We start from the raw sequence: 518,990 nt of genomic DNA, 5'->3' as shown, positions 1-518,990 counted from the left end.
TATGTAGCTGAAACTGTTCATGAACTGTGATCCTCCGGGAATACAAGCGTGCACTAGCAAGCCCAGCCTCTCCAGATCTATTTTTATTTTGAAATAAGGTCTTGCTGGGTTAATGAGAGTCTTACTGCTTACTGAGGCTATCCTTGAACTTGCAGTCCTCCTCTCTTGTCTCCCAAGTACTGAGATTATAGGCATGTGCCGCCACACCCAACTTTGTTCGAATTCTTGAATTTGATATAATCATTTGTACAATTTCCTCTCCGGTCTACAAGTAAAATAGTCTATTTCATACCCTGATTTGATCATTACATAATGTATACACGTGTTAAAACATCACCTGATACTTTGTAAGTATTTACAATTGTCTTTTCAGTACTGGTGATCAAACCCAGGATCTCGTGCGTGCTGGTTAGGTTCTCTTTTAATGAACTACAGTCCCCAAAATATGTACAAGTATTATGGGTCAACTTTGAGAAAAAATTTATCTACTCCATAATACGTTTAACATAATGTAGTGTATGCCTTAACGATTTACTAAATTTTACATAGATTTAATATATTTTCTTTGAGAAAAATTCATATAGGCTATAGAGATAATTATGTAGATTGAGAAATAACATATTAAAAATTTTGAATGTGAACATACTGTTGCTATTTCTACCAGCTTATGTTATTTTACTGACTCAGAGCTGTTGATGAATATTTATAAGAATATTTTAGAGCCAGGTGTGGTGGCACATGCTTGTAATCCCAGCATTCGGGAGTCTGAGACTGGAGGATCGTGGTTCGTGGACAGCCTCAGCTACTTAGTGAGGCCCTACGCAACTTAGTGAGATCCTGTCTCAAAATAAAGAATAAAAAATAGAGCAGGGGGTGTAGCTTGGAGGTCGAATGCTCCTGGTAACCATCCCTAGACCCCCTCCCCTAAAAAAGAATATTTTGGTGTTTTGTAATATCTATAAAGATGACATTAGCCAAGATACCATGAGATATTTCATCAGAGACCAAGTATATAAGTAGTTTTCTAGCTCATTTTCCAGTCTGTTTAGTCAGATAGAAAATGGAATAAAGGTAGGCAGAGTTAGGTTATCAACCAGGTACTTGCCTGTAACTTTTCAGTTTTACTATTTTAATACTTGAGTAGAAAAACTAATCATGTACATGAAATCTGCAGAACAGGGAAATCTTATATTAGTGACTTCTTAGGGCTTTGGGGGAATAGTCAAGGGCAGGAATATAGAGAGAGCCAAGTGGTATTGGGTTTTTTCTTTCTGAGATTTTAAAACTGAGCTGGGCTTGGTGTCACACCTGTAATCTTAGCACTTGAGAGGCTGAGACAGGAGGATCACAGGGTGGAGGACAGCCTCAGCAACATAGTGAGACTCTCAGCAACATAGTAAGACCGTTTCCAAACAAAAACTAAAAAGGGGTGGGGCTATAGCTTGGAAGTAGAATGCTCCTGGATTCAATCCCAGTATACATATATTTTTTAATTATGGAAGTCAAGTGCAGTGCCTAATGCCAGACATTCCCAATACTTTGGAAGCCAAGAAAGGAGGATCAAAGATTCAGAGCCAGCCTCAGCATCTTAGACTGTTTCAGAATTTTAAAAGGGGTGGTTCTGAGGGTATAGCTCGGAGCTTATGTAGTTTATTCTCTTGAGTTCAATTCCTGGTACCCTTCCAATTTTTTTTTCTTTCTGATTTTTTCTTTTTGTGAGCCTAGGTATGTAGCTTAGTGATACAGTGCTTCTCTAGTATGCCTGAGGCCCCGGGTTTAAACTCAACACTGGGAGGAGTGACTTGTGATGATGGCAGTCATACAGTGGACTGCCAGTTCTAGATTGGTTCTCCTTCCAGATATACCAAAATTCAAGGATGCTAAAGTCCCTTGTGCAAATGATGTATTTACATATAAGCACATTCCCATATACTTCAAATAAGCTCTAGGTTAGTTATATCACCTAATACAATGTAAATGCTATGTGTATAGTTGTTATACCGTATTACTTAGGGAATGATAAGAAATAAAGTGTATATTTATTCAATACATACACATTTCAAGTATTTTCAATCTGTGGTTAGTTAGAACCATAAGAACCATAAACACTGAACCCACAGATGTAGAGGACTGATTTTACTACATGAGTCAGTGTTATATGAATTATATTTAAGCAAATCTGGGAATGTAAGTCAGTGGTATAAGGGCATTCAACCTCTGAACTATACCCCCACACCTTTTTTTTCTTTCTTTTTTTTTTTTTTTTTCTTTTTTTTGAGGGTCTGGGAATGGAACCAGGGGCATTTGACCTCTGAGCTACACCCCCTGCCCTAATTTTTTATTCTTTATCTTGAAACAGGGTCTCACTAAGTTTCTGAGGGTAGACTCAAACCTGAATTCCTCCTATCTCAGCCTTCTAAGTATTGGGATTACATGCATGATTTACCATGCTTGATTTAGATGGTTTAACTTTGAACAACATAAAAGTACAAATTATTGAAGAAGTTATTATTTGTATGACAGGTATTTACCACTTTGTTTGATTTAGGTTTATTATTATTTTTTTTTTTTTTTTTTTTTGCGGGTCTGGGGGTGGAACCCAGGGGCGTTCGACCTCCAAGCTACACCCCCTGCCCTATTTTTCATTCTTTATTTTGAAACCAGGTCTCACTGAGTTGCAGAGGGCCTCACTAAGTAGCTGAGGCTGTCCGCGAACCGCGATCCTCCGGTCTCAGCCTCCCAAATGCTGGGATTACAAGCGTGCACCACCATGCCCAACTCTGATTTAGGTTTTTATATATCCTTTCAGGAGAACATTTTGTTTTGTTCCCTTTCCATCCCATTTTGTTGATATGACTGGTTTTTTAATTTATTACTACTTATTAACATATTCCAAAATAAATTTAAAATAAAATACCTAACAGTTATACTTTTAAATTTTTGAAATGATATATACTCTGTATTAAAAAATACTGATATAGTTGTATTAAAAGTTCCTGTACTTTTATATAAATCATATATCTTTGAAGCATTTTCAGCAAAAAGGATTGATTTTTCTTTTCTTCTGGGGGGGTACTGGGGAATAAAACCAGGAGAATTCTACCTCTGAGATACATCCCCAGCTACCCTCACCCCCCCCCCTTTTTTTTTTTTCAGTACCAGGGATGGAACCAAATGCATTCTACCTCTGAGCTACACCAGCAGCCCTTTTATTCTTTATTTTGAAACAGGGTCTCACTAAGTTGCAAAGGACCTCACTATGTAGCTGAGTTGTCTCCAAACTGTGATCCTCCTGTCTCAGCCTCCAGAATGTTGTGTGCCACCAGCTAGGCTCTCCCAATAGTATTTTTTATTCTTTTATTTTTGAAACAAAGTTACACTAAATTGTGAAGCACCTCATCTAGTAGTTGAGACTGGACATAAACCTGCTGATCCTCCCATCTAAGCCTCCCAAGTACTGGGATTACAAACCTGTACCCCAATAACCAGCTCACAGGCCCATTTTTTTAAATTAATTAATTAATTAATTTATTTATTTATTTATATATTTAGTGGTACTGGGGGTGGAACCCAGGGACTTTCTACTTCCAGGCTATATTCCCAGACCTATTTTATATTTTATTTGAAAACAGGATCTCACTAAGGTGCTGAGAGCCTCACTCAGTAACTGAGGCTGGCTTCAAACCTTTGCGATCCTCCTGTCTCAGCCTCCCAAGCGTGGGGATTACAAGCGTGCACCACCACTTCTGGCTCCATTTTATTCTTGAAACAGGGTCTCACTAAGCTGTGGAAGGCCTCACTAAGTTGCCGATCCTCACCACAAACCTCTTCTTTTTCCTTAAGCCAGGTGTGGTGGTGCACGCCTGTAATCCCAGCATTCAGGAGGCTGAGACCGGAGGATCTCAGTTCATGGTCAGCCTCAGCTACTTAGTGAGGCCCTCCGCAACTTAGTGAGACCCTGTCTCAAAATAAAGAATAAAAAATAGGGCAGGGGTTATAGCTCGGAGGTTGAATGCCCCTGGGTTCCATCACCAGACCTGCAAAAGAAAAAGAGAGAGAGAGAGAGAGAAAGAAACAGACCTTTAAAAGTATCCATTTCGAGGGCTCATTTTAAGTCTTTTTGAGAGTTGCTCACCTTTTTTTTCTCCCTTAGTGTTAAGGACTGAACCCAGGGCCTTGTGCCTGTTAGGCAAGCCTTCTACCACTGAACTACATGCCCAGCACTTATTTTTATACTACTAGCATCTACAATTGGATTGTATGGTTTTATTTTATTGAAAAGCCTGTGAATATAATCAAACATGGAGAAAAACTGTGCAGTTAAGGAACTTCTCCGTAACTATCATACTAATATAATTATTTTTTTTTACTTTTATTTGTTGAAAAGCAAGCCTATTTACTCAGTTTTAAATACTTTTTACCTTACTGTATAATTTTTCATATATTCATAGTTGGGGGGTTTTTTATATTGGGGATTTAACCAAGGGACATTCTACCTCCACATACACCCCCAACTGGATTTTACTTCTTATTTGGAAACAGTATCTCACTAGGTTGCTGAGAGCTTCACTAAGTTACCAAGGCTGGGTTTTTATGTGCGATCCTTTTGTCACAGCCTCCCAAGTACTGGAATTATATACCAAGCCTGGCTATATTTTCACAATTTTAAAACTGTACATTCTTTTGTTTTGTCTTCTGACATTTGCTCTTTTATTAATTAGCATCTGTATTATTTTCAAATTGTTATAACTTCTTAGTAGAGATACCTGTCGTGTCTAGTACAAGAATAGTTATTATCTATGTATACACATGTATATATTTATATGTAAATGTGTATGTATTTAAATATACATACACTTATTTATTTATTGGTATTGAGGATTGAACCCAAGAGCATTCTACTTTTAAGCTACACCCTAGCCATTTTTATTTTTTGTTTTGAAACAAGGTCTTACTAGATTGTTGAGAGTCTCACTACATTTCTGACCTTGACCTCAAACTTGAGATCTTCTTGTCTCAGCCTCCCAAGCACTGGGATTATAGGCATGCACCACCACACTTGGCTTATATACATTTATTCTTGTAACTGATACCCAGTTTTTAAACTTATATGAATTTCAGGGCTAGATCAGTAGAAACAATACTTTAAGTAACTTATCAATCCAGGCTTTTATTTAAAATAACTTTATACCTGTGGTGTTGCATGCTAACACAGATTTTATGTCCTTAATGTTAATTACTAGCATTAAATTTCAGCATTATATCCTTTGAGTTAGAGTGTTGGCTTGCTTTAGTATATGTTTCTTATTGATACAGATGGCTTAAGTAAAATCAGATTACACTATGGTGATGAATCAGCTGAAGGTGGTAAAATGCTTGAAGATGAATTCATTGACTTCTCAGAAGATCAGGATAACCAGGTAAAATCTAATACCTGACAAATGTTTTTATGTTTATCTAATAGTTTTTTGTTATAGTCTTATAAGCAGTTTCTTCAGCCAGTAACTGATCTTGGCTTTTAGATTTAGGCCATACCTCAAAACATGAATTTAATTTTCAAGTCAGAAATTCCCAGGATAAACTTATTAGTTCTATTGTTCTTTTTGCCAATTAGTGTGGGGTGAGCTCTAATACTACCTCAGAAAGTTTTAATGTAAAATTAATTCTCAGCCTGTCTTGGTGGTACACAGTAATACCAGCTACTCAGTTGGCTGAGGAAAGAGAATCACAACTTCAAGGCCAGTCTATGCAGCTTAATGAGGCCCTGCCTCAAACAAAATAAATGGAGATGGATGAATGGACAGATGGACAGACAGACAGGGAGCCAGGGCTCGTGATAAGCTGGGGGCAAGAGGTAGAACACTCTTAGATTCAATTTCTAATGCTACCAAAAAAAAAAAGCTTAATTCAGTCACTCCAACCCAGTCACACACTCACTCCTCCCCTTCCTCTTTCAAAACAATATACTTGGACCTTTGGTCCAAGTTGACATTCAAGAAGAAAATGTTTAAATTTTCAATTATGTAGTATTTTTTCTTCTAATTTAATGTGTGTGTGTCATGACAGGAGCAGATACTATCTAATTGACACATTGATGAATTCTGGCCTGGTATGGGAGCACGTGCCTATAATCCCGATACTTGGTAGACTGAGACAGGAGGATCTTAAGGCTTGAGGTCAACCTCAGCAATTTAGTGAGACCTTGTTTCAAATTTTTTAAAACGGGGGATAGAGTGGAAATGTACTTTGGAGGTTGGATGCCCCTGTATCCAATCCCCAGTACCAAAATAAAATAAAAATTAAGACAGATGTGGTGACACATGCTTATAATCCCAGTACTTGGGAGTCTGAGATAGGAAGATTGTAGGTTCACAGCCACCTTAGCAACTTAGACTCTGTTTCCAAATAAAATAATAAAATATTTTATGAGGTATGTAGCTCAGGGGTACAATGTCTCTAGGTTCCATCCCCAATACAAATTAAGTAAATAAGGTGAATTCTAATATTTCTTGAGTCTCATTTTCCCTAATACACATTATGAGCATCAAGAATAAAATATTTATTTTACAAGGTGTGTAGCTCAGAGGTAAAATATCCCTGGGTTTAATCCCCAATATAATTAAATAAATATGGTGAATTCTAATGTTTCTTTAGTCTCATTTTCCCTAATACACACTATGAACACCAAGAATAAAGTCTATGTGTGTGTGTGTTTTGTTTTTGTTTTTTGCAGTACTGGGGATGGAGCCCAGGGGTATTCTACCTCCAAGCGACACTCCCAGCCTTTTTTTTTTTTTTTTTTTTTTGAAACCCGGTCTCACTGAGTTGCAGAGGCCTCACTAAGTAGCTGAGGCTGTCCGCGAACCGCGATCCTCCTGTTTCAGCCTCTCAGATGCTGGGATTGTAAGCGTGCTCCACCACACCCTGCTAAGAATAAAGTATATTTTTGGAAATATTTTATTTTACAGTTTTAGCTATATTGTACTATTTATTTAAGTTTTGGTCCATTCTTTGTTAGGATACACTTGTTTACCTAGTGAAGATGGCTTTATACTGTTCTATTTTTTTTTAAGTCTTCTTATGAACAAAATTATTTTTTGTATCCTTTAGTTTACAATGTGTGGCCAGTTTTGTTCTTCACCATATACAAATTTTGCATTCCTAATCTGAAACCCATGTATTAAATACTAACAGTAATCTATTGTTTATAGGATGATAGCAGTGATGACGGATTCCTTGCTGATGACAATTGCAATTCAGAAATAGGACAGTGGCATTTAAAGCCTACTATCTGTAAACAGTAAGCATTGACTCTGATGTTATAAGCTAAATGATAATTTTTATTTAAATAATACTGGTGGAATGAAACATAACTGAATAGCTTTTTATTTAAACAAATATTAAGTAGAATTCAGAAGTGTGGTCAGGATGAGGGAGGAAGGTAGGGCATGCTGCCCCAGGCTCAAGGAGTGGGTGAGTGATCACTTCTGCCCTCCCTTTGTCAGCTTCCCCGACCTCTCCATCCATGGATGCATGTATTTGTCTTGATAATGAACTATGTTTCTTTTATATACAGTGTTTTGGAAGCAGAAAACATTATATATAAAAACAGTAGTGTGTGGTTGTTAAGTGGGCTCCATAGCTACTACATAAGGGATGTGAGTGAATGACTTAAGGCAATTCCTAAAAGACAAGTTCCAGATGGGAACCCCAAATGAGAGTGCAATGTTAAGTACGTGTGGATGCTGAAGTCTCTCTAGTGGCCCCAAAGTTCATAGATTAAGAAGGTAGTAACTATTTATAAACTTAGTCTCCTTTGACTTTGTTGTAGCAAATGTTGGCCAAAAACTCTATTAAGGGATTTTGAGAAGCAAACTTCATTTATCAAAGAAAATTTTAAGAGTTCTGCTCCAGGGCTGAGGGATATATCACAATAATAGTATAAGCATGTGCTTAGCGTGCATGAGACCCTGGGTTAAATCTTCAGCACCAAAAAAGAGAAAAACCAGGCATGGTGGTGAACACTTATAATCCCAGCATTTGGGAAGCTGAGACAGGAGGATTGTGGTTCACAGACAGCCTCAGCTACTTAGTAAGGCCCTTTTCAATTCAGTTTGACCCTGTTTCAAAAATAAAGATTCGTACTAGGCATGGTGGTGCATGCTTGTAATCCCAGCATTCAGGAGGTGGAGTTTGGAGGATCATAGTTCAAGGACATCCTCAGCTACTTAGTGAGGCCCTTCACAACTCAGTGAGAAATCTTGTTTCAAAATAGAGAAGAGAGAGGGAGGGAGAGGGAGAGAGAGAGGAGAAGAGGGGGGGGAGAGATACATCTCCATATCTCACAAAGCTAAGAACATAGATCTTTAAACAAAATTTAGGACTTTGGGAACTACATTAGACTTCTTCTCTTACTTGGATTTACAACACACCTATATAGAATTAAAGTTTTGAAGGGTAGATACAAGTTGTACAGTGTGTTCTTTTTTTTCTTTTCTCTTGTTTTCTCTTTTTTGTGTGTGTGTGGTACTGGGGATGTAACCCTGGGGCTTTCTACCTCCGGGCTATACTCCCAGACCTCTTTTATACTTTATTTGGAAACAGAGTCTCACTAAGTTGCTGAGAACCTCACTAAGTAGCTGAGGCTGGCTTCGAACCTGTACAATCCTCCTGTCAGCCTCCCAAACACTGGAATTACAAGCGTGCACCACCACACCTGGCATACAGTGTGTTCTAAGGTGAAATCTTGAAAAAAAGCACTGCATTCTAAGCATTCTTTGTTATAATGGTTACCTATTTTGTTATCTATAATAGGTTTTAGTTAAAAATGAAAATTTTTTTTTTTTGCTTGACCTTACTTTTTATATTTTTTGAGTATGGGGATATTCTGATTTCCAGACTTGTTTTGATTACTATATTTTAAAGTATTCAGGTATTAGTAGGCTGCATGTATCTACAACGTATATCTTTTTCCTCAGTATTTGCTCAAACAAATTATATATTGAAGGTTTTTAATTTTATTTTTAATTTGCTAGTTTCAGTGTTTTTATACCTTGTAGTTTTTTGTGAAGTTATTCAACTTTTGATTTTTCTACCCTGTAGACCTTGTATCCTACTTATGGACTCACTCAGAGGCCCTTCTCGGTCAAATGTAGTCAAAATTCTAAGAGAGTAAGTTCAAAATTTTACCTCACACTTTGTTTTGAATTCCAGTGGAGATGAGGCAGTTTGCATATTTATTTACATGTGTATATTCTTATTATATATGCATTATTGCAGGTACTTAGAAGTGGAATGGGAAGTTAAAAAAGGAAGCAAAAGAAGTTTTTCCAAAGATGTTATGAAAGGCTCTAATCCAAAAGTACCACAGCAGAACAACTTCAGTGATTGTGGTGTATATGTGTTGCAATATGTAGAGAGCTTTTTTGAGGTGAGTTTCAGTTTGAAGGTTCTCATATAATAAATAATGAAAATATATTTTACTATTTTCATATAATAAAATGAGCAGATATTTTAAAGTGTTTGAATGCTATTGTTTCAAAAATTAGTTCGTTTAATTTCTGATCAGGCAACCAAAAATTAAAAAAAAAAAAAAAAAAAAGCCAGGCATGATGGTACACGCTTGTAATCTCAGTACTTGGGAGGCTGAGACAGGTGGATTGCAGGTTCACAACCAGCCTCAGCAACTTACTGTGGCCTTCTGCAACTTTGTGAGACCCTGGTTCAAGTAAATAAAAGGCTGGGGTGTGTCTTGAGGGTAGACACAAGAATAAATTATATTCACCAGATCTAAAACTTGTTGACCTAATTCCATCACTCTTCATCTTTTCCTATTCATTGACCCTTTCACCTTAACAAGAATAAGATGAGTTATTGTGGCTATATTTCAGCAAAATTTTATGGCAGGGGCTGGGGATTTTGCTCAGTAATATATAGAGCACTTGACCAGCATGCACAAGGCCTTGGGTTTGATCCCCATGTGCTACAAAAAAAGAAAGAAAAACTTACTATAAAACAGGCAGAATTTGGCCCCATGGCCTATATCCTCTAATCTAGACTATGAGACCTATAGGCAGAAGCTGTCTTCTATCACCAGTGCCTTGCAGGGTGCCTGGCATATGATAGATAATGAGTCAGTACATATATTTTTATTTATAACTTTGGACTTTTATTGAAATTAATGTTGTTATGTAATCTCTTATTTTCAGAATCCAATACTAAATTTTGAACTACCTATGAATTTGGCGAACTGGTTTCCTCCCCCAAGAATGAGAACAAAAAGAGAAGAAATCCGAAACATAATTCTGAAGCTTCAGGAAGATCAGAGCAAAGAAAAGAAGCATCATAAGGATACCTCCTCAACAGAAGCATCTTTAGGTGAAGGAACAGAACAGCAGCATGTCAGCAGTGTCTCAGGTTGACCAGAGGGCTGTTGCTTGTAGTTCTACCTACAGAAACTAAATGACTTTTCAACTTTGGGTGTAGACAGTAAAGACTGAAGTGCTCACTACTCAGAGTGATTGGAAATGTTAATGCTTGTATAAATGTCATATAATTAATTTCCAAAGGAGTATGTATTAAGTAAAAGTCTGTAAATATGTTAATGAGGCCAATTTTTCCAGCATTTATAATTATTTTTTTCACTTGTTAGGAAGCTTTTGTTATGTATTTTCTGTTAATAATAGTACTTAAAACTACAACTTCTAAACACAAAATAAATAAAATATTTATAGGAGGAAATGAATAATTTGATATTCTTTAGTGAACTTATCTAGTTCTTCAGTGGATGTGATTTATTTCATGGGAATAGTCAAGTATCTGTGATAATCTTTTGACCTACATTTATTCTAAAATAACTCAAAATGTGAAAATAAGATTTAATCCTAAGGCACTTTGAACTAAAAAAGAAAAATCTTCCTAATGCGTGTAAAGCAGAAAACAAAACAAAAAAACAGCCTTTCAATTTATACACTCTTGTGTGCTCAGAGAACCCAAAAATGTAATAAATGTTTATAATTTTATACGAATACTTAAGAAACAGTATTAAAAACAATTTAGTGAAAAGTACCCTTGAATTATACTACTAAAATATAACTAGCATACATTATTGTCATGCATTTCTGAAGACATCAAAGACTCAGGTTAAAACTATTTTAGTAAGTGCAGCTTGAATTTTAAATATCCCATGTTACCTTTCTATATTATAGCTTTTAAAGTGTGCTGCAATCTGTGTGATGTAGTTAATTGATAAACATTTTAATCTGTGTAAACACAGGAATTTAAATAGGAATTTACTATTTTTTGTAATAGCCCTTACTATTTTTTCATTGCTCATTTTGTTCTTATTTTTTTTATAAACAAAGTATCAGACTTTTTGCTTGAATTTTTCAGTGTAAATTATTTTTACATGTAAAAGTACTGTCTAATTGCATAATGCAGCAAAAGTCTACTTTGAATTTTCCTTAAAAAATACTAAATTGTGGGGAAAGAGGTATAGCTTAGTGGTAGAGTGCATGCTTAACATGTATGAGGACCCTGGGTTCAATCCCCAGCACCAAAAAAAATAAAAATAAAAGTGCTAAAATGTCAAAGCTTTGATAACACATTTTCAACTCATGTAGAATACTGGTAGATATCTATAGAAACATAATTATATGTTATGCATTTCTTTCCAGTTAACAGACATATTTTAAGTCATTTTTATTAATAAATTTTTAAATGCACATATAGCAAAATAGTTGAGACTAAAAAGGCCATTTTTGTTGTCAGCAAGTATTTTCTTTCTAACTTGGCCATCTCTGGCATCGTGACCAATGATTCAGGATGTTTTTTTTTTTTTTTTATTTAATAAAATGAGGTATGTTTAGGGTGAATGGGGATGTTATTCACAAAAATCTATTAAGACATGCTCATTAAGTGCAATATTAAAATGTAAGTTTAAGGAAGGTCACCATTAGTGGTATCAATTATGTGTTTCTTGTTATTTTCATCTCGACATTTTATTATTTCTTTTTAGTAATACGTTGGAGCCACTAGGACATATAATTAGTTTAAAATAGAAACAGGAATTTAATACTAACTGAATATGGCAAAATGCTTTTGGATCTCTAATCAAGCTAATACAAAAATATAAATTATTTTTTTTAAACTAATACTATAAGCAAAATTGGCTTTCTTGAGGCTCCTCCCCCCTTTTTTGGTGCATTGTAACTTTGTAGTGAGATTCAGAGTGTTCATAAATCCACACAAAATCTCTTGGTGTTATTTTTTTTTTTAATGAACTGTATTTTGCCAGAATTTGATGATAATGTAAAAAAAACTATTCTAAGGGCCAGATATGATGGCACTTTCTTATAATCCCAAGTACTCTAGAGGTCAAGGCACGAGGATCGTTCGAGCTGGGAACTTAAGGTTCATTTGGGCAATATAGAGTCAGTTTCTAAAAAGAGAAGGAAAAAAAATTCTAAAAGGCTTACTTATGCCAGGCACAGTGATGCACACTTGTAATCTCAGAACCTCAGAATCTGAGACAGGAGGATCATAGATTCAAGACCACCTCAGCAATTTAACAGGACCCTATTTCAAAATAAAATAGAGTTGGGAGTATATTTTGGAGGTAGAATATCTCTGGGTTCAATCCCTAGTACAAAACAAAAATAAATAAAATGCTTACTTGTTTTCTTTAATTTCAAATGGTTACATTTCATACTCTTAGTTAATTTCTGATGAGCTAGTTATAACTTGTTCCTTGAGCCAACTCTCTTCAGTATTTTCATTTCAGCATGAAAAATGTAGATTGATTTATATCAGTTTTCTAGAGGTACTCGTTTATTATATAGTATTTGTCCCACCCTCAGTGAAATTTTATTTTTTAAAGTCATGCTAATGTCTTTGCAGTATATAGATTACATATATATATATATATATATATTGGGATTATGGGAGGTTGTCAGGCTGTGCTACAAAACTAGACTTGAGAATCTTTAGTGTATATGCATTCACTTGATAATTGTGTACTAAGCTGGTACTTCTATATGTAGTTTAAAATGGATATTGGCCTTTTAAAATGTGTGATTCGTAAGTATTTAGAAGTTGTAAAACAGAACTTAAAGGTCTAGAGGTTTGCTACTAGACACTGAAACTGCATGATGAGTATCTGGTGTCTTAACTAATTAGATAGATCTGTTGTATTGGTTTTCTTGTTGGATAGAATAACAGTTAATCGTTTTAGAAGAGTTTTAGATTACTTGCCATAAAATTTGTATGTGTCTCAGCTCTTGGTAGTTTAAGAACAAAAGTAGTGTTTAACTAGTTCCTTTCGTTTGATGTTGCTATACTTCAGACAGCCGAAAACTCAATGGTATTTATTTCAGGTTCACTTAAGCATAAAACAGCTTTTCTTTTCCAAGTAACCTGTGCATAAACTTAGTCAATTAAACATAGGAGGTTTTATTTGAAAGCATTTTCTAAATTACATCTTATTTTTAGTAACCAAAATAAATTCTGTATTTTAAAAAATATCCATAATCTCTGAAGACTGTAAAATATAAAAAGAACAGTTTTAATTTCCCAAAATCAAACATAGTACTTAAAGTCTCTGACAATTCACTGAATGGGAATAATAACATTTTTAATATGTAACACATGACCGAGAGTTGGTGGGGTAAAGCTATGGGAAAATAACACTGGAAGGGAATCACTTCGTCAGAAGAAACAGTACCCGAGGAGATGAGGCAATGTAGTGCTCTATGTCTAGAAGAGGATAGATAACAAACTCTTAAGTAGATCACTTTAAGGACAGAAGGAGGAGGAGGAGATTAATGTGAGGGCATATCCAGACTGTCTAGCCAAGTGGATATATATAAATGAATTGCTTACCAAAAAGACAGAGGCAAGACCAGACTGCACTGGGAAATGTTATCTGCTAAAAATATGTGCTGAAATATTCTAAAAGTAGTTTATTCCAAAAACTGTTATTCCAAAATTTAAATTTACCCAAATAAAAAGGATGGTTACAGTTGAGGCAACTTGACACTTGGAGAAAAGTCATTCTGTCATCTTAAGTCTAATAGATGAGATCAAGGAATAATGGCAGGCTACCCACAGCTACTAGTAAGAGAACCAAGGTGCATTGGAATCAGAGGAGTTGCCAGGGACCTGTATAGTCTGAAATATTCAGAATAGTTAACAGCTTAGAGGTCTTTATTGTATTTATTGCAAATGGTAACAGTGAAATTGCTCTTATTATGATGGTTACAATAAGAAGGGTAGTATCCAGAACCATGATTTTTCTATAGAAATGTGCTTTAGTTCACCAAGGGAGCTTTTCCAGTGGTACCATGTATTTTTAAAGAATCGCCCAGGTGTTTCTAGTGCACACCCCCTGTAGCAACCCACCTGTTTGGAAGGGTCTTTCTACATCCCTGAGGGCTTTCAAGTTTATGGTCCCAAAGAAAATGAAGCTTTGTATTTTCTTCCCTCAGTTTCTTTAAAATACTACTTTACTTTTCCCTCCCCCTTCCCATTAAAATTTTTATGAAGTCATTAAATTGTTACCAAATCTTGAGAAAGTATTCTAAAGATTATAGACTGTTAAATGTCCTGATTTTCAAAGGAAGAAAATAAATTTTGCAAATTATAAAGTAGTCTGGGTCACTCTTGTTAAGAATATTGGATAAATTATCAAATGGATAGTTTATGAATTCTTAAAGCATGGGTTACTAGGAGCCATGGTACCACTAAGAAAAATAAAGTTTTATTTTTTATTTTTAATAGGATTCAGACCTAGTCCATCTATAGGATGTGGACAGACGAGCAGTGTTCAAGTGTATTTGATATCTTGTTTTGCTAAATAATAGATTCTAGGGTCAAGTAAGTTCAGAAAACAGTTTAAACTAAGCTAAGTGGGTTTCCTTACAGAATTTCTCAGAGCCTTTAATACACTAATGTGCAGAGTTATTAAATAAGAGGAAAATAAGCCAGGTGTGGTGGCACACGCTTATAATCCCAGTATTTAGGAGGCTAAAACAGGAGGATTGCAGATTGTGGCAGGCCTCAGGTACTTAGTGAAATACTCTGCAACATAGTGGGACCTTGTTTCAAAATAAAGAATAAAAGTTAGGGCTGGGAATGTAGCTCAGAGGTAGAATGCCCCTGGTTCAATCCTCAGTACCGCAAGAAGAAAGTAAAGTACAACCCGGGTGAGGCGGCACACACTTGTAATCCCAGTACTTGGGAGGCTGAGACAGGAGGATCACTGGTTAGTAGCCAGCCTCAGCTACTTAGGCTGTTGGCAACTTAGTGAGATCTTATTTCAAAAATTAAAAGGGCTGGGGTGTATCTCAGAGATGCAATGCCCCTGGGTTCATTCCCCTGTGCCACAAAAAGGAAAAAAAGACATAGAGACCATGTGTACTACAGAATCTGGCCATATCTACCTCTTTCTCTTCTGTACAAAACGTTCTTAAAAATACTGTCTATCAGAAGACAGTGTTACCTGTTTGTGCTGTGCATTAACTAAGCCTCCAGAGAAGGTGCTTTGAAACTGATCAGAGGTTTTCTTTCTCTCCCCATTTTTATAAATATTTGACTGTATTATGATCAGGGAATCTGAAAGTAAGTGACACGTGTCTTAGGGAAATGAAGTTTCTTATGAGAAGCATTTTTCTTTAACCATTCTAATGAAAGTAACCATCCTGATGAAAAATTTATTAATCTAATTCTTTCATTTAAGTAATTCTTGGAGAGGAAGAATAGATTTGGTGATAACTAGTCTTTTGTAAGACCAAGTTCCCTAAAGTCATATACAGGTAGAAATTGTGTAAAAGCATGAAAATGAGTTGAAAGATTATCCGGAGGCTTTGCCTTCTGTTTCTGTCAGAACCTCTTAACTGCTGGGTCAAACCTTTCCTGACTTATTCCATAATCCTTTGCTGTAGAGCTAAACTGGTAAAGAAAACTAAAAGCATTTTTTTTCTGAAAATATCTACAAAAACATGCTCTTAGTGAGCTAGAGGGTATTGTTAATATATTTTCAACAAATGTTTAATGTCTCAAACAACAAAGGTTATTCGCACCCGTTAGAAAATTCTTGCATTACCTTAATAAGCTTTATCCACGGAGGCAGCAGAGGATTTGGTCATACTAGGTGTTAGAATCAAAACAGAACCAAACACCATTGTCTCCCTTCTTTGAGCTTCCGTATAGTGTGTTAGGAAAGACAACTGTTAATCAGCCCTGCAAATTAATAATTTCAGTTAAGTGCCATCCAGGAAAAGCATAGTGTATTAGGAGAATATAGCCTATTCTGGGAAGGTTAGACACTTCCTGAAGTTGAGATATCTGTACTACTGATAGACGTAACTATCTAGGAGGGAAAGAATAGCACTTGCAGATTATGCAAAGGCCCTGAGATAGTAAAATATGTAATTTCCCTTAATGATAATAGCCTTATTTATTAAGCATATGCTAAATGCTAGACATTGTCTAGGCATTTTAGATGAATGAATTCGTGTATTTCTCTCAAAGACTTTTATGAGATAGGCTGTTACTACTCCCAATCTACTGGACAAACAGACCCAAAGAAAATTTCCCCTAAAAGGCTGGGCTTCAAATTCACAATCTTATCCAAAGAAACTAGATTAATCTGTACCTTATAAAAGAATATGAAAATAAATAAAATGGCCATATTTTTTTACAGTTCGATGTGGCAGAATGTTTATTTTTGAAACTGGGTGTATGGGGATTCATTCAGTGAATGTTATTTTTTAAATGCTTAATCATTTTCACAATTTTGTGGTAGTACTGAGGGTTGAACCCAGGGGCATTCTACCTCTGAGCAACACTTCCAGCTCTTATTTTTATTTTGAAACAAGATCTTGCTGGGTTGTTGAGAGTTCACTACTTGCTGAGGCTGTCCTCAAACCTACAATCCTCCTGTCTCAGCCTTCTAAGTTTTGGGATTACTAGCGCGCACCGCTACGCCTGGCTCATTTTCACTTTTAGAGGGCACGTGCAACTGGAGCTCAGTGAGGGCAGAAAGGGAGGCTGTGACCTAATCACACAGGGCCTTAAAAGTCATGTTCAAGGTCTGGGTCATTATCCTAAGGAGTCACTGAAGCATTTCATGCAGAGGAGTAAATCCAGTGTAAATGCTGGAAAGATCGTAGGGCTGGTAAGGCAGGCGTTAGAGGGACAGGAGTGGAGGCAAGCCTCTACTACACTAATTTAATTAGGAATTACTCTGGTTGGGGTCTAGGATACGATTATACCTGTGATCATAGGAATGCTGAAATGAGTCATTTGGGAATTTCCTCTGAAACTCTTGAAACATGCAGCAAGAACAAGAGAGGGTATTCTTTTGTCTCTGAACTTTTCGTTTTCTCCTTTATGTACAAAGGATTATCAAAGATTCTTTAAATGTGTACAGCTGAAAAGTGGAGAGAAAATTAATTGAAGATATTATTGACAGTTGATTTTAGAAGGAAAATTATAAAGCATGTGACTACCAAAGAAAAATACTGGTTTTGTGGATTTGCTTTTCTTTTTTTTTGTGGTACTGAGGATTGAACCCAGGGCATTCTACCTCTGAGCTACACCCCTAGCCCTGTTTTATTCTTTATTTTGAAACAGGCTCTCACTAAATTACAAAGGGCCTCACTAAGTAATTAACCTTCAGTCCTCCTGTTTTAGCCTCCTGAGTACTGGGATTACAAGTGTGCACCACCATATTGGGCTTAAGGTTTTTTTTAAGTCTTATATTTTTAAAATACAAATATCATTTTTTTAAAAAAAAAAAAAAAAGCTGGACATGGTGTTGTATAATTCCAGTTATTGGGAGGCTGAGACAGACGCATCATAAGTTTGAGGCAAGCCTCAGCAACTCAGCACGACCCTGTTTCAAAAAGCCATAAAGAGCTGAGGTATGGCTTAGAGGTAGAATGCCCTTGGATTCAATCCTCAGTACTGGAAAGGGGAGGGGGGAGAAGAGGAAAAAACAAAATTAGAATTAAACACCAACATTCTATTGTTTTCACAAGAAAAATGCTATATGAATCATCCTTGACCTAGTTGGGCAACATTTCTAAACATGCTTCTTAAGGAAACTCCCCAAAGTATTGTAATCATTTGACCTAACAAAAATAGGCCAATCAAATCTAGTCATTGGGAATTTGGATTGAAAACAGGAAAGAATTTGCAAATTGGAAGAGCAAATGGTGTCAAAATGAAATGGTAGTCTAATAAGTTGCCTTACTTGTAAGATGAACATTTGTTACTTTACATTTTTACTTCTGAAATAAGGCTTCATAAGACTTGTCAAATAGAGAAGCTCGAGTTTGCATCAGAATCACATGGAAAGCTTGATAAACAAATTGGTCTCCAAGCTTGGTCTCCAGAGTGTCTAGTTCAGGTGGTCTGTAGTGGGATCTGTAAATTTACATCTCTAACCGATTCCCAGACAAGAACCACTCATTCATGGCTTCTTAGTAGTTTTCAGTAATTCTTGTAAAAACCAGGAAAGCACCAAGTATTAAAGCATCAGGATTTTCAATAAAATACTGTATGAACTTATTTTATCATATTTAATAATACTTAATTTGCAATACAGGAAAATGTGAATAACTGAGGCATGTGATCACATCATAAAGTTTTACTTTTTGTTGCTATAGGCTGTATTTGTCTTTTAAACCTATCATAGCAACTTTGTATGTATTTCATATTTTCCCATATTCATATTTAATTTTTCTATAAATCTCTATAGTAATATATGTATAAAGATATACATTTGTTAAGTTTTTCTTATAAAAACTAGTATATAAACATTTTTCAGAATCTTTCTTTTGTCTCAGCAGTATCTTGTGAAAAGTATTTAGCCGCCAGGCGTGGTGGCGCACGCTTGTAATCCCAGCATTCGGGAGGCTGAGACCAGAGGATTGCGGTTTGCGGACAGCCTCAGCTACTTAGTAAGGCCCTCTGCAACTCAGTGAGACCCGGGTTCAAAATAAAGAATTAAAAAAAAAAAAAAATAGGGCAGGGCGTGTAGCTCAGAGGTCAAATGCCCCTGGGTTCCATCTCCAGACCCGAAAAAAAAAAAAAGTATTTAGCCATTCCCTGGCTCTTACCCACCAGGCTTGGTATTCTATAGTAACAATTCCAAAATCTCAGGGCCAACTTCTCAAAACAGTTTCTTACCATTGGTGGTATTTTATGTCCAAGAGAGGAAAAGAGAGGAGCTGTGCTTACTAGTTACTCAGCTGCCCAGACTGATGAAGCTCTAGGTTGATAGAACCTTCAAAAGACTGGAGCAAACTGGCAAGAAGCACATTGACTATTAAAACTTCTACTCAGCCGGGCGTGGTGGCGCACGCTTGTAATCCCAGCATTCAGGAGACTGAGACCAGAGGATCTCGGTTCACGGACAGCCTCAGCTACTTAGCGAGGCCCTCTGCAACTCAGTGAGACCCTGTTTCAAAATAAAGAATAAAAAACAGGGCAGGGGGTATAGGTAGGAGATCAAATGCCTCTGGGTTCCATCCTCAGACCCACACACAAATTAAATAAATAAATAAATAAATAAATAAATAAATAAATAAATAAATAAATCTTTACTCACTAGAAGCTACATCACAGCCAGGCATGATGGCACATTGCAGTAATCTCAACACTTGGAAGGCTGATGGGGAAAATCACGAGTTTGAGGCCAGTGCACCTGTTTCAAGATAAATGGGCTGAGTAGGTAGATCAATGGTAGAGTGTCCTTAGGTACAATCCCCAATACTACCAAAAGAAGAAAGAAGCCGTAGCTACATCACCACTGTTCATACACTACTGGCCCAACCAATATTTAAATCCAGCATGAAAGTGCAATCCTATAATCCAGGTAACTTGGGAGGCAGAGACAGGAGGATCGCAGATTCATGGGCAGCCTCGGCTACTCAGGCCCTCCACAACTTATACCCTGTTTCAAAATAAAGAATAAAAAGTAAGGCTGGGATACATCTCGGAGGTAGATGCTCATTACCACAATATAAATAAATAATATAAAAAATAAAAAGGGCTGGGAGTGTATGTATCTCAGAAGTAGAATGCCCCCGGATTCAGTCCTTAGTACCACAAACAAAAAAAGAAAAAAAAGAAAAAAGCCGCAGCAGCTGTGTCACTGCCACTCATGTTAGTTGGCCTAAGGAAGTCATTTTACATTCTAACTCCAAGATGAACAAGAAGTTTACTTTCTCCATGTCGCTCCAAGGAAAGGAGCACTTTTTGCTCCCACAAATGGAAAACCACTTTGTTTCTGGTTTGTTGCAACCATGAACATATATATGTCTCCTTGTCTCTATACAGGTGGCTTTATTTCTTTAGATTTGTAGAGATTGTTTTTTGTGGGTCTGGGGATGGAACCCAGAGGCATTCAACCTCCGAGCTACACCCCAGCTCTATTTTTTATTCTTTATTTTGAAACAGGTTCTCACTAAGTTGCAAAGGGCCTCCCTCACTAAGCTGAGGCTGTCCGTGAACCGTGATCCTCTGGTCTAGCCTCCGGAGAATGATGGGATTACAAGAATGTGCCATCACGCCTGGCTGGTCACATATATATAATTTTTTTAAATTTTTTAGATACTATTTCCCAAAAGGATGCAAGAAATTTACACTCCTCACAGTGATTTTCAAGATAAATAAATAAATAAATAGACTAAGTATATAGTGCAGTGATAAGAGTGTTCTATTTTAAGAAAATCCTTTTTTTTTTTTTTTTTTTTGCGGGTCTGTGGATGGAAGCCAGGGGCATTCGACCTCTGAGCTACACCCCCGCCCTATTTTTTATTCTTTATTTTGAAACAGTCTCACTAAGTTGCAAAAGGCCTCACTAAGTAGCTGAGGCAGTCCTCGAATCAGGATCTCCTGTTTCAGCCTCCCAAATGCTGGGATTACAAGCGTGTGCCATCATGCCTGGCTCCTATTTTTTATTCTTTATTTTGAAACAGGGTCTCACTAAGTTGTGGAGGGCCTCACTAAGTAATTTAGGCTGTTTATGAACCGTGATCCTCTTGTCTCAGCCTCTCGAATGTTGGGATTACAAGCATGAGCCACCACCCTTGGCTTAGAAAATCCTATTCTTAGCCGGGCGTGGTGGTGCACGCTTGTAATCCCTGTGCTTGGGAGGCTGAGACAGGAAGATCGCACAGGTTCAAAGCCAGCCTCCGCTACTTAGTGAGGCTCTCAGCAACTTAACGAGACTCTGTTTCTAAATAAAATATAAAATAGGTCTGGGAGTGTAGCCCTGAGGTAGAAAAGCCCCTGGGTTCCATCCCCAGTAGTACCAAAAAAAAAAAAAAAAAAAAAAAAAAAAAAAAAAAAAAAAAAAAACCCTGTGGAATTTATTTCTGCCTATAGCAAAAAGTATAGGTGTTTCTTGGTTTTTTTTAGTACTGGGGACTGGACCCAGGGGCATTCTGCCTCCAAGCTCTACCCATAGCCCTTTGTTTTATTTTTTATTTTGAAAGAGTCTCACCAAGTTGCTGACGCTGGCTAGAACCTGTGATCCTCCTATCTCAGCCTCAAGTACTGGGATTAATAGGTGTGTGTACCACTGTATCAAACTGGGCAAATTTTTGTGTGTGTGGTATTGAGGGTGGAACCCAGGGGCTTTTCTACCTCCGGGCCAAACTCCCAGACCTATTTTATATTCTATTTGGAAACAGAGTCTTGTTAAGTTGCTGAGAGCCTCACTAAGTAGCTGAGGCTGGCTTTGAATCTGCACAATTCTCCTGTCTCAGCCTCCCAAACTCTGGGATTACAAGCGTGCACCACCACGCCCAGCTGGGCATGATATTTTTAAGAAATTCTTCAAGATTATTATTAGTGCCAGCACTTTTTTCTTTTCTTTTCTTTTCTTTTCTTTTCCTTATTTATTTATTTATTTATTTATTTATTTATTTATTTATTTTGGTACTGGATACTGGAGATTGAACCCAGCGGTCTCCCTTGAGCTACACTCACAACCCTTTTTGTATTTTGAAAAGGCTCTCACTAGGCTGCTGACAATCTTGCTAAGTTACTGAGGCTTCCCTGAACCTGCAGTCCTTCCTTTCTCAGCCTCCCAAGTCCTAGGATACACCATGTGCCACCATGCCCGCAAAGACCACTTATTATAAGTCCTGCTTCACATTAAAGTGAATTTCCATCTTTCTCATAGATTAAATTATGTTATTGAAATTTATTTTGTAGATTTAAACACATTCTTTATTGATCTGGTATTGGAAAACTGCTTTTGTATTCATTTCCAAAATGTAAAATGTAGTCAGAGCCTGGGCGCTGCACGGGCACTCAGGCAGGGAGGGGGCAGCAGCTGTTACAAAACAGAGTTCCCCTCTCTCTTGGCCCTTCTTTCTAATGTTTAACCTATAGTAAAAGCCTTAGAGTCAATTGAAGCCTTTAGCCCTTAAAATCTATAGAGGCAATCAGTACCTCTGTTACCTCCTTTCTCTGTGACCCGGCCTGGATATAGGAAAGGTAAACCCTGTGCTGCTCTGAAGCACCCATAGTTGATGAGCAACTAACACTGGCCAATACAATAGAGGCAAAAGCCAGTAGATTATTATCCCTGCACTTTGTAAATACACTGTCCGGAGACAAAGAGGCACCGCCTGACTAAGAAGCTACTAGCCCATTGCTTTGGTAACACTGATAATAAAATTCAAATACAAAATCTATTTAAAGGCTGGGGGGGCAACAGCACCGAATTCACCGAATTCAGTACAGCTACATCTGCGTACTCAAGAACAGTGAGTCAAATTGTGGGCCACAGCGGAGAAATCCCAGTACTGTACTCACTGGGACTTGACCCAGTGGGAGAGGGGCAGTGGCAGTGATATCACACCATAGGAGAACGTGCAACCTGGCACCACCCACAGTCTAAAGCAGCCTCTATCGACTCTCTGGGTCAGAGACTCTGTGATACAACCCAGTAAAGGAGTAGTGGGGTCTGAGATACTACTGACTCGAGATCCAGAGCACCTTAAGTGAAGTCATAGTGACCCAAGGGAAGAACCCAGAGAAGGCACAAACTTCCAAAATCATGGGAAAGAGGAATAATACTGGAGCAATGAATGCTCACAACCCCACAACATCAGAACCCGATAAAACAGAAAATCAGAGATTTCTAGAAGATCAAATCAGGAAAATAACTGTAGAAATAATAGAGGTGCTTCGAAAAGAAACTCAGAGACAGCCAAAAAGAGATAAAGGATGCAATTAATGAAGTAAAGGCCTCAATTCAAAGCACAAACAACCGATTAGACCACATGGAGAACAGAATCTCGCTCTTAGAAGATGATAATTCCAAAAATGAACGCATAGTTTCTAATCTAGGAAAAAAATATCCGACAGCAGGAATCTGATATTGAAGAAATATGGGTCCATTTTAAGAGAGCTAACCTAAGAATAATTGGAATAGAGGAGGGAAAAGAAAGTGAAACCAAAGGGATCAACAATCTCTTCAAGGAAGTAATAGCAGAAAATTTTCCAGACATAGAGCAAGAGGTCGATACGCAGGTCCAGGAAACTTATAGAACTCCCTTTAGACAGGATCGGAGAAGAGGATCCCCACGCCACATAATTGTCAAAATGACCAATGTGGAAGCCAAGCAGAGAATCTTAAAGGCAACAAAAGCAAAGGGCCAAGTGACATTCAGAGGCAAACCAATTAGAATCACTCCAGACTTCCCAAACCAAGTTATGAGAGCCAGAAGGGCTTGGAGTAACATATTCCAAACTCTGAAAGAAAACAACTTCCAGCCAAAAATTTCCTACCCAGCAAAACTTTCTATCAAATTACATGGGGAGATAAGAAGCTTCCATGACAAACAGAAACTGAAGGAATTTATGTCTTCAAAACCAGCGCTAGAGAAAATACTCAAAGAGATTAACTACAAAGAAATAGGTAACACACACCAGAACTAGAGAAACAAGATTTTCCATCCAACAGACAACTAAGATTGGTTATCTGTGGAGATTCATTACTTATGTTAGTCTTTTACCTATCTCTAAAGGGTATTGTTTGCCTTTATTGTTGTTAATTTTTAGGATTTCTAGTTGGAATATTAATATACCTTCAGATATAGCATTTGGAAATATTTATCCCATTCTATTAGTAACTGTTAACTCTGTTTACATTGTCTTTGGATATACAATATGTTTTTTATTTTTTAGGGAGTTTGTATACTCTTCTGTTGCCTGTGCCATTGAAATCATAACCAAGAAATCACTGCCAATTTCAATGTTGTGAGGTTTTATGACCCAGATTTTCTCCTAAAAGTTTATAGTCTTAAGATTTATATTTAGGTCTTTTATCTATTTTGAGTTAATACTTGTATATGGGATTAGGTAAGGGTCCAATTTTATTATTTTCCATGTAATTATTATTTTTCAACAATATTTAGTTAAAAGATTATTATTCCCACCACCAAATGTTTGTGGAAACCTTGTCAAAAATAACTTGACGATATAGGGAAGAATTTAGCTCTAGGCTTTTATTTAACTCCAATGGTTTATATATCTGCCTTTAGAATAGTACTACATTGTTTCAATTATTGTAGCTTTATATGGTTTGAAATCAGAAAATATACATCTTCCAGCTTTGTTCTTTTTCAAGATCGTTGTGGGTACCTAGAGTCCATATTCCATATTAGGATAGATTTTTTTTCTGAAAAATAAATATATAAATATATGATAGTTTCACCTAAAAAATAGAAAAAATAGATTCTCTGGTAAGAAAGAAAGCAAAAAGAAATATTGAAATGTTATCTTTAAGTCATCAAAAGCTTGGTATCAGACAAATGAAACTGTTATGTGAGATTATCATTTTTAATTTTTGATAAATTGCTATAATACTAGATGTCAACTACTAAGCCAAGCATGGGAGGGAGGGATAGGGAGAGAATGGGGTGGGGATCGGGTAGGGGCTGACTGGGCGATGTGTGCATGTATGTCTACAAAAGTATGTATCCCACTATGATGTATGAATACAGTGCACCAATTAAAATAAAAATAAAAAATTTAAAAAAAAAGAAAAAAATAAATAAATAAAGGCTGGGGATGGAGAGGGGGGGTCAGAGTTCCATTTTTGGGCTCTCCAGCATGCATGACTGCATGCTGATTTTTATTTTCTATTTTTTATTGATTTTGTAATAAAGATTTGTTAAAGCTGCACCAAGCTGCCTATTGGTTTTAATTTTTCTGTTCAACAAACTGTAGTTGAATAAGAAAAAGAACCCACAGCACCATTTAAAACATAACAATTATTAGACACAAAATGAAAAATAAAGGAACTAAACATGTTAAAACTCAGGAACAGGACAATCAAATTTTTTTCAAGAAATTAGAAATACAAAATTAAGACAAAAATTGAAGTTAACAAACTGAAACTTATTCCACCATGCTACCATACTCTGTAAAAAAGAAAAAAAGAAAAAAAATCAAAAGCCAGGCATGGTGGCATGTACCTGTAATCCCAGTACTTGGGAGGTTGAGACAAGAGAATCACAGGTTCAAAGCCAGCCTCAGCAATTTGACTAGGCTCTCAGCAACTTTGTGAGACCTTGTTTCAAATAAAAAATAAAAGCTCCAAGATATAATGCCCCTGGGTTCCATCCCTAGCACCACACAGGAAAAATTGCATTTTTTGGCCCTATTTTTTTTGTTGTTGTTCTTTATTTTGAAACAAGTTCTCACTAAGTTGCTAAAGGTCTCACTAAGTAGCTGGGGCTGTCTGCGAACAACTATCCTCCTGTCTCAGCCTCCCAAATGCTGGGATTATAAGCGTGTGCCACCATGCCCGGCTAAAAATTGCAATTTTTTGTGGTTGTGGTTGTTGTTGTTGTTGTTGTTGAGCCAGTTAAGGAAAAATAAAAGTTTGAAAGGTAAAGAGAAAGATATATCACAGGTACCAAAAACCAAAAGAAACATTAACATGCAATTCTATGACCACTATTTGGAATTTTTGAAGGGAATAGGTGGATTCTTAGAAAGTTAGAAAATAATCAGAAACCAGGTGTGGTGGCTCACGCCGGTAATCCCAATAATTGGGAGGCTGAAACAGGAGGATCACAGGTTTGAGGACAACCTCAGCAAGTAGTGAAACTCTCAGAAACCTAGCAAGACCCTGTTTCAGAATAAAAATTAAAAAGGCTAGGCCGGACATGGTGGTGTACCCTTGTTAATTCCAGCATTTGGGAGGCTGAGATCAGAGGATCGCGGTTGGCGGACAGCTTCAGTTACTTAGCAAGCTCCTTTACAACTCAGTGAGACCCTGTTTCAAAAAGACAAAAAAATAGGGCTGGAGGTGTAGCTCGGAGGTAGAATGCTCCTGGGTTCCATCCCTAGTACTGTAAAAAAATAAAATAAAAGGGCTGGGTGCATGCTTATAATCCCCGTACTTGGGAGACAGAAAGGAGGATCACAGAATCGAGGACAGCCTTAGCAAGTAGTAAAACCCTCAGCAACCTAGCAAAATCTTTTTTCAAAATAAAAATAAAATAAGGCTTGGGGTGTGACTCAGAGGTAGAATGTCCCTGAGTCCAATCCCAGTAAAACACACACGCTCGCGCGCGCGCACACACACACACAATTAAACAATCAGAATGGATTAAAAAAGTAGACAACTTGCCGGGCGTGGTGGCGCACACTTGTAATCCCCAGGCTTGGGAGGCGGAGACAGAAGGGTCACGCAGGTTCTAAGCCAGCCGCTCTAGCTTAAGAGACCCTGTTCCAAATTAAAAAAAAAAAAAAAAAAAAAAATATATATATATATATATATATATATATATATATATATATATATATATATATATATAAAATTAGGTCTGGGAGTGTAGCCCAGAGGTAGAAGGGTTTGCAGGAACCCCAGTACCACCAAAAATGTACACTTAAGAAGATATTGGAGACTGTTAGAGCTGCTATTGATGCTCCACAAGGACTATATCAGTCCTCCTGTTTGGACTTTTAACTTAAATCTGAGGTAACAAACTATTCTAGCCATGAAAATATCCCAGGTCACATACGAAGCCAGGCGTGCTCTAACCTCTGATCTATACCACCAGCCCTATTTTATTTTTTATTTCAAAACAGGGTCTAAGTTGCAGAGGGCCTCCATAAATAAGCCAGTATAACTTCAATAAAAAATTATAGTGCTGGGTGGGGTGGCACATGCCTGTAATGCCAGTACTTGAGAGACTGAGGCAGAAAAATTTCAGGTTTAAGACCAGCCTCAGCAATGTAGTGAGACTCAGCAACCTAGCAAGACCTTGTTCTAAAATAAAAACATTTAAAAAGTACTGATGTTGTAGCTCAGGGGTAGAATGCCCCAGGTTCCATCTCCAGTACCAAGAACAGAAAAAAATAATAATAATTGGAAAACAAAATTATCCATGATAATGACCAAGAACTATAAATATAATTAGGAATAAAATTAACAAAAAAGGCATATGATCTGAGTGAGAAAATCACACAATTTTGTTGATGGAATAGACCAAGACCTACAAGAATGCAAAGACATAATCATTCTTAGATGGGAAAATAACACTGTAAAAATGTCAACTTTGCTGGGCATGGTTGCTCACGCTTGTAATCCGAGCGCTTAGGAGCCTGAGACAGGAGGATCGCACAGGTTCGAAGCCAGCCTCAGCAACTTAGTGAGACCCTGTTTCCAAATAAATTATAAAATAGGTCTGGGAGTATAGCCCGGAGGTAGAAAAGCCTTTCAATTCTATCCCCAAGTACTACAAAAGAAAAAAAAAGTCAACTTCTTCTTTTTTTTTTTTTTTGGTGTGTGTGTGGTGCTAGGGAACCCAGGGGCATTCTACCTCTGAGCTACACTCCCAACCCTGTTTGTTTGTTTGTTGCTGTATTGGAGATTGAACCCAGGGGAATTCTACCTCTGAGCTATAGCCCCAGCCCTACTTTTTATTCTTTATTTTGAGACAAGTTCTCACTGAGTTGCAGAGGGCCTCACTAAGTAGCTAAGGCCGTCTGGGAACCTCCATCCTTCCTGTCTCAGCCTCTCAAGTACTGGTATTACAAGCGTTTTACACACACACACACACACACACACACACACACACACACACTCACTCACACACACACAAACACACGGTACACACAACATACAGAGGGTAAAAGAGAATACACAAGTCCCCAAGTGAGCCAGAAAATCAGTCACCCGTGTCACCACCCCTCTACCTGTTGTTCGTTTAGGTTGTGGTTTTATTATTTATTTATTTATTGGTGGTACCGGACATGGAACCCAGGGGTTTTCTACCTCCAGGCTACACTCCCAGACCAATTTTATATTTTATTTGGAAAATATCTCACTAAGTTGCTGTGAGCCTAACTAAGTAGCTGAGGTTGGCTTTGAACCTACACAATACTCTTGTCAGCCTCCCAAGTGCTGGGTTTACAAGGGTGTGCTACCACACCCAGCAAGGTTGTGGTTTTATTATTTATTTAGTGGTACTGGGGATGGAACTCAGGGGCTTTTCTACCTCTGGGCTATACTTCCAGACCTATTTTATATATATTTTTGGAAACAGGGTCTCACTAAGTTGCTGAGAGCTTCACTAAGTAGCAGAGGCTGGCTTCAAACCTGTGCGATCCTCCTGTCTCAGGCTCCCAAGCGCTGGGATTACAAGCATGTGCCACCACGCTCAGTTTAAGGTTGTGGTTTTAAAATAAATTGCTAAGGCTGGGCATGGTAGTGCACGATTGTAATCCCAGCATTTGAAAGGCACAGCCTCAGCTACTTAGTGAGGCCCTTTGGAACTCAGTGAGACCCTGTTTCCAAAGAACAAAGGATTAAAATATAGGGCTGGGGGTGTAGTTCGGAGGTAGAGTGCCCCTGGTTTCCATCCCCAGTACATACATACATACATACATACATACATACATACATACATAAATAAATAGCTGAGCTGGGTGCTTGTAATCCCAGTATTTGGGAGGCTGAGACAGGAGGAACACAGGTTCGCAGCCAGCCTAAGCTACTTAGTGAGATCCCATTTCCAAATAAGAAATAAAATCAACTTTTTTTGTGGTGGGGGGAGAATCTGGGGATGAAACCCCGGGGCATTTGACCTCCGAGCTACACCCCCTGCCCTATTTTTTATTCTTTATTTTGAAACCAGGTCTCACTGAGTTGCAGAGGGCCTAAGTAGCTGAGACTGTCCACGAACCACGATCCTATGGTCTCAGCCTCCCAAATGCTGGGATTACAAGCGTGCACCACCACGCCCGGCTCTAAAATCAGCTTAATGGTAAACTGCCCCTGGATTTAATTCCCCATGCCACACACAAAAAGTAAATAAATTAATTGCTGCTTGTTATTAGTAGTATTTGAAATACTGATAAGCAAATGTTACAACAGTTTTTGAGTGGTTTTTGATCCTTAAATCTCTAGGATATAGCTATAAATAGGATTATTATAAGACTCTCAGAGAGAAATTAGTCTCTAGATAGAGCACTAGTCATAATTTCAATTTGCCAAGTAACCTAAAACGCCTAGGGCAAAGATTAGATTCATAAACTGGACATTCTGTCTATACTAGGATGTATAGTGAGGCCCTCATATACTGTCGGATTTTTTTGGGGGGTGCTGATACTGGGGATGGAACCCAGGGGCCTTCTACTTCTGGACTATACTCCCAAACCTTTTTTATATTTTATTTGGAAACAGGGTCTCACTGAGTTGCTGAGAGCCTCACTAAGTAGCTGAGCTGGCTTCAAACTTGTGTGATCCTCCTGTCTCAGCCTCCCAAGCAGAGGGATTACAAGTGTGCATGCACCACCATGCCCGGCTCACTGTCTGATTTTTTTGACACGGAGATTACTGAGAGACTTTTTTTTTGGGGGGGGGAATGTGGATTGAACCCAGAGGTGCTTTACCAATGGGCTGCATCCTGGACCTTTTTAAAATTAATTAACTAATTAATTAATTAATTTTGCGGTACTGATGGTATGGAAGCCAGGGGCATTCTACCTCCAAGCTACACCCCCAGCCCTATTATTTATTTATTTATTTATTTATTTATTTAGGTGGTACTGGGGTTCCTGGAAGCCCTTCTACCTCCGCGCTACACTCCTAGACCTATTTTTACATTTTTATTTGGAAACAGGGTCTCCTAAGCCAGCGCGCGCGGCTGGCTTCGAACCTGCGCGATCCTCCTGTCTCTGCCTCCCAAGCGCGGGGATTACAAGTGTGCGCCACCACGCCCGGCGTGCTGAGGTTCTTAATAAGTTACCGGATGGGGCCTTGAACCTGCCATCCTCTTGTCTTGGCCTCCCAAGTACTGGGATTACAGGTATACGCCAATAAACCCGGTCTCAGCCCTTTTTATTTTATTTTGAGAGATGGTCTCTAAGTTGCTTGCCCAGGCTGGCCTCAAAATTTGTGATCCTTAGCCCGGCGTGGTGGCGCACGCTTATATTCCCAGCATTCAGGAGGCTGAGACTGGAGGATCGCAGTTTGCTGACAACCTCAGCTACGTAGTGAGGCCCTTTGCAACTCAGTGAGACCCTGTTTTAAAGAATAAAACATAGGGCAGGGGGTGTAGCTCGGAGGTAGAATGCTCTGGTTCCAATCCCAGTATTGCAAAGTAGAATATGCAGAGGCTAGGGAGAAAATGGGTCATAATTAGGAACTCTAGACGAAGGAGATATTATGGATGAGCAAATAAGGCGACCTAACTGAGGGGATGAGGGGGAGAGAGGGAGATTCTCTAATGCACATGATGTACTTTAACAAACATCTCGGTATCAATCACTAAGCCAAACATGAGAAGGAGGGAGGTGGGGAATGGGGTGGGAACTGGGTAAGGGCTAATTGGGTGATGTGTGCATGCATGCTTCTACCATACTCCATTAAGATGTATGACTACAATGCTCCAATAAAGTCAAGGGAAAAAAAATATGGTTTTTGTCCCCAGTTCTTGAAAGAGCTCAGGAGTAATAAAGATGAAAGGAAGTATCTTTTGTTGTTCATAACAAGCCCCTTTCAACCTCATCTCTGAATTTATAATACTGAGCCAGTGTTTGTCCCACCTCTTAGGATGAGAGAGCTGGCAGACAGAGGAACATGGGATTAGCAGGCTGAAACATTCAGCCTCTGTCTGCAAATCATACTCAGAAACGGTAAAAGACCTTTATTTGAGGGTGATTTTTGTTTTTTGTCATTTATTTATTTATTTATTTATTTATTTATTTATTTATTGTGATGACAGTAGTTGAACCTAGGGGCTTCTATCTCTAAGTCACACTCCCAGCTCCCCTTTTTTCCCTTTCCTTTTGACAGTACTGGGAATTGAACCCAGGGGCATTCTACCTCCGCGGTATACCCCCAGCCCTATTTTTTTATCTCTGTGTGTGTGTGTGTGTGTGTGTGTGTGTGTGTGTGTGTGTGTGTATGGTACTGGGGATAGAACCCAGAGACATTCTATCTCGGAGCTATATCCTCAGCCCTATTTTTAGTCTTTTTTATTTTTTGAAACAAGATCTCACCGAGTTGTGAAGGGCCTCCCTAGGTAGCTGAGGCTGTCTGTGAACTGTGATCCTCTGGTCACATCCTCCTAAATGCTGGAATTACAAGCATGCACCACCACGCCCGGCCTCTATTTTTTATTCTTTATTTTGAAACGGGGTTTCACTAAGTTGCGGAGGGCCTTACAAGTTGCTGAGACTGGCTGCAAACCTGCAATCCTCCTTTTTCAGCCTCCCAAGTACTGGGATTACAAGTATGCATCACCAGGCCTGGCTCTTTTTTCTTTTTTGAAACAGGATCTTGTTAGGTTGTTGAGAATCTCACTTAGTTGCTATTGCTAGCTTTAAACTTACAATCCTCTAGTCTCTGCCCCCCAAGTACTGTGATTACAGGTGTGTACCACCACACCTGACTATATGAGGTTTTAATAGTTGCAACTGGAGCTGGGCATGGTGGTGTACACCTATAGTTCCAGTACTGGGTAGTCTGAGAATGGACTATCACAGGTTCAAGACGAGCTTCTGCAGTTTAGCATGTTATCAGTAACCCAGCAAGACCCTGGTATTTTCCTTCTTTCTTTCTTTCTTTCTTTCTTTCTTTCTTTCTTTCTTTCTTTCTTTCTTTCTTTGTTTTTTTGTAGTACTGGGGATTGAACCCAGGGACATTCTACCTTCGAGCTACACCCCTAGTCCTATTTTTAATTCTTTTATTTTAAAACAGGGTCTCATTAAGTTGTAGAGAGCCTCACAAAGTACCTGAGACTGACCTCAAACCTGTGATCCTCCTGTCTCAGACTCCCAAGTATGGGGATCATAAGCATGTACCACCACGCCCAGCTAAAAAAAAATTTTTTTTTAATGAAGATTGCAATTGGGTAGACAAATTCAATATAGCTCTAGAACAGTGTTCCAAAGGAACCATGGAAAGTGGCATTGCATGTAGGTGAGCGGTGCTAACTTATATTAAAGTAAAAAAAAAATCCCTTTGTAGGAAACCAATATTAAGTTTGAGAAGGAAGAAGGGCTACATGATAGAAGCCATGTGACTGGTAGAAGAGAAAAGAATGTCTGAGGGTCACAACACAGGAGTCTAGTAACCTCTCAGCAGGTAAATCTGGACAGGGCGTAATTACCTGGTCATCTGGATGCCTGGCAAAGGTGAAGGTAATAGAAGTTCGCATTCCCAGGCAGCAGTTTGAGAGTGGACTCCTCTTCCCGTATGGGCCTCCTGACTCCATTTGGAGATGCCCTCCATGTTGCTTTCATCCTGATTTTCCTTTTATTTCCATGCCCCAAACCCAGACCTCCAGGAAGGCAGAGTGGCTAGAGAATGGCTAATGATTTCATCAGTCTACCTACAAAATGAAGCATCCATAAACAACCCAACTGCAGGGTTCAGAAGGCTCCTGGGTTGGTAAATGCCTTCATGTGCTGGCGGGTGGTGTGTCTGAAGAGGGCCTGTGCTGTGGTTTAAACATGTCTTCTAAAAGTTCATGTGTTGAAAACTTAATCCCCAAATTCTAATGTGAATAGATAGAGTGACTTTTTTTATTTTTTTTATTTTTTTCAGTCCTGGGGATAAAACCCAGTGCATTCTACCTCCGAGCTACACCCCCAGCCTTATTTTTTATTCTTATTTTGAAACAGGGTCTGAGTTGTAAAGGGCCTCACTAAATAGCTGAGGCTGTCCTCAAACCTTGATCCTCCTATCTCAGCCTCCCAAATGCTGGGATTATAAGCAAGCGTGCACCACCACGCCTGGTAGGAAGACCTTTTAAAGGTGTTTTTTTTTTGGGGGGGGGCGGTGCTGGGGATGGGACACAGGGGCATTCTACCTCTGAGCTGCACCCTCAGCCCTATTTTTTATTCTTTGATTTGATACAGGGTCTCACTTATTGCAGAGGGCCTCACTAAGTAGCTGTGGCTGTTAAGTCTCTGGAGTCATACTGAGGAGATAGAAAGGAAATAGGCACATAGGGAAAAGGCCTTGGTAGAAAAAAGTTAATTTCCTGAGTTTCCTGAGGGTCCACAAATGCCTGAAATTCCAAAGGCTCAGAGATAAGAAGGCCAGAGCTTCACAAAGCCATCCTGAATTTCCTAATCAACAAACCCACCGAGCAAGTCTGGCATTCCTGAAAGGAGACCCTTCAAAGGACTTGCAAATGCCCTATGCAAATTCTCCTTGGAATCCCAAAAGTCACCCTAACCAAAGCAGACTTGCAAGCGGTCAGGCAAGGCCAGTCAGATGGCAAAAGGGGGACTTTCCCGCTCGGGACCCCCTCCCCTTTTGGGGAGCTGTTCTCTCTCTCGCAGGTCATGTTGGCCCTGAGAGAAGGCAGAGTGCATCTGAGGGCACGTGGCTCGGGCCACTCTCGAGTAGTGACCTGAAGGCCTCTGTTGGACATCATGGCTGACCAGGCCCCTAGAGGTGACCTGTACCTCTTTTCTGGCAGATCGCGTTGACTCTGGGAGAAAGTAGTTTGCAACTGATGGGCACTTGGCTCGGGCGACACTCGGGTAGTGACCCTGAAGGCAGCTACTGGACCCCGGAGTTCCGACCACCCCTATGGGTTGTTCGGCCACTTTTCTCTATTCCCTTCTGGCAGATTGCGTGGACTCCGGAAGAAAGCAGCCTGCACCTGAAGGCAATTCGGCTTGGGCTACTCTCGAGTATTGTCCTGAAGGCAGCTGCTGGACCCAGAGTTCCAGCCCCTTTGGGGGTGTTCAGCCACCCTTGCCCCATTTCCTGCTGCTTCCAATAAACCTTTTACTCCCCTTCCTGGGGTCTGCGGGTGTCATTCTTCGTTCTCCGTAGACAAGAACTCGCTGGGGTTTTCTCTCAAGAAACCCCCGTTTCACCAGTACCACCAAAATAAAAAATAAATAATAAATAAATAAAAAGGAGCTGAGTGTAGTGGTGCATACTTGTAAGCCCTACACTTGGAAGGCTGAGACAGGAGGATCACACAGGTTCGAAGCCAGCCTCAGCTACTTAGTGAGGCTCTAAGCAACTTAGTGAGACCCTGTTTCTAAATAAAATATATAATAGGTCTGAGAGTACAGCCTGGAGGTAGAAAAGCCCCTGGGTTCCAACGCCAGTACCACCAAAAGTAAATAAGCAAGACAAGATAAAATAAAATAAAAAGGAGCCGGGCGTGGTGGCACACGCTTGTAATCCCAGCATTTGGGAGGCTGAGACAGACAGCCCCAGCTACTTAGTGAAGACCTCCACAACTTAGTGAGACCCTGTTGAAACGGGGGTTTCTTCTGAGCTGCCCCCAAGATGAAATGGGGGGTTTCTTGAGAAGAAACTCAGCCTTTCCTTACCGGATTCTTGTCTGCGGCGAGCAAAGAATGACACCCGCAGACCACAGGAAGGGGAGTAAAAAGGTTTATTGGAAGCAGCAGGTAATAGGGAAAGGTGGCCAAACACCCCAAAGGGGTTGTCGGAGCTCTGAAGTCCAGCAGCTGCCTTCAGGACAATACTTGAGAGTAGCCCTGTAGGGGTGCTAGAAAGCAGGCTGGAAGTAGCTCTTCCCCGCCCCCTCCGCCCCAGCATGAGAAGTTAACTAGAGAAGTCTTCTCCCATATTAGGATTAGAAATAAGATATTAGAATATAGAGTTAAGATATAGAAGTTAGGTAGGATTAGAAACAGAATGAAGATCTGTAAGCCCAGCTGCCCAGGTTGCAGGATTCAAGGACCAGGGCAGGGGACCCACCAGGTCAAAGCCTCTAATCTCCAGCTTGCCGGCCGAGGTCTTTGAACATGGGCCCCATCCCCATATTTCTGAGCCAGATCAGCAAACAAGGCCATGCTAATCTGCTTTCCAGGCAGAGTCCTCAGCGCAGAGATAAGCCTGGCCCAGCCAAGGTGGGTGGGAAAGGCAGCCCTAGGGAACGAACACATACCATAAGGAAGATAAGCAGTCTTTAGCAGGCTCTGACGTGTGTGTGGATGCATGCTTTAAAATTATTGGTTGTACTTGTTTGTCCTTGTATCTGATTGGTTGTATTCTAAGGTTGGCGGGCTCAGACTTTTGGTGGGCTCTGACGTTGTAACCACTCCCTCCTGGGGCTATAAATCCAGACTGTGGAGTGAGCCCTGGGTCGAAACTCGACCATAGTGTCTGGGTCTTGACCCCTGACTAGCCGGGACAGAGCTGCAGCACAATAAACCTCGCTTGCATTTTACATCTCTTGAGAGTCTTTCGTTATTTGGGTTGGTGGGCGATTCTTGGACCCTTCAGCCCAAGCCGAATGCCTTCAGTTGCAAGCTGCTTTCTCTCAGAGTTCATGCAATCTTCCAGAAAGGAATAGGAAAGTGGCAGAACACCTCTAGGGCTGTCGGGGCTCTGATGTCCAGTAGCTGCCTTCAGGTCACTACCCGAGTGTTGCCTGAACCAAGTGCCATCAGTTGCAAACTACTTTCTCCCAGAGTCCACGTGATCTGCCAGAAAAGTGCAGATCACCCCTAGGGGCCCTGGTCGGCCTTGATGTCCAGCAGAGGCCTTCAGATCACTACCCAAGTGTAGCCCGAGCCATGTGCCCTCAATTACACTCTGCTTTCTTTCAAAGCTAACACGACTTGCGAGAGAGAGAAAAGCTCCTCAAAGAGGGGTTCCCAGAGAGGGAAATCCCATCTTGGTGGCTGCGCTAGGGGTTTATATATGTCTGTATGTCCTTTGTTGGTTGTGGTGAGTTTGGGATTCTGGGAATTTTGGGAAGCAGCTCTCAGAATTTGCATAGGGTATTTGCATGTCCTTTGAAGAGTCTCCTTTCGGTAGGAGTGTCAGACTTGGTCCAGTGATGTCACCTGGGTTTGTTGATTAGTAAACAGATGTTTTTTTGAAGCTTTGGTCATTCTTATCTCTGAGCCTTGTTTTTATCTCTGAGCTTTGAAAGTTAGTATTTCTCAGCCCTCAGGAAATTGACTTCTTTCTACAGAGGCCTCTTCCCTATCTGCCTATTTCCTTTCTATCTCCTCACTGTCTCAAAATAAAGAATAAAAATCAGGGCAGGGGGTGTAGCTCAGAGGTCAAATGCCCCTGAGTTCCATCCCCAGACCCGCAAAAAAAAAAAAAAAAAAAAAAAAGAGCATTACCAATACCTCAGAAAACTTCCTCCAAGCTTTACCCCCAGCCCTATTTTTGTTCTTTGTTTTGTTTTGTTTTGTTTTGTTTTGTTTTTGCAGGTCTGGGGATGGAACCCAGAGGCATTTGACCTCTGAGCTACAACCCCTGCCCAATTTTTTTTATTCTTTATTTTGAAACAGGGTGTCACTGAGTTGCGGAGGGCCTCACTAAGTAGGTGAGGCTGTCTGCAAACTCTGATCCTCTGGTCTCAGCCTCCCAAATGCTGGGATTACAAGCGTGCACCACCACACCCGGCTTGTTCTTTATTTTGAAACAGGGTCTCACTGAGTTGCAGAGGGTCTCACTAAGTAGCTGAGGCTATCCCCAAACCGCAATCCTACTATCTCAGCCTACCAAATGCTGGAATTACAAGTGTGCGCCACCACGCCCAGCTTCAAATGCCTGTTCTTAATCTACCAATCTTTTTTTTTTTTTATTGGTGCATTGTAGTCATACATCTTAATAGAGTACAAGATGGTAGAGGCATACATGCACACATCACTCAGTTGGCTACCAACCCTTTAAAATATGTCAGTTTGAATAAGTAATGGGGTGATATATTAAATTTAGATTATTAGGTTATTGTTCAGCAAAACATTTGGTCTTCAAACATGCATGTTGAGACTGTTTATCCTGCCCCATTGATCCTGTGCTTGGATATCTTCTTTAATGGAATATGGGCAGAAGTAGCAAAGTACTAAATTTTAACATTTAAGAAGCACTACAGCCAAGCATGGTGGCTCACGCTAGTAATCTCAGCATTCTGGAGGCAGAGACAGGAGGATCGCAGTTCACAGACAGCCTCAGCTACTTAGCGAGGCCCTCCGCAACTCAGTGAGACCCTGTTTAAAAAAAAAAAAAAAAAGACTAAAAAATAAGGCTGGGAGTGTAGCTCGGAGGTAGAATTCCCCTGGGTTCCAGCTCCAGTACCACAATACAAAAAAAAAAAAAAAAAAAAACAGCAGCAATACATGTTTCTGACACAAGGAAAATGTGCCCCAGGTAGCCACTGTGCCTTTATCTTGAACTCCAAATAAGAAACATAAAAGAAACGGAATTAACACATATCCTGGCCAGGTACAGTATAATCCCAGTATTTGGGAGGCTGAAACAGGAGGATCACAGATTCAAGGCCAACCTTAACAACTTAGTGAGACCCTGTTTCAAAATAAAAAATAAAAAGGGCTGGGGGTGTCACTTAAAGGTAGAATGCCCCTGGGTTCACTCTCCAGTACCACTAAAATAAAATAAAATAAAATAAAATAAAATAAAAAACAAGCATCCTGAAATAGATTTGCTCCAGGTGCCCCATGTACTTTCCAGGGAGAAAATGAATGCTTTTTGTATACACATGGAGATTTTGTTGGCTACACAGCAAAGGCTGACTAATATAATAATCACCTATCTCACTAAAGCCCAAGCGTATGAACTCGGGATATTAGTCTGCAAATTCATGTAATGCTTTGTTTGCTTCAAAATAAGGATTATTATCATTATTACCATTTGGTATTAATTAATTTGGAAATACCAAATTGAACCCAGGTGCATTCTATCTCCAAACTACACTCCCAGCCCCCACCTCCCCCCCCCTTATTTTTTTGTGATGGTACTGGGGTTCCTGTTTCTGGAACACCTTCTATTTCCGGCCTACACTCCCAGACCTATTTTATACTTTTTTTAAAATTTGGAAACAGGGTCTCTTAAGCCAGCGCGGCTGGCTTTGAACCTGCGCGATCCTCCTGTCTCTGCCTCCCAAGCGCTGGGATTACAAGCATGCGACACCACGCCTGGCCCCCAACCCCCTTTTTTTTTTTTTTTTTTTGCAGTACTGGGGATTGAACCCAGGAGCATTCTACCTACCAGCTACACCCACAGCCCTATTTTTTATTCTCTATTTTGTTTTTTTTCCCCAGTACTTAATTATGTAAAGTTTATTATTTTTTAACTTTTTTTGTGTGTGTGTGGGTCTGGGGATGGAATCCAGGGGCATCTGACCTCCAAGGTACATCCCGTGCCCTATTTTTTTATTCTTTATTTTGAAACAGAGTCTCACTAAGTTGCAAAGGGCCTAAGTAGCTGAGGCTGTCTGCCAACCGTGATTCTCCAGTCTCAGCCTCTCCAACGCTGGGATTACAAGCGTGCGTCACCACGCCTGCTAACTTGTTGATAAATTAAACTTTTATAACTACAAATTTGACAGTGAATCTTCTTTCTCTTTTTTTCATTGAAAATGATATACATTTAGGCCGGGCGTGGTGGCGCATGCTTGTAATCCCCACGCTTGGGAGGCGGAGACAGGAGGATCGCGCAGGTTCAAAGCCAGCCGCGCTGGCTTAAAAGACACTATTTCCAAATAAAAATATTTAAAAAATAGGTGTCTGGGAGTGTAGCCCGGAGGTAGAAGGGTTTCCAGGAACCCCAGTACCATAAAAAAAAGAAAAGAAAAGAAAAAAGAAAATGGTATACATTCAACTATGCTTGGTGCCCTCTCTCTCCCCCATACCCCCACCCCCTTCTCCCCTTTCCCCTCCCAACAATGAGTGTCCAGTTAACCATGCTATATTCATATTTTTACACGTATTTGGATGTAACTTCTCTATTAATTATTCTTTATTTTGAAACAGGGTCTCACTAAATTGCAGAGGGCCTTAAAATTTGCTGAGGTTGGCTGCAAATCTGCAATCCTCCTTTCTCAGTCTCCCAAGTACTAGGATTATAAGTATGAGCCTGGCTTTACTTTTCATTTTGAAACAGGATCTTGCTAAGTTTCTGAGCTTCTCACAAAATTTGCTGAAGCTGGCCTTAAACCTGTGATCCTCCTGGCTCAGCTTCCCAAGTATGACTGGGATTACAGAAGTGTATCACCACGCCCTGCCAGCAAGGATTGTCATTAACTGTAGGGTAATATTTAACTTGGACACATATTCAACCAGAAACTTCCTGGTCACGTCCTTGATCTATTTCAAGACATTGCTATTTTTAAGTCAAGGAAACCAGACAGCTATTCATTCATTTAGTATATTTTTTCAGAAGACAACTGTGTGTCATTAATTTTTTAAATACACCCTACTCTGTGTTTTCTCACCTTCTATTATAAATAGTAATTTTTATGTTATATAGCATCAACTTTTCATATTTTATTTATTATCTTGAGAGAAGATAAAATCTATTTTTATTTTTTATTTTTGTAAGAAACATCATGGAGTATCTTAGACATGTGATATCTTATGAAGGATAATTGGTGAAAATAAAAATTATAAGCACTGTGAGATTAAATCTTATACAGAAAAATGGGATAAAAATATCTGTTTATATATCATATAAAGATTCAGTCGACCTGTGGAAGTGACTTAAGCTTATTTAGGTTACTATTCTTTTATGTGGTGCTGGGATTGAACCGAGAGTCTCATACTTGTGAGGCAAGTATATTACCACTGAGATGCATCCCCAATGCTAAATTTAGATATCATGTTTCCATGGAGAATTGAACAAAGCCCTCTCTCTTCTTTAATGAGACTCTAAAATATTCTAAATATGTTCATTCTAAAGGACCTCGGCTGTCAGGGGCGTGAACCTGACAAAACTAAAGTTCATTCAGCTCAGTCCATTCCACAAACATTTACTGAGTGTGCCTTTCATGCTCCAGCTGGCTCTGTGACCCCTAAGAGAAGCAAGACCCAGTGAGTTCGCAGACATGTAAATAAACTCGCTGGTTCCTCATCTTGGTGGCCCCATAAGCGGCTGTCAAGTGCTATCGTTCTTCTTCCTACTACTCAATGGGTGTTAAAAGACCAGTGTCACTGGGTGTAGAGGCACACACCTGTCATCCCAATACTTTGGAGGCTGAGACAGGAGGACCACAGGTTCAAAGTCAGCCTCAGCAACTTAATGATGCCCTCATCACCTGGGATTACAAGCGTGTGCCACCACGCCCAGTTATATTTTGGCTTTAATTTTAGTTCTGTATATTAAAAAGCCTCCTAACTGTATCAGCCTACTTTCCTCTCTCTCCCTTTCTCCGTCCTTTCCTTTCCCTCCCTCTTTTCCTCCCTCCCTCCCTACTAAGGATTGAGCCTGTGGGCACTCTACTGCCAAGCTATATCCTCAGCCCTATTTTATTTTTAGTTTGAAACAGGGCCTCACTAGGTTGTTGAGAGTCTTTCTATGCTGCTGAGGCTATTCTTGAACTTGAACTTGCAATCCTCCTATCTTGCCTCCCAAGTATTGGGATTACAGGCGTATACTACTGTGCCCAGATCAGCCTACTTTCTTTCTAGAATAAATTCAGGAGGATAAAATATTCAGTCTTTTTAAAGAAATAATTTATGATTTCACAATGATTACATTAAATGTTATTAAAGATATATATTACATATTATATATAACATACATATATATAACATATATACATAGGAACAAGGGATTGAACCCAGCTACTTAGTGAGATCCTTTGCAACTCAGTGAGGCCCTGTTTTCAAAATAAAGAATAAAAAAATAGAGTTAGGGGTGTACAAGCTTGGAGGTAGAATGCCCCTGGGTTCCATCCCCATTACCCCCCCCACACACACACACAAACACACACACAACAAAAACGAAACAAAGAAACAAACTGAGGAAGTAACCAAATTTTCTTTTGGAAGTTAGAATATTATAAATATTTCGTTTATTCCTTAAGGAAACATGTGAACAACTACTTTTTCACTTCCCTTTTTTCAATGGGAGTAACGACTACATTCTCTGTCTGAATCTATTGGCGTTCTGGTGGGAGGCAACATAAATATTCTCTGGCTGACTTAAATATCATGTAGCTCGCCGGGCGTGGTGGCTCACGCTTGTAATCCCAGCATTTGGGAGGCTGAGACCTGAGGATCACGGTTCGCGGACAGCCTCAGCTACTTAGTGAGGCCCTCTGCAACTCAGTGAGAGCCAGTTTCAAAATAAAAAAGAATAAAAAAATAGGGCAGTGGGTGTAGCTTGTAGGTTGAATGCCCCTGGGTTCCATCCCTAGACCCGCAAATGGAGAACTAAGTGTGCAAAATGTGCAGGGCCCTCCTTTAGGACAGTAGTGTTAGCACAGTTGGCAGACCCTGGCTGCTACAAGCATCCTTGCCACTGTAAATGATCTCTCTCCATCTCTGCATCTTTCTTTCACTTTGCCTCCATTCCAAGTTTCGGTGAGAACACCCAGTCGACTTAGGTTTGGTCCATTGCCAGGCCTATGTCCCAGCTGTCAGGTAGTGGAAACAGGGACTTTAGCCCAAATCAATCTCCACAGTGCTGAGGTGGCCTCTCCTCCACAGAGACCACTACAAATAAGAGTCTCCACAAATAAGATGGCAGTTCAGAAAAAAGGTGGATAAAAAACAAATGCTCACTATAACACTTCATATGGCTGTGATGATTTCATGAGATCATTTCTGTAAAGAGCTTAGCACAGCGTCGGCACATAGTAAACACGCAATAAGGTTTAGCATTGTTATTTTTGGCAATTCGATGAGGCAGGCGACGTGTTAGGAATAAGAAAATAATAGTGTAGAGTTTTGTTTTGTCTTGCTTTTTTGAAACAGTCTTGTCCAAACTGGTCTTGAACTCCTAGGCTCAATGGATTCTCCCATTTCAGTGTCCCACAGTAGTTGGTACTTCATGCTCATGCCACTGGGTCTACCTAGGCAGAATATTTCATTTAAAACAGCTCAGCTGGGGAGGCTGCCTAGGCCCGTATGGGAGCCTGCTTTGAGGCTAGGACGGTGCTGGGGCCAGCGATCCCGGGATCGGCGCCAGCTGAGGGGTTAGGCCGGTGTCGGGGCCAGGGAGACCAGAATCGGGGCCTCCCATGAGGCAAGGCCGCTGCTTGAGCCAGCGAGGTCTGGATCAGTCCACTGGGTAGCCAGGCCACTACTGGGGTCGTGAAGAGTGGGATCAGTACTTGCAACATGGCATGCACAGAGAAATATCACAGAAAATAAAAATCAGATGCTTCCCCTAATCAGCAAAAACTAGGAGGAAAGGGGCAACAGGAAGAGGTATAGCTATAGAAAGGGCCCTATAGTGAAGCAACTAAGGTGACCAATCAGAGGGTATGGAATAGGGGAGGATGGAGCCTCTTTAAAACGCAGGAGATACATAAACAACTGTGTCAAAGTTAATCACCAAACAAGCATGGGATCAAGGGATGGGGAGGGAATGGGATCAAGGGATGGGGAGGGAATGGGATGGGGGCTGGATGAGGGCTAATTGGGTGATGTGTGCTTGTATATCCTCTCAAGTCTTGTATTCCAATGTGATATATGATTACAATGCACCAATAAAAATAAATAAATAAATAAATAAATAAATAAATAAAACAGCTCAGCTGGGCACGGTGGTGTATGTCTGTAAACCCAGTATATGGGAGGCTGAGACAGGAAGACTGCAGGTTCAAAGCCAGCTTAAGCAACTTCTCAAGATTTTTAGCAATTTAGCAAGACCTTGTTTCAAATAAAAAATAAAAGAACTGGGGGTATAGCCCAGAGGTTGAACTACCCTTGGTTCCATACCCAGTAAAAAAAATAAATAAATAAATAAGTAAAATAAAATTAAAAAATCTCAGAGCCAAGTGTGGTGGCCCATGCCTGTAATTCCAGAATTTGGGAGGCTAAGACAGGAGGATCATGGGTTTGAGGCCCGCCTTAACAACCTAGTGAGAGACCCTGCTTCAAAATAAAAAAATAAAATAGGGCTGGGGGTGTAACTCAGAGGTAGAATGCCCCTAGATTCTAATCCCAGTAAAAAAAACAAAACAAAACAAAAACAAAAACAAAACAGAACACCGGGCGTGGTGGCACACGCTTGTAATCCCCGCACTTGGGAGGCAGACAGGAGGATCGTGCTGGTTTGAAGCCAGCCTTGCTGGCTTAAGAGATCCTATTTCCAAATAAAATATAAAATAGGTCTGGGAGTGTAGCCTGGAGGTAGAAGGGTTCCATCCCCAGTACCACCAAACAACAACAACAACAACAACAACAACAACAACAACAACACAGAACAAAACAACAACAACAATAACAAAAAACCTCAGTAGTTTGGACTGGAGCTGTAGCTTTGTATGCACAAGGCCCTGCAAAAAAGAAGAAACAAAAGTCATCAACTCAGTATTTTGGAGTATTATTAGAAATATATATAAAAGCGGGGATTACAAGCGTGTGCCACCATGTCCGGCTGCATGGACTTTTGAGTCAGAAGAAATCTAAATTTAAGTCCTAGATCTCTAGCACTCTAGCTGTAAGGCTGTGTTCTTCAGTGACCTCGTCTGTAAATGGAGGTGGGAAACAGTCCCTTCTAAAGGATTCAGTGACATTGGTGTACACACCTCCTGCTTGCCTTGGGCCAGCACTCTGCTTTCTGCCTGAATAATCTTCTACTCTGTTCTATCCATGGCTGAATTTGTTTCATCTTCCAACATGACAAAGTATCAGTTCTTTATAGAAGCCTTATCATAATGTTTTTGCCAATCCAGTTCCCACTTCCCTACCCACCCCCAGCATTCTGCATGGGTTTATTGTTTCTTTCTGGTATTTTCTCTTTTGTTAAATTTACAGTTCCATTTTATTTACAACTTTGTGTTCAACATCCATACAATGCCTACCACATAGTAGGACATCAGTAACAATTATTGAATAATAGCTATATTGACAGATGAATGAATAAAATAGTCATATGGATTAAATGAAAAAAAGAAATATATATATATATATATAAAAGCATAATTATAAAACCACTTAACATGCTATAATATAGGTATAAAGTGAGTACTTTGGAAAATAGGGAAAAGAAAAAACAATTCTTCCAGAGTCAGGACAGAAAACCATAGTAAAACTGAGCTTTCAAGACTGAGAGAAACATCATGGGAATGGTGTGCCATATATGAATTCCCAAGAGTAGAAGGTAGGTTCAGGACTGTGGAATGTACATGAATGAGTTTAAATTTATCTGAATGGTATTAAAGAAAAACTATTCATTGATATTTGCTAAAATATAGTGTAAAATAGATGCAATTAAAGCTTTTAAGTGGATATTAGCTAGGATGTGTGTACAAACCCTTTACATACCTATGATATCAATTTTTATAAATGTGATGAATCAAAGTCTTTATTCTGGACCATCATGATGGTTATAGGGATGATGACAGTGGCATTTTGCAATGAGGAAGAGGTGAACAAGTGGAAATTTACAGCTAAAGAGCAGGGTGACGGTCAGTGGATCATTAAAAGAAAACATTAGGGGTAAAGGAGATTCTGGTTAAACCAACCCAACAGGATTCTAACTGAGGACAGGGCAGGACGATTGGATATCACCTGCGGGATGGTGGAGGATGAGAAATGTGATAATACATAGAGGGTCGGGGAAGTTCTTGCTAAAGGACTGAGCAGGGTTCTCTCTAGAACTGGATTTTGGCTGGGTATGGTAAGGAACACCTGTAATCCTACTACTAGTGAGGCTGAGACAGGAGGATCACAAGTTTGAGACTCATCTCAGCTAAATTTAGGGAGGCCTTCCATAACTTAATAAAACTTTGTTTCAAAGTAAAAAATAAAATATGGGTGGGGGGTGTATCTTGGCGGTAGAACATTCCTGGATTCAATTCCCAGGGTGACCAATAAATAAATATATAAAATTAAAAACAATAAAGCCAGGCATAGTGGTGAAAATTTGTAATCATAGTACTTGGGAGGCTGAGGCAGGAGGATTACACGTTCATAGCCAGCCTCAGCTACTTAGTGAGGCCCTCACAACTTAGTGAAATCCTGTTTCAAAATAAAGAATGAAAAATGGGGCTGAGGGTATAGCTCAGAGGTAGAATGCCTTTGGATTTGATCCCTAGTACCACACACAAAACAAAACAACAACAACAACAACTGTACTGTGTGTGTGTGTGTGTGTGTGTGTGTGTATGTGTGTGGGTGTATGTGTGTGTAACCCAGGGTCATTCTACCTCTGAGCTACATCCCAGCTCTATCTTTGTTTTCTTTTTAATTTTGAAGCAGGGTCCCTTTAAATTGCTGAGGGCTCTATTAAGTTGTGGAGGGCCTTGATAAGTTGCTGAGGCTGGATGCAGACCTGTGATCTTCCTGTCTCAGCCTCTCAAAAACTAGCATTACAATATCACACCCAGCTTAAAACTGGATTTTTTTTTGTGTGTGTATGGTACTGGGGGTGGAACCCAGGGGCTTTTCTACCCCCGGGCTATACTCTCAGACCTATTTTATACTTTATTTGGAAACAGGGTCTCACTAAGTTACCGAGAGCCTCGCTAAGTAGCTGAGGCTGGCTTTGAACCTGTGCGATGCTCCTGTCTCAGCCTCCCAAGCGCTGGGGTTACAAGCGTGCAACACCACTCCTGGCTTAAAACTGGATTTTATAAGGAAGTTTACAAGTAGTTCTCAGAGAAGGTTCAGAAGCCTGACTAAAGTTTAGCCAAGACAAGAACTTGGCACAGGACTTGGTAAGTGGGGTGACAATCGGATTTAGGGGTGAGAGGTAACTTTCTAGGAGTGGGAGAAAGAATGTAGAATAAGCAGAGGCAATATCAAGTGATCAGATAAAAGATGATGGCCAGCATGAAGGGAAGAGAGAGATGCATGAACTTGGACATAATTTGTGACATAAAATGAAGTGAATTTGGTGATTCCAAAAGTAGGAGAAGGAAAGGAGTCTTGGATGACTTAAAGGACACACACAAAAAGAGACCAGCGACTGGTAATACCATAGTCACAATAGGGCCTGCTGGCAAGGAAATTATTTGAGGTTGTTGTGAGGGGAAAGATAATTAGTTTCTGCAGCTTACCTGTGGGTGCTCAGCTTGTCCTTAGGAGTTGGCAACACAGAATCAGTTGAAGCTGTTACAGTGGATATCAGCTAGGGAGTGTGTACAGATGCTTTATATCATATGACACCAATTTCTATAAGCATAATGAATCAGAGCAACAAAATGCATATAGTTCTAGGGGAGCTCCTGAAGCTCCCATCTATAAGAGGTCTAATAGAAGCTGGGCATGGTGGCTCACACTTGAATCCCAGCATTGGGGAGGCTGAGACAGGAAGGATTGCAGGTTCGTGGCCAGCCTCAGCTACTTAGCGAGGCCTCTGCAACTTAGTGAGATGCTGATTCAAAATAAAGAATAAGCCAGGAAGATGGCGATGGAGAAAAGCGGGGCTTACAAGCCCCGCTAACAACCAATCGCTATTACCACAAAATCAGCGCCTTTCATAGCCAGAAAACACCATCAACAGAGAAACAAAAAATGTAATTACAAGGGACAGAGAAAAAGAGGGCTGGAAAAACGAGACACCAAAAAGAAACCAGACCACAGTGCTGCGGCTGTAGCCGTGGCGCGAAGCAGCGGGTGCCATCTTCCCTTGCAGCACCAGGCCCCAGAGAGGAGGAGAACTCATAAAAGAGCTCAGAGCCACAGAGGAGATACGCCGGCCCCACGCCAGAGGATGTGGCAGCAGCACCTTACTGCCGGCGGCAGTGGTGAGTTCACCAGACCACTCCAGACCAATGCACTCAACAGCCCACCAGGCTCCAGAGAGGAACAGTGGACAGCAAGCTGAGGTAAGCCGCTGCGGATCAGCCGGGAGGAATTCGGCAGATTTCTCGGCGCAGAGAGCGTCTAAAGCTCCCAGGGGCTGGGCTCAGCACACCCTGCAGGGACTCAGAGTGGAGCTCAAAACAAGAGAAGAAATATGCCAGCCTCATTGCCGAGGGCGTGGCAGCGGCACCATATTGCCACTGGCAGCAGCAGCAGCGAATTCATCGAGTCCAATACAGCTCCATCTGCTCACTCAACAACAGTGAGTCAAATTGCGGCCTCTAGAGGAGAAATCCCAGTACTGTACTCCCAGTAGAGGAGAAATCCCAGTACTGTACTCCCAGGGACTTGACCCAGTGTAGGAGTGGCGGTGGCAGAGATATCACACCATAGGAGAACGCCCAACCTGGCACCCCCCCATAGTCTAAAGCAGCCTCGATTGACTCCCAGGGTCTGAGACTCTGCAATACAACCCAGTAAAGGAGTGGTGGGGACTGAGATACCACAGACTCGAGATCCAGATAACCTTAAGTGAAGTCGTATGACCCAAGGAAAGAACCCAGAGAAGGCACAAACTTCCAAATCATGGGAGAGAGGAATAACAATGGAGCAATGAATGCCCACAACCCCACAACATCAGAACCTGATAAAACAGAAATTCAGAGATTTCTAGAAGATCAAATCAGGAAAATAACTGTAGAAATAATAGAGGTGTTTCAAAAAGAATTCAGAGAGAGCCAAAAAGAGATAAAGGATGCAATTAATGAAGTAAAGGCCTCAATTTAAAGTACAAACAACGGATTAGACCACATGGAGAATAGAATCTCGCTCTTAGAAGATGATCATTCAAAAAATGAACGCATAGTTTCTAATTTAGAAAAAAATATCCGACAGCAGGAATCTGACATTGAAGAAATATGGGTCCATTTTAAGAGAGCTAACCTAAGAATAATTGGAATAGAGGAGGGGAAAAAAGGTGAAACCAAAGGGATTAACAATCTCTTCAAGGAAGTAATAGCAGAAAATTTTCCAAACACAGAGCAAGAGGTCAAAACACAGGTCCAGGAAACTTATAGAACTCCCTTTAGACAGGATTGGAGAAGAGGATCCCCACGCCACATAATTGTCAAAATGACCAATGTGGAAGCCAAGCAGAGAATCTTAAACGCAACAAAAACAAAGGGCCAAGTGACATTCAGAGGCAAACCAATTAGAATCACTCCAGACTTCCCAAACCAAGTCATGAGAGCCAGAAGGGCTTGGAGTAACATATTCCAAACTCTGAAAGAAAACAACTTCCAGCCAAAAATTTCCTACCCAGAAAAACTTTCTATCAAATTACATGGGGAGATAAGAAGCTTCCATGACAAACAGAAACTGAAGGAATTTATGTCTTCAAAACCAGCGCTAGAGAAAATACTCAAAGAGATTAACTACAAAGAAATAGGTAACACACACCAGAACCAGAGAAACTAGATTTTCCATCCAACAGACAACTAAGATTGGTTATCTGTGGAGATTCATTATTTATGTTAGTCTTTTACCTATTTCTAAATTGTATTGTTTGCTTTCATTGTTGCTAATTTTTAGGATTTCTAGTTGGAATATTAATATACCTTCAGATATAGCATTTGGAAATATTTTATCCCATTCTATCAGTAACTTTTAACTCTGTTTACATTGTCTTTGGATATACAATATTTTTTTATTTTTTAGGGAGTTTGTTTACCCTTTTGTTGCCTGTGCCATTGAAATCATATCCAAGAAATCACTGCCAATTTCAATGTTGTGAGGTTTTATGACCCAGATTTTCTTCTAAAAGTTTATAGTCTTAAGATTTATATTTAGGTCTTTTATCTATTTTGAGTTAATATTTCTATATGGTTTTAGGTAAGGGTCCAATTTTATTCTTTTTCATGTAATTATTATTTTTCAACAATATTTAGTTAAAAGATTATTATTTCCTCTACCAAATGTTCGTGGAAACCTTGTCAAAAATAACTTGACAGTATATGGAAGAAATTATCTCTAGGCTTTTATTTAACTCCAAGGGCTTATATATCTGCCTTTATAACAGTACTACACTGTTTCAGTTATTGTAGCTTTATATGGTTTGAAATCAGAAAATATACATCTTCTAGCTTTGTTCTTTTTCAAGATCATTTTGGGTATCTAGAGTCCATATGCCATATTAGGAAATATTTTTTTCTGAAAAATAAATAAATAAATGTATGATAGTTTCACCTAATAAAAAAGAAAGAAAAAATATTCTCTGGTAAGAAAGAAAGCAAAAAGAAATATTGAAATGTTATCTTTAAGTCATCAAAAGCTTGGTATCAGACAAATGAAACTGTTATGTGAGATTGTCATTGTTAATTTTGGATAAATTACTATAATACTAGATGTCAGCCACTAAGCCAAGCATGGGAAGGAGGGATGGGGAGGGATCGGGTAGGGGCTAACTGGGCGATGTGTGCATGTATGTCTACAAAAGTATATTTTTTATCCCATTATGATTTATGAATACAGTGCACCAATAAAAAAAAAGGAAAAAAAAAGAATAAAAAATAGGGCTTCTGGGTGGGTTGTAGTTCGGAGGTAGAATGTCCCCGGGTTCCATCTTCAGTACTGGAAAAAAAAAAAAAAAAAAAAAAAAAAAAACGAAGTCCAATAGATTGCAACTTAGAAATCTCTGAGGCAATGCAAGAAGTTCCAGGGAATAATCTTTTCTTTCTTTTTTATTTTTAATCTAGTAGTAGGGATTGCAGTGCTGGTTGAGTGCATACTAGGCAAACACTCTACCACCAAGTAGAATCTCCAGCGCTTTTTATTTTATTTTGAGACAGAATCTCAGTAGCTTGTCTAGGTTAGCCTCTAACATGTGATACTCCTGCTTCAGCCTCCAAAGTATCTGGGACAGGTATGCACCACTCCACCCAGCGTCAGGGAACAATCTTATAAATATTTAATGGGTTAGAGCAAAAAAACTTATAAATCTAAATATATAGGAGTAAATTGTTAGGATGTGTTTTGGCAACAAATAAGACAGTGATATTCACCATGCTTAACAACAGTGCACATAATTTCCTGGAATTGTCAACTGTTTATCCATTTGTTCATCCCATTTATGTGATAGTAAAACTAATGGCAGAACCCTGTTTCATAAGTATCTATTTAATGAGAGACTACCATATGAAAGCAACTGTGCCTGGCATGAAAAACATAGAGAAAAGTCTCCTATTCTACCCTCAAGGAGCTTAAGAGTCCAATTGGCAGAAACCTATAAGTAAAATTCAATTGCAATAGTGAAACGTGTTGGAAACAGTATTTGTCCAATGGATGCTGAGAGATGAGAAAAAGCACCAAATTGCACCTAGGATTTGTCACACAGGGGTTTGGGGGAAGCTTCTTGGAGTGAGCGAATAGGATTTGTTCTAGAGGATTAATTAGATTTACTCTGGCAATGCTTTAATGTGATAAATAGCATGTGTGTTCTGAGACGCATGGCACTTCAGAATGGTTTGAATGTAAAGCACAGAAACGGAGAAAGAGTGGGTAGTGATGAGATTGGACAGGTAAGCAGGGGTAGGACAGTGGTCCAAAATGCAAGTGGCTCCAAAGAGGCAGGTGACACTGTGTGAGGAAACCTGGTTTGCAAGTAGGGATGTATCACTATGAATTTCAAGTACAATTAAAATGTACCAGTAAAAAATTGAAAGAAAAAAAAAAAAGAAACCTTCTTTAGGATAGCTTTGTGGAGTTTAGGACATTGATGAGCTGGGGACCATATGACCAAAGAAAAGGCATTCAAGTTTAATTATAAGAAAAACACAAGAAAATGCTACTACACTAGTCAAACAAGAACAGCCAGTTTCATGGCTAGTGGTTAAGTCAAAAAGGATCTTATTAAGCCAGGCGTGGTGGCACATACTTGTAATCCCAGTACTTGGGAGGCTAAGACAGAGGTCATGGCCAGCCTCTGCAACTTAGTGAGACCCTGTTCCAAAATGAAGAATAAAAAGTAAGGCTGGGAGTGAGCCGGGCTTGGTGGCGCACGCTTGTAATCCCGGCATTCAGGAGGTTGAGACCAGAGGATCCTAGTTCGCAGACAGCCTTAGCTACTTAGTGAGGCCTTCTGCAACTTAGTGAGACCTTGTCTCAAAATAAAGAATAAAAAGCCGGGTGTGGTGGCGCATGCTTGTAAATTTGTAATCCCCGCACTTGGGAGGCTGAGACAGGAGGATTACACAGGTTCAAAGCCAGCCTCAGCTACTTAGTGAGGCTCTCAGCAACTTAGTGAGACCCTGTTTCCAAATAAAATATAAAATAGGTCTGGGAGTATAGCCCGGAGGTAGAAAGCCTCTGGGTTCTACCCCCAGTACCACCAAAACCCAAAAACAACAGCAAAGAAATAAAGAATAAAAAACAGGGCAGGGGGTGTAGCTCAGAGGTTGAGTGCCCCTGGGTGGCTGGGGGTATAGCTTGGAGGTAGGAAGCCTCTGGGTTCAATCCCCAGTACTTTAAAAAAAAAAAGATCTTACAGTACGTCTTTGGGCTGAGGCTGGGAGAGCAGAGCAGTTAAATGGTAGAGTGCTTGCCTAGAAGCCCTGGGTTCAAACCCCAGTACTGCAAAAAAAAAAAAAATCTGTGTGTGTGTGTGTGTGTGTGTGTGTGTGTGTGTGTGTGTGTGTTTTGCTGTGGATTGAAACCAGAGGCAATCTACCTCTGAGCTATACCCCCAACTCTATTTTTTATTTGGAAACACGGTCCCACTAATTTACTAAGGGCCTTGCTAAGTTGTGGAGACTGTTTTCAAACCTGCAATCCTCCTGTCTCAACCTCCCGAGTACTGGGTTACAGATGTGTGTCAATACTCCTGGCTAACCAAAAACATCTTAAGGGGTTCGGACTTTATACTAAGGGTAGTGGAGTGTCATTATAAGATTTTTTTTTTTTTTTTTTTTGGTGGTACTAGGGGTGGAACCAAGGGGCTTTCTACCTCTGGGCTATACTCCCAGACCTATTTTATATATTTTTTTGAAACAGGGTCTCACTAAGTTGCTGAGAGCCTCACTAAGTAGCTGAGGCTGGCTTCGAACCTGTGCAATCCTCCTGTCTCAGCCTCCCAAATGCGGGGATTACAAGTGTGTGCCACCACGCCCTGCTGTCATTATAAGATTTTAAGATTTAAATAGAGGAGTAAACAGTTTGTTTGTTTGTTTGTTTGTTTAGTCTTTGTGGTACTGGGGATGGAACTCAGGGGCATTGTACCTCCGAGATACACCCTAGCCCTATTATTTAGTCTTTTTTTTTTTTTTTATGGTACTGACGGTAGAACCCAGGGGCTTTTCTATCTCCAGGCTGTACTCCCAGACCTATTTTATATTTTATTTGGAAACAGGGTCTCACTAAGTTGCTGAGAGCCTCACTAAGTAGCTGAGGCTGGCTTCGAACCTGTGTGATCCTACTGTCTCCGCCTCCTAAGCGCTGGGATTACAAGCGTGCACCACCACGCCGGGGTTTTTAGTTGTTATTTTTTTGAGTGGTGCTGGGGTTCCTGGAAGCTCTTCTACCACCGGGCTATACTCCCAGACCTATTTTATACTATTTTTTTATATTTGGAAACAGGGTCTCTTAAACCAGCGCGGCTGGCTTCAAACCTGTGCGATCATTCTGTCTCCGCCTCCCAAGCGCAGGGATTACAGGTGTGCACCACTATGCCCCGCTGCTTTTTAGTTTTAGACACAGGGTCTCACTGACTTGCCAAGGGCCTCCCTAAGCAGCTGAGGATGGTTTCGAACCTGTATCATCCTCCTGTCTCTACCTCCTAAGCGCTGAGGTTACAAGCGTGTGCCACCACGCTGGGCCTTTTATTTTTTGACACAGGGTCTCACTGACTTGCCAAGGGCCTTCCTAAATAGCTGAGGCTGTCAGAGAACTGAGATCCTTCAGTCTCCATCTCCTGAATGCTGGGATTACAAGCATGTGCCACCACGCCCGGCCTAAACAGACTTTTATTTTATACAAAACAGACTGCTGGCATTGTAGAGACTGGATTAGGAAGGGACAAGATTGCAGTTAGAGAAACTAGTTCTTTAGCTACTACTGTATTCAGGAATGATAGCTATGGAGAGGATTAGATGTAATAGAGAACCATGGAGCTAGAAGCAAAGTGGGGGACAGAGAAGAGAGAAACAAACCCACAAAACTTATTAGTCACAAAAAGGTGTCAAAATAAGGGCTTCTATTGGTTTGCTGAAGATATTAAATACTAAATTAAAATTAAGTCAAATTGGTGGAGTAAATACTGAGTGATCTTCATCTTTTGAATTCATTTTAAAGTCTAATGTTAGTATATTAAAATTTCTTTCATGCCCGGCACACTTGTAATCCCAGAATTTGGGAGGCTGAGACCTGGAGGATCGTGGTTCACGGACAGCCTCAGCTACTTAGTGAGGCCCTCTGCAACTCAGTGAGACCCGGTTTCAAAATAAAGAATAATAATAATAAAAAAATAGGGTAGGGGGGGTTTAGCTCAGAGGTCAAATGCTCCTGGGTTCCATCCCCAGACCCGCCCCCCCCAAATTATATATATATTTTGGAATAGAATATATATATATATATATATATATATATATATATATATATATATTCTCCTAGCAATCTGAAATTAAACTTCTGAGATTGCTGTGAATTATTTCCTTTCTTGGTTTCTCTTCCTCTTTCTTACTTCCTTTTTTTCTTCTACTACTGGGGAGCATGCTAGGCTTCAGTGATAGGTAGCCACTTAATTTTCCAGGATGCAATCTTGTTCCCTTTTAATCCAATATGTACAACACCACCAGTTTATCTTTCATAAACGCCTGATTATTCTGTATGTAAAACTCCATAATGGCAATCCTGTACTCTTAGAACAAGCCCCTTACATTTTATCTGAACACAGAATCTAGCTTAATTGCCCAGGCTGGACTCAAATTTGCCATCCTCTTGTTTCAGTCTCCAGACTATCTGGGATTACAGGTGGGTGCCACCATGCTTGTCTCTTATTTTAAGATCTATTGTGTTACTTGTATGCTAAATTTTCTTATCAGAAGGTAGCTTTTCCACCAAGAGACCTACTGGACCGCTGAAAGGTGTGTTTCCCATATTTTCTAGAATTTCCAAGTTGCTACTTAATTGTTTTACGGAAAAGAACCATCCCTATTTATTTACTTATTTATTTTTGTGGTACTGAGGGTGGAACCCAGGCATTCTACTTCAAGCTACACTCCCAGCCCTATTTTTAGTCTTTATTTTAAAACAGGGTCTCACTGAATTGCAAAGGGCCTCTCTAAGTAGCTGAGGCTGGCCACGAACAGCGATCCTTCTGTCTCAGCCTCCTGAATTTATTTTGAAACAGGGTCTCTACATTGCCTAGGCTGACCTTGAATCTCAGCCTCCCCAGCACTGGGGTTACAGGCTTGCTCTACGACGCCGGGCCTGCATTTTTATTCAGCAGACATTCACCACCAGTCAATTATTTCACGTTCTTAATGCCGCTTTTTATCGTAAAGATGATGTATGTTTTCATCTCATCTCAAATCTGCCTAGGTACTGAGTTTTTAATTTAAAACATGACTTTCAGAATATGTCATTTATAAAGAGTTCCATTTAAACAGAAAGTTAGGGGTCCTAAATGCCAGCGGCGGGCGGGTGGGAAAGGGGGGCAAAGAAATGCAGGGCGCCCCGTGGTCTCTGCCGCCGGCGTCCAGCCCCAGAGCTGCCGCTGTCGGGGCGGCGAAGGAGGCCGCTCGGCGAGGCCGGCCTGCGCGCCCCCGTCCGTGCCCGGCTCGCCCCGCGCGCTCCCGCCCTCCCCGCTCCCCACGCCCGCCCCGCCCGCCCCCGTCCTGCGAGCTCCCGCTGCCGTTCCCGGGGTCACTCTGAGCGCCCCTCCCACCCCTTGCCCTCCCGTCCTGGGGCCCGCCCGCCCCGCCCCACCCTCCCCGCGCGCCCCCGCCCCAGGCCCGCCCCGCGCGCTCCCGCCGCACGCTCCCGGGGTCACTCTGAGCGCCCCTCCCCGCCCTCCCCGCGCGCTCCCGTCCCCGGGCCGCCCCGCCCTCCCCGCGCGCTCCCGCCCCGGGCCGCCCCGCCCTCCCGCGCGCTCCCGCCCTCCCGCGCGCTCCCGCCCTGGGCCGCCCCGCCCTCCCGCACGCCCCGCCCCCGGGCGCTCCGCAGCGTGACGTGCGCGGCGGCGGGGCCAGGAGTCTGCGGGCGCCGGCCGCGGGCGGAGACCGGCCCGGAGTCCGTCGGAGCTGGAAGCGCGCGGTCGCCGCCGCCTGGTCCCGGGTCCTCCTCGCCGCCGCCCCGCCGCGCCGTCCGGCCTCGCCGACAGGTAGCCGCCGCGCACCTGCGCCGCCCCACGGGGTGCCCCGCGGCGCCCGCTGCGGCCCCGCCGCCTCCCCGGCCACCTGCCCCGCGCGGCCGCCCCCGCCCGCCCGCCCGCCTCGGCCCCGCGGCCCCAGCCCCTGGACCCTGCCCGGCCTCGCCCCCCTCCCCGCCTCGGCCCCCGCGCCCCCCGCCCGCCCGGCCCCAGGTGGACGCCGGCTCCCACTGGACACTGCGGGGCAGTTTGCTTTGCTTTTCTTGTAACTGCGCCCAAAATGCAGTGCGGGAAGAGTGTCCTTCGTTATCAGATGCGAAGATCAGATGAGATTATTAATAATTTAACCGTGCAGGAGACCATGTCGGGAGTCTACAAAAACTGTATTTTTAGTGTCTGGGGCGTCCAGCACCTGGAAGGGGTTATGGGGCAGTATGGTCCTGAACAAGAACTGTATATGTGTTAACTTCCCAAAACTCCTTAAGCCGATTAAAGTGCTCTAACTCTGGTGTTTTAAGTAGTAAATAACTCGATAGGGCTATTGCTAGAACATGGGTAGCAAAAATACTTCCACGCCGTTTCAGAAAGCGCAGTTTATTTTACTTGGCATAAAATCCACAGGGAAGGGATACTTAAATTCGATGTATAGGTATTAGTGGGGAACTTAAAGACTACGTGTTGAATAAAAGTTTCATGTTGTTAGGCTCTTGTGTAGATGCATATCCAAATAGTTAGCTTGAGAGTTTTAAAAACTGCTGAGGTGTAGGTGAAACTCTTCACACCACAAAACGCGAATCTTGAACTTAGGCTGATAGTGGGCATGGTACAAAGGTTGGTAACAAGACAGCATTTCTGTACAAATTAACTCAACTTCATACATGTCTTGGGTTGTGGTTTCCCGATTGAAAACTGTTTAGTGAAAAAATTACCTTACTGTTTTCTAATATTAATTTTAGTAACTAGCCACAAATATTGCAAAGTGGACTATAGCCAGAGCCTGAAACAATGCAGCCCTTCAGAATATCTCATTGACTTTTAAATATTCAGCTCATTTAGAATGTTTTCAGTTGCACAGGAATTATACACACAGTGCACAGAAGCCAGCTTAGTGTAAGGCAGATTTGCTCATTGCATTTGTCTTTTCTGTGTGGCATTTTACTTGTTTCTTAGCTTTTTAAAGTTTTGTATTTTTCAAAAATTACTTGTAAAAAACAGGAACAGAAGTAGCATCTTTCTTTCTTCCTTCTTTCTTTCTTCCTTCCTTTCTATTTTTTTGAGGGGGGTAACTGGGGATTGAACCCAGGGGCAGTCTACCTCCGGACTATGCCCCCAGACCTCTTTTCTTATTTATTTTGAAACAGAGTCTTGCTAAGTTGTTGAGGGCCTAAGTTGCTGAGGCTGACTTCAGACCTGTGATCATCCTGTCTCATTCTCCCAAGTACTGGGATTACAGAGTGTGCCACCATGCCCCATCAGAAGTAGCATTTTTAAGAAAAAGATTATTATGATTAAAATATCTATAATATGTGAAACTAGTGTGTATTAGTGCCTATATACATGAACAAGAAAAATGAACGATTCTAATATATAATGTGAACTGATAAGAACATACTAAAAACAGAAATCCTGAATCAAAACCCATGAGGCTTATATGACATGGATTTACTTCCCTGTTTGTGTTTATATGATCAAGTTTTAAAATAACAGTGGCCAGGAAATCTGAGAGAGGCTGAAGGCTCTTTTCTCATCCTGTTGTGACTTTGCCTGCAGTCTGTGGTGTATCATGTAGCCCATTGTTTAAACAACTGGGCCATATCTGGGTTCTAAAACGCAGTGTTCTTTTTATAAAGCTTTAAAGATTTTGAGCCTCTGAGGTTTGAATAGACATGAGCACTTAAACATTTCAAAATCAGCCAATTTAACTTTTGTTAGTAGTTGAGTATCTTTGATATAGGATGAGTATCTTTGAGAGGTTGCCAGTTTTAAAATGTTTTCAGGCTAGGATTGTAGCTTGGTGGTAGAACACTCACACACCCTGTGTGCATGAGGCCATTGGTTCAATCCCCAGCATTGCAAAACAAACAAACAAACCTGGGTTTTTAACTTCAGTTTTATTTCATTTTTCTATATTGAGATATTTTATTTAAAAATAAAAGATTAAAAATAAAGTGTTAAAATGTGTAATAGGTCACTTAAACTTTAATTTAAACTTTAAGTTAAGAGATATAATTATATTTATAATTATATTTGTGAGATATATTATAATAATTTGTGACCTGGCCATATGGTGGCATAAGATTGTCATCCATATACTAGGCATCTGCCATAATGGGACCTACAAAACAATTTTCTATGTTGGTGGGCTCATCCTTATACAAAAGAGGAGAGAATTTGAGACTCAGAAAATTAAGTACTTGTGTAGTGAGAGGCAAAGTCTGAATTCATATTGAGTCTTCTGACGGATGTTCCCATCCTTGCTACCAGAACAGGTTGCTTTGATTTCAGTTTACGTGGAGAACTGTTTGAATAAACCTGCAGAATGGAGATTTGAGGAAGTCACCCAGAAGAAGATGTCATAGGCCATGTATGTGGTTGGAGCAAATTTAGAATTGTCTATTAGTTTGAGATGAATGGTGATAGGATCCTACTTTATCATATCTTGTCTGGTTCCAGAATGTTACACATATTATGTGCTTTTTTTTTTTTTTTTTTTTTTTTTACTTGAATTTGAACCCAGTGGCATTCTACTTCTGGGCAACACCCCTAGCCCTATTTTAGTTTTATTGAAACAAGGTCTCACTAGGTTAAGAGAGTCTCACCCCTTCCTAAGGCTGTCCTTGAGCTTGGGACCCTTTTTTCTCAGCCTCCCAAATACTGAGATTACAGGACTACACCACCAAGCCTGGCTGTGCTTTTTACTTTGATAGGTTTATAGGAGCTAGAATTAGACTATAATCTGGATTTTATTATAGGTGAAATGAGTAGTATAGTATAATTTTTTGGTTAGGATAGAACTTAAAAATTTTCCTCAAATGAGACAGATTATTGGTCATAAATGCAGCAGCTGTCTAAATACTACACAAACTTTAATCTTAGGGAGAAAAAAGAGTAAGATTGTGATTAAATTATCACCTACACATACGCTATTAGGACAGATCTTTTTTATGGCCTGGTTTTACTTGGTTTTACTTCGGTAGTACTCTGTGAGCTGTAATAGACATAAAGGACAGAAGCCAGCACATAAAGTTCCTCTTTTGTAACAAACTAGTCATATATTGCAGCAGTAGAATGTAGTTGGGTAAATGAACAGAAAAAAGGTCAGGAGTTGAGTGGTTACCTTTCCAGGTTGTTTCATTATTTGAACTATTAGAAATTTTGTATATCAAGGATACTCATATATAAGTGTAAATACAAAATTACCATCCAAGGACCTACTATAAGTTATTAATGGATAGTCAATGACATACACATCTGCAATTTTTTGGAGGGGGTATAGGTAATCAAGAACTAACTAGAGTTAAGTAAGCTTTAATTTTATTTTTGAGGTATCATATTAACATTCAGATATCTTAGGATCTTTTTTGGGGGGCTCTGGGATTGAATCTAGGGGCATTCTACTTGCAAGTTATACTCCCATCCCTTCTTTTTTTTTTTTTTTGAAACGGTCTCTCAAGGTTGATGAGTCTCACTAGTTTGTGTTTAAGACAGTGAGACAGTGATTCTTTTATTTGGCAAATTTTAGTGGACTGGTTTTAGTCTTAAAACATTAGGATATCTTTATGGTTTTCAAAAACAAAAATTTTTTTTAATGGTTTGAGAAATGATATTAAGTCCTCCAAAGGTTTTCCCTGTGAGTACTGAATCATAGGAAGTAAAAACCAAAAAACCAAATTGGGCATCTTTAGAAATCTTCCTAGTGTTAAAGACAGAGGAAATAATTTTGTATGCAGAAAGCACGTCAGGTGAAACCAAAACACTGAAGCACATTCCTTCTGTGTACATTCATACAGGGTGACTATTAACATTCATGCTGAGTAATGTGCACAAAGGAAGCTCCTGACAAAAACACGGGTGTCTTTTGTGTGTGTTATATCACTTGTTGTTCTTTTTTAAAGTAACCAGCTGACTGATTAACCTTTACAAGGTGAGATATTTTGTGTGGCGGAATTTTGATTTCTAATATATGTGGTTAAGCATCTTTTCTAACAAGTATTGGGTGACAGCCGATTGTGCTTCACATAGAACTATAGGTTTCTCTCTGTAGATTTTTGGGTCTAGGGCATGGGAAGAGTGGCAGAGAGATATAAAGGTAAAGTGAAACAATCCATTTGAAATCTGAAGATGAAGCTAGGTGTGGTGGTGCACACTTGTAATCCCAGTACTTGGAAGGCTGAGACAGGAGGATAACAGGCTCAAAGCCAGCCTTGGCAACTTAGTGAGACTCCACAACTTAGTGAGACCCTGTTGCCAAATAAGAAATAAAATCGGGCTGGGATGTAGACTGGAGATAGAATGCCCCTGGGTTCAATTCTTAGTGACACACACACACACAAACACACACACACACACACACACACACACACACACACACACACTCTGTTGATGAGCAAGGCACAGTGGTGCAGGCCTGTAGCTACTCAGGAGAGGCTGAGGCAGGAATTTGAGGACAACCTGGGCAATATAGCAAGACCCTGTCCTAGAAAAAAAATGGAAAGGTTAAAATCTGAAGACATTATGTCAAAAATCAATATCTTACATTTATATGACATTTTATTGTTTTGGAAATCATTTTTTGTGCATTTGGTCTTTAAAACAACTTGATGAAGTATTAGATATAATAAATTTATTCCTATCCTACAGATAAGAAAATGAAGGCTCAAAACATTAAAGTTACTTAGAATTAAGTAACTTGTTCAAGATCTTGTAGCCACTTAGAAGCATCACTGAAATTAGAATCTCTATGTACCCAAAGTAGTAGGGTCATATTTTAGCAGTGATTTATTTCATCTTATGGCTTTAATTTATATAGTCCAGAACATTCTGAAAAGTCAGGATCACTAATTTTTTTTTTTTTTTCCCATACTGGGGATGGAACTTAGGGGCATTCTATTTCCAAGCTTTACCCCTAGTCCTATTTTTTTAGTCTCTCTATATATTTTTTTCCAAGACTTTACTACACTAGTTTTATTTAAAACATAAATAAATATTTCTCTTTCTGTAATGGTTCAAATAATGCTGAACAGGAATCATTGACTAATACACGGGCTTTAAATATGAAATATTTTTTTAAAAAGAAAAATAATAAATGTTATTAGTCTTTACATTTTTTTTTGAAACAGTGTCTTACTGAGTTGCGAATGGCCTCGCTAAGTAGCCGAGGCTGTCCATGAACCGTGATCCTCTGATCTTTACCTCCCGAATGCTGGAATTACAAGCGTGCGTGCCACCACACCCGGCTGGATCACTAAATTTTTTTTTTTTTTTTTTTTTTTTTTTTGTGGTACTGGGGTTTCTGGAAGCCCTTCTACCTCTGGGGTACACTCCCAGACCTTTTTTTTTTTTTTAATACTTTTTTTATATTTGGAAACAGGGTCTCTTAAGCCAGCAGGGCTGGCTTTGAACCTGCGTGATCCTCTTGTCTCTGCCTCCCAAGCACGGGGATTACAAGTGTGCGCCACCACGCTCGGCTTTTAAAGTTTAAAGCATATTAAGCCGGGCGTGGTGGCGCATGCTTGTAATCCACGCGTTCGAAGCCAGCCTCAGCTACTTAGTGAGGCTTTCAGCAACTTAGTGAGACCCTGTTTTCCAAATAAAATATAAAAAAGGTCTGGGAATATATCCCGGAGGTAGAAAGCCTCTGGGTTCCACCCCCAGTACCACCAAAAAAAAAAAAAAAAAAAAAAAAAAAAAAAAGTTTAAAGCATATTACAAAGTTCTACTTTTTTTTCTTTTTTTTTTTTTTTTTTTGGTGGTACTGGGGGTGGAACCCAGAGGCTTTCTACCTCCGGGCTCTACTCCCAGACCTTTTTTATATTTTATTTGGAAACAAGGTCTCACTAAGTTGCTGAGAGCCTCACTCAGTAGCTGAGGCTGGCTTCGAACCCGTGTGATCCTCCTGTCTCCGCCTCCCAAGCTCAGGGATTACAAGCGTGCGCCACCATGTCCCCTAAATTTTTTTTTTACAGGTCTTTTTTTGTTTATTTTTTGGAGGGAAGGTAGAAAATGGCAGGATGCATCATTATGGAAATAATTTAACATTTTTAATAGATTAATGGACTAAGGTTGGTATTTAGCTTTTCTCGTTGGAGAATTTTCCAAGAAAATTAGCTAAAAAGAAAGGAAAAAATGGGAAATATATATTTATTTTGTGGTTCTGAGGCATGAACCCAGGAACATTCTACCTCCAAGCTATACTCCTTGCCCTATTTTATTTTTTTAGTTTGAAACAGGGACTCTGGGTTGATGAAAGTCTCACTAATTACACGAACCTGTGATGTTCTTGTCTCTGTCTCTCAAATTGGATTATAAGTGTGCACTCCAGCTTCTCAGGGAAATATTGAGAATAACTTTTATTACTTGGCACATTGATGTTGATCTGCAAATTATGCCTATTTTTTAAAAGGACCACTTAAAGAATTGAGTGTGTCTGTGTTCCTTTATGTCTTCATGCATCTAAAAAAAATTGACTATCTGTAGAGACCAAGCATTGTTCTGAGTGCTGGATACACAGTGATTAAGACCAAGTCCTTGTGCTGAGTGACATTTTATTGTTTTGAGTTAAGTTAATTATAGACTCTTCATGCTAGTATGCAATCAACAGGGCTGGCCCTAAAGTTTAGAAATAGATAGTTGTCAAAGTGGTGCAATTTGAGGGCCACTGAAATACTTATTTGCTCTAAAATATTCTTCTGATTTTCTGTCTGCTGGAGACAGTTGTCTGCCCATTCCATTGGATTACAGCACTGTGACCACCCTGCTCTTGATAAATAGGATATGTTTATTGTATATCCTGGTCCTGGGAAACAAGACTGAGAGAAAATAAATGGGACCTAAGATGTGTGTTGGTGTTATAAGAGTAGAGGTTGGCTAAGCTTAATTTTAATAGTATTTCTTATTTATTGAGCTTTTGCTATGTCTCGGATATTATGCCAAGCAGGTGCTTTATATACATTAATTAGCTCAGTTAATCACTATGTCACCACAGTAAGGATAGCATTATGACTTATTTTACAGACTATGAAACTGAGGCAAAGATGTTAAATTTGCCCAGGCCTATAGCCAATAATTGGTAGCATTGAAATTTGAATTTCTCCCGGTACTTAGTATGTGGTAGATACTGACGTGAAAGACTCTATGACTTTTGACATTCTTGTAGATGGAAGGCCTTGGTGAGGTAGTGATGGTGAGGAAAATCCAGAGAGCATGTTGTGTAAGTGGTGGGAGTTCGAGGGGGGTTGATGGTATTGCCTAACTCCCCCTGGACAACCCTGTGTCAGAAGTAAATTTCTGTGGCATCATTAAAAAAACCAACACCACATATTTGAAAGCAGCTCAGTAAGGCAAATTTTACTTTTTGCCAAAAGGGATCCTGAAAACTGCTACATGTTTTATATTTAGTGTGGGCCTCTATGCTTTGCTCTTACTGGTGGGAATATAGCCTCACAATCTTTATGCTCCTGGCTGAAAGGAAAACCAAGGGAGGGGTTGGCACTCATAATTTCCAGGAAATGTTATCTTTACAAAAAAAAAAAAAAACCACACAGATAAGGTTACACAGTGGCCACTATGCAAAATGGAGCCCAATGGCCAGGCTTGGTGGCACGTGCTTGTAATCCCAGCATTTGGGGGGCTGAGACAGGAGGATTGCAGTTCGTGGTCAGCCTCAGCTACTTAGGCTGTCTGCAATTTAGTGAGACCCTGTTTCAAAATTAAAAAAAAATAAAAAGGCTGGGGATGTAGCTTAGAGGTAGAATGCCCTTGGGTTCAATTCCCAGTACCACAAAAAAACAAAAACAAAATATTACAAAATGGAGCCAAGTCAAGCTATTCCTTTGATAGAAAAGATCTAATTATATTGGCACAGCTGGGCTCCAGGGTTGCATTTAAGAGCAGGTGTTAAGCCGGGCGTGGGCACACTCTTGTAATCCCAGCACTTGGGAGGCTGAGACTGGAGGATGGCGGTTTGCGGACAGCCTCAGCTACTTAGTGGGGCTCTCTGCAACTCAGACCCTGTTTCAAAATAAAGAATAAAAAATTGGGCAGGGGGTGTAGCTTGGAGGTCTAATGCTTCTGGGTTCCATCCCAAGACCCGGCCCCCCCCCCAAAAAAAAAAGAGCAGGTGTCTGGTTCTTGGGTGAGGGGATGGATAGGCACACCTGAGGGATCTTGGTTTTTGTCAGTCATTAACTAAGTCACATAAATTTTTCTGGGCTTCAATTTCTTATCTGTAAAACGGAGGCAGCAATATTACCTACCTGGTGTGGTTCTTGTGAGAATTGAATTAGGTAATACTCATGCAAGGCACACATCACACTGCCTGGTACATAGTTGGTATACATAATTATTACTGTTTTTTAAAAATCTTAATTGGATTTGTTGTCCTAGAATCAGCAGTAGTCCAGACCAAAAATGGATGAGAATGCTACTGTGATGTTGCTTCTTTTTGCCATGTTTAATGTATTAGAGATTTGGATGCAGTCGTGAGGTTAGCCACTCTTAAGCAGTTCAGAAATTCATGTGTATATCTGAATTTCCTGTTGAGCCGGTAAATGCATTGGAAGGTGTTTAGCATCTGACAAGCTTCGCTGTTAATTTACATACCATCCCCCAAACTTGAGAACCACCACTTTAAGCCTTTTATTCTTCCTGAATTTATGGAGGGTTTTAACAATAATAGTGTATGGCTCAGATTAACCAGGAAGGATATGGGTAGAAGGAAGTGGAGCAGTTAGTTACCAGACTCTTGTCATTGATTTTTTAAAAAATATTACTTGGCCGGAAGTGGTGGCTCATGCTTGTAATCCCCACGGAGACTGGAGATGGTGCAGGTTTGAAGCCATCCGCGCTGGCTTAAGAGACCCTGTTTTCAAATAAAAAAGTATAAAAATAGGTCTGGGAGTGTAGCTCAGAGGTAGAAGGGTTTTCAGGAATCCCAGTACCACACACACAAAAAATAATAATAAATAAAATAAATAAAACTTATTTGTGGGTCAGGCTTGGTGGCCCATGCTTGTAATCCCAGCATTTGGTAGGCAGAGACTGGAGGATCACGGTTTGCCGATAGCCTCAGCTACTTAGTGAGGTCCTTCACAACTCAGTGAGACCCTGTTTCAAAAATAAAAAAGTGAAAAAAAAAAATAAGGCTGGGGGTGTAGCTTGGAGGTACAATTCCCCTGAGTTCCATCTTCGGTACCGCAAAAAAAAAAAAAAAAAAAAAAAAAATCTTATTTGTGGTTTATAGCAATTTATATTGAGAGGACAATGCAGTGTTAAATTTCACAACTAAATTATATTGTAATGATTGTTTTAGCTTATTAACCAGCATTATTTGGAAATTAGTTACTTATATTTAAAAACTATACAGATAAGAATAATATGTAAATGCTTGCTTGTATAGATCTTAGGAACTTTTAAAAAACTTAAAAACAGAGCCGGGCGTGGTGGCACATGCTTGTAATCACAGCTCTTGGGAGGCTGAGACAGGAGGATTGCACAGGTTTGAAGCTAGCCTCAGCTACTTAGTGAGGCTCTCAGCAACTTAGTGAGACTGTTTCCAAATAAAGTGTAAAATAGGTCTGGGAGTACAGCCTGGAGGTAGAAAAAGACCCCGGTTCCACCCTCAGTACCACAAAACAAACAAAACAAAACAAAAAACAAACAAACAAAAAACCCAAAACTTAAAAACACTTTTTAAGAGCCAGGCAATGTGGCACACACTTGTAATCTCAGCATTTGGGAGGCTGAGACAGGAAGATCGCGGTTCGAGGACAGCCTCAGCTACTTAGTGAGGCCCTTTGCAACTCAGTGAGACCCTCTTTCAAAATAAAGAATAAGCCGGGTGTGGTGGCGCACGCTTGTAATCCCAGCATTCGGGAGGCTGAGACCTGGAGGATCGCGGTTCGCGGACAGCCTCAGCTACTTAGTGAGGCCCTCTGCAACTCAGTGAGACCCGGTTTCAAAATAATAAAGAATAAAAAATAGGGCAGGGGGTGTAGCCCGGAGGTCAAATGCCCCTGGGTTCCATCCCCAGACCCGCAAAAAAAAAAAAAAAAAAAAAAAAAAAAAAAAAGAATAAAAAATAGGGCTGGGGATGTAGCTTGGAGGAAGAATGCCCCTGGGTTTCATCCCCAGTACTGAAAAACAACAACGCCACAACAAACAAAAAGCCTTTTAAAAAACCTTTTAAAAATTTCTTGGATTTTTTAAGATAGTGCACTGTTGAATAATAAGTAGACTTAATTTTAGCAGGCAAAGTACTGACAGGAGAGTGATTTCTTTCTTGGCAGTTCAAATGAAGAGGCTATTTGCAGAGGTCAGGGAACAAACAAGGATGGCAAAGCACCTAGGGACTAGCAGTGGTAAGAAGCCCTTAATTCTGGAGAGACAACAGCCGAGAGCTGGCATGTTGGAGGAGGGCCTATGGGAGCTGGCTTTGAGGCCCTCTTGAGGGCCGGCAGGTTCCCTGGCTTTCCTCCCCCTCTGCCTTCGGTCTTGGCCAGTGACTGCCCTTGCTAGGACCTAGCTGGAGCCTGTTAATCTCTGCAGCTCATTCTCCCAGGGCAGAGGATGTGGTGAAGCGAATGGAAAATAACTGAGACATTAATTAGAACCTTTGGGAATTTATACCATTTCCTTAGTGTCTTGTAAATAACTTTTAGCATTGTGATACATCCATAAAATGCTTGGGCTACTTGCCGTATGCATGCTTTTACAAGATAACTTTATTCTTTTTTTTTTCTTTTCATTTAACCAAACAATTATAACAATTATTTACAAACTTTTGGTGATCTATATAACCCAGTGAGGTATATAATTTAGGTCTGTTAACATAAAGCATTTTTGTAAATGTATCTTTATAAGTTTTCTGAAATTTTCTTTATTTAGGTAACCTTGGTTTAATAGTGTAAATGGTTTTCATTAAAAAATCTTTTAATGACTAATTAAAAAAATTTGGTAAAAAAAATTCTTTGCATTCTGGAATTTATACTTCTTATTCCCAGGGACTTTTTTTTTGGTGGTATTAGGGATGGAACCCAGGGGCATTCTACCTCCCAGCTATACTCCCATACCTATTTTATTATTTTATTTGGAAACAAAGTTTTACAAAGTTGTAGATGGCCCCACTAAGTTGCTGAGGTGGGCTTTGAACCTACATGCTCCTGTTTCAGCCTCCCAAATACTGGGATTACAAGTGTTTGCCACCATGCCTGGCTTCTGGGACTTTTTTGATAGCAGCAACACCAGAACACAGTGTTGATGTAATAAGGTAGAAGAAGACGGTAGTAAAGTATTAATTCCTTTCCCCAAATCCTTTTGAAGACACATGGAATTTCTGTATAAATATGTGGTAATTGCTTTTCAGCTGTCTTCTACTGGCAATCTTACCTTTTTTTTGATGCGGGGGATTGAACCTAGTGTCTCATGCATTCTAATCACAGTAGTTACCACTGAGCTATACTCCTAGCCCCGTAGTTAATCTTAATTATGATGAAAGGTCTGTGCGTTACTAAAAGCAGGGGTCTCTGTAACTTGGGAGGCTATGATAGGATCACAGGCTCGAGGACAGCCTCATCAAGTCATGAGACTCTCATCCATGTAGACAGACAGACAGACAGACAGACACACACACACACACACACACACACACACACATACAAAACAAGAATGGGGTTCTTTCCTCACAGAGATGGTAAAAAGGCTCCTACTATATAAACAGTACTTTCCTCAATAATTAGATTAGAGTTCATATGATTTTTCTTTTCTTGAGCATTTGAGGGAAAAAGAAGCCCAAGAATTGGTTCACAGTTTTCAGAAAAGGAAGAGCCATACTGTCTGGGGTTGTTTGAGCAATTAGTCAAATAAACACCTGCCATGAGAGCTTAGTAAGAAATATAAAGGATATACCTCTGGTTAAAAATGTTAAAATTTAGAATTATTTATTAATTACCTTGTGGTAGTTGGGCTTGAACCCAGGGGGCATTCTACCTCTGAGCTACACCCTCAGCCCTATTTTATTTCTTATTTTGAAACAGGGTCTTGTTAGTTGTGAAGGGCCTCACAAAGTTTCTGAGGCTGGATATGAACCTATGATCCCCCTGTCTAAGCCTCCTAAGTACTGGGATTACAAGTGTGTGCCCCTATGCCTGGCATATGATTGAGATTTAAACAAAAATAAATGTTTTTCAGCTTGTCTTTTTAGAAAGGTATTTATTTATTTATTTACTTATTTATTTTGGTGGTACTTGGGTTCCTGGAAACCCTTCTACCTCTGGGCCACACTCCCAAACCCATTTTATATTTTATTTGTGAACAGGGTCTCTTAAGCCAGCTGAGGCTAGCTTCGAACCTGCGCGATCCTTCTGTCTCTGCCTCCCAAGTGTGGGGATTACAAACATGCGCCACCACACCCGGTTTAGAAAGGTTTTTAAATAGGCTTTTAATACCTCCTCTTCCTCATTGTTATTTATTATTATTATTATTAGTAGTAGTAGTAGTAGTAATAGTAGTAGTAGTAGTAGTAGTAGTAGTAGTGGTGGTGGTGGTGGTACTGGGGATTGAACCCAGGGGCAAACTACTTTTGAGCCACACCCCAGCACTATTTCCTTCCTTCCTTCCTTCCTTCCTTCCTTCCTTCCTTCCTTCCTTCCTTCTTTCTCCTCTTCCTCCTTCCTTTCCCCTCCCTCCCTCCCTTCCTTCCTTTCTTCCTTCCTTTCTGCGTTACTGGGGATGGGTTACCAGGTGCATTCTACCTCCCAGCTATATCCCCAGCCCTATTTTTTATTCTTTATTTTGAAACAGGGTCTCACTGAGTTGCAAAGGGCCTTATTAAGTAGCTGAGGCTGTCCTTGAACCACGATCCTCCTGTCTCAGCCTCCTGAATGCTGGGATTACAAGCGTGCACCACCACGTCCAGCTCTTATTTCTTATTTTTTTTTTTTTTTGGTGGTACTGGGGTTCCTGGAAGCCCTACTACCTCCGGGCTACACTCCCAGACCTATTTTATATTTTTGAAACAGGGTCTCTTACGCCAGCGTGGCTGGCTTCGAACCTGCGCGATCCTCCTGTTTCCGCCTCCCAAGCGCGGGGATTACAAGCGTGCGCCACCACGCCCGGCTTCTTATTTCTTATTTTTAAACAGGATCTTGTTATGTTACTGAGGGTATTGCTAAGTGCTGAGACTAGCCTCAAACCTGCAATCCTCCTGTCTCCACCTCCTAACTACTTGGAATACAGGCATGCACCACTATGCCCAGCTGTTTTTTTTTTTTTTCCCATAAAGGAAGACTAGAAATTTTTGTGGGATCTTCTAAAATACTTTTGTTTTGATTTGATACTGATAGAATTAGTATCCCACAAGAGAGAATTGAGGCTGCTGTTTTTTCCGAATTATGTTCCTTGAGTTTCTCTGATTTGAGGATTGAGTTATTCCAGAGCAAATTTTTCTCTTCTTCCTTGTTATTTTTTTCCCCTAAAATTAGATGGGCCAGCTGTGTTTTGGTTTGTGGGCATGATTTGCTGTCTTAGTATTTGGGGCAAGAACAAAGAATATGTGTGTGTGTTGAAGAGGAATATAATTAGTGTCTCTGCTTTTCCCATCATCATTCTTGATCTTGAAGATTGAAAGGCTAAATTGATTTATTTATCTGTCCTGATGGTGCTTGGGATTTCAGACAAATCTATGGCTTGCTTTGGCCCCTGAAATGATGGAGGAAATAGATGAGTGAAGAGCATAAAATTGGCCTCCATGTGTTCCAGTGGCTAGTCGGGGAGGTGTGTGTAAATTGAAGAAGGATTCTCTTATAGTTGCTGGTGGGAAGAAAAAGGAGGATGGAAGTGACTTTGACCATATGACTGTTACTACAGATGTCTTAGGAACCAGAAAAAAAGATTATTTCAATAAGAATTTGTATTTCATAGGATACATTTCACTGATAAATTTGTTTTTTTTTGGGGGGAGGGGAAGGGAAGCCAGCATAAATTAGGAATTTATAAACTAGTTGTTTAATTTGACAATTTTAATGAATCATTAGCAGAAATAGAACTAGCCTATGCATATGGTGCTGTTAGTGCAGCAGAAAGTGGGCTATTATTTATTAGTGTGTGTTTCTGGAACTGGTCCAGGATATCATGTACTTTGGTCTTGTTCTCGAGCTTTTTGGCATATAGTATTAACATAGATTAGTATGTATATATGTATATCTATATATGTATATCTATCTATATCTATATATTTTTTTGTGGTACTGGGGATGGAACCCAGGGGCATTCTATCTCTGAGCTACACCCCTGGTTCTATTTTTTAGTGTTTTTATATTTTTGAAACAGGGTCTCACTGAATTGCAAAGAGCCTCACTAAGTAGCTGAGGCTGTCCTTGAACCGCGATCCTCCTGTCTCACCCTCCCGAATGCTGGGATTACAAGTGTGTATACCACGCCCGGCCTATATTTATTTATTTAATGGGAAAGAACACAAAATTTATTACAGATCTAAGAAGGGGGAGTATTAGATTCCTAGATGAGTTTCAGGACAACTGAGTTATTGTGATTGAATATTGAAAAGTTAATGTCAGATGAGTTGATTAGTATAGTTTAATAATGAGATTAGTATAGTTTAATAATGTAATCTTATGTGTGGTCACACATATGTGCTCTCAGGCCATCTAAGTACAATTTTTTTTTTCATACTGGGGAGTGAACCCAGGGGCATACTACCGCTGAGCTATTACCCCCCCCCCCCGCCCCAGTCCTTTTTATTTTTTATTTTGAAGCACGGTTTCACTGAATTGCTGAGGCTGGCCTCAAACCTGCAATCCTCTCAGCTTCTCAAGTATTGGGATTGCAACCATGTACTACCATGCCCCGCTTAGTGTAAGTACAATTATAACATTGTGTGTGGGGGGGTACTGAAGATTAAACCCCGTGGTATTCTACATTTGAGCGGTACCTCCAAGCCTTTATATTTTTTGTTTTGAAGTAGGGTCCCACTAGATTGCTGAGAGTCTCTATAAATTTGCTAAGTCTGGTAGTAAACCTGGAATTCTCCTGTCTCAGCCTCCCAAGTATTAGGATTATAGGCATGTGCCATCACAGGTTTGAAGTGAGCCTCGGCAAGTGAGTCCCTCTGCAGCTTAGTGAGACCCTGTTTCCAAATAAGTAAAATCAGGCTGAGGTATAATTTGGAGGTAGAATGCCTCTGGGTTCAAACCCCAGTACCCCCCCCAAAAAATGTTGAAAAGTATATAAACTGCTATGTGAACAACAAATTTTCAGTAACCCTGGTAAACATTCTTTCTCTGTACCTAGTATCAGGCTAATGAGGCCTGGATCCCAGATTCATTGTGATGTGTTCTGTCCCTAAACATTAAACAATGACTACTGTGTGAACTCCTAATTAATAGATCCACTGGCCTCATTTAGATCATTATTCTTTTCCAGCTTCTTCAGCTGTTGACCAGCTAATCCTCCTTAACTCTTTCCTCCTGGCTTTGGTGGTGCTCTTTCACTTTCTGACGTCGCCTCTTGTTTTTGCTGTTTCTTTCCTTTGCCCTGCCTTTGCATTCATGCTCTATACAGTTCCATACTTGCCACTTGGCTCTACTCACTTGATTCTTATTTTGTTAGACATTTTAAATTCACACATTTCCATCAAACTCATCTTCTTTCAGGAATTTGGATCTTCTGTTTCCTGCATAGCATCACTATTGCCCTAGAGAGTTTCTGCCCAGAACTGCATCTGCTTTCCCCCTCTTTACTTGGCAGATTCTGTCAGCTTCTCAGCCCTGCTCAGTCTCTGGCAGGTTCTGCAGTCTCTGGGCCTTATGAATGTAGGCCTCATTACTATTCCTCCCAGATCTGTCTCTCTATACTTGGCTTCTTCAGTGTACAGTCTATCCTGTGCTTTGCCAGTGGGATTAAATCCATCCATCCTTTCTTCTTCCCTCCCTCCTTTTTTCTCCCTCCCTAAGAGTATTCTGCGACTGAGTTACACCCTCAGCCCTTTTTATATTTTATTTTGAAACAGGTTATTGCTTAAGTTTCCCAGGATGGCCTCGATCTGGGGGTTCTCCTATCTGAGTTTCCCAAGGATTTGGGATTATAGGATTATATTTCAAAGTAGAACTGATTATAATATTCCCCTTCTCAATAAGAATCCCCAGTAGCCCTTTATGAATACATTATAGAATCCGGACTCTTATTGTGGAATTCAAAACCCTTTGTGTGTCTGCCTACTTCTTGGACTACAGCACTCATCATACCTCTGCCATTCTTTTTTTTTTTTTTTTTTCGTGGTGGTATTGGCTCGAACCCAGGAACATTCAACCTCCCAGCCCTTTGTATTTTTTGGTTTGAAACAGTGTCCCACCAGGTTGCTGAGAGTCTCATTAAGTTGCTGAGGTTGGTCTTTAACCTCCTGTGATCCTCCTGTCTCAGCTTCTCAAGTTCTGAGATCATAGGTGTGTGCCACCATGCCCCTGCCAGTCTGTGCTCTAGCCCCGTCAGCCTGTCCTCCAAACAGATCCCCATTCTCTTGTCTCTTTAGTCTTGCTCAGACAGACCCTTTGTTTAGGATGAGTTAGTCTTGTTAATCTTTCAGGTCCTGCTTGAATTAACTTTTTCAAAGTGGCTTCTCCAAAAATTAGTATCTGGAATTATACCTGTATTATAATGTCTGTCACAAATTATGTAATGTATGTGTCGTCCTTTCTGCCGTCTTCACTGGTTTATGAGTGACTAGAAGGTATACACTGCCTAGTTACTGACTTTGTAGGTTTTTTTTTTTTTTTTTTTTTTTTGGTACTAAGAACCCAGGGGCATTGTATCTCCGAGCTACCGCGCCCTATTTTTTAGTCTCTATTTTTGAAACAGGGTTTTGCTGAGTTGTAAAGGGTCTTGCTAAGTAGCTGAGGCTGTCTCTGAACCACAATCCTCTGGTCTCAGCCTCCTGAATGCTGGGATTACAAGCGTGTGGCACCATGCCCAGCTGCTTTGTAAGGTTTTATGTTGATTGGTTGGATCTGTTTTCAGGACTTTTTTATACTCCTAAAAATTATTGAGCTGCCTGCAATGGCACATAGATAATGTAAACAAGTTATCTAATAGCTAGGTGTGCTGGCCTGTAATCCAGTACTTGAAAGACTGAGAAAGGTTGCAGGTTCGAGGCCAGCTTTAGCAATATATTGAAACCCTCAGCAACTTAGCAAGACTCTTTTTCAAAATTCAAAATAAAAAGGTGGTGATGCATTCCAGTCCTAATTCTTGGGAGTCTAAGACAGGAGGATGTGGGTTCAATGATAGCCTAAGCAACTTAGTGAGACCCTGTTTCAAAATAAAAAATAAAATAGGGCTAATGATGTAGCTCAGAGGTAGAATGCTCTTGAGTTCAATCCCCAATACCAAAGGGGGAAAAATTATTGAGGAATCCATAAATATTTTGTTGATATAGGCTATATCTGTGGGTATTCATTGTATTAGAAATTAAAATTTAGCAATTTAAAAATTAACTCTTTAAAATACCAATAATAAACGCATGACATATTATTAGAAATAACATTTTGTGAAGTGACTTTTCGAAAGAATGAGACGAGTAGCATAGTTTACATTTTTGAAAATCTGTTTAATGCATAATTTAATAGAAAACAGCTAAATTGCCATATTTCTTTATGCTTCTAGTTTGTTGATATATGTTGTTTTGGTTGAAGTACTATCTGTGAAGAAAATTTATTTGGCCTTAAATAAATTCTTTGTTGGGAAAGGGAGAAATATTTATCTGACTTCTTCAGATAGTCATATGCATTCTTCTTTGATCTTTCACCTAAGCTCAGCAAGTGGAAATGTCTTAAAGTTCCAAAGGGGAATCTTAAAGAGCATCAGTGAACTTTTTGTACTCTGTTAACTTACAGTCCATTGTTCCATTTTGCACTTTGATTGGATCTTTTACCCATGCATGTTTTTATAACTCAGTGTAGTGGTCATTTGGAACACAGTGCTTCACTGAATTATGAAGATCTTTCAGATTTATGTAATTAAAAAAATTTATTCTTATCTCTTTAGAAAAATCTAAAAGTTCTTCTTTTGTACTTTTCACTTAAAAGCTTGAGTTTTACTCTTACCAATAAGTATATTCATCTGTTTTTCTTTTCTTTTGTTTTTTTATGGCACTGGGGATTGAATCCAGTGGTATTCTATCTCTGAACTACATTCCCAGCCCTATTTTTATTTTTTAATTTGGATCAGGGTCTCATTATGTTGCAGAGGGCCTAAGTTGATGAGGCTGGCTGCAAAACTGAGATCCTCCTGTCACAGCCCCCCATGGATGGGGATTACAAGTGTGTGCCACCATCTCAACTGTTTTCCTTGAAGGGACAAGTTTCACTCAAAGAGCAAGAAAAAAAATTCCCAATAGTTTACCAAATACTCAATGTGGATAGTTGTGTTTTATCAGTTGTTATTAACTGTAAAAATGGCCCTTCATGGGGGAAGAAGGACAGTTGCTTAAGATTATAGCAGAAAACATTATAAGTTTTTCTTGAGGCAAAAATCATGCTTTAAATGGAAACACTTTATGCACACTTCCCATTTCATTATATAGAATATTAAAAACATATATTTGAGAATCAAGAGGTAGTAACATTAATAATTTTTAGTGCTTCATCAAGGATATTCTTCAAAAAAGCAGCCTTTTGTTTCATTTGTCAATGTGTTAATACTAGCTAAAGATCTAGAAGTTTTACCCATCACTGTTTCTACAGATCTTTAGAAGTAATCACAGTGAAAAGGGCAGGTACTCTTGTATTGTTAGGAAAATTAGTTTTGATTCCAGAAGATCACACTTGGGAGAGAATTGCTGATCTAAGTAGTTGTTTACTTGAGCTGTGAATCAGCTCAGGTTTCACGTAGGCTAGACATGTAGAAGAAGCCTAAAGTTGGACATTACCACAGGCTTAAAATGATTCTTAATAAGAAGGCGAGGAAACTAAAGTTTAGAAAGGTTGGATTTGATGAGGGTCATATAGCTAAAATAGTAGCAGAACTAAAGTATAATTTACATGGATTTTAGTTCAGAATTCATTCTTCTGCCAGCAATGTGTAGTTAATTTTTTTTTTTTTTTTTTTTTTGTGGTACTGGGGTTCCTGGAAACCCTTCTACTTCCGGGCTACACTCCCAGACCTATTTTTATACATTTTTATTTGGAAACAGGGTCTCTTAAGCCAGCCCTGGCTTCGAACCTGCACGATCCTCCTGCCTCCGCCTCCCAAGCGCGGGGATTACAAGCCTGCACCACCAAGCCTGGCTGTAGTTAGAATTTTTAGAGGTAAACTGTGTGTGCGGGCACATGCTTGTAATCCCAGTACTTGGGAGCCTGAGACAGGAGGATTGTGGGTTTGTGGCCAGCCTCAGCTACTTAGTGAGGCCTCCACAACTTAGTGAGACCCTATTTTAAAATAAAAATAGCTGGAGGCAAGCTCGGAGGTAGAATGCCCCTGGGTTCAATCCTCAGTACCGCAAAAAAAAAAAAAAAAAAAAAAAAAGAGTTAATTTCAGATCCATTTTATTCTTTATTTTGAAACAGAGTCTCACTAAGTTGCAGAGGGCCTAAGTAGCTGAGGCTGTCCGCAGACTGCAATTTTCTGGTCTCAGCCTCACAAATGCTGGGATTACAAGCATGTGCCACCACCCCTGGCATTATTAACAGTTTTGATGTCTACTCATTAGTAATGTATTTGAAGTATGTGTGTGTATGTGTGTGTGTGTGTATTTGTACTAGTGATTGAACTCGGGCATTCTGCTTCTGAGCTATACCTCAAGCCCTATATTATTTTTTTTTTTTTTTTGAAACAGGGACATGATAACTTGTAATCCTGTCTCACTCTTTCAGGTATTGGGTTTATTGGCATGTGCCACCATGCCCAGCTAGAAATAAGCATTTTTTAAATTGTATATGGATACTGTCAAAATCCTTAGTGGAGTTTAAAACTCTTCTCTAGTTCTATAGGATTAGCTTTCATCTATTTTTTTAAGCCTCCTTTTCCCACCCAGTTGCCAGGAAATTGCTTGCTGTGATTAGATGTTTAAGTGAGAAATGAGATAATTGAGCTTTTAAATGAATAAACATTGCTTAAAAAATGATGTTTAAGTGAGAAATGAGATAATTGAGCTTTTATATTTTTATTTTTATTTTCTATTTTTATATTTTTTTGTGGGTCTGGGGGTGGAACCCAGGGGCATTTGACCTCCAAGCTACACCTCCAGCCCTATTTTTTATTCCTTATTTTGAAACCAGGTGTCACTGAGTTGCAGAGGGCCTCTCTAAGTAGTTAAGGCTGTCCCCGAACCACGATCCTCCGGTCTCAGCCTCCCGAATGCTGGGATTACAAGTGTGTGCCACCACGCCCGGCTGGTAATTGAGCTTTTAAATGCATAAACATTGCTTAAAAAATCACCTCAAAATATACCCTAGTAACTGCACTTGGGAGGCAGAGGCAAGAGGATCGCGCAGGTTCGAAGCCAGCCACGCTGGCTTAAGAGACCCTGTTTCCAAATAAAAAAATGTATAAAATAGATCTGGGAGTGTAGCCCAGAGGTAGAAGGGTTTCCAGGAACCCCAGTATCACCAAAACAAACAAACAAACAAACAAGTATACACACACACACACACCCCTAGTAAGAGTAAGTTATTATCAATTTGATACTTAAGAGTAGCATATGGGCCGGGCGTGGTGGCACATGCTTGTAATCCCTGCGCTTGGGAGGCTGAGACATGAGGATCACACAGGTTCAAAGCCAGCTTCAGCTACTTAGTGAGGCTCTCAGCAACTTAGTGAGACCCTGTTTCCAAATAAAATATAAAATAGGGCTGGGAGTATAGCCCGGAGGTAGAAAGCCGCTGGGTTCCACCCTCAGTACCCCCCCCCCACACACACACAAGAGTAACATATGGTTATACGTGAAAGTGAAAAGTAATTTAAATTTTCTAGGGGAGGGAGGTATTGGAGAGTGAACCCAGGGCTTCCCTAGTGCATAGCACCCACTCTAACTGCTGTACTACACCAGTCTTGAAGTGTTTTTTTAGAGGTTTTTTTTTTTTTTTTTCTTTGTGGTACTGGGGATTTAACCTAGAGGCATTCTATGTCTGAGCTACACTCTCAGCCCTATTTTATTTTTTATTTTGAAACAGGGTCTCACTAAGTTGTGGAGGGTCCCCCTCAGTTGTTGAGGCTGGCCAAGAACCTGCGATCCTCCTCTTTCAGCCTCCTAAGTACTGGGATTACAAGCATGCATCACCACATCTGGTTTAGAGAGTGTTTCTTTTTAAATCTTTATTATTGTGGAAAGTCTTTAGCATATTCAGAAGAGAAGAGAAGCACATATGAACCCCATGCTCCTGTCATACAGATTGAAGTTGTCAATTCAAGCTAAACTTGTTTAAGCCTTTTCTGTATAACTTTTATGTACCTGCAAATGATTTTGAATCAAATTCCAGATATAGCAAATTTCACCATCTATAAACGTTTGTAGCAGAGTATTTTATTTTATTTTTTTGTGGTACTGGGGGTGAAACCCAGTGGCTTTTCCTACCTCTGGGCTATACTCCCAGACCTATTTTATACTTTATTTGGAAACAGGGTCTCACTAAGTTGCTGAGAGCCACACTAAATAGCTGAGGCTGGCTTTAAACCTGTGCGATCCTCCTGTCTCAGCTTCCCAAGCACTGGGATTACAAGCATGTGCCACCATGCTCGACCTGTAGCAGAGTATTTTAAAAATTGTAATTAGGTATGTATAAGGAAGTCAAGACTTAATAAATTTGAAATAATCTCTCAGAAGTTTTTCTAGCTTAAACAACAAAAATTAGAAACAATCAGGAATACCTTTTAATTCTTCCATCTCCTTTTTTCATTGCTTTATTTCTCTACCTCTTAATCTAAATTTCTGGAGAGAAGGCTGTGTTAGCTGTTTCTCTTTACTCCCTCACTGACTAAACTGAAATTTCAGAAGTTAGCGGTGCCTTTCCCATTTTCAAATTAATTGACTTAGTTCCAGTTGTTATCATGCTCTTCTGAACTGTTTCATGATGTTAACAGCTTGTGGAGAGCCTCACTAAGACTGAAGCTGGCTGTGAACGAACCTGCAATCCTGTCTTAGCCTCCCAAGTACTGGGATTATAGGTGTGTGCCACCACACCAGGCTGCCAAGGTATTTTCTACCTTGATACTTATTCTTCATTGATCATCATTCTTTCTTTGAAGTATTAGGTTTCTGAGCCAGGCATGGTACATATGTTTGTAATCCCAGTACTTGGGAGGCTGAGACAGGAGGATCTTGGGTTTGTGGCCAACCTCAACTACTTAGGCCCTCTGCAACTTAGTGAGACCCTGTTTCAAAATAAAGAATAAAAATACTACCGGGGTTGTAGCTCAGGGGTTCAAACCTGGTAGGGCAAAAGAAAAATAAAGTATCAGGTTTCTGGCCTGATACTGCTCTCCTTTACTGCTACTTCTCTATTCTATTCTGTTAGACCTGTTGCTTCCTTTTCATAACAACTATTTTGTAACATCCCCTTTACTGTACTAAAGTTAATAGGTGATATAACCTACATGTATATTTTATATGACTATATATATACACACACGAATAAAATTAGCACATAAAAAGAAGTTATTATATATATTAACTATAATAATTAAATATGTGTTTTAGTATGTGAAGGCTCAGGTACTTTTGTAGGAAAAGGCAGAATAAAGTAATCAGTTGCTGAATCCTTAGAATATTCATGAATGCAACAGCTACAAACTAGACTAATGCATAGGTGTGTTGGCAATTCAAATACCATGATTAACATTGCTTTGTAACATGGGGATTATCCCAGAATGACAGATACCTTTTGGTAAGATTCCAAATAAAGAATAGTCTTGGCTGGGTATGGTGACACACGCCTGTAATTCCAGTACGTGGGAGGCTGAGGCAGAAGGATTGCAGGTTTGAGATCAGCCTCAGCAATTTAGCAAGGTCCTCGTCAACTCAGTGAGACCCTGTTTGAAAATAAAAACCCAAAAGGGCTGGAGGATTAGCTTGCTCAGAGATAGAATGCCTCTTGGTTCATTCCCCAGTTATTCCTTCCCCCCAGAAAAGAATAGTCTGTAAATGTATGTGCTATTATATTTCTGGAAAACTCAGTGTATATTAAAACAGTGTAAATATGTTTTGAATATGTGTCTATGAATTAGGTCTCACCCTCACCCTCAAAGTTTGCTGATAATTTTGCTTTCTATGCATCCTTAATGAAATAAGAATAAAATATGAAATAATTGAAAAGTATTTGTCCCTTACCCATAGGAGTTGAATCAGTTTGGAACACTTCACAGACACTTTTTTTTTTAAGCTACAGTTTTTATGTTGAGTCCTCTTTCTCTTTTTTTTGGGGGGGGGTCCTCTTTCTCAATTCCTTTTTTTTTTTTTAGTACTACATTGAACTCAGGGATATTCTTTCTCTGAGCTGTACCCCATCCATTTGTGTGTTTGTTTACTTATTTATTTGAAACAGGGTCTCATTTGAAACAGGCCCTGACTGAGTGTTGCTGAGGCTAGCCACGACTGGTGATCCTCCTCTATCAGCCTCCCAAGTACTGGGATTATAATGTGTACCACTCTGCCCAGCTCTATATTTATATTTTATTTTCTGGAGATCTGGGTTCTTTAACCATTGGTGCACAGGAAAACCCAGACACATTCCTACATATGCAAAACACTCCCCCCCCTTTCCTTCTCTTTTTTTGTGGTATTAGAGATTGAAATTCCAGGGGCACTCTACCCGAGCTAAATCTCTAGCCTCTTTTATATTTTATTTTTGAGACAGGGTCTCCCTAAATTGCCCAGGCTGGCCTTGAACCTATTATCCTCTTTTCTCAGATTCACAAGTACTACTGTTACAGGCACCACCACATCCATCTTGCAAACACATTTTTAATTCTTACCGTTCATATACTTAAAAACTAAAATTATTTTTCTTAAGATAAATATCCCAGTTTCTCTAAACTTTCATAGTTCAACTAGAGAAAAATCTACATTTTGACTGTACTTGTTTTAGTTTTTTAATTTTTTAAAAATTTTTGGTGGTACTGGGGATGGAACCCAGGGGCCTTCTACCTCCAGGCTACACTCCCAGACCTATTTTATATTTTATTTGGAAACAGGGTCTCTTAAAACCAGCGAAGGCTGGCTTCGAACCTGCGAGATCCTCCAGTCTCAGCCTCCTAAGTGCGGGGATTACAAACTTGTGCCACCACACCCAGCTTGATTGTACTGGTTTTAATGTAAAGAAAACATTTCATTTCTGTAGGTTACTGATCTTATTGGTAAAGAAAAGTACTGATAAGGAAATGACTAAAACCGATTCAAACAGTGTTGACTATGTTGCTTCTGCAAGTGTTGTAAACAAATGAGAACAAGAGAACACGTGGGGAAATCATCTTTTTTTTTGGGGGGGGTGGAATCCAGGGGCCTTCTACTTCCGGGCTATACTCCCAGACCTATTTTATATTTTTATTTGGAAACAGGGTCTCACTAAGTTGCTGAGCCAGCCTCACTCAGTAGCTGAGGCTGGCTTCGAACCTGTTTGATTGTCCTGTCTCAGCCTCCCAAGCGCTGGGATTACAAGCGTGTGCCACCACGCCCAGCGAGAGATCATCTTTGAAGAGGGTTTTGGGTCCTGGTCAAGATTGATGGGTCAAGTTACAGGTGTGTTTTCATTTGGAGAGACAGAGTACTGAGGAATTTTATACCTTATTGCCTTTGTTCCCTCCTCCCCCTGAGGTAGACATATGTTAGGTCGTCATGAATTTTTACAGGACAGAAGTAATATGGGGGCTTTCAGTGAAGTAGTTAAATGCTTGAAATACTTAAGGTTTTTTTTTTTTTTTTTTGGGTAGTGCCAGAGTTGAACCCATGGCCTTGCCTGTGCTAGGCAAGTGATCTATCACTGAGCTCTTTTAGTATGTATTACTGATTATTGAGGTATATTGTTCATTTACTCTGTTCAGAGAATTGTGTTTTTAATTATATTTACTTGACTTTATAGAAAATACTTAAAATGATTACATGAGGTAGAAAAGGGATCTGGTGGTCCCACCTTTTCTAAGAGTGAGATTCCAAGGACTCCCAGGTTTGCTTGAAACAGTGGAGAGTAATGAACACTATACATATGGTGTGTTTTCTCTTATACATACATATCTATCTATATCTATCTATCTATATATAAGAACTTTAATTTGTAAGTTGGGCACAGTAAGATTAATAACAGTAATAATAAAATAGGGAGTTACAACAATGTACTATGATATAATTGTCAGCATCACTACTCTTGTGTTTAAAGGATATCATTAAGCAAAATAAGGGCTATTTGAACATAGGCATTGTGATGTCCCAGAGATGATCTGGTAACCCAGATGGCCACTAAGTGACTAATGAGCAGGTAGGTATACAGGACAGACATGATGCACAGAGGATGACTCATGATCTGGGTGGGATGGAGCATTATGGTAAGAGAGTTTATTATGCTACTCAGAACAACACAGAATTTAAAACTTATTAGTTGTTTGTTTTTAGAAATTTCCATTAATATTTTCAGATCATAATTGACTATAAGTAACTGAAACCTTGGAAAGTGAAATGATGGATAAGGAGGGGCTGCTATATAACTTTTTTCTTTTTAGGTACTAGAGATTGAACTCAGGGATGCTCTACTTTTGACCAACACTTCTAGCCTAGTGTTATTATTATTGTTTTTTTTGTGTATGTGTGTGGTACTGGGGGTGGAACCCAGGGGCTTTCTACCCCTGGGCTATCTCCCGGGGGGCTATTTTATATTTTATTTGTAAACAGGGTCTCACTAAATTTCTGAGAGCCTAAGTAGTTGAGGCTGTTTTTGAACCTGTACAATCCTCCTGTCTCAGCCTCCCAAGTACTGGGAATACAAGCGAGCACTATCACGCCTAGCTCCCTGTGTTATTTTTAAATTTGAAACCATCGTGCTAAAAAAGTCAACTCATTTTTCGTTCATTTTGGAAAATCTATATAACCCAAATGAAGTGAATAAGAATCTTTTGATATTTCTACACAGAGATAATCACTAGGTTATTTTGGAGAAGGCATAACAATGAAATGCATTTTTTGTATTTTGGGAAATTTTCTTTCCAGACCTGTAAGTTTTAAAAATTAAAGAATTTTAGCCGGGTGTGGTGGCGCATGCTTGTAATCCCCGCGCTTGGGAGGCAGAGACAGGAGGATCACTAGGTTTGAAGCCAGCCGTGCTGGCTTAAGAGACCCTGTTTCCAAATAAAGTATAAAATAGGTCTGGGAGTGTAGCCCGGAGGTAGACGGGCTTTCAGGAACCCCAGTACCACACACACAAAAAAAGAATTTTATTGGTGCATTGTAGTCATACATCTTAATGGGGTACAAGATGGTAGAGGTATACATACATCACTCATTTAGCCCTTCCCCTTTCCTACCCCATTCCCTCCTCTTCCTCCTTCTCATGTTTGGCTTAGTGATTGACTTAGATATGTTTGTGAATGTCCATCATGTACTTTAGGGGAGTTCTCTCTTCCCCCTCCCATCTCCCTCAGTTAGATCGCCTTATTTGCTTCTCTAGAGTTCCTTCCATGACCCTTTTTCTCCTAGCTTCCGTGTATTAGGGAGAGCATTAGATTTTTTACTTTTTGTGACTGACTAATCTCACTAATGTTCTCCAATTCCATCCATGTCCCTGTGACATAATTTTGTTTTTCTTTATGGGTGAGTAAAATTCCATTGTGTACATATCCCATAGTTTTTTAATCCATTCATCTATTGATGGACATCTTGGCTGGTTCCATAGTTTGGCAATTGTGAATTGTGCAGCTATGAACACTGATACGGATGCATTAGTTTGGTAGTTTGGTGGTATTGCTGGATCATATGGTAAGTTGGTTCCCATTCTGAGGATCCTCCATACTATTTTCCAAAGTGGTTGCACTAATTTGCAACCCCACCAACAGTGTATTAGAGTTCCCACTTCTCCACATCTTCACCACCATTTGTTGTTGTTTGTGGTTTTGTTTTGTTTTTGGCGGTACTGGGATTGAACCCAGGGCGACTCTACCTCCAAGCTATACCTTCAGTCCTATGTTTTTATTCTTTATTTTGAAACAGGGTCTCACTGAGTTGTGGAGGACCTCACTAAGTAGCTGAGGCTGGCCGCAAAATGTTATCCTCCTGTCTCAGCCTCCTAAATGCTGGGATTACAAGTGTGTGCCACCACGCTCAGCTTGTTGTTTGTGTTTTTAATTATTGCCATTCTAGTTGGAGTTAGGTGAAATCTCAGGGTAGTTTCTTTTTTTGTGTGTGTGGTACTGGGAATGGAACCTAGGGGCTTTCTACCTCCAGGCCACACTCCTAGATCTATTTTATATTTTATTTGGAAACAGGTTCTCACTAAGTTGCTGAGAGCCTCACTAAACTGCTGAGGCTGGCTTCAAACCTCTGTGACCCTCCTGTCTCAACATCTCAAATACTGGGATTACAAGCGTGCACCACCACACCTGGCTCTCAGGGTAGTTTTGATTTGCATCTCTCTGATTGCTAATGATGTTGAATATGTTTTCATATATTTATTGGCCATTCGAAAATTTTTTTGTGTGGTGTCTATTTAGTTCACTTGCCTATTTTTTGATTGGGTTATTTGTATTCTTAGCGGCGAGTTTCTTGAGTTCTCTTTATATTCTAGATATTAGTTCTCTATTGGAGGAATAGATGGCAAAAATTTTTCCCATTCTGTTGGCTCTCTGTTGAAGTTCTTGATGGTTTCCTTTGCTGTATAGAAGCTCTTCAGTTTAATGCAATCTCACTTACTGATTCTCCTTTTAATTTCTTGTGCCTTTGAGGTCTTGTAGAGAAAGTTTTTACACATGCCTATGTGTTGAGTGTTGGACCTATATATGCCCTCTTCAAGGAGCTTCATGGTTTTTGGTCTGATTTCCAAGTCTTTGATCCATCTTGAATTGACCTTTTTGCAGGGTTAGAAAGTGGGGTTGATTTCCATTTTTATGCCTATGGTTAATCAGTTCTGCCAACACCTTTTGTTGAAAAGGCTATCTGTTTTTTAGTTGATGTTTTTGACCCCTTTGTCAAAAAACAGTTGGCTGTAGGTGTGTGGATTTGTTTCTGAGTCTTCTATTTTACCCCATTGGTTTATGTGTCTGTTTTTGTGCCAATACCATACTGTGTTGATTACTATGACTTTTTAGTATAGTTCAAAGTCAGGTATTATGATGTCTCCTGCATAGTTATTTATTTTCTTATTTTTTTTGCGGTACCGGGGGTGGAACCCAGGGCATTCTATCTCTCAGCTACACTTCCAGCCCTATTTTTTTATTCTTTATTTTGAAACAGGGCTTTACTCAGTTGCAAAGGGCCTCACTAAGTAGCTGAGGCTGTCCGCTCCATTCTTCTGTCTCAGCCTCTCAAATGCTGAGATTACAAGTGTGTGCCACCACACCCGGCTCCTGCATAGTTCTTGTTGCAGAAAAAGTGTGAGATTCATTCAGCAGCCATTCATACAACCTCAGTTAAAAAACAGTTAAAGCTTCTGTGGAACATCATGTTGAAGGCTGCTGGGTGCCAAGCTGAGTTCTTCTGGGCAGTCTGGGAAGGCTTCGTCCATGGAACACGCTGCGGCTTGAGCTGGCGGCAGCACAAAGCAGACAGCTAGGCAGGTGCCTGGCCGCTCCAGACCTGGAATTTATGATTCCTGGGTTCTCTGACCTTTGCTCTTGTGTAACGATGAGTAATTATCCTTACAATATGTCTGTGATACCTTTTCATAGCCCCACCTAATGACTGCTTAATGAATTTTGTAGGTGAACATTCACTTATATACAAAAGCAAATATGTTTTTATGGGGGTATACACACACACACACATACATGTATAATAGGTATAAATGTTTTAAAAATTTTTTGACATGAAATGGTTATGAATAGAATATATTTATGCGAGGTTAATATAAAAGATTGATAGTGTAATATTTTATATTTTGGTTTTTTTTTGTAGTACTGGGGGTGGAACCTCCAAGCTACACTCCCAGACCTATTTTATATTTTATTTGGAAACAGGGTCTCACTAAGTAGCCGAGAGCCTCACTAAGTAGCTGAGGCTGGCTTCGAACCTGTGCAATCCTCCTGTCTCAGCCTTCCAAGTGTGGGGATTACAAGCGTGCGCCACCATGCCTGGCACTATATTTTAGTTTAATAAATTGATATTAAATATAGCTTCAAGTATACAAATTCAAATGATTGAGACATCCCACATAACCAGTATTTTGAATAATTTTGTTTTTTACTTTTTCCCATGCATTCTTTTGCCTTTCTACCACTAAACTGATATCCTTTGAGTTGTCTTTTCTTTTCTTTTTTTTTTTTTTTTTTTTTTGCGGGTCTGGGGATGGAACCCAAAGGCATTCGACCTCCAAGCTACACCGCCTGCCCTGTTTTTATTCTTTATTTTGAAACAGGTTCTCACTAAGTTGTGGAGGGCCTCACTAAGTAGCTGAGGCTGTCCACGAACTGCGATCCTGTGGTCTCAGCCTCCCAAAGGCTGGGATTACAAGTGTGCCTCACCATGCCCTGCTTCCTTTGAGTTTTCATTAATCGTTTTTGCCACTGTTGGAGAATGAATGTAATTTATTGTTTTATGTGTCTGTTAGCTCTTTAACTATTAAAATATACGAAGCAACATGGCTGCTTTTACTTTTCATGTAACAGCTATTTTCTGTATTTTAAGAAATGACTTAAGTAATACTTCCAATTTTGTTTTTCTTTTTTGTGGGGAGGTCAAAGCTAGGGGCATTCTACCTCTGAACTATAACTTGAAACCCCTCTCCCCCTTCAACTCTGAAATGGTCTTGCGAGGTTGCTTCGGTTGCTGAGGGTCTCTGCAGGACCGGCTTGGAACCTGCAGTCCTGTCTTCTTCCAAGTATTGGAATTACAGGCACATGCAACCAGGTATGCAACCATACCTGGCTCAAATTCTATGGTTTATTTCTTAGAAATTTTTCTTAGTAAGGAAAATCAAGGAAACAAATTCTCCCTTGAATCTTCTAGCACCTCCTCCCTTTTGTAAAATGTGAATAAAAGCTTGGGCAGTTTACATGGGGAATTACTTTATATATAGACGTAAAGACGATATTTTGATATTATTGTTTATGCATTGTAAAGAAGGTGCTGTTTTTGTAGTACTTAGTTATATCCCAATAGACTAATGAATTGTCTCCAATAAATACTATCCTCTTAGGACTAGAGTTTGCAGTTCCTATGTTGCAACCAGTAAGGTTAGAGTTCACATAGTAACTGGGCTGAGGGAATTCTTGTGTGTCTAGTAAGAGGTAAAAGGTATGGAAGAAAGTGTATAGGTCACCTCCAGGTCCAGAACACATGCAGAAGGAGCTGTTGCTTTGGTTCCCCATGCTGGGGTCTGGGCTGCCTTTGTCTCCAGATACTTCCAGTGAGATGTGTTGGCAACTGACCAGATTGGAAATATACCGTCTCGGGTTCCAGGCCTACTTCGTCTCCTCTGAGGTGGTGTATGGGGACAGCAGCACCTGGGTGGATGCCCACTTTACCAGAGATCAGTCTCCTGCCTGGAGAGCTGTGCTGCTTATCTGCTTGCAGGCCGGGAGCAGCCTGCCAAATACAGGTCAGGAGGTATACATGACTTGTAAAATAATCCACTCCTTTTCCAATTAGGCTGTTCCACTCTTGAGCCTTATTTAGTTATTGTTTAATGTTATTAACTTTTTTTTTTTTTTTGAGAGTTTGGGGATGGAATCCAGGGGCATTCCACTTCCGAGCTACACTCCCTGCCCTATTTTTTTTAAGCGGATCTGGGGATGGAACCCAGGGGCATTCGACCTCCGAGCTACACCCCCTGTCCTATTTTGAAACCGGGTCTCACTGAGTTACAGAGGGCCTCACTAAGTAGCTGAGGCTGTCCGTGAACTGCAATCCTCTGGTCTCAGCCTACTGAATGCTGGAATTACATGAATGTGCCACCACGCCCGGCTCCTATTTTTTATTCTTCATTTTGAAACCGGGTCTCACTGAGTTACAGAGGGCCTCACTAAGTAGCTGAGGCTGTCCGTGAACTGCAATCCTCTGGTCTCAGCCTCCCAAATGCTGGGATTACAATCGTGCGCCACTACCCCTGGCATTATTAACAGTTTTGATGTCTACTCATTAGTAATGTATTTGTGAGAGTATGGCGTATGCAAAAAAATCATATAAGTTAACGGGAAGTGGCTTTTTAAATGGAGTTGACTAATGTATTCCTAATAAAGTTTTTTTGTGTTTATGGAATGTATAGAATATCATTGCTTTAAGATTTCATTCTGCCCATCTTTTGATACTCAGTTCAAAATGGATTCCTTTTTCCTGTGTCCTGCACTGTGTCCTTTACCCCTATTCCTCCAAGAATGCTTTGTGTCAGCACTTTAAATATGGCTGTACTTGTTTGTTTTTCTCTTTCAGTAGGTTTTGTTCTTGTGTCTTCAAGGAACTAGTACTTTGCCCTGTTGTAAAATATGGTCAGTGAGCTGGGCGTGGTGGCGCACGCTTGTAATCCCCGTGCTTGGGAGGCAGAGACAGGAGGATCGCGCAGGTTCGAAGCCAGCTGTGCTCGCTGGCTTAGGAGATCCTGTTTCCAAATAAAAATGAAAAATAGGTCTGGGAGTGTAGCCCGGATATAGAAGGCTTCCAGGAACCCCATTACCACCAAAAAGAAAAAAAAAATATGGTCAGTGAATGTTAGAGGGCAAGGCGGTACGTGCCTGTGATCCTAGTACTTGGGAGGCTGAGACAGGAGAATTGTAGGTTTAAGGCCAGCCCTAGCAACTTAGACCCTGTTTCAAAATAAAAAGGGCTGGGGGTATAGTGCAGAGGTAGAATGCCCCAGGACCATCCTCCCTAAATATGCTCAATAAATGTCTATTCAGTAAATAATTTTTCATAAGCTTAAAATGTGAATACATTGTCCATTTCTTTTTTTTGTGGTACTGGAGATTGAGCCCAGGAGCATTTTTACTTCCAAGTTACACCCCAGCCGTATTTTATTTTTTATTTTGAAATGGGGTCTCACCAAGTTGCAAAGGGCCTCACTAAGTAGCTGAGGCTTACTGCGAACTTGAGATCTCCCTGTTTCAACCTCCCAAGTACTGTGATTACAAACATGTGCCACCATGCCCGACTGTCCATTTCTTTCTTTCTTTTTTCTTGCAGTACTGGGGATGGAACCCAGGGTCAATTCTACCTCTGAGCTACTCCCCCAGCCCTATTTTTTATTCTTTATTTTGAAACAGGGTCTCACTGAGTTGCAAAGGGCCTCACTAAATAGCTGAGGCTGGCTGTGAACCGCAATCCTCCTATCTCAGCCTCTCCAATGCTGGAATTAAAAGTGTGCTCCACCACGCCTGGCTGTCTATTTCTTTTAAAAATTATTTCTTACAAGTAGTGGAAGGAGATCTGGGGAAAGAAGGGAGATCTGGGGAGGGAAACAGACCAAATAACTTTATGTGCATGTATGAACATATCACTGTGAATCTTACTATCATGTACAATTACAATTGACCAATAAAATTTTTTTTGTAGTATTGGGGATGGAACCCAGGGGCCTTCTACTTCTGGGCTACATCCCCAACCTATTTTATATATTATTTGGAAATAAGCTCTCACTAAGTTGCTGAGAGCCTCACTAAGCTGCTGAGGCTGGCTTCGAACCTGCGCAATCCTACTGTCTCAGCCTCCCCAGTACTAGGATTACAAACGTGCACCATCACGTCCAGCTCCAATACAATTTTTAAAAAACAGTTTTCTAGCCGGGCGTGGTGGCGCATGCTTGTAATCCCCGCGCTTGGGAAGCAGAGACAGGAGGAGCGCTCAGGTTCGAAGCCAGCCGTCCTGGCTTAGGAGACCCTGTTTCCAAAAAATAAAATAGGTCTGGGAGTGTAGCCTGGAGGTAGAAGGGTTTCCAGGAACCCCAGTACCACAAAAATAAATAAATAAATAAATAAATAAATTAAAAACAGTTTTCTCCAATATGAATTCTAGGCCAAATTGGGATAGTTAAGTTAAAAATCCACTTACTGTTCTGGTTGTGTATGTGTGTGCTTGTGTGTGTGTTTCTGAAGATTGAGCACAGGAGTGTTTTACCTCTGAGATATACCCCCAGCCTTCCGTATGTATGTATGTATGTATGTATGTATGCATGCATGCATGCATGCATGCATGTATGTATGTATTGTGTACTGGGATGGAACCCAGGGGCATTCTACCTCCAAGCTATATCCCCAGCCCTATTTTTTATTCTTTATTTTGAAACAGGGTCTCACTAAGTTGCAGAGGGCTTCACTAGGTAGCTAAGGCTGTTAGTGAACCTGAGACCTTCCTGTCTCAGCCTCTCAAGTACTGAGATTACAAACATGCACCACCACACCCGGCCTTTATTCTTTATTTTGAAACAAGGTAAAAGTTGCAGAGAGCCTAACTAAATTGTTGAGGTTGGCTGAAAACTTGTGATCCTCCTGTCTCAGCCTCCCAAGTATTGGGATTACAAGTGTGTGCCACCATGCCTGGCTTTATTTATTTTATTTTTGGTGGTACTGGGGTTCCTGGAAACCCTTCTACCTCTGGGCTATACTCCCAGACCTATTTTTATACTTTTTATTTGGAAACAGGGTCTCTTCGAACCTGTGTGATCCTTCTGTCTCTGTCTCCCAAGTGCGGGGATTACAAGTGTGCACCACCATGCCCGGCTATTTTTTTAAATTTTGAAACAGGATCTTACTAAGTTACTGAGGCTTACTAAGTTTTGAACCTGTGATCTTCCTGTCTCAACCTCCTAAGTACTGGGATTACAGGTGCACACCACTGTGCCTGGCTCACTTTACTGTTTTTAGTTGCTGCATTGTGTCTTGTAGTCCATATACAGAATAATTTATTAAACTATTCTCTTATTCTCTTTAAGCATTTAAAGTGTTTCCAGTTTTTTCTCCTATCATACCTATCCCTGGTTTATACTAAGGAGTGCTGATTCAGAGGAATTACAGGTTATGTCTCACTAACAGTAGGAACAACTCAATGTGATAGCTTTTTAGTTTTTAATGACTGTAATGGGTAAAAAAAAGTATTTCACTGTTATTTTGATTATATGTATATATTAATGGCTTTTCTCAAGGAAATATCAGATTTCAGTTATGAAGAATGGATAAAACATGATCTTCTGGTATGCTTCTTTACACAAATATTGGATATTGTTGGCTATTTGAAACTTAAATTTTGTTTAAAAGGCTTAAAAAATGAATTTGTGAGTTTTATGAAGAAACACTTAATTCCCTTCTTCCAGTTCATTTTAGTTTAGTATTTATTTGATTCAAGTTGTAATGCCAGAGAAAAAAACGTATTATTTGCTCTTCAGTTTCTGGAATCAGATGCTTTGAAGGCTAAGACCTTGGGGAACATCCTGAAACTCAGCAGAAAGCAGCTTGTTTAATAAAATATGGAACAAAGATACATTATAGTTCTGATTTAGTGGAATTTAGAAATAAGTATGAATTTTAATTTGGAAAGTAAGCAAGAATGAATTAGATATCAGATACACTTGGGAAGCCAGGTATGGTGGCACAAATCTGTAATCCCAGTACTAGGGAGGCTGGATCACAGGTTTGAGGACAGCCTTAGTGAAGTAGCAAGACTCAGTAAACTAGCAAGACCTTGTTTTCAAAACCTCTGGGGTCAGCCAGGCGTGGTGGTGTATGCTTGGGAGGCATATGCTTTTAATACCAGCATTTGGGAGGCAGAGGCAGGAGGATCTCGGTTCACAGACAGCCTCAGCTACTTAGTGAGGCCCTTTGTAACCAAGTGAGACCCTGTTTCAAAATAAAGAATAAAAAATAGGGCTGAGGGTGTAACTTGGAGGTAGAATGCCCCTGGGTTCCATCCCTAATTATTGCAACAAACAAACAAGCAAACAAACAAACAAAAACCCACAAAATCTCTGGGGTTAATCCCCAGTACTCCCCCCACCTTCACAAATACACTCAGGAGTATAGCCTCTGCGTTATGATTAAGTATTTTGTATTTGGTTAGTAGTGCCATGATATATACCATAAACAATCTGAAACAAGTTGGAATATGATACAAAAGGTAATGATTATAAACCACCCAAGCTGGGTGTGTTGGCACACACGGAGTCTCAGCTGCTCCAGAGGCTGAGGCAGGAGGATTTCTTGCATCCAGGAGCTTGAGGCCAGCTTGGGGAGCATAGTGAGACCCCCATCTCAAAAGCTACAGCAACAGATCTAAACACAACTATAAATATCAAAGATTGTACGTAATTCCCTCTGACATAAATTCCATTTTTGCTAGTGTTATTTCTTACTCCATTCATTTATTTATTTTATTTTATTTTATTTTTTTGGTGGTACTGGGGGGTGGAACCCAGAGGCTTTCAACCTCTGGGCTATACTTCCAGACCTATTTTATATTTTATTTGGAGATGGGGTTTCACTAAGTTGCTGAGAGTCTCACTAAGTAGCTGAGGCTGGCTTTTTTTTTTTTTTTTTGTCTTTTATTTATTTTTTTTTTAATTAGTTTATTTTTTAAATTGGTGCATTGTAGTCATATATCAATCACATTGGAGTACAAGACTTGAGAGGATATACAAGCACACATCATCCAATTAGCCCTCCTCCAGCCCCCGTCCCATTCCCTCCCCCTCCCTCCATCCCACACTTCTTTGGTGATTTACTTTGATACATTTGTTTATGTACCTCCTGCATTTTAAAGAGGCTCCGTCCTCCAGTATTACATACCCTCTGATTGGTCACATTAGTTGCTTCACTATAGGGCCCTTTCTATAGCTCAACCTCTTCCTGTTGCCCTTTTCCTCCTAGTTATTGCTGATTAAGAGAAGCGTCTGATTTATATTTTCTGCGATATTTCTCTGTGCATGCTGCGTTGCAAGTACCAATCCCACTCTTGATGGTCCCAGTAGTGGCCTGGCTACTCAGTGGATTGAACCAGACCTCGCTGGCTCACGCAGCGGCCTTGCCTCATGGGAGGACCCAGTTCTGGTCTCGCTGGCCCCTGAACCGGTCAAACCCCTAAGCTGGCTTTGGTCCCGACCTTGGAGGCCGCAGGAGTGAACTTGCCTCACGCCAGGCTCCGATGCTGGCCATTGGCCCCTGCACCGGTCTAACCCCTTGGCAGGATTCCAATCCCGGCCTCGGAGGCCCCAACACTGGTAATGCCTCACGGCAGGCTCCGATGCCGGCCTCACTGGCCCCAGCACCGGCCTAACCCCTTGACAGGCTTTTATCCTGGCCTCAGAGGCCCCAGTACCGGCCTTGCCTCGCGGCAGGCTCCGATGCCGGCCTCGCTGGCCCCAGCACCGGCCTAACCCCTCGGCAGGCTCTTATCCTGGCCTCGAAGGCCCCAGTACCGGCCTTGCCTCACGGCAGGCTCCGATGCTGGCCTCGCTGGCCCCAGCACCGGCCTAACCCCTCGGCATGCTCCGATCCCGGCCTCGGAGGCCCCAGCACTGGTCATGCCTCACGGCAGGCTCCGCTGCCGGCCTCGTTGGCCCCAGCACCGGCCTAACCTCTCGGCAAGCTCTTATCCTGGCCTCGGAGGCCCCAGTACCGGCCTTGCCTCACGGTAGGCTCCGATGCCGGCCTCGCTGGCCCCAGCACCGGCCTAACCCCTCAGCAGGCTCTTATCCTGGCCTCGAGGCCCCAGTACCGGCCTTGCCTCAAGGCAGGCTCCGATGCCGGCCTCGCTGGCCCCAGCACCGGCCTAACCCCTCAGCAGGCTCTTATCCTGGCCTCAGAGGCCCCAGTACCGGCCTTGCCTCACGGCAGGCTCCGATGCCGGCCTCACTGGCCCCAGCAGCGGCCTAACCCCTCGGCAAGCTCTTATCCTGGCCTCGGAGGCCCCAGTACCGGCCTTGCCTCACGGTAGGCTCCGATGCCGGCCTCGCTGGCCCCAGCACCGGCCTAACCCCTCGGCAGGCTCTTATCCTGGCCTCGAGGCCCCAGTACCGGCCTTGCCTCAAGGCAGGCTCCGATGCTGGCCTCGCTGGCCCCAGCACCGGCCTAACCCCTCAGCAGGCTCTTATCCTGGCCTCAGAGGCCCCAGTACCGACCTTGCCTCAAGGCAGGCTCCGATGCCGGCCTCACTGGCCCCAGCACTGGCCTAACCCCTCGGCAGGCTCTTATCCTGGCCTCGGAGGCCCCAGTACCGGCCTTGCCTCACGGCAGGCTCCGATGCCGGCCTCGCTGGCCCCAGCAGCGGCCTAACCCCTCGGCAGGCTCCGATCCCGGCCTCGGAGGCCCCAGCACTGGTCATGCCTCAAGGCAGGCTCCGATGCCGGCCTCGCTGGCCCCAGCACCGGCCTAACCCCTTGGCAGGCTCTTATCCTGGCCTCGGAGGCCCCAGTACCGGCCTTGCTGAGGCTGGCTTTGAACCTGTGCGAGCCTCCTGTCTCAGCCTCCCTCTTACTCCGTTTTGATTGTTATTTATAATGGTCAAAGTCTAAAGCACTTTATACATATTATACAATATCATATAATTTCTTCAGGATTTTGTAGTGTCTTGAGTGTTCTGCAGTAAGTGAGTAGTTTTATTTAATTGCTTTATGGTACTCAGTTTGTGCCGGTATTGGAAAATTGCTTTTGTATTAATTTCAAAAATGTAAAAAGTAGTCAGGGCCTGGTTGGTTGCTCTGTGGGCACACAGGCGGGAGGGGGTGGCAGCTACTACAAAGCAGGGTTCCTCTCTCTCTTTGCCCTTCATTCTAATAATTAACCTATAGTAAAAGCCTTAGAGGCAATTGAAGCCTGTAGCCCTAAAAATCTATAGAGGCAATCAGTGCCTTTGTTTACCTTCTCTCCTCTGTGACCTGGCCTGAGTGTAGGAAAGGTAAACTCTGTGCTGCTTTAAAGCACCAATAGTTGATGAGCAACCAATACTGCCCAATACAATAGAGGCAAAGGCCAGTAGATTAATGACCCTGTGCTTAGTAAGTGCACTGTCCAGAGACTAGTCCATTACCTTGATAACACTGAAAATACCAATACTAAATCTACTTAAGGGCTGGGGTCCTAGGAGGGGGAGAGTTCCATTTTTGGACTCTCCAGCATGCACGCCAAGCATGCTGCTTTTTCCTTCTCTATTTCCTACTGATTTTGTAATAAAGACTTGTTAAAGCTGCACCGAGCTGCCTATCAGTTTTTTTTTTTTTTTTGGTGGTTCTGGGGTACCTGGAAACCCTACTCCCTCCGGGGTACACTCCCAGACCTATTTTTATACTTTATTTGGAAACAGGGTCTCACTAAGTTGCTGAGAGCCTCACTAAGTAGCTGAGGCTGGCTTCGAACCTGTGTGATCCTCCTGTCTCAGCCTCCCAAGCGCTGGGATTACAAGCGTGCGCCACCACGCCTGGCTGGAAACAGGGTCTCTTAAGCCAGTGCGGCTGGCTTTGAACCTGCACGATCCTCCTGTCTCTGCCTCCCAAGCGCGGGGACGTCACTATGCCCGGCTGCCTGTCAGTTTTAGTTTTTCTATTCAACAAACTTTAGTTGAATATCAAACCATTTAAACCATAGCAAGTTAGCCGGGCGTGGTGGCGCTCGCTTGTAATCTCCCCCCCCCCCCACGCGCTTGGGAGGCTGAGACAGGAATTGCGCAGGTTCGAAGCCAGCCTCAGCTAGTTAGTGAGGCTCTCAGCAACTTAGTGAGACCCTGTTTCAAAAATAAAAAATATAAAATAGGGCTGGGAGTATAGCCCAGAGGTAGAAAGCTTCTGGGTTCCACCCCCTGTACCACACACACACACACAAAAAAAAAAAAAAAAAAAAAATAACAAGTTAATATGTTTTAGTTTAATGAGTAAGGAATAGGTTTCAAATAATTCTTCCTTCACTTTTTTTTATTTCTCTGAGAGAAGGGAAAATACTTTAAGACTGAACATAAGCCAATCATTTATACCATCATTTGACTCTATTTGGTAGTTAAATTCTTACTAAAAATATGCTTTTTAAGAAAATTTGCATTTTAAGATTGGCATGGTGGCACATATTTGCAATCCCATTACTTGGGAGGTTGAGACAGGAGGATTGCAGGTTTGTAGACAGCCTTAACAAATAGTGAGAGTCATTATTAACAAATAGTGAGACCCTGTTTCAGAATAAAAATAAAACAGTAAGGCTGGGGGTGCAGCTCAGAGGTAGGATGTCCCTAGGTTTAATCCCCTCCCTCATTTTATTTGCATTTTAAGACCAGTATATTTAAAGTTTTTTTTTTTTTAAATTTTGGCAGTACTGAAAATTGAACCCAGGGACATTATACCTACGAGCTATACCCCAGCCCTATTTTTTATTCTTTCTTTCTTTATTATTTTTGGTGGTACTGGGGGTGGAACCCAGAGGCTTTCTACCTCTGGGCTATACTCCCAGACCTATTTTTTATATTTTATTTGGAAACAGGGTCTCACTTAAGTTGCTGAGAGCCTCACTAAGTAGCTGAGGCTGGCTTTGAACCTGTGCGATCCTCCTGTCTCAGCCTCCCAAGCGCCGGGATTACAAGCGTGCGTCACCATGCCCAGCTCCTTATTCTTTATTTTGAAACATGGTCTCACTAAGTTGTAGAGGGCCTCACTAAGTAACTGAGGCTGGCTACGAACCTGTGATCCTCCTGTCTCAGCCTCACAAGTACTGGGATTACAAGTTTGCGCCACCACACCTGACTAAATGTTCTAATTGATGAAGTTGCCTTTCTTTTTTGAAACTTTATCGTAATGTGTTAGTTTCACTTTAGGTATCATATGTTGTATTCATTAGCATTTTTGGGTAATGACAATCATTGGTAAAATAAGATATCTTTAATTTTTTTGTGGTACTGGGGATTGAACCAGAGACATTTTACCTCCCAGGTACACCCCCAGCCCTTTTTATTATTTTTTGTGTTTTGAAACAGGGTCTTGCTAAGTTGCTGAGGTTGAGCTTGAACCTGTGTTCCTTCTGTCTCAGCCTCCCAAGTACTGGAATTACAGGTGTGAGCTACCACCCTTGGCTAAAACAGGACATGGTTAATACACAATGTGAAAAGGCTACTTAGTGTGTGTCTTGAAATTTTTTCTTTACAGAGACAGATTAAGGTACATGCTAGTTTTGAAATTTTATAGAAATGAACTAATAATAATACATGTTTGCTTTCTCAGAAACTGTAATCTTAGCACTTGAGACTAGATTATTCATAGCTATATTTAGCCATTTGGGTTGAAGAGGACATTCACTATTCATCTGTTCAATGGACGTGTGTGTGTGTGTGTGTGTGTGTGTGTGTGTGTGTGTGTGTAGATTGAACTCAGGGGCCTTCTACCTCTGAGCTATACCCTCAGACTTATTTATTTATTTATTTATTTATTTATTTATTTATTTATTTATTTATTTATTTATGGAACTGGGGATGAAAGGGGCATTCTACCTCTGAGCTATACCCCAGCCGTATTTTTTATTCTTTATTTTGAAACAGGGTCTCACTGAGTTGTCAAGGGCCTCACTAAGTAGTTGAGGCTGTCCACGAATCACAACCCTCCTGTCTCAGCCTCCCAAATGCAGGGATTACAAGCATGTGCCACCACGCCCGGCTCTGTTTTTATTTTTTATTTGGAAACAGGGCCTTGTTAGTTTGCTGAAAGCCTCACTAAGTTTCGAGGCTGGCTTCAAATCTGTGATCCTCCTGTCTCAGCCTCTCAAGTACTTGTGTTACAGCATATGCCACCACTCCTGGGTTCAGTCAACAAGTATTTAATAATTTCCTCTCATGTATTAGGTGCTAGCTATTTATGAACATGCAGGACATGGTTATGGACAAGCAGGAACATGGTTCTTGTCTTTAAGTGCTAAGGAGGGATTAAAATTTAACAAAATACAAAACAAGAGAGTGAAACTAGTACTGTATGAAGTTATAAAACAGTTGCTGAAGGATTATCACATCAGAAGGGGTATGGTGGAAAACATCAGGGAGGAGGAGAGGTTTTCTTAAAATTTGAAACAGTGGATAGTTAATGCCATACCTGAAGTACAGGGGCAAGGCCCGTTTGTCAGGAGGAGTGCACATCATGTTCATGGAATGGTGAATCTTCAGTGTGCTTGGCGCACTGAATACATACAAGTACCCAAGACATGCTTGGAGAATTCGACCCACTTAGTTTAGTGAGAGGAATACCATCTGAATCCCTCCACCTCCAACATGGAGTTGACATTGATCTTTGCTAATGATGACTCAGATTTCATGTATTTCTTCTACTATCACCTAGAGAAACTTTCTATTCAAGGTTAGATTCAGGGATGGGGTTGTGGGGTGTCGCCTTAACAAATGAGTACTTGTGCTGGATTTCTGAGTGAAACTAATTCTGAGTAACCTTACTCCAAATATTAAAGTCAGGCGAGTCTTGTAAAGTGCAGGGAGGATACTGGAGAGGACTTCCAAATGGCTTTCACAGTTCTTTGCTCTGTATAACTTCCATAAACATATTTTCCTTTGCAATTTGAATCTGAATTACAGCAAGGCATTTTGTTGGAAAATAAAGGATGGGTTGAAATGTAGTTACTGTTTTTTTTTTTTTTTAATTTTTGGTGGTACTGGGAATGGAACCCAGGGGCCTTCTACCTCCGGGATTCCCAGACCTACTGTTTTTTAATGTTCCTAAGTTTAAAGTAGCTTTATGTTGTTCTAGATTTAATTTGGTTTCTGTCCCTTTTCTTAACTTAAGGTGAACGTATCTTATTCCTTCCAGAGAATCATTTTTTTTAAAGTCTTTTTTCTATAGCTGGTTTAAAAAGTAAAGAAGAAAGAAAATATTTATTGTTTAGTCATTTAACATAGTGATTATTACAAATCTCCTCTAATTTCTTCTTTGTCTGCTGCTTATTCAGTTAAATTGTGCTACACAAGTTAACATTTTCTTAACTGGTTTGTTGCTGTGGTTATTAGACTTTTCATGCCCTGATATCCCATCCCGAGATTCAGGTTTCCTTTCTCTTCTTTCCTTTTCCCCTGTAAGCCTGTTTTCCATCTGCCCTTGTTTCCTTGCCCCATATCCATTATTTTTGTACTTACTATGTCTTAAACTGAAAATAGATTTTCTGTTTGACTAAGAATTCTGACTTTTCATGGACTTCTCTGAAATATACTTGTTGCAGATTTTTCTTTTCACAAAAGAACAAATTTTAGTCTTTTCCTCAAAGTGTTTTTAGTATTCTCTTAAGGTTTTAGTTTTCTCTGTCCTTGGGGAAATAGCCTACAGGCATAAGGTCTGGTTCTGATTTTGAATGGGAAATAGTATATGGATCACATGGTTGGGTTCACTGAACTGGTAACCCCCTCTTGTGAAATTAGGGCCTTGAAATTGGCTTGTTAAAAGGGATTTTCAATATTCCTCTCTTTTCTTTGTCTTGTACTTCAGTGGTGTTCACAGGATGGAATTCTTTGCTTTTTTTTTTTTTTTTTTGTGGTACTGGGGATGGAACCCAGGGGCATTCTACCTCGGAGCTATATCCCCAGCCCTATTTTTTTATTCTTTATTTTGAAACAGGGTTTCACTGAGTTGCAAAGAGGCTCACTAAATAGCTGAGGCTGTCCTTGAACTGTGATCCTCTGGTCTCAGCCTCAGCCTCTCGAATGCTGGTATTACCAGCGTGTGCCGCCACACCCGGCTGGAATTCCTTATTTTCATCATGAAATATTTTATAGAAGTAGTAGTTTCTACCTCTGAGATGGTATCTGATATCTCACTGAGTTGCAAAGTAGCCGAAGCTGTCTGCAAACCCCATTCCTCTGATCCCTGCCTCCCGAATGCTGGGATTACAAGCATGCGCCACCACACCCGACCCTACCTCTATTTTGAAACAGAGTCTCACTAAATTAGGGAGAAATGGGTCATAGGAGGAACTCTTGGAAGAGGATCAGTAACTTTTAACTCTGTTTACATTGTCTTTGGATATACAATATTTTTTTTTTATTTTTTAGGGAGTTTATTTACTCTTTTGTTGCCTGTGCCATTGAAATCATATCCAAGAAATCACTTCCAATTTCAATGTTGTGAGGTTTTATGACCCAGATTTTCTTCTAAAAGCTTATAGTATTAAGATTTATATTTAGGTCTTTTATCTATTTTGAGTTAATATTTGTATATGTGTTAGATAAGGGTCCAATTTTATTCTTTTTCATTTATTATTATTTTTCAACAATATTTAGTTAAAAGACTAGTATTTCCTCCACCAAAAGTTCATGGAAACCTTGTCAAAAATAACTTGACAATGTATGGAAGAATTTATCTCTAGGCTTTTATTTAGCTCCAATGGTTTATATATCTGCCTTTAGAACAGTACTACATTGTTTCAATTATTGTAGCTTTATATGGTTTGAAATCAGAAAACATACATCTTCTAGCTTTGTTCTCCTTTGAGACTGTTTTGGGTATCTAGAGTCCATATTCCATATCAGGATAGATTTTTTCTGAAAAATAAATAAATAAATGTATGATAGTTTCACCTAAAAAAAAAAAAAAGAAAAAATATTCTCTGGTAAGAAAGAAAGCAAAAAGAAATATTGAAATGTTATCTTTAAGTCATCAAAAGTTTGGTACCAGACAAATGAAACTGTTATGTGAGATTATCAATGTTAATATTGTATAAATTGTTATAATACTAGATGTCAACCAGTAAGCCAAGCGTGGGAAGGAGGGATGGGGAGGGAATGGGGTGGGGATCGTGGTAGGGGCTAACTGGGCGAGATGTGCATGTATGTCTACAAAAGTATTTTCTTTATACCACTATGATGTGTAAATACATTGCACCAATAAAAAATAAATTAAAAAAAAATTTTTAGCAGAGGGCCTCACTAAATTGTTGAGACTGGCTGTGAACCTGTGATTCTTTTCTCTCAGCCTTCCAAGTACTGGGATTACAGGCATGCACCACTATGCCCTGTTCAATTTAATTTTTTGAAGCAGAGTAGCAGACTTTCTCATATTGAAGACAAAAGTTACAGTGGCAGATAAGCTGTAAGAAAAGCTGAAAATTCTGCTGGAGTACATTCTTTTGGAGAAAGTAGTGTGGTGTATTAATTAAGAACACAATAAGGCCAGGAGTGGCGACACACATCTGTAATCACAGTATTTGGGAGGCTGAGATAGGAAGACTATAGGTTCAAGGCCAGTCCTAGCAATTTAGAGAGATCATTGGCAACTTAGTGAGATACTCTTTCAAAATAAAAATAAAAAGGGCTGGGGGTATTGCTCAGAGGTAGAATGCCCCTGGGTCAAATCCTAGTACCAATGAAGATAAAACAAACAAATGAAAACAAAACAAAAACACAGTATCTTAATTTCTTGGATCTATACATTTTTTTTTAGTTGGCATTCATTTACTTATTTATGGGGTACAGTTTGATAATTCACTGTGTACAAAGTATAATGACGAAAGTAGAGTAATTAGTATTTTTCATCTTTTCAGATATTACCATTTCTATGTGTTGGGAACTTTCAGGTTCTTTTCTAGTTATCTTTTTTTTTGGTTTCCAAGGAATTTATTTAAACAGACCTTTAGAGGGCTCTAGAAACCTGCATTTTAATAAGTCTTTGATTAAAAGTGTGGAATCAATTTAAACACTGTGTTTGTGTACATAATACAACAAAGTTAAAAGCCCTATGAACATAACAATTCTTTATACAGAGTATTAATAGATACCTAAATAAAATCTGATTTGGAAAATGAAACATATGTATATAGTTATATTCATAAGTTTGCTAAGTCACAAGCTATACAATGAGAAACATCAATGTGGCAAATCCAAGTAGAAATGAAGACATTCCTCTGGATTCCCACGTTTCATGGAGCTTATACACATATACAATTGGCTGCTGCTTTGGGGTTGAACGTCCTTCTGAGTACCCATCATTGGTCCCTACCAGCACAGAGACTTCTCCACGCTCCCCTCTAGTATCTTGAAATGTAAAATAAATTGTAACAGACGTAGTTATCCCTCCTGTGCCATAGAACAGTAGAACCATTTCTCCTGTTTACCTCTGGATACTTTTTATCTAATCTCTCATTAGTTCCCCTCCCTCAAATGTTTTCTATCTGCCCTTGTCTAGCATTTTACTCTGTGCTTCTTCTCTGATCAACTTTTTTAGTTTCCACAAATGAGAACGTAAAGTATTTGTTTTTGTGTGTTTGGCTTATTTTACTTGTTTCTTTTGTCCTCTAGTTTTATCCATGTGGCCACAGAGACTATTTCCTTTCTTATGGTTGAATAATATTCCATTAAATAGTATTTAATTGTGTAAATATACCACTTTTTAAAAAATCCATTCATCAGTTGAGGACCGTATTAGTCAGCTTTTCATTGTTGCAACCAAAATACCTGGCAAGAACAACTTAGAGTAGGGAAGGTTTATTTTGGCTTATGGCTTCAGAGGTTCAGTCCATGGTAAGCTTGACCCCAAGGCAGAGAAACATGATGGCAGCAGAGCGCGGTGGAAAGCCAGACGCATGCCGAAGGGCATCAGGGGCAGATGCAGCCCAAGGCCACCCCGAACCTCACTGCCTGCACTTACCACCCACATTATTAATCCATCAAATGGATTGATTCACTAATGAGGGTACAGCCTTTACAGTCCATTGAGTTCACCCCTGAACATGGCTGTTTTACTTAACATAAGGGCTTTTAGGGGGAGACATTTCAAATTCAAACTGTAACGGGATATCTGGGTTGAGAATCACAGATTTGAGGATAGTCTCAGCAATGTAGCAAGGCTCTCAGCAACCTAGCGAAACCCTGTTTCAAGGCAAAGAAATAATAATAATAATAAACAACTGTTGGGGACACCCCTCCCCAATAAACAAATAAATAAAATAAAAGGAAACAAAAGGAAAGTCAGTCAGATGAAGAGAGAAGCCAGAGTAGTGGAAGGGAATTGGGAAAGGGAGGTAGGAGGGGAAAAATGAGTCTTAAAAAAGAGAAGAGTTTGCCGGGCGTGGTGGCGCACACTTGTAATCCCTGCGCTTGGGAGGCGGAGACAGGAGGACCACGCTGGTTCAGAGCCAGCCACGCTGGCTTAAGAGACCCTGTTTCCAAATAAAAAATATAAAATAGGTCTGGGAGTGTAGCCCGGAAGTAGAAGGGCTTCCAGGAGCCCCGGTACCATAAAAAAAAAAAAAAAAAAAAGAGAGAGAGAGAGAGAGAAGAGTTCAAATAGTGATATGGCCATATATGAAGGCATTACCACCAGTCTCACAAACATGTGTGAGGACGGGAGAGGAAGGGGGAATAGGGCGGGATACAGAGAGAAATGCGCCAAGTGATGTGTGCATGTATATATCATTTTGAGTATCACTATGATGTATAAATTGTAACGCACCAATAGAAGTATACAGAAATTGTTGGTTGCAAAATATAAAATGTGTGTGTGTGTGTGTGTGTGTGTGTGTGTGTGTGAGAGAGAGAGAGAGAGAGAGAGAGAGAGAGAGAGAGAGAGAGTGAGTGAGTGAGTTAGTTTATTTTATGGCACTGAGATTAAATTCAGGGGCGTTCTGCCTTTCAACTAGAACCTCAGCTCTATTTTATTTTTAATTTTGAAACAGGGTCTCATTAAATTGCTGAGGCTGGCCTCAAACCTGCAATTCTCTTGTCTCATCCCCTCAAATATTGTACAGGTATCTGCCACTACACCCAGCTTCTATGTAAGTTTTTTTCCATACCACATTTGGCATTTTAAAAGAGATGTTCTTTTATCTTAATAAAAATTAATATAAAAGTGCATCTTTATTCTATGATTTTAATTAAAAGCTAAAAAACAGAATTTATGCCCTATTGCAAAACTTTCTTGAAAACCTTTCTGGTTATTAAGAAAGTCAGAGCAGGAACTTAATATGCAAGAGTTCCTGGGCTCATCCCCTAGCACCCAAAAGAAAAAAGATACTATTAGTAACTAATGAGCTTCTGCATAGTTCTGTGAAATGGGAATGCATAGCTAACCTGAACATTTGTCTTTTTCTTTCATTCTTTTTTTGTTTTGTATTGAGTCACATGAGACAGGTTTCTAAGGTAGCTTCTAAGCTCATTTGGCTTCATTAGCTCATTTTTTTTTGTGTGTGTGTGTGTGTCTGGGGATGGAACCCAGGGGCATTTGACCTCTGAGTTATACCCCCTGCCCTATTTTTTATTCTTTATTTTGAAACTGTCTCACTGAGTTGTGGAGGGCTTCACTAAGTAGTTGAGGCTGATCTCGAACGACCATCCTCCAGTCTCAGCTTCCCGAATGCTGGGATTCAAGCGTGCGCCACCACACCCGGTTAATTTAATGAATATTTATTGTGTGCCAAAAATTATTTGGGGGTTGTAGCCCGGCGTGGTGGCGCACGCTTGTAATCCCCACGCTTCAGAGGCTGAGACAGAAGGATTGCTCAGGTTCGAAGCCAGCTTCAGCTACTTAGTGAGGCTCTCAGCAACTTAGTGAGACCCTGTTTTCAAATAAAATATAAAATGGATCTGGGAAATATAAAAATGGATCTGGGAGTATAGCCCGGAGGTAGAAAGCCTCTGAGTTCCACCCCCAGTACCACACACACACACACACACACACACACACACACATTATTTGGGGGTACTAGATTCATAACAGTGAAGAAAACAGCTCATGGATTGAAGAAGCTTGTATTGTAAATAAGTAAAATATGTAAGTATGTCAAATGTTAAATACTATAGGAAAAACAAAGCAGAAAGTGTTCGGGTGTGCTGGGTTTGAATGGATTGCTGTTTTAAATAGTTTAGTCAGAGAAGCTTCCCTTAGCAGATGATAATTGAGCAGACTTGAAGAAGGTAAGGGAGCAAACCATACTGGTATCTTCAGGCAGAGGAGTTGAATCAGCAAATTCCAGAGCCCTGAAGTGTATGTGCACCCTAGTGTGTTCAAGGAACAGCAAGGCGAGACAGAGCAAGAGAGAGATTAGAGCAGTCAACACCAGGGGGGTTAGAGATAAGAGGGACAATTATGAAGGGTCTTGTGGGCCACTTTAAGAATTAGGCTTTGGGGCTGCAGGGTTGGGGGGATATAGCTTAGTGGAGAGCACATGCCTAGCATGGGTGAGACCTTGGATTTCATCCCCAGCACCACAAATAGAAAACAAAAAGAGCTTTTATGTGAGTGAGACAAGAGGTATTTGGAGAGTGTTGAGCAGAGATAGGATATGACTCCAGTTTTTAAAATTAATTAATTAATTTTTTGCGTTACTGGGGATGGAACCCAGAGACATTCTACCTTCGAGCTACATCCCCAGCCCTATTTTTTATTTATTTTGAAACAGGGTCTCACTGAGTTGCAAAGGGCCTCAGTAAATAGTAGCTGAGGCTGTCTGCACACCACAATCCTCCTGTCTCAGCCTCCCAAATGCTGGGATTGCAAGTGTGTACCACCACGCTTGGCTGACTCCGGTTTTAAAAGAGTCAAATTGAAACAGGCAGGGTGGTGCACGCTTGTAATTCCAGTACTTGGGAGGCTGAGACAGGAGGAGGATCACAGGGTTGCAGCCAGCCTCAGCAACTTAGTGAAGCCCCTGCAACTTAGTGAGATTCTGTTTCAAAATAAAGAATAAAATAGGACTGGGGGTGTAGCTTGGAGGTATAAGGCCTGTGGGTTCCATTCCCAGTCCCCCCTCACTCAGAAAAGGATCAGATTGACTGCTGTGCTGAGCAGTGACTCTGTGTAGCTAAGGGAGGAAGCAGGAAAACCAGTCTGAAGCTACTCTAGCCATCTTGTGGAGAGATGTTGAGTAGGGCCAGGGCAGAACTGGTTGTGCTGTGAGATCCATCAGCTTCTGGATAAAATTTGGTAACAGAGACAAGACTTTTTTTTTTGGTGGTACTGGGGTTCCTGGAAGCCCTTCTACCTCTGGGATACACTCCCACGGGCTACACTCCCAGACCTATTTTTAAACTTTTTTATGTGGAAACAGGGTCTCTTAAGCCAGCGAGGCTGGCTCTGAACCAGCGAGATCCTCCTGTCTCCGCCTCCCAAGCCCGGGGATTACAAGTGTGCGCCACCACGCCCGGCAACAACAAGACTTTTTGAAAGACTGGATGAAAATGTGAACTGGATGCCAAACATTTTGGAATCAAGGATGACTTCAGAATGCTTGGCATGTGTAACTGTTGTACTTGTGCTCAAATGTCATTTGATGAGAGGAGGACTATGAGATGAACAGATTTAGAAGTTAGGTAAGAGGTTAGTCTAAGAGATGAGTTAAGATGGCTATCTCCTAAGTAGTGATACTGAGTAGTCCATGAGCCCTGGATGTTTGGAGTTCAGGGGAGAGATATATCAGTGCTAGCTAGAAATTTGGGCATGATTAGCATATTAATACAATTGATGCTATTATTAGCCATTATTAGAATTTTTTTGGTGTTGGGGCTGGAAGTCGGGGGCATTTGACCTCCAAGCTACACTCTCAGCCCTATTTTTTATTCTTTATTTTGGAACAGGGTCTCACTGAGTTGCAAAGGGCCTCACTAAGTAGCTGAGGCTGTCTGTGAACTGAGAGCTTCCTATCTCAGCCTTCCAAGTGTGTGTGCCACCATGTCCGGCCTGCCATTATTATAGTTTTAAAGCCTTAAGACTAGGTGAAGCAGGGTGTGGTAGTACACACCTGTAATCCTGTACTTGGGAGGCTGAGATAGGAGGATCATAGGTTTGAGGACATCCTCAGTAACTTTGTGAGGTTCTCAGCAATTTAGTGAGATCTTACTTCCAAATAAAATAGGATGAGTGTAGCTTGGAAGTAGAACGAACCTGGATTCAATCCCCAGTCTCCCACTCTGTGTAGCCCCAACAACAACAACAAAAATTAGGTGAGGTAGCCGGGCGTGGTGGCACATGCTTGTAATTCCTGCGCTTGGGAGGCAGAGACAGGAGGATCGCGCAGGCTCGAAGCCAGCCGCGAGCGCAGGTTTGAAGCCAGCCGCGGGCGCTGGCTTAGGAGACCCTGTTTCCAAAATGAAAATGTAAAAATAGGTCTGGGAGTGTAGCCCGGAGGTAGAAGGGCTTCCAGAAACCCCAGTACCACCAAAAAAAAAAAAAAAAAAAAAAAAAAAAAAAAATTTAGGTGAGGTAATGTTGAAAGCCAGGAGATGAGAAGATAGAGAAAAAGTCTAAGATTTCATTCCCAAGGATTTCTGATGTTGAATAAATAAGGAAGATCCAGTCAAAGAGACCAAAAAAGGAGTTGAGGCATTGCTGGAAGAAAACCAGAAGAGTTGTTTCAAGTAGTGATAACATGCTTCAAGGAGAAGAGTACTCAAATGATGTTTCACATTTAAGTAAAATGATGATTGAAAATTGGTCAAGTGATTTAGCAATGTATGATCATTGGTGATCTTGTACATCTTGTAGGAACACATTCAAGAGAAGATAAGTGATATCAGGGAAAGTGAGCATTGACAACTAATGGAATGCTGTGGTAGCAAAGAAGCCTGATAAGATATGTGGGAAGGGGAGAGAGAAATTGAGATTGTCCTTGCATGATGGGCAGGGGATAGGGTCAGGTGAGTGAATAGAGATGGGTCTTAGATATGGCCTAGTGACAATAAAAGGCACAATGTATGGACATACATCCACATTGATGAGAAGCTATGGCAAGAGCTTGAGGAATATTTAATTATTTTTTAAAATGAGAAAATTTGAGCCAGGTGTGGTGGCACACACTTGTAATCCCAGAATTTGGGAGGCTGAGATAGGAGGATCACAGCCAACCTCAGCTACTTAGTGAGGTCCTTTGCAACTCAGTGAGACCCTGTTTCAAAATAGAGAATAAAAAATAGGGCTGGGGATGTAGCTCGGAGATAAAATGCTTTTGGGTTCCATCCCCAGTACTGCAAAGAGAGAGAGAGAGAGAGAAAGAGAGAGAGAGAGTGTGTGGGGGGGGAGGGAGGGGAGAGAGGGAGGGAGAGGGAGGAAGAGAGAGGAGAGAAGAGGAGAGAGAGAGAGGAAAATTTGTATTTGCATTTTTGCGGTGGGTGGTTGAGATTGACCACGGGGGCATTTTAACTTGAAGCTATACACCTAGCCCTATTTTTTATCCTTTATTTTGAAATAGTGTCTAAGTTGCAGAGGGCCTAAGTAGCTGAGGCTGGCCATGAACCTGTGATCTTCCTGTCTCAGTCTCCCAAGTATTGGAATTAACAAATCTGCACCACCACACCTGGCTGTATTTGCATTTTTAGAGACAGTTTAATAGATGTAGTGGGGCTGAAAGGAATTAAAGTGGCCCTTGAAAGTAAATTGAAAATTATGTTTCCCATTTTGTAGAATATTTAATTATATTTATGATATACCCTTTTGGTCTAGCACATTTCAAAAAGGTTGTCCAAGCCAGGCGTGTTGTTGCATGCTTGCAATCCCAGTACTTAGTCTTAATCTTAGTGAGGTTTTCTGTAATTTAGTGAGACACTGTTTCAAAATAAAAAATAAAAATAGGCCTGGGAGAGCCGGGTGGCACACACTTGTAATCCCAGCATTTGGGAAGCTGAGACAGGGTTGCGGTTCGAGGACAGCCTCAGCTACTTTGTGAGGCCCTTTGCACCTCAGTGAGTTCCTGTTTCAAAATAAAGAATAAAAAATAGGGTTGGGGGTATAGCTTGGAGGTAGAATGCTCCTGAGCTCAATCTCTAGCACCAAAAAAAAAAAAAAAAAAAAAAAAAAAAGTTGTCGATGTTTCAGTTATACCTATGTATAACTGATTGCTTTATATGTAATATATAAAAATCTAAAGGGACAGTCTCTATGAAAACTCCAAAGGGGGCCAGGTATGGTGGTGCCTTCTGCAACTTATGGAACTTTGTTTTAAAATAAAAATATAGGGCTGGGGGTATAGCTCAGAGGTAGAATGCCTCTGGGTTCAATCCCCAGTACCGGGGGAGAGGGGGAACAGCCAAAAAGAAAGCTCTTGTACCTCTCTCTGTGCATCTCCTTATCTGCATCTTTTATTATAAACCAATAAATATAGGTAATTATTTCCCTGAGTCTTGTGAGCTACTTGAGGAAATTAATTGAACCCAAGGAGTGAGTTTTGAGATGCCCAGTTTATAGCTGGCGAGTCAGAAGCACAGGTGAAACAGCCTGAGGCTTGCAACTGGCATCTGAAGTGGGTGGGGATAGCCTTGGGAGGGACTGAACCCTCAACCTGTAGGTTCTGGTACTATGTCTCCAGGTGGACAGGGTTGGAATTGCGTTCTTTATTTTGAAACAGGAACTCACTGAGTTGCAAAGGGCCTCACAAAGTAGCTGAGGCTGTCCTCAGGGTTGGATTGCGTTGGAGGACACACAACTAAACTGATTGCTTGCTTTCTAATGGGGAGAAATTCCTACACCTTTTGCGGTCACAGCATATTTTTATTGGTAACATTGGTTAAATGGTAACATAAAGGTACTTTGTAACAGTTCAACAAAATGAAAAATTTTAGTGAAAAGCTCCAGTTCTTTTGGTTATCTCTGATTCTCAGCTAGTTATTGAAGTATAGTATTAACTGGAAAACAAAATTAACTCCCTGTAAAATTATGTTTACATTTTAGCACAGGCCACTCTAGTTTTTATTTCCTTGCAGGCTACTCATTAAGGAATTTATTTTTTATTTTTATTTTTTTCGTGGGTCTGGGGATGGAACCCAGGGGCATTTGACCTTCGAGCTACACCCCCTGCCCTATTTTTTATTCTTTATTTTAAAACAGGGTCTCACTAAGTTGTGAAGGGCCTCACTAAGTAGCTGAGGCTGTCGCGAACTGCGATCCTCCTGTCTGGGATTACAAGCGTGCGCCACCACGCCCGGCTACTTCATTAAGGAATTTAAATCCAAATACAAATGAAGGTTTACAAGTTAAAAAATAATAAACTTTTTTTTTTTTTTGTACTGAGGATTGAACCCAGAGTACCTCCAAGCTATACCCCTAACCCTATTTTTTATTTTTTATTTTGAAACAGGGTCTTGCTAAGTTGCCGAGAGCCTCACTAAGTAGCTGAGTATGGTCATGAACCTGTGATCTTCCCATCTCAGCCTCCCAAGTACTGTGATTACAAGTGTGTGGCACTGGGGATTAAACCTAGGGACATTCTCCCTCCGGCTTACATCCCCAGCCCTATTTTATTTTTATTTGGAAACATGGTCTTGCTAGGTTGATGAGAGTCAAGTAGCTGAGGCTGGCCTTGAAGCTTCAATCTTTCTGTTTCCGCCGCCCAAGTACAGGGATCACAGGTGTGCGCCACCATGCCCCGCTGTAAAAGGCTTTTACACTGTCCTGACTGTTGCGTGTGCTTCCCATACGCAACACATAAGAGCATGAATTGAGACAGACTGAATTTTCCTCTTACAGCTGGTATGGAGTTCAGTTTAGCTAGCCAGAGGAAACAAAACCACAGTGTCTCAACAACTGCTTATTATATACTAGGCCAAATATTGTATTAAGATACTTTTCATGTTTTTTATCTCACCTAATTTTTAAATCTGGGGATGCTCTTATCGCTGCTTATAGCAGGAAACTAAGATTCAAAAATTCAGGCCACTTGTCAAAAAAGAGACAACTAGAAAGAAGTCGAGGCAGGATTTGAATCCAGTCTAGTGACAGATACTAACCACTGGTGGAGACAGGGAGCTCATTTGGGCAAAGCTGAGTAGTTCCAGGGACGCAGGTTTGGATTTTAGGCTGCCCAGATTTTATTGGCTCGCTTATGAAAGGGTGGTAGAAGTTGCCACTGAGCAGCACTCTCTGCACTTCCTTTTTAACCCTCGGAGTTTATTCCTTTATGTTGTTAGTAATTGAGTTTTGGTTTTGTTTCCCCATTTTCTTATTAGTTCCTACCTCAGGAGAGCTAGCTTGTCTGAATTGGATTGGACTTGACATCACTTTCTGAAATGACTCTGTTACTTGTGGCTAAAAATCTTCAGCTTCTGTGTGGGGATGTTAGAAGAGAGCTAAAATGTCAGCGATATCACAGATGTATTTTTAAAGTATAAGGATTATCAGACTTCTTATCACCTTGATTAATGTTAAGAGTACCGGCTAGATTGTGGTTTTGTTCATATAAAAGTGGCTTTGTTCAGGCCCTTTAGTCCATGAAATATCTGAGTGACATTGACCCAAGCCTTGTGATTTAATTTGCAGAATGTTTCAATTTGAGCAGAATGTGAACATTTCATACAAGATCCTCTTGAAGAAGTGGTCTTTCTTTGGTCTAACCTGGTTTCTGGAAACTTGAATGTTTTTTTCATCAACCACGTTTTGGGAAACCAGCATTATCCATTATTTGAACTAAATGAATTAGCATCCTCAGTTTTTTACTAATTTATTTAAAAGACCAAAAAACCTTAAAGAAGTGATTTTTAAATCTAACACAGATTGCAAAACTAAGTAATTTCTGGATATAATTAATGGTAAATAAGATTAGTCATGGTATGTGGAAAATTTAAATCACTTTAGATACTAATATTTTCTGTTATCTATTATACTATGGTATTTTAATATCTGTGAAAGAAATTTGAATTTTTGAAGTAAACTGGGGTGTTTAGTATCTTGAAAAATTTAGGGCTTTCCCTAGAATAATGTACTTTTGGCCACATTACCTTAATAACAATTGTCTATATATATATTATTTGAATTATGTTTAAATCCAGATCTACTCTGTGGTAGTAATTTATGCAAGAGTTTATATCTGAATATAGTTTATGATTTCTTTCTCTGAAAATCTGTAAGAAAATCATACAACCGATTCTAATAGTTCAGATTGTGTATAGTATTTGTAATAATTTTCTGTATAAGTTTGAAATCATGTTTTAAGACATTCAAAAATACCTAATAACTATGTAATAAACTTATTAATGAAATATTTGCTTATATTGTTCATCTTTTTTGGATTAGGACATTAATTCAGGAGAGGACTAGATTTAAAAGGTAGTTGAAATTAGACTTGATGTTTATTGTTTCTAAGAATTAAGTGGATCGTGGGCTCAGCTTTAAACACTGACTGATATATTGGAGTTTTTAGGTTATATTTGGAATTCACTTTGTAAAAATGGTCAGTCAAGGCCAGATGTGGTGACGCACATTTGTAATCCTAGTACTTGGGATTACAAGGAGGATCACAGTTTTGTAGCCAGCCTTAGCTACTTAGTGAGGCCTTCCACAATTTAGTGAGACCCTGTTTCACACTAAAGAATAAAAAACAGGGCTGGTGGTATAGCTTGGAGGTAGAATGTCCCTAGGTTCAACCCCTAGTACCGCAAAGGAAAAAAAAAAAGTCATCAGGACCAGAGCAGTGATTAAATGGACCTGCAGGAGTGTCATAACTGCCATAATCATTTATGTTTTTATGTCTTATATTAAAAACAATTGATCTCTATTTCCTCATCAGAATGTAGTACCTAGCACATAATTGGTGCTGAATAAATATGCATTGAAAAGATGGGTATCAGTCAAAAAATCACTTCATTAAATTGGGGTAGTTAGTCTTTGGATCTTGCTAATTTTAAGATATTTTCTTATTTCTTTGTTGTGAGTTTAGGCTTAGTGTTGGTCTTTCTTTTCTTTGTTTTTTTTTTTTTTTTGGTGATACTGGGGATTGAACGTAGGGGTGTTCTGCCTCCGAACTACATCCCCAGCCCTGTTTTGTTTTTTTGTTTTTTTTTGCGGTACCCGGGATGGAACCTAGGAGTGTTCTCTCTCTGAGTTACATCCCCAGCCCTAATTTTTAGTCTTTTTAATTTTTGAAGCAGGTTCTCACTAAATTGTGAAAGGTCTTGCTAGTTAGCTGAGGCTGTCCATGAACCGTGATCCTACTTTTTCAACCTCCTGAATGCTGGGATTACAAGGGTGCGTCACCACGCCCAGCTCCCAGTCCTAATTTTTATTCTTTATTTTGAAACAGCATCTCACTGAGTTGCAAAGGACCTTACTAAGTAGCTGAGGTTGTCTGCAAACTGCGATCCTCCGAGTACTGGGACTACAAGTGTATACCACATGCCCAGCTTTAGTGATGGTATTTTCTTCCCATTGATAATGAAAGCTTTTTTTTTTTGTTGTTAAGACTGAAATATTCACAATGAGTTTTAGTACTTATGTTTAGTTAATGCATGATATAATATGGTAGTAATAAAATAATACTCATGCTTTTCATACTTTGTATAACTAGCTGAAGAATTTTTCTAGAAAGGCCTTTTCAGAGGTAATTTAAGGATAAAGGGAATCCTGCTGAAAAGAACTCAGGGCATTCTGCATTCTACCTCTGAGCTATACTCCAGCCCTATTTTTTATTCTTTTTTTTTTTTTTTTTTTTTTTTTTTTTTTTTTTTGCGGGTCTAGGAATGGAACCCACGGACTTTTTACCTCCGAGCTACATCCCCTGCCCTATTTTTTATTCTTTTTGAGACAGGGGCTCACTAAGTTGCGGAGAGCCTCACTAAGTAGCTGAGGTTGTCCATGAACCATGATCCTTCAGTCTCAGCCTCCCGAATGCTGGGATTACAAGCGTGCGCCACCATGCCCGGCTATTCCTTATTTTTGAAATAGGGTCTCACTAAGTTGCAGAGGGCCTCAGTAAGTAGCTGAGCCTGACCATGAGCCTGCAATCCTGTCTTAGCCTCCCAAGTACTGGGATTATAAGTGTGGAACACCATGTTTGGCTTGCTGAAAGTTTTTGAAAATTTTTGGTGCATAAATAACCTCTTATGGAATGAAATGTCCTGTGAAAAATTGTATTAGGTATAAATACAAAATATTGGCAACTGTTACCTGTTGCCCAGTTTTTTCACAGTACCAGGGAAGCCAAGAGCCCCCAGGATATACTGATACAGGTGAGAGAAGTTGCCAATTCACAACTGAGTGCCAGAGGTGCACATAACATTGTTGGATCAGCAAGGTCAGACTGGCCAGGTGAAATAGTATTCTTTTTAGAAGGCAAATTTGATACATCTACCTTACCTTTTCCTACCCTGTCCTTCCACTAGGATTTAAGATCTCCTAGGGCAGGGATTTGCCAGGGTTGTTTACCATTCTATTCTGGTGATTTTCCTATTAGATAGAAAGCTTCTGAAGGTGCCCTGCTGCTTTTGCTCACCATTATATGTAGTACACATTCGGTAGCTAAATAAATAGTAATTAACAAAAACAATGTCTGTTTAGAGCAGGCTTGGAAATGTCTGCTTGCCGTGCTAAGCACTTCTTTTTTCTCTTTTGGTATCTTATTCTAGTTCTTTCAGCCAAACCCAAATTGCTTTAAGTTGGTGTTCAATTTTTAATATTCTAGCTAATAAAATACAAGGTATCCTATATCACAGTGATTTTTTTAAGGATAATCTTTAAAGGTAAATGGTGACATTGCAGGCTTTGGCTCGTATATTGTAGTATGCATCTGCCCTTTATGCCCATGGTATATAGATGTTATTGGAATCATCCACAAAAGAATATGGGTGTGTTTGTATTTGTCACTCTTACCTTCAGGATATTGCTTCTTAGCTTTCTGGTGATAGCTTTTTCATTTTTCAGAAAAGAATAAATAAAATGTTAGCATGATACCCTTGAAAGGCTACAGATTGCCTTCTGTAGATTACTTTGTACTTCTGTAGATTACTTGTATAGCTTACTAAAGTGTTTATTTAAAAAATATAGTATCAAAAGACAATGTGGCACACGAGTGTGATCTTAGTACTTGGGAGGTTAAGACAGGAGGATTGTAGGTTTGAGGGCAGCTTCAGCAAGTAATGAGACTCTCATCAACCTATCAAGATCCTGTTTCAAAAATAAAAATAGAGCTGGGAGTGTAAGCTTGGATGTAAAATGCTCCTGGGAAGTTGGGAGGACCTTAGATTTACTGCCAGAATCAGCTACTTAGTGAGGCCTTCTGCAACTTAGTGAGAGCCTGTTTCTTTCATTCATTCACTGTTTTTTTTTTTTTTTTTTTTTGGCAGCACTGAAGATGGAACCCAGGGACATTCTACCTCCTAGTTACACCCTCAGCCCTATTTTTTATTCTTTATTTTGAGACCCTGTTTTAAAATGAATTTTGCTATATTTTTAGGACACTATCAAAAGACAGTCTATTAGCTGGGGGTGGTGGAGCATGCTTTTAATCCCAGCATTTGGGAGGCTGAGCCAGGAGGATTGTGGTTCATGGCCAGCCTCAGCTATTTAGTGAGGCCCTTTGCAATTCAGTGAGACCCTGTTTTTTTTTTTTTTTTTTTTTTTGTGGTACTAGGGATGGAACCCAGGGGCATTCTACCTCTGAGCTACACCTCCAACCCTATTTTTTTAGTCTTTATTTTGAAAAAGGGTCTCACTGAGTTGCAAAAGATCTCACTAAGTAGTAGCTGAGGCTGTCTGTGAACAGCGATTCTCCTGTCTCAGCCTCCCAAATGCTGCGAATACAAGTGTGCGCCACCACGCCTGGCTTGAGACTTTGTTAAAATAAAAAATAAAAAAATAGGGCTGGGGGTGTAGCTCAAAGGTAGAATGCCCCTGGGTTCCATCTCCAATACTGCAAAAAAAAAAAAAAAAAAAGCTTCTGAATTTGGTCCTCAGTACCAAAAAGAGGGGCAGAGCTGGGAGTGCATCTCAGAGGTACAATGCCCCTGGGTTTAATACCCAGTACCAAAACAAATGAACAAACCAGTATCAACTTTTAAGCAGGTAGTAGAATGAGGTAATATTCAGTTGATGAAAGATCAATTTTAGTCGATAAAAGATATTTCATCTCTCTTCCTAGAATAGCAGTAATTTTAAGAATTTTAAATTTCCTTAACTAGGCTGGGCGTGGTGGCACATGCTTGTAATCCCTGCGCTTGGGAGACTGAGACAGGAGGATCGTGCAGGTTCGAAGCCAGCCTCAGCTACTTAGTGAGGCTCTCAGCAACTTAGTGAGACCCTGTTTCCAAATAAAATATAAAATAGATCTAGGAGTATAGCCCGGAGGTAGAAAGCCTCTGGGTTCCACCCCCAGTACCACCAAAAAAAAAAAAAAAAAAGAAAAAAAAAAGAAAAAAATAAATTTCCTTAACTAACCTCAGTGATTCTTAGTTTTTTTTTTTAATTTCCCTTAGTATTCCAGAAGTGCATATATTATAACCTCTAATGGCTTTAAGGCTTCTAGTACAATTACATCAGGAAGTGTACTATTTTACACTATTTTGCAGTGTCTTTTATGTACACAATGGAATTTTACTCAGCCATAAAGAAGAACAAAATTACGTCATTTGTGGGGAAATGGATGGAACTGGAGAACATATGCTAAGTGAGATTAGTCAGTCATGAAAATTCAAGGATCAGATGCTCTTTTCTAATATGCAGAAGCTAGGGAGAAAAAGAGTCATAGGAGGACCTCTAGTTGAAGAAGGAGAAGCCATAGATGGGCAGATAAGGTGACCTAACTTAGGGGGATGAGAGGGAGGAAGAGGGAAATTCCCTAATGTACATGGTCACATTCACAAACATATCGAAGTCAGTCACTGAGCCAAATAGGAGAAGGAGGTGGAGGGCTAGATGAGAGATGTGTGCATGTACTCCTCTACCATCTTGTACCCTGATACATGACTATACAAACGTGCTTAGTAAAAGGGAGTGTTGATTGTGTGGGTTTTCTGGAATCAGATAGTAAAGAAAAATATTTGGTTTTTTTTTTTTTGGTAGAATGAGTAAATCAACTTTATAAATGGATAATTTATAGTAAAAATATTTAGGATTCCCAAAACAATAAATGAAGACTTGCTTAAGAAGTTATTTCTAAGCCAGGTGTGGTGGTGCACGCTTGTAATCGCAGCATTTGGGAGGCTGAGACCGCAGGATCGCGGTTCGCGGACAGCCTCAGCTACTACTTAGTGAGGCCTTCTGCAACTTAGTGAGACCCTCTGCAACTTAGTGAGATCCTGTTTCAAAATAAAGAATAAAAAATAGGGCAGGGGGTGTAGCTCGAAGGTCAAATGCCCCTGGGTTCCTTCCCCAGACCCGCAAAAAAAAAAAAAAGATCATTCTAAAGAAAAGATTGCACTGTTGTTGCAGGCACTGGTACATCATCCTGAGATAGTGAGGTCAGGTAGGAAGCTAGGCCAGATTCACCTGGTCCAGGGGCAGTGGATGTCTCTGGGTCATACTGTTATAATCTGGGCTGGTGTTTGCCTGAGTGTGGAGCTTTAGGTTGGTATTACAGCGGTTGGTATTACAGTGGGTGCCACAATTCCGGGCTTTTTCCCTCTCATCTCTCTGGAAGTATGTAGCATCCTTTCTGTATTTCTAGTGTTGGAAAATTCAACAGTGATATCTTTTTGCATGTGTCTGTTTTTCAGTAACATTGTTGAGGACTCTGGATATTTTGGTTAGACTCTAGAAAAATCCTCAGTTCTGGTGGATTTCTTTGGCTCTTTCAAAGGTTCCTTTTTATTTTTGTGAGCTGGAAGAATTTTTCTTATTTTTTCGAGGCTGAACTTTTTACTTAACTCATTTTTTTCTATTTTGCTAAGGATTGAATTCAGGGTTATTCTACCTCTGAGCCACAACCCCAGCTCTTATTTTATTTTTAATTTTTGAAACAGGTTTCACTAAGCTACCCAGTGTTGGCCTCAAACCTGCAATCCTGTGTCTCACCCTCCAAAGTACTGGGGTGCCTGCGTGAATGTACGCCATTGCCAATAGGAGAAACTGTAGTGTACCAATAAAAAACAAACAAAAAAGTACTGGGGTTACAAGCATGTACCTCTTTGTCTAGTTGCTTATCTCATTTTCAAATCTTTTCCCTTCCTACTCCATATTCTTTCTCTTTGGCCTTGTCTCACTGAAAAGATTGCCTCAGCTTTATCTTCTGTACCTTCTGAGGAATATTTTATTTCTACTATTCTTTTGTAGAGTAAAATTATTTCTAACATTTGTTATAATGACAAGGGATGATTTGTGCAGGACTCTTGCAATGGGGAGAGCTTTGCATGGGGTGGCAGAATAAACTACCACAGACTGGATGGCTTAAAGGACAGAAGTTTGTTTTTTTCAAAGTCTGGAGCCTGGAAAATCTGAGTCTCTTCGTGTTGTTGGGTTCTTGTGAAAGTACTCTTCCTGGCTTGCTGACACCACCTTTTCTCTATGTGCTTATATGGCTTTTTTTGATTCTTATACATGGAAAGAGTCAGTCTATGTCTGTTTCTATCTCTCTTTTTATAAAGCCATCAGTCCTCTCATTAGCATGCCACACTTATGACCTGATTTAATTGCAGTTACCTCTGAAAAGCCCCATCTCCCAAGTCTCTAAGTCACGATGAGCGTTAAGGCTTCAGCATACTAGTTTGGGGAGAGCATACTGCATTCATTTACATTCAGCTTATGACAGGGGGTATTGCAATAGGGAAGACAGATGTAGCTCAACCCTGTAGCGAAGAGAGCTGGGGATTTATCAGTGGATGGAATGTTCTAAGAGGAGCCAGAAGAGTAGAGGGATTCTTGCCTGACTGACTTGACAAGATTCTTACATAAGAAAATCAAGATCTTATTCATTAAATGTGGAAAATAAGGAATTTAATTAAATACCTAAGGTGCAAATTCTCTCTGAATTGACTTAGGAGTTTTGCTACAACTGGACTGTGTAGGCCTAGCAAGGACTAGAGTGGTGGAGGACAAAGTTTTTGTTAGTATGCAGCAATTTTTTATGCATACTATTATTATTCCTATCATTCTAGAGATGTTCATCTTCTCCAAAGCATAAGGTCTAAATTTTTCTTCTTCATTTTTTAATTTTAGCTTCTAGACTTTTCTTGGAGAGGGGGCCACTTTGAGTGCACTTGGCCAGCGATGTATGGTTGATTTTAGGAATTCTTTTTTCAGCTTTCACCTAGTCTTCCTTTATTTTTAAATATTTTAGATACAACTTTTTTCACGCTGGTTCTAGAAGCACCATGCCATTCCTAAGTCTGTTGAAGATTCTGTAGTAAATTGAGCTGGTTTTCATTTTTCCCAGTTCCCATTTTGAGATTCAGCTCTCTTGGGTTTGTCCTCACTTGCCTCCTACCGTTTGTTTTTGTCAAAACATTGCAGCTATCTCTTCTTTAGTTCTCCCCCATCCTTGTGGGCTGATGTCTATTTCAAGAATTCCTTTACTGTGTATTTAGGGCTTTGATGAAGGAAAACTGTTAGACATATGCCTTTAACTTTGTTATCTTAACTTGGGAACTGTAGCACATGATTTAAATGGGGAAGCAATTTGAATAGTTCAAGGGAATTTGCCGTTTTTATTTTTTAATTAATTAATTAATTTATTTATTGCGGTACTGAGGATGGAACCCAGGGGCATTCTACCTCTGAGCTACATTCCCAGCTCTATTTTTTTTAGTCTTTTTATTTTTAATTTATATTTATTTAATTTTTTGCAGTACTGGAGATGGAACCCTGGGGCATTCTACTTCTGAGTGACACCCCCAGCCCTAAATTTTTATTCTTTATTTTTGAAACAGTGTCTCACTGAGTTGTGAAGGGCCTTGCTGAGTAGCTGAGGCTGTCCGTGAACCGTGATCCTCTGGTCACAGCCTCGTGAATGGTGGGATTACAAGCGTGCACCACCATGTCTGGCTGTCTTTTTATTTTTGAAACAGGGTCTCACTGAGTTGTGAAAGGCCTGGCAAACCAGGATCCTCCAGTCTCCCATCTCCGCTTCCTGAATGCTGGGATTACAAGTGTGTGCCAGCATGCTCGGCTGGAATTTGCCATTTTTTAACTTTGGTTTTGTTTTGCTCTGATTTCTAATTTTTAAATTTTTTTCAGATAGTTATTCCTGAATGATCACTCATAACTATTCTGTAGTTTTCCTAAGTGTTTAGAACTACCATAAGACAAGACCATCTTGAAATTGATTAAGGCTTCAAACCAAGGAACTGGGGGAGGGGGAGTGGTGTGACTAGCATCTATTGGGTGGCGTTAGAATGGTGATCTCAGTTTTATGTCACTTAATCCTCACAGCAATTCTGTAAGGTAAGTGATATTATCCCACCATATGGATAAGGATAAAGATAAAGATCAGAGAGGTTAAATAACTTGCTTAAGAGCCAGTTAGAGAGTGATGGAGCTGAGTTTCATGCCTGGGTTTTAAGAACATTCACCTCCTTGGAGTCAGCCATCTCCTTTTACTTTTCTCAACCTGTGTGAACAATTCCTTCATTCACCAGTGATTATTGGGTTGCTTATTATATGTTGGGCCTTAGGGGCAGAGAAGAAAATAATTTTTGCCATGATGAAATAAGGATGACCAGGTGTGATTTACCTTTTAGTAGGATTACTGGTGAAATGTGGCATGGCAAATGTAGAAGCAGTCAACTGAATTAATTACAGAAGTCTTGGTTAGAGGTGATACAGACTAGGGTGGCTGAGAAGAAGTGAGTGGATTTGAGAAGCCTATTTGAGGGAAAGCTGATAGGATTAGGGTGATAAGAGGGCTGGGGATGTGGCTCAGTGGTGGTATGCTTGACCAGGGTGTGATAAGAATTTGGAAGGAGCTGGAAGAATTCAGGATGACTCCAGACTTGATTTGAGCTGCTGTTGTCTTTAGATATGTCTTTAGCTGGGGTTGTGGACCACAGTAAAACAACAACATAATCATGTATCTATCATATATCCATGCAGAGGTATCCAAGAGGCAAACATCTGGGGATCCTGCAGGGTTCTGACCTAGAGAAATAAAGTTGTGTATCACTCACATCTAAATAGTATTGAAAACTGTGGGACTAGATATGTTTATCTAGGAAAAGCATACAGAGGTATATATGGTAATATAAATTTGAATTTATTAGCTGGGCATGGTGGTGCACACTTGTGATCCTAGTGTTTAGGAGGCTGAGACAGGAGGATTGAGGTTCGTGTCCAGCCTCAGCTATTTAGTGAGGCCTGTTGCAACTCAGTGAGACCCTGTTCAAAATAAAGAATAAAAAATTGGGCTAGGAGTGTAGCTCAGAGGTAGAATGCCCCTGGCTTCCATCCCCAGTACCACACACACAAAAAAAATTTTTTTGAAGTTATTGATTCACTTCCATGGAATATCTTCATGTAATTTGTTAACTTTACATTACATGTAAATCTAATAGCAATTGTATGGGGAAAATAGCCCACCCTGTAGCCACTGCATAGAAAACATTACCCAACATTGCAAATATGATAATAAGTTAGTGGCTTTTTTTGTGGTACTGGGGATGGAACCCAGGGGCTTTCAACCTCCGAGCTACACCCAAGCCCTATTTTTTTTTTTTTTTTTTGTTCTTTCTTTTGAAACAAGGTCTCACTGAGTTGCAAAGGGCCTCACTAAGTAAAAGCTGAAGCTGGCCTTGAACTGGTATCCTCCTGTCACAGCCTCCCAAATGCTGGGATTACAAGCATGCACCACCACGCCTGTCTTAATGGCTTTTTTTTTTTTTTTAAATTGGTGCATTGTAATTATATATCAAGTTAGTGGCTTTTGACTGAGCTGTATGCCAGACATCCTTGACACTCATGAGAGACTATATCTGAGAGCATCCACTTGGGAATCTCAGATTTAAGACTACCACACAAGAGGAGCATTATGACCCATAAATAAACTCTTCTTTAAGTCTAGATAAATAATAAAAAATGTTTCTATTAAGATATTGGAAGTAGAACACTGGGATCCCTCACTAGTTGACTTATTGTTGCATATTGGTCTCATAGTATACAAGCTCATTAAAATATTTTAGATATCATGCATCCTTTGGGCTACTCTCTCAGCAGACAATAGTAAATACTGCATCTTGGAATGACAAGTATGAAAGAGCTGAATAGAAATAATTGAAAAATTGGGTTGAAATTCACAATTGTTAAAAAAAAACGGAAACAGTTCAAATATCCATCAACAGGACAACAGGTAAACAATTGGGATATAGTCAGTCAGCAGACTGTACACACCACTACATGGTTAAATATGTCAAATGTCAAAACATTTTGTTGACTGAAGGAAGCCAGATTCAGAAGAATACTTACTGTATGATTTCACTTACTTGAAGTTCAAGAACAGGCGAAAACTAATCGAACACTGCAGATGTCTATGGGGACAGGGATTGACCAAATGGAAGCATGAGACAGCTTCCTCAGGTTACGGAAGTGTTTTATATATTGAATAGGGTGTTTGCTAAATGGCTGTCTAAACTCATCAGTTAGTGTACTAAGATTTGCACATTTTGCTCTATTTATAAAGTTTTATTTCAAGTAAGAAAACAACAACAAATAATATGCTGAAGCTGGGTGTGGTAGTGCATGCCTATAATCCTAGTACTTGGGAAGATGAGATGGGAGGATCACAGGTTCAAGACCAGCCTTAGCAGTGAGTCAGACTTTAAGAAACCTAGGGAGACCATGTTTCAAAACAAAAAAATAAAAAGGATTGGGGGTATACCTTGGAAGTAGAATGCCCCTGGGCTCAATCCCTAGTACCAAAAACCAAAACAGAACAACAAAGCAGGCAGACAGGCAGGCTATGCTGAGTAATTCTGTGAGGGTGAATATAAAGGAGCACATCCCTGCAGTCTCTTGAGTGTTAGAGAAGCTCAAGGAGCAATAGTCTCCCTTAATCCCTTCAGATATGAAATTGGTGAATTTTCAATTCTAAGTTGACTTTATACAGTAATATCCATTCCTATAGTGACCTTTTAATTTATTGTGCAAATGAGAATACTTTAGGAAGGGAATGCTAATGTTAAATTAAATTGGAACAACAGATACAAGTCATGCCTGTTTGTTTCTCTCTTGGTCGTAGTGTGGTATTGCACTGCAGTCACAGCTGAAGGCAGGCAGTAGCAGAGCAGGTGTTACAGGACAGTAGAGCAGCCTCTGGCTGGCCTTACCTGTAGTGGTTAAGGGAAGCAAAGAGGCAGCAAGGTGGCATAGAGAAAGCGAGAAATATCTGTGGCAGGGTTGGATGTGTTTCAGTGAGTCATGATTTACATATGAACTTTAAATAAGGTTATTTGTTTTATGCTTCCAAAGTTATTTATTTTGCTTTATTTGTTCCTTTGAAACAGGAGATTGTCGATAACCCCCTTCAAAAATGGAGGATGGAAAACCCGTGTGGGCGCCACACCCTACAGATGGATTTCAGATGGGCAATATTGTCGATATCGGCCCTGACAGTTTAACAATTGAACCCTTGAACCAAAAAGGCAAAGTGAGTTTCTCAGAAGGATTTCAAAATATCAAAATATGACTTCTTTTAAAAGTAGTTGTTTTTTCAGAGTTATGTTTCTTAATAAAGTAGATATTCCTGGAATAGTAAAGGAGAAAATAAATTTCTGCTAAGTTAATCTTAATTTTTTACTGGCTTAAATCAGAAAGAAGCTAATGCTGTAGGGGAAAATGATGTCCTATGATAAAATTTAACAGAAATGTAGTGAGTCTTCTATAATCACATTCTTAAGAGTTGTGTGATAAAATATAAAAAATAACGTTTTTATTTCTGACACATTACAAAAAGTGAATGGATTATGTTATTAAATTTTGTTTTTTGCTTTAGATTTTTTTTTGCACTGAGGATGGAATACAGGGGCATTCTACTTCTGAGCTACACTCCCAGCTCCCTCCCTCCCTCCCTTCCTTCCTCCCTTCCTTCCTTCCTTCCTTCTTCCTTTTTATTGCAGTACTGGGGATGGAACCCAGGGGCATTCTACATCTGAGCTACATTCTCAGCCATATTATTTTTTTTAAGTCTTTTATTTTTTGAAACAGGGTCTCAATGAGTTGTGAAGAGCCTCACTAAGTAGCTGAGGCTGTCTGTGAACCGCAATCCTCAGGTCTTAGCCTCCTGAATGCTGGGATTACAAGCATGCGCCACCATGCTCGGTTTTTATTCTTTATTTTGAAATGGTCTCACTGAGTTGCAAAGGGCCTCACTAAATTAGCTGAGGCTGTCTGCGAACTGCGATTCTACTGTCTCAGCCTCTCAATGCTGGGATTAGAAGTGTGCGCCACCAGGCCTGGCTTGCTTTATATTTTTTATAGTTTTTTTTTTGGTGGTACTGGGGTTCCTGGAAGCCCTTCTACCTCTGGGCTACACTCCCAGACCTATTTTTATACTTTTTTATTTGGAAACAGGGTCTCTTAAGCCAGCGGGGCTGGCTTCGAACCCTGCACGATCTTTCTGTCTCTGCCTCCCAAGCGTGGGAATTACAAGCATGTGCCACCATGCCCTGCTATACATTTTTTTTTTTTTTTTTTTTTTTTGTGGGTCTGGGGATGGAACCCAGGAGCATCCAACCTCCGAGCTACACCTCTTGCCCTATTTTTTATTCTTTATTTTGAAACCGGGTCTCACTGAGTTGCAAAGAGCCTCACTAAGTAGCTGAGGCTGTCTGCGAACCGCGATCTTCCAGTCTCAGCCTCCCAAATGCTAGGATTACAAGCGTGCGCCACCACGCCCGGCGTACATCTTTTTTTTAAAGGCTTTTTTTTTCTTAAAGGTATTGGTATGGAGATTGAATAAATATATTTCTGTTAAGGAAATATACTTAAGTCTTAAGCCTGCCCACCTATATTTTTGTGTGTAGTAATGATAGCATAAAAGTATGTGTTAATTCTATATACATGCTGTTTATTTCCTTTTATGCTTAGGTGTAGGCTAGACAATATTAAAAAATGGAAGTTTAGGTAATAAGCGGCCATGAGTTGTGAATTCATTATAGATAGGCATCTATTGTGAATATCTCTCTTTCAGTCTTCTTAAAGACTGATAGGGTTTGTTTTCGTGGCAGAGCTTCACAGTTTTCAATGTAACAAATATTCTTGTTAAACATTTCTTCAGAATAAATTAAATTTGTGGATGTCATCTCTGTTTACTTTAGACTCTGCAAATGTTCATGAATAATTTATATTCTACTGATACATGGTTAACTAATGCCATATGACTGCCATTCTTCTGGGAACCTTAGAAAAACAAGGTGGATCTCTCATGAGGTCTTTTCAGAGAGAAAACTATTCTGTTACTGTAAACAACCCAGGAACCAAAATGCATAATATATAATGTGCCATGTTAGAGGAGGCCAATTAAAGATACCTTCAGGGAAGGAAAGTGTTTCTAATTTTTCCTCTAATTAACAGGTACCTATTTGTACTTACAGTGCAGCACATTTTTTTTTTTAAAAAAAGAAAGATTTTTTTAAAAATTAAAATTATTTTATATATTAAAAGTTTTGCTTTTTTAAATCATATTTTATAAAAAACAGCAAATCAGAAGGCTAAAATGAAAAGTATATTTTGTAGGTGTGTTTTGTTAGGTATATTCTGTTATATCTGGAGGTGACAAAATAATTCAGTTCAATCATTGAAGAAACTTGATTTATGATTTTTTTTTTGGTTCTGAGGATTGAATCCAAAGGATTTCTACCTCTGAGCTATACCCACAGCCTTATTTTATTTATTTATTTTTGTGTGGGGTACTAGAGATTGAATCCAAGGACATTCTACCTCCAAGCTCCTATTCTTTTTTTTTTTTTTTTTTGGTGGTACTGGGGTTCCTGGAAGTCCTTCTACCTCTGGGCTACACTCCCAGACATATTTTATATTTTTATTTGGAAACAGGGTCTCTTATCCAGAGCAGGTGGCTGGCTTCGAACCTGCGCGATCCTCCTGTCTCGGCCTCCCAAGCGTGGGGATTACAAGCGTGCGCCACCACGCCTGGCGCTCCTATTCTTTTTTGAAACAGGATCTCACTAGGTTACTGAGAGTATTACTATAAAAGTGCTGAGGTTAGCTGGGCGTGGTGGCGCACGCTTGTAATCCCCGTATTTGGGAGGTGGAGACAGGAGGATTGTGCAGGTTCGAAGCCAGCCTCTCTGGTTTAAGAGACCCTGTTTCCAAATAAAAAAGTATAAAAATAGGTCTGGGAGTGTAGCCAGGAAGTAGAAGGGTTTCCAGGAACCCCAGTACCACACACACACACACACACACACACACACACACACACACACACACATACACACACACACACAAAAATGTTGCTGAGGTTAGTCTTGAACCTGCGATCCTCCTTTCTCAGCCTCCCAATTACTGGGATTACCGGCATGCGCCACCACGCTTTGCTGTGAGGATATGCTTTTTGCATTTTAAATATTTTTTTTCTATTTCTTTTTTTTTAAATTTTGTATTGGTGCATTATATTCATACATCATATTGGGGTAAAAAACTTGTGTGTACATACATGTACACATCACCGATTTAACCCCTACCCAATTCCCACCCCATTCCCTCCCCATCTCTCCTTCCCTTGCTTGGCTTAGTGGTTGACTTCAATATGTTGAAGTACATTGTGTGTTTTAGAGAATTTCCTTTCTTCCCCCCTCCCATCCCCTCATTTAGTTTGTCTTATTTGCTCCCCTACAGGATTTCCTTTTTCATCTAGAGTTCCTCCTATGACCCATTTCTCCTTAGCTTTCACATATTAGGGAAAGCATCTGATTTCTTATTTTTTGTGACTGACTAATCTCACTTAGCATAATGTCTTCCAGTTCCATTCATTTCTCTGAAATGATGTAATTGAGTTTTTTTAAATGGCTGAGTAAAATTCCATTGTGTACATATCCCACAGTTTTGTAATCCATTCATCTGTTAATAGACATCTTGGCTGGTTCCATAGTTTGGTTATGGTGAATTGTGCATCTATGAACATAGATACACATGCATTGGTTTGGTAGTTTGGTTTCCTATCTTTTGGGTAGCTACCCAGAAGTGGTATTGCTGGATCAAATGGTAGATTTGTTCCCATTATTCTGAGGATTCTCCATACTGTTTTCCAAAGTGGTTGCACTAATTTGCAACCCCACCAACAATGTTTTAGAGTTCCCATTTCTCCACATCCTCGCCAGCATTTGTTGTTTGTGTTTTGAAAGATTGCCATGATTTGTTTTTTTAGTGTTGAGTTTCTTGAGTTCTCTGTATATTCTAGATATTAGTCCTCTATCGGAGGTGTAAGTGGCAAAAATCTTCTCCCATTCTGTTGGCTCTTCAGTTTCATGCAATCCCACATACTGATTCGCCTTTTAATTTGTTGTGCCTTTGGGGTCTTGTTGAGAAATAGATTTTTTTTTAAAGTTTTTTTTTTTTTGGTGGTACTGGGGTTCCTGGAAACCCTTCTACCTCTGGGCTACACTCCCAGACCTATTTTTATATTTTTATTTGGAAACAGGGTCTCCTAAGCCAGTGAGAATGGCTACGAACCTGAACCTGTACGATCCTCCTGTCTCGCCTCCCAGTCGCGGGGTTTACAAGTGTGCGCCACAATGCCCGGCTGCATTTCAAATATTTTAGTGTGCTTCAACCCTGCCTTATTAATAGTATTAACCAGGCACATTTGTAGAACCAATATGCTGTTTAAATTACAGAATTCTGTAAATTTAGTGATTTTTAGCCGGGCGTGGTAGCGCACGCTTGTAATCCCCGCGCTTGGGAGGCAGAGACAGGAGGATCGTACAGGTTCAAAGCCAGCCCGTGCTGGTTTAAGAGACCCTGTTTCCAAACAAAAAAATATAAAATAGGTCTGGGAGTGTAGCCTGGAGGTAGAAGGGCTTCCAGGAACCCCAGTACCACCAAAAAAAAAAAAAAAAAAAAAAAAAAAAAAAAATAGTGATTTTTGTAGATAATTCTGTAAACAAAAGTTTTTATTTTTATTTTTTGGGAGTAATGGGACTTGAGCCCAGGGACATTCTACCTCTGAGCTACACCCCAATTCTACTTCTTAAATTTTTATTTATTTATTTTTTATTTTAATTTTTTATTGGTACACTGTATTCTTACATCATAATGGGATAAAAAACTTGTGTAGACATACACAGTGTGTGCATACACATTGCCCAGTTAGCCCCTACCCAATCCCCACCCCATTCCCTTCCCATCCTTCCTTCCCATGCTTGGCTTAGTGGTTGGCATCTAATATTATAGCAGTTTATCCAAAATTAACAATGATAATCTCACATAACAGATTTATTGTCTGATATCAAGCTTTTGATCACTTAGAGATAACATTTCAATATTTCTTTTTGCTTTCTTTTTTATCAGAGGATTTTTTTTCTTTTTTTTTAAGGTGACGCAATCATACATTTATTTATTTATTTTTCAGAAAAAATCTATCATAACATGAAATAAGAACTCTAAATACACAAAACAATCTCGAAAAAGAACAAAGCTAGAAGATGTACATTTTCTGATTTCAAACCTTTTAAAACTACAATAATTGAAACGGTGTAGTACTGCTATAAAGGCAGATATATAAAGCCTAGAAATAAATTCTTCCATATAAGGTCAAGTTATTTTTGACAAGGTTTCCAAGAACATTTGGTGAAGGAAATAATCTTTTCACTAAATATTATTGGAAAATAATAATTACATGAAAAAGAATAAAATAGGACCCATATACCTAATTGTTGTATACCTAATACCGTATACAAATATTAACTCAAAATAGATAAAAGACCTAAATGTAAATCTTAAGACTATAAACTTTTAGAAGAAAACCTGGATCATAAAACTTCACAACAGTGAAATTGGTAGTGATTTCTTGGATATGATTTTAAAGGCACAGGCAACAAAAGAATAAACAAACAAACTTCCTAAAAAATAAAAAAAATTGTACATCCAAAGACAATGTAAACAGAGTTAAAAGTTACTGATAGAATGTGATAAAATATTTCCAAATGCTGTATCTGAAGGTATATTAATATTCCAAATAGAAGTCCTAAAAATTAGCAACAATAAAAGCAAAGAATATTATTTAGAAATAGGTAAAAGACTAAAATAAATAATAAATCTCTAAAGATAACCAATCTTAGTTGTCTGCTGGATGGGAAATCTTGTTTCTCTGGTTTGGTGTATATTACCTATTTCTTCTTTGTAGTTAATCTCTTTGAGTATTTTCTCTAGCGCTGTTTTTTTTTTTTTTTTTTTTGTGGTACTGGGGTTCCTGGAAGCCCTTCTACCTCCGGGCTACACTCCCACGGGCTACACTCCCAGACCTGTTTTTTAACTTTATGTGGAAACAGGGTCTCTTAAGCCAGCGAGGCTGGCTCCGAACCAGCGCAATCCTCCTGTCTCTGCCTCCCAAGCGCGGGGATTACAAGCGTGCGCCACCATGCCTGGCTTCTAGCGCTGGTTTTGAAGACATAAATTATTTCAGTTTCTGTTTATCATGGAAGCTTCTTATTTCCCCATCTAATTTGATAAATAGTTTTGCTGGGTAGGATATTTTTAGCTGGAAGTTATTTTCATTCAGAGTTTAGAATATATTACTCCAAGCCTTCTGGCTCTTATGACTTGGTTTGGGAAGTCTGGAGTGATTCTAATTCGTTTGTCTCTGAATGTCACTTGGCCTTTTGTTTTTGTTGCCTTTAAGATTCTCTGCTTGGCTTCCACATTGGTCATTTTGACAATTATGTGGCGTGGGGATCCTCTTCTCCGATCCTGTCTAAAGGGAGTTCTATAAATTTCCTGGACCTGTGTATTTACCTCTTGCTCTATGTTTGGAAAATTTTCTGCTATTATTTCTTTGAAGAGATTATTGATCCCTTTGGTTTCACCTTCTTTTCCCTTCTCTATTCTGATTATTCTTAGGTTAGCTCTCTTAAAATGGGCCCATATTTCTTCAATGTCAGATTCCTGCTGTCTGATTTTTTTTTTTCTAAGTTATAAATTATGTGTTTGTTTTTGGAGTGATCCTCTTCTAGGAGCAAGATTCTATTCTCCATGTGGTCTAATCGATTGTTTATACTTTGAATTGAGGCCTTTACCTCAATGATTGCTTATTTCTTTTAGACTCTCTCTAAATTCTTTTTGAAAGTCCTGTATTATTTCTACAGTTATATTCCTGATTTGATCTTCAGGAGATCTCTGAATTTCTGTGTTATCAGGTTCTGATAATATGAGGTTGTGGGCATTCATTGCTCTATTGTTGTTCCTCTTTCCCATCATTTCAGAAATATGTGCGTTCTCTGGGTCACTAAGACTTCTCTTAGGGTGCTCTGTATCTCAAGTCTGTTGTAATCTCAGCCGCCACTACTCCTTTACTGGGTTGTATCTCAAAGTCTCAGACCCAGGGAGTTGATCGAGGCTGCGCGAGACCGTGGGGGTGCCGGGCTGGGTGATTTCCCATGTGGAGCTGCAACTAGGGTGTGGTATCTTTGCCACTGCTACTCCTTCACTGGGTTGGATTGCAAAATCTCAGACTCAAGGAGATTATCAAAGCTGTGCAAGTCCCTGGGAGTGCAGTACAGGGATTTCTCCTTTAGGGGCCTCAGTTTCACTCATGGTTATTGTGTGTGCTGATCAGGAGCTGTTGCAGGGCGCAGTGAACTCGTTGTTGCTGCTGACAATATGGCACCTCTGCCACACCCTCGGCTGTGAGGCTGGTGTATTTCTTTTCTGGTTTTGATCTCTGTTCTGAGTCCCTGGAAGGTGTGATGAGCTTGGCCACTGGGAGTTTTAAACGTTCTTTGTGCTGAAAGAACTGCTGAGTTACACCCAAATGATCCACAGCTGCTCACTTCAGCTCATTGTTTACCTTTCCTCTCTGGAGCCTGGTGCTGTGAGGGAAGATGGTTCTGGCGCAGCTCCGCTGCTGCATCGTGGGCTTGATTTCTTTTCTGGTCTCTGGTTGTTCTTCTAGTCTTTTTTCTCTGTCCCTTGTGTTTACATTTTTTATTTCTCTGTTGCTAGTGTTTTCTGGCTATGAAAAGCGCTGATTTTTGTGGCAATAGAGATCAAGTTTTAGCAGGACTCGTAAATGCTGCTTTTCTTGGTCGCCATCTTCATGAAGTCTTAAATTTTATTTTGAAACAGGCTCTCTCTAGGTTGATGAGCGTCTCATTACTTGAAGATTGTCCTTCAACCTGTGATCCTCCTGTCTCAGCCTCTCAAGAACTAGGATTACAAGCACATGCCACCATGCCTGGCTTAAAGTTTATTTTTATTTTTATAAGGATCCTTTTTTTGAAGATTAAGAAATTCTCAGGGATTACTTTTAGTATTAAATTTCCCTATTCTTTTGATGTGTCATATTAACCAAATAAGTGTCATATTAACCAAATACTTAAAAAGATCCATAAGGGAAGCAGAATCTTTTGCCTAGGTACTTATAGTCTAGGGATCTTTAGTCTTTAAATATTACTGAAACAATGGACCAGTCAAGTGCACCTGTGTACTGATGCAGTGGAGGCACAGAGGAGGAAGTAGTGTCAGCCCTGGTGGGGAACACATTGTGGGTAATAGCAATGGCTTTCAGTGAGTTTGTTTGTGATTTGTGTGTGTGTATATATATATATATATATAATTTTTTTTTGCAGTCCTGGGGATGGAATTCAGAGGCATTCTACCTCCAAGCTATACCCCCAGCCCTCTTTTTTATTCTTTATTTTAAAACCGGGTCTCACTGAGTTGCAAAGGGCCTCACTAAGTAGCTGAGGCTGGCCGTGAACCGGGATTCTCGGTCTCAGCCTCCCAAATGCTGGGATCACAAGCATGAGCCACCACGCCTGGCAAGTTTGTTTGTGATTTGTAATAAATAGATTTTACATTGCATTAGGAGTGTGCATTGTGTATGTGTTTGTGGGAGTGCGTAATCATAAACAGAGTTGATCAAATTACACCTACTTGTCACATGTTATGCTTTATTCTGTTAAAAGTACTATCTTAACTCTCTAAAATGATTTCTTGTTATAGATTTGTGATATACTGGCATTCAGGCTGAAGCTCTAAATATTTGGCAAATGACAGTCTGTGTTATCTTTTTCCTGTCTATTTACTGGTCTTATATTGTGTTAACCTGCAGTTTCCCCCTTCATATTCTTGCCGTATTCTGTGTGTCTCTTTCTCCTCTTTCACCCTTCCTTTCTGGAATTGTTTATCAAGTCCTTACCATGACCCAGGTAGTGTTGGGTGTGTGTCATTGCTTACAGTTGTCCTTTTGCCTGGAGTTTCACTCTGTAGTACTTTGCTTAGCAAATACTTATTTATCTTCTGATTGAGGTCACCTTCTTTATGGAATTTCTCCACTGATACCTACTCTCTCCCTTCCACGAAATAGAATTAACTGCTGATTACTTTTTCCTTTGAGGTACAACATAACATTTTAGCTGTCCTAAAATTTTTGTTATAGAACACTTCCCTTCTCCCTAACATGTATTCTCAAGTGCAGGAGCAATTTTACTTGTCTGTTCTGACACTGGAACTTGATGCACCCTATTTGCTATGTGGTTGGTTTTTAATGATGGGTGATCAATGTATGCCTTCTTATCTTTTTTTGATAGGAGAAAACAAATCTTCCTCCATTTAAGATGAAACTTTTTTTTAGAGGGGAGAAATAGTGGGGGCTGGTTGATAATTTTGGGGATGAAAAAGAGAAGCCATCCTTCAGGACTCATTTCAGCTGATCTTGCAGCTCTTTGTCATCTCCTTCCCCTGGAGCTTCCATCCCCCCTTCTAACTTCCTGGTGTCCTTTTTATTTGGCATTACTTCTACAATGCTAGAATCAAACCCTGGAGCCTGAGGAGTGCTTACCATCACAGGACTGTGAAAAGTGGGCACTTAGTTTTATGACATAAACAGTTATTTCTGAATGTATATTTCTATAAAATTACGGTTTTATACTATTTATATATTTAATGCACATTAATGCTAATGTGCATTAAATTATGGGTTAATTCACTTTGTTTCTATTCTTCAAACTTTTCCATAGTTATTTAACATAGAGAACATGTGTACTGGGTTTCAAGTAATTAACTTCCAGGGTTTTTAGAGCTTGAAAGAATTTTTATAAGTTGAATATGACTTTGACTTGAAGTAATCCTTGCAGTGTAGATTTTACTCTGTAAACTACAGTGGTAGCCTTGTCTTACACGGTATTCTTGCATGTGCATGCATGCATGTGCATATACTCACCTGTATAATAATAATAGTGATAATAATAATAATTTTGGTGCTGGGAATGAAACTCAGGGCTTTGCATATGCTGAGCACACACACTGCCACTAAGGTGAACTCCAGGCCCTAGAAATACTATTTTAAGATAATTGAACTATTTTTCCTTAGAGTTTATTTGCTATAGTTGTAAATTTTAACTACAAGTGTCATTGTAATTGTTTACAAGTATAAATTTATAAATAACTGTTAGAATAGTTTGTATTAAAATTTAATTCTTTTTAGAAGTAATTTGAGATTATTTGTTCTCTCTTACAAGATGCTATCTTAGTTCTGTAGTGTGTACCATAGCATTTAGTTGATAAATGCATGTTTATTTATGGATACTTGCAATTTTATGAAACAAATATTTTTGTACAATTTATATTTCTGACACTTTCTTTTGTTGGTACTGGGGATGGAACCCAGAGGATTTCTACCTCCGGGCTATACTCCCAGACCTATTTTTATATTTTATTTTCAAAGAGGGTCTCACAAAGTTGCTGAGAGCCTCACTAAGTAGCTGAGGCTGTCTTGGAACCTGCGTGATCCTCCTGTCTCAGCCTACCAAAGATGATAAACGTGTACCACCATGCCTGGCTTTCAAACACATTTTTGTATAGGAATTTGCTTTTCTCAAGTAATAGCATTAATTAAATAATAGTCTATTTTGTTAGATCTTATTGAATATTACTTTTTCCTTTTTCAAAACAATAAAATTGATACATATACAAATATTAACATTTTTTAAGAATATTGTTAAATGTCTACATAAATTTAATATTAATGTACTTCTTACTTTGTCCCTAGGGTAAAAGCCCAACATGCTTTTTACTAATTTTCATGATTGATTTGTAAATATTATCCAGTAATCATGGCTAATATTTATGAGTAAAATTGACCTGTTTTTGGCTTAACTCCTTGTTAAATAAGTAGGATCAGAATTATATTTTAATAAAGAGCATACTGTTGCCATTATGATGTATGCAATTAATTTAGCTCCTTTTTCTTATTATGTGTAAGCCTGAAGTTTAACAAGCTTTTGTTTCATTTGTTAGACATTTTTGGCTCTCATAAACCAAGTGTTTCCTGCAGAAGAGGACAGTAAGAAAGATGTGGAAGATAACTGTAAGTAGCAATTAAAAATTTGTTTTCAGGAAAGGAAAAGAAACTGTCTTTCCATAAAACATAAATTAGTGGTTCTTTTACTAGTACACTCTACTATTCTGAAAAAAAAAATGTTGACCGAAGGTTCATTTGAATAAAGCAGCTCATAAGTCATAAATTCATTATTGTTTCAGATATTTCTTTTGGTGAAAGAGTTCTTTCAATGTCCTTTTAATGTTATTTCAGCTCTCTAAATGTAGGTAATGGTAATAATTTGCTGTGAAACTTGAACTAAAGTTCTCTTTTTAACAATCTTGAAAGTTATCTTGAACTGTATCTAAAGTTGGGTGATATTTATAGTAATATGTGATTCAGTAACTTGGAATTTGAGGTAGAAAAAAATAATTAACACTGCCACTTGAAGCAAACAAAGATTTAAAAAATCATTGTATAATAGTTAATTATTGAAAAATATAGCTGAGCATGGTGGCCCATGCTTGTAATATCAGTACTTTGGAGGCATAGACAGGAGATTTTGAGGTTTGAGGCCAGCCTCCGCAACTTAGCAAGGCCTCCAGCAACTTAATGAGACTCTGTTTCAAAATAAAAAATAAAATAGGGCTGAGGGTGTAGTTCAGAAGTAGAATGCACCTGGGTTCAGTCCCCAGTACCATAAAAGATAAAATTGTATTTTAGAATATTACATAAAATGCAGCATTAATTTGACTTATAAATAAATAGCTTTGCATGTTTGTTGAAAAAGATATTTATCTGGTTTATTCTGTGGTTATATTTATTTTTACATTTTTCAACGTTAAGAAATAATCACAGAAACCAGCCATGGTGGTACACACTTGTAATCCCAGTACTTGGGAGGCTGAGACAGGAGGATTGCAGGTTTGTAGTCCTCCGCAATTTAGTGAGATCCTGTTTCAAAATAAGAGAAAGAATAAACTAGGACTTGGAGTGTAGCTCAGAGGTAGAATGCCTCTGGGCTTAATCTCAATCCTCAGTAAAACACACACACACACACACACACACACACACACACACACACACACACCATGTAATCATATAGCTGAGCATTGTGATGCACACCTGTAATCCCAGTACTTAAGAGCTGAGACAGTTTATATGTAGGGATTAGTATGTTAGTTTTTTACTTGATTTTTTGGCACTAATATCAAAATAGAAAAATAATAATAAAAAAAGAAAAAGAAAATAGAAAAATAATTCAGGATTTGAAGTCAGTAGTTACAAAGAATATTAACATATTTTCATGCTAATTTTAGGCTACTATTACTCATATAGCATACAATATTCTTCATGAATTATGCCCTATTAGATGTTGAGGATAAGTATTGAGTATGAGCCGGGTGTGGTGGCGCACGTTTGTAATCCCAGCGTTTAGGAGGCTGAGACAGGAGGATCGCACAGGTTTGAAGGCAGCCTCAGCTACTTAGTGAGGCTCTCAGCAACTTAGTGAAACCCTGTTTCCAAATGAAGTATAAAATAGGTCTGGGAGTGTAGCCCAGAGGCAGAAAAGCCCTTGGGTTTCACCCAGTACCACAAAAAAGTATTTTGTATAAATTGGTGAGAACCCTGAAAGTTTCATTATTCAGTAATAGATGCTTAGATACATAGAGGATATTCTAGGCAGAAGCCATTGCATGAGTGTTATCTGGGCTTCAGTCTGCCTATAAGTTAGGTCATAGTAAAAGGAGTTGTGGAAAATTACATTAAAATGATCATTTAAATGCAGATTTATTAAAAGCCTTCATCAGACTCAAATATGAGTGTTGATAGTTGTTAGAGAAGTGACCGAATGATTTTTTTTTTTTTGTAATAGAGATTTAACTAGAGCTCTAGTGCTGAGCAATCTGGATTAGAGAAAAGTAATAGATATGAAGTTACTATAATCACAAAAGATATAATGAGACCTAAACTGGGATGGGACAGTAGAAAGGGAGAGAAAGGAGATATATCTCAGAGATATGAATTATGTTAATGTTGGTATGCTTATAGTGAGCCTGGCAATGTGTTGTACTTTTTATATGACAAAAATAAAGACTTGGAAACTTGCAACAAAGAGAATGAGAGAAAATAATTCTGTTGTTGACTGATATTTGCAGTCTAGATGACTGAGAGTGGTGGTGCTAATAACAGAAACCAGGTAGCTGAGAAAAGTGGTTGTGTCTACTCTCACATGCAGTGGAATGGAGCTTAGAGGATTAGAAAGCTTGAAGAACATATTGGGAAGAAATTCTGACCTATCACTAGAACATATATCAAAAAACAAGAATTCTGATGTATGTACAATAACCTAGATTCTGCCCTCAGTTAGCTTCATTGTTAGGTTTAGAAAGACATAATTTCTCTAGGACTCTTACTTTGTCATGCCAATTTTGAGGCACTGACTGAATGCTATCTGATGGTGCCTTGCCATTCTAAAATTTTCTTGTATGTTTTATCTGTAAGATTCTAAGCACCAGACTGAATTAATGTCTCACTCTGTCATGCCAAATATGTATTAAGCTGGGTGTTATGGAGCATGCTTATAATCCCAGTACTTAGGAGGCTGAGATAGGAGGATCGCAGGTTTGCAGCCAGCCTCAGCAACTTGGCTAGGTGCTCTGCAACTTAGCAAGACCCTGTTTCAAAAAGTCAGTGCTCTCTAAAGTAGTACTTTCTTTCTCTTAGAATTATATTCAATTTTTAATCACTCATCGTCAATGTGTACTCCAACTGATACTCATTAGATATCTTCCTCTAGTTGGAAGTTTATCATTTAAAAATACTGTGTAGCTGGGCGTGGTGGCGCACGCTTGTAATCCCAACATTCGGGAGGCTGAGACCAGAGGATCGCAGTTTGCGGACAGCCTCAGCTACTTAGTGAGGCCCTGTGCAACTCAGTGAGACCTGGTTTCAAAATAAAGAAAAATAGGGCAGGGGGTATAGCTCAAAGGTTGAATGCCCCTGGGTTCCATCCCCAGATGGAACTGTATAAACAGGTGTGGTTGGTGCAGGCCCCAAATCTCAGTACTTGGGAGGCTGAGACAGGAACACAGGCCTGAGGACAGCCTAGCAATGTAATAAGGCTCAGCAAGCTAACAAGACCTTGTTTTAAAACAAAAAATAAAAAAGGGCTGGGAGTATAGCTGAGAGGTAGAATGTCCCCTAGATTCAGTCTTGAATACCCCCCCTTTTTTGGTGGTACTGGTGTTCCTGGAAGCCCTTCTACCTCCGGGCTACACTCCCAAACCTATTTTTATACTTTTTTATTTGGAAACAGGGTCTCTTAAGCCAGCGTGGCTGGCTTTGAATTTGCGCGATCCTCTTGTCTTTGCCTCCCAAGGGCGGAGATTACAAGCATGCGCCACCACGCCTGGCTGAATGCCCACTTCGAGTACACGCATGCACGCACGCACGTGCAAGCGCCCCTGCACGTGTGCAAAACAAAACTGTGTAACATATAAAAAAATCAGGCTTATTTGAAGTTAGCCCCTGGTTTTTGTTTTGTTTTGTGGTACTGAGGATGGAACCCAGAGGCTTTCTACTTCCGGGCTATATTCCCAGACCTATTTTACATTTTATTTGGAAACAGGGTCTCACTAAGTTGCTAAGAGCCTCACTAAGTAGCTGAAGCTGGCTTTGAACTTCCGTGTTCTTCCTGTCTCAGCCTCCCAAGTTACAGGGATTACAAGCATGCTACACCATGCCCGGTTCAGCCCCTGGGATTTACATGTACCTGGATTTTGAAAATATGGAGTTAAATCTAACCTAACAAGTTAATTTTAGCTTGGGTCAGAGTGATTCTGATTAAGATAATGTTTTATTTTACTTTTTTCAGTTGTATAATAATTTATAAATTTTATGTTTTAGGTTCACTAATGTACTTAAATGAAGCCACACTCCTCCATAATATCAAAGTTCGATATAGTAAAGACAGAATTTATGTAAGTATTTTACTTGTGGCTTTTGTGTTTGTGCTACTGTTTGATGTTTTCAGACTTGAAACCTTCTAATATGAAACCATGTTTGAGTTGAGCCTGTTGAAGAGTGGGAGTTCCATGAAGACAAGGATATTTACCTAATTTACTGCTTTACCGCAGGGCTTAGCACATGCCTGAAACGGAGTTGGCACTCGATAAGTGTTTACAGAGTGAAGTAATGAATGCAGAGCATCATTTAATATCTTTCAGACTCATGCTAATTACTTTGGGTTTTGATTTATTGTGTGTGTGTGTGTGTGTGTGTGTGTGTGTGTGTGTGTGTGTGTAGATCTGTTAATTTCGCTTTTCACAGTGTTCTGTAGAGAATTTAAGGCAGCCTATAGGGATACGTATTTAAATTAAAATTTTAGTTGGCTGTGGTGGCGCAGGCTTGTAATCCCAACATTTGGGAGGCAGAGACAGGAATCGTGGTTCGCAGACAGCCTCAGCTACTTAGTGAAGCCCTCTGCAACTTAGTGGGACCCTGTTTCAAAATAAAGAATAAAAAATTGGGCAAGGGGTGTAGCTCAGAGGTCAAATGCCCCTGGGTTCCATCCCCAGACCTGCAAAAAAAAAAAAAAGATATTAAAATTTTGAATTAGGAAGAAATATAAGTAAAAGGTAATAACTGAGGAAAATCAAGAGCACAAAATGTTGATCATAATAAAGCTAAAGTAGTCGCAATATTTCATTAGTCCCTAGATGCTATATTTAAGAGTCCAAAATATTTTTTAAAAAAAAGAAAGAAAGGTGTACTGGGCATGTTGGTACAATTTCAGCTACTTGGGAGACTGAGCAGGATTGCAAACTCGAGGCCATCCTGAGCAACTGAGCAAAACTCTGTTTCATAATAAAGTAAAAAGGGCTTGGGTTATAGCTCAGTGTTTTTCTAGCATGTACGAAGATGTGGGTTTAATACCCAGTATTGCTAAAAACAAACAACCCCCAAAAAAACAAAGGAGGAGGAGGCGGAAGAGGAGGAGGATGTTCTTAATGAAGATAGTTAAAGTTTATATCATTCAGATGGATACTTAACTACTATGCTTAATTATAATTATTCATTGGGCACATATGAGATTTTATTCTGCTGTGACCTAGTTATAGATTCTTTTGTTGGCTGGAGATAAGTTACCCCATTGTAGTTCTTTTGTTATAAAGATGGGGCTCTTCATTATTTTTGAACGAAGAAAACACATGGCTTCTTTGACACTTACCAGATCAAATGACAGTCTTAATTTTTTATATCACTATCAATTTGCCTAATTGTACTTACTTAATTCTGACTAAATTACATCTAGTCTTTACCATCTGTCCAAGTAGTGACAGCTGGGGAATAGAATCAGTCTAGTCTATCCAAAAGAATTTACATGCTATTTTCTGGTTGTTACAGTATTAAAAGTTCACTTTTCTTCTTGATTTTTTAAAATCAAAGAGTATATTTAGATTTAAATGTGGGTATTCTTGAGTAAAGATATATTTAGAAGCAAAATTTAATGGTTAGTATCTTTTTGAGCAGAATCTAATGTGTACTCAAATGCTATTTTTTTTAATTAATTTTTTTTTTTTTTTGTGGCACTGGGGATGGAACCCAGAGGCTTTCTACCTCCAGCCTATACTCTCAGACCTAGTTTATATTTTGTTTGGAAACAGGATCTCACTAAGTTGCTGAGAGGCTCACTAAGTAGCTGAGGCTGGCTTTGAACCTGTGCAATCCTCCGGCTAAATGCTGTTTTAAAGATTCTGAAATAATACAGTATCTTAAAGTTTGTTAAAGCCATTTATTTATTTATTTATTTATTTATTTATTTATTTATTTATTTATTTATTTATTTATTTATTTTGCGGGTCTGGGGATGGAACCCAGGGGCATTCGACCTCCAAGCTACAGTCCCTGCCCTATTTTTTATTCTTTATTCTGAAACTGGGTCTCACTGAGTTGCAGAAGGCCTCACTAATTAGCTGCGGCTGTCCGCGAACCGCGATCCTCCTGTCTCAGCCTCCCGAATGTTGGGGTTACAAGCGTGTGCCACCACGCCCGGCTTGTTAAAGCCATTTAACTTGTCATAAATCAGTGAAAATTAACCTGGATATAACCAGGAAACATAATTTTTCAAGTAGAGCGGAGAACCAGTACTTTTAAGCTTAACTGAAACCAAGATTGGTAATCCCCCCCCCCCCCCCCGACAATTATGCCTTTTAGTTAGAAAAACCATTAAATAGCTGGGCATGGTGGCACGCACACTTGTAATCCCCGTGCTTGGGAGGCTGAGACAGGAGGATCACACAGGTTCGAAGGCAGCCTCAGCTACTGAGTGAGGCTCTCAGCAACTTAGTGAGACCCTATTTCCAAATAAAATATAAAATAGGTCTGGGAGTATAGCCTGGAGGTAGAAAAGCCCCAGGATTCCACCCCCAGTACCACACACACACAAAAAGAACCATTAAATACCAGTAATATATAAGTATAGCTGTTATTACTATGATATATGGAAATGAAAAAGGCAATTACTATAATATATGTAAGTGAAGGAAACAAGTTAGAGTAGTAGTTTAAATTTGATATTTTATGTTTTCTTTCTAATTAGAGCTAAGCACTTCCCTCCCTTAGATTTAAATAAAACAATACCTGACCCACATTTAGCATTTTCCTAGTTGCAAAAATATCTTATCATTTCCTTTTGTCTCTACTAGAAAGATTATGATCTTAGAATTTCTAGGTTTTTATTTTCTTCTAGGAAACATCTTTGGGAATGTTCCCAGCATTTTGGATTAGTACTCTGAGAATTCATCATTTTCATAGCATTTATCTTCAACAATTACAAGTAGAAAAAAGGAAAATATGGTTGGATTTGGTGGTACATGTCTACAGTCCCAGAAACTTGGAAGGCTGGGGAAGGATCACAAGCTTGAGGCAAGCCTGGGCAACTTAGTGAACCCTGTCTCAAAATAAAAACTAAAAGTGGAGCTGGGCATGGTGGCTGTAATCCCAGCATTCAGGAGGCTGAGACAGGAGGATCACAGTTCACTTAGTGAGACCCTGTTTCAAAATAAAGAATAAAAAAAATATGGCAGGAGATGTAGCTTGGAGGTCAAATGCAAAACAACAACAACAAAAAACAAATTAAAAGTGGTTGGGAATGTAGTTCAGTTGTAGAGTACTCGACTTTAATCCCCAGTAAACACACACACACACACACACACACACACACACACACACACACACGAGAGAGAGAGAGAGAGAGAGAGAGAGAGAGAGAGAGAGAGAGAGAGAGAGAGAGAGAGAAAGAGAAAGAAATATGTCCTTGTGTACTCCAGTTTTGCCAGTATTGCTAGGCCACAACTATCTACCCATCCAACCAGGAATTTTATAATCCTATTGATACATTTTTTCCTGATCTTTTAAAGCAACAGTTACATTCAGAATTTAAAGCAAGCTTAAGTTGTTCATTAAACATTTAGCGTATCAATTTTCCAGGCGCTTAGCATATATTACTTTGCAGAACTCTGGGAATAAGAGGTCACTTTAAAGCTAATTGACTTCTTTGCCTTCATTGATGGGGATGGTCCCAGAGCATATGAGCTATACTCTTCAGTAGCAGGGTAAATAAAGTAGTCTATGTGAGGGTATAAATGACCAAAATTCAGCTACAGGACTAGAATAAGGGGATAGAGTCAACAGAAGAAGCCTGCTTGAGGAGAGATAGAGGCTGAGATTCAGATTTCTTTCGATGGTCATTTTGTGGTGATGCCATGTACTAGGAGAGGGCTTGGGAGGGAAATATTTTCTCTGAGGCAAAGGGAGATGGAAACAGATAATGTGTGTGTGTGTGTGTGTGTGTGTGTGTGTGTGTGTGTATGGAATCCGAGGCATTTGACCTCTGAGCTACACCCCTGCCCAATTTTTTATTCTTTATTTTGAAACAGGGTCTCACTGAGTTGCAGAGGGCCTCACTAAGTAGCTGAGGCTGTCTGTGAGCTGAGATCCTCCGGTCTCAGCCTCCCAAATGCTCGAAGTACAAGTGTGAGCCACCACGTCCGGCTCATAAGTACTATTTTTAACATAAAAACTTAAAACTATATAAACTTTCCCCCTAGCCTTACATTTTCATGTTTTTTTTTGTGGGGGGGGTGGCTGGGGGGTGGAACCCAGGGGCAACACTCTGAGCCCTCTGAGCAACGACCTCTGAGCAACACTCCCAGCCCTCTTTTTTATTCTTTATTTTGAAACAGGGTCTCACTGAGTTGTCCGTGAACCGCAATCTTCTGGTCTCAGCCTCCCAAATGCTGGGATTACAAGCATGTACCACCACGCCCGGCTGGAAACAGATAATGTTGATTTTGGATTTGCTGAGTTTGAGAAGCCTGTGGGATGACAAGATAAAAATAATTACTAAGAGTTGAAATTAAATGTGGTGGTATATGCCTCTAATCTCAGTACTTGGGAGGCTGAGACAGGAGGATCACAGATTTGAAGCCATCCACAGCAACTTAACAAGGCTCTCAGCAACTTAGCAAGATCCTATTTCAAAATAAAATATGAAAAGGGTTGGGATATAGCCCAGAGGTAGAATGCCCCCAGTACCAAAGGAGGAAAAATAAAAAGAAGAGTTGGAGCAGTGATAGCCCTGTAGAGATCAGGAATTATTTAGGGTTAGAACTTCAGCTTTCAGAGTTCTGGTTATATAGAGAATTGAAGGCATCTGGTTTGTATGTATTTCTGTCTACTATTAACCTTGTTCAGCTTTAAGTGAAAATATAATTGGATATTTTTTGTTTATGCTTTTCCTGTTCAGACATACGTCGCCAACATTCTGATTGCAGTGAACCCATACTTTGATATCCCTAAAATATATACTTCAGATGCAATAAAGTCATATCAAGGAAAGTCTCTTGGGACAATGCCACCTCATGTCTTTGCAATTGGTAAGTGATTAATTGTATCTTAATTTTTCCTTATTGTATTCAGATTTATTTAGTTTTCTTTTGGATTAATAAAAGATACCATGAATTGGCTGGGCATGGTGGCGCACGCTTGTAATCCCAGCATAAAGAATAAAAAACTGGGCAGGGAGTATAGCTCGGAGGTCAAAGACCTCTGGATTCCATCCCCAGACCCGCAAAAAAAAAACAAAAAAAAAAAAAACAAAAAAAACTTCTCTCCAGTGATGAGCTTGCTCGTATTCAGGTTCTAAGTTTGCGGGCATATTTTCTAAGAAAAATATGCCAAAATTTATCAAAACGTATTAGAACCAAAAGTAAATCTGCTGCTGTACTGGACCTGGCTGACATAGTTACTCTAGCTAGTAGTACAAAGCACACATAGCAACCAAATCTGGAAGGGAAGCCTGGTTAGGCTAAAATACAAGCAGTGCTTAATTTGTCTGTGTAATTTAAATTTGAATATATCTTATAGTTTAAATTGTTGGAGCATAAGGAAGATAGTTAAAATTATATGTGAACAGACGGGCGTGGTGGCGCACACTTGTAATCCCCGCACTTGGGAGGTGGAGACAGGAGGATCGCACAGGTTCGAAGCCAGCCCCACTGGCTTAAGAGACCCTGTTTCCAAATAAAAATATAAAATAGGTCTGGGAGTGTAGCCTGGAGGTAGAAGGGCTTCCAGGCACCCCAGTACCACACACACACACACACACACACACACACACACACACACACAATTATATGTGAACAATTAAAACTTAGAAAATTTAAAGCAGTTAATTTTGCTTATCTTTGAAATGCTGCAAGATTTTTAATAGTATTTCAGGAAAAAATTCTACAAGATTTTTAATAGTATTTCAGAAAAAGAGTCCACAGATTTCCTTGGCAATTACATGGTTTTTCTTCAGCAGAATTTTTGGTTGCCAGATTTCTTAATTGGAAACTTGTTACTTCTTTCTTGCTTTTCACTGGGGCCTTCATTAGTTATGCATAGTGAGCATTTTTCATTTCTCTGCAGATCTGTGGTATTAGGGAGAGCTGAACCACAGTTTGTAATATGGAGATACTTTATATTTCTTAGCTATTAGGATAATACTTTTAGAAATGCTTTGAACACTCAAGTGACTTGACCTTGAAGGTTCACTGTTAACACACATATTTGATTTCTCCAGGACATAGTCCTCCTGAAATGAATGTTCTGTCATATAATAACTTTATATTTAATCAGTTGTTCACTTTTGATGTGTTATTTTGACTCTAGCTGATAAAGCTTTTCGAGACATGAAGGTACTCAAGATGAGTCAGTCTATCATTGTATCTGGAGAATCAGGAGCTGGAAAAACAGAAAATACAAAATTTGTTTTAAGGTGAGTATTTAGCTAACCTCAGATGTTTTGAACAGGTTGACTTTATTTTTGACATTATTTTGGTGGTAAAATATATATAACAGAGTTTCCAACTTAACCATCTCAGTGTACAGTTTAATAATGTTAAATGTTCTTCACTTTGTGCAACAAGTCTTCAGAAATTTTCATAAAACTGAAACTCTCTATCCATTAAATAACTCTCCACTCCCTTACTCCTTTCAGCCTTTGGCAGCTACCATTTCTACTTTGAGGTTCTTTGACTATAAGTAACTCTCGGTACTCGATGTAAATCCAGTCATGTATTTATCTTTCACTGACTTATCTCATTTAGCTAAACTTATGACCTACTCGTGTTTGGGCTAGTCACAGGGGCATGCACTTGTAGTTTGAGCTGCTTGGGAGGCTGAGGTAGGAAGACTGCTTTAACCTAGGAGTTTGGGACCAACCTGGATGGAGAATAACAAAGACATATATACATTTATTTATTTCTTTACTTGTGGTGCTGAGAATTGAACCCAGGGGCATTCTACCTCTGAGCTACACCCCCAGCCCAATTTTTTATTTTTATAAAATAGAGTACTCCTTAAAACAGCTTAAAAAGAATGCTGATTTAGATGTTAAAGGCAATTTGAATTATAATCTTAAATAAATTTGAAGTTACAATGAAGTATTTTCAATTAGACATTAATTTGTAGTTTTTATTTATTTATTTATTTATTTTTCTTTCTTTTTTTTTAATTGGTGCACTGTATTCATACATCATAGTGGGATACAAACTTTTGTAGACATACATGCACACATCGCCCAGTCAGCCCCCACCCGATCCCCACCCCATTCCCTCCCCATCCCTCCTTCCCATGCTTGGCTTAGTGGTTGACATCTAGTATTATAGCAATTTATCCAAAATTAAAAATGATAATCTCACATAACAGTTTCATTTGTCTGATACCAAGCTTTTGATGACTTAAAGATAACATTTCAATATTTCTTTTTGCTTTCTTTCTTACCAGAGAATATTTTTTTTTCTATTTTTTTAGGTGAAACTATCATATATTTTTTTTTTAATTTTATTTTATTGGTGCACTGTATTCATACATCATAGTGGGATACAAACTTTTGGAGACATACATGCACACATCGCCCAGTCAGCCCCCACCCGATCCCCACCCCATTCTCTCCCCATCCCTCCTTCCCATGCTTGGCTTAGTGGTTGACATCTAGTATTATAGCAATTTATCCAAAATTAAAAATGATAATCTCACATAACAGTTTCATTTGTCTGATACCAAGCGTTTGATGATTTAAAGATAACATTTCAATATTTCTTTTTGCTTTCTTTCTTACCAGAGCATATTTTTTTCTGTTTTTTTAGGTGAAACTATCATATATTTATATATTTATTTTTCAGAAAAAAATCTATCCTAATATGGAATATGAATTCTAGATACCCAAAACAATCTTGAAAAACAACAAAGCTAGCAGATATATATTTTCTGATTTCAAACCATATAAAGCTACAATAATTGAAACAGTGTAGTACTGTTCTAAAGGCAGATATATAGACCATTGGAGTTAAATACAAGCCTAGAGCTAACTTCTTCCCTATATTGTCAAGTTATTTTTGACAAGGTTTCCACGAACATTTGGTGGTGGAAATAATAATCTTTTAACTAAATATTGTTGAAAAATAATAATTACATGGAAAAGAATAAAATTGGACCCTTACCTAATCCCACATACAAGTATTAACTCAAACTAGATAAAAGACCTAAATATAAATCTTAAGACTATAAACTTTTAGGAGAAAATCTGGGTCATAAAACCTCACAACATTGAAATTGGCAGTGATTTCTTGGATATGATTTCAATGGCACAGGCAACAGAAGAATATACAAACTCCCTAAAAAATAAAAGAAAATATTGTATATCCAAAGACAATGTAAACAGAGTTAAAAGTTACTAATAGAATTGGATAAAATATTTCCAAATGCTATATCTGAAGGTATATTAATATTCCAACTAGAAATCCTAGAAATTAACAACAATAAAGGCAAACAATACCATTTAGAGATAGGTAAAAGACTAACATAAATAATGAATCTCCACAGATAACCAATCTTAGTTGTCTGTTAGATGGAAACTCTTGTTTCTCTGGTTCTGGTGAGTGTTACCTATTTCTTCTTTGTAGTTAATCTCTTTGAGTATTTTCTCTAGCGCTGGTTTTGAAGACATAAATTCCTTCAGTTTCTGTTTGTCATGGAAGCTTCTTATTTCTCCATCTAATTTGATAGAAAGTTTTGCTGGGTAGGAAATTTTTGGCTGGAAGTTGTTTTCTTTCAGAGTTTGGAATATGTTACTCCAAGCCCTTCTGGCTCTCATGACTTGGTTTGGGAAGTCTGGAGTGATTCTAATTGTTTTGCCTCTGAATGTCACTTGGCCCTTTGTTTTTGTTGCCTTTAAGATTCTCTGCTTGGCTTCCACATTGGTCATTTTGACAATTATATGGCGTGGGGATCCTCTTCTCGGATCCTGTCTAAAGGGAGTTCTGTAAGTTTCCTGGATCTGTGTATCAACCTCTTGCTCTATATTTGGAAAATTTTCTGCTATTACTTCCTTGAAGAGATTGTTGATCCCTTTGGTATCACTTTCTTTTCCCTCCTCTATTCCAATTATTCTTAGGTTAGCTCTCTTAAGATGGGCCCATATTTCTTCAATGTCAGATTCCTGCTGTTGGATATCTTTTTCTTCTAAGAGCGAGATTCTGTTCTCCATGTGGTCTAATCGGTTGTTTGTGCTTTGAATTGAGGCCTTTACTTCATTAATTGCATCCTTTATCTCTTTTTGGCTCTCTCTGAGTTCTTTTCGAAGCACCTCTATTATTTCTACAGTTATTTTCCTGATTTGATCTTCTAGAAATCTCTGATTTTCTGTTTTATCAGGTTCTGATGTTGTGGGGTTGTGCACATTCATTACTCCAGTGTTATTCCTCTTTCCCATGATTTCGGAGGTTTGTGCCTTCTCTGGGTTCTTCCCTTGGGTCACTATGGCTTCACTTAAGGTGCTCTGGATCTCGAGTCTGTATTATCTCAGACCCCACTACTCCTTTACTGGGTTGTATCACAGAGTCTCCGACCCAGGGAGTCGATAGAGGCTGCTTTAAACTATGGGGGGTGCCAGGTTGCACGCTCTCCTATGGTGTGATATCTCTGCCACCACCACTCCCTCACTGGGTCAAGTCCCAGGAGGCACAATACTGGGATTTCTCCTCTGTGGCCCGCAATTTGACTCACTGTTCTTGAGTACGTAGATGTAGCTGTACTGGACTCGGTGAATTCACTGCTGCTGCCGCCGCCGGTGGCAATATGGCGCCTCTGCCACGCCCTCGGCCATGAGGCTGGCGTATTTTTTCTTCTCTGGTTTTGATTTCCACTCTGAATCCCTGCAGCGTGTGCTGAGCTCAGCCACTGGGAGCTTTAAATGCTGTCTGCGCCGAAAGATCCCGCCTGGCTGTTCCGTATCGGCTCACCTCGGCTTGCTGTAGCCGTCCATTGAGTTCGCCGCTGCCGCCGGCAGTATGGTTCTGCTGCCGCGTCCTCGGGCGCGTGTGTCTCCTCTGTGGCCCTGAGCTCTGTTCTCAGTCCGCTTTCTCTCTGGAGCCTGGTGGTTTTTTTGTTTTTCTGGTGATGGTGTTTTCTGGCTATGAAAGGCGCTCTTTTTGTGGTAATGGAGATTGGTTGTTAGCGGGACTCTTAAGCCCCGCTTTTCTCGGTCGCCATCTTCCCTATTTTATAACTATCATATATTTATATATTTATTTTTCAGAAAAAAAATCTATCCTAATATGGAATATGGATTCTAGATACCCAAAACGATCTTGAAAAAGAACAAAGCTAGAAGATATATATTTTCTGATTTCAAACCATATAAAGCTACAATAATTGAAACAGTGTAGTACTATTCTAAAGGCAGATATATAAACCATTGGAGTTAAATACAAGCCTAGAGCTAAATTCTTCCCTATATTATCAAGTTATTTTTGACAAGGTTTCCACGAACATTTGGTGGTGGAAATAATAATCTTTTAACTAAATATTGTTGAAACATAATAATTACATGGAAAAGAATAAAATTGGACCCTTACCTAATCCCATATACAAGTATTAATTCAAAATAGATAAAAGACCTAAATATAAATCTTAAGACTATAAACTTTTAGGAGAAAATCTGGGTCATAAAACCTCACAACATTGAAATTGGCAGTGATTTCTTGGATATGATTTCAATGGCACAGGCAACAGAAGAGTATACAAACTCCCTAAAAAATAAAAAAATATTGTATATCCAAAGACAGTGTAAACAGAGTTAAAAGTTACTGATAGAATGGGATAAAATATTTCCAAATGCTATATCTGAAGGTATATTAATATTCCAACTAGACATCCTAAAAATTAACAACAATAAAGGCAAACAATACCATTTAGAAATAGGTAAAAGACTAACATAAATAATGACTCTCCACACATAAGCAATCTTAGTTGTCTGTTGGATGGAAAAATCTTGTTTCTCTGGTTCTGGTGAGTGTTACCTATTTCTTCTTTGTAGTTAATCTCTTTGAGTATTTTCTCTAGCGCTGGTTTTGAAGACATAAATTCCTTCAGTTTCTGTTTGTCATGGAAGCTTCTTATTTCTCCATCTAATTTGATAGAAAGTTTTGCTGGGTAGAAAATTTTTGGCTGGAAGTTGTTTTCTTTCAGAGTTTGGAATATGCCAAACCCTTCTGGCTCTCATGACTTGGTTTGGGAAGTCTGGAGTGATTCTAATTGGTTTGCCTCTGAATGTCACTTGGCCCTTTGTTTTTGTTGCCTTTAAGATTCTCTGCTTGGCTTCCACATTGGTCATTTTGACAATTATGTGGCGTGGGTATCCTCTTCTCCGATCCTGTCTAAAGGGAGTTCTATAAGTTTCCTGGACCTGTGTATCAACCTCTTGCTCTATGTTTGGAAAATTTTCTGCTATTACTTCCTTGAAGAGACTGTTGATCCCTTTGGTTTCACCTTCTTTCCCCTCCTCTATTCCAATTATTCTTAGGTTAGCTCTCTTAAAATGGGCCCATATTTCTTCAATGTCAGATTCCTGCTGTTGGATATTTTTTCCTAGATTAGAAACTATGCGTTCATTTTTTGAATGATCATCTTCTAAGAGCGAGATTCTGTTCTCTATGTGGTCTAATCGGTTGTTTGTGCTTTGAATTGAGGCCTTTACTTCATTAATTGCATCCTTTATCTCTTTTTGGCTCTCTCTGAGTTCTTTTCGAAGCACCTCTATTATTTCTACAGTTATTTTCCTGATTTGATCTTCTAGAAATCTCTGATTTTCAGTTTTATCGGGTTCTGATGTTGTGGGGTTGTGGGCATTAATTGCTCCAGTGTTATTCCTCTTTCCCATGATTTCGGAAGTTTGTGCCTTCTCTGGGTTCTTCCCTTGGGTCACTATGACTTCACTTAAGGTGCTCTGGATCTCGAGTCTGTAGTATCTCAGTCCCCACTACTCCTTTACTGGGTTGTATCACAGAGTCTCTGACCCAGGGAGTCAATAGAGGCTGCTTTAGACTATGGGGGGGTGCCAGGTTGCACGTTCTCATATGGTGTGATATCTCTGCCACCGCCACTCCCCCGCTGGGTCAAGTCCCAGGGAGTACAGTACTGGGATTTCTCCTCTGTGGCCCGCAGTTTGACTCACTGTTCTTGAGTACGCAGATGTAGCTGTACTGGACTCGTTGAATTCGCTGCTGCTGCCGCTGGTGTCAATATGGCGCCACTGCTACGCCCTTGGCCGTGAGGCTGGCTTTTTTCTTCTTGGTTTTGAATTCCACTCTGAGTCCTCGCAGCGTGTGCTGAGCTCAGCCACTGGGAGCTTTAGATGTTCCCTGCGCTGAAAAATCCCGCCTGGCTGTTCCGCAGTAGCTCACCTCGGCTTGCTGTAGCTATCAGGTGAATTCGCTGCTGCCGTAGGCAGTATGGCGCTGCTGCCGTGTCCTCGGGCGTGAGGCCGGTGTATCTCCTCTGTGGCTCTGAGCTCTGTTCTCAGTCCGCTTTCTCTCTGGAGCCTGGTGATTTTTTTGTTTCTCTGGTGATGGTGTTTTCTGGCTATGAAAGGCGCTGATTTTGTGGTAATAGAGATTGGTTGTTAGCGGGGCTCTTAAGCCCCGCTTTTCTCGGTCGCCATCTTCCCGGAAGTCAATTTGTAGTGTTTAACAGTTATAGCGATGACCCAAGTTTTAGTTTTATATGTTTTAAAAGGATCTCACTAGGTGAGTCTCACCACTTACTGAGGCTGTCCTGGAACCTGTGATCCCTTGTCTCAGCCTCCCAACTACTGGGATTAAAGGCATGTGCTAGCATGCCCGGCTAAGACCCGTATTTATTTTTTCTTACTTATAAGAAATAAAACCTTATATAGAATCTAATTTGTGAATTACTGAAAGCCAGCACTGACATATTATTTGCATGAGGGTCTAGAGGAGACTAGTGCTGGTTAGAAAAGGGGAAATCTAACAGTGTTCCTTCAAATCCCCAAATCCAAATGGACATTCTATTGTCAGTGTTTCTGCTGTTCATGTGTTTGAAACCATTTTATACCTTAAGCTTTTAAGGGCTGGCCTATTTTGCTTCTACCTCCCCAGATTCATCTCACAATGTATTCCCTTTACTACCATCAAAATTAAATGTTCAATACTTTGTTTATGATTATAGCATTTAAAAAAATGGAACGAACCCTAGTGTCAATTTTTGTTTAGTTCTTTTAATTTACGCATTCAGTAAGTTAAGCCTAGTGTTGAAGCTATTTGTATGATTAGTACATTCTGAATTTTCACTAGTGTTGTTCCTGTGTTGTTCAGAAACTAACTTATGTAAAACCAATGGAAGAGTTTGTTAATGCTTGTTATATATTTCAATTTTGGTTATATGAATGTTTTCTAATATTTTTGGAAGTGGCTTGGTATTTTTTTTTTCTTTTCGGTATGTAAAAATCATATGGTAAGTCTAGTTAATGTATGAAAAAAGAGCAAAAAGTTAAGGCTCTGTAAATTTGTATACTTAAATTTTCAATCAGATATTGCTTTTTGTTTTGAAATGTGCCAGGTAAATAGTTGTTCCATTGTGTGCTATCTTTTAGTGTAACAACTCAAAGAGTGATAGCTTTCTAGTTGTTCAGTGGCAGATTGCTTTATTTTCCATACCCATAAAGGTTGAATAAATAGGTAATTACAAAAGGGTTTGAGATCTCATGTAGTAGATGAGTATTCCCATGTGAAATGTGTGGTATATTTAAAAACCAAATGGTTAGTTAAAAATAGAATACTCTTGCTGGGAGTGGTGTCACACGCTTGTAAGCCCAGCATTTGGGAGGCTGAGACAGGAGGATCACAGTTTGCAGACAGCCTCAGCTGTTGGGTGAAGCTGTTTGCAACTCACCGAGACCCTGTTTCAAAATAAAGAATAAAAACTAAGGTTTGGGGGGTAACTCTGAAGTACAATGCTCCTGGGTTCCATCCACAGTACTAAAAAAAAAAAAAAAAAAAAAAAAAAAGAATACTCTCTTAAAAGCTTAAAAATAATTTTTTTTAAGCTTTGTTCTCTTTCTCCTTTTCCCTGATCAGGTACAAATTATGGGTTAATTCAATAAAAGACTAATTACTCTTCTGATTTACTTAAAATTGAATTTAACATCTAAATTGCTGATTTAGATGTTAAAGGCAATTTGAATTAGAATTTTAAGTAAATTTGAAGTTATAACAGTTGTTTCAGACATTAATTTGTAACTTATAGTGTTGACCCAGGTTTTAGTTTTATGTGTGTTAACATATTTGTAAATATGTCATAAGCAAGATTATTTTCATCCCCCAAATTTTTATTCTATATTTTAGATACCTAACTGAATCCTATGGAACAGGTCAAGATATCGATGAGAGAATTGTTGAAGGTATTGTTAACTTTTGTTTTCTGTTGTTAGGCATATACTAAAATGAACTTACAAGAAGCCTTTAGGTGGTCTGGAACATTCTCCCGGAGGTACAAAAGAGTTTCCCATCACTTTTGGGAATCTGAGCAATAAATCTTTGCTCAGATAACATCTTCTCATCTATCTGTCATCTCTTCCTATACTTCTACCTCATGTAAGCCCCAAAGAAGATAGGGATTTCTCTTTTTTATATTTCAAACTCTTATATTTCTTGATACATAGTATAAATGAATGAATGAAATAGAGGAAGCTCTTTGGCTTTAGTTTGTTTTTTGAGTCTTGTTTTTATGTAAAGAAAGAAGTCATTTGGTATTAGGGTGATTTTTTTAAATTGGAAAATTACTGTAACAAAAGCCTTCTCTTGGAAGGCAGGAGTGTATGGATTGATTTCCTTAAGCAGTTATGCTTGTGTACTCCCTTAGAAAGACTCAGTTTTGAAACTGAGTACCTCAGTTTTGAAACTGCTGGTCTAGGGCATCATTATGTTGAACCTGTACCGCACTCCTACACCATAGATTTCTGTCTGCTCTGCTCACTTACATTCTTGCTTTTTTAAAATTCAGTCCATATGGAAGCTGGAATGATGTATTTTGCATTACATTTTTAACTGCTTCATATTGCTCTCATATTGTTTCCAAACTTCTGAGTGTAGTGGTGCCCACCTGTAATGCCAGTGTTCTTGAGGCTGAGGCAGGAGGATGGCAAGCTTGGTCTCAGACTCTTAGTGAGACCCTGTCTCAGAATAAAAAAGTAAGCCGGGCCTGATGGTGCACGCCTGTGATCTAGGAGGCTGAGACGGGGATTGTGGTTTGAGGACAGCCTTAGCTACTACTTAGTGAGGCCCTTTGCAACTCAGTGAGACCCTGTTTCAAAACAAAGAATATAAAAGGGCTGGGGGTATAGCTCGGAGGTAGAATGCCCCTAGGTTCCATCCCCAGTACAGGAAAAAAAAAAAAAAAAAAAGAAGGGCTGGGGATATAGCTTAGCAGTACAGTGTCCCTGGGTTCAGACCCCGGGACCACCGCTCCCCCAACACACAGGAAAAAGCTATAAAACTGTAAGATCACCCAGTGACCCAGTGTTCTCTGTGTGGTCTGGCTCTTGTCCTGTCTGGTCTTATTTTGAACCTTGTTTCCTCTGACTCTCTATACTTCAGCATGTTGATCTTCTTTTAGGTCTTTGAGGTGTTTTAGGCCTCTTTGTTCTCTTTCTCCTTTTCCCTGATCAGGTACAAATTATGGGTTAATTCAATAAAAGACTAATTACTCTTCTGATTTACTTAAAATTGAATAGAAGCCTGGTTTTTTATTATGATATGTTATGTATATTGTGTCATAGTTGAAAAAATTTGGAAAATATTATTCCATAAGTTTCTACAGCCCCTTAATGGAGAAGAGTAGATGTGACTGGTAACTGTTTGATGTCATCCTTAATTAAAATTTGATTGTTCTGCCAGGCATGGTGGCACACACTTGTAATCCCCGTGCTTGGGAGGCTGAGACAGGAGGATCGCGCAGGTTTTAAGCCAGCCTCAGCTACTTAGTGAGGCTTTCAACAACTTAGTGAGACCCTGTTTCCAAATAAAATATAAAAATAGGTCTGGGAGTATAGCCCGGAGGTAGGAAACCTCTGGGTTCCATCCCTAGTACCACCAAAAAAAAAAAAAAAAAATTTTTTTTTGGTTGTTGAGTATATTATTATTAAGATTTTCTTTCTTTCTTTTTTTTTTTTTCTGGTATTGGGCATTGAACCCAGAGGCATTTTACCTCCAAGCTACATCCCTAGCCTCTCTATTTTTTTTTTTTTTGTACACTGGGGATGGAACCCAGGGGCATTCTACCTTAAAAAAAAAAAGGTTTGGAGACAAGGTAAGCCTTCTATGCAGGTAGAATGAAGAGAAATGTACTTTAGAAAGATTCTTACAGTAAGCATTATGAAGCAATGTAGGTTAATGATGAAGAATATGTAAGTTTACATTAACCTAATATATTTATCATTGAGAATTTGGTGAGAATAAGAGTTGATTCCAGTATCTAGTCAAAATGTGTATGTGTGATTAAATGTTAAGTTTGTACATAGAGATTTTAAAAGTTATTATTCTGAAAGCCTTTCTTAGGTAATTCTGTAAACTCTTAATTTGTTATATTTTATTTGATATGCATGTAAAATGTTTTATCTGGAGGTTATATTCATACGTAAAATATTTTTTTATTATAAGTGCTCTTGTACGGCAAAAAACCTTAAACATCTTTTAAAACATTTTTTAAAACCTTATTAAAACCTTAAACATCTTCTGTAGTATTTTGTGTGTGTGTGTGTGTGTGTGTGTGTGTGTGTGTGTGTGTGTGTGGTACTGGGGATTGAACCCAGGAGCATTTTACCTTTGAGCTACACTCCCAGCCACATTTTAAAAATTTTATTTTGAAAGATTCTTGATAGTTGGATGAGAGTCTTAGTACTTGCTGAGGCTGCCCTTGAACCTGCAGTCCTCCTGTCTTAGCCTCCCAAGTATTGGATTTACAGGAGTGTACCGCCCTGCCTGGCATTGTAGGGGTTAATTTTAAAAGTTGAGCTATGAATTTTGTATTTTATTGACTTTTTTTTGGTGGTACTGGGGTTCCTGGAAACCCTTCTACTTCCAGGCTACATTCCCAGACCTATTTTTTAAAAATATTTTTTATTTGGAAACAGGGTTTCTTAAGCCAGTGCCGCTGGCTTCGAACCTGCGCGATTCTCCTGTCTCTGCCTCCCAAGCATGGGGATTACAAGCATAATTTTGTGTGTGGGTCTAGGAATGGAATCCAGGGACATTCCACCTCCAAGCTACACCTCCTGCCCTATTTTTATTCTTTACTTTGAAACAGGGTCTCACTAAGTTGTTGAGGGCCTCATTAAGTAGCTGAGGCTATCCGCAAACTGCTATCCTCTGGTCTTTCAGCCTCCTGAATGCTGGGATTACAAGCATGCACCACCACACCTGGTTCATGATAATTTTTTATGTTAATAATTTTTAGAACATTTGTTCATGTATTTTTCCACTTTTTTTCTATGGAGACATACTTTGCACGTTGTTTGTAATTTTCCTTCATGCTAAAATATTTTCATTTCTTTCTCAATAGCTAATCCACTTTTAGAAGCTTTTGGAAATGCAAAGACTGTTCGCAACAATAATAGCAGTCGATTTGGGAAATTTGTAGAAATACATTTCAATGAAAAGGTAAATGAAAGTGACTTTGGGATAATATGTTTGGGTCTTATTAGAATTGGTGCTATTTTTGAATTTATGGAAAATACCTTTAAGTTTTTTTTATTACTTTAGATGGGAGAATACATATGTTTACTCTTGACTATCTGAAAGCTCTTTTTATAGTCCAAGTATTGGATTTGACTATATTTTATATCTAGCTTCCTTCTATAATTTATATATGGAGTACAGTGTAATATTTCATCTCTCTGTCTCTCTGCCTCTGTCTCTCTCTGTCTCTCTCTCTGTCTCTCTTTTTTGTCTCTATATATAGTGATAAAATCAGGGCAGTTATTTTCATCTCTTTATTAGTCCTTTACATTTGGAGCCTTTGAACTTTTTATTCTAGTTCTTCATAAACTATATAATAGGATGTTGTGGACTCATGCATTGAAGTATGGTACCAAGTCAGTTCTGATTCTACAGAGGCTCAGAACTTAATGAAGTGCTTAAAATGATGGATGACGTAGCCAGGCGTGGTGGCGCACGCTTGTAACACAGGTTCAAAGCCAGCCTCAGCTACCAAGTGAGGCTTTCAGAAACTTAGTGAGACCCTGTTTCCAAATATAGTATAAAATAGTTCTGGGAGTATAGCCTGGAGGTAGAAAAGCCCTTGGGTTCCATCCTCAGAACCACACAAATAAATAAATAAAACGATGGATGACCTTTATAAATTTTCTAAGCTTACATTTAGTTAACTGTTTTTCCCATGTTTGATGACTATTATAACCTCTTAAAAAGACAAATACTTATTAGAAAAGGTAACTAATTTAACATTGTTAAGTTTTACTTTTAAGACTTTGCAAAAACATATTTTCTCTCTTTTGTTTTTTAGAGTTCAGTTGTTGGAGGATTTGTTTCCCATTATCTTCTAGAGAAATCTAGGATCTGTGTTCAAGGCAAAGAGGAAAGAAATTACCATATCTTCTATAGGTTGTGTGCTGGTGCTTCTGAAGATATTAGAGAAAAACTTCATTTGAGCTCCCCAGATAATTTTCGGGTAGGTTGAAAGAAAAAAATTTCACACAAATTTTGCAGTTTGAATTGCCTTAAACCTTAAAACTTATTTTAGTGAATTTTGATATCTGGTTGTATATGTAAAAACTTATATTAATCAAGTACAGTTGGCCCTCTCTATCTCTAGGTTATGTGGCATTAACCAGCTATGGATAGAAAGTATTCAGGCCACACTAAAAAAATTGTGTCTGTACCAAATATGTACCAATTTCTTTTTTTATCATTATTTCATAAGTAATAAATTATAACATCAGTTTACATAGTTTTTACATTGCTTTAGGTATTAGTAGCCTAGAGATGATATAAATTACATGAGAGGATATGTGTGGATTATATACAGATATTATGCCATTTTATATATAAGGGACTTGAGCACCTGCAGATTTTAGTGTCCAGTATCTACAGGGAGTCAAGGAACTAATCTCCCATGGATAATAAGAATGACTTTATAATATGTTAGAATGATTGCTGTGCTGGGGAGATTTCTATTGAGGGTTATAATACAGGTTGGACATCCCTAATCTGAAAATCCCAAATCTAAAACATTCTAAAATCTAGAGTGTTGGATTAGGTAAGGATGTTCAACTAGAAAATGTATGCAAATACTCCAAAATTTAAAAAGCTTTAAAATCTTAAGCAGTCATTTCAGATAAGGGATATTCAACCTACATAACAGTACATGAGGGAATGCAATGTGGTAGGTAAAAGGATAGATGTTAAACTCCATATTAATTTAAACTCAATTAGAAATAATAATAATTCTGTAATACTAGCTTTAAAGCTACCTTTGACTTCCCTGCAAAAATGTTTAACTGGACTGGAAGGCTTTTTAAGTGTTTACTAGGTAAAGAAAGATGCAAAAGGTATTCCTGATAGATCAGAAAGATGAACAAAGAAAGTTGAGGTGCATCCTAAAGGGTAAGGCGGAAGTGGTGGGAAGAGGGCTGGAGAATTGTTGAATGAAGGTTTTTAATTTTTATTTTATTTTGGTGGTACTGTGGATTGAACCTAGGGGCATTCTCCCTCCGAGCTATAGCCCAATTCCTTTTTTTTTTTTTGGTGGTACTGGGGTTCCTGGAAGCCCTTCTACCTCGGGGCTACACTCCCAGACCTATTTTTCTATTTTTACATTTTCATTTTGGAAACAGGGTCTCCTAAGCCAGCGCACGACTGGCTTCGAACCTGCGCGATCCTTTTGTCTCCGCCTCCCAAGCGCGGGGATTACAAGCGTGCGCCACCACGCCCGGCTAGCCCAATTCCTTTTTAAACAGGATCTTGCTGTTGAGGCTGGCCTTGAAACTGTGATCTTCCTGTGTCAGCATTCCAAGTATTAGAAGATTATAGTAAATGCCATCACACCTGGCTGTTGAAGGGTTTTAAGTAGAAAGTTAGATGTCAGATTTGTGCTTTGCTCTTGAATCTTTCTTTGGTGGACGGCTTTAGGTGGTAGGAAGGGGATGGGTATTAATTTGAACCATAGATTGGTTAAGAACATGTAGCTATAATTGAATTTAGATTTGCTAAAATGCCTGAATTCATTTAGAGATGACAGAGTTAGAAACAGGGGGTTGTACAAAATATTGTGAAGTAAATTCATTTGGCAGTGTTTGGAAGCCACCTAGGTATTCTGATTTAAGATCAGTACCAGTGCTGGAGAATCAAGTGTGGGAAGTGTCAGTACTCTGGGGGTAGTTAAAACAATGGCAGGAAGTAGATGAGAGGGGATGGCATAATATAAGGCATCATGTACCAGGATCCAAATTCTGGAGTTGATAGGGATGAACAGATGAAAAATTGCGCAAGAAATAATGCATCGCTGGAGTTGTGAGAACTCTAAGGAGTGCTGAGAACAAGAAGCCTGGGCAGTAGAGTTTCAAGAAGTGGTGATTGGGATGGTTAACATAATTTACAAAATCTCAGCCAGAAAAGAGAGTCCAAAATGGGTACAGGATAGTCATGGAATGAGAGTAAGGAATGTAGTTTGTACAAAGTTTCACATGTGATACTGCTAATCCCCCTCATGCACGGCTTCTCCATTTGAGAATTGTGACATACATATTTATTTATTGCTCTCTTTGTGTGTTTGTGTGTGTGTTTTCATTTCTTTTTGTAGACAGATTTTAATATGTCCAGACTTATTTAGGACTCTCCAAGTTAATTGAAATTTGAAAGTATTCACATTATCTTCTTGAAAGTAGAAGCTAGGGCATATTTATTACTATGATTTTTAAAAAAGAAGTATAAATTACTATGAACTATAAATTAAATGAATGATAATGATGATAATATGGCTTTGTCAGCACTTAGTTGAGATAAAGTGATGTGACTATTCTGACCTGTTTTGTTTCTTTCTGGAGGCTTGAGAGTTTAGTATTCAGTGTCTCAGAATACACAGCTTTTCCTGGCACAATGGCAGGAATCCTGTATGGGCAGCTACTAAAGTTTATCAGGTCAGAGGGTTTCTTGTCTTTGTAGTATTTACCATCAGGCATAGTTTTCTTTCTTCCAGGATAGCCCTTCTAGTAGTAATGGGGAGAGTAGGGGAACGTATATCTGTTATTGTGGATAGTCTTTTCATGTTTATGCTTATGAACACTTTATCTCCTCCCCCCAAATAATTCTGCTTTAAAGTGACTTGAAAGTGTGTTGGTAATACCAGATTTTTCTGTAGTTAAGCCCTCTAGTTATAACTGATAAGTCAGTTTGTAGAAACAAAAGAGAACCCTACAGTAGGGTGAATACTTCCAAAATTGAATGTTTTTTTGTCATTACTTAATCCAGATTGGTCCATAAAGAATAGTAGTGATATACCTGTTTGAAAACATTTGTATTAACTATATATGTTTTAGAAAATAAAAGATTCAAACCAAATATACACAATGGAATTTTACTCAGCCATAAAGAACAACAAAATTACATATTTATAGGGAAATGGATGGAACTGGAGATTAGTCAGTCACAAAAAGTAAAAAAAAAAATCAGATGCTCTTCGTAATATGTGAAAGCTAGGGAGTAAAAGGGTCATAGGAGGAAATCTAGATGATGAAGAAACCATAGAGGAACAGCTAAGGCAACTAACTGAGGGGCATGGCAAAGGGGAAGAGGGAAATTCCTTAATGTACATGATGTGCGTTAACAAACATCAATCACTAAGCCAAACATGAGGAGGAGAGGGGGGAATGGGCAGGAATTAGGTAAGGCCTAAGTGAGTAACTTTTTTCCTATCATTTTGTACTCCATTTAAGATGTATGACTACAATGCACCAATAAAAAAATTAAAAAATTTCTCAAGTATTTTTGTATCTTTTAACAGAAGCATTTTCTATAGTTATGCAGAGGTCTTGAAGACAAAGAAGCTGGATAGAGTGAGACTGGATGATGGCAGAAATGATTATAGTTTTCTAATTATAGAAAAGATGGAAGAAACAAATACCTTTTTTAGGTTTTTAATTATTTTTTGTGGTGCTGGAGATCAAATCCAAGGCCTTGCACATTGTAGATTGCAAGTTCCAGGATAGACTCAGCATGTAGTGAGACCCTGTTTAAAAAAAAAAAAAACCCACATAAACTAGGGCTGGGGTTTTAGCTCAGAGGCAGAATGCCCCTGGTTCAATTCCCAGTACCAACCAACAAACAAAAACCCCCAAACCAAAACTTCTGTGAAGCAGTCTAAATCTTTGATATTAGAAAAGTTGAAGTTGTTTGATCCATAAAGCAAGTATTATAATTTGTATAATCAAGTGTCAGTAAATGTGAAAGTCATGTTTTAAAGAACAGAATCTAAAGCTCAGAAATTTAATCTACCTTCAGGGATTAAGATTTTAAACATCCCTGGTTTGATTAATAGGAATAAAATATAAAATACAGAAGTACTTATTTTAATTGAGAGATGAATACTAACGTTATGTTTGGAAATTTTTTATAGTTAACACATTTGATAAGTTGTGTATTCCCTGATGATAATATATATTAATTATATTTTAAATTTCTTTGTCATAGTATTTAAACCGAGGCTGCACTAGATACTTTGCTAACAAAGAAACTGACAAACAGATTTTACAAAACCGCAAAAGTCCTGAGGTATAGTAGACTTTTTTTTTTTTAATTAAACTCTTTAGTGTAAAAAAAAAGTTTGTTTTGAAAACCTTTCCTTTTTGTTTCCTTTTTGTTTTGAAACCCAAAGAATATTTCTTACTTTTAGGCTTATGTTTCTTCCCTTCCTTTCCTTTCCTTTCCTTTCCTTTCCTTTCCTTTCCTTTCCTTTCCTTTCCTTTCCTTTCCTTTCCTTTCCCTTCCCTTCCCTTCCCTTCCCTTCCCTTCCCTTCCCTTCCCTTCCCTTCCCTTCCCTTCCCTTCCCTTCTCTTCCCTTCTTTTAACTAGGGATGGAACCCAGGGGCTTTTCTACCTTTGGGCTATACTCTCAGAACTGTTTTATACTTTATTTGGAAACAGAGTCTCACTAAATTTCTGAGTCTCACTCAGTAGCTGAGGCTTTCTTTGAACCTGTGTGACTCTCCTGTCTCAGCCTCCCCAGTGCTGGGATTACAAGCATGCGCCACCACAACTGGTTTAGGCTTATGTTTTAAAAAATTTAAGTACTCATTCAAGTCTCTCTCTTAGTTGTGTAGTACTTAACTCTGTGGTATCTACAAAAGCACTAAGTTCTGATTCTTCCTGGAATTCAATATACTGCACCCAAGTATTAAAGGTATTACATTGCCTAAGAATCATCATCATTTAGCACTTTGAAACATACGCTTATATTATCTATTTAGAATTAAGTATAAAATATTTTTGTCATCTACTTCAAGACAGAATAAGAGTTCTTATGAAGGGATTCTTAAGTATTACAGTATTTCTCTTTAAAATATCAGATTTTTAAAGTATATTATGAAAAGTTTTGTGTATTGATCTCACTAAATAATTTTATTTAAGAGTAATTAGATATAATTAAAATATTAAGTATTATTTTAAAGCATCTAGTCTTTAAAGATTTGTATGTTTTATAAGCTTTAGTTTGCAATGTTTAATAAATAGTATTAATTTATGTCCATACAAAGGGCCTATATTATGAAAACAAAGTTAATATTAGTTATTAATTATTTAGCTATCATTTTATTGAAAATTTAATTAAGCATGTTTTTATTATTTTGAGTTAATTTTTTATGTTTATGAGGCAGATATTTTGACTTCTTTCAGAATAGGTAAGATGAATTATGTCTGAAACATAATTATATAAAAACAGAGAATAAATAAATTTCTTTTTGTTTAGAATTCTAAGCAGATGAGTCTACAGTTAATATTTAATTTGACATATTTATATATAATTTTAGACTCTAATATCTGAAGTGTGAGTCATAAACTTTGTTACAGTCATGGTTAAAAATTTTAATTAGCAAAATTAATATTGGTATCTTTCTTTATCTTGATAAAACTAATTTTATAAAATATCATCAAAATATATGTTTATTCTTTCAACTAAGATAATTGAGACATTTTCTAGGATGTTACAGCTGTCTTAAAGGAAAAAAATAAATGTATGTATATATAATGTTACCTATTAGAAAAAACTGAGAAGGGAGGAAAGTTGGCACCTCCTCTTCAAAGAGTAGCATGTACTCTCTAAAGAGGAAAATTCACTCTTTTTTAAGTCAATGTACTTTTCAGGAATTTTGTTCACATTATTGAGAGAGAAGGAGAGAGAGAAAGAAAATATGTATATGTATAATATAGGTAAACAGTGATTTACTAATATGTTTAAATTATTTTTATGTCTTTATCAGGAGGATGAGGTGATCATTTTGACTAAACCTTTTGTCTAATTCCATTTGAATGTTTTTAAGTTGTGTGCTTTTTAGGATAATGCAGTATTTTTAGTCTAACATATAGCAAATATCACTTAACATTTGTTTAGAAACAGTTTTTAAATGAAGCAAGCATTCAGTTGCAAGACTAAAAATTCTGCATGATATGTGTTCTTTGTTAACTTTAGCTGCATGTGGTTGTTACCTTTGCTTTTTTTAAGAATAAAATTGGAATTTCATTTTCTAGACATTTTCCAGAAATTTTACAAATAGTTGAACATATTAAAGGCTTTTGTGGAGAGACAGTTATAACATAGCTGGGGGGGGGGGACCCACCTCCCGAAGCATCTTTTTTTGGTTGTGTGTGTTGGAGGTCGGAGTGTACTGAGAATTGAATCTAGGGGCATTCTACCTCTAAGCTACATCCTCAGCCCTATTTTATTATTATTATTTTTTATTTTTGAAATGGGTTTGATAAATTCTTGAGAGTCTTGCTAACTTGCTGAGGTGGGCTTCAAATCTGTGATCCTCCTGTCTCAGCATTCCAAGTACTGGGATTACAGATATGTGAAACTACACCTGGTTCCTAGAGACTCTTTAATACCAATGAATTCTAATGTTGCATTTCCTTTTTTAACTTCCTCATTCTCAAGTTCTGGAAAATTCCTAGGCCAGTTTTTTTATGCTTTTCCTAGCTTCTATAGGTCTTTCTTATCTTTTTCTGAGCTTTTTATAGGTTTTAACAAATAAAAACTTTTAGATGCAAGATCTGTTAGGAGAGAAAACAAGTTTTCTTTTTATTTTTCTGAAATGTTTTAAGTAATTTCATGAATTTCTAGAGTAAGCATAATGATTACTAATATATTTTACTTTGTATGTACTTATACAGAAAAAGTTTAAAAATATTAAAAATATTTTAAAAAGTTAAAAATATTTCTCAGGCCATGAAAATTATGTCATTCTTATATTACTTCTCTGTTTTACATTGCAGTTGGCAGCAACTAACCTAAAATATTTTCATTTTAATTATCAGATTTATTTATTTATTTTTTTGTGGTTTTGGGGATGGAACCCAGGGGCATTTAACCTCTGAGCTACATCCCCTGCCCTATTTTTTATTCTTTATTTTGAAACAGGGTCTCACTGAGTTGCAGAGGGCCTCACTAAGTAGCTGAGGCTGTCCGCGAACCGCTATCCTCCAGTCTCAGCTTCCTGAATGCTGGGATTACAAGCGTGCACCACCACGCCTGGCTAATATTTAAATATTTATTAGTTTTTTGTTTATTTTTTATTGACAAAAACTATATATATTTGTAAAAAAGACCTTTGGGTGCAATGTAATATTTTGGCATTGTATGCATTTTGGAATAATTAGATCAAATTAAGTAACATATCTGTTATTACATCAATTCTTTTCGGCCTGAACATATTAATTCATCTCACATGGATATTCTCTATTTCAAGAGAATTTATATAATTTAAAATTTTATAATTAAAAATTTATAATTTTATCTAAGACTGTAGAATTATAATGACTTAGAGTTAAACTTAATTGCACATCTCATTCCATTCTTATAATTGAAATTTTTTTCTTGAAGTAATTGTAAATTCACATGTAGTTGTAAGAAATAGTACAGAGAGATCTTGTATACACTTTACCTAGTCATTCAGTTTTTGAATGTGTTAGAATGCTCAAGTTTTTTGACAAATTTTATTTTTGCATGTTATATACTGTCTTAATAGTACTGTTAGTTTATTTAACTAAATGATGTAAATATAACTTAATTGATATCTTCTTGTTTTGAAGTATCTTAAGGCAGGTTCCTTGAAAGATCCTTTGTTAGATGACCACGGAGATTTTATTAGAATGTGCACAGCCATGAAAAAAATTGGTTTGGATGATGAAGAAAAGCTTGATCTGTTCCGAGTAGTAGCTGGGGTCCTGCACCTTGGAAATATTGATTTTGAAGAAGCTGGCAGCACTTCAGGTTTTTCTTTTTCTTTTAAGGGAGAGGAAACTAGATGAAATTTCTGTCATTTCTTGGCTATATGAAAATTCAGTCTGTATGTGTTGGTTTGCTGAAGCTTCTAGGATATACTGTGCTATGTGGTGAATCTGGCAAATGAGGGATGCTTCATTGTGAGCTTTGCTTTGAACAAATTAGTAACTCCATTACTAGAGTAGTACTAGTCGGGTTTCCAACTAGTACTAAGTACTTTTAGCAATTAACAGATTATCTTGATATTATTATATCGTCTGTCAAGGTATTCTTGAAATTTTTCTAGTTCATTGACCTAGATCAGTTAATTGGATCAGTTAATTAGGGCAATTAAATATGTAAAAGAATCTTACAGCAAGGGTTAGTTAAAAAGAACCTGAAGTATTTAATGTTGCAATCAATAACCTAGGCTTTTGTGTCAGATCCTGAGGCTCTCTGAGCCTTGGTGTTTTTCATTTGTAAAATGAATTAATCCACAAGAAGTACTTTTAGAGTATAGCACCTTATAGCAGTATTCATATAGGGGCACAAGAGGAAGAATAAAGAAGATAGGGTGTGTCTCAGTGGTGGAGTGCTTGCCTAGCATGATTGAAGCTCTGATCCCAGCACCAAAAAAATGCCATATGCATTTTATGTTCTTTATTTCATTATAAACATTATAATCATAATTGAAACATTATGAGGTGGGAGATACTGTCTCCATTTCATAGAAGTGAAACCTGTGCAGAATATTGCGGAGAGAACTTGGTTTTCTCGTATCTAACTCAGGAGCTTGTGACAGCGGTCCCTATTGCCCGCAGGCCAGTGAACCTTGTGACCTGTGAACGAACAGACTAAAATAGGCAGTCTTAATGACTTTCAGAATTAATGTCCTGTAAAGCTGTGAAATCAATAACGTGAGATACAACATAGCACGGGCAAGCTCACATGCTCCGAATCAGTCAGGCAGCGTCGGCGTGCACCATCTGCTGTGCGTGACCTTGGCGAGAGACTTCACCTTTCCCCTGTTAGTTTCCTCAAGTTAAAGGATAATAGTAGTTCCCATCTCGTGTGGTGAAGAGGAGTAAATGAGCTAAATATTTATAAAATGATTTGGATACTTGTATTTGGTACACAGCAACACTGTAAGTGTATAAATGAAATAAAGTACAGATTAATCTTTAAAATGAAAAAAATTCAAGCAAAATTAGATATTTTCTTAGGTACATTAAATTTTTATTACTTTTTATATAAATTGGATGATGAATGTTAGCATACATTTTATTTGCTGTTAGCATTGATAAATGAAACTAAGAGAACCTGTGGGAGATTCTAAGTAACCCAAGAAATATTTAAGTGTAGAATAATTAACACATAGCCGGGTGTGGTGGCGCACGCTTGTAATCCCCACACTTGGGAGGAGGAGACAGGAGGATCGCGCAGGTTCAAAGCCAGCCACGCGCTGGCTTAGGAGACCCTGTTTCCAAATAAAAATGTAAAAATATGTCTGGGAGTGTAGCCCAGAGGTAGAAGGGCTTCCAGGAACCCCAGTACCACGAAAAAAAAAAAAAAAAAAGAATAATTAACAGATACTGAAAATGTGGTTGGAAGTGATAGGTGACATTTTCATACCTCTCCTCTTTTATCCTGTGGTAGAACATACAGATGCTTATAGAAAACCATAAATGTTGCATGATCCAGTTAGCTGAAGAGTACTAAATAGTCAGGAATTTAATGCATATTTGCATTATCTCTTATTTTTATTCTCAAAGTTCTTCTGTTTTAAAGGAAATCAGCAGACTTCAGGGAAGATGGGAATGAGGCAGGGGATCAAAAGATTTAATTAAAGCTGGGCGTGGTGGCACACACGCTTGTAATCCCTGCACTTGGGAGGTGGAGACAGGAGGATCACGCAGGTTTGGAAGCCAGCTGCGCTGGCATAAGAGACCCTGTTTCAAAAATATAAAATAGGTCTGGGAGTGTAGCCTGGAGGTAGAAGGGCTTTCAGGAACCCCAGTACCACAAAAATATTTTAATTAGATTATTTTAATTTAATAATTAAGACTTTATTAATCTTCATCTTTTATTTGACTTCTCATAGATCCAAATTATTCTTTCTAATTAAAAGTGACTTTTTTTTAAGCTGAGTGTGGTGGCACATGCTTGTAATCCCAGTACTTGGGAGGCTGAGATAGGAGGATTGTAGGTTTGCAGTCAGCCTCAGCTATCTAGTGAGGCCCTCTGCAACTTAGTGCGACCCTGTTTCAAAATAAAATAAAATATGGCTGGGGGTGTAGCTCAGAGGTAGAATGACCCTGGGTTCAATCCTTAGTACCACAATAAAAAGTGATTTTTTTTTCTTAGCTCTAATTTTGGCATGTCCTAGCAATTTGGGGCAAAAAACTCCAGTATTTTTTATAGTTATCTGATCAAAAAGTTTATTCTCAGCTGAGTGTGGTGGCGCACGCTTGTAATCCCAGTACTTGGGAGGCAGAGACTGGAGGATCTGGGTTTGTGGCCAGCCTCAGCTACTTAGTGAGGCCCTCTGCAACTTACTGAGCCCATGTTTCAAAGTAAAAAGAATAAAAATAGGGCTAGAGATGTAGCTCGGAGGTAGAATACTCCTGGGTTCAATCTCCAGTACCACCAAAAAAAAAAAAAAGTTTATTCTCCAAGACTCTTGATTATCAATGGAAATATAGAAAATACCTGTTGGGACTGCCTATGTTCTTTTAATTCCATAGAACAAAAAGGTATATTATTAAAACAACAAATTTGAAAATAGTGACATGAAAATTTTACATTATTTTATAGTCTTTTTTTTTGTGGTACTGGGGATAGAACCCAGGGGTTTTCTACCTCTCGGCTACACTCCTAGACCTATCTTATATTTTATTTGAGACTCCTGTCTCAGACTCTCAAGCACTGGGATTACAAGCATGTGCCACCACGCCTGGCCTTATAGTCTTCATTTTAATTAATTAATTAATTAATTAATTTGCGGGTCTGAGGATGGAACCCAGGGGCATTCAACCTCTGAGCTACACCCCCTGCCCTATTTTTTATTCTTTTTAATTTGAAACAAGGTCTTATTAAGTTGCAGAGGGCCTCATTAAGTACCTGAGGCTGTCTGCGAACCGTGATCCTCCAGTCTCAGCTTCCCGAGTGCTGGGATTACAAGCGTGTGCCACCACTCCCAGCTAGTCTTTCTTCTTAAAGGCTTTTAAAAATTGTTTTCTTATCTTAGCCTTAAGGTGTGTGTGTGTGTGTGTGTGTGTGTTTATTCCTAGAGGGATTTAAAAAATTTGGAATATAGTAAAAAAGAAAATAAAGTTAATGAATTTTTGGCTCGCATTCATTTTTAGAATTATGTAATTTTAGTGTGGATACACAGGACAAAGGGAGAATTCACATCCCTGGCAGGATGATACAATATTCTATCATGCTATTTGGAATGGTACACAATTTAAAACTTAAAAATATTCATTTTTAATTTTCCACTTATGTTTTGGATTGTAGTTGAAGGCAGATAACAAATTATGGAAAGCAAAACTGTACATAAGGGGATCTGTTATACCATGGTATTCTCCTGAATCAGTGTCTCGTGTTGACTTTGGGAGTAGGAGTATCTGACAAAGATGGGGAAAACTGAGGAGGATTAAAGAGTTAGAAATAAGCCTGTTTATTCCATTATATTTTATAAGTGAACTCTTATTTCTAAGAAATGGCTCTTAATAATCTAGTGTATATAATGGTTATTAATTTAATATTAAAATACATTTTCTTAGGTGGTTGTAATCTGAAGAATAAATCTACCCAGTCCTTGGAATATTGTGCGGAATTGTTGGGTTTGGACCAAGATGATCTTCGCGTCAGTTTAACCACCAGAGTTATGCTAACAACAGCAGGGGGCACTAAAGGAACAGTTATAAAGTAAGTTTCTTAATTCATTGTTCTGCAAAAAACCTGTTTTGCAGTTTGTCAAGGAAAAATATGCAATTTTAAGAATATTGAGAATTAAGGTTGATATTTATGCATCATTCATTCTTTTCATTTTAATGTTATAAAAACCAGGCTTGATCAAAATTCTGTGCATCTGCCTACCATAGTTCATCATATAAGTAAACAGGTATTTGCATAGCTCTTAGAGTTGCTCCTTGTAGATATTCTTTATGACACACATTTAGAATTTATAAAGGTAAGAGAGCCACAAAAATATTAGTTGATTATGTAAATCAGTATCTGATTCAGGCAATAGATCATTTTACTTTTAAAGTGATTTTCGGTGTTTGAAACATGGCAGACGACGTGGACCAGGCTTATGATCAACACTTAAATATGATACTGGGAGATGTGGAAGAAACTGACTACTATAGAAATTGATGAAGAGACCTATGAAGAGATATATAAATTCGCAAAACGGAATATTCCAATGCTCTTTGTTGGGGGAGATGGTGTTGTGCTAGTTGCCCCTCCACTGAGAGTTGGCTGATCAGCAGCAAAGAATTTATCCTGTGCGGAAAGCAGGAGACTGTACGATTGCTTCTTCAAATGTGCAAGACATCCAGAAGGAAGCCTTGCACATGCTTTGATATTAGAAGTGATCCACGAATTCTTCCACCCGGAAGTGGATTGATTCACAAAGAGCTCGCAAGTCCGTAAGCTGAATGGCGTTTTGTTTCTCTCCAGCCCTTTCAGTAGACGTGCTCATCAAGATGTTGAACTCTTTCAGAAGTTGCTTTTCTCCAGTGTTCTTGCAGACAAGTTCTGTTTAAATTAAATTTGATGTTTCCTTTTTGATTTAAAAAAATAAAGTGATTTTCCTCGTATTCAGCGTGGATTAAAACTTCTACTAAGTAGAATTCACATTAGCAAAATACTCAGCAAATGTAACTTCTCCTTACTCTTAGAAATCATAGAGGATTATTAGAGGAAATTGCAGATGACAAGAAAGTAAGGGCCTAGCCACGATTTTTAAAATCAGTAACCAAGAACTTCTAGATTGTGCTGGGGTATGTGTAAAGTTTGGTTCAATATTCTGTATTTTATGCAGTTTGTTCCCGGTAGTGTAGAATGAAATTTATTTTTTGAGGTGCTATAAGATCTTCATTTGTGAAGAGAAAAAAAGTAAGGTTTTCTGTCCCCTGTTAAATAAGCAGGTGGTGAACTCAAGGAACTTATTTCAGAAAAAAATTAAATATTAAAACAATAAGGATTCTTTTTTAGTGGATGCTTTTTTTTTTTTTTTTTTTTTTTTTTTCAGTGCTAAGGAGTGAACCTAGGGGCATTCTACCTCTGAGCTACACTCCTAGCCCTATTTTTTATTCTTTTGAAATGGGGTCTCAGCTAAGTTGCAGAGGGCCTCACTAAATAGCTGAGGCTGGCTGTGAACCTGTGATCCTCCTGGGATTACAAGTGTGTGCCACCATGCCTGGAATGGATGAAATATTTTTAATTAATTATTTTATTTTATTTTATTTTTGGTACTGGGGATTTAACCCAGGGATATCCTACCTCTGGCCTATACCCTCAGCCCTTTTCAATTTTTATTTTGAAATAGAGTCTTGATAAGTTGCTGAGGCTGGCATTGAACCTGCAATCTTCCTCTCTTATCCATCCAAATACTGGAATAAGTGTGTGTCACGATCCCTGGTTTATTTGATTTATTTGTTTTTCCAGTTTTTAAGAGATGGTCTCTTACGTTGCCCAGACTGGCTCTGAACACCTAGGCTCAAGGGTTCCTTCTGCTTTAATCTCTTAAGTAGAAGAGGTACAGGCATGTGCCAACATGCCTGGCTAAACTAATTAAAAATATTTTATTTTAGCTATTCAAAAAATTTGCTACCTCTTACACTTTTGGGAATGTAAGCAAGTTATGAGTAGCCTGCTTTTTTTTTTTTTTTTTTTTTTTTTTTTTACTAAGCTAATTTTAAATCATTCTTACCATAAAGAAAAGCTCTGCAAGAGTTTTGTAGACCAGTGCCCCATAGTTCCTTAGACTTATCTCTGGAGCCTAAGGGAAGCCCACAAAGACACCCCTCAGATATTGACTCCCAAAGCTGCTCTTTTATGTTTTTTTGTATGGAGTATCCACATAAAATTCATTTCAAGAAAAGGTTCCAAGTGGGGTGTGTTGGCACACATTTATAATCTCAGCTCCTGGAGAGACTGAGGCAGAAAGATCATAAGTTTGAGGCCAGCCTGGATCCTATCTCAAAATAAAATAAAAAAGGGCTAGGGATGGAGTTCAGTGGTAGAGTGCTTGCCCAGCATGTGGAAGGCCCAAGGTTCAATCCTTGGCACTGGGTAGAGGTGGGGAGAGAGGGAGGAATTCCAGGAAATATAAGTAGCAGAATCACTATTTAGTGGGGATTCAAATATAAGGCCTACTTAAATGACTTTTAAAGTTATTTCTAGATTTGACTTTTTTCAGTTTTTTGGTGCTTTTATATTACCCCATTATCATTATGATAGTATTATTCATGGTGTTGGGAAATTCTCCTTAATGCCAGATTATAATTTTCTTGAGGACAAAGACTGTGTATCTGTCCCAGCTGAGTACTGCTGTGACATTTGTTTCCTAGTCAATAGTATTAGATAGCTGTCAACCACCACAGATAAATGGGTCTACTATGTAATTACATAGTAGAATTGTACCATGTAATTACTTACACAGTAGAATTGGACACTTTACATTTTAAGTGGACATTTTCCTTTTTCTATTTGTAATACTGGGGATTGAACCCTGGGGCATCCTACTTCAGAGCTATACCCTCAGCCCTATTTTTTATTCTGTATTTTGAAACTGGGTCTCCCTAAGTTGAGGAGGGCCTAAGTAGCTAAGGCTGGCCATGAACCTGTAATCCTCCTTGTCTCAGCCTCCCAAGTATTGAGATTTACAAGCATGTGCCACCATGCCTGGCTGACATTTTTCTTTAGACAAATAAGTTACCAAACTTTAAATTTATTATGAATTGTATACAATTTCTTTCTCATTTAAGGAAAGTTAAAAGAGATTATTTCTCCAAATAATTTTTATAAACTTTTTATATATTTACTAGGTAGAAGTATAAATTAAGGTTAAAATGTTTTATTTAAGCCTAACTTCTTTTACTCAATACTATTTTAATCTAATTTTAGATGATTCCTTTAGTTATTTTCTTAACAGTTTTCTCCATAGCCCCATTATCTATGGCTGTTGACAAATGACCTTTGGTAGCTATTCGATCTTCCCAGTGAATATGGTCAGGTACATTTTGACTTTGGGAATCTGTGATATTTGCACAATGTGTTACCATAATAAATTTTTATTCACACCGTCTTTCTTTAATAGGGTCCCCCTGAAAGTGGAACAAGCAAACAATGCTCGTGATGCCCTGGCAAAGACTGTATATAGCCATCTTTTTGATCATGTGGTAAACAGAGTAAATCAGTGTTTCCCTTTTGAAACATCATCCTATTTTATTGGAGTCTTAGATATTGCTGGTTTTGGTAAGTACAGATTATTTTGTGAGCTTATATATATTTGTTATTTCTTCATGTATGTCTTTTTATTTTTGCAGTATAGGAAGGAGGGCCTCACACATGCTAGGCAAAGCATTCTAACACTGAGCCACACTCCCTTCCTCCGTACCATTTAAATTATTTATTTATTTACTCACTCTTAGTACTGGGGATTGAACCACCCAATTTTTAAAAATTTATTTAAATTTTTTTATTTTTTATTTTTATTTTTTAGTATTGGGGGTTGAACCTAGAGGCATTCTACCTTCAACCTACATCTCCATCCCTATTTTATTTTAATTTTGAAACAGGGTCTTGCTAGGTTGATGAGAATCTTAATACTTTCTGAGGCTGTCCTAGAACTTGAGATTCTCCTGTCTCAGCCTCCCAAGTAATGGGATTATAGGTGTGTACCATCACACCCAGCTTATTCTTTAAAAAAAAAAAAAAATTCTGTTTAGTCAGGCATGGTGGCGCATGCTTGTAATCTTAGCACTTGGGAGGCTGAGACAGGAGGATTGCATAGGTTCCAAGCCAGCCTTAGGTACTTAGTGAGGCTTTCAGCAACTTAGTGAGACCCTGTTTCCAAATAAAGTATAAAATAGGTCTGGGAGTATAGCCTGGAGGTAGAAAGCCCCTTGGTTCCACCCCCAGTACCACACACACACACACAAAAAAAAAAAAAAAAAAAAAAAAAAATTCTGTTTTTCAGTTCTAATGCCTTTCACTTGATAAAACATCTTATGTTATCTGTTTATACCTTTATTTCATAATATGGCATACATAGGAAGCTGGTGATTTAAAAAGGAAAGATTCATTAAAAAGGAAAGATTCTTTTTTTTTTTTTTTTGCTGGTACTGAGGTTCCTGGAAACCCCCTCTGGGCTACACTCCCAGACCTATTTTATATTTTTTTATTTGGGAACAGGGTCTCTTAAGCCAGAGAGGCTGGCTTTGAACCTGCTGGATCCAACTGTCTCCACCTCCCAAGTGCAGGGATTACAAGTGTGTACCACCATGCCCGGCTTAAGGGTACTTTTGATTATACTAATGCCAAAATTAAACCATATTGATTGAAACCACTGTGGTTTAGATGTTTCTCTTGAATACAACTAAATAAACTCTTGAGTGCTACTAATTCATATAATAAAGTCATTAATTATAAATAATAGATAAAGATAATGAGGTCACTGAAATCATTGATGGACATGTAGAGCTAGGTATAGGGTGACCTATCAGGCTCATCTCATTACTGTGGGTAGCAATTTATTGCTAGTGTTAATTATCAACAAAGAGCTATTTCCATTTCACTTTCCACCAAGTAAATAAGATAAGTCATTGTGAGTCGCTGTGGTGCTACTCATCTAGAAACTAAATGGGCCACTGAATACAATCTGAGTACTGCTGTGTTCTAAGTGACTGTTGTAAAAATCTTGAAGTAAATCTGATGGTTTTTATATTGGGATTATTGATGGAGCATTGCTTCTGGCTTGAGGGAATGGTATGTTTCTCCTTTGTGGTTTGTTTGCCTTTGCCAAGGGAATATAATGGACATTTATATTTTAAGAGGGACAATTTATTTTGTTATGATATGTGCTTTAAAATTTACTGTAAATAATTACATTTTGTTTAAAGGCAAATAAACACCTATCACTGATTTAAGATTTCACAATCTTTAGACATTTGTTTCCTAGTCTCTACCAGTTTGGGCATAATACAAATACCCAGAATCATAAAATTTTAGAGCTTGATGATTCTTAGAATGCAGTACAGTTCCTTAATTTTAGAAGTGAATCAGTATCCATAGCATTTGTGGTAACTAATTTTATAGATTAAGCAGAAAAAATTTCTAAAGCACTGCATTTTAAGTCACTTCTGTGCTTTAATTAGGTTGCTTTAATAAATTATATTACCAGTGGTTTTATGTTTTCTTTATTTTTACTATATAATTAATTTCACCTGACAAACACCTTTTGTCAGTTAGAGCAAGGTATTTTAATACTTTTAATACTTAATTTTAGTGTATTAAGTATTAAAATTTTAATACTTCATTTTAGTGTCTAATATAATTTGTCTTGAAATAAGAGTATTTGGGAAGTATAGAGTAATTACATGTATCTTTATATCTGAATCTCAAATTAAAGCATTGATACAATAACATTTTATTCTAAGAAAATTTATTTGAAGTTAATCTGATGATGATGACTCTTGGTTGTTCTGGCTTTATGTTTTCAGAGTACTTTGAACATAACAGTTTTGAACAATTTTGCATCAACTATTGCAATGAAAAACTTCAACAATTTTTTAATGAAAGGATTCTGAAGGAGGTAATTACCATTATAATTGCACCTTAAGATCTACATTAAGCTATTTTGTATTTCAAGGAAGAGAAATTTGATGCAGTTGTCCCAATTGATGGAGTACATCCCAGGGAATCAAAGAAGCCCAGAAGATATCTTGGATCAGACAAATTTAAGGACTTGATAAAAATAAATAAGCACCTCCTCAGAAGTTTTGGGTTTTATCAGGGAAATGCAAATCAAAGCTACACTGAGATTTGGTCTCACTCCAGTTAAAATGGCAATCATTAAGAATACAAACAATAATAAATGATGTTGAAGATATGGGGGGAAAGGAACACTTATACGATGTCGATGGGATTATAAATTAGCATAGCTGCTATGGAGAATAGTTTGGAGATTTCTTAAAAGTAGGAATGGAACCACCAAATGACCCAGCTGTACCATTCCTTAGTATTTATCCAAAGAACGGAGGTCAGCATACTATTGTGATATGTGCAGAACTATGTTTTTCATAGTACATTTGGCAACCAAGTTATGGAACTAGCCTAGTTGTCCAACAGATGGATAAAGAATATGTGGCATATAGATACACTGGAGTTTCATTCAGCCATAAAGAAAGAAAAAAAGAAATTAAGAGGGTGGAGGGAATGTCATAAAAATAGAAGGGAGACCAGTAGAGGAAGGGGACCAGGGAAAGGGGAGGTTCTAAGAAATGAAATTGATCAAATTATGTTATGTGCTTGTACAAATAGGTAATAATGAATCCCACTATTATAAATATCACAAACCATTTTTTGAAAATTCTGCTTGTTTTTATCCCTTTTATGATTATGGTTGGCTCTGTTTCTGATACTGCTAAACAACCTTCTACTCCTGTCCTTGACCTTGGCTTGCCTGCCCTTCTTTGAGATGTGTGCTTTTGTTGCTCCGCTGCCTTCCAGTCTTTTCTCTGTAGCAGCCAGTAGCAGCCACATCAGATGTCACACATCATTGGCCTGGCGTGCCTCTGGGCGGTGCTTTTCCTACTATACTCCCTTGTGAACTGCCAGCTGCCTGTGTATGGCCTGGCACCATATCTGGTCCAGAGAGGCACTCCCTGCCACTGCTTGTTGTAAATAACTGTGAGCATAGCAGACATGCAGAATACCATGGCAAGGGAAATTACTTCATAATTCTTTTTTTTTTTTCTTTTGGTGGTACTGGGGTTCCTGGAAACCCTTCTACTGCCGGGCTACACTCCCAGACCTATTTTTATACTTTTTTATTTGGAAACAGGGTCTTTTATGCCAGTGCGGCTGGCTTCGAACCAGCGCGATCCTCCTGTCTCCACCTCCCAAGCGCAGGGATTACAAGCGTGCGCCACCAGGCCCGGCTTCATAATTCTTTAAAGTGCAGTAAAAGTAAAAGTAGCTCTTGATGAGTTAATTTGTGATTAGGTTCATTATTTTTTCCCTTAAATCTCAATTCTCCAACCTTGACTTACGTTCCTTTGTGTATTTGAGATGTGCTTCACTGAGTGAAGATAGACTTAAAGGGACTGAGAGGTCGTTCAGTTCAACTCTTTACAGACGAAGAGACCAGTTCTTAGAGCATTTTAGTGACTTGTGCAGGCCCGAGCCTCCTTTCCTGGCTGCTGGCCCACAACTCTGTATGTTATATTAGACTGCTATTTTAGGGTTCTATCCCCTACTGTATTTGAGCTGAAATGTACAGTATTTCTTTCCTATTTCCTATATCCCATCTTTCTTTTTCCATAATTTATTATGTTTTTGTCTTTATGTGAGTCCAGAAAATATATTTCCAACTTTTGTATATTTTGCTTATATGTTACTGTTACACCAAATCTGACATAAACAAATAGGTGAAACAGTACTTGATAAATAGTACTTGATAATATTTGACCCAGCCATATTGGTTCTTCTGTCACCAAGTGAAATTTTACAGTTAGGCCTCTCATTAATAAACCTCAACCCTTCCCTTCCACACCAGCCAGCAAGAAGTTTTATAGAAATAGGAACTCTGTAGCTGGGCGTGGTGGCGCATGCTTGTAATCACAGCATTTGATAGGCTGAGACAGGAGGATATGGGTTTGTAGCCAGCCTCAGCTACTTAGGCCCTTTACAACTCAGTGAGACCCTGTTTCAAAATAAAGAATAAAAAATAGGGCTGGGGGTGTAGCCCAGAGGTAGAATGCCTTTGAATTCCATCTCCACTACCGCCAAAAATTAAAAAAAGAAGGAAAATAGAAATAGGAACTATGTAAAGAGGAGGCAGTCTTCTTTTTTTTACTTTTATATTGATATAAATGCAAATTTCAAATTCAGACTGGGTTCAAGTGGATAGCCAGAAAACTTTCTAGAATGGTTAATGGGAGAAAATATTTCAGAAATACATTCAAGAAGAAATATTAGAACATATTAACTTAAGCCCATTGCATAGCCTACACATCTAATAAAATTCTTAAAAAAAAACTTTATTATGTCTTAAATGCTTTAGTATGATGTCAGGGATCTAACTCAGGGCCTCACATATACAAACACTCTACCATAGAGCCTGGAATAGCCATTCCAGCCTTGGAATAGCCATTTTTTATGGTACTCAGGATTAAAACCATGGCCTTGCACATGCCAGGCAAATGTTCTACCACCGAGTTACATTTCTAGCTCATAAACTCCTTTAAAAAAATTCTAAAGATACTAGACTTATATCTAGGGACTCAATTTTTATTTGTATGTTATTCTTCCAAATTATATACTTTCCCACAATGGTATCTACTTTGCATATGTTATAGTACTATGTAGGTAATCGAGCCCATTTGAAGGCAGTTGCTATTTCCTTGATTTTAGTGCCTATCTGCAAATGTTCAAATTTGTTCTGACTTCGGAAGATCATTTGAGGCTATAGCAGTTGGTTTGAACTCTTGTATTTTAATTATTAATTTTTATGATTAGAAATGACACAAAATATTGACTCCATTTTGTACTGCACAGTGTTTCCATGTGACTATGATTATTTCATTTCTAGGAACAAGAACTCTATCAAAAGGAAGGCTTGGGTGTTAATGAAGTTCATTATGTGGATAATCAGGATTGTATAGGTATGTATTTTTTTATTCTACTTTTGGGGAATATGAAGGTATAATGTGTATATTTACTCATAACTTTTTTGTACTCTATGATTTACATAGCTTGTTATGGGACTTGAAACTGGGGTATCTGAGAGAGGTTTACTTCTTTAGTACTTACTGCTTGGAAGTTATTTTTTCTACTAAAGCATCCAATTGCCCTTTGTTGCTAGTTTGTGTTTTCCTACTTAAAAAGCCAAAGTGTAAACCAGCTAAGAGGGAAACTCATTTGCTCAGGCAGCAAGTGGATTAGTTGCCTCATATGACAAAGTCCATAGAATAGATAGGCTGGGCTGTAGGTAGTTTTATCAGGGATTTCCTTGATTCTGGTCTTTTCTGTGCATTGGCAGAACCCTGTCAGTGGTTACAAGTTGGCTTCATAAATTTTGCAGTATCCAGATAATACTGTGTAGCAGGAGCATAGGGTCTGTGTTTTCCCCATTTATTTTAGCAATCATTAGACATCCTCCTAAAGCCCCTTTGCTAATATTCAATCCTCCTTTTCTTTCTCAACCCATCTTTAAAAATCAGTGTTTAGGCAAGCCTTTTTTTTTAAAATCCTATCTGACAGTCCAGTCAATAATTCATGCATTGGCTTTGGATAGCATAGTATAATGAAAAAATAATTTTAGGTTTATAATAATAGTAATAATTATTATTTACACTAGAATAACTCTTTGAAGAACTTTTGCATTATTCCTGGTCCACTCAGCATTCCCGTAACACAGTGTAATTTTCTCACTTCTGTGTCTTTGTGTGGTTTGCTTATCTGGATGGAACTCTTCCCCTCTGTTTATCTTTTAGCTCATCTCCACCTCTTTCTATATCTATCAGAACATTCTCATTTACAGCATGCCCTCCCTTTACCACTGATAACTGTCCAAGAAGCATTATTTTCTAATTAAGACAATTAGAATCTTGATTTCTCCTCTTGTGTCCTGGAGCTCTGACCCATCCAACAATATTTATATTCTGTGTATAAGCAGTTTATGTTTTTAAATTATTTTGAAAAATTCAAATATGAGTGAAAGGAGCATAAAAATGTTCTGTTACTGAAAAATTTTGCTTGAAAGCATTACATTCACTTTTTTTTAAATTTATTTTTTAAATTGGTGCATTGTAGTCATATATCAATCACATTGGAGTACAAGACTTGAGAGGATATACAAGCACACATCATCCAATTAGCCCTCCTCCAGCCCCCATCCCATTCCCTCCCCCTCCCTCCATCGCACGCTTCTTTGGTGATTTACTTTGATACATTTGTTTATGTACCTCCTGCGTTTTAAAGAGGCTCCGTCCTCCAGTATTATATACCCTCTGATTGGTCACATTAGTTGCTTCACTATAGGGCCCTTTCTATAGCTCAACCTCTTCCTGTTGCCCTTTTCCTCCTAGTTATTGCTGATTAAGAGAAGCGTCTGATTTATATTTTCTGCGATATTTCTCTGTGCATGCTGCGTTGCAAGTACCGATCCCACTCTTGATGGTCCCAGTAGTGGCCTGGCTACTCAGTGGACTGATCCAGACCTCGCTGGCTCAAGCAGCGGCCTTGCCTCATGGGAGACCCCAGTTCTGGTCTCGCTGGCCCCTGCACCGGTCTAACCCCTAAGCTGGCTTTGGTCCCGGCCTTGGAGGCTGCAGGAGTGAACTTGCCTCACGCCAGGCTCCGATGCTGGCCATTGGCCCCTGCACCGGTCTAGCCCCTTGGCAGGATTCCAATCCCGGCCTCGGAGGCCCCAGCACCGGCCTAGCCTCACGGCAGGCTCCAATGCTGGCCTCGCTGGCCCCAGACCGGCCTAATCCCTCGGCAGGTTCCGTTCCCGGGTTAGGAGGCCCCAGCACTGGCCATGTCTCACGGCAGGCTCCGATGCTGGCCTTGCCTCACGGCAGGCTCCGATGCTGGCCTTGCTGGCCCCAGCACCGGTCTAGCCCTTCGGCAGGTTGTTGTCCTGGCCTCGGAAGCCCCAGTACCGGCCTTGCCTCACGGCAGGCTCCAATGCCGGCCTCACTGGCCCCAGCACCGGCCTAACCCCTCGGCAGGCTCTTATCCTGACCTCGGAGGCCCCAGTACCGGCCTTGCCTCAAGGCAGGCTCCAATCCCGGCCTTGGAGGCCTCAGCACCGGCCTTACCTCATGGCAGGCTAAATGCCGGCCTTGCTGGCCCCAGCATCGGCCTCACCCCTCGGCAGGCTCCAGTCCCGGGCTTGGAGGCCCCAGTACCGGCCTTGCCTCATGGCAGGCTCCGGTGCCGGCCTCGCTGGCCCCAGCACCGGCCTAACCCCTCGGCAGGCTCTTATCCTGGCCTCGGAGGCCCCAGTACCGGCCTTGCCTCACAGCAGGCTCCGATGCCGGCCTCACTGGCCCCAGCACCGGCCTAACCCCTCGGCAGGCTCCGATCCCGGCCTTGGAGACCCCAGCACTGGTCATGCCTCACGGCAGGCTCCGATGCCGGCCTCACTGGCCCCAGCACCGGCCTAACCCCTCGGCAGGCTCCGATCCCGGCCTTGGAGACCCCAGCACTGGTCATGCCTCATGGCAGGCTCCGATGCCGGCCTCGCTGGCCCCAACACCGGCCTAACCCCTCAGCAGGCTCTTATCCTGGCCTCGAGGCCCCAGTACCGGCCTTGCCTCATGGCAGGCTCTGATGCCAGCCTTGCTGGCCCCAGCACCGGCCTAACCCCTCAGCAGGCTCCGGTCCCGTCCTCGGGGGCCCCAGCACTGGCCTTGCCTCACGGCAGGCTCTGATGCCGGCCTCGCTGACCCCAGCACCGGCCTAACCCCTCAGCAAGTTCCGGACCCGACCTCGGAGGCCCTTGCACAGGCCTTGCCTCATGGCAGGCTCCAATGCTGGCCTCGCTGGCCCCAGCATCGGTCTAACCCCTTGGCAGGTTCCAATCCCGGCCACGGAGACCTCAGTAGTGGCCTTGCCTCACAGCAAGCTCCGATGTCGGCCACTGGCCCCGGCGCCCGCCTAACCCCTCAGCAGATTCCGATCACTGTCTCTGTGGTTATTATTTCAAAGGTTCCAGGTGTAATGTATCAGATCTCTGCCTCCCCTGAGTATTGGCCACTGGCATTGCCACTGCCTCCACCGTTTCAAATCCTTCCCAGGCTCTTTTTCCACTCTGAATGTTGTCCAGTGTTCCTAAGCATGCGTGATGGTAGCATTCGACATTTGGTGTAATTTCTCCAAAAAAATAAAGTTGGTAAGATCCGGTTTCTGCTTCTCCTGAATACAAGTCTCCACCACCATCGCGGAGAACTCTTTCAACACCGCATTTCTCCTTGGTTTCCGCTAAACTCTCTCCTTATATGTGATGTCTGAGATTCTTAACAATATAGAGAAATAGCAGTCCTCTTTCACGGCGAATTTTTCCATAAGTTCCAGTGCATTTAGATAAGCCATAACGGCTTTCTTACCTCCTCTCTGATATTTTTCTTTATCTTTTTATATTCTGGGCCCGGTTTCTCCTGGGGTCTGGCGTGCTACTCGCAGTTCGGCCTGGGGCCCAGAGTCCCGCGACCCGGGCCCCATCTGGCGTGCCCCGCGCGCGACCCCTGCCCAGAACCCAGCTTCTTACTGGGCCTGGTTTCTCCAGGGGTCTGGCGTGCTACTCGCAGTTCGGCCTGGGGCTCAGAGTCCCGCGACCTGGGCCCCATCTGGCATGCCCCGCGCGCGACCCCCACCCAGAACCCAGCGTCTTACTGGGCCCGGTTTCTCCAGGGGTCTGGCGTGCTACTCGCAGTTCGGCCCGGGGCCCAGGGTCCCGCGACCCGGGCCCTGGCTTTTGTGCGCCGCGCGCCTACATTCACTTTTTAAAAGCAGTATTAAAAAGCTCTGCATGCAATAGCTTCTGTAGTTTTACTTCATTTTGAATGGAGATGTCATCTGTAAAGGGGAAATTTCTGGTTCCTTAGCCTCTTATCCTAGTTTACAAGTGGAATGGTTATTACGTTAGTTGCTTTCTTTAGTTATTTTTTTTTTGTGTGTGTGGTATTGGAGATTTAACCCAGGGGCATTATATCTATGAGCTATACCCCCAGCCCTATTTTTTATTCTTTATTTTGAACTAGGGTCTCACTAAGTTGCAGAAGACCTCACTAAGTAGCTGAGGCTGGCTGCGAACCTGTGATCCTCCTGTCTCAGCCTCCCAAGTACTGGGATTACAAGTGTGTGCCATCACGCCCAGCTTGTTGGTGTGTGTGTGTAGGGTGAGGTACCTGGGGATTGAACTCAGGGGCATTCTATGTCCAAGTTATATCCCCAAATCTATTTTATTCTTTATTTTTGAAACAGAGTTTCACTAAGTTGTGGAGGGCTTCACTAAGTATATTTAGTTGTTTTTCTAAAACCTGTATTAAAATTATGATGTGACCTAACAAGTGGCTAGATTTTAAATAAGACACCTTCTGCTCCTGATAGGTTTTTATATAATACTTTAAGAATCATCTATTACATTGTTTCTAGACAGTCTTTGAAATTTGTGATCAGTAAATGGTTCACACTATTTTTTGTTTTTACTCTTATTTATTTTTTTTTAAATAGATTTAGTTGAAGCAAAATTAGTGGGAATACTGGACATTTTGGATGAAGAAAATCGCCTTCCTCAGCCAAGTGACCAGCACTTTACATCTGCAGTTCACCAGAAGCACAAGGACCATTTTCGACTCACTGTGAGTTTGCAGTCCTAAAATTGAGACTCTGGTGGGAAGAAAAACTTTTAAAAAGACGCACGATAGTAGATGTCATTAGACTACTAGAATCATTGTTATGTAAGATTTACAGCAAATACATTATATCCAGCACATTGTCTCCTATAGATGAATACTTGTGTGTATTTTTTGATGATAATACTCATTATAATTAAGGTTCTTTTCTGTAGAAGGAAAGTACATTTTACCTAAGAAGTATAGAACAGTCTATCTGTTGGCTTCTTGTTCTCCCTTCTGAACTAAGTAGCTCTCAGTTGCTGTGTTCTGTCATGTGACCTTGATTGTGTTTCAGAGTCATAGCAGTATCTGCCTAAGTATCTGACAGATCAGCAGGGAAGGCTATGACTTAAAATTCTGACTGTTGGCCGGGCGTGGTGGCTCACGCTTGTAATCCCCGTGCTTGGGAGGCAGAGACAGGAGGATCACGTAGGTTTGAAGCCAACCGTGTGCGCTGGCTTAGGGGAGACCCTGTTTCCAAATAAAAATGTAAAAATAGGTCTGGGAATGTAGCCCAGAGGTAGAAGGGCTTCCAGGAACCCCAGTACCACCAAAAAAAAAAAAAAAAAAAAAAAAAAAAAAAAAAAAAAAAAAATTCTGACTGTTGAAATCAGTCTATATTTGATAGTTATCAACCAGCTCATTTTTCTCTTTCCTAGGGAGTTTTTTGTTTTGTTTTGTTTTTTTGTTTTTGGTGGTACTGAGGATTGGACCCAGGGCATTCTACCTCTGAGCTATACCCCCATCCTATTTTTATTCTTTATTTTTAAACAGGGTCTTACTAAGTTGCAGAAGGTCTCACTAAGCAGCTAAGGCTGCGATTTTCCTGTCTCAGCCTCCTAAGTACTGGGATTACAAGCATGTACCACCACTCCTGGCTCTTAGGGAGTTTTGAAAAGCAAATATAATCACTAAAGGAAATGGAAGCTGAAGCAGTAGAACAATTAGGTGGCATAAAGGGAAAAACAGACACAGAGAGCAGTAGACGTATGAGTGTGCATCCGAAAAAGCAAAAGGTCTGGTTCCTGAACTGCTATGTTTGAATCCACCAGCATTGGGAAGTAGAGCGTTCTCTATGAGGCTGGACTGTGTGGCTGTTGAAGTATTTCCTGTGTTCACCTAATTCTGTGTTTGTCTTTTCTTTCAACCATCATCACCTGAGACGATACAAGCACAGACTGTCCTTGCATCTAGAAAGAGCCTTATTAGCACAGAGAAATATGTTGGTTTCAACCGCAAAGATAGGTGCTGCCTCATGGTATAGATAACAACAGTAACAGGCTTCCCTTCCTCCTCCAAAAAAGTGAGAAAGAGAAAGAAAGAAGAGAGAAGCTACTTAGGATTGCTACTTAGAATTGCAGGCCAATGCCTTCCATGACATATATTGTTTTGCGATTATAGCATAGCATAACAATCATTGCTTTGATGGGCCCAGGAGCTTTTAAGTAAATAGCAACTAGCATTTTAGTTTCCATTTATCACTAATAAAACACAGAGTATGCATCAGACATTACATGGTACTCCATTAAGATGTAAAAAGAGAAAAAAGAAAAATAACTCAAAATAATTGACAAAAGATTAGTGATAGGGCTGAGCGTGGTGGCGCACGCTTGTAAATCCCCACGCTTGGGAGGTGGAGACAGGAGGATCGCTCAGGTTCAAAGCCAGCTGTGCTGGCTTAAGAGACCCTGTTTCCAAATAAAAAGTATAAAACAGGTCTGGGAGTGTGGCCCGGAGGTAGAAGGGTTTCCAGGAACCCCAGTACCACCAAGAAAAAAAAAATTAGTGATAATATATTACATGAATTTACTTGAAAAACTGATATAAATTATGTTAACCTTCTTTAGGATCTTGAATCTCGTAACTGTCTGCTCCATTGACTGTGGAGTTTTTCTGTATCCTTAATGTTTCTTACAGTGTGATGATGCCTGTTTATATTACTTCAGTGGAAATAGAAACAAAACAATTTTATCCTCAACAAAACTCTTGCTAAAATTTAAGATATGTATCTAGTCCTATTCATTCATAGCTCACTCATCTTTGTTATGACCTGCTGTGGATGAGTGTTTACCTTTACCAGGAGTACTGATCACTGGTCAACAAAATTGTTACAGAATCTCAGAGGCATATAATTTAAAAGACATCAGACTAAAGCATCAGGAATAAGGTTTGGCTGCTTTTCTCAAAAGAGCAGAAGAGTGAGGAAGTAAATTCTCCTTTACATATGCCACTTTTGTTGTATTTCTTTGAGACTAAATCTAATCATCACTTATGGAATACTTTAGTGTGTGCCAGGCACTGTTTGAATGTTCACTTGAATTATTTCACTTAATACCTTAGTGTCATTGTGAGGAGACAAATGGCATGTGAAGAGCTGGGGGTCGGAGACAAACAAGGCAGTGTGGCCGGCAAGCCCGAACTCAGACTCATTTCTGTGTATTGTTTTTTATGGAGAAGAGCTCTGTGAGTTCTCAGAACCTGGTCAAGGCTTTAAAGGTCCCAAATAGTTTTCTTATTTTTATTTTATTTGTTTGCAGTATTGGGGATGGAACCCAGGGGCATTCTACCTCCAAGCTACATGCCCAGCCTTATTTTTTTATACTTTATTTTTGAAACAGGGTCTCACTGAGTTACAAAGGGCCTTACTACGTAGGTGAGGCTGTCCATGAACCGTGTCTCAGCCTCCCAAATGCTTGAATTACAAGCGTGCACCTGGCTAGTTTTCTTATTATTTTTATTCTTTGTTATTTTTTTAATTTTTATGTGAATCATATTGAAAATGGCATACAGTCAGACTGTGCTTAGTGCCCTCCTCCCCACTTCCTCTTCCCCTCCCAACAGTGAGTGTCCAGGTTGACCATGCTACATTCATACTTCTACACATACTCAAATGTAGTTTTTATTCTTTATTTTATTTTATATTTTGCAGTACTGGGAATGGAACCCAGGAGCATTCTCCTCCAAGCTACACTTCCAGCCCTATTTTTATTCTTTATTTTGATACAGAATCTCACTGAGTTGCAAAGGGCCACACTAAATAGCAGAGGCTGTCTGTGAACCCTGATTTGCCTGTCCCAGTCTCCCAAAATGCTGGGATTACAAGCATGCGCCCAGCTATTTTTCTTATTTTTAAATGAGATTATCTTTCTTCACTTTAGGTTACTAATTAATTGGTAAGGATTGAACCCAGAAGCATTCTGCAACCATGCTACACCCTCTAGCCCTATTTATTTTGAAACAGTATCTCCCTAAGCTGATGAGGATCTCAGTATGTTGCTGAGGCTGGGGTTAAACCTGGAGCCTCCTGACTCAATTTCCCAAGTATTGGGATTACAGGTGTATTCACCATGCCCGGCTAACCTTAGGTTATTGTGAGGGTTAGATGTGATCATTTATGTGAAAGTATTTTGGAAACTAAACAATTCAAACATGAGATACTCTAATCAAATGGCATACCTGTAAAACAGTCTAGTTTATTATTATTATTATTATTATTTTTATTTTATTTTATTTTATTTTTGGTGGTACTGGGGATGGAACCCTTCTACCTCTGGGCTACTCTCCCAGACCTATTTTATATTTTATTTGGAAACAGGGTCTCTTAAGCTAGAGAGGCTAGCCTCGAACCTGCATGATCCTCCTGTCTCTGCCTCCCAAGTGCAGGGTTATAAGCATGCGCCACCACACCTGGCTAGTTCATTTTAAATAGTTAAGCTTAGCCGGGCATAGTGGCACACACTTGTAATCCCAGCATTCGGGAGGCTGAGACCAGAGGATTGTGGTTCGTGGACAGCCTCAGCTACTCAATGAGGCCCTTTGCAACTTAATGAGACCCTGTTGTAATCCGTGTGCTTTGGAGGCGGAGAAAGGAGGATCGTGCAGGTTCGAAGTCAGCTTCACTGGCTTAAGAGACCCTGTTTCCAAATAAAAATAATATAAAATAGGTCTGGGAGTGTAGCCCAGAGGTAGAAGGGTTTCCAGGAACCCTAGTACCACACACAAAAAAGAATAAAAAATAAGGGCAAGGGGTGTACCTCGGAAGTCAAATGCCCCTGGGTTTCATCTTCAGACTTGCAAAAAAAAAAAAAAAAGTAAAAAAAAGTTAGGCTTATTATGTAAATATGTTAGGATGTATGGTTTGAGACAGCGAGGGAGAGTTCCTGTACTGGTTTACAGGTGTCTCTTTATCTGGCTGCACATGGTAATCACCTGATACTAATGCCATGAGCTTTGGAAGGTTTGAAAGTTCTCTAGCTGATTTTGGTAAGCAGCAAAGTCAAGAACCACTACTTTAGAAGTAGGCAGTTGACTTTATAAAATGTCAGCTATGTTGTGCATGTTTAAATGATTCAACTGTGTTATTGTTGGTGTGGGTTTTTGTTTGTTGGCTGATTGGTTGGTTTTGTCTTACACTTACGTTTTTCCCTTACACATTATAGTTAAATATTTTTTACATTTCACTAGTACTTTAAGACATGCTAGATGTTAAAAAAAAAAAACACAGTATAAGCTGGGCACGGTGGCGCACATTTGTAATCCCAGTGCTTGGGAGGCTGAGACAGGGTTCGAAGCTAGCCTCAGCTACTTAGTGAGGCTCTCAGCAACTTAGTGAGACCCTGTTTCCAAATAAAATATAAAATAGGTCTGGGAGTATAGCCCGGAGGCAGAAAAGCCCCTGAGTTCCAAACCCAGTACAACCAAAAATTAAAATTAAAAAAAAAATTAAAAAGACTAGCTGGTGTGTTGTTGGTGCACGCTTGTAATCCCCGCGCTTGGGAGGCTGAGACAGGAGGATAACACAGGTTCGAAGCCAGCCTCAGCTACTTAGTGAGGTTCTCAACAACTTAAACCCTGTTTCCAAAGAAAATAAAACAAAAACAAAAAAGTATAATTATGAAAAGTATGAAAATTCCCCTTATAACTAAGTATTTTGTATCTCATTGTTTAAAGGAAAATTATGTAACATAATTTTGGTAATTTAATAACTTACGTATCTGCTGTTTTTCAGATTCCCAGGAAATCCAAACTGGCAGTTCATAGGAACCTGAGAGATGATGAAGGCTTCATTATCAGGCATTTTGCAGGGGCAGTGTGCTATGAAACTGTGAGTATGACATTTGTAAGGCGAAACCACTTGTTGAAGTGTTAATATTTAATAAGATAGTGTCTAGGTGGCTTTTAAAATTTAAATTGAATAGTTACAAATTCGATTCCTCAGTACACTATCCATACTGCAACTGCTAAATGTCCACAGTTACTAGTGGCAACTATATTGGACATTAGAGATAAAGAACATCTTTATTTTCATGGATAGTTCTATTGTACAGAGCTAAGTTAAAAAAAGGCTTGTCATAAGATGGACTAAAACATTTCATTTGATTGATTTATTTTTTTTTTTAATTTATTTTTCAGACTCAGTTTGTGGAAAAAAATAATGATGCTTTACATATGTCTCTCGAATCCTTAATATGTGAATCCAGGGATAAATTTATACGGGAATTATTTGAATCATCCACAAATAACAACAAAGATACAAAACAAAAAGCAGGAAAACTTAGCTTCATCAGTGTGGGAAACAAGTTTAAGGTATTTGTATTAATTAAATTATTTCCAAATTTTTATTATATTTTAAATACATTGTTTCGTATCCTGCAATGGATAATCTAGGTAACTCATAAATCCTGCAAATGAGCTTCAAGCAAAGACTGTGCTTTATGGATACTTGTGTGTAAAATATAACATAGCCCTAGTAATTGAATATATGGAAATGATTGTAATTTTCTAAATGTGCTCTTTTTTGATACATAACATATCTCAGTGCTTCTCCTAATGTTCTAGCTTCTGCATACTTTCTGGTTGACCTTCAAACCTTCTCTTTCCCATGTGTTTTCTGTTTCCTTCTTCATTCAGTTTTGTTTTAGCTGGAGTAGTCCAGCTCGGAATGGCTAGAGAGAACTAGTTGAGTTGAGAGAGGAAAAGCAGGCACAGCCAGGGGCTTCAGGTAATGACCTCCTTCATGGACTCTTACTTCTAGAGTGGCTGCCATGTTAAAAAGAGCCCGTTTCAAGTTACTGATTAAATTTGTAATTCATTTTAACATGTTTTCTCTCACAGTGGCATTATGGGCATGCATATTTTACTAAAATTTGATTAAAGCATTTGATAACTTCTATAAAAGGTAAATGCTCAGTTTGGCAAACTCTTTAAATTGCTTCTTTAATTTGTTTTATTAATTTTGGATCAGTTCATTTTTTGAAATCTGATAAGGAATTATCACAAAGATGTTTTAGAAATGGAGCACTATTGACTGGTTATTATTGAGTATTTAGTGCAGAAAAATGATTTAAAAGCTTTTATAAGCTTACTGAACAAAGAACTATAGTGTATAGAACAAAAATGAATTGATTTCTTTTCATACATTTCACAAATGGTTTCTATGACATTTACAATGAAACTACATATTTGCCTTTTGAAATATATAAATATTTAAAATTATATAATTTGAAATAATATTTAAATATCAGAATACTATGATATTGGTAGTATAAACCTCATCAAATTAGCTGGGTGTGGTGTTGCATGCTTGTAATCCCAGTATTTGGGAGGCTGAGACAGGAGGATTGTGTAGGTTCGAAGCCAGCCTCAGCTACTAAGTGAGACCCTGTTTCCAAATAAAATATAAAAATAGGTCTGGGAGTGTAGCCCAGAGTTAGAAAGCCCCTGGGTTCCACCCCCAGTACCACACACACACACACACACAAAATAAATAAAAAATAAACCTCCTCAAATTCCTTTTGGATTGAAATGGGCTCTAAATAATTAACTTGAAGCCAGGAGTAGTGGCACACGCCTGTCATCCCAACACTTTGGAGGCTGAGACAGGAGGATCACAGATTCTTGGCCAGCCTCAGTAGCAACTTAGTGAGGCTCTCTGCAACTTAGTGATACCTGTTGCAAAATAAAAAATAAAATAGGGTTGGGGGTGTAGCTCAGAGGTAAAATACCCCTGGTTAAACCCCTAGTACCACCACCAAAAATCTGATAGTCATATTTCTAAAAACTAAAGCTGTTTTTAAAGCTTAAATATAAATATAGGATAAAGCTTATGGTAAATTTTTAGGTAAACAAATAAAAACCTTTGAATTTATTATATTTATTATGAGTTTCTGCTTCATTCAATAAATATCATTTTTCTCTTGAATATTTTTCTTATTTCAGATTAGACATTTGACAGCAGGTTGGCTTAAAAATAGTACATTTGTTGGGAGGCTGAGACAGGAGGATCACAGTTCATGGATAGCCTCAGCTAGTTAGTGAGACCCTTTGCAATTCAGTGAGACACTGTTTGAAAATAAAGAATAGAAAATAGGGCTGAGGGTATAGATCGGAGGTAGGATGCCCTGGGTTCTATAAAAACAAAAATATTAAAATTCCTCTTAGGTTTATTATTTTTATTTATTTATTTATTTTTGCGGTACTGAGGATGGAACCCAGGGACATTCTACCTCCGAGCTACACCCCAGCCCTATTTTTTATTTTTTATTTTGAAACAGGGTCTCACTAAGTTGCGGAGGGCCTCTCTAAATAGTGGAGGCTGGTTGCGAGCCCGGATCCTCCTGTCTTAGCCTCCCAGATGCTGGGATTACAAGCGTGCGCCACCATGCCCGGCTCTAAAATTTCTCTTAGGTTTAAGTAGTGTTTTTATATTGAGTCTTGAAATGCCTTATAATTGCATATACATAATAATTTGTAACAGGTATTGTGGAACACACCTATAATGCCAGTACTTGGGAGGCTGAGATAGGAGGGTTGCAGGTTTGGGGCTAGTGCGCTCTAATTTAGACCCTATGTCAAAATAAAAAATAAAATAGGGCTAAGGATGAGGCTCTTGGTAGAATGCTCCTGGGTCAAATCTCCAGTATCATACAAACACAGAAAAGTATTTTTTGTATTAACTGCTGAAAATTATAATTGAGTGATATTAACAGTCAAATATTTCATATTTTTCTCTGAGATACTTTGACATGAAATCTTAATAGTTATTCTTATACAGTTGAGTAGCTCATTAAGTTAAAATGGAAGATGTGAGGCAAAAACCCCAAACAGGTTATCTTTTATAGTAATACTAGTTGTCCAATATTCCAAGAGTTAAACGTTTTCCTTTGAAAAGTAACATTTTTATGTTATTGAAACCTGATGTTTTTACTCTTAGTGTTTTAGAAAAGGTAATTCTTTTTGACCAAATTATTATTCTATTATTAACATGAATATTTGTTTTAAAATAAAAATAAAATACAATGAAACAGAACTTGTTAAGGCTGTTTACCTTATGCCTTATGATCCTTGACTTGATAATTGACTCTTTTCTCTCGTTTTTCATTTGTTACTAGTTTATTTTTGTTGCTTTTACTCTTCTGATTTTTATCTCTCTGGGCAGAACACCATGCTTAATCTATTGATGAAGGAGCATGGACTTTGTGACAATTGTTTTCTTTCCAAATTAATCACTGTGTGTGTGTGTGTGTGTGTGTGTGTGTGTGTGTGTGTGTGTGTGTGTGTGTGTGTTACTGGGGAGGGAACCCAGGGGCTTTCTACCCCCGGGCTACTCCTAGACTTATATTTTATTTGGAAACAGGGTCTCACCAAGCTGCTGAGAGCCTCACTAAGTAGCTAAGGCTGGCTTCAAACCTGGGTGATCTCCTGTCTCAGCCTTCCAAGCGCTGGGATTACAAGCGTGCGCCACCACACCTGGCTCAAATTAATCACTTTTACACTTGCTTTTCAGTCATGTGGGGTCCAGATTGATTAAAGTTGTCACAACTCTGTCAACCAGATAAGTGGTACATGACTATTTCTTTGGTCATTCATACATTCATCTCATTTTTTAATAACTTAAGCCTCTGATCCCTAAGGTATGCTGTAGCACCCCAGATAGGATAGTGAAATTAGAGATTAGGCCTGTGTTGGAGTCATGGCTTCCCCATAGCTGGCTTCATAATTTGGGCACGTTATTGATCTTCTTGGACCTCAACCCTCTCTTTGTGAACTGAGGCTAATAATGTGTTCTTAATTGGTTTTGTTGTGCTTTATCCTTAATTGGATTAGATATAACAGTGTTCACGAAAAGCTTTGAGCAGTGCCTTACTCCTAGGAAAGCATTTAGTAAAGTGCACCTGTTATTTTTAATTACAGCTATGATCAATATAATATGTTAGGAATTAGCATCTTTGTCTTTTCTAAGTAGTACAGTAAGCATTTCAACATAAAATCCAGGTAAAGAATTTTACACAATCTACTTTGAAAGTAGTAAAGCAAATTATTTTAATGTACTAAATCAGGGTAGAGTATTATTACTATTATAAAACAGGAAAGCAAAATAACTTGTATTCATTTTTTTTTAGAAAATTGCCCAAGTTTAAAAAAAACAATGAAAATATGTTTTAAATTAGTAAAGAGAACTTTTTATACCTGACAATTTTGTTTTTGCTGAGTGTTACATAAAACAGTCCTGATATATGCCAAAAATATACATTTTAAACACGTTTTTATTCTTGATAGCTTGTGACACAAACTACATCTAGTTTGCACATATCCAGATACATTATTGATTTCATATTGAATGCATCTTCAGTATTTTCATTTATTTCCTTTGCTGCCTGTATTCTTTGCCCTCATTTCTTCCTACCTGCAATTTTTTGTATTTTTAAGTCTTAGTAATTTTTTGTCTTAATTTTACAAGTTTTGTGTAAATAAATTTATTGTCCTTGGCATTTTCATTAGCCATTTTGCATGATGCTACCTGCTGAGTTTGTACACCAGCAGGTTGTTAATGTGTCATATGTGGGTGTTATCGCATGTTATTTTTCTCTAATTTTGGAGAATTAATATTCATGTAGCTCTATGCTTTGCATTTTGGGAATAAACTAATTTTCTTTCTTTTACAGACACAGTTAAATTTGCTTCTGGATAAACTTCGAAGTACTGTGAGTACACTTAAAAAGAAAATAGGATTTTTAATAGTCACCCTATTATAACAGTAACCCTGGAATAATTAGAAATATATTTACACCAAATTGCATTCATTAAAAGTTAATTTTTAAGATGGTTAGAAATTGGTTAGGTTGTTCTGAAAACAGGTTAAATTTGTATGTGAAGTCAAATTATTTTACAAATATATACAACTCTTTGGATATTATTAAATTAAGATTTGGCCTGTGTTTTTACAAAGGTGGAAATAATCAGTAATTATGGGAAGGAGAAGGGTTTTTTTTTTAGGATTAAAGATAAGGCATGTAATTTAATTTCACTTTATTACTCTTGTAATAATGTTCTCCAGATAGGGCAGTGTCAGTGTGGAGAAAATATTATTTTTAGATCCCTTTATAAAGGCAGAATTTATTAGGAGGTATGCTCTTCTCTCTCTCTCTCTCTCTCTCTCTCTCTCTCTCTCTCTCTCTCTCTCATAATAAAATAAAAATAAATAAAAATTTCAATTTATTTATTTATTTATTTATTTATTTATTTATTTATTTATTTATTTATTTATTTTTGGTGGTACTGGGGTTCCTGGAAAGCCTTCTACCTCCGGGCTACACTCCCAGACCTATTTTTATATTTTTTAAATTTGGAAACAGAGTCTCTTAAGCCAGCGCGTCTGGCTTTGAACCTGTGTGATCCTCCTGTTTCCGCCTCCCAAGTGCGGGGATTACAAGCATGCGCCACCATGCCCGGCTAAAAATTTTATTTTGAGAAGGTCTCAACCAAGTTCCCCAGACTGGCCTCCAACTTGCGATCCTTCTGCCTCAGCCTCCCAAGTTGCTGGGATGACCTGGAATTACAGATTTGCCTTGCAGGAGCTTTTTTTTTTTTTTTTTTTAACTATATATTTTAGCGATTCATCCTAGTTTGTTTTTTCCCCCCCTAAATGTAAAACAGAAATCTAGCTGGGCTTGGTGGTGCATGCTTATAATCCTAGCATTTGGGAGGCTGAGATAGGAGGAGCGAGGTTTATGGACAACCTCAGCTATTTAGTGAGGCCCTTTGCAAAGTAAAGAATAAAATATAGGGCTGGGAGTGTAGCTTGGAGTTAGAATGCCCTTGGGTTGTTCCGTCCCCAGAACCATACACACAAAACAAAAACAAAACACCCCAGAAACCTACTATAGAAAGAAATTTAATATATGGGTTATATAAATGAAGCATTTTTTTTTACTCATTTTTTTTTTTACTCAAGTTCACAGAACTGAGTAATCTTCCTTTTCAAATACTAGTGATTTTGGAAGGCTAAATATTTATTCTGTCAGTGTTGTTGTTGCTTAACTTACTGAAATATTTATTCTATCATTGCTGTTTATTTTTGCTCAACTTATTGTTAGGCTTTTGGAGCCTATAATTTTTTCTTCTTCACTGTGGTACTGGGGATTGAGCCCAGGGGGTCTGAGCCACACCCTCAGCCCTTTTTAACTTTTTATCTTTTGCAACAAGGTCTCACTCGGTTGCTGAGTGTCTTGCTAAGTTGGTGAGGCTGATCTCAAAAACCTGCAATCGTCCTGTCTCAGCCTCCCAACTACTGGTATTCCTGGCAAGGAAATCTTTTGAATATCCTCATTGGCTGCGTATTTACCTCTTAAGAGCCTAGCATTTTTAAAAATTAAGCCTGATGATGGTATTTTATTTTTAATTCCCCAATAGGTACTATTGTAAGATGATAAGATCACTTTTATGATTTATAGAAACATGTTCTAAAAGTATTTGCAATGAACATCATTGTTGAAATAACTTTTTTTACAGGATGACTACATTGAAGAGACGTGGCTATTTGGATTTCTAGCATATTAACTTCAGTATATAATAGTTTTGGTGTATACATAGTATTCTTTCTGCCTCATTCAGCATAATCTGATAACCAAATGAATGCCTTTAAGCTTTTAGAAATAGGATTTAACTAACAAAACTTTAAAAACGTGCAAGAGTGCAGCTTAGGGACCTGCAGTATATTTGTGAATAGCATTACAAGATTGGTTGATTTGTGTATGTGTTTAACTTGGCCTGAATTTTAAAGCTCATAGTTTTATTTATTACTGTCATAGGGTAATTTTGTTATCACAGCAATATAGAATGTAAATACTTTTATATGAATATAAAATAAAACAACATGTGTATCAGCCTGCAAAATGTATTATTTAAATATGATAAATGCTTTACAGTGACTTTTCTTATAATTTTTGTCATTTGAATCTAAAATGTAATATTTTCTAATATTGCTAATTTATAATGCAGAAATTTATTTCAGACTTCATATTATAAAAGTATGCTAATATTTGTTATTTACTAGTTATTGTAAAGTTGCATATGTAAATTTTAATATGCTCTGAAAGTTGCTGGTATTCATAGAACTAGTAAAATAAGGATACTGTATGTATTATCTGAAAAAGTGGCTTTATTCTTCTAGGGAGCAAGCTTTATTCGTTGCATCAAACCTAACTTAAAGATGACAAGCCACCACTTTGAAGGCGCTCAAATTCTGTCTCAACTTCAGTGTTCAGGTATTTACGTATATTGTGATCTGTGACACTGAGTGTCAGTAGTCAGAGCTCAGTGTTTTCAAGTAATTTACTGTTATCTTGATCATTTTTAAGTACAATAAGATTTTTCTGTTTCCTTTAAGGAAAGCATGGATGGCAAATTACTTGAGCAAAACTGGGGTGTAGTTTATTATGAAATTAAAGTATTTTACATCACTGTAGTAAAATTTGTAAAAACGCTTTAAAGCACATCTCCATCTCCTTCGAGTGGGTGTCCTCCTGCGGTCCTCTCCGTCCAGTGGCACTTCCTGTCTCATTCCACACAGTTGGGTTAGGAGGCGGTTTTGTCCTTCGTCTCCCTCTACCACATGGGGTAAAATAAAAGTCGGGTGGAGCCCGTGGCTTCTGGGCACTTTTATGCGTTTGATTAATCTATTACTTCCCACCCCTGCATGTCTGACCTTGCACAGTTACAGAAGCCTCAGGCACCAAGCTCCAGTTTTCCTTTACTTCATGCCCATTCTCCATCCCTGCTGCTCCTACTTTTTCCTAGAGCATCGGCTTCCTTTTCTTATTACTTCTTGGTCCAGCTCAGGCCACTAACACTTTCTCAAACTCTTGTTTCTCCATCTTTTTATTTTGCTCCTCTTGGAGGTAGATTTAACAGTGAAATAAATCACCTAAGCTTCATTTAAATAAGCTCTTTTTAAAATCTTGCACCAAGTTTTGTGTTATTTTTTATTTTTAATATGTTACCACTTCAAACTATTCATCAGCAGCAACACTGGTCTAGTTTGCAGATGACAATACAGAGAGTGGAGCCTTGCGCACTGCGGCAGTGACGCGCACTTACAGTCCCACTTTTCCCGGTCAGAGAACCATCCTGGAACCGAGGGATGAGCCCCTGACATGGAAAGCAAAGGGTTTTGAGACTGCGAGCCCAGGCAGCTCCTGCCAGCCAGGCTGCACTCAGGCTTGTCAGTTCTCTTTCTGAGCAGAGGGCAGAGAAAGAGATGCGCCGTGGGCTTGCATGGGGTGTGGGCGCTAACTTCCAAAGGCTCTAATTCTAGGTTGCTGGATTTGCTCTGTCGAGATGACAAAGCACTCATTGGCATGGATCTGCTAGTGCAGTAACCTGGATAATGTGACAGGGGGTGGGGAGGGATGACAGGACAGGGGAGTGGGTGGGCCCCCCAGCCTGCCAGCCTGGGCTCTTGCTGCCATCCACATGCTGTCCTCTGGCCGCTGGGCTTTGCCTTTCTGTAGCGGCCCCTGCTGGACAGAGCCGCAGGGCAGTCCTCACACAGCTAAGGAGCACAGCGCTGGGGGCTACAGTAGCTCAAAAGCCAGAAACTGCACAGGATGACCCGGTGGATGACTCAGGCACAGACCAACGGGGTGAGGGGTGAGGGGTGGGGGTGGGTGGGTGCGGGCATTGTCTGGCTCCGTGGGGGAGCACATGGTGTCACAACACAGAAACAAGAGCACAAGCTGAGCCGTGTGATGCCCGGCAGCTTGGTGGACCATCGATTCTTGGCCTGGGGTTCACATGGATGGCTGTGATGCCAGGGGAGGGGTGGTTTTGGTGAGCACATGGCTACATGGAAATATAGCAGTCGCTGCTACCACTCAGAACACAACACTGGAGACACACACTGGGCCCCCGGCTACTGAGCGCACACAAACCCTTGGGAAGCCATAGCATGTCCTAGAGCAGGAGCAACTGGCTAGATGTGGGCCTGGGGCGTTATGACATAACATCGAGAGGTGTTATGGGTCGGCAGGAGAGAATGAGAGTAGCTGGGTTTTGGGTAGGATATGGATTCTTGTGCCAGGCAGAGTCCTGGGAATGAGTGTGTCCTTAACCATATGCATATGAAAGAAATATGGGGGGAGCAGGATGGGTTACAGTTATGGAGAAGAAAGTATCTTAAGGCAACCAGCTCTCAGACAATTGTTTCAGGTGGATATCTGGAATTGACTGAGTTTTAGCTAGGTTGCTTACCTGAAATAACAGGGCAGTTATAATGCTGGTTACTTAGGCTAGTCTTCTGTTAATAATAACATAAGGATCTGTACAAAGCGTGATGAGATTTTTAAGGTGGTTAGATGCTATTCATACTTGGCACGGTAAGTGGGTTAGTGGTAGCATAAGGTTGAGCCAGTCCTAGGGGACTTCTCTGTCTGAAAATATGGAATGATCTGGGTTGGTTCCTAGTTGGAGGTTTGGGTCTACTTTCCCACACATGCTTCTAAGGACTGCTTCCTAGTATGGAGGTGGAGGTTCTTGGTCTCTATTGCTAATTTTGTTGGACTGACATTCTTGTCTTTCTCACACACAAATGCAACCTATACAGTATGTGTGTATGTGTACCTATATATGTGTGTGTGTAGGTTAGGGTTTTGGATGCATATAAAATGCGGGCACTTCGGGACTAGGGTGGGGCTGCAGTGCCCCGTCTACGTGGCCAGTGGCCTGCGTGCTCAGGGAGATGGTGCCCAGGCCTCTCCACTCAGGCAAGGCTAGAGGGAGCCAGGGTTCCCCGGGCTAGGTCAGATCCCGGCAGAGCAGGGACAGATGAAAAGGAAGGGCCCTGGGTTGGCTCTGCGGCTGGCTGTCCCTGGGTGCGACCCTGTGTGTGTGCCTGCACGATATTTTTGGGGAGGCCGGGGCTGACTACAAAACTGTGCTGATGCCGCTGTTTTGGTCTTGCCATCAGCGTGGGGCGGCAGCGGGGGTGCCAGGGCTGGCCATGGAGCATAGCATGCGCCCAGTGCACGGGGTGGCTGTGGCCATGCGCCCCATAGGGCGGGTGAGTGTGTGTAATGTGCTGCGCCGTTGGGTGGGGGTAGAGGGTGGGTTCTGCAGCAGGTGGCCATAGGGGGCATGGTAGCTGTACACCCCGCCCTGGGTGTTGAATGGGTGGGGCCTGGGGCTGGGGCTTCCCTCTGCTACTCCCAAATAAGGAGCCCAGGAAGTTGAATGAGTTGGGTCTGGCCTGGTGTGGGGTTGATGTAGCTCTCCGGTGCATATGAGGGCTGTTAATGATGGACCCTGGCTTCCAAGCTGTCACACGGGGAGCTGCTGAGAGCGCTGCACTTAAGGCCCTCGTGTGGCATAGCTGTTGTCCAAGCAGGTCCAGTCAGTGTCCTGTTACCGATTCCTCCTTGAGGCTGGAACATTGCAACATGCTGGGTCACACAACACCCTTCTGCTTCTCCAGCCCAGATTCTATCTGATGTTTCTCCATCTCCTGCACTTCCGCCACAGAGTCCTGCACTTCCGCCACAGAGTCCTGCAGGTCATCTGTGAATTTCTTCCCGACCTGAGGGTGGGGGGCATTGAAGTTGATCAACACCTTACGTCTGCCCTGGGTACAGAGGACGTCAGCCCGATGCCTTTGGGGTAATACTGGTTTTCAAAGAGCAGGACCTGGCTGGGCATAGTGGCGCACACTTGTAATCCCCGCGCTTGGGAGGCAGAGACAGGAGGATTGCGTAGGTTCGAAGCCAGCCGCGCACTGGCTTAGGAGACCCTGTTTCCAAATAAAAAAAAATGTAAAAATAGGTCTGGGAGTGTAGCCCGGAGGTAGAAGGGCTTCCAGGAACCCCAGTACCACCACCACCAAAAAAAAAAAAAAAAGAGCAGGACCTGAATGCGTACAAGGAGAAGGACTGGCAGAGGCTGTACGTCACTGAATTATTTTTCTTCTGAAAGATCTTGATGACTAACAGGTGGGTGGTTAAACAGGAAGACTTCTCACTGGTGCAGTCTGAGTTTCTGGGGCTAATTGGGGTCTGAGACCTTGAAAAGGAGGCAGTAGCAGACCAGCCACCGATGGGGCAAGGACTGAACACAGTACCAAGTCAGTGATGCAGGGATCCAGTTGGCTTCTTCAGCACAACGAGCTTTTCCACCCTCTGCACCTGCAACACGTGGTGGTCCTTGATGGTCTTAAGCTCCCGCTTCCAGATCTCCTTGTAGATTGCAATCTGGATCTCCCTGGGAGTGTCCTCGCCATCATCCACGCCATCATCCATGCCCCGGAGGCTCCTGATGAAGTCCTCCAGCTTAATCTTCCTCACGGCTTCACTCTGGGGCTGTGCATGTTCGTGCGGAGCAGGATGATGGCAACAACCATGTCGGGGTTCCAGAACTGACTACTGCCCCCGGGGTTGCAGATCCAGTTACCTCTGGCCAAAAGCGTCCATGAGCCGCGTCACCTTATGGGTATCCCCTGGAAGCGGATGTGTGCCTGGACTTTCTGGAGCGCCTCTTCCAGCTCCACAGCTGAGAAGTCCACCTCGTCCACCGCGTAGTGGAGCAGGTCGTGGCTGACCTGATTCTGCCGGTTCCCCAGGAACTTTTGGATCATCTGGTGGCCGAGACCTTTGCCTTACAGCAGGACCTGAAACCACGCTGGATCAGGTACTGCGCCACTCCTCAGGCTTCTCCTTGAAGAGATTGAGGCGATGCGGTGGTGCGGCTTGCTGAAGGCTGGGGGGCACAGCTATTGCGGGTCCCCCTGCGGTGGTCTCCTTGCTGACGTCTGCTCCCGCAGGCTTTTGTGGAAGGAGGACTCAGCTGATGGTGTCATCGGAGTTGGACGTGCTGTTGTCGCTGTCCTTGTCTTGCTCTGTTGGTTGGCCAGCCTTTGGCCAGGTGGCTCTCCAGGGGCTCGTTGTGCAGGTGGCCCTTGGGGGGACCATGCCCGGGGCTGCCCGGCTGCCCCTGATGCTGTGCTCACAGGAGCTCTGTCTTCAGCTGAGGTCGGCACAGCTGTCCCTGGGCAGCTGGATGGTGAGAGGGGCAGGTGGGCCATGCGCAGCCAGCTTGAGCCGTTTCAGCGAGGGCTGCTGCCACAGCTGGTGTCTGTGTCCTCTTGTCGGCCTTGTGGGCCTGGACCACACTGCTGGCCGGAGCTGCAGGTCCCACTGGGTGCTGGCTGGCAGTCCCCAGGATACTAGAGCAGCAGGGCGGCGACAGCTCCTGTTTGTGGCTGTACAGGGCGACGTCTGCATCCTGGATGTAGGAGGTGGTCATCTTGCCCAGCTTGTGAGAGGGTGGCCTCCAGCCCCGTGATAGTGGTGGTGAAGTCGCCCGCGGGTATCAAGGGCTGCGTGTCATTGTTGGCAGTAGGAGTGTGCACCTTCTCAGAAGCCTCGAAGGAACCGGGCTTGGTGGCGCACGCTTGTAATCCCTGTGCTTGGGAGGCTGAGACAGGAGGATCACGCAGGTTCAAAGCCAGCCTCAGCTACTTAGTGAGGCTCTCAGCAATTTAGTGAGACCCTGTTTCCAAATACATTATACAACAGGTCTGGGAGTATAGCCCGGAGGTAGAAAAGCCCCTGGGTTCCACCCCCAGGACCACACACACACACACACACACACACACACACACACACAAAGAACCCTTGAGGGAAAACTGCATCCTCATGTTGGAGCACGATGCACTGCGGCATGCTGTACTCGGGCACAGAACTAAGTAGCCGCTCGAAGTTCTTGTTCATATGGTACTGGCGGAACACAGTCTGAATCGCGCGGGCTGCATGGTAGGCCAGGAGGCGCCCCCCATACTTGCACTCTAGCATCTCCACCTGCTTGTGCACTTGATGGCCTCCTCTTTGCCTGCTTGCAGAGGATGGAGGTGGACTGCTGGAGTTTGGATCTGCTTGTATGCCGCTGCCCAGGCCCGCGTTCAGCCCATGGGCAGCCACTGCCAGCTGCTCTTAAGTGGTCCGGGCTCAGGCTGGAACCCTCTGCTGGGGGGCTGTCCCACAATGTGTTGGTGTCACTGTTGGGGGCCTCACCCTTGATGCTGGTTGGTCGCCTGCAGCCGCCGAGTGCACGCCCCAACCCCGGCCCCTGGAGGGCTGGGTGCCTGATCCCGCCACCTCGCACCCGGTGACCTTGGCGGGTGGCCTCTCCACGCTGGCCTCAGTTTTCCCCTGCCCAAGGTGTGTGTGTTTTATAATTTTATATATTTTATTTAAAGAGCCTTCCCCCAGTTACACAAGCCTCGGGCTCTCCAAATCTCCATTTACAGCAACCCTTCTGATAAAACTTCATCAGCTGTTGAATCACGTTTTGCCCTTTCTCCTTGTCTGCATGGGTTTGGTAGGCAAGACAGATTGGGACTATTGAAATTCATGGTCAAAACTGTCCTGTCAAATTTCTGTTGTGAGCATCTTCTGTTTCTCCAGGGAGAGTAGTAAGACCCACCTTGCTCTTAAATCTCTAAGCCTCTGGCAGGAGATGGCCTCACCTCTTTACTAAAAACATTAGAGCTTCACCTTTCTGCACCCTAACACGTCTACCTACCGGCATGTCCTTCCTTACTGTTCAGAAAGCAGGAATTGCCTCTCTTCCTAATTGAGGCTTGGAATGCCTTGAAATCTATTCCTTCCCACCTTCTTATGAATTATCTGTATTGAATTGTTCCTTTTGAGGTGGGTCCTTCTAATTTCATTTAAATGTACTAAGATCTCATCTTCAACTCACATTCCCTTCCAGCTACTCCCTTTTTCCTTACTATGTTTTCCCAGCTATTACTTTCTTCTCTAGGAATAGTCTGTTTTCACTTCCTGCCTTTTACTCACTCTTTAGCTCCAAGAGAATCCAGCTTCCATTTTGATCAGGTCATCAGCAGTTGCTTTGATCCTAAATTACATGCTCATTTTGCGCTCCTTAGTGTACTTCCCAGCATTCGACTGGCTAATCCCTTTAACATATCTTTCCTTGGCTTCTGAGACAGCAGATGCCCCGGTTTATCTTTAAAATGGTCTGACCATTCACAAATCCTCTGCCCATTTTCTTCTACCTGGAAAATGTTTGCTAGTTTTTAAGGGTTTGGGTTAGGTCTATGTTTCTACTTATTTTCTGTTAACTCTTGACCAGTAGAATTTTCCATGATGAGGGAAATACTCCACAAATGCATTATCCATCTACTGGCAGCCAGTAGACACTATAGTAGTTTTAGATGATGCATAAGTTGAGATGTTGACTAGAAGTATATTTGTGCTAGGGATGTAGCTCAGTAATACATTAGGCCCTGGATTCAATCCCTAGCAACATACACATATACACGAAGTATATTTGTTATATAATATTTCATAGCTGATAATTTCTGTAAATTATCTCTTTTTAGAGATTAATATTTAAAATTGTATGGTCATTCACAAGTTATTTTGAATTTCTCTACAGTGATTGCCAATGATTTGTGTTTATGAATCTAGGTATGGTGTCTGTTTTGGACTTGATGCAGGGTGGTTTCCCATCACGAGCTTCATTTCATGAACTCTACAACATGTATAAAAAATATATGCCAGATAAACTTGCAAGATTGGATCCAAGACTATTTTGTAAGGTATAACTACTGTTTAAATGAAAAAATGCTTAGCCATAAATTCTTTCCTATAAAGTACTAGTTGGCATTTAACTTTTAACTTTTATTTTTCAGGCTCTTTTTAAAGCTTTGGGCTTAAATGAAGTTGACTACAAGTTTGGGTTAACGAAAGTATTTTTTAGGCCTGGGAAGGTAAGTATATTTTTATTTTAAACTAACATCCTGAATATGAATAGCTTGGATTAATAATATCTTTAAGTATTTAATAATTTTTACTAGTCTTGAATTTTATGGCTTTTTATAGCATGGAATGTGTGTGTATGTATGCATACACACAATTTTTCTATCGCTGAAAAATTTACAATGTGTATAAATTTCATTTTATTCTGTATTAGAATCAGAACATTGACTTTTTAACTTAAATAATGGTTAACCAGAAAATACTAGCTTTTTAGACAAGTTAAGGGCTTTCTAAAATGTATTAATTCATTCTTCACTGATTTGAGATTTTGTAGTATTTTAGAGTCTTATAAGAACAAGTTCTACTAGAATATCATAGATATATAAAGTATAGAAAATTGGACTAAAGTTTTAGTGCTGACCTCTGTCAATTCTAGAATGAATTATTGTATAGATCCTTTTATATATAGCATGATTTTTAAGGCTAACAGTTTATATTTAAAATTTTCACAGGTTATAGAATATAGGTTAATGCATCTAATACAGAATTATCTAAATGCTGTTCTCAATCTGTTAGTAATATTTTCACCATTCCTAACTTAAATATTGATTTAGTAAATTACATCTTCATTATCTTAAACATGATTGTTATATTTAAGTAGCCAATAATACTAAGATTTGTCAAAACCATTAATAAATATCTCATGTATCTTGAGGATAAATTAATCACAATAGATCTGATACACTTTTGAGAACAAGATGAAATGTAAATGCATTACCAGCGTCTATACACTCCTATAAATATTTTTATTGCAAAGGACCCATTTTCCTATAAAAGAAAGAACAAGAGAAATAGAATATAAATGTTCATGTTTACCTTAGCTTTAATCATACATATTTATCATATATTCAACATTTATTTTGTCTTAGTGATAGAGTAATTATTTAATAATTAAGAGAAAGCACTTGGTTTATTTACCTCTAAAAAAGTTAGTGATGCCCTTCGCAACTCAGTGAGACCCTGTTTCAAAAATAAAAAGACTAGCCAGGCATGTTAGTGCACGCTTGTAATCCCAGTATTTGGGAGGCTGCGACAAGAGGATTGTGGTTCATGGACAGCCTCAGCTACTTAGTAAGGACCTTTGCAATTAAGTAAGACTCTGTTTCAAAATAAAGAATAAAAAATAGGGCTGGGGGTATAGCTAGGAGGTAGAGTGCCCCTGGGTTCCATACCCAGCACCTCAAACAAAACAAAACAAAAAAACTGGGGGTGTAGCTCCGAGGTACAGTGCCCCTGGGTTCCATCCCTGGTACTGCAAAAATGAAGGATTTGTTGATTCTTTGACTAAGGCAAAGAATCAAATATCTTTATTGGCTTTCATTATATTGATTGATGAGTAACATCCTTAATATTGTGGTAGGATTTCTTGATAAAGGAGAAAAATCATTTTAAATTCAGTGGTAAGTAGTGGGAATAATATGTCTTATCCATTAATAATGAAATAGCTGTTTTATTTGTATTCCTTCTTTCTTAGTAGCTGTTTCTTATCTTTGTTCAAAATGGGGATAGGAGTTGAGAGAGATAGAATAGTTTTGGTGGTACCAGGTGTTATATAGCTGACCATCACTAACTAAGAGCTTTATATGCAGCAAGCATGGTGATACATGCCTGTAATCCTAGTACTTGGAACATTGAGACATCAGAATCACAAATTCGAGGTCAGCCTGGGCTACTTAGCAAGTCCTTGTTTCAAAATAAAAAATAAAAATGACTGGTTGGGTAATTTCGTGGTATAGTGCCTCTGGGTTTGATCCCCAGGAGAGAAAACATACACACACACACACACACACACACACACACACACACACAATCTATCTGTAGTAGATATAGTTATAGATATATGTATGGATATGTGAGAATTCAGGTGAGCCAGCCCAGAAATATATTTGCTCTTTTCTATTTTTCTCAACAAAACCTTGTCAACTTTCTATTATTAAGCCATTTAAGAGTTTTTTCCCACTCATATTATCAAATCTGTTACCCAACAATAAATAATTTTTCTTACCCCCAAAAAGCAATTCTTAAGGAAAGAAGAAAGAGAAGGGCTGACAAATGTGGACAAGGGTATTTGAGTTTGCTGTATGCTTCACTGAGATATGTTGGTGTAATTGACAAGCAGTTACTTTTAGAAAAAGTTTGAATTCACATTTTATTTTATAGCCAGGCGTGGTGGTGCGCACTTGTAATCTCAGCATTTGGGAGGCAGAAACAGGAGGATAGTGGATCAGCTACTACTTAGGTCCTTTGCAACTCAGTGAGACCCTGTTTTAAAATAAAGAAAAAATGGGGCTGGGGGTTGTAGCTCATAGGTATAATGCCCCTGGGTTCCATCTGTAGTAACACACACACACACACACACACACACACACACACACACACACAAATAAAATTCTATTTTGTTTTCTCTGTGTGTGTGTTTGTTTGTTTATTTATTTATTTATTTACTTACTTACTTATTTTGTGTGTGGGTCTGGGGATGGAACCCAGTGACATTCAACCTCCAAGCTACATCCCCTGCCCTATTTTTTTATTCTTTATTTTGAAACAGGGGCTCACTAAGTTGCGGAGGGCCCCACTATATAGGTGAGGCTGTCTGCAAACCACAATCCTCCAGTCTTAGCCTCCCAAATGCTGGGATTACAAACGTGCACCATCACACTCAGCTTTCTCCTATGTATTTAAATACATTTATTAGTCTTCTTTTTTCTGTCACTGGGGATGGAACACAGGGATATTCTACCTCTGAGCTACACCCTAGCCCTATTTTATTTTTTATTTTGAAACAGATCGTACTAAGTTACAAAGGGCTCACTAAGTTGCTGAGCTGTCCTCCAACCTTCAATCCTTCTTTCTCAGCCTCACAACTATGGGATTACAAGTGTCTACCACCACGTTACATTTATTATTTAATACTGCTTTTAAATTATTTTCTTAGTTTGCAGAATTTGATCAGATTATGAAGTCTGACCCTGACCACTTAGCAGAGTTGGTTAAAAGAGTCAATCATTGGCTAGTCTGCAGTCGCTGGAAGAAAGTTCAGTGGTGTTCGCTCTCAGTCATCAAACGTAAGCATTTTCGTTCTCACCAAGATCTTTTGGGAAGTGAGATGGCTTGCAGAATGTCATGGTTTGTCTCAGAGATGAATGCTGAGCAGCAAGGACAGGGACTTTGTTCACGCGTTTCCCAGTTTCTTCCTGTGTGTAATATGTGATAGGCCAGTATTTGTAGACTTTCTGTTTTTACTTAGTTTTGAATGATACTTATTTTCTCTATCTGCATGTGTTAAGGTGTATTAATTTCATGTCCTCAACAAAACAGAACTCACTCTCGTGAGTTTTTTTTGCTTTTTCTTCCCTGGATCTCCAACACCACCTCTCAGTCTCTCAGATTTAAACCAGAACTTTTTCTGCCTGTGTGGCATCTGCAGTACATTCAAAAAAATTAAAGATTGTAATTGTCTTTCCTTTCTTATCCCTGAAATTGTGTCAGGCACTAAATCATACTGGTTTATTCTTCAAATAGAATTCTTTTTTTAGATAAATTTTTATTGGTGCATTGTAGTCATACATCTTAATGGGATAAAAAAACTTATGGAGATATACATGCACACATCACCCAATCAGCCCCTACCCAATCCCCAACCCTTCCCTCCCCCTCCTTCCTTCCCATGCTTGGTTTTCTGGTTAACTTTGATATGTTTTTTTTTCTTCCATATATGGTCAAGTTATTTTTGACAAGGTTTCCAAGAACATTTGGTGAAGGAAATAATAATTTTTTCACTAAATATTGTTGAAAACTAATAACTACATGAAAAAGAATAAAATTGGGCCCTTACCTAACACCATATACAAATATTAACTCAAAATAGATAAAAGATCTAAATGTAAATCTTAAGGCTATAAACTTTAGAAGAAAACCAGGGTCATAAAACTTCACAACATTAAATTTGGCAGTGATTTCTTGGATATGATTCCAAAGGCACAGGCAACAAAAGAATAAACAAACAAACTTCATAAAAAATAGAAAAATATTGTACATCCAAAGACAATGTAAACAGAATTAAAAGTTACTGATAGAATGGGATGATATATTTCCAAATGCTATATCTGAAGGTATATTAATATTCCAAATATAAATCCTAAAAATTAGCAATAAAAGCAAACAATACAATTTAGAAATAGGTAAAAGACTAAAACAGATAATGAATCTCCAAAGATTTTTATATGACCAATAAACACATGAATATCACTCATCAGTATTATAATCATTAAGGAAATACAAATAAAAACTATAGTGACATACTACTTCACATTTGTTAGGATGGCTATTTAACATGAATTACCTTGCTCCAGCCCTTTACCTTGAGTTTGTTACTATCTTTACTTGTACGGTGTGTTTCTTGTAAGCAGCAGATGGATGGATTCTGGTTTTTAAACCATTTTGCTACTTTATGTCTTTGTATTGGGGAATTGAGGCCATTTACATTCAGTGTGAGTATTGAGAGATTTTTTTTTTTTTTGGTGGTGGAACTGGGGTTCCTGGAAGCCCTTCTACCTCTGGGCTACACTCCCAGACCTATTTTTACTTTTTATTTGGAAACAGGGTCTCCTAAGCCAGCGCGTGGCTGGCTTTGAACCTGCGTGATACTCTGTCTCTGCCTCCCAAGCGCGGGGATTACAAGCGTGTGCCACTATGCCCGGCTTGAGAGATAATTTTTAATTCCTAACCTGTTAAGATTTTATTTCTGTTTGAAATACTGTTTATTTCTCTTTGATTAGTTGTCTGCTGGATGGAATATCTTGTTTCTCTGGTTCTGGTGTGTATTACCTATTTCTTCTTTGTAGTTAATGTCTTTGAGTATTTTCTCTAGCGCTGGTTTTGAAGACATAATCCCTTCAGTTTGTGTTTGTCATGGAAGCTTCTTATTTCCCCATCTAATTTGATAGATAGTTGTGCTGGGTAGGAAAGTTTTGGCTGGAAGTTGTTTTCTTTCAGTTTGGAATATGTTACTCCAAGCCCTTCTGGCTCTCATGACTTGGTTTGGGAAGTCTGGAGTGATTCTAATTGGTTTGCCTCTGAATGTCACTTGGCCCTTTGTTTTTGTTGCCTTTAAGATTCTCTGCTTGCGTTATACATTGGTCATTTTGACAGTTATGTAGTGTGGGGAACCTTTTCTCTGATCCTGTCTAAAGGGAGTTCTCTAAGTTTCCTGGACCTGTGTATCGACCTCTTGCTCTATGTTTGGAAAATTTTCTGCTATTGCTTCCTTGAAGAGATTGTTGATCCCTTTGGTTTCATCCATTCCCTCTTCTATTCCAATTATTCTTAGGTTAGCTTTCTTAAAATGGGCCCTTATTTCTTCAGTGTCAGATTCCTGCTGTCTGATTTTTTTTCTAAGTTATAAATTATGCATTCGTTTTTGGAGTGGTCGTCATCTAGGAGCAAGATTCTATTCTCCATGTGGTCTAAACAATTGTTTATAGTTTGAATTGATGCCTTTGCTTCAATGATTGCATCCTTTATTTCTTTTAGACTCTATAAATTTTTTTCGAAGGTCCTGTATTATTTCTACAGTTATAATCCTGATTTGCTCTTCAGGAGATCTCTGAATTTCTGTGTTATCAGGTTCTGATATTATGGGGTTGTGGGAATTCATTGCTCTATTGTTGTTTCTATTTCCCATACTTTCAGAAGTTTGTGCCTTCTCTGGGTTCTTCCCTGGGTCACCACAACTTCACTTCGGGTGCTGTGGATCTGGAGTTTATGGTAATCTCAGCCGCCACTACTCCTTTACTGGGTTGTACCATTAAAGTCTCAGACCCAGGGAGATAGTCGAGGCTGTGCGAGACCGTGGGGGTGCCAAGCTGGGTGTTTTCCCATGGGGAACTGTGACTAGGGTGTGGTATCTTTGCCACCACTACTCCTTTACTGGGTTGGACTGCAAAATCTCAGACCCAGGGAGATTATCAAAGCTGTGCAAGTCCATGGGGGTGAAGTGCTGGGAATTCTCCTGTAAGGGCCGTAATTTCACTTACAGTTATTGTGCGCGCTGATCTGGAGCTGTCGCGGGGCATGGCGAACTCGCTGCCACTGCTGGCAATATGGCACCGCTACCACACCCTCAGCCGTGATGCTGCCGTATTTTTTTTTCTGGTGTTGAGCTCCATTCTGTATCTCTGGAAGGCGTGATGAGCTTGGCCACTGGGAGTTTTAGACGTTCTTTGCACTGAAAGAACTTCTGAATTATACCTGAATGATCTGCAGCTGCTCACTTCAGCTCCTTGTTTACCTTTCCTCTCTGGAGTCTGGTGCTGTGAGGGAAGATGGCGCTGGTGCAGCTCCAAAGTGTGGGCTGGTTTTTCTTCTGGTCTCTGGTTGTTCTTCTAGTCTTTCTCATCTCTGTCCCTTGTGTTTACAATTTTTATTTCTCTGCTGATAGTGTTTTCTGGCTATGGGAAGCACTGATTTTGTGGCAAAAGAGATCAAATGTTAGCAGGACTCAAAAACACTGCTTTTCTCGGTCGCCATCTTCCCGGATGTCCTTAAATACAATTCTTATGCTATAATTTTTTACTTTTTATCCCCACCATCTTATTGGAGCCTGGTTTTCCTGGCTTATCAGAGTTCTCTCTCTAAACTAAAAGCTTTCATGGTCTTTCTCTCTTAGAGGGCAAAGTCTAAATTCTTAGAATGTTTTCCAAGACCCTGTAAAAGGGAACTTGAGCTTTCCCTACAGTTTCTTATTCCACTCAGCTCCTAGACTGTTCTTTGGCACATTGGGCTGAGCTGCATTTGTGTGTGTTCCCACCAGGTCAGAGCAGCTCCTTAGCACAGGCCCCAAAACAATGCTAAAGGTAGAATATTTCTGACTTCCTTGAGGATCAGTGGCAAATCTTTAATTGCTAGGAGTTATTTGGGGACTAGTACTAGATTTAATTTATAATTTCCCCCTATACTCACCATAGTACTTGCAATATTGCTAGAGACAGAAAAAGGATTCAGCAGATCACTTCTTATTAATAGAAAAATAAAATTCTTTTGACTTAAGAGGAATCATACAGACAGAGGTTATTATTGAGATCTTTTGTTAGGCAATTTTGGGTAGGGATAAAAAGAAAACTATAGTAGAAGAAGATAAAATCTTTTTTCCTACCATTTTTGAAGTTCAAATATATATATTTGTCAAACTAGTTCAATGCTTTTAGCTTTATACATTGCATTACAATGGAATATGCATTCTATTAAAATTACCTGTGCTGTTCCATCCATTTATGGACTGTGTTGTGCAAAGATACTGAGGTCAGCAGGTTGACTTGGAACTTTGCAAAATTTTAATAGAGAAGCTCTGAAAAAAATGTTTCAAAATCATCAGTCTAGGAAATACTGAGTAGCTGAAGTTGAAAAGATTTCTTTATCTTAGAATTCTTAGGGGTCTGACCCAGTATGTTCATTGTGAATTTTCAAAATTAAGTATAGTATACCTCTTTCTAAACTCATTTGACAGGAAAACCCCTTTTAAAAGACATACCTATTTACATTCAATAGAACAAATGATGCCTAGGACAGTTTAGAAAACAAATGTAGCTAATAAGAAAAAATTACATTTGAAGTATATACCATACATATAATATGTTTTTTATTTTTAAGAATTAAAACAAATTTAAAGAGATGTTAAACTTGCTATATTTGATGTCTAGTCTATATGTTCATCAAAATTTATATTTCTTGAGAATTGCTTTGTGGAAATGCATGTATTAAAGTATATTGCATGTGGATTTTAACCAATAATGTGTTGTCATTTTACTTTACTCTTAATACACAGTGAAAAACAAAATAATGTATCGAGCTGAAGCTTGCATTAAAATGCAAAAAACTATTCGCATGTGGCTTTGCAAAAGGAGACACAAACCTCGGTAAGATGAACAGTGTCTAAAGAATGCTGCAAAACCTAACCATCTGCTTGGTGGGCTTGGTGGTCCACACCTGTAATCCTAGTACTTGAGAGGCTGAGACAGGAGGATCATAGTTTCAAGGCCAGCCTCACCAACTTAGACTTTGTTTAAAAATAAAAAGTAAAATATGGCTGGAGGTATAGCTCTGAAGGAAAGGTTAAAAAAAGAAAGAACCTAGTTATTCTAATATAAAATGTCAATAAAGACATAATGAAAAGCAGTTTGGAATTCATGTTTTTTGTAAAGTGGTATTTTAGTCTGCTATTTTAATATTTATTTGAAATTAGCTAATTTATTCATTACTTGTTTCATTCTATCAAAGGATTTGTAATGGCTACAAAAATATAAATTATAAAAGGTTGAAATACAAGCTTAAAAGAACCTAAAAACCTCATTTTTATTTTGGCCATAATTTTCAAGATTATAAGAATTATGTTGTTTTGCTATAACTTAGTTTTACTTTATTTATTTATTCATTTATTTTTGTGTTCCTGGAGATTAAAACCAGGGGTATTCTCTCTTTGAGCTACATTCCAGTCCTATTTTATTTTTATTTTGAAATGGGGTCTTATTAGGTTGATGAGAGTCTCACTACTTGCCGAGGCTGTTCTTGAACCTGTGATCCTCCTCTCTTGGCTTCCCACATCCTGGGGTTACATGAGTGTATCTGGTTTTAGTTTTGTTTTTTATATAAAAATTTCATTACGAACTTAAACTTTTTTTTGTGTGTGGTACTGGGGTTGGACCCAGGGGCATTCTACCTCTGAGCTACACCCCCAGCCCTATTTCTTATTCATTATTTTGAAACAGGGTCTCACTGAGTTGCAAAGGGCTGAGGCTGGTTGTCAACCTCCTGGATCAGCCTTCCAAATGCTGTGATTACAAGTGTGCGCCACCACACCCGGCTCCAACTTAAACTTTTAAAGTTGGAGGTCTGAATAACTATTGCTCCATTATGCCTTTTCATAGAGATTATTAGATAACCCTGTGTGTGTGTGTGGTGCTAGGAGTTGAACTCAGCGGCATTCTACCTCTGTGCTATGCCCCAGCCCTATTTTTTAATTTTTATTTTGATGAGTCTTGTTAGATTGATGAGAAACTCACTACATGCTGAGGCTGTCCTCAAACCTGTCCAGTGATCTCAGCCTCTCGCATGCTGGGATCCCAGGTGTGTGCCACCATGCCCGGCTATCAGATAATTTATATTACCTATTATTTGAATTTTCAATTTTTAGTTTAAATATAGAAATCCTTGATCTTATTGACAGGCATCAGTTATTCACACCTGTATTTTATTCTTTTTATGCTCAACAAGAAATCTTAAAAAGAGAATACTGAAGCATATTGAGAGCACAAGTGAATTATCCTAATTAGCAAGATGTTTTTAACATTTTATTAAAACAATACCTACTTAGAGCAATAAGTGGTGACGTTTACTCTTGCAGCATTGATGGCCTGGTTAAGGTGGGCACACTGAAAAAGCGACTTGATAAATTTAATGAAGTAGTAAGTGCATTAAAAGAAGGAAAACCAGAGGTCAACAAACAGATAAAAAATCTTGAAGTTTCTATCGATGCTTTGATGGCCAAAATTAAGGTATGTAATTTTAGCCCAAATGACTTTGACTTTTTATATAATTTAATGTCTTTAATTATTATTGGTATTCAAATTGCATAGAAAAATGTTGTGTTTTTTTGAGATAAGAAATGTTGACAGATGATTGCTCATTTTTTATGCTTAAAAAGTTTTATATCAGAAAGATAAAATAACAATTTTTATGTGGTTTCATCTAGTAGGGAAATATTTTTTCCCTAAAAGAGTGACTTAAATACTATACTTTTGCCAGGTGTGGTGGTGCATGTTTGCAATCCCTGCGCTTGGGAGGCGGAGACAGGAGGATTGCGCAGGTTTGAAGCCAGCCTCGCTGGCTTAAGAGACCCTTGTTTCCAAAATTTAAGAAAATATATAAAATAGGTCTGGGAGTGTAGCCCGGAGTAGAAGGGTTTCCAGGAACCCCAGTACCACCAAAAATAAAATAAATAAAATAAATAAATAAATATGATACTTTCTTGGTAAGCTTTTCACAATCATGACTCAGAGATAATGCAAATTATTTTGTTTTATGCTTTTCTACTTTTAGAAACTAATTTTCATTTTATTTATTTATTTATTTATTTATTTATTTATTTATTTATTTGGTGGTACTGAGGGTGGAAACCAGAGGCTTTCTACCTCCGGGTTATACTTCCAGACCTATTTTATATTTTATTTGGAAACAGGGTCTCATTAAGTAGCTGAGGCTGGCTTTGAACCTGCGTGATCCTCCTGTCTCAGCCTCCCAAGCACGGGAATTACAAGCGTGCCCCACCATGCCTGGCTCATATATTTTAGTTTAATTTGTTTGTCTGTAGCAATGGGGATTGAATCCAGGGGCATTCTACCTTGGTACCTACCCTCAGCCCTTTTTATTTTTTGTTTTGAAGCAGAATCTTGCTGGGTTGCTGAGAGTCTTAATTTGCAGAGGCTATCTTCAAACCTGCAATCCCCTTGTCTCAGCTTCCCAAGTACTGGGATTATAGGCGTGTACCCCACGTCTGGTCTAATTTTCATTTTATATATTTTTATTTGGGGCAGTACTGAGGATTAAGTTTAGGACCTCACACATGCTAAGCATGCTTTCTGTCACTGAACTATGTAGTTCAGTGACATACCCAGAACCCCCATTTCTATTTATTTTATTTTATTTTATTTTATTTTATTTTATTTTATTTTATTATTTTTTGCGGGTTTAGTGATGGAACCAGGGGCATTTGACCTCCAAGCGACACCTCCTGCCCTATTTTTTATTCTTTATTTTGAAACAGGGTCTCACTAAGTTGCAGAGGGCCTCACTAAGTAGCTGAAGCTGTCTGTGAACCGTGATCCTCTGGTCTCAGCCTCCCAAATGCTGGGATTACAAGCATGCGCCACTATGCCCAGCTCCTATTTTATTTTTTGTTTGGAAACAGGGTCTCACTAAATTGTGGAGGGCCTTGCTAAATTGCTGAGGTGGGCTGCAAACCTGTGATCCTCCTCTTTTAGCTGCCCAAGTACTAGGATTACAAGCATGTGCCACCACACTGGACTCAGAAGCTAATTTTAAATGATAACAGTAATAGAATGTTATTGAAATTTCTGAAGAAAACTATCAAAAACACCTTTATGCCCCCTCACATATTCAAATATGCTGCTATATATTTTCCTTATATTCTTATTTTATATGTGTAAACTTTTATATAATTTTTAATAATAATATGCATTTAGTTTTGGATCTCTGCTATTATGTTATATGCTTTGTCTATTTTAATATATTATCTTAATAGAGGCTATAACATAATTCACCTGTTATAAAAATAGTAGTTTTTTCAATTTTATAGGCTAAAAATGGAGACCCTTTTTGTTTGATTTTCATTTATTTGATTACTAATGGGATTAAATTTTTCTATATGTCTGTTATACCTGTTTCTTAATCACATTTGATTTTTTCATTTTTTAAAATTATTTTATGATTTTGGCCGGGCGTGGTGGCGCACGCTTGTAATCCCCGCACTTGGGAGGCGGAGACAGGAGGATCGCGCAGGTTCGAAGCCAGCCACGCTGGCGTAAGAGACCCTGTTTCAAAAATATAAAATAGGTCTGGGAGTGTAGCCCGGAGGTAGAAGGGCTTCCAGGAACCCCAGTACCACCAAAAAAAAAAAAAATTATTTTATGATTTTGCTGTTTTTCTTAGCTAGTTCCATAGGTCAGTGCAATTATATAGATATACTATTTTCTACAGATATTCTATGTAGGCAGTCTTAAATCTTTAAGGTAGAAATGAAAAAAATGATCATGAAAATAATGAAAATACAATAGATAGACTTAGCTGTTTTACAGATTTGTCAGGAGAACTCCATATAAGCTGGACGTGGTGGTGCACACTTGTAATCCCAGCATTCGGGAGATTGAGACAGGAATATTGGGGTTCACAAATAGCCTCAGCTATTTAGCGAGGTCCTTTGTAACTCAGTGAGACCCTGTTTCAAAATAAAAAGACTAAGCTGGGTGTGGTGGCGCATGCTTGTAATCCAAGTACATGGTAGGCTAAGGCAGGAGGATTGTGGTTCGTGGCCAGCCTCAGCTACTTAGTGAGGCCCTCTGCAACTTAGTGAGACCCTATTTCAAAATAAAGAATAAAAATAGGGCTTGTGTGTAGCTCGGAGGTAGAATGCCTTTGAGTTCCATTTCTAGTACCGCAAAAAGGAAAAAAACAAACTAAAAAAACTAAAAAATAGGGCTGTAGGTCATTTGGAGGTACAATGTCCATGGGTTCTATCCCCAGTACTGAAAAAAAAAAAAAAAAAGAAAAGAAATGAAAAGAGAACTCCATGTTTATGAGGTATTATTATCCCCAAAAACATTTTTTGAAGGCTAATATAGGAAAATTATCCAACAGTTATAAGTGTTATATATATATATATATATATATATATATATATATATATATATATGACAATTTCTTAAATATTCCTTTGTTACTATTTGAACAATATTAAATAAATTAAATAATTTTGAAAATTTAAATAATTAAAGGGAGTAAACTTTGGCTAAACGAACTAATCATTTACCCTTCTCCCTCAGGGCTACACTCCCAGACCTATTTTATTTTTGGAAACAGGATCTCTTAAAGACAGCTCGGCTGGCTTCGAACCTGCGTGTTCCTCCTGTCTCCACCTCCCAAGCATGGGGATTACAAGTGTGTGCCACCACGCCCAGCAAGCTAATCATTATTTAAATAAAGATAGATTTTTTTGTGTGTGGCACTGAGGATGGAACCCAGGGGCCTTGTACCTCCGAGCTACACCCCAGCCCTATTTTTTAGTCTTTTTTATTTTTGAAACAGGTTTCACTGAGTTGTGAAGGGCATTGCTAAGTAGCTGAGGCTGTCTGCAAAACACAATCCTCCAGTCTCAGCCTCTTGAATGCTGGGATTACAGATGTGTGGCAACATGCCCGACTAAAAATAAATTTTAACTATTATATTACTTTATGCACAATACACCCACAGATTGATGACTTAATAGAAAACAAAATCAAATATTTGCATGCAGAAATGACTGCTTAAGAAAACATGTGAATATTATTTAATACACAAACGGTACAGCAAAGATATATATATAAATATATATATATATATACACACACACACACATATATATAAATGTATATATATAATGGTATAACCAAAGATAATGAGCTTATCAGTTTTTCTATTTCTTGTTATATGTGTACATATTGAAGTGGTTTTTTAAAAATTACACTGAGAAACATTTAACATTGAATTTATCATCTTAACTCTAAGTGTACAGGTCAGTAGTGTTAAGCATAGGTAAACATAGTCACATTATTGTGCAATAGAGACATAAATCTTTACTATTTTATTTTCTAAGTCCACTATGATGACCAGGGAACAAATACAAAAGGAATATGATGCACTAGTTAAAAGCTCAGAGGATCTCCTCAGTGCATTACAGAAAAAAAAACAACAGGAAGAGGAGGCAGAACGGCTGAGACGTATACAAGAAGAAATGGAAAAAGAAAGAAAAAGACGTGAAGAAGATGAGCAACGTCGAAGAAAGGAAGAGGAGGAAAGGAGGATGTAAGGCCTTTATATTATGTTGAACTGGAAACTCAATAGAACATGAATCCTTGGCATTGTAGACACTGTGGCTGTTCTTAAATACTATATATATATATATATATATATATATATATATATATATATATTTTTTTTTTTTTTTTTGGTACTAGGGGTGGAATCCAGAGGCTTTCTACCTCTGGGCTATACTCCCAGACCTACTTTTTAAAAAATATTTTATTTGGAAACAGGGTCTCGCTAAGTTGCTGAGAGCCTCAGTAAATAGCTGAGGCTGGCTTTGAACCTGTGTGATCTTCCTGTTTCATCCTCCCAAGCACGGGGATCACAAGCATGTGCCACAGCGCCCAGCATAAATACTACTATTTTAATGAACTAATTTTAGAATAAGTTTTAAATTTGATAAAATAAGCTTTTATATTAAGTATATAAAATGATTTTAACTACAGATTGAGCATTCCTAATCCAAAAATCCAAAATCTGAAATGCTCCAAAGTACAAAACCTTATGAATGTCATACTGGAGCTCAAATTTCATATTTTGTCACTATTATAGATTAAAACAGTTATTGTATATATCAGTGAGGTTCACTGATGTTTCCGTACATTCATATGGCATGCACTGCTCATATCCATCCACCCTTTTTTCTCCACCCCCTCCCCACTGCTGGGCATCCCTCCCAGTCTCTAGTAAATCACTATTCTAATTTCAGGTTGTCTTACTTTTTTATGTTTGTTTTCTAGTTCTCACAAATGAGAGTGAACATAGGATACTTGTCCTTCTGTGTCTGCCTGTTTCTCTTAACATAATGTCTTCCAGTCCTATCATTTTGCTGTGGATGATAGGATTTCATTCTTCATTATGGCTGAATATGCTCCATTATGTATATATACCATATTTTCTTTATCAGTTCATCTGTTCATGGGCTCCCTGGATCATATGATAGTTCTATTTTGTTTTCTTGAGGAACCTCCTTCCTTCCTATTTTCTTTTCTTTTCTTTTTTTTTTCTTTTCAGTACTGGGGATGGAACCCAAGGGTATTGTACCTCAGAACTATACCCCCAGCCCTATTTTTTTTTAAATTCAGTCTCTTTTTTTTTTGGTGGTACTGGGGTTCCTGGAAGCCCTTCTACCTCTGGGCTACACTCCCAGACCTATTTTTTTATACTTTTTTTAATTTTTGGAAACAGGGTCTCTTAAGCCAGTACAGCTGGCTTCGAACTTGCGTGATCCTCCGGTCTCTGCCTCCCAAGCGCAGGGATTACAAGTGTACGACACCACGCCTGGCTTAGTCTTTTTATTTTTGAAACAGGGTCTCGCTGAATTGCAAAGGGCCTTGCTAAGTAGCTGAGGCTGTCTGGGAACCACAGTCCTCCGGTCTCAGTCTCCCTAATGTTACAATTACAAGCTTGCACCACCACATCCGGCTCCTTCCTATTTTCTATGGTGGCTGTACCAATTAAAATTTCCAACAGTATATAGGGTTTCTTTTTCCTCATATCTTTACCAACATTTGTTCCATATTCGTTATTTTATTTTATATTTTGGTACTGAGAACTAAACCCTGGGATGTTCTACCTCCAAGCTATACCCTTAGCCCTATTTATTTTGAAACAGGGTCTTGCTAAGTTTTCCAGGCTGGCCTAGAACCTGTGAATCTCCTGTATAAGTCTCCCAAGTTTTGAGGTTACAGGTGTGTACTGTCACTACTGTATTTTTTCTTTTTCTTTTTGATATTGAGCATTTATATATATATGTATATATGTGTATATATATATATATATATATATGAGCCATTTGCATTTCTTTTGAAATGTGTCAATTCAGATCATTTTCCTTTAAGTTTTTTTAGTTTTTTTATATATTTTGAATGTAATCCTCTGTTCGATAATTAGCTGATAAATATTTTCTCCCCTTTGTTGATTATCTCTTCACTCTATTGATTGTTTCCTTTGCTGTGTGGAAGCTTTTTGTTTGATGTAATTCCATTTTTCTATTCCTGCTTCTGTTTCCTGATGTTTGGAGGCCTATCCAGAAAATCATTGTGGGTGCCATTATTTGGAAGTGTTTTCCTCTAGTAATTTTAGGGTCTTACATTATGATCTTCAAGTCATTTTGAGATGATTTTTGTACAGAGTGAGAGACAGGGATCACCTTCCCATCTTCTCCATGTGGATATCCAGTTTTCCCAGCACCATTTGTTAGAGAGGTTGTCTTCAGAGAATGCTTTTGGCACCTTTGTCAAGGATCAGATTGCTGCAACTATGTGTAGTTATTTCTTTTCTTTTCTTTTCTTTTTTTTTTTTTTTTTTTTTGTGTGTGTGTGTGTGGTGGTACTGGGGTGGAACCCAGAGGCTTTCTACCTCCGGGCTGTACTTCCAGACCTATTTTTATACTTTATTTGGAAACATGGTCTCACTAAGTTGCTGAGAGCCTCACTAAATAGCTGAGGCTGGCTTCGAACCTGTGTGATCCTCCTGTCTTGGCCTCCCAAGCGCAGGGATTACAAGCGTGCGCCACCACGCCTGGCTACGTGTAGTTATTTTGTTTTTTTTTTTTTGTGGTACTGGGGTTCCTGGAAGCCCTTTTACCTCCGGGATACACTCCCACGGGCTACACTCCTAGACCTATTTTTTTACCTTTTTATGTGGAAACAGGGTCTCTTAAGCCAGCAAGGCTGGCTCCGAACCAGGCGATCCTCCTGTCTCTGCCTCCCAAGCGCGGGAATTACAAGTGTGGGCCACCACGCCCGGCTTATGTGTAGTTATTTCTATATCCTCTATTTCATTGGTGTGCATATTTGTTTTTATGCCAGTCCCATGCTTTGTTTTGTTACTATAGCTCTGTAGTACGTTTTGAAATTAGGTAAAGTGGTATTTCCAGTATTGCTCCTTTTGCTTAGGATTACTTTAGTTATTCTGGCTCTTATTTTTCCATATAAATTTTAGATTTTTTTTAGTTCTGTGAAGAATGTCATTGAAATTTTGATGGGGATTATACTGAATCTGTTAGATCACTTTGGATAGCATCAACATTTCTCCTCCTCCTCCTCCTCCTCCTCCTCCTCCTCCTCCTCCTCCTCCTCCTCCTCCTCCTCCTCCTCCTCCTTTCTCCTCCTTCTCTTCCTCCTCCTACTTCTCCCTTCCTCCCTCCTTCCCTCCCTCCCTCTCTCTCTCTCTATCTCTCTGTCCCTCCCTCCCTCCCTTTCTCTCCCCCTCAGGGGATTGAACCCAGGAGGTTTCTACCTCTGAGCTATACCTCATCCTTATTTTATTTTTTATTTTGAAACAGAGTCTCAGTAAGTTGCTGAGGCTGGGTATGAACCTACAGTTCTCTTATTTCAGCCTCCAAGTACTGCGATTACAGGCTTGAGCCATGGTGCCCAGCAGTATGAACATTTCAACTATTTATTTTCCAACCTGTGAACAGAGGAGGTCTTTTCAACTTTAGTACCTTTGTTAATTTTTTTCTTCAGTATCTAATGCTTTTCCTTGTAGAAACCTTTTATTTCCATAGTTAAGTTTGTTTCTGCGTATTGTGTGTGCTGTGAATGGGATTGCTATCACGATTTTTTTCTCAGAAAATTCATTATTGCTGTATAAAAAAGCCACTTTTTAATGCTGATTTTGTATCATGCTCTCTTACTAGTTTGTTTTATCACTTAAAAGTCTTTTGATGGAATCCTTTGGATTTTCTGTGTATAGAATCATCATCTGTGGAAAGGAATAATTTGACTTATTCCTTTTCTATTTTTATATCTTTTCTTTCTCTTATTCAGTTATTCTGGCTGAACCTTCTAGTAGTCATATATTGATTAAAAGTGCTGAGAGTGGACAGCCTTGTTTTGTTTCTGACCTGAAAAGGAATGCTTTTAGTTTTTCCGTGTTTCTCATATATGGCCTGATTTCCATATATGGGATGCTCAGCTGGTAAAGTTTATAAAAATATTACAAGATCCAGTCGTGTGGGGGCACACACCTGTAATCTCATCCATTTGGAAAGCTGAGGCAGGAGGATTGCAAGCTCAAGGTCAGACTCAGCAACTTATTTTGTTTCAAAAAAATAAAAGCGTGTCTGGGGTTGTTACTTAGTGGTAATGTCCCAAAAAGATAGAGAAAGGAAGGAAGGGAATGGGAACAGAAAGAGGGAGGAAATATTTCAACCGCTTTCCCCTCAAGTCAAAATTTGAAACACTTCTGGTCCCAAGATTTTGGACAAGATATTGCTCAATCTGTATATAATCTGAGTTTTGGTTAGAATCTGTGTGTGTGTGTGTGTGTGTGTGTGTGTGTGTGTGTGTGTGTGTATGTGTGTGTGTGTGTGTGGTACTGGGGATTGAACCCAGGGGCATTTTGCCTCCAGGTTACATCTGCAGCCCTATTTTTTTATTCTTTATTTTAAAACAGTCTCATTAAGTTGCAGGAGACTTCACTAAGTAGCTGAGGCTGGCTTCGAACCTGCAGTCCTCCTGTCTCAGCCTCACGAGTTACTGGGATTACAAGTGTGTGCCACTGTGCCCAGCAGAATCTTAGTATTTAAGGAATTTCAAACTTCTTTTCAAAGCTATGGATTATATATTATTTTATAAGCTATGAAAAAAGACATTTGTTTTCTGCAGAGTGTGTGTGTGTGTGTGTGTCTGTGTGTCTGTGTGTGTGTTATTGAGGATGGAATCCAAGGGCTGTCTGCCTCTGGGTTACACCCTCAGACCTATTTTATATTTTTATTAGGAAACAGGGTTTCACTAAGTTGTTGAGCGGCTCACTCAGCTGCTGAGGCTGGCTTCGAACCTGTGATCCTCCCAGCTCAGCCTCCCAAGTGCAGGGATTACAAGCATTGGCCACCACACTCGGCTCTTTTCTGCAATTTTAAAACTGATGACATTTGGGAATGCCAGAGTAGACAGAGTAGGATCATGATTGGAAATATGGGTTGTTTAGTTGGAGAAGAAGTGGAGGGAATTACATATAATTAGGACCTGAGAGTTAGGCTTTATAATCAGTTATCTAGAGTTGTTGAAGGTTATAGAGTACAATTGCATTTATCTTAAAGAATTACAATCAATATAGTTAGATTTTGTTTTATTTGAAATAAGTTGATTTAAGTAAGAGTGAGTGTCTTGTTCTTGATCTGAGAGCTTGTTTCCATTCTGTTAAATTTGTTTATTAATAGTTAATTTAATAATTCTTCTGAAGAATTTTTTGTTAAAAATTTTAAGAGCTTTCCATTTTTTTTTTTATTAGGAAACTTGAGATGGAAGCAAAAAGAAAGCAAGAAGAAGAAGAGAGAAAGAAAAGGGAAGATGATGAAAAGCGTATTCAGGTATAAACTTACTGGACTCAACTTCTATCAGAATAGAAGGTACTAAGTTACAGAAGAAGTGAAAACAAAGGCAGTCCCTGCCATGGTCTGGGGTAGGAATTTGGATCTAGAGTTTAAATGCAGGCTTTGTCACAGTCAAAAGTTAGGGCATTGTATACTTCACAGTGAATAATTATGGGCCACAGTCTCTTTAAAATGGGGATAAAGAATAGTTGTGAGCATTAAATAAATGAGTTACACATGTTAAATCATTTAGCCCTAGCACAATAACTATTAGTATTGTTGTTGTACCTAAGAGAAAGTCAGATAAACATTCACTTAAAACATAATTTTTTGAGCTAGGTGTGGTGGTATGTAATCCCAGTGCTTGGGAGGCTGAGACAGGAGGATCGCACAGGTTCGAAGCCAGCCTCAGTTATTTAATGAAGCTCTCAGCAACTTAGTGAGACCCTGTTTCCAAATAAAATACAAAATAGGTCTGGGCGTATAGCCTGGAGGTAGAAAAGCCCCTGGATTCCATAAAAAATTTTTTGTTTTGAAAATCATCTTATAACTTTGTTGATACTGGTCTTAATAGGTTAGGATTAAGATAGTTTCTCCATCCCCAAGTTTTTAAAAAGTCCCATGTCTGAGAATGTGTGATAGAGTATTTGAGTTTCTATTTGGCTGGGCTTTTATAATGTATTCTTAAGCAGAACCAGCACTTTACATTCCTCACGTCCGTGTAGGTGTTTGTGTTAACTGGACACTCAGGATCCTCAGGCGATGTATGGGATGCTCACACTATTGTCCAGAATTGTGAGCTGTGCTTCTTCTACCCTCTCTTGACTTTGGGAAAGTGAAGCATTAATGATAATATAGAAGAAAAATTGAGACTGGAGAGATGTGCAGCTAAACAATAATTCTTAGTAAAGAACTCATTTGGGCCATTAAGCTTTCCCTTTATTTTAAGTAATAATGGGAGTGACCAAGTGCTGAAGTGGCTCTGTGCTTGGCAGGCTGAAGTGGAGGAGCAGCTGGCCAGACAGCGGGAGGAGGAGTCCCAGCAGCAAGCAGTTCTGGAGCAGGAGCGCAGGGACCGGGAGCTGGCCCTGCGGATCGCCCAGAGTGAATCTGAGCTCATCAGCGATGAGGCTCAGGGAGACCCGGCACTCCGGAGGTACGTGGGCCCGATGGTGGGGGATAGCACCCTTTATTTAGCTTTCTTCACTTCTCAGCTTCTCATTTCCATGCGAAAGGGAATAGGAGAAAATCCTATTCCTTAGGTCCTGATATATTTGAAGTAAAATAATTTTAAGTCATTTTAAACCACTTTTATACCCAAATGAAGGAAAAATTTTTCTATCAAATTGTTAAACTGTTGAAAAGCAAAACTAAAATTTTAGTTCATGAATACTCTATTAAGAAAATATCTCAACTTTGAAATTATTTGAGTATTATATATTAGATAGACATCTAACTTATTAAAAACTGACAGAAATTAGTGACAAAAAAGAAATTAGTGACAATATTATCATGCGGGCAATATATTTGAGTTCAGGATATCCTAATACAATTTTTTTTTTTACTATATAATACTTTTGAACACATGAAATGAGAAATTTACCCTCACTCTCTCAGAACAATTGTGTACCCGTTCCAAAAATGGAGTCTAGTTATATTTTGGTTCTCTGATTTCTGAATTATCTCTAAATTATAATAGAGCATGGAGGAATATGAGAGTTGTTAATATTTTACAAGAAGTTTGGGGAGGATTTTAATATTTTATTAAAAATATAGAATAGCCGGGCGTGGTGGTGCACGCTTGTAATCCCCGCGCTTGGGAGGCTGAGACAGGAGGATCGCGCAGGTTCGAAGCCAGCCTCAGCTGGCTTAAGAGACCCTGTTAGGTCTGGGAGTGTAGCCTGGAGGTAGAAGGGTTCCATCCCCAGTACCCCACACACACACAAAATAGAATATAGGAATATTAGTTATGTTGATTGTTTGTAAAAAACGAAACAACACTAGTTTGAAGAGTTCCTCTATACATTGTATACATGCTGTGCACATACTGAGAGGCACATAGATAATGTAACTTTGCTTTTCAAAACTGACAAAAATTAGAACCTAACCAGTAGATGGAACTGTTTTCTTGTGAAAGGAAAAACTTGGGTTCAAATTGCTGCAAGGCAAAGAGTATCAGACAATTGCAATTCACATTGTTAAGAGTATATTTAGCTGAAAACAAAGATGGGAATGAAAAGGATTTGTTAAATTGCCTCCACATATTTTTCTAGTGAGTGATTATTTTGAGAAGCTCTGGAATCTGAATTATATATGAAAGTATATTATGTTGTAAATGAATTGAATAAATCTGTTACAAATCCAAAGATGTTGTGATAATTATTAATCTTTTGGGTTGAGTCCAATATTTGCATTCTTTAATAACATCTCATTATAATTAAAATGTTTTGGCTCAGCTATGGCTTTTGTGCACACACACTTGGCTTGGTTGCTCTTTTGTCTTTCCACCTGTATTTGTGGGAATGGCTGTGTAAATGACTAGCAACCAGTGACACTAGACTTTGGGCAAGCCAGGCTCTTCTAGCTGCTATCCCTGTTGTCTCTGCAACAGTACTGCAGCTAACAGCAGCATTATTGAGGGTGACACTTATTTCTTCGTGACTTGTTAATAGAGTCATTCTGGGTACTTGTTGCCAGTCTTTGAGATTAAGTTGTATTCAGTACTATTCCATGTGCTGCATATGAATTGCAGGCTTGTAGGCAGACTTTCTTCTAGTCTTCAGGAAGGTGCACTTCTTCCAGGGTTAATTTTCTCTGGGAAAGGATAGACATTTGGGGCATTTTACATAAATGACAAGTTACCTAAAATTTAAGCAGAATTGGACCACTGTTAAGTAATGAGTAGGTATTCATACCACTATGACTTGAAGGGCAGAAGAGTGAGTTGATTGTCTTATGGAACAGCCAGGGATGATGTCCTTTCAAGTCCTTCTGCCAGTCTTCTCCCCAGCCTTTGAGAATCCTCCGAGCTTTTCCCCTTCTTGTGGGTATTTTATTCTCCATACTTCAAGCATTAGCGCTTGACTATCAGTAGTGCTCTGTATAGATATCCTGTGTTCAATAGTTTCATTCAGTGGGCTATAAATGGACATTTATGAATGTTTATTTTACCTTTGATAACACAGTTCTTTTATAACAGATTTATGAATAAAAATCCTCTAAGTAAATCTTTGTAGGATATAGCACAAAAATGTTCTTGGGTTCTGTGATGTATTATAAATATATGTAGATGAATTTTGCTGCAATTAACAATTTTAAGTTACTTTTCCAGCTTGGATACCTGTCAAGTAACTTCTAAGTAAGAATCATTTTCCACATATGTAATATGTTTTAAAATATAATCTCAATCAATTACACATAAGATCCTTGATGTCACATGATAATTTCAAATTACTTGAAATTACAAAATAACATTTAGATTCTGTTAAGAATGAACCTCACAGTGTATTACTTTTCCAGTCTAGATGTATTTATTCTTTAATTTTCATTGATTGCCTTTAATTTATTCTTTTATAATCACTCTAATGAAGATTTTTAAAGTATAATAAATTCTACATGCTTTCTTATAAAGATGATTAAATTTTAAAATTAGTGATTAAAGTCACTGAAACACAAATTTATACAATGTACATTTTTGCAATTCAGAGTTGGTGATATTAACTAAAATATATTCTTTTCACAGAAATGATGGAACAAGACCTAAAATGACACCGTATGTCATTTTTTAACCCTTTTTACTTCATATGTTGTGGGTATTTTTTGAAAAGTAGTTTCCTCCTTGGAGTAAATTTTAAACGATTTTTTAATTGAAAGAGTGAGATAAGCCAGGCATGGTGGCAAATACTTGTAATTCTAGTACTTGGTAGGAAGATGTAAAGTTCATGGCTAGCCTCAACAAACTTGTGAGGTCTGCCACAACTTAGTGTGACCTTGTTTTGAAATAAAGAATAAAATAGGGCTGGGGACATAGCTCAGAGATAGAATGTCCCTGGGTTCAATTCCCAGTACGAAGGAAGGAAGGAAGGAAGGAAGGAAGGAAGGAAGGAAGGAAGGAAGGAAGGAAGGAAGGAAGGAGATAACTCATTATTTGTTCATTTTTTTCCTGCCCGGGGAGTGTTTCATGCTCCTGTTAGGTACTCCATTGCAGCAGTTTATGACTTACTTTCCTTTTTTGTTAATACTGGTTTGTTTTACATGTTTTTAACTCTTCCTTACCTTACATTATTATAACCGGAGGTGTGAAGAAATAAATAAGAATAAGTAAAATATTTAGTTTTCAGAATTTAAGATAGTTTATTGTACTAGCTGAAAGAGATCACAATCTTTGGTTATATATGTAGTGTATTTTTTGCAATATAAGTCTTTTTACAGAGAGAATATTCATAATACATAGAATATAAGTAAATTTTGTATATGTATAAAATATTTTGGAATATAGATAAAATCTGAAGTTCAACAGCTTTAACAACAAACTGTAACCTATATTGTGATGGTTCTCAACTCTTTCAGACTTCAGGACCAAAACCAAGTGTTTTCTAAATCATGTAACCTATATAAATAATTTTCTCTAAAAATGCATATAAAGGAGAAATAAAAGGACATTCATTTATAATAACATGTTAATTTTAATGAGAGCATGCATAATTACAACAAAAGACATGATATTTTTATTTATGTGTAGAGTCATCATGAATGCTCTAGCTATAGATGCAAATTGATATAGGGATGTTGTGTCAGACACTCACATGCCACAAATTTGTGAACAATCTTCCTTAAAGTTCCAAACAAAATTCAATATAATGTCCTCTTAATTACACAATATTTGCATCCCTAGAAAAAGTCTATTAAAACTATGCAAACATATGTGATTTACATGTCGACTTTTTAATGTGAAATATGTATTTATGTGGATGTATTTCACCTTTATATGTTTGGCAGATATGCTAAAGTTATGTGGGTTGTGGGACAGTTTTTCCTGGGTAGGACATTTAGAGTTCCTGATCTCCCACCTCAATGCCAGAGTACGCACCCACATTGTCAGCTGGACCAGAAATTTACAAAATGTCTCAGAATGAACACTGTTCACCCTCCATTCAGACAGTTACTTTGTAGTTACCACATGTGCTTGAATTAAATATGCCTTGCAACATGTGTATAAGGGGAGAAACACCTTGATGCAGGGAATATTTTTCTTCTTCTTTTTCTTTTTCTTTTTCTTTATCTCTGTGGAAATGGGGACTGAACCCAGGGCCATTTTACCTCCGGGCTACACTCCCAGCCCTATTTTTTATTCTTATTTTGAAACAGGATCTCACTAAGTTGCAGAGGGCCTCACTAAGTAGCTGAGGCTGGCTGTGAACCGTGGTCCTCCTGTCTCAGCCTCACTAAGTAGCTGAGGCTGGCTGTGAACCGTGGTCCTCCTGTCTCAGCCTCTCAAGTACTGGGATTACAAGCATGTGCCACCACGCCTGACTTTGCAGGGAGCATTTCTATCTAGTGCATTTGGCGTACTGTGTTTAGTATAGGTCAGGTTTGTCTCAGTAGGGTCAGATTAGAAACTACTAAACTTAAAGAGAGATTGATAAATGTATTGCTCAGAGGATAATTTAAATTAGATTACATATATATATATATATATATATATATAGCATTTGTTATTCTTTCTCATCAGTTCTGGATAGAAAGATTACTTTTTCTGTGGCTGTGCTTGCTTGGTAGACCTCTGCCAGAACCTAATTGTAGCCAGTACTCATTGCAGGGAAAGAGGATTATAGGAGACCTGCTCCCTTAATCAGAGTCCCAGCTCTTAGCAGGCATCCAGGAAACTCTTCTTATGATTTTTACTGATATGTAAGGTTTTGAGGTTACCAGATTCTCATGAATAGCATGAATGAGAAGATGATTAATGATGAAGGAAAAGAACAAAGGGCAGGAAAATAAAACAGTGCGGTTTACAAAGTGTTGATGAGCAGAATGAAACTTCTGTTTCTCAGAATTAAGCAAATGTCAAGAAAAGTTACAACTGTCCTGGGTAATAAAAGAAAAAAACCTATTTTTTGCTTTGGGAAAATATTTTCCTTGGAAGGTCAGAATGCTTCAGATCTTTCATTTAACAACTGCTTGTATTGATTTTATTTATTTATTTTAAAAACGTGCTTTGATTTGGAAGTGTAGAACTTCAAATACATCCGATTCTTGCTGAAACTCTGATACTGTAAAGTACACAGTTTGGTTTCCCACTGTGAAGCCTTGTCTAATTAATATTTACTAAGCAACTCTGGTTCAAAAATCCTAGTATAGAATCCATATTCTGCCAGGTTTCCTGTGTGCATTTACAGCATGCTGTTTAATGTTCTGTATATAAGAAATACCACACAAGTATGGCTTTTATAAGATTCTACTAAAAGTTCCTACTACAAGTTTCTATCTAAAAGTTCCACATTTCTAAAAATAGAAATGTGTTCAAATAATTTTAAAGAGATTTAAATAAAACTTTTGCCATAATTTATAGATAAATTTGTTAAAGTATATAAGACTTTTAGAAAGTAAAATAATTGAATGGCTAATAGATTAATGATCTTAATGAAAATATTAATTTTAAATGATATTTTCCTTTTAAGTAATTTATGTAGTGTGTCTTATATATAACAATGTTGTATTATTATTTTTCTTATAGGGAACAAATGGCCAAAGAAATGTCAGAATTTTTGAGTAGGTTAGTGGAGTATATTTGGGAAAATAAGTATTAACTTCAAAATCATATTTTTAAATTACGTTTGATTCTTTGGACTAGAACCTGTTGTACTCCTAGCCCATTCTTTCCATCTAAATACTCTGGACAAGAAATGTCACTTTCCTCTTCATTCGATTCTGAACCAGAGAAAAATAAAAAGCAATATTCTTCTGTGTTGTTTCTTTACCCTTTTTTTTTTTTTTTTTTTTTTTTGGTGGCATTGGGGATTGAACCCAGGAGTGATTCTGCCCTGGATCTGTCCTCCCGAGCCCCAGTCCTTTTTATTTTTTATTTTTTGAAACAGAGTTTTCTTAAGCTGCCCAGGTTAGCCCTGAACCTGTGATCCTTCCTTCTGTCTTAGCTTTTCAAGTATTGGATATCTAGATGTGTGCCACACCCCTGGCTACAGCTGGCATTTTGGATAGAACACTTCCTTGTTGGTTCTACTGTCCTGCTTATCACTGATTTCACCAATTCATCCTCAGCAGAGAATCCTTCCCCTCATCTTGACATTAGAACTCCCCCTGGAGGTTGCAGCCTTAATTGGGGAACTACTATGCTCAGTTGAAGGGGAAGGAGAAACAGTGTAGCTCCTCAGGGGCTCTGCACAATCGCCTATGGTTTCAAAGTCACTGGTGCAAATTGTCCCCAAAGACACTTCCCCAGTGTCCCAACAGGATCTAGTCCATAAGTGGATGTGAATCAATAACATTTCAATTGTCAATTTTAAAGTAACAAAGCTAATTGTATTAAATTAATGTATTTTTAAAAATCAAGTTAGTTTTGCTATCACTATATTGTTTACATGATTGTCTTTATAGCAAGTCTTTTAATCAGTAAATTACACCTTTATTTTATTAGTTTAATAACTTCTGAGATGAGGGGAGGACTTAAATCCATTCCATTCATTTATTACTTCTAATACTGTGTTTTTTTAGCAGATATATTTTTGTTTGCAGTATTATGAATGAAAAGCAAGTATATCTTTTGAATAAAAACATATATATCGGCTTTTTTTTTTTTTCAGTACTGGGGATTGAAATCAGGGACATTCTACCTATGCTCAGCCCTATTTTCAATTCTTTATTTTTGAAACAGGGTCACTAAGTTGCAGAGGGCCTCACTAAGTAGCTGAGGCTGGCTGCAAACCTGCAATTCTCTTGTCTCAGCCTCCCAAGCACTGGGATTACAAGTACATGCCTGGCTAAAGTCATATTTTAAACAATAATAATTGAATTCACTTATTTTATTTATTTATTTATTTATTTATTTATTTATTTATTTATTTATTTTGGTGGTACTGGGGGTGGAACCCAGGGGCTTTCTACCTCCAGGCTATACTCCCAGACCTATTTTACATTTTATTTAGAAACAGGGTCTCACTAAGTTGCTGAGAGCCTCACTAAGTAGCTGAGGCTGGCTTCGAACCTGCGCGATCCTCCTGTCTCAGCCTCCCAAGCATGGGAATTACAAGTGTGTGCCATCATGCCCGGCTGAATTCACTTATTTTAAAAAAAATACCAAAGCATATTTTATGTGTATTCTTGAATCTTATGTAAAAAATTAACTATCTTATGTAAATTAACTGTCTTTCAAAAGAAGATAGCAATAACAAAATCTATAATTATTTTCAGTCTACTAGAAAAGACACTTGGATGAATAGGAAAAAAAATAATTTTTTGGGTCAGTTTATTGAATGGAAGGTTAGATATATAGAAAAGGAAAATAATACTTTAATAAATGTTAAATATAACTTACTGTTAAGGGTAATAGAGAGATCTTGCTGACACTCAGCTGTGTCTTTTTGAGCAAGGCAATTAAGAATAAAAAGCTACATGGAAAATTGCCAGTCACATAGCTTATGAAAAATATAGATTGTGCAGTAAAACTAACCATAAAAATAAAGGACAGACTAAATGCCCACACACTATTCTTTGCTGAGTGTTATGTAAAACAATTGCCATGTCACAGTTTTACGTATGTAGTATGAAGTATGTTATTTTTAATTCTCTAAAACAAAAGCCTAAATAGGTTTTTTACTTTTTATATCTTTGCGGTACTGGGGATGGAACCTAGGGGCAGTCTACCTCCAAGCTACACCCCCAGCCCTATTTTTTAATTCTTTATTTTGAAACAAGGTCTCAGTGAGTTGCAAAGGACCTCACTAAGTAGTAGCTGAGGCTGTCCTTGATCCTCCTGTCTCAGCCGCCCCACTGCTGGGTTATAAGCATGCGCCACCATGACTGGCTTAATATATATATATATATATATATATATATATATATATATATATATATATATATATATATATATATTGCAGTACTAGGAATGGAACCCAGGGGTATTCTACCTCCAAGCTATACCCTCCAGTCCTATTTTTTATTCTTTATTTGAAACAGGGCCTCACTAAGTTGCCTCACTAAGTAGCTGAGGCTGGCGGCAAACTAGGATGAACTAGAACTGCGAGCAATCCTCCTGTATCAGCCTCCTGAATGCTGGGATTGCAAGCACGGGCCACCATGCTTTTAAGAGGCAAAGACATCGTACTTACTTTATCTTAAGTTTAATATTGAAAGGACAATTTACTTCAGGAAGGAAGTAATGCATTTTTAAATACAAATTTTCAGTAACATTAATTATATTAAGTATCTAGACTGTTTTCCAGAAGTACTTTTATCTTTCAGAATGTAAAATGATGAGAATATATGTGTTTATTTTGGGGCAGTATACCTTCATCATTCCCTCTTGAATAGGAAATATTTTTCAAGTAGTAGATGATAAAGTATAATTTCATTGTGTGATCTGAGAAGCAATATTTTAGTTCTTTATTAGTTATTTTAATATTTGTGCTACCTTCTTTTCATGTCTTGAGATGTGATGTGTTTAAATTCTTTGTTACATTGAGCTTAAAATATTATAGCTTGATTCTGAGTGTCTGCCACGTGCAATGTGTAATCTTTTGCTGAAAAATTTTCCATTATTTCAGGAGAGAAATTATTCAATGTGTTTTCTGATTAATGATCTAAAACTGTGTGCATAAAAACCAAGTCTTAAGCCCTGAATAGCACTGTTATGAAAATTGAATTTATCCCATTTTATCAAGTACTTTAGATTTTTTTCTTCTTTCTTATATAAATATTTCTTCTAAATGGGGCAAGACAGAACACTTGTGTCCTTTGAAATCTGTTACCTACCTCTTGACCTAAAACCTGTTTCTGTAATGTACTGTCTGTCATATTAGGATTTCCTAAGTATAAGGGTGTGGGTCTTTTATGTTGTTTTTAAACCCCAGCAGCTCTTTCAGCTGGCCTCTCTTTAAGGATTTTGATGTCATGGGCTGCAGTTTGGCTGCTCACCTGTGGACCCTGTACATGACCAGGTCCTGCCAGGGAGATTCTGAGCCTAAAGGTGTGAATGGAGCTAGGCCATATGTAGCTTGCAATAGTCTTTGCAGGTGGTGATACTGTATGTCCTACTGTATTAGAATAACGGGATCAGCCAGGCATGGTGGTGCACGCTTGTAATCCCAGCATTAGGGAGGCTGAGACTGTAGGATTGTGGTTCGTGAACAGCATGAGCTACTTAGTGAGGCCCTCAGCAACTTAGTGAGACGCTGTTTCAAATTAAAAAGAATAAAAAATAGGTCATAGGGTGTAGCTCGGAGGTTGAATGCCCCTGGGTTCCATCCTCAGACCTGCCGAAAAAAAAAAAAAAAAAAGAATATTGGGATTAAAGGTTTTGATGTAAAACCTAATGTACTTATTAGGTGGCACGGTGGAAATTTTTAATTTACTTGGCTATCTTTTAGTATACTTTTTTTTATTGGTGGTGCTGGGGATTGAACCCAGGACCTTACACATGCCAGACATGCTCTCCACCACTGAGTTAGAACCCAGCCATTCTTAATCTAATCTATCAAAGGCACAAAATTTGTATTTTTCTAGTAGTTGTTTTCAGCTCTCAAGCTTACACATACTTTCTTGCCTTTTTATTCAGTGTTTCATTAATGTTTCTAATTTAAATATGCAAAAATATATAATAATTGCAGAGGCCCTGCTGTGCAAGCCACCAAGGTAGCTGCTGGTTCCAAGAAGCACGATCTCAGTAAGTGGAAGTACGCAGAACTGCGGGACACCATCAACACCTCTTGTGGTAAGTGTGTAGGGAGCAGAAGATGAAATAAGCACCCAGAGAGGGATAGTGTGTGTGTGTCATGTAAATTGGCTTAAGCCAGTCGCTTTGTTTTTCTGCATTGTTATCTTGAAAAACATACCCAGTTTATTTACAAAGCCTCAAGAAATACATTATTTTAAAATTAGTTTTGCCTCTTTCTTACCCAAGTCAGAGAGGAGGAACAAATACAAATTATGGTTTGGGCTATAATAATGACTGGACCTTCTAATAGTCAAATACCTGTATATCTGAATCTTTTGGTTCATGAATGCAGTTAACAAATAGCAATGCATTCCTTTCTTTTTGAAGCTGTTTTTCTACCAGCAGGATAACTGTATAAAATACCATATCTAGGCAATCCCACATAGTTATGTTCTTGTTTAAAATATAGTGTTTGAATTCAGGACACTCACTAGAAACAAATACAGCATAATTGGACAGAATGTCTCTTTAAGTTCTTATCTTTTTAACTGAGTATAATATATTCAGAAGGAGTATAATACAGTATGTACTCATCAGTAAGTATAATTGTGAACATAAGGAATGTTTCGTTTATATATGGCTTATGTTTGCACACAATAACATTTTTATTCTATTAGTAACCTTTTTGGTTCAGTTTATTTATATAGAGAAGACCTTTTTAATCTAGGGTTCTGTATGGAACAAATTATATAAGATAATTTTATTTAGTGTGTGTGGTACTGGGGATTGAACCCAGGGGCATTCTGCTTCCAAGCTATACCCACAGCCCTATTTTTTTTTTTATTGGTGCACTGTATTCATACATCATAGTGGGATACAAACTTTTGTAGACATACAAGCACACATCGCCCAGTCAGCCCCCACCCGATCCCCACCCCATTCTCTCCCCATCCCTCCTTCCCATGCTTGGCTTAGTGGTTGACATCTAGTATTATAGCAATTTATCCTAAATTAAAAATGATAATTTCACATAACAGTTTCATTTGTCTGATACCAAGCTTTTGATGACTTAAAGATGACATTTCAATATTTCTTTTTGCTTTCTTTCTTACCAGAGAATATTTATTTTCTTTTTTTTTTAGGTGAAAGTATCATATATTTATATATTTATTTTTCAGAAAAAAAATCTATCCTAATATAGTATATGGACTCTAGATACCCAAAACGATCTTGAAAAAGAACAAAGCTAGAAGATATATATTTTCTGATTTCAAACCATATAAAGCTACAATAATTGAAACAGTGTGGTACTGTTCTAAAGGCCGATATATAAACCATTGGAGTTAAATAAAAGCCTAGAGCTAAATTCTTCCCTATATTGTCAAGTTGTTTTTGACAAGGTTTCCACGAACATTTGGTGGTGGAAATAATAATCTTTTAACTAAATATTGTTGAAAAATAATAATTACATGGAAAAGAATAAAATTGGACCCTTACCTAATCCCATATACAAGTATTAACTCAAAATAGATAAAAGACATAAATATAAATCTTAAGACTATAAACTTTTAGAAGAAAATCTGGGTCATAAAACCTCACAACACTGAAATTGGCAGTGATTTCTTGGATATGATTTCAATGGCACAGGCAACAGAAGAGTATACAAACTCCCTAAAAAATAAAAAAAATATTGTATATCCAAAGACAATGTAAACAGAGTTAAAAGTTACTAATAGAATGGGATAAAATATTTCCAAATGCTATATCTGAAGGTATATTAATATTCCAATTAGACATCCTAAAAATTAACAACAATAAAGGCAAACAATACCCTTTAGAGATAGGTAAAAGACTAACATAAATAATGAATCTCCACAGATAACCAATCTTAGTTGTCTGTTGGATGGAAACTCTTGTTTCTCTGGTTCTGGTGTGTGTTACCTATTTCTTCTTTGTAGTTAATCTCTTTGAGTATTTTCTCTAGTGCTGGTTTTGAAGACATAAATTCCTTCAGTTTCTGTTTGTCATGGAAGCTTCTTATTTCTCCATCTAATTTGATAGAAAGTTTTCTGGGTAGGAAATTTTTGGCTGGAAGTTGTTTTCTTTCAGAGTTTGGAATATGTTACTCCAAGCCCTTCTGGCTCTCATGACTTGGTTTGGGAAGTCTGGAGTGATTCTAATTGGTTTGCCTCTGAATGTCACTTGGCCCTTTGCTTTTGTTGCCTTTAAGATTCTCTGCTTGGCTTCCACATTGGTCATTTTGACAATTATGTGGCGTGGGGATCCTCTTCTCTGATCCTGTCTAAAGGGAGTTCTATAAGTTTCCTGGACCTGTGTATCAACCTCTTGCTCTATGTTTGGAAAATTTTCTGCTATTACTTCCTTGAAGAGATTATTGATCCCTTTGGTTTTACCTTCTTTTCCCTCCTGTATTCCAATTATTCTTAGGTTAGCTCTCTTAAAATGGGCCCATATTTCTTCAATGTCAGATTCCTGCTGTCGGATATTTTTTTCTAGATTAGAAACTATGCGTTCATTTTTGGAATGATCATCTTCTAGGAGCGAGATTCTGTTCTCCATGTGGTCTAATCGGTTGTTTGTGCTTTGAATTGAGGCCTTTACTTCATTAATTGCATCCTTTATCTCTTTTTGGCTTTCTCTGAGTTCTTTTCGAAGCACCTCTATTATTTCTACAGTTATTTTCCTGCTTTGATCTTCTAGAAATCTCTGAATTTCTGTTTTATCGGGTTCTGATGTTGTGGGGTTGTGGGCATTCATTGCTCCATTGTTATTTCTCTTTCCCATGATTTTGGAAGTTTGTGCCTTCTCTGGGTTCTTCCCTTGGGTCACTATGACTTCACTTAAGGTGCTCTGGATCTCGAGTCTGTAGTATCTCTGACCCCACTACTCCTTTACTGGGTTGTATCACAGAGTCTCCGACCCAAAGAGTCGATAGAGGCTGCTTTAGACTATGGGGGGTGCCAGGTTGCACGTTCTCCTATGGTGTGATATCTCTGTCACCGCCCCTCCCCCACTGGGTCAAGTCTCAGGGAGTACAGTACTGGGATTTCTCCTCTGTGGCCCGCAATTTGACTCACTGTTCTTGAGTTCGCAGATGTAGCTGTACTGGACTCGTTGAATTCGCTGCTGCTGCCGCCGGTGGCAATATGGCGCTGTTGTCACGCCCTCGGCCGTGAGGCTGGCGTATTTTTTCTTCTCTGGTTTTGAGTTCCACTCTGAGTCCCTGCAGCGTGTGCTGAGCTCAGCCACTGGGAGCTTTAGATGCTCCCTGCGCCAAAAGATCCCGCCTGGCTGTTCCGTAGTGGCTCACCTCGGCTTGCTGTAGCCGTCCGGTGAATTCGCTGCTGCCGCCTGCAGTATGGCGCTGCTGCCGCGTCCTCGGGCGTGAGGCCGGTGTATCTCCTCTGTGGCTCTGAGCTCTGTTCTCAGTCTGCTTTCTCTCTGGAGCCTGGTGATTTTTTTTTTTCCTCTGGTGATGGTGTTTCTGGCTATGAAAGGCACTGATTTTGTGGTAATGAAGATTGGTTGTTAGCGGGGCTCTTAAGCCCCGCTTTTCTCGGTCGCCATCTTCCCGGAAGTCCATTCCCTATTTTTTTTATTCTTTGTTTTGAAACAGGGTCTCACTAAGTTACAGAGGTCCTCACTAAGTAGTTGAGGCTGGTTTCGAACCTGAAATCTTGCAGTCTCAGTTTCCCAAGCACTGGGATTACAAGCGTGTGCCACCATGCCCAGCTAAGATAATAATGTTTGAGAAAACACTCTTTAGATATAAAGGTTTAGTTAGGTGTGGTGACACACACTTGTCATCTCAGTACTTGGGAGGCTGAGATAGGAAGATCGCAGGTTCAAAGCCAGCCTCAGCAATGTAGTGAGGCTGTCAGCAGCTTAGCAAGATCTTGTTTCTTAAAAAAAAAAATGTAGCCGGGGGTGGTGGCACACGCTTGTAATCCCAGCATTCAGGAGACAGAGACCTGAGAATAGTGGTTTGTGGACAGCCTCAGCTATTTAGCAAGGCTCTTCACAACTCAGATCCTATTTTAAAGAACAAAAAGACTAAGAAACTGTGCTAGGGGTGTAGCTCGAAGATATAATACCCCTGGGTTTCGTCCTCAGTAACGCAAAAGAAAAAAAAAGGGTAAGGGGGTGTAGCCTATAGATAGAAGACCCCTAGGTTTCATCCCAGGTAACACACACACACACACACACACACACACACACACACACAAATATTATAAAATGTTAATCTTTATGAGTAATTAACTTACTTTTGATTTTGTGCTATTAAGTTTAAAACATTAAAACAAAATTATATATGTATATATATACATGCATACACAGTATATATTTATGCATGGAAGAATTATGTTTGATGACTAAATTAAGATGCTAACTTTTTGGGGGGACTTTCTATGTAATCAATAGATATTGAGCTCCTGGCAGCTTGCAGAGAAGAATTTCATAGAAGACTAAAAGTGTACCATGCTTGGAAATCTAAGAACAAGAAGAGAAATACTGAAACAGAGCAACGTGCTCCAAAGTCTGTTACTGATTATGGTAAAAACAAATCTGTACTTTTGTTTGATGTTCCAAAGTATATATATATAAAACATGTAATTATATATGATTTTGGGTAAATGTAATATAAATTGCTTCTTACTGTAGACTATAATCCATTGAACATAATACCACAGTGGCAGCCTGGTTTTTATGGCATTATTTCTGCTGAATATATCTTTAAAGTCATATTTGCTAAGCTATATTGAAATTACTTTTTAAAATAAATTCTAGAGGTAAGAATTTTCTTGTCAGTCGGGCGTGGTGGCGCACGCTTGTAATCCCCACGCTTGGGAGGCTGAGACAGGAGGATCATGCAGGTTCGCAGGTTTGAAGCCAGCCTCAGCTACTTAGTGAGGCTCTCAGCAATTTAGTGAGACCTGAGACCCTGTTTCCAAATAAAATATAAAATGAGTCTGGGAGTATAGCCCGTAAGTAGAAAGCCTCTGGGTTCCACCCCCAGTACCACCAAAAAAAAAAAAGAATTCTCTTGTCTGTACTGAAGAGTTGTGGAGTAACTCTTATTGTAAACATTTTTTCACACATACATCAAGATTACATATGAAAATATAAACTGATTAACTTCATATATTAAATGATTTTCATATAAGAAAGTGAATATTTTTATACTTGGTAAAAAAGATCCTGTTTAAATTTTCTAAAATTTTTATTATTTTTAAATTTAATGTAGTTCATTTTTTATGTAGGCAATAGTACCTTCCAGTTTCTCTCAGGATAGGATTCTAGATTACAAAAAGAAAAGAAATGGTTTATATGTTCTCCTTTAACACTGTGATTTCTTTGTTTAAAAAAGTTACTGCAAAAATTACTTTTTTTTTTTTTTTTGGTGGTGGTACTGGGGTTCCTGGAAGCCTTTCTACCTCCGGGCTACACTCCCAGACCTGTTTTTACATTTTTATTTGGAAACAGGGTCTCCTGAGCCAGCGCGTGTGGCTGGCTTCGAACCTGCGCTGTCCTCCTGTCTCTGCCTCCCAAGTGCGGGGATTACAAGCGTGCGCCACCATGCCCGGCAAACATTACTTTATTTATAACATCATGAAAGTATAAGAGTGAAAAATGTTAACTTGGTTCAGACTAGTGTTTTGCCTGGAACAAGATTTGATTTTTTGACTGGGATCTTGTTATGCAGAAGGCCAAGTGTACACCTGAATTTTGAAAATGGTGCAGGGTAGATAAAAACTAGAAAAAGCACAGGCTTTACACATTAACTGAGAATATTTGTGATATTTGTTTTGTAATTTCAGTCTTATTATTAGTTTAGCTTGCTACTTTCATGTTATCATAATTTATCAGTTTAATTCTAGTTAATGTCAGGGTGTCAGCAGGTGAAATATCTATTGTCTTTTTTTTTTTTAAGAATTGTATTTTCCATGCTTGACAGTAGTTTAGTAATTCATGGCCCAAGTTACTTAGAAAATGAGCTCTTGGAAGTATTTTTGTTTTCTCACCACTTTCCTATTAAATAAAAGCAGTAATTGAATAAAATCAAATCAGTGGTGGAATTTTAGTGTTTCCAAGTTGTTGAAAGAAAAGATTAAGGACAATATTGTTTTTTGGTTTGAACCTAGGGGTATTTTACCACTGAGGTACATCCTTAGTGTTTTTTCTTTTTCTTTTTCTTTTTTTAAATTTTGAGATAGTCTTGCTAGGTTACCCAGGCTGGCCTAAAACTTGTGATCCTTCAGCTCAGGCTACTGAGTTGCTGGGATGACAGGTCTGAGCCACCATGCCTGTCTGAGGGCAATATTGTTACTAATAAGGAAGATGTTAATGCCAGTGACTGCTCAAGGGGTGACTTCAGGCAGACTCAACACTGTGGAGCGAGATGGCCTATAACTAAAAAATGGCAGACACAGGCCCCACTAAACATTATGACCACCACTTTCTTTTCCAATTTAAATTTTTTTCTCTGCTTATTGATGATTCCATTCCCTGTTCATTGTCTATATCCTGAGTTTCTGTCAAAAGTTGCCTTTGTTTTATAAACAGTATCAGTGGGATATTTTTTGTAGCTATAAACCTTTTAGCTGTAAGTGTTCTAATTATTACCTTTACCCAGACAGACTTTCATTATGTTTTATCTCAAAATTTATATGTCTGGTGGTTGTACTTAAAACAAGAAGAAATCAATATTATACTTGGCCCACAGATTTAAAATCAATTACCAACATTTTATGTATTTTTGAGCCAAACTTTAATGCCTTATTTGTCTAACTTTGCCTCAAATGTTCAGCAAGATGAGCCATGTTGAAGAGTGAGTGCTCTTCTTGTTCATGATTTATTTGGGAGAATAAAAGAGCAAATTAGAATAAACTTTCCTAAGAGTCTTATACATGTGTATGAGTAAATTTAGGAATTTTATGTAAACACAATCTATGTATTTTTAGCCTTCAAATAACTTTTCATGAGCTAATTTCAGTATAAAATCTGACATCTCTGAAAAGTAATTATCTTAATTTTCTCTGTGTTTTTTCTTCATATAAGGTAAGCCTGACACAAGAGCATAGCTGTGTGCAGAGGCAAAGTGCATCATGATGCTGGGCAGCTCAGTAGAGACAATTCTGTACCTAGGTGTTTCCTAAACACCCCTCAAAGGAACTGCTGTGTAGTCTAATATTTAGGATTAGAATTCATTAACTTGAAAAGTGATTTGATTAACAAAAAAAAAACTTGCTCTCATTGACTACCAACATAAACATTTGACAAATCATGGTAAACTCATAGCAATGAGTGAGAAGCCTTCATACCCCTACCCAAGGAGCATGCTCTTATCTCATCTACTGCATAGAAGGAGTTTCAAGTAATTTTTAAGGGCAGTATCAAATTGTTCAGTAAATCTAATTGTCTCCAATAATGGTTTTATAAATAATTTTATAGTTCCTGAAACAAAAATGGCATTAGTGTAAGAGTTGGAATATTTGAAGAAATTAAAACATACTTAGTGTACGAGAAAAGCACTATGTCTGTTAAGTCATTGTGCTGGGTTTTTCTTTTGATATTGCTGTGTTTCAAAATTACAAATAAAGTTTGATTTTTAAATTATGGTCCTCTTCACCTGTGCCTCAAACAAAATATCTAAAGTAGCCTTATTTATTTATTTATTTATTTATTTTTAAATCCAGAAGCAGCACTTATAGGTAAATCTGAGAGTATTTGGTTTGTAGATAGGATGTTTACTTGTTAGTCACCACCTCAATTGATGAGATGGATTTATAAATTAGAAAACGCTCATTTAACAGTTTTGGCATTTTTATCTTTTTTCAACATAAAATATTTGTTCACAGATTTTGCACCATTTTTGAACAATTCACGTAAGTCAATGGGTGGTAACTCATGAGCTAACTGGAAGATGGTTTAAAATACTCTATAAAGTACTAACTTCTGTTAGACATTGTTTTGCTACAATTTTAAGTGGAATTGTACTTTTATTAAAGTTGGTCTATCTAAAGTATTTAAGATAAATTTTAACCTGAGATGATGTTTTTGAGCCATTCCAAAATGCATATGCAGAACAAAATTGAATTAAATTATTCTGTTGTTTTATCAAATTACTTCCATTTAAAAATAACTGGCATTTTTAAGCCAGGTGTGGTGGCGCACGCTTGTAATCCCAGTGCTTGGGAGGCTGAGACAGGAGAATCGCACAGGTTCAAAGCCAGCCTCAGCTACTGAGTGAGGCTCTCCCCAACTTGGTGAGGCTCTAACTAAGCAACTTAGTGAGACCCTGTTTCCAAATAAAGTAAAAATAGGTCTGGGAGTATAGCCCAGAGGTAGAAAATCTCCTGGGTTCCACCCCAGTACCACACACAAAAAACAACAACAAAAAACTAGCATTTTAAACTGTGAGTATATACATACAATTCCTATTGTAGCAAAACTGTATCTTAATACAGCAGCTGATCTTTTAGAATAAAAACTAACTTTCAGGTGCTGGTTTCAAACTCTGTATTTTCAAACACTGCCATGCTTTCTGAATTTTTATCCAAAGAAATTTGAGGGTTTTTTTTTATGGAAATGTGCACAAATTTAGTAGTGAAACCTCCTAATGGGAATAGTAGAATATTTTTTTACTTGTATAGTTTCCTATGGTGCACATTCTTGTATAATTTAGAAGCTTTGGGTCACCTTAGTATACAGTACATTTCTTCTTGAATCAGTTAAGCAATAATGATTTCGATATGATACTCTGTTTATTTGCCAAGTGTTTGGGCCAGATTTTTTTTTAATGCTTCTCAACATTTAAAGGGTTATATTTGAAACTTATTTTACACTTTTGAGGATAGTGCACTTGGTTGTGAACAAAAGTTGTTTAGATTAGTTTCCAGCTAATTAATGTCTGTATTTTTAAAATTTTTCAGATAGACACTAGTTTCTAGCCTTCCTGAACAACATTTCAGTTCTCCCTGTTAGTGTTTTCTACATTACCAGAGACTTTCTTTTTTTTTTTTCTTTTCTTTTCTCTCTTCCTCCTCCTCCTCTTCCTCCTCCTCCTCCTCCTCCTCTTCCTCCTCCTCCTTTTTTGCAGTACTGGGGACTGAACCCAAGGCCATCTACCTCTGAGCCATACCCCAGCCCTATTTTTTATCCTTTATTTTGAAATAGGGTCTCATTAAGTTGTGGAGGGCCTCACCTAAGTAGCTGAGGCTGGCCACAAACCTGTGATCTCCTATCTCATCCTCTCAAGTAGTGGGATAACAAGGGTGAGCCACCGCACCTGGCCAGAGACTTTATTTTCTTAATTTTACTAAATATATTAAGTTACAGGAGACTGTTATTTTAAAAGAAAATTTTAAGTTAATGGACAACTATCAGTGCTGTAGTAAACTTCTAATCAACTGGATGTTCAATTTTAATTCACTACTTAAGATGAAGGCAAGTTTTTTTTTTATTCTTTTAAGTGTTTTAGTGTTGAGTTAGCATATTTTCTGCAAAATAGGTATTTACTTAACTCCCAGTATAATCAATGAACTGTAGGTACCTTTATAGGGGAACAGGAACAAAAGAATAAATAAGTACATACATCTCTGTTAATATGCTAAAGGTGATATGGGTGTTTACACTAACAAAACTGGCTTTCTCTCATTCTTTCATAGACATATAGCTTTGCTAACTGCTTTTTTCTTTCTCTGTCTTACAAATAAATAAATTCAACTGTCATAACTGTTTTGCTGTTTCTTGGTATAAAAAGTGAAGTTAAAGCCAGGTGTTGTGGCGCATGTCTGTAATCCCAGTACTTGGGAGGCTGAGACAGGAGGACTGCAGGTTCGAGGTTGGCCTCAGCAACTTAGTGAGACCTTGTTTTAAAATAAAAAATAAAATAAGCCTGTGGTGTAGCTCAGAGGTAGATGCCCCCCAGGTTCAATCTTCAGCACAATAACAAAGAAACAAACAAACAAACAAACAAAGGAGAGTTATAGTTGAGTATTTTTGTCCTTTCAGTCTTTAAAAATTCTTCCAAAAGCCACAGACTGTTCTTGATTTTTATATCATCCAATTTTTAATTGACATACTTTCATTTTCATACTAAGATTCCTGGAACTGCATTAAATGGTTGGTCCACTTTTTAAAAATTTTTATTTGGATCATATTGAAATTGGCATGCATTCAGACTGTGCAGGGTTGGTTCACTTTTAAAGTTGTGAGTATAAATCACATTAAACAGGCTTACCAAAATTATACCATTAAAAATATAAAGTCACTCCTCCCAGGGAATGTTTACACTTGTAGAGTAAATTAAAATTTAATTGCTCAGTAATGAAAATTGAGCAAGGGAAGAACGATTAATATGTGTGCATTGCATAGTGTTAGCAGAATATCAAGGATGTTTCTTTCCTCTTAGTGAGAAGAACCAATTATTATGGCCTTTCCAGTTAATTCAGGGGATTTTTAGCCCAAGAGAAATCTGATTTGAAAATAAGTGCATTTTAAAGATTCATGCTTACTGCCATCGGGTATTTTAGTGATTTGTTAGGAGTTCATATAAATATCATTATTAATTTTTTTTCAACCCTGTGATATCTGTGTTATCTTGGGCATTTGAAATCCTAAAATCAGTTGGTAAAAGGGAATATTTTTATTATATGGTTTCCACTGTTTGTGGAAATTGTGATATATCTTTCAGATTTTTAAAATTACTGTTTATTTTATTTTATTATAAGTAACCTAACAGAAGTTACTTTGCGGTCTTCATTTGAAATCTTTTAAGAGAAAATATAAATCTAGTAAATAATGCCGGTTTGCTTTCCTGCCACATGAGTTTCCTTCAGGTTATCAATAATGTTCGTTTGTGGGAATATGCTTATGGTTTTATTGTTGATGGTGGTGGTGTTTGTGGTTGTGTGTATGTGTGTACAATGCCAAAGAACTTCTTTAAAGAAAAACAATTCTAAGAAATAACACTGAATTGAGCTCATCTTTAGGGAATTAATATTCACATTTTAGTTTACTGGTAAGAACCTCCTCCCTTTATTGTTTAAATCCTTTGTTCACTTTAGGATTAAAGGGTGTTTTCTTTTCCCTTGAGCTGCTGATTGACTTTCCTTGTTCTGTGTAATAGCTCAGCAGAATCCAGCAGTTCAGCTTCCTGCTAGGCAGCAGGAGATTGAAATGAACCGGCAGCAGCGTTTCTTCCGAATCCCATTCATCCGCCCTGCTGACCAGTACAAAGACCCTCAGAGTAAGAAAAAGGGCTGGTGGTATGCCCATTTTGATGGACCCTGGATTGCCCGGCAGATGGAGCTCCATCCAGATAAGCCACCCATCCTTCTTGTGGCCGGTGTGTATGGTTAACATGAAAAAAACATACAGGACAAAAAAGGATTATAAACGCCTTGAAGGAAGCATTTTAACATACGATGTAATAATTCATTTAGTTTGAGGTGAATGATGGAGTTTGGCATTGAAATCACATTTCCTTTTATTGAGGATGAACTGGTTTATAATGTGAACTTGCTTCGGTTAGTTATATCCTTGGGGAGTATGTAGAAATTTGTCTATGTCCTAAGACACGTTTCACTGAAGTTTAGTTATATCTATTGTTCTGTAATAGCTTGAGGAGAGGTGATATTTTTATTAATCTCGATTACTTGTTTGATCATTTGGGGTGTTTATCAGTTTTGAAAGGATCCTTAGTGAGGGACAAATTACAGTTGTTTTTGATGAATTCATTAAGTAGATCTCTATCTTAGAGAAAATACAGTTTTAAGTTTTTAAGTTTAAGAGAATTGATAGATGCTTTAGGAATAACATTCACAAATAAGGTTCTGAGAAGAGAAATGGTAACTTCCTGATGTCTCCCATATGCAGGGAAGGATGACATGGAGATGTGTGAGCTGAACCTTGAAGAGACTGGCCTGACTCGGAAGCGTGGTGCTGAGATTTTGCCAAGGCAGTTTGAAGAGATCTGGGAACGCTGTGGAGGCATTCAGTACCTTCAGAATGCCATTGAGAGCAGGCAGGCGCGGCCCACCTACGCGACAGCCATGCTGCAGAATCTGCTAAAGTAGCGCTTGCAAGCTAGCCTAAGCGGGGAGCCCTGGCCGTGACGCCAGGCAGGAAGTGTGCCCAAGAGATCTAACTCTTCCTTGCTCATAATAGAATTGCATATGCAAGGTGAACAGATTTTATTAACCATGGCTTTTTGTTAATTTCTGTAAGGTTAAAGTTATAGTGGTAAATTTGGGACCTAAAATTTATTTTCCTGTATCCAGTTTAAACTCTTAAGCCTCTTATTATTCTAATGTTTATTACACTTGGACCAATTCTGACACCTGTCATTCTTTGCCAGCAGACTACCTTAAGCCCATCATGGTTGTTCTCAAGGAAAAGATAACTTTGTAAAGTTTTCAAAATACTTTTTAAGGATGACACAGTACCACATAAATGGATTAATGTGACCTTAATTTTCTTATAAGAATCAAGGTACTTAAAATGATCAAAACACTGATACTTTTGGTCTGGAAAACTATTTTTTTTACACTTTTTCAGAAACTCATGGAAATTTCCATCAAAGAAGGAAGATGGAAATTCTGGCTTTTTTTTTTTTCTCTCCTTTGCATTGTGTCTTAGTTTGGATGAAACTATATCCCCAAGTTCCAGAATTCTGGAAAGAGGCCTAATCTATTTAATGTATTCTTATGACAAAGGAGGCACTACCAGTTTTCAACACTGATTTGTTTTTCTTTTTTTTTTTTATCAAATTGTATATTACTACCAGAATATTCATGAACAAATAAAATAAATTCAGATTGTTTAAATGCCTAAAAGTTCAGAGTTATGTTTGTTTAGAAAGGGAAACACTGTGGTTTAACTGGACTAAACTCAAGTGTTCTTTCAACTTCATCTCAGTTGTGATTTTTATATCAGAATCTTGTCCAAGTTGTTTCTTATGATTTGAGCTGGTGTTTTACTTCAAACATCTTTTTTTTTTCCTAGTGTCTTTTTTAGTCTTTGAGATTTGGGTAATTGTAGAGCTGTTTTATAAGCTTTGTAATTCAGAAGCCCTTGTACTTAGTAATTGCTTGTTTCATGGAGCAGATAATTTTAAAAAAAGTTTCCTTTGTGTGCTATTAGTTTTGATCAAATGTTAGTAGGTTTAAGTCTAATATGTGTGACTTTAATATTGGGATTTTAGAGACAAAAATATATCAAGGAGTTATGTTGGTATAATCCTAAGGAGTCTTGTTTGTATTTTAGAATAAAGTTAGAGTGTAAAATAATTCTCTGCACCATTTTTTCTGACTTTTAAATACCCTAATCTTTGAAATGAAATTTTTAGGTTTTTTTTTTTCCTAGAAAGAGTATCTCCATTAGGAAAATATTTCCCAGATGACTAGTTCAGTGTTTGGGAGGGAGCCACAGACTCAGTTTTCAGAATTGCTTCTCTCATAATATGTCTTAGTACAGAAATATTTATTTATTATGATGCTGTGCAAATGATTATATTGTGTTAAGAAAGTTAAATGGCCCTGTCTGTGCTATTAATCCAGAATGTGAATGTGATTATCTTTGGAGACTCTATCACTGCTTAGATTTGCCCATCCTTGGTCATTTGGTTCCTGTGATTGGTGACAGAATATGTAGTTACTAAATAAATCACCTGTTTTCTCTCTTCCATTTTGTGCCTTTAAATGGTATTTTTATTTGTGCAGGATAGTGAATGGTAAGCTTTATTTCCTAACCAGTAATGAGTAAAATTCTTGAATGAAATATAACAACCAAATTGATTTTTAATGACTTGTCACTTTAATTCCGTCTTCAGGAGTAGTTTTATGTATCTCCTAAATCTATGAGTAGGCACCAGAGGGAAAATCTAGAAGGTTAAAATTTTTATAATGAGAGAACTTAATGACTTTGAAGAATTTGTAAGAAATATATCACAGCAAAGCATTGTTAGAAGGCTTTTTGGTTTTTGACTCTGATAGCTAATAAAATTATACTTAATCTTAAGCCGTTTTGCTTCTAATTATGTCACCCAGCTGTCCTAGAATTTATGTGTTTTAAATAGTTTCCTGAGTTAATTTTGCCTACCAGGAGAACTGCTCTAATTCAGGTAGACTTAGAGAATAACCTACATACAAGAGATGTGAATACAAACACAAGAACTTTTGCCGGAGAAACGTAGGGCCCTGTCAACATTGGAGAGGAAATAGCAGAAATGGTGCCCTAAAAGATGGCGCCTCAGCTTCTTCCTCGTGCTCATGATCCAGCCTATGAATGGCGGTGAAAACTGTAGGAGTCAAAAGTTAATTACCTCATACTTCAATCAGTCTTCAGTCTTTTTTTTTTTTTTTTTGTGGTACTGGGGATGGAACCCAAGGGCATTCTACCTCTGAGCTACACCTCCAGCCCTAGTTTTTTTATTTTTATTTTTATTTTTTTTTATTGGTGCATTATATTCATACAACTTATTGGGGTAAAAAACTTGTGTGTACAAACATGTACTCATCGCTGATTTAATCCCTACCCAATCCCCATTCCCTCCCCGTCCCTCCCTCCCTTGCTTGGCTTAGTGATTGACTTCGATATGTTTAAGTACATTGTGTCTTTTAGAGATAGTTTTTATTCTTTATTTTGAAACAGGGTCTCACTAAGTTGCAGAGGGCCTCACTAAGTAACTGAGGCTGTCTGCAAACCTGGATCCTCCTGTTTCAGCCTCCCAAATAATGCTGGGATTACAAGCGTGCACCACCAAGCCCAACTTCAATCATTCATTTTAATTGTGATTTAAAATGAAAAGTTTAAACCAGGGTACTGCATGTAAAAAACTAACCTCTCTTAATGTTCGTCTCCTCAATTCTTTTTTCCTGTCCATACCTAGTGTGTGCTTTGCAAGGGTAGGCATAAAGAAAATGTTAAAGAGAGAAGAAAAAAGATTTTCACATTCAGTTCAAGTACAACAAAATCCCTTGTTCCACCAGCTCAGTTGAGAGATGTTTTATGAGACAGGAGTACTTGCTGAGAGCAGGACATGTCTAATCCACATGTTAAGAGAACACAGCATTTGTTGCAGAGTTGAAGAGATGGCACCTTCTCAGGGTTTAGGGGGTTGAAGAAAAAGTAAAATAACATAGGAACACAAACCATCACAAAAGACATTCTGTTGCTACTCTCATTTAGCTTCTAGAATGACTTTTTATGGGTCATTTTTTTCCAGTAGCCTACTGAATCCTTCTGTTTTATGTGCAACAAAGAAAAAATCTTGAGAAAATAGGTGATGTTTGTGGTACTGTACAGGCAAGAATAATAATGCATACTTATTATTTGTAGAGTTTTATGAATTGGATTTCTTTTTTTGTGGTGCTGAGAATTAAACCCAGGGCTTTACACATGGTAAGCAAACCATCTACCACTAAGCCAGATCCTCAGCTCCTCATTGGGTATTTAGAAAGATATTTTCACTCACAGGTTATTACTATGGTTCTCAGGGGAATCCAAATGTGTAGACCTTTTGTTTTCTTTATTTCAGGTAGCTTAAGAGCACTTGAATTCAGTGGAATATTTATTGAATGAATCAATCAATACAGTGTTAGTGATGGACCTACTTCCTTATATGGAAATGGTGACAGAAATCCAGGGTGGTCAACTAATAGTAGTTGTAGACCACAAAAAAAGATATAAGTAAGCAAACATTTTTAGCAGCCCCCTGAGGACTTGAACAAAGAGCTATTTCCCTTGTCCTCTTCAGGTGTGACAAGTTACTGTTTACTGTTTATCATTACTAAAGGGTGGCACACGCTTGTAATCCCTGAGCTTGGGAGGCGGAGACTGGAGGATCGCGAAGCCAGCCTCGCTGGCTTAAGAGACCCTGTTTCCAAATAAATATATAAAAAATAGGTGTCTGGGAGTATAGCCCAGAGGTAGAAGGGTTTCCAGGAACCCCAGTATCACCAAAATAAAAATAAAGGTAACAAGTATTGAGTGTTGTCTCTCCCAGAAGATACACTGAAGAGGAAGGGAGGACAGAGGATATCTAGAAATGATAATAAAGAGGAGCTGTAGCAATTATGAAAGAGAAAAGCAGAGGTGGGAGCGAAGGGAAGGTCATGTGCCCCTGAGTACTACACTCCCATTTGGAAAACACTGAACACTGGTACATTTTAGGCAACTAAGTACGTCTCGGTCTTTGCTAGGATTTAGAAAGAATTGTGTGGTTGTTAGGCTTGGATCAGGACACACCTGGTGTATGAATTCATAAGAATGGCACGCCATGCTGAAGATGCCCAGCAGCAAGTTGGCATTCTGTACATGAGTGTCATGGAAGTTTGAAGTGGAGGTGTTTTGAGTAGAGCTTATTTGTGCCAAGAGCACTTTTTTTTTTTTTTTTTTGTGGTACTAGGGATGGAACACAGGGGCATCCTACCTCCAAGCTACACTCCCAGCCCTATTTTTTATTCTTTACTTTGAAAAAGGGTCTCACTGAGTTGCAAAGGACCTCACTAAGTAGCTGAGGCTGTCCACAAACTGTGATCCTCCTGTCTCAGCCTTTTGAATGCTGGGATTACAAGCGTGCGCCACCACGCCCATCTAGGACCACATTTTTTAATACAGTTAAATTAAAAGCAGTGGGTTTTTATTTTTCCTCATCACTAAACTATATATAAAGTTTGTCTCCAAAATTTTTCAGGGGATAATCAGGAAAAATTAATGCACATTCAAAAGGAGATTCTTTAATCCTGATTTGTACCAATGCAAAATCTTATCTTCAAATCACAAATAGGCTGATTAATTCGCTACTTACCACTTTTGAAAGTTTGTCTTTTTGCAGTTGTTACTTAATTTTTTTCATTTCATGAAAATGTGTATCTAATACTAATACTCTCCTAAAATATTGATGTATTGGAAATACAAATAAATGCTTTCTTTTTTTTTTTTGAAGTACTGGGGAGGGAACCCAGGAGAATTCTACCTCCAAGTTACACCCCAGGCCTACTTTTTAGTCTTTTTATTTTTTTGAAACAGTGTCTCTCTGAGTTGTGAAGGGCCTGGCTAAGTAGCTGAGGCTGTCCACGAACTACAATCCTCTGGTCTCTGCCTTCCGAATGCTAGGATTACAGATGTGCGCCACCACACCTGGCTATAAATACTTTCTATATAGAACTTCCTCTTACATTTTGTGCTTTTTAATTTTTTATTTATTTATTTATTTATTTTTTTGGTGGTACTGGGGTTCCTGGAAGCCCTTCTACCTCCGGGCTACACTCCCAGACCTATTTTATATTTTTTTTTGGAAACAGGGTCTCTTAAGCCAGCACAGCTGACTTCGAACCTGCGCGATCCTCCTGTCTCCGCCTCCCTAGCGTGGGGATTACAAGTGTGCGCCACCACACCAGGCCATTTTGTGCTTTTGATACAGTTACAGGGTGGCATAAATAAAGTGGCAAATGTTACACTTATTGGCTTAGCTCAGATGGAAGAAGTTGGAAAAGTCTGGGATCCTGTAGGTGTAGAAGAGGCTCCTGTGTGATCTTTGTGCAGTGAACAGGCAGAACTGTGTGTAAGCCACCACTACCCATTCTGCCTACATTGGAGCTACACCAAATCTCGACTGCCTTTCCCCAGGCCCTTACTTCCCTGTTTGTGAGAAGACACAGGATGTAAAAATGGAGACCCAAAGAAGAGTCCTTCTTCCAAAGGCTTTGAATATAGTTGTTCTGTATAGTTTACTCCACGCCCCTGATCTGACACTTACCAGGGTTCCTGGTGGGGCTTCCGAGTGCGGAAGGAGAATGGCTGTCTCTTCTCACCAGCTCTTCTCTAACCGTTTGGTGTAGATGAATTCAAATGATGTGTGATCCAAAGAGTAACAGCTCCTTACTGTAAAGTGGGACCCTTCTTCATTACCTAAATTAGATTCCCTGCACTGATTATACCTTAACTAAAATATAGGGGGTCAGAGCATGTTATAGGTAGTGGTTGTTCACTTTCTTCTTTGATGGATTTTTTTTTCCACATGCCTTTGGCCAGTCATGCTTCTCACAAGCTTCCTATTTTTCTCTGGGAAGTTACAGGGTTATAGAAGCGGGTAGATACATCCCTTGCCACCATTTGATATGACGCCGGTCACTGTGTCCAGTGTGAAGTCTTCATTCTACACTGTAGACCTTCATTTTTAGGGATGACTGGGGCTGGGACTGGGGGTAAAAGTTGTGCATCTTTAGGAATTTTCCAGGGTTTGCATCCTTTCTCCTTGGGGGAATACCACTTACCAAAATATGTTCCCATCATTAGGAAATCTTTTGCCTTTATTTTGGTAGTTTACTGTTAGATGTTGCTGCTAGTGTTTTCTACTTTGCTCTCTTTTGGCATAACGAAAATGTCTTGCTTCAAATTGTCGAGTTGGCTGTGGTCTCACATGCCTGTAACCCAAGTACTTAGGAGGCTAAATAGAGGGGGATTGCAGGTTCGAGGCCAGCCTCAGGAACTTAGCCTATTTCTGAACAAAATATAAAAATGATCTGGAGGTGTAGCTTAACATAGAATGCCCTGGGTTCAACCCTCTGCTCTGATTTTTGTTGTTGTTTAGAGGAAATAGCTAGTGAAACACAAATCTTGTTTTATTATAAATCTATAAATATAGTACATATCATTTTTGAAATTAAGAATTTTCAGTAAATATATTTGATAATGAGACATTTGAAAGATGCAGAGATTATTTTTTCATCAAATGACATTAAAAAAAACACCTGGATAACACTAATTCTAGTCTAGGTATAGAAGCAGCAAAGTCAGTATGAGGAAGTATCGAATGAAGTTATTTTAGGGAGGACATTGTTCAGCTGGTGGAAAGCAGAAATTTTATAGTACAATCTCACCTCCTATCCCTCACCAATGTATTGTCTTTCTTTAAAATAGCAATTGTGCAGTAACAAGAAAAGTAAGATTCTCCTGTGATGTGTATATATCAAACCTCATTTCCTCTTAAAGAACAATTCATATATTGACAGCAAAACAATCTGTGTAAGCAGTAATAGCTTATATAAAAATAGTGGACCTGAAGACTGAAGTGTGTGTGTGTGTGTGTGTGTGTGTGTGTGTGTGTGTGTGAGAGAGAGAGAGAGAGAGAGAGAGAGAGAGAGAGAGAGAGAGAGACACTAGTGTGGAGCATATATATTCTCTACGGTGCTCACTAATTACGTACATTCATGCATTTAGATCTGTATCTTCATGTACGAGAGAGTATCTTCTCAATGTACATTCTAACATACAACTTGTTTCCTGATATATTGTTCAGCCCCCCCCCCCCAACAAGAATTTGCACTTGTTGCAAATGATCTGAACACTATTGTAAGGGCAGCTAGAAGCAAAATCTGGTTTACTATCTTCTTTACTACCATCTAAGAATAGCCAAAATACGTCTCACTGATTGAGTTTTGGGCTTTAATAAAAAGTATCTGTTTCTTAAGGATTAACTGGTCCTCAAGTACATGACTTTCTATACCTGAAACATGGTGTGTACTGGTTCTCAGTGTTGACTCTATGCTTGGATTCCAGTGAGCAGTGAATATGCCTGCCTCTGTTTTCAGAATATTGACCGAGAGAAATATTTCCTTGAGAAAGTAAATCATTTCTCAAGAGAGCCTGAATGGTAATTTGTATGTTTTCAGCTTTTAATTTACTTCCCAATTCTGGTGATTAAATTCTTCAAATCCTACATCAGAATTTTTCTTCTTGGTTACCTGGAAGAGAAATAGTTGTAAGACTTCAGAAAAGCCACCTGACAGATCAATGGTTCATTCCATTATTACCTCCATGGGTAGACTGGAGATGGCCTGTGTGTGTGTGTTACGTTACTGGGGATGGAACCCAGGGGCATTTTACTTCTGAGCTACACCCAACCTGTTTTATTTTTTATTTTGTTTGGTGGTCCTGGGGTTCCTGGAAACCCTTCTAACTCCGGGCTACACTTCCAGACCTTTTTTTTTTTTTTTTTTTTTTTGAAACAGGGTCTCCTAAGCCAGCAAGGCTGACTTCGAACCTGCGCAATCCTCCTGTCTCTGCCTCCTAAGGGCGGGGATTACAAGCGTGCGCCACCATGCCTGGCCCTACACTCCCAGACCTATTTTTTGTATTTTTTTTCAATTTGGAAACAGGGTCTCCTAAGCCAGCAAGGCTGGCGTTGAACCTGTTATTTTTTATTTTGAAACAAGGTATCACTAAGTTGTGGAGGACCTTGCTATAAATTGCTAGGTGTGGTGGCACATGCCTGTAATTCTAGTACTTGGGAGGCTGAGACAGGAGGATCACAGGTTCATGGTAAGCCTCAGCAACTTAGTGAAGTCCTCTGCAACTTAGACCCTTTTTTCCAGTGGTGTTCGTTGGAGGTATAATGCCCCTGAGTTCAGATTTCAGTTCTTGTTTCTTCCCCCCCCCCCCACACACACCACACCACAGTAAAATGTCAATAAGTCATGTGGATGAGTATTTTATAAAAAAAAATCTAAGACTTGTTCACAAATCATTGTTTCTTCTACATAGTTTTCTGTGTAATTTTTGCTTTGGCTGATAATTTGAAATAAATTTAAAATTAGTCTACATGAAATTATTTAGTGCTGGGAATAGTTATTATTCTGAAAATTTCAACTTTAATAATAAGTGTTGAAACATTTGATTACTCACATGTATACTTTATAAGAAAAGTTGGGAATATCATAAAATTTGGATTAAGTGAAATGTTAATGTTTCTATCCTTTGTGCATCAGAAACTAATATCCCCCTTTAAAACACTAAATTAAAAAGCATAACAAATAAAGCAAAAGTGCTTTATTTATCCCTATTTAAAGCAAGAGTTTATACAGATATATTTTAAATTTCCTTAAAAATTCAAATATAGTAATTAAAACCAACATGTAAAATAAAACATGATTTTACCTTATTATTTTGCAAATGTTGGAACTTTTTAACGCTAGCTTCATATGCTTGGTTCTCAGAATGATCTGGCAACCTACAAAAGAAAGCAAAAACACAATATCCTGTTTGCTACAATAGCAACTACTAACTTTCTATTTTTTTTTCCCCTCAGTACTAGGGATGGAACCCAGGGGCATTCTACCTCCAAGTCACACTCCCAGCCCTATTTTTTTATTCTTTATTTTGAAACAGGGTCTCACTGAGTTGCAAAGGGCCTTACTAAGTAGCTGAGGCTGGCCACGAACTGCGATCCTCCTGTCTCAGCCTCCTGAATGCTGGGATTACAAGCGTGCATCACCATACCCAGTCTCTATTCTAGTGGAAATGAAGAGCACAGTTTTGCAGGTGGCTTGCATTACCCCTGAGTTTTGCCTTTTCATTAGTTTCCTCTTTCTCTGGAAGTAGCCTCAGAGGGTTGGAGGAAACTCATGGGAAGAATGAGATTATAGACAAATTCATCTTGCAAAGAGTGGAGTGACTTTTCACGTCAAATTCGGAATTGTGGTTATAAGACAATTGAATAGTATTTAAATTTAAAATACATAATTCCAGACTTTTATTTACTATCTCCCAACATTCTGTCCATTATAATTTCAGGAGGGAAAAACCTATCCCATTCCTGGTGCTTGATGGAAAGATGGCAGAAGAGAGGAGAGAGGTAATTTAAGGAGGTTGAGTAACAATTTTCTTGTTCCTCCTCCCACCACCAAAGGCAGCACTTTTGGTTCCTACTTGCCCTGGTTGGGAGATACAGATGCTCTAAAAATACCACGAAGCTGGCAGATACCTAGCAGAACCAAGAAATCACAGATGAGGGGGAAACGGTATTAGAAACTTTCTAGAATACCTGGTGAGATCAGGAGAGCTATACTTCACCATGTATTTCAAGGGAACTAGGTTGCCTGAAGTGATTGCTCAAATCATTAATTAGATGAATTTTTTTTGTGTGTGTGGTACTGGGGGTGGAACTCAGAGGCTTTCTATACTCCCAGACTTTTTTTTTTTTTTTTTTTTTTAGAAACAGGGTCTCACTAAGTTGCTGAGAGCCTCACTAAGTAGCTGAGGCTGGCTTCGAACCCGTGCGATCCTCCTGTCTCAGCCTCCCAAGCGCGGGGATTACAAGTGTGCGCCACCATGCCCGGCTAAATTAGATGAATTTTTAAAAATGGGATTGAAGCTGGGCATGGTGGTAATCCTATTTTGTAATCCCAGTGCTTGAGACAGGTAGATCACAGGTTCATGGCCAACCTCAGCAACTTAGCAAGGTCCTTAGAAATTTGGTGAGACCTTGTTTTAAAATAAAACATAAGCCAGGCATGGTGGCACACGCTTGTAATCCCAGCATTCGGGAGGCTGAGACTGGAGGATCGCAGTTCACAGACAGCCTTAGCTACTTAGTGAGGCCCTCTGCAACTCAGTGAGACCCGGTTTCAAAATAAGGAATAAAAAACAGGGCAGGGGGTGTAGCTCAGAGGTCAAATGCCCATGGGTTCCATCCCCAGACCCGCACAACAACAACAACAAAACAAAATAAAGAAAAAATAGGGCAGGGGCTGTAGCTCGGAGTTTGAATGCCCCTGGGTTCCACCCCCCCCCACAATATATATATAAAATTAAAAAAATAAAACATAAAATAGGGCTGGGAGTATAGCTCAGAGGTAATATGCTCCTGGGTTCAGTCCCTAGTAAGCACACACAAAACAGGATTGGACTCTATTGAGCTCCAATCCCTTTCTCCCTCTCCCCCAGTCTTTCCACTACCCAGTGAAGAAAGGGCTCAAAAGGAAGTAACAGCTATGTAGAAGGAACAAGTGGACATCCTTCCTCTACTCCACATCTGAGGAATAGTATGTCACTGAAACTGACCTTGCTGTAGTAATAACAAGTACTTTCATATTATTAAAACCTCCTCATAAATTTTACTTTATGCTGTCATTTGCTTAAGCTGGCCCCTATACTTGGAAACAATTTTCATTATTATAAATAGTGTCACAGAACAGATTAGACCTATTAAAGGACAAAAGTGAAAGTTTTTAGATCTGAAGAGAAAAAGTCATAAATAATTTACTCTGTTAGATCTGGATTTGCACCTTTTGTGCCTATGTAATGATAATTATGATTAATAAAAGTCAAACTCATTAAGCCAAAAGGGGGGACCTTTGAAAATGGAAGTTTTGTTTATTCTTGAGAGAATTCTGTTAAGTCCCTAGTACATTAGAATCTACATATAGAATGTCTGAAATTATGAGAAATGAAAAATGCATGGAGTATAGTTATAAATATTGCATGGGGGAAAGAGTGGAGGGAAAATAGAGGTGCAGAGGTAATGAATGACAATGACTTTGCGGCAGGACGGCATGTAACTGAGTCAACTGGAGGCGACCTCGGCGTCAGTGGACTCGGCTTCAGCGCGGCACCAGCCCTCAGTATTACGGTCCTGTCTCTTCACTCCCAGGCAGAAGAGCTGGCAGAACTGAAGCCGAGTTTACAGCTCTTCAGAAAATGCTGTTTTCACAGTCACAACACTTAGCGAGCTATCGGATTTGCTTTGAAGTGTCGGGTAGGGAATCTCAGTTTTTCCTTACAGCGCAGCCCTTGTTTGATACAGCCAGCTCCAAAAATGCTAGCAGCTGAGCAGTTTATACTGAGGGACACTGAGTTCATGTCTTAACTAAACCCAGGAATTCATTTCTACCATCTCTGTTATACAGATAATAAATCTGAAGATCGTGGCAGGGGGGCTGCGGCTCAATGTCACACCTCCTTAGGAGCAAGACTCTATAAGTTGAGCTTGGGTTTAACATTTATTTATTTATTTATTTATTTATTTATTTATTTATTTATTTATTTATTTCTGCGGGTCTGGGGATGGAACCCAGAGGCATTCAACCTCTGAGCTACACCTCCTGCCCTATTTTTTATTCTTTATTTTGAAACCGGGTCTCACTGAGTTGCAGAGGGCCTCACTAAGTAGCTGAGGCTGTCCATGAACCGCAATCCTCCGGTCTCAGCCTCCCAAATACTGGGATTACAAGTGTGCGCCACCACGCCCAGCCTGGATTTAACTTTTAAAGCCTTTAGTGTAAGCCACTGTCTAATCTATGGCTGATTCAGTTTTGTTAATTGATCTTCATATAAATAAGTAGCCAGAGTCTCTGATAGGACGGTGTCTTGTGAGGAACAGAAATCATTGATGGTAGGGGATCTAGTGCCAGGGACCCAGGAGGGACCCTCAGAGCAGCCGCAGCACTGTAGCTTCTCTTCCACTGTGGAGCGGAGGAAGCTCAGGGGCCAGCAGAGGTTTGTCCGCATGCTGAGGGTATTGGGGTCACATTTAACATTTAGAAAGGCATCTTTAATTATGGAGCTGTAGACTCCATCGTGTGAGGATTTCCCTTTTCTCCCTGAAGAGGGAGCCTGGCACATGGCATACAAAGATGTTGTTAAATTAAATCAGTGGAGGAAGCATCGTGTCCGGTGTATCTGGCTGCCTTGAGTCCACAGTGTCCCAGAGAACAGTGCAAGCGGAGGAAGCAGAGCACCACAGACTCCCTCCACAGGAGTTGGTCACTTCCAGATGGCCTCTGCCTCCAGTTATGACAACCTACAATTAAAGTCATCTATCTTGCTCAAGAAAGAGGGATGTTAAAAACTACAAATTGCACATTCACCTGAAGCAAACGGACTAGATAAAATAAAGACAGAATCAGTTGCTATTTATAAAAAACACATGGAACCCCCTTTTCTCCAATCCCCTTTTTAGGGCACTGCTCATTGGCTCTCTCCCTTCCTTCACTGGGGATTAAACTCAGGGACAGTCTACCTCTGAGCCACATCCTGAGCCAGGCGTGGTGGTGCACACTTGTAATCCTAGCATTTGGGAGGCTGAGATAGGAGGATCTGGGTTCGCAGACAGCCTCAGCTATTTAGTGAGCCCTTTTGCAACTCAGTGAGAACCTGTTTCAAAAATAAAGAATAAAAAATAGGGCTGGGAGTGTAGCTTGGAGGTAGAATGCCCCTGGGTCCCATCCCCAGTACTGGAAAAAAAAAAAAAAAAAAAAAAAAAACAGGGTTTTAGCTGGGCATGGTGGTGCACACTTATAATCCCAGCATTTGGGAAGCTGAGACCCGAGTATCGCAGTTTACAGATAAGCCTCAGCTACTTTAGTGAGGCCCTCTGGAATTTACTGAGACCCTGTTTCAAAATAAAGAATACAAGTCGGGCGTGGTGGCGCATGCTTGTAATCCCCGGGCTTGGGAGGCGGAGACAGGAGGATCGCGCAGGTTCAAAGCCAGCGGCGCTGGTTTAGGAGACCCTGTTTCCAAATAAAAGTATAAAATAGGTCTGGGAGTGTAGCCCGGAGGTAGAATGTTTTCCAGGAACCCCAGCACCACCAAAATAAATAAATAAATAAATTAAATTAAATTAAAAAATAAAGAATAAAAATAGGGCAGGGGGTGTAGCTTGGAAGTCGAATGCCCCTGGGTTCCATCCCCAGACCCCCCACCCCCAATAACAGGATCTTGCTCAGCTGCTGAGGTTGGCCTTGAATCCGTGATCCTTCTTTATCAACCTCCCAATACATGAATATATATTCTCATTATTTCAAAACCTGGACTCCAATTCTACCACCCTCCATGGTTAACTGGAATGTATCCATCATTCCACATGTTTGCTGTGCGTTTACTAACATAGAGATGAGGCGATGTAAAAGTGCCAATATTTGATGACCTGTGACTGACAGAATGGCGGCGCCGTATGATTGAAACCCACATACAAGCGCACGGTTTTGTTATTCGTGTATGACTTGCACAGGGTCTAATACTGAAATATGCTTCCTCATTTAATGATACATCTTGGATTTTTATTCTAGTAGAGCTGTGCCATTCCTTTTAGATGCTGTGCTCCCTGGTGAACAATACACTAAACTCTAAATGAAGTAACTAGCCCTTCCTTTTTTTGTGGTGCTGGGGGTCGAACCCAGGGCCTGGCATGTGCTGGGCAAGTGCTTTAACCCTGAGTTACAGGCCCAGAACACTATTCTCCTATTGAAGGGCTGTGCAATTGTTTATCTTATTCATTTTAACATTAAGATGTCTGTCTTTTATTGATTAGTGGGGTCTTTGATTATTATGGATGTTCGTTCTTTGTCTAAAATATAGTTTATAACTACTTTCCTTCTCATTATTTACCTCACACTTTTATTTGTAACACTTTTTCTCTATAGAAGCACTTTTTGTGTGGTGCTAGGGACTGAGCCTAAAGGCGTTCTGCCTCCAAGCTACACTCCCGGTTCTTTTTTCTTTTTGAAGCAGGCTCTCACTAGGCTGCTGCAAGTCTCGTTAAATTGCCGAGAGGCTTTTCCTGAACCTGTGACTCTTTTGTTTCAGCCTCCCAAATACTGGGATTATACCTGGTTAAAAGTCCTCTTCTTAATGTCTTCTAGGATTGTTGTCTTAATTAGGGTGAAAGAAAAATTTTTTTTGCCCGAAATTTTAGAAATCTTAATGAAATCTTGTGTCATATTTTCATAGTTTTGATTTTAGACTCTGTGTGTGTGTGTGTGTGTGTGTGTGTGTGTGTGTGTGTGTGTGTTACTATTGATTGAACCCAGAGACATTCTACCTCTGAGCTACATCCCCAGCTCTATTTTTTAAAAATTTGAAACAGACCCCACCAAGTTGTGGAGAGCCTCACTAGGTTGATAAGAGTGGATGTGAACCCGTGACTCTCCTGTTTCAGCCTCCCAAGTACTGTTGGATCTTTGATATAAATTGCTTTTCTGTGATAAAGGGATAACTTTATATTTTTATAAATGGGAGGGCAGTCCTACTCTATCAGTCCATAGTCTCCCTATGTGTTTGAAATGCATGTCAATATAAATTCTCTACTGTATAAAGTCTACCTAGATGTTCTGTTTACTTGTCTATTTCCACATTCATCTTAGCTGTCTAAGTGCTATTTTATGTGTGTCTTGTTACCTGACACAGAAACCACCCGTCATTGTCCAAGATTTTTCTCTTGTACATTTTTAGTTTTAGAGGAACATTAGAACCAGAATGTCCGGTTCCACAAGGACTCTTGGGGTTTTAACTGTGATTAACTTGGAGAAAATTCCAAAAGCAGCATCCTCTTCACTTCCCCGATTGGATATTCTGTGATTCTATCTGTTCTTGTAAAAATGCTTTACAAACATCATTTCATAAGAGTGGGTTTGTTTTTTAAGGAAACTGCAGTTTAGAGAAGTGCCTACTGAGGCAGGAACAGCAGAGCAGCCAGGGGTTTCAGGGACCAGATGAATGTATTCTAATGATAGGTTTCCTAGGAGTACAGTGATCTTGGGTTTGTGGCATCAGGCTGCTTGACCTACCTGCATGGAGCCCCCTTCCCCTGGGGGGCCTCGCATTCCTCTCCAGGGGCACAGAGGCCTGGGTCCAGGTGGTCCAGGCTCCCCGGGCTCTTGGATCCTGGTATGCAGCGACACTCCACTTCCTCCGTCCACTCGTTCTTTACACATTGGGCAAATTTGCCGCAGGCCAGGAATTTGCAGGGATCTGTTTGATCAGCTGTAAGAGACAGGGGCAGAGTTTGAAGAACACATGCATAGCTAAGCCATGAGGCTGGCAAAAGATAAAGGGGAAAAACCAAATATGTTTGCACATCTCATTTTGGAGTGGGCCCTACAGTGAGAATAACAGATGAGTGAGACAAGAACCATACTTTATATCTTCAAAAATGAATTTATAGAGCCAGGCACAGTGGTGCACACTTGTAATCCCAGCACTTGGGAAGCTGAGACAGGAGGATCGCAGGTTTGCAGACAGCCTCAGCTACTTAGTGAGGCCCTCCACAACTTAGTGAGGCCCCGTTTCAAAAATAAAGAAAAAATAGGGTTAAGAGGTATAGCTTGGAGGTAGAATGCCCCTTGGTTCCATCCCCAGTACCTCAAAAAAAAAAAAAAAAAAGAAAAAAATTTATAGACACAGGTGATAATATACTTAGCTCTAACTATAATTATGTTCAGACTTCAGAGTGCATCAGACTCATTTGGAGGCCTTATTAAAACAGATCTGGCTGGGCATGGTGGCCAGGCTTGTAATCCCAGTACTGGGAGTCTGAGACAGAAGGATCTCAGGTTCAAGGCTAGTCTCAGAAACTTGGCAAGACCATTTCAAACTTAAGAATAATTCTAAAAAGGGATGGAGGTGTAGCTTAGAATGTCCATGGGTTCAATCCCAGTATCATAACAAAACAAAATAAAACAAAAAACACGGTTTCTGCTGGAAGGTGGCTTATACATCAAAAGCATCTCAGAATATTTAGCTCTGGGAGGAGTGGCCCTGTAAGCCATTCCTTGTTCACTGTAAGCCATTCCTTGTTCATACAGAGCTGAGGATGCTGAGCTCTTAGCAGAGATGAAAATGGCCAGAGTTCCCAAGTAGAGAGGGTGGGGTCAGAATAGGCTTTCATTTTACTATTCTTCCTGCCTTGGAAGGGTTTCCAGCACAATAACTCGGCCATTTGCCCTTCAGATCATATGCATTTATTATGTGCAAGAAACAGGCAACTGAGAATAAAACCATTGACCAGTACTTGGGAAGCTGAGATAGGAGGGTGACAGGTTCGAGGACAGCCTCAGCAAGTAGTGAGACTCTCACTAACCTAGTGAGACCTTGTTTCCAAATATGAAATAAAAAATTGGGCTGGGGGTGTAACGCTAAGGTAGAATGGGTAGAATGCCTCTGGGTTCCACCTCCAGTACCACCAAAATACATACATACATACATGCATACATACATGCATACATGCATACATGCATACATGCATACATACATACATACATACATACATAAAACCATTGATCCAAGATATCTAGGGAAGGTAAGTAATGAATTTAGTTAATTCTATATAAGGAGCCTAATACATAGTCAAATGTAAGAGTTCTAAATATAAAGACAATTTTAGAGACATGATCATTCAGGGACAGATTGCTTTGGACGGAGTATTTATTTATTTAATGAGTTAATTAATTTTTTTGCAGTACTGAGGATGGAACCCAGGGGCACTGTACCTCTGAGATACAACCCCAGCCCTATTTTTTAGTCCTTTTAATTTTGAAACAGGGTCTCACTGAGTTGCGAAGGGCCTCGCTAAGTAGCTGAGGCTGTTCACGACATGCAATCCTCCAGTCTCAGCCTCCTGAATGCTGGGTTCTAAGCATGCGCCACCACGCCTGGCCTGGCCTGAGTATTTAAAGTGGATTGAAAGTTGGTTGTGGTGGTGCACACCTGTAGTCACAGCTACTCCAGAGGCTGAGGCAGGAGGACCGCAATTTCAAGGCCAGCTTGGGAAACTTAGTGAGATCCTGTCTTAAAAAAACGGGGGGAGGGCTGAGGATGTAGCTCAGTACTTGCCTAGCATGTGCAAGGTTTTGGGGTTCAACCCCCAGCATCACAATAAATAAATAAATAAATTTAAAATAAATAAATAAATAAGTGGGTTTTATTTGTATGTTCCAAGGCTGGGGAAAAGTATCTCCCCGGGGGACAGTAAACAAGCAGAGGAACAGAGGTTAAAGTACAGAAAACTAAAGAGAAAGCAGGAGAAACCCAGTTAGAAAGGAGCAGAGACTTAGGATGGGAAGGAAGAGAACCAAGACAGGAGCGGTGTGTTAGGCCAGCGCGTGAGTGACGCCCCAGGGAATTTAGGCTTCCTCTTCCTCATGGCCACCTCGTGCCCCCAAGGAATTAGACTGTCCAGGCAGGTGAGAGCCACAGTGGATATTTGAGGAAGGAAAAAATATAATCATAATTATGCTTTAGATGGTATATGAATAGAATTAGAACTTTTAGAATTAGGATGACTTCAGAGAGCATCTCGTCCAATATTCCCCAAGTGGGAACATTTGTGGCACCTAATTCAGCAAAAATTTGATAAGTTTTATACTAAAAAGAGGTTTGATGGTTAAATAAGTTTTTTTAAATGCTGTGTGACTATTAGTAGGAATGTAAATTAGTACAGCCATTATGGAAAACAGTATGGAGTTTCCTTAAAAAATTAAAAATAGACCTACCAGATGATCCAACAATCCCACTACTGGGTACATATCCAAGGAAGTGAGCTCAATATATCAAAGTGTTATACTCCGATGTTCTCAGTAACCAGGGTAATGTATTAAGATAAATGTCCATCAACAGATGAATGGATAAAGAAATAATGACACACACACACACACACACACACACACACGCACACACACACACATGAATGCTCTTCAGCCATAAAAGTGTGAAATCCTGCATTTGCAACAACATGGATGAGACTGGAGGATATTATGTTAAGTGAACTAAGCCAGGCATGGAAACACAAATGCTGCATGATCTGCCTGTATGTGGCATCTCCCCTCAGGGATGCTGAGAGAGGACCGGTGCTTACCTGCTGCTGGGAGAGTGGGCCGGAGAGAGTGATGGGAATGGTTGGCCACAGGTGCAGTGTTAGTGAGAGAGAGGTCAGTTCTGTGCACCCGGTTACACAGCAGGGTGGCTGTGGTTAACAACAAAGTATTGTGTATTTCAAAGGAGCCAGAAGAAATGATTTTGAACATTCTCATCGCAAAGAATGACAAGTGCTTAAGGTGATGGAAATGGTAATAAATTTGTATATATGTATTGAAATATATTGCACTGCATAAATACAAGCAATTATTATCCATCAATAATTAAAAAACTAAGGGTCTATAGTGCACATCTGTGGTCCCAGGTACTTGGAAGGACAACTTGAGCCCAGGCTTTTGAGATTAGCCTGGGATCAGACCTACCTCAAAAATAAATAAATAAACAAATATGTAAATGAATAAATGAATATAAGACAAAAGAAGAATATATTGTATGAAATTATTATAACAGGTTTCTCTTTTAAACGTGCTCTTTCCCCCTCCAACAGTACCCCTTCTCTTTTTACTTTAAACCTCTTCAGGTCATTAATAAACTCAAACCTATTGTGAATCTTCAAGTAGAGAAGGTAGTCAGCTGCTTTGCCAATTTTACAGACAAGGAACCTGTGGGGTGGACAGAGAATTCCAATGACCCCACAAGTACACTACTCCCACCAGGCGCCCCCTTGCGGAGGAAGACAATAAAGCCAGGGAGATGAGCATGACCAGCCACCCAAGGGTGCCAGCAAGAACAGACACTTGAAAACAGATTTCTGCCAGCGTGGTGTCCTACAGCAGTAAACCCAGTACTTGAGTACTGAGACAGGAGGACCGCAGGGAGAAGGTCAGCATCAGCAACTTAGAGAGACTGTTAAAAAATAAAAAGGGCTGGGGTGCAGCTTAGAGGTAGAATGTCTTTGGTTCAATTCTCACTACTAATCACCTGAAAAAGGAAGGAAGGAAGGAAGGAAGGAAGGAAGGAAGGAAGGAAGGAAGGAAGGAAGGGGCAAAACCTAGTTCTGGGTCTCTGAGCCAGGGAGACTCCTGGAAGTCTTTATGTGAATTTGCATTTCACTGCAACTTTGAGTCCCCTGTGAACAACCAGGCCAGGGTAATTCGAACGGGCTTTCTCTACCTCATGTTGCCTTAAGCTGTCCACGTTTAGGGATCCTTGTCACTGTTTAAGAAATAACTCAGATTTACTCTGACAACCCAGGTGATTTCACGTGCAGGGCCTGGATTAGAAAATAAAACTGTCAGCAGCTTGACACTCAGAGCTGTATTCTTGAAAACAGAGGCCAGGAGGGAGCAGTCAGAGGCTCCACTTCTCTCGCTCTGCATCGGAGAAATATATTTAACCTGAAAATCTGACAGAATGCATGGATTCTTCGCCTTTGAGAAATAGCAAAGATGTGATTATCAAAAGAATTTCTCCATGAGAATAAATGTTTTTATTTTACCATAATTTACTTTAGCCCAGTCAGGCATCATCTATGCATTGGTAGAGGTGCACGGTACAATGCTGGAACAATTAGTTTATTTTTAATTTGGGGGTCCCGAAAAAGGTATACTTGAAGAATGAATACTACCAGTTTATAAATCATGTGATTTTTCTCATGTTATTTATTTGGGAGTAGTCAACAGAGAAGAAAGGGATTTTAAATCACCAAGCTTACATTTTGTTTGCTATGTATGTGTTGGGTACTAAGACAGTGTTCATTCATTAGATAAATATCAACTTGGTCTTTTAAAACTTTTAACACAAAGAATTTCAGATTGGCTAGTTGCTTTAGTTTATTTATTTATTTATTTTTTTGCAGGTCTGGGGATGGAACCCAGGGACATTCAATCTCCAAGCTATGCCCCCTGCCCTATTTTCTTTCTTTCTTTCTTTCTTTCTTTCTTTCTTTCTTTCTTTCTTTCTTTCTTTCTTTCTTTCTTTTCTCCTCCTCCTCCTCCTCCCCCTCCCCCCCCCTCCTCCTCCTCCTCCTCCTCCTCTTCTTCTTCTTCTTCTTCTTCTTCTTCTTCTTCTTCTTCTTCTTCTTCTTTTTTGGTGGTACTGGGGGTGGAACCCAGAGGCTTTCTACCTCCGGACTATACTCCCAGACTCTTTTTTTTTTTTTTTTGAAACAGGGTCTCACTAAGTTGCTGAGAGCCTCACTAAGTAGCTGAGGCTGGCTTCGAACCTATATGATCATCCTGTCTTGGCCTCCCAAGCGCGGGGATTACAAGCGTGTGCCACCATGCCTGGCTTATTCTTTATTTTTGAAACAAGGTCTCACCAAGTTGCAGAGGGCCTCACTAAGTAGCTGAAGCTGTCCGCAAACCATGATCCTCTGGTCTCAGCCTCCCAAAAGCTGGGATTATAAGCGTGCGTGCATCACGCCCGGCTAGATTTTTATTTTATCCATGCATGCAATTTAAATTTCAGGTAGAGTTTTAGGGCTGGAAAGTATTTTAGAGATCTAAAATACTCAATTTACAAATGAGCTGAGACTGAAGCAGAATATAGTTAAGATCAGGCCAGTTTGTGTTCAAGGTGTTCAAGTCTTATTATAGTAAGATATAAAATGTCCACTGAAGAGCTATGTATTAATGTTCAGAACTGATACAATTAAGTCATGAAGGTTGTAATCTTAGTGGGAAAATCCACTGTAATGGCATAACTGGAGAAGGTGGGTGGGTGCTTGGGGTGTGGCGTTAGGGACTGTGCTTTTGTCTTTGAATGCCCCTGCTTGCTCGCACTCGCTGATGTGAGAGCAGAGCCCTCGCTCACTCTCCCTCTCTCTGCTTCCTGCCGCCATGGCCTGAGCTCTCCACATTGAGCTTGACATGGGCTGAAACTCTGAAAGCTCCAGAACTGTGAGCAAATGAATCTTCCTTCCTCTAAGTTGTGTGGTCCATTGTTTTGGATTATGGCACTGACAAGGCTCACTGAAACAGATCCTCTGGCTGACATTCCAAGCCTATCGCTTTGTGAACTGTGTGAGAAGATTGGGGAAAACAGGAGTGCAAACGGGGTGCTGCTGAATCACCCGCTAACATGGTGAGTGAAGGCAACTGCAGTTCATTACACTCAAAACAGAAGCAATTGATTTACAACAGTAGTTTGTGAAGAAACCCATACTGCTTCAACTTGTATTACCTAAAAAATATTTTCCCTAGGTTTTTTTTTTTTTTTTTTTGGTATTGGGGATTGAATCCAGGGGCATTTTATCTCCAAGCGACACCTTCAGACCTCCTATTTTTACACTTTATTTTAAACAAGGTCTCACTAAGTTGTGGAGGGCCTCATTAAGTAGCTGAGGCTGGCTGCAAACTTGCGATCTTCCTGTCTCAGCCTCCCAAGTACTGGGATTACAAGGGTACACCAATACATTCGGCTTTCCTACGTATTTTGATGACCCTTCCTTTCCTCTCCTTTCCTCCCTTTGCCTTCTTCCTTCCTTCCTTCCTTCCTTCCTTCCTTCCTTTCTTCCTTTCTTCCTTTCATTGAGTTCAGGGCATTCTACCACTAAGCTACATCTCCAACCCTTTAAAATTTTTGTTTTGAAACAGGGTCTTACTAAGTTGCTGAGGCTAGCCTTGAACTTGTGATCTTCCTGTCTTAACTTCCTAAGTACTGGATTCCTATGACAGACTTACACATCATCTTTCAAGGGACACATACAACTGTGGGCTTTAGGCAAAGACCAATAACTGAACTGATTCTGGGGAGGAAGAGCCACAAAGGAGACAGAAGAGAAAATATTCGCTCTATAATGAATGAAAGTTTAGCCAGTAGAACTTTCTTAAGTAAGGCCTCCTCATTTTCTTTCTTTGTTATATCCCAAAGACATTAATGGATAGGCCATACAACTTTTTTTTGTGTGTCCTATTGGGGATGAATATAGGGGCATTCTAACTCTGAGCTACACCCCTAACCCTATTTTTAATTTTTTTTTTTTAATTTGAACAGGATCTCACTTAGTTGCTGAGGGCCTCACTAAGTAGCTGAGGCTGGCTGCAAATCAGTGATCTTCCTGTCTCAGCCTCCAAAGTACTGGGATTGTAAGCATGGGCCACTACATCTGGCTCTATTTTTTCTACCTTAACACATTTCTTGACACTTGTACAAAGCAAAATAGTCTGCACTTCTTGCTCTTTTCTCTTGATTTGGTCAATAACAATAACAACAGTAATAACAAATGTATACATTACGTTCAAACAACCTAAAATTCTCTGTCTGAAGATGGTCTTACTAGCCGGGCGTGGTGGCGCACGCTTGTAATCCCAGCATTCAGGAGGCTTAGACTGGAGGATCGCTGTTCGCGGACAGCCTCAACTACTTAGTGAGGCCCTCTGCAACTCAGTGAGATCCGGTTTTAAAATAAAGAATAAAAATAGGGCGTGGGTATAGCTCAGAGGTCGAATGTCCCTTGGGTTCCATCCCCAGATTTGGAAAAAAAAAAGTTGGTTTTACAGCTTGTAAAGAGGAAGAACAAGGAAACTTGAGATCCATACTAGATTCAGAAGAAAAAATTAGATGCAATTTCTAGGAAAATATTTTCAAGTCATAATCAAACTGTATGTAGAAGTGGAAAAGTGAGGCCACCAAGATAGAGAATGATGAGTCTATAATTGGTTTTGCTTCCTGGATTTGTTTTAATCCTCTTTAAATAGGTGTGTGTGTGTGTGTGTGTGTGTGTGTGTGTGTGTGTGTGTGTGTTTTACTTGGGATTGAACCCAGGAACATTCTACCTTCAAGCTACACCCCTATTCCTATTTTATTTTTTATTTGAAAACAAGGTCTCATTAAGTTGCTGAGGCTGGCCATAAGCCTTCGATCCTCCTGTTTTGGCTTCTCAAGTACCGGGGTCACAAATGTGCAGCACCACCACTGGCTTAAAAGATTATTTAAAAAAATTTTTTTTGTGGGTCTGGGGATATTTGACCTCTGAGCTATACCCCCTGCCCAATTTTTTATTATTTATTTTGAAACAGGGTCTCACTGAGTTGCAGAGGGCCTCACGTAAGTAGCTGAGGCTGACCGCAAACCGCGATCCTCTGGTCTCAGTCTCCCAAATGCTGGGATTACAAGCGTGCGCCACCGCACCTGGCAAAAAGATTATTTTTATGTTGGCCCGATGGAGGAGTTTCTCCATGAGCCTTTAACACACTTGACAAACACCTCATATGGTTTTGAGGTATCCTCTGTGCTTACTACAATTGCCTGAGGGCAAAATGACTTAATACCCAGTGTGGAGAGAGAGGGAGCTCTGCTCTTCTGCAGAGCCAACGCTCCTGTCTCTCCGCAGAGGCAGCTGGGGCACTGGCCTCTGTGAGTGGAGCTGTCAGTGGCGGCTCATTAGCAGCTGGTGGGAAAGGTCCAGGTCCATCTCCATGCAGAGGTCCTGGCCTCTGCTCAGCATCCCATATGGATCCAGCCCCAGGCAGAGCATCCATGTTATTCCATTTCAAGACTTTCCCTAAAGCACCTCCAGGGGTTACAACCCCGAACCTCCAACTACCTCAGGAGCGGTAAGTGATTATTTATATAGACAGGAAGTTCACTTTTACATAGTGTGTCATCGTGTGGACACTTTAAATGTGTGCCCTTCCAAGGATATTCTCATATTTCTGACACCATATTCATAGGTCGGAAAATTGATACCCATCTTGGCTGGTAGGTATGACCCAAGATTAACATCTGTATCTGTCTGTTTGTAATATTTGGCTTTTTACATCATTGTATAGTTTTCAAGCATGAGGTTTCTTTTTTGTGTGTGGTACTGGGGGTGGAACCCAGGGTCTTTTCTACCTCTGGGCTAGACTCCCAGACCTATTTTATATTTTGTTTGGAAACAGGTTCTCACTAAGTTGTCGAGAGCCTCACTAAGTAGCTGAGGCTGGCTTCGAGCCTGTGTGATCCTCCTGTCTCAGCCTCCCAAGCCCTGGGATTACAAGCGTGGACCACCACGTCCGGCTTCAAACATGAGGTTTCTAAGAGACCCCTCAGGGCCCCAGGGAGCTAGGAGGCAGGAAGGAGAGTGAGTGCCCCCATCAGCATCTCTACTCTTACTGATGAATATATCATTCCATGTATGTATTTGGATACAGCTCTCCCGACTAGAGACTGCCACCACTGTCTGCCCAGACTCCCAAGAGGCAGAATGGTTCCTATAGGAAGTACAGTTTGACGCTCCAGTGGCTCCAAATATTTTTTTTTTCCTGTTGTGACAACAGTGAAGATGGCTTGAAATAAGTGAGCTGCTATGTCAGGCTTGGGAAGATTTGCATCAATGTGAGATTTCTGTGTAAGCACATTTTAAGCCGTGCTCTCTTCCTTGGGTGTGCCTATGCAACAGCTTTGTATGCATTTCAAAGGTCAGGAAAAGCATCCTGACCAACCAGCTCTCCATTCTGTGACCAAAAAGTTAGGGTGGAGAGTGGCACAGGCCTAGAACCCCAGTACTTGGAAGGCTGAGAGAGAAGGATCGCAGGTTCGAAGCCAGCCTTGGCTACTTAGGCTCTCAGCAACCTAGTGTGATCCTGTGTCCAAATAATAAATAAAAAAAATTAAAAATCGGGCTGGGGGGTAGATTGGAGGTAGAATGCTTCTGGGTTCAATCCCCAGCTCCCCCCCCCCCAAAAAAAAAAGCCCTAAATGTTCCCTGTCTGCAGGAAACACTTTGAGACATTTGATAGTCAAAGTTAAAAAAGATTATGGTCCTTGTAGCCAAGAAGTTTATAAGTGTGCGGAGATCAACACGTCCCTGACCGTCCCAGAAGCGTCTCCCGTGGACAGGTTCCCAATGCATTGAGACATAGTGACCGCTAGATGGCGCGCGATAGCCAAGGAAGCTGGGCTGCATCTAGGGAATGGAATTTAAGAGCCGAACTGATGTCTGTCTCCTTAAAAAAACCACTGTGCGTGCGCTTTGGTGGAAGGAAGGGAGGTCTGGAGGGAATTCGCGCGGTGGCCGGAGCAGCTCCAGGGGACCGCTGATGGAGCCATTATCACTCCGTGATTACAGCGGCAGAGCGGGCCCGCCCGGCTGGATGGGGGGAGGAGGAGGACTCCTGGACCATCTTTTCCCAGTCTGGAAAGACAGAGCCCGGGCTCCCGAGCCCAGAGGCGGCGATGCCCGCGCCCCGCAAGGGAGCCCGTCCGGCCCTGCGGGATCACAAGCGCTGCGGCCGCGGGGCATCTGCCGGGCGGCCCCCTCCTCTCCAAGCACAGCCAGGGCTGGGGTTCTGGGGGCTGAGGGCCTGGGGGCTCGGGCCTCGGTTGGAGCATCAGAGAACTGCAAACTCGCACATCGCCACCAATCGCAACCTATTAGGGCACACAGCCTGGCTGCTCACCATACTTTTAGGGCCCCCCCAACAGCACTTTTAATCAGAAGAAAATTTTTAATATAGCCAAACCTGGATTATGTTCACCGTTATATTAATGCAGCTTTAAGATATAACTTTAAATATTCTATATTAATATTCTTCTTTTGCGGTACATAATACCTTTGAGCTACGTCCCCAGCCCGATTTTATTCTTTATTTTGAAACAGGGTTTCACTGAGCTGCGGAGGGCCTCCCTAAGTAGCTGAGGATGGTGAACCTAGATCCTCCTCTCTCAGCCTCCCAAGTCCTGGGATTACAAGCGTGTGCCACCACACCCGCCTATACTAATATTCTTAATATTGATAGAGACAAAAGGCCCGAGATCCCAGGAAGTCATAATGAGGCCATGATAAGTTGACCCCTCCTCAATGTGTGACTATCACTTTTACAACCTACACGGGGGTAAGGCTTAGTAATTTGAATATGTCTCCTGAGGAGTCATCTGAGATGCAAGGAGGGGGGCTCAAGCTTCTACACAGGTCCATGGATTCGTTGCCCCCAGTTCTGAGGACATGTGGGCTTGGCTGGACCTTCAGAGGAAGTGGACTTGCTCTTCTGGTCTGTGAGGCAAGCATCAGGAGAGCCCCGGGGAAAGGCCGGGTCCCCAGAACCGTAGGTGGCCTTGAGAATGTAAATTAGCATGTTTGGATCTCACTTTTCTGTTCTAGAAAAAGAAATATTTAAACCAGGTGATCACTAATGTTCCCCCAATTCAAACACAGATCTCCCATTCTGTGAATGCCCTTTAGGGATTAAAAGAACATCTTGAAGATCCACAATTAAGTCACGCTGTCACTGCTTCATCCCTGCATTGCTATTGGCTAAAAATGTTTTCCTTATAGTTTGCTGCTGAAAGGTAGAGTCCGAGTGAGAATAAGCATCCATTGAGAAGCAGAGCATGGCACCATAGTGCAGATGAGTAGGTTATTAATGGGGGTTCATTCTGGCCTGAAGGGGCAGCCGTGTGGGACCCTGGTTTTCAGTTCTTCACCACTCTCACTGTTGGTGTTGGTCATTCTTTTGAGAGTGGATTGTGAATAGCATCATAGCATCATGCTTTTTTTTTTTTTATGATACTAGGGGTTAGACTCAGAAGCATTTTACCTCCGAGCTACATCCCCAGCCTGATCTTATTTCTTATTTTGAAACAAGTTCTCACTAGGTTGCTGAGAATCTCCCTAAATTGCTGAAGAAAAGAAAAGAAATGAAATTGGAGACTAATGGAAGGTATTGGGCACTGCAGCCAGCATTGCGGCTCCCTACTGGAAGCAAGAGTTAAACAGAAAATCCCTAGTGATGGACTCCCAGGAGGCCAAGGGCCGCCCGTGTGACCTCAAAGCACACAGGAGGCTGCATGAGGGAGAGTCCGCAGCTGCCCTGGCTGGGAAGGGGCCTCTCAGCAGCACATCTGAAGGCGGCACTGGAAGTTTGGGTCTTAGGTTCCTGAGAGTGAACACATTTCTTTTCCTTTGCATTCTAAGAATGTGACAAAATGTTATAGGAATTTTTATTTGAAGTGTAGAGACTAATACAATTCATTAAAGGTTAATTAGACCGAAGTGTGTTGTCAGTTTTTTCTAAATAGATCAGAACCACTGTATATCCAGTATATCCAGTAGGAGGGTTTATAAGACTCGTGTGTGTGTGTGTGTGTGTGTGTGTGTGTGTGTGTGTGTTACTGTGGACTGAACCAAAGGGTGCTCTACCTCTGGCCTTACCCCAGCCCTGTTTTATTTTTATATTGAAACAGGTCTCAGTATGCCATGGCATGCTGGCCTGGAACCTGCGATCCTCCTGTTTCAGCCTCCCAAGCACTGGGATCACAGGTGCGTGGCATCACAACCCACAGGGTTTATATGATTCTTTATGCAAAGAGGCAGCAGAATAGGGTCAAGGGCGCACAGACCTGGGTTTGGATTCCAGCCACAGTACTTGGCAATTGTATGACCAACAGAACTACTTATTCTTCTCCAAAATACAGTTTCTCCAATTGGATACCTACTTTGTGTAGTTATTTATTAAGATTATTGTCAACAGTAGCTATTATTACTGCTTTTATTGTCTTTATTGTGATGAGTGACATCTACCAACTTTTTAGGGCTGCTATAAGAGTCTGACACACAACACGTTCTCTAGAGAAAATGCGTCTTTGTTCCACGCCTTTGCTGAAAGCATCCTGAATGCCGGACTGTAATTAATTTCAGTGTTTACCATTTACCAGTCTTGAGGTCTGGCTATTTTTTAAGGAGGCTCTTTAGAAATCCAAGGAGATAATGCGTTTTAGATGGCTTTGCATTTCTGAAATCTCCAACTTGCACAGCTAACTGGCACAAAAGCCCTCCACACCTCTGGATTTTCGCAGCAGCCTAAATGAGAGATGACTCCAGTCGCTGGAAATGCTGGTGGAATACTGAGCAAGCTGTGATTTATTCGGGTTTTCAGTTGATAAATCATGGAAAGTTCTTACACTGGCTTATACTTTTTATACCACAGATGGATTTATTCAGGGAGTTTTCAAAAGGTGAGTGGCAAGCCGAGGCGCTGGTACCAGTGTGGCGCTTCCCGCTACGAACCCGCGCCCGGCAAATGTTTCTAGCCGACGCAATGCTAGCCTCGTTTACAGGGCGGATCAGGAACACGGATGCTGAGCCGAACGTGAGATATTCACCTAAGAATCGCACGAGGATTTTAAAATTGCTCCTCTTCTTCTCCTGTTCATTTGTTTATTTTGCTGTTGGTTCTGGGAGTTGAACCCAGGGCCTTATGGGTAATACTCTCCCCTCCCAGAATTACCATCACAAACTTACTTTTCCACTCTGACATTAGGTGGGGAAAAAAGGGGAAAGAAAAGAAAAAGACTTGATTGGAATGTGTTTCACATTTTTTAATGGAACTAAGTTAATGGTCTGTTGGCCTCACCTGTACATATAATACTCGTGGGGCATAGACAGGAAATGCTTCTCAGCTTCACTGGACGGGCTTCCTCCTGAGGCAAGGGAGTGCTCCGACTTCCCTTTCTGTAGGTCATTTCCTTTAGAAAACTTGTAAGTAGACATTTTTCTCTGCCCCTTTGACATATAAATCTTTTACAAGGCCTCTTGCCAATTTTCCCACTCAGGAATGTTTTCTCAAGGGTTTGGGAGTCAACCATTTTTGGTGCTGAGGATTAAACCCAGGGTGTGTTCTACCTCTGAGCTAAACCCCCGGCCCTATTTTGTGTTGAAACAGGGTCTCACTAAGTTGCTGAGGTTGGCCTTGAACCTGCGATCCTTTTGTCTCAACCTCCCAAGTACTGGGATTACAGGCTTTTCCCCCCACGCTTGCCCTGAGAACCATCCGATGCATTCCTCAGCAAGTGAGCACCTTGCCTCCCAGTCTCTAAGGGAAGCAGGAGCCTGACTGGGGCAGGCGCCTTCCTGTAGGCCGAAGGACAGAAGTAGGCAGTGGCACTGACCTCTCATTCCCATCCCCCTCACAGGCCTGACCTCCGCCTGGCTGCCTCACTAGCTTGCATTGGCCTCTGAGCTCGTCAGTGATGTCCCCCCACACCCACGTGAGGCGGCCCACGATGAGCCCCTGGCGCTTCCCTCTCCTGCACCATGTCTTCTCCTACATTCTCTCCTTTTTTGACAATCCTGTTTCTCCAGTTCTTGACCTACCCTGTAAATGAGGCCGGCATGGCAATACCCAACACCAGTGCTGGGTGTTGTCAGAGTTCTGCCCCCAGCGGTCTGTCCCTCGTGCCTGCTCATCACCCTGGGCCATTTCCAGCTGTTGTCTGGTGGCTGCTGGGTCCCCGGTGTGTGCTCTCAGCCCTGGACTCTCTCCTGGCCTCCGGACTCTGCTTCATAGTTAAAGGTCAGTCCACCCTAGTGCCCATTTCCTTAGCATCTGTTTCCCCTCCAACACATTCTCTGGAGTGTTTTTAAGTCCTCGAGGGATCTTATTGCCTTAATTTTTTCATTTAAAGGTTTGAAAATATGAATTAATCTATGTACCGCCCTCCATACCTATTTGTATCTTTTATTAAGTGTTTTCCGAAAAGGTACTATTTTGTGAATAATAAACCAAATATCTTGTAGAACACTTTAAGGACTCTTTGATGCTTACTTTGAAGACTTTTTGAGCTTTCTAAAATTTATTAAAGCTTAACTTTTTTTTCTAGTCAGTGTTGGGGATCAAACTCAGGGCTTTCAAGCATGCTGGGCAAATGCTCTACTAATAAGCCAGAGCCTTCGTCCCTAAAGTCTAACTTTAAAAGACCCTATGTCACAGGGGAGAGAGGGACATTAGGACACCAGTGTGGATGAAGACAGTATGACAGTGTTTTTAAGCAGCCTGGCTTTCAGTGACTTGTCTTCCTCTGCTCCCTCTTCCTTCTATTCTGAGACCCCTTCATCCCTGCTCCTTCCAAAACCACTGTAATTACCTTGAATCTCCCAGCAACCTCTGCTTTGTCCTCCTTGCCCTTTCTGCCCAGGCCGCCACCACCACACACCAGAATCCCGCTCATTATCACTGTCTGCCCACACGTCTGCCCTGACATTCCCGCCTCTGTGGCACTAATTATTCTCTCTGTACTCCGTACTATTACTATTTGCATCCTGATTATAGCACATAAGAGGTTCTATTAGGTATTTTTGTATTTGCTTTGACTTCCCTTCCTAGGCATTTGGCTCTTTGAGGGCAGATTTGTCTTTGGGTCCTGGTGTCTATGATCGTGTCTGACTCATGGCAGATAATCCATAATTGTTCAGTGCAGTGAGAATGAACGGGGACCCAAATTGTGCCTGCGTCATCATTTACTTGTTTATTTTCTGTAACAGTAAAGAGAAGTGCCAAAGGGGGTAAGAGGCTGGATAACTGCTGACTTAAGAAAAATTATCCAACATTTGGAAATAAGGAGAAAAGTTGACTGCTTGACTTCAGTATGTGTTCGAACACTAACCATCCCACCTAGTGGATGGAGACCATCTGTGGGCCAATTTGATCAGCTGTCTGCTTTTGTACAACCTGCAAGTTAAGACCAGCTTTTTACATTTTTAAATGGTTAAATTTTAAATGGTTATATAAGCACTTACATAATACCATCGATTTTGCCTTGGGCTTGCAAGTCTAAAATGTTTACTATCTGGCCCTTGAAGACAAAGTTTGCAGATGTCTAGCAGGCAGTAACTTTGCTTGACTCAGTATCTACTACTGACTGTGGCCCAGACAGCTTACAACTGTAAAGGTAGTGAATCCCTAGAAAATTGTCCAGATACAATGATTGTGCTCTCTGCTTCCTATTTGCTAATCTTCTTTCACCATTCCCTTTTGTTCTTTGACTATATAAAATCTCAGTTTTTCTGGGCATGGTGGTGCACGCTTGTGATCCCGGAACTTGGGAGGCTGAGACAGGAGGATCACAGGTTCACAGCCAGCCTCAGCTACTTAGTGAGGGCCTCCTCAGCTTAGTGAGACCCTGTTTCCAAATAAAGAATGAAACAATAGGGCTGGGGGTGTAGCTTGGAGGTAGAATGACCCTGATTTCAATCCCCAGTACTGCCCCCCCCCAAAAAAAAAAAGCTTAAAAAAAGGTTTCAGTATTCTATTTACACCAGCTTTGTCATCATAATGATTTTCTTATTAATAAGGTAAATAAGTCTTTGGCATATGATCTGTCTTCTGTATGATGATTACAGTTTTCACATTTTGAGGGCGATTCTTTGCATTGGTAAGGAAGGCAGAGTGGATAGGGCAGGTGGTTCTGCCCGCTGAGGGAGCCCTGGAAAGGAGGTGGGTGGCACTGATTTAAGAAGATCCTAAGGGAAACACAAAAGGGTGAGAAATCCCCAAACTCAGCTTGCTGTGTAGTATTTTACCATTTTGCCTGGAAACAGGTTAAAATTGGAGCGTGGCTTGTTCATTTTCCTAAGACAGATTCTTGGGATTCTGTCCCATAGACAGAACTAAACATTTATTCTTGACACAGTATTTCTAGCATTTGCCTTTTTTTCCTCTCTGAAGGTTTCCCATTTAATTCTCTTTCAAGGAGAATTTTCTCAGTAGATTGGGCTAGCATCAGTGAGTTCAAGCAAATGCCCCAAAAATCTAAACCCGACATGAGGAGGTATTCTCTATCTGCTAAAATGACCTTCTGGTGTTACCAGGGACGTTGATTAACAGGCCTCTCTTCTGTAAGTTTGGAAGATGGCATCAGCACATACCTTCCATAGCTGGAAAGACTACACCAATGATAGCCAAGAGTCGTGTAAATTGGAGTTTGAGTCCTTGTTCTCCAGGAACCTGATGTAATTATCTTCATTCAAGGTCCAGGGACCTGAGATCAGCAAGATCATCTGGCTGCACTGGTTGGTTGTACTAAGGGGATGGTTTAATCAGCTTGTCTGCCAATCACCTTGACAGTACACACTTAAATATACCACCCAAAGAAGAACTTGGACCAGCCAGTCACACTGAAAATTCAGAAGCAAAGTGGCTATCATATTGTTGGATATAAAAAGGAAGAAAATGACTGATGATCTTCTGCAATATTTTCCCTTAATTTCTTTTTAAAATTTAGACACTTATTTCTCCTATAATTAAAATAGGGGCCTGGGGAGCTCAGCGATAGAGCACTTGCTTAACATGCATGAGGCCCTGAATTCAATCCCCAACACAAACAACAACAACAACAACCCTCAGTAATGTGTATTTATTTCTATAAACTAATACTGTATAGGATTTTTTTTTTCAGTACTGGGGATTGAACCCAAGGGCATTCTACCTCTGAGCTACATCCCCAGCCCTGTTCCCTCCCTCCCTCCCTCCCTCCTTTCTTTCTTTCTTTCTTTCTTTCTTTCTTTCTTTCTTTCTTTCTTTCTTTCTTTCTTTCTTCTTTCTTTCCTTCTTGTTTCTTTTCTTTTTTTGAGGTATTGGGGATAGAACCCAGAAGCATTCTACCTCTGAGGTATACCCCAGCCCTATTTTTAATTCTTTATTTTAAAACAGGGTCTCACTGAGTTGCAGAGGGCCTCACTAAATATCTGGGGCTGTCCTTGAACTGCGATCCTCCTGTCTCAGCCTCTAAAATGCTGGGATTACAAGCATGCACCACCACAACTGGCTTTTTATTCTTTTTTTTGAAACAGGGTCTCACTAAGTTGTGGAGGGCCTCACTAAGTAGCTAAGGCTGGTAGCAAACCTGCGACCCTCCTGTCTCAGCCTCCAAAGTACTAGGATTGTAAGCACATGCCACCACACCCCGCTGTTTAGGAATGTTGATGCCAGAAACACTTTACTATAAGTGTACAGGTTTTTTAAAAACAATGAACACTGTTCTTTTGCTTGTCTTTGTGGTACTGGGGATTGAATCCAGGGACATTCTATCTTTATTCTATATCCCCAGGCCCTTTCTAAAAAAATTGTTTTCTTTTGAAACAGGGTCTCACTAAGTTGCTAAGAGTTTGCTATATTGTTATGTCTGTGCTCCTCCTGTCTCGGCCTTCCAAGTACTGGGATTACATGTGCTGCCATGTCAAGCAAAGACAAAAAAAAAAAAAAAACAAAAAAAAAAACTCACCCCACAAAAAAAAAAACCCTCAAGAACCCATTGTTTAAATTTCATGTTAAAGAAGTTTTATAAGGTATGTAAATTCATAGAATTAAGAGATTAAGTCTGTTCAGAATCAATTGCGGTGAGTTTGGGGTTTTAGTGCTAGTTTTGCCCTGGATTGAAAGAGGAGGAGGAGGAGGAGGTGTGAAGAACCTCCCGGGGTAGTTGACAAGGTTGCAGGAACCCCAGTGTCCTGCCCCCAGGCCTGGCCCTTCCCACCTGTTGCCAGCCAGCTCTCAGTCCTCACCACCACCAGTCTTCACAGGCCGGCTCCTGGACCAACGCAAAAGGACCAGAATTCTTCACATGAAATCTACTACATTCTCTTTGGTCCAGCAGAAATTTCAAGAGAACTCAGTACTCTTCATTTGGGACCATGCAAAGCCCGAGGAATTTGCATGAAGTCCAGCATTTAAGAAAGTGATCATATTAGGCCGGGTGTGATGGCGCACACTTGTAACCCCAGCATTTGGGAAGCAGAGACAGGAGGATCGAGGTTCACGGACAGCCTCGTCTACTCAGCGAGGCCTTTTGCAACTCAGTGAGACCCTGTTTCAAAATAAAGAGACTAAAAAAATAGGGCTGGGGGTGTAGCTTGGAGGTGCAATGCTCCTGTGTTCCATTCACAGTATTGAAAAAAAAAAAAAAGAAAGAAAGAACGAAAGAAAAAGAAAGTGATCATTAAAAAGTAATTTTGAATGAAAAAGACCTAGCTTTGATCCCAGCATAATTTAAAGATGTTCCTTTTCCCTTTTCTACAACTCCTCTGGGTGGGGACTGACTTTCATATACTTTGTGCTACTTGGTGAAGGGCAGAGAGCTTACTTTTTGGATTAAGCGTGTAGAATATGGTCACAGTTGGACAATGAGCTCTAGTGCCCACTTGCTGCTCACATATGGGAATTTACCTTTTGTTTTTGGTGAAGTAACTAGCCCAGCCCATCTGGCCAGTGCCTATCCCTGTTTCCATCCATCGTTTGTCACTTCTTTTTTTTTTTAATTTTTATTTTTAATTGGTGCACTGTATTCATACATCATAGTGGGATACATACTTTTGTAGACATACATGCACACATTGCCCAGTCAGCCCCCACCCGATCCCCACCCCATTCTCTCCCTATCCCTCCCTCCCATGCTTGGCTTAGTGATTGACATCTAGTATTATAGCAATTTATCAAAAATTAAAAATGATAATCTCACATAACAGTTTCATTTGTCTGATACCAAGCTTTTGATGACTTAAAGATAACATTTCAATATTTCTTTTTGCTTTCTTTCTTACCAGAGAATCTATTTTTTCTATTTTTTAGGTGAAACTATCATATATTTATATATTTATTTTTCAGAAAAAAAATCTATCCTAATATGGAATATGGACTCTAGGTACCCACAACAATCTTGAAAAAGAACAAAGCTAGAAGATGTATATTTTCTGATTTCAAACCTTTATAAAGCTACAATAATTGAAACAGTGTAGTACTATTCTAAAGGCAGATATATAAACCATTGGAGTTAAATAAAAGCCTAGAGCTAAATTCTTCCCTATATTGTCAAGTTATTTTTGACAAGGTTTCCACAAACATTTGGTGGTGGAAATAATAATCTTTTAACTAAATATTGTTGAAACATAATAATTACATGGAAAAGAATAAAGTTGGACCCTTACCTAATCCCATATACAAATATTAACTCAAAATAGATAAAAGACCTAAATATAAATCTTAAGACTATAAACTTTTAGGAGAAAATCTGGGTCATAAAACCTCACAACATTGAAATTGGCAGTGATTTCTTGGTTATGATTTCAATGGCACAGGCAACAGAGGAGTATACAAACTCCCTAAAAAAAAATTGTATATCCAAAGACAATGTAAACAGAGTTAACAGTTACTAATAGAATGGGATAAAATATTTCCAAATGCTATATCTGAAGGTATATGAATATTCCAACTAGAAATCCTAAAAATTAACAACAATAAAGGCAAACAATACCCTTTAGAGATAGGTAAAAGACTAACATAAATAATGAATCTCCACAGATAACCAATCTTAGTTGTCTGTTGGATGGAAAATCTTGTTTCTCTAGTTCTGATGTGTGTTACCTATTTCTTCTTTGTAGTTAATCTCTTTGAGTATTTTCTCTAGTGCTGGTTTTGAAGACATAAATTCCTTCAGTTTCTGTTTGTCATGGAAGCTTCTTATTTCTCCATCTAATTTGATAGAAAGTTTTGCTGGGTAGGAAATTTTTGGCTGGAAGTTGTTTTCTTTCAAAATTGGGAATATGTTACTCCAAGCCCTTCTGGCTCTCATAACTTGGTTTGGGAAGTCTGAAGTGATTCTAATTGGTTTGCCTCTGAATGTCACTTGGCCCTTTGCTTTTGTTGCCTTTAAGATTCTCTGCTTGGCTTCCACATTGGTCATTTTGACAATTATGTGGCGTGGGGATCCTCTTCTCTGATCCTGTCTAAAGGGAGTTCTATAAGTTTCCTGGATCTGCGTATCGACCTCTTGCTCTATGTCTGGAAAATTTTCTGCTATTACTTCCTTGAAGAGATTGTTGATCCCTTTGGTTTAACTTTCTTTTCCCTCCTCTATTCCAATTATTCTTAGGTTAGCTCTCTTAAAATGGGCCCATATTTCTTCAATATCAGATTCCTGCTGTCGGATATTTTTTTCTAGATTAGAAACTATGCGTTCATTTTTGGAATGATCATCTTCTAAGAGCGAGATTCTGTTCTCCATGTGTTCTAATTGGTTGTTTGTGCTTTGAATTGAGGCCTTTACTTCATTAATTGCATCCTTTATCTCCTTTTGGCTCTCTCTGAGTTCTTTTCGAAGCACCTCTATTATTTCTGCAGTTATTTTCCTGATTTGATCTTCTAGAAATCTCTGATTTTCTGTTTTATCGGGTTCTGATGTTGTGGGGTTGTGAGCATTCATTGCTCCAGTATTATTCCTCTTTCCCATGATTTCGGAAGTTTGTGCCTTTTCTGGGTTCTTCCCTGGGTCACTATGACTTCGCTTAAGGTGCTCTGGATCTCGAGTCAGTAGTATCTCAGACCCCACTACTCCTTTACTGGGTTGTATCACAGAGTCTCCGACCCAGAGAGTCGATAGAGGCTGCTTTAGACTGTGGGGGGTGCCAGGTTGCACGTTCTCCTATGGTGTGATATCACTGCCACCGCCCCTCTCCCACTGGGTCAAGTCCCAGTGAGTACAGTACTGAGATTTCTCCACTGTGGCCCGCAATTTGACTCACTGTTCTTGAGTACGCAGATGTAGCTGTACTGAATTTGGTGAATTCGGTGCTACTGCCACCGGTGGCAATATGGCGCCGCTGCTACGCCCTCGGCTGTGGGGCTGGCGTTTTTTTTCTTGGTTTTGATTTCCACTCTGAATCCCTGCAGCGTGTGCTGAGCTCAGCCACTGGGAGCTTTAGATGCCCTCTGCGCCGAGAAATCCCGCCTGGCTGTTCCGCAGCGGCTCACCTCGGCTTGCTGTGGCCGTCCCGTGAATTCGCCGGTGCCCCCGGCAGTATGGCGCTGCTGCCGCGTCCTCAGGCGTGAAGCCGCGTCCTCGGGCGTGAGGATCTCCTCTGTGGCTCTGTTCTCAGTCCGCTTTCTCTCTGGAGCCTGGTGATTTTTTTTTTGTTTCTCTGGTGATGTTGTTTTCTGGCTTTGAAAGGCGCTGATTTTGTGGTAATGGAGATTTTTTTGTTAGCGGGGCTCTTAAGCCCCGCTTTTCTCGGTCGCCATCTTCCTGGCCGTTTGTCACTTCTTGTTCCTCTTCTTCCTTCCCACTCATTGTTGACCAGAAAGAAAACATTTGGGTACAGTTTCTCATGGTAGCTTCTCCCCTACGTATGACATAGTATATATTAAAGCCTTTTGGCATATTGGGTTTATACATTCTGATTTATAAAGATGAATTCATAGCGTTCATTATTTTTTGCTTTCATAGAATGATATTTAATTTTTATTTATTTATTTTTTTGTGGGAGTGATGGAACCCAGGAGCATTCTACCTCCAAGCTATACCCCCAGACCTTTTATTTTTTATTTTGAAACAGGTCTCACTAAGTTTCTGAGAGTCTCACTAAGTTGCTGAGCCTGGCCAGGAGCCTCCCATCCTCCTGTCTAAGCCTTCCAAGACCTGGGATTGTAGGCATGTGCCACACCTGGCTCCATATTTGACTTTCTAATTCTGTTGTCCTCAAACCTTTTGGTTGAAGCATTGCCCATGTCCTAACTGACTCACCACACCCATTTCTTGGAGGACTTCTTACTTTCAACCATTCATTTTTCATTCATTCATTATTATATAATTTTTCCATGTATTACAAATTAGGTTTTAGTCAGGAATAGAGCATTGGTTATGGTTTCACTGAAAAGCTGAGTGTAACATGTTAGTGGTTTTGCAAAGTTTCTTCCTTACAGATACTATGTACCAGTATTGGGAAATGACTTTAAAATGTATGAATGTACCAGTATTGGGAAATGGTTTCAAAATGTGAAAATAACGTCCATAGTAGGAAGCCAGTAGCTTCAGGGAAAAGGCTGCAGAGTTCCAGACACCAAAGGCAATTAGCAAGAGAATAGAGGAAGCCCAGAAGCTCAGGGTCTTTTACATTTCTTTTAAAGATAAACAAAAACATGTGGGGGATGCTATGAGCCTCCAAGAGACCCCAGACTCTGATAATCAACTAATACCTTTTGGGGTTTAACCAACAACTTGGGGTCTGTGCCTGAGACAGGGCAGGTCTACAGGAAGGAATCCCCACATCAAAAGACCTGCCCTAGAGAAAGGGCAGATCTTGTCTGGTCAGAAGATTATTGATATAAAATGTCCTGGGTCCAGGAACCTCCCGTGACTTCAAGTCACCCCCCCCCATACTACCTCTGGTATAGGGCTTTATTAACTCTGTACTATCTTTCTATCTTTGTAATCATAAAAATTGCTTATGCTTACAGAGTTCAGGCTAGTGTTTTCTATACCTAGCTCAGAACAAGAACCCGTGACTACATCTCTCACTGTTACAGTTCCGGGAGCCCAACCGGGTCCCCGGAATACTTCCACCACCGGAACAGTTCACAACCATAACATACTTGGAGGGGTCATTCATTCAATATATGTTCAGATTCACTGCCACACCTGGCATTAGCATGTGTACTTCTCTATCTGAGCTGATCAGGCTCAGGGTTGAGCTACCTCTGAAAAGCAGGCAGGTGCTTTCCCAGCATGCTCTGTCTTTCCCAATATTATATGTACTTACATATTTCCCATAAGTATATATTGTGTGTGTGCCCTAAGGAACATGTGCCACCTTGGGTAGTCTGGAGACATTCTTAGGTAGTTCAGCAAAAATTTGGCTCCAGCAGGTACTGAAACGGGTGTTAGCACTATCCATTTCTATTGGCTAATTAGAGGAAAGGCTACATAATAGTGAAAATAATTTCAGCTTCAAATCCTACAGAAATACCTTGTCAAGATACTCTTATTGTTCTTGCTGTAGCTTGCAAATTGATGGTCAAGTTAATTAGGACAGTGTTGCAATAACTACTTACCTTTATTAGGCAACTGCAACGTATTAAACACTGTGCTGAAGATTATATTATTATTATTATTTTTGTGTGTGTGTGTGGTGCTGGATATTGAACCCAGGAGTGTTCTACCTCTGAGTTACACCTCCAGTCTCATTTTATTTTTTCTGAATCAGGGTCTTGCTAAATTGGTGAGGACCTGGCTAAGTTGCTAAGGCTGGCCTCCAGCCTGCGATTCTCCCTAGTCTCCCAAATACTGGGACAATATGTGTACCACCACACCCCAGCTAGATTATAAGTATTCTTTTGGCTCATCCTCAAAACCATTGTGATCTCCATTTTCCAGCTGTGGGACTTGGGTGCTGCTCTAGGCACACAGGATTCATCACATCCAGGACTGTGGACTCCAAAAGGCTATTGCTATACAGAGCTTCCCTCCAAAGTCATCAATGTCCCTAAACAACCTTGGCAAAGTGCTACAAACTTTCTTCCCTCTTCCTGAGCCTCTTCTTCATCTTCTTTTTATTTTGTACTGGGGATTGAACACAGGGGCTTTCTACCTTTGAGCTCTACCACCAGCACTTTTTATTTTTAATTAATTAATTAATTAATTTTTTTGTGTGTGGTACTGAGGGTGTAACCCAGAGGCTTTCTACCTCTGGGTTATACTCCCAGACCTATTTTATATTTTATTTGGTAACAGGGTCTCACCAAGTTTCTGAGAGCCTCACTAAGTAGCTCAGGCTGGCTTTGAACCTGTGCGATCCTCCTGTCTCAGCTTCCCAAAGGCTGGGATTACAAGTGTGCACCACCATGCCCGGCTTTATTTTTATTTTGAAACAGGGTCTTGCTGAGGTTAGTCTCGAGCCTGCAATCCTCCTGTCTCGGCCTGCCAAGTACTGGGATTATGTGCCACCACACCTGGCAGACTTCTTAAGTGGTACCTACATCGAGAAACCTGATCATGCAGGCACACACGCTGGCTCTCCACTGTCCCGCTTGGCTCCTGGCTTGTCAATCATCTGTTAATGGATGGGCCCCTAAGTAAACTGCGGGCTTTCTTGGGGAAGAGGGAAAGGGGTTTGGGCTCCACTTCCCTTGTTTTTCCCTGTCTACAATCTATATATATTTATACATATTTCGGTACCAGGGATAGAACCTAGGGGCATTCTACCCCTGAGCCACACCCCCAGCCTTATTTTTTAGTCTTTTCATTTTTGAAACAGGGTCTCAATGAGTTGCAAAGGGCCTCACTAAGTAGCTGAGGCTGTCTGCAAACCGCCATCCTCTGCTCTCTTGCCTCCCGAATGCTGGGATTACAAGGGTGCGCCTACTTTCTGCTCTCTTTATCAAGCAACAGGAAGGCTAGTCTCCTGACCTCTCTAGTTGGCAGGGACGCCCTGATTCCTCCTTCTAAGTTCTACCCTAGTTTTCAGGGAGAAGAGGCAGCCTCTCTGGCATTTAGGTGGTCTTTGATTTCTGAGGGGGTCCAGAGGGCTTACTTAGCTGCTGCTGTTTGGAGGTAACTATCTCAGGCTGGGTGCCTGAGGGTGTTCTGTCTTTTTAATGATCCTGTTTACTAGGGTACTCAGGCAATTTTCTTGGAGTTTCTCAAAACCCTGCTCAGTCAGAGATAAATGTTTCCTACTGAGCTTTTTGGCTCAAATTCTTGCCCAAGGCCTTTTCCCTCTGCCTTCATTGTTAGTCCATGGAGCACCAGACAAGGTGTTAAAAGATTCACTCCACTAATTCATAGCCAATTAGGATGCTTTGTTTTGAACTTGCCTGGAAGGTGGCTTTGGCAGTTTGTCTGCAGCCCGCCCCTCTTGCACTCCAGGGAATTAAAAAACTTCCTTCAGTGGGGGAGAAAACAGAATTTTGAAACTAATGGGGAAAACAGGCACAGCTGGCTACAATGGTATATGCACTCTCCTTCACCTTCGGAACAAATGCTGGCTTTCTGTTACATAACTTTTGGCTGAGCTCTCTATCTCTAAGAGTGGTCGCCACGTCTAACTCTTGTTTTATTCGACACAAGGTTTAGGGGATGCAGTTGAGAAGGGAAATCATTTTCTTCTTCCCTTTGGTAATAACAAAGTCCTGCAAGATGTTCTGAAGAGAACATCGGTCGGAGAGTTTACTGTGACTGGAAGTTTCTGAGGTAGGACTCACAGGTTGTTGTAGTTCACCAAGAAAGTATTTTTGACTTAGAGCATGGCTGTAACTACACTAACAGAACAACAAAAATAAGTTCTCATGCAAAGCAAAAGCGTATTTTTTTTTGTCTTTTTTTTTTTTTTTGAGTATTGGGTATTGGACCCAGGGGCATTCTACCTTTGAGCTACATCCCCTGGTTCGTTCATTCGTTTGTTCGTTCCTTCCTTCCTTCTTCCTTCCTTTCTTCCTCCCTCCCTTCTATCCTTCTTCCTTCCTTCCTTCCTTCCTTCCTTCCTTCCTTTTTAATTTTGAAATAGGGTTTCCCTAAGTTGCTGAGGGTCTCAGCTAAGTTGTTGAAGATGGCCTTGGACCTGTGATCTTCCAGTCTTAGACTCCCAAATACCGGGATTATAGGTGTGCACCCTGTGCCTGGTGTTAGAGTGATGTTAGAGTCTTGAGAGCCCCCCTCCCCCGCATAGAACTAAAAACTGTTACCCTCTATCTGCAAGGGACATCTGGTTTTACAACCCCGCCTGGATGCAGGCATGGGTGACTAGGCACGTACCCTGTACTTGTTTTCCTCAAAACTTACCTTCTTTAACTCACTTTGGAGATCCCTCGGATTCGAAAGATTGCCACGCCGGAGAGCACTGCCTACATGACTAGGAGGGGCAGCGTGCTGCCCCCCCCCCCCCCACCGCGGGAGGGGTCGCTTCTTGGCGGGCTATGACGTGGGGACTGACCTTCAAACTTATTTGCTGTAACTCACTTTTGGAATGTGCTTCTCTTTAAAATCATTGGCTGTGAATATCGCGCGCAGCCCTGGGAGGGCTATAAAAGGTGCAGCCGGGAAGCGCTCAGGTCTTGCTTGACTCACCGGACCTGTGTGCCTGTGTGAGAGGCTCCCTGGCTAGCCAGTTTTTTTTTTTTTTTTTTTTTTTTTTTTTTAATAAACTCTACTTGCGATTTGCATTCCCTGACGGGTCCTCTGTTATTTTAAGGTGGGGCGCCCCCCACCCCGGATTCCAACACTGGCTATAGCTTTTGTTCTGAAAGGAAATTAAAGCTGTGGGATTGTGAAGTAAGAGGTGTACTTGTATATTTTGCTTTTGGACAAAGTGGGAAAACTTTAATCTTCTCGTCTTAGGACCCTCTTTTTCTAATAACACGATCCAAAAGGTTGTTCTATCAAGTGTAATTTAAACTTAATTTTTGTGGTTTGATGATTCAAGAGCATGCTCAGAACAAAACAACATGAACAACAACACTCTCCATAACTTTCTTCATTGGTGTGGGCACTATGAGGTCTGACTATGGAGCAGACTGAGAACAAAGGACTCCAGGGATGGCTGGAAAGTAAAGAGGATGCCTCCAACCATCCCCGCCCCAGCCCCACACACTCACCTGTTCTGGCCCTGTGTCAAGCCGGCCAATCGGAGGAATACATGGCTGCTCTCCCACCTGTTCTAACCCCATAAAACTCTGAAATAGGGTCTCCTAGGGTGTAAGGAAGCAGGCTTCTGACTCTGTGGGCTTTACCCCCATCCCCTCACCAGTTTCCTCCTTCCAGGTTTTATGACAGAATACAGTCTGTTCCTGCTGTCCAGCTGTGCTCTCTCTGCCCCCATACTTCCCGACGGTCAGACTCTACCTGGTTCAATGTCGAGGGAGTAGCTGTCTATGTCCAGATCAAGCTGCTGGGCTGCAGTAGAACGGAAATCCTCCAGGACCCCGCGCACCGCCTCGGCCAGGTTGTACGGCACGGACTTAGCAAAGCGCATTTTGCTATTCACGATCACACTCCCATTTCTAAAGTCAAGTATTTCAAGTTGCTTAAATCCTGTGAGATTGGACTGTAGATATGGAACCAGCTGCGAAATAAAAGATGGTGTACTCTTAACTGGGTTCGTAAATGTCCAGTTGCTACTAATTCCTTTCATACACGCTTCTCATTATCTGAAGCATTCCGGTTCCTTTTTATTGTTTTTATTTTTGTTTTTGGATTTAATGTGAGACCAGACCATCACTACTTAATGATGGTTTTGCAGCATTATATCCCATATTCCCACCTTTTATGTGTGTATTGAGATGGATGGGTAGTGATTTCTTCCTGATGAATTTGAGAACAGATGATTTTTTAAAAAATCCAAGCCAATGCTAGCAACAAAGCTTGCATACCAGGCTTAGTTATTTTTTTAAAAAAAGTGATTGAAAACATGTTCCAAACTGAGCTGAGGAGCAGACTGACCTATGTCTGTGTAAATGGGACAGACATTTGGAAGCGACCAGTTTGAAATGACCTATTGCAATCAACAGCTTAAACATCAATGTGTCTGTCTATGCGGGAAATGGTTGATGGCTGGACCAAATGCGGTGCAGGGGAATAGCAGGGAACTGGCGCTCAGACAGCCCTGGAACTGTCCCTAACTGGCAGAGTGACCTTCATCAAGCCATGCCACCCCCCGTACTATCTTTCAGTGCCCTTATCTGAATTGTGAGGGAGAACAAAAAGGGGTATCTGGGGACCTGTTCTCCCAATTACAAGTTAATAACCACAGAAGCATGCCCTAGGGCCACGTGCTGCAAGTCCCCACACTTGCCTCCTGTGAGCCATCGCCACCTTTGAGACAAGTTTTAGAAATGCTTGAAACTCAACAATGTTTGCCTTGTTCCTGGCCTCAAAAGGGAAGCCCTGACTCAGGAATTGCACCTCCAGACCCCGGCCCACACAGGTGCCTCTAGAGCCGGCCCAGACCCATTCTTTCTAGTTCTTTCTATCCCCTGCCCTAGCCAAACCTGAATTTTGACTTTGACTTTGGCCTACAAGGTATCTCCCTCACCAGGTTATTGTGAAAATAAAATGAAATAAAGTTTTGTACACAGTTCAGAACTTCTTTTCAATTTACTCTGCCCTGGTTTCTCCAAGTTAATTTGACCAAACACATTCCTTGCCTGTTAGCATTGTTTTGTTGATTGTATAACTTACTTTAATTGGCCTTCACTCTGTAGAGGTATCACATAGTTCAGGAGTTCTTCTTCTATACATATTTCTGACTTTACTTTTAAAGTGAAATAAATGTGATTTTGGGGGTGTTTATTATCAAAGAGGTGTCATTATGGCCACCTTCTTGCTTCTGTTTTAGGGATCAGGTATAATAAGTTATTTAGTCATTTTTGGCTTTTACAAAAGCGTAAGGGACCTAAAAAATGAACCCAACACCTGAACTCCCTGCCATTTTGTGCAGCCAGCACAGTTTGTATCTTCATCAGATTGCTCCAGCTTTGGAAGAGTTTGGCCATAACACTTATAGATTCCAAGTTTAGCACTTGAGTGGTTATATATTATTCCTGGATAGAATAATTTAGAAAGAACTGTAATAAAGAGGAGATTTTTTTTTTTTTTTGGTGGTACTGGGGTGAAACCCAGGGGCTCTTCCACCTCCGGGCTACACTCCCAGACCTATTTATTTATTTATTTATTGCACACCAGGCTTAGTTTTTTTTTTTTTTTTTGGTGGTACTGGGGTTTCTGGAAGCCCTTCTAACTCCGGGCTACACTCCCAGACCTATTTTTACATTTTTATTTGGAAACAGGGTCTCCTAAGCCAGCGCGCGCGGCTGGCTTCGAACCTGCGCGATCCTCCTGTTTTCTGCCTCCCAAGCGCGGGGATTACAAGCGTGAGCCACCACGCCCGGCCCAGGCTTAGTTATTTAAAAAAAAGTGATTGAAAACATGTTCCAAACTGAGCTGAGGAGCTGACTGACCTATGTCTGGGTACTGGGGTTCCTGGAGACCCTTCTATCTCCGGGCTACACTCCCAGACCTATTTTATATTTTTTTTATTTAGAAACAGGGTCTCTTAAGCCAGCGATGCTGGCTTTGAACCAGCACGATCCTCCTGTCTCCGCCTCCCAAGTGCAGGGATTACAAGCGTGCGCCACCACGCCCGGCCTCCCAGACCTATTTTATACTGTATTTGGAAACAGGGTCTCACTAAGTTGCTGAGCACCTCACTAAGTAGCTGAGGCTGGCTTTGAACCTGTGCGATCCTCCTGTCTAACCTCCCAAGCGCTGACATTACAAGCGTGAGCCACCACGCCCGGCTAAGAGGCAATTTTAAGAGTAAAATTGTTCTCATTAGCTGGTTGGCAGTGTCTTCCCTGAATGTCCACCGCTGGACTTATTTCCTTGATTGGATCCAAATCCATCTCAAAACTCCTGCTGAATGCCTTTAGCATTGTTTTGTTCTCTAGAAGGGATTATCTGTCTTTACTAGTATACAGATGACTGTTTTTTCACCCAAATCTATTCTATTTTTTAAAAAATTTTCAATGTAAGGATTTACTATTATACTTTTCATGGTGCAATTATATGTCACAGTGACATTCAAAGTGACACGAACATATGCACCTAGATAGCCCTTGGCCATTTTCCGATTCTTGATGGGAATAAAGCTGGCTCATTAGAGACCACATTTTAGTCTCTCTTGCCCCCAAGATGTGGTCATGTGACTAGTTCTCAGGCTTCTCTCTTCTAGCCTGCACTACACAAGCAATGCTCATACTATAACCAGTGACCAGACTATAAAATGACAAAAAATGACAACAAAAAATAAAGAAGAGAAGCACGGAGGGTTGAGAATCGCAAGCAGCGCCACTCACCAGCTGCGTGAACCGTTGCTCCAGAGCTTGGTACTCCAGAGAGCTCTTGTTGAACAGGTCACTGGAGAAGGGCATGTTAGCAACACGCAGGCTGAAGAACACTACCAGTTCCTGGCCCTTGGTGGCAATGGTCATAGAGCTAGTGGTGATGTAAGCTGGGATGGGAGTGGTGCTCTTTGAAAAATGATCCAGAGTGGAGATATATCCACTTACTGCTGGTACCTCTGACAAGGCAGGAGCTTTGGACACATCCCTTCCATCAAGGTCCCTGATCGTCTCCTGGCTGCCTGTACTCAATCCGCTGTTATCTGAAGATGCAGGTGAATGTGCAACTACCAGAGCCGATTGGCTGATGGTAGAATATTCGTCGGTGGGGGTCGTGGCCTCTGGGACTGGCACTATCTGGCCAGTGGACATTATGTCTGTGGTGCTTTGATCAGTCAGAGAGAAGACACTTGATGCAACTGAGGAAGGTAGAATATCCAATAAGGAGGTAGAGGCCATCGCAGGTGGAGACCAAGAAGTGTCTGGGAAGGAAAATCCTGAGACCAATTTCAAATGTCCATGTATTTCCCAAAGAAGAAAAAAAAATGGGGAAAAATGTAAAGTTAGGTTTAAACTTAAAAAAAATGATTTTTGCATTGATCACTTCAGTGATTATATACATATATATCATGAAGATTAAGCCCAGGTGCAGTCTACCTCCAGACAACATCCCCAACCCCTCACCCCCTTTTTTTTTTTTTTTTTGGTGGTACTGGGGTTCCTGGAAGCCCTTCTACCTCCGGGCTACACTCCCAGACCTATTTTTTACATTTTCATTTTGGAAACAGGGTCTCCTAAACCAGCGCACGCGGCTGGCTTCGAACCTGCGCGATCCTCCTGTCTCTGCCTCCCAAGCGCGGGGATTACAAGCGTGCGCCACCACGCCCGGCATCCCCTCACCCCTTTTTAAAAAGGGTCTTGCTAAGTTATGCATTGGCCTTGAACCTTTGATCCTCCTGTCTCAGCCTACTAAGTACTGGGGTTATCGACATGTACCACCACACTCACCCAGTGAGCATATTTTTTAAAAAAGAGAAGTTGGCATAGGAAGGCAGGCTGGGCTGCATCTAAACACAGGGGGAACAAAGTATGGATCATGTATTCATTTCATTCAGGCCCAATACTTCTAAAAATATGAGACTAAAAGAGTACCAGGTATCTAGAATTTCTGGAATTACTGCCCAGTCAGAGAGGACACGTGTGATCAGTTAATATAAACTAAGTTACCACTGGAATAGATTTAGATCCCAGCTGATCTGGACTAGAGTCAAACCCCACAGCCTCATCTGGAACTTCCAGACAACCAGCCGCACAGTTTGGCCCCAAATTTTTGTTTATCTTCCAGTAATGCAAACCTACATTTGGTGCAACTGAATTTTTGATTCAGTCATCATGTTTTGGTAGTTTGGTCACTTTACATTGTGTTTTCTCAAAACTGGGGAATCTGATTGAATACCTTGCCAATTTGCAAAACCATAATAAGAGTGTGGAGATGTGAAGGCCACATATAATTTGAACTTTATATTGTGACCGCACAACTTGCTAAATATTTGATAATATTGAAAACCCTTGTCAGTGTTACATACAGTATTATATCCTGATCACTTCCACCATCACTTTGCATTCCTTTGAGTAAACACACATTGAATTACTAAAGTCCACTCCATTTTTGGTACAAAATTAAAACCAATAAGCATTTATGAACTTAGAAAGTGATTATATGCAACTGTCAAATAAAGAGATTAATGGATTTTTAAAATATTCCAAATAATCCTAAATCAGAGCCACTGATGATATTTAATGTATTAGATGAGCAAAACAGGAGCTTTCTGTGATGACTTTAGTGGCATTCGGGAAATATGTGGAGAGCTCTGTTGAAATCCAAATGCCGCATTTGATGAATGGACTGTCTGGATGGAGATATCATCTTTGGACTCACAGTCAGCTAATTCGCTACAGTGCAATCACCAAAACTGAAGCTCCAAGTGATAAACAGCTCTGAAAGGTAGAATCATATTAGTTTTATTACTTTCTGAAAATGAAACTGGGCTATTGGTGAGTTATGCCCAGGTTTCAGAGAAGCACCCTTTTTTCTCACCTAGGTGGAAGATACCTAGGTGTGTCTATCCATAATTCACTCAACTGTCAGAAGTAAAATTTCCTAGCACCCAAGATACCTGTGTATATAGAATTTCATTCAAATCTCCACTGCTGTGGACTGAATGTTTATGTGCTGGTCACATTTCTACGGTAAAGCTCTAATCCTCAACATGATGGTATTTGGCAATGGGCCTTTGGGAGGTAATTAGATCCTGAGAGTAGAGTCCTTGTGATGGGGATTGGGATTAATGCCCCGGTAAGAAGAGACATGATCTCTCTTTTTGCCATGTGAGGATATAGCAAGAAGGTAACCAGGTACAACTCAGGAGAAGAGCTCTCATCAGGAGCCATATCTGCCAGCACCTTGATCTTGGGCTTCCAGAATACCCGACCCATGAGAAATAAATTTCCGTTGTTTCATCTACCCAGTATGTGGTGTTTTATTGTGGCAGCTTGAGCTAACCAAGATACCCAACGAAGAATCTGGGATCAGTAAACTGAATGGCTTCCAGTGCTATATGTGGTCCAGGTTCCCTTGCACCATGGTAAATGCATTTGAACCCGTGTTTCTGTGATGTGATCTCTGGGCTCCTCCAGATGATGAGGGCTGGGGAAATCAGAGGGTTGAAGTCTTTCTTCTGCTCCTTGACAGCATCTTATTACTCACACCTTTCCCACAGACTAACCAGCTGAAAAGAGGCTTATTTACCTAAAATGAAGGAGTAAGCCAAGAAAGAGGAAGAAATGGGGTACTTAAAGAGTTGGGGAAAGCTCCAGGAAGCTGGTGAAGAATCTCTCAGGAGATTAGGTCCCAGGTATAAAAGGAAACCAATTAACAGTGGATTTGTCCCAAGAGACAGGTACATGAAATGTTTGAATCATCCATGTCCAAACCTTGTACCAATTGAAAAAATATTTTCCAGCTTTATTAAGAGACAGAAAGGATCAGGGAATTCAAGTCAGGAGAAAGGCAAGGGTGTTCCATGGGCAAAGCAAAGGGAAGGTCCAGTGACAGCTCCAGAGGCCAAGAGCACCAGGCCAGGGAGAAAGAGAAGGAGGCTTGTGAAAACCGGATGTGGATGATTATACTGGGAACTGCAGTGGAAAGCTTGGAAAGAGCTATCAGTCAGTACAAAGAAAACTGAGCAAATAAAAAGAAAACATTAACTCCAGGAAACCAGAAAGGAAACTGGACAAACAGATAACTTTTAAATATATAATCTGAATGTCAAATATCAATTTAATAATAATTATAATATCACTATACTGGGAAGATGGGGGGGAGGCCAAAGGGATGGTATTATAAGAATCATTATCTGCAATAGTAGAAAGTTGAAATGCTATATAAGTTGTTTTTTTTTAAAGAATAATATGGGAAGAATAAATGCCAGCTGAATTCAAAGGGACATAGTGGGGCTGACACAGGACAAAGAGCAAAGGCACTCCTGGGCCTTAACTCCCAGAAGCATTCCCAGGACCCTTCACCACATGAGGCCATGGTTAATAGTTGGGGCAAACAGACTAACCACATGCTTGGGAGGAAAGTCTGGACCCAGATCCCCAAACCTATCCGCTTGCCCTGACCTTTTTCAGAAAAAAAATTACTTAGGAGCCTCTGGGTGCTTCCACTATCCCTTTAGTTTTATTCAATGCTTCTATCCTACCCCACACCAGTTGCACTCGAAGCTATTACCATCCCCCTGGATCTATCCAGCGGAACCCTTCCTCTGGGGCAGGACCATCAACTTTGGAAGTCTATGACTCAGGATGCTTTGGGGAACAAGTGCTTTTAAAGCCATGAACACATTCCTGAGGAGGCCACCCACACGCCCAGGTCGTGTTCACACTCAGGAAGGACCACGAGAAGGACTCATCTCTGCTCAACACTCAAGCTTCTGCAAAAGCAGAAAATGAAGCCTGTGGTGTGTGTGTGTGTGTGTGTGTGTGTGTGTGTGTGTGTGTGTGTGTGCGCGCACGCATGTGTGTCTCCTTTATGGTTATAGGGTTTCTTTTTGGGGTGATGAGAGATTTCTGAAATTAGAGGTAAGATTGTACAACACTGTGAATACACTAAAAACCCACTGAACTGGCTACTTGAATGGTGGATAAAATGGTAAATTTATGTTATATGAATTTATCTCAAGGAAAAAAATGTGATGCAGTGTACTTGGGCTCCCTGAATGACAATATCTTGCAAAATGATATAGTCCAATAGCTGCCAGACTGTTGACACGGATGGCCTAGATACAGAACATTCCCATCATGTTCCCTGTTTATAGTCCCCCACTTCTCCTCCATTGTATTCTCCCTTTAACATCTGGCAAACACTAATCTGCTTTCCATTTATATAATTTTGTCATTTCAAAAATGTTATACACACTGAATAAATACTACTCTATATAACTTTCTGGAATTGTCTTTTCTCACTCAGCATAAACCTCTGAAGGCCCATCCAAATTGTTATGTGTATCAATAATTTGTTCTTTTTTATTGTTGGACAGTATTATGTGATATGGATGAACCACAGATGGTTTAGCCGTTTACCCACTGAAGGACATCTGGGTTGTTTCTAGTTTTTGGCTATTATGAACATTCATGTATGGGTTTTTATGTGAGCACACGTTTTATTTTTCTGCAGCAAATGTCTAGAAATATAATAGCTTCCATAGTAGTTGTGTATTTAATTTTTTGAGAAACAGTTAATCTATTTTTCAGAGGGTTTGTACCAAGTTTTACAATTCTGCCAGCAATGTATAAATGATCCAGTTTTTCCAGTACTTGGTGCTGTCAACATTGCTTATTTTTGTCATTCTGATAGACGCACAGTGCTATCTCATTGTGGTTTTAATTTGCACTTCGCTAATAAATAATGATGTGAAACTACCTTTTCATGTGCTTATGTGCTTATATATTACTTGGAAAAATCTCTCCCTCTCTTTTTGTTTTGCATTTGGGATTGAACCCAGAGGTACTCTACCTCTGAGCTACACTCTCAGTCCTGTTTTATTATTTTTATTTTGAAACAAGTTCTCACTAAGTTTTTGAGGGCCTAAGTTACTTAGGATGGCTTCAAACCTGTGATCCTCCCTTCTCAGCCTCCCCTGTACTAGGATTACAGGAAAGCCCCACCATGCCCAGCTTCTTCTTGTCTTTTTATTTTTTTCTAGTTGTCTAATTGGATTTTTAAACTACTGCATTTTGAGAGTTTTTATACATTCTAGTACTTGTTCTTTGTCAGATGTGGGATTCACAAGTATTTTCTCCCAGTATGTATTTTTTTCCCTTATTCTCTCAACAGTATGTTTTTCTGAATTCTTATTTCTCCAAGTGCCTTTTCAGTTTAGGGAATATGGTAAAAAATGAAACTCCGGAGGCCACTATCACGTCATTCCCAAGGTCCTCAGGGCCCGAGTTGGAGCTGGCCTTTCCTCTCCACCTTTTAGTGTTCTCGTGTTTGCTTTCTATATAATGTTCATGATATGTAATTGTATTTAGCAGAAGGGAAAGGGAAAAAAAAAGTACATTTATTTATCTTCCTGGGAAATGGAAACCTCCTTTGCCTTGTTTTGTGTGTGTGTGTGTGTGTGTGTGTGTGTGTGTGTGTGGTACTAGGGATTGAACCCAGTGGCATTCTACTTCAGAGCTACACACCCAACCCGTTTCATTTTGAAACAGTCTTAGGGGCTAAATGAGTGATGTATGCACGCATGGCTTTACAATCCGGTACCTCAGAATGATGTATAATTACAATGCACCAATAATTAAAAAAATAAATAAATAAACTAAAACAGGGTCTTGTTAGGTTGCTGACGGTCTCACTAAGTTGCTGAGGCGGGCCTTGGCCTGAAAACTTTCTGTCTCAGCCTCCCTGATACAGATGTGCACCAATGCCCAGCACCCTATTTGACTTTTAAAAGGATTTCCTTATTTTTATTTATTCAAAATAATTAAAATGGGATAAAAATGACTGAAGAAAGCCAGACAAATACTGACAAGCTTACTGAGAGGAAACAATTATAAAATAGAAAAAGAACAAAGAAACAGATCATAGAAAAGATCAGAAATGCAGAAGACAAATGAGAGGCAATATCTATATAATTTGTGTTCTTAAATAAGAAAACAACCGAACAATGGATCAGAAAAATCCCTCCTAGCTATGGCAGAAGAAACAGATTTTTCCAATATATGAAAACAAATAACTCGAATTTAGAAGTTCAGATTATAGAAAATGAGTCCAAGTGGAATCGGTCATGGAAAGATCCAGCCCTTGCTACTGTCTGCATGCTGTGTCTTCCTAGAATTCATACACTGACATCCTAACCCACAAGATGACTGTATTAGAGTGGGGCTGTTGGCAGGTGGTCAGCCCCTCTGATTTCAATTAATGTTCTTAAAAAAGAGAGCTAGCTAGTCCTTCTGACATGTTCAGGTGCAGAGAGAAGGTGCTGATGAAGAGGAGGAATGGGTCCTCATTCAACCCTAACCTGTTGGTTCCTTGTCTTAGAACTCTGAACCGCCAGAACTGTGAGAAATGCAGCCGGATGGACTGGAGACACATATCAAGAAAGAAATTATCAGTGGAGTGTGCCCACCTGTGATCCCAGTACTTGGGAAGTGGGATGGCAGGTTGGAGGCCAGCCTCAGCAACTTAGTGAGACCCTCAACAATTTAGTGAGACCCTGTTTTACAACAAAATGAAACAAAACAAAAGGTGGGGGTACACCTTATATATATAGTATGCTCCTGGGTTCAATCTTCAGTACCAAAAAATCCCCCCCAGAACACAAAACAAAAAGCCAAGAAAAAAAGAAAGGAAGGAAGGAAAGAAGAAAGGGAGAAAGGAAGGAAAAGAAAGAAGGAAATTACTAAACCTTAAGAATTGAAAAAAGCAAAGCAAAATAAAATCTGAGTAGCTAGTTAGAAAAAGAAAGGCACATAAAAATGTCTACGCCCCCACGCCACAAAACAGAAGAAACCTGATTATCTGTTTTAGCCAACCAAAGGATAAATCAGAGAACTCAGGCATGGAGTAGCTGTAGTGGAAGGGTTGAGGGGGAGTCCTAAATCCATCTCAGTATGGAAATTTGTCCTAGGAGTTGAGGGAGTGTGATTGTAGAACCACTCCTCACTTTATGAAGCTTGACAGTGGTAAAATACACCTGACTGCTGAAGCTCGTGCTGTGGGAGTGCGGATGGTAGACTATCAGTGTTCTGCTCATTTTATCCTTTATGCGATCATATTAAATATTCTGTCTAGCCAGGTGTGGTGGCGCACGCATGTAATCCCTGCGCTTGGGAGGCGGAGACAGGAGGATCGCGCAGGTTCGAAGCCAGCCATGCGCGCTGGCTTAGGAGACCCTGTTTCCAAATAAAAATTTAAAAATAGGTCTGGGAATGTAGCCCGGAGGTAGAAGGGCTTCCAGGAACCCCAGTACCACAAAAAAAAAAAAAAAAAAATCTGTCTAATGAGGAACCATGTAGCAGAAATGACAATGACTCCTTGTTAGTAATTTAGGTAATCTTCTGAGGCAGGAGTATAGGGTTAAAGCTTAAGTTGGTGACTGCTGAAAGAAAAGGACCGTTGGCTCTATGTCTGAGACACACGGCAGACAACCTTCCCCTATTACATCTATACAAAAAAAGCATCGAGCTGGTGCAAGCAGATGTGACTATCACCACTTGCCTGAAAGTAGCTCATGCTCTCATTTAAATGCGTTTACATGCCAAAACATACATCTAGGGGAAACCCAACACAATTTTAGACACTTCATTCACACAGTCATTTATCTATTTATTTTTATACTGGGGACTGAACCCAGGGACATTCTACCTCTGAGCTCTACCGCAGCCCTTTTTATTTTTTACTTTGAAACAGGATCTCACTAAGGTGCCTAGGGTCTTGCTTAGTTGCTGAAACTATTCTCAAACCCACAATCCCTCGTCTCAGGAGGATAATACCACTTTTTCTTCCCATTCACATGTGGAATCTTAAGAAGTTGAACTCATTTGAGAGAGTAGAATGATGTTGATCACCGGGCCCCAAGATATCTTTGGGGGTTCAAAGGAAACAAAATTCCAGCTGGGAGGAACAAGTTCAGGAGACGCATTGTATAACACGATGAGAGAGGGTTTTAAGTGTTCTCACCACAAAAATGACAAGTGTGAAATAGTACACATATTAATTTACTCAATCAAGCCATTTCAATTGGCCATTCCATAATGTATACATACTTTAAAACAACATGTAAAGAATAAATATATATAACTTTATTTGTCAATGAAAAAATAGCTCCTTTGGTAGTTGGGGTAAATATGAACTTTATTTATTTATTTTGTTTTTGCGGGTCTGAGGATGGAACCCAGGGGCATTCGACCTCCGAGCCACACCGTCTGCCCTATTTTTTTCCTTCCTTCCTTCCTTCCTTCCTTCCTTCCTTCCTTCCTTCCTTCCTCCCTCCCTCCCTCCCTCCCTCCCCCTCCCTCCCTCCCTCCCTCCCTCCCTCCCTCCCTCCCTCCCCCCTCCCTCCTTTCTTTCTTTCTTTCTTTCTTTCTTTCTTTCTTTCTTTCTTTCTTTCTTTTTTTCTTGGTCTGGGGATGGAACCCAGGGGCATTCGACCACCAAGCTACAGCCCCTGCCCTATTTTTTCATTCTTTATTCTGAAACAGGGTCTCACTAAGTTGCAGAGGGCCTCACTAAGTAGCTAAGGCTCTCCGCGAACCGTGATCCTCCAGTCTCAGCCTCCCAAATGCTGGGATTACAAGCGTGCGACACCACGCCCGGCTAAATATGAACTTTAAAGTGTATCTACATAGTAAGTAAAGGTCTTGAGGAAAACCAGTAACAGAGGGAAAATATTTCATAGCCACCTTTTTATTATTATGAAAAACATTAAAGTAACATCTGGAGTAAAATTAAAACTAGCATGAATTATTTTATTTTATTTTGTAATACTGGGGTTGAACTCAGGAGCATTCTACTTCTGAGCTAGACTCCTAGCCCTTGTTATTGATTTTTATTTTGAAAGGGGGTCCTGCTAAATTGTGGAGGGCTTCACTAAGTTGCTGAGGCTAGCCATGAATACCATCCTCCTTTCTCAGTCTTCCAAGTACTGGGATTATAGGTGTGTGCTACCATGCCTGGATGTAGGAAATTTAATTCCTAAACCTTGGGGACTTCATTGTGGCTTCTTGCAATTTTAGTTTAGTGTTACTATGAGGTTATGACCTTAAAATCCACTCAGAATACTGATTTTGGGAGGCAAGATTGAGGGATGGGAAGAAACTAAAATTTATTTGGCAACTGTATGATTTAGGCACTTATGCAAAGATGATTTTAAAGAGTTCTCCGTTTACCCCAAGCCATTTTGTGATCTCCCAAATGATTAGAGACTCTATACCTTCTGCTTGACACGAATTATTGGAACCCTTGAAGAATCAGTCTAATTATGTCTTCCTTAAGTGATTAAATTGGGCAATTAAGAGAGACAGCTCAAGGATGGATAGCCTCTTGACCAGTGGTCCTCATTAGAATGAAATAAGCACATTCTTTTTCAGTCAAGATTTTTTCTTTGTATTTTTCTCTCACCACACAGAAATGCTGAATCTATGGATTCTTATTAAACTTAGACACTACCTCATAAAACTGCTATAAAAACGACAGAGCTCAGAGCCATATCAGACCTTATCACTTTCTGTCTTCATTTGAAAAACAGGATATCTACTTGCTTTCAGTTTGAATCAGCTCCTATGTAAAAAAAACCTATGAGTATATATTTGAAAAAAGAAGCAGATCTGTATCTTTCTCTGGTTGCTGGTGGCCTTCATGAAATTTGTGGTTGCCTTCAAAAATAAACTTTTAGAAACAAATGAAGTAGTTGTGACATGGATTAGCCATGCAGTAATGTATATTTTGTGAATATGGACAGAGTTCATCTCTGGATGGCTTGTGTTTTTCCAGCTCTGATTCACAAGGCAAAATAATGCACATATTCTATTAATAACTTCTTATATGCCTGAGAAAGTAATAAAGATTAATAATAGTAGCTGGGCATGGTGGCACATGCCTGCAATTCTGGTACTCGGGAAGCTGAGACAGGAGGATTGTAGGTTTAAAGCTAGCCTCAGTAATTTAGTGAGACTTTGTTCCCATTTAAAAAATAAAAAATAGGGGCCAGAGATATAGCTTAGAAGTAGAATGGCCCTAGGTTCAATTTCTTGCAAAACACACACACACACACACACACACACACACACACACACACACACACGGACACACCCACCCACACCAGTATTAAATAAAAATGTGAATTTTGGATCATGTAAATCACACAAAATATTCCTTAGTATGGCAGCCAGCCTGGAAGATGCCTTCTGGTGATCCTTCCCTCCTGAAGTTCATCCCTGGGTAGCCTAGTCCACACCAGGGGTGTAGGGGTGAATTACATAGGATGCTACAGAAGTGACAATGTGTGGTTCTGAGGCTCAGTCAGAAAGGTATCACCTCTTATACCTTGTTCGCTTGGATACATCGTTCTGAAAAGTCAGCTGCTATGTTGTGAAGACCCTCCAGCAGCCGCTGTGGAGGTCCTATGAAAAAGGATTGAACCTTATAACTAACTTGCCAGTTGAATAAGTCATACTAGATGCTGGTTCATGAGACCATATCAAGTCTGAAGAGGGTGGTAGCCTTGGATGATGTCTTGATTGACACCTTACGAGGGACTCTAGGCCAAGACTACCCAGCAAAGTCACTCATACATTTATGACCTACAGAAATTGGAAGAGATAATAATTTTTTATTGTCTTTTTAAGCCACTAAACTTTGGAGTCATCTTATATACAACAGTAGATAACCAATGTATGCAGAAACCCTCAAAGAGCTGACATTATGAGGTTTTATGTCCTCCAGTCTCTAAGTTTTTTTTTCCCCACAGAATTATATATAGAATTTGGCTTTTGGTTTAGAATAGTTATTTAAAAACCTATCTTTAGAGGCCGGGATGTAGCTCAGTGGCAAAGCGCCTGCTTTGTATGGCGCTCTGGGTTCAATCCCTGGGTCCAAAAAAGACAAAAAAAAAAAAAAAAAACTTTAAAAACCTATCTTTATTTTACAAGAATGCATTATAATTTACATAAAATATGCCAAAATGAACGTTAGATCGGTATTCAGTTCTTCAGTGGTGACAACCTCCTATTCACAGGGAAGCTTTCAGAATGGGGATATAACTCTGAGGTAGAATCCTTTGAGTTCAATCCCCAGTAATAAAGATAACCCATTATCTCCTTTTCATAATGAATATACTGCTCCTTTTATGACCCTGAAGTTAGTTCAACTAGAATATAGCCAGCCACATATGATGATGCACACACATAATCCCAGTACTCAGGAGGCCGAAACAGGAGGATTGCAAGTTGGAGGCCAATCTCAACGTATTTAAAAAAAAAAAATGAAAAGGCTGGGGAATGTAGCTCAGTGGTATAGTGCTCCCACGTTTAGTTCTCAGAACCTCAAAAAGAGTTTGAAGGAGATATTACCGCCAACAGTATAGAAATTCAGAGGATTATTAGAAACGTCTTTGAAAACCTATACTCCAACAAAATGGAAAATCTGGAAGAAATTGACAACTTTCTAGATGAATACAACCTTCCTGAACTGAGTCAAGAAGATATGGAAAATTTAAACTAACAAATAGCAATCAAAGAGATTGAAGCAGCAATAAGAGCCAACACCCAAGAAAAGCCCAGGATCAGATGGTTTCTCAAGTGAATTTTATAAAACCTTTATAGAAGAGCTAATACTGATACTCCTCAACCTATTTTATGAAATAGAAAGAAACAGGATTCTCCCAAATACATTTTACGAAGCCAACATCACATTAGTACCAAAAAATCAAATAAAGACAGCTCAAGGAAGGAAAACTACAGGCATATATTGTTGATGAACTTGGATGCAAAACTGCTAAACAAAATACTAGCAACACGCATTCAAAACCACATCAAGAAAATCATACACCATGACCAGGTAGGGTTCATCCCAGGGATGCAAGGCTGTTCAACATATGAAAATCAATCTATGTAATTCATTGCATGAACAAAATCAAAGACAAAAATCACATGATCATTTCAATAGATGTTGAAAAAGCATCTGACAAAATCTAACATCTATTTATGCTAAAAGCACTGCAGAGAATCAGAATAAAAGAAACATATCTCAAGACTTCCGGGAAGATGGCGACGGAGGAAAGCGGCACTTACAAGTCCCGCTAACAATCAATCTCTATTACCACAAAACCAGCGCCTTTCAGAGCCAGAAAACACCACCAGCAAAGAAATAAAAACGGTAAATACAAGGGACAGAGAAAAAGGGCTGGAAAAACAAGACACCAGAAAAAAACCAGCCCAAAGTGCCGCGCCCGCCGCGGCGTGGAGCGGCCGGAGCAGCCGGAGCAGCCAGAGCCGCAGTGCGGAGTAGTTGGAGCTGCGGCGTGAAGCAGCCTAAACAGCCGGAGCAGCGAGAGCCGCGGCGCGGAACGGCTGGAGTGGCTGGAGTTACCAGACCCGCGGTGTAGAGCGGCCGGAGCGGCCAGAGCTGTGGTGTGGAGCAGCCAGAGCCGTGGCGCAGAGCGGTCGGAGCGGCGTGGCCTACATCTCCCCTAGCAGCACCAGGCTCCAGAGAGGAGGGAGACTCAAAACAGAGCTCAAATCCAGAGAGGAGGTACTCTGGCCTCATGGCCTAGGATTCAGAAGCAGCGTCTTACTGCTGGCGGCAGCAGCGAGTTCATCGGACGGCCTTAGACCAATCCACTCAACCAGCCACCAGGCACCTGAGAGGAGGGGTGGACAGCGAACTGAGGTGAGCAGGTGCTGAACAGCTGGGCAGCAGTCAGCAGTTTTGTTGGCGCACGGAACATCTAAAGTTCCCAAGGGCCGGGCACAGCACAACTGGCAAGGACTCAGAGCAGAGCTCAAAACCCGAGAAGAAATATGCCGCATCACGGTCGAGGGTGTGGCAGTGGTGCCATATTGCCAGTGGCAGCAGCAGCGAATCCACCGAGTTCACTACAGCTCCATCAGCGCACTCAACAAGCTTGAGTCAAATTGCGGCCCCTAGGGGAGAAATCCCAGTACTGCACTCCCAGGGACTTGCGCAGATAGTCTCCCTGGGTCGGAGATTTTAGCAGTGCAGCCCAGTGGGGGAGTGGCAGTGGCAGAGATATCATACCATAGTCACAACTCCCCGCTGGAGAACCCCCAACTTGGCACCCCCCACGGTCTAAGCAGCCTTGATTGACGCCCTGGGTCTGAGACTTTGTGATACAACCCAGTAAAGGAGTAGTGGTGACTGAGATACCACAGACTCGAGATCCAGAGCATCTTAAGTGAACTCGTAGTGACTCAGGGAAGAACCCAGAGAAGGCACAAACTTCCAAAATCATGGGAAAGAGAAATAACAATGGAGCAGTGAATGCCCACAATCTCACAACATCAGAATCTGATAACACAGAAGTCCAAAGATCTCTAGAAGATCAAATTAGGAAAATAACTTTAGAAATAATAGAGGACTTTTGAAAAGAATTTAGAGAGAGTCAAAAAGAGATAAAGGATGCAATTAATGAAGTAAAGGCTTCAAATCAAAGTATAAACAACAGATTAGACCACATGGAGAGTAGAATCTCGCTTCTTGAAGATGATCATTACAAAAATGAACGTATAGTTTCTAATTTAGAAAAAAAAAAACCTGACAGCAGGAATCTGACATTGAAGAAATATGGGCCCATTTCAAGAGAGCTAACCTAAGAATAATTGGAATAGAGGAGGGAAAAGAAGGTGAAACCAAAGGGATCAACAATCTCTTCAAGAAAGTAATAGCAGAAAATTTTCCAAACATAGAGCAAGAGGTTGATACACAGGTCCAGGAAACTTATAGAACTCCCTTTAGACAGGATCGGAGAAGAGGATCCCCACGCCACATAATTGTCAAAATGACCAATGTGGAAGCCAAGGAGAGAATCTTAAAGGCAACAAAAACAAAAGACCACATGACATAAAGAGGCAAACCAATTAGAATCACTCCAGACTTCCCAAACCAAGTCATGAAAGCCAGAAGGGCTTGGAGTAACATATTCCAAACTCTGAAAGAAAACAACTTCCAGCCAAAAATTTCCTGCCCAGCAAAACTATCCATCAAATTAGATGGGGAAATAAGAAGCTTCCATGACAAACAGCAACTGAAGGAATTTATGTCTTCAAAACCAGCGCTAGAGAAAATACTCAAGGAGATTAACTGCAAAGAGGAAATGGGTAATACACGCCAGAACCAAAGAAACAAGAATTCCCATCCAGCAGACAACTAAGCAAAGAAGAATAAACAGTATCTCAAACAGAAATAAGATCTTAACATGTTGGGAATTAAAAATTATCTCTCTATAATCACACTGAATGTAAACGGCCTCAACTCCCCAATAAAAAGACATAAAGTGGCAAAATGGATTAAAAGCCAGAATCCATCCATCTGCTGCTTACAAGAAACACACCTTACAAGTAAAGATAGGAACAAACTCAAGGTAAAGGGCTGTAGCAAGGTAATCCATGCTAATGGTACTCGAAGACAAGCAGGAGTAGCAACTATGATATCAGACAAGTTAGATTTCAAACCCAAACTTATTAGAAGAGACAAAGAAGGTCACATTTTACTGGTAAAAGGAATAGTCCAGCAAGAGGAAATAACAATAATCAACATCTATGCCCCAAACATAGGGGCAGCTACTTTCATAAATCAAACTCTTTGTGACATGAAGTCACACATAAATCCCAACACAATAATACTGGGAGACTTCAACACACCTCTCACAATACTAGACCGATCTTCCAGACAAAGGGTCAGTAAAGATGTCTCAGAACTAAAGAACACCATTAACGAAATGGACCTCTTGGACACATATAGAATATTTCACCCAACTACAGCAGAGTTTACATTTTTCTCAGCTGCTCACAGAACCTTCTCCAAAATAGATCACATCCTGGGACACAAAATGAGCACTAGCAAATTTAAAAAATGTTACACACTTCCCTGTGTCATTTCAGACCATAATGGAATGAAACTAGAAATCAACTATAAGAAGACCCAGAGAAACAACATAAACATGTGGAGACTGAACACCACACTTCTGAATGAAGGATGGGTCATAGAAGATGTAAGAGGTTAAATCAAGAAATTTCTAGAAACAAATGAAAATAAAGAAACAACATATCAAAACCTCTGGGACACTTTGAAGGCAGTATTAAGAGGAAAATTTATAGCACTGAGTACTCACATAAGAAAAACAGAAAATCTTCAAATAAATAGCCTTATGACACACCTCAAAGCCCTTGAAAAGCAGGAACAATTGAACCCCAAATCCAGTAGAAGACAGGAAATTATTAAAATTAGGGCAGAAATTAATGAAATAGAGAATAAAAAAATACAGAAAATCAACAAAACCAAAAGCTGGTTTCTTGAAAAAATTAACAAGATTGATAAACCACTAGCCAACCTAACTAAAAAAAAGAGAGAATCAACCCAAATTATGAAGATAAGGGATGAAAAAGGAGACATTACTACTGACAGCGTAGAAATCCAGAGGATTATCAGAAACTACTTTGAAAAACTATACTCCAACAAAATGGAAAATCTGGAGGAAATCGACAAATTCCTAGATAAATACAACTTTCCTAAACTGAGTCAAGAAGATATAGAACACTTAAACCAACCAATAACAATCAAAGAGATTGAAACAGCAATAAAGAGCTTACCATCAAAGAAAAGCCCAGGACCAGATGATTTCCCAAGTGAATTCTATAAAACCTTTATAGAAGAACTAATCCCAATACTACTCAAACTATTTCGGGAAAGAGAAAAAACCAGGACTCTCCCAAATACATTCTATGAAGCCAACATCACACTAATACCCAAACTGAATAAAGACAGTTCAAGGAAGGAAAACTACAGGCCTATATCTCTGATGAACTTGGATGCAAAACTATTAAACAAAATACTAGCAACACGCATTCAAAACCACATCAAGAAAATCATTCATCACGACCAGGTAGGGTTCATCCCAGGGATGCAAGGCTGGTTCAATATACGAAAATCAATCCATGTAATTCATCATATAAACAGAATCAAAGACAAAAACCACATGATCATCTCAATAGATGCTGAAAAAGCATTTGATAAAATTCAACATCCATTTATGATAAAAACACTGCAGAGAATTGGAATAGAAGGAACATATCTCAACATTATTAAGGCAATCTACAATAAGCCCACTGCCAACATCATATTAAATGGGGAAAAACTTCAAGAATTCCCCCTAAAAACTGGAATGAGACAAGGATGTCCACTATCACCACTTCTCTTCAATATAGTACTAGAGACTCTAGCCAGAGCAATAAGGCAAGAAAAGGAAATCAAAGGAGTACAAATAGGGAAAGAAGAACTCAAACTTTCACTATTTGCAGATGACATGATACTATATTTAGAAAACCCAAAAAACTCAACCAAAAGGCTTATAGAATTGATCAACAAATTTAGCAAGGTATCTGGATACAAAATCAATCTTAAAAAATCAGAAGCTTTCCTATACACCAACCATAAATCCACTGAAAAAGAAATTCAGAAAATACTTCCACTCAGGATCTCCCACAAAAAAATAAAATACCTAGGAATAAACTTGACCAAGGAGGTAAAAGATCTCTACAAAGAAAAATATAAAACACTGAAAAAAGAAATTGAAGAAGATCTTAGAAGATGGAAGGGCCTTCCATGTTCATGGATTGGCAGAATAAATATCATTAAAATGGCCATCCTCCCAAAAGTGATCTACAGATTTAATGCAATGCTCATTAAACTACCAAGATCATTCCTCACAGACATAGAAAAATCAGTCCTTAAATTTATCTGGAATATCAAAAAGCCCAGAATAGCCAAGGTAGTTCTCAGCAACAAAAACCACTCAGGAGGAATCACAATACCTGACTTTAAACTATACTACAAAGCCATTGTAATAAAAACAGCATGGTACTGGCAAAAGAACAGATATATAGACCAATGGAGCAGAATAGAAGACCCAGAAACAAGTCCACACACTTTCAGCCAATTGATTTTTGACAAAGGGGCCAAAAACATACACTGGAAAAAAGATAGCCTGTTCAACAAATGGTGTTGGCAAAACTGGTTAACCATATGCAGAAAATTGGATGTTAATCCCACTTTTTCACCCTGTACAAAAGTCAACTCACGATGGATCAAGACTTGGAAATTAAACCAGAGACTTTGAAGCTCCTTGAAGAGGGCACAGGTCCAACACTACAACACATAGGCACAGACAAACATTTCCTCAACAAGACCCCAAAGGCACAACAAATTAAAAGGAGAATCAATATGTGGGATTGCATGAAACTGAAGAGCTTCTGTTAAGCAAAGGAAACTATCAAGAACCTCAATCGAGAGCCAACAGAATGGGAGAAGATTTTTGCCACCTACACCACTGATAGAGGACTAATATCTAGAATATACAGAGAACTCAAGAAACTCAACACTAAGAAAACAAAGCATCCAATAACAAAATGGGCAAATGAACTAAATAGACACTTCACAAAAGAAAAAATTCAAATGGCCAATAAATGCATGAAAAAATGCTCAACATCACTGGCAATCAGAGAGATGCAAATCAAAACTACCCTGAGATTTCACCTAACTCCAACTAGAATGGCCATCATTTAAAACACAAACAACAACAGATGCTGGCGAGGATGTGGAGAAGTGGGAACTCTAAGACATTGTTGGTGGGATTGCAAATTAGTGCAACCACTTTGGAAAACAGTATGGAGAATCCTCAGAAGAATGGGAACAAACCTACCATTTGATCCAGCAATACCACTGTTGGGTATCTACCCAAAAGAAAAGAAACCAAACTACCAAACTAATGCATGTGTATCTATGTTCATAGCTGCACAATTCACCATAGCCAAACTATGGAACCAGCCAAGATGTCCATCAACAGATGAATGGATTACAAAACTGTGGGATATGTACACAATGGAATTTTACTCAGCCATCAAAAAAAACTCAATTACATCATTTTCAGGGAAATGGATGGAACTGGAGGACATTATGCTAAGTGAGATTAGTCAGGCACAAAAAATAAGAAATCAGATGCTTTCCCTAATATGTGAGAGTTACGGAGAAAAGAGGAGCAAACAAGACAACCTAAAGGAGGAGAAAAGAGGTGGGAAGAGGAAAATCTCTAAAGCTCACAATGTACTTAAACATATCGAAGTCAATCACTAAGCCAAGGAAGGGAGGGAGGGACGGGGAGGGAATGGGGTGGGATTTGGGTAGGGGTTAAATCAGCGATGAGTACATGTTTGTACACACAAGTTTTTTACCCCAATAAGTTGTATGAATATAATGCACCAATAAAAAAATAAAAAAATAAATAAAAGAAACATATCTCAACATCTTAAATGCAATCTACAATAGGCCCACAGCCAACATCATATTAAGTGGGGAAAAACTGCAAGAATACCCCCTAAAAATAGGAACAAGACAAGGATGTCCATTATCACCACTTCTTTTTAATATAGTACTTGAGACTCTAGCAAGAACAATAAGGCAAGGAAAGGAAATCAAAGAAGCACAAATATGAACAGAACTCAAACTTTCACTATTTACAGATGACATGATATTATACTTAGAAGACCCAACAAAGTTGGGTGTGGTAGCACATGCTTGTAATCCCAGCATTTGGGAAACTGAGACAGGAAGATCACAGTTCACAGAGAGCCTCAGATACTTAGTGAAGGCCTTTGAAACTCAGCGAGACCCTGTTTCAAAATAAAGAGTAGGGCTGGAGGTGAATGTAGCTTGATGGTAGAATGCCCCTGGGTTCCATTCTCAGTACTGCAAAAACAAAAAAATAGAAAAAAGAAGAAGGAAAAAAAAGAGGACCCAACAAAGTCAACCAAAAGGCTTATAGAACTGATCAACAAATTCAGCAAAGTGTCTGGATACAAAATCAATCTTAAAAAATCTGCCGGGCATGGTGGCACATGCTTGTAATCCCCGCGCTTGGGAAGCGGAGACAGGAGGATCATGCAGGTTCGAAGTCAGCCTTGCTGGCTTAAGAGACTCTGTTTCCAAATAAAAATATAAAATAGGTCTGGGAGTGTAGCCTGGAGGTAAAAGGGTTTCCAGGAACCCCAATGCCACCACCAAAAAAAAAAAAAAAAAAAAAAAAAAAAATCAGAAGCAGCCGGGCATGGTGGTGCATGCTTAGTAATCCCCACGCTTGGGAGGCTGAGACAGGTGGATCGCACAGGTTCAAAGCCAGCCTCAGCTACTTAGTGAGGCTCTCAGCAACTTAGTGAGACCCTGTTTCCAAATAAAACACAAAATAGTTCTGGTAGTATAGCCTGTAGGTAGAAAGCCTCTGGGTTCTACCCCCAGTACCACCACCAAAAAAAAAAAAAAAAAAAAAAAAAAAAAAAGAAGCTTTTCTGTATACCAACCATAAATCCATTAAAAAGAAATCCAGAAAACACTTTCATTTAGGATATCCCACAAAAAATTAAATAGTTAGGAATAAACTTAACCAAGGAGGTAAAAGAATTTTACAAAGAAAATTATAAAACATTAAAAAAATATTGAAGAAGACCTTAGAAGATAGAAAGATCTTCCATGGGTAGGCAGAATAAATATCATCAAAATGAGCATACTTCCAAAAGTGATCTATAAATTCAATGCAGTACCCATTAACTACAAAGGTCAATTCTTCACTAGTTAGAAAAATAAGACCTTACATTCATTTGGAACAACAAAAAACCCAGAATAGCCAAAGTAGTCCTAAGCGACAAAAACCACGCAGGAGGAATCGCAATACCTGACTTTATACTACAAAGCCATAGTAATAAAAACAGCATGGTACTGGCACAAAAACAGATACACAGACCAATGGGGCAGAATAGAAGACTCAGAAACAAATCCACACACTTACAGTCAATTGGTTTTTCACAAAAGGGCTAAAAACATACACTGGAAAAAAGATAGCCTGTTCAACAAATAGTATTGGCAAACCTGGTTAACTATATGCAGAAAAATGGAAATAAACCCCACTTTCTCACCCTGGACAAGAATCAATTCAAGATAGATCAAAGACTTGGAAATGAGACCAGAGACCTTGAGGCTCCTTGAAGAGGTCATAGGTTCAACACTGCAACACTGCAACACATAGGCACAGATAAAACTTTCCAGCTGGGCGTGGTGGCACATGCTTGTAATCCCAGCATTTGGGAGGCTGAGACCGGAGGATCACAGTTCGAAGATAGCCTCAGCTACTTAGTGAGGCCCTTTGCAACTCAGTGAGACCCGGTTTCAAAATAAAGAATAAAAATAGGGCAGGGGGTGTAGCTCAGAGGTCGAATGCCCCTGGGTTCCATCCCCAGACCTGCAAACAAACAAACAAACAAACAAACAAACAAAAACTTTCCAAGACCCCAAAGGCACAAGAAGCTGAAAGGTGGATCAATATGTGGGATTGAATTAAACTGAGAAGCTCTGTACAGCAAAGGGAACTATCGAGAACCTCAACAGAGAACCGACAGAAAGGGAGAAGATTTTTTGCCTGATAGAGGACTAATATCTAGAATATACAGAGAACTCAAGAAACTCAGCATTAAGAAAACAAGTAACCCAATCAAAAAAATGGGCAAATAAATTAGACACTTCACAAAAGAAGAAATTCAAATGGCTAATAAATGTATAAAAAAAAGCTCAACATCATTAGCAATCAGAGAGATGTGAATCAAAATTACCCTGAGATTTCACCTAACTCCAACTAGAATGGCAATCATTCAAAACACAAACAACAACAAATGCTGGCGAGGATGTGGCGAAGTGGGAACTCTACTACATTGTTGGTGGGATTGCAAATTAGTGCAACCACTTTGGAAAACAGTATTGGAGGATTCTCAGAAAAATGGGATCGAACTTACCATATCATTCAGTAATACCACTTCTGAGTATCTATCTAAAAGAATGAAAATGAAACTACCAAACCAATGCATGTGTATCTATGTTCATAGCTGCACAATTTGCCATTGGCAAACTATGGAACCAGCCAAGATGTCCATCAACAGATGAATGAATTACAAAACTCTAGGATATACACAATGGAATTTTACTCAGTCATAAAGAAGAACAAAATTACATAATTTATGGGGAAATGATGGAACTGGAGACCATTATGCTAAGAGGATTAGTCAGTCACAAAAAATAAGAAATTGGATGCTCTCCCTAATATGCAAAAGCTAGGGAGAAAATGGGTTATAAATGAACTCACAGGATGAACTATAGATGAAGGAGAAGAAATGAGCAAATAAGGAGGCCTGACTGAGGGTGATGGGAGGGGGCAAGAGGAAAATTCCCTAATGTTCATGATGTACATTCACAAACATATCAATGTCAATCACTAAGCCAAACATGAGAAGAAGGGAGAAGGGAGGGAATGGGGTAGGAATTGGGTAAGGGCTAATTAGGTGATGTATGCATGTATGCCTCCACCATCTTGTACTCCATTAAGATGTATGACTACAAGCACTAATAAAAAATTAACAAAAAGTTAAAAAAAAACAAAAAAGAATACAGCCTAGTCAATACATATTTAAAAATAGTCACTGATTGTACGTTGTTTCAATTCTCCTTTGAACTGGTCATAAGATCTTGCATGTTTTCCCATTAATCAGTTGTTTAAATATAACCTTTGGTCCATTTTCATTTTATTATTGTATAAGAATGAAATGAATAATTAAATAAATTAAAAGAAAATAGTTTTCTTGAGACAAATGAAAATGAAAATACCATATATTAAAATTTCTAGAATATAGCAAAAGCAGTACTAAGAGAAATAGTTACAGCAATAAATTCAGACATCAAAAAAGAGAAAGGTTTCAGCAGGGCATGGTGGTAAACACCTATAATCCCAGCTATTTGGAGATGAGGCAGGAGGATGTCAAGTTTAAGGCCAGCCTTGGAAATTTAGCAAGATTTTGATTCAAAATTTTTTTTAAATTTTTGGTGGTACTGGGGTTCCTGGAACCCCTTCTACCTCCGGGCTACACTCCCAGACCTATTTTATACTTTTTATTTGGAAACAGGGTCTCTTAAGCCAGCGAACCAGCGTGATCCTTCTGTCTCTGCCTCCCAAGCGCGGGGATTACAAGCATGTGCCACCACGCCCAGCTTTGATTCAAATTTTTAAAAAAAATTTTAAAAAGGCTGGGGGTGTATCTCAATGGTATAGTGTCCTGGGCTCAGTTTCCAGTATTGCATCTCAGAAACCATCAAGGATGGTTTAAACACTGGAAGTCTTAACAAAAGCAATTAGGCAAGAGAATCAAAGCAAAGCAAAACAAAACAAAAACATTTGGATTGAGAAAGAGAAAGTCAAGTTATCTATTTTTGCAGATAAAATAATTTTTATCCTTAGAAAAACCAAAATAGTTCATAAAAAAGCTTTTAGTACTGATAAACAAATTCAATGAAGTTGTTGCATACAAAATCAACACGCAGGGCCGCGATGTAGCTCAGTGGCAAAAGCGTCTGCTTTTCAGGTGTGGCACTCTGGGTTCGATCCCCAGTTCCAAAAAGACAACAAAACAAAACAAGCTTTTTTTTTTTTTTTTTTTAAAGAAAGTTAAGAACAAAAGCAACATGCAATAAAAGAAACAAAGATTTATACAGCAATAATGAACTTTCTAAAAAAGAAATCAAGAGAGAAATACCATTCCTAACAGCTCAAAAAATTAAAATACTGAGAAATAAATATAGCCAAGGAAGTAAGAGATCTCTACAATAAAAACTTTAAGGTATTGATGAAAGAAATTGCAGAATGTAGACATAAAATGGAAAAATATCCCATGTTGATGGATCAGAATTAACATTGTTAAAATGACCGTACTCTCCAAAGTAATCTGTAGATTCAGTGCAATCCCCATAAAAATACCAATGATATTCTTTACAAAATTAGGAAAAACAATTCTAAAATTCAGATGGAACCACAGAAGACTCAGAATAGCTAAAGTAATTCTGAGCAAAACAAAAACAAAAGCTGTGGGCATCATAATACTTGACTTCAAAACATACTGGAAAGCTATAATATCCCAAACAGCATACTGACTTAACCACTGACACGCAGACTAACAAAAGAGAATGGAGAACTCACAGATTAATCCACATCTATACAGCCAACTGGTTTTTGACAGGGACATCAAGAACATACACTGGGGAAGGGAAGTCTCTTCAATAAATAGTGCAGGCAAACTGGATATCCACATGAAGAATGAAACTAGATTCTTTCCTTTCACCATACTGAAAAATCAGCTCAAAATGGATCAAAGATCTAAATGTAAAACTGAAACTATGAAACCACTACAAGAAAACATAGGAGGGACTCTTTAAAACATTCATGTAAGCAACGATTTTTGGCTAGGACCCCAAAATTACAGGCAACAAAAGTAAATAGCCGGGCGTGGTGGCGCACGCTTGTAATCCTCGCGCTTGGGAGGCAGAGACAGGAGGATCGCTCAGGTTCAAAGCCAGCTGTGCTGGTTTAAGAGACCCTGTTTCTAAATAAAAAAAGCATAAAATAGGTCTGGGAGTGTAGCCTGGAGGTAGAAGGGCTTGCAGGAACCCCAGTACCACCACAAAACAAAAAGTAAAAATAGACAAAATGGGATTAGATAAAACTAAAAAGTTTCTGCACAGCAAAGGAAACAACTGAGTTAAAAGAGAAGCTACAGAATGTGAAAAATATTAGCAAACTATTTATCTGATAAGAGATTAGTACCTAAAATATGTAAAGAACTAAAAAAACCCTCCAAATCCCCAAATTATTCAATTAACAGATGGATCAAAGATCTGAATACTTATTTCTCTAAAGAAGATATATAGACAGTTAACAAGCATATTGAAAAATGCTTATATTATTATTATTATTATTATTCATCAAGAAAATACAAATAAAAATCACAATGAGATATCTTACCTCATTTAGAGTAACTATTATAAAAAAGTAATAAAAACAAATGCTAGTGGGAATGTGGAAAAAAGAACTGAAGAGCTTTTGATGGGAATGTAAATCAGTACAGCCATGGTGGAAAATAGCATGGAGCTTCCTTAACAAAAACAAAAAATATAACTACCATATGGCCCAGCCATCTTACTATTTGGTATACACATTCAAAGGAAGTAAAATCATTCTGTCAAGAAATGAATGCACTCCCACCTTTATTGCAATACTATTCACAATAGCCAGTATCTAGAATCAAACCAAGTGCCTATGGGTAAATGAAAAGGATAAGGAAATTGTGATTATATACTTAATGGAATATTATTCATACACAAAAAGAATGAAATCTTGACATTTCTAGCAAAATGGATGAAACTGGTGGTCATTACATTAAGTGAAAGAAGTCAGATACAGAAAGACAATACCACATGCTCTTACTGGTTTGTGGAAACTAAAAAGTGGATTTCCCCAATAGAAGAATGGAGTGGAATAGGTGTCACTAGAGACTAGGAAGGGTGTGTGTGTGTGTGTGTGTGTGTGTGTGTGTGTGTGTGTGTGTGTGTAAGTAGCAAAAAGTTAGATAAGGGGCAAAAAACACTTGTGGTTTTTTGTTATAGCAATTTATGATATATTGAAAATATATCATATTATAGGTTATAGCAATTTATGATATATTCAAAATAACAAGAATAGTATAAAACTTCCTAGAAGTGCTTATTTTGTTGATTTGATCATTAAACATTATACATAATTATTGAATTATTGAATATACCCATGAATAAATATTCTGTCTCAAAACAGATATATTCAAGCCTTGTTGGAAATATGATTTCTTTGCTGTGAAGTACTTTTTTTTTTTTTTTGTGGTACTGGGGTTCCTGGAAGCCCTTCTACCTCCGGGCTACACTCCCAGACCTATTTTTACATTTTTATTTGGAAACAGGGTCTCCTAAGCCAGCGCACGCGGCTGGCTTCGAACCTGTGCAATCCTCCTGTCTCTGCCTCCCAAGCGCAGGGATTACAAGCGTGTGCCACCATGCCTGGCTTGAAGTACTATTTTGAATATTACAGAATTCTTCTTACCACTGCACATTAGCAGTGCCCTCCCATTATTTTATCTTCCCCAAACGGTCCAACTCCTTTACCTTCTACCCCCACCAATTCGCAAGGTACGTTGTTTGGAGAAGTATTACTTTCATTGAGAATCAGTACTAAGAACTTTGAACTCTACCTGAGCTTATCAGGAAATAGCTATGTTAGGAAACCTCTACCCATCCCAGCTCTTTATTTTCTGAAATGCTTTACTCTTTTTTGGTTCTGGGGAGGGAAGGTCTAACTGCAAGAATCTGACTTAGATTTGACTCGCTCTCCATACTTTATTATGGCTCTCATAAGACCTGGATGGCTTTCTTGGTCACCTGTCTCTGTAAAACCCAGCTTGCTTCTTTGAGACATTCCTCATGAACAAGCATTCTCTTTACAGGTATAGCCCGAATAAAACTGTGTCCTTCTTCAACTGTCTGGTACAGTTTGTTTTTCACATTGTTCTGAGATCTATCAAATCATATGCAAATTTTATGTATATATGCATTCTTCCTCTATCCTCTCAATCATTCATCAAACATTTATTGAATACCTACTATGTGCCAGAATAAGATGGTAATTTAAATCAACAGCTAGATCGGCATTTATGGTAATTTTATTGGCACCTAGGCTTAAAGACAAAAGCTGGAACAGTACATCCAGGGGTGAGGAATTTTTCAGTTATCATTTTTGTGGAGACTCATTGGAATCAGTGTTTAATAGTCTGCTGAAATTCTGTTTTTTAAAAATAAAATTAAACTCTATGTTTAAGAGAGCATGGAAGAAGAGAAAAGAGCACTGAAACTGGAATATTTAAATATCTGATCCATTTCTGCTCTTACTTCACTCAATCATTTAAAAATATTTATTCCTTTGTGCCAGAACTCAAGAAACCTAGCACTAAGAAAAAAAAATAACCCAACCAAAAAATGGGCAAGTGAATTGAATAGACACTTCACAAAGGAAGAAATTCAAATGGCCAATAAATGCATGAAAAAAAATGCTCAACATTATTAGCAATCAGAGAGATGCAAATCGGAACTACCCCGAGATCTCACCTAACTCATAATAACAGCTCTCACTTTTTAAGTAATTGGCACATGCCACACACAGTTCTAAGCACTGTACATATCAAATCAGACTTCCCAAGAACCGTATGACATAAAGTACTGTTAAATCATCACATAGATAAAAATTGAGGCATAAAAATAGGTTAAGTTGTTTGAGGTTGCACGTGGTTGGGCTGGTTTTTGAATGCACAGACTCCAGAACCCACCTCATGCCTCAGTTGAGGCCAGAGTGGTGGACAGACAGACCTAGACTTTCTGTTCAGGGAACTTACGGTCTCCACACACACCTATTGAATTGCAAATGAATCATGGGCTACAAAAGAGGACACAGAGGAGACTCTGGGATGCATAAAAGGGATACCTCATATTAGCTGATAGATCTGCATGGAAAAGAAGCGCATAAGAACTGCCCTGCTTGCTTTGGGGATATGTTAAAGAACAAAGCAAAATATCAGAGGGAAAAAACGAGCAAGTGCAATTATTTGTATTTTGAAGAAACACAGCTGTGATCATTTGTAAAAATCAAACTAACATATGCTGGCGATGCCAGTCTGGCTTCTAAGAGAGTCTCTTTCAGGGAATGACCTCAAACAATTTTGACTGTGCACTGCAAAGATCAAAGCAAGAGTCACGTTTAAGATAATGCAAACACGTTCTACAAATCTGCAAAACTGTTTATTTCACAAAAGGTTCTCATAAGAATATCATGAAAATACTGAAGGCATGTTTAGTGGGAGTTTTCTTAATGGAAATAAATATTCAACAGTTTAAATGAACAGCAAGTTGACTTATAAGGCAAAGGTACAGTGTAGAGTATATTCAGATTTGGCTTTTATTCAGGGTGCAGGTTTTTCTTTTTTAATTTTCCTACCAGTAAATGAAAGCAATGCTGTTGTGGGTAAGAATTTAGGAGGATAGTGTATTAACTTTTGGGAAGGCCAGGAGTTATAAGATCACAAGTTAATCAGATCTACAATGGAGTATCTCCATTGGTTTGGAAGTGTCTGTGCCAGGCATATATACTTCTTGAGGGCCGAGCCTGGATTTTCCATTTGATAGCACCAGGCGTAGCATACTTTGCAATATTTCCATAAGGCTTTGTGTTTGGTTTGTGAATGAGATGCTCACAATTAGAATCACTTAGTAGGGGCTGTTCACTGGCGTGTGCCAAGTTCCTAGAGCAGGAAGGCAGGGTCTTCTATAGAACAAATAAAGGATCTGGCCATGTCCCAAACATACCTGAGAGAAAATGAGTTCTGGTCAGAGTATATTTCTGATAGTCTGAAAAAGTTAATGCTGTTCGGTTCATGTCAGAAAAAAGTGTGAAAAAATTTGAGATGAGTTAAAAAAGATTACTGAGTGTCTTTGCAATGGGATGCTGAGCATCACCTAGCAGACCTTTGGGAGTTATCCAATTTTCAAGGATGCTCTGCTTTTCATTGTCTCTGACTGTGCTATTTTACTCTATAAGCTATAGAAAACAAATGGTAATGTCAGTAAATCTAGTCCATAGAGATACAAGTGAATTTTATTTGATGGAGATGACATTGATTTTTTTTTCCCCTGTGAAAGAGATGATTCCAGTGTTACATTTTATTGCCCAGTGGATTTTGATCAGTTTTGCATCAATTTGCAAATTTGGGTCAGCATTCCTGATTGCCTATAATAGGACTTGGCAAATGTTTTTTGGAAAAAGTAAAATAGTAAATATTTTAGGTTGTAAAGGTCATATCGTCTCTATTACCACTATGCCCAACTCTGCTGTTGTAACTCTAGAGTAATGAAAGACTACATATATATAAATAAATGGGCATGGTTTAGTTGAATAAAATTTTATTTATGGGCACTGAAATTGAATTAAGTATTCTTTTCATATGTCACAAAAATATTGTTATTTTTTGATCCTTTTTAACCATATAGAAATATGAACAATATCCTTAGCTTTCAGGTTGTGCAAAAATAGGTGCTGGTCTGGATTTTGGTCCACAGGCTATAGTTTGTCAATAATTTGGCTTATGTTTTGGTCTATTTTTAGCCAGTGGTAACACATTAATAGTTTTCTCCTTAACTAATTAGGCAAATAAAACTTTCAACACACATTTATTTTATATTTGAATAAGAGTCATTATTTTACCCCTTTAAGATTATTTTTTTGGGCTGGAAATGGACTTCAGTGAGTGGAAGAGCATCTTCTTCACATGAAGCCATGGGTTCATGCCTAGCACTGAAAACATAAACCATATATATAAAGTTTAACATTTGTCAAAGGTAGTTGAAGCATTTGGAGACCATGAATCAAAAGGCTGAGCGATTCTTTTCTCTGGGGAAATATTAGAGTCCTGGGGAGTCTTTAGAACTCTATTCATGTCGGAGCCCTTTTGCAGAGGAATTAAAGTTGGACACCAGTAGGGGGACTTAGTATGGGTATGTATTAAAGCTTTCCAGGTCATTCTAAGGTGTTGCTTGGATTAAGAACCAGTGAATTTGATAAAGTGGTATTTAAATTTTTTTTGGTATATCAAAGGCACATTGTTATTTTTTTCATTTTTTAATTGGTGCATTGTAGCCATACATCTTAATGGGGTACAAGATGGTAGAGACATACATGCACACATCACTCATTTAGCCCTTCCCCAGTTCTCACCCATTCCCTCCCCCTCCCTCCTGCTCATGTTTGGCTTAGTGATTGACTTTGATATGCTTGTGAATGTACATAGGGAATTTCCCTCTCCCACCTCGTCACCCCCAGGTAGGCCTCCTTATTTGCTTATGTATGGTTTCTCCTCCTTCATCTCGAGTTCCTCCTACGACCCTTTTTCTCCCTAGTTTCTACATATTAGGGAGAACATCTTATTTCTTACTTTTTGTGACTAATTTCACTTAGCACTATGTTCTTCAGTTCCATCCATTTCCCTGAAAATGACATGATTGTGTTGTTCTTTATGACTGAGTAAAATTCTATTATGTACATATCCCATAGTTTTTAATCCATTCATCTGTTGATGGACATCTTGGCTGGTTCCATAGTTTGGCAATTGTGAATTGCGCGGCTATGAATATAATACACATGCATTAGTTTGGTAGTTTGGTTTCCATTCTTTTGGGTAGATACCCAGAAGTGGTATTGCTGGATCATATGGTAGGTTTATTCCCATTCTTCTGAGAATCCGTCATACTGTTTTCCAAGGTATATTGTTATTTTAAGATATAAAATGTACAATAAATAATAGAATTCCTATTATATTAATAATATATGAGCAATAGTATTATTTTATTATAAAGAATAATAGAGCCGGGCGTGGTGGCGCACGCTTGTAATCCCCGCGCTTGGGAGGCAGAGACAGGAGGATCAGCCGCGCGCACTGGCTTAGGAGACCCTGTTTCCAAATAAAAATGTAAAACTAGGTCTGGGAGTGTAGCCCAGAGGTAGAAGGGCTTCCAGGAACCCCAGTACCACCACCAAAAAAAAAAAAAAAGAATAATAGAAAGAGAAAATTATAAATTGATTTAATCTTTTTTTAAAGTTTTTCTAATTAATTGGAATTTAGCAATTTAAGATTACTGCTAAAGAATCAAGTATACATTTCATTTATTTAAATCTCTATTAATCCCATAAAGAATTTGAGGTGGCCAGGCAAGGTGGTGAACACCAGTAATCCCAGTACTTGGGAGGCCAAGGCAGGAGGTTTGAGGCCAGGACCTTTTTTTTTTTTTTTTTAAAAAAAAAAAAAAACACTAGATAATTAAAAGGGTTAGAGTTGTAATTCAGAGGAAGGATGTCTCTGGATCTAATCCCCTGTACACAAGGAGGAATAAAAAAAAAAAAAAGAGAAAAGAATTTGAGGTCGACCTTAGGTAGACTACAGACTTCAAAGTGATAATAAGAAGTTATGTAGGGTTATGAGTTTTACTTCCTCAGAGTGATTTTAATGTTTGTATGGAAAACTGGGGGAACCTTTTTAGATCAGGAACTCTACTGAGATTCTTTAAATCTCAGAGTTTTAAGTGACTTCATGATACACTTTTGTTTTTTTTGGTGGTACTGGGGATTGACACCCTCAGTCTACTTTATATGATTTTGAAACAGGATCTCATTCAGTTGCTGAGGGCCTCACCAAGTTGCTGAAGCTGGCCTCAAGCCCGAGATCCTCTTGTCTCAGCTTCCCAAGTACCTGGATTCTGGGCATGCACCATGACACCTGGTTTCAGCTCCCCTCCTTTGCTTCAAGCAGTGTGTGTGTGTGTGTGTGTGTGTGTGTGTGTGTGTGTGTGTGTCCACCTCCCCGAGCCTCTCAGAGTCACATTCACTGCAGTTTTACTACACTGGAAAATCTCTGTATCTGAGATTATGCATTTTTGTGCTTTCTCCGTCTTTCATTTTAATTGGTCCCAGTGACTTTCTTTTTAAATTGTAACTATTAACTCATATGAACTGTATAGATTAATGGGATTTTCTGTGACATTCCATATGTTTTCATTGCTATCATGTTCTGCTCTTGCTTCCTTTCCTATGTTGGTTATTTTTTTCATTGATGTCTATTAAAACTTCTCTGAGAAAGGCAAGGTCAGTGTTGTTACTCATATATGAAATAAAGAATGTGAAGCTTAAAAAATTTCAAGCCCTATTAAAATTAATTTATAACAAAATCAGTAATGATGGTCAGTTTTCTTTTATTTCCACAGGGTTTTATTCATTCACTCATTCATGTGTTCATCCTTGCATTGACTCAAAATTATTGAGACAGAGGAAAGGAGAGAGAGAGAGAGAAAAAAAAAAGAAGAGGAAGAAAAAGAAGGAGGAGGAGGAGAAGGAGAAGAGGAGGGCCAGGGGCAGATAAAGTCCTCATGGCTATGTTCCAGTGACCCACCTCCTCCTCCAGCCATGCCTGCCTCTAAACCTTGCTGCACTGGGTACCAGGCTTTCAACACATGAGCTTTTTTTGGTGGGACATTCCAGGTCCAAACCATAACATACTACAATAACTCCAATTAATGGAGCACTTTCTGTGTAGGTTATTGAACACAAAGGTAGCCATTTTATGACGCATCATCACTTTATAATGCAGATAAAGAAACTGAGGCATAGAAAGATTAATAGGCTGTTAATATAGTATCAGTGATGAAGTCCATAATAAGGTTGGCATTGGGACAGTATACTTATGGTCTCAAAGAATAACTGGTAGAGCCAGGTTGGTGGTGCACACCTGTAATCTTAATACTTAGGTAGCCAAGTCAGGAAGAGCACAGGCTCAAGGCCAGTCTCAGCAGCTTAGTGAAACCATCTGCAACTTAGACCCTGTTTCAAAACAAACAATAAAAACTCAAAAAACCAAACAACAAACAAACAAACATACAAAAAGCAAATAAAGGACTGGGGTTGTAGCCCTTGGAGATAGAATGCCTCTGGGTTTAATCCCTCTTTCTCCCAAAAAAGTACAGCTGGTAGCTTAGCAAGGTGCTAGAATTAATACATGTTGTGAAGAGTCATATGGAAAAGGAGCTGGGCCTGGGCACTTGCAATGAAGTATAACCACTGAATCTTGGTGAATCAATGCCCCTTACAGCACAGAACAATGACCCTGCCAGTCAGCAGCACAGAGGCTCACTGACACATTATCTAAAACAAAAAGGCTAGCCTTTTACCTTTCAATAGTGTATCTGCAAACCCCTTCAATCCTGTTTTCCAGGTGGTCTAACTGCAAGTGCCTGGAGAGCCAGGTTTCCCTACAAAGCCTTTCCTCCCTCATTTTGATTAGGCAGAATTTGGAAGCTGAACTTTGATTAATCACCAGAGTCCAGAGAAACCCTCTTACAATGAAAACAAAGACTGGAGACATTTCGATTTATGGAAAATTACATCAGGTGCATTTTAACACTAGGGAGCCTGGCAATTTAGCAAAAGCCTAGTTTATATTCCTCATAAAGTTTCACAACACAAGAGTAATTGTATTTATTAGCAATAAACTTTTCTCAGAAGAGCGGCTCACCCTGTTAAACCCCAGGCTTTGATGAGGCTAGTGCTGAAATTAATGAGCCAACCAGAGAAATTGAAAGACTGAAGAGTCAAACGACTCGAGATAAGAAAAAGCAGATTAAATCAAGGAAGAGCAATGGGAATCTGATTCCACGCTGTGTTGGAGGATTAGTATGGTGGGTTCCCACCTCAAGAGTAGGCCTCACCAACCATGCCCAACACACTCAGGTAGGATGGTTTCAGAGTCAAACACACGTATGGAATGGTAAATATTTAAAAAGAAGTGCCACGAAAGTGTGCACATTTGAAGAAATCAGATCCATAAATATGAAAAGGAAGAGAAAATATATTAGTTATGCACAAATATGACCCGTTCTGACTTAATATATAGCAAACTTAGTAGGGCATGGTGGTGCACACCTGTAAACTCAGTAATTGGGAGGTGAAGACAGAAGGATCTCAGGTTTGAGGTCAACCTCAGCAATTTATCAAAGTCCCTCAGTGTTATCTTATAGAATGGCTCCTTGAAGAGCTTATAAGTTGGTGTGTGGAGCTGATGTTATTGAGGCTTGAGGGTTGTAATCTCAGCAGTGAGTAAATCCGCTGTAATGAATTTGTCTGAGTGGTGGCCAAGGCCAGAAGGGTGTGGCCAGGGACAGTGGGTCCTTGGGGGTGTGGCCTTGGGGTTATATATGGTTCCTTCTCCTCCGCTCTCCTCTCTCTCTTGCTAACAGCCTCCATGATGTGAGGAGCTCAGCCCGTGTGCTTCCCCACCCCCTGCCTCCTGCTGCCATCCCCTGAAATTCCAGCTCCTGGCCTCACATGGACTGAACCCCAAAACCATAAGAAAATAAATCTTCTTTTCTGTAAGTTACATGGTCGAGTCTTTAGACAATAACTGTGAAGGATGCTGACTGGAGCACTCAGCAACTTAGTGAGACCCTGTTTCAAAATAAAAAAATACTTATATTTTTCTTTTTAGTGGTACTGAGGGTAGAACCCAGGGGCTTTTCTACCTCCAGGCTATACTCCCAGCCCTATTTTATATTTTATTTGGAAACAGGGTCTCACTAAGTTGCTGAGAACCTCACTAAGTAGCTGAGGCTGGCTTCGAACCTGAGCGATCCTCCTGTCTCAGCCTCCTAAGTGCTGGGATTACAAGTGTGTGCCAGCACGCCGGGCCAAAATAAAAAATACAATAAGACTGAGGTGCAGCTCAGAGATAGATGCCTCTGGGTTCAATCTCCAATATACACATATATATCTGTTTATGTGTGTGTGTGTGTGTGTGTGTGTGTGTGTGTGTGTATACATATACATGTATAGCAAACTTTAGGAAACATTTTCCTAGAAAAATTTAGCCATAAGTATCAAGATATATCAGGAAGAGAAAACAATATGCAAAGACACAGACATGAAAGAGAGCAGGATACCCATAATACAGAGAGTAAAGTCACTGTGGCCTGGACAACGGCTGCGTGTATGTGGAGTGAGGGAGACTTGGGTGACTTCTCGGTTTCTGTCTCTGGCATGTTCCTTGATGGTGACTATATTCATTGAAACAGAGAATACAGAATACTCATGGTATTTCTCATTGGTAATCTGAAAAGTGGGGAGGAGAATAGTAATCTGTTCAATTTATGAGGTAGTTTAGATAGAAAATTAATTAAATAAAAAGGCATGAAAGAGTTTAGAAAATGGTAAGACCAAAATGTAAGTTATAGTTATTAAGGTGAAGTAGCACTTCTCCAAGCTTTTGCACCCCCAAGTGAGAGTCCCCTGTGAGTTGTTAAAATGTATATTTGCCCCACTCCAGAACTACTGAATCAAAAACTCTGTGGGTTGGGTTCAGTAATCAATGCTTTAAGAAGCCTTCCAAAATTGGGTGTGGTGGCCCACACCTGTAATCCTAGTACTTGGGAGGCTGAGGCAGGAGGATCACAGGTTTGAGGCCAGTTTTAGCATCTCAGCAAAGCACTCAGTAAGACCCTGTTTCAAAATAAAAAATAAAAAGGCTGGGGTTGTAGCTCAGAGGTAGAATGCCCCTAGGTTCTATCCTCAGTACAAAAACAAGAAATAACGTTCTCCAGAAGAACATCTGATGCAGAGGAAAGTTTGAGAATAGTGGTTAAGGAAATGTTCTACAACAATTAGTTTTGGTTAACCCTGGTTACTGAAGCACTGTGCCCTGACCTATCCCTAAGGAGAATGGAAAACAACACTTTTCATCTGCCTTTAAGGCTCTTGGCTCCTGCTCTGCTCACAAGTTATCTTTTTATTATATTTTGCCAGAAAAGACTCAGGTGAATAAGGGCCATATAAATATTTATGTTTAATACCCAAGTCTAGTAAAGTCCACAGAGGGAGAACTCTGCTTTAGAGTTAATTTAATTAAAGGCAAAAAATTCAACTTTAGGCAGTAGCTTTGTACTTTGACAAGTAAGAAATCATAATGTGATCACATTGAAGTTCCTTTAGAAACGCTCTTCCATTTGACATTTAAAATGCTTTTTATATCAATAAATGTCATTTTGGAAAAATAAATGACATTTTCTGCCGTATATCTGAAGAACTTGTTAAAAAAGTTCACACATATATGCATGTTAAAATGCGTGTTTGAATTTCTAGCTTGTTGTCAGTTCAGGTTGGTTAACATCTTTCTTTGCTTACATATTAATGGAATATAAATTCCTCATAGGGAGAGAGCTGGTAGCTTTTAGTGGATTTTTCTGTTACTTTTACAGAAGATATTTGTATTTCAGCTATCTAAAACAATCACTTTCTGCCTCAAGAAATTCTGTAAGTTGGTTCTATAAATACATACATATATACTTATGTATGCATACATGTGCATATATATACATATATGCACAATATGCATATGTACACACATATATGTGTGTGAGCTATATATGTGCTGAGCAATATTCCAAGTCCTTGCAAATACATATTTTGAAGATATTACTCTAGTGCATCACATTCTAGGTAGAAGGAATTATGTGCAAAGAAAGGAAAAATGTAAAAAACTGGGTCAAAACTTATTTATTTATTTATTTTTGTGGTACTGGGGATGAACTCAGGAACATTATATCTCTGAGCTATCTCTGAGCTATACCTCCAGGCCTAGCTTTTATTTTTTATTTTAAAACATGGTCTTGGTAAGTTGCAGAGAGCCTCACACTACGTAGCTGAGGCTGGCTGTGGACTTGTGATCCTCTTTTCTCAGCCTCCCAAGTACTGGGATTACAAGTGTGTGCCACTGTGCTCGGCAAAATTTTTGTTTTTAAAAGATAGTCTAGAAGCATGAACTTTCTTTGGAATACCTTAAGTTCCAATCAGAACTATTTCAAACTCATATTTCTTAGCATTTACTAATCACCAAGTAATGTACACAAGGCACTTGAACTGCTTTTAGTGCATTAGATGTCTGGTTAATGTTATGCCCTCGATATTGACAACTTTACTTAAAATATTGTATTTTATCTGATTTTATTTTACAGAGTATTTGAAGAATTTGCAATATTTATTAAGGGAAATGAACTATACTTGAAGAAATCAAAGCCTAATTATGTATCAAGTCATAGAAAAATTCAACTTTATAGGATCTATTGTAGGATTATGATGGTGTATGTGGGGGAGGGTTTATAGCATTCTTCAAAGCTGAATGCATAGACTCAGGCAACAGTTTATTGTTCAAACAACTCTCTTCACCTGCAATGAAGGGATGCCTTAATGATGACTTTCTGTCTGAGGAAATAACTTCTTTCTACTTTAAACAATTTAAATATAGTATATAGATAGGAGAGTCCCATTTTCATCTCTGACTCTGCATTAAACATAGCACTTTAACTGGCCACTACCACTGAAAGGAAGGTTGGGGAACATCCCATATTTAATAAAACACAAACAACAACAAATGCTGGCAAGGATGTGGAGAAGTGGGAACTCTAATACATTGTTGGCGAGATTGCAAATTAGAGCAACCACTTTGGAAAACAGTATGGAGGATCCTCAGAAGAATGGGAATGAACCTACCATCTGATCCAGCAATACCACTTCTGGGTATCTACCCAAAAGAATGAAAACGAAACTACCACACCGATGCATTCATATCTATGTTCATAGTTGCACAATTCACCATTGTCAAACAATGGAAACAGCCAAGATGTCCATCAACAGATAAATAGATTACAAAACTATGAAATATGTACACAATAGTATTTTCTCAGCCATAAAGAAAAACACACTTATGTTATTTACAGGGAAATGGATGGAAATAGAGAACATTATGTTAAGTGAGATTAGTTAGTTCCAAAAAATAAGAAATAGGCTGTTTTCCTCAATATGTGAAAACTAGGAAGAAAATGGGTCATAGGAGGAACTCTAGATGATGAAGAAGAAACCATTGATGAGCAAATAAAGCGACCTGAGAGGGATGGGAGGGGAGAAGAGGAAAATTCCCTAATGTACAGGGTGTACACTCACAAACATATCAAAGTCGATCACTAAACCAAACATGAGAAGGACGAAGTGGGGAGAGAATGGGGTGGGAACTGAGGAAGGGCTCAAAAGGGATGTGTGCATGTATGCCTCCACCATTTTATTATTATTTTTTCATTACTGGGGATGGAAGCCAGGGGCATTCTACCTCTGACATACACCCCCAGCCCTATTTTTTATTCTTTATTTTTGAAACAGGGTCCCACTGAGTTGTGGAGGGCCTCGCTAAGCAGCTGAGGCTGTCTGCAAACCATGATCCTCCTGTCTCAGCCTCTCAAATGTTGGGATTACAAGTGTGTACCACCACACCCGGCTATGTCTCTACCATATTCCATTAAGCTGTATGACTACAATGCACCAATAAAAAAAAAATAAGAATCTGGGAGGTCATCATTATTATTAACATGCCTCCATCTTCTATCCTGGATCCCTCCACACACTTAATCTTTCATTCATTCACTCATTCATTTATCTAGAGAATGTCCCTGGGGCAGAGAGAAAACAATGGATGAGTTAATATAAGTAATGAAATTGCCTTAACTCCAGGGCGGTTAAAATGGATAACCATCCCAAGAAGATGTCAGCATTAAATGGGAACTATCCCAAGTGGTTATGCTTTTATTGCTGTATTGAAACTGACACATTTGCATGTACAAGAAGATATTTCCTTGGGAAAATAAGAAATTATTTGTCTGCTTGAGATTATACAAGGCAGAGAGCCTCCTGCTTTCAATTAAGTACACATAAGAAGAGGACGGTTTCTCACAGTATTGGGAAGGAGATGATGAGATGGCAAGAGCTGCCAGCTGATGCTCCCGGGCATGTTTCCTGATGTTAGTAGAAGCCCCATCCTGATACGTGACGGAGCCTCTGTTTTGGGCTCCAATCCTGGGCCTAGTTCCCCCAGAGTCATTCCAAGCCCTTCCCATGTTCTGCCCTGTTTCAGGGAGGTAGGGATGGGGTACAATAGGTTATATTTCTTTTGTTTTGTTTGGTCTTGTTTGCACAGGTTGTTTTAAGGGCTCTGTACCACCTGGTTTTGGGCTGGGTGGAGCACAGGTAGAAATAAGTGGGGGCTGTTTCTCCTTTCCCTTTTTTGCATCCCGGTGGCCACTCTGGCAACCTCTCTCTCTCCCCTGGCTCCAGTTCCTACTCAATAAGTAGTCCAGGCTTTCAGCTTCCTTCAAGTGAGCTGGCCCTGGCTCTTGTCATACTTCTTCCTCTCTTTGTCTCTCTCACCTGTGGGCTCAAAAGTATCCTGTTTTTTTTTTTTTTTAAATCTCTAGGTGAATCCCTTTCCTATTTGGCTTCTCTAGTTTTCTTCCTTCTGAGTATCACATTCCCTGTATTAACTTCCCTTTTTTGTGACTATTATCTTGCACCATTTGAAGTTGCTGCCATTTGGCTGTTTTCAGCTTAGAAAAATGGCAATTTAATGCATAAAGGGTGTGGGTTTTGTTGTTGTTTTCATTGTTAGATTCTGATAGATATGGATCAACAAAGGCAGGGACGCAATCCACCAAAAAGAGTCTTTAGAATACTGGCGCTGGTGCAGGAGATTTTGTTGGCAGGGAGCCCGGGATATGGAGCTGAGGTGGGCAAGAAGGTAGAGAGAGGCAGATCACCTGCTAATCCAGAGCATATGAACAGGCAACCAGCATTCTCCAGGTGGGATCAGATCAGACTACAATCTTAAATAGTCTAGTTGAGTCATTAGGGAAGAGAAAATAGAAAGCTGATTTCAGAACTCTGCTTAAAAGTACATATATTTCAATGAATACATGAAAACCTTAATACATTGCTCATTAAACATAGAGGCTTAGTGATGTACAGCAAATCCTTTTGTTAGCCCCACAAATACCCCTATTGGTATTGCTTATGTTCTTATCTGGACTAGTTCACCCTATTCTTTAACTGGTGCCAAGCTGGGCAAAGCTTGGAAAGCAGGCCCACTTAGAGAAGGCAGACTTAGAAAACTCTGCTTATTTCTCTTTGTGCTGAGCCATACGGGAGCCTCAGACCAAATGGGAAGTGAGCACTCCTCTATCCACTTATCAAAATAATCTTCATATTTTAAGCCCCCAAGAAAATGTTAATAAAAAATGACTACAGTTAAAGCCCCAGGTTGCACAATCTGTGCTCATGTCAGCTCATAAACCCTCCTGAAGGGCCTTGCAGGCCAGGGGCTGGGGGCAGATGGGGAATGGCTGCTCCTGCTGGGCAATAATGTAGGGTTGCAAAACAAACAAAAGTCTATGCTTATTTAGAAATTTGATGTTTTTTCACTGATTTTGATGTTTTGAAATGTTGCATTTAAATAGTATTATCATTAGTTTTGTTACTAGGTACTGGAGATTAAACCTAGAGGCATTCTACCTCAGAGCTACACTCCCAGCCCTTTTCATTATTTTTATTTTGAAACAAAGTCTCGCTAAATTATTGAAGCTGGCCTTGAACTTGCCATTCTCCTGTCTCAGCCTCCCTAGTACTGGGATTATGGGAGTGTGCCACCACGCCAGACTTAAATATTATCTTAAGTTTTAGGCTTCCCCTTAACTTTTATACCTAAGGCTAGTGCCTTACTCCTAGCCCCCAAATCCTGGCCTTGCTTGGTTGCTTCACGTTATACATGCACAGAGGGTGTGCTGAGATTATGTGAAGGAGTATGAGGGAAAGGGTCACACAAGCTGTGTAGGAATTCAAGCCAGGAAGATTCTAAGGAGTTGAAAAAAAATCCCACTGTGGGCTGAAGGTTTTCATAGTTATTACAATATAGTTTGAATGAAAAAACCAGGTCCATCAAATCCTGGGCAAATTAGCCTTGAATTGGTGGTGAGGTCACCAAAGTCTCACATAGAGATGGGAATCTATAAAAAGATACCTTATTGCAAATGAGGAGTGTGAAAATATAGTGAGAAATTAGGAACTTGGCCTTAGAGTGGAGGAGAATGATATTTGTAATACAGCTTATCCTTATCAAACCAAGTAGTTATCCACAATGAAGACTGACAGGTACCATTATAGGGATATTGCTATAAAATGCATAAAATGTCAAATTGGATATCTTGACCGGCATCACAGGAAGCAGCAGAAAAGGTTAACAATAAGGGCAGAAAGTGAGACTCCCTAGGGAAGAAGGGAGTTGAGAAATACATTAGTGTATGTGTGAAGGTTGCAAACTGAAAACACAAACAGAAACAGAACAAGGGACAAACCAGCAGAACTTCGGAGGATTCTAATGAAACAAGAGGGTTTCAGATCTTTCAGAGACCTTAAAACAAGGGACTAAATCATTCCATAAACAAGACTATTAACATATAATTAATCTTGGGAAAGTTTCCTCAAAGTCATTTTCCTGGCAATAAAGGACACTAGTGGATGAGACTGCATAGCAGGGGCGAAGGCCTATGTATTGCTGTCGTGGTTTCTTTTCTTTAGCTATGTCTAAGCTCCTCTTTGCCTAGCGAGGAAGAGCTCTCACTGAGAGATATTAGACATTTGAGGTGAATGGATTCACCTGGGAGGAAAGACAATGTCAGCTTCAGCAAAGGCTTTCCAGATTCTTCCCCCTTCATCCCCTGGGAAGACAGGGAGGGCCTTTGGATTTCAGTTTGACACTATTTTTTTTTTTTTTTTTTTTTGTGGTACTGGGGTTCCTGGAAGCCCTTCTACCACCGGGCTACACTCCCAGACTTATTTTATACATTTTAAATTTGGAAACAGGGTCTCTTAAAGCCAGCGTGGCTGGCTTCGAACCTGCACGATCCTCCTGTCTCCGCCTCCCAAGTGTGGGGATTACAAGCATGCGCCACCATGCCCGGCAGTTTGACACTAGTTTTAACATTTAAATGCTCTCACTTTCATTTCCATGGGAGCTACTCAAGATATTTAGCCTCACCGGGCGTGGTGGCGCACGCTTGTAATCCCCGCGCTTGGGAGGCAGAGACAGGAGGATCGCGCAGGTTCGAAGCCAGCCGCTCGGAGCGCTGGCTTAGGAGACCCTGTTTCCAAATAAAAAATGTAAAAATAGGTCTGGGAGTGTAGCCTGGAGGTAGAAGGGCTTCCAGGAACCTCAGTACCACAAAAAAAAAAAAAAAAAAAAAAAAAAAGATATTTAGCCTCTTAGAGATGTGCAGGAATCAGGAATAAAGCTTTTAAGAAAGTTAGCAAATTATAGGTGCACAGCATGGTAGTGGTCTAGCTTTGTCCGGTAAAAAGATGAAGCTGTTTTCTATAATTAACTTGCTTTTCTACTTCCCCTAAGCAAGTAGATGCTCTTTTCCACCCCAGGCCCTGGATAAAATGTTATTCTTTTAAGGTGGGGTTCTCCCAGGAAAATGTCCAAGATGTGCTCCAGCTCCCCTTCCAGGAACCCCCTGCATCCCCAGCATTGACCTTCTCACCCATCTTGGATGCATCTTCCCAGTGTTGATCTTCTCATCCATCTTGGATGTCTTGCTCAGTACCACTCACTACTGATCTTCCATGGTCTCTAGCCTACTGCAACTTCTCTTCCGGGGCCCTCCACATCATATGATTGTAATGAATATTGTCTACAATTCAAAGCCCTGTTAGCTACTTCAGTTTTTTTTTTTTCTTTTTCTATTTCACTTTCCTTCCACTGGTCTTCCTACTCTCCACTGCCCAGTTCTACAAACGGAAACATTCCTTGCAAGACTTCTTGAATACAGAAAATAATCATGCACAACTACCTCGACTCCACTTTAACACACATAAAATGCTTAAAACAAACAAACAAAGTGCACATAATTTTATGAGTTCCCTTGAGATACTCTGGCTTTCAAAGTTGAAAAAATTTACTGGAAGATCATTTAGTAATGCTGCAAATATGCAACGTGTCTAAAATATTGAAAAGCTTCATATAAAAACCCTCAAATCAATGGCAAATTCACCATCCTCCAGAATGAAGATTGGTTTGAGAATCTAATCTAATGGGATAAATTTTATTAAACTCCAAATATATGCAGACCTTCTGTTCTTACCACACATATACAAAAGGTAACTCTGGAAAGAGATGTAATGTTACTTAGCCGACAGTAGTAATCAGTTTACCATATATATGTATATATTAAAATCATGCTCTATACCTTAAGTATATACAATTTGCATTAAAAACTGAAAAGACATTAAAGATGTTTATTCAAAACAAACTTTAAAATACAAATAGACGTATCCATTTACCTCTCTACAAATGCTATCACGTATTGCTTCTCTGTAAACGAAGCTTGGCGAGTTTGGGAAATGCTGACTTTGGATAATATTTAGTGAGCATTTTATTAAAATCCTGCGGATTAGTGCTTGCTTTAACATTTCAAATAGCATAAAGCTAATACACGTGCTCTGGAGAGGATTTTGCCTAACCTGACAAGGCAGAGATCCTGCCAACTAGCAATGGAGAGATATTGTTTTTCTAATGCATTCATTGCCAAGGAAGAAAAATTTAGGTAGAAGAAATTGTGAATCCTCTTATATTTGAGTTCACTTAGTGGCCAAAACATGTTGAATTCTCTCTGAGATTAATAAGATCCATTTAAGGACAAAAATCTCATTTACTGACATTTGCATTTTTAAGGTCAGATGAATGATGCAACCTATCACCAATCCCACAAATACTGATCCCACTAATATTACCACTAATGACAAGCATGCCATTTGCTATGGGCAGATGCGCATGACAATTACAGAAGGTTGCTGAGCTGCTTGTGCAGATGCCCCTACTAAGAAGTGACCACTGCATTCAACTTGTCATCTATGACACTTTTAGAAATGCAATATCACCTTCTTAAAACTTAAGAAAGAAAGGAAACTACTCATGAGAATTATTATAAAGGAATATTATAAAAAATGTGCCTCAATCCATTTATAAATGCTCATGCTATTTCTATACCAGGAGTATTAAGATGCCACTTTTCCTCACTTTAAGAGTGGCTTCTTTGACTGCAAAGCTCATCATATTGGGTACTTGTGCCAGCGGGCTTCTACATGGAACCCAAGGTGATATTCCTTCCCTGTGGTCCCATGGATGCCTTGCCAGTTCTTTGTTACTCTTTGGCTTCTAACTATTTGCCTAATGGGTACTTCCTACTCTGGGCAAAAGAGGGAAGGAATACTGACCTTCCCACCCTAATTACCATGTTACCTTCTGCGGGGCAAAATAAGGGAACACGTGGCAGAAATTCTTGTCCCTACAAAGGCATCATGTCTCAGTCACTTGATTCTATACCACCCCGACCACTCTCCTTAAGGCTTTCCTCTAGATAACTTTTTATCTCACTGTATCACTGAATGTTTATTTCCTGCCTTCTCTTTTTCTACCTCCTGCCTTCTTTATGAGCAACATCCAATCCCACAAATACTGATCCCACTAATATTACCACTAATGACAAGCATGCCATTTGCTATGATTAAGGGCCATCCACTAGGCAAACACATTTTCTCTTTGCATTAGGTAATGTAATGAATCATTGCCTGATCTTGCCCATGTTAGTCCTGGCTTTGCATCTTTTCTGTTGTTGTAATGTATAAAGCATCTTCTTTTAAAAAAGTCTACTATGCTAAGCTCATTTAAGACATACTGTGATAATTAATTTTGTGTGTCAAATTGGTTATCTAAGTACCATGTGCTAGCCAATGGTACCCAGATATTTGAAAAAATATTATTCTAGCTGCTTCTATGAAAGTAGTTTTAAGATTAGATTAACATTTAAACCAATGGACTTTGAATAAAGCAGATTATCCTCCATAATATAGGTGAATCTCATTCAATCAGTTTGAATCTCAATAGAAAAAAAGAGACTGATCTCTTTGGAATTTGGTCAGTAGATAGCTTTCAAACTTGAACTACCCTGGGTCTTCAGCCTGCCACCTGCCCCGCAGAGTTTGGACATTCCAGCCTCCACAATCTCATGAGTCAATTTGTTAAAATAAATCTTTCTTTGGAAGAGAATATGTTATTCATTGTGTTCCATTAGGTTTTCAATTCCAAGTGGGAAGAAATTTGGTGTCTTACATACAATGTAGTTGACCATGGTGTGTTCAATCTCATGGCGATCTAGACTCTGAACTCCTTTTCCCCTCCATCCCTTATCCAAAGTAGTTCTTGTTTGTTTATTTTTAATAAAATATCTTGCATCTTTTATTTCCTCTTTTTGACTTTCATCCTCATTTCAGCCTACAAAGTTTACACAAAATGCAAAACAAAACAAAACAAAGAAACTTAAAATCTCTCTGTCCTACTTTTCATCTACCAAGCTTCTGTCAGAATGACTTTCCTAAGCCCATTTACCTCCTGAAAATCTAGAACAAACATCTTTCTCCAACTTTTAAGGATCTTGATCTATATTCTCCCCTCCTCTGCACTTGTCCCTGAAACATGATCACCGTGGCCACCTGCACCCTTGCTCATGAACCTTCTTGGTCACCGCCCCTTTCTTCAGCAAGGTCCTTTTTCCACTTCTGGCCCACTTAAAGCTTCATGAGTGCCATCTTTGATACCTCTGCTTTTTAGACTTTCTCTCTCCTCTGACTTCAGATAGCTAAAGACATATGTTTAGCTCATATAAAGTTCCTTACAGTGCCTTTATATTTTATATGTAAAATCCTACATTGTTCACTATTTTTTTATGCGTAGGTCTTGAATAAAGGCAATAGGTGCAAAGCACCCTGTGTCCTGAAGTGAGCCCCATGTTTGAGCCCCCCCTCTGAGCTCCTTGAACAACTAGGCTGATGTTGTGGCATTATTGCCATGAAGAATTCTCAACCTTTTTTAAAGTATATTTTTATTGGTGCGTTGTAGTCATACATCTTAATGGAAGAAAAAGCTTGTGGAGATAAACATGCGCACAGAGGAACTCTAGATGAGGAAGGGACTCTATAGAGGAGCAATTAAGGTGAACTATCAACTTTTTTTTTTTTTTTTTTTTTTTTTTTTTAGTATTGGGAATGGAACCCCAGTGCATTCTACCTCTGAGCTACACACCCAGCCCTATTTCTTATTCTTTATTTTGAAACAAGGTAACTTTTAATATAATACCAAATCTAGGCCTTAGCCCACCTCCAAATGCCATCATATGAAAGATTTAAGGTACAAAGTATGAATTTTGGGGGCAGATGCAAATGTTTGGTCCATAGCACAACATTCTAATTCCTCCAACATTCTCTCCATGCAATGTCTATTTTTACTTCCTGAAGTCTTGCAGTAACCTTTTGTTTTTTTGAAAACTTCCTCAAACTTCTACATGTAATAACTGAGTAATATGTTTTTAAGTTATGATTTTTGTTAAATTGTCACGGTGGCTTAATTTTGAAATACATTTAAGGGCTTACTCATGCAGAGTCATTCTCCTTGCTATCAGAGCCGCTTACCACTGAGGGATGATCCAGGAATAGGGTTTATTCAAATTGTCTCAGTGCCACGAAGTGTAAAAGGAAACAGAACTGAGGCAGTTTCTGGGTAATCTGTGAGGGGGCTGCCAAGCTTGGTGATGTGGCATGGGCCTCATGCCTAGGGAGTGGGGCTAGCTGCCTGGCTGGTTTCCTGGTGCTGGGGAGGTGCTGGCATTAAGCTGGTGTTAGTAAGATGCAAATACAACTCCCGCAGTGCCTTAGAGGACACTCAAAAAAAAAAAAAAAAAAAAAAAAGAAAAAAGAAAAAAAGGAAGGCATAGACTGCAGCTGCTAAACCCCAAGTAAGAAACATGACAGATACCCCAAACTGAAATGATAAAACAAAAAACCACTGGATTGTTGAACAGAACCACTTTTTTTTTTTTCCTTTTGGTACTGAGGACTGAACTCAGGGTTGCATCTATCTCTGAATTACACCCCCAGTCCTTTTTCTTTTTCTTTTCCCTTTTAAAACAGGGTCTCACTAAGTTGCCTAGGGTCTTGCTAGGTCCCCGAAGCTGGCCTCAAACCTGTAATCATCTTGTCTCAGCCTCCCAAGTACTGGGATTACAGGTGTGTGCCATCATGCCTAGCTCTGTTGACCAGAATCACTAAATCAAGATCTATAGGAGGAGAAAGGAGCTGTACCAGCTCTATCAATTAATTGCGATCATGGTAATAGTGTCCTAAAGAAGGCTGTACAGAGAAATCCTGAGCTCCTGAGTCTTTCTGTTTACCTACTTAGTTGCCTGTATTGAGTTTACTCATAGTGGATATATATCAGTCTTTCTTTTTATGTGAATGTGAACCATCAACATTGGATGGCGATGACAAAAGTGACCATGTCAAGGGTCTGAGAACCAGTAAAGGCTGGCAACTGCTGTGTGCTCACCAGCAAATGTCTACAAAGAGCTAATCAGAGCCAGGCATGGTAGTGTATCCCTGTGACTTCCATAGTTAGGAGGCCGGGTCAAGAAGATTGAGGGTTCAAGATCAGCCTTAGCAATATAGCAAGATTTTTAGCAACCTAGTGAGACCCTGTTTCAAAATGAAAAATAAAAATAAAAAAAGGGCTGGGGTATAGCTCAGAGATAGAATGCCCCTGGGTTCCACCCCTAGTACCAAACTACTACTACTACTACTACTACTACTACTACTACCACTAATAATAATAATGAGGTAATGGGAAGGCAGTATCTAGACATAACACACAGCCCAAATCAGTTCCCTGATGTGATGTTATCTTTTCCACTAACGAGCCTATAGCATACATCATGTATCCCTCAGGCCAGCCTGTCTTGCTGAATACATCCAAAGCTTCAGAATTCTCCATATTGGTTGTATCTTGTAAATATCACTCAAACAGACCCACTTCTGTCCATCTTCCCCTCCACTGCCCAAGTCCTGGCTATGAGGTTCAAGCCTGGATCATTGCTAAGACTCTTGAAATTGACCATGTGCCTTTGGCTACCACCAGTTGATTCTCCACTGGGAAATCAGTAGGATTTATTTAAACTCAAATTTAGCATGTCTTTCCTTTGCTTAAACTCTTTTAATGATTCTTAACAGGGCTCAAAGAGCTCTACATTTGTAGAGCATTATTGTTTTTCTCTCCAACTCACATCAACTCATGGCACACACATCCCTGCAGTGTGCCATGCAGCTTTTGGCTTCAGCTAGTCTCCCTCCCACAACACGGTCCAGCGCTCCTTCTTAAGTTTTACTTTTGTTTTGTGTCATTCAAGTTAAACATTACTTCCTTCATAGAATCAATTATTTATATAGAATAGATAGGAATATCATACATTTTATTATTTATAGATTATGTGCTACTTTGTATCAGCAAATGTATTTTATTTATTTATTTTTTTGGTGGTACTGGGGTTCCTGGAAGCCCTTCTACCTTCGGGCTACACTCCCAGACCTATTTTTACATTTTTATCTGGAAACAGGGTCTCCTAAGCCAGCGCGGCTGGCTTCGAACCTGCACGATCCTCCTGTCTCTGCCTCCCAAGCGCGGGGATTACAAGCGTGCGCCACCACGCCCGGCAGCAAATGTATTTTATAATGAATATTATCTGCTACTTTTTTGCTCTTTTTTTTCATTTCGGGATAACAGACCATGCTGTTTCCTTCTCCTCTCTGCTTCACCTCTCCATTCCCTTTCTGGTTTCCTGGCGTCATCTCTGAAACAAATATATTGCCACTGAATCTTGTCTCAGGGTTTGCGTTGGGGGGACCTACACCATGACAGTTGTAGAACACATCTGCTTTTTTACTACCTTATGCTCGGTGCCTAAAAAAGTATAACATAAATATTTGTTGCATGAACAAGTGAATGGACACAGCACGCCAGAAAGACACTACAAATTAAAGGAATTCACTCAAAATATTTGTCCTCTGTGGTCTACTGACACTTGAAGAGTTTTCTCTTATCTGTGGCTGAGAGTTCCTGGAATTCACTGGGGATGAACCAGTCTCCCCATGTACACAGGACCCCTGAAGAAAATCAGTGTACACTAGAGTCACAAGAAGCGAACCCAGAGAGGATCCTACACGAAGCAAAGGAGGAGAAAGAGAATGTCTCTGGGGAGGAAGGAGGAGGAACTGGCAGCATCAGGCTGAGATGAAGCTGCCAAGAGTTCCCGAAAACTGCTTAGTACCTAGTGTCTAAATGTGTGCATGAAAGTACCTAGTGTCTAAATATGTTCATGTGAAGGAGCATCTGTGTGGAAGGAAGATGCAGCTCTAACTCCACTGCCACTAACTGCTTTGGCCCCTGCAGAAGTAACAGACTTTATCTTAAAAACATGGTCTCTGTGACTATGTGTTGCAGTGTTGTATCTATGCCCTCTTTAAGGAGCCTCAAGGTCTCTGGTCTAATTTCTAAGTCTTTGATAGGCACTGATAAAAACTTTCTCAACAAGACCCCAAAGGCACAACAAACTAAAAGGCGAATCAATATGCGGGATTGCATGAAACTGAAGAGCTTCTGTACAGCAAAGGAAACTATCAAGAACCTCAATCGAGAGCCAACAGAATGGGAGAAGATTTTTACCACCTACACCTCCGATAGAGGACTAATATCTAGAATATATAGAGAACTCAAGAAACTTAGCACTAAGAAAACAAATAACCCAATAAAAAATGGGCAAGTGAATTAAATAGACACTTCACAAAGGAAGAAATGCAAATGGCCAAAAAATGCATGAAAAAATGCTCAACATTATTGGAATCAAAGAGATGCAAATCGAAACTACACTGAGATTTCACCTAACTCCAACTAGAGTGGCAATCATCCAAAACACAAACAACAACAAATGCTGGCGAGGATGTGGAGAAGTGGGAACTCTAAAACATTGTTGGTGGGACTGCAAATTAGCGCAACCACTTTGGAAAACAGTATGGGGAATCCTCAGAAGAATGGAAATTAACCTTACCATTTTATCCAGCAATACTACTTCTGGGTATCTACCCAAAAGAATGGAAACCAAACTACCAAACTAATGCATGTGTATCTATGTTCATAGCTGCACAATTCACCATAGCCAAACTATGGAATCAACCAAGATGTCTATCAACAGATGAATGGATTACAAAACTGTGGGATATGTACACAATGGAATTTTACTCATCTATAAAGAAAAACACACTTATGTTACTTACAGGGAAATGGATGGAACTGGAGGATATTATGCTAAGTGAGATTAGTCAGTCACAAAAAATAAGGAATCAGATGCTTTTCCTAATATGAGAAAGCTAGGGAGAAATGAGTAACGGGAGGAATTCTAGATGAAGAAGGAGATTCTATAGATGAGAAAATAAGGCAACCTAACTGAGAGGATGGGGGGAAGAGGGAATCTATCTTAAGCACATGATGTAAACATATCAAAGTCAGTCACTAAGCCAAGCATGGGAAGGAGGGAAGGGGAGGGAATGGGGCAGGAACTGGGTAAGGGCTAATTGGGTGATTTGTGCCTGTATGTTTCCATCAACTTTTATCCCATTAAGATGTATGACTACAATGCACCAATAAAAATAAAAAAAAACTCATTGACCCTCCAGTTTTAATATAAGAACTTCCTTATATTTTTAGAATTTCTTTTTTATTATTTTTAACTGAAAAGTTGTAGTGGTATACATTTATAAGGTACAATGTGATGTTTTGATATTTGTAAGCAATGTAGAATTATTAAATCAAACTAACTTAAAAAATGGTCTCTGTTCAGTGAGGTGTTAAAAACACATTAAACAGACCACTACTCTGCATGCTAATTGGACCCTCTTTGGGGATGGAGTTGGGAGCAGCCTGGGAAAAGGGTCATGGGGAGAGATTGGGGGCTGTCAGAGCTTAATAGCATGACGCAGCAAGGAATGACCATGGTGGTCATCGAGGGGGGCAGTGGACTGTTCCCAGTGGCAGGCCTGACTGACACTGAAGATAGATGTGTCCCCTGTCTGACTTGAGGCAAAGATTCAGATTCAGGCAAAGAGATGGAATAGTATCAGTTCAGTAGAGGGCAGAAAGTCAGGACAAGAGTTTTCTTGAGAAATGCCAAAATTTGGGGCAGGTCATTAAATTTTCCAAACTGAAAATTTGGAGGGGCAATACTATTTCACCTCTCATCTAGGCTAAATCTAGAAGCACCAAATTTGAGAGCTGGAAGAAGTCAAACTAAATTTCATCTTTTTCTGTGTGTTTGGATGACTGTGTCTGGGGACGGAGCATAATTTCCAGTCTTTGCTGAGTGGCTATTCTTTCCTTCCCTTGCATGACTTTCCCCTCATAAACCTCTCAGAACATCTTTATTTATTTCTGCTTTTTGATTGTTTGCTTGTTTTCTAGAGCTGGGGATTGAACCCAAACTCTCTTGCAGGTAAGTACACACTCTACCACTGTACAACAGCCCAAGCTCCCCCTGCCAAAAAAAGTGCATACTCATGCTAGCAAAACTTTCTCTGGTAAGAAAAAGGAAAAATACTGACTATGGTAGGTTAAAGTTTAGGTTTTTCTATAAGCTTTTTCAAGCTTTACTATAATTCTTTGGTTCTAAAGTAGAACAATTTATTTTATTTTATTTTATTTTATTTTATTTTATTTTATTTTATTTTTGTGGGTCTGGGGATGCAACCCAGGGGCATTTCACCTCTGAGCTACACCCCCTGCCCTATTTTTCTTCTTTATTTTGAAACAGGGTCTCAGTAAGTTGCGAAGGGCCTCACTAAGTAGCTGAGGCTGTTAGGGAACCACAATCCTCTAGTCTCAGTTTCCTAAATGCTGGGATTACAGGCATGCACTACCACGCCTGGCTAAAGTAGAACCATTTAAGTAGGTTCTTTGCTGGGCCTTCCTGATTTAGAGTTAGGATATGTAAAAATTTTTTAAAAATATTTTTGGCAAGGAGAGTGGCTTATTGCAAACTTCTTTCATATCTTGCTTACATTTACATTAATTAGTGTGGTAGTTGCTATATCATAAGAGATAGAGATAATTTAAGTTCTTTAACACTTTTTTTTTTTTGCAGTACTGGAGATGGAACCCAGGAGCATTCTACCTCCGAGCTACACCCTCAGCCCCATTTTTTTATTCTTTATTTTTGAAACTGGGTCTCACTGATTTGCAAAGGACCTTACTAAGTAGCTGAGGTTGTCCACAAACCGTAATCCTCCAGTCTCAGCCTCCTGAATGCTGGGATTACAAGCGTTCACCACCATGCCCAGCAACATTTTTTTTTTTTTTTTACAAAAGTCCTTTGAAGAAAGATCCCTGCCCCACCCTCAGATGTCTGTGGAGCTGGGTGGAGTCTAACCTGGGGATGGATCATATCCTCTGGGGGTTGCTGTCTGAGATTGATAGCACTGATAGGTCCAATAGGACAAGTGATAAAGAGTTATGAAACCACAGTGACATGCCAGACAGACACTGTGCTTAGCACAGGAGTGTTTAAAAAAGAAGTAAGATGTGTCTGTTCACTCTAGGAACCCATTCTGAGAGAGATCCCACATATGCATGGCAATAATTTCAATACTGCATGGTATTGAAATGTTCTGTGGGGGTATAGATGACTGTTTGCTATGGAACCAGGGAACAGATGGTATTTATGAATCTTTTCCAGGGAGAAGCTGGAGAAACTTCCCAGAGGAGGGGCCAGAGTAACTAGAACTAAAAGTATGGTCTGCAGGCCATTGGGCTTGAAGAACGTGAGGGCTAGGGTGGAAAAGCATGATGATGGATGACATATTTTTGCAATGTGAGTGGTAGGAGCAGAACTCATAGCAGAATGCTGTTTCTAGACCACTGATTTGGCTCTGAGTGGCTCAGTAGACAGGTTAAAAAGGGAAACAGATTATTTCAATCAACTCTGACTTTCACGGAGGTATTATGACACACAGTCATTAATTTACTCCTTCAATCCTTTCAATATACATTAACTTCCTGTCTAGTGTATGCTAAGTGTTGGGCTGGACTTTGATATTATAGCAATGAATAGAGATACATCATGGTCCTTGACCTTATGGAACACAAACACAACGTTCTGGATTGAGTTCACTCAGCTTAGCTCATCTCATTACTGGGTTCTGATGAAGTCAAAGGCTAAGATAAGAATAAGAAAAGCTGGAAATGTGTACTGATTTTAACATGTTACTGAGGAAAGAAAAGATAAAAAGCTGTAGGACCAAGTTTGCTTCTTCACCTAAAATACCGTAAGTTATTAAGAGACCTAGATGACATTTTAAGCAGAGTGTCTTGTTAGTGAAAAAAAGTCTGTAATTTGGAACAGAGAACACTGAAGACCTTCTCTTGATAGATCAGATGACCATTCTAATGAGCAAATACAGAAATGTATTGCTGCCGATGCACAACCAAACCAAACCACAAAAATTTCTACTGTAATAATTTGATATTGTTTTTGAGAGAGTTGCATGCCTATCATATGGAGGACAGAATGTTGAATTTCTTCTATACATTTATAACCCTGATTTTTATGAAATAGAAGGGATTTTAACAGATAACTGACTCCCAAGAAAGAATAGCTTGGTATCAACTACTGGTCTGAAAAATATTATTTCTAGCCAAGCATAGTGGCACATGCCTGTAATCCCAGTACTTGAGAGACTGACACAGGAGATTCTTGGTTTTGAGGACAGCCTCAGTAATGTAGCAAGACTCTCAGCAACAAAACAAAAACTTTAGCAAGACTCTCTGTTTCAAAACAAAACATAAAACTGGGGGTATAACTTGAAGGTAGAATTCCCCTCGGTTCAATCTCTAATGCCCCCCCCCAAAAAAAAAAGAGAAAAAGAAAAAATATTAATTGTTAGGAGACCTAACAAAACAATTCATGTAGTGTTCTAGAGGGATATTTTCCAAGTACTTTAAGAGAATTAACTGCTAAATTAAACTGTTTAATCTAAAAGATTCTTATGAGTGCTTTATTGAAATTTTAATGGCTTGGTGGGCGTTTGGTGACACTAACTTTAAAAAAATTTCAGCCTAAAATTATCTCAGTAATATCATGGTGCAGAACTTTGGAGTGCTAATTTGTGCTTCACCTGTACATGGGAGAGACCCAAGATCATTTTCTGAGGAAAGAAAGCCTTGGACTTGTCCAGAACACTCTTCTTTTTGTTCTTTTCCATGTAAAAGTTGGATTTTTAAAAATTAGGAATGGTTCCTAGTTAGGGTCTACATTTTCATTGAAATATGCCACTTCTATTCCCAGTCATGCTGATTATGAAAACATATGGATCTCTCCTTAATTGGTCACAGAGAATGTTTTTGCTTTAGGCCCATGTCAACACATAAAACTGTTGTTGCTCAATACTAATCAAAACTCAGTTATGAGATATAATTTTTACTTATAGAGCATTGACCGAAGGTTATGTAGCACAGCCATTCCTCTAATCACTCTAAAGTCAATCTTCGAATTTGGTGGACTGACAGACCCTACCCCTCTTGGGTCCACTGCAATGAAGGGATTCCCTTTGGCATTTGCTGTACATCTCCAGCGAAGGCCCCAAAAGAAACACCTGGCTCTGGTTTTGCACAGTGGGGGCTGATGCAGACAGGACATGGTTCATCATAATTCAGACTGTCATCCTGATGAAATAATTTTTCTCCTGAGCGTCTTCCATGTTGTAAGCATGCAGATCTAAATTACACGATTATGTTTTCCTTCTTGCACAGATTGCTCAGAAGCTCAGAGCCAAATCACGAGCCACCTAAACCTTTATGGTGCTCATTTTTATATAATTTTCTCTACAGGGTCTTCTGATTCTTGAAAAGTTTATCAAGGAGAAAGTTATAATATAAAATCAACCACTTTGTTTTTATTTATTAACTTTTGTGTAGTGCTGGGAATTGGACTCAGGGTCTGGCTTATATTATACAACAGCTCTACCACTGAGCTATACTCCCAGTCCTAAAAATCAACCATTTTAAAGTGAATGATTCAGAGGAATTTATTACATTTACAATGCTGTGCAACCACCACCACTATCTAGTCCCAAATATTTCCATTTCACCCAAAGAATAATTTTAATTCTATCTTATCTTCCATTTGCCTTTTGGTTCTTTAAAATAAACCATATCAGATGGGTATGGTGGTGCACACCTGTAATCCCAGCACTTAGGAGGCTGAAACAGGAGGATCACAGGTTGGAGGTCAGTTTTAGGAATGCAATGGGAGTCTCAGAAACCTAGAAAGGCCCTGTTTCAAGATAAAAAATAACTAAGGGGGTGGTAATGTAGCTTGGAGGCAGAATGTCCTGGAGTTCAAGCCCCACTACCACAAACACACAGAAATAATAACAACAACAAAATAAAATCTTATGTTGTATTCATATCTATAAATTGCCACAAATCTTTTAAAAAATGAAGTTGGATTTTCACGTACATATAAAAATATCTAGAACAAGCCCAAGCCAAGAAGATCAAGGAGGAATAGTCAGGGAATATGAGAAGAACCAAGGAGTCATTTTGTGCAAGCCAAATGAAGAAGGAATTTTGAGAAGGAAAAGTCAACAAGAGTCACATTCCAGAAATGTCCAGCGAGGTGAAGATGGAAATGATGCTGCTAATTAATCAGATAGGAAGTCATGTGTGAATTTTGTGAAGTTGACTCCCTCTAACTTATGGTTAGAGGTGAAAATTTGTGATGGTTTGGAGATGGTAAAGACTCAGAAGCCTAGATTACTTAAAAAAAAATGAGAGTAGTGAAGTAAAGAGACCATCATTTGAAGTTGCAGGCCCTTTATTTAAAAGCCAAATATGATGGAGAAAAAAAGTAGAGAAAACTTTAACGATAGTAGTCCTGGCTCTGTGATCTTTACCGTCACTCACTTTACATCTCTAGCTTTGGTTTTCTCATCTGCAAAACACAGTGTGTTAACCAAACTATCTCTGAGATTCCTCCCGGCTTTGGTGTTCGACGGTGTGTTCACGTATAGAAGGAATGTATAAATACAATGAGAACTGTAAAGTAATTTTGAAAATACAATAATCCTATTGCCATAGATACGCTATCATTTTTATTAGCCTACTCGAAATGCCAATTGTATAGTAAGATTTTATACCATCACAGTGAAAGAAAAGAATCTAGTGAGCATTTACTATTAATTTCACCAAAAGGTGTATTTTATTGTGTCCAACCAACTCTCAAATGATTTGGAAGTCAAACTAATGGTTAATGTGGATTGTGGTGGATTATAAAGGACCAAACATTCTTTGATACTCCTTTCATTGAGAGATTCCACCTTTGAATCTAGATGGGCTCTGAGGCTGCTTAGTCATTCAAATGTGAGGAAGTGATGCTCTTTCTGGGCCCTTCAGAGACTGAGGTGCTGACTCTTTCAACCTGGCTGCCATGCTGTGAGGAAGCACAAGCAGCCCTGTGGTGAGGCCTGTGCAGAGAAGCACTGTGGCCCTATATAATAGCTTGGTTGAGCACTCACTTGCCAGCTGTGTGAGTGAGTCATGTTGAAAATGGCTTTTCAACACCAGTCAAGATATCCCAGTTGGCACACATAAAGCTTTAATCGACTCCTGCCCAAATTTCAGATTTACAGGAAAAATAAATGGCTATTTTTGAGCTACTAGCTTTAGAAATGACGTGTAATGCAATAATGGATAACTGTGTTATGTGCTATTCGCTGGTAAGCCAAATCCAATTAGATAGATGGTTCTGCTATCATGACATTAATATTCCTGAAAAACCTTGTACTTTGTAAAATAGCATGTCAATTGTATACAGGGTTTATGAGGAAAATAGGGTTGAGGTTGAATTTTTTAAAGAGAGTCCAAACTAAGCAGTAATAATTTTGTTAAAACAACAAACCTACATTGGTGTTCATACTTAGAATCTCAGAGCATCCTTACCAGCTTTGTATCCTGGGACTTGTGTTTTCTAAAAGATTTTTATTTTTATTTTATTTTATTTTATTGTTTTGGTGGTACTGAGGTAGAACCCAGAGGCTTTCTACCTCCAGGCTATACTCCCAGACCTATTTTATACTTTATTTGGAAACAGAGTCTCACTAAGTTGCTGAGAGCCTCACTAAGTAGCTGAGGCTGGCTTCGAACCTGTGTGATCCTCCTGTCTCAGCCTCCCAAGTGTGGGGATTACAAGCGTGCGCCACCATGCCTGGCCTACCTGAGTTTCACCAGAGGCCTCTATAAAGTGGAAACCATAAAGGTTCTTGAAACCATTAAATTAGCTACTTCTTGTACTGAAAAAGTCTCCTCTGCTGATTTTTAGTCTCTTTCCCTATTCATATATTGCTGAAGATTTCTCTTTAACTACAAAAAAGTTTGATTCTATTGCCTCAAAAATTAAATTGCTTGGAAATATAAAAGTAAATCAAGGGCTTGTGTGTATTTACTTCCTTTTTTTCTCAGAATACATCAACATCCAGTTTGTATGTGGCATATAGAACAACATACTGAGAGTAAGGGCCCAGTTCTCTATTCCCATAGTCCCGGGGCCATGGACCTGGGCCTCATAACCAATATTGTTGATGGACTCAATTTCAAAACCAGAAAACACTGCTGTTCTGGGTAGGTAGTAGTTGGAGCTGCTTTGATCTCAGCTTCCCTCACCAGATCTACCAGGAAAGGGCTATCAGTACTCTCTGTGGGGCTGGGAATTAGGGCCGAGGAAAGGACATAGGGGCGTCCTATTCCACAGAAAGAGCTCTTCAATAGATAACTCTTCTATGGAAATGCTAGGGGAGAGCAAACCTGGTCCTGGTTGAAGGATGACTTTGTTGCTGGTCTCTGAGGTAGAGTCATGGACAGATTTCTCAAAGAGAATGCCGTGATCTAACATTGACTTTGTGGGAACAAACTCACCAGGTAGGCCAGATCCTTCTCTGCCCACTGTGTCAAGGCCAGGTTCCTGAAGAGGAGGCTCTGGACTCAAAGCAGTATCCTGAAGCATTAATATAGAAAGATAGCTGCTAAGAAGGGACATGTCTCTGTGTATTAGAAGGGCATAATCATATTTAATTTTTTTTTCATCAAAATTTAAGCAAATCATTTTATAGTTAGGGTAAATGTACTGTGGAGAAAAATTCTGACAAAATGCACTGATATTGTGATCTATTAAATGATATATTATACCATGGATAACTGATTTGCCTGAAAGGGTTAAAAATTAAAATACTTTGAATTGTGTCAGTTTTGTTTCACTGGATGAATTCTTTCATTTTAGGTGTAACAGAATTTAGTAAGCACTTCCATTTGTGAATACCCCAGTGACAAATTCTGGCACAAAGCATATGAACATGGCTTTAAATTAAATACAAAAATTGCCACTGAATTTATTACTTACTTTTCAAGAAATTAGTTTATCGTCTCCCATAAATAAATATGCAGATAGATCTTAAGAATTAAAAATAAATTTATAAGGCATGTTTATATTTGTTCCTGAAAGCAAAAGTTACATAACATATTCTTCTCTTTAGTTCACTTAAATGAGTTATCAAAAATGGCATAACTTCACTTTCACTGAAACAAAGACCCATATATATATATATTTTATTTGGAAACAGGGTCTCTTAAGCCAGAGAGGCTGGCTTCAAACCAGAGCGATCCTCCTGTCTCTGCCTCCCAAGTGCAGGAATTACAAGCCTGTGCCACCACGCCCGGCAGGCTAATGCTTTTGATGGGAGGTTTTAAGGCTTTGTTCCCATTAGAACAGGAGAATGAAACAAGCTCCCTTACCTTTATGACATCAGCAAAGGGTGGAGGCAGCTCAGATTTGATGTCAGGTTTGGAGACTGGAAATGACCCGACAACTTCTGTGGGTGAAAAATCACAAGGGTTAGCAATGTCTTTTTCTTTTATGATTGGGGCAATAAAACAGCGTTGAAAAATGTGTTAACAACCAATTCTTTAAGGTACAGCAGAAAAAATCATTAAGAAATCAGAGTCATAGAGATAATCATTAATCTGAATGACCCATTGAAGAACAGATACAAGGGAAACATAGTTTATGTGATAAGAATTGTTATGAAGGAGAGAGGATAGTGGAGAGAGTTTAGTCAAGGGGTACGAAGTTATAAATAGAATAAGTGCTAGTGTTGTATTGCTCAGGAGGGTGACTACAGTTTATAATGTGTTATATATTCTAAAATCTTTAGAAGAGAAAGCTTTGAATGCTCTTATCACAAAGAAATGGTAAATATGTAAAATGATGCATATTCAAATGATCCTGATTTGGTCATTATGTAATGTATACATACATCAGATCATCACACTGTACTCCATGAATATGTGTAATTATTGTGTGTCAATTAAAAGTAATAAAAATAAGAATAGTTATTAAGGTAGAGTGTTAGGATGTTCAGTTCTATTCTATAGATTTGGGACAAACAGTGAGATAGATTGGCTAAGCCAATGAGGATGAAAATATGACTATCTGATTGAGGAAATGGCTAGTATAAATAGTAGAATAAAGACCCTATGTGAACTCTTACTTCCTCCCTCCAGCCTGATTCTCAGAATGCTCCAGATGGCTCAACAAGGAGAAAAACTCCAACCTTCAGATGGTGTAGCTGTCACAGTAAAGACCTAACCTATTTTCCTGATAGACTCTTCATGTTTTCCCAGAGATTTTTTGTGATTTTTTTTTCTTGTTAAGAGTTTGATGATCTAAACCAGTGAAATAGAACTGGTGACAAATGAGAGTTTTGTGCCATATCAAACTAAAATGGCATCTCCACCATTCACCTATCATATTGTTGATGGGCTGTTGAAGAGTCCCGAGCTCCTCGGTCCTCCAGGCACCATGGAGGATCCTGGGTGTATTTGATCATCTTTTGACCTTTTTAGACCATTTTGTTTTCTTGTCCCTGTTACTGTCTACTCTGCAGGTGGACTTATATGGATGATATCAATGGTCCCTTGCCTTCTGTCTTTAAGATGGCTTAGATTACTAGGCAGGCTTTGAAACCTGGAGGTGATAATGAGGGCTTGCTGCTTCTAGCTCCAGGAAATGGCAATATTCCTTTGGGTACAGGCTGATTCTCATATAGTCCTTTTATCAAACTCTCCTCAAATTAACCTAATTTGAATGTGCCATCTTCTTCCTGTGAGGACATAGCCAATTTACTAGATAAGGAACTAGTTTAGGCTATGCCAAGTGTCTGGATTGTGGCTGAAAATGGTGGATCTAGACTGATATAGAAAAGTTGGATTCTCCTAGAGGTAGCCTGGGTACAAAGTGGTCTACAAAGTCTCATTAAGTGAGACATAGGAGGGAGTGAGGCTAGAGGAAGGTGGTACCATACCCAGTGTGTCTGTTACAGTACTGACTGTCTTGACAGTGAGTTCTGGGGAGACACTCCCGCTTCCTAGCCTCTCTGTCAGAATGAGGATAAACTTAGAACCATGAAATCACCAACTAACCGCCAGTGAACTGAACTGTCCCCACATCCAGGGACTGGTCTTCCTCTAGTGCTCTGCTTATCAGTTTTTTGAGGTCTGTAGCTGTGAGATGGATTTCTGGTTGCTTGTCCTCTTCCGTGGTTCCACGATGGAATCCTTCACTTTCAATTTTGTTGGAATCAAATGATAGGAGGTCACTTTGAGGGTCTTTTGCTTCCGCACCATCTATCTTGAAGACAGCTGTAAGTCGCATCTCTGTGGAGCTTGAACTGTGGATAGCAGAAGACACATCCCACCCAAAGTCATTTTTATATCCCTCCTGAAGAGAGTCACTATATATTGCTACAAATCTTCAGGATAGCTTCAACTTCTTCCTCTTTTTTTTTTTTTTTTTTTGGTGGTACTGGGGTTCCTGGAAACCCTTTTACCTCCGGGCTAAACGCCCAGACCTATTTTATATTTTTTATTTGGAAACAGGGTCTCTTAAGCCAGCGAGCCTGGCTTCGAACCTGCGTGATCCTCCTGTCTCCGCCTGGCTTCAACCTCTTTTCTGATGGGCTCTTAAGGAACATCCTGCTAAAAACATTTCTGTGTTTACCAGAAATTTGAAATGTGAAAAAAGAATTGACATATTTTAGTTTTAAAATAGAATGTCAACTTGGGGGTTACTAAATTCAACATGAAAAAGGATTATAGACTGAATCCATAGATTCAGTCTATAGAATAATTTTAGATTAATTATTTTAGATTAATCATAGATTAATTTTTTTGTACTTTAGGTCTTTTTACAAAAGTGTGACTTGTCCAATGTTAATGCAGTGCCAATCAGGAAGAGGGTTAATCAGCCTTTTTTTCTCCTCCAAATAGCCTTCTTGAAACGTCAATATAGGGTAGGATATAGTATTAAGACGGCAGGCTATGCATGCTGTAACCAAGTCAAAGCTTCAGTTCTTAAGAACAATGATCTACTTTTTTCATGAAATATTTTTCTTCTTTTTAACCAAAAAAATAGAACTCTGAATGGAATTAACAGAAGAAAGACAAAATAACAGAAGTGTGAGAAAAGAGGAAGGGAAGTAATATACCATACATGATTAAGTATTTATTGTCATATTTATTAAGTCAATGTCTTTTTGCATTTAGAAATTAAACAAGATTCTCTAGAGCTCTGTCCTTGAGAATCAAGTCTTACCTTGTGGCTCATGTCATAAATCTCCACGGGGGGATGCAGAAGTGTTTTTAAAGGCCACGGGAACTGATAATGTATATTCTTGGTGGTTCTTTAGATAACACAATCAGTCAGAGTGTACAGTTCATTATTTCACTAGTCAATTATAGGAGCCAACACTAGATTCTTATTATCAAGCTCTCCCATGTATGGTGGGTCCTCTTTCCAGTTCAAACTGACCTCGGAACCAAAGAGCTAATTAGCTTCTCTGCTTTATTTCCAGACTTAGATTGGTTGACTTTATGTGTGTGCAACCAGATTTCTCATAACAAATAACATTTAAGAGATAGATAAAATGTGCTTGCATCTGGGATATGTGTTTTCACATTTTCCTAATTAGACCTTGAATTTTATGGAATCCTTTTTAGTTGGTCAAGTCAGTGTTTCCAAGTTTATCTCACATTATGATTTTGACAAGGGAGTATATTATTACTAGTTGATCTAATTACTTTCATGTAAATAAGAAACCACTGAAAACTTATTTGCTTATCTCAGACAGTATGCATAAAATTATTTATACCAAGTCAGGACATAAATTTGTGGATGAAAATATGCTATATTTAAAAAATAAAAAAGTAAAATTTACCCATCTCTTTCTTTCTTTGGTCTTCATTTCATCGTGCCCAATGGAAACATGGAAGGGAGAAAAAAAATTTATGCATTTATTGTGACATTAAATGGATTATTTCACATACAAATTATCCTTGCATTGTTTCTGACATTTTCCCAAAGCTTTGAAGAACACATATAAACTTCCATCGGAACTTGAATGGAAATGTTGAGAGTTAAATGAAACTCAGAATGTAAATATAAACATCATTAGGACTTGAGTCTTAGTTCATAGATCTATACATATTCGTGGTCTTTCTTCTAAACCTGTTTATTTCCTCATTTTACTCCTTAAAAGAGGCTGCAAGCTGGGCATTGTGGCACATACCTGTAATCCCAGTACTTGGGAAGCTGAGACAGAAGGATCACAGGTTCAAGATCTGCCTCAGCAACTTAGTTGCCCTTGGCAACTTAGAGAGACCCTGTTTAAAAAAAGTGGGGGGGGGCTGAAGGGTTTAACTCCACCTTTAGTACCACAATGGGAGAGAGGAGGAAAAGAGGCTGCAAGTATATCCTATACATCTTACATTTTAGGTGGCACTGTTGCCAGGAATTAAAAAAATATTTTGCAAGTATATTTCTTACTTCCTGAGTGGCATTAAAGTATTAGTTAATTAGCTGATCCCTAAACATAGTTTATCTAATGTTGGCCCTTAGAACTAGTGTTTTGTTGTTGAATGAATGAATACATACATATCTATCATCTATCATCTATCTATCTATCTATCTATCTATCTATCTAATCTATCTAATTATTGGTACAGGGGATTGAACCCAGGGAATTTCTACCTCCAAGCTATACCCTCAGCCATATTTTACTGGGATTACAGGTATGCACCACCACACCCAGCTGTTGACTATGTTTTTGAATTGCTTTAATCACCAAACTTTGAGTGATTGGTTCAATTCACCATGGGGCAGATTGCAAGGGAAGCAACCACCTGTTTACTGAGTGGGTGGTCTGCACCAAGTGGTCGCATGCATTCTCATTAAATCTTTTCAACAACACAATCTCTACTTCAAAGATGTGAAAACATGGACAGAGAAGGAAAGTATTAGCCTGAGGCCACACCACCACCTGCTTCTGCTTGAAAAAGGGCCCTTTGGTCTCCAAACGGATGATACATTTTAGAGTTTTCTGGGCATGTATATAAATTGACTTTAGGGGCTATATTCAGTTTTCTCTCTTTACATTTCAAATAATAATTGATCACAAAGCCACATGTGATAGGATTAGTGGGGCTGGTTTTTCTGCCTGAACTCTGAATTTATCTATATTTTATCCTCTGATGGAACATGACTGAAAACAGACAGACTTGCTACCACTTTGCTTCCGTGGAGGCAAGGAGAATCCGTGACACTCTAACCAGCGCTGTTCCGTAGGGACTGTTTGCTTCTGTACCAACCAGATGTTCACCCAGGACCGGCCTCCTGCTTGTTTTCAGCAATATTTTGCAATCCATAAAACTCAGCAGGGAGGCGGGGCTTCCTGGGCCAAGACCTTATCAACCATCTCAAAAAGTCAATGGTTGAATGTTTTCTCTCATATGTAAACAATAGAGAGAAACCAGGAAAGAAAAGGGCCTTCATGATGATAAGGGATAGTAAGGAATAAGTATAATAATGGAAAGGGTTTGGGGGGAGAGGAGGGAAGAGGAAAAAGAGGCTTGAGGAAGGAAACAGACCAAATAATATAATATCCACATTTGAAGGTGTCACTAACACCTTTGCTCGCATGTACAGGGAGGGAGGAGGGGTGTGGTGGAATGGTATTAGGAGGAAACCACACTAAGAGATGTTTTGTGCATATAAAAATGTATTTTGTTGACAATCACTATGGTGCATAAGTATATTGCACCAATAAAATTCTAAAACAAGCTGGGCATAGTGGTGCAAGTCTGTAATTCTAGTACTTGGCAGGCTGAGATGGAAGGACCGAAGGTTTACAACTAGCCTCAGCAACTCAGAGGTAGAATCTCCTCGGTTCAATCCTTGGTACCACATATACACACACACACACAAAAAAATTCTAAAACAAAATGTTTTATTGATATATCATTGCATAAGTAAACCAAACATATGATTTGATGAGTTTGATGCTATATACCTATAAACCACTACTACAATTAAGACAGGGTGCTTATTCTTCACCCCAGAGCTTTATCATGCTCCTTGTAATCCTTCCTTCCCTCCTCCTCTTCTTGGGCTCCAAACGATGTGTGTGTGTGTGTGTGTGTGTGTGTGTGTGTGTTACTGGGGTTTGAACTTAGGGGAGATCTACCTCCAATCAACACCCCCATCCTTATTTTATTTTTTATTTGCAAACAGAGTCTCACTAAACTACTGAGTACCTCTCTAAGTTGCTGAGGTTGGCCTGGAACCTGTGATCCTCCTGTCTCAGCTTCTTAAGTACTGGGATTACAGGTAGGTACCAGTATGCCTGACTCCTTCCAAGTAACTTCTGATCTAGTTTCTGACATTATAAATTAGTTTGCATTTTCCAGAATTTATGTTAAATTAGAAGGTTAAATACAACATAGATTTTAAAAAATCTACATTAGTTTGGTTTCTTTCACTCAGCATGTTTTTTTTGAGATATACACGTTTTTGTGTATTGCAATTCATTTCTTTGTTGAGAAGTCTCTAGCAAGAATATGCTACAATTGTTTGTCTATTGCTCTATTGATGGACATTTTGGTTGTTTCTGGTTCTTGGCTATTACAAAGTTTACTCTCCAAATACAATGAATGATTGTTGATAGTTTCCCACATTTGCTATGAGGGGCAAAGTAATATTTAATCTCTTCTTGGTCATTTTAACAATATGCTAATAGCAAATGTCCTAACTACTTTCCAGTTGCGTTAGAGAACTGAATGAGAAATACATGTGAAACTATAAATCATCTTCTATAGAAATGAACGGAAGAAATGACAGAAGCAGAAAACTCATGGGATTTCAAATCTTCTATTGGGATCTGGACTCATAAGAACCCAATTTCCTTTATAATAAGCTCAATTTGCAATATCCTGAGTGTTGTGATTAAGGACCAAAGGTTTGTCCTCCTCACCATCATATCATTCTTGTGTTCGAGGGCCACATACTTCATGGGAGACTAAGATCCTCATGACTGATGGAGGACATGAAAGAAGCCTGAGGAACGAAAGGTTCCAAAAGAGTTAAGGCAGTTTGGCGAAAGGTCAAGCTTTCTGAGACTCTGGGTGACTTCTGGTCTTTCCAGAATTTCTTACCCCCAACCCACCGGTGAGAGCGGGAATTGGCTGTAATCATGCTTTTAATAATCTTTAACTGGGCCTCTTTGTTTCTTCTTGTTTTTTAATTTCCCCTCCATGATTGTATTCTGCAAGCACATGACGTATGTTTTATATCAATCATTCTGTATTGTGTTTGAGATTGTACTTTGATGTTTTTCTTTCTTTTGAAGTTGTGGTTTTGGTGCAGGGGAAAAAAGGTATAAAAACTTAGTTCTAGAGAATAAAGTTGTCAGTTGTCCAAGAGACAATTGTCCATGCCTTCATTTCAGGTCTCTCCCTCCCAAGTCCTGGAGAGGAATCTCCACAATGACACAATGAAAAGGTCATTGGGAAAATGGGATCAAACAACTGTATAAGTATCTTTGGCAGCAGGGTGTGGTTGTGCATGCCTGAAATCTCAGCACTTGGGAAGTTGAGACAGGAGGATCATAGGTTTGAGGCCAGTTTCAGCAATTTAGCAAGTCTCTCAGCAACTCAGCAAGACCTTGTTTCAAAATAAAAAAAATAATAAGGGCTAGAGTTGTAGCTCAGAAGTAGAATGCCCTTGGGTTTAATTTCCAGTACCACACACATGAAACAGATGAACAAATGAAAAACACAACAAAAACTTCATAAGCATCTTGGATAAAAATAAGAATAAACTGTTATTGAGATAAACACTTGGGAAGATTAAACTTCCAGGGACATATGTTTACTTTGGAAACATCTTGAACATATCTTTACCTTGGAAAATGTCATTACCTAACATTTCTTTTTTTTTTTTCGGAAATGAATTTTTTAAATTAGTTTTTTACTTATTGAAAGGAGGGTAAAATGAGCATTTGGTCATTCACCAAGGGGACTAGTCCCATCATTTCTGGTGGCTTTAGATTAGAAATGTGTTCTTTAACTGCAGTCATTTATTCAAAAGGCCTTACCAACTATGCAAACTATTTTCCTATCACCTTTTATTTTTTTCTAATCAATCTGATTTCACATGGAACACTGCTGAGCAGCATCTTGAAATAAAGAAAAATGAGTTTGCTTTGGAAAACAGGAGTTTCATTGTTTATAACTTTCACTTTTCAATATTTCCTTCCTCTGGAGTTATGCAAATCAGAAGGCCCAATAGCTGGAGGAAATCACCAGGCGGTGCTCCCCGGAAGCTCTTTGCACGCTGGCACAGCCCGCGCCTCTTCCTGCTCTGAGACATGGACTGTGGAGAGCTGGAGGAGCTTCTGCGGAGGCCTGCTCTCCCCAGTTCTCACAGCCCTGCTAGGCATACAATCTCATTCTGCTCTCAACAGGGCCAATATTTGCCCTGTGGCACTTTGCTAAAAAAAAAAGTACCATTTTATGACCCTGTCTGTGGATGTTTAGAACAATAAGAACTTCAAGAAAAGATGTAAAAGTTCTCGCCCAAACCCACAAACCTGTACTAGAGCATTGGGATGGTCATGGCTATGGGTCTTTATACCAAAGCTGCAGGAACATGATTGAATCCTCTTTTGGTATGGCACTATTTTATGATTTTGGCTCTTTAGTTAAAAATCTAATAATTTTGCGTGTAATACATTAATAAGGTCCAGATATTAATGTAAAAGATACATTTCAGGGATGTCTTGCTCCTACTTCTATCCCTGTCCATTTCATTTTTCAGCTCCTTGACCCTGCCAGGGACCAGTTTTTATGAGGTTCACCTCTCTTGGGTAACATGCTTTGTTAAAATGGTGATGCTATCTAGTCTTTGATAGGAAAAGAGGCAAATCAACAGGAAGGCAATTACTTGATACTTTTTGTTTTTTAATCTGGTTCTATTGAGGTTATTTCCCGAAGAGGTTCATTAATAACATTGCCAAGGACAGCAGATGAGTTTTCTGTAGAGGGCAGTATTTCTGACTCCCAGAAGGAGACTCCTGTCCTACCCCTGAAAAATGACCGCGAGTCAGGTTCTAATTAGATGGTTCCTTTATCTGAAATGTATTCAGCCTTCAGGACTTGGCAGAGCTAAACAGTTGAAGAGAAAGGGACCTTATAATCCTCATGACATTGCTTTTAAAAGAGGATAGGCAGAAAGTAATTTAAAAATTGAGAAGAGTCCGGTTCTCTTACTTACCTAAATCCTAACACATGGATTTCTTTGAATCCCAGAAATTTCTTAAATATCTTTTGCATCTGCAGAGAGAAAGACATTTATGAAATGTTCTTTGGTTCTGCTGGGTCAGATCTTACCTAACTGAAAAAGCCTAAATACTTTTGGTGAGTTAGAGGAAAAAAAGAAAATGAAAAATTGAAACAATGAAGGAGGTCAACTCTTTGTTCTCAGTTATTCTTGAATTCAGAGGAAAGTATTCTGCCACTACTTAAAAGCTGTAATTGGATAGTTTTGACCTGCTTTAATGGTTATAAAACATGAACTCATTTTAAGGTGGTGTTTGGAGGAAATTTGTGCAATAGGACTCTCACTTACCCAGAGTAATATAATATTTTCTGACTATATAATTATGGTTAACAATAATATTTCCACTATAATATTTTCTAAATTGAGTTAGGTGAGTTGAAAAATATCTGTAACATTAAAGTTATTAAATTCAAAACAGCTACCATACCCAAAGTAGTAGAAACAGATTCTAGTCTAATAGATTAGATTTGCTCTTAGAGTCATGTAAACTTCATGAGTTTTCTTAGTTTGTCCTTGCCACACCAGACTACCCCCCAACCCCACTGCTTCCTTCAGCCCTGGACTCCCCGGGAGGGTGGCTCCCCTGCAAATCAGTAGCGTTTCCCCTTTCCAGTGTCCTGCTCTTTCCTGGTTCCTCTTCTATCTCTCTCACCATTCGCTCATTCTCCATGGCTCCATCCCATTCTTGACTTGACTTTTTACAAACATATCAATGTCCGTCACTAAGCCAAACACGGAGGGGGGAGGGCATGGGTCGGGAATTGGGGAAGGGCTAACCAGGTGATGTGTGCATGGATGTCTCTACCATCTTGTACCCCATTAAGATGTATGACTACAATGCACCAGTAACAGATTAAAGAGCCTGCAAGTCCCCATCTCCAGCCTCTGCCTCTCACGCACTGTCCTGTTTATTCCGGGAGCCTCAACTAAGCCCTAGCTTCAGCCCTGGTCACATTGTCACACACACCAGTATGGCTTCCTTAGCTTTCCTGTAGGAAGGCTGGAGATAGGGGTGGCTGCTTAGTTTGTTAGGCGTGGATGACAGCAGGGAGAAAGGGAAGCTGATGGGGAGCAGGAACCTGGTCCTGTCCCTGCTTCTCACTTCCTCCTGTGAGGGAATCTTGTTTTCTTTGTGGCTTCAATAATCTCCTGGTACACAGCCTCAAGTTCTCCACTCTTTTTTTGAATATTTTTTAGGAGGCTGGTTTGCCTTTTAATTATATTTTCTTTTGCCAATATTAAAAATCATTTTAATTTCCCGAATATATAGGAACTGTGGTGAAGATGATAGCTTAGCTCTTGAGTGAGGAGATCCTTGTGTAGGCCTGGGTATTTATTTATTTATTTATTTAGGTGGTACTGGGGATATAACCTAGGGGGCTTCTACCTTCAGGCTACACTCCCAGACCTATTTTATATTTTATTTGGAAACAGCGTCTCTTAAACCAGCTGAGGCTGGCTTCGAACCTGCACAATCCTCCTGTCTCAGCCTCCCAAGCGAGGGGATTACAAAGTGCACCACCACGCCTGGCTGGCCTGGGATTAAATACTGGTTCTAAACTGGACATGGTGGTGCACACTTGTAATACTGTGCTTGGGAGGCTGAGACAGGAGGATCGCACAGATTCAAAGCCAGCCTCAGCTACTCAGTGAGGCTCTCAACAACTTAGTGAGACCCTGTTTCCATAAAGCATAAAATAGGCCTGGCAGTATAGCCCAGAGGTAGAAAAGCCCTGGGTTCCACCCCCACAACCCCCAAAACAAAACAAAACAAAACAAAATAAACTGGTCCTACTTGGCTGGATGTGGTGGTGCATGCCTGTAATCCCAGTACTTGGGACGCTGAGACAGGAGCATATTTGAGGCCAACGACAGCAATTTAGCTAGACCCTGTTTCAAATTAAAAAATAAAAAGGACTGGGGGTGTAGCTTGGAGGTAGAATGTCCCTGTGTTTAATCCCCAGTATAAGCAAAACAAAACAAAACAACTGGTTTTACTACTTTCTGGCTGCAAGACCTTGAGTGTATTGCTTAATCTCTCTGAACCATGATCTTAGCCAAAATGGGATAAGAATACATACTGCATAAAGTTCTGTAAAGAACAACTCACAAGTAACAAGTGCCTGGCTCACACCTGGGGAGAGAGGATGATGATGGATTATTTACTTGCTTCTTCTCTACCTCTCCAACTGGATTACTAGCTCCTTGAGAGCCTGATTTTCTTTCTCCTCCACTGACCACACAGTGGGGAGACTGGCAAAGACAGAGCCTTCAGTCAGTTAAACAACAACAACAACAACAACAACAACAACAACAACAACAACACCCTCAATAGTCTGTCTAGAGAGGCTGGGGCCCAGAGGTCCCTGTAATAAGACTCTGTGCTTCCACCCCTCCCCTGAGATGGGCCCAAAAGAGAAGAGCTTGGAGGCTGGGCTCTGAAGGGCTGGCCTTTAAAGTGGAGCGGCAGGAGAGGGTAGTGCGCATGCTCCAGACCTCAGTGGGCTTCCAGTGATGAACAGCTCTGGGCTACAGGGAATCTGCCCTGGTATTCCAGCAATGGCACCAGGGACTGACGACGTGAGTGGGAGCTGCAATACTGGAATAGGAGATTCAAATTCTGAATCATTGCTCTTTGGGACTCAGGTCTGGAGGCAGCTGGGGTTGGGCACCGGCAGCAGGAGCAGCGCTAGGGAGCACCATCCTCCCCTTCAGGGGTGCTCCAGGGCACTGGCTCAGGTGGAGAGCTTCCTTGTTCATGTGTGCCCTCTTTGTGAACCTGTCTACTGTTGATTAAGAATCAGCCTTCCTTAGGAGGGTGTAGATAGTGTCTAGGGAGGAGACGACAAAAGCTTTTTGTTAATTCTGCTAAATAATCTTCTTGGGGGCCTTCCAATCATGCAGCACTAACCACTAAATTGCTAATTAAGTGCCCAGTTAACCTTATTAATAATACTAAATGCACAGGGGTCTCCCTGAGTCTGCCGGAATGTATGTTAACGGTGCTATAAAAAGGCAGCTGTGCTGAGTTCCCATGAATGTTTGCACGGAGAAAGCAACCAGACAACAACTAAGTGATTCCTTTTGACATTTGTATTAAATTGCTCATTAGGTTTATTGTGGAAATTAAATTACCGCAAAGCACTGTCCATTAATTTCTGATTAGGCCCGAGCGGCTTTGCTAATGCAGGCACTGGGCTGTAGTGGGCTGCTTGGGTATCTGAGGGCAGGCCTCGAGGTGGGCCTGCTCAGGAGCCTGGGAAGTGACCAGGTGCTGCAAGCAGAGGGCCCTTCCTTAGAGAAGTCAGAGGCGGTGCAAAGGGACAGCACATCTGCAGTGGTGGGTCTTTGAAATAAGATGGTGCAAGAAAACTCTTCTTTGCTTAGTAAGCTTTTCAGAGGCTAGAAGGGGCATGGCCATCTGAGGATAATATAGTACTTCTTTCCCCATCAATACTTATTTGGGAAAAATAGCAAGCATAACAGTGGTTAGGAACAAGGATTCTGGTGCCAGACTGCCTGTTTTGAAATCTTGGCTCTGTCAGATAATAGATAGGTAGACGTGGGGTCTGTTCAGTAGTTTCTTTGTACTTCAGGATCCTCACTTGTTAAAAAGGGAAATGAAGCCAGATGCAGTGGTGTGCACCTATAATCTTAGCACTTGGGAGGCTGAGGCAAGAGGATCCCAGGTTCAAGAACTTTAGTAACTTGGCATGATCCTCTCTCAAAAAAAAAAAAAAAAAAAAAAGGGTCAGGGGGCATAGCTCATAGGTAAAATGTCCCTGTATCAAAAAATAAAACAGGGATATAAAATTATTTATAGGATTGTGTGAAAAGTTAAACAAGTTAATACATATGAGTATGAACGGTGATGTTATTTCTTTATACAACAGTTGCCAAGTTTGATTCGGAAAGGGATTTCGAGGACGTTTTTAATTTCTGAGTAAGAAAACTAAGGCCAGTAAAATATGATCCTCAGATTCAGAAACAGGATCGGAAACTTATGAAGAGTCCACGCCCAATTGTCTGACCTTGAAGATACTCTGACTATATGGAGGGTTTGCTGAAAAGAGCGCTTCAAAGAACAAATGGAAAAGTTAGCAAACTTTCTTTAATCCTTCCCAATAGTCCATGTCTAAATACATAAGCATCATAGGCTCTTTGCAGTTTATAGGAATGATGCTTTACATTAATTTTTTTTTTTTTTGGTGGTCCTGGGGGTGGAACCCAGAGGCTTTCTACCTCCGGGCTATACTCCCAGACTTTTTTTTTATATTTTATTTGGAAACAGGGTCTTGGGTGGAGGGGACAAGCTGTGAAAAGTACCTACAATGAAGCTTGAGGAAAGGTTTTCTGGACCAAGAAGGAAACACATGCAAAGGCTAAAAGTGAGGAAAAAATTGCAAATAGTTTTTATCTCTAGGAATTAAGAGTGTAAAAGAGAGCGATGAAAAGAAACTGGTGTGAGACAAGGCTGAAAAGAAAGGCAGTATATAGACTTGGCAGAATAGTTGGATTTATCCTGCAGATATATTCAACCAGGGACAGATACATATGATGATGGTCACAGATGAAAACACATCTTAGGGAAAACTTCTCAGTTTAGTACTCAATGACATGGACAATATAATGGCCTTCCACTGATCACCCATTAAAAATGCCATGGCTTGAAATCATATCAAACTGTAAAAATGGAAGTAGTATGTAGAGACAAAGCATTATGATTTAAAATTCATATTTCAACCCAGCTTATTCTCTCATTGATGCCTATGTGATCATTTCATTTCATTTAAAAAATTTTAATCCATTTTATTAATGTATGATTGATATGTAAAAAGCTGAACACACTTAATGTATGCATCTTGACGAGCTTTGAGAGAAGGATATACTCATGAACCCATTACTATAATGGTTGTTAGGCACATAGTATATCTGTTAAATGAGACTTAAGAACCTATTAATTTTTAAAGAAAAAAAATTTTTTTTTTTTTGGTGGTACTGGGGCTGGAACCCAGGGGTCTTCTACCTCCAGGCTACACTCCCAGACCTATTTTATATTTTATTTGGAAACAGAGTCTCTTAAGCCAGCTAAGGCTGGCTTCGAACCTGCGCAATCCTCCTGTCTCAGCCTCCCAAGCGTGGGGATTACAAACGTGCACCACCACACCCGGCTTTTTAAAGAAAATTTAAATGTAAATAACATTTAAGAATGGAAAAGCTGGAATGGACAATTTGTGCTAATGCTTCTCATTGTGGTGTTTTTTTTTTTTTTAATGGTTAAAAATGAATGCCTGAGCTAGGTCTGGTGAAGCATGCTTGTAATCATAATACTTGGGAGGCTGAGGCAGGATGATTGCAGATATGAGGCCAGTCTCAGAAATTTAGCAGGACAAGATTGGCTTCAAATCTGCGCAGAGGTTTCCTGCTGAAGGCCTGGGGTGCTGCTGGAGTTTACACCTAAAGGAGGGTGTCTGCCGGAGGGTGCTGGAGCTTTGCTGACCTTTCTCCTGCAGCTGGAGAGGTAGGCCCTTGAGCAGTGGTGAGCCCTCCCTGCCCCCCTCCCTGTGTTTATAGATCTGCCACAGACTGTTACCTTGCAAGGGAGATGGAGACTTGACTACTTAAAAATTGCAAACAGCAAGGAGTTGTTATAGAACTCTCTAGATAACGGAGGGGAAAGCTCAGCAAAGCTGAAATGGAAGGGAAGGAGACAAGGAAGGCTGAGGTTGATTAATGGAGGAGCTACATCTGAACATGAGTAAAAGCATGAAGGTAGCATAGTCAACCTGGACACTCACTGATGGGAAGAGGGAAGGGGAAGTGGGAGGGGGAGAGGGCACCAAGCACAGTCTGAATGTATGCCATTTTCAATATGATTCACATAAAAATAAAAAAAATCATAATAAAAAAAATAAAAGGATGAAAATAATGAGCAAACGGACGTTTCTTCAGTGAATTCTCCTGAACTTTGGGGCCAGTTTCCTATGGGGGATTTAGTTTCAGAACTAAGAAGCTCTTCTGTCATTATATTCTTTCCTCTCTTTGGATTTATAAAATATTTTCTGTGGTGTTTGAAGTGACTTATTAAAACCCACAGACATTGGGTGACTGCTTACGACATCAGAATCTGTTGTAATGAGTTCATGTCTACCCAGATGTGTTGGCAGTGAACAAGGGCAGTTTTTATACATACATACATACATACATACGTATGTATGTATATGTATATATATATATATGCACACATAGGTATATATGAATAAACAAAGAGTAAAACCTGCTAAGATCACGCTGTGTAGCAGATGGGCTTGCCATAACTGAGCATTTAGAACAGTTTCTGTGGCTTCCTCGTATAAGCTGCCGCCTCCCTCCTGACCCACCCTGCAGTCACCAACCAGCCTAGCATTTGGACTGACAGACTCATGGGCTTCAGGAGACTCTTGGTCTGATCAGTGTAGCAAATTAGGATGAAACGTCCAGACCCTTTGGCCCTTTTCTTTCCACAGGCTTCTCTCTTACAGGGTTTTAGTAGTTTCTTGCCAAACCAACACATGTATTATAGCAGCAGGTGTCTGTGCTTTCTGATCCTAGTAATGTACTACCTGTAAATACATTTTTCTATTTTTTAAAAGAGAAAGAAAGAAAGAAATTTAGCAAGGCCCTCAGCAGCTTAGTAAGACCCTGTTTCAAAATAAAAAATAAAAAAAAAAAGGATTGAGGATGTGGCTCAAGAGGTAGAATGCCTCTGGGTTCAATTCTTAGTACCAAACGCAAAACAAAAACAAAACAAAAACATTTGTTTGATCACAAGAAGTTGGAACTTTTAGCCAAAAGGCTACCCATTCTGTTGGCTCCTGGACTCTGAGTCTTGAGTTGGATGAGAGTCTGTGGGCTGTTCCACTCACCTGCAGCTCTGACTCTCCTGCCAGCTCCTGGTAGTAAGGCGACTGAGAGTCAGCGAGCTCTGCCTTGAACTTCTGATTGGGCAGAGAGATGACGAGCTCCAGCTTCCGCTCCAGTGGGCCCGTGGACACAGCCCCGAATTCAGTTTCTCTTTCCTGAATTAAAAAAGGACTTCTGTTACTGTAAACCACAAACAGCCACCTTATATGTTAATATTGCATTAAGAGGTGGATTACGAAGGCTCAATTGCTTTTAGAATAAAAGTCCTAGTAATTAGTAGTGGCCTCTGAATTTCCGTGAGAGATAAAGTACCCAAACCCAATGAGTGAACTATTTTTGAGAACATTGTCATTTCACGACTGTGAGCTTCATGAAGACATTTAGATGCATACACATACACACGGCCCCCATGCACACTCGTGGTTGGTGATTTAATAGCATTGCAGCACATTGTTGTGTGATGCTATAAATAGTCTTTTTTGGGAAGTGGATTAGACATAGTAATCTACAGATGCTGAGATATTCTTTAATATAATGCTCTTTAGAGAATGAGCTAGACTGATTTAATGGGAACATCTGTGCTTAAACTTCACATTGAAGGTAATTTAAAAGTACTATCAAGCCAAGAGAGGGGTTGAAATTTCTCTCAAAAGAAATGGCCTCTCTGGGCCACTTTTGGAGGGACGTGGCTCTAGATTTGGTCCTTTGGGGGGCAGGGGGTATCCTTCTTCCCTGTTGATCTGGGAGCTCACTGGGGTCTGTCATGCTCTGAATGCATGGACAGAGAACAAGCCTGGCGTGGGTCTCAAACTGGGGGCTGGATAGATTTTTGACCTTGGATGCTCAGATGATACTGACATACATATAGCTTCCTCAAAAAAGTAAGAAATATGTCTGAATAAGTTGGTGTTTGATTATGAACATGGTCTCCATAGTAAAGCCAGAGGTAAGGAAACCAGAGGAAGAGAGTGACTGATGAGACCCACCACGAAGGACAGAGCTCAGCTGGGTGGTAGCAGATAGGATTCCTCCTCAGTTCTGGTCACAGATGCCCCTTCCATGGATGTGTACCACAGCATAGCCTCTAGCTTTAGTCCACATTGTGGGACATGGATTCATGTTTAAGAGATCACTGATGTTTGCATAAAAGATTTTCATTCATTTATTAAAAAATGCTAAGCCAGGTGTGGTGGCATGCTTGTAATCCCAGCATTTGGGAGGCTGAGACAGGAGGACTGCAGTTCGCAGACAGCCTCAGTTATTCAGTGAGGTCCTTTGCAACTCAGTGAGACCCTGGTTCAAAAAATAAAGATTAAAAAATAGGGCGAGGGGTGTTGCTCGGTTTCCCTGAAACCCATGGGTGTTGCCCCTGGGTTTCCATCCCCAGTACTGCAAAAAGATATTAAAAAAAAAAAGCTGCTCACTGAATATCTGTATGGGTATAGCACAGGGCCAGGGTCTATGGGACATTGAAAGAAAAGGATAGATTTTGGTATTATTCTCTAGGAGCCAATCATTTCATTAGGCAACTTGAAAGTTCACATAAAATAGATACATTTTAAAAAATTGTATTACTAGGAAGTTACTCTCAGCAACTGGATTAATATTTTTATTGCTCTTTAAATTATTTTTAATTAACAGATGATATGTACTTATAGGATCCAGTTCAATGCTTTGACATGTATTTACATGTGGAATGATTCAATAAGGCTCATAAGCAAATCCATCGCCTCAAATACTCATTATTTTTTGTGCTGAAAATATGAAAATCTACTTTTTAGCAACTTTGAGGTATGCAATGCAATATTATTGATTAGCATCAGCCTTCTGTGTGATAGATCACAAAAGTTTATGCCTCATGTCTAAGTGAAACTTTGTGCCCTTTGATCAGCATTCCTCTTTCTTCTCCATCTACCCACCCTCCCCCAGACTCCGGATGAGAGATTGTGTTATTTATAATTCACATGTATAAAAATGGATCAATTTTTCATACTTTCCCCCCAGCGCCTTCAGATGCCCTATTACCTATGGGTTAACATCCAAACTCCTCGTCTGGCAGGCTGCCCAGAAACCACTTTGTTTGTGCTAGTCTCCTCACTCCTTCAGCAACAGCACACACACACACACACACACACACACACACACACACACACACCCCTCATAGATGCATTTGCACTTTTTTTTTTCTTTTACTAGTATTCCATTGTTCAACTAAATAATTCCTGCTGGGCGTGATGGTGCACGCTTGTAATCCCCACACTTGGGAGGCTGAGACAGGAGGATCTCACAGGTTGGAAGCCAGCCTCAGCTACTTAGTGAGACTCTGTTTCCAAATAAAAATATAGAAAATATGTCTGGGAGTGTAGCCTGGAGGTAGAAAGCCCCTGGGTTCCACCCCCAGTACCACCAATAAAATAACATAAAATAATAATAATTCCTTGGACCATGGAGGGTCTAGAAATATTTGCCTCCTCTGAACTTCTGTGGAACTGGTTAACTTCTGAACCCTCACTTGGTACTATCATAGACTCAACTGGAGTTTTAACATGCAAGCTTTGTGGTCCCACAAGGTTCTCACATTTCACTCAATGTCCCGAAGCCAAAAACACGGGAACACTGGTGCACACAGTTCAGTGAGTCCACATGACTGGGATCGCACCCCCTGCAGCCTGTCCTGGTTTCTCATATTGTCCCAGTTTACATGCCTGTCACCTTCAATCATAACAATTGGCTATTTTGTTATATTTAATTACATTATACATTCCTTGGAGGCAAGGACTGTGTCTTGCTCATCTCAGGCTCTTTGGTGAATAGAGATGGGACACAGGTGATGTGAGAAGAAAGAGGAGACGGACGAGTCAGAGTGGGAATTTTATAATAAGTAGATATTGAATTGTAGTCAATTTTTCCAACAGCACTTTCACTTTTGAAGAATTTCTTGGAAAAAACACAATATGTTTATTTTTTGTTCACACAGCAATAGTTCAACCAAACCTGCAGCTCTCTGGCACAGATAGAATGGCTGGCAGGATTCTCATCTCTGATTTCTCACGTGGAGTTGGTAAGACAGAACCTTCTGTCCTTGCGCTGCAGCTCATCTGGGTGTGGGAGGGAGACTGAGGACAGGGGAAGGGTAGAGGAAGGAGGTGTGTTCCCACTGACAGTGTAAGCATGAGAAGAACCAGTTTCCGTCTTGTCACTCCTGTGTGACTTCCCCTTCCAGGTCTGCTGTCCCCCTGGGTGCCCCAACCCACCACTCACAGGTATCAAGGGCAGTGCTTCCTGGGTCTCCAAATCTTTGGGGAAGGTTAAACATTTCCCTGTTTGCATAATCAACATGAAGTTCTATAATAATCTTCTCATTTGCCTATCTCATCACTTGCAGTGGTGGCCAGGGCACCTCTTTGCCTTAGAACACCGATTTTAATTTTCTCTGTTCAACATGGAGGGTTTTGAACATTTGGATATCTTTCTAACATTCATGTTGGGCATGACAGAGACACAACCTAGACTTGTTAACAGGAGCTTCTACTTTAGTAGAGAAGGGGCTTCATTGAGTGACTGATTTGCTCATTCTAGTGCTTGATGAGTGCCTGCTATGTACGAGGTTCTGGTAAGCACTGGACTGGGGTGGGCAGCCAAGAAGAGCCAGACGTGGTGGCCCATGCTTGTAATCCTAATCCTAGTATTTGGAAGGCTGAGACAGGAGGATTGTGGTTCGAGGACGGCCTCAGCTACTACTTAATGAGGCCCTTTGCAACTCAGTGAGACCCTGTTTCAAAGTGAACGATAAAAAACAGGGCTGAGGGTGTAGCACAAAGGTAGAACGTCCCTGGGTTCCATCCCCAGTACTGCAAAACAAAACAAAAAATTGCTTACTGTTGTTGGCATCCTGGTGGCATTGAGGGTGTCATTGGAAATTTCATTGAAGAGTGTGGCATCAGGAGGAAGAGAAACAGGCCCGGCTGAGACATTGGCACCATCTGTGGAAATTAAAAAATTACAGACACAGAAATAAGACCAGAGAAGTTTCAGTTACAACAAGGTCAAAATCCCATAAGCCAGCCTTTTCTGTCACTCTGGGATTTACAGACGTTGAGCGCATTCTGAACTCATTTTTATAAGGTCACATAAATATGTTGTGGAAAAAATGTAACCCATACTCTCCATCTTAGCCTAATTCTTAGTTTTTCCTTCTAAAGACCCATGTTTGGGGCTTCCATGAGTGTGGTGCAGTAAAATGCTTTTGCCTAATGAGATCTGGCTAGTTTTTATTTCAGTAATTATCTAAAGGAGGCAAAGATAGATATTTATCCTTAGATTTGTTCTTATGAACATTTTTTTAGAATGCTACATAGGCCTTTAAAATTTAGATGGATGGGGTGGGAATTGGTTAAGGGCCAATTGGGTGATGTATGCACGTATGTCTCTACCATCTTGTATCCCATTGAGATGTATGACTACAATGCACCAATACAAAAATTAAAAAAAATTAGATGGCTTTAGTAATCACAAATGCATCATTGTTATTATTGTTATTATTTTTGTTTGTGTGTTACGATATTGAACTCAGGGCCATTCTACCTCCAAGCTATGCCCCCAGGCATTTTAATTTTTTTCATTCTGAAAAAAGGTCTTACTAAGTTGCTGGGAGTCTCACTAAATGGCTGAAGCCTCCCAAGTACTGGGTTTATAACCGTGAACCATCGCATGTAGCTGAGGCATTAAAATTTTAATCAGGCCGGGCCTCTGGCCCCGACCCTGGGTGGGTGGGCAGGCGCTGGTGGGGCACCCCTAGGTGACCCCCTCCCAACCCAGAAGAACTCTTTGGTCCAGGTCTCTGGCCCCGACCCTGGGTGGGTGGGCAGGTGCTGGCGGGGCACCCTTCGGCGACCCCCTCTCCACCCGGAAGGACCCTGTGGTCCGGGCCTCTGGCCCCAACCCTGGGCGGGTGGGCAGGTGCTGGTTGGGCACCCCTAGGCAACCCCCTTTCCACCTGGAAGGACCCTGTAAAAAAGGAAAAGAAAAAAGGAAAATATCGGAGAGGGGTCAAGGAGGCCGTGGCGGATGCCAGGATACTGGAGATGCAGACAAAACTTATCCAAATGAACTGGAATTATTGGAAAAATTCCCCACTAAGGAGGACTGCTTCTTCTCTACATTTTAATAATCTTGGACATCACCTGTAAGGAGAGAGACTTTAGCAGAGACCAAGGAAAAAGGCGGTGCTGAAAGTGGTCTCCTTGTTGGTGGTGGAGACTTGTATTCAGGAGAAGCAGAAATCGGATCCTATCAACCTTATTATTATTATTATTATTATTTTTGGAGAAATTACACCAAAGGTTGAATGCTTCCGTCGTGCATGCTTAGGAACACTGGACAACTTTCAGAGTGGAAAAAGAGCTTGGGAAAGATTTGAAATGGTGGAGGCAGAGGCAATGGCAGTGGCCAGTACTCAGGGGAGGCAGAGATCTGATTCATTACACCTGGAACCTTTGAAGTAATGACCCCAGAGGCGGAATGCTACCCCCACATACCCTCGAGAACGTGGGACAAATGGTTGGGCAAAGAGGGTGATCGGATAGAGCCTGCCGAGGGGTGAGGCCGGCGACGGACACAGCAAAGCTGGGATTGGAACCTGTCGTGAGGCAAGGCCGGTGCTGGAGCCTCTGAGGCCGGGATCGGATCCTGCCGAGGGGTTAGGCCTCTGCCGGGGCCAATGGACAGCATCAGAGCCTTCTGTGAGGCAAGGCCGCTATTGAGGCCTCCGAGGCCGGGATTGGAGCCTGCCGAGGGGTTAGGCCGGTGCTGGGGCCAACGAGGCTGGGATCAGAGCCTGCCGTGAGGCAAGGCTGGTGCTGGGGCCTCCGAGGCTGGGATCAGAGCCTGCTGAGGGGTTAGGCCGGTGCTGGGGCCAGCGGCTGGCATCGGAGCCTTCGGTGAGGCAAGGCTGCTATTGAGGCCTCTGAGGCCGGGATCGGAGCCTGCCGAGGGGTTAGGCTGGTGCTGGAGCTAGTGAGGCCGGCATCAGAGCCTCCGTGAGGCAAGGCTGTTATTGAGGCCTCTGAAGCCAGGATCAGAGCCTACTGAGGGGTTAGGCCAGTGCTGGAGCTAGCGAGGCCAGCATCGGAACCTGTCGTGAGACAAGGCAGGTGCTGGGGCCTCCGAGGCCGGGATCAGAGCCAGCTGAGGGGTTAGGCCGGTGTGGGGGCCAGCGAGACCAGAATCGGGGCCTCCCATGAGGCAAGGCCGCTACTTGAGCCAACGAGGTCTGGATCAGTCCACCGGGTAGCCAGGCCACAACTGGGGCCATCAAGAGTGGGATCAGTACTTGCAACACGGCATGCACAGAGAAATATCGCAGAAAATTAAAACCAGATGCTTCCCCTAATCAGCAATAACTAGGAGGAAAGGGGCAACAGGAAGAGGTCTAGCTATAGAAAGGGCCCTATAGTGAAGCAATTAAGGTGACCAATCAGAGTGTATGGAATAGGGGAGGATGGAGCCTCTTTAAAAAGCCGGAGGTACATAAACATATGTATCAAAGTTAATCACCAAACAAGCATGGGATCGAGGGAGGGGGAGGGAATGGGATGGGGACTGGATGAGGGCTAATTGGATGATGTGTGCTTGTATATCCTTTCAAGTGTTATATTCCATTGTGATGTATGATTACAATGCACCAATAAAAATAAATAAAAAACAAAAACAAAAACAAAAAAAACCCCAAAAACAAAAAACAAAAAAAAATAAATAAAATTTTAATCAGAAAACCCAGAAAGAACATGAAGATGCTATCAATTCCACCCTGTCTTAAAAATATACTCTCATTGGTACATTGTTATCATATGTCATAATGAAGTTTAGTGATAAGAGACAAACATGCACACAACACTTGGTGAACAGACTACCATAAGCCATTCCAAATACCTGGCAGATGTTTTGTTATGTTTAAAGATTTCATGGAATGAAGTCTATGTTCTTTCCAAGAAAAGAAAAAAATGCACCACTGCAATATACATTTTATAATACTTTATACTATAAAATATAGTATAATTAATAAAATATAGTATTATATACTATAAAATATATATTACATTTAATAATCATTTTAATCATTAAAAGTGTTCAGGAAATGTAGTGTTATAATTTATTGGTTTATATTTACTTAGAAACAGCTTTCCATTTTAAACTTAATTAGGTAAAAACATAGAATGTATTTTTTTTAAGCATTAGAAAACAAGATGTATAGCCAGGCGGGGTGTTCCACGCTTGCTAATCCCAGCATTTGCGAGGCTGAGACTGGAGGATCGCTGTTCGTGGACAGCCTCAGCTACTTAGTGAGGTCCTCTGTAACATAGTGAGACCCTGTTTCAGAATAAAGAATAAAAAACAGGGCAGGGGGTGTAGCTCGGAGGTTGAATGCCCCTGGGTTTCATCCCCAGACCTGCAAAAAAAAAAAAGAAAAAAAGAAAAAAAAAAAAGAAAACAAGATGTACAAAGAAATGATTTATCTTTCCTTGTTCCCTCAGAAAGTGTGGTACGTGGGAATCTGTACTCACAAGTGCCACTTATCACGGTGAGGTTGTATTAAGTGATGGTACTGGCCATGGAATTGTGGTTCCTAGTGGGAATATTTGGCATTGAGTATCAGAGTCATCTGGCGAAGGTGACTTTTCAAAAATTTACTTTTTAAAATTAACACATAAGGACTTCCGGGAAGATGGAGACCGAGAAAAGCAGGGCTTAAGAGCCCCGCTAACAGCCAATCTCTATTAACACAAAATCAGCGCCTTTCATAGCCAGAAAACACCATCACCAGAGAAAAAAAAAACTCACCAGCCCCAGAGAGGAGGGGGTCTCATAACAGAGCTCAGAGCCACAGAGGAGATACGCCGGCCTCACGGCCGAGGGCGCGACAGCAGCGCCTTACTGCCAGCGGCAGCGGCGAGATCACCAGATGGCTACGGCTACAGACCAACGCACTCAACAGCCCACCAGGCTCCAGAGAGGAGTGGCGGACAGCGAGCCGAGATGAGCCGCTGCGGAAGAGCCCTGCGGGATTCGGCAGATTTTTCAGTGCAGGGAGCATCTAAAGCTCCCAGTGGCTGGGCTCAGCTCATGCTGTAGGGACTCAGAGTGGAGTTCAAAAACAGAGAAGAAATACACCAGCCTCATGGCTGAGGGCATGGCAGCGGCGCCATATTGCTACCAGCGGCAGCGGCAGCAGCAGCGAATTCACCAGTCCACTACAGCTCCATCTGCGTATTCAACAACAGTGAGTCAAATGGTGGGCCCCAGAGGAGAAATCCCAGTACTGACTCCCAGGGACTTGGCCCAGTGGGGGAGTGGTGGTGGCAGAGATATCACACCATAGAACGCGCAACCTGGCACTACCCATAGTCTAAAGCAGCCTCTATTGACTCCCTGGGTCTGAGACTTGGCGATACAACCCAGTAAAGGAGTAGTGGTGACTGAGATACCACAGACTCGAGATCCAGAGCACCTTAAGTGAAGTCATAGTGACCCAAGGGAAGAACCCAGAGAAGGCACAAACTCCTGAAATCATGGGAAGGAGGAATAACAATGGAGCAATGAATGCCCACAATCCCACAACATCAGAACCCGATAAAACAGAAATTCAGAGATTTCTAGAAGATCAAATCAGGAAAATAACTTTAGGAATAATAGAGGTGTTTCGAAAAGAATTCAGAGAGAGCCAAAAAGAGATAAAGGATGCAATTAATGAAGTAAAGGCCTCAATTCAAAGTACAAACAACCGATTAGATCACATAGAGAATAGAATCTCGCTCTTAGAAGATGAGCAATCCAAAAATGAACGCAAAGTTTCTAATCTAGAAAAAAATATCCGACAGCAGGAATCTGACATTGAAGAAATATGGGCCCATTTTAAGAGAGATAACCTAAGAATAATTGGAATACAGGAGGGAAAAGAAGGTGAAACCAAAGGGATCAATAATCTCTTCAAGGAAGTAATAGAAGAAAATTTTCCAAACATAGAGCAAGAGGTTGATACACAGGTCCAGGAAACTTATAGAACTCCCTTTAGACAGGATCGGAGAAGAGGGTCCCAACGCCACATAATTGTCAAAATGACCAATGTGGAAGCCAAGCAGAGAATCTTCAAGGCAACAAAAACAAAGGGCCAAGTGACATTCAGAGGCAAACCAATTAGAATCACTCCAGACTTCCCAAACCAAGTCATGAGAGCCAGAAGGGCTTGGAGTAACATATTCCAAACTCTGAAAGAAAACAACTTCCAGCCAAAAATTTCCTACCCAGCAAAACTTTCTATCAAATTAGATGGAGAAATAAGAAGCTTCCATGACAAACAGAAACTGAAGGAATTTATGTCTTCAAAACCAGCACTAGAGAAAATACTCAAAGAGATTAACTACAGAGAAGAAATAGGTAACACACACCAGAACCAGAGAAACAAGATTTTCCATCCAACAGACAACTAAGATTGGTTATCTGTGGAGATTCATTATTTATGTTAGTCTTATACCTATCTCTAAATTGTATTGTTTGCTTTTATTGTTAATTTTTAGGATTTCTAGTTGGAATATTAATATACCTTCAGATATAGCATTTGGAAATATTTTATCCCATTCTATCAGTAACTTTTAACTCTGTTTACATTGTCTTTGAATATACAATATTTTATTTTTTAGGGAGTTTGTATACTCTTCTGTTGCCTGTGCCATTGAAATCATATCCAAGAAATCACTGCCAACTTCAATGTTGTGAGGTTTATGACCCAGATTTTCTTCTAAAAGTTTATAGTCTTAAGATTTATATTTAGGTCTTTTATCTATTTTGAGTTAATATTTGTATATGGGATGTGGTAAGGGTCCAATTTTATTCTTTTTCATGTAATTATTATTTTTCAACAATATTTAGTTAAAAGATTATTATTTCCTCCACCAAATGTTCATGGAAACCTTGTCAAAAATAACCTGACAATATATGGCAGAATGTATCTCTAGGCTTTTATTTAACTCCAATGGTTTATATATCGGTCTTTAGAACAGTACCACACTGTTTCAATTATTGTAGCTTTATATGGTTTGAAATTAGAAAATATATATCTTCTAGCTTTGTTCTTTTTTGAGATTGTTTTGGGTATCTAGAGTCCATATTACATATTAGGATAGATTTTTTTCCTGAAAAATAAATATATAAATATATGATAGTTTCACCTAAAAAAAAAAAGAAAAAAAATATTCTCTGGTAAGAAAGAAAGCAAAAAGAAATATTAAAATGTTATCTTTAAGTTATCAAAAGCTTGGTATCAGACAAATGAAACTGTTATGTGAGATTATAATTTTTAATTTTGGATAAATTGCTATAATACTAGATGTCAACCACTAAGCCAAGCATGGGAAGGAGGAATGGGGAGGGAATGGGGTGGGGATTGGGTGGGGGCTGACTGGGCGATGTGTGCATGTATGTCTACATAAGTTTTTTGTATCCCACTATGATATATGAATACATTGCACCAATAAAATTTAAAAAAATAAAATTAACACATAAATATTAATATATATTTATAGGGTAACACATGATGTGTTGATACATGCATGCATTGTGTAATGTTCAAAGCAGCATAAATATATTCATCTTCTTAAACACATCATATTTTTTTGTGGTGAAAACATTAAAAATTCTAGTATTTTTTTTTTTGTGTGTGTGTGGTATTGGGGACTGAACCCAGGGGCACTCTATCTCCAAGCTACACTCTCAGCCTGATTTTTATTTTTTATTTTGGAACAGGGTCTCACTAAGTTGCAGAGGGCTTCACTAAGTTGCCGAGACTGACTGCGAATCTGGATCCTTCTGTCTCGGCCTTCCAAGTACTGGGATTACAAACTAGATTAAAAATTCTAGTTTTAAAAAAACATACAGGAAGTTATCCAAATTTATATAATCATGTTGCTGTGTAATAGAACACCCTGGCATCTTCCTCTGCAGCTCTAGTTTGAAAACTTGCAGGAGGCAGTGGGGATGGAGGTGTTCTACACCTGGGCTTCCCGAGAATATTGCCCATTTAAGGTGTCTCCAAGTCTATAATTTGCTGTATAATTAACTAGTACTACATTATTGTTATAATAAAAAAGTACGTAGCTAATTCACTAGGAAAACATTTTTTTGTATGTTGTTATTTGGATATCATTCTATTTTATTGCCATGAAGAGAAAAATTACCCAGACTACTAAAACTAAGAATAATTATTAAGTAAAATGAGCTTATCTTTCAGTGCATTTAACTTCTTTTCTAGATAATTTCACTCTTCCTTCATACCTAAAGTACCTAGTAATGTTTCCTATACAAACTTAATCTCAAGAAACCATTGTAACTAAAAAACTTACTTTATTGTGACTGAAAAACTCAATTGCAAGCCAGGCATAGGGGCACATGCTTGTAATTCTAGCATTAGGGAGGCTGAGATGGGAGGATTGCGGTTCACAGACAGCCTCAGCTACTTAGTGAGATCCTTTGTAACTCAATGAGACCCTGTTTCAAAATAAAGAATAAAAAATAGGGCTGAGGGTATAGCTTGAAGGTAGAATGCCCCTGAGTTCCATCCCCAGTACTGCAAAAAGAAAAAAGAAAGAAAGATAAAAGAAAAAAATTGAAAAACTTAATTGCAATAATGGTTTGACCCTACTTACTGACTCTCTATCCTTGAGAGTGGGCTTTAAATTTTAAGGATTTGAGCTTCAGGTCAAAGATAGGGGAAGTTTAATTTTTGAAGCTCAAATTTAAATATCCAAATTCTACTACACTGGCAAAAAGCATCAGTAATGAAGATGGAGAGGACTGGAGTGGGACATGAAGCTTGGGAGAAGAGAGTTTTCTTTTGAGTAAAGCGTTCAAACCATCCCTGCATTTGCACTGTTAGAAGATTTTCTCTCTTTCAGCACAGGACCATTGCTGATGCCAGCTCTTTGACAAGATAATGAGAATCGCTGTCATTGCAATGAGAACTGGACATTCTGATTGAGTAGCATTGTAGAAATTATCTCAATGTAGAAGTGTCTGTGCATGGACCTCAACTTTGGGTGTCCGTGAGCACTGGAAAAATAAACTAAAAAACATTTGTTGCTGGTACTCAAGTATATACTAGTGATGGCCCAGAGGTAGAATGCCCTACACACACACACACACACACACACACACACACACACACACACTTCTCTCATTAATTTTGATTGTTATTCAATATTAAAATGAAGTCAATATGAAGCATCTTTTTGTATTATTTTCTTCTGTAAATAATTCTTTTTCTGAATAAGATTTCTTATTAGATGTCACAAGTCAAATTTTATCTGTTTAAAAGGGGAATTATAGGCCGGGCGTGGTGGCACACGCTTGTAATCCCTGCGCTTGGGAGGCTGAGACAGGAGGATCGCACAGGTTCGAAGCCAGACTCAGCTACTAAGTGAGACCCTGTTTCTAAATAAAATATAAAATAGGTCTGGGAGTATATCCCGGAGGTAGAAAGCCTTTGGGTTTCACCCCTAGTACCACCAAAAAATAAAAAATAAAAAATAAAAAAATAAAAGGGGAATTACTAAATATGTGGCTCTTTTTATTAGTAAAAGTGTGTTTTAAATTGGGTGTGATGGTGCACCTTGCAATCCCAGTACTTGGGAGGCTGAGACAGGAGGATGGCAGATTTGCAGCCAGCCTCAGCTACTTAATGAGGCCTTCTGCAATTTAATGAGGTCCTGCTTCAAAATAAAGAATAAAAAATGGGCTGGGCGTATAGCTCAGAAGTAGAATGCCCCTGAGTTCTACTGTGTCTAGCACTGAAAAAAAAGTGTGTTTTATTACTTATTATAGTTGGAATTAAATGGCTTGTTTCATTCTTAGCTATAAGTAAATCTAGAAATGGTAGCTTAGCTGAATTTAGGAGAGATACTAAAACATAATTGTAGCAGCTTCTGCATAAGATCATCACTGATGCCAATTCTTACAAATTTTAACATTATGAGATTATGGGAAACATAATTATTATTTCTTATAATTTCATGGGAAAATGGTAAAGCTATAAAATACTTGAAAAAGAAATTTCAAACATAATAAATTTAGGGAAAATAATTTATTTTTCCCTTTGGAAAACATAAAAACAAATAGTAATATTTAGCATTGGCAAGTATGAAATGAGATGAACTCTTGTCTTTTTGACCATTGGACCATTTAAATTATAATAAGATTTCTAGAAAACAAATTTGGCATAATCCATTAAAAGTTTTAGAAATTGGTGATTTCACAAAGACTAATGCTTAAATATGTTAATTAAACATTTGTAATGACATATAAACATTTAGCAATGATGGAATGGTTAAGTTGATTACAATTATGTAGATGCAATTGAATATTGAAAGTCATTAAAATGATTAATTTGAAAAAGTTTAGTAGAACTGCAAAATGTTCTTTATGTCATGTTAGTGTAAAAAATGGTGCAAACTCTAAGTATGGCATCAATAATACATAAATGTAATAGAGAAAAATGGGAGGTGATAGGCAAAACCTCTGATGAGGATGGGTGCCTCCAAATTATAGGATATGGACGATTTGGTTTTACCTTCATTCTCTTTTCTTTTTTTATTAGATATGTTTTATTTGGGATTCTTTTTTATATTTTCCAATTTTGTACAATGATTTCAGATTATTTTATGAGGTCGGAACCACCAGTTAGAATTGAGAAAGCACAAGCCGGGCGTGGTGCTTGTAATTCCAGCATTTGGGAGGCCGAGACAGGAGGATTGCGGTTCGAAGATCTCAGCTACTACTTAGTGAGGCCCTTTGCAACTCAGTGAGACCTTGTTTCCAAACAAAGAATAAAAAACAGGGCTGGGTGTGTAGCTCGGAGGTAGGATGCCCCTGGGTTCCATCCCCAGTATCGAAAAAAAAAAAAAATTGAGAAAGAAAGCACATTATAAGTACTCTAGCAACTTCAAGGAAGGATTGCTTTGCAAATACCATGCCTTTGTGAGTATCTGAATTAGGTTCAGAAGCAGGGGATGTGAGAGTCGAGCTTACCTGCTGAAAGCACGGCAGTTCCAGCTGGTTCTGCCAAAGTCTTCTCTGCTGCCATCTCATCTTTTCTATCAGCAGAATAGGAAAAAACAAGACCAGGTGAAAGGAACTTGAGACAACATGGAAGCTGCATTCACGTTTGCATGTACTAAGTAGAGCTAAGATCAGTGGGGAGAGCATGCTTAAAACTGGATTCAACTGCTTTTTATTACAAGAGTAACATTTGAATATCTTCCCAATGAAGAGAAGCTCAGTCCCCACGTGGTGCTTCCCACGAGCATCCTGGATTTTGTGGCCCTGGGGTGCATTTCTTTAGAAGGCAAAGCTGGTCTTTGGAGCCTGATGACTTATAGTTCCATTGTGCTTACATGTGTCCTTGACATCATAGATAACAGATGACATGATCTGTGCCTGAAATATCCTTAAAATCTCAGGCTTCCAAGCCTGCTAATCAAGATAGTTACTATGTTTATCTAGGAGAATTATTCTTGTGGTTACAGTGATGGGAGTGAGTGAGGTTTCTGGATAATAGAGGCGCAAGTCTTTATTCTGGACACACTCACTGCCTGCAGTGGTAACCCTTGGGAGGTTGGGGGTAAGGGCTTGGTGCTGTGGACTGTAGTGTAGAAGAAATTCTAGGAGCAGATACAGGGTCACGGTGGTAAAGCTGTCTACACATATGAAATTGGATTTTAGCAATCTTTATTTAGAAAGTAGTAGTGGTAATGGTATTTTTGAAGCTCACTGAAAGATTTGTTTCTATAAGGTGTTAGGTCCCACCGGGTTGTTTCTGGTTTGGTAAAATATATTTCATCTAATGTTTTATGGTTCATGATGATGGGAAGAAAAAAACAAATGGTTCAATGTTTTGTTGTTACAAAGTCATATAGATGGGTTAGAGGCAACAGTACCATCTACATATTTCTTCCACAGCCACATTTTCCAAAGTGTTAGTAAGCGTAATATACAAAATATTATTAACCATCCTGGTATACCCTCTGACTAGTCAAAATGGATGTCAGTTGTTAAAAAATGAATGATTACTTCGGTACACACAGGCCAAATATAAACTTAGACTTTCTAGTGGAATCTAAAATGAGCTATTCTTGTTATTTTTTTGGCATTATAGCATATGTTCAAAAATAACTTTAATGGAGATCAATTAAGGACTTTTTAATGTATAAATAAACTCTCACTATGTCAAACATTGTAGGGTTTATAACTTGGGCCATTTTTCTTTTTCTTTTTACTTTATAAATCTTTATTTATAGATTCCTTCCTCCTATTATTGGCATGGTCTCATTGTCTTACTTTGAAAATAACAAAGGAGAGAATGATATCAATGCTGGCGATTGCATTGGTTATAAATCAGCAGGCAATTTTGTGCAGGGCTCTGTGCCAGTTGCTGTTTCCTTTACGATTAGGTGATTAGGTGTGACCCTGCCACCAAGCTGGCACCGTGCACCATCAGCGGGCATAAAGGTGTGAGAAGTTGGGCCACTCGGTTCTTCCACTGGCTTTTAATTCAAAGTTATTTAAAGTTGGCAGACTTATGAAGTAGTCAGGTGAGAAAATTTTCTCTTTTGTCTTTTTGGAAAGGTTTGAAGTAAGAGAAAAAATTATTTTCCTTTTTTAACTTGGTAACTACAGCTAATGTTTGTCTCTTGCTCCTTCTTTCCAGCAATGTTGGCAGGTACAGGAATAGATGGAAAGATTCTATTGCTTTCTCTTTCTGGCTCAGGTTATAATTTTTTATAATTTTAAATGTTTCTCTACCCAGACTTGGTATATTATGTTGATTTTCTCTTATAGGGTGGCCCCTTCCTTCCTTCCTCCCTCCCTCCCTCCCTTCCTTCTTTCCTTCCTTTCTTCCTTCCTTGCCAAGACCACCTGCTGCCTCAGCATCTATGTGTTGAGACCCCACTCCACATAGCCAATCGGCAACAAGCCCCGAGAAGGGGGTGTCGTCTCTGGCCAAAGTAACCCCCACTTTTAGATACCCTTCATGACTATTATTTTCTTGGTAATGATTCCTTTTAACTCTCTACATGAATTGCTCCGGTGATGTGAGATCAGGACTATGAAAGAAATTGAGTCCATGGAAATAAATTCTCTAATAATTTGTCTAAATGTCCTTGGCTTTGCTCAATAGTAATGAAAAAACTGGCCAGAACTCAGATGCTGTGATAAGCATTCCAGCTGCAGCAATCACAAATGGTCTCCGACCCTCATTCCTATCACTAACTTAGGTTAAGCCATTAACTCCGGTAACCGTTAGCTCAGTTTAAGGTAACTCTGTTTACCCTTGAGATCCTGCCTAGAGACAGAGAAGATAAAACTTTGTGTGTGACTTCAAAGCAATTTAGTTGATGAACAACTTAGTTGCCCAAATACAATAGAGCCGAAGGAAAAAGATTGTTGACTTTTATGCCCAGTATGAGTGAGCATTCCCTGAGACAGAGAGACTGGCCGCATGGTTAGAAATGAATATGACAAAATAAAGGACAGATGTTCTAAATATATATATATATATTTTCATATATATATATTTCATATATATATATGAAAGGAAATACCGTAAGAGTAAGAAAAGCATTTTTGCATGAAGAAGAGCTTATCATGAGAACGTCCCAACTGGGAAAGAAAGGAATTAGAAAGTTAGAAGCAGGTTGCAGAGGGTTTGTGACAGGGAAATGGATTATTAAAGATGAATAGGCTTTTAATAGGCTTGTTGTCTAAAGAAGAGTGTTCAGCAGTTAAGGAAATACATCTGACAACTAAATCCAAGAACTTCATGGTGTTGTTTGTGGTGTTTTATTTGCCAAGCTGTGTTGTGAGTTTTTGTAAGCTTTCAGACTTCAAAAGGCAAGGCGGATGAGATCTTAGAGACTCCCATTGCATCTCCCTGGACCGCCATATCTCCCCATGCTTGTCATATGGATATAGATGGAAACTTCAAAAAAGAAAGCAAAAGAAGATTCCATGAGAAGGCGTATTCTCCAAGCCCTGGGCCTTGGGCGCGCCTGTATTTCCTCTGGAAGTTACCCTTTGGACCTGCTCTGCTGCAATATCAGAAGAAAGATCCAGAGTTAATCTCCTAAATGCTGGACTAGTCATTTACTTTGTTTGCTTGTAATTCACTATTGTTTTGCTGTGATTATGCCCCTTTTCTTTTTTCTCCTATTATTAATCTCACTGGTGAAGGGTATAAATTTTTCTGGGTTCCTGTAATAAATTTTCATTGGCTCAAGAAGCCTTTGTCCATATCAGATTCTTTCTAGAGAGCGCCGTCACTAGGAACTCTTAGTTCCTAGAAGGGAAAGAATCACTGCAGATAAGAGGCTGCAGTATTTCACTCTAATCCTTCCCCATCTTTGCTGAGATTTTCGACCGTGAGTGGACTCACGCCCCAATTAGACTGAGCTGGTTTGCGACCCTTCCTTCCTTCCTTCCTTCCTTCCTTCCTTCCTTCCTTCCTTCCTTCCTTCCTCTTCCTTCTGTACTGGGGATTGAACCAAGGGATGCTCTACCTATTAGTCACACCCCTAGATTTAAAATTTTTTTTGTTTTGAAACAAGGTCTTGCTAGGTTGCTGAGTCTCAGTCGTTGAGGCTGGCCTCGAATCTGCGATCCTCCTGTCTCAGTTTCCCAAGTACTGGGACTAAAGATGTGTTCCCACCACACCTGGCTCTGCTTTCTTTTTTTGAAAGTGGAAGAGTCAGAAAGTGTCATTTAGTGCTTAAATCAGAGGAGTCAATACATCTGTGTCTTGTGAACACAATTCATACTCTAATACTAGACTCTTCTAACTCACATATTTTCCTTGGCAATAACTTATTTAGATTTATAAAATAGGGCTTAATAGACATAACTAATTGATTAATAGAATGTATGATAACTTTGCCCGGTTTTTGTTATAATCAAAGTCCGGGACCCCAGGGTGACAGAGACTACCACCACACAATAATGCAAACAACAAGAAGGGGTTTATTGGGGAACTAGCTCGAGCTAGGGTCCAAGTCCCTCCAATGCAGTGTAGTCTTGACAAAGACCCCAAGTCTTTGTTCTAAGGCAGTTTTATACATTTCAGTCACTAGGGCTGTGATTTACAAAGGAGTTATTTTTAAACCAAAAGGAAATTTTTACTGCTGTTATCACAAGCAATGGACAGGATATTTGGTGCCTTCCATTTGGTTCGTGCCTCCTGGGGTTGGTTGGGAGTTTTTCATCCTCACCCAGTTGTCAAAACTGGCACTTAACTGTTAGTTGTATTCCTGGGAAACTGTACCTTAGGCCTAGCGTGTTTGCTGTATGGATGAAACCTGTCATGGCTCTGCTTTGGTCCTACATTTTGTGCATAGATGCACATGTATAAAAGAGTTCCTGTCCTTGAGAAATTTATACTGTCACAAGGAAAAGTTCAGTGAAAACGCGAATGCCCAGCAGAGTATGAGGTTCAGAGTGGGGAGTGCTGCAGGCTCAAGTAGGCTGTCAAGGTATCCTCAGGCAGAGTCCACCTTCTGCTAGAAAGAGTCAGATTTGGTGGGGTGGAGAGGATAGGGCAGGTTCATCCAGGCAACAAGGGCTTGCACTGTGAGGAAGTGGCCTGGGGGCAGCAGTGGGGTCAAGGGTCATGGAGACAAGTCCTGAAGGTCAGGGGTGAATGGTCTTGGTTTATTAGTCTGGCCTCTGTGAAGGACCTAGGAGGAAACAGGTAACTCACCCACAGCTGGGTAATGTGAGCAAGGGCTAATAAGAGGTGTATTTGCTAAGTTGTGGAAAGGGTATAGGAGCAACCAGGAGAAAGAGGGCAACACCTGGGGATGGTGACCGGGGGATGCTGAGACCACCCAGGCCAGGAGGAGTGAGGGGATACCAAGAACTAGTCAGAGAAGAATCCCTTAAAAGTGTGTCTAGGAGGAATGAGCTGAAGTTGAAGGAGGTCAATAGCTTTCAGACTCCTTAGAGAGGTGTGTGTGTGTGTGTGTGTGTGTGTGTGTGTGTTAAATTTGATGACCTTATTCTCCCTTCTCCCTTTGATCTCTCCCTTCCCATTTGCTGGCCCTACCCAAATCTGGAGGGCCAGGGTACCAGGGATGCTGCTTTGCACATGGGGTGGAGAAGATGGGGAGCGGGATATTCAGAAGGGCAAGGAGAAGATGGGGGGATCTTTGGACCACCATTGAACAGGCTCAGCGTAACAAAAGGTATAGTTCAGATTTAGTCTAGCAGCAGTTATACAAGTTAAAGAGAAGAGGACATTAGAGGCAGGGACATCTGTTAGCAAGATTAGATTTGATGTTTTTCACAGAATAAATTAATAAGCTCCTTGAACAGATTGGTGGCAAAGAGAATAAGAACAAAAGTAACAAATGTGAGAAGTATTATAGAGAACTTCCAGTAATTCATATGGCCAAATTTGTGTCTCTTTTTGTAGCGTTACCTTTAGATCAAGATTTCTATATGTTACAAAATGTGTGTAATGTGTGAGTTTAGAATCAATATTCTTCTTCTTTTATAATTTTATCTAATGTACTTTCCCTTCTCTTTTTTGCTTCTTTTTTGCATTTTGGTTGTTTTATTTGATATTCAGGTCTTGATGAGGATATAACTCAGTGCTTCAGTAATTTAGTATGAGAAATACTACTTTTTTTTTTTTACAGCATATCAAATGAGAGTTCAAAATTCAGCTTGCTGTGTGATTGTATAAAATATCTTCCCAACATATTTACCATAAATACTAAAAATCAAACTATTTTAATTGTGCTGTATTTCATAAATAAAAATATACTTTAGGTAACTATCACCTGGTGATAAATTCCCTTTTTCCCCTGTGAACAGTGTGAACATCTATCTCCATCTATAAGGTCTAACCATTTTCCTTTTATAAACTCATTTATCTTTAGTACAATACACTCATAAATTGTCAGAATAACCTACACAGATCTTTGTGGCTGACATAAAATCATGACGGTACAATAGCTTAGTCTCACTCCATTATATGATCTTTTGAAAGTCAAGAGCACACAGCACTCTATTTTGGGTACTTACCTCTCAGGAAAGCGTCTCTGTTTCATTCTCTGCAAAAAGATTAAAAGTAATTTTACAGGAGATAATGTCAACTGAAGAGCCAAAGTCTATTTTCCTTCCCTTCTCCTTTCAACTGCACGTCACCCTGCCCATACATTATTCTGCAGGAATGAAATTCCTGTTGGCACTATCAGATATCTCCAAGCATTTCTTCTACTAACCCTTATTCTGTGGAGAGCAGTTCCAGAGAAGCAAGGGCTGGAGGGCTAGGAACTACTTGGGCAGTCGGGTTCACCTGCTGGAGGAGATCCAGGTGCTCCTGTGAGTTGCTGAAGTTTTTCCCAATGTCAAAGAGGCAGAAGGACTCCTGCTGGCAGTTGCTGACCCAGTCTTGGTATTCTCCTGTTTCAGGGATTCGATCCAGAAAGATCCTATATGCCTCCCATACCACTTCCTGACATACTGCAATACAGAGCCATTAAGGGTGGAAAAGGGATGCATTTTAAGAAAACGTATAAATTCTTCCCCCAAAACAATCTGGTTTGTGTTGACACACTAATCTACAGCCCATAAAATCAATTAATTGCCAAAGTGATGGCACATATTTGGAATTCCAGTATTTGGGAGGCTGAAATAGGAGGATAGCAGCCTCAGTAACTTAGCAAGACCCTGTTTCAAAATAAAAAGGCTGGTATATGGCTTGGAGACAGAATGCTCCTGAGCTCAATCCATAGTACATGAAGAAGAAGAACAAGGGGGAGGAGGAGAAGAAAAAGGAGAAGGAGGAGAGGAGGAGGAAGAGAAAGAAGGGGGAGGAGGAGGAGAAAAGGAGGAAGAGGAAAAGGAAGAAGAGGAAGAAGAATAAGAGGAGGAGGAGGAGGAGGAGGAGGAGGAGGAGGAGGACGACGACGACGACGACCACGACGACAACTACGACGACAACTACGACGACAATGATTACAAAATATTGACTGGGCACTCACTATGTGCTACAGAGAAGAAAAGAAGATAAAGAATATGGTGTGTGTGTGTGTGTGTGTGTGTGTGTGTGTGTGTGTGTGTTCATGTGTAAGGCTGCACTGAGAAATAGGTTGAGGAAGACCTCACTATAAAAGTGCCTTTTGAGCAGTTTGGAAAAAAGCAATCCCTCCTTGCCCCCTTCCTCCATAACCAGATTGTAGAGGAAGGATATCAGTGTGGCTGGAGCCCGACTGGAAGTGATAGGAGGTGAAGATGGGAAAAAGATAAAAAGAGGGGAATACAGATCACACAGTGCCTTGCAGATCAGAAGGCTCCAAACTGGAGCATGGATACCATAGCTGTTCTGGAAGTCTTTCCAAGTGATGATGAGCAGGCACACCGGAGTCGGTTTTCAGGTCTCATCTTTCTGTGCATGCCTTTGTGCATGCCTTCCTAAAAGTGGTCTTCCTAGGACATGCCTATCCTTTTCACTTTACTTCCAATGACAGTCATCCATCCATCCATCTATCCATCCATCCATCCATCCATCCCTAAGCTTGTGGTGGCACAGTGCCTCTAGATTGCCATACAAAGGGGGAGTTTAAAATATCAGCATTGAAGTTGAGAAAAGGAGTGAACTTAGTTGCAGAATAACACATTTGGCCCTTTAGGTAATTTTTGATTCTTTGTTTTCAATAAATTAGGAGTCTTAATTGGGCTGACAGTTGATAGATCATTAAAAATAATGATGACAGGTCATGATGTATTGTTGACATAAAATGCTAAAGGAATTTTAAAATTAAGGATATTTATTATAACAAAACTTTGTTCCCATCTATTTATGTGTCTAGACAACTTTTCTCAGTATTCAAATGAAACTAAATAAAAAAATAGGGATAAAACTGATGCTAAATTTGATGGGTGCTCTGGCACCTCCCCATAATTCCAATATGTGGGAGGCTAAGACAGAAGGATTATAAGTTGAAGACCAGCCTGGGAAACTTGGTCAGGCTTTGTCTCAAAATAAAAGGGGCTGAGGTTGTAGCTCAGTGGTGGAGAAGCTTTGGGTTCAATTCCCAGTATGGAAAAAAATTCTAAACTCTCATTTTAGCAATGCACAATGTAAATATCGACTAGTAAAGCCAAGTGAGGTGGCACATGCTTGCTATCTTAGTAGTTGGGAGCCTGAGACAGGAGAATTTTAGGTTTGAGGTTATCCTCAGCAACTTAGTGAGGTCCTGTATCAAAAAAAAAAAAAAAAAAGAAAAAGAAAAAGAAAAAAAAAAAGAAAAGAAAGAAAAGGGAAAAAGAAAAAGAAAAAAAAAAGAAGAAAATGGCTGGAGGTATAGCTCAGAGATAAAATGCTCCTGGCTTTAGTCCTCAGTACCAAAGCAAACAAAAAAACCAAAAAAATGACTAGCAGCAACGTTGCTGACGGAGCTAAGGAAGCTGAAGCTACAGGCTCTTCATTTACACTGGTTCTCTCCAAATCTTTCTATTTTACATTTCCAATTTTACACTGATAAACATTAATACCTAGAAAACTTCTATCTCACCCTCTATCCATCTGTTGATGAAAACAAAGAAATTTGTCAAACTTATTGCATTATTTGTTTTAACTAGTTGCATATAAAATGATTATAAGTATAACTGAATCCAGAATAAAATTCTTTTTACACATAAAGTCTAAATTCATGAAAAAATATGTGATTTCAAGGTGCATAATTTTTTTTTTTTTTTGGTGTTGGTAATGGGGTTCCTGGAAGCCCTTCTACCTCCGGGCTACACTCCCAGACCTATTTTTTATACTTTATTTGGAAACAGGGTCTCATAAGCCAGCGCGCGCGGCTGGCTTCGAACCTGCGTGATCCTCCTGTCTCTGCCTCCCAAGCGCGGGGATTACAAGCGTGCGCCACCACGCCCGGCATGGTGCATAATTTTTTTTTATTACAGAGAAGTATTTTGGAGCAATCAGTAATAGATCTTAAAGCATAAGCACAAATTATATTGAAATAAAACTCTGAGGAAGAAGTGGGATGAAAATGGGCCATATGGTAAAAAAAAAAAAGAGCCATGGACATTTTTACTCTTTAGAAGAATTTGTGCATTTTGGTACTGGGGAGCCCAGAGTTTCTCTATCTTTGAGCTACATTCCCAGCCCTTTAAATTTTTAGTGTCTCACTAAGTTGCTGAGACTTGCTGTGAGCTTGCAGTCCTCCTGTCTCATCCTCTCAAGTATTGGGATTACAGGCATGTGCTACCACATCTGGCTTGTTAATATATTTATTAAGGAAAGTTGGTGAAGAGCATTCAGTGTTATAGTATATTCCATTGGATCCATAAGAATGGCTCAATTGTTGTTTAAATCATAATATTTACACATCCCTGCAAGTTATGTCCTGTCTAATTATTTAAACTCACGATGGAAAACTTAGCTAGTCAGGCGTGGTGGTGCATGCTTGTGTTCCCAGCATTTGGGAAGCTGAGACAGGAGGATTGTGGTTTGAGGGCAGCCTCAGCTACTTAGTGAAACCTTTTGCAACTTAGTGAGACCCTGTTTCAAAATAAAGACTAAAAGATAGTGGTTTGAATGGAAAGATAGGAGAGGAGGAAGGCTGATCTTGATTAATGAGGGTCTACAGCCGAACATGTGTAAAATTATGAATAAGACATGGTTAACCTGGACAACCATTGGTGGGAGGGGGGAAGGGAAAACGGAGGGGGGAGAGGGCACCAAATATAGTTTAAATGTATACTATTTATGTTCAATAAAAAAATTGTTAAAAGAAAAAAAATAAAAAAAAATAAAAAAATAAAAATAAACTAACAAAAAAAATAAAGACTAAAAAACAGGGCTGAATATAGCTTGAAGGTAGAATGCCCCCAGGTTCCATCCCCAGTACCGCAAAAATAAACAAACAAACAAAAATAAAAACAACTTAGCTAACTTAAAAATGTGCAAAGGATAAACAACTTAAAATTATTTTATGAGTTTAAGTTAGAAAAAAATTGTTAGGAGACATCTGTCATAAGTAATCACAGTATGTTGATTTCTACCCCTAGCGGAAAGGAGGGCAACTAGAACCTTTGGGGCTGAGGCTGACGTCATCTGACTTTATAAAGAAGACACTCAATTGCTGTGCTGAAAAGAAGTGTTGTGGGGAGGGGCAAGGCGAGACTGAACAGTTTGGAGACTTCCTCCTACTGTTCATCTGCTTCTGTCCCACTTACTCTGCATGTGGATTCTCAAGGAGCCTGTTTTAAGAGTATTCTAAGCTGGGCGTGGTGGCGCACGCTTGTAATCCCCACGCTTGGGAGGCGGAGACAGGAGGATGGGAGCAGGTTTGAAGCCAGCCTCGCCGGCTTAAGAGACCCTGTTTCCAAATGAAAATATAAAAATAGGTCTGGGAGTGTAGCCCAGAGGTAGAAGGGCTTCCAGGAATCCCAGTACCACAAAAAAAAAAAAAAAAAAGAGTGTTCCAGATCAGTAGGAGCTTATGTCATTTACTAGCAGAAAACTGGTCTGGATCTTTAAATTAGTAGCTCAGAAAGACAGGAAAGGGTGCAATCCTTCTGCTTGAAATGTGTCACCTACTTTCCCATATTTTTGGGACGTACCAGGGGTCATCACACGTGGGGAGCGAGGCAATGGCTCACCCTGGAGAACTCACTTTTGTAGCTCTGGCCTCAAGGAGCAGGGGTCAGTATCAATGCCTTTCCCAGGACCATCTATCACATAACCGCTGGGCCTTCATCTCTAGATCTACATAGGGGCTACATAGCATGTGAGAAGGAAACAAGGCTAAATATTTTCAGATTCATCCAAATTCTAAGGGTTGTGTGTTCATTCTAAACAAATCAGCTGCTTTTGCAATCTTTCCAGCTACATACCCCACACTCTCTTTGGGGGTGTTATTTTGCCCTCCTGTCTTCCCTGAGTGTACCTCATGGTTTAGTTTAAAATCCATCTAACTGCCAGGGATACAATGATACATGAAATAAACTAGCACTGCCTTCATGGTATGTGGACTTTTGATTAGAAATGATCCCAGGTCCCTGGTTGTAGCTTGTGCCTGAACTCTGACCACAGAGTTGGGGGTCAAAGCAGAGTAGTGTTGGAGAACTTTAAAGTGCAAATAAGTTACCCGGGGATCTTGTTTAAATGCAGATTACAACAGCAGGTTTCTGGTATGGTAGAAGAGTCCACATTTTTCACAAGTTCCCAGATGCTGCTAATCTGTGGCCAACACTTGGGGTTGGAAGAACTGGAACCTTATCTGTGTGTGTGTGTGTGTGTGTGTGTGTGTGTGTGTGTGTGTGGTGTGTGTGCATATGTGTGTGTTACTAGAGATTGAACCTGGGGGCATTGTACCACTGAACTATACCCCTAGCCCTATTTTGTTTATTTTGAAACAAGTTCTCATTAAGTTATCACATGCTGGCTGTCACCTGAGATCCTCCTCTTTCACCCTCCCAAGTACTGGGATTACAAGCATGTACCACTGTGCCCGGCTGACCTACCTTATCCGTCTTTAACCTGCTCTAAATTGTACATTACTGAGAAAGAAAGATCTATCTTTTAATATTGGGATTGGGGGAGAAAGAGGAGAAGAAAGAGCTGGAGATTCATGGAATAGAGTGTGGTGGGGGATCTGAGGGGACTTGTCTATAAAATGGAGAGCTTGGTTGGGGAGGAGCCCAGAGTTCAGCCTACAGAGTTCCAGAAACACACTTGTCATGTTTGCATTTGTGCTTTGAGATACACATGTTTGAGATTTTATCATGAAGCTTGGAACATTTTCTCTTGTGTTGCTTTAAGCATTGAAAAAAAGAAACAGCTCAATAGCCCATTTGATTTAGGAATATGGGGGCATTCCCCCTCAAGTTTGAAGAATGTCAACAGATAATTTTGTAAAAGCAGTGATGAGAACTGTAAGTGGGTTATTCTATCAAAGGAACACAGCTTTGTAGCTGGTTGTTATTTGTTCTTTCTTTGTGAACCAATTTGTTAGACTTATGAAACCCACACTGATGAATAGTAAAATTTCATACCACCCAGGGGCAGCCATAAAGATAATGGACTGTCATTGCTGTGGGGAGAAAAACAGAGATTTGCTGCATCCAGGGAAACAAAAATGAAAGAGGCAATCCTAATCAAGAATAAAGAGATAAGAATAAAAATCCAAGGCTAAAAATTTGTCTGCCACAATAAATAGTCTATTTTACAAATACTGACAGTGAATTCTATTTGTGAAAGTTATGGGGAATCTCAGGTTACATGCAGTAGTGGCTCATATTCAATGTGATACAGAACTACATATTTGTATGTTTATACTTCTATCTGTAAACAAACAATATGGAATTCATCAGTGTTATTATCTGACCAATACATAAGCATACTCAGAATGAGAAATTTGTGTATTATTCCTTTTTAAAATTTCCAATGAATGTGCTCTTTGCTTTCTGCATCTGTTCATTTACTGAGGACCTCAAATATATATTTTAATATAGAGCCCTCCTTTCTATGATTAGAATTCTTTCTCTGATTATGAGCCAGTAATTTTAATTTTTCTATGGGTTTAGCTTCTATCAGAAAGTAAATTTCTTTTACTTCCACATAAAATGAGATGTATGAGGAATACATGGCTCGATTATTTTTAAAACTGTTAGTTAAATATGTCTTCCAAAACCTAGGAAGAACTCTTCAGATAACTTTGCTAGATACTATCATGAAATGAGTTCTCGAGACTTCCGGGAAGATGGCGACCGAGAAAAGTGGGGCTTAAGAGCCCCTCTAACAACCAATCTCCATTACCACAAAATCAGCGCCTTTCATAGCCAGAAAACACCATCACTAGAGAAACAAAAAAATCACCAGGCTCCAGAGAGAAAGTGGACTGAGAACAGAGTTCAGAGCCACAGAGGAGATACACCGGCCTCACGCCCGAGGAGGCAGCAGCAGCGCCATACTGCCGGCGGCAGCGGCAAATTCACCGGACGGCTACAGCAAGCCGAGGTGAGCTGCTGTGGGACAGCCAGGCGGGATTTCTCACCGCAGGTAAAATCTAAAGCTCCCAGTGGCTGAGCTCAGCACACGTCGCAGGGATTCAGAGTGGAAATCAAAACCAAGAAGAAATACACCAGCCTCATGGCCGAGGGCATACCAGTGGCGCCATATTGCCACCGGCGGCAGCAGCAGAGAATTCACTGAATCCAGTACAGCTACATCTGCGTACTCAAGAACAGTGAGTCAAATTGCAGGCCACAGAGGAGAAATCCCAGTACTGTACTCACTGGGACTTGACCCAGTGGGGGAGTGGCAGTGGCAGAGATATCACACCATAGGAGAACGTGCAACCTGGCACCCCCCACAGTCTAAAGCAGCCTCTATCGACTCTCTGGGTCAGAGACTCTGTGATACAACCCAGTAAAGGAGTAGTGGGGTCTGAGATACTACAGAATCGAGATCCAGAACACCTTAAGTGAAGTCATAGTGACCCAAGGGAAGAACCCAGAGAAGGCACAAACTCCTGAAATCATGGGAAAGAGGAATAACAATGGAGCAATGAATGCCCACAATCCCACAACATCAGAACCCGATAAAACAGAAAATCAGAGATTTCTAGAAGATCAAATCAGGAAAATAACTGTAGAAATAATAGAGGTGCTTTGAAAAGAACTCAGAGAGAGCCAAAAAGAGATAAAGGATGCAATTAATGAAGAAAAGGCCTCAATTCAAAGCACAAACAACCGATTAGACCACATGGAGAACAGAATCTCGCTCCTAGAAGATGATCATTCCAAAAATGAATGCATAGTTTCTAATCTAGGAAAAAATATCCGACAGCAGGAATCTGACATTGAAGAAATATGGGCCCATTTTAAGAGAGCTAACCTAAGAATAATTGGAATAGAGGAGGGAAAAGAAAGTGAAACCAAAGGGATCAACAATCTCTTCAAGGAAGTAATAGCAGAAAAATTTCCAAACATAGAGCAAGAGGTTGATACACAGATCCAGGAAACTTATAGAACTCCCTTTAGACAGGATCGGAGAAGAGGGTCCCAACGCCACATAATTGTCAAAATGACCAATGTGGAAGCCAAGCAGAGAATCTTCAAGGCAACAAAAACAAAGGGCCAAGTGACATTCAGAGGCAAACCAATTAGAATCACTCCAGACTTCCCAAACCAAGTCATGAGAGCCAGAAGGGCTTGGAGAAACATATTCCAAACTCTGAAAGAAAACAACTTCCAGCCAAAAATTTCCTACCCAGCAAAACTTTCTATCAAATTAGATGGAGAAATAAGAAGCTTCCATGACAAACAGAAACTGAAGGAATTTATGTCTTCAAAACCAGCACTAGAGAAAATACTCAAAGAGATTAACTACAGAGAAGAAATAGGTAACACACACCAGAACCAGAGAAACAAGAGTTTCCATCCAACAGTCAACTAAGATTGGTTATCTGTGGAGATTCATTACTTATGTTAGTCTTTTACCTATCTCTAAATGGTATTGTTTGCCTTTATTGTTGTTAATTTTTAGGATTTCTAGTTGGAATATTAATATACCTTCAGATATAGCATTTGGAAATATTTTATCCCATTCTATTAGTAACTGTTAACTCTGTTTACATTGTCTTTGGATATACAATTTTTTTTTATTTTTTAGGGAGTCTGTATACTCTTCTGTTGCCTGTGCCATTGAAATCATATCCAAGAAATCACTGTCAATTTCAATGTTGTGAGGTTTTATGACCCAGATTTTCTCCTAAAAGTTTATAGTCTTAAGATTTATATTTAGGTCTTTTATCTATCTTGAGTTAATATTTGTATATGGGATCAGGTAAGGGTCCACTTTTATTCTTTTCCATGTAATTATTATTTTTTAACAATATTTAGTTAAAAGATTATTATTTCCACCACCAAATGTTCATGGAAACCTTGTCAAAAATAACTTGACGATATAGGGAAGAATTTAGCTCTAGGCTTTTATTTAACTCCAATGATTTATATATCTGCCTTTAGAATAGTACTACACTGTTTCAATTATTGTAGCTTAATATGGTTTGAAATTAGAAAATATATATCTTCTAGCTTTGTTCTTTTTCAAGATCATTTTGGGCATCTAGAGTCCATATTCCATATTAGGATAGATTTTTTTTCTGAAAAATGAATATATAAATATATGATAGTTTCACCTAAAAAAATAGAAAAAAATATTCTCTGGTAAGAAAGAAAGTAAAAAGAAATATTGAAATGTTATCTTTAAGTCATCAAAAGCTTGGTATCAGACAAATGAAACTGTTATGTGAGATTATCATTTTTAATTTAGGATAAATTGCTATAATACTAGATGTCAACCACTAAGCCAAGCATGGGAGGGAGGGATGGGGAGAGAATGGGGTGGGGATCGGGTGGGGGCTGACTGGGCGATGTGTGCATGTATGTCTACAAAAGTTTGTATCCCACTATGATGTGTGAATACAGTGCACCAATAAAAAAAAAAAAAAAGAAATGAGTTCTCAAGTTGTCAAAATGTATAACCCAACACAGACTAGAATTGAACCAGCTTATGCTAGTCAATGAACTTTAATAGAGCAGAGGGGCTTTGCATTTTGGAAGCACACATCTAGCAAGATCAAAGTGGAAATCAGTAGATCTCAACTTCCACATGTAAGATAAATTGAACTTAGGATTCAGACGAACAAGAGCATTGTATTATTTGGAGCTACACAGGAACTTAATAGCAGCCACAAAAGATTATTTTTTCTCTTAAGGAAAAAAATCTCTCAGACAGTAAATGAAAAAGATAGCTACTGATATCAATGCTATGATTCAATTCTTTAATGACTCATGGAAGTGTGGTAAGAATCCTGTGTCACTGTTTTATGGTAAAAACTGAACTTTGCCTCTGCTGGAAATCACTCATATCCTTGACTTATGTCTTGACAACCACTCTTAATTCGTGTCTCCTCCACCCTCTAACCTGCCTCCAGATTTCCAAATTTTAGAATTTTTTTTCTTTTTTTGGCCATTCTACCAAAAGTGATCTACAGACGCAATGCAATTCCTATCAAAATACCAATGTCATTCTTCACAGAGCTAGAAAAATCAGTCCTAAATTTCATATGGAAAAACAATAGTCCCAGAATAGCCAAAGCAAGTCTCAGAAATAAGACCCATGCAGGAGGCATCACAATTCCTAACTTCAAATTATATTGCAGAGACATAGTAATAAAAATAGCATAGTATTGACATAAGACCAGAAACATAGACCAATGGAACATAATGGAAGATACAGAAACCAATCCACATACTTATAACCAATTGATTTTTTACAAAAGGGCCAAAAAATATACATTGGAGAAAAAAGAACAGCCTTTTCAACAAATGGTGTTGGGAAAACAGGTTATCCATTTGTAGAAAAATGGAATTAAATCCTTGCTTCTAGCCTTGCACAAAAGTCAACTAAAGATGGATCAATGACCCAGAAATTAGACCAGAGACTTTGAAATTACTAGAAGAGGGCATAGGCCCAATACTCATAGGCACAAGTAGATACTTCCTCAATAAGACTCTCAAGGCACAAGAAATTAGAACAAGGATTAATAAGTGGGAGTACATTAAACTAAGGAGTTTCTGTTCATCAAATGAAACCATCAAGCATCTAAAGAGAGAGCCTACAGAGTAGGAGAGGCTCTATTCCCACTATTCCTCTGCTGGAGGACTAATATCTAGAATATATAGTATTTAAAAGACGTAACGTTAAAAACTACCCCAATGAAGAAAGGGGCAATTGAACTAAATAGACACTTCACAAAAGAAGAAATAACAAACTGTCATTAAATATACTAAAAACCTTCAACATCATTAGTAATCAGGGAGATGGAAATTAAAACTACACTAGGACTCCATCTAATCCCAATAAGAATAGTAATCATCAAAGAGTCAAATAACAGAAAATGCTGTGAGGACGTGGAAAAATAGGAACTCTTCTACACTATTGGTGGGATTGCAAATTAGTGCAGTCACTATGGAGATCAGTAATCCTCAGAAAACTGGGAATAGATCCACCATATGATCCCCCCAAACCATCCTGAAAACAGAATATTATAATGATATATGCATTTTATGTTTATAGCAGCACAATTCACAGCAGCCAAACTATGGAACCCAGGTAGGTGTCCATCACTAGATGAATGGATTACAAAAGTATTGAATATATACACAATAAAATTCTATTCAGCAATAAAAATTGTTATTTGAAGGAAGATGGAAGAACCTGGAGAACATTATATTAAGTGAGATTAACTAGTCACAGAAAGTTAAGGGTCATGTGTTTTCTCTCATATGTGGAAACTAGGGAGTAATCAGGATACTTGGGGGACTTCAGATAATGAAGGAGAAATTTCAGTGGAGCAAGGGAGATGGTTTAGGGAGGGCTGGGGGTGGGGAGTGGAAGAGAGTATTAATGAAGAAAACACTTCCACTGACATAATGTACATGCATATGAGAATACCAATGCCCATCTCAATATCTTGTTTTGGGCAATGGAGAAGTGGGGAGGGAGCCAGGGAAAAGCTCAGCATATGGGCTCACCATATGCTGTATGTATGTATGTCACTATCACGTACATTGTGATGGGAGACTATAATGTACCAATAAGTGTATAAAAACTAAAAAAGTTTTTTCTGGATTAGCAATAAGTAAATTAAGTTTATTAAGAAGAGGGAGAGGATCTGAGTGGTCATGTTGCTTTTGAAAAATGAAATCTTAAGTTACCAACCAGCTTGCTCAGATTCCTGGCACTGAAATCATTCTGCACATTTGACTTTGTCAGAACAACATTAACACTCAACATCAGGCTTTGGCAAAAATAAAGCAAAGAGGTAAAACCTATATCAAGGCTTTCTTGTGACTTGACAAGTGCCCCAGTGGTTCCATGTAGCATAAAACATAATTTTAAACCACAAAAGCTGATACCTGTTTATTATTTATGACTATCAGATGAGCAGGCTTGTGTTTTTTATCTTGTGAGTAGATGACAGACCTGGTGAATTTGAACTGAACAGAGAGAGAGAGAGAGAGAGAGAGAGAGAGAGAGAGAGAGAGAGAGAGAGAGAGGAAACAAAGAGCCTCCAAGCAGGTTTTGTCTATTTCCTTACCTCTTGATCTATAATACGCCTGAAGAGTGGCTAAAATCTGGTTAATGGATTCCTGTGGACAGACTTTAACCCCATGTGGGAAAAGTGCTGACCTTTTTGTTCGAAGCTTAGCCAAATCAAATATTCGTCTCATGGCTGATGCTCTGTACATTTCTGCAGTACTTTCAGTTGTTTCGATTCTTGGGGCATTGTTTATGTTTTCAGTTTCAGAATGATTTAATTCTGTAAAAGAAAGATGGAGTTTCTGGTGAAGGCATACATTTATGTGGTGTGTGTGTGACATATATGTATCAATAAGTGAAATAAATGAAAAATTATAATGCTTTAGTTTATAAAATTTCTACTTTGTTCAAACTGCCAACTGCAATATTCCAATGACAAAGATATTTTTCAGACATAAGAGACTATTGTAATGAATGGATCAAATGTATTTTTTAAAGCCAGCGTCTCAAATTCTCTTGCCTTTAGGAACTGCCAAATATTGAAGCCATTCTGCACACATATCTCTGCAAATCCCTCCCCACTTAGCACTCAAGCCTCTCAAGAGATTCCCCTTCTGATAGACATTGCATTTCAACGAGGGGATAATAGATCTCTGCCATACCCAAAGACATAGTCCTGATGAGGTAGTAGTGTACTTCTAAAACCCTAGGAGAAAAAAAATCCAATAAATAACCTTCCTGCCTGTTAGTGGCAGCCTGAGGATTCCTATGTGACTGGGTTCAGAGGGTAGCAATCTAGTTGGAAGTGAGTTGGGAAAAGGATGAGTCTTAGAGGTGCATTTACAGGAGCACACTTGCTGTGTTATGAAGGAGGATGAGGGCTGGAGAAGAGGGCAAAGAGAGGGTTTGGTAGATAATGTAATTGACTAAGCAGTTTCATCATGCTGGCACAGCTGTGTCTGTTAGAGTTAGTACTAGACTTCATTTTAAACTTTCTGGACCCCTTACTATAATAGCTTGCATCCTTGAGCATTTTTTTATTTTGAAATTTTATATCTTTATTTTGTATCATTCTCATAAAAGCTTTACTATTTAGATGAAATATATTATAATTCTTATTTTCAGTTTCCCATGCAGTAGGATACCGAGGCTTACAGGAGGCAGAGCATGATAACAGTGTAGTCAGGCCCCAATTCCTTTTCTCTCTCTTCATCTCTTTACTCTCACCCATTCTAGCAGTGAAGAAAGGAAGCACTGAGCAGTTGGGTACTCACTCTGGTTCCTTGAGACTCTGAGCATGTGGTTTATAGAGGTATGTATTACCATTACCATTTTACTAGAGAAGGTTCTTAACAGGTGAATGGATTACAAAATTATATATATATATATATATATATATATATATATATATATACACACATATATCTTTATTGCTGAGTAGAATTCTATTGTGTGTATATAGAATTCTACTCAGCAATAAAGGAAAAATATGTCATTTGTAGGAAAATGGAAGGACCTGGAGGAGATTATGTTGAGTGAGCTCAGTCAGTTACAGAAAGTAAAGGGTCATATGTTCTTTCTCATATGAGGATACTAGGGAGTAATAGAGATACAAGAACGACTCTAGATAAGGGAGGGAAAACTCCAGTGGAGCCAGGGAGGTGGTCTAGGAGAAAGGGCTGGGCAGGAGAGGGAAGTTCAATGAAGGGATCACTTCCACCGACATTGTGTACAGACGAGAGGATACCAATGTCGATCTCAATGTCCTGTATGGAGAAGGGAGGGAGTGGGGAGGGAGCTGGGGAAAGCTCACCAGGTGCTGTGTGCATGTTAAGTCACCATCACCATGAGCCGCACTGTGATGAGAGACTACAACGTGCTTCTGAAATGTGGCATAAGACAGTCAAACAGAAATGCAAGCAGGTGAGCGGGAGAGCAATCAACCCTGTCACAGTGTGATGGTCCCTCCTTCATCATCAGGGTAAAGATAGCCTTACTGGAGACATAGATCCCTCTGCCACTTTCAGGAAGCTCAGAGGCTCTTGGGCAGAGTGGTAAATTCTTAGGAAAGAATAACGAGGAAGGAAGGAAGTTTAGAGATTAATTGGCTCACTCAGACACACGCTAGACCAATAAATCATAATTCCCGGGTAGAGCACAGGCATCTGTAATTTTTGAAGATCTTTAGGTAATTTCAATATGCAGACAGGTTTGACAACCACTGTTTTATGAATCTATAAAGATGCTTCCAGCTGTAGTCGAGATAATCCATCTCAAAGTGGCTTACACAACAAGGAAGTTATTTCCACAGTGGGAGGGAAGCCACACGTAAGGAGCCTGGTGAAAATTGCCCTGGCTTAGACCTACTGCTCTTCCTCAGGTTCTGCCCCTCACCTGGTGACCTTGGCCACAGGCCACCTTCCACCGTGTTCCTCTGATGGTCGCTCGCCCTGACTGCAGCAACTCGTTGCCCTTGCTGATATAAAAAGTGGCTTTTTAATCAAGTCTGGCTGACTTAGGCCATGTATCTGGATCGAGAACAGCTGCCAAGAGAAATGCCAATGCTCTGGGCCTGAGCTGAGTGCAGCAGGGGAGAGGGCTGAGATTGCCCTCACCATGGCTCAGGCTCATTCCTACTGTGGAGGTGGAGTCAGTCTCTCCTGAGGCAAATTGGCTGCAGATGGGGATGAAGTGCGAGAGGGGGACAGGAGCAGGGCACTCAGCTGTCGGTGCCTCCTGCAGTTAGTAAATGCACATTTCTGTTTATGAACATTAATTTAATAGCCCTTTCAAACACTATAGGTTACGGTCATATTGTAATAGTAAAATTAACTTTTTGCCATTATATCTTAATCGCCACTTAGAGCAGAAGAAGTGTATATCAGATAATTCTAGGCCTATCTGTTATAGTACACTTAGGGAAGCTGTTTCCCATTTTCCCTACACATTCTTTTTGGGGTATCGGCAATGTGAGGAGTTCTGGTATTATACTGGTTCAGTTTTCTATTTTGTGAACCCCAAATCTTTGATCCTTTGCAGTTGGTTCTATTCTTAGATTTTTATGTTATGCTCTATAGAGCTTTCTGGATAACTGGGTTTAGGAAGGATATTTACTGTACCATGGAATTTTACACACCATCCTGTCCTGGAATTTTCCCCAGGTAGTATATCCCTTTGATTTCCACCCTTTGCTCCTATCTAGGCTCCCTCTCGTGGCTCCTGTTTGATATGGGTCTTTAAATTGCATTCTACCAGGGCTGGTGCAGGAGGCGAGAAGGTCACACATTTGCCCTACACAGCTGGTGGTCTAGGGTGAATTAAGGTAGCATGTGAATTTTGCAACCAGTACCCTGGTTCATGGCTGTTATCCTTTCATTCTCAAATGTCTCCTTGTTTGGAAAATATTATATGGTTATCCAGTTTTAAATATTTCCTTGCTGGGGGAGATCCAAGAAGGAATATTCTACAAATGGCTGCCTTTTTCCTTTAGGAAACACCCTGCTACATTTTAAAAATATTTTCATTAGTTCTTTCCTTTGAGCTGAAAATTGCCTTTTAGCAATTTTTGCACTTGTTCTTCCTGTATACACCCTTTAGAATAGCAAAGACCAACTTATAGATCCTTCTGTAAACGGTTCCTTATATTTTCCCTACTCCAGGTCATTCTCTACCAGAGGCTCACCCTCCACCTTTCTCTGGTTTCTTCTATCACGTGACCACCAGACATCTCAGCCATTTCTTCCTCTGTTACTTAATGCCAAATACAGGGGACTCCTTGTGTTTATACTATAACTTGGGGTGGGATCAGAAACTTTCATCTGTGGCCCTGCCCTGTCAGTGCTAGAGAAGAGATGGGCAGGGTGTCTGAAATTAGGGTAAACCCAAGTCCAAGAATATTTATAGGACAGGCCACAATGACAAAGTCTGTTTATACCTTTCTCAAGGATTTCAACAGAGAGAGAGAGAGAGAGAGAGAGAGAGAGAGAGAGAGAGAGAGAGACAAGAAAGAAAATGTTGAAACATGGTAAAAGAATAGATATTTATAGGCACTAATGAAAACATTCTTTGATAGGCAATTTGACCAGATCAGATGCTATTCTTTAATACTATGTAAATGGTAATGTTGATATTGAACTGAGTTGTTGTTTTTTTTTTGATACTGGGGATGAAACCCAGGGGTATTCTACCTCTAAGCTACAATCCCAGCGCTATTTTTTAATCTTTATTTTTAAACAGGGTCTCATTGATTTGCAAAGGGCCTCACTAAGTAGCCGAGGCTGTCTGCAAACCATGATCCTCCTGTCTTAGCCTCCCAAATGCTGGGGTTACAAGCACACACCACCACTCCTGGTTTTTGAAGATTCTTTGGGTGCGCTTTCAAGAGCTTCCATAAGTATTTGGAAAATATAGGTACAAGTTTAATGAGGATAAATTTGTAGTTGGAAGATCTGCTATAAAATGAAAACATGTTTACTAGAAGACTAAAAATATTTTGAGGCAGATGATATTTCTCTAAGAGGATGACAAAACATGAGTGTAACTTGGCATGTTGACGAATTGACTGCCATCTATTTCTCTAAGAGGATGACAAAACATGAGTGTAACTTGGCATGTTGACGAATTGACTGCCATCTACAATGGTCTCTGAATAAAGTTCAAAGTTTCAAAGAGAAAAGAAAGGCAAGCAGCCTCAGAAAAAAAACTAACAAATACCCCCCTAAGCCACTTACCCTACAGTAATACAATACCAGAAATATAGGCATATTATGCACTTGAGAATAATATGCAATTGTACTATTTTAAATTGTGGGCTAAAGGCCATAAAAACAACTCTTAAGCCAGTAGTTTGGGGGAACTAGTGCTATCACTGAATAAAGAAAAGGAGAAAATGAAATTAGTAGCCAGAATATTTAGAACTTCTAATAATAGAGAAATAACTAAAATATTCATGCTGTTTACTTTTCAAATTTAACTTTATTATTCATTGTGAAAGAAAGAGGCAGTAGCGACACAAATCATATAATGTTACTCAACATTTGAAATATTTCGAAAGTATCACTGGCTCTTTCATTTACTAGCTGTATAACTTGGATCCCCTTAGAGCACCACGTACATGCTGAATTTTCATACCCAAGAAATGGAGAATAATTGTAACCTCCCTCAGAGAGTTTCTGTGACATTGGAGGAGCTAGACATGGGCGGCTCTTATGTGAGTGTTGGGCAACTCAGTATGAGCGAGGCCTACCCGAGAAGCCAGCCATTCACTTCCTGCGGCTCACAAAGCGTGTCCTTTCATCCACTGCCCCTGGACCTCAGACACAAGTGTGCCTGCCTTTCAGGGTCTTCCACACTGCAGGGCTCATGTTTGTCTACTCCTTCACACCAAAGGCTCCTCCTCTTCCTTCCATCTGATGGGCTCCTCCTTTTCCATTAAGGACCTGCTGAAGAGTTACTTCCTCTTCTAAGCTTTCTCAGATCTCACACTTAGAATAAAGGCAATATATGACAAACCCAAAGCCAACATCATACTGAATGGGGAAAAAATGAAAGTTTTTCCTCTAAATTTAGGAAAAGACAAAGATGTTCAGTGTCATTACTCCTATTTAATGTAGGTAATTCTAGCAAAAGTAATTAGGCACGAGAATGAAGTTAAAGGGATACAAATAGGGAAAGAGGTAAAATCATCTCTATTTACAGATGACGTGATCTTATATTTATAAGATAAAAAAAAGAACTCAACTAGAAGACTTTCAGAGCTGATAAACAAATTGAGCGAAGTAGCCAGATACAGAATTAATTCATTTCTCTCGTGTTCCTCATATCTCTGCGGCATTTACTAATGCACTGGTACTCACTAATTGCCTACCACGTGTCAAGCCCCACTATTAAGCAGTAAACTAGGCGAACAAATATTATGGAACTATCATGATATTGTAGTGTATGCTTTCTTCTGTACAATAATTTGTAAATATATGAGTTTCCCCTTTTAACTACAAATACCTTGAGGGTCTGTGTTATATTTCTGGCCTTCCCCCTCTAATTTACCTTGGTGCTTGCTTAGTATGTGCTTGCTTAGCAGTGTTTTGTATGTGACAAATATGCACAATTTGTGAAATAAGTGGATAAACAAAAAATGCATGTGGAAGTATTCTATAATATGTATGTATGTATGTATGTATGTATGTATGTATATGTATATGTATGTATGGAAGAATGGGCTCCCCTTGAACTGGGAGGTTCTCAGGAAAGGCCTGTCCAGTGGGAAATATTTAGGTGAACAGGAAAGAAGATACCTGTTTCTGGGCAGGGCAGGTTAAGAAAAGGGAAAACGGTCAACACTGAAGGTTTTAGTTGTGGATTCTTTTTCCTTTAGCCACTCTCTTCTGGAGCTGATCTACATTCTGCAAAACAGGGTAGCTATGACACATTTGGAAAATTCAAATATTCAAATATGTAGGAAGAAAATTAAAATATAAATCAGTCCATACGCTGAATGTAAACAATACTTTATCCCAGGAAAAAAGTCAAATCTGATCAAGGATGGGAGTGGCAGCTCTGAAATACTGGGCTTTTGATCCTTTACTTATTGTTTAAACATTAGGACTGGCTTGTGTAAGCATGTCTACTAGTTATTGTGAAGTTTAGCCCTTTAGTCAACAGTATCTTTTCCACTGTAGGTAGTAAGCGGATGACCCTGTGGCCTCTATGTTGACTGGCATCTGGACACCATTATAGTTTATGTCATTTTCTTGTTGAGTTGCTGAGGAGTTTATTATTCTTTTTTTTTTTTTCTATACAAAACCGGCCTCCATTCATAGGCTATTGACAAAGTTTCTATTTCAGACCTAGCTTTACCCATGAACCAGTTTCTTTCTTAGTTATATATTCAAGCAGATACAGTATTTACCAACCTGTTTGAACCACTTCTCACCAAACTATCTCTTTCAGAGGAAAGCTTTTATCTATCATCTATCTATCTATCTATCTATCTATCTATCTATCTTTCTGTCTCTACAGGAATATAATATAGATTTACCCTACACATAATAGTTGACAATGATAGACAATAGAAGCAGGACAGTGAGGCTTTCACGGTAGCATCGCCACAAAAGCAACAGGCATAGACAGAAGCACTTAGCAAGCCCATTGCATTTTCCTAGGGGAAAATGCTCCAGTGTCTTAATAAATGAATTAGTGGAAACAGAAACAAAGCTTACTGGAATTTCTACAGGACAAAAGTCTCCATTTGAAGAACAGAGCTCACACAGACAAAATGGATCACATTTCAGGGTGAATCAATGATTGAAAGTTTTCAGAAATAATAATTTAATCTTGCACAGACTTCTCAAATCTTCCTAAAAAGACTGAGGGGCTGTGGTCTTAATGTAAATATTGCCACTTGTTTGTGATTCATTCTATCCTGGTCCTCCCTCTGTATTAGTAGATTACTGATTATATACCTGAAATTATTTTCCCAAAGAGCAAAGACAATTAAATATATACCATGCTTAACATTCTAAATATGGATCAACAAATTAGGCAGATTTGCTGAATACTCCATCCAATGCTATATCAGAAAACGGTATGGACTTTAAGCACCCTGTTCTTTGTATGATCAAGAGAAGAACATAGAAGTTTCTATAACTTGATTTTCCACCTGTCCTTCTACATCCAGTTGCCAATAAACTAATACCATGCCAACCCCACTCTGTGGCCTGAGAATTAAAATATTTGGCAATAAGTGATGCAAAACAGGATCATAGGAATTAAGGAAACTTCCAGTTATTTCCTTTAGTGAATCATGAAATAATTATTCAAAATTTTATTTGTATGTTATTACATATCTATTATGAAATAAATATTTTTGTTCCCAATAGCATTCAGGCTGATTATCAATGATGAATAGAGTTGATAGTACATCATTTCCCATGCTAAATACACGGGATAGTACATCATTTCCCATGCTAAGTACATGGGAAAAAGAAGTCAGTACAAATAAGGTGTAAAGGAAGGTAGAGACCAGCTAGAGCTCAAATGAAATTACTGGGCTTTATTTTAAAAATTCTTCTTATTATTGTTATTTGTGGTACTGGAAATTGAGTCTAGGGTTATTCTACCTTCAAGCTATACTCCCAGCCCTTTTTATTTTTTGTTTTGAAACAGGGTCTTGCTAGGTTGCTGATAATCTTGCTAAGTTTCAGAGGCTGGCCTTGAACCTGTGATCCTGCTGTCTCAGCTTCTCAAATACTGAGATTACAGGTATGCACCACCATGCCTGGCCCTGTTATTTTTAATTTTTTATTATTTTAAGCTGACAGAAAAATTGTATTTATTATACAATAAAATTGTATTATTATATTTCGAAGTACATGTATATTATAGAATTACTAAATATAGCTGATTAACATATGCATTATGTCACATAGTTATGTGGTGAGAATAGTTTACATCTATTCTCTATTTCAAGAATAGAATATATTGTTAACTATAGCAATTGTATTGTACAATATTTCCCAAATGTATTCCTGATAGCTAACTGAAACCTTGTAGTAGCTTTGACCAACACCTTCCTGTATCTTCATCCCTCAACCACACCAGCCTCTAGTAGCCACCATTCTTGATACTTCTATGATTTCAGCATTTTTAGATCTCACACAGAGCGTGTGATATTTGTCTCTCTGTGACAGAATTATTTCACTTAACAATGTTTTCCAGGTTAATCCATGTGGTTGCAAATGACAAGACTTCCTTCCGCCAAATAATACTTAACCGAGCACATATACCATGTTTTCTTCATCAATTCATCTACTGATAGTTTGTTTCCATATTTTGGCTATTGTGAATAGGGCTGCAATAAACATGGGATGGTAGGTCATGGTGATTTCAGTTTCTTTGAATATATATCCTTTGATTATCCCATATAGGGTTTGTTATGAAGGTATTGGGAAAGATTTTGAAGTTCTTTTCTTTCTTTTTCTTTTTAAAATTTTTATCAAGCAGGAGAAGGTGATATATAATGGATAGCAAATATATATGGTATATTTACTAAAAATATTTTTAAAATCCCTGATAGTCCATAAAATGATAATTCGCATTGATATCTTTCCAGCACTTGGGTCATTTAAATAATTATTACATCTTGGATCCTATCCCATACCCCTGAGATCAGAATCTTCAAAGCTAGAGTCACAGCCCTGGTGGTTTTACCAGTGCTGGGAACTGTTACATGAAAGCTTTTAGTGTGGGAAATAAAGCCAGTGGAGAAGGAGACTGGCAGGGGAAGCCTCGTGGGGACTGGTGGTAAGCGTAGCTGAGAGCATATGTAGATAGAAATAACATTCACAAAGAAAGGACATCATTTCATGCTCTCTGAAACAAAAGAGGAGGAAAAAAGTTTGGATCGATTCAGAGAAACACTTAAGTAGAAAAGAGAGACAAATCAAATGAAGGTTTTAGAGACTTCTCTGCCTCTCCCCACACCACACACACCTGTTCTGGCTCCAGGAAGCTAGCGATGGCCTGACTCCTGCCCCTCTGGGTGGGAGATGCCATCCCGTCGGTGCAGGTGTTTGAAGGTCAGCCTGGGAACAAGGTGGACCCGGCGGAGCTGTTCAAAGGCAAGAAGGGTGTGCTGTTTGGAGTACCTGGGGCGTTTACTCCTGGCTGTTCCAAGACACACCTGCCCGGCTATGTGGAGCAGGTTGAGGGTCTGAAGGCCAAGGGCGTGCAGGTGGTGGCGTGCTTGAGCGTGAACGATGTCTTTGTGGTTGGTGAGTGGGGACGAGCCCACAAGGTGGAGGCCAAGGTCCAGCTCCTGGCTGACCCCACGGGGGCCTTTGGGAAGGAGAGATTTGTTGCTCGATGATTCCTTGGTGCCTCTCTTTGGAAATCAACGGCTCAAGAGGTTCTCCATGGTGATAAAGGATGGGATAGTGAAGGCCTTGAATGTGGAACCTGACGGCATGGGCCCACCTGCAGCCTGGCCCCCAACATCCTCTCGCAGCTCTGAGGAGCTTTACCCCCTTCCCTGGCCCAGCTCCACCCCTTTCCCCGCCTCCTGCCCCACAGCTTGAACTGTGGCCAGATTTCTGCAATTAAACACTTTCAATTAAAAAAGACAAAAAAAGGTGATAATAGTAAGGGTGGTAGGCACTCATAGCCACTTTAGGAGTCAGCATTCATTGACCATTGTTCCAGCAGCTGCCTTACTAGAAGCTTCAGTCCTTTGAGCTCAACCTTGCTATCCTGATCTGTTTTACAGATGAGGAAACCCTAAGAAGAGCAACATGGTTGAGAGTTTGCTCAGGTCGCATGGTGAGTGACAGCTGTTCTGTGCAGCATGAAGCTGGGTGCAAGCCTCAGGCCTTGGCTGTGAGCACCGGCAGTCACTGCCTCTGTGAACAGGAGATCACGTGTAAGCTCTGGGTGAGGGCAAGGCTTGGGAATCAGGCTGAGGGGCTCTCAAGGAATCAGAGATGGTACAGTGCTAGGATAAATAGTTTGTGGGGCCCCGATAAAGTAGTAGTGTATTGGTTTATTTCATGGAAGCACTTTCTTTGGGTTTCTCCACTAACAGTTAGTTGGCAGCTCAGGAATGAGAGCAGACAGAGAGGAAGGAAAGTTTTTCCAGGAGGGACTAACAGAGTAGATGGGAGAAGGTCAAGGAGTGAGGTTCCGACTGCACTAACAAAAAGACTGCTGGGAGTGGTTCAGGAGTTGACTCTGGGGTCTGGGATTAATGTCTAGCACATCAAAGCCTGGACGGCCTTTTAAAAAAAGAAATTAAAAAAAATTTTTATTGGTGCATTATATTCATACATCATATTGGGGTAAAAAGCTTGTGTGTAGAGACATGCACACATCACTGATTTAACCCCTACCCAATTCCCACCCCTTCCCTCCCTCCCTTGCTCGGCTTAGTGGTTGACTTCGATATGTTTAAGTACATTGGGTGTTTTAGAGATTTTCCTCTTCCCCCCTCCTTTCTCCTCCTTTAGGTTGTCTTGTTATTACTCAACACTTTCTGTCCTAGGTTCCCAAGTACAAATGTGTACATTCTCTACCACCCAGGGGAATATTAAGATGCAAGATTAGGTAAAATTAGTTTGAGTTGTATAAGAAAAATATATTAAGCTAAGTGATTATTGAAATGTATTAACACGATTACTGTCTGAAAAGTATTTCAATTAGATCGAACTGATCTGAATACAATGGGTTAAAAATAGTGCCATTGTGTTTCACAGTTCAGCTTAATTAAATATAACTTTTGCAAATTTGTAAATGTAGTAGAAATCTTAAGACAGACAAATTAGCCCTATACATGCTATTTTCGGTGTGGATTTAGAGTCTTCCCGAAACATTTCATTAATTTGAGGTCCTGATGCATTTCTGCAAAATTCCTTCTGGCTTGGCTTCCTTTAACCCTTCTCCTGGGGGCAATTATGAAAATAGATGCTGGCTGTGGTGAAGATACTCAAGATGCTTGGATGAAGAAAGGCGTGGGAGAATGAATTAAGGTGGCTTTGCAAAGGCGCAGAGAGACACTGTCTCCTCGAGAATGAATGTAAATGGGAACATATTTATCTCCTGAATACGACCACAGGCTTAGAAGCAGCACTGCGATTCCATAGCTCTTTCATATTCTCCCTACATCCACTAGGCAGGGAGAGAGGTGCAGTAGTGGGAGAACACTGCCAATAAATAATCATAGCGGTGCACACCGCGGTCCCGAGCCCGACGCAGCATTTCCATACACGAATTCTCGTTCCCGTGGTTATGCCGGTCAACCACATCAACTCATTGTGAAACGAGCTTTGGCATGCAGGGTACCTTGGACCCAGAGCAAAGAGCACTCTCTCTGCTCTCATTAGAATGGTTCCATTTGGCTTGGTTCTTTTGTTTTGTGAGGCTGAAATCCCAGCCTCGGTTGAAAAGCTCTCCTAGGTCAGTGAGCTCAGGCTCCAGGGTTGCTGGAAACTGTCCACTTGGGGAGGTTAAAACTCATATTTTGGTTACAAGCTTTTTTTCCTTTCAACAAACTGCTTTGCATTATTCTAAGGGTTGCCCAAACGCAGAAGTGTTTTCCCTACCCTTAAGCAATAAGAAGTGGTGTGGAGCTGGGTATCGTAATGCATGCCTGTAATCCCAGTGCTTGGGAGGCTGGGACAAGAGGATCAGGGGTCTGAGGCCAGTCTCAGAAACTTAGCAAGGCCCACAGCAACTTAGTGGGAGCCTGTTTCAAAATGAAATAGGGCTGGGGGTATAGCTCAGCGGTAGAATGCCCTGGGGTTGAATCCTTGATTCATCAACAACAAAAAGGTTAAAGGAAGAGATGGTGTGGATAGAGACTTCAGTGATATTTCACAGTGTGTTGATGAAGTCAGCACTTTTATTATGGTCATTCCAAAATATATTTTGAATGATAATATACACCCAGAAACTGTTGGCAAGAGCAAACTTTGTGGCCTTAGACGGACTATTTGAAAACAGCACAGTATCTGTAAAAATGATTGCGGTGTCCAGGTACAGAGGATCTGAATTTCCAGAGGTAATTAGCATGCTAGAGTTGATGCTCAAGGTGGCTGCACCCTCATGATTGACAGAAATGGCCAAGAAAGTAGGAGATGATGTCAGCCGTGTCTAATTAGCTTACACATACAGCGGTCCTCCAGTGTGATCGGTGACACAAACAGAAGGGCTGCCAGGCAGCAGTGGCTTTTATTTTCAAAGCAAGTATACAACCTGATAAATAGTTTCAGGTGTGTTGCCACAGTGTGTTCACTCCAACAAGAGCATATTCAATTTATACAGCTTTGATTTCAATAACATCCCAGATACAGTTGAGCAGCAGCAACAACAAAAGCCCACCGTGAAACTGGAATTATGTTGCTGTGCGATGGTAGCACAGATGACCAAGTCCCAGGAGCTGCAAAGTCAACGTGGTCCCCTTGGGCAGCTCGGCCAGGCATACAAATGGAGTCATGTTCTCTGGTAATGGAGCCACAATGAGGGAAAATACTGTCCTGGGTAATTTATGAAATGAGAGTGTATCCCCAAAGTACAGGCTTAGCAAGAAGTGGAGTATCTTCAAATGCAAATTTCCTGACATTTTCAGTGACTAAAGTAACGATCCTACCTTGGTGAACTAATAATAATGTATTTAAAGGCTTCATTTAGTATAACCACATTTCACGCAAAAGGAACAGGCGAAGATAAACACCATTTCCACTTTAGGACTTGCCAGTGGTGGGGTGGGTTTCCTCTCTTCTCTCTCCCCCACACATTGAATGTCACAGCAACAAAATGGGATCGTGTGAGACGGAAAGTGAGAGCACAAAGCTGTGCCACGCAGACCGCACTGGCGCCCCTGCGAGGCCCAGGCGGAGGAGCCTTGGTGTCTGCAAAGTCACTGTTTTATTATTAAACTTTGAACTCTTCCTTCCTTCCTTCCTTCCTTCCTTCCTTCCTTCCTTCCTTCCTTCCTTCCTTCCTTCCTCCCTCCCTCCCTCCCTCCCTCCCTCCCACCCTCCTTTCTTTCTTTCTTTCTTTCTTTCTTTCTTTCTTTCTTTCTTTCTTTCTTTCTTTCTTTCTTTTCTTTCTTCTTTTTTTCACAGTACTGGATGAAGCCCAGGGATATTCTACCTCTGAGCGACACCCTCAGCCCTACTTTTTATTCTTTATTTTGAAACAGGGGGTCTCACTGGAATTACAAGCACGAGCCACCATGTCCAGCTTGAACTATCTCTTATTGTACTAAAACAATTTTATTTAATAAATGTTTTGAAATCAAAGTGATATCAACTTTGTGCATCTATGGAAAAGCTATAGTTAGAATCTATAGTCAAAATATGAAACCAATCTAGGTCTCCGTCAACAGATGAATGGATTGCAAAATTATGGGAAATACACACAATGGAATTCTACTCAGCTATAAAGAAGAACAAAATCCTGTCATTCTCAAGAAGATGGAAAGACCTGGAGAATATTATGTTAGGTGAGATTAGCCGGGAACAGAAAGAGAAGGGACGTATGTTTTCTCTAAAATGCCCAAATTAGGGAGCAGTGGGGATACCAGAGGGACTCCAGATAATGGAAGGGAAGTCTCAGCAAAGCCAGAAAGGAAGGGTAGGGGAGGAAGAAGGCTGAGGTTGATTAATGGAAGAGCTACATTTGAATATGTGTAAAAGTATGAATATAGCATGGCCAACCTGGACACTCATTGTTGGGAGGGGGAAGGAGAAGTGGGAGGGGTGAGGGCACCAAGCACTGTCTGAATGTATGCCATTTTTTATATGATCCACATAAAAATAAAAATAAAAAATAAAATAAATAAAAAATAAGAATCTACAAAGCTTAAAGGAAACCTTTCAGAACACTGGTATGTGTTTGAATCTCATTTTCTGTGTCCAGCACAGTATTGGATACATGCTAAGCACTCTGTGGAAACAAATTGGGAAAAATCACTGAAGGGAATAGAAAAACGTCTAGGAGCAATTTGTAATTGTGAATCAAATGCCATAAAAGTGTTTATATTGCTTTAACTCAGTAATTTTTCTTTGTTAATTTATTCTAAAATATTGAGTATTTATTCTTAAATACTAAGAGACTTATGCACAAAGTTATTTATTCAATCTTATCCATAATAACAAAACAATTAGAAACAATTAGTTCTCTTTTGTTGAGTATTAGGGTAAAGCAAATCCTGATATAGCTACTGAAAGGAATAGTATGTAGCCAGTCAAATGATGCTTGTCAAAACGAGATAGCGATGTAGAAATCCATATGATAGAATAAAACTAAAAAATTTTGAAAGAAAACTGTCAGTATGTTGCAGAATGACAATTATGTAGAAGTTAAATAAGTCCCTAGAAACACATCCTGTATTGGGAAGTGAGGGCGCGATGGGAAGAGAGCCAGGGGAACGTCCCCAAGTCCTGTGTGCATGTGTGTCCCTGAGACTCACAGCATGACGTGAGACTCTAGTACATCAGTAGAAGGACATTTAAAAGAAAGAAAAAAGGTGGAGGAAACAGGAAGCTGCCAGTGTTGTTTGGGCTTGGATGGAAATACTGGATGGAAATGGGCGATTTTCAAAATATCTCTTTGATTTTTTAAATCTACATCTTTATTAATAAAGAAACAGTTGGGTTTAGCATAACAGTCAATTGTTATGCTTAACAGATAGTTGTATTGAACTAAACTCTTTTTTTCTCTCTCTAGTTTTTATGTAAATATAATCATGATGGTTAATTAGTCACAAATAAGAAATCAATCTGGCTGAGGTACATAAACTCTAATTAGTGTTAGACCTCACAGCTTGAAGAGTAACAGTCATCACAGACCTTAGGTTCTTATCAAATAAAAAGTCAAAAACTAGTAACACATTAGTAGTTTTTATTATGCAATCAGGACACATTGTTTCATAGAAGTTTGCATATAATAAATTGTTTTTTGGTGAGTTTATTTTTATTTAACCTGCTACATATAATTATGCTATTTGTAATTGTGTGTAATGACTGATATGTAATATATGCAAATAAAAAAATTAATTAATTAACATAATCAATCAAACAAACAGACAAACCTAAAACTGATTTTTCCTGGCCAAATTTATGAAACAAATTTCTTTGCTTCATCAGATTAAGCTCATAATATACTGAAGTACTATCATTCTTTTTAATTAAAATGCTTTTAATAAGTATAAGCACATATATATTTGGTAACTAAAATTATGTGTGCTTATACTTACTAAAAGCATTTTACACATATATTTGATAATTAGAAAATTGCTTCATCCACTATCATTTATAGGTAACAAGATATGAAGGAAACATCAATAAAATCTTTTCCAGAAAAAAATGTTCACCGTTCATCTTCCAAATGCAACTACTGAGAAATTACATATAAAATCACTTATAGAACTGCAATTACTTGACTTACAAGCACACTAACTACTTTATTTTCTGTGAACATTTCCAAACAAATACTTTAATTAAAATATCTTTATCTGAACATTTTAATGTCATTCTTAAAGAAGAACCTAACATCATCATCATCATTATTATTATTATTATTATTATTATTATTATTATTTTATTTCTTCGGTCTGGGGATGGAACACGGAGGCATTCGACCTCCGAGCTACATCCCCTGCCCTATTTTTTATTCTTTATTTTAAAACAGAGTCTTGCCAGGAGTGGTGGCGCACACTTGTAATCCCCGCTCTTGGGAGGTGGAGACAGGAGGACCACGCAGGTTCGAAGCCAGCCACGCTGTCTTAAGAGACCCTGCTTCCAAATTTAAAAAGTATAAAAATAGGTCCGGGAGTGTAGCCCAGAGGTAGAAGGGCTTCCAGGAACCCCAGTACAAAATAAATAAATAAATAAATAAATAAATAAATAAATAAATGAATAAAAAAAAAAAAAACAACAGTCTCACTGAGTTGCGGAGGGCCTAAGTAGCTGAGGGTGTCTGCAAACCGCAATCCTCCAGTCTCAGCCTCCCAAATGCTGGGATTACAAGCGTGCACCATCACTCCCAGCTCCAGAACCTAACATTATTGACTTCAAACTTTTTTAAATGATTTTGTTATAATGATTAGGTTTATTCTTTAAAGTAATCAAACTTGCCTCAATATTTTTTAAAAAAAAATAAAGTACATTATTTCTCATAAGTAAGTCTGTTTGTGACTTGCCTTCATTTAAAATTCAGTTGAAGTCTTGCCAAAAGAACCTGTCCTTCCTAGTTCCTCAATTCAGATGACTTCAAAAGCAAGTAAGGTTCTAAGCTGGTGTCCTAGGCTCTGAAGGAGCACACCGCTATCTTCTGAGGGGGAGCAATTCACGACATAGTCATGAGAAGGTAAGAAACTCATTTTGGACTGACCATAAACATCTTAAAATTAATTTCAATTTTAGATTTTGTATGTTGAGCTTAGGTGGATAAATGCAACCTATTAATGTTATTAATATTAATGATATGAATTTGCATGAAATGTTTAATAACAGCAAATAGAATGCATTCATCTTTTCTATTTTGTTAACATAAATTATACTCAAGACTGTATAGTAAATATGAAATCATCAAACTATCATTTCTGATAATCAGTCATTTAGCCAACCAGCCAGTTAATCAAGTCTTTATTCAGAACCTGCTACCTGTTTACCCTCTAAGATACAGTAGTAACTTTGGTGATTGTGAGCGTTCACATCTATAGAAAGATTTTATGCATAAATGATCTGAAAAACAAACAAAACTTTAAATAACTTACCTTTGGTTTCTTGAACTTGGAGGAAAATCCAAAGAACAAAAATAATCCTTCTACTTTCCAGATACATTCTGGCTTTTGTGCATCGGTAGTTATGGAAATTTCAAAACCACCCCAAATCTCATTTAAAAACAAAATTGCAGAAATATGAAAGAAAATGAAATACTCGTGCCGGCTGAGTGATGATAACCTTCTTGGTTTGCCTTTATGAGGGTGCTAATTTGTGAAGAACATGCAGCAGTGTCTGTTTCTCGAATAATCTGCTTATCTTCCCCTCAGGTATAATCTCTGCTTAAGGGCCAACTGGAGGAACCCTTATCTCATTAACCTTCTGGAGGGCATCTGCTAGCCTAGCTCCAGCACCCCAATGCCATCTTACCCAAGTGTCCACAAACGTCTGTTTTCTTACCAAATCACCTGTTACAGTGACATAGACGCCTAGGAGAAGTCACTGCAAATGCAGGAGAAGGCTGACGGCAGGGGGCACATGCTTTCCAAAATGATGTGTTCAAGGAACACACACTGAAGGAGCCTAATAGCTGTCCCTGGAAGTTTGTGGTTATTGAATAAGCATTGTTCTCCACAGACCACAAAACTGTCTCCATTCTCTTATATGTATGGTTTGTAAAACCCCCCCTTTTTTTTTTGCAGTACTGGGGATGGAACCCAGTGGCATTGTACCTCCGAGCTACACCCCCAGCCCTATTTTTTAGTATTTTTGAAACAGGGTCTCACTGAGTTGCGAAGGGCCTTGCTAAGTAGCTGAGGCTGTACGGGATCCTCCGCGCCTCCCAAATGCTGGGATTATAAACGTGAGCCACCATGCCCTGCTGTAAATCACCTTCTATCTGGTGTTACATAGATTTGCTTTTTAAAATTTGAATCTGGTTTTAATTCTTTAAATATGTTTATGCACAGAGTTCAAGGATTCTTTCTACATTGTTTGTGAAAAATAACTGTGCCTGCCTTCTACCCATACCTCCATTCAAAGGGTGACCATTTTAATTCTTTAAGCTAATTCTTTTAGTATTCTCCTTTATACTTCTAAATAACATGCTTCCATTACTACTTTGGGTTTTTTTTAGGTCTTATCAAATAATAGATATTGAGAATATTTTCCCTTCTACTCATACCCTTACTTAATATAAACACAATCTTATATTATCTTTCCATCTTTCTGTCTCAATATTATTGCATTTTCAGTTTTTTGATTATCCAGTTTTACATTATTGGGACTTTATACATGCTATGTATTACCATAAAGCATACTATGATTACTAATATGTATTGATATCTTGTGGTGTGGATGCACAATGTTTTTAGAAATTTCTAAAGACTATCCAGCCAGACACGGTGGTGCATGCCTAGAATCCCAGTACTTAGGAGGCTGAGACAAGAAGATCATGGGTTCAAGGTCAGCCTCAGTAACTTAGAAGACTCCCAGTAACGTGGTAAGACCCTATTTCAAAATAAACAAAATTAGAATAGGCTGGGGGTATAACTCAGAGGTATAATGCACTGGGTTCAATTCTCAGTATCAGAAAAGAAAAGATTATTCATATATTTCTCATCACAACATGATAATGTAAGTACTACTATAGTGGTTCTTAGTAGGAATAGTATTACTATCTCTATTTTACATTTGAGGAAAAAGAAGGAATATTTGGCAAAGCCAGGATTTGAATTCAAAGAGTCTAGTGTAAGATCCTATATTTTAAACAATATTAAATTGACATGTAGTTTTTGTACATATTTTGGGGTATAGCATGTGTATCCCAATGTGTTATATCAGAGATGATTTGAGAGAGAAGATATTCTCTCTCTCTCTCTCTCTCTCTCTCTCTCTCTCTCTCTCTCTCTCTCTCTCTCTCTCTCCTACTGGGGATGAAACCCAGGGGCTTTCTACCTCTGGGCTAACACTCCCAGACCTATTTTTATTTTATTAGAAACAGGCTCTCACTAAGTAGCTGAAGCTGGCTTTGAACCTGTGTGATCCTCCTTTCTCAGACTCCCAAGTGCTGGGATTGCAAGCGTGCACCACCACGCCTGGCTAAGATCACCTCATATTAATTACATCAAGAATTATAATTACTTGTGTTGGAAACAGTCAAAATCCTCTCTACTACTTACTTTGAAATATACATTATTTGTTGCCCATCTATTGTGCTGTAAATGTAGAAGTTACTGTCTTGGTCAAGTACACGCCTGAGCCCTTAGCCCTCCTCTCTCAGGGCTGGTCTCCCTCCTTTACCTCTGTTCTCCTCGACTTCCATGAGAGCAAGTGATTGACATGTGACATGTACCTTTCTGTGCCTGACTTGCTTTACTTAACCCAATTCTTCCAGGCTTATCTATGTTGTTGCAAATGAAAGAATTTTATTTATTTATTATAAAGAGTTTATACTTTTTTTTTTTTGACTACTAAGGATTGAACCCAGGGGCATTCTATCTCTGAGCAGCCCTTTTTATTTTTTATTTTGGAACAGGGTCTCCCTAAGTTTCTATGGGTCTCTGTAAGTTGCTGAGTCTGGGCTTGAATCTGCGATCCTTCTGACTCAGCCCCCCAAGTATGAGTTTATATTCTTTAACTACTACTCGTCTCCCAATACTTTTTGCAATAGTCTCATATTTTTAAAAACTTCCTTTCTCCCTCCCTCCCTCCCTCCCTCCCTCCCTCCCTTCTATCTTGGGATTGAACACAAGGGTGTTCTACCTCTGAGCTATACCCCAGCCCTATTTTATGTTTTATTTTGAAACAGGGGCTTGCTAAGTTCCTAAGAGCCTCACTAAGTTTCTGAGACTGGCCTCAAACCTAGTTTCTCCTGCCTCAGCCTCCCAGTTACTAGGATTACAGGCATGCACCATGATGCCCAGCAAAAGTTTTCATTTTATAAATATAAATACAAAATAATAAATTATCCTTGAATGCTGCCCTGCCTGTGTAAATTTTTTTTATCATCTAGTTAAATACTCTAGATATTCTGCCTTCCCCAGGGCTCCCTAACCCCCTCCTGTCTGCGTTGTCATTGTTCATGGAAGTCATAACGGGATCTTACTTTATAATTATCTTGGGGCTTCCTTTCATCCCTCTTGTGATGAAACCTGTTTTCTATATCCTTTGTTGTCTTTTTCTTAGTCTTTTTCTAGAAGAGCATATGCTCTAGTAGATTACTAAAAGTTCACAAATTTGAGATCTGATATGTTCTACGATAGTTTCCATCTACCCTCATAATTGATTGATAATTTGGCTGGATAGAAAATTCTTTTAGTTTTGTTTTTCTATGGTACTTAGTACTGAACCCAGGGACATTCTACCTAGGACCTACACACCCAATCCTATTTTGATTTTTTGTTTTGAAACAGGGTCTCACTAAGTCACTGAGACTAGCCTGGAACCAGTGACTTTCCTGTCTCAATCTCCCAAGTACTGGGGTTACAGTCATGTACCACCATGCCTGGCCTAGGACGTAGAATTATAGGTTGGAAATAATGTCCACTTAGAATATTGAAGACATGCATTGCAGAAATCCTAGAACTTTCTTCTATTCTCTCCTTTCTCATTGTTTTGGCTTCACATCTTTAAAATTTCCTTCAACATCAGCCAGGCATGGCACAGACTTGTAGTTTAAGAGCTTGGGAGAGACAGGAGCATTGCAGCTTCAAGACCAATTTTGGCGACTTAGTCTCACTTTCAGAAACTTAGCAAATTCTTATTTCAAAATAAAAAAGAAAAATAGGCTGAGGGTGTAGCTGAGAGGTAGAACAACCCTGGATTCAATCCTTAGTATTACAAGAAAAGAAGAAAAACAATTCCTTCAACATTGCTTGGGGTATCCAGAGGTAACACTAAAGGGTAATGGATGGAATTAGGCTTTCATCTTTAATTGCAAATCATTTTGGTGATAAATTGTTTAAAGGAAATTATCATAAAAATGGTATAGAATCTTACTTGTAACCTGCATATGAAATTGAGGAATGAAGCTGGGCATGGTGGCGCACTCTTGTAATCCCAGCATTTGGGAGGCTGAGACAGGAGGATGGTGATTTGCAGAGAGCCACAGCTACTACTTAGTGAGGCCTTTTGCAACTCAGTGAGACACTGTTTCAAAATAAAGAATAAAAAATAGTGTAGCTCGGAGGTAGAATGCTCCTGGGTTTCATCCCCAGTGCCACACACACACACACACACACACACACACACAAAAAAAAAAAAAAAAAAAAAGAGAAATGGATTAGAATTCATTTCTGCTTTTAGATTCAATTCTGCTCTTAGATGACCATCACTTGGAAGAAATATCTGAGAGAGCAATAGAATAGATGCCAGCCGATATATAAATATTTCTAATATATACTCATCTGGGCTGGAGAGCTTGCAGGAGGTAGTGAAATACTCCACTGTGGATTTTTAGTCTAGCCCTGTATTGTGCTTATGTTTCTAACCCTGTTGCAAAATATCAGTGTTCTTTCTCTAGAAGAGAAAGGAACAATTTCACATTATGAAAGCAAGTTTTACTTAATAGTCTTCTTAATAAAAAGTATATATATTTGCAGTACTGGAGATTGAACCCAGGGGCATTCTACCTCCAAGCTACACCCCCAACCCTATTTTTTATTATTTATTTTGAAACATAGTCTCACTAAGTTGCAGAAGGCCTCACTAAGTAGCTGAGGCTGGCCATGAACCACAATCCTCCTGTCTCAGCCTCCCAAGTACTGGGATTACAAGCATGTACCACTACACCCAGCTATGAAATATGTCTTTTAAAGGAAACTATGGTGTAGACTAATTTGTCCTTGTAAGTATCCTATAACATAGATATGAATAAAAAGAATTTAGTTTATTTTTAAAATTCCCAATGTTTAAAAGTTTCTCTTCATGACCATAGCTCAAGCATTTCCCCCATAATTTGTATTAAAAATGTGGGAAACTAGCAGTAACTGTCACTTAGAAGTAATAAACACTCATTATTTTTGAAACAATGCTTTCTGGAAACATCAGGTCCTTCTCTGAGTATTGTTGTATTTAATTATAGGTTACTGTAACTAATCCAGAAGTGCTTCTTCAGTCTGGCCCACTGTCAACAGTAATTATATATTTTTAAAAAGGGAGAGCTGGGTGTGGTGGCACACGCTTGTAATCCCAGCATTTGGGAGGCGGAGACAGGAAGGATCATGGTTCGTGGACAGCCTCAGCTCCTTAGTGAGGCCCTTTGCAACTCAGTGAGACTCTGTTCCCAAATAAAAACTAAAAAGTAGGGCTGGGGGTATAGCTGGGAGGTAGAATGCCTCTGGGTTCCATCCCTAGTATGGCAAACAAACAAACCACCAAAAAAACAAAAACAAAAAACAAAAATAGAAAAAAAGGAAAGACTTTTCCTTAGTTTCTGTCAAGATTATCAGTCACCATTTAAAATGGACAAGGGGAGGTGGAGAAGTAATATGTCTTTGCAGATACATTCTTTCATCTGCAATCAGTAGATAGAAGTGAGATATAGTTAACAAAATAAATCAGTTAATATCATAATTTCACTTGATATTTAAAGTAGGTATATATATATATATATATATATATATATATATATATATATATATATATATTTTTTTTTTTTTTTTTGGTGGTACTGGGGTTCCTGGAAGCCCTTTTACCTCCGGGCTACACTCCCAGACCTATTTATACTTTTTATTTGGAAACAGGGTCTCTTAAGCCAGCGCAGCTTGAACCTGCAAGATCTTCCTGTCTCCGCCTCCCAAGTGCGTGGATTACAAGCATGCACCACTACGCCTGACAAAGTAGGTACAATTTTTTTGAGTTCTCACTAAATACCCAAATATCAATTAGATAGGTTTTTTTTTTTTTTTTTCGTACTGGGAATTGAACCCAGGGCATTCTCTCTGGCATCTCCATATCCTTTCATTAAATAAAACCTTTGAAACAGGGTCACGTTGAGTTGCTGAGATTCTTGGTAGTTTCTGAGACTGGCCTTGAACCTGCAATCCGCTTGTCTCAGCCTCCCAAGTACTGGGAATACATACATCGTGGCCACAATGCCCAGCAAAGCGGGTGCTTCATAGTCACAATACTTTTGTGTTTGTGGGGTGGAGGTGGGGGTGGGAGGTGTTTGAACCCAGAGGCCTTCTTACCTCTGAGATATACTCCAAACCCTTTTTTTTTCCCCAAAACTTTAAAAAAATTTTTTTTTATTGGTGCATTGTATTCATACATCATAGTGGGATACAAAAAACTTTTGTAGACATACATGCACACATCGCCCAGTCAGCCCCCACCCGATCCCCACCCCATTCCCTCCCCATCCCTCCTTCCCATGCTTGGCTTAGTGGTTAACATCTAGTATTATAGCAATTTATCCAAAATTAAAAATGATAATCTCACATAATAGTTTCATTTGTCTGATGCCAAGCTTTTGATAACTTAAAGATAACATTTCAATATTTCTATTTGCTTTCTTTCTTACCAGAGAATATTTTTTTTTCTTTTTTTTTGGTGAAACTATCATATATTTATATATTTATTTTTCAGGAAAAAAATCTATCCTAATATGTAATATGGACTCTAGATACCCAAAACGATCTCGAAAAAGAACAAAGCTAGAAGATGTATATATTTTCTAATTTCAAACCATATAAAGCTACAATAATTGAAACAGTGTAGTACTGTTCTAAAGGCAAATATATAAACCATTGGAGTTAAATAAAAGCCTAGAGATACATTCTTCCATATATTGTCAAGTTATTTTTGACAAGGTTTCCACGAACATTTGGTGGAGGAAATAATAATCTTTTAACTAAATATTGTTGAAAAATAATAATTACATGAAAAAGAATAAAATTGGACCCTTACCTAATCCCATATACAAATATTAACTCAAAATAGATAAAAGACCTAAATATAAATCTTAAGACTATAAACTTTTAGAAGAAAATCTGGGTCATAAAACCTTACAACATTGAAATTGGCAGTGATTTCTTGGATATGATTTCAATGGCACAGGCAACAAAAGGGTATACAAACTCCCTAAAAAATAAAATATTGTATATCCAAAGACAATGTAAACAGAGTTAAAAGTTACTGATAGAATGGGATAAAATATTTCCAAATGCTGTATCTGAAGATATATTAATATTCCAACTAGAAATCCTAAAAATTAACAATACTCCCAACCCTTTTTTAAGATTTTTTTTTGTTTTGTTTTGAAACAGGGTCTTGCTAAATTGCTGAGGCTGGTCTTGAACCTGCTCTTGATCTTCCTGTCGCACCTTCCCAAGTACTGGGATTAAAGACATGTACCACCGTGCCCAGCCCAGGGTATGACGTCTTATCGGCACCCCTAGGAGTTAGATCCTATTTTATTTCCACGTTTCATATGAGGAAACGGAAGGTTAGAGATGGCAAATGAATCACACAACTATGTGACTGGTAAAACTGAAGCAGGGTTTCCATCTAGGGTTATCTCTAGTTGCAAAGCCTATATTCTATCATTCTGATGTTTTTTTCTATGGGGAAAACAGGTGCTAAAAAAACAAAACAAACCAGAACTGAAACTTGTAGGACAAATTAGCAACACCAAATAGGAGAAAGGCAATTGAAAACGCAGGGCCACCTTCAGAGTTCAATTTGTATTGTTTATCCCTCCACAATAGAGCCCCTGATTTTATGGGTAAGGTAGCTATGTCAGAATCTGGTGAGTTTCCATCTCCGGAGTTGTGCTGTCTTCTCTCTGGTAAAAGGGCAGCTATTCTTAGTGGCACAGGCCTCTCTTTGCTCACATTGTAGATTGTTGGCTTGTTTCTCTATTCTAGGCAGGCAAAGGGGATTCTTGAGCTATTTTTATCACCATGAAAATGTGTGGTTTCTTTCAGAAGTTGCTCTAGGAGAAACCAGTCCTAGGAGGGGCGGGTAAGCAGTGCCTGGATGTTAAATCTGTGATCAGAAAAGAGTAGCATCTATCACTTCCTAAAAAAATCCAAATGTCCTTCACTGAGTTTTTGGAATAAGTGCTTTTCTTGTTAACACAAGACTTATTCTGTGTAGCTCAGAGCATTTTCCCTGCATCATTACTCATTTCTTAGAAAAGAGACATAAAATGCACAGATACATAAGGGTAACATCAAGTGGAATGTCACCTGCGGTGGGCTTCCATCTCCCGAGTTTACCCTCCAGATCCATCTCACTTTGACTCTCAGCAGAAGATTTCAGGAGTAGACAAGAAAGGCATAAACATGGGAGGAGCAAAAGATGTAATTTGCCCAAAACTGACTGCACTGGGCAGGGATGGAGGGAGGGAGGCAACTGCAGGGCCACAACATGACAGTTTTAATGAGAATGTGAATGACACAGGCATCCTCATCTACCCTCATTATTTTCTCAGAGAACTTCTGCTCAATCTTGGTGTGAGAGATGGTTTTAATCAGCTTTTTCATCACTGTGACCAAATACCTGATAAGCACAACTTAGAGAAATTTATAAAGGCTTATTTGGTTCACAGTCTTAGAGGTGAGTTCATGTTCAGCTGGCTCACAGTAGCAGGGCTTTGGGGCATGGTGGAAAAGGGAAAAGCCATGCTCTGATCAAAGAGGCAGGAAGAAGTGGGGGCAGGGACACATATTCCCATCTTCTCTGTGCCCCGCCTTCAAACCTTGCTGTTCCCGTGACCAGGCCTTCATTGGGTACATGAGCTTGGGAGACACTCCAGACCCCATTCATCACAGAGGCTGTCTCTTTAAAAATTTTTTAACTTTTTATACTTTTATTGGTGCTCGATGGGCCTTCTTCCAGCTCCATCCCTCCTCCCCCCATGCCCATCCAGGGTATTGGGATTGGCATTGGTCTTCTCACATATGTACATGATGTTCATGGAAATGGTTCCCTTCACCGATCCTCCTTCTCCCCGCCCTTCCCTAGACCACCTCCCTCACTCCACTGGAGTTTTCCCTCCATTATCAGAAGTCCCTTTGGTATTCCTATTACTCCCTAGATTCTGCATGTGACAGAAAACATATAACTCTTCACTTTCTGTGACTGGCTAATCTAGAATATACTAAGTAATTAAAAGTAAGAAACAAATAACTCAATTGAACCAAACAGAAACTTCACAAAAGAAGAACTACAGATGGCCAATACATACATGAAAAAAATTCAACATCATTATCAGTCAGGGAGCTGCAAATAAAAACTATTCTGAGATTCCATCTTGCCCCAATCAGAATGGCAATCAGCAAGAAGTCAAACAACAATAAATGCTAGCGAGAATGTGGGGAAAACGGAACTCTTCTACACTGTTGATGGTATTGCAAATTAGTGCAGCCACTATGGAGGTCAGTGTGGAGATTCCTCAGAAAACTGAGAATGGATCCATCATATGGCCCAGCAATAGATACCACTCCTGGGTATCTTTCTGAAGGAACAGATAATCAGAATCTTATAGCCATATATCCATATCCATGGTTATAGCAGCGCATCACAATAGCCAAAGTATGGAACCAACATAGGTCTTCATCAAAAGATGAATGGATTACAAAATTATGGAATATACACATAATGGAATTTTGCTCAGCAATAAAGAACAAAATATCATTTGCAGGAAAATGGAAGGACCCAGAGGTTGTCATCAGAGGAAAAGGTTGGCCTTCCTCACAGGGCTCCTCACATGCGGCCCTCCCTGTTTTGCCTCCTTGAACTCTCCAAGTCTTGGGTAAGAAATACAGTGAGTGCAGAACAAACTGAGCTAGTTTCTTGGTTAAAAAATAATGACAAGAAGAATAGCAGGAAAGCATATAAGCAGTTATTTTGTTTATTTTAAAGCTATCAATCTGCATGTATTTTGCAATACAGATTTCTTTCTTTCATTTTTCTTTGTTTTTTTCTTTATTTGTGGTATTGAGGATTGAACTCATTCCACAGCCCTATTTTATTTTTTATTTTGAAATAGGGTCTCACTAAATTGCTGGGGCTGGTCTTGGAGCCCGTGATCCTCCTGTCTCAGCCTTCCAAATACTGGGTTTATGAATATGCACTGCCATGCCCAGTTGTAATGCAGGTTTTTCAAAAACAGCCATATCTGGTAAAAGAATCAATAATATAGTTTGGTGTTCACAAGTTGCATATGTTCCCTTTTATATGTGATTTAAGAGGTCATAAAAATATTGTACATTTTAAGAATACAGAGACATTCATCAGTGACTCAAAGTTTATTGTCATTAAAACCCAGTTTAGGGGATCTGGATGCACAAGGCCCTGGGTTCAATCCCCAGCATCAGGAAAAAAACAAAAATGGCGTGTGGAGGAGTTAGTGCTGAGGAAACATTATTTGATCTGTGATAGTGAGAGGTTCACAACCTTTCTGAGCCTATTTCAGTAGCATAATGGGGAAGAAAGTTTATGGTGCATTACAGAGTAACTGGATAGTGGAAAAGGGATAGTAGATGAGACTTAAGAAAATACAGTCTACCAGTGAAAGACAAAAATTAGTTTGATAAACTTATTGGGCTAAAACGTGTGTGTGTGTGTGTGTGTGTGTGTGTGTGTGTGTGTGTGTGTGTTGGGGGGGTACTGGGAATTGAACCCAGGGGTATTCTACCTTTGAGCTATACTCCCAAACCTATTTTAATTTTTAGTTTGAAACAGAGTCTTACTAAGTTGCCGAGGGCGTTGCTAAATTGCTGAGGCTGGTTTTGAACCTTGATCCTCCTGTCTCAGTCTCCCGAACACTGAGATTATATGCATGCGCCACCATGACCAGCTCCAAAATATGTTTTTTAAAAAAGAAGATTGTTTAGAGGTAGAATAGGAGGTACAGAAGATAGGGGAGAGGTCTGTGTTTGTAGCACCGTTGGGGGTTAGGGGGAGAGGGGGGTAGGTAGGTATCTGGCTGTAAAAGATTTCATCTGCTTAGTAAGTACTTACTCTAAAAGGAAGTTTTTAATGTTTTATTTAATTTTTTTGTAAGATGCATGAAATACATAGATAATTGCCCTGGAAGGGCTTAAGATCTAACAGTGCTAGGATGCCCATAAAGATAAGGAAATGGAATTCGTAGTTAGCACCTTTCAAAGCAATGTCAGCCACAGTAGGTTAGCTAGAACACTTTAACCATAATGACAAACAAATTTTAGTACTTGTTGAAATGTCAGAAACTCTTCTAAGTACTTAAGATGACTTTCTTTGATTTGTGTATGAACCATGTGTATGAGGAAACTAAAGCTTGGGCAGGGTAGGGAAGTTCTCAAAACTTCTGAATATCTCACAGCTGCTCAGTGATTTAAAGTCTGGGCTGTGATCACAAGCTAGGATTTTATATCTAGTAACTGGCAAGAAAGATAACAAGTACTAATTCAAAATCCCACAAACAGTATATAAGGGTTCCTATTTCCCCACATCCTTGCCAGCATTTATTATTATTTGTATTTTTGATGATTACCATCCTAATGATTTAAATGAAGTGTCTGTTTAGTTTTGATTTGCATTTCCCTGATTGCTAATGATGTTGAACATAAAACCACCAATACCAATATCAATAACATGGATGAGGAATGAAAGGAAGTAGGGTGGGACCCAGAGGAAAACACATCAAGCCCTATGTTTATGTATGTTCCTAACACACTGAATCTCATTATGATGTATAGTTACAATGTACCATAAAATATGTTGAAAGAACAATAACAAATAAAACTCAGGATCTCAAGTCTGAAATGGTAGTTCAACAATGTTTATATCTTATTTTATGTAAAGAAATGTATGTATCTAATTTTAAAATATTTTAGTGCATACATGTGAGTTTGCCTGTGTGAATTTGAGCTACACTATAGGGTTTATCAATTGCTTGGACATCAGTACAAATTCTAAAGGGAGGAGGGCAATGGTTGGCATTTCGTGAACAAGACTACACTTCAGAAACAACTACTACAACTGTTAACAATATTTAATTCCAATTAACACTAAATTTTAAAATATTAGTATAATAAAGGAGAGAAGTGGGCACCCGTTGATGAAATTAGTGGCTTGTTAATTAGATAATGAGTGTTGGAAATGGGCATTCAGTGAATTAGTGATAATTAAAATGTCAATTGGTTAAAATATTTTAGGAGTACTCCCTGTCCCATAAATCTAAGATGTCAGGCTTCACCCTGGGGATAAAATAGGAAGCTTTATCTTCAACAGTCCTGTTTCTCTTCATCTCTTTGAAGGGATTTGCTGACTGATGATGTCTACAAGTTTAACTGAATCCTGTCTCAGGGATCTTCTCATGTTTGTCTCAAAAAAGCCTTTCATGAGCTGGGTGTGGTGGCATATACTTGTAATCTCAGTACTTGAGAGACTGAAACAGGCAGATCACAGGTTTAAGGATAGCCTCAACAACTTAAAGTGAGACTTTCAGCATCTTAGACACTGTTACCAACCGACCGACCAACCGACCAACCGACCGACTGACTGACCGACCAACCGACCAACCGACCAACCGACGAACCAATCAATCAACTAACCAGCCAACCAACCAATAAACAAAAAAGGGTGAGGGTATAGGTCAGAGGTAGAATGTCCCTGGGTTCAATCCCCAGTGCATGTATGTATGTATGTATGCATGTATGTATATATATATATGTGTATATATATATATATATATGCCTTTTATGCAAGATACAGTTGGAGAGACTTTGGTTCTTTATGAAATAAAAAAGATTCCACTGGGTTTCTAGTACAGACTATATATGATATAATTGGGTTCCACTTGCTAATAAATGCTGACTTAATCACAGTTTATATATGTGGAAGATTTTTGTCTGATTCTTTTGCTAATGCCTGATAGCGAGGTTGTGGGAGGGAAGCTACCTACCTCTCATTCACTTTTGACTTTTAATGCCTGCTGTAATCTCCTAAAATCAATCTATTTATATTTATCTCAGTTTGGCTTAAGTCAGTTCAACTTGTAACTTTGTGATATTTTTCTCTGTAAGTTCACTTTCCCACTCTTACAAAGAATTTTTCTTCCCCTGTCTTAATACTTCCTCCCTGACAGCTTCTTCTCCAGCCTCCAATAGTCTTTGCTCTGGTTCTACTGAGAAGACAAGTATAGTACGGTGAGCACGCACTTCATCCCCCTCATCTTCCGTCATCGGCCCTGCATTGGGTGCTCCTCATGTCCACGAGTGCTTCTCTACACTACTGCACAAATACATACCCACAGGGCATGTTGTATTCGTTTTACAAGTCTTCAGATGTTATGTAAATAATGTGCATGTCATTTTAAAACCTACATCATTGGCCAACAATAAGGTCTTTGAGACTTTATTCTCTGGATGAATGTTATATCAATTTTTTCCTTGTCAATGATAAATGAGAAGTTCCTATTTATTCATATAAATGCCAGTACTGGTTTATCAGATACTTTTTAGGTTTGCCAAACTAATGATTTTGAAATGGTATTAATTTTAATTTGCATTTCTCTGATATCTAAAAGATGGAACATATTTTCATGGTGTTTTTGAATTGCCTGTTCTTATCTTTTGTCCATTTGTCTTAGCATTCTGAAAGAATAGCCCGTTATTCTCCATTGCTATGTAGTGTCACATCTGTGTCAGATTGTTTTCTGGATCTCTGTGTTGCTTCATTGATTTGTTAGTTTATTTGTATAATTTTGCATCAATACTACAGGATTTTATAATAAATTTTTTGGGGTGGTACTGGGGTTCCTGGAAACCCTTCTACCTCCGGGCTACACTCCCAGACCTATTATATATATATTTTTTTCTTTTTTTTTTTTTTTTGAAACAGGGTCTCTTAAGCCAGTTCAGCTTGCTTCGAAACTATGTGATCCTCCTGTCTCCGTCTCCCAAGCGCGGGGATTACTAGCGTGCGCCACCACGCCCGGCTAAAATAAAATTTAAAATCTGTAAGAGCATATTTTCAGCCCAATGAAGTGGTGCATGCTTGTAATCCCCTCACTTGGGAGGTGGAGACAGGAGGAGCACGCAGGTTTGAAGCCAGCCTCGATGGCTTAAGAGACCCTGTTTCCAAATAAAATATAAAATAGGTCTGGGAGTGTAGCCCAGAGGTAAAAGGGTTCCATCCCCAGTACCACCAAAAAAAAAAAAAATAATAATAATAATAAAAGAGCATATTTCCAGTACATTTTTCAAATAATTTGTAGAAATTTCTAGATCTTTCTATTCCCATCTACATTTTACAGACATTATATTGAGCTCATGGAAAAGTCTAGGGAAATTTTGACTTGATTTTGTTTAAATCATTTTTTTTTTTTTTGCAGTACTGGGGATGGAACCCAGGGACATTCTACCTCTTAGCTACACCCTTAGTCCTATTTTTTATTCTTTATTTTAAAACAAGGTCTCACTAGGTTGCAGAGGGCCTCACTAAGAACCTGAGGTTGTCTGCAAACTGCGATCCTGCTGTCTAGCCTCCCAATTACTGGAATTATAAGGGTGTGCCATCATGCCCGGACTTTTGAAAATCTTGAGTCTTTATATATATATATATATATATATATATATATATATATATATATATTGTGTGTGTGTGTGTGTGTGTGTGTGTGTGTGCACGCGTGCTGTCTTTGTAACTTAGCTTAATTAAGGTTCTTTGCTCCTCAATGTTCCATTGACTTTGACTTGATCATGAATAACCTCAACTTGTCAACTCTGGTGCTCACTTCTCTGTTCTTTTCTTGCTTGATTGTTCAGTAACCTAAAGGCCTTTGTACCAGCAAAGCCTTGCTAGAGTTTCAGTGTAGATGCCACTTTCTTAGAAATTATTAAACCCATTGCCTAACTTAATGTTGCCACATTTTTACATTAATTTCCTGCATAGTCTTACCTCTAATACACCTTTTTGCCAAACTTCTTGCTTTATACCACTCCCTCTGTTGCTAATTATACTTTTACACTTTTATTTTTTGCTTCCTGGAATATGTCAAGCCCTTTTCTTTCTTCCTAAAAAAGCTCTCTTTATTTGTATTTATTCCTTTTTGGTACTGGGGATGGAACCCAGGGCCCTTCTACCTCAGGGCTATACTCCTAGCACTGTTTTATTTTTATTATTTGGAAATGGGGTCTTGCCAAATTGCTAGGTCTAGCTTTGAACCTTCAATCTTCTTGTCTCGGCTTCCCCAGTGCTGGGATTATAGTCGTGTGCCACTATGCCCAGCTTAACATTCTCTCTTAAAGATTTTACATGACTCTTCATTAAAATGTTCACTCATCTGTCGCCTGGAAAGAGAACTTCCCTAATGACCCATCTGAAGTTACGATCATACCAATCCATTGTGTTGCCTTAAAAGTTTGGCTTCTGATTGGAAATTATTTTGCTTATTTGTGTTTTCTTGTTCATTGTTAATCTCCCGCTCATCCCTAGATATGCTACATAAGAATAGTAACTTTGCTTGTGTACAGTAATACTCAGAGTACTGCCTGGCACAAAGTTTGTGTTCAACAAATATTTGGTAAATAAACTAGGCCACTCTATAGCCCAAGACTTGTAAAACTCACAGTTATTTACGAAATTAAAGTACCATTTATTGCACAATTGACAGAAAAAAATGTAGGTCTCAGGTCTAACAAAATAAATTATTATAGTTAACATATGGCCTTGATAAGTAAACCTATAATTATTTACAAATAGCATTTGAATGAAGGAAACATAAATCACTATAATAGGCATCAAATAATTTTTAAATAAAATATGTATAAGTATACACACATACAGAGGTAAGTTGTATATTCACTATTTAGAAAAATAAACAAGGAGATTAGAAAGGAATAAAATTAAGGCAAGGACAGATGAACTTGTATTAAAGCTGGCACCCCAAATTCAAAACCCATTTGAAGTAGATGGAAATTTTGTCTTTAAACATTTCCAAAGCCACTCCAAAAGAAAAATGTGATTAGTGGTATGATTCATGATGTCCATGAAATAAAACAGAACAGTAGACCAAAGGAGATTGAATATTTTTGGAGTTGAGCCCAGAGACTTTTCCCATGGGTTGTCATAAAATTGACTTCATCAATAATATTTGCACAGCTAGTAAGATGTGGAGTGTCATGGAGCTCTTCCTTATCATGTCCTTTAATATATGTTAAAGACATAATGCCCAAGAGCAGGTGAGTAAATTACTGCTATGAAACCAAATAATGAAGTGGCCTGGTTTTTCAGTGATCTGGCTTAGCAGAGTCTGGCAGGAAGGATGGGTGGAAAATCCTCTAGGCCACTCTCTGTGTCATTTTCACAAAAGATCATATCATAGGTATCAGGCAGAAGAAAATCTGAAGCTATATAGTTCTTGACAAGTACCTGGAGGGTAGACATTTCTGTAACTGGATAAGAGCGATCCATGTGCAATAACTATGGGCTGATCTGGGAATGAGGTTAACATCCTTTAATGAAAACCAAAGCAGCTAATGAGGACATTAGCTGAGTGGAATTCTGTTTCCAGAAAGGGAAAGGTCAGGTTCCTCTTACACAGCAGTCCTTATTTTGTTCTGTCACAAGAATGAAAGTGTGCCTTGTCACAGAGCTCTGCGCCACAAGACATGTCTATAGGTTCATAATCCTGTGCCCCAGATGCATTCTTCACTGGAGCCTGAAGCCGAGGAGCAACTCTTCACCACCGCTTTCACTCCGGTGAGGTCTGAAAGTACCTGGACACTGGCCAAAGTGTCCCCTGCGAAGGTAGGCTTTCCTCAGCAATATCAGCTGCTCCTGGTTTCAGAGGACTCTCTTCTTCAGAAATCCTTGAGCCAGGTGTGGTGGTGCATACCTGTAATCCCAGCAATTGGGAAACTAAGAAAAGAAGATGGATTTGAAACCAGTCTCGCCGACATAGCAAGACTTTCAGTGACCCAGTTAAATCTTGTTTCAAAAAATTAAATTAGATTTAAAAAGGCTGGGGTGGTGTAGCTGGAAGGTAGAATGGCCCTAAATTCAATCCCCAGTCAACACACACACACACACACACACACACACACACACACACACACACACCACACACACACACACACACACACACACACACACACACACACTTAGTCTGATACTGTTTTCTCTGGCTATTTCTGTCTGATATTGATCTGTTCATTCATCCAACACATAAATATTACAATATTATGCTTCTCAAGGTACTTCACTTTGCAGCACAAGAGGATTATGTTGATTTTGAGATTCCTTTTTGACAACTAAGTTGTACTGTTATTAAGACAAATGAATAAGCCGGGCGTGGTGGCGCATGCTTGTAATCCCAGCATTTGGGAGGCTGAGACCGGAGAATCGTGGTTCGCGGACAGCCTCAGCTACTTAGTGAGGCCCTCTGCAACTTAGTGAGACCCTGTTTCAAAAAATAAAGAATAAAAATAGGGTAGGGGCTGTAGCTTGGAGGTATGCCCCTGCTTTCCATCCCCAGACCAGCAAAAAAAAAAAAAAAAAAAAAAAAAAAGACAGATGAATAAACAAATTCTGAGGGTTCTGAGGACAGGTCAAGGTCAAAGAGTATATTGTGTGTATATTGTGTGTATATTGTGTGTATATTGTGTGTATATTGTGTGTATATTGTTAAAGCCTCAGGATTTATTGAAGGTGCCTAGGAAATTAGTTTAGATGGGTAGATTATTACCAAAGTCTCATTTTCCTTAAACATCAGATGTTGGCCTTAGTAATGATATCCTGGTTGATTTCTGCCCCCCTTCCCTTGAGGCTGTCAAGTAATATTTGGTTCCAGTTACCATTTTCCTGCCTAATGAGGCCTCCAAAGTCCCTAAAAGCCAGTCACATGTACTTGCTTATTTCTGATATTTGTTGAACATACATGAGCAGATATGACAAGATCAGGCCTTCAAAGCTCTTATAACCCCAGTAAGTCTGTGGGTTACACATGCATTCTTTGAGTTCTCTGTAGAATAATTCTCCATGATCAGTTTCTATTAGCACCTTTTTTTGCTGTTGTTGTTGTTGGTTCTGGAGATTGAGCCCATGGACATTGTACCTCTGACCTACAACCCCACCCAGACTTCTTTACTTGGTGCATTGTAATTTTACCTCATATTGGAGTACAGAGTACTAGAAGAATACATGCATACAACTCTGTGGCCCTGCCTACAGCGTCCCCCCATTTCCTCACCCTTACCTGGCAAGTCTTTGAGATTGGAATTGGCAATTTTGTATCATTAATTGCATTATTTCTATGACTGCATTCTTTATGACTTCTCCCCCTACCCTTCCCTAATCACTCTCAGCCATCCCCCGGAGTCTCTGCTCATCTATCTGACATTGCCTTTAGCTTCCACATATAAGAGAGAACATTATATATATATATATATATATATATATATATATATATATATATACTCATTCTTTGGGACAGGGTGTATTCACTTAATATAATGTTTTCGAGTTCCATCGATTTTCCTGCAAATGGTGTAATTTTCTTCTTTATGGCTGAGTGAAATTCCATTGTGTTATTTTGTGATCCATTCATCCACTGATAAATATCTAGGCTGGTTCCATCATGTGTTGTAAGTTGTGCTGCTATGAACACAGATATGCAAGTATCATTATAATCTTCTTATTTCCTTTGGGAAGATGTCCAGGAGTGCTATTGCTGGGTCATATGGTAGTTTGATTCCTAATCTTCTGAGAAACATCCACACCGAGTTCCAAAGTGGCTGTACTAGTTTGCAGTCCCACCAACAGTGGAATAGGGCTCCTATTTACCCACATCCTTGCCAGCATTTATTATTATTTGTGTTCATGTTGATTGTCATCCTAACTGGAGTGAGACAGAATTTCAGAGTAGGTTTGACTTGCATTTCCCTGATTGCTAAGAATGATGAATATTTTTTTCATATATTTTTTGGCCATTTGTATTTCTTCTTTTGAAAAGTGTCTCTTCAGTTCAGTTGCCCATTTTTTAATTGGGTTATTTTATTTTTTTTTAGTGTTAAGCTTTTGAAGTGTTAATCTTTTTAAGCTTTTTTTTTAGTGTTAAGCTCTTTTTATACTCTAGATATTAGACTATGTCAGATGGGTAGGTGGTGAAGATCTTTCATTCTGTAGGCTCTCTCTAGAATATAATTAAGAAGACTTCTAGAGCTGGGCATGGTGGCGCACGCTTATAATCCCTGCGCTTGGGAGGCAAAGATAGGAGGATCACACAGGTTCGAAGCCAGCCGCGCTGGCTTAAGAGACCCTTTTTCCAAATATAAAAAAGAATAAAATAGGTCTGGGAGTGTAGCCCGGAGGTAGAAGGGTTTCCACGAACCCCAGTACCACCAAAAGAAAAAAAAAAAAAAAAAGAAAAGAAAAGAAAAGACTAAAATATAGGGCTGGGGGTGTATCTTGGAATCTTGGAGGTAGAATGTAGAATGCCCCTTGGTTCCATCCCCAGTACTGAAAAAAAAAATAAAAAAGACTTCTAGAGGTTATACATAGTTTCAGAAAAGTAGCTGGATACAAAATCAACCTACAAAAATCATTAGTATTCCATTATACCAATAGTGAATCCACTGAAAAAGAAATACAGAAAATAATTCCATTCACAATAATCAAAAAATATAAAATACTTAGGAATAAATTTAAGCAAGAAGGTGAAAGATCTCTGTAATAAAAATTATAAATCACTAAAGAAAGAAATCAAAGATTTTAGAAGATGGAAATACCTCCCATGTTCTTGGATAGGCAGAATAAATATAATCAAGGTCACCATCCTCCCAAAAGCTATCTACACATTCAACGAAATCCCTATCAAAATACCATCATCATCTGGATGTGTTTCAAAATAAAGAATAATAATATTTTTTATTTACCCAGTGGTCCTCAGTGGGGATGGTTTTGCACCTCGGGGGCACCCCATCACTTTACAGGGCCTTATGAGAGTGCCAATGCCACTTAGTGGATGGGATCGTGATGCTCCACTCCTGCAGGGTGACAGACAGTCCCGGAGAACTGGCTCATATACTTGTCTCTAAAGTCCCACAGCCAATCTTATGGGTACAATTTCAATTTATAATTTTTCAATTATTTTTTATTTTGCATATAAACAGAAAGTAATTGTTGAATAGTTTTAAGATAGTGACATTTCTTTTTTTTCTTTTCTTCTTTTTTTTTTTTGGTGGTACTAGGGGTGGAAACCAGAGGCTTTCTACTTCCGGTCTATACTCCCAGACCTATTTTATACTTTATTTGGAAACAGGGTCTCACTAAGTTGCTGAGAGCCTCACTAAGCAGCTGAGGCTGGCTTCGAACCTGTGCGATCCTCCTGTCTCAGCCTCCCAAGCGCAGGGATTACAAGCGTGCGCCACCACGCCCAGCTCAGATGGTGACATTTCTATGAGCCGATCTGTCATGTAAATTGAGGGAAGATTGCGTTTATTTTGCTGGGAACCTTATCAAGAGTTTTGCTATTTCTCTGCCTGCACCTCATGACTCAGGGCAACTGTAACTGCTACATTGATGGTCACTGCATGTACAGGGGTCAGGATGGAGCAATTTATTGTTTAGAATAGTCATATCAAAACATTTACTTATTGAGACACATTCTATTATAAATAAATTACTATTCTATTGTTTCTTCCTTATAGCTAAGATATTACATTAATTTTTTAAAAGTGTCTTGGTAGACAGCATTATCTATGAATTTCATCTCAGGATATTTACGAGGAGTAAATAAATATTTGTAATACAGAGAGTGTTAGATTGAGAACTAATTATTTGCCGGGCATGGCTGCACACGCTTGTAATCCCAGTACTCGGGAGGCTGAGACAGGAGGATCGCACGGTTCGAAGCCAGCCTCAGCTACTTAGGAGGCTCTCAGCAACTCAGTGAGACCCTGTTTCCAAATAAAATATAAAATAGGTCTGGGAATGTAGCCTGAAGGTAGAAGGCTCTTGGGTTCCATCCTCAGTAACACACACACACACACACACACACACGAGAATTATTTATCCTCATGACAGCCCGCAAGCTGGATCACTATGGTTTTCTCCATTTTTACATCAAGAAACAAGTAACAGCTTGCCACAATCTCATATCTGCTAAGCCAAGGAGTTAGGGTTTGGATACGACATTTTGGATCCAAGGCTGTCTGTCTGTCTTTCTTTCTTTCTTTCCTTTTCTTTTTCTTTTTCTTTTTTTTTTTTTTTGGTACTGGAGATTGGAACTAGGGGCATTCTACCTTTGAACTACACCCCAACTCTTATTATTTTTACTTTGAAACAGAGTCTCACTGAGTTGCTGATGGTCTCTCTATGTCTCTAAGTTGCTGAGACTGGCCTTGAACTTGGGATCATCCTGTCTTAGGCTCCCAAGTATTGAGCTTACAGGTGTGTTCCACATGCCTGGCTCAAGATCTTTAGTCTTAGCCCTGTTTTTCTACTTCCTATTACAGGATACCAATAGAAACACCAGGCAAAAAAGAGCAAATATCTGGATAGGCCTTGAGAACTAGGGGTAGATGATTATGAAAGTGCAGACCCTTAGAGATTCCTTGTAGAATGGCTTGTCCTAGGAATGGAAAGGGTAAGAGAACTGTTGGCTTCCCTCATGGGTTCTATGTAAAGGTAAGAGGCCTCCTGATGCTCGTAAGTAACTAGAGTAGAGCTGAGTGGACTGGTATGGATAGTTCCCCCACGTTTTATGGTTTCCCAGGTGCCCCAGGAATAGAAGGATGGACAGCCCACTGATAGTATTGAAATTAACAGCAGTATTTTAGCAGCATCTCGGGGAATCTATGATATTATTCAGGGCAAATTCAACATTCAACTTTGAATCAGCATATACCATGCCCTGTGCTAGACTTTTGAGGTCAAAGAAATATTTGGTCCAATTCCCTCATACCTTCTCAAGCATGCCTTGAAAAATCAGGCCAGCAAACAGCCTTCAATTTTTTAAGCCTATGCCTATGTATAGATTTTTTCTTATATTAATATTTGTATACTGAATATTCTTGTGGTTGACAATTTCTTTCAAACATAGATAAGTGAATCCTGAAAACCAAGAGATGTTTTCATGTGTGAATACATCACTTTCAATAGCTTTTCTTTTCTTTTTTTAATGGTGGGTCAATATTGCTATAATTATGGAGCCCAATATTGCTATAATTCTCTTCCTATTGCACTTGACTTTGATTTAAAACTACAAAATTAATACATATGCTAGATAAAAACACTTTTATATATCTGTAAGATTAAAACAGAGAGAAAAAGGTAGCAGTTAATTTAAAACTGAGGAAGCATGATACTGACAGCTTTAATCAAGGCAGTCTGTCCTTTGCTTAGCTAGGCATTTCTATTTATTGTATATAATGTGTTTGGTCAGTTGATGTATCCTGTTACCAGTCCAAGAACTGATGAAGGTTTTTAACTTTTATGCAGGAATGATAGCCAAACGTTTATCTTACTTTAAAAATGGAAGTGCTAAAAGTCTCTTAATGCCTGTTCCCAACTTATAGATGGCTTGTATCTTCTCTGATAATTCTTAAATTGGGTATTTGGAATTTAGTAATCAATTATTTGCAATATTGTGTAATTTGTTTCTCATAGGTCTAAAACCACTTACCATATACAGCACACATTTTTTTTTTTTTCTATACAGGTCAACATTTTTTTCCTGTAAAGATCCAGATAGTCTGTATTTTAGGCTTTGCACATCATACTCTCTGTCACAAATATTCATGTTGCCATAGGTAATATAATACATGAAGGGAGCTATATTCCAATATATTTAGTTCCAATCAAAATTTTGTATAATTTTCACATGATAAAATATTATTCTTTATTTTTTCAACTGATTAACATTGTAAAAGCTTTCTAGCTCACTGACTGTGCAAACGCAGGAGGCAGCGCATATTTGACCTCCAAACAATAGTTAGCAGATGCCTGTCTGTGTGCATGCAGCAAAATACTTGAGAAACTTGGAGGATTCATAAGAAAAAGCATTTTATATCCAATTGGAAATGTCAGGAACACATCTGTTGCAAAATGATCTAAGCCAACTTGGCAGTGCACAATGAGTAGATTTTTATTAGTAGATGGAAGAGGGACCTCCTTTAATCCCACCTTCAGATTCAGTAGGTTGGTTACAAGGAAAACTGTCTCAGACCAGATGCGGTGCACATGTAAGCATCCATTAGTAGCTGGCATGAACATGATGATGCAACTGTTTTTGCAATATCAGTTAAATCTCACTCTCACTGTTAGGCACACCTAATGCTTCTCATGAAGTGCACACCAGAAGAAGACTATATTCTACAGTTACAATTCAGATAAGCTGAGCATGGTGGCACATGCTTGCAATCCCAGTACTTGGGAAACTGAGACGGGAGGATCGCAGGTTTGTGGCCAGACTCAGCAACTTAGTGGGATCCTGTTTTAAAAATAAAAAATAAGCTGGGCGTGGTGGCGCACGCTTGTAATCCTTGTGCTTGGGAGGCTGAGACAGGAGGATCGCACAGGTTCGAAGCCAGCCTCAGCTATTTAGTGAGGCTCTCAGCAACTTAGTGAGACCCTGTTTCCAAATAAAGTATAAAATAGGTCTGGGAATATAGCTTGGATGTAAAAAGCCCCTGGGTTCCACCCCCAGTACCACACACATACAAAATAAATAAATAAATAAATAAATAAATAAATAAATAAATATAAAATAAAATAGGGCTGGAGATGTATCTCAGAGGCAGAATGTCTCTGAGTTCAATTCCTGATTACAAAAAAAAAATCAGATAACTTAGAAATTAGGAGACAGAATTCTCTACTAAAGGTATAACCCAGGATGCTTGGGAGTCCTAGACCAAGAATGTTATTCCAAGATACAGGATAACCAGATTTATACCAGTGTCATTGCCAAGGCACTCATATGAGAATCTAGCCCAGCTCTATGTTTTAGACACTGCTCACTATACCAATGAAAAATTATTTTTGTATCTTTTATACCAATTAATAAATAGTGCTGATAGGAGTTAAAAGAATTTAAATGCAGTAGCTACCTCTGGATTATAAACTTCTGATTAGTATCATTCAAATACTAACCAATTACCCATGAACTGCATCTTGGGGATTGATCAAATATAAGTTAATAGGTATAGATTAAAGCTAACATATCATATACCACAAGTTCTATGCTCATGTATTTCAAAATAAATTACAGACATTATAATACTCTCCTGGGGGAAAACTCAGCATGGTTGTGAATGCCTTTTTGCCATTCTATTTTATCTACTGAGAAAGGAAAAGAGGAACCCTTTCTTTTTTTAAAAAATTTATTTTTATTGGTGCATTTTAATCATATATCACATTGGAATACAAGACTTGAGAGGATATACAAGCACACATCATCCAATTAGCCCTCATCCAGTCCCCATCCCATTCCCTCCCCCTCCCTCGATCCCATGCTTGTTTGGTGATTAACTTTGACACATTTGTTTATGTACCTCCTGCGTTTTAAAGAGGCTCCATCCTCCCCTATTTCATACCTTCTGATTGGTCACCTTAATTGCTTCACTATAGGGCCCTTTCTATAGCTCGACCTCTTCCTGTTGCCCCTTTCCTCCTAGTTATTGCTGATTAGGGGAAGCATCTGGTTTTAATTTTCTGCGATATTTCTCTGTACATGCCGCGTTGCAAATACTGATCCCACTCTTGACGGCCCCAGTAGTGGCCTGGCTACCCGGTGGACTGATCCAGACCTCACTGGCTCAAGCAGCAGCCTTGCCTCATGGGAGGCCCTGATTCTGGTCTTGCTGGCCCCAACACCAGCCTAACCCCTCAGCTGGCTCTGATTCCGGCCTCGCTGGCCCCAGCACCGGCCTAACCCCTCGACAGACTCCTCTCCTGGCCTCAGAGGCCCCATACCGGCCTTGCCTCATGGCAGGTTCCAATCCCAGCCTCGCTGGCCCCGGCACCGGCCTAACCCCTCGGTAGGCTCCGATCACGGCCTCGGAGGTCCCAGCTCCGGCCGTGCCTCTTGGCAGGCTCTGATCCCGGCCTTGCTGGCCCCAGCACCGGCCTAACCCCTCAGCAGGCTCCGATCCCGGCCTTGGAGGCCCCAGCACTGGCATTGCCTCACGGCAGGCTCCGATCCCGGCCTCGCTGGCCTCGGCACCGGCCTAACCCCTCAGCAGGCTCCAATCCCGACCTCGGAGGCCTCAGTAGCGGCCTTGCCTCACGGAAGGCTCCGATGCTGGCCACTGGTCCCGGCACTGGCCTAACCCCTTGGCAGGCTCCAATCCCGGCCTCGGAGTCCCCAGCACCAGCCTTGCCTCACGGCAGGCTCCGGTCCTGGCCTCAGAGGAAGAGGAACACTTTCTGCCATGTCATTGGTTTGGGCTCATTGGAAGGGGCAAAGAAAGGATTGGAGAAGAACAAGGACCATAGTTTTAAGGAATTGGAACTGTAAAATCTTTCTTTCTTTTTTTTTTTTTTTTTTGGTGGTACTGGGATAGAACCCAGGGGATTCTACCTACAAGCTACACCCCAGCCCTATTTTTTTTTAATTCTTTATTTTGAAATAGGCTCTCATTGAGTTGCAAAGGGCCTCACTAAGTAGTAGCTGAGGCTGGTCTCAAACTGCGATCCTCCTGTCTCAGCCTCCCAAATGCTGGGATTATAAGCATGTGCCACCATGCCTGGCTGGAACCCTGAAATCTTTGAGAACAGGGACATCTGTAAATAAAAACCCCAGAGGATCTGCGCTGGGCCCAGGTCAATTCCCTACACACACTGTTTCTTCCTTAGCCCTCCAAATGCCCATGCTCCCTATCATTCCCTCGGGCTGCCACTGCCACGCAGGTGCCGCGTTGTGTGTTACTTTCCATGGAAGAACACAGTTTTACTGCACTATTTTTCTTTCTTTCAAGCTTTCTCTTAAAGCCCTCCTGAGGTTTGTAAAACATCTAAAAAGTATTTTGTAAAGTGAAAAAGAGGCAATAGATAAAAATAGCAAAACAAAAGAATTGTTTCAGATCACAATAAAATTGACCCTGGGAAAGAATCACCCACAAGGCAATTATTTTTCCCTTTTTATGTTTTTTAATTTTTTTGTGGAACTGGGGTTCCTGGAAACCCTTCTACCTCCAGGCTACACTCCCAGACCTATTTTTATATATTTTTTATTTGGAAACAGGGTGTCTTAAGCCAGGGCAGCTGGCTTCGAACCTGCGTGATCCTTCTGTTTCCGCCTCCCAAGCGCGGGGATTACAAGTGTGCACTGACACGCCCGGCTCCCTTTTTATGTTTTTAAAGTTGTTTTCCTGTAGTATAGCAGTAATTAGAATGTTACCATATATGACCCTTCCTAATTCTTTTTTTTCTATAATCACATACTTATTTTTTAAATAAATTATGAAATATGTAAAACATATAAAAAATAAAATGGAATTTGTGGCCAATTTTGACTCAATTACGTTCCCGTTTATTTCCTTCAGTTCCCTATGATTTTCAAGCAGATCAGACATGATTTTCTTTCTATAAGTACTTTAGTTTGTATCTAGAAATATGCACTAAAAATAAAAATTCCAATACCAAAGATCACATCAATAAACATAATAATTTCTCATATCATTGTTGCAGAAGGCTTGGTCCACAGAGGACAAGAAAGAAGAGGCTGGTGTAGGATAAAGCAGGTCTCAGTGGTGAAGCTCAGAGAGCAAAGCTCTGGGTCTGAGCGGTGAATGGCGTCATCACACAGAATATATAGCCCCAGTGAAACAGGTTTTGATTGCATCTATAACAGGCAGGGATACCAATAGGGGGACCCCAGGGCTAGATTTCCTGTGTTAGCCTACACGAGATCTGGACCGGGTGGCGCCCCTTGGGCTCCACATGACAAGGACTGGGTGATGCCCTCCTGGGCTCCTGCCTCATCATCAAATATTTAGCCAGTGTTTATATTTCTAATTATAAGATCCACAAATCAGGTACTTGTTAATATGTCATTTAAGTATTTTTAAATCTATAATTTATCTTTTCTGAGTTTTGCTGATTCATACTTGACTTTGAGAGCCAACCTTCCTTCCTTCCTTCCTTCCTTCCTTCCTTCCTTCCTTCCTTCTGAACTGAATCTGGGGACATCCTATCTCCATACAACACCCTTAGCCCCTTTTATTTTCTATTTTGAAAGGGTCTCACTAAGTTGCTACGGCGGGCTTCAAACCTGTGATTCTCCTGTTTAAGCCTACCAAGTCCGTTCGCAGGAACATTTTACCTTTGAGCTACACCCCTATCCATATTTTTTAAGATTTGATTTGGAAACTTGATAAATTGCTGAGAGATTTGCTATAATTTGCTGAGTCTGGCTTTGAACATGTGATCTTCCTGTCTCAGACTCCCAAGTACTGAGATTAAAGGTGTGTATCACCACACCTGGCTTCTTAATACTTTTATTATTAATGTAATACATACTTGCTCAAATAAATTTTGAAAACACAGAGAAGTAGAAAGAAATATTTTAGTTTCTCTTCCACTGTTAGGACAATCCTGTTACTAAACCTCTTTGAATTGTTAGCCTAATGCTCTTGGAATCTCCTTTGAGAAATAAAGTTGTGCTTTTCCCCCGTACCAACAAATAGTCTTTCTCCTCCCATCCCTTCATTCTCTTAACCAGGGGATTTAGTGATGGAATGTCTCGAAGGCTCCTTTCGAAATTTGTTAGGTTGTTTTAGTTGTCAAATGGCTGAGGGAAATTGGTGGTGGATAATGAACTTAGTGAAGAATGGTCCTTCATGTTGCGTCGCTTTCATCTGGAACCCTTAAATTCATGTAGGAAAAAAATCGTTGGTAATTATCTGAGACTAGGTCCCAATTGTTTTACTTATAATTTCAAAGTAGTTACTCTATGTCTCCACTGAACACTGAATTTCTTCCAATACAACTCCCGAGTAAGCACAGGGAAGATGGAACTTTATTTTGTTTAGTAGTTTCATTTTCAGAAACCACAGCCTCATTGCCATTAATGGTGAACATCTCTTACTGTGGTTAGGGAATGTTATGGTTTGACGATAGATAGATGCGTGTCTCTCAAGGCCCATGTGTTACAGGCTTTTGTGAATGGTGGGACCTCTGGGTGCTAAGGCCTAATGAAAGGTCCTGAGGTCATTGGGGTTGTGCCCTCGAAGAAGATTATGAATCCCCGTCTCTCTCTCGGCATCCTGGCTTGTGAAATAAGCTGTTTGCTTTGCCATGATATGGTGCCAGAGGCCCAACGCAAAAGGGCTGTCCAATTTGGACTGTTAGAACCTTGACCCAAAATAAATCTTTTCTTTTTAAAAGTAAATTGCCTTGGATAGTTTGCTGTAGTAATGCAAATATGATTAATCCAGGATATTATTTTGATTATTTTGAATTATTTGGAATGCATGTGTAGGTCATAAAATCTCTGTGAGTTTTATTTTAAGATGGTATTTACAGGACTACAAGATATTTGTTTGTTGGGGATGAGATTGGATTTGATCATGTTTATCCCCACAGATTTAGATAGGTTGGGAAGTTCAAGGCTGCACTGACCAGTCAGGGACCACTGAATTAATTAGTGAAACATTTCAAAAGTAGAGTCTATATGATAATAGCATAGACTTATTTAGTCCTTACTGAACAGTCTACAAGCTCTTCCTTTTTTCTAAATGCTTTACCTGAATTGATGTCTTCAGCCCTCATGGCAGGCTTCTGGGAAGACAGCAGGAACCATCACTTTTCCTCTCTCACAAAGGAGGAAAGTGAGGGACATAGTGGCTAAGCAATTTATCTAATGTCACACAGCTAAGAAGTGCCAGGGCTGGGATTCAAACTCCGGAAGTGAAGATACAAAGTCTCTTCTCTTATCCACTGGGCTTGATTGACAAGTACATTGGCAGGAATATACAGTGGCATCAGATTCAAAGAAAAATGGAAATGCAGTCTTAGAGACTAACTGAGCTCAGTGGGAAAGTAAACATTTAAAATGCATTCTAGTCTCCCATTGGGCGCAATAAATATTTGTTAACTGAGTGTTCTAAATTGGGGGGCCAAAGTCACCTTAGAGGAGAGTTAGTGGTGGAAGGTCACTTGAATGGCTTCTTAGTTACGCAAGTGAATGGCAAAGAGGTCTGTTTTGTCCTGGGGGACAGGTGCAATGCATTTTCCCAAGATGTCTTCTAAACAGAACTCAGTAATGACTAGAAATTAGATTACCATGCATGAGAAGGCCAAAACCTTTAGTGGAAGGATAAAGGAGAATCCCGGACCCTTGTTTTCTGTGTTACTAATCTGGATGACTGTGGTAGGGTGGGCCAGGAAGCCTAGACAGGGAAGAGTGCTACATAGGAGCCGCGAGGGGCCTTGCAAAAGAGTCTAGGCCAATGGATTCCCATATCAACAGGACCTTGTGGAGAAGAGAGGATAGAATGACAAACAGGTTTCAAAGTTACAGAAACCAAAACAATAACTTAGGCACCTATACTACAAAAGGTGCCAGGAACTTTGTGAAAGGTAGTACATCTAGACAGGTAACCTTAACAAAAAGAATTCCATGATGGGATTTGCCTAATCTTGTCGAGGGAGGCCACAGAATCTTAACAATAATTGCTAATCAGGATTCACTTAGTTCAAGTTTCCAACCTGACCTTTTCTGACCAGTACTAGGATGGAAGAGCAAAGTAGAACAGACGTTTTTAAACAATTGAACATAATCAACATTATATAGTGAACCACATGTCTCTTTGTAAAGTATTAAATGTGGACACAGATTTACTCCAGCCTCTCCTGAATAGGCATTTGACAGATCTGTTACTTAGGAACCGCCCAGGGACTTTCTTTGTCCTGGTCTTATTTGGAACCTCTTTGGTTGGCCCTTCAGTCCTCTGCAGTGTCCTTGAGTCTAGGTCCCATGCCATCCTGCTCTGCATCACTAATTCCTTTCTTGCTTCTGTCCAAAAATGATCAATGTTTCAAAGTTCAGACTTTAATTACTGATTTTATCGATTGTATTCCTACAGTTTACCCATTGTATAGGTTGGCACAAAGAAGGAATTTTAAGAATTTTGCTTTTTTCATTTTCCTTGTGTTTTTCGCGCTGCACGTTCCTGGATCAGAGCTTGGTGCTTTGGTTATGGTGGGATTTGGAGCCAATAGAAGGTTTTGACATTTGGCCGTGCCATTGGGATTTCACTTCTGAGCCACAGAACAATAAAGATGCTATGAGGGCGTATTCTGAATGGACCCGAGGAAGGTATCTTAAACATTTTAGATACAAAAGAAAGACATTGCTTTATTACATACAAGAAGACTTTTTGGTGTTCACTTTTACTTGCATCATATCTCTTTGTTCTCACAAAATATGGTGAGGGAGAAAGTGTTTACTCCTTTTTAAAAAGAGGACACCGAATCTCCACTGTTAAGCAGCGTTGTCAGTTCTGTTTTTTACACATGAGTTTCCCTACATCATTTGTCAGCAAGTCCTGTACACTCCACCTCTGCAGCCGCTCTCAATTTCATTCCTTCAATTCTATCCTCGCTGCAACTGCCCGAGAGTAGCACCTCCTGGAGGACCTTAGCAGATTCCTAACTGGTTTCTCAGCTCTAGTCTCCATCTTCCTATTAATTCTCTTTTATGTCCAGAGGTATTTTTCTCAAATTCAGAATTCATCATGTCATTTTACTGCCCTACACCCACCTTACCTTTCATCCTCCACCCCCACCATAGAATTAAGTTTCAGAACCTTAGCAGGTGATTCAGCACCGAGATCAATCAGGTGCCTTCTTTTCTATTCTTTTTGTCACACGATGTCTCCAGGCGTTTTACACCGCAGCCAAATCACACTCCTACTGTTTTTCAAGAACAAGTCCAGTTCTTTTTCAGCTTCTATGGTCTCCTGCAGTCCTCTTGCCTGGCACCTGCCTCCACTTTCTTACTCCGTGTTTACACAGACCATGCCAGTCTCTCAACACCTCACCTGTGCCTTGAGAACTTTGTGGCCCTCATTGAACAGAGTGTCCATCCTCTGCCTTCACAATGACATTACCCATGTTCCACCCCACGGTAGTCATTTGTGTACTTTCCTGTCTTTTTGTTGGAATGTTAATGGAATCCTAACCTTCAAAGTATGAAATATGTCTTTTAAATGTGCTATAGTACCTAGATCAGTTCTCTACACATATCAGGGACCAACAAAAGTTGATTGAGTTTATAGCATCTTTATTTAAAATGAGCACATGTTTAGAAAGGTTTAGAGAAAAGCACTTAAACATTCATATATCTGTCTAGTGGTTCTCAGCTGGGGGGTTCTGTGAGTCTATGAAGATGGCAAATGTGGTCCTTGAACCGTTTTCACTATTGTATTAAGTCTAATGGAAACTTTACATTTACCTGTAATGAGGCTGAGATATATGTTAACTAAAATGTCAAGTTTTTTAGTTTTGTTTATAATTATGTTAATTCTATAACAATAACTTTAATCTCTTATTCTAGGAATGTTTGGTAGCAAGTAACAGAATATTCTAAAATTTAAAGAAAAAAGGAAATCGAATACAATTATATAGAGGTATCTTGTACAAGCTAAGAGTGGCAAGTACACTAAGTCTTAAAAATAATAAAAGCCAACTGGGCTTGGTGGCACAAGCTTGTAATCCTAGCATTTGGGAGGCTGAGACAGGAAGATTGTGGTTTGCAGACAGCCTCAGCTACTGCTTAATGAGGCCTTCTGCAACTCAGTGAGATGCTGTTTCAAAATAAAGAATAAAAAATAGGGGATGGAGTTGTAGCTCAAAGGTAGAATGCCCCTGGGTTTCATCTCCAGTACTGGAAAAAAAAAAAGATAAAAGCCAAGAAAAGGGAAATCACAAAACCTAAGCCAGCTGTCTTGAGAGAACTCTTTCTGGGGCCTCTGGGTCCCCCTTCTGCTTCTCTCTCTGCATTAGTTTTATTGTCCTCTCTGTAGACTGGGTACTTGGGCTCTCCTAGCATATGGCTGTTATATCACCTGAAAATTGTTTAAAAACATGTCAGTGAAGGTATACACACACACACACACACACACACACACACACACACACACACATATATGAGGGTGAGTTCATGAATATATGTAAAAATACACATATATGTACATAGGTAGGTATGTATATGTATCTGTGTATACAGAGTTGATTTATACTTGAAGGGTTGTCAGTTAAGATATGAACTCTCAGCCAGGCATGGTAGTGCACGCTTGTAATCCCAGTACGTGGGAGGCTGAGACAGGAGGATCACAGGTTTTTCGGCCAGCTTCAGACACACACACACACACACGCGCACACAATATGAACTATAAACTATCCAGTTGAGTACTCCCCCTGTGCAGGTGGTAGTTGGCAATACTTTTGTATTTGTTAGCCAGTTTTTAAATAATTACAGAAATTATTTAAAACTAATTTTAATTAGTGAAACTGGCTATAAATATGGCACATGCTGCTCCTTTGTTGTAGAGTAGGTGTAAGATTTCCTTTCATTAGGGGTATTTATTGACATAGGACTGGATTTGGTTCTTTTTATGGATTCTGTCATCCAGTTGGGATGAGAAGTTTAGCTGAATCCTGATGCTAAAATATCATTTTCTTCTGCCTTCAGTGAAAAACTGTAATAATTGTAAATGGTCAACTTATTTTTAAGGGTCAATTTGCAATGAGGATGTACCATGGTTTTTCCAAAACTGGTCCTATCTTAGTCTTTAGGTAAATGTAAGAATATAGGCCCTTAAGCTGAGTGTGGTGGCTCATGCCTGTAATTCCAGAATTTGGGAGGCTGAGAGAGGAGGATTGCAGGTTTAAGACAGCCTCAGCAACTTAGAGAGACTCTCATCAACCTAGTGAGACCCTGTTTCAAAACAAATTTTTTTAAAAAAGGGCTAGGGATATAGCTTGGAGCTATAATACTTCTGGGTTCAATCCTGTCTCCCCCACCCCACAAAAGAATATAGAGTCTTTGGAACCTCTAGATTCTATATCCAGTTTTCTTTGAAAAAAAAAAAAAAACATGAATTGGCTCAGCTTGGATATGGTGTCCTGGACCCATCAGCAGTGGCCAAGGGAGGCTCTGGATCATGAAACAGCCAGGAATGCCAAAGACAGCCTTTGTGCTAGAGGAGGTGTGAATGGCACCCTCTGAAAACTGGGGTTCAGGTGGGTGCCAATAAAGTGTAAACTTTATAGGAGTATTGGCAAGGGTAAGTGCCTTGAGCTTATGTTGATCACATTCAAAACTCTTTGTGTCTTTGATCCAGGAAAGGATGCAGAATTCTTAAAAATCCAGCATTATTAGGTAGATTAAATCCTATAGACAACAAAGCTGATTGGTCAAAGAATAAAAGGGTCCTTGATAGGCAATTCCTTTTGATTTGGTTTTATTAGTGAAGTGGCTTCTCTGGTGGAGTAGGGACTGATCTTTTGAAAAAGGACGCCTTTCCATGGAGGCAGAAAAATGGGAACTTGCTCATGGGATGAGGGGCTCCAGGGGGACAGAAGAGGGGGAAGGAAAGAAAAGAGAAGGGCAGGACTTCATTGACAACCTGAGACTATTTTCTTCTTTTTCTTCTTTTTTTTTTTTTTTTTTTTTTGCGGGACTGGGGATGGAACCCAGGGGCATTCGACCTCCGAGCTACACCCCCTGCCCTATTTTTTATTCTTAATTTTGCAACCGGGTCTCACTGAGTTGCAGAGGGCCTCACTAAATAGCTGAGGCTGTCCGCGAACCGCAATCCTCTGGTCTCAGCCTCCCGAATGCTGAGATTACAAGCGTGAGCCACCGCGCCCGGCTGAGACTATTTTCATATTTATATCTAAAGCCAGTTCTCCCTGCTTACAATGCAAACAACAAACAATACCCAATTAAAATTATTTTTTCTCCGTGGAGAACGACTCTGACACGGAGCGTGATTATGACAAGGCCATGGAAGGGAGCTAGTGTTTGTTGTGCAAAATTTGTTTTGACTAGAGCAACAAGGCCGTTTCTATGGGCCATCTGCTGAATGTATATAGTTCTTTACTCTGGGTCCTTGTTTAACCTGACTCTATAAAAAAACGGGGTTGCTAAGTAGATTAATAAAGTAAACAAGGGAAATGTTATGCTGCTGGAGAGTGAAGGCCTTCAGCATTGGAACGTTTGCATTCACACAATGGATGTGCTAATTACAAGTGTGTTTTTAGTTAAAGCGCTTTCACAGCTTGCCTCCCTGTGGCAGGGCCTTCACTTTTTTTTTTTTTTTTTTTTTTCCCTGTAGTGTTTTGAAACTTGGTTTCTTTAAGAAATATTCTCTTCCTCAAACTTTTCATTAAATGACAATGACCCACCCCCACCCCTCCATTATGATGAACTGTAGAACTTCTACTCAAACCTTGAGCCTGAATGTCAACTAGTTTCCAAGAATCAATTTGGTGGCTGGAGGGAAGGGTCTGGGAAATTAAAAGTGGTAAAGACAGAAAGGTGGGGAGGAGGGAGAAACATGAAAAATGGTGTGCAGAGAGAAAGTAGGAGAAAGAGAAAGAAGAAAGGACTGGGGTGCTGCTAAGAAGAAGGAAGAGGAAGAGAGGGTAGATCAAGAAGTAGGAGCAATGTGAAGGTCTTTGGAGTTTGTTGAAAGGGGCTGGCTTCTAATATTTACTAATCATGTGGAGGCTAAATTGAAATAGAATTGACCGTGAACAGAGATGGAAGAAGCATTCTTATCTTTTGGTTTGTTTGGTTCTTTTTTGGCACTAAGGATTGAACCCAGGAGCATTCTACCCTCACCTACACCTCCAGCTCTTTTTTATTTTAGTTTGAAACATGGTCTTGCTAAGTTGCTGAGGCTATCTTAAACCTGTGTCCTTCTGTCTCAGCCTCTCAGGTTTCTGGGATTCTAGGTGTGAGTCAGCCCACCCACCTAAGAAAAGCCTTTACATTTGGCCCTCTCCTCCTTCTACAATAGGAAACATCAGAGTGATGTTGAAGGACAGACCATGTGCACACAGTGCTCTTTGCTCTGTCTTTCTCAACTAATTGATCTTTCCTCTGAACGAGGGGCCCCTGCATAAACTTTAGTCAACCAGGCTTCCTGTGGGCAAGGTGATTAGTATTGGTTGATCTGGAATATGAAGGAAATAATACAACCTAGGGCAAAAGGCACACGTTTAGGAACCAACTGTCTCTCCTCATGCCATTTTCTTCCTCCTCCTTCTCACACTCTCTCTTACACACACACACACATGCACATCCACACACACTGGATGAAGAAAGCACAAAATTGCATTGGGAGAGAGATGTGCTTGGTAAGAGCAGGGAAGGCCTAATAATTCTCCAGTTTATATATATTATGAGAAAAACTCTTGTAGACTCCAACAGGGACATAGCATATTCACTGCTTCCACTATATCTGTGCATTTCTTGATCACGGTAACATAAATAACAGAAGTCATTTTCCTCTTAAAGTAACTGTGGTTAGAGAGTCAAAGGCTAATTTTCCAAGCCATTTTTTTTTTTTTTTCCTTTTTCTAACCTGGCAGTTGAGGACTAGGCACAGGGCACATTCTCTGGTCATGAGTTTTCCAGGGAGATGTCTGTACTCAAAGAGGTCATTTGAAAACACGAGATTAATGACAACCTCTCCTATTTTTCATGGCAGCTCTGAGAGCCCAGACTTTTTGGTGGACCAGCGTTGAATCAGTGGCTCTTTATAAACCTATTCTTCTTTCCGTACTCCTTGCATTGCATTGTATCTGGACTCTGGGATCCATTATGCTAATGACACTTATTTTTTTTTTTTACCTCACTTTTCTGTCAAAGATTTTCCCTGAAGCTGATTTCATTATAATTTTAAAAATACCATCTGTCTGTCTAAGAGTTTTTCTTCCCTTTTGGACAGAGTTGTCTTTGATTTCTTTCATGCAGGTCTATTAAACTCCAGGTGTGGAAAGTAGCCACTGTACAGGTTCTGTCCAAAGTCATTTTTTCCCTTCACATTACTGCTCTCAACTATTGGCAGACTTTGTCACTATTAACCTTGGGCTTTTGTTGCAGAGATTAAGCTCCTTTATTGGTTTATCCAGCATGACACCGGCATAATTTAAAGCACATCCGCGTCTATGTACAGTTCATTGCTTTCACCCCTGGATCCGCAGTGCAGCTGATGGGTTTTTCCCTTCTCATAGCACCTCGCAGAGATGTCCTTGGATTCTTTGTGTTTTGCAGCTGTATGTTTTTTCTGCCTGTGGTATTCTTTATTTGTGTCTTATATACACTCTAGTGACCTATGCCCTGTTTTGTTGGTTCTAGCCAGTACTCACAATGACTCCAGATGTATTGTTTAATTGCCTTCTTAGTATTAAAATTTTTGGTAGTGACTCTTGGCAACGAAAGGCAAAAAAATGTGGCCGTTGCTTGGGTGACCATCTTACTCGGGTTTTCATTGGTTATTTCCTCTTAAGGTTTCCTTTTGCTCACAGTCTTTTCTTTTCCTTTTTAAAATATACTTTGCTTCCTCCTAATCATTTCAGTCATTCCATAATTCTTGATTCTTCTCATTTTTATATAATTTCTAAGTCACCTATAAATTGTGCTTTTATAGTATTTTTAAAAAATAAAAAGCATATACATTAGTTTTTATTTTGCCTTTCTGCCCTGTCTTTTCATTATTTGTTGTGAGGAGTCAGAATATTTGTAGGACAATGACTGACAGGCTCATTTCTTCCATTTTTTTTTTCCAGCTTTATTGATGTTTAGTGGACCAAAAAAAAAAAAAAAGCCTTATTTCTCTTCACGAATTAAACAAAGCAAAGTCAATGCCACCAATATTTGTTGATGGGTGGGTATCCAGAGGCCATTATGTGGAGCGTTACAGTTTTAACTGTTACATTTGGGGGGAACAGTCCCCGGGGACCTCTGTTAGGCTCCCGGAAACTGTTCCTGTAAACTGAGGGATCTTGTCCAGATTTAGCATAGATATACACTAGTCCAAACTCTTGCTGGAGACTTAAATGAGTTTATTATTACAAAGAAAGAAATACAGGTTGTAACTGTTATGGTGCCATTAGAAAGAGGGAAGGCTAGAGCTTAGAGTAAAGCACAGAGAGAGTGACATAGTGGGATGACATGAAATGAAGTCACTGGAGTTTAAAATATAAAACAGCTTTTTATACATACAAAGTCCTCCATCTTGCTCTACCACATAATCCTATGATAGGTGTAAGTTCGCCTCTTAACTTCCTGCCTAACTGCTGGTATAGGCCTAGGTTTCTTTGTTTGGAACAGAATGATTCACAAGGTCAAGGGCCACGTGGTATCTGCTCCTCTTTCACAAAGGTCCTTACCCTTCTCCCATACTCTTGGGGAATTCTTAGCCTCTTGCTAGATACCATTTATTATGCAAACCTGTTTTCAGAATGTGAAAGTCCTGGATCCCAACTCCTCTATCCACTTGCTAATTACTTTTAGGGAGGGTACTTTGTATTATAACAGTTGCTCCAAGTAGCCAGGCCCTAAATACTTTTCTTTTTTACAGATCTGAACTCCACTTTCTATAAACCGATTTTTGATATATATTAATAACCAAAACTTCTTTTTTGAATTTCTTTGGCCATTTCTCGATACTGGTACATAGAGGATACATCATCATTCATTCACTCATTAAAATTTTTGGAGTGGCCGGGCGTGGTGGTGCACGCTTGTAATCCCCGCGCTTGGGAGGCAGAGACAGGAGGATTGCGCAGGTTCGAAGCCAGCCGCGCGCGTTGGCTTAGGAGACCCTGTTTCTAAATAAAAATATAAAATAGGTCTGGGAGTGTAGCCCGGAGGTAGAAGGGCTTCCAGGAACCCCAGTACCACCAAAAAAAAAAAAAAAAAAAAAAAATTTGGAGTGCCTTTTATGTTCGGAGCATTTGCTCTAGATAATAAGAACCACAACATTCATAACAAAGGCTTCCCTGTTTAAACAACTGCACTGCAGGAAGATGAAGAAAGTTTACTAACTGGGGACCATCATGCCCCATTTGTTCCCATGAAAAACTTAAGAGGTTGTTTTTGGTATCTGAGCATAGCCAAGACTACCTCCAAGGTTTGCCTTATGGTCAGAAGGTGAGCAGGAGTCTTTGTGACACTTACACAGAAAAGATGCTATGTCAAGATGCTTAGAAGCAGGGCAGAATGGGCTTTGTTGTTATGTTACCATTCTTCAGAAAGTTTCTTTGAAAGCATTTGGTGGCAATATTGCAAAAAGGTCACAGCATTTAAGTAGTACAATATTTAGGATATATTTGCAAGAGGAGTAGGATGTGAACTCTCCATCAGTTGAGAAGATATGGCTGAGGTGCTGTGGACTCTGAGGGGCTGGCTGCTCATCACACTGCATGGTGCTGGGGGTATGAAGGCAAACAGACTGCGTAGGCTGCCTAGACAATATGACATGGCTTTTTTTTTTCTTTTTTTTTTTTTTCTTTGGTGTTGGGGATTGAGCCCTGATGCATTCTACCTCTGAGCTATAACCCCAACCTTATTTTTTATTCTTTATTTTTGAAACAGGGTCTCACTAAATTGCAGAGGGCCTCACTAAGTAGCTGAGGCTGTTCATGAACTGCGATCCTCTGGTCTCAGCCTCCTGAATGTTGGGATTACAAGTGTGTGCCACCATGCCCGGCTTTAAACCTTTTGGAAAAAATACATAACCTTGCTAGGTTGCTGAGACTTTCACTAAGTTAATGAGGCCAGTCTTGAATTTGTAATCCTCCTGTCTCAGTCTCCCAAACACTGGGATTATATAGGCAGTGTGCTGCTATGCCTGGCTATTATTTAATTTTAATCTGGATTCCCCATCAATCACCAAAAATTCTAGAGGCAATTTAAAAGACAACAATAAAATGATGTTCACTTTTTAATGTTTCAGTGCTTACTGGAATTGTTGTGATAGTAATATCATACTAGTTGAATATTTTTACTTCAAGGATTTTCTCACCCCAAACCAAAAGGCAAAATTTTATCAAACATGGATTCAGAGAAAACTGTACTTATTACTTTATTCTCTTGCTCAGAAATCTCGGTTCTCTTTCACTTATGCCTTGAACTCCTGGGTTCAGAGTTCCCCCAATCTGCCTCTTTCCTTCCGTGTCTTTTCTGCATCCTACACACACTACATTGTGATCAAAACTTAGCATGGGCCATGCAACTTGGAATCCTGTGTATGGAGAAACTTCTTTATTCTACATATAAACCTCATATTCATGAAGAACGCCATCTCCTAACTCTTCCCCGGCTCTCCCTTGTTTCTGTGGAAATTTGGAGAGTTGCCTTATTTCAGAGACTAAAAGTATAAAGTAAGAACAGATTAAAGGTGTCATGCCAAAGAAAAATTATGCCCTGGTTGTGAGAAAGGTTAAGTGGTTTGTTTTGCTTCGTATTTTGAGTATTTTAAAATAATTTGGTCATTGATATTAGTTGATTTGTATTTTTTATGGTACTGGGAATTGAATCCGGTGGCATTTGACCTTGGAGTTATACCCTCACTCCTATTTTTATTTTTATTTACTTATTTTGTTTTTTGGTGGTACTGGGGGGTAGAGCCCAGGGGCTTTTCTACCTCCGGGCTATACTCCCAGACCTATTTTGTATTTTATTTGGAATCAGGGTCTCAACTTAGTGAGAGCCTCACTAAGTAGCTGAGGGTGGTTTCGAACCTGTGCAATCCTCCTGTCTCAGCCTCCCAAGTGCTGGGATTATGAGTGCGCCACCACGCCCAGCTTTTTATTTACTTATTTTTTTAAATTTTGAAATCAATTCTCACTAAGTTACTGAAGGCCTTGGTAAATTGCTGAGGCTGACCTTGAATTGTGATCCTCCTGTCCCAGTCTCCCAAGTACTGGGATTACAAGTGTACTCCACCACACGCAGCTGATTTGTATCTTCTTTGTGATTTTGAGGAAGCTTCCTTTCAGTTTTGCTGAATTAGGACTGCACTAAATATGTAGACTGCATGATCCTGGCCCATACAGGCAGGACCAGCTCTTAATTTGCAGGGCCTGGTGTAGCATGAACATACAAGGGCCCTTGTTTGAAAATCTTTAAAAATTCAGGATCCCCATAGCGGAGCACTGAAGCAGCTGCAATTGCAAACCTTGAGAAGCCACACAAACTGCATACCTCAAGCTTGGTCCTCCCTCAGGCTCTTTCCTTATCAGTAGCATTAATTTTTCTCATGGCTAAGAGCTCTAAATCAAGTATAATTATTTATTGAGTTTCTAAAACAATAATTTGGAGGTATCAAACTACCTTATGTTATGAAAATTTATCATTCAACTCATTATTTACCTCTTAGAAGTTTATTGCCTTATGTTTCTCCCCCACTTCCAGCTCTACTGTAGTATAATTGTCAAAGAAAACATTAAATTTGCTTATGGTTTACAACATAATATTTTGATACATGTGTATATTGTGAAATGATTACTGTGACCAAATTCATTAATATATCCAGGGGCTAGGGATATAGCACAGTGGTGGAGCTCTTGTCTAGCATGCATGTGTATCTAGGGTCAGTCTCCAGTACTAATAAATAAAAATAAAAATAAAAGAAAGAAAGCGAGAAGAGAAAGAAAAAATAAAGAGGAAAAGAAGACCTTTAGCAGAAAATAATTTGGCATGCTCAAGAAGTGGAGAGGTCACGGGTTTTGCAGGAGAACAGTCTAGGTAAGCTTGAAGTAGATGTGTTTGGATAGGGATTTTCTGAAAGGCTGGGGGAGGGAAAGGAGAGGGAGGGAGATGTCTTTATGGCAGACCAGGATTTATTGAGATAAAGGCTGCAGAGGGGCTCTCTATGAATGAATGAAGCCTGTGTCTGCTTACAGGCTGAAGGTCTATATACGTTATTAAGGAGGGAAATTAAAATTCTGGCAGGTGATTTTTAAGGAGGGCAAGGGAAGATTTCCTTAAGGTGAAAAAAGGTTATTCTAAAGGTCTTTGCAGTTTGTGCCAAGCAAAATATGAGGGTTCCAGTAAGCAAGATATGGGGACATTTTCAGTGCATGGCAAGCCTTCACCAATCAAGCTGCTTTTGCTCTGGTCAGCCATCAAACATTCTCCACTTGACATCACTCGAGGATCTTTAAACATATCCATCATTTCATTTAGTTATTACTTTTTTGGGTGGTGAGAACATTTAAGATCTCTCAAGAGTGCAAATTTCATGAACACAATACAGTATTATTAATTATAAATGTCACCATGCACATGAGACCCCCAGGACATATTCTTCTTGCTTAACTGAAACTTGGTCCTCTTTCACCAACATCTCCTGAGATGAACACTAAAAACTCCATAGGTGCTTGTCAGAAATTATAAGGTCTTAGAGGGCAGAGAGGGAGTTGATTGCATCTTTGAAATTCCAATAGCAGGTGAAACCTTTCACACAACAAGGCGAAATAAATGCTTGTGGAGGTAACTTGGTTATTTCTTTGGGCTCCACAATTATGCACCAGGATCTTCTAGAGGAAATGAGCTGGAGATATTGAGTGGCTATTGAAGTTTTTTGACTAAAGAAATTCATTCTAACTGAGGGATAAGATCTGCGGACATTAGGAATACACTTAGATGCAAATCTAGATATGTATGTACATTGGTAAAGCGCTGGTGATATTTGAACCTTGTGGGCAGGGGTGGGAGGGAAGGGGAAATACCGAAGGCTGAGCCAAGAGGAGATGTGGTCAGGAATGGAGGCCAGGCTCTCTGATGACCCATGCTCCCAAGGGATTGAGTGATTTTGGGAGGATAAGGTGAGAGTTTTCTTTTTCTTTTTTTCATTTTTCTTTTCCCCTCCCTTCTTCCTCCTCCACCTCCTTCTCCTTTTTCTTCTTTCTTTCTCTCTCTCTTTCTTTCTTTCTTTCTTTCTTTCTTTCTCTCTTTCTTTCTTTCCTTCTTTATTTCCTTTTTGCAGAACTGGGGATTGAACCCAGGGGCATTCTACCTCTGAGCTAAACCCCCAGTCCTGTTTTTTATTCTTTATTTTTGAAACAAGGTCTCACTAAGGCCTTACTAAGTAGTTGGGGCTGTCCATGAACCACAATCCTCCTGTCTCAGCCTTCCAAATACTGGAATTACAAGCATGTGCCACCATGCCTGGCTTGGTGAAAGACATTTTTAAGCAATGTATTGAAGGACCTATGTCACTACTTTTTTTTTTTTTTTTTTTTTTTTTGCGGGTCTGGGATGGAACCCAGAGGCATTTGACCTCTGAGCTACACCCCCTGCCCAATTTTTTATTCTTTATTTTGAAACAGAGTCTCACTGAGTTGCAAAGGGCCTCACTAAGTAGCCGAGGCTGTCCGCGAACCACGATCCTCCAGTCTCAGCCTCCCAAATGCTGGGAGTACAAGTGTGCGCCACCATGCCTGGCTCTATGTCGCTATTTTTATTAATCACATACTGTAAGGTGAGAGAGTGATAGAAATGATTTAAAAATGGAATTTATAATTCAGAGGGAAGTAGAATAGAAAGATTTGGAAAATTACCAGCCTGTGAAGAATGAAAAGGCATAGTTAGGAAAGCAAACTAAGAGTGTGGTTAAGCAATCATTTGCTAAAGATATTTGAACAGAACAGCGGCGTATGCTTGTAATCCCAGTACTTGGGAGGCTGAGTCAAGAAGGTCACAGGTTCAAGGTCAGCCTCAGAAACTTACTGAGGCCCTCAGTAACTTAATGAGACCCATTTATAATAAAAAGATAAAATAAAATAAAATAGGGCTGGGATGTAGCTTAGAGGTAGAATGCCCCATGGGTTCAGTCCCCAGTAGGATCAAAAACAAAATAAAACAAAAATAACAAGAAAAAAGAGAAAAAGAAAAAGCTACTAGAACAGATTAAGAGAACCAGGATATATTCACCAAGACTGTAAAAATGACCCTGAAGGCATTCCAGAGGTCTTTGAGGAAATTTGGGACATTGAGAGCAAATTTTCTAGAGAAGTGTTTCTGGGGTCCTGGACATTTGCTGCCCTGTCCATATCTCAATGCTCAGCTATGGCCCAGGTGAGGCTTGTGCCATAGTTCTGGAGGTAAGGGTTGATGGCATCCACCTGTGCTAATTCTGTTAGCATACAGAGGGTACTAAGATGTAGGGCCTCTATAACCTCCACCTGGATTTCAAAGGGTTTATCAGAGAGCCTGTGGGCCCAGGCAGAAGCTTGCCCCAGGGCCAGAGCCATTGCAGTGAGCCCACACCCAGAAAACGCGTAGAGGAACTGTAGAGCTGGGGATGCCACTGAAAACTCAGGACCATAATGTACCAGTATGCAGCGCTGGCAGGGAGAGCTGCAGGGATGAGAGTCCCACCTATGGTAGCCAAAGAGTATGCTAGCTGGACAGCCATGGTGAGGCCTGATAGAGGCTTTGGCGCCCTGACTCTCACCCCAGTGTGTCTAGGAGGTGGCATATAGAGCCAAGGGAGGTTATCCCCCAGTGTTAAGATTTACTATTGCTTTCTCTGCTGGGTTTGGACATTACCTTGACCCTCCTGTCTCATCATCCCAAGTACCAGGATAACAGGTATGAATACCATATGGGGCTAATAAATTATATAGGCTCACAGCTGGAGAGGTATTTGCCTCAGGAGAAATCACCTGTATCTAATTTAAGCGAGACCCTGGATTTGGACTTTTGGATTGATAATGGGGTGCGTTTAAGACTTCGGTGCTATTGGAATGAAATGGATATAACATGCATGTGAGAAGGACATGGATTTTTTTTTTTTTTTTTTTTTGTGGTACCAGGAATGGAACCCAGGGGCTTTCTAACTCCAGGCTATACTCCCAGACCTATTTTTAATATTTTATTTGGAAACAGGGTCTCAATAAATTGCTGAGAGCCTCACTAAGTAGCTGAGGCTGGCTTCGAACCTGCACGATCTTCCTGTCTCAGCCTCCCAAGTACTGAGATTACAAGCGTGCGCCACCACGCCTGGCTAGGACATGGATTTGGAGGGTTAGAAGAAGGATGCTATGGTTTGAGCTGTTCACCAAAGTCCATGTGTTGGGAACTTAATCCTCATGTAATAGCACTGAGAGGTGGGTTGTGAGAGGCTTTGCCGTCTTGAACAGAAGAACGGTGCTATTGTGGGAGTGGGTTAGTTATCATGAGAACAGATTTCTTATAAAGGATGAATTCAGCTCCATTCCTCTCTTTCTCTTACACTGCTATCTTGTCCTCTGCCCGATGGCATGAGATGATGCAGGAAGAAGCCCCTCTGCAGATGCATGTCCCTCCAGCTTGGACCTCCCACTTTGTCCTTCGTCAATAACTCAATCTCAGCTGGTCATGGGTGTCATATGCCTGTAATATCATTACTTGGGAGGCTGCGACAGGAAGATTGCAGGTTGGAGGCCAGCCTTAGCAATTTGGCAAGACCAACCCTGTTTCAAACTGAAAGATAAAAATAAGGTGTAGCTCAGCAGTCGAATGCACCTGGTTCAATCCACAGTACTAGAAAATAAATAATAAACAAATAACTCAGTCTCACATATTCTGCCACAGCAGCACAAGACAGACTGTGCCATTCAGGGTCCCGGGTGTTTCAGGAGACCTGGACCTCGTCCTGAGGCAGCTGTGCTCGAGGTGCACTGACGGTTTGGTGCCCTCCTAGCACATGTGCTTGAGATGAGGCTCTTCTGCTCTTGTCTGACATGGTCCAGAAGTATTGCCCATTTCTTCTTTTATAACTCTGGGGATTAAACCAGGGGCATTCTACCTCTGATCTGCCCCCCCCCCACCCTTTTTATTGTTGTTTTGAAACAGGGTCTTACTAGGTTGCTGAGAGTCTAAGTTGCTGAAGCTGTGATCCCCTTGTCCCAGCCTCCCAAGTACTGGGATTACAGATATGCATCACCATATCAGGCTCCATTCTTTCTTAAAATACTTATTATTACTTTTAAGATTCCTGACAATTCACTGGCTGGGAATTAAAAGGCTCTTCTTCCCCGTTGTCTTCTGGCCCTGTGGGAGGACGTTGTCCTTCAGTTTCTGTTTTCTGTCCTTCATCTTCCAGAGGCCACCTGCCCTAGAACCCCAGACAAAAGTAGCATGGTCTTGTGGAAGGTGTCAGTAAAAGTGGTAATTACAGGGGCTTTAAGGGCAGATTTAGAAACCTTTGTCTTCGGGCCTTGTCTACACAGGAAATTGAGGAGAGCCACTGGCCAAATGAACTCTGTAGGGGAGCAGTTAGACCAACCTCAAAGATGGTTCTAAATGAATTGTAGCAATGCTGTTATCTTATTTCCAGGACAATTTGGAACCCCCATAGGCTCTTTGTGCTCTGAAATTCAGGGCTGTTGACTGTGGCCAATTATATTGAGTGTCCCTTATCACAGAGAGAGAAGGAAATAATTGTAGAGCTTTACCTAGGGAGGGATCTATAATTCAATTTCCTAGGACTGATGCTGGAAAACATCCTGCATCTATCAAAACTTCAAAGAAGGTCATAATCATTGGAACCTTTTATTATGTTGACCTACTTCCAGAATAAAATTGAGCAAATTGATTTCTCTTTATTCAGGGAATCGAGTCAAAAATGGCCTCATGTTTCCATATAGTCAGCTCTCTTCCAATTATAAATAAATTCATCCCCATTTATTTTATTCTTATTTAATCTTATTTTTATATCTTCTCTGGTACAATGAGAGCTTCATGAAGGCGTGTGTGTGTGTGTGTGTGTGTGTGTGTGTGTGTGTGTAATAGAACCACTGCATCTCTATTCTCTAGCAGATTTTCTGGGAAAGATTTATTCAATAAATATTTGTTGGCTGAATAAATTAATAAATTATGGCACATAATGGGATCCACACACGATGGGGCATGTCTGGAGGACAGAAGGAACAGACAGACCTACTTTTCTCAAACCTATTTAGAAGGAACTGAATCCAAGAAAAGAAAACTTCAAGATACACTATGTATCAGTCAGTTTTCTGTTACTAATAACAAAACATCAGGGATTGGATAAGCAGTAATGAAAAAAGGCTTATTTTGGCTAATGTATGGAGGTCCAGGGTTTAGGGGCTGTGACTGGTGATGGCCTTCTTGCTGGTAGAGGCCTTCACCTGGCAAGGAGGTGCAAGCCATCACCTGGCAAGAGATCTCTTCTGATCTCCCTCCCTCATCTCCTACAGCCACCAGAATTCAATCATGGGGGTTCTATTCTAATTACATTATATAAACTAAGTCTTATCTCTGAACACCATATTAGATTGTTTCTACGCTGTTAATATCTAACAATGGGGATTATATTTTGACACATAAATCTTGGAGGATATTAAAAATAACCAAACTATAACATACTTTAAGTTTGATCAAAGGAGCATGGATGAGTGTCTTAAAGTTTTTATTTTTTTATTTTTAAAGGCCAGTACTGGATTATTTCTAGGGGCATTCTACCTCTGAGCTATATATCCAAGCCTTTTTTATTTTATTTTTAATTTTTAAACAGGGTCTTTCTAAGCTGCTGAGGATTCCACTAAATTGGCGAGACTAGTCTTAAACCTGTGATAAAAGGAGGGACTTTTAGTATGGGAAAATGTTGTCATCCAGGTTGTGTTCTGTGCAGCCTCTATAGGCTGAGCTCTGGGATGAGGGAGATGCAATTAAACTTGAGTGAAAATCAAATGAACTATGAATCATATATCAGCGGCATTGACAATAGTGTCAGCAGGTAGCAGTAGTGTCTCTGTATGGGTGGTGGGTGGTACCCCATGATGCAACACATTCATTGTCAACCCTCATGGACAGCACCTGCAGGGGTGTTAGCATGGTGGTACTGCTTCTGGAAGCAGAGTTGCATAGTTGCCTGGAGTGTCATGATGGGTTCAGGCAGTTCAAATTAAGAGAAGAATTGAGGGATGTCCCTCCCTCTGCCATCAGGTACCCAATGGGTGCTGCTGCTGGGGATGCTCAGAAAGGGTTGTGAAGTCTTTGAGGGGGAATAGTGCTTGCAGCTCAACCCTGGAGGGAGGAAAAGAAGGAAGAAAACCTCTCCCTTTTCTAGGAATTGGTATGTGGCAGGAACATGACTTGATGAAGATGAGGGTTGCTATTTTCTCTTGGAGTTCAGCACTGGGGATTTCCACCTCAGTTCTAGGATCCACAATGCCTTGAGATCAGGGTGTCTAATTTGATCCCTTGCTGCAGAAAAATATAGTTTTGCATTGAACACAAAAACTATCTGTTTATAACAATTAGGAAAAGGAGTCTTCCTGCAAACCTCTCTTGTTTATCTAGGGAAACACTGAGCAGCTTTCTTGGGAGGTTATATGCATGCAAAACATATGCATACAAAATATGTACACATAAGGCAAATGTATAACATTGGGATGCCACACTCCAGCAGAAAACCACTTATTCAAAATAACCATTCCTCTGTCTTCATGTCCCAATCTCTTTTCTGCTTGAATTCATTGGTGTTGTTCATTTGGGTTCTAATACAGAGAAGCTCTGTTCCCCCAAAACTGAGAATCTCTTTTCAGTTTACTTCCCTTGCGTCTGCCACACTACCCATTTTTTTTTTAAACCTGATTGTGCTTCTTCTCCAGGTTTTTATCTTATATTCCCAGGACCCCGTGTTCAGCCCCACGTACATCCAATTTTATTCTCATCAGCTTCAGCACTGTGTGTGCCTGCCGAGCAGACGCACTTCTCCCAGCAGCCCTCTTCCTCGGCGTGTTAACTGAGAAAGTCTACTTTCTCCCATCCCGAGAAATTGGCCAAGTGCTCTCTGTACCGCCAAGCTTGTCAAACCCTGTCAGAGCTAGTGAATCAGAAACCGTAGACACATGCAACTTTAACTTACAAAAGGCATACGCCTGAATATTCCCTGATCCTGTCAGCACTGAGTGTTTCTGGGAACAAACAAACAAAAGAAGAATTTTAGCTTGAAACTTGGCAGAGAAAGGAAATAAACATCCCGGTGCTCACCTGAAATTCCCTCCTTCCCTGCTCAGGGGGTTAGCGTGCTCTGCCTACAAATGACCTAAATTTCAAAGAATAAATTACCTTCTATTCAAGGGCTTTGGATTTCTCTTTATGATTTCTCCATCAGACAATGGAGACAGACAACTCAAGGGGATCAGTGTTATTAATTATTAATTGCTTTTATATTGAAAGTCTAGATCACTGAGTGGAAGAGGTGGCTTCTCCTTTAATCCCAATGTAGTCCGTCTCACCATTAACCTCTTAAGTTTGACAGCATTCAAAATGCTGTGGTGGGAGGCTCAGGAAGCTCAGAGAGGGAGTGAAAACATTTTGCCCTGTTAGCCATCCCCTAGAGTCCCAGGAACAGGCTACTCTTTCCCATGACTGCTATTTGTGTGATACTTTTTAGTTTTTCACCTGCTAAAAATCAAGGTTAGATCCAGAGCCAGGCACAGTGGCACGTGCCTGTAATTCTAGCTACTCTGGAGGTTGAGGTAGAAGGATTACAGGTTCAAGGTCAGCCTGGGAAACTCAGCAAGACCTTGTTTTTAACTAACTAACTAACTAACTAGGAAATCAATTTACTGGTAGAGTGTCCCTGGGTTCAATCCCGAGTACTGCAACAAAAAGAACAAACAAAATAAAAGGTGTGTGTATATATACGTGGTATGATACCATCAAATGTGGTTCTTGCTCCCCAGCAGGAATTATAGGGATTTTTAAATAAGTTTGCTGGTAGGGGAAGAGCATATACCAGGTGACTAGTAATGTTCAGCATTGTTCAAGCCAGGCCACATGTATTCCTAGGATAAGCCAAAATGCTAATGATTTTTTTTTCCTTTCAATCTGATTAGGCTTTAGAGTCAAGACTGAGTCAAAGTCAGAAGTAAAAATGAGCTGAGTGTGATGAAATGTGGGATGGCATGACCAGCTGCTGACGTCATGCCCTGCCATCTATGGAAAAATGTGTCATGGCCCTCCCCATGGCTTATGCATCTGAGAGGAGGTAGGTGACAGGGGTCTGGAAAAACATCAAGCCACCAGACTCCTGAAGAGGGATGGGAAAACTGTGAGTCCAGGAGTGCCTAGAGTTGGATTCAGATTTTCTTTCTAATCATGCATTCTCCAGCCATTCTTTACTGGCTGCTGAACAAATAACTTCCAAATGTATAAAGGTCCAAGTGGCTGATCCTGACACATGGTATGTGCTCTCCTAACCTTTTATGGCCCATCGTCCTATATATAGGAACCTAGAAAACCTATATAGGTTTATAGGCCACCTTTAAAATTGCTTGATGTAAGTTGTTATAAGTGTCCAATGCGTAGGATCATGGGAAGTAAGAGGCTAAGCCCGTGATTTGGGGACCCAGGCTCTTTCTCGAGATGGGCCCATGTTAATATAAATTGAACAGCTCTACAGATGATTCTGGTGTTCAATCTTAGTAGGCTAACAGAAAAAACAAAATGTCCAGCGAAGAGCACTTTACTAAGAGATCCTGAAACTTTTTCTAACTATGAGTTTAAATTCTTGCAATGTTAGTGGTTCTGATTTACTTCTGCAATGTAGACGCCACAAACAGAATGCAAAGTACATTCTTTCATGTCTTCAAATATGCTAATCACCCACCTCAAACATTACACATACATCAGGATTCTAAACAGCTTCTCAGATCTTCACAACAACTTTTTCTAGGAATGGTGTTGGTTTCATAATTTATCTTCTTGCTAGAGGAATGGGGATGGTTTAGGTTTAACTGCTCTATAATTGATCATAGTTTTAGTGGTCTGCTTTCATAAGAATGATTATGCTTTTCTAGCTTCTTCTGACTTATTACCATCATTTGATTTCATAAAAAATGTTCATGGATTGAATTATGTAATCTTTATATGTAGCAAGGATTTTCAGATTCTTTCAGAGAGTTTAGGCTGCAAAAATAGTTACAGAGTCAAATCAGGCAGAAATAACCTCCACTAGGATAAGTTCTTACTTTAGATGTAGAAAACAGGGCTGTTTCTTGCCCCATACATTAAAACTTTTTCCTGAATAATCTTAAATGATGTGCACGAGGCTTCCTGAAAATAGGATTTCAGTTTTTTCCTGTTCTGGTTCATGGGTTCTGGTTCACAAAAGTCTAATAAAGAAATATATAGAAATATATATGTGAAAGGTTTTGTTTGCAATAGTTTCTGTTAAGTGGCTTTTGAGAATGCGTACATTATGCTGTTCATGGTCCCTTATATAAATATCCTGGTGACAAAGTCTTCCTGGGAACTGGTGAACAGCTAGGTTTTCTTCTATGTGATTATGCTGTTATTGGATTTTTTTAAATAAAAATAATTTCTTGGGCTTCTAGAAAGTTCAGGTGTTAGCCAATTGTAACATATTTCCTTAAACTTTTTGTAATTATACTATTTCCCAATTTTTACATTTCCTGAATTTCAAATTTGCTTTTATGATATGTATTAGTTAATTCAAATGTTGAAATTAGTAATGTTTTTATGTTATTTATTACAAATCAACAAATGCTTTTTTTGGTATTGGGGATTGAACCCAGGGACTTTCTACTTCTGAGCTATACACACAGCCCTTTATTTGTTTGTTTGTTTATTTATTTATTTATTTATTTTTGTGGTACTGGGACTGGGGATGGAACCCAGGGGCATTCTACCTCTGAGGTATACCTGTAGCCCTATTTTTTAGTATTTTTTATTTTTTGAAACAGGGTCTCACTGAGTTGTGATGAGGGCCTGGCTGAGTAGCTGAGGCTGTCCACTACTGCGATCCTCCCGTCTCAGCCTCCAGAATGTTGGATTTACAAGTATGTGCCACCACACCTGGTTCCTTATTTTTCATTTTCAGACAGAGTTTCACTAAGTTGCTGACTCTGACCCTGAGCCTTTGAGCCTCTTGTCTCAGCCTTCCAAGTTGTGTGCCACTGGATTCAGTTCAATCAGTGCTTTTTGAGGTTCAGCTATGTTCTAGGCTGAGTTCTAGGTTTAGGAGAGTAGGTGGTTAGGGAATGGAACAAGAAGACGTTTCTGTATCTTATGTATTATAATTTTTAATCTTCTGTTGTGGGCTGTCTCAAAATATATTGGAAGAATTTAAATGTAAATCTGTACCCCATCCTTACCACCTATTGTGATACCTCTAGCTTTCCCCTTTTCTGCAAAAAATCCATGCAGTTGCATCTCGGTCTGCAAAGCATGCCTGCTGGTTTTCTGGGCATGTGCTCTCTGGTGCTAGTGTCTTATGCCATTGTTTTCTCCTCTGGCTGTGTGGATGCTTCTTTGGATCTCTCAGACCATCTCCCTGCTGCTGTCACTCCCTCCTCTGTCCCTGTTGCCTCCTGTTTATGGCTACACTCTTCTCCAAACGAACCTACAGTCTGACCTCCTTCTTCCCACCTCCACCTCATTCTGTCACAATAAATTTCAAGATGATGCCTTGTATGTTGGTGTTGTATAGAGAGTTCTGTAAGAGAGCCACCTCTTTAGTTTTTATTCGTAGCTCACTCTCTGGAACTCTGACTCGAGCCTTGGTTCTGGCCATCCAAATCCCCTAGAGCTCCTAGGCCAGCCTATCTTTGTGTTTAAGTTGATGCCTTCCCTGGGTACTATTAACTAAATGTGTTGAGTGAGTATAAGCTGACGTGGGATTTCAGAACTTTCTCTCTGCTGTGGCCTAAAATCTATACATTACTCTCCTCTTTGGTCAGCACTTCAAATAGTTAGTAGGATGACATTTTCTATCACAGTTAGTGAAACTGTGGAGGAAAATTATAGCTAATGGTTTAGTGACTCACAGAAAAGAACACATGATTATCTTACTAAAACCCTTATTCATTTTTTATGGATCAAGAAGACAACTTCTTATTATTATTGATGAGTTGGCTTTTGTGGAATCTCTGCTGTCCTCTCTGGTAATTCCCATGATAGCACAAGAAAAGGTAGCTAATATGTTGTTCTGTTTCCAATACACGGTCAATAAAACAATTAATTACCTGCAAGCAAATGAGAAGACCTGTCATGTTAGCATTTTAGTTCAGGGAATTAGTGTGGCACCAGGGAAAAGAAATTCAACTAACATAAGCAATGAAGGAAAGAAACTTGTTTTATAGAAAGAGACAGAAACATTTCAAACCATCTTTTACTTATCTTTTTGGTCATCAACTTGGCGCTCCTTGGAGACTTGCTGGAAGCATTTTTCTGAATTATTCATTAATTTAATGTCAGAAGTACAACTAGACTTTGAATTCTGTGGCCAGATCTGGGTACTCTGCTGATAATTGTGAGAGGAACAGTTTTAGAAGTGGATATGTCTTAGGTGTGTGGACAAACACCATGAGATAGCCTGAGAGGATGATTCTATATAGCATGTAGAATTTCTTTCCAGGATTCTCAAAGACAGCTCATTTTTGGAAGTTTCAAAGGAAGCTTTATCAGAAAAAATAAGTAGGGTCACTTTTAGCCAGATAAGAATGCTTTTTAATAGAAACCGGACTGTATCTATTTAATTGGGCGATGGAAGTAAAGGTCTACAGGAGAGGATTAGAGGTTAATCACTGGCCAGTCTACCTGATGGGCCTGTAGGAGGGGAAAAGGTGGAGCTGGCAGGGAAATCTGCAAAGCTGAGCACACTGAACTACTGAAGTGGGACAGTGAGGGGCAGCTCAGGTAGTAGATGGTAGGAAGCAACCCCTCTGTATAATGACTGCCCTGTGCAGTCAGATGCTAGGTGGCCAGCAGAATCAATGAATGGAAAGGCAATCTGGATGGCCAGTGGAAAGTTCTTGTCTTTTTTAAAAAATTGGTGCTTTGCAATTATACATCATAGTAAGGTTCAATGTGTTAAAAATATATAAGCACATAGTTCTTTGTTTACTTTCCTCCACATCCCACCTCACCCCTCCTCCCCACAGGAATTGGTGAGATTGGTAATAATGCATTTACACATTGCTGTAGTATTATTTGAACTATTTCCTTCTCCAGTACTCCCTGTCCCCCACAACTGTCACCCCTAACTTATTTCAATTACTGTACCGATCTACCTTTACATTGTTTAAAGTCCCTTCTGTTTCTTATTTTCTCTGTAGCTTCCACAAATGAGAGAAAACAGAACCTTTGACTTTCTAAGTCCAACTAATCTCAGCATGATATTCTTCAGTTCCATCAATATTTTTGCAAATGACATAATTTTGTTCTTTATGGCTCAGTGAAATTCCAGTGTGTATACGTATCACATTTTCTTTATCCATTCATCTGTTGATAGATACTTGCATTGGTTCTATAATTTGGCTATTGTGAATTGTGCTGCTGCAAACGTGAGTATGTGTGTATCACTATAGTATTTTGATTTTAATTCTTTAGGAAGGGTAGTCCCTTCCATTCTTAATAGTATTTTACCAAAAATATCTATCTTCAAAACTTGTGCAAATTCTTCTTTTGGTCACTCTAACTCAGAAATATACAGAGAAGAAAACACTGGGAGGTATAGTTTAACCACAATTGGAGAATGACAGTGGTATTTCCCATGCCATTGCAAAGGTCCAATGCAATAATGTTTGTAAAGGGGCCCTGAATACTACAAACTACTTGTGCATGTGTGAATTATTAGATAGCATGGTTTTTCTAGAGGGAGAGTAATAAAGTTTGAATGCAGGGGCTCTGTTTGAGTTTATATTCACTTCAGCTACTGACCACTGGAGGAAAGTTGGGTAAATAGCATACTTCTCTAAGCTCACATTTCCTTACATAAAACAGGGTAATAATAACATGTATTTCATAAGATGAGGGCATTAAATAGATTTGATATGTAAAGTGGCTAGCTTAGTGTCTGGCATATTATAAGTGCCCAATATTGCCATTATTATACTATGTGTAGGAAAGAAGCTGTAGATAATATCTGTGGAGGAGAGCTGTAAGATAGATACAAGAGCTAACTATCAATATGAACAAAAGACAGGTAATAAATTAACATAAAAGTCATTTACATCTGAGAGACTGAACAGAAGTGAACAAACTTGTATGGTTTTTAAAAAAAGAAAAATGGCAAGCCACTTCTTCAAAGCCTAGACTACCAAAACATTTATTTGTGTTTACCTTAAAAATATTTATAATTTATAGGTGATCGTACACGTCCATAATTCCAGTACTTGGGGGCTAAGACAGGATTTCAGATTTGAGGGAAGCTTTGGCAACTTAGGGTGACCTTGTTTCAAAACAAAAATTAAAAAGGGCTGGAGGTGTAGCTCAGAGGTAGAAGGCTCCTAGGTGCAATCCCTAGTACCAAATTATATATATAATAAATAAATATATGGATTTATTCATCATTAAGAATGTAATAGGTATTCATTGTAGGCAAATTTAAAAATACAGAAGTGAAAAGAATAAAATACCCTCTCTCTAATGACTAGCCATGATGGTGTTAGTATCTTGATATCAGTTATTCCACTCTAGACTCTGTTTAGTATACATTCTTTTATATATAAGACAGATGCATATGTTCCAGAAAATCTTGTTTCAGGTAATATATGAGATGTTTATTTCTTTTAAATTAAATAGATAATGTGAGAAGAATTAAGTGCTCATTTAGGACACAGCCCTGTGTCTAACCTACTATCCTGTCTTCAGAGTAGAGCCTATAATTTTACCTACTTGATTCACCTAGAATTTAAAAAAAATTAACATCTGTGTTAAATTTGAACTGCTGATGTTGTATCCCTTCCAAATCAGAAATAACTAGCTGTCCACTATAGATTCCTTCTCCCAGTGTTAACTAGAATCAGCTCTGCAGGCCAGACTACATCTCTCAGCCCCTTTTTTATTGGATGTAAGATAGGTCAATGTGATGTGTGTTGCTTTCCTTTTAATGTAATTGAGAAGAGAGTTTGAATTCTTTCTTGTTTCTGTCTGGACCTTAGGGTATTAAGAAACCATGAGATAGGAAGTATCTGAATCATGATGGAGGGCAGCTCTTGCCAGATCAATGTCACATGCATTAGACTTGTATTGATGAGAAATAATTTTCTACTGGGTTAATCCACTGAAATGAGCATTATTTTATGACATATCCAAGCCCACATTGACTATTAATGCTTTATCCCACTCTTTCTCTTTCAGTTCTCAATCTCTCTCTTTTGAGTACTGGAAATTTAACCCAGGGGCATTCTACCTCTTAGTTATGCCCCAGCACTTCTTTATCTTTTATCTTGAAACATGTGGAAGTTAAGTTGAAATCAAATTGACAGTGAACAAAGAGGGATGAAACAAAAAAAAATTTTTTTTCTTTTTCATACTGGAGATTGAACCCAAGGACATTCTACCCCTGAGCTGTACCTCCAGCTCTTTTTATTTTTATTTTGAAATGAGGTCTTGCTAAATTGCTCAGGCTAGCCTTGAACTTCCAGTCTTCCTGTCTCAGCCTCCCAAGTACTGGGATTAGAGTTGTGTATCACCATGCCCAGCTTAATTCTCTTGTACAAATTCATATTTATGTGTTCCCTAGCTTTTAATACACAGTGTTTTATATGTAGCTGGCACTTTAATTAATATTAATTAAAATTAAGAATGATTCTTAGCCTAATATAATTCCTTAAAAGGAGCTTAAAATGTTTCAAGGCAGTCTATTGACAAATACAATAATTTTATAATCCTATTACTTGGGAGGCTGAAATGGGAGGATCACAGATTTAAGGCCAGTGCACAGTAATTTAGCAAGAACCTGTTTCAAAATAAAAAAAAAAATGCTGGGGTATAGTTCAAAACCCCTCTGGGTTTAATCCCCAGTACCACACAACCAAGCAATATTCTTTTGTTTCTTCTTTTTGTGGTACTGGGGATTAAACACAGGGCCATACTACCTACAACCTACAATCCCAGCCCTATTTTATTTTTATTCTGATTGCTGAGGCCATTGCTAAGTTGCTGAGGCTGGCCTTGAACCCATTATCCTCCTATCTCAGCCTCCCAAATACTGGGATTATAAGCATACTCCACCATACCTGGCTAAAAAGCAATATTATTAAGATGTAGTGTAGACTGAGTAGACTAAAACTTGTAACTAGAAAAAGACTCATAAAAATAAACTCAAATGGGAAATATATTCTCTATTTCTAGAGGCACTTAAAATAGAAAATTGAAAATTGAAAGGGTATTTCTGTTGGTGGCAGAGCAGGTCTTAAAACTGAGATTACCTTCTCTTTTCATTATCTAGCTTACTGACCCCTTTATTTCTTGCATTTCTCCAAACTTTTATGCTCTTTTAAATAGGCAAATACAGAGACTGCTCTTCAATTAACCCAGGTGCATTTGACAGCCATCTCCCTGAGGGTTTGTTCCTGGGTTTGATAGGTAAACTACAGCTGTGAATGTCTGAGACCTGGGAAAAGGCAGTGTCATGCCGGGCCTATGTGGAGGTGTTTTCACCTGATGGGCCTGCTGGCATGTCATATCACTCTGAGGCACCTTGTCCATGAATATGCAAAGGTTGCATTTCCAGACAGCAAATGTCCTGTCTAACCTAATCATGCCTCAAATCTCAGAGTGGAGCTTCTGTCAGAATTAATCTCAACTTGAAACTGACCCTTACCAAGAGGAGAAACTGTGCATTCTGTTTTGCTTTTCTTAAATAATATCCAACAGTGTTGAGTTCTAATATCTCATATTTAATTCAGTAATGACTTCAAATAAAATACATTTATTTTTAATTCCATAGAAATTCTAAATGGCTCCTGGAGTGGACCAATGACATAAAGTGTGTTGCTAGAAAACAATCCATTTCTGAGATTTCATTCAATGTTTTAATAAGTGATGATTACCTACATAGCACTTTAAAAATATTAGATTCCTCATGGTTTCAAAACTTTTGCCTCCCCAGTTAAGTTCTACAAAATCTTGGAAATGGTGATTGCTAATTATATATTCTGTAAAAACTGCAATGTTCTTTTGGCTTGTCTAATGGCTTAGCTAAAGTGAAGGAAAGTTCAAGACATCACTACCAGGTATAAACTAAATGCCTAAGTCAGAAAGACAAAGGCTGGCTCCCATGTGTGGGGAACATTGAGCAATTGTATTGAGCCAGGAGACAGTATTTCAAATCACGTGATGGAAGATTCAAAATGGCGACTGTGGGACGCAACACATTTCAGTAGCTGAAACAAATAAAGTTCAACTACCGAGAAGGCAGAATCTTATCTTACTAAACAAAATAAATATAGCTCACAACTCCAAACAGATCTAGGAACCATGGAGGAAGGAATCCAGTAACTCTGAACTGGGAGATACACTGCAAAAAAGCTCGAGAGTGTGACGGACCTGTTGCGGATGCGGCCAGCCACCTGTGCCATCATGGGCCACGAGCCCAAACCACAAGTCCTGGCATGGCAGTCCTAAGAAATTCAGAAAAAACAACAACAACAACAACAACAACAACAAAAACCCAAGAGCTTGAAATCCGCAATAGAGCTCCAACATCTTAAGTGGTGAGCTGCACCTGAGCACCTGAGCAGCACTGTTTGTTCACCAGAGGTGGCACCCACAGTGGCATAGTGAGACCTCCAGAGACCTGGAATCGGACCAGGTAACCGTGTGTACCCAGAAAAGCCTCAGGATCCAGCGGCACAGCGAGCTCCCCAGAGACCCAGACCAGGGCAGGCAGGTAACAGTGTGTGACTAGATGAGCCACAGAACCCAGCGTGCACCCAGTGCGTGTCATGGGGCATGGCAGTAACCGTGTGTACCATGGGACTGGCGGGCTAGTCCAGTTAGAACCTCCAGAGACACAGGAAAGGTGCTCAAGGCGCAATACATGGGCAGGGCCACAGGGGTCCCTCCAAGACTGTCCCTGCAGGTAGGGAAGCACAGGCCTAAACTCTAGGTGGAGAGTGCAGAGGTGCGGACTATAGGCTGGAAATACACAGAACCCAGGACTTTCACAGAACTCATTAACAGTGACTTCCGATGGTCTGACACCTAAACGCAAAGCGAGAGAGGGCCCAAACACTCAGAGAGTGGGTTCAGAAGCTGATAATAGGCACAGAATAAATAAGAGACATTGGAAAATACTCCAGAAGCTACCACAGTGATCAGACATTCAGATATTATACGGGCCTGCCCCATATTCGTAAATTAGAAGGACTGTTTTTTGTTTTTGTTTTTGTTTTTTTTCCTTTTATTTGGGTTTTTTGTTTCTTTGGTTGTTTGTTTTATTTTGCTGTCTCACACAGTCGCTAGTTGTTTTTATTTTTTTGTCCTTTTTTCTATTTTTTTTCTTTTTTTTTTGTGGTACTGGGGTTCCTGGAAGTGCTTCTACCTCTGGGTTATACTCCCAGACCTATTTTTATATTTTTATTTGGAAACAGGGTCTCTTAAACCAGCAAGGCTGGCTTCAAACCTGTGCAATCCTCCTGTCTCTGCCTCCCAAGCGTGGGGATTACAAGCATGCTCCACCATGCCCAGTGCCTTTTTTCTATTTCTTACTCTTTTTTCCCTCTTTTGTTTTATTGTTTGTCTTTGATGTATAATAGTTAGCTTTTGTATCTTGTTTTGTTGCTTTATTCATGTTTGTTTGCTCCTTCCTCCCATTCCTTTTACAAATTTCTTCACTCTAGCCTATGTACTTCTCTCAAAACATTTTTTTCCTTTACTGTATCTCCTTGTTTAATACTCAAGGTATTTCATATCTCCATACTTAAATATTCTAACTACAAGATTCCTACTATCTAACCTTCTCCCATTCTCAACAAGATACTACCTTATTATATTTAAATTCTTCCTCAACTTAATCATATCCTCTACCTTACCTGATTCCTGCACCCATCACCCCAGCTCCTCTACCATCACCCAACCCTCATCATTGGAAAAAGTACTGCTTATTGGCTGACACTTCCAAATTACTACTACTAAGTCTGAATTAGACACAAAAGATGCCAAAATATCAGAAAATCAAGCATGAGAACCTTGAAAATATAAGAATTAGAAATAGTGAAGAGACTGTGGAAATGATGAATACTGACCTACAAGAAATGCAAGAAGGAGAATTCTGAATCCTGATCTACAGTATGATGAAAGGCCTCAAAAACATGCATACAGGAAATGAAAGAGGAAATGGAGACACTAAGAAAAAATCAGAAAGAGGTCTGGAATGAAATGAAAGAGTCAATAAATGAAACAAAGGCAGCAATAGAAAGACATTCTGGAAGATTAGATGAAATGGAAAATAGAATATCATTGTTAGAAGACAGCTCATTCAAAACTGAAAGCACGGTCAACAGCATACAGAAGTCATTACAGCAATAAAATCTAAACATCAAAGCAACTATGAGACAATATGAAATGTCCTAACTTACAAATAAAAGGCATAGAAGAAGGATAGAGGTACAGACCAAGGGCATTTTTAATTTCTTCAGAGAAATAATTTCAGAGAATTTTCCAAACATGGAAAGAGATTTGGACTTACACGTTCAGGAGACATACAAAACACCATTAAGACAAGATCAAAGAAGGACCTCCCCATGCCATGTAATAATCAAAATGACCAACAAAGAGGCCAAGGAAAGAATCTTAAAAGCAGCAAAAGAATGGGTGACATTTAGGGGTAAAACAATAAAAATTACCCCAGACTATACAACCCAAGTCATGAATTCCAGGAGAGGATGGTATAATGTGATCCAGACCCTGGAAGAAAACAACTTCCAACCAAAACTGATATATCTAGGAAAATTATTATTCAAAATTGATGTAGAAACAAAAGTGTTTCAAGATAAGCAGAATCTCAAAAAATTCATAAATTCAAAGCCAACACTAGAGAAAATACTTAAAGAAATAAACCACAAAGAAGGAAAAAGAAGCAAGTTACAGAACCAGAGAAGAGATGAAGTTGATCAGCAGGGCATCTAAGTAAAGAAGAAATAATATTATACCAAACAGAAGTTAGAACACAAAATGACAGGAAACAAAAATTATATTTCAATAATAACTCTGAATGTTAAAGGACTTAACTCACCAATCAAAAGACATAGACTTGCAATGCTTTTTGGATTAAAAAACAATCCAAATATATGCTGTTTGTAGGAAACTCACCTTACAGCAAAAGACATTCATATATTGAAAGTGAAAGCATGGGAAAAGATATACCATGCCAATGGAGAAAAAAATGGACAGGAGTAGCAACGCTGATATCCAACAAAATAGACTTTAAGCTAAAACACATCAGAAGAGACAAAGAAGGGCACCTCCTTTTATTAAAAGGAACAATCCACCAAGGAGATATAATGATAGTAAATGTTTATGCCCCAAATATGGCTGTAGCTACATTTGTAAAACAAACCCTCTTGGACATCAGATCTCAAATAGACCCAAATACAATAATATTGGGAGACTTCAACACACCTCTCACACCACTGAATCAATCTTCAAGGCAAAAGATGAGTAAAGACTCTTCAGAACTAAAGAAAACTTAGACCAAATGAACCTAATAGACATATACAGAATATTTCAATCAGGAACAACAGAATATGCATTCTTCTGAGAAGCCCATGGAACCTTCTCAAAAGTAGATTATATCCAGGGCCACAAAGCAAGCACCAGCAAATTCAAAGATGTAATATAATTCCATTCATCTTTCAGATCATAATGGAATAAAAGTAGAAATCAACAATAGGAAACTCAAAAGAAACTATTTAAATACATGAAAATTGAATGATACACTATTGATTGGTGAGTGGGTAAGATCAGAAACTAGGGGAGAAATAAAGAAATTTCTGAAAATAAATGAAAATAGAGAAACAACTTACCAAAATCTATGGGACATTTTGAAGGCATTGCTAAGAGGAAAGTTTACAGCATTGAGTGCCCACATAAGAAGAACAGAGTCACCAAGTAAACAACCTAATGACACAACTCAAGGACCTAGAAAGACTGCAACAGTCTAATCCCAAAGCCAGCAGAAGGCAGGAAATTATTAAAATCAGAGCAGAAATAAATGACATAAAGAACAACAAAAAAAAATTCAAAGAATCAAAAAACAAAAAGATTAATAGGATTGACAAACCCCTGGCCAGCCTAACCAAAAGAAGGAGAGAATCAAATCAATTTATTAAAATCAGAACTGAGAAAGGAGATATCGCCATAGACAGTGGGGAAATTCAAAGGATTATCAGAAACTATTTTGAAAACTTATATTCCAATAGACTGGAAAACATGGAAGAAATAGATTTCTAAGAACATATAACCTACCTAAACTGAACCAAGAGGACATAGCAAGCCTAAGCCAACCAATAGCAAGCAATGAAATAAAAACATCAATAAAAATTCTGTCATCAAAAAAAGCCCAGGCCCTGATGGGTTTCAACCTGAATTTTACGAAACCTTCAGTGAAGAACTAATACCAATATTTCACAACTTGTTCTGGGAAATTGAAAGAGATGGAATTCTCTCAAATTCCTTTTATGAGGCCAGTATCACATTAACCCCCAAACCAAATAAAGATAATCCAAGAAAGGAAAATTATAGACCAATATCCTTAATGAACATAGATATAAAAATTCTAAACAAAATACTATGTATATGTATTCAGAACCATATCAAGAGAATTGTACACCATGACCAAGTTGGTTTCATCCCAGAAAAGCAAGGCTGATTCAATATGTGCAAATCAATACACTTTATTCACTACATAAATAGAACTGCGAACTAAAACCACATAATCATATCAATAGATGCTGAAACAGCATTCAACAAAATCCAACACTCATTTATACTAAAAATACTGCAGAAAATTGGAATAGAAGGAATATATTTTAACATCATTAAGGCAATATACAATAAACCCAAAGCCAACATTATATTGAATGGGGGAAAACTGCAAGAATTTCCTCTAAAATCAGGAACAGGACAAGGATGCTCACTATCACCACTCCTTTTCAATATAGTCCTTGAGACTTGCTGCAGCAGTAAGACAAGAGAAGGAAATTAAAGGAATTCAAATAGGAAGAGAGGAATTAAAATTATCCTTATTTGCAGATGTCATGATCCTTTATCTAGAAGACCCAAAGAACTCAACCAAAAGACTTCTGGACCTGATTAACCAATTCAGCAACGTTGCAGGATACAAAATCAAAGAAATCAGTTCCTTTTCTTTATGCCAACAATGATTTCACAATGAAAAAAATAAAGAAAACAATTCAATTCACTATAACCTTAGAACCAATAAAATAGCTAGGAATAAACCTAACCAAAGATGTAAAAGACCTCTACAAATGAAACTATAAAACATCAAAGAAAGAAATTGAAGAAGACCTTGGAAGATGGAAAGATCTCCTTTGCTTATGGATAGGCAGAATAAATATCATAAAAATGGGCATCCTGCTAAAAGTGATCTATAGATTCAATGCAATTTCCATTATAGTATCAATGACATTCTTCATAGACCTAGAAAAACCAGTCATGAATTTTATATGGAGAAAGAAAAGACCCAGAATAGCCAGAGCTATTCTCAGCAATAAGAACCATGCAGGAGGCATCACAATCCCAGACTTCAAATTATACTATAGAGCAATAGTAGTAAAAACAGCATGGTATTGGCACAACAACAGGCATACTGACCAGTGGAACAGAATAGAAGATACAGAAAGAAACCCATACACCTATAGTCAATTTTTGACAAAGGGTCCAAACTCATACACTGGAGAAAAGATAGCCTTTTCAACAAATGGTGCTGGGAGAACTGGCTATCCATTTGTAAAAAGATAGAACTAAATCCTTACCTCTCACCTTGCACAGGAATCAACTCAAGATGTATTAAAGACTTAGAAATTAGACCAGACACTGTGAAGTTATTAGAGGGGGGTATAGGCCCAACACTCCAACATATAAGCATAGACAGTACTTACCCCAACAGACCTCCAAAGTGCAGGAAATTAAAGCAAGAATTAACAAGTGGAATGGCATCAAACTAAAAAGTTTCTTCTCATCAAAGGAAATCACCAAGAACCTAAAGAGGAAGCCTACAGAATGAGAGAAGATCTTTACCAACCACCACTCTGATAGAGTGCTAATATCCAGAATATACAAAGAGCTCAAAAGACTCTATACTAGCAAAAAAAATAACCCAATCAAGAAATGGGCCACTTAACTGAACAGACACTTCACAAAAGAAGAGATACAAATGGCCAATAGATACATGCAAAGATGTTCTGCATCATTAGCCATCAGGGAGATGCAAATCAAAACTATGCTGAGATTCCATCTAACCCCAATCAGAGTGGCAAGCATAAAGAAATCAAACAACAACAAATGCTGGCGAGGATGTGGGGAAAGAGGAACTCTTTTACACTGTTGGTGGCAGTGCAAACTAGTTCAGCCACTATGGAGATCAGTGTAGAGATTCCTTAGAAAACTGGGAATAGACCCACCATATGATCCAGCTCTACCACTCCTGGGTATTTTTCCAAAGGGGTTGAAATCAGAGAACTACAGTAACATATGCATACCTATGTTCATAACAGCACAATTTGTAATAGCCAAAATATAGAACCAATCTAGGTCTCCATCAACAGATGAATGGATTGCAAAATTATGGGAAATACACACAATGGAATTCTGTTCCACTATAAAGAAGAACAAAATCATGTCATTTGCAAGAAGATGGAAGGATCTGGAGATCATTATATTAAGTGAGATCAGATACACACAGAAAGAGAAGGGACATATGTTTTCTCTAATATGCCTAAACTAGGGAGCATTGGGGATACCAGAGGGACTCCAGATAATGAAGGAGAAATCTTAGCAAAGCTAGAATAGAAGAATAGGAGAGGAAGAAGGCTGAGGTTGATTAATGGAGGAGCTACATTCAAATATGTGTAAAAGTATAAATATAGCATGGTTAATCTGGACACTCATTGTTGGGAGGGGGGAAGGGGAAGGCGGGGAGAGGGCACCAAGCACAGTCTAAATGTATACCATTTTCAATATGTTCCACATATAAATAAAATTTAAAAACCCAATAAAAATGAAAACAAATCATGTGTTGTATAGTGTGTGTATTTGTCTTTTAGGATGTGAATCATGCCTGTTCAACTCTCTACCTCCCATGCTTAGCAGCAAACTTGGACAATAGTAGTGGTGCTCCACAAGTGTCTGCTAAGCGTCTGGATTCAGAAATCTTGAGTTCTTGTAGTTCTTATCACCTGTGTAAAAACTTTAGTCATTTTTGTATTTCTCCTTTCATTTTACCAACATTTTTGTCAGACATTTTGTAAAACACTAGGAATAGAAGATGAATGAGAAGTAGTTATTAGTACTCACTTAGCATCTAAATGGAGGGGTGAGCTTAATGCCAAATGACAAAATTTGTGAAAGAGAAAGCATAAAAAGAGACAGCCTGTCCCAACAGAAGGTGGGAAAAAAAGAGGTGGCAGGGGTACACACCTATAATCCCAGCTGGGAGACTATGACAGGAGAATGGCAAATTTCCTGCAGCCTCAGGAACATAGCAAGACTCTGTTTCAAAATAAAAATAAGAAGGCTGAGGGTGTAGCTCAGAGGTAGAATGCCCTGGGTCCATGTTCAGTCTGGGAAAATGAGTAAGAGTCTACAAAGTGGGCAGAAGTTAGAATAGAGGAAAGATGTTTTAAAAAGAGAAATAAGCTATGCATAAACTGGGGTATGGCACATGAAAGAAAGTGGTATGATGTGGTAAAGGGCATATATATAGAGCTATGGCAAGAAATACCTTGGGGAAAATTAGTGTGTTCACATCATGAATCACCTTTTGTATCATGCTGCAGGTACTGAACTTTATCCTAAAGATTAAACAATTTAAAATATATGTAGTGTGACAGGGAATTTATATTTTACTTAATCTGAAAAAACCTTTTAAACTATATAAATGTAGAAAGTATTAGGTCCTCTAAAAATTATAGTGGCAATTCAATGAGATGCTAAACTTAAGAGTATCTTATTTATTTATATTTTGTGGTGCTGGGGATCAAACCCAGGGCAATATGCCTGGTAGGCAAACACTTTACCACTGAGCCACACTTCCATTCCTTTAGAGTATCGTATAACATATAACAACAATGCTAACCACTAACATTTGTTAATAGCTCACATTAGTGCAAGTTATTTCTCTAAATATCCTGTAGATTTTTTTTTTTTTTTTGGTGGTACTGGGGTTCCTTGAAGCCCTTCTTCCTACCTCCAGGCTACACTCCCAGACCTATTTTATATATTTTTATTTATTTGGAAACAGGGTCTCTTAAGCCAGCGAGGCTGACTACGAACCTGTGCGATCCTCCTGTCTCCTCCTCCCAAGCGCAGGGATTTCAAGCCTGTGCTCCCACGCCTGGCATATTCCATAGATTAAGTAAACATTTTTGGACTTTATTGGCTTAGTTGTTAATAGAAATGTTGAAAATAATACATATCATTTATCATGCTTTTTCATTTCTTGTATTCCATCTTTCAGTGGTATAGCAAAATTTGATCATCTTTATTTTTCAGTGTCTGTTGAAGTTTTTTCAAAGATTTCAAGATAATAGGGTTAACAATTACTTACTTTGCTACTTTTCTACAGTCAAAAGCAGATATCTACTATGTATGCTTTGAAATTTCTCATCTAAGGTTTTGGAATAGAAGCTGTTTAATGGAGGTTACAAATTTGCATATAACAGTATAAAACAAACTTTTGATGAGGAGAAATGGACTGCACATGAAAGACTAGTAACAGACTGGCCTCACTGCTTCATCTACAGACCTCACTGAATAGAGTATTCTGCAAGCCATGAATAATCACCTAGACCATTTATCTCAGTGATGCCACAGGGAAACAAAAAGGAAAGCAACAAAGCTTTTTGAAGTCTGCACCATCTGATAGAAACTACTCATCTTTTTATGACATATAGCCCTAGTTCAAATATGTGTCCAACAATATTTCAACACTGTACTGAAATAAAATTTTCAGCAAAATACAAACTTGCTGACTTTATTAAGATGTACATTTTTGAAGGTTAATAAAAATGATGCCTGTTGTGTATTTACATGATAACCCCCTTTCTCATTTTGAGTACATAGTATAGTATTTTCTTTTCTTTTCTTTTTTTGTGGTACTGAGGATTGAACCCAGGAACATTCTACCTCTGAGCTACTTTTTATTTTTTGTTTTTGAAATAGGGTCTTGCTAGGTTGCTGAAAGTCTTACTAAGTTGCTGAGGCTGTCCTCAAACTTGTAGTCCTACTCTTTTAGCCTCCCAAGACCTGGAGTTACAGACATGCACCCCTACTCCTGATGGCAGTAGGGTTTTATTATTGGTTAGAAATTTCCCTAAAATCTAGAATATTTTTCTGAATCTCACCTTAACATTATTCTTTCAAGATAATGTAAGCATATTTTTAATATTAGCTCAAACAGGAATTCAAACCAACTAATCTATTAAACTCAGAACTTCTATTCTGGTTATTCATACCTTTGCATTTATTCATTGGAATAGACAATAAAAAATTTGCTATAATTATGAACATCATTCCTAAACATGGAATAGAGAATCATATTTAGTTAATAAAGTTTAATCTATGCAAGATGATTAATAGATTTTAGAGCAAAAACTAGGAATTTCCCTACAGAGAGTACAGAAATTTATAGAAAAATGAAATCAAGTCCAAAGTGCTAGTATTCATTAATTTATTCATGCCGCCACTATTTTCTAGTATATGCTATGAGGTATTGAGTGTTATTTAGGCTATCAAAAATGAAAATGACAGGTACATAGACCAATGGGACAGGATAGGGATCTTCGAGGTAAACCCAAATATGTACAGCCAACTGATCTTTGGCAAAGGTGATAAGAACATGCACTGGAAAAAGGGCAGTCTTTTCAATAATTGGTGCTGGGAAATTTGCATATCCATATGAAAAAGAATGAAACCCAACCCTTATCTCTCACCATATAATTGAGAAAATGTAAAATGGATTAAAGACATACATGCAAGACCTAACACCATGAAACTACTAAAGAAAACATTGAGGAAATGCTTTGAGACATTGGAATAAGAAAGAATTTTTTTTTGACAAGACCCCAAAAGTACAGGAAACTGAAGTAAAAATAAACAAATGGGATTTCACCAAACTAAACAGCTTCTGAGCAAGAAAAGAATCAAGAGAGTGAGGAGAGAGTATTATGGAATGAGAGAAAATGCTTGCCAACTATCCAATTGACAAGGGGTTAATATGCAGAATGTATGAGGAACAAAATCACTCCATAGCGAAGAATGAAATAATCCAATTAAAAATGGCAATAGACCTGAATAGACTTTCATGAAAGAAGACATATGTCAGAGGCCAGCTGTGGTTGCTGGGGAGGTTTTAGTGGTGAGATTCCCAGAAAGAAAACATGCATGAGGAGAATGACAGCAGCTTTACTCTACAGATCTGTTCCTTATGTAGTAGGGTTTTGGGCAAAATGATGTGTGTGTTTCACCCAGTCATACTTACATCACTAAGTACACATGTGCAGCTGTGTGGGATGGGTGGGGTCTTGTTCTTACCATGGTCTGTACCTCCTCTGGGCTCTACATTCCACCATCTATAGGGTGACAATATATGACTTGATCCAGAGAGCATTGCATTGGGCCCAAAGACCACAATAGCAACAGAGGATGCAACAGGTGACTATTCGTCCTCTGGCCATACAGGTGAGGAAATCAGTATTCAGTTCCAGGAGGAGTTCAATGAGTTTTCCCAGGTGGTATAAGAGGTGCATAAGCATAGCTAAGTGGGGCATAAGCATTCACCAAAACTCCAAAAGACCAGATATGTCTGAGCATTCCTGATTGAGGATAGGTTTGTATCTTATCTATCACTGCTTTGTCTTATTGGACTAGACAACTCTCAAGAATTAGAATATCCAGAAAACACAGGTCCCTGGACTTTGTCCTTGTTGATAGTCCACCCCTATTCTTGGAGAGTAACCCAGAGGCTGCATGCAGCTGCATTTAACTCTGTACAAGACTCAGAGGTTAGCATATCATTGATATAATTGAGCATCTACAGCCTCAGGCTTCTGCCAGGAGGCTAAATCTTGTGCCACCAAACTGGGACACAAGGTAGGACTGTGTAAGCATTCCTGGGGCAATACCAAAAAGATTTGTTGCTACCCCTCTCAGGTAAAAGCAAATTTCTCTTGGCTTTCTGGGGTAAGATCAATGGAGAAAAAGGCATTCACCAAGTCTAGAATGTAATGGAACTGTCCCAGTCATGTGACAGGTAATCCATCCATTCTGAAATGTCAGGTACCACTGCATGGAAGGGCGGTGTCACTTTATTTAGCTCCCAATAGTCTGCTGCCATGCACCAGGAGCCATCAGGTTTTCATACTGGCCAAATGGGAGAGTTGAATGTGCTATGAGTTGGGTGGATTACACCTGCCTCTTCTAGCTTCAGTATCATTTGTCCAATTTCCTCACATGCTTCCTGATAACTTGTACAGCTGTACATTCACAATCCTCCTGGATTGGGGAAGTTGTAAAGGAGCATGGTGGGGGTGTTCTCTTGTGATGGTCTTTATCACATGCACCTGTAGCCAGAATTTTCTAATAGTTGTCTGCACAGTCAATCCTGGCAAAATGTCCATATTCAATATGTACTCAGCTATGGGATATATATATATATATATATATATATATATATACATACACACACACACACACACACACACACACACACACATCCTACTATTTAGGAGGAAGATACCCAATTTCTAAAATCACTAGGGCGGTCTGGGAGTGTAGCCCGGAGGTAGAAGGGCTTCCAGGAACCCCAGTACCACCACCAAAAAATAAAAAAATAAAAATAAAAAAAATAAAATCACTAGGGCATATTGAACTGTAGTAAGATAGCCCCTATGGCAGCGTTAAGTCCTGTAAATTTGTTCAGGTTGCTGAAGAGGAGGATGCTTTCTGTCCCCATATCAACTAGTGCAAGGACACATTGCACATTTTGGGGGGACTAGAAAGTAGTCAATTATACATAGGGCTTCAGATCACCCTGTTCCCTCACTAGCCGAATACCCTGGCTGAGTCTGGGAGAAAGTTAGCCACACGTCTCTCTCTCCCTATCCCTTCAGCCTTTTTTGGAGAAAAGGGGGGTATATCTTTGGTTTGTATGTAGCTGCCACCAGAGGGCCAAAATACTTTATTGGGCTGGCATTCTATCTTCCATTATGGTGTCCAGGAGTACCTACTGCTTCTGCTCCTCTGTGTCCAGCAGCTTCTGGGCATGCTCTTCCTAGGGTGGCTGAGAGACTGGTCTCCTGCTGAGCCCTGCCTTTCTGCTCTCCTGATTTCTTTTAGTCTTCCTGAGGGTTGTGGTCCCTTTTAATCTGCCCTGCATGGAATTGGGGCTGGACTTCCCAGATGTCGGGGCCCACTCGGCTGGACTGAGATGGCACCCAGGCTTGTTGCCAGTGTGGACTCAAGATGGTGCCTAGGCTTGCAGCCAAGTCACGAGGCTCACGAGGCTGGCGGTGCCCTGAGCCTGCGCAGTGAGCCCTATCAGGAGTCCTATGGATGATCAGTGACGCAGCGCCTCGTGCTACCACCAGCCCGCCTATGAGAGGGTTAGAAATGCGCATGCCCTAGCTGCGGGAAGCTTGGGGTTGGTGGAGTGATGAGGGAGGGGTTTATGAGACTGATATATATTTGCCTGCTGTGCGCATTGACTAGAGAGAGAGAGAGAGAGAGAGAAGCATTAAAGAGGAAGCATCATCAGCAGACTCGGCATTTGTGTCTTCTTTCCTGGGGCTCTGTAGGATGGAGCCTTAGGGACGCGATACCCAGATAGAAGCTAGTTGGGTGAGTCTCTTCCTCTTGGAAGTGGGCCTGGGTGGATGTCTCTGGCACAACTGTACACGGGGCTGAGGGCCACAGAGGCTGCTGGCACAAGGTTGGGCGAAGGGCTTGTGTGCTCTGCTCACATTGGCCATCTCCTCTACGTGCCAAGCCCCAGTCCGGCAGTGCAAGAGGACTGGCTATTGCAGCTCCAGCACTTCTAAAGCCTTCAGGACTTCTGGCTGGGGATGTACATCATCTCAGTCTTCTGGTGGTGTCTGCGCTGTCAGATAGGCTGTTACTGGGACCCACAGGGAGACAGTGGGCCACATTTCCCCCACCCTGGGTTGTTCCTCCCAGGGCTGCTTCTTCAGGGGGTACTGGGGCACTTACCTCATTCTGCCGACCATGCCAAGTGTCAGAGGCCAGCTGTGGTTGCAGGGGAAGTTTGGGCAGTGAGATGCTCAGAGAGAAAAGCAAGCAGTGTTGCCATCTGGAGAACAACAGCAGCTTATTTCTATAGAACTTATTCCTTATATTGGGTTTTGGGCAAAATGGCACACATCCACACCAGCATGAACATGTGCAAGTATGTTGCATTTTGCCTAGTTATGCTTATATAACTAAATACACATCTGCAGCTGTATGGATTAGAGGGGTAATGTCTTTACTGGTGGTCTGTACTTCCTGTCGGCCCCACAACATATAAATAACCAATAGGTATGTGAAAAAAATGCTCTGTCACTAGCCATTAATAGCTAAATCATGGAACCAACCTAGGTGTCCATCCATAGATGAATGGATTACAAAACTATGGAATATACGCACAATGGAATTCTACTCAACAATAAAGAAAAACAAAGTTATGCTATTTTCAGGAAAATGGATGGACCTGAAGAACATTATGGTAAATGAGATTAGCCAGTCACAGAAAGTGAAGGGTCATATGTTTTCTTCCATATGCAGAATCTAGAGAGTAATCTGAATACAAGAGAAACCTTAAATAATGAAGGAAAAACCCCAGTGGAGTGAGGAAGGTGATCTAGGGAAGGATGGTGGTGGTGAGAAGGGAGAATCAATGAAGAAAACACTTCCATTGACATTGTATACATATATGAGAATACCGATGCAAATCTCAGCATCATGTATTGAGAAGGGGGGAAAGGGGAGGGAGCCGGGGGAAGCCCACCAAATGCTGTGTGAATGTATGTCACCATCCCTATGAACTACATTGTGATGTAAGATTACAATTCACCTATGAGGATATATTAAAAATAATTTGCCTCATGAATATGGGCATAACTAGTCTGAACATTTTGGCTCATGAACATGGGCATACTTTTAGTTACTGAGAAACAACAGTGTCAGTGTATTACTAGCAGCTTACATACTGACAAGGGATTGTTTTCATTGTTGAAAATCCCTTTATTATTAACTTTTTATTTTATAATGTTTCATAAAGTAATAATTTCTGTGAAAGACAGTAGAATATAGCAACAACAAGAACAACAAAAACCCAATATGAAATGTCAGTTTGCCCCAGTAAGAGTGATTATTGTCAATAAGACAAACAATAACAAGTGCTGGAGACGATGTGGCAAAAGGGAGCCCTTGAAAACTCTTGATGAGAATGTACAGCCACTGTGTAAAGACAGCCTGAAGATTTCTCAAAAACTTTAAGACATAACTACCATATGTTGAAGAAACAACTGTTCCTACTTGCTCATTATAATGCTATTCACAATAGCCAAGAAATGGGAACAACCTAAGGTCTACCGACTGATGAATAAATAAAGAAAAAAATGTGGTAAATATATACAATAGAATACTATTCAGCCATGAAAAGATGAAATCCTGTCTTTGTAACACATGGGTGCAACTGGAGGTCATTATGGTAAGTGAAGTACGCTAGGTGCAGAAAGACGATACTGTGAGACCCCTGGAGAAACCGGGCCCAGTAAGACGCTGGGTTCTGGGCAGGGGTCGCGCGCGGGGCACGCCAGATGGGGCCCGGGTCGCGGGACTCTGGGCCCCAAGCCAAACTGCGCGTAGCACACCAGACCCCTGGAGAAACCGGGCCCAGAATAGGAAAAGATAAAGAAAAATATCGGAGAGGAGGTAAGAAAGCCATTATGGATGCCAGGACACTGGAGATGCAGATACAACTTATCTAAATGCACTGGAACTTATGGAAAATTTTGCCGTGAAAGAGGATTGCTATTTCTCTATATTGTTAAGAATCTCAGACATCACCTGTAAGGAGAGAGTTTAGCGGAGACCAAGGAGAAATGCGGTGTTGAAAGAGTTCTCCGCGATGGTGGTGGAGACTTGTATTCAGGAGAAGCAGAAACCGGATCTTACCAACTTTATTTTTTTGGAGAAATTACACCAAATGTCGAATGCTACCATCACGCATGCTTAGAAACACTGGACAACATTCAGAGTGGAAAAAGAGCCTGGGAAGGATTTGAAACGGTGGAGGCAGTGGCAATGCCAGTGGCCAATACTCAGGGGAGGCAGAGATCTGATACATTACACCTGGAACCTTTGAAATAATAACCACAGAGACAGTGATCGGAACCTGCTGAGGGGTTAGGCGGGCGCCGGGGCCAGTGGCCGACATCGGAGCTTGCTGTGAGGCAAGGCCACTACTGAGGCCTCCGTGGCCGGGATTGGAACCTGCCGAGGGGTTAGACCAATGCTGGGGCCAGCGAGGCCGGCATTGGAGCCTGCCATGAGGCAAGGCTTGTGCTGGGGCCTCCGAGGTCGGGTCCGGAACCTGCTGAGGGGTTAGGCCGGTGCTGGGGCCAGCGAGGCCGGCATCGGAGCCTGCCGTGAGGCAAGGCCAGTGCTGGGGCCTCCGAGGACGGGAACGGAGCCTGCTGAGGGGTTAGGCCGATTCTGGGGCCAGCGAGGCCGGCATCAGAGCCTGCCATGAGGCAAGGCTGGTACTGGGGCCTCAGAGGTCAGGATAAGAGCCTGCCGAGGGGTTAGGCCGGTGCTGGGGCCAGTGAGACCGGCATCGAAGCCTGCCATGAGACAAGGCCAGTACTGGGGCCTCCGAGGCCGGGATAAGAGCCTGCTGAGGGTTAGGCCGGTGCTGGGGCCAGCGAGGCCGGCATTGGAGCCTGCCGTGAGGCAAGGCCGGTGCTGGGGCCTCCGAGGCCAGGATAAGAGCCTGCTGTGAGGCAAGGCCGGTGCTGGGGCTTCCAAGGCCAGGATAAGAGCCTGCCGAGGGGTTAGGCTGGTGCTGGGGCCAGCGAGGCCGGCATCGGAGCCTGCCATGAGGCATGACCAGTGCTGGGGCCTCCAAGGCCAGGATCGGAGCCTGCCGAGGGGTTAGGCCAGTGTTGGGGCCAGCGAGGCCGGAATCGGAGCCTGCCTTGAGGCAAGGCCGGTACTGGGGCATCCGAGGCCGGGATAAGAGCCTGCCGAGGGGTTAGGCCGGTGCTGGGGTCAGCGAGGCCGGCATCCGAGCCAGCCGTGAGGCATGGCCGGTGCTGGGGCCTCCGAGGCCAGGATAAGAGCCGGCCGAGGGGTTAGGCCGGTGCTGGGGCCAGCAAGGCTGGCATCGGAGCCTGCCGTGAGGCATGACTAGTGCTGGGGCCTCCGAGGCCAGGATAAGAGCCTGCTGAGGGGTTAGGCCGGTGCTGGAGCCAGTGAGGCCGGCATCGCAGCCTGCTGTGAGGCATGGCCGGTGCTGGGACCTCCGAGGCCAGTATCGGAGCCGGCCGAGGGGTTAGGCCGGTGCTGGGGCCAGCGAGGCCAGCACCTGAGCCTGCCATGAGGCAAGGCCAGTACTGGGGCCTCCCAGGCCGGGAGTAGAGCCTGCCAAGGAGTGAGGCCGATGCTGGGGCCAGCGAGGCTGGCATTGGAGCCTGCCGTGAGGCAAGGCCGGTGCTGAGGCCTCCGAGGCCGGGATTGGAGCCAGCCTTGAGGCAAGGCCGGTACTGGGGCCTCCGAGGCCAGGATAAGAGCCTGCCGAGGGGTTAGGCCAGTGCTGGGGCCAGTGAGGCTAGCATCGGAGCCTGCCGTGAGGCAAGGCCGGTACTGGGGTCTCCGAGGCCGGGATTAGAGCCTGCCAAGGGGTGAGGCCGATGCTGGGGCCAACGAGGCCGGCATTGGAGCCTGCCGTGAGGCTAGGCCGGTGCTGGGGCCTCCGAGGCCGGGATTGGAATCCTGCCAAGGGGTTAGGCCGGTGCAGGGGCCAATGGCCGGCATCGGAGCCTGGCGTGAGGCAAGTTCACTCCTGCGGCCTCCAAGGCCGGGACCAAAGCCAGCTTAGGGGTTAGACCGGTGCAGGGGCCAGCGAGACCAGAACTGGGGCCTCCCATGAGGCAAGGCCGCTGCTTGAGCCAGCGAGGTCTGGATCAGTCCACTGAGTAGCCAGGCCACTACTGGGACCATCAAGAGTGGGATCGGTACTTGCAACGCAGCATGCACAGAGAAATATCGCAGAAAATATAAATCAGACGCTCCTCTTAATCAGCAATAACTAGGAGGAAAAGGGCAACAGGAAGAGGTTGAGCTATAGAAAGGGCCCTATAGTGAAGCAACTAATGTGACCAATCAGAGGGTATGTAATACTGGAGGACGGAGCCTCTTTAAAACTCAGGAGGTACATAAACAAATGTATCAAAGTAAATCACTAAAGAAGCGTGGGATGGAGGGAGGGGGAGGGAATGGGATGGAGGCTGGAGGAGGGCTAATTGGATGATGTGTGCTTGTATATCCTCTCAAGTCTTGTACTCCAATGTGATTGATATATGACTACAATGCACCAATTTAAAAAATAAATTAATTAAAAAATATAAAATAAAAAAAGATGTATAAATATAATGCAACAATAAAATTTTAAAATATATAAAAAAAGAAAGACGATACTGTATGATATCACATATAAATGGAATCTAAAAGTTGATCTATTGGAAGTTGAGAATAGTGGGTTTTACTGCACTGGGGATTACGGTGAGAATGGTGAGATGGCAGTGATTAATAAATACTAAAGTTAAGATAGAAGAAAGAAGTTTGGTATGCCATTGCACAGCAAAATCACCATGGTAACAATTATATATTGTATATTTTTAAAAACCTAGAAGAAAGTATTTTGAATGTTCTTAATATAAAGAAATAATAAATGTTTGAGAAGATGGCTATGTTTACTCTGATTTAAGCATTATGCAATTAATGCCTGTATCAAAATATCACATGGCACCTGGTAAGTATGTACATTTTTGTGTGTATCAGTTAAAAGACAATTAAAAATAAGAAATATAGATTACGATATGTGAAAATGATATTTTAGAAATTTCCAGTTTATTATTAGTTTTGGAAATTTAAATAGAAAGAGGGTCTGTTAAAAAAATATGATAATGAGAAAATAAAAATTATTTTTCAGCTAGGCAGTTCTAGAAATGTGAAGTTTATTGGGAAAGAGATGACATAAGTCAAATAAAAACAAGCAGTTTTTTAAACAGTGAGATACAAAGAGCATGATTAATATCAGAAAAAAACTTTTATTCTTAAGACACCACAAACTGGACGTGATGGTGCACGCTTGTAATCCCAGCATTCTGAAGCCTGAGACAGGAGGACCGTGGTTCGTGGCCAGCCTCAGCTACTTAGTGAGGCCCTCTGCAACTCAGTGAGACCCTGTTTCAAAATAAAGAATAAAAACTAGGGCTGGGGGTGTAGCTAGGAGATGGAATGTCCCTGGGTTCCATCCCCAGTACTGAAAAAAAAAAGAAAAAAAAAAAAAGAAGACACCATAAAAATTAAGCATTGAAAAGAGCATTTTTTGTTGTTGTTGTTGTTGACTGATTATTCTTGTTAAATTTCCTGATGTTGTAGGAAGTTGACTCACTACTGGCTAAAGATAAATGGCTGAAAAATGTGAATTCTGGTAACGTATGGGAAGTATGTGTTTGTAGATGCTACAGAGGAAACTTTTGTAAAATTTTGTTTGAAGCCGGGTGTGGTGGTGCACGCTTGTAATCCCAGTACTTGGAAAGCTGAGACAGGAGGACTGTAGGTTTGTGGCCAGCCTAGGATACTTATTGAGGCCTCCCACAACTTGGTGAGACCCTGTTTCAAAATAAAAAATAAACTGAGTGTGGTGGCGCACACCTGTAATCCCAGTACTTGGGAAGCTGAGACAGGAGGATCTAAGGTTCATGGCCTGCCTCAGCAACTATGTGAGGCCCTCTGCAACTTAGTGAGACCCTATTTCAAAATAAATGAATAAATTAATGAATGACTATAAATAAATAAAAAAATAGGGCTTGGCGGTAGAATTCCCCTGGGCTTAATCCCCAGTAACACACACACACACAGAAATGAAAAGTAGGACTGGGGATGTATCTCAGAGGTAGAATGCCCCTGGGTTCAAGCCCCAGCACCAAAGATAAAAATAAAAAATAAAATAAAAATTGTCATGGTGCTTGGAATGCAGCAGTTATTTAGATACTGAACCGCAATGTTGATAAACAGATGACCTTAAGAATGTATAGTACTTTTTAGCCTGGTATGGTGCGTGCATCTCTAATCCTCGTACCTGGCAGCCTGAGACAGGATCACAGATTCAAGGCCCTCAGTAACTTAGTAAGACCCTGTTTTAAAATAAAAAAATTAAAAAAGTGCTAGGAGTGTAGCTTGGAGGTAGAATGCCCCTGGCTCCATCCCAGTACCAAAACGACAGCAGCAACAACAACAACAAAGAACATACAGTATTTAAAAAAAATTGAGGTCTCATCTCACAAGTAACTTCTAAATTATGATATCAAATATGTATCTTATTTTCTCTGTAGTCTTGGTGTTTTTAATATCAATAGAATAAAAATCATATGAAAATGCTGGGTGTGGTGGTGCACGCTTGTAATCCCTGCACTTGGGAGGCAGAGACAGGAGGATCGCGTAGGTTCGAAGCCAGCCGCACGCGCTGGCTTAGGAGACCCTGTTTCCAAATAAAAATATAAAATAGTTCTGGGAGTGTAGCCCAGAGGTAGAAGGGCTTCCAGGAACCCAAGTACCACCAAAAAATCATATGAAAATAAATGCATGATGTACATATACATTTAACCAGAGTGACTATTGTGAATTTTTTTTTTTTGTGTGTGTGTGGTACTGGGAATTGAATGCACGAGTGTTCTACCACATGCTGGCCTCAAATCTGTGATCCTCCTGTCTTAGCCTCCCAAGTAGTGGGATTATAACATGTGCCTCTGCACCTGGCTCTATAAAATGCTTTCTTTCTTTCTTTCTTTCTTTCTTTCTTTCTTTCTTTCTTTCTTTCTTTCTTTTTTTTTTGGTGGTACTGGGGTTCCTGGAAGCCCTTCTACCTCCGGGCTACACTCCCAGACCTATTTTTATATATTTTTTATTTGGAAACAGGGTCTCCTAAGCCAGCGCGTGCGGCTGGCTTCGAACCTACGCGATCCTCCTGTCTCTGCCTCCCAAGCGCGGGGATTACAAGCGTGCGCCACCACGCCCGGCTAATAAAATGCTTTCTGAAGACCTTCTGAGACAACTAAAAAGGTTCCATGGACATCTATTATCTCAACAAGAACTCCGCAGGGTCCATTCTTCTGCTATCAGAAAAATGTCCTGGAATATTTTAAGAGAAAATGCTAAAACTAACAGATTTATCATTTGTTTCCTGTTCAAGTTTAACAACTGGTTTGACAGATGGATCTTTGTATATTTCACTGCCTAGATGCCAGTGATCAATTTTTCTGTCATTAGTCAAGATGGTTGAATGGAACAGTTCAGTATAGGTCTCTCTGTGGAATTTAACCGATTCCATCAAATATTCTAGTAATTTTTATTTCTCCTGATAGTGTACATTAAAATTTCTCTTGAATAAGAACTCAGAGCTCAGTGATATAACATCTCTAAGGTTAGCTCATTACTTTATAAGAAATCCTGTCTTTGGAAATCACCAGCAACTACTTTAGGAGAATAGAGTATCCTTATCCACAATGTTTAATAGAAAACTCAGTGTGTAAAACAGTGCTTTAGAGAATAAAACATTCTTTTTGAAAGTTTGCCTAGTTGGAGTTATTTCTGATATCCCTTACTCATTTTCAATTCTGATAAAAATATTTAGATTCATCCTTAACTTTACTTAAATTGATATCGTATTTATAAATGTTTATGTAATACAGTATTGTAGTTTGATACATGTATATAATATGTAGTGATAAACCCAAGGTAATTAGCATTTCTATAACAAACATTGATCACTTCCATGTGTTGAAAATCTTTAGACTCTTATTTTTAGGTTTTTTTTTTTTTTTTTGCGGTACTGGGGATGGAACCCAGGGGCATTCTACCTCTGAGCTACACTCTCAGCTCTATTTTTAGTCTGTTTATTTTGAAATGGTCTCACTGAGTTGCAAAGGGCCCTACTAAGTAGCTGAGGCTGTTCATGAACTGCGATCCTCCCATCTCCACCTCCCCAGTGCTGGGATTACAAGTGTGCACCACCATGCCTGGCTTGTTTCTAGTTATTTTGAAGTATGTCGTAAATTGTTGTAGGCTACAGTTACCTGACAGGACTATGAAACACCAGAATTATTTTCTATGTAACTGTGTTTTGGTAGCTGTTGCCTACTCTCTCTTCATTCCTTGTCCCTGTCCTAGTCTCTAGTGACTACTATTCCATCTTCTTCTATGAGGAAAATTTTTTTTTTTTTTTTAGTCTCTAAAAATGAGTGAGAACATACATTAGTTGTCTTTTTGTTCTTGGCTTATTTCACATAACACGATGTCTTCCAGTTTCATTCATTTGCTGCAAATGACAAGATTTCATTCTTTTTAAATAGCTGAATAATACCATTATGTATATATAGAACATTTTCTCTATTCATTCATCCATTAATGGATACATGGGTTGATTTCAGATCTTGGGTACTGTGAATAGTGTGTAGGTATCTACTTCATTTAATGATTTAATTTCTCAATATGTACCCATAGTGGTATTTCTAGATCACAAGCTTGTTCTATTTTTAGTTGTTTTTTTTTTTTTTTTTTTTTGGTGGTACTTGGGTTTCTGGAAACCCTTCTACTTCTGGGCTACACTCCCAGATACCTAGTTTTTGTATTTTTATTTGGAAACAGGGTCTCTTAAGACAGTGAGGCCGGCTTCGAACCTGCGTGATCCTCCTGTCTCCGCCTCCCAAGCATGGGGATTACAAGCGTGTGCTGCCATGCCTGCCTATTTTAGTTTTTTGAGGAATACTCATACTGTTTTTTTTATAGTGGGTGTATCAATTTAATTCCTTCTATAATCTGCTTGTTAATCCCTTGTCAGATGAATAGTTTGCGACTATTTTCCCCCATTCTATTGGCTGTCTCTTCACTATACTGATTAATTTCTATGTTGTGCAGAAGCTTCTTACTTTGATGAAACCTCAGTTGCTGTTTTTGACTTTGTTTTCTGTGCTTTAAAGGTTTTCTAAAAAAAATTGCCTATACCAATGTGTTGATGTATTTTCCCTAGAATTTCTTCTAGTAGTTTCATAGTTTCATAGAATGAGTCATTCCAACCCTATTTCTCTCATTCTTTTTCAAACATAGAATATATATATATATATATATATATATATATATATATATATATATAATTTATTTGCGGTACTATGGATGAATCCAGGGGCATTCTACCTCCAGGCTACACCTCCAGTCCTATTTTTTTTTTTTTTAATTTTCAAACGGTCTCACTGAGTTGCACAGAGCCTCACTAAGTAGCTAAGGCTGTCCACAAACTGCGATCCCCCTGTCTCAGCCTCCCAAATGCTGGGATTAGAAGCGTGTACCACCATGCCTGGCTTCATTATAAAATTTAACTATGTGGTGAATTATTAATTTGTAGTTTATCATGTGTTGCTTGTTCACTTATTTTTAGTATAAAGAAACACTGACTGATTATTATGTTTGCTTCTTGTTTTACCAAATAGATCTTAAGTTCTGTGGGGCAACAAGTTATCTCTTAATGTTCACAGCTCCTAGAATTGTGGCTTATAGTTCTTTGTTTCTTAAAATTAAAAAACAATTTTTAAATTGACAAATAATAGTCACATATATTTATCATGTACAACATGATGTTATGAAACATACATATTGTGGAATGGCTAATTAAATGATTAACATATAAATTATTTCTCATACTTATTTTTTTCTTAAAATCTACCCTCAGTATTTTTCAAAAAATGCAATGCATTGTTATTAACTGTATTTACCCTGTCATACAATATGTGGCCTGTAGTTCTTAATAATTGTTGACTAACTAAATTGGGGTGGTTGACCTTTAAGCTACACTCAAACACAAGTAAGCAAAAATTTATGAACAAGTCAAATTTAAATGATTAAAATCTTGGTATGAAAGCACTTGTAAATTCTCAATTGTATTTCATGAAGATTGATGTTTGAGAATTTTACACCTATTTATCATTGTCTTAACCATAAAATATTATATGCAAGGCACTGTAATGGGACCTCAAACTGTTCCCAAGCAGGGCTCTTGTTATTATGCTGTACAAGGCAGATTATAAAAATTCTTACTGGATTTCATTGTTTTAAATCAATCCTAGTTGAAGGAATTGAACTAAAACTGCATCTTGTACTATATACTATAGCGGTCCTGGAGATAGAGCAAGTTCACCTTGATCCACACAGCCTCAGCCCTGTAGAGTGACCTCTTAAAGGTCGTGTCAAATGCTAGCTTAAAGGGGGGAATGGGCTCTGTGGGAGGAAAAGAGGCATTATCCCCTTGGACCAGGAGTCCATTTTTACATTTGCCCAGGCTTAGCAGTTGCAGCTTGCCCTAGAGCAGGGTGGCCTAAAGTGCCTTCTAACTCTTGTTACTGATTAGAGAAAAGCGATGACCCGGTGATTAGTACACCATTTTGGTTAATCAGCACTGCCTGGTTTATTGCAATAGCTTCTTAACTGGCCTCATCTTCTTTTCTCACCACATTCAAATCAACTCTTCACCAGTCAGCTGGAGTGCTCTTTCTGAGGGGATAAATGCTGCATAATTGTTTTACTTCTCTGTTAACCAAAGGTAGCAGCATTTTAGCACAGCATCTGCCGCCCTGGCTACTTTCCTGGGCTCATCTCTCTACTGTTTCTTTCGTGCTTTATACTGCAGTGATCCTAAACTGCTTACACGTTCAACTGTAGCAACCGTTCCATGCTGCAAGGTTTTGGGTACTCTTGTCTCTCTGGATCCTATGCCAATTCCCCATCTTTTCCTACTGAGAGTATTTCAAAGCACTGCTTGTATGTGTAGGTTAAATGTCAGTACATTTTTTACTTAAATAGAAACACTGCTCACATGTTACTTTTCAGGAGACTTCCTGGTTTCCATAGACAAAAATAATCACTCCTGGCTCTCTACTTCTGCTTGTATATATTTTCCCCTTCTTTTAAGAATCACTGCCAATGTCATATGCGTTTTGATGATCTCTGAGAAACCTAAGGACACTGTTGCTTTGGCCTTCGGAGGGTGCATCTCATAGAAAGATGGAAGGTGATTAGTCTGAACTGAACATCAAAGAATCCTGGGCTAGGATCCAGGAAGGCTGAGGACCAGTTACTTGTTTTCTTCTGGCACTAGTTTTAGCTATCTCATTTATGAAGTGTCTTTACATTTTTTAAATTAAAAAATTGACATAAAATGACATATATAATCACATATAATATGTTTTAAATACATATATACATACATTGTGGAATAGTTACATCATGCTTACTTAATATTTTATTACCTCAGATAATTGTTGTTTTTGTACTGAGAACTCAAAATCTACTCTTTAAGCATTATTTAAGAATATATTGTTATTAGCTGTTATCATTATTTTGTACAATAGATCTCTTGAACTTATTTTACATATGTAACTGAAAATTTATAACCTTTGACAAACATATTCACACCCCTCCATGCCCCAGTTTCTGGTAACCACCATTCTTTCTACTTTTATAAGATCAATTTTTTTTTAGATTGTACATATGAGTTAGATCATGTGATATTCATCCTGTGTCTGGCTTATTTCATTGAACATAGTATCCTCCAAGCTTATCCATGTTGTTCCATATGACAGGCTTTTATTATTTTTTAAGGCTAAATAGTTTTTCAATGCATGTGTGTGTGTGTGTGTGTGTGTGTGTGTGTGTGTGTATTTATTCATCTCTGTGGCTTGTCTTAAATTGACCTTCCTAATGGCACTAAACAATAGTATAAGGAAATGAATTGACTGCATGCTCATGAACGTGCCTGCCTGCTCAACTTAGAACATTTGATTAAAAAGATTACAAGGTGGGTAACCAAAGGTCAGTAATTAACATGTCTGTGAAACTCTTGAGATAGATTGTGCTTAACAAATATTTGTGCCATGCCTGCAGGATTCCAGACAGGTGAAGAGATGTAGATCATAGCAAAGATGAGGAGCTCCACATGCATGTTCTCTGACTTTTCAGAGTTTGTTGTCCAGTATGAATTCCAGAGAGCAGACAGTAGCTTGTGACATACTAAGAAAAGAGCTGTCACAGAGGAGGTGCAGCTTGTTGTATGACAGAAACACACATTGTGATGCCTCCTGCAGACCTGGGGGTCAGGGTAGGTTTTCTGAGGAAATAATAAAACCCCCAAAAGTTATCAAAGAAGGGCTTGGGTGTTGTGGCATAGAAAATATTATTTGTATCACAAATATTAAAATTTCTATCTGGTATACACTTTTGGAGAAAATGTTCTAAAGTTCAGTAGATAACAAGTGTCTTACTTTAGGTAAATGTAATTTGTAACATATATATCTTTATATACTTGAAAAGTGATAAATGGGCCTGCAGTGCCCATAATTTTGTTGCCTCATTCAAAACAATTTTCAAAGCATTATTTTTCTTCATGAATATTTTAATAAATCATAAATCATCATTTAACTGATAAGAATACTAATTGACTTCCCCATCTCTTGCCACAAAACATTAAGGATAGCATAGAAGAAAAAGGTTTAGTTACTGTCAGGGTCACTTTCCATGTGAAAATGAAATGAGAAAGATTTACTGTGCACTCAGGATTACACTTTTCTTCCTTTTTCACTAGTTTCTTGTCTTTTACCCATCTGGAAATCATAAATTGACATTAAGTTTAATATTATATTCACACTCCAGCGGTAAACTGTGCCATATCACATATTATTCTATTACTATAATAAATGATTCATTGACCATGATTTTTTTCTGATGCATTTTACATGAAAAAATAAAAAGTAAAGTTGGAAGAATGGCCATGCCAGGTTTGGAATGGGCCTGAGAAGGCAGTTTGTACAGATCCAGCTTTCTCTGACTGGAAGAAGTTAACGTGATCGCAAAGTTTAGCCCAAGCTATCTTAAATCTCATAATGAGTTCTCTCCTGCTGCAAGTAGCTAGGGGTCTTTCTCTACCCAGCCACAATATTATTTGTCATAATACTTTATCAGAAAAAGTAGTGTTTGGAATATTTTGGTTATCGTGATTAAATTATGCTTATGGCTGCTAATTTCCAAGTTCATGGTAAAACAAATTACCTTAAAAAATTAGCCTACCCTTAGAGTGTGCTCTTGTTCTAAAGGGATCTAAAAAGCTCTAGTATGGGTTTTCCTTTTTGGCATTCAAGTTTTACAGTCTACCTTCCAAGTCCACTTTGTAATTATTGGTCGCATTACAGCTGACTAATTTAGGAGATGAGATGGCAGTCTGGATTTGTACATACCTGCCATTGAGGAGAAAGCAAGGAGAATGTTCTGGGTGATTGCTGGCTCAGAGATTAGTAGTTTGTTCAGGACCCATGGTCTCTTCTGCCTCTTTAGTGCCCTGAAGTATGTTTATTCTGTAGTGTGAAGGCCCTTCAGAGAAGGTGCGCTCTAACCCTCTGAGTGTTTGTATTTCTCTTCCACAGGAACACACATACACACATACATAATGTATATACCGGGTGTCTATAGGTATATATATATATATATATATATATAATTTTTTTTATTTATTTACTTTTTTACTTTTTATTTTTTTTGTGTGTGTGGTACTGGGAGTGAAATCCAGAGGCCTTCTACATCTGGGTTCTATCCCCCATCCTATATTTATTTTCATCTTGAAAGAGGGTCTTGGGGAGTTGCAGAGGGCCTCACTAAGTCGCTGAAACTGGAAACCTTCAATCTTTCTGTCTCAACCTCCCAAATTCTGGGATTATGGGCATGCACCATGATGCCCAGCTTAAAAATTATTTTATTAAGCATAACTCACCTGGGCAATAAGTTCCTGGCAAGAGTGCATGCTACGTGGCTTTTTTCCACATGCTGGTTCCATTTTTTTTCTCTCATTTTCCTGTAAATTTTTATAGGGAGCAAATCACTTCCCTGAAGATTTCCCTGGAGGCTCTGGTTGGTTCTGAGTGTGCTTGTCAAGTGTGTCAGAGGGCAATTTCCCAGGGTGAGTGGTGAGGAGCAACCATTCGCCCCACTGGATGCCTTTGCATATTAAATGAGAATGAACTCTTATTTCTTGAAACTATAACTAGTGATGTGTGGGAAGAAAATTGAGAACCCACAATAAAATGTCAGCGATGTTTCCCTCTAGTCTCCATATAAATTATGTTCTATAATCCACTTCTGCTAGTTTCCTGGGGTCAGCTTTGACTGCTTTTCTATGGGCAGGGCTCCATTATGGTGGAGGGGGCGTCGTGTTTCTGAGGATTTAGGTGGCCCTTACTAAATAAAGCTAAAGTCTTTAACATACTTATTTGTTAAATTTTATTTAATATTTTCCGGTTATTCGTAATTCAGTTTAATATCCATTTAATTGGCAATAGAAAAAATACAATTTAATTTTAGGGAGGCTGTGTTTGAATTCTCAGAATTCATATAAGTGAGTATGCGGATTAGTGGCCATCATGTCTATTATGATAAAGCATATGGATAACCAAATACTTTGAAAAATATTTCATGATACAAAAGATAAAGCAGATTATTGTTCAAGTGCAAAATCTGAAAGCTCATGTCTGGATACGAAAGTTAACATGTTTGCAAAGTTTAGCTTAAGTTATCTTAAATCTAATAATAAGAATTCTCTAATATGATCACAAATTCATAGTGTTTATGTAGAGTAAGCAAAGCTCTTTATGTACATAAATCATGTCATGATTATAACATATTTTAACTTAAATATAATTATCAACAAAGAAGTTTAATTTTATGCACTTAATATGAGAATGGCAAATAAAAAATAAGGAAATATTGATATAAGTACAGTGTCTTTAGAGCCTGAGAGAAAGATTTGAGTGTAGATATTTGTGATAGTAGGGACTGAGCCCAGTGTCTCACTAAATTGAAGAGAGTCTCACTACTTGCTGAGGTTGTCCTCCAACCTGAGGTCCTCCAGTCTCAGCCTCCCAAGTACTGGGATTATAGGCGTATACCACCATTCCCAGCTTGAATGTTAAGGAGGATATAATGGTTAATTTTATGTACCAACTTGACTTTGGTAAGACATGCCGAGACATCTCACAAAACGTTGTTGTTGTGGTTGGTGGTTGTCCTCCCTCCTCCTCCTCCTCCTCCTCCTCCTCCTCCTCCTCCTCATTTCCATGTCAGGGAGTAAAACTTAGGGTCTTGCACGTGTTAGGCAAGATCTCTACCACTGAGCTACTTCTCCAGGTTGTGTCTGTGAGGGTGTTTTTGAAAGACATTAACATTTGAATTACTAGCCTGAATAAAAAATATTGTGTTCACTCACCAATGCCAGTGGTCATTATCCAATCCACTGAGGTCCTGAATGGAATAAAAAGAAGAAAGGTGAATTCATTTTTTTTTTTTGAGCTGGGGTACCCCAGATTTTGGTGTTCCTGGTTTTTTGGCCTTTGAACTGGGATTGGTACTTACAACATCAGGTTTTTCTTATATCTCCCTGCCCCAGGTTTTCAGACATGGACTGATTTGTGCTACCAGCTTAGCCTGATACTTTAGCTTGCAGGTAGCAGATCATGAGATTTTCTTGGTCTTTATAATCATATAAGGCAAGTCCTATCGTAGATCTCTTATCTATCTCTGTCTCTGTCTCTCTCCTAGTGATTCAATTGTCTGGAGAACCCTTACTAATATTGAAGGAAGGAAGCCAATAACTGCATGAGTGAGCAAACTGCCATTGTTGGCATCTAAAGCTCAATGCCTATGGGCCTCTTGCATACTATACAAATATACCTGGGTTGTCCCACCTGAGGGACAAGCACACTTGGGCTTTTTATTCACTAACCCCTTTTTGTCGTAAACAACTGCTTCTGAATGCATCAACTTCCCAGGATTTTTAGTCTGACCACCGAAACATGCTTCTCCAACTCAAGACACCGCTAAGGCAGAGTTACAGATGCTTGCAATAAGAAGCTCTTAGTCTATATAAGGATGGAAAAAGCTGAAGAAAATAGTTGGGGCCAATTTTGTCTGCTCAAGGGAAATCTTTTGGGAGGGGAGAAGCTCTGGAGCAGAAAATGAGAAAGGAGATATGAGAGAAAATAGGAGACTTCTTCCAGATTTGACTAAAATATTTCTTAGTCCCACATGAAGGATCAGAATGTTGATGTTTGAGATGGTTGGTGAGGAATTGATTAAGAAAAAATGAGCACTTGAAACTGGTGCTTTCACATTGGGATTAACCCCTTTAACCTAAAGATAATAAGGTATATGGATGGATTCATAGGTCAAGTTTTTATGAATTTTATTGTATTCTTCATTCTTGGCAGGTCTGATGAGTTTGGTTGGAGGAGCACATTTGTCTTAAATGAACTATGAAACATTAAATGTGAAAGATGTATAATAATTGAGATAGATGATGTATCAAAAGTAGCATATTAGGAGCCAGGCGTGGTGGTGCATGCTTGTAAGCCAGTACTTGTGAGGCTGAGACAGGAGGATCGCAGGTTTGCAGCCAGCCTCAGCTACTTAGTGAGGCTCTCTAATTTAGCAAGACCCTGTTTAAAAATAAAAAAAATTAAAAATAGGGCTGGGGGGTTTGGCTGGAGGTGGAATGCCTCTGGGTTCAATCCTTAATACTGCAAAAAACAAAAGAATAAAAATTAGCATATTAGCATTTTCTTCTTGAGCATTGTTGGAACTTTAGCTGTTTAACAAATTAATGAGTCAAGTTAACTTTAGATGGCTCAGAGAATCCAAAAACAAGTGATTTCAGAAAACCAAATAATTTTTTTTCAGATCACTTTACCTGGACAGACTCTTGAGATTTTGTAATTCACTGTCAGACATATCTGTTTTTCAACATAAGTAGTGATGCAAAGAAAGGCTAGTAGTGAGTCTACATGTAGAAAGAAACCAGAATTTAAAAAAGTAATTGCCTTATTTTGTGAAGTTAGTTTCTTTATTATTTATCAAAGTTTGGATTTTCTGTGATAACCTAATTATTGACCATGTACAAAAGTAGGTCAAATCAAGCATTTTGAATGCTGTCTTAATTTTGGAAAAGTTATAATGATGTTTCAACTGGAGTCATATTATTTTTGAGAGAGACCGTTTCAACGACAGAATACAACTTATTCTATTTAGGACAAAGTTTTGACATTTTCTTTTCAACTTCTGAAGTTTGAGTATGGCTTAAGGAAAGGGCAAATCTACATGATGAAGTTTAGCAGTGCCATTAAAAAGCTACCACTCTGATAAATAGTTTGTTCCTTCCCATTGTTGAGCCTTTTCAATAAAAAGTCTTCAAAGAAAATCATAAAATGATTAAAGAGTTAGAAAATATGACCTATCAGGGAAAAGGCAGAGGAATAAACATTATTTGGCGTCAATACTAAAGGTCACTTTCATAATTGTCTTCGAGTATTTGCATAGCATTTACTAAAATATGTTATTCCACACACATGTCTTCACTAAGGGCAATCAAAAGAAAGATAAGCTGAAATTATAGTATGATGAATTTAATTTGATTGTAAGGAGAAACTTTGGGAGAAAGAATAAAGAACTTAAAAATAATAAGAAATTGAAAAAACATTTTAGTCTTTTGAGGAATATAAAATACAAGAGAGAGTAGAGCATGGTGGCACATTCCTGTAAATCCCAATACTTTAGAGGCTGAGACAGGAGGATCACAGGTTTGAAGTAAGCCTCAGGAATTTAACAAGACCCTCAGCAACTTGGTGAGACCCTGTTTCAAAACAAAGTAAAACAAACAAACAATCAAATAAATAAATAAAGGTCTGGGAGTATAGCTCAGAGGTAGAATGCCCCTAGGTTCAATCTCTAGTACCATAATAAATAAATAAAATAAATAAGATGAATAAAATACAGAAAAGAACTACTACATTTGGTACTATTTTTGGGGAGAAGAATGAATGGAAAGACTTCTTATGATTCTACCCATATTTGTGACTTTAAAAATCTAGTTAGGCTGGGCATTGGTGGCGCACTTTGTAAGCCCAGTACTTGAGAGGCTGAGGTGGGAAGATCAAAGGTTTGTGGTCAGATACTCAGTGAGGCACTCCACAACTTGGTGAGATTCTGTTTCAAAATAAAGAATTAAAAAATAGGTCTGGGGGTGCAGCTCAGAGATAGAATGCTCCTGGGTTCAATCTCCAGTACTGCAAAAAAGGAAAAAAAATTTACCTAGACAGTTTCATCTGAACAATCATTGAAGAATATTATAGGTTGCAGGGTATCTACCTTCTCTTACATGTTTCTAGTAATTTTATTTTGTTATTAAAAACGAGACTTCATTTTGTTGTATTTTTAGGTGTTAGATTCTCTTAGAGTAATTTTTGGTTTATAGAAAGTTGCAAAGAGAGTAGCGTGGGTGCTTATATATTCTACACCCAGTGTCTGTTCTTGGGAAATGTTTATCAGTATACACATTACATTAGTAGAGTACGTTCCCCCAACTGATGAACCAATATTGATTCAGTGTTATTGACCAAAATCCCTATTTTATTCTCATTTTCTTATTTTTTACCCAATGTCTTTTGTCTATTCTAGGATTCCAACCAACATATCATATTAAATTTAGATATGTGTCCTTAGGTGCCTCTTGGTTGTGGCATTTTCTGTTTCCCTTCGTTGGTGACCTTAACAGTTTTGAGAAGTACTGATTAAGTATTTTGTACAAGATGACTGACAACTTAAAAACTTGAACTATGAAGGGAAAAGGAAAAGAATAGACATTTTGTTTCAAGATTAAAGACCATTTGGTCCTTTGATACCTTCTACTGGTACATTATAGTCTCACATCATTTATTAAAAAACACCTCATTGAGGTATAGGACTGATGCACAAATAGTGATACATGTTTAATATAAACAGCTTCATAAGTTTGTACTATCACCATAATCAATTCCATCAACATATTCATCACCTCTGAAAGTTTTTTCCTGATCTCTTTCTTAGTAATTTTTGCCCCATGTTTTTTCTCAACAATTAGATGATTATGAATTTTGTGGAGGAAGATCACAGAGGTAAAATGCCCTTGGCATCATATTATATTAAGGGTGTATACTAGTCTTGAACTGGCTGAGGTAGTGTTTTTCAAGTTTCCTCTGTTATATAGTTACTCTTTTCCCTCTTTTTTTCCCCCATTTTGTATTCTTGAAAGAAGTTACTATGCAGAGCCCACACTTAAAGAGTGGGGAGTTATTCTTTATCTCTTTGAAGGAGTATCTACATAAATTATTTAGAATCCTGCATAAGATTTGATTTCTTCCTCCCATTTATTTCTTACTTACTTATCCAATACTTTATTTATTTATTTTTGTTCTATTGGTGCATTATAGTCTAATATCATAAAGTAAATCATAATGACAGTGACATACATGTTCATAGTACTTGGTGCCCCCTCACCTCCCCATTTCCCCCTCTCACACTACTAAGTACCCAGATTGACAATGGTATATTCACGTGGATACACATAATTAATGGTAATGTTTCTAGTAATGAACCTCAGTCTTCCTTCTCCTCTACCCTTCCTCCCTGAATCCACTGAGATTCTCTTCCATTATCTTGAGTCCCTCTGGTATTCTAAATACTCTCTAGCTTGAGCATATTAGAGAAAACATATGACCCTTTACTTTCTGTGCTTGGCTAATCTCACTTAACATAATGTTCCCCAGGTCCTTCCATCCTTCCATCATCATCATCTTCTTCTTCTTCTTCATCATCATCATCATCATCTTCTTCTTCTTCTTCTTCTTCTTCTTCATCATCACCTCCTCCTCCTCCTCCTCCTCCTCCTCCTCCTCCTCCTCCTCCTCCTCCTCCTCCTCCTCCTTCTTCTTCTTCTTCTTCTTCTTCTTCTTCTTCTTCTTCTTCTTCTTCTTCTTCTTCTTCTTGGTGGTACTGGGGATGGAACCCAGGGGCATTCTACCTCCAACTACACCCCGAGCCATATTTTTTATTCTTTATTTTGAAACAGGGTCTCACTGAATTCCAAAGGGCCTCACTAAGTAGTAGCTGAGTCTGTCCTTGAACCAAGATCCTCCCGTCTCAGCCTCCCAAATGCTGGGATTACAAGTGTGCACCACCATGCCTGGCTTCCTTCCATCTTCTTGCAAATGATATAATTTGTTCTTTATGCTGAGTAGAATTCTATTTTGTGTATCTCCTATAATTTTGTAATCCATTCATCTGTTGATGGACACCTAGGTTGGTTCCAGACTATTGTGAATTGGGCTGCTATGAACATCATTAGGCATATATTACCGTAGCTCTCTGGCTTCAACCCTTTTGAAAAGATATCCAGTAGTGGTATGGCCAGATCATATGGTGGATCCATTACCAATTTTCTAGGGATTCTCCACACTGGTCTCCATAATGACTGAACTAATTTACACTCCAACCAGTAATGTAGAAGAGTTTCTATTTCCCCATATCCTCACCAACATTTATTGTTATCTGACTTCTTTATGACTGCCACTCTGATTGGGGTTAGATGCGATCTCAGCATAGTTTTGATTTGCATCTCCCTGATGGCTAATGATGTTGAACATTTTTTTTATTTTATTGGTGCTTTGTATTCATACATCATAGTGGGATACAAACTTTTGTAGACATACATGCACACATTGCCCAGTCAGCCCCCACCCGATCCCCACCCCATTCTCTCTCCATCCCTCCTTCCCATGCTTGGCTTAGTGGTTGACATCTAGTATTATAGCAATTTATCCAAAATTAAAAATGATAATCTCACATAAGAGTTTAATTTGTCTGATACCAAGCTTTTGATGACTTAAAGATAACATTTCAATATTTCTTTTTGCTTTCTTTCTTACCAGAGGATATTTTTTTCTGTTTTTTTTTAGGTGAAACTATCATATATTTATATATTTATTTTTCAGAAAAAAATCTATCCTAATATGGAATATGGATTCTAGATACCCAAAACGATCTTGAAAAGAAACAAAGCTAGCAGATATATATTTTCTGATTTCAAACCATATAAAACTACAATAATTGAAATAGTGTAGTACTCTTCTAAAGGCAGATATATAAACCATTGGAGTTAAATACAAGCCTAGAGCTAAATTCTTCCCTATATTGTCAAGTTATTTTTGACAAGGTTTCCACGAACATTTGGTGGTAGAAATAATAATCTTTTAACTAAATATTGTTGAAAAATAATAATTACATGGAAAAGAATAAAATTGGACCCTTACCTAATCCCACATACAAGTATTAACTCAAAATAGATAAAAGACCTAAATATAAATCTTAAGACTATAAACTTTTAGAAGAAAATCTGGGAACATTTTTACATGTATCTATTGGACATTTGTTTCTCTTCTTTTGTGAAGTGTCTATTCAGTTCAGTTTTCCATTTCTTGATTGGGTTATTTGTTTTGCTAGTGTAAAGTCTTTTAAGTTCTTTGTATGTTCTGGCTATTAGTCCTCTATCAGAGGGATGGTTAGTAAAGATCTCCCATTTTGTAAGCTTTCTCTTTAGATTCTTGTTAGTTTGATGCCATCCCACTCGTTAAATGTTGTTTTAATTTCCTGAGCTTTGGGAGTCTGGTGAGGAAGTTACTACTTGTGCCTATATGTTGGAGTGTTGAACCTATGCCCTCTTTTAAAAGCTTCACAGACTCTGGTCTAACTTCCAGGTCTTTGATTCATCTTGAGTTTATTCCTGTGAAGGGTGAGAGGTAAGGACTTAGTATTATTTTTCTACAAATGGGTAGCCAGTTTCCCCAGCACCATTTGTTGAAAAGGCTCTCTTTTCTCCAGCGTATGTATTTGGACCCTTTGTTGAAGATCAACTGCTTATAAATTTGTAGATTTGTTTCTGTTTCTTCTATTCTGTTCCATTGGTCTATGACCTATTTTTTGTGCCAATACCATACTGCTTCCAATACCTTATTTTTATAAGTATAGACCTATGGATATTAATTACAATTCAATGACACTTAATTTGTTGCTTAAATTGTGCCAGCTTTGGCCATTGGGAACTCTTTCAGTTGGTTCCTGTGTCTCTTTGATGTATTCTCATCACTGAGTATGTGCATGTTTTCAAATTTTTATTTTTTAGCATTATCTTACTCTTTGGCACTATAAGGTATTTCAGACTCATTTTTGCTTATGTTTTTCTCCTCTTTGAAAGTCAGCTATTTTTCAGAGGAGCCCTAACTCATTTGACTGGAAGATGGCATTGGAAATACAACCTGAACCCTAATGTCCTCTTTGCTATTATCATTGGTTCTAGGCCTTCCTATCTGATAGAACGTGTGTGTGTGTGTGTGTGTGTGTGTGTGTGTGTGTGTGTGTGTATGTATGTATGTGTACTAACCTACATTTATATGCATAACTATAAATTTTCTGTGTATTATCAATTTATATCTTTATTGAGATAATCATGCATTCATATTGATTTCCCCAACTCTAATCCAATCCCACAAGAGATAATTTTATCTTTTTCCTTTTGTTTTATAGTAGTGTTTTATTCCAACAATAAAAAACCTGGCTCACTATCCACCACTTATTTGCTTAAGTGCTAAATCCAAGCCATGGATTGGAGGTGCACGCCTGTAGTCCCAATACTCTGGAGGCTTGCAGGAAGATTGCAGATTTGAGGTCAGCCTTAGCAATTTAGCAAGGCTCTGTTCTAAAATTAAAAAAGGCTGGGGCTATATCTCAGGGTTAGGATGCCCGTGGGTTCAATCCCCAGTATTTCCTCAAGCCAAAGCAAATATAAAGGTTCCCTACTTCCCAAAATTAGGGTGGATGGCTTACTAAAGGAATTTCTACAAAATTTCCTTGATGCTGAGTTCTCTTATATTTAGAAATTCTTCCAGAAAATAGAAAAGAGCAAATGTTACTCATCTTATTATATGAAGCTAGTGAGATCTTGATAGTAAAATCAGATACGAGCAACATGAGAAAATAAAAATGAACTTTTATGAAGGTAGTTGCAAAAATCTTAAATAGAATATTGACTAACCAAATTTAGTAGTGTATTAAAAAGTAGTATATCAATATTAAGTGATGGTTATGCTACAAAGGCAATGATGCTCAACACAAAAAAATCTATCAATATAATTTATAATTATTGAACTAAAGAAGAAAAATCATAGGCTTATCTCAGTTTCTGGACAAAAATCACTAGATAATGTTCAATATCCATCTATTATAAAAACTATTAGCAAATAAGGTCTAGAAATGAACTTCTTGTTAAAAATTTAATACTAAGCATTATGATATTTTTCCTAAATACTAAATTTGCCAGAAGTACTTAGTACGAGTCTGAACATAACCTTAGAAAATAAGTGAGCTGGAGATTAGAGGTGGCCGACTAGAGGAAGGTAGCACGTTTCAGCTGCTCAGAGACTCAGAGCTCAAACAGTGAAAAGACTGCTTCTTGGTAAGAGAAGAAAAAGCAGAATACAACAGAGTAAGGACAGTAAGAATGTGGTTGAATTGGAGGCAGCACAAAGAGTAGAGGATAAAAAAAAAGCTCCAAGCATCTCCTCTGGTAAGTGGAGAGCAGAAGCAGGTGACATCTTGGTGAGCTCACACAGGAGCTGGTGGCTGCTGGGACCGGTGGCTATCAGGGAAGCAGAATCTTATTGAGCCAACCACATGAAGAAGCAGAATCTTGTTGAACCAGTGAACACAGAGAATCAAGGTTGAAAGCAATTGTGTCTTTCTCTCCATACTCCAGCACTTTAAGACTGGACTACCCAAACTGCACAGCCAAACGGCTCAGGGAACTCCTGTGGGTCATATGCTTTTTCTCATATGCAGAAGCTCAGGAGTAATTGGGACAGAAGAAGGACTCTAGGTAAGGGAAGAAAGACTCCAATAGAGCAAGGGAGGTGATTTTGGAGAGAGAGGGGGGATAGGGAGAGTTAATAAAAGACACACTTCCATTGACATTATGAAAATATGTAGAATACCAACACCAATCTCAAATCCTGTATGGGGAAGGGGAAATGGGCAGAAGCCTGGGGAAAACTCACCAAGTGCTGTGTACATGTATGTCACTATCACTATGAAGTACATTATAATGTGAGAGTACAACACACCAATAAAAGTATACAAAAGTGAGGTATAAGCATTGGGAAAATTTTATAGTTATTTGCCTTAGAAAAAGCATCAGTATTAATTATTTTTGTTATATTTTGTTGCTCTTTGAGGAATCTACTTCTTGTTTTAACCTTTGAGAGATTGATTATAATTTATCTTGGAGTAGACTTAGTTAAATGGAAACATTAGTGACTTCTGGATTTCCTGATTCTGAATATTTATATCTTTGGAAGATTTCTGATATTATCTGTATTTTTATTATAATCACCTTTTTATCCCCAATGACATCAAGTTCCTGTGAACCCCAATAACTTGAATAGTTGCTCTTTTTTTCGGCACTGGGGATGGAACCCAGGGGCATTTTACCTCCAAGTGATATCCCCTGCCCGAATTTTTATTCTTTATCTTGAAACACGGTCTTGCTGAGTTGTGGAGGGCCTCGCTAAGTAGCTGATGCTGTCTGCAAACGCAGTCCTCCTGTCTCAGCCTCCTGAATGCTGGGCTTACAAGCGTGCACCACCACGCCCGGCTTAATGTTTGCTCATTTAATGTAGTCACATTTTCCTATGCTTTTTTCATTCCCCCTTACTTTTTATTCCTTTTTTCTTCTTGATGATATATATTCCAACAGCTTGCGTTTGAATTCATTGATTCATCTGTTTAATCTGTTATGTTGTTGATGTCTTCTATTACATTTTAAAGTTTTCTTAGTGTACTTTTTAGCTTAGGGATGTTTGATTATTTAAAAAATTCTACCTGTTAAGTTTGATAAAGTACTGAATATTTTCTCTGTGTTTTTAAAGCTTGTTAAGTTTCCTTAAAACAGCTTTCCTTAAAAAGTTTGCATATATTGTTTGCTATATGGTTGGTTTCTGGTGCCTTATTTTCATAGGTGAGGTCATGATTCCTTGAAAACTCTTGATGCTTGCTGGCATATGACATAATCTGAGTTTTGAGGGGTTCAGATATTTATTAAATTCTTTATAATCTGGCCTTATGCCTGTCCTTCCAAAACTTCTAACCAGGTTACTTGTTTGCTCTGAGCTGGTGGCCACGTCTGCTATTTCATCACTAGATGATGACCTAAGTCTAGGTTTTCCATGACTCCCTGTTGGTTGTTTCAACACTACAAAGGTGCACTGTTTCAACACTAGAGGGTGCACTGAACCCGTGTTTGTCCTAAATTTGTAGTTAATTGTTCAGAATGAACTAGTGTAGTACAAAAAAGGGTAGTCCATGCCCCCCAGCCTCCTTTTGGAGTTGGGGAAGGCCCAGACACCTCACCAACAATCACCGGCCTGTAGTCAGGCACTGTAAGATTCTGCCTGGCTCTGGGCCTCACCATGGAGGGACTGGTCTCAGGGATCTATGCAGGAACTTGGTGCCTATCTTTGCTGTCTGAGGTTAGGTCAGGGATGGGGTGGGAAATCCCTTGGGATGCAGAAGCTCCATTTTTAGGCACTGACCAGGGACAGGGTTTTTTTTTTTGGCTCTGGTGCTAATTTTTGCCTTAATGGTACTGGTAGTGACTCTTTTGTCCTATCTACTCATGGATGGAGTTTTTGGTCCACATTATGTTGCCCAGGCTGGGGATGGGTGGAAATAGTGACCACCAGACTAACAAAGGTCCAGAGGCACTGGCCAGGGGATGAGGCCCTGGCGTTTTGCTTAGTACTGTTTTCACAGTGTCAGGCACTGGTAAGGAAATTCTGGTCTAAGATTTGTACTTCGTTCCCTTTCTCTCCTCAAAGCAGGAGGTTTCTCTGCGGGCTGTGTTACTGAAACTGGAGGAGAGGTGACACTGGTAACCCTTTCTTTCATTCTTCAGTGGAGCTTTTCTTATTATTATGCTAAAATCAGACACTGGTCTCTCACTTGTTTTCCTTAGCTCTTCTGAACACATTTTGATGTGTGAATAGCTATTCTAATTGATGTTTCTGAGAGGAATCCTTCCCTGGAGTGTCCTGTTCAGCCAACATCTTGCTCCACACCTGAAAAGCACATTTTAAACGTTAACTTCCTTCCTTCCTTCCTTTCCTCTCTCTCTCTCTCTCTCTCTCTCTCTCTCTCTCTCTCTCTCTCTCTCTCACTCAATATCTCTCTCTCTCTCTCTCTCTCTCTCTCTCTCTCTCTCTCTCTCTCCTTATCTTTGAGATTAACTGTTTCCTTTATACGTTTGCCGATTCTTTGCTGTCTGCTCATGTTTAAAATTGGGAGAACAAAAAGCTTCCTGTAAATTTGTTCATTACTTAGCAATTTTAGGATAGGATTTTTCAACTTCAGTACAACTGACATTTTGTGCTAGTAAATTCTTTGTTACGGGGGACTGCATTGTGCCTTGAAGGATATATAGTCACATCCTTACTCTACCCACTAGGTGCTAGTAGCACCCCCTCTACCTGTGACAGCAAAATGTCTTGAGATATTGGTGAATATTCTATGGAGTGACAAAGTTGAGTACTACAGCTTTAGGATAGACCATTTCTTAAGGAAACTCCTGCGAAGTCCCTCCCCTAATCCTCATGGGCTGGTCAGAGGCTGGTCAGAGGCTTCTATTTTTAGCCAAAGATTAAGAAATAAAATAAGATGTTTCAATTCATCTTATGATATTAAGAAAAGCTATCCTTTAAAATGTTTAGATTTAATTTGTTAAATATTAATCAAAACATATTCTGTAACAGAGAGAATGTCTTTCCATGTATTAATACCTGCCCTTCTGCTTTCTGATCCATGACTATGTATACTGCCTCATCTTGATTTATAAGCAAAACCTAAAAAAATCTAGAAAATAAATCTTTTGTGGCTTATCTAAAAATAATACAGAAGATATTGCTGTTATTTTTGGTGAGGGAAACCCAATTTTGCATAGTTTATTTCAGTCTTAATAAAGTGAGAATTTTGTTTTAAAAAACCGCCAAAAATATCTTCTGTCACAGATGCTATTTAATAATGTTTTGCACTAAGAAGGCTAAAAAAATATAAAAATTGAAAAGTAAAAGCAAATCATAACATTTGAGAACAATTTGATTGCCTAACTAGAAATTCAAGATAAACAAAAGAAAAGCTCTTGCAATGGAGACAATACAATTAAGATACATAAGGGAGGCAGAGCAGCTCTGAGGTGAGCAGTAGTTGAGGAGTAAAGTGAGGTTGGAATGGACTAAAGTGTGAGTAGACACTATGGAGGGAGTAGATAGAGTGAGGTTTCTGAGAACAGCCTGTCCTGGGTGACAGGTGGGATGTGGGATGTGAGGAAGGGATTTACTTCATGAGTGGTTTCGAGGGTTCTGGCCTAAGCAAATTTGGGATGGCAGTGTAATTTACTAAGCTAGGAAGATTAGAGGACAGTCTGATTGAATGTGAGTGGGTGTGGCCATTAAGAGCTCAGCTGTAGAGATCATTTTTGAGATACCTATTTGGCATCTAATTGGAAATATTAAGTAGAAAGATATAGCTGGGCGTGGTGGCGCACGCATGTAATCCCCGTGCTTGGGAGGTGGAGACAGGAGGATCTCGCAGGTTCAAAGCCAGCCACGCTGGCGTAAGAGACCCTGTTTCCAAAAATAAAATAGGTCTGGGAGTGTAGCCCGGAGGTAGAAGGGCTTCCAGGAACCCCAGTACCACCAAAAAAAAAAAAAAAAAAAAAAAAAGATATTGATGGGAAGCGTTGAATAATGGTCTTTTCTGGCAATAGATGACACTTCAAATCTTGTGGGGTAGAGGATTTGTGACCACCATCAGGGAAAGAGAAAAGTAGAGTGAGAGGGAAAGCAGGCTTCGGCATGTTTATTGATAGCAAATTGATAATAGTCTGAAAGATCTATGAAAGTGTTTATTTTTTGTAAGGTGAATTTAAATTATTATTTCAATTTATTAGAGGACAATGATTATTTTGATGTGTTGAAAACATTTTTCTTTGTTTACGTGCTATTTGTGAAGTCCCTTGTGAGTATGGCCCTGTGCTATTCAAGTGCTATATAAATTAATTTAAGCAGATGCAGTTTGTATCTTCTGTTAGATTTAAAGAATGCTTCCCCCTCCTCCTCACACACAAACTTATGGTGGCAGAATGGACTTCAGGTCTACAGAGACCCAGCCCTGATGTCTTGCCTGGATGTTGTGTGTAATATTTTTAACAAGTGGTGGTTGACCTTTTGCTTGAGCAGCTGCGGGGACAAGGAACACTCATATTCATCAGAGTTCAGTTTTTATATATCTGTAATTATATTTAAGTTTTCTTTATTATGAGTTGAAAGATTCTTCCATGTATCTTCTTACCATGATTCCTACTTTGCCTTAAGGGTCATCTGGAATACAAGTCTTTCAAACATCCCATGACCATTAGTGTGAGTTTTCTGATACACTGTCACAGCTTTGGAGCCCGATGTGGCAGGTGTCTGAGTTCCAGCCAGTCTCCTCTTACTTCTGTCATCATTTTCCCAAAACATCACTCTCTGAGCGAGCCCCAGTGCTCCGGGTACGATCTGAATGGTGCAAATCCAGTCCCACTATGGCCCATCTTGTTGAGACATTAAATTTCTACTAATATAACCCAAGATTCTTCCCCTTTTTCCCCCTAAGGTAGCCACATTACAATATTATCTCATTCTTGGAGCTTGGAGCTTGAAATCTATTAAAAATCGTTTGATGTTACTAGCTGCTAACTGTGCCTGTTCCCTTAAAAAGTGGTACATTTGAATTTTTTAAACTTAATGATAGACTCTCACTGTTATCCTGTGAAATGTGATCTTATTAATTTGGCCAGTCTTTTCAGCTAGCCAAGGATTTGTTAGAACATGGTTTTTGCCCTCCAGCCCGTGGGTAGTGTTACTTGAAATTCTATAAGCAAAGCTGACATTTGTGTTTGAGGCATTTTCCTATGTGTCCTCTCATTCAGCACTCACTTGGTAGCATTTGTGACAGGTGCCTCAGACCCCTGTGTGCAGCTCAGCACACGAGGGAGAGGGAGTGGGATTTGAATTCCACTCAACCAACTAGCTGTGTGGCTTCAACAAGTTCCATCACTCTCTGCTGCTTTTTCCTCGTTGCTGGAGCCAGCCGGCAAAAGTACGGGTTCCGAAGAGAGGCGTGAGGATGAAAGAATTCAATTCTAAGAATTTGATTTAAAGAATATTTAATTCTATCTTGGAAAGATTCCTGGGTTTATCCCTCTCGTCCTATTTATATACAGTTCCAGGTCCATCAGTCCCTCGTGCCATCACCACCTGTGCACAGAACGGTCAGGTCAATCAATCTCTCATGCCATCACTACCTGACCTTCTCTCAGACATTTTACTTTGAACTTTCCATGACCCCAAACCTTATTGACTCTGGGCAAGGACAGTCAGAAGTATTCTTTTAGGGGAAAACCTTAATGGGTCCCCACACCTTGTCTGTAAAATAGGGCTGATAATAAGTGCCTTGTAGATTGGTTGTTAGAAAAAAAGTAAAATAATTCCCATAAATCTGTAGCATAGTGCCTGAATATGGCACATCTTCTGTAGCTATTGGCTTTTGTTTCGGTAATTCTTTTCTGTTGAGGGAACTGAGATCTGGCATGTTTAAGTTACTTTCTCAAGGTCATGGCAAGTCACAGAATGGACTAGGGCCTGATGTGTGCTCTTCATCAGCATGGAAGTTAGCCCACCGGGCACTAGAGTTAAAGGTCACTCTGCTCTTACCATTTGCTAGTTAGATGACCTTGGATTAATTACTGAAGCCAATTTAACTTTAATTTCCTCATCTATAAAGAATTTAGTATCTCCATGGAAGATGATTAGGAGAATTCAAGGGATAATGTGCACCTAAACCTGTAATGTCTGTCTCCACAAACAGTAATATTACTTTCTTTACCTTTAATCTACATCTTTTCTTCTTCACTAAACACATGTAGTTAAATGAGATACAGTGTGAAAAGCACTTTGTTTCTAGCATGGCACTTAAAATGCTTTTGCTAAATCAAAGCTATTTTTACAGTTTATACCTATGGAATTCAAGCGAGTGAGAACATCTCTGATTTTTTCCCTCTATTGTATGGTTAGTACAAACCAAGATAAGCTCGCCATCTTTAGCCTAATCTCAAATTGATATAATTTTCATGTTTGTTTTAAAAGCTTGAATGTTATACATTTGAAAATATTTAATACTCTGAGACAGTAGAATCAAGTGATTTTCTGACTATATTGGTCCCACAGAAGCTGATGAAATGAAAGGAAAAAGTTGACTGTTGTAGTCAGAAAAGACACGTGAAGGCTGTTCTCCCCAGGATATACTGCAAAGATGGATTGCACTTGAAGAAGTTAAGTCAGAACAAGAACCCATGAGGAGTAAGAAAGGAAAATGCTTTGCTTGCAACATGAGAGGCCCAAGTAACAATTCAGCCACAAATAGAAAAGCTTTGAGAATCATGCACAAAGTTCAAGGAAACTGATATCTTGTGCCCTCTCCCATCTGAACTACTATATAAAAATGGATGCAGAAGACAGGTGATAAGAAGGTAGTTGCCAAAAGAGAAGAAACCTAAAATAAAAGCTGAACTTCACTGATTAAACAGGTACCTGATAAAGACCAATTTAAGTGGATGTTAGCTGAGATATAAGATAAAATTACATTCATGTTGATGCACATCTTCATTTGGAACTATAAGTGTTCGAACCCTGTTGTGGTTCGAACCCTGTTGTGATCAGGACACAGAGGTCCGAGGGAATCTCTCTAGGTGCTAGTGCAGGCAACAAGCTCATGCGAAGGCAGGGAGGGACAGATAATACCACCTATATTGTATTTAAGAAATGTTTATTATGTACTGGGCACTTACATTGAATGCTCGTGAGAAATTTATGAGAGAGGTCAATTACTGGCTTCTTTTCACATATAGAGAAACAGAGGCTAAGAGAGGCTGAATGCTTTTATCATGAAGGCATATGATGAGTAGGTGAAAGAGCTTCGATTAGTGAGATACTTGGGCTCTCAACAGGCTCACACTTATAAAGCCACGGAGACTCCCACCCCATGCACAGCCAAAGAGGGGAGATGATGGAAAGAGGAAAGGCTTGAAACACTTAGTACTGACTGAAGGTCGGTGTCTGACCAACTCTAGGGGGTTTGGGCAACTTCCTTCCTTCCTTCCTTCCTTCCTTCCTTCCTTCCTTCCTTCCTTCCTTCCTTCCTCCCTCCCTCCCTCTCTCCCTCCCTCTTCTCCTCTTCTTCCTCCCCCTTCCTTCCTTCCTTCCTTCCTTCCTTCCTTCCTTCCTTCCTTCCTTCCTTTCTTTCTTTCTTTCTTTCTTTCTTTCTTTCTTTCTTTCTTTCTTTCTTTCTCTTTCTTTCTCCAGGTCTGGGGATGGAACCCAGGGGCACTGTAACTCCGAGCTACACCCCCAGCCCTAGTTTTCATTCTTTTTATTTTTTGAAACAGGGTCTCACTAAGTTGCGAAGGGCCTTGCTAAGTAGCTAAGGCTGTCTGTGAACTGTGATCCTCCGGTCTCCGCCTCCTGAATGCTAGGATTACCAGCGTGTGCCACCACACCCAGCTTGGGCAATATCTTCAATGCAACAGTGATGGCATAATTCTTTTTTTTTTTTTTTTTTTAGTGGTACTGGGATTCCTGGAAACCCTTCTACCTCCAGGCTACACTCCCAGACCTATTTTATACTTTTTATTTGGAAACAGGGTCTCTTAAGCCAGCACGGCTGGCTTCGAACCTGTGTGATCCTCCTGTCTCCGCCTCCCAAGTGTGGGAATTACAAGCGTGCACCACCACGCCTGGCAGTGATGGTATAATTCTGCCTATGTAACCCTTTGGGATTTTTTGCTCCCTATCACCTCTCTTCTGCAACCATTTTTTTATGTGGTAGTTTGGATGAAAGAGAGCACAAGATATTTACAAATCATAGTTATCTTGCATTTTGGGGCATGATCGTCTAAAGCTTTTCTATTTGTGGCTGAAGTGTAGCTCAGTCCTCTCATTTTTGACATGTCTCGGGGTTTTCTTTTTTTTTCTTTTTTCTTTCTGCACTTATTTCCTTGCTGTTCCTTCTGGCCTGCTGAGTTGCAGGCAGCATGTTGAGCATTCAAGTCAGCACTGCGGGAGTCAACCAGTTGCTTATAGACGGCCTGTCATCAGGGAGCCTTGGAAAAGAGCCCCTTAGGTTGTTAAAGTCGGCATGGGTATAGAATATGCTGCCTGGCACCAGATGTAATCAGAGTTTAAAAAGCAATAGTTAAGGGAAAGGCAAACTTTCCCTTTGAACTAAACTCGTGGCTTAATAAATGCCACCCAGCATCTGTCTTTGGTGAAGGCAGTACTTCTGGCTTCAGCCTCATTTTATAATTTTATGAGATATAAAAACCAAGACAAGACAAAGCAAAAAAAAAAAAAAGCAAGCAAACAAAAAACTTTATTTTGAAGAGACACTGTGAACTCAGGTGACATTATCAAAGACCCATATGAATGAAACTGTAAACACCAATCTTTACTGGTAAGACCAGTTCTTCTGATTTGTTATATTGCCCCTGTTGCCTTTTCTAATGGTTTTCTACATTAGTCTTCCTGATAAGAAGGTATGTTCACAGTGATTTTCAGAAAGTTATTTGCCGAAATACCATACTGAATTTACTGGTTTATAATTTTCAATTATTTACTAATTTATAATGCTTTAAAATTTTACAAAGACCTGGATTGTTAGTAATCATGTAGTAATACAAGTAGTAATAGTTTCTTATTGACAATGCATTACTTTAAAAAATAGTTTTACAACCTGGTATCACTGATGATTAACTAAGGTAACAACTAAATCTGTGAAGAAGTGTTTATATACTTTTGTTATCTGGGACCCTTGTATCTTCTGGGGCAAAATTTTGATGAAACAACTTGTATTTAAGCATTAATTTGTCTAATGAGTATTATATGTGCATCTGATAAAAATCTTATATATTCTTACAATGGATTTATAACTTTTATATAGTTAGAGTACAAAGAACAAATAGCTTGCAGATAAAAATATTAGCTAAGTATTAGCAAAGGTATGGAGCAAAGGGAAACTTGGTGAATGGTTGGTGGGAAAGGAAATTAGTATAGCCTTTAGGGGAAACATTATGGAGTTTTCTAAAAAATTAAAATAGAACTACTAAGCTGGGTGTGGTGGTGCACACTGTAAGCACAGCATTCAGGAGGCTGAGACAGGACGATTGCAATTCGTGGACTGCTTCAGTTACTTAGTGAGGCCCTCTGCAACTCAGTGAGACCCTGTTTCAAAATAAAGAATAAAAAATAGGGTTGGGGGGTATAGCTCAGATGTAGAATGCCCATGGGTTCCATTCCCAGGTCTGCAAAATAAATAAATGAAATAGAACTACTATAGAATCTAGCAGCCCTGCTTCTTGGTATACATCAAAAGGAAATGAATTTAGTGCATCAAAGAGACTTCAGCAACCCCATGTTCATTGTAGCAGTATTCACAGTAGTCAAGACACAGAACATCCTAAGTGTCCATCAACAAATGAATAGGCAAGGAAAATGGTACATGTGCACACACATGCACAGAGAAATATTATTCAGCTATACAAAAGAAGAAAACCCTGCCATCTCTGACAACATGGCACAGAAAGAAATACTGTGCAATTCATGTATATGCAGAGTCTGAGAAGCAGAATAGGACACTGATTGCCACGGGACAAAGAAGTGAGGGAAAATAGAGACATACTGGTCAGAGGGTACAACCTTCAGTTATAAGATGGATACATCCTGTGGCTCTAAGGTACAGTGTAGTGACTATAGTTAATAATATTGGGTTGTTTACTTGAAATTTGATGAGAAGAACTCCTAAGTGTTCATATAATACTATATACACAATGCTACCTATGGGTGGTGATGGATGTGTTATTTAATTAGACTATGATAATTAGCACATAATATACACATATACTGAGACATTACTTTGTATACCTTGACAGCTATTATTTGTAAGTTAATAAAAAAAAAGACTGTCAGTCTCTTTAATTTCACCTGCTTGATGAAGAGTTTGGTTTCAGTATTCTTTTCTATGATGAATCATGACTTCAAGCATTTTTCATCATTTTATTGATGTGGTCATAACTAAATTCTGTTTTGTTAAATTTAGTGAATGAAGAAAGTTCGTGTCTGGTTAACTATTTAAAAAAATAAGCAAAAATCATCTTCTAAACAGTCCCATTTCACTTTCTCGAGTCTAAATATAAAGCAAATTTATTCTCATGACTGAAACATGGGAGGCCAATGGCCAGCGAGATAACCAAAGAGAAGATTGTTTTTGGAGAAATTATGTGATTTTAGCTGCTATTGGCGATGATTCACACATCTTAACACAAACGTTAGCATCTGGGTAACAAATGAAGTCATCTGGATGTGCTATGCAGAATGGCAGATCAAAAAAAGGTAACAGAGGGCTTGTTTTAACATAGTTTGTCCTGGGAAACTTAATTTCCATAAGTGGAAAAAATAATATTACTTAAAATCTATACTGCATTTCCAGATTGAAAGAATGAACCAATCATAGTTTATAAGATCCTTTTGCTTCCTGCCATCTCCCTGAAGTTTTCTTGTCTCATATGTATAATTTATAGAACATTATGTCTAAAACTGAAGAGCTTTGGTTGATGTTAAGTAAAGTGGAATAAGAATACAGTAAATCCTTACTGAGACAATTTTAAAATATTGAAGAAGTCTAATTATATTATATCAATAATTTAAGTGTGGTATTTTCTTTTTTAAAGACCTGTGTCTTTGACCATAAGCATATATAGTCTATGACATAAATGGGTCTTGTATAATAGATGAATACTAAAGATTAAGAAAAAAGAAGCAAATACTAGAATGTAGCACCCTTTACCACTACTTATGTTCTTTTTCATTTAATTGCTGAGATAGAGTTCTAGTATAATTTAAAAATATCATAATTATTGGATTGAAGCCTTATTGTGTAAATTCAACACAAGAATAAAGGTAACCCTTCCAGCAGCCATTTTAACTTACTTTTTACTAAATTACAGTCAGAAAATAATCTTTTTGGATAGAATTTCAGGAAAAGTGATAGAATATTATGTATGTACTATTCTAAAAAAGTCCCTTCTGTGAAGTAAATTATGGTGCAAAGAAGAACTTCACATCTTTTCTTCATATTTTACATGATGCATCTAGAAATTATTGCATGGACACTAATTGCAGGATCTCAGGAAGCTTTTTGGCTGTGAAGAGTCACATTAGCAAAAATAGACTAAAATCAGTCTCATTACCTGAAAAGAGACTTGGTTCAATTATACTATAATAAAAACTTTTCTGAGGTAAGTTCCAATGTGTAGTTTTTTTTTTTTGAGACAAGAAAGGATTTCTGCCTTGGGAAATGGTAATATGTACTCATATATATGTTCAGATTAAATACATGAAAATGAAAAGGATATGAGACAATGTTTAATGAGGATGTAATGAAATCCAACTTTCCTCCTATTCTTTAGGTAAGGTTGTTGATTCAACCATACCTGTATAGATTGTGGTAAGCATGCCTTGGCTTTTTTCCTCCTGCAGCAATCTAACATGGGTCCCCAACATAGGATCCCAGGTGCCTGCTGCCCTTCTTTCTTTAGTATAAACCTCTGGCTTTACTCAGATGACTGCTCTCCTCTTCTGAAAACAACCATGCATACCTATGAGTGAACGCCTTGAATCTAGCCTAAAACCAGGTCAAGCACCATCCCTAGTCCCAGCCTAAAACATAGCCATCACCTAATACTCTAAGATTGCTTTGCATGCCTTACCTTAGCCCTAATCTTAGCCTTAACCCTAAACTTAAGACTAAACCAAGGCCCAGCCCAAGACCCAGTGACAAACATAACCTAACCTTAACACCTAAGGTTGCATTGCAAAGTATACAGATGACAGATGAGCCATGAAAACATGTTCTACATCATATGTCATCAGGGAAATGCAAATTAAATAAATAACGAGAAGCCACTCCACACCTATTAGAATACTTATGACACCGAGTGCTGGCAAGGATGTTGAACAGCAGAAATGCAGACCCACTGCTGCAAATATGGAAATGCACAGCCACATTGGAAGACAATTTGGCAGTTTCCTACAAAACTAAGCATACTCTTGCCATATGACCCAACAATAATGCATGCTCCTTGTTATTTTCCCAAAGAAGTGAAAATCTTATGTCCTCACAAAACCCGCACTCAGAGGATGATAGCAGCTTTAGTCACAATTTCTGACACTTGGAAGCAACCATTGTGCTTGCATATATTAAGATAAACTATGATGCAGCTAGAAAAACATGTTAATGGATAAAGTGTGATGCCTCCAGACAATGGAATATTATTCAGTGCTGTAAAGAATTGATATAAAAATCTATAAAAAGGCATGGAAGAAACTTAAAATGTGTATTGCTAAGTGAAAGAAGCCAATTAGAAAAGGCTATACAGTCCCATCCAAGTACTAACCAAGCACAAGCCTGTTTGGCTTCTTGTAGAGATTCTTCTCTGGGATTTGGGAGGGAGAGACCTGAAAAGGGAAACACTGAGCAGCTGCCTGATGGGCAGCTGCCCTGAAATGAAGGCACAGACAATTGCCTGATGGGCAACTGACAATTTTATTCTCTTAAACTAGGATTTTTATACCCTTTTTAAAAACTAGGTTAAGTATTACATTTTCATGGGAAAAACAAGCATCACAATGCCATGAGGAATGCTAGAGATTAGGGAGGATGTCCTAAGTCACCAAGATACAACCATCAAAGGAAACTAACAAATCAACAAGCGCAGAGTGGGGGAGGCCAGAGCAGCTCAGTAAGGGTTAAGATAAGATCCCTCTATCATTGGGGGGCTTTGAGGTGAATTCTGGAAGGACTGGAGTTCTGCCTGGAGTTTTGGGGAGTCTGACCTTTCGTCAGCCCGTCTCTTAACTCCTTCGGAATCTTTCATTCCTCAGGCTTCGTCCATTTCCCCCGTCAGCTTCTAAGGCCAGAAAAGGATATATACTCTATGATTCCAACTATATGACATTCTGGAAAAGACAAAACTATGGAGGCAGGGAAAAATGTCAGTGGTTGTCAGAGGTGGTGGGGGAGAGAGAGTTGAGCAGGCAGAACACAGATAATTTTTGACACAGTGACATTACTCTATGATATTATAATGGAGATACTTATCATAATACAATTGTCCAAACCCATAAAACA

The 518,990-nt window shown here is 39.5% G+C and overlaps 2 protein-coding genes and 1 pseudogene across 10 annotated transcripts; 2 read left to right on the top strand and 1 right to left on the bottom strand.

The window, feature by feature from the left end:
• Positions 1–122,008: 122,008 nt before the first annotated feature.
• MYO6 (myosin VI) lies at positions 122,009–243,057 on the top strand (the record flags this gene model as incomplete). Of its 8 annotated transcripts, XM_080700713.1 has the most annotated exons (35): positions 122,009–122,125; positions 132,949–133,018; positions 136,880–136,953; positions 141,783–141,912; positions 143,192–143,297; positions 151,225–151,280; positions 154,439–154,536; positions 155,399–155,563; positions 159,580–159,660; positions 163,192–163,372; positions 167,152–167,296; positions 170,697–170,854; positions 173,101–173,192; positions 176,193–176,265; positions 180,842–180,969; positions 186,014–186,109; positions 186,418–186,591; positions 190,950–190,988; positions 193,457–193,550; positions 200,766–200,896; positions 200,990–201,067; positions 204,052–204,181; positions 208,939–209,029; positions 210,514–210,664; positions 214,537–214,745; positions 219,987–220,065; positions 221,064–221,224; positions 223,400–223,426; positions 223,811–223,840; positions 226,805–226,843; positions 230,910–231,013; positions 235,400–235,531; positions 238,837–238,863; positions 242,109–242,327; positions 242,858–243,057. In XM_080700713.1, 35 exons carry the CDS (start codon positions 122,009–122,011, stop codon positions 243,055–243,057), a joined length of 3,885 nt encoding a protein of 1,294 aa, XP_080556839.1. The 8 variants fall into 8 exon arrangements, with proteins under 8 accessions (XP_080556839.1, XP_080556840.1, XP_080556841.1 ...); XM_080700714.1 differs by lacking the exon at positions 223,400–223,426; XM_080700715.1 differs by lacking the exon at positions 238,837–238,863.
• Positions 243,058–248,792: 5,735 nt separating this feature from the next.
• Positions 248,793–411,580, bottom strand: IMPG1 (interphotoreceptor matrix proteoglycan 1; the record flags this gene model as incomplete). The annotated part of the gene is made up of 19 exons (XM_080700082.1): positions 248,793–248,927; positions 250,669–250,728; positions 251,921–251,993; positions 258,331–258,526; positions 285,719–285,938; positions 288,730–289,256; positions 299,401–299,460; positions 345,253–345,442; positions 346,237–346,313; positions 347,923–348,170; positions 349,716–349,736; positions 355,106–355,164; positions 362,077–362,229; positions 365,954–366,057; positions 376,148–376,212; positions 382,196–382,224; positions 382,470–382,636; positions 394,303–394,524; positions 411,514–411,580. 19 exons carry the CDS (start codon positions 411,578–411,580, stop codon positions 248,793–248,795), a joined length of 2,673 nt encoding a protein of 890 aa, XP_080556208.1.
• Positions 403,780–404,253, top strand: LOC308265958 (peroxiredoxin-5, mitochondrial-like; annotated as a pseudogene). Its single transcript has one exon. The product of its transcript is annotated as a peroxiredoxin-5, mitochondrial-like (transcript).
• Positions 411,581–518,990: the final 107,410 nt, after the last annotated feature.

Source organism: Muscardinus avellanarius, assembly GCF_963383645.1.
Source record: "Muscardinus avellanarius genome assembly, chromosome: 8".
NCBI classification, from domain to species: Eukaryota; Metazoa; Chordata; class Mammalia; order Rodentia; family Gliridae; genus Muscardinus; species Muscardinus avellanarius.
This window is presented reverse-complemented; position numbering and strand designations above follow the sequence as displayed.